Source organism: Erithacus rubecula, assembly GCF_903797595.1.
Source record: "Erithacus rubecula genome assembly, chromosome: 1".
Taxonomy (NCBI): Eukaryota; Metazoa; Chordata; class Aves; order Passeriformes; family Muscicapidae; genus Erithacus; species Erithacus rubecula.
Window position 1 is genome coordinate 42,908,382 of NC_136658.1, and position 576,716 is coordinate 43,485,097.

Below are 576,716 nucleotides of genomic sequence, written 5' to 3' on the forward strand. Positions count from 1 at the left end.
GAGATACATGTCCTCATTTTAAAAATTACTTTGTGAAATTAATTTTAAATACTCATGGGAATTCTGCATAAATAACTACTGTACAGAATTTGTTTTAATTTATTAGTTAACTTTTGTTTTTTATGATAATACAAAGTATATTATATGCAGCTATGGTTAAATTATGGTGATGGGGGTGGTGGTGGTGGTAGTATGATGATGATGATATTAAATATTCCTGTACTGTAACAGCTCCTGAGGAGAAAAAGCAGTACTCTATTTGAAACTAGAGCACCTAAATTTACAGATGTGATAATTGATCAGGTTTCATAGTTGCATTAAGTGTTCCTCTGCCTTACTATCCCTACTATATGCCTACATGTCCTTATCCCTTTTGCACAATTTTATAAACTAAACCTCCCTTGCTGCAAATCAGGCAGCTCATTACTGAGATACAATAATAATCCACTTCCTCTCACAGTAATACAATATAATTTGAAACTGGAGTAAACTTCTTGCTTTATGTTTCAGAATTGAGAAGATTGAATGAATAGAGGTTAATACTAAGAATTATATTTTTCTATTTAATGTTTTTTAAATGAAAGTGACTATATTTGTAGCATTGTCACACAATGTGTCACATTGTGACACAGAAGAACATGATGTTATGTGGAAAAAGAGGCATGTAACTTTTTCAGTAAAAAGCAAGTTTTACTAGCTGATGCCAGAAGTTCATCCTCTGAATCATATTAAAAATTCAGCTACAAAATACTTGATTATAAACATTTCAGTAACTATTACAGAATTAGCACACTAAAATTGGGTTTGACACAGCCCATCCAGGATAATTCACAACTCAATGTGGAAGAAAATAATCCTTCAATACTACATACAAATAATAATAAAAAAAAAAAATCAGAAAAAGGATTGACTTCAAGAACTTTTAGAATATTTCATGGACAGATTTGACCACTGATCAGGTTTCATAGCCTCAGTAGCTATTTCTTTGGCTAACTGTCCTTATAAATGGATACTTGGTACAATTTTCTAAACTATCTTGCTTGTTGAAAATCAGGTAGATTACTGGGATATAAAAATGGTCCATCTACTTTTACAATAATTTAGTAAGTACCTGGAGATACCTATTACATTTCCTTACATTCTTCTCTAAGCAAATCAAATTCACTTTTAAATATTTTTGTCTGGGTTATGTTTTCAAAACCTTGTTTTTCTGTTCTTCTTTCAATTTATTCCAAATTGTTGGCATCTTTCTTAGTGTGGTATCTACAGTGGAGATTTGTTTTCCAGCTCAGGCTTACCTTGCATGGAGCAATACAAAATAATTGCCTTCCATAAGATAACAATGACACAAATTATGGAGTTTTATACTTAGAAAAGTGACCATTGACTTTTTTTGAGTCATTCATGGTTTTTCTGCTGCCTGGTAGAATATTCTCTGCCTTCCTTGTTTTACAATCCTGTCTATAAAAGCTTTCCTAAGTTTGTGTCCCTTATTCTTATTTCTTTCAGAACTTTGTTTTTCTGTGTTATATCTCTATATGGGTACAAATTTTCTCTGGGATTTGGTCTCAGAGACAGGGACAGGTTGCATATCAGTCTTAGATTCTGTAGTTCTAATGGCATATAATTTTCCTTCTTTTCTCTGTATTGAAATAGTTTGTTCATTGACTTAATAGAGACATTTGTCAAAACAAAGCATTTGTGAAAAACTAAAGCTTTTTCTGAACTTTTTCTTTCTCTACCTGGGGTCTATTCTAGCAATTCTCTGTGCTAAAATTTGCATTTGTTTGAACATTTTTATTGTTCTACTGCTCACATTTGTTCCCCACCTTAAAATCACAAACTATTGCTTTGTGATCAGTTTTATCCATCATGGTTTTCTTCATTGTGAATTAATGTCTTATTCAAAATATACTGTAAAAGAGCTGCTCTTAATTGTTGCTTCCAACTTTTTCAAACCTTTTTGTTTAAAATACATACTTCTGTGTATTTCTTTCAAAAACATGGTGATAAAGTTGTACACCTATTTTTTTACTTCACCTGGCAATTCACAGAAAGCTCATGTCAGCCACAATTTTAATTAATTTTTTATTAAATTTCTATATCAAACTTGGTTTATTTTATTTTCTTTTTCAGCCATGTGCTTTCAGGAGATATTTCTCTCAATTCTTCAGAAACATCGAAAAGCCTGAGATGATAAAGGTTGTTCAAATGCTGAAACAAGAACAAAACATGGTGCACTCATCTGTGTAACCCTCTTCATTCTTCAAGGAAAACTTTATTCCAGGTATTCACAAACAATTCTGGACCTTGTCCCCAGAAGATCCAGGAGCTACCAAAGCAGAAACAAGAGATGTCTGTGCAAACTTCTTTCTCTTAGCTACATTTGTCAGGAAGGGATATATACCACATGTATAAAACATCCAAATCAAGAAATGTTCTTTCATGTTGAAGAGAGTACGATCACTAGAGCAGATCACTAGTCAAAACAATCCAAGCATTCAAAGTTTGTCTCTTTTCAGTAATCATTGCCTATTCAGGAAAAATTGTCTTTGGAGATAGCAATATAGAATTAAAAAACTTCAGCTCCTGACCATCTTTCTGTGTTAGCAGAACATCTCAGGAGAGGTAATAACATAATTCCCAGATCAGCCCTTCTCAGTGAATAGTGAAGGACTTAATTTGTTTTGGGGTTTTTTTGTTGTTGTTTGTGACTGGTGGGTTTTTAAAATTTTTTTTGTTTTGTTTTTGTTTGTTTTGGTGGTTTTGTTTTTTGTTTTTTGGTTTTTTTTTTTTTTTTTTTTTTTTTTTTTTTTTTTTTTTTGTGAGTAACTTTATGCTCATTTCCTCTTGCAACACTTTTGGTCAAGAAGTTCATCCCTATTCTCACTGTAGTACAACCCCCACTAAAGCTTGATCTTTCTGGCATTCATGCCACCAACTTCCTTGCTTTAATATTATTGATTCTAAAATAGACAGTCTTTTCTCTGAGTAGAAAGAGCCACATTTTGTCAGCCCGAGGATTCATCTGGTTCAATAACTTTTCTCTAACTATGGTAAGCAGCATATGCTTGAATAAAATGTAGAAATAAAAGGTATCAACTAAATACGCTTCCTTTAAATGCCTGACTGACTTCTGGAAGTCAATAGTTTAGAGATTCCTGCCAATTATTCCTAATTTCATTAGACAGTCTGTCTGTCTATCTATCTATCTATCTATCTATCTATCTATCTATCTATCTATCTATCTATCTATCTATCTATCTATCTATCTCTTTCTATATATATATATCTATATATCTCCCTATATATCTGTATCTGTATCTGTATCAATGGCTATATCTTTCCTGACTGAATTCCATTACAATCATGTGAAATAGTGTGAAAATGGGAGGATCATACACTGGGGTGCTTTTACTGCACATAGTGTGATATCACTTTGAAATTAAGTGTAGCCATGTAAATGGCTCTTTTCTTGGTTGCTGTATAATACAAGAATACAAACATAGTCAAGAAAACCTCAGCTGCTTCACAACAAGAAAATAGTAATCAATGGGAGTGGCAAACAAATCAAAAGAGGATTAAAGATATAAAACTGTCTTTTGTAGTTTTAGCTGTTTATATATATATGTGCATGCATATATATGCGTGTATATATACACATACATATATACATACATACATACATATATATTTATATATAATATGTTTATAATTGATGTGTAATCTACAGTTTCAGCCTAAAATTATTGTAAAGCTAAGAAATTAGAAGATGCATGTAACTAAACTTGAGAATCTTCTGGGAAAAATTCCTTGAGGTTCTGAGTCTGTGAAGTAAATATTTTAAAAATCATGAAGCACCCAAATACTATAGAGATGTGAGAATGCAAATACTTCACTTCTGAAGCACCATCTCCTGCCAAACTGATTTAGCTTTGCTGGTTTAGGTTGTAATCTACAAGGTCCTCTGGAAAAAGCTATTAAAAAATCCCCCAGCAAATGATAAAAAAGAATAACAAATGCTACTGGAATGAATGGAAGCTGAGAATTATACAGCTAGGCTAGATTCTGCAAGAGCCTGTGTATTTTTTTAACTGGTGCTGATCATTCTTGACTCCCATTACAGACATGCAGCTCCTAATGAGCTTACACCCTGTTTTAAATACTTTGCTGTGGATGTGTTCATCACTAGATAATCTCATTCTTGTAATGACTGCCAATACAACCATTATGCTAATGAGACAGCTAGAAATGAAAGGAGATAAAAGGAAAAAAAAAAAAAAGAAGATAGCTGAAATCCAAAGCAGTTTAAATGCTTCTAGTTTTAGTTTAATTATGTTCTTCCAAAGAATTATGACTGAATTAGGAAGAAAGGAGAGTAAATATTGCAGACTAAAGAAGAAAATACTGAACTTAAGTAGGGCTCCATCCTGAAGTATCTTCCTGAGAGATATATTTTGGATTCAGAATACTTTGGTAAATTCCATGCCACTATGATGGCTAATAGGGAAAATAAAATGCTAATGCTAAGAGAAACCTTAGGAGTGTCAGAGTAGCATAAGAAACAGAAAAATTAAATAGAGTTTAAATTGTTTGCTTAGAAGACAAAATGATGAAACAGATGAAAATAGAGAAGTATGATTCAACACAGATAAAAGTGAAAATATTAGATTGGTTCTAAGACATGTACCTGGCCTGTTTTTGCTGGTAAATACTTTAGAGAAGATCTTCATGAATCCTCTGGACACTAATACAGCATAAACTCCATTCAACCATGAAACTAGGTTGGGAAAACCATTGGTGTTTTTTATTTTATGCCATAAAAAAAAGATTATAGTGACTTGAGAGTAATCTCACATTAATTAGAGTTTCTTTGTTACCAGGAATGCTATTATCCAACATAATTAGGATTATAAGATGCAGCTTCACTTCCTGCAACAGCCTGCATCACCTCTAGAAGAGTAAGGTAGAGGGAGTCTGAAGCACATTTTGACCTCATTGACAACTGGTTCCAGATGTCAAGTCTGACTTGGGAAGGTCTCCTCTTTTAAGAAAAATTTTGCCCTGAAGAGACATCACTCCAGAACCTGATTCTTGTTCATTAACTTCCAGCAACTTTTCAAGACTCAAAACTTTATGTTGACTTCTAACATTTTTTTTTTTTAATGACAGCTTTCCAGGTGGTGATGACTAGTCCTGAGTCATATTCCCATGATGTTTTTTATTCCATGACTTCAACCATTTCAAACATCCTAGCCTGTCACATTCAGAAAAGTTGGAAAGCTTTAGAATAGCTCTCAAGAGTAATTCATTGTCATGATGACTGCACAGAGCCATAAAAGTAAAATGCTGGCAATAAATAAAACTTGAAAACAGCATGAAAATTGATAAAATAAACATAGATAACTAGGAAGGCCTTAAACAATGCACCATTACATTATTTTAGGTGAACTTAAATGGAAAGTTAGAGGCAGTTGCCATGTTACAGAACTCCCCAGTGAATCAGTTTTGATTTCTCTCTTATGTTACTATCATGAATGAGGTAAAGGTGGCACCAGGACAGTGATAAATGGGGGCATAGAGGGGGGTAATGAAAAGGAAAAGAAAAACATCTTGAAAAAACTTGTCAAAACACTAGAAAACTGTATGTCAACGACATCCAAACAAGGCAAAACACTTCATTTCAGAGGTGTTTGAAACTAAATGTTGGAAGATGCAATCTGTTAGCATTGTGCATTTCATCAAAATCTAGTTGTTTTTCATCAAAAGGTTTAGGTTAATGATATACAGAATATACGTCAATAGTATTACATAAATCCCATAGGGGAAAATCTATAAATCTTGTGAGTCTCGCCAGTATGAGAATTAGAGCAGCTAATAAGAGAGAAGGGACAGTTTTCAGGAGTATTAAAGCTTGTTAGCAAGGAAATAATCTGATTTTCTCATCTGTATGAGATAACACAGGATATAAAGCCCTTAAATTGCAGCAAGAAACTGTTGCAAACTAGGAGGAGATTAAAAAAAAGAGCAGAACCAAAAACAACCTAGACCTTTTGTTGCAATAAATACATTGAACTGCTGTTCTCTGGGGTAATGCAGACTCTCTACTATTGGAGGTCTAAAAAAACTAGTTAGATAAGCATCATCTAAATGTTCTGTAGTCATTGAGCATACCTGTAGAAAAATTGCAATTCATAGTTAATGCTGCAGACCTTTAGGTACTTAGATTAGTTTTAGATATATTTTTAACTAGTGATCTCAGTTGGAAAAAATATGTAAAAGTATGTATTGTTAATTGAATTATGTGTTTCAGGTAATGGAATAGAGTTTTGGTAGTAGGAAATTTAAAACTATAACCTGAAACAAGAAAAAAGCCTCACCTGACAACAGCTGTTGAAACTCAAGAAAGTACTAGATTTTTATATTTGCTTTTTTTTTTTTTTTTTTTTTTTAATTCTGAACTAAATGTGACCTGATCAGGATCTGAATAAAATTTAATCCAAATTTAAACTCCCACATTTATGGTGGAAAAGATGACCAGGAACAGTGGGGCACAAAGATGTGAATTAGAATGTGTAACAGGGGAAATAAATCAGATTTAATGACAGAATATTTTTGTGCAAGCAAGAGAAAACCTAACAATGCTGGCAAACTAAAGCAGTGAACAGACATGAAATAAGACTGCTCTGATTTGGCCACCAAGCAGAGAGAAGTAAAAGTCTATATTCTCATGCCAAAGAATTTAATTTAATCCAAGTCACAGAACAGTTTTTAACCTTTTTTGCAGAAACAAATTCTTCAGCATGGAAATGCCAGTGAAGACTGAACAAATGTGTCTCCTGATGTTACACAGTCTTCAGCCCCCTCTTAGTCCACCCCCACAATCCTTCATTTGGGAGAAATTCGAGGCAACCCCTCCTACTGTCCTTTCTCTTCCAATCATCGAGAAACAGATTCCCAGAGAGATATTAAGCAGTCTCCAGATACCAAGTTAATTTAGTTTGTTTATTGTTGTGGGTTGGCTTTTTTTCTCCATACACTGAGAATGCACTTGTTTTCAGTGAAGAAATTCCCTTCCCTCACCACCTCCAGTTTTCTTTAAGTGAGGCCATTTGTTTTCAGTAATGCTGAATTTTCTTCCCTCCTGTAAACACATTCAGTTTTTGCAGCTAGAGTACAAACAGCAAATGCTCACCAGAATCGCTCACCTCTACTTTTTCTCTCCTTCCCCCATACCCTCAGCTCAGCTCCTTCAACAAGCCCAGCAGCATGAATATGTTATACATTAAAAACAGCCAGAGAAGGTAATATTCATCTGTATGCTGCCTGCACTGATAGGAATTGCAGATTCAGAAAAAATGATGTTTATTTTCCTCAGCTTGAAATTTTCTGAATTTCTCAACAGATGATAACAATTTAAAGAGTTGTTTGGTTGAACTTATTATTATTTTTTTCACATGCTTTCCAACAATTACTGCTAGTGTGTAACTAGGAGAATTCATCTAGCTTTTCCTCCAAAAAGAAACCATATTTCATATGTCGATATGTTCATGTAAACTTTTTGTTTTTTATTTAACCAAAATGGACATAGCTAACTAATTCTGAACAAGAAACACCCTTCTTCTAGCAACAGATAATGAGCATGCACCTCCTGTCTAATCAAGGTGCCAGAAACCATGACCTCCTGACAGAAATATGTAACCTTTATTTTATGTTTGTTATTGAGTGGTGCTCAAGAACCTTTGTCTTACAAAAAGACTGTATCTGTGTTCTTTATGCAAAAGCTTTCCTTTGTATTTTTTAAATTGGCAACAGTTTTAAAAATTTTGCTTTAGCAGGATCTGGTTTAAGGAATACAATGACTAGGCTCTCAGAATGGAGCAAGGCGGGAGAAACAAATATGAATATATACAGAAATTCAAAAGTCATCTGCATTGTCCATATTCTTCTATAGAACTGCAATGAGAGTTTTATTGCTCCCTTTAGTGCAACTAATGTCATTCATTTTGCAGTGCTGCTTCTGACTATTTGATGTCTGAAAACATCCGTCCACAGCTGAGGGAATATTGAGCAGAAAAAAAAAAAAATGAAGATGAGATGCTGGATGCCTTGTCTGCAGCACAGACTATATCTGAACAGCTCTTTGTGCTCAGACTATTCAATATTGCCTTTCTAAAACAATGGAAAATTGTTTCTTCTTTGCATAACTTTCATATTTGGTTTTGAATAAGCCAGGAGACAGCCAGTTGTGCAAACATCAGTATCACTCTTAGCATCACTTGTCTCCAAGATTATCTCACTAATCTGATTTCTCACTGTCTAGTGTGACTGGTACAAGAAGCCTTTAGTAAGTAACAGTAGGAGCAGAAGTCCAGAGGTCAATTTATTCTGAAGAATCTATATATATTTGATTGCAAATTATCTATTTGTCTATACAAGTGATAAAAAATTATTGTAAATTCACTAAATCCAAGTTAGTGGATTAGTTGTGTTAAATGTAAGCATTTTTTTCCCTGAAACGTGTTGGTTTTACTTCTAATATGTTTCTCCTTTTTTTTTTTTTATTTTTTTTTTTTTTTCTCAAGATGATGAGCCAGGTGAGATCCTGACTATCTGATCTGGTTTTGTTTTAATGTAAGAGCTTATGTTCATCTTTGAAACTATGTTCATCATTATGTTCATCTTTGAAATCCATCTTCTTGAAAGCCTTCTGGCTGCATGATCATTATACTACAGTTTTCCATATGATTTTGCAGGATGCTACTCTGGTATTCCCCACCTCCACATCCTAAATCTCATCATTCAACTAGTTTCTTTTTTACCCAGTCTATCATCTGCTGAACTGAACATCCCAGGCTGGGAATGGCAAGTGGGGTGATGTACTCACTTATGCTGAGGAAAACCTACTTTAAACATCTTAAACCTGGAAAACTATGCCAGCATTTATCACATGCACTTTCAAAGTCCTTTTAAAAGTTAAATCCTAGCAGGAAAATTCTTCACCAAGTAGGTTATATTAGAAGTTCAGGACAGAACAGATGATTTGGGGGTGGGGACACTACAGTCCAGACACTGGTTCCCACCATTTCTTTAAAAATAGTTCTTCCTAAGACTTTGCAACTATTCTCTGTTTTCCTCTTACTGTAACCTAAACTGTTCTGTTATGAAAGAATTTTAGCTTAAAAGAAAGGGAGTTTATTGTTTGAGCAATCTATCTCTATCTTCCCAAGTAAATCCCTCAGACATTTGAAGCTCCTAATGACCTCCTGACTTATATTACCCTACAGAAATAGTCCCTTGTGAAAACACTAGGTAAATTAATTTTCAGGCCACACAAACTTTTAAGGTGTGTTAAAGATGATAGGATAACATGGGCTAACTGTCTGTGAAGAAACTAATTTATTTCACTAAGTACTGTCAATGTTCAGTTACTATATGCTATGATTTAAAAGCTAATTAAAGAACCAAGGTTCAGCATGATGTTGTGTCAAGATGCCAAAAGTTTATATGAACAAAACTATCTATGGGGGACCAAAACTAGAAATTTCAACTGAGCTTTACAAGTACTTCATGACCCCAACTTCAGTAATGTTTACTTTTAGAAGTGTAAATTTCTCCACTGCTATCACAATGTGAGTTATTAAAATTTAATTTCCCAGTTAACTTTCTTGAAAAAACACAGTTCAAACTGTATCTAATGAGTGCAAGCCATGCTACATATTTTGGTCTTAATTTTTATTTGTTTCTGTATAGGATTTATTTTTAGTTAATCAGGAAAACCATTCACTATAAATGATGAATGGATCCTCCTTGATGTTTGTGTGCATATGTTTGTATTTCTTTATGTTCCACCATTGACATAATATTCCATGTGGAGAAAAAGTCATATAATGATACCTTTAAAGATGTTCAAGAAACTCCAGAACTCATAATACTCATAGTAGTCCACTGAGAAGTACAGACAAGCAGCTTCTGAGAGGTATGTGATGTCAAGGACTAAAAGCAAGGTTTTTCAGGAAGAAATGGAAAATATTTCTGAGACAGTTTACTAGATCTCTTTGTAGTGGTTTCTCTAGCTCTCCTATTTTTGAAGGTACTGAGAGCCTGGAGTATTTGAGTGAGGCTGCTGTTATTCTTCAAATCTTCTTATATCCTGAGCTATCAAATAACCAGTTCCTATTTTCTAGGCAAAACAGCATCTTACTTCCCATAGCACTTCAATTTTTGTATGCAGTTGAGTTATACTGCACCTCACAGAAAATCTGGTTGTGATTATTTTCTTTTCAAGATTATTGTGTCTCCAACAACCCTTTGCACATATTTTTTCCACTCACTACTAGAGCACTAAAAGATCCTAAAGAAATAGAAAATTGAATCTTTATTCTGCAAGTTTCAAATAAATATCTGTCTCTAGGTATCTGCTGAGTGCTTGTCTGTATATGGGCTCAGTAAAGTGGTGTGTCTTTGCATCTCTCACTCTGAAATTGGGCCTTGGTACATTCCTCAATGCATGATTTCTGGCACTGGGGAGAGAGAAGTAACAGGTATCCTAACAGTAGTTCTATAGGAGGGTGAAAAACAATGTCTGCAGCAAGCCTAGTTTGTGTTAATCAGATGCTTGGTAGAAGAACAGATACCAACACAGGAGAGGTGCTCAGATCTCCCTGAAAGGTTCATCCATGGAGGTCTTGTGTGAAGAGCTGTGAAGAGTTAGCAGTCACTCTCAGTGAAGGGAAACAAGCCTCACTTAACTCCGCAAAAACAGCTTGTAGGCATCTGCCATCAGTATTGCTGTCATCAGATGTTGATCAGACATAGACACATCTGTTGCAGCTCTTAATGAGCTGCTCAAAAATCAAATATGAGTGGGATTATAGGCACTGTCTGAAGCATTTGATTTTGGATTGTCACCTCCCCACTCTCCTGGAAGAAAATTTAAATGCCTTTCTGAGGTACTTAACTATCTCTGTGTAGAGATTACAGATATCTAAATTTGGCCTTTGAGAGCAGGGTCTTGAAAGATAGTTTTCACAGCACCTCCTTTCTTATACAGCTCAGATCCTCAGTCACTTGCTCTCTCATCAGCCCTGTTTCACATAGCAGGGAGTTAAATAAAGGTTGCACTTTTTCAGTGGCTGAAGCTGTTGAACCCTACTTCATCTGCAGTATATATCAAGATATTGCTTCCTTGCTGAACGTAGGGCAGAGGGAACAGTGCTTGTAGATTTACTTTGTAAATCAGCAATTTATTTCCTGTCTTTACTATCTGATTTCATGCTGTGCAAAGACTCCTTCTATTGCTGAGAGAGTTTTTAATAAAAGTTGGTAACTACAACTAGAATTACATTAACACTGATACAGCAGCAACATTTCCTGCTCCTTCAAGTGGATCTTCAAAACAGAAGGGGAAAAAGGGAGGCTGCCATGATCTTTCATTGTTTTACTTCCCGTAGTAGCTACTTTCAAATAACTAAACATTGCATAGATATTCCAAAACCAAGGAAAATATTCTCAGAGATTAAATACCCTTGTGAAAGTCAGCTGGTGTAGTGGTGCGGCAACTCAGGATAATATTTCCTATGAATAGAGTCCATGGTGATACACTCCTTGGAAGTATGCACAGTGGAAAAAAAAAAAACCTTTGGCAACTCTAATTGCACATTTCTGGAATTTGGCATAATCTACTTAGACTATAGTTATCTCTTTCTTGAACAAAGGCTGGTGCTATTCATTTGATGTTGAGACAAATCTGAAACCCCACTGAGAACTTTAATAAGATACCTAACAAGGGAAATTCTCCACATTAGGCAGTCTGGCTAGTTGACAGTCACTGCTGTGCTATTTCAAGATGCTTTAATATGCCTCAAGTTAATATAATAGACCTCTAGGTTCCAGTTTTGTGTAATCTTCATGGAGATATAATATGCATATACATATGTGCACATAAACACACATTTATAATGAAGTAGTACAGCAGGATGAAGTTATATCACCAGATGAAATTTTTGACCATAGTAATATTCTTCCACTTCAACCCATTAAAAAAATAAGATTGTGTTTTAGGGACAATAATACAACATTTAAATGCTGCTGTTTTATGCTAAGGATTTAATTGAAAATATAACTCGAAGTGAATTTCTTTAGGCCCAAACTCAATCAACTTGAAAATTAACAAAGAAAAAGGGAATGAGTTTGCAGTGTTTTTTAAATTTGAATTTCTTATATTGTTTCTCACTTTTTAAATATAAATTAACATTTTTAAAATTAGCAGTAACTTTGAAAACATAGACTCTTGCAGTTTAAAAATATAATAACTTTATTCAGGTTATTTTCAATTAAATTTGGTTGAATCTAAAAGTAGGGGCAAGCAAGTTCTATTAAATGACTAAAAATTATTAAGTGTTTTTATTTAAATGAAGCATTTCTAATTGGAAAGACAACTTTTGTTTTATAAACATACAATTGTTACAAAGTTCTATGGGAAGGGTTGGAGTAATTCCTTCCATTCAACTTGGGATAGAAATATGAGAGAGGCCAGAAGGATTATGATATATGAAGCATTTCTGCTTTAGGGGAGTTTGATAGGAAGGACTACTCAATGCAAAAAGTGAAGGAGAACAAATAAAATTATATTTTCTCAATATCCAGCTTAAACACACATTAAATTTTGGAACACATTGCTTAATGAGGGGGAGGTGCTGAAGCAGCTTGGTGGCAAGTGTTCAAATAAAAATCTCACCTGATTTTTCTATACTACTCACTTTCTCAGAAGAGATTCATCTGATCTTTGTCTTGCTGGGTGGTTCATATTTCTTTCTACACACCAAGATTTGACCCTCAGATCTTTGCTGCAGGCTCCATATTTGTCAAGTCCTCCCATGGGATTTGCTCATGTTAGTTTGCTAGCAAACCCTTGCATAAAGTTGTTTACCAGATATTTAAATTAAACATGAGCACAATTGGTTTGGTTGTCATATAGCACCTTATAGGACTTTCCTTCTTACAATGCCATTACTTACTTGAAGCAGCACTGAAAATTTTCCTCTTGCAAGAGGCCTGTTGTTTTAAAAACTAATTTCTTTATTCTCTAGGTTGGATTATTGCAATTTTACCTATTAAACCAGCTCTTGTTATTTAAAACCAAATGCTGCTGGACATGATTAAATTTTTTCTATCTTTAATATAAATAAGGGAAGCAGTTATAAATAGTAGATGAGAATCTGTGCATGCACAGTGATTTTTAATTGCTGAGAAGTTTCTACTACATTCAGCTTGCAGCTGGCTGTATTGTTATTGTGTTGGTCACATTATAGTTGGTTAACTTATTTTTGCCTTCCCAGCTATATTTTCAGCTTTGGATTATGCTTTAATAAACCCAGATGGATTTCAGCCTAAATAATATATTTAATAAAATATAGATTGAACTCATTAAAAATATTGCTTCAACCCTAATGTTGGTAGTTATATTTATTGAGTGGTATTCCTGTAAATAGGTAGAATTATTTATATTGGGTTTGCACAAATTGTGTTTGAATACAAAACATGATTTTCTATAATCACACTATCAAACTTCATAATGATGATTTTGTTCATCTCAGAAGAGGTCCTGGGTTTATGCTCACATACCCATACTCAGAAAAATACTTAGCTATGTGCTGAGTCTGAGGAACTGCTTAAATTAAAATGCTATTTTATAGCAGACAATGTTCAAAGCAGATTTGTATACTTTGGTGTTTTATTATGGAGGTTTGAATGTACCTCTGAGATTTAATCAGACAGTCTGGAAGTTTTGGTAACACAGCAGAGCCTATCCCTACTGAAATCAACAGCAGGTCAGTCCATGGACTTCCTGCTTAAAGAGAGAGACAGTGCAATATGTTTACATATAAAAATGAAGCATACACCTCAATTATTTGATATTGTCTTATTGCAAGGTATTCATTTGCTAACAAGTGTGACCCTACTGCCTGCCACACCCTGTGTTCACACATCCCAGCTGGTGCATTGCTTGTGTGGCTTCATGAGGCTCCAGCCAGGCTGCTGCTTCATTCTCTGCTTTGATCAACATGAGATCTACCCTGGCACTCACAGTGAGGATGCTGCTGTCTGCTTGTGGTACTGGGAGCTTGTGTGAAGATTTTGCAGTTAAAAGAGAATTACAGTGATTGGTCAAAGCCCTTGAGAGAGTTAATTTTTTATTGAATAAGAAAAAAAATTTACACATTTTTTAATCCAAAACACAGTAAAAGGTGCTTCAGAGTCCTTGTAACTGTGGGTGTTTCTCAGCAGAAACTGTCAATTTATTATTATTGTTAGCAGATGGTCCAATACCAACTATTTTTAATAAATATTTTTTTATTAAATAATACTATACAGGTGGAAAATAGTAAATGTGGTAGATAGTTTAAAAAGGCATAGAACTCTAATTGTTTTACTCCTATGGTGGAAATGTTTTAAAGTTTTTCCTTTAAAATCATAAATAAACAGCTGTGATAGTAGGTAAGAAACTGGAAAAAGTATATAAGTAGACTGAAAGCAGTATATAATGCATATTTGCCAAATTCATCTTGCTGTATTTATGTGATCTTTTCTTTGATAAGGTATGCCAGGTCTTACATTGCTCGTTAAACTAAAGAAGATAATGGAATAGTGTAAGAAATTTGGAGTGTACAAAAAGCTACTATAAGGATTATGATTTACACTGATTTGGAAAGGATTTAGTAATGATGATATCTAGAAGTTTTCTCAGAGACAAATGCTGTTTAATATTTTCATTCCTGACCATAGCAGAGACACTAGCAGTGTTCTGCTATTTTTTTTTTTTTTTTTTTGCCATCGAAAAGGTAGGATATATTATCAATATGTGCATAATGTAAACGTCTTAAAATCACCAAATGAGATTAAATAACCTTATTATCAACCACAGTAATTTTCAGTTAGGAACCACATTTATGGCTAGTGGTGTGAGCAAGATTTTGGGCTGAATAATGGAGGAGAAGGAAAATCAAAGGGTAGTATTGAGGCATCAGTCAGGCATGAGGGTAATGTGGCTGTGAAAATCACAATCTAAAGATTTACCAGTTGCAATATTTCTCTAGAAGGAGGAAAGTGTAGTGCTATTGCAATATTCATGCAAAAACACAGAGGAGTTCAGCCAATCCAGCTCTAAAAAACTCACCAAAGTTTATCTGGAACAGCCTTGGAAAATATTACTCAGATGACCAGTAAAAGAAGAGCCTATATTCTGTTAACCTAAAGTACATGGCTGCTTTGGTCAAGCAAAACAAAGGTGAATATCTGTGTTTAAATCCAAGAACCAAGCACCAGGAGGGTAAATCAGTTTTTAAAGGATGACATTGATAAAGGTGACTACAAATTGCTAAGGAACTGATTCAGGCCTGAAGTGTCAAGTTTCCAACCATGTTAAAAAAATTATCTGGAGGAAACTTTCAATAGGAATGGCAAGGCAAAGAATTAAATTAGTTTTGAATAGTTCTCCATTAATTCAGAAAATGGTCCATATTATGCACCAGATACTGGAGGTATCTTTATGGCTGGCCAAGGAAATCAGAGTTGTGAAACATTTTTCTGGTTTTGCAATGAAGAGTTTTAAGTAGTACAGCCAGGTTTTAAGTCAGGGATGTTTCATATTAGCAAGACACAAAAATGTTTTCACATGAATAAAAAAAAAAAAATATTCTAAGGAGGTTTTGACTAGTGTTTCCTTCAGATTTCAGTGAATCTACATAAAAATTCAGTAGCTCAAGGATGTATATTACAAACATTTTTCAGGAGTCGTTTCCAAGAACAAAAATTACTCCAACGTTTGTCTATCAAAACATTAGACAGACACTGTAAAACAATTATCTTAAAGTGACATAAGTAGATTATCCACATTTTAAACATGGAAGTAAATTTATTCTCAACATTGCTGAGCAGATTTAAGAATAATTAGTTTCATTAAAATTCAAATTATTAAAGATAATTATTAATTTGTCTATACCTGAGACAAGTAATCTAGCCATCAATATCTGCTTGATTCTTTCTTTTTCTGTACAGATTTTCATTCCTCCTTATAGTGAGCTGAGGGGTTTTATCTCCTTTTCCTTTACCCACTTTTCAGATTCAACCACTAAGAAGTGCTCTTTACATTCTTGTGGCTATGCCCACTCCATATTGAAACACACCTCACTTTGTTTTGGGTTTAGAAAAGGATGAATAACCCAATAATAAAATGAATCCTTCCCAAGTATTTTCTCTTGACAGGGACAATGAATATTCAGACATGGAAAACAAGAGAAATCTTCCTATCACTGTATCAATATATATTCATCATCCTTATATTGGAATGAAAGAGAAAATTTCCTCTCAATATCAATGATTCCTCAAATAAAAATAATTTTATCTTTGGAAAGATGAAAGCTGTCTCTCTTTCTTTGCATACTAAAGTGCTTCCTTAAAAATATTAGGATGCTCATTGTTAAGCATTATGTACTTTGCTCAGATTCTGAAAATATAAAGATGTAGAAAATCAAATATAATGGATCATGAGAACAAATACAGCACTGTGCTACATTAATAAAAAGATTTTCATCATGAACCAGAAGTACTAACAATCACTCAGACTTGCCTACTTTGATTGAAATTATGTGAGCACTTAGCCATAGATTGATTTTTAACCACAAGGAAGTGAGATGAATTACAAAGCACCCAAAAACCCCCTCCTGAGCATTAGAAAAGGAAAGGATGTTCTGCAGCTCAGTGCCCAAAAGGAATAACATAGCAAATGAACCAGGTGTGGCAGTTGATATTCCCTCCCTGAGACTTAACCAACACATCTGCAACACTTGAAAACTACACTTGAAAACAAACAAAATGTGAAGTTGATGAGAGTTTAATGAAAACAATACCTAACTTCAATTAGTTACAGTGGAAGCTCACTAATTTTCACCTGGCTAACTCCCAAACTCCAAAATTTTAAAGGGAATGCTGTGTCTCCCTTTATCTCAACAAAGATTTCAAAAATAAAGAGCCATAGGAGTATTGTATAAGAAAGAAATTGCTACCTTTCTAAAAAATAGAGCATTATACTAAAGAGCATGTATATGGATCTTTCGGCATCATCACAAAAAATAACTGGTAATACTCTTGGTTATACTCTTTGAGAATCCTTTGACAGTACTGAAAATTGAACCTATCCTTTCAGTGCTCTATTGTGCTTGTAGGAATGAGATGTGTAGTTTGTGTTTCCTAGGTCTTCATTTTTAACCTGGAAAGCAAACTCCTTGAGATAACTGGACTGAAAGTATCTCACATTTGACTTTTAGTTTGGTGCATTAGAACTGGAATAATCTTTAAAATAGTTTACATCGGCTTTCCTAATATGTCTGACTGGGTTCACTTTTAATAAAAAAGCCTTTATACAAATCAGAAGCAGAGTCCAAGCCTAAAATTACTCTTAGCTCTTACTTCTTTCCATAAAAACTGCTGAAAAGAAAATGTGGGATCTGAATTAAACTCTGGTCTAGTTCATACAGCAGGACAAAGCAGATACTAAAAAGGTAGTTCACTCAGATGAAAACTGGCTCAAGTGGCTTTTTACTGAGAGAGTAGTCCCTAAGTACAATCTAGAGGTAATTTTAAACATGCATAAGGAAAAGAAAGAAAGAAAGAAAGAAAGAAAGAAAGAAAGAAAGAAAGAAAGAAGGAAAGAAGGAAAGAAGGAAAGAAGGAAAGAAGGAAAGAAGGAAAGAAGGAAAGAAGGAAAGAAGGAAAGAAGGAAAGAAGGAAAGAAGGAAAGAAGGAAAGAAGGAAAGAAAGAAAGAAAGAAAGAAAGAAAGAAAGAAAGAAAGAAAGAAAGAAAGAAAGAAAGAAAGAAAGAAAGAAAGAAAGAAAGAAAGAAAGAAAGAAAAAAAAGCTAACAAACAAAGTCCAACAATGGTGGTATTTTTATAATATACCTTATGGACCATACTTCTACCTTAACAAGTATTTTTATTACTCACTAGTCCTGTAAAAATAAAACCAGAGATATATTCCAAAAGATCTTTTAAAAATAAAAAGTCCCACTAACAATGACAGAGAAAATCCATGACAGAAGATTTGCCTAATCATTGATCTTTTTTTGAAAATGAAATCAACATCTCGGCATGAATCACTTAGCTTAATTACCACAAAGGATTTCACTTTTTCTGTATTTTTATGTAAGATACTGTCTTCAGTTTTATGAAATTAGTTGTTCAATTAGGGTAACATGCTGGAATAATCTATGGCTTTTTATCTTTTTTATAAGAATTAGCCTTCAATGTGCAGGAGGTTGATAGCTCATGTAATTTATGCAGCACTTAAATTTTCTTTCTATTTTCTTTCTTTTCCTCCTTGAAATGGATTTAAGACTACTTTCATTGCACTATATGCATAGTTTGAGACATTCACATTTACTCAGATGTTGTAAACCGTATTCAGTGCTTAATCACATTCTTTACAGCCATTGCACAATGATCTTTCTTTAAAATTGGAACAATCAGACACATACATCTTAGAAAACAACACCTTCTAATTAAAAGCAAAGTTTTTAGATTTATTTAGTAGTGGCCAATCCTGAAAATCCTTCTTAATGTAGAAAGTCTTTACTGAAGTTTCCCATTAATTTCAAATATATGGAATAGTGATATGCATTACAGAGGATAATAAGGACATCTGCCTATCAGGATATCCTTCTGTCCTTGTTTTTAATATTTACTATTTACCCTAAGCCTTGTGATGTGTGATTACTTCTTCTAACAGTTTCACAGAGTTGCAAGGGTTAGCAGTGTAGAAACTTGCTGCTCTAAGCAGGTTTTGTATGGCATTCCACAGAGAAGGACACAACAGTCCCCTGCACTGGTTCCTTATGGGAATACCATCTTTAGTTCTTCTGTCTGAATCCTCATATTGTGGCTGCTTTCTTATTCCTTGTTAGCACGTGATACAGGATAGATAATCATTGCCAATTTAGGTTATTTTCTCTTAATTCTAATGTGGCAAAGTAAGCCAATGAAAAAGCAAAAGTCTTTTCTGTTTTGTTTTGAAGACAAGTATAACACCCAGCCTAGTGGAATCTCAGCTGACTAACAGATTCTTTGGCAAACATTTTTAGAAGGTTGTAGCTATAGTTACAATTGCCCTGGATTTGGCCTGATGTTCACAATACTTAAAATCTGTGTTCTTCCATTTTACTGTGGGCAATCAGAGATCTCAGCTAAAGAGATTCCAATACTTTTAGTATTGAATGAATAACTTCCTGAGAGTAAAAATGTCTTTAATTTAGCACAGAATGCTGCATTAGAGTAAAATGCTTCTATGTTTCTTTCTCCTAGGACAGATCAAGTTTTGCTGATAAATAAATGTATATGAAATAGTCCTCCTGGTGTAGCAGTTACTTTTAACAAAGGGTAGAATCCAGTGCTCAGAGGTGAAGAATGAGTACACTCCAAGGTACTCAGTAGTTATTTCAGTTTGCATGGCTTCTTAATTAGGAGTATTTGAATGCCTTAAGACATCCCAGTGCATTCATCATTGGGACCTAATTTTCAGCAGGAGGTTTTATAAGCTGATGAAATAGCATCAAAGACATTTTTCTTTTTAGTTGATGAAAGATAAAGGAAAAGCTGTCTGGTTTGTTGTCTCAGTTTCTTTAGTATGAAGAACCTGATGATGTTTTCATGACACATGTAAATCAGTTTTTAGTAAGTAGTTGTCCCAATTCAGACCAAGTGAAAATTTGGTTTACTTTTCTCCTTAAATAATTTATGATTAATAATTTATATACCTAAAGGCATTCTGGTTTACCTCAGGCTTACCTTAAATAATTTGCATTGCATTAATAAAGAGGCATTATTAATGTTTGTTACTTTTCTTGTGTTTATTTATTCTGTGCTGTGTGCCCATTTGCTAGTGTTTGCTTCTCTTCTCTAGTTTGGCATCACTGTTTATATTTTAATCTTCTCTTCCTTTCAACCTACCCTATTATCAAATATCTTCTTCTGTCAGCTTGAAAGTAAATGTTATGGTAATGTTATGTTATTCAGAGGATGGGGTCAAACCAGGCTCCTGTCCTACTGACACTTTTTACTCTAAACATAAACTTTACAATGTGCATTTATTTTTTAAAGATGAGTTTAAATACTAAATTAAACTTTCTGCACTTTGGAGATTTTCTTATGAATTCAGATCAGATTCCAGGCAAAAATATTGTTAATCTAACATTGCTTGAGGTTAGCATTAGGGTTTCTCACACATTGACTTCTTGACAGATTTTTTTTTTTTTGAACAATGTGATTTTCTTTCAAGCTGGAGTTTAATTTGCACTATTTAGAATTTTCTCAATATATTATAACAATGTGCTCATTAAAAAGTACACTTTCCAGAGCTGTTAATTAAAAGGGCTTGCTGGGATAAATAAACCCATATGTTGTTGATTAACCACCTTTTAGGGGTCAACAGTTGGAATCTCCTGCTGTGCTTATGTTAATTTTTGTCCAAAATTTTACCAGGAACTGCTTTGTCCATATGGCACTTGCTGAAAATGTAAGGCCTATAGAGAGAATGAACAAGACCCAATGAAAAAAAAAAGGTACCTCAGGCTGTGCTGTATGTGTGGTAACTTCATGGTGGCACTTAACCTGCTCTATATCTTACCTTATGTAAAACACAGAAAAATTTAAAAAACAATAGAGAGTATATGTGGGTGTATGTGTATATTCATCATTATCACATCTATGAATATCTGCCACTATTTATACAGAGAATATCTTACCTGCATGTAAGGAAATATAAATGTAGATTTTCCAAATATTGAAAAATATAAGGTGACTGCAATATGTTTTAGAGCCCAAAATGATATGGCAAAGAATTAATATTTTTGACTTTGAATATGTTGTTTTTCAGCTGAAGAGAATGGACTTTTCCTTGTAATACCAAATATACACTGACATTTCTTTTCATTAATAAATTACCCCCTGAAGATCTCTGTCTTCATGCAAGGTGAATCCCAGAAGTGTCTATAAGACTGGAAGACTTGCCCTTTGATTCTCCTTTTTGAAGTTTAAAAAGGCACTCATTGAAAATCATTCAAGTTAAAAAAAAAAAAAATCTAGGCATACACATTTTTCACTTCCATCTTTCACAATATAAGAGAATTATGAAATTATTTTGAGATGAGATTAAAAGCACCAAACAAACCCCAGACCTTATGCAGAGATTTAAATAAGACCACAAGTTTTGCCTAAGGCTGTTAAAATTCAGTACCTATTGCACCAAATCTCTGCTGAAATTATGAAATATTGCTGTCCAAGTTTGAGCTCCAAACAGTGATATCAACTGGGTGAACTCCAGCAAAAAATGTTCCATTGATAATTTCTTTTGCTTACTGTGCCTTTCTAAGAGAGAAGAATCAATCACTATTGAGAAAGTTGCAAACTTTAAAGAAAACCAGAGAATAATTGAGGTTCTGATTAATTTAGTTTTGTTTGTCAGTTCAGAAGGAGTCTGTGACACCTAAATACCTGGATCACAGTACTTACTGAAGAAAACTACTTTTTCAGTGTGATATTTGCTGCCCAAAAGTTTCTTCAAGGTGAACAGCTGACAGCTGGATCTGATGGAAGATCTGTCTCTGCTTACAATCCTGTCCATCAAAGAATGAGAAAATCCTGTGATAAATCTCCTTTAGTAAAAGAGGATAAATTAGCACCCTTTTGTTTCACAGACAACCAAATGATGCTGAATATATGCCTGCCTCCACTCACACTGAAATGGCAATGTCTTCAGCTTGAGAAAAGCCGGAGAAGGTGATGGACTCTATGATGACCACACAAAGTGCTTGACTAGGTTTAATGCTCTGTGGCACCAAAATCTCACACAAGAAAGCCAACTTACTCTTGGCCCAGACCATGTTCATTTCACATTGTCTGGCAAAACAGCTTTGTTTGGAGAGAAAAAGTAATGAGATCTTTGGTTTAGGAAAAAAATAATTATAAACTATTTAAACAAAATATTGCATTGCTGCAGCTGTGCTTTATACAGAGGTGGAGTTATGCCTCATTCTCTGCAGACTCCTCAGATTTCACTGTACATAGAAGCAATTGTTATAAATGTTGTTCAGCACACAACCTCTTCTGGTTCTTCATTGGTCAGAAAAACTAAAAGAGACTTCAAACTTCAGTATGCTTCTGCAGACTTCTTTTCCACAAGGTTAGTTCTGATCTTTGTTTTATAGGCCTGTGATCTTAAGGAGTACTTTTAGCTAGTGAAATAGTAACAATAGTTATTAACTTTCCTCTATGAAGAGCAATTACAAACCACAAACAAGTCTTTCTGGATGAAATGCCTCTGAAGCTGTTCAAGCTTGAATCAGTATCAACAGCAGTACAGTAAAACTATGGAAACAAAGATAAAAATGGATTTCTTTCTTGCTTGTTTGCTTTCTTTCTCTTTTCATGCTCCTATCTTATGCCTTGCTGACAGTATCCCAGTGCAGAGCTACTTTCTTGACATTTCATGGTGTCCCTCAGTACAGGTCTCCTGGTAATTGTCAGGGAGGATCCAGTGGGATGCTTGCTCTGTCATCCCACACAGGACCAGGGCTGGGGTCATAAGTTGCTCCTTGGGCAGAGAAGGTGAAAAGGTCAGTCAAATCCAAGGTCAGCCTGAGAAGTCCAGTGAGCAAGTCAGGGCTGGCAAGGACAGAGCTGGAGATGGGCACTCTGAGGGGCAGGGAATGTTGGCCTGGGTTGGCTGAAATGGAGTCCTGGGATAGGGACAGAGAGAAGGAAGACACTGAGGGAGGCTGGGCAGCAAAAGGTGAGCATGTAGCTGCTCTCAGGGCTCTGAGAGGTTATAACCCTTCTTTTTTAGTTTCCTCTTTCACCAGGTATAATTCTAATTATCTCCAGTTTTTGTATTTTACCCAGAGAAAGCAATCATGCAGGAGTACCCCTACTCCCAAATTATTTTCAAATATTTCAATTGTTAGTGTTTTGTTTCTAAATACAGAGCTCCACTTCCTCTTAGCTTACTATAAGTAATAGGAGGATAACTAAGAAAATCATTCTGCTAGAACTGACAGTTTCAGGGTGATTAGAAAGCAGTTTAGGTGAAAGGCAAAAAATGGAAATTAGTCATATTCAGAGAGCAATAGAGAAATGGTTAATTCGTATTTCCAACTAAATCTCTTTTGTTTTTCTGAGATCTTGTAGGTATCAAGCATATTTTCTAGCAGTCCTGATTCCAAAATATCCTTTCAGATTTTCTGGAAATAACTTCATCAGATGCTGCCCATATGTCAGTACCATCTCTAACTTCTTGAAGTACTCCAGGATGAAGTTTTTAGAGGATATTCACTAAATGTGTTGAACAGTTCCAAACGTGAGACAGATTCCTGTTCTCAGCAATGACTGATGATTGTCAAGGGTGCACTTTTCTGTCATTCCTGGTGTACTGTCAGTGGCCTGATGTGTACTAAAGCTGGACTTTTCCAGCTAAAATAGGTTTGTTATGTCCTTGGCTTCTTGGCAAATAGCAATTCAACATAGCACAGAATGGATTTATAGCAATAAAATTGAAATTAAATGTCTTACAATAGCAACTCCACACTATAGTAAAATACCCCCTGCGAATCCACTATTGGATGCTAAGAAATTCAGGCTATAAGAAAAAACTTCAAGTTGGAACTTTAAAAAATACCTTAATTTATGGGCAATGACTATGAATGAGGCATGTCCAAACTATGCAAAAATAAAACAATCAGCAGCTCAAATTTGCCTTTTCCTTTCCAAAAGCTTAGACTATTCCTCTGAAAATGAAGGAAGTCTGCATGTTGATTTTGACCAGATTCATGTTTTTGTTTTTGTTTTTTGTTTTTGTTCTGGTTTTGTTTTTGTTTTTTTAAATGTCAGCTGGTTGGATGGTTTTGAAACTAGAACTGCTGCTTTGCTTTTCTTCTGTAAGAAAGGTACTACCTTGAAATAATCTGTTTTAATGAAGACATTAAAACAGGTTATTTCAGACAGATTATTTACCTTGTGCTATGTGATTTTTCTATGACACAAGGGACAGTATCACCAAAGAGTTGGATTTAAGCAGTCTAGGTACTGGATTTAGGATGAAAGTTTTGAGATATTACATTGTTGTGAATGAAAGCATTGATGTTTTGGAGTGGATTCTCAGCTGTGCTGTTTTTCAGTGTAGTTGCTTTGATTCATGCCATGCAAGGATTGACTCGCACTCTTTGTTCATTTGTACTAAAGCTGTCTTATTTTGAATAATTCATTAAAAATATTTAAAACCTGGAGGTAAAGAGTGAGGAAAAGAGTATCTATAAATAAGGAAACTTGCAGATAATACTTTACTTAATTTAGTACAAATGCACACTCACATACTGAAGCTGTTGATGATAATAGGTGCACCCTCTAATGCTCAGAAATCTGCTTTCAAATTTCAGAGCCATCTAGCCTTGGGTTAGGTAGTTCTGCATGAGAGAATATAACAAACCAGAGTGACTGTGATGAATATTCTCTACAGCTTAATACACTGCTGATCACTTATAAATATTCTACCAAAGTATGTTATTAGATTTAAATTTCTTTATCACTTTTTCCTTCGGTTTTTATTGGAAATACCTGCCTGAGGCATTTGGAGATGTCATTTTTTGTAATGAAAGAGGGTTAACAGGAATTCAAATTTCCAGCAAATATTTTTCTTTCTTTTACAGGCAAATTGTCAGGAAACTTTCCCAAGTAAAATTCTATCCTTTGGCAGTTTGGCTCTATATTTCTATATGCTTCCCCCAACCCCTACCCCCTCAAACCCCCCCATTTTGAATGTCAAATTGAATCTTGACCCAGAAAATTTAATTTTTAATTTTAAAAAATGTTAGTTAAAATAGTAAAATAGGTAGTTGAGGTGGTTTCTTTTTTACATAACACAAATAAAGTGCAACTGAATACAAGAGCTATATTTCTTAGGTAATTAGTAAGGAAAATAACACAAAAGCCCAGCTCTTTCTTGGCAAGTATGCATGCTTAAAACCTTAGTGACACCTCTCATTACTCTGCAGTACCTTTGGAAACTGGAGAAGTGCTTCCACTTAAGTGCTTCCTTAGTGTTTACAAAACTAATTTGAGGAGATGCACAGTCATCTTCCCATGATGAAGTTATCATTAAAAGAAACTGAAAACATTAAGTAAAAGGAAAAGATAGGTCAAGACATACAGAAGAGTAAATAATCTGTTTCAAGCCCTTGCTAAATCAGGAAAGGATGTTTCATGAACATTTCAGAGGCTTCAATATTGTAATATTATTGATGCTGACTCAACCCCCAAGTCCACATCCTTGCTTGTTGAACACAGATGCAAATGATTACTTTAGTTTTAGTGCTGTACTACACTGATTATTTTTAATGTCAGGAAGATGAAGATAATTGCAGAGAGTGATCCATTTACTCATTATTCCCCTTTTATTTGCATAAATAAAATAACTTTATCTTTCAATTTCTGGCACATCCGTCTTCATTCTTGCATTTTTTTGATGAATCCTTTTTCCAGTTCTCCCTTGTCTCTTGGCAAACTTATATTGCCTTTCTGCAGCTGATTTTCTTGCACTATTTCTGGAGCATTTCTACATTTTTCCCACTGCTTTAAATGCAAACTCTAGCTAGCTGAATGTTTTTATCTTGGTATTCCAAGCTGGTTGTACATCTGAGGACTAGCAAGTACCTTTGTCTCTCAGGACTAATTACAGCAGAATTTGCATGGAGGTATAGAACATTGTTCTAAAACTGCCTGAAGATAAATTCTAGGTCACACATTCCCCAAATGGTTTTAACTTAAGTATTCTATTAAAAAAAACCAAAAAAAACAACAACCAACTTTGTTTTTTAACCAATATTTCATATCATTAATTTACAATGCTACCTCATTATTTTCACTGTTATCTTTCCTTATCAATACATACCTTTCCATTCCTCTGTTTTATTCATATTTGACTTTGATTGTCTTCAACTCTGGCTCCATTTCCTGTAACATTAGTTCTCCTTTCTGTATTTTGTTGATCCTATCCTTCATTCTCCTGTAATTCAATGAGACAGGATAACTCAGATAGTTAAAGAATAAATAGCAACAGAAAGCTAATTTATGAAATTAAAATAGAGTAAGCTGAATGTTACCAAAAACATACAGAAATTCATCCCACTTTGTTTTTCTGAACACATGCACATCACCATGTGGCTTGTCAAACCTGATCACCTCCTATTTCAGTTTCTAAAACCATGACCACCAGGTTTTTGACAAAAAATGTCATCTGCACTGCAGACACAGGAGTATATCTCAGCCCCTAAATTCAAGTGCATCTCCTGTCTGTGACTCTTGTGTGCTGGTCTAGTGATGGGCAGTCACCACCTGCTTTCCTCAAGAGGGATGTGTGAAGGCTGTGTTTGGAGGGAAATGTCATATTCCAGTAGGTATAGTAGGCACAAAATGAGTTTGTGAGCTTTGGCCTCCAAATAGGAGCATTTATATTAAGAGCTCTTTTTTTATTATATGGAATACTTTGACATGAACACTTCAATATGTGGTGGAAAATGATATTTGTTCATTTTTTAAAAAAATCCTGTCTCAAGTCATTTGCAACTAATCACAAATTTTAGGGGGCTATTTTACGTATTGCCCTTTCATTAAGAAAAAAATAGAGTTTTAAAAGCAGGTTTATGTAAAAAAGCTTCCAATATGCTTGTCTGCTGCTATTAGGTCAATGTGTGTGAGACTGTTTTCCTTAATCATATGAATAAAATTGTTCTCTCACAGACATCAAGAAAACTTTTCATTGATAGTTTTGTTTGCTAATTTTGAAGTATGCTCCTTTCTCTTTAATAAGATGGGAAATTACAATGTAGTTTATTATTTTCTCATTTCTAATAGGTTTTCCTAACTAGAAAATAACAATATAATTTAATATAATTTTAATTATTGTTAATTTGATATTTGCGTCCAAGATAATTCTGAAATTCCTTGTTTTAGCAATCTCTGGGAAATTACTCCCCAGTTTTTTTGTTTTTTTTTTCAAGGAGCTATATATTCTGAGGCTGATATTCTTGTATAGAATTAAAAAAATCATCATGAAAATATCAGTGTTTGTTTTCATTCTGCCAGTGGTTGAAAGACCTTGCTTCACTTTTTCTGGGTGTTTAGACATGCTGGTAAATGCCAGTCAACAGTTGTGTGCATTGCACTCACTCAGGAACAGAAGGAAAACTTTTCAAACAAAATTGCTGTGATTTCCATCCAGTACACGTGAGTGTCTTCTCTTCCACAGAAACATCCACTAACATGTCATTGTCAGTGTCTCATCCTTTCTCAGCAGTCAAAACATGCTTTGGAAATAAGTGCCACCTACCCTTAACATACTCCAGTGTAACATGCAAACAGACACACTATTTGTTGTACTCCTCCCATGCTGGGTGATTCCATCTGAAATATAGGTAGATAGTTCTCTTTCTCTTGCAATTTCATAGTGTGTTGCTGTGAAAACAAAATCAATTTTAGTATCAGGGGATATTTTTGAGTTTTTTTTTTTTCTTATGTTTTTCCTACTCTGAGTCTGCTGCTAGATTCTTCAGTTGCCATGGTGAGCAGGGGTGTAGGCAGTTCTTCTATCAGAGAAAAAAATAAAAATCATGAAATGAATGCTAATGTGAGGGGAAACTGGAAATTCTTGTTTTATAACTCAGTCTGGTTCATAAATAAAGAACTTTCCACCTCATGCTTTCATGGGGTAACATAGGTAAATGTCATAAAATTAGCCACTCATCTTGAAATAAATTCCTAGCTTTTTGCTTTTTGGTTTTTTGTTTGTTTTTTTTTTTTTTCAATCATAAAGATCATGCAAAAGAGAATAGTCTGATGAATAGTAGGTGAAAGACTGGCACTGCATTCAGGTGACTTTGGCAATACATCTTCTGGTCTCCCTTGTTGAGAAGCTCAGCCAACAGGATATTTGTTAGAAAAACACTAATTTGATGTGTCAGTGTGTACTAGAGCCTCATAAATGCTAGAACCTCATAGAGTTAACTTGAAAACATGTAAAATTTTACACATGTTTATACATTTTCCTTTTAAAATTTCTGTTTATCATAGAATTAATTATAGGATTATTATATAATTACTATAGAATTATTATAGACGTATTACAGACTTATTATAAAATTATTATAGAATCAGAGTATGGCCTAGGTCAGAAGAAATCTTAAAGATCATCTAGTTTCAACAGCCCTGATGATGTGGGCAGGGATATCTTCCACTAGAGCTGGTTGCTTAGAATGCCAACCAACTTTCAGGGATGCAAAATCCACAACTTTTCTGGGCAAGTGGTTCCAGTGCCTCATTACTCTCACAGTAAAGAATTTGTTCCTAATATGTAACCTAAACCTACAGTCTTTCAGGCTGAACACATTTCCCTTGTCCTCTCACTACATGTCCCTGTAAATCGTCTCTCTCCATCTTTCTTGTAGGCTCCCTGAAAATACTGGAAAGCCAAAAGTTGGCAAAATCCCAAAGACTTCTTTTCTCTAGGATGAACAGTTTCAATTCTCCTAGCTTTTCCTCACAGAAGTTGTACCCCATCTCCCAAATAGGGTTTTGGTGACCCTCCTCTGGACTTGGTCCAACAAGTCAATGTCCTTCCTGTGCTGGGGATCCCACAGCTGGATGCAGGACTTACCATCCTTCAAAATATATCACCCTTCAAAATATAACAAATTTCCATGAATTACATAAATTTCTTCATACCTATGTGAAATACTGTTTTCTATTTTCTTCTTTCTATTAGGACTTTATTTCCTTTTCCTTTTCTTAATTATTTTTCTTTATAATTTTTAAAAGACAACTGTGGAAGTAGAAAACCACCGCAGAAAATACTAATTTCTTTGAAGAAAGCATGATTTGGGGAACTTAAAAGCTTTTCACAAGACATTTTTTCTTCCACTCTTGCAGTCTTCTTTCTAGGAATACAGTACCTGAAAAAAATAGTAGCTGCTGTTGATTTTTAAATAGTGAATGTGTTCCACAGCTTATTTATAGATAAAAGGGTTGTTCTGAGGCATAATTAACATCTATGAGGTATCTCAACAACTTGTGCTATACTAATGCCTAGCATTACTGACATTGACTTGGAGTCCCTAAAGAGCTTTCAGAAACGAGTCAATTTCTTAGCTTTAATTTAGACACAGTGATCCTATAGATTAGTGATATTAAATCAATATCTCATTGGAGGAACAGCAGCATGTTCCCTCCCAACATATTAGTTATGTGCTTAATAGTGGAAAATTGCTCTCTTACTTTAGAACTGGATGAAATTTTGCTGTTATGGAAGCTTGTGAAAAGAGAATTTTTAGTTCTGCTTCTAATAAAAATCCATGATTTTTTTTTTCTACAATTGGAAATTCCAAGTCTTCACTTAAGACCTGCTGATAAATTATCAGTAACAGTCAAAAAAGTAATTTTACAGTATGTTTCCAATCAGAATTGCTTTATATTTACGTAGGGTAAAATTTGGTGGAATTAATTTTATATTTTCTGTAATAGAAAATCTTTTACTAGAAAGAACTACTTTTACTTGCTTGGCTTTAAGCTTTTTGATAGCTAAAAGTATGAAGATATTTTTTCAAGGAAATAAAATAAATTGGTTTGTTAGTTGTGTGTTTGTGTGAGATTAAAGGATGGCAAAGCACAGCAGTTCTTAGGAAAGTCTAACCTAGGACTCACACAGTCTTAAGCTAAGGAATTTTTATATATTCTTGCCAGGGACAGGGAAATGAGCCACAGACGGCCATGAATACACTTTCTGCATGCAAAACTTCTTTAAATCTGAGGCTGAGACATAACAATTGCTTATTGCAGCTATCCAAATAAATCCCTTAACAACTCAGTATTGTAGAAACAATGCTCTAGGCAAGGTCTAGATGGCTTGAAAATAAATATTTCACTCTTTCCTAAATTTTAAAATACATTTCCTAGGAGTTTCTTTCATATGGTTAGAGATAAGAGACAAGATCACTTGACAGATGTATCCCATCACATCTAAACTGAACCATTCATTTGCTAAGCACTAAGAATATTCCAGTTTATTTGTTAATAATGATTACATGCTGAAGGCTTTAAAATAAAAATGAAATTAAAATTAAACAAGAAAAACCTCTCACTAACTGGAATAATATCTACACTCATCTCTCCTTTAAGCACAGGCTGAGAGAGATGGGGCTGTTCAGCCTGGAGAAGAGAAAGTTCTGTTAATACCTGAGAGCAGCCTTCCCGTACCTAACAGAAGCTGCCAAGAGAGCTGGAGAGGGCAACAAGGGATGTGCAAGGGAACATAGAGATAGGAGAAGGGAGAATGGCTTTAGTCTGAGGGAGGGTAGATTTAGACTAGATATCAGGAAGAAATTTTTCATATTAAGGTAGTGAGGCACTGGAACAGGCTGCCCAGAGAAGCTGTGGATTCCCCATCCCTGGAGGTGCTCAAAGCCAGGCTGGATGAGGCTTTGAGCAACCAGGTCTAGTGAAAGATGTCCCTGCCTGTGGCAGGGAATCTGAAAGTAGATGATCTTTAATGTCCCTTTCAACCCAAACCATTCTATATTTCTATGAAAAATAAATCTTGATTTCTTCCACCCATAAACAATAATTTTCTTATGTAAGTTTGCTTTATACATGTTTTGTAATTACTTTCTTGATAGCATTAATCTCTTTCTGCTTGAAAAAGAAATCTAAGGAATCATAATCTTCCAGGAAAGCTAATAGAATGTTGTCAGAAGAAATAATTGCTCTTATCTTGTTGATTTAAATAGCAATTCTTTGGGATGGTATAGAAGGCAAGCAAGTTTGGTTCAGCAAGCAACAGGTTAAAGTTAATCCAGGTGCAATAATTCTCTGGTATTCTTTTCATCAGAGTAATTGGTAGCAACATTGCACAGAAGAGACCACTAGTGGTAGTATATTCACTGTAGTGCACAGAAAATGTTCAAGTCAAATTATGTGGCTCTAGGCATTTTTAGAGATAAACAGTGATTCACTGTGTCACAATCCTCATGACTTGCCTTTATTTCACTTATGCAGCTGCCCATACAAAGAATGGTGCCTAACAAAGTATGAAAAGATACACAAATATAAGTACTAATTAAAAATGTGGTAAGGACTGAAACTATAAAATATCCATGCTGTGAATAGTGCTGGATGCAGTTCAGGTATGGATATGGAGATGCTGTGGAGCAGCCTGCTTTCCTTCTCTCTCTTTGTCCCAGAATACCTGACACTCTGGGTCATGCTGGCATGGGGTGGATAGCACAGCCAGCAATCTTCTAAAGCCCTCTCTTTGGTGTAAAAATACACCCATGGCAGATAGGGAGGAAACACTGCTACAGAAGGGGCAGTGACAAATAAACTTTATGGATTGAGATACAGATTTTAGGTAAAGAAAAAGAAAAAGTGAAGCCTGATCCATATGTGGGAAATCGTGTAGGAAGAAGTTCTATCAAAATTTACCTGATGTCACCTACAAATACTGAATCCATGGCATTGTTAGAACATGACAGTAACTTAGGCCTTGTCTAAAATGCAAGAGGAGAGGTTCCAGCATACTCTTTCCTAGGGTAAAGTAGCTCTGTAATAGACCCCCAATTAGGAAATGTATGTGCCTGTTCTTATGGAATGGCTTATTCAAAACAGCATCTTCATATGATAGGTGCCAAAATATTCTGAGGTAAAGCACTTTTTTAACTGTTAAAATAATTAACTAAATATAAAGTGATCCACAAAAGGCAGGTGGATCTACAAAAGGTGTTACTTTTCTGTGGTAATTGAGATGTCAGTCTGGCATATGTACAAGCAAAGTTTGAAGCTCTATTCTTGGCTGTGAGTTGTGTAAATGTGGGTTCATGCAACTCTAGGAGAGGATTTGAGGGGCTAAGAATTTCAAATTCTGTATCATCAAGGATCAAAATATGGGACTTCAGAGGGACAGTGAGCCTCCAACAAGTAAACAGGCAGCTCACAGTTCTGGTAGCTGACTTCTATGGATCTCAGTCTTCAGCCTAATTCTTATGGTGCACTAGGGGAGGGTAGCTACATAAATTGAATTTTAAGTTGCACAGGATGTGTTCTGAATTATTGACATGAAGTGTCTCATTTGGACTCAATTCAGACAAGTTGGTTGTTGTTATGCCCTATTCCCTTTTAATGGCACTAGTTGATTTCAACACAATGTACACACTGCTTTCCATAAAAATAAGCCTACATGAACTTTTATAGCAGTGTCTAGGAGGAGTAAATGGTACTCTGAAGAATAATCCTTTTTTAGAGACTTTTGGCATGTCTTCTCATAAAGCATTTAAGACAGGAAAAATCTTGCATGCCAGAGAATATTAGAATAGGTTGACCATTTTCATTACTTCTCAGTTAGAGATGAGCTTACACTGAAACTGTAACATAATGTCATATCTTGGGCCAATCTCTGTGTTCACATTTTAAGTAGGGATAATCCATGTGTCAAATCAGTTTAGGCTTGCTGCAAGCAAGATCACCAGTAATCAGTAAAAAACAGAAGAGATAGTTTATCTCTTAGCTTAGGATGAATTCTGTAATTTTGATTTTATCACCAAAACAAACCTTAGAGTACTCAAATGTCAGTTGCTACTTATTTGTCATTAGAGATTTTTTTATTGGATGGCAAGGTTGGTGATAGGAGGGGGGCTACAGGGTGGCTTCTGCAGAGGCTGCTAGAAGCTTCCCCTATGGCTGATAAAGCCAATGCCAGCTGGCTCCAAGATGGATCTGCCACTGGCCAAGGCTGAGCCCATCAGCAGTGGGATGACGTTTAAGAAGTGGCAAAAAAACCTTCACAGTTGTAGCAGGAGAGGAGTAAGAATATGTGAGAAACAGCCCTGCAGACACCAAGTCAGTGAGGCAGGAGAGAGAGAAGGTGCTCCAGGCATTGAAGCAAAAATCCCCTTGCAATCTTCCCCCTGAGAAGATTACAAGTGATGAACTGACCATTGCCCAACAGGTAATACCATATTTTGGCAGCTCAAGTTTTAAAAATTTAGAGATTCTAAGTGCAATACACGAAAGTGAGGAATGAAAAATCAATACAATTTCTGTCATAGGGTTTTACAAATGCCAAGTCATCAGTTTTTAATGTTTATAAAATATAACACTTTTACCTGTACACTGCCCTCTAGTACTGTATTGCATATTGGTTTAGATTTTTTAAGAGGTCTAGATATTGCTTGGAGGTGTCTGCTCCAGCTATTAATCCATCCTGACCTGACCTAGCTTAGAAGATCTGATGGAATCCTAGCATAAGATAGTGTGTTTAAAGACAGGTTTTCTTTAAAATATTAAAATCTTTTAAAAATAAAAAACCTGTGTGTTTCTGCCACATAAAGAAAAGTATCTATAGATTAAAGAAAATATAAAATAAAATTGGAGATAAAAAAAGAAAAATCAAAATATATAAGAGAATTTTTAAGATAAAACAAGTTAAGAATCCTACAGTCACTTGAAATGAAGTTAATTATCTAGACTTCTGAAGAAGGTGACCAGAAAGTATGGGGGTAGTAAAAGGAAACTGAAGGTTTCCTCATAAAATAGTCTCCAAAATAACTCATGTCTGAAAGACACATTTTGTGTGTCTTCTCTGAACCTATAGGAGATTCAACTTTATTAGGCACACGTCAACAAGTTAAAATATAGAATTTAGATTTATACATCCCAGGATTTATGGAAGATGTCTAAGCAGACAAGTTGTTTATTCATTTAATATGTGCTGCTCTACAAGGACAATAAGTTCTTTAACCACTTAGATATTTGTAAGTGCCACTAGGCAGCTCCCCTTAGCTTAGGTACCTGAAAATTTCTGTCTATTTCCTGGCATTGTGCATATGTATTTAAGGATATTTTTATTAGTTCCTTCTACCAAATTGTTTGAACTTCAGCTAGATTGACTCTCAGAAATTGTCTCATTTCTGATGAGGCAAACAAGTACAGGAAGAACTTTCACAAAGTAAGAAACATCTGGGATAGAATAGAATAGAATAGAATAGAATAGAATAGAATAGAATAGAATAGAATAGAATAGAATAGAATAGAATAGAATAGAATAATATTCTTTAAGTTTCACTTATGACAGAGGAAATTAACTGGCTTTTTTAGAAACTATCATACAAAGTCTCCACTGGCAAGGGATAATACTCAAGCATAAGGAATCAGGCTGAGACAACAGAGCCAGCTGTGATCTGATTCTTAAGAAAACCATTTTATTTCATGAAATGTTTGGTGTTGGGGGGTATAGTATGTTGTGCTCAAATGTCTTATTAGCTGTAGAAATCCTTCAAAGAAACTGATTTAATCAGACTAAACAAATATGATGGCTGATTTTTCTTCTTTTTCCCTTTACTTTATAATCCATCAAAGTAGGAACATCTTCAGACATTCTCTTCATTTATTTATTGTTAGTAAATGCTTCTACAACTGAATGTTCAATTAGATAAGAGAAGCTCAGAGCATCCACTCTGCACTTGACAAAGTACACACCATGTATTCTCCAGAGAAAAAAGTTTTGATCCCTAGCCTTATCTTTTAGAGTATATATGATGTAGGAGCTCAGATTTCCTAGAATTACAGTGAAGAAGCAGATGAAATCTTGACACATCTGGCTCTAAAATGTGCTGCCATTTTAGCTGGTTGGTAACTGCAGGATGCATGACAATGTGTAACAGATGTTAGAGTATTAGTCACCATGTTTTACTCTCTGTGCTGAAGTATTTAGGAGTTATTCGAAAGATAAGCCTTGACAGCTCATGTAAGTTGTTTTCATTGTGCTGAACCTGGAGAAATAATGGGGCCAAGCTGCTCCAAAGAACAGAATGAATTGTCAGAGTTTGTGTTGAGGTCTACTGTTGAAAAAAAAAAAGAAAAAAAATGCCTAGCAGCTCCTTATAGGTCATTATTTAAAGGGTGATTTGATAATAATCAGGACTAAAATGGTTAAGACTGTGTCCATGAGAAATGGGCTTTCCTCTGAGGAGGGCATTAGGCTTATCACAACTGCTGACTAGCAGCTAGTGAATCCTGAATTAAGAGACATTTTCTTGGTGAAGATTAAAATGGAAGTCTCAAGGCTGTGAAGAGTTGTCTTGTTGAAAATGTCAAGCCTAGAAGACTTTCAGGATTCAGGAAATTAGTTATTTCTCCTGGGATTTGAAACCACATTTTGGATTCTTACTAGAGATAGGAAATAACTCTTTTCACTGAGTAAAATTCACAAATCCTAATATTAGAAAAAGATGATTCTTCCCAAATTCTTATTGAAATTATTCATTACCCTGTTTTGATTAGTATTATTGTTCTTCTACTGTGTTTCTGTTACGTGTTTTAACAAGATTCTTTTCTGTATAGGTACAAATTAAACCATGTGAGACTTTCAAAACCACTAAAGACCAGTTCAACATATGTTATGATATCACAGACAAGTTACAAGTTTTTGAAAGTTTTGAAAATCCCCTTTATCACCCCAACAAACAAGGCCACTGGCTCCTTTCAAAAAGCAATTTATACTGAAGAGCATTCTTCTATGAGTGGTAGCCTAGCTCAACAGAGTGTTGAATCATTGTGAATACCTTCTGTATTCTCATTTCCCAGGGGAATAGATTTGGAATATGAAATTCAACTTTGTCTCCTGCCTCATCTGTTTTCTTTTTTTTAAATTTTTTTTTCCTATAGATTCTAATTGGCTGGACACTTCTCAAAACCAACATTCATGCTAGCTGCTCTGGAATAGAGGCAAGGTCATAGCACACAGCAACCAGAACCTGAGCAATTAAATGACAGCAGGAGAAAGTTGTGTACCTTCCCATAAAAAGAAACACTGATCCTATAGAGACTGATGACTGTTCAAGATGCAGTCATTATTTCTCTGCCCATGGGTTGAATAATGGATTCTACTTTACTGACAAGTGGGTTTTCAGACTTCCAGACACCTCAAATCATGCTTATTTATACTCTAAGCTGGAAAGTGAAGGTCTCTATCAGTAAGATAAGCATTTGCATGAGTTGTTTCATATCTCCAAATTTTAATATGCCTTCAAACCCATTTTAATGAATGGTTAAATAATTGAAGAAAAAAAGAAATCCCTCTGTATTACTCAGATCCCAGACTTAGAAGTGCTTGTTACAAGAGACACAGTTCAATATTAGGCAGCTGTATTTTTGCTTCTCTCATACCATCCTATGCTTCTAATTGACTTTACCTTTAAACAACTTTTGATGGCACCAGATCACTTAAAACAAACTGGATTTCAACATATGATATGGAAGTTTTTGGGTGAATTTCAAGAACTTTTGAAGCTTGCATCTTATCAATACTTTAATAGCACATGTTTTTACTGGCATTTTATTTGATGTTGATTCACTAGTAATAAGACTGAAAATTTCAGCTGAGTTTTGTGGGAAAAAAAACCATCATGCAATATTTTGATGAAATATCATCTTACTTTATATCTGTCATATATTGTCAGACTGACTTCTTATCTTTTCCAAGCTTAGTTTCTACATATATTGAGCAGAATAATGTATACTGTCTAAAGACACAGTACTAGAAAAATGGAATTTACTGGGGACAGGTAACTGTGGAAGCAAAAGGTAGCTCCAAGTCTATAGTTATTGCTGACCCACTTGAAGACAGGAATTTTAGAATATATGGCATAAAAGTTCAATGCCTGTTCAAATACTAATTCTGAAATTAAATTAGAAAATGAAACTAGAACTTATAATTTACTGACATATTCTGGAAATTTTACACCAAAAAAAAAAAAATTGATCTGACTCACCAAGAAATCTTATGGGGGATCTGCAGAAATAATCAGTTTGGTTGCAGAAATATTTGATTTGCAGATCTCAAGATTAAGGCAAAAATATATCAGGCTATCTATAATCTTGATATTTTTAGGATATTAAAACCTGCACATTAAACGTAGTGTAGTCAATCAGAATTAGAAGTCAGACATCTTACATGTTGAGAAAATAAAATTGTAGTTATTAGGAATTTGTGTTTTGTAAAGTAAAGCCATCTTTAGCAAATGAAAATACACAAGTTAATTTAATTTTCAAAATAATTCTGTAGCATATTACCTTTCATATCTTTTTGTAAAGATATTCATATTGACCATATTGATTTTTATATAGATTTTCATATCTGGAAATGTTTCATATTAATGGAAAAAAACCCAAACCACAAATAAAACAATGTAAACTTTTAAAATCCAGCATTGTGTTGTGCAGTGGAGTTAATACCCCTGCTTATTGTGTCTTTTTATTATTATATTTGGACACAATTGTCCTTTAAAATTGCACAAAGGAGAAAATAAACACACAAAAATTCCCAAATCCTACAGACAGCACAACATGGGCAGAACACATACTTTAAGGTGGCATTTTGGTTTTTAAAGATGTCTTCTTTTCTTTTGGCTCATTGGGCCTGGCACCACTAAAATCTTAACTTGATCCTTCTGTAATACAATAATTCTAAGGAATGAAGTTGCATATTCCACAGTTAAAAATTATTTGAGCTGTATCTGAACATCTTCTGTATTAAAAACTATAAAAATAAACCTTCAATATGTATGTTATGCTTTCATTGCTAATATTGGCTAAAATAGGCAATACTGGGAATATAATTTAACTGTGCAGACTGAAATTAAATTCAATTTAATTTCATTGTTTTTTTTTAGTGTCAATGTGGAACATTTACATCCATACACATCACTGAAGACTGAGTTACAATCAATGGGGAGAAATATACACTGTCAAAGTGTGATTTTTCCAAGCTAATGTAGATACCTGCTTTGGGAAAAATATATTTTACCATCCCAATGCTTATTTCTCTGCAGTAGCTACAGAGAGACCCAAAAGTGACCAGCTCAGATACCAATATGTGCAAGGTGTTTTCTGCATTTTATCAAATGAATCATAATTCTGGAGTCAGCTTAATCAAATTTAACTGTTACATATCCAGGCAAAAAATTTCTAGCTGTCTGTCTATTTTGATAGAAAATCAGATATCATAATGATATTTTAATAATTTATAATAGCAGCTTGATTTTTGTGTTTGGCATAATTTGATTTTCATGATGTTACTTTTGGTTTGATTTCTATGTGTTTGACTGGGGGAAAAGAAAGATATTCACAGATCTTCTTTTATGGAATACAAGAGTGAATGAAGAGCTTAGGTAAGTCTTTATCTGTAATAATTACTGTGTTTAGTTGCCACTTCAACACATGAAATTTTGCAAGAATAATTCTACTTAAGCATGTTAAGTATCAACTTGAAATTTTGAAACACCCTTAGGAATTGCAATAGGAATTGTCAAACATGATTCTTAGCAGAAGCTAAAGACAGTCACCTAGTCCTTTTCAACAAATGTGCATTATCCATCAAATTCATGAACAGATGTCTCAAACAGTTAAGCTAAGCTATCAAAAGCAAATATAGTCAAGTCATTCGTGACATGATTCTGAATACAACTAATTTTCCCCCATCATATCATAAGATCCTAATTTATTATGAAAAACATTTTACTACTTTCTGAATAAATTTTTTTTAATATGTATTTCCATTTTTTTCTTCATAAAACCAATTCAAGTTCCCTGCCTGGGATTTTAGCTCTCAAAAATGTCATGATTCTGAAGAGTTAATCTCCTTTATTATGTTTTATCCTTTAAAAACCATTCATCTGTAAAAACTGCAGAGATTTTTCACCTATGTAAAATTTTAATTTCAGAGAAAGAATGAGCAAAAATAGAAAGTTTTTGAACATGATTGAAGACATACTTGAAAGTATTATTAGAGAAGTTCCAGAAGTTAAATGAAACCAAAATGAGAGCTAATACTTGACAAGTAGAGATGCTGTACATTCTCAAAATAATTAGATGTTCAGAAAAAGAGATAAATCAATCAGACTGTCTAGGTAGATAAAATGCAAAGGAGTTATAGACTGTTTGGGACAACTGTGCTATGGAAATTCATGAATTTCAGTGTTTAAAAAAAAAACATTTTCTGTGATATAAGCTGAGCATGACTAAAAAAAATTTTTTAAAAAGATAATTTAACAATCCTGAAGATATATTTGCAGAGCTTAGATAATGAGGAAAGAAAAGATTTTTTAAAAAAACTAAAAAAATTAAAAAGTAGGAGAATACTTTCAAAGAAATGGTTGAAACCCATAATTTACTAAGATTGTGTAGAGGTAAAGAATTTCATAGACGTGACCTTTCTTCTTCTCTTTCAAGTTTATAAACTCTGTGTCCATTCCCAGCCTTCAAGCATTGCTCAGAAATGAAGAGTTCAGAGACGAAGTCACTGTTTCTTATCTTCAGAAAAATATAAAGCAAGAATTTGCCATTTTGTATGTTTGGGGTGAATAGTCACTGAAATTAAATCAAAAAGGCTTTGTAAAATAAACTCAAGTGAGTCAGATGAGTTTATTATTATAAATTATTATGATCATCATTATTATGAGATGCATGCTATTTAATACCGGGTTTATATCTTTTCATATATATATATATATATATATATATATATATATATATATACTTAACATTTTGACTGATAACTAATTTGCTCCTCCCAAAATGTGTAAGTTATGGTGATAGGTACAAGAAAAACCTCCAGTCCAGTTAGGAGACTGTAGACTAATTGAAAACAGTTGAGTATCTGTTTTCTATATCCTACTGAGATGTCAATAAACCAACTCCAGTGTTGTTGTGTCTTCAGTCTTAGATTCCACATGGTCATAAGTTCTTGTTCAGCTACTCTAAGTTGCATGAAGTGATCAATACTTTTTGTGTAGAAGCACAACCATATCAATTGTTAGGCTATCTTTCTTTTCATCAACAGACATTTTACTTCTTTTCATAATTGATGCTGTCCTTCAAGATTTCCTTATGTTTTCCAAAAGGGAGAAAGTTGAACAGGACAGTCAGGATCAAAGAAAAACACAATAAACACTGAAAATAAATTATCTCCTTGAACACTGTAGAAAATACCTGTTTTCTTACTAAGAATATTAAATTGCTATTTCATGTAACTCAAATGCAAAACAATGCAACTTTGGATGTGAAAAACAATACTCAAATAATTTACGGAAGTGAAAAATTAACTGCATGAGAAATGCACCAGGTTATCACTGCAGAAAACTCTGTGTGCATCTGTGGTCAAAAATGACCAAGATGTTACACTGCATATGCAAAAAAACCCAATAATTAAGATAGAGAGCATTGTAATTCCTTGATACAAGTCAGTGCTGTGATTTCATCTAGGATATGTGGTCTTGTGCTAGTGTGTTCAGTTCCAAAGGAAAAGTAACAAGAGCACTGGTAGAGAAAGGTGAGAATTGTGAAAATCTCCCATTTACTCATATAGAGATAAACCAAAAATATGAAGCAAACAATCCAGCAGAGCACTATACCTGGTTGAGGATGTCATAATCTTTCAAAATGACACTGTGCTTGACAGCTAGACAGCAGCGCAATTCTTCCATATGCTCTCAGAAAAAAGTCATTCCTGAATTCTTCTCCACCTGGAGAACTTTGTTGCTGTCATAGCTTATCCTCTGTGTCCACCCTCTCCACCCATACCTGTTGTGTTACCTCATCTCTTGGTCTTGTCACTACCACAGTTTACTCTCAAGGCTGGCCTGGAAAGGCCAGAAATAGCTCTGGAAAACAGCTCACAATAAGAGCTGAAGCCCATATGAAATTACCTACTAGACATGTCTTAGAATCCTTCTAGACTGACCCAGAATTGTTAAGGTTGGGAAAGACATCTAAGGTCATTGAGTCCAACCATTAACCCAGTACTGCTGTGCTCACCACTAAACCATGTCCCCTCGTGCCACATCCACGTGCTTTTCACACTTCCAGGGATGCCAACTCTGCTACTTCCCTCAGCAGCCTGACAGCCCTGAAGAAAGTTTTCCAAATGTCTGACCTAAACCTCATCTGATACAACTTGATGCTGTTTCCTCCTGTCCTGTCATTAGGTTCTTGACACTCACCTTGCTACAACCTCCTTCCAGGTGTTTTTGGACGTGCTCTTGCACCTTGCTTTCTTGTCATGAAGGGCCAAAAACTGAACAGAAGATTTGAGGTGCAGTCCCACCAGTGTCAAGTACAGGAGTAAAACCACTTCTTCTTCAAGAAGATGATCATGGCAGGGAGTGGAGTGGCTCAAAGTATCAACTAAAGATCAGAGAAAGAAAGGCAGCACCTTCATGGGATATATGATTCTGTTCCTGACTGACAATTCTACATCTCAAAGAGGGCTTCACCTCATTGGGAAGAGTGCTAGAGGTACATCCTCAGTGACACCAAGCAGGTGCCTACCACAGTGCTGGTGTCATGCTCAGGCTATCTGCCTTGGCTGAGATGAAGGATACCGTACATTGCCCCTCACATTTCTTTTCACTGATTTTCCAAAATCTGTACAGCTTTCTTGCATGCTTTTTCTTCTTCCCAAGAATTGCTTTTTTTTTTTTTTTTTTTTTTTTTTAAGCAAAGTTTACACATACTTCAGATTTCTGCTAAATCCTTTCTTAAAATAGAAGTTGCTATCTACTGTGATGTGCAGATACCTCGGCAGAGGTGGTCTGAGCACAGAGATCAAAGATGTGGGGTTAGGGAAGGAACTTGTCTAGCTATGAGCATGCTTACAACAGCTTGTATGCATTCTTAAGCATAAGGTAGAACAAGGTTTGACAACCCAGTTAGCACTAAGCTAAGGGCCATGTTGCCCAAGCCTCTTCTGCCTAACTGTTCTTCCAGCAGGTGGCTGAATGCACATTTCTCCAAGGCCTATCAGAACTGAAATGAGCAGAGTCTGCAATGGTCCTGAAGTAAATTCAGAACTCACCACTGTAATGAGTAGGTAACATCTGTCATGATGAAGATTGGAATAAGGGCAACACGCAGGTTCATGACTTTAAAGAGGATTTTGCCTTTTACATCACTCTGGAGTGCAGAGTATGTTGAGGTATCTAGTGCTGTGGGATTCACTGGCATAGCCAACAGTGTTGGTTGTGATTTCCAGAGAAGTCTTTGGACAGTCAGAGACAGCAAAGATAATGGCAGCTTATTTCTCTACTGGGATGGACATAGATGAAGGCCAGAGCTCCTTGTAAAAAAATGACTGTGTGCCATGGATGTTCTGCACCCATCACTGATCACTCTGTGTGCTGCTTCACATATCTTCTCACTTGTGGGGCACTTTCTCCAGGGTGCTAAATCTCCATTATAAAGAGTGGGTATTGTTTACAAGGTGATATCTACTCCCTGATGATTTGGGCATGTGCTGCATGTGGGCAGAACATCTGCCATGCATGGATGGCATGTAAATCTTAGAAATGCATTTTGTGAAATTGCAGGACCTGTGCCAGCTGACTAGCAGGTGAGAAAGGATATTCTGCTTTAGGGGACTGTGAATATACTAGAAAGGATGGGTAGAGAACAAGCTTTCATACTCTCAGCACAGAATTGTCAGTGAAACGTACATTATGTAGTTAGTACTCACAGTCCAAGCAGAAACTGATACAGTAATAGGAGCAGCAAATTCTTGGAAGGAACAAGTAGAGAGTGTGAATCATTTTGAAGATGTTTTCCATAACAAATAATCTCTTAAGAGTGATTCTTGTTTAAGTGAAGAAAGGAGCTGCTAACACAGTGACTGCAACTACTCCTGACTAATATAGACTTTGTTCAGTAATTTATACACTTTAAGTTAGAGTGCTACAAGGTGTTCTACTCAGAATCCTTACAGAGCATTTCAATGGTTCTGGTCACAAAAAAAGTCAGGCAAACCAACTTTATAAGCACATAATGGAAGTGCCTTGTTATTCAAGCAGCATTGCTATTACACTGTGTCCTTAGAAAGAAAAGAGGCAGGGTGTGAAGGGGAGAATGTGAGGGAAATTATACAAGACATATATTTGCATCAGCCAGGAAGAGAAAGATTAATTTATATAGAAGTAGTAGAAACAGACAGGATAGATGGAAAATCCATAACAAAATGCTAATATGTAATTAAGTCTTCATAAATAACACTATTTACCTGATTTGTTTTTCATGTCTGAATTTTTTTAACTGATCATGGGCTCCTGAAATGTGTGTTGTTCATATTATTGAATAACTACTTTCTCTTTAAATAGCTTATTCTGACAACACACAGGATGTAGCTTCTGTTCCTGGATTGGAAAATCCTTCCAACTAATATTTCTCTGTATTTTCTATTTAATCTTAAATTGCCTATGAATGTTTTTGCTGGAAAGTAACTGTATTAAACTGCATGACAACAGTGTAACTAATAATTGGCTTTGTTTTGCCATATACATTTACTCAGCTCTAGTGGTCTAGTGGTTACTAGTTATCACCAGTAAAAATGGTGTGATAATAGAGAATATAAGTCAGTAGGGTCCAGTGCAGTAAATTAATCAGGCTAGTTACTGGAACTGTAAACCAAAGTATTGCTTCTATAAAACAAATAGCTTAAAAACAAACAAACAAAACAAAACAAAACAAACAAAAAAAAAACCAACAAAACCCCCCCCACCAAAACAGGAAGTATGACAGAGAATCCAAAATCTTGTTCCAATACATTCAGGAAATAAAAAACCCCAGAATTTCCATCCTTATAAATCCTCCCACTTGAGAACCCTTTCACTTATTCTTCATTAATTATGTATCCTCAGATCTTAATTTAAAACAAACATAGACTTTTTATTACTTATTACTATGGTTGAAAATTCAGGGCTCTTCATGTGTATTTATCACATGATATTTGAAAAAAAATCATGCTTCTCTTTTCCACAAGGAAACTCACTCTCAAGGTAAGTTTGAAACTACAATTTCTCAGCAGCAAAGCTTTCTAAAAAATGTCCATCGGCACTTTAAGCCTTGAGTCTGATCTACAGATAAATTTACAATAGATGTATGGCACAGGTGACTGCCTGGAGGTGCAGGTCATTGTAATAAGATGGGGATGTCAGCATGTATTTTTAATTAATTTTTCCAAATGCATACATTTTCTAGAAAAAAAAAATAGAGAGTGTCAAGAATATAGTTAGTTTATTTAAAGAAACTTAAAGCATAGCCAGAAATACAGGCTGTATACAGGCAGAGAAATTAGCTTTTTGTAAATTAATGCATATAGCTTTAATTAATATCAAAGCTCATACTCTGCCCACCTTGCCAGCTTAGGTTTAAGGGAAAGCTTTGAGAAATATTTATCTGAGCAGATGTCTCACTAAGATAGTTGTACAGAAATACATCCAAAAATTATGCAGTCCTTTCAAATTTAATGTTGCTGAGTTTGTTTCATAATTAAGAACAGGATTGAAAATAAAAATGTTTGAAATATTAATAAGGCCCAAACTGTCTCTGTATCATCCACCCTGAATAACTCTTCCATGTTTAGAATGAGAACAGGGACATTACTTGGAAAATTCCTATAGCTTAACTGGGACAAAAAAACCTAGTAATAAAGCACCCAAGTTTATATCAACAGAACTTTGTTCCTCTTTTATTTTTTAAAGAATTTACATATTTAAATTATACTGTGCATTTGCTTGCTGTTGAATTAGAATAATGGCAGAACCATTTTTGTTACATACAGAATGCTTCTGCTTCTCCAAGGTGCACAAATATTGATGAATTTAGGAGCTGAAGAACTACTAATTTAGGAGCAACTGAGGATGCTTATATCTACTGTCCTATGATGCTTTTATATTCCCTTGTTTTTCCCACTGCGTAAAATTAAGTATGTTTGGACAATATGTGCATAGCATCTGTGGAAATATTTTCTTGAGATGAAATATGTTCATCAAATCCTGAAAGCAAAAGATGGACAAATCTAAATTCTCTGCTGTGAAACTTTCCTGAAATGGTTACATATGTAGAAAGGAGGGAAATTCCTGAATTCACCTTGTTTGTGATTGCCACTTTCAAGTGATTCAAATATTTTGTAGTTCGTGGTGTGTGGTACAAAAATGTTGATATTTGATCATAATCAAAAGCAGATTACCTTTCCTGTTTCTTCCCAAGAATAGATGTCTGTATGTGCTTATGAGAAGTATATATTTCTTCATTCTTCATAATGAAAAATTATTAACAGACATAGCTAATGTCTTAAAAATAACTTTCCCTAAGGTTCTTGTTTGGATTGCTCCTTGAGGTAACAAGGGTTTGGCACGTACAATTCTCTGCATTAACCTGGGAACAGCATTCTCAAATGCATCTGTGAAATTAAAAACTTAAATTTTCATTTTGGCACTGGAAAGCTAAACTTAGATGCTCTGAAGCACCCTGAAAGAGCCTTTCTCTTTTTTCTTGGCAACAGAAGAGTCTTCTTTGGAATACATCTAGCTACTAAAAATAGTTCCTATTTCCCCCAAGAATCACCAGTTTATATGGTTCTACTATTCCAATACCTAAAGAGGGAAAAAGTTGCCTAGGAAATATGTGAAAGCCCTTGAAATTAAGATATGTAAAGTACATAGAATGGTTTTGTAGCCCTCTAGAAGATAATAAAAAAAAAATCATGGTAATTTTATTATGATAACTTTTGAAATGCTCAATATTAAAAATATGCCAATGTTAATTCATCTGTAACTTCATCATCTGATGGGTAGATAAATTACTATTAAGAATTCAAGTTTCTGACAGAAGGCTACCAAAAATCTTGAAATTTTCAAGTCCTAACTTCACATTTCTGGACAGAATTTCTTCATATGCCATGGAGTTCCCCATATCACTGTGTCTATAAAGCAAAATGTATTTTCCACTTTTCTTGTCCATTCTTTGTGTCACTTCTTAACCTAGCTATGTCAGCTTTGCTTTTAGAATAATCAAAGACAAGACTATAATCTCTCCAAGGCTAAACTTAAAACCAGCAGGTCAAAGAGCTGTTTAATTTGGTCTGGGCTGATATCTTTTATGAGCAACACAAGTTTCACTGTTCTGAACCCCCAAATTTGTCTCTTTTATTCAAGGTAGCCACTGCAGAATATGAAAGAGGATGGCTTTTGCAGCCATTGATAAATAAGGCAGCCAGAAATATTTCTCTTTAATTAAAAAGAAAACAAACTTGGAAAAAGTGAAACAGTAGCTTTCCTTTTCAAAAGGATTTCTCCCAGTGTCAGTAAAGTCCATATGAATTGCAATGTCCTCCCTGGTTATCCCTTAACAGTGAATTTACTGCTATAACACTCTCACCCTCCCTGATCCTGTATGTCTATCAACCACTTACTACACCTTCTCATGATTTTAATTTATGTGCCCTGCACATCAGAGACTCTGGAGAGCAGCCATAACCTTCACTTTAGGAGCCAAACTAAACCAGCTCCCTCCTGGGGCTCAGTGGACAGAGAGAAGAGAGAGATGTTCTTCAGGGTGATGTGGCAAATGGATCTAATTCAAATTATTCCCTTCAAGGGAGACTCTCTCTCTACACTGACTAAAGGAAGGGCTTCAGAGATGAACAATCTTACTTAATGAATTCCCTCACTGTCAGTGTTAATTTGGGTATCTAAAGTAGTGACTCCCCGTTCGTTTTTGTGTTTTTGTTTACTAGAAGAGATCTGGTCTGTAATTCAGACAAAATTCAGGATTTCAAAGAATTGTTGCCTTTAAGAAACTATAAGAAATGTTTTAAAAAAAGTAATGACAGTGAAACTGCAGTATCCTTTTAGAGGAATTACAGAAAGAAGCTGAAGATCACTACCCTTCTGAAGTGTTTTCTCTTATTGTTTCATGAAGCCCTTATGCAGCTGAACTAGCCAACCTTTTATGAAATGATGATCTGTGAATTCTGAGAGCATGCAGTCACCTCAGCAACACACAGTGCACTTCCACTGACCCTGAGCCAGCCCTGTTTGTGGCTTGAAGCAAATTATACCCATAATGGTGGTACTTAGAGGCAGAATCTGCCTATCTCTAGCAAGACTCAGAATATGCTAGGTAACAGGCTGGGAGCAATATTTGCTCTAGTGCTGTGGGAAAAGTGAGTGTCACAAAGTCACAGCCAGCCATCGGGGGCTGCCTCCAGAAACAAACAAAAAAAAAAAAAAACACCAAAAAACAAACCAAAACAAAAAAAAAAAAAAAGAACAAGATAAAAGGAAAGAGAAGAAAAATGAACTTTAACAGAAGGTAAGAGTTAAATCTAAGACCCAGTGAAACTAATTAGGAGACTAAAGCACCCAGTGTAATTACATTTCTTTTTTCTGTCTTCTCCCCACAAGATAAAAGCATGCAAATAAAGTACCTCTTTTCCAGAAATCTAATGCAATGAAAAATGCAATATATTGCCAAATATCAAGTAATGTATTTTACTGGAAAATTAGAAAAGCAATACTGTTTGTTTACTCTAAGACTGAGAATTATCTGAACGAGACCTCTTTTGTAGAAAATCTTGGCATATTCACAGAGGTCTGTAGCCACTCATAAATGGAGAGCAATCTCTGTGAAGCAATAACAAATATTCAGTCCTTAAGAACTAGATAACATTATATACTGACCTATATAGTAACCCATCAAGAATAAATTCATTATTTTTATTATTTAAAACAGCACTTTGCAGGCATTACCTAATTCTTCTAGCCTCCCCTTTTTATAAACAGAGATACTGAGGAAAAGAGAATCATATCTATCTCAAGGGTGGAAATAGACTAAAATATCAGGAGCTCTTTGCTCTCAGCCTGTGCTCAGTTCCCTCAATCTTTTACAAGGCATATGGAACAGAAGCCAAAGTTTAGAAAATTGCTGGTGGTGTTGCAGACAAAAGGAGACATTTGTCTTCGGGTCAGACACATTAAATTGATTGTGGGATGACTCCAAGAAGACCATAAGAGCTTGAGTCATCCTACAACTTGAGTCACATGCCTTCTTCACAGGAATAACCCTGGAAGGCAGAGTGAAAAAAACCCACCCTATCTCTCTCTTCCTGGCAGATGGCATTGCAGCCAGCTGGCAGAAGGCAGGATATTACATTTTGATGGAAAAGGATACGACCTGGCTCCAAAAATAATGACTGTCAATGCATGGTTCATTCATGTCTGCTTTACTAGTAGCTGAAACTAGAAACAAAAGATATAAAAGTTTCAAATATGTACTTTGACAGTCATCTGTAGTTTTTTTCTTCAGGAAGAATCTTTTATAGGACACCAGGACAGAGCCAGAAATCTTGCTGATTAATTTAAAATGATTACTTGTCTTTTAAATATTACAAGCTGGGTTCAATAGTATCATGTTCAAACCCCACTCAGCAACTCAGGCACACTCAGCTCACTTCTCTCCTGTGGGATGATGGAGAGAACCAGAAGGGCAAAAGTGAGAAAACTCTTGGGCTGAGATAAAGACAATTCCGTAGGTAAAGCAAGAGCCATGGACACAAACAAAGCAAAGGAATTCAATCACCACTTCCCTTGGGCAGGCAGGTGTTCAGCCATCCCCAGGAAAGTCAGGCCCCATCACACACAGCAATGACTTGGAAAGGCAAACACCATCTCTCTGAACATTCCTGCTTTCCTTCTTCCCCCAGCTTAGCATGCTGAGCAAGACACCATATAGTCTGGGGTATCCCTGTGGTCAGCTGGAGTCAGCTGTCCTGGCTGTCCTGGCTGTGATACCCTTCACCCCCTCAGCTCCTTGTGAAGCCCCAGCTTCCTCTTTGATGGACTGTGACATGCAAGCACTTTGCAGGAATAACAAAACAACCCCTGTGTTACCAACACTCATATCCAAAACACACCCCTGTGCCAGCTATTCTGAAGAAAATTATTCTCAGACAAAATCAGCTTAGATAAGAAACAATGTCAAGTTAATCAGGGACATTTCTTCCATATTTAGTGTAAAGAGATGGCAGAATATGGCTTGCCATAGAAGAGTGTCTTAGAAATCTATTTAGGGATGGATTGAGCTGTTTTCTGCAGGTAGCTGTATTTTCTTATTAATAACATGGTGCAAGGATAAGCTTTGACTGGATGCTTAAGTCTACATAGCTAAAGCTGACATAAAAAGCATTGAAATTGTTTATATTTTTAAAAGACACATATATATATATATGTTTTACAATTATAATTATTCAACTTATATTCAAGCTCTATGTCAAATCTGCATATAGCTACCTATGTTTTAGTAATAGGGATATTTATTCTGGTCAAACAAGAAACCCCCATACATGGAAAGGTCTCCTGCATGCCCACACTCTCATGCATATAAAATTTACATTGCAGCCATGAGTGTTTGAAATGTAAAGATATTACCAAATTTTCATATGGTCAATCTGAAAAGAGTTTTCAAGGATGGCACATTTCCAAGGAACATGGAATAAAATGTGTGGTGAAAAGTAGCAAGAAGTTTGCTTGCTAGCATATATTATTTCTAAATTAGTTCTTTCTCTTTTCCACATCCTTCATACCACAGACATGGATGAACATGGGGCTACAAATTCAGGTTAGTCTGAATTCTGGAATAAAAAAATCATATCAGTATATCAGAAAATAAAACCTGCCTAATGCAGACCTTGTAACTCAGGCTGATACAAAACATTCTCCAGTGACATGCTTAAAGGAAAAACCAGACTGAATGAAACAGTGAGGTTATGTCTAAAAGTAGTTTTTTTTCCTTTCCATGAGAATAAGAGACAGCAAACAAAAACTATTTAACTCATTAACCAAAACCTAAGACTTTCTACACAGTGCACAGATATTCTTGTTCAAGAAAAATATTATAAAAGAATATTTCTAAGAATAATCAAATATTATCTCTTTCCTATGAGTTCAGTTTTCACACAAGGAAAAGTCAGGATAACCAAGGTAGCCAAAAAGAAAAGATGTAAAATATGTCTTTGGTGTCTGTAAAAGCACAACCACATAGTGAGGCTGTTACATTTATTAGAATACAACAAATGTATGCAATTAGTAAGAGAGGGAAACAAGGAAAAATATTTTAAGAGCCATAATCTATCTTTTGGTGGTGCTTTCAGTTCTTTTCCCTCCATCCCTATATGGGAGGAATCTTTATTCTTCTGTCTGTTTCCTTTCTATATGCTTTGTTTAAAAACCCATTGCAATCAGGGAAACCCTGATCTCAGCATGCTTTGGATCAGACCTTACTCTAACAGGCATAGGCTAATTTGTGTGAGACATTTATATTATCTTCTTCCTGCTGCACTCATGTGCAAAAGTTATATTTCACCTTTTTGATGGCTTCAGTAAATGAAGAATAGCTTTAGCACAGTTCAGATCATGTCCAAATATGCCCAGTGGATATAATATTATGGCTGAGCTCTCATTATAAAGATTTCATGATAAAGATAACCTTCAGTTTTTTGAGAGACATTATCAGACTCCCTATGCTCTCCATTCATTGTTCCATGGCTGAAAATGCCAACAAACAAAAACGTTCTCATTCTCTAACAAGAAGACAGGATACCAAGGATACCTCTCATAGGATACCAAGAAAACATCTGCAAGATAATTCAATCAATGACCTCAGTATCTTCAAAGTTTCTACTGCACAGCCTTTTAAAATCCAGTTGGAAAAACTTTTATAACTTGTGTGATAGTTAATTCTCTAATTTGGTAAGAAAAGCTTTAAAAAATCAAGCCAAAGAGACAAAATTGAAGGTAATGTGGAAAGTGTGAACAAAGAAGAATGGAAGAATCTTAAAATCTGCATTAGTGCTATTTGAACAAGGATTAGAATCTTCTGATAGCATTAACATAAATTTCTCATTGCTTTGGAGCAATCTAGCCCAGATGCCTGAAGTTTTCTCACAAAAGTTGAGTTTTCTGAAAAATACTGAGTAGGAAACTAAGACATTAGGAACGTGATGAGAAAAAAAAAATTCTTCAGTATTCTTAACTTTGTATCACACCACCATCACGGATATTATTTTTATTAAATGGATTGAGATAATTAAATCTCTGATACACTTCCCAGGGAATGGGCAATATAATATCCAAAATTTGTTGCAAGATGTTGAAATAAAGCAAAAACTAAACAACACTGAGGATGTTAATTCACATAAATAACATATAATTTTGCCTACAAAGAATGCATAGATATTCCTCTTGAAGACAAATAGTTTAAACTGTTAAAAAATCACTAAGAGATACAGTAAAGGGCCTGATTATGTTTGCTTGGTATTAAAAGTAGTGGATGAGCCTCCAGTGCAAACATTAACTGAGTATTTCTGTTAATAATTTTTGCAACAATTGCTCCTATTAGTAGAACCAATCAACCTAAAAATAAAATGAAATCTAGTCTCTTAAAAATAACCTGCCTTTTACAAAAAGAAATGCTGCTCAGCAATTACAAAATAAGCTTTTTCTTATGTAAAGAATATACATTACAAAGATGTGTCACACAAACCTGTTAAAAACATCTGAAAGACCTATATACTGCTCTTTTGATATTACAGCTTTGTAATCAACAAAGTAAAGAAAGAGAATTATGCAGGAAATTACTGTTTGCATGACATTAGCCAAAAATATAAGAACATTTGCTTTGAAACAGCAAAGCCTTCTATTCTGAAAAGAGTTTATTGCCATAATATGTTACATCAATAAATATTTTTGCTTGCTAAGCTAAAGTATTTTCACAAAGCAAACACATGGTATGTAGGTTGAACAGTAGCTCTAAGTATCTTGAATTTGTGCATGCTCATCCTATTAGACTTTGTCTATAGTGCTCAATAAATCAGTTGTCTTACATACCATGAGTCAAAGAATCAAAGAACACCAATTCTGGTTGTATTGATTAAAGCACAGTGTGGCAGAGATGATACTGAGCCACATCACTTTAAGGAGACCCATCTGTGAAACATCTGGTGATTCCACCAGCTAGGAAGAGAGGATTCCATGAGCTCCTCACACTTGCCAAGCTTTGAAAAATAGGTAATAAATATTCCCAGAAAAAAAAATGTAATTTCAAAGTGAAGTGTTTTGCACCCCTAGAATTATTTAGGAAGAATGATAAGTGTGGGGACATACTGCTGTAGCTATATTTTTGAGGAAAGTTTTCGCTTTTCTCCCCATTCATGTAATTCATTAAACCATTTCAAATATTAGATCAGATTTATGATAACAAAATTTTGAAGGAACTTTGAGAGAAAGCAGCTGCAGTTTGTACTTCAGATTCTTCCCCTCACTGCATACAGCTTCTTGATTTTCAGATACCGCTTTTTAGCTTTATTTTCTCCCTTGAGCTCCAGGACCTAACACTAAGGGGCACCAGAGAACTGAACTGCATCTGCTCAGATCCATCAGGAACCAGCTACTGCAACTAAGCTGCAAGTTATTCGCAGTGCTAGGTGGAGAGAGAATGGGGCTTTGGGTGAAACAGAAGAGGCGAAACAACAGCACTGCGTGACATTCTCTGTTACAGAAAACTGCTACTGGAAAAGCAAGCACATGCTCCTTTTGAAAATACCAAATGCATGATTATAGTTTATTTCTAGGTGTTGAAAAAGAACTCACACTCTATTTTTCCATACAAAAGTTGGGAAATGTGTGAAAATATTACGCGACATGAAAATGGATTTTTTTTTTTTTTTTGAGAAGCTGAGTATATCTAAACCATCCTAGCTAACTGATTTCAAGTATATTTGCTTTGATCTTAGACAAGTGTAAGCAGAGGAGCAAAGACTTAGAAATTCATTTTTATATTAAGTTTCAAAGGAGATCTGAATACCAGCACATTTTCATTACCAATTCTTGAAGCTCCACTATAGAGATAAAGAACTCTATTAATTTCATTGTGAATTGCAAAATTGCCTATTATCCTCTCATTTTCTCAGCAGGACAAAAGGGAAACAACATTAAAAATATATGTATAAATTAAGCCTCTCTGCCAGGTGTGGACTGCAAAGCCAAATTTCTTCACCTCAAGTTTGCCTGTAAAATACAGAATAATTACTGTCACTAAGTCACTGCCGCATATATCTTAGTACAGTATATTTTGAAAATCTCAGACCCAATCTCAGGAAACTGTTGCTTATCCCAGTTGGGTTTTTTTTGTTTGTTTGTTTGTTTTTGGGCTTGTTTGGTGTTTTTTTCCCTCTTGGGTTGTTGTTTTTGGGTTTTTTTCCCGGTATTTATGCTTCAGCCCCTTTACTCTAAAATACATAATCAAACCAGTAAAAGGTAATTAAATAAATGATGTTACATTTTAGAGTAGCAAAGTTACCCTGAATGCTTCTTAAAAGCTTGGTCACAGCCTTGTCCCAAAACAGAAATCATTACAAAAAGGCAAATTCAGTACAAAACCCAATATATCAAATAATTTCAATCAAAGGTCCAAGATCAAAATTAATAATGTATCATTAACAGACAGTGTGAGCTGATTGATTGAAAATTGCAAAGACATATTCTGATTCGAGTACTGTAAACCTTTCTTTACAATATTAACACTTAATAAACACACTGTGTCTTTAAATATCCCATCAAAATAAAATCCACAGATAACTTCTGCTTGCTGTAGTATTTGACTCATAAAACTTGTAAGGCCAGATGAGAGCATTGTGATAATGTGCTTTGACACTTAACATAACACAGGGCATAGAACCTCACTCAGCAATGCATACCTCAGGTCTGCATCTCCTGTTTGAGGTTTACCAAACATTTTGAAAGACATCTAGCCTTGATTCGCTGCTCAAAGTGACAGAAATTCCAGCACATTCCTTGGTAAAATCACCTTCTGTTAATGACAACTGCAGTCAAACAAGGTACAAGTTTTGTTTCCTCTGATATGGTTTAGTCACAGGTCTTTTCTCACCATACCTTTTGAAACTGGTTTCAAGAACCATCAGCAAGTTGTATTAGTTTACAGATCATGTTTGTTTAAAAAAAAAAGGCTTTCTTTAACCAAAAAATGGGGCAAAGCCACCTTTTGTGATGTATTGTGCACCTCCTTCAAGGGCAATTATCAGTCCATCAGGACAGAGAAAGTCTCTGGAACAAGGAAAAGTATGGTTTCTAAACCTTCTTCCAGTCCAATGGAGAAATTAAAATACAGGTCTTGGTTTTCCTATGGCCAGATAGCATACTTGATGTCTTGAGGTGAACACCAGGTGTTTGTCTGTTAATGTTCAACCTCTAGTTGGCACCTTCTCTTGTGTTATGTGTGGGATCCAAGTTTTTCTGTTGCTGTTTACATTAAGGTGTATAAATGAGCCAGAATAAAAGAGTGAGAGACACTTTGGAGTGTCCAAATAGTATGTTTATTTGAGGGAAAGACCTTGTTGGTTGGGGTCAGAAGGTGTTTGGATCTCAGCCGTGGATCCAAGTGGAGATCATAATCTTAGGTGATTTCATCATCCTAGAAGGAGGGCTAAGCCTGGCCCCTCTGTCTTTCTCTTTAAGCAGTGATATCTAAAGCAGGGAAACACACAGACAGGCAGTATTTACCCAGCTCACTGGTTGAACCAGGGTTTTGCAAAACTTTTCTTGGGGAAGCAGCTTGGGGCTTATAGTCATTTTCTTTTACAGCTCTCTGACTTAGAGACAGGCAACTGTGTTCAGGCATTTTACAAAACTGGCCAGGATGCAGAGCCTGTGGTGTCATTTGCCATTTGTGATTTGCTATGACAAGGACAGGCACGGAGACAGACCTCTCCAACCACCATCCTGCGTGGACATGGTGTTTCATGGCCACAAAGGGAAGGAGACCTGAAGGAGAGAGGGCTGGACAGTAGTACTGAGCAATCCCTTCGGTGAGATGAGTAGAAAGAGTCGCATCGAGGAAGCCCTTTGGAGGGTCCATGTGGTCCCCAGTGCATCTCCCACCTCCTCCTCCTCAGGCAGGAGGAGGCAGAGTTGCTGCTGCTGCCAATGCGCCAGGATAGAGCGATCTCGGCGCGGGAGGAGATGACGCAAAAGGCAGAGCTCCCCCCAAAAAAGTGTTTCTCCAGGACGAAGATGGCGGCAACTTAGCCCAGGGGCCCAAGATGCCTGTGCCCATCGGGGGCCCCCAGCCAGGCAGTTCCGCCCCGTGCGCCCGGGGACACCGCGCCCGGCGGCAGCAGCGGCGGCAGCCGCAGCCCATTGTCACCAGCAGCGGCGGCGGCCCCGGCAGCCTCCTCCTCCTCTTCCTCTTCCTCCTCCTCCTCTTCAGCATCCTCGGCAGCGCTCCGGGAGCCCTGCAGCAGCGTCTCTCCAGTTAGAGCGGAGCCGGGAGAGAAGAAAGAGACTGAGGCAGCGGTGCAGGCATCTGTGCCGCGGCTCGGGGCTGAGGAAGAGGAGCAGCGGCGGCAGGGAGGAAGAGGAGGCGAGGAGCCCTCCCGTAGCCGTCCGTCGGCAGCGGGGGACGCGGCATGCGGTTGTCCGGGGGCAGTGGGCTTTTCTCAGGAGGGAGATGGGGAGCTGCGATCTGACCATGCCTGGGTGAGAGGGGGAAAGGACCAGTCGCGCAGCCCCGCCACCACCAACTATCACCACCACTACCACCACCTCCACCACCAACACCACCACCACCACCACCACCACCACCACCATCATCTCCTCTCCCTCCTCCTCCTCTCTCTGCGTTATTGCTCTTATCTTCTCCACGGCACTCCGCGTTGGATGGACTGGGGCTGTTTCATGTGGTGAGACCAAGGCAGAGCTGCCGGCGAAAACCAACAATATCTCGGAGGAAGAAAAAGAAGAAAGAAGAAAGAAAGAAAAAAAGAAAGAAAGAAAAAAGAGGAAGAAAGAGAGAAGGGGGAGAGTGGGAGAGAGAGGAAGAGCAAGCGAGCGAGAGAAGGGAAGGCAGGCAAGAAAATCCCCCCAATCTTTTAAGTCAATGCATATTGTGGTGACACTGGCAAAGGAGCCCTCACGGTGGAGTCGGCCAGGGCTGTGCGTTCCCAAAATATGACCAGGGGTGCTTGGATGTGTAGTCGGCAGTATGATGACGGCTTAAAAATCTGGTTCGCACCCCGGGAGAACGAGAAACCCTTCACGGATTCGGAGAGGGCTCAGAAATGGCGACTGTCCCTGGCATCGCTCTTGTTTTTCACGGTCCTGCTCTCTGATCACTTGTGGTTCTGCGCCGAGGCCAAATTCACGGGGACCGGAGAGAAGGAGCAGCCGCCGCCCGAGCAGCCGGAGCCCGCGGAGCCGGAGCTGCTGGCGGGCATGGGGGAGCCGGCGCCCCCCGCGCCCCGGCTCCTCGCCCCCCCCTCGCCCTCCCTCCCGCCCTCCCCCGGCAGCAGCGGCGGCGGCAGCCGCGGCAGCCGCACCAACGGCACCGAGCCCCGGCACGGCAAGGCTGCTTTCCTGGGGAACTCCACCGCCAGGCCCCTGGAGACGTGCCCCCACCCGGGCTCCTCGTCCGGGCAGTGCTTCAGCGTGGGCGACGCGGAGGCGGTGTGCCGGCGGCGAGGGGGCCCGGGGCGGCCGCGGGGCGCGGGGCACAGCCCGGCGCCCGGCTGGGACCTGACGGATTTTTACCTTTCCTTTTGTAATTCCTACACACTTTGGGAGTTGTTCGCCGGGTTGTCCAATCCGGACACTTTGAACTGCAGTCTGGATGTGGTGCTGAAGGGGGAAGGCTCCTGCAGCCAGTGCGTCCAGGCTTACCAGCGCTACGACCAGCACGCTCAGGAGAAATACGAAGAGTTTGAGGTTATGCTCCAGAAATATTTACAGTCGGATGAGTACTCGGTGAAATCGTGTCCTGAGGATTGTAAGGTAGGAGCCCCTGCTGTGTTTGCCGTCCCTGGCTGTCGGGCTGGCGTGCCTCCCTCGGCTGTTGTGGCTGCCGTGGACCCTTGTTGTGCCTGCTCCGCTCTGTGCCCCTGGCGCCGGCGGCCGCGGCTCTCCCGGTGCAGGCGATGCTGCGGACGGTATGGGCCGGGATGCCCCCCTTAGCGCATTATTGAAAGAGAGGAGGAGAGAGGGGGAAGCTTGAGAAAACGCGAAAAGAAGTGATCCTCGGTCCCCTGGGAGCGTAGCGATGGATTTCCCCCTTCTCATGAATATGCGATTGGCTCCGGCTCGGCTGCCGGCTTCCAGCGGGCTGGGATGCGACTTGGCGGCAGGCAGCGACAGGGTCTGCATGACAATGAGCGAGCGGGGATCGGAGCGGCGAGCGGGCTCGGGCTGCCCGACGGCGCTGCCCTGGTCGCCCGCCCTCGGTGGGCAGGTGGCCGCGGTGCCCCGGGGACGGGACGGGGAACCGGCGCATTCCGTGCCCGCGGGCCAGGGGCGCGCACCGAGGCTCGGGGGTTCCGTGGGGCGCTTGGCCCCGGGGCTGGCGCGGCTGGACGGCGGCAGAGCGGTGCGGAGCCCAGCCTCCTCGGGAGCGGGAGCGGGACAGTGTTTTTAGGCGCTCTGGCAAAATCTGTGGAGCTGGGGAAAGCTGGAGGACTAGAGTGTCTGTTGACGGGCACAGCAGTGGCCTTTGGTTGGGTATGATGGTGACAGTGTTTTGATAAGCTGCGGCTGTTTCCTTTGGTGCCACTGGTGATGGCTCAGAGAGATCCAGAGGTTTTTCTTTCCCTTTGATAGAAGGCAGAGGGTCCCACATTGGCTCTTGTAGTTGTTGCCTTCTCTTTACTTTTGCACAAGATTAGTTGGCCTATCTCTCAAGACGGGGCAGAAGAAAAGAGTTGTCCTCAGTGCCTAAAATAGCTAATTGCATGCTTTTTTTCCCCTGATGGAGTACTTGGTAGTAGGTGAATATTTCTACTCTGAACTAGATTGCCTCAACTACTGTAGCACTAACCAGTCTGAAGCAAATTCTGCTTTAGCAGTGGAATACAACAGAGCATGCAAATCACTGCTCTAAATAGGAGGCCTGGCTGTACCTCTGTCCTCTGTAACTTCAGCAGGGCCTTCTGAAATAATTTCATGGTAACAGCCTATGCCTAAAAAATCCCATTTGCCAATAACTTAGTATAATTTGCGCATATATTTGCCACAAAAATGGATCCAGAGTCTCTCCAGAAGCTGAAATAACCTGCTATCTAATTGGATAAAGTAGGAAAGTTGCTGTATTTATTTTTTCTTTCTAAACCTGACAAAAGTAGACTCACCAGACGTGTTGACTCGACTGTTTTTAGATTGCAAACTGTGTGTACACACTCATTGTATGTATCCTATATACTCAGTTACTGATAATGTAAACATATTTTATTTCCAGAGTGAATTGGATAAGTGAAAAAGGGTATCAAATGTAAATAGATATCTCTTGCTGTAAGGAAATCATTGTCATTTCAGTAGCCCTATAATTAGACATTTAACTACTATTCCATGCTGCCAAACAATCAGCATTTACATGCTAAAGTGATTTTTGTATCACAGTTTAGTTTGACTGAACTTTCTCACAAAGTGTTCAGTTTCTCTACAGAATATCAGGGTGTAAAAGGTGTTAAAAATGAACAGAACAGCAAATTTATGCTGTTTAACGGTTTCCCCTTCACACACCCAACAAGGAGAAATACTTTTTTAATGATAGAGAAAAAGTTGTTGACATTAAAATGATTGTGCGAAACTTCAATGAACTAGAGAAATGCCAGCGACCTACATCTCTGCGGTTCTGAGTGCTGGATGATATTGCTTTATGTTTTGAGAATTTGGCCAACCGATCTGTGTTAAAAATGAAAGGTATTTCAGAAAGGGAAAGGAAATAAACCAAACCATGGGTGCAACTTAGTCTATTTTCCCTTTCTCCAGGGAATCTGGTGGGCAGTGCGGGGGGGGTGCGCAGTGGGGTGAGCCGCGGGGTTGGGCTGGGCTGGGCTGGGCTGGGCTGGGCTGGGCTGGGCTGGGCTGGGTTGAGCTAAACTGGGCTGGGTTGAGCTAAGCTGGGCTGGGCTGCGCTGAGAGGAGGGCCAGGAGACCGCTGTCCAAGGTCCTGCAAGACAGCGCACACAGCCCGTGGCCGGGCAGGGCAGATGCCGCTCCCTGCCCCCGTGCCCTGATTCGGTATTTCTGGGTCCCTCTGGAGCCTTTTGATTCGTGCGGGTGGCTACGAGAGCCAAGAGGATGGCACGTCCAGCGATCTGACGTGTGTCTTCGTGTGCTTGTGCATGGGCTGTCCTGGAGAGTGTAGAGGTGAAATTTGAAACTAGAATACTTTGTGATGGTTGCAATATTTTGCTGGGCTTTCTGGTGTTTTACATATATATTGGTTATGAAACTCAATCAGCACATTATTCTGTGTGTGTGTGTGTGTGTGTAAGTAAATATTAATTTTTTGCGTGTTGGTTATTTAGCTAATTCTTAGGCAAAGCATCAGAATAGAAAATATCTTGACATCTAGATGTGGTTTAGATTACACACATTATTTGGTGGGTGTCATGGTTTATGTGGTGACCTGCTTTTTCTTTTAAACAAAGTGCTGAAAATACTGCCTTTACTCAACAACCATGTATGTAAGCCTTGGCTCAATACGTTGAAGGGCTTGTTAAATAGCCTATTGGTATTTAATATGTCTTTAGCATTCTTGGAGGGCAGCTTTGTTCACAGAAAAAGAGAGATTTTCATCCAGTTATAGACCATTTATAGCTGATGATAAAAGATAATAAAAATTACTCTGAATAACAGTCAAGCATAAACTTGCAATTGAGTGTTGTTTCTCCCTTCCCCAACTCTCCCCAACACCATACACCATCCTCAACTCAGTCAGTTCTCCCAGTAAAGTGTGAAGATTACGATGGGTTTCTCAGCAAATTATGCCTTTTCAGAAAGTACTGTTGATGATAACAAATAGGAAATATCAAAAATGCCTTTGATGCATGAGTATAAACCTCATGTTTTTATGTATAAACCTTATGTTTTTAACTGAAACCAGAAGAAGATGAACTATACTTTCAAAATATTCTGTCTTCCACTGCCTGTCTCCTGGTCTCTGAAGAATATTTTAAATTATTTTAAATTTTTGCTTTACACTGCAGAAGTTTATAGACAGAAATTGTTTGACTTAAGATTTAGCTATTCTATGTAGTGAGTTTCAGTTTTAATGTATAAGTATGGTCAGGGCTTTTTGAATTTTTTTTTTTTTTCAAGTGTGCGGTCCTGTAAATAAGGTCTTACCATAGAGCTTTTGTTGAGTTGCATTGGAGTTTTTGAAAATTTAGTAGAAAATGTTGACAATTTTTAGCATTTATAAAACTTTTTTTTATGATATCAGTGAATATGCATATGCCATATATATTTTTTAGATGGCAGTAAACTTTATGTGTTGTTTAGAAGCTTGGGATATCAGTGTTGTCTTGCTATAAATCTGTCTCAAATTTATTTCTTATAAACTCTTCTTAAAGTCTGATGTCTCTATATATTGTTTCCTTGTCTTGATAGTCACGTATTAGTAAAGGTGAAACAGTAAACATATGATAAATATTGGAATTTATTATATATTCAGCTAGGTGGTGAAACAAATTGCTGTGCTTTACTGAATCACTAAAGTTACAGACTAACTGGAAATCTGGATTTACACTTCTACTTTTCTGTTTGAAATTTAACTCAGATTTTTAAAAAAAGTTTATGAAATCTTGCTATTGCCTATTATAAATTTGTGGTTATATTTGCAGAGGTTTTTCTTGGAAATATGTATAATTTCTTGGTTTCCAGAAAATCAGTTTTACACAGTATTCAATTAGCAGAAACTGCATTGGCTTGACGTTGGAAGACACAGTTCCTCATTATGACTTGTCAGCCTTCTGTCAGGGGAAATACTCAAGCTTTTATTCTTAAGGCAGCAGGCAATCGCTCTGTGGAATAAGAGAAAATTCTGGCTACTTCTGATTAAGAACTGGGTCAAATAGCTAAGTAGGACATAAAAATGTAAAGATTTTTAATAATTTTCTGTTGTTTGTTTTTTGGTTTTTTTTTAAAGATGGAGCTTATATCTTTGGGATTAAATGTCAGAGACCAGGGCTTTCCTGGCAAATGTGTTTATTAATGTTGAACAAGACATCAGTCTTCATTTTTGATGCAGGTTTCCTTAACCCAGTGCAAGTTGAGAGTGTGTAAAATGTGGGCTTTCTTAGCACTAGCTAAAATATTGAAATGTGTAATTCAGGTAAGTGCATTATAATTAAAACAACATTAAAATAATTAATTTCCCCTTGTGGAATATCAAAGAGGAAAAATAAAAATATACCAGCTCTTCTTATATCAACATTGCTAAAAAGCAAACTTTGGCTGACATCCTAGGTGCTCAACATATACACACAGATTTTTGTTTTTCAGGAATTAAATATAATTTGATAACTCCTGATTTGAGGATTATGGTACTGGTATCAAAAATATGTCATAGAATATCTGAGTTATAATACTACTTAGTCGAAAAATGTCTGTCGATATAGGCTTTCATCATTTAAGCATAGGTGGTGTAGTTGATAGGAATATAGAGTTGGCATTTCTGTTACTGAAGAATTTTTTTTTGATCAAAGAACTGTATTCAACTACTTTATTTGAGTAAGAGGGTGATTGGAAGTTATTTAAAACAATTAAAATCACATTTCTTCTTAGATGTTATCTGAAAATATCAAAGCCTATATGAATCATTACTTTCCTAAGATCTTTTTCCTAAACAGCATATGTAGTCTAATTAGGTTTGATTTAAAATCTCCGTTAAGCTGGCAGAAAAGAGCAGATGAGAAATACAAACCCAAAAGCTCAAATGATAAAAGAACTCTTCAGTTACAAAAGATCACAAAGAGCAGCATCTGCCACAAACTTAGATATTTCAGTTGCACATCTTAACCACATATTTATACAATGATAGCTCTATGCAAGAGTAATACCTAAGCTAATCAGGAGAAACCCATACAAATTAAACCTTGAAGATCTGTTCTTGTGGTCTAATACAAACAAGAAAAATCCCCATATTAATTACTGAATAGTGCCTTTCTGAATCTCTTGAAACACAATTATTTTAAAGCTCTTTTTAAAAATGAATACTATTCTGTATTTTAAAAAATACATAATACCTACATGTTTACACTTTTTAAAACTCTGGTATAAAATGATGTGAAACTAATGTGTCTGTGTAAATTGAGGTTTGCACAGTTTTATGGTTTTTGATATTAATTGTTCAGGTGATTTTTTAAAAAAAGTAAATATTGAATTATTTTTCAAAACTAATTTAAGACAAATATGTGGGTTAATGTAGTATAACTCTTCTTGTAATATTGCTATAGTGCAAGAAGCAACTCTGAAAATGTGCTAAGGGGTTTGTATTTTGGCCTAATATCCTGACACAGTCTGTCTCTGTCTCCTACTGCACTCAAGGAAGACTATGCATATGCTTGTGATCAATCAATTGCTTAAATGCTTCACTGGATCAGGGTCAGATCTCTTCACTCCTAAAAGAGAAATTTCCCAGGGTGCTCTTTCCAGAAAGTTCTTTAACCCCACTTAACTTTTAAAAGTTTGAGTCTAGTTGATCATCGAGATACTGATCCCATTCCTAGTGTCAATGGGTACATAATTCCTGATTTAGGAAAATAAAAGGACTGCAGATTACTGGCACAGGGTAATTGAAATGGATTCCACCTGAATACCATTTAATGTTTCACAGTGTTAATGTCACATAGTTTGGGATCTTATGGCTCTGCCCTCAATTTCACTTTGTTCACTTGTTCTCTTTACATCAAGCAGTGTGCTTCACATGCACCTTGCAGAGACTGTGACAATCTTAATTTCAGGTTCTTCTGGGAAAGGTAATCAAGATGCAAATTATAGTTCTATCACTTATCCTGCCTAAAAATCATTTAGTCTGTACTTAGTAATTTATAACTTCAGTCTTGCACTAAGATCCATAATGTATTTAGATCTGTGAATTGCTTAAAAGGGAAAAAATAACTTAGAAGCTGAATTCCTAAATATTACTTTTTTATAAATATCAGTCATAACACCCCAGAAGAAAGATAAATAAAGTAATCCTTATGACAAAAAGAAAAAAAAAAGTTAGCTACCCATTATGGATAGTCACAAAAAATAAAAAAGTTTAGCTTCTCTTTGTAGTCAGTGGTGACACATTGGTAATTCTAGAGTCTAAGTCAGTTCACAATGAAGTGGACATCTAAAATAGGTCAGATGGATTATGCCCTAAAATACTTATTTTGTGTCTGTTGTCTCTAAAGAGGACTTACTGTCATTTTATATCAGATACAAACACTTCCACCCACTGTTGACCTCAAAAGCCATATTAGATGAATCCTAACAAAGGGATTTTGGTATAAAAATTAAGTTTGGGTGAAATTATGTTCATATGCAAAATTTAACTGTGAAAAACTTTATGAAATCCTACTACTTGTGCTGTCCTACACCAACCTAGTGAAATCACAAGTCTATTTCGCTTCTACAATATCAATATTCTGTTGCTGAAGAATGTGTGAGCTATGTAGTCTGCTCTTCCTAGGGGTGAGAATGGGAAAGAGCCTTGTATGACATAACTGCACTTTCATCACTTTTTTTTTTTTTACAAGGAAGACCAGAATCTTCTATATATGACTTTTCCAGTTGTTATTTCTGTTGAGAAGACAATAACAATTGTAGGTCATCTTCTTGATAGATATTTTTGCAGGTAGATCTGTGAGACATTATTTCTCTTGTACTCCCTTTTCTCTTTACAAGGAGGGTGGATTTTTTTGGGAGGGGGAGAGTGGAGTGTCTATGTATGTGAATTTCTGCCCTCAGTCCAAATCAGAGGAAACTCCCAAGGCACCCAAACTCTCTCAGACAAGAAACACATTTATGCCACTTCACTGCAGTAAGCATACTGTACTTTTCTATGTACTTTTCACTGTACTTTTCTCTTGTCAGAACTGTAGAGCAAACATCTCTAAGTGAGAATGTGTGTGAGCTTGATTTCCTTAACAGCATCAATCAGTTAGATGAATACAAACGTAGTGAGGCACTGGAGACATATTGTGGCTTGTAGAGAGATCTAATTAATTTGGAGATATGTTAAAAACGTAAAGACCATATTTCTTTTTGGATTTGTAAATTGACCTTGTTCACAAACATGGCAGGTATATGAAATATGTGGATTTCTCCTTTAGAACATGCACACTGAAGAGCTATATCCAACCAACTCCCAGTTCATAACAAAAAGAATAGGCCATAATGTAAGTGGCTCTGAAGTGAAGCTGATCAGCTCTTGATCCTCTCCCACCCTTCATCTCGTCTCCTCTCCTTCATCAAAACTGATAGACATTTTTTGAAAGCTGAGTTTGATATAAGGTTGGCCTAAAGCCTTTATGGAACAATCTGGTATGACCCTTTCAAGCACTGATTGAATGCAACAAAATAGTTGGGATGAATGGTGATGATAAATGCTGAAGTGAAAAACTTCAGCAGTTATAGATGAATATTTTGGTCCTTTGAAGTGTCTTCGAGAGCCTGATGGAAATATTCACCTTTAAGATATATTGATTCTGAGAGTTGATTCAGATGTTTCATCTTTAGAAGAAAACCTCATGATTAAAAACAACAGTAAAGATGATCTGAAGTTACCAGCAAACAATATGTTTCAGTCTAGGTTTCAGGTTTTTAGAAGTTCTCAGCAGCTTGGAAGTCATTGTGGATGTTTTAAATTTCTTCAGTGAAATTAGAAGGAAATGGTACCAGACAGGTGCCAAATTAAAAACAAAAGATCCAAATTTTTACTTTTGGTGTATGATATTGGCATATTAATGATTTTTTAAATGTTGTGGTTTAGGCAATTTCATTATTAAACATTATATTTTCAAATATATCCATTATACATTTTTTAAAAGGGGAAAAAAAAGAAATTTTATTATGTCTGCATTTGGAATGTGAAGATACTGCAGCTTTTTCGGAGATATTTTCCATGGAGGAAGTATGATATCTAGAGTGCTTTTTAAATACATGTTTAATTCTTGTTGATCCTCTGCATCTTAGATTAGATGTTGCCTTCAATTTGCCTGAACACTTATGTAAATGGTGTCTTGGGCCTGTCAACAGACTTCATCTCTGTTAAGCATCATAATGAAGTATTCCTATTACTTTTAAAGATATTAGTAATCCAGAATCAGAGGGGATTCTTTACTACAGAGATAGGGAAAAGATGAGATACTTAGAAAAAATACTTTTCTCATTCTATTCATTCTTTTAGGAGAATAAAAGAGTTTCCAGAGTTTGCTCTTGGTATTTAGGAGGTTACACTAACAGGTTCTTCTCAAAAAAAAAAAAAAAAAAAAGTGTAATACTACACAACTAAATGTAAGATGATAAATATAAAAAAATATTATTATTATAATTTTCATGATGAACAGTATACCAGATGGAAAACATTTTGCTAGAGTGAAAAGTATATTCTTACCCTCTATTAGGTGATTTATTGTGCCCAAGCATGAACAAGATATAATATTTTACTAGTATAACTTCATTTAGAGGGGTATATTTTTCATTGTAAAGTAGCATTTTCAAAGGCACTAAAATCATCTCTGCTGAGATAAATTTTTATATTTTTATACACATATGCTGGATTAAAAAAGCAGATGTTCTTTAAAATAAAACCCAGCTTGCAAAACAACAAAATGTTGTTCATGAAATTCTAGCAAATGAAAAGTCCAATTTTTTTAGGCTGTTTATATTGAGAATAGATAATACAAGTATATGTATTTTAAAAACATACTCTCAAAAATTACATACAAATTTTGTATGAATACTCTTAACATTTCCTTCATACATATTTTTTGAAATTGGATTTCTTTGTAGAAGGGCTTTAGGATAATGAAGATGTAGCTGGAAGCAAAAATTCCTGTGTATTGAACATCTTGCAGCTTGCTATGTAACTGACTGTGGTGACAACTGGTATAGCACATCATGCTTCAAAAGTAAACTATTTTTAAAATATAAAAGAACTATAAGTTCTGGCATATATTATCAAAATAATGGCAATAAAATTAGGTATGTCAATTGTAATCTTTATAATAAAGCCATCTACAAAGAATCCCAAATCCATGCTGTGGTAAAGATTAAAATCTCTGAAAGATTTGAAGAGAAGTATTACTGTAACATCTATTTAGAACACTGATTGTTACTAAATCCTTAAGCAAGTTTCTTGTGGTTTCCCAGTGAGATGTGTCTGTACTGATTCTAGCCATGTTAAAGCCAGGAAATCAGTGTAATCAGTGGAAAAGATCAGTGTCATTAGAATCTCATTTACCAGCCTTTTTTCTTATTTAGTAAAGTATCCCAAATGCATCTATTTTGGGATATTGCAAATTTTATGCCTCTAGAGGTATAATTCCAGCCTTTCATATTTTTCCATTCACACTATGCTCAAGCTTTAAATATTGTGGTACAGTGCTTTAATGAGAGATTGGGCAGCTTTGATTACAGGCAAGTTCTTTTACAGAAGGGAACAGGTATGGGAAGCTCACAGCATCCTGTGTGTGGGGATGCCCCAGCACACGCTGGAACTTAGAAGCTCTGCCCTGGAGCAGGGCCAGGGCTGAGGATATATGAGGATTAGATTCCACTGGATTGAGGTTCTGCACTTAAAAAAGGGAAGGAAGTCAAAAACATAGCCAAGGTCCCCTGGGATGGCTTTTAAAATTCTTCATGCATCCAGAGATGAGAGATGTTCGTTTTCACTCTGTTCTGCTCGGGAGTTAAAAGTCTTGATGTAGTATTTCTACAGAGAACCTGACAGAACTTGGACCAGTATTTTGAAGAAGTGGGAGTTTCTGAGCAAGATACATTTGAAATATTACCCAAATTATATTGAAAGCAGAAACAGTTTTTTGTATTTTTTTTCTTTTCATTTATTTCTGATGTAACAATCCTTGGGGAAATGACCCCTATTATAAACTGAGTTTAGCTAACAAGATATAGTATAGCACTGGAGTTCAGGAAATGAGACTTCCTGTTCTATATTCCAATTCAGTTAGAAGTACATTATGGTTTCTTTTGTCTCTATTTACATCTCATAATTGTTAAAGCTGAATCTTATAAATGCACATTTTTTGTTGCAGCCTCACTATATTAAAGAAATGAAACCATTGATGTAACAACAGCTTTTTAAAAACTAGGTACTGAGATTAATTCCTGGGAGCAGAACAGAATAAATGTACTGCAAGCCAATCTCTGTATGACAGATATGAATTTAAAATATTATTTTATTTTCATTTGTAAATATAGGCCAGTTTTCTTTAGTCAGCAATCCACAGTAGCATAAACCAGGACTAACTCCATTGAAATAAATGGCTTTGCTTGAATGTAATACTGTGTTGAGAGGAGGAACATGATACGTTTAAAACTCAAATATATGAACTCAGAAGGACAGTTTGACAGATTTGCTTTACACACCTTGCTACAGAAAACAATATTTAGAGTGCTTTAAATGCTCATTTTCCTGTCTTTGACTGACATTACTAATTTGTTATTGTTGTTGGATTGATGTTTTTTACTTTCGTTTTTCGTTGTACTTGGTCTTGATTGTGTTCTCTTATTCTATTGATTTTTCAGGCACTGCTGTAGAAAAATATTATGAGCTTAAGTTTTCCAGTTATCCAAAGAAAGAAAAACCTTGAAGAAAACAAAGCAAAAGTATTTGCCTTTTCCAGCCAAGTGTATAGTCATCCACCAGGGTTGAAAGGAGAAATGATGATCAGTAGTATTGCTAGTTTAAATCCAGAGAAGGTGCTTTGATTGGTGCAAAGACACTTTGTATTTATACTGGCATAAGTACAGCTAAAATTTAAGTGTAAATTGAAGAATTGATCAGATAATGGAAGTTTTGCTCTGTGATACACTTCAACACTCATAAAAAGGTGGCAATTTTAACAAAGACTCAAAAAATTACAGGTTTGATACACACATATATATGTATATATATATGTCTTAAAGGAAGTGGAACAGAGAAATTATTGATGTAGGATCAATCATTCTGGAGAGACTAGGACAGTCTTGCAGCAGAGTCCTATGGAAATCTGGAGTCATGAATTATGGAAAATTAAGAAGTACAGAAAAATGTAACAATTGCTTCTAAATTATCTTCTTTTTCAGAATTTATTTTCTCTGTAGAACTGTAAATCACTAAGGGTATTTTCTTTCATTCATCAATACTTCAGAAATGCTCCACAGTAAAAGTATGTGTATTCATACATACATCTATTGTTGGGATGCCCTCTAACACTGTCTTATACTGGTCTTCACAAATTCTTTTGTAGACCCTATGTGGAATATTTTAGATTATTTTTGTTTCTGCTTCTCTGCTTGCATATTACAAAAAAGTTTATTGTTCTGCTTATGTGTGGGGTTTTTTTTTAAGACCAGCATATTTTGATCACTGATTATCTGGGATATTAGGTTATTATTACTGTTGCATAATGTGATTTTTATATTTTTTTCTGAAATATTTTAAAGGGCAAAATTATGCTAGTTTATGCAATATAAGTATGAATTACAGTGACTTCCCAAATATTTATTTAAAAGTATTTTTTAGTTCCTGGTGTTTTGTTTCTTTCTAATTGATACAGAAACAGTCCTCTTTAAATTATGGTAAGAAAGTAAATATTTACAGCATGGTGTTTTGGGTTTTGTGCTCAACAGTTTTTTAATCTACTGGTTTGAAGAGAGCCAATGGAAGTTTGGGATGGAAAATATATTTTTCTCTTTTTTTGTAGTTGTTTAGAACTGCAGAGGGAGATATATAATGCAGCTTGCAGAAAGTATTTGCATCTCAGAGTTTGACCAAAATCTTAACTGGTAGTGAAGACCAGTAGCTCATGGGAAGAAATGCAATAGCTGTGAATGTCAGTAATTTTTGTGGGGTTTTGTTTGTTTGTTTGTTTGTTTGTTTTGTTGTTGTAGTTGGTTTTTGGCTTTTTGGTTTTTTTTTTGTTTTTGTTTTTTAGTTCCTTTAAAATTGTACGCCTGAGTACATGGCAGGCGTATATATTAATATATATATATGTATATATTAATACAGAGATCTTTGAAATTATAGTATGATATGTTCAAAACCCTTTAGAGTTTTGGGTTTTTTTCCCCTACAAGTAAAGGCACTACTGGGGAACTCAAATATTACAGTAATTCAGCAGTGCAGGAGTCCATAGCGTGCAGGTGCACCATGAAATGCAACTATACTGCTCAAAGGGCTGGTCCTGCTTCACATTCTGTTCTTGAATTTGTCTCTTAATAGGGTTAAAAGGCAACTAATTATTTCTTACAGAGTCTGTACACACCGGGCAGCACAAATCACAAGTTCCTGAGCTGTGTCAGGCAGCTGCCCTCAGGTTGTCTCCATCAGCATTTCAGTTCAGGTCAGAGGTGTGCTTTGGAAACTTCCCACTCACTCCTTCTGCCACTCTCACTGCCCCTTGATTGACCACACAGACTGGATTGCTGTCTGCTGAAAGCAAAGGCATACAGGTACCCAAGAAGAGCACCTGTAAAGAGCTGCAGGCACTAAGAGATGTGCAGTCCCAAGAAAGGACCAGGGTAGCCCAAAGTGAAACTATCACAACGTGTAATGTGTGTACCAGGCTCTTGGCACAGTTTCAGTTTACAGAGTGTCTCTACAGAGCCACACTCCCTGTTAATATTCATATAGTTATAGTTAAAGAGGCTGAAATTCAACCTGGAGATAATTCCCAAAGTATCCCAGCAATTTCTTTAGGACTGCATCTCAAGGTCCTGAGCCAAATTGCTGAAATGATTCACTGCACCTGGCTCTATATAATCATGGCAGTAGTGATTGTGTATTATCCTATTTACATTTTTTTTCTTTTATCTTCTGTTGGCATGCCTATGAAGGTGATGCAGATTTCTGCTCCCTGCTTTCCCTGCATCTGCCAAGCCTGTGTGCAGCAGAACCACTGCAGCTCTGCTGCATTTTGGGTCTGCCTCTGAACTCACCATGGATTTCACAGCACCTTCCCAACACACGGACATAAGGCTGAACAGAATTGTCAGTGCTTCCTCATGGCAATTCTAGAGGTTTTAGTTTTAGAACGGTGCAAAAATATCTAAATAATCATGAGAAGGAAAGAAAAAAAAAAGTGAGGGAAATTGGCAGCAGTGAAACTAGTCTGTTCTGTCTTCATATAGTACTGCCCTCACTGTGTTCTAATGTATTTTCTTGTTTCCTGCTAAAATAAAAAAAATAGTATGATGCAGTGTTCAGGCTAGATTTTAGGTAGCCAATGAACTAACAACTGTAATACATGTCAGCCTAAGTAGCTGATTTTCTTTTTTAATTATTTATATTTCTATATACATGCGAAGACTTAATTTCTTTTGGATTTTTCCAGCATACAAGACAAAGGTGTGTCTATGTTATGGATTGATATTATTTTTTTTCACAGAGTAAACCTTTTTCCTTTGAATGATTAGAAAGTACTGTGCAGTTCATAAGAAAATAGGACATTGGAAGAATATTTCTCTGCTTATAGAATGTTTGTTGTTAGTATACAGGGAACTACTGCTGTTCCAGTTTTTTATTATTTAGGTATTTTTGTTGCAATATGCCCAGTGTTATTGCTTACAGGTCATTGCTTTTGAGCCCTGACAATTTATGCCATGTATTGAGTTGGTTTTAAGTAAATTTAATGGACTTGTAGGAAGAAAATCAGTTCTTCTAGAGGTCATATTCTAATAGTAACAGTGGTCCTGACAATCTGTAAGGTTTTAAAAAAATTTTAGCACTTCGTAACCATCAGGAAGCTTTCTTACCTTTTCTCCAGCTTGAAGTCTGAGCGGGGATAAAAGGAGACAAGAAAAGTGATATACTGACCTAGCAAAAATGGATAAAGAAACAATTGGCTGAAATAGTATCAGTGTGTGTGATTGATCAAAACATGAGGGGAATACCTGCCAGGTGATCAGCAGTTTCTGCACCACCAGGTGTTACTGACCTGGTGCAAGGGAGACCGTGCTGCAGAGACAAGACATTACCCAGCCAGCAGGAGAAGCAGTCAGAGTGGCAGACGGCCAAAACTGCAGATGTTTAGCTAAGGTCAACATAAGAGCAGACAGAAAACATATTCACAGAAGACTTCAGTCAAATGTATCTCAGGTATACACATGTTACTTTACCCTGAAGCCTGAAGGAGCTGATACTGAAGAATCACAAAACTGAAGAGAGTGTGTTTTTTGGCAAGCAGGCTGTAGGAACTGACATTACTACACTGCTCTGGGAATAAGCTTGGAAGGTAAAATTAATTTTACACCAGACCAGAAAATTGCTTGTCAGTTTGCGAAGTTTCTTCTTAATTCATATTAGGCGGTAGTCAATTTATCATGCTTAAGATTCAATAAAATAATTTTCCATATTCTTTTCTATTAATATATTTTCATACATGAAAATATACTTACTGTAAGAGACAAATTCCACTTTCAAAGGCACTTAGGATAGCGTTCAAGATCTTAATTTTCTCTAAAGGTGTAGCAACTCCACCAAAATTTCATCAAAATCCAATTCTTGCTGTTTCATGTGTTAAATCTGTTGGTTCTATTCAATAAATGAGTAAAGACTTTTTGCTCCTGTAGTTCTTACTGATTTTTTTGTGTAGCTCCTCTAATTTTTTCTTTTTATACATATATCTATTATCAAACTGTTAGATTGACGTGGATACTAGGGTAGAAGTATTGGTCATAAATATGGTCATATTTATAAGAATTATATTAAAGAGGTGTAGCTAAACCAGTAATAAAGCCCAGGAAAAATGTAATTTTGAATATATTGAAATACTAGTAGAAGGATATGTTGCCTATTTGCTCCTTTCACATACAGCTTTTGGGCTGTATTAATGGCTACAGACTAATGAAGGCATTTAAGTTGAGTTTCCTATTTGACAGAGAAGGATTTTATTTGTATATTGTTCATATAAATGAGAATGTCTGTACATTTGCTGTAATAGAAGAGTTTCCTACATCTCTAACACATTATAATGTGTGTGTTACCTGTGATTCTTGGTAAAAAAAAGGATGCATGAATCAAGTCTTCATTCATTAAGATTTTGCTATTAGCAGCTGCTTCAGGTAGACACTGTTTCACACATTACTGTTGCTTTAATTATGTAAAGGACACTGGTACAGGCCACACTTCCTGGTTTGATGCAGCCAGGGTTGTCCAATATACATTTCCAACTTGTGCCCACGAGTGGCAAAGATGACAATTGTAGACATCTTTTAGGATATAGCTATCCTTTTCCCTTTTTTATTCATCACTACCCAGCCTTTTCTCTTTTCCCCTCCTTGAGCTCTCTGCCAAACCAGCCTCTCCTGATGAGTTTGGCTGTGGTCTTTGGTACAGTAATATTCTGTACTAAGAAGGACAATTTTCTGAAAGGGGGAATAAAATATGAGTATCCATAAGTGAAGACCTGCAGCTGAAAAGGATGGTGTATAGAAGTTGGGATAGGAATAAGCTATGTGCCCAAGAAGTAGAAGATGATAACTGCAGAGGTAGCTGGACTTTTCATTTATTGTTTGTGTTGATTTAATTCTGGCTTGCTGTACTGAACAATGTACTGTGAGGAACTTTCATGTATAAAACCACAGAAAAATCAAAGTCCTTCATTAAAATGGTGTTGCTACCTTTCAACTTGGCAACATCAAATGCAGAGTTCAATATCTTTGATTTAAATAATAATGAAAAACAATTGTTTGCTTTCAATATGCTATTTTCAGTTTTGCCAAATTCTTTGTCTTATAAAGAGAGTTAAGTAATTATATAATTTACTTAATTTGTGATTTAAATTTGCTTACTAATTATGTCTTTTTAGCCTCTTTATTTAAAGGTGCCAGGCTTCACCCCTAAAAAATAAATCTCAGCCTTTGTAGCTTTTATGCCAGTATTCTTTCCTTTTTTCTTCCCTTTCTCAACAATATCTGTTTTAGATTAGTATCAAAGAAGTATTTTCATTGATCTGTGCATATCAAGGTCTTCCTCCCCTTCAGTGGTCATACTGGGTTTTTTAATTCTACATGAAGTATTTCATATTGTTCTTTCCCCTCAGCTTCTACTAGGCTAGGCAGTGCTGTCTTCTATCTGCTATTGGTTCCCCTTTCATTGAGCTCTTTTAAGCAAACTAAATGCTACTTGACCTGTTTTGGCCTTAATTAACCTAAGACTTGTTGTGTCCATTGTAAACACTTCCATCTTATTGTTACTCCCATTTCCAGATGATTAATAAATAGATTAAACACTTTCATCCCTTGTAAAGAACCTGAGGGCACCCTACTGTTAACCTTTAGCCACATGGAGCAGGGACCACTAATAAATGCATTCTGCTTCTGTGTTCTCCTTTTTGTAGTTGATTTCTAGTCAATGACAATGCTTTACTTCTCATCCTGTGATTACTTAGTTTCTCTAATAGCCTAATGTAGGAAGCATTTTCAAAGGCTTTTTGGAAGTCCAGAAAATCTGTATCTGCTAATTCATTATTATCTGCTATTTATTAACATGCCAAAAGAATGCTAATAGGTTAAAGGCATATACAGGGCATTAAGTCTTCTAACTTTGATCCATTTTTGCTTTTAATTGGCTACTCAATTGTTTCTTCAGTAATATGTGTGTGAAGCTGAATTCTTTCTCAGCTTCTCTCAGAAGGTACATGAAGATCATTGCTGTCCTATGTGGTTCAGTATACTAACAGATTTCAATGGGAAACTACATAATAGTGAATTTCTTTTGATTAATCTGAAATCGCTTTGGGAGTCTTGAATAAACAGTATCCCATTCCTGAAGTACACTTATCTTCTATTTATTGTTCTCTTCCAGAAATTCCTCTTAAGATGCTTCAATCATCTAAAGTTCCCTTTCTTTATTTGGAAACTCTGGTGTATTCTTGGTGCTATGAATCAAAAATAATATGCTTTGTCTTCTATATTCTTATCTTGTTTAGTTTCCCCTTTAACTTATTGGGTGGGGAGTCATGGTCTCTCTTGGTCATATTTTTTGTGTGTAGTTACTACATATATTCTTATTTAACCATCCCACTTCCCTCTTCAGATGTACTTGTCATTGTTCATGCAGATTATACACCATAGGCACATTGTGCCAGGTGCACTGGAAGATACATAACACTTGCACTCCCAAAAATAATTTGAAGCTTCCATGTTCAGAGATCTGATTAGGCTGAAGTGTAATTTATCTATTTTATTTTTATTTTTACCTCTGTACCACTTGGAATGGAGAGTAACATGCTTTCCTCAAAGATGGGTGCAGAATTGGAGCCATGTGTGCTAGGTCATGCAATAGCATCATAGATGGAAAGGGAGTAACAAGGTAACTTACATTCTGATGAGAAATCTAGGACAAAAAAGAATCCTGGGAATTCTTACTGGTGTACTGTTTCTAAGTACTTGTTTTCCAAATCTTTCTCCCTGTATGCGTTGCAGCATCTATGCTCACACGTGCCTCATTTTCTCAAGTGTTGCTTCATAAAACCACTGTAATAGGTGTGGGTTCTGTACCCATTCATTCAGAGAAGCAAGCAGGTTTGGGGTTTTTAAAAGAAACTCACTCCTCCAAAAACCCAGCAGGCTTGGGGTTGCCATTCTCCACTCTTTGTATAATTGCCTGATAGCTGGAGAACTCAGTTAAGAGGTAGAGAATTTGGTGTTATGTTCGGTGTCCTCCACAGCTGGAAGATATTCAAAGTCACTTGAACACAGTGAAGCAGTGGGAATAATGTCCAGTGGTAGCTGAAAGGCTTTTGATGAGAAATATATAGCAATAAGTTGCTCTGCCTTCAAAGCTGTGGTCTTTTTCTCTGTATTTTGAAATTTCCAATTAGATATTGCTGAGAACTTTGGTTTTTGGGTTTTTTTTTTTTCAATTACTAGTAATGATAATGATTCTAAAAGTATTTTGATAAAAAAATCTCCAAACGCATCTGCTGAATTATTTGTGCTTATATATGTCTTGACATTGCTTTCAGGCCTCATACAGAACACTGATGCTGCACAATCCCCTTCTCTTTTGAGTTAAAAAAGGTGTTTTTATGTCACAGAAAGTGTGAAGTAACTGTTCAAACTCTCCTACCTATCACATTAATGATTTTTGACTTAGGACAGAGCTGGAGTGCAACAGCTAGCCTGTTTGAAGCCATTCCCACCTGAGTATACCTACATCAATATATGCCCTCCAGGGAATGTTTTAAACCATTAAAAGCTACAAGGTTTGAAAGTTTACCAAAGCTATATATATGCAGGAAAAGACCCAGAGGAACTTTTGCCTCAGTAATAGCTTCTTCTGGGTCTTCCAGCATACACCAGGGCATATTACAAACATCAAAATATGCTCAGTGGATACAGGCTCCATTTGAGTTCCTCCAGGGATGTTTTACAGTGATGGAAATAGAATCTCTTCTCTGTTCTACTCTCCTAAGCATTCAAGTAGGAATTACTTAGGAGGACAGTCTCAGAAAACAGTGTTTAAGGGACATTAAGAGAAATGACCTGGCTTTCAGAGATGCTAAGCACTCACATGCTGAGTTAGGACACAACTTAGGATCTAATTTCTATCACATGAAAAAAGTTAACACAGGAATAAACGTTTCCACTTAAATTAAAGCAGTTTAATGTACTTCTCAGAAAAAAAGTAGTACTTTTTCAGTACAAAATATTTTTTTTCAGATTTTTTGCTGTTTGCCAGTAATTGTTCTGGATACTTCTGAAAAATCTTCTTACAGACACAATAAAGTATTCTGTCATATCATTAAAGTGTACTTTGTTGTGGAGGTTTGTTGCTTTCCCAAGCATACAACAGAAACAGTAAATACAATCTATAACAAAGTAATTGTTTTCACTACAAGTGGCTTATCTAGAGATGCTGCTGATGCAGTAGCCAGGTGCAATGCCGATGTTTCTTTACTTGAGAAAGAGCATGCTCTCTATAGACTGTCAGGAGGTGAGTTTTCCAGAGGCAACAACAGAAATTCAGAATGTGATGTGCAGATCCCTTTAACAAACCTGAGCTGCTTAGCTGACTTAGTACTGGGGATTTTGTGCTTGTAAACAACTCACTTCAAGTTGACATCATGTCAGGTTTTGCATTCTGTTTGGATGTGATCAGTCTTACACACAAGGGCAAAGGATTTTGTGATAAAGTATTTCTGCCTTCTGTTTAGCTAGAAAAAACAATTGATGGGCAGTTAAAAAAGTATTACAATTTAAAAAATATTTCATTTGATTTGCTTTCCTGGTTAAGTAGCATATTAAAAGAAGTTCTGCATTCACTATATAGTAATAAAATAGTGACAATAGAAAACTGGAAAAACCATTCCTTACACATTGTTTTCCAAAGATTTACTGAAGGTCAAAATCTTTATTACACAGATTGTGAACAGGTTCAATATTGTTTACTTCCTTCCTGTAACGGAAAAAAAAAATCTTACCATTTACTTACCATTTACATGTTAGGGTGTATTAAAAAGGACCCTTTTATCTAAATATTTTCCAAAAGACTATCATAGACAAGGTGAGCCCAAATTATTTTAGGTAATATTTCAGTCAAGAGAAGTCTCCCACAAAGGCTGCCTTTTTTCTTCTTCTAACAGTCACCTCCCTGAGAAGATTGCTTGCCAGAACTTGTCTCCTCCTACAGAAGCTGACCCTGTAAAGAGTGAAAGAGCACACTGACCATCTTTATGGAGGGGAGGCACTTTCCATGCTCCTGCCTTTTGAAACAGGTGCAGCTCTAGCTGCTTCCTTGTAGGTGGCATTCTGTGGACATAGCATTTTTCAGGTGAGACCCTCTGGAACACACTCTGAGGTGTGTTCATTCAGCACTTCATGAAAGGAAAGCAATCTACTGGTTTAAAATAATCCCTTGCTGTTTCCCACCATAAAACTGGATATATTTTGTCTGTCTGGCCTGGCTGTAAGATGATTCCATGAACAAGATGTTCCCATGTGCTGGCAGTCACTAGCAGTTGACTCAGTTCCTTGAGATCATCAGCAGTAACTCATAATTTTGCTTGTGGCTGACATTAAGATTGAGCTGAAATAGACATTTTGAATGAGCATTAGAGAAAAGGGTTAACTGCCTTTTTGAGCAGTGTAAGTGTTCTCTCTACATACCACCTACTTTTCTAAGGTTTTTTTTTTCCCCACTAAATCAAGAAAATTAGCATTAAAAGCATAATTAATGAGCTACCTGTGTCTAAAACGAAACCAGGGAATAGCTATTTTGGAAAAAATGCTTATCACTTTTTTAAAATTTGTTTGTTTTGTTTAGTAGGCAGAGGTTATAAGTTTTCATGCACATTTTAAGTATTAAAATGTTGAAACTGCAATGCACTTAAGAATATTAAAACTGAGTCTGGATTATGAATCCACATAAAAGATCAGAATTCAAGGTATATTAAAATAACAATGTTGTAAACATCTCAAATACTTCTGAAATGGAAACTTGACTGGTTATTACAGGAAATTTAATCCAAGTGATGCTTTCTCTCTGTCATATCTGTAATACTATATTTATGTAATGGAATTTGCAAGAAAATCTTATATAAAAACTTGGATAAATGGCTTTGCTCAATAAAAAATATTATGCCCATGAAACCTGTTTTCTGTTTTGTTAATTCACGGGTCAAGTATGGTATCCCAGAACTTCCTGGATGTAGGAGATCAAGTGTGTTTATTTCAGGCTTTATGAAGGTTAGTGAGTGTCTATTAATTTCATAGGTTTCCATTATCCTCCCAGGGGTTTTTTCTCAGGTCAGTTTTCTTCAAAAAGGCAAAATAATTTGCTAACAGAGAAATATCATCTTTATTTTTGAGGGACCAAATGCACACTGACAGGAAAAGTCAAAAGTTCGTTTTCAAAGATTGACTTTTCTATACTGTAATGAAAAGTTTTGCCTGGAGTTTAGTGATGTTCTTCATCTTGAATTTATATTTAAGGTTATTACATGTTTTAGGCTGGTAATTGGCCATTATTGAGTTACTAAAAACATAAAATGACCTCTGTTTTCTAGATGTAAAAAAAGCAAGAGCACAGTGTCTTTTTGGAAGATCTGAGTGCTGTAAAATATAGTACAAGTGGAGTCAGTTAAATCACTTTTGAATTCAGTCATGAACAGAATTTGCGAACAAATTTTTCTTTCAATACTTTGCACTTTAACCTAAAAGATGCTGATCACTCATAGAAGAATTTGCTAACATGAAAGTGCATTGAAGTAGTGGCCTTGGATAAGACTTGTGTAAGTTACCTTTTTTTCCCATATTGATGTTTTTTATGAAGAGGGAATTTTCCAATGTGACCTTTATAATTGTATTCCATCTATGTATTGATCCAAGGGCTGAAGATGACCTAGTAGACCTTAGAAGTGATATTTAGCTTGGAGTTGTTTTCCCTTGTCTGGGAAAAAAGGCATCCCTGAATTATATTTGTTTCACTGGCAGAAAGCTAAATCATGACTCTTCTGTAAAGTCTGAATAAACAAGCTTTATGAAGGCTTTTGCTAGGATTTGAAGGGATCGAAAGAAATCCCCTTTTGGGCTGCAGAACACTTGGGATGTAATTTGTTTTAGCAACTTTTCCTGTCCAAAAGCTCAGTGTCTGGTTAAGCAAGTCAACTTGGCTCCCTACACAGTTAATGGGGAGAAATGGTTTCCTCTCTTCTCTAAATAGGCATTTAAAATAGATGGGTTGAATTACCCTCTGGAGTTTCTGCACTCTCTCCATTAATTAAGGAGAGATTCATCAGTTCTAGCTTTAATGTCTAGAAATTAGACTTCAAAGTCTGTGTATCAAAGAGGAAAAAACAGCATTTCCAAAGAATCGTCCATCTTCTAGTGTAGGCAGATATGATAGGGCAAATAAATGTATGAAGGGAGCCTAAGGTGACAGATATCTAAGAAAGATGGGAGGTTAGTTTAGATAGCTAAAATTAAAAGAGATTAATTTCTCTCTGGTTACTTGGACAGCAAGTTAGCCACAAGAGCTGCAGATCAGGTGTTTCTGTGCTCTGAGGAAAGTGGGGCTATGAATCCATCATGTTGTAGATGTGCTGCTGCTCTCCCATTGCCTTTTCTCCTGATTTTGTGTTAGGAAAAAGCTATATGGTACTTCAAAATATGTTTGAGAAGTGAAGTGCCTCTGCAGGATGTCTCTGCATCAGAGCCTTCTGCACAGTGGAGGCTCTTGATTGCTATGCCTTTGGATGCTTTCCACAGACATTCTGCAGGTTTAGATGTCTGAAAGAGATGGGGCTTGTTGTTTGCAACACGACTTTGTGAGCAAAAATACTACATTTGCTATGTGCCAAGGAATGTCAGTTAAAATTATTTTTCCATGCAAAAGCAAGGATTAGTGAATCTAATGAACCGAATCGCTCAAGAGGTACGTGGTTCCCCTTCTTAGAAAATGGTGTTATTCTGCATAGTATTCTTTGTACTTCTCTACCACTCAGTGATTTCCTTTTAACCCACACTTAAAAACAAGCTTATCTTTAACAGCAGTCTGGATTTCAGTACAAGAGGTTTTTTTGAGAAAATTTCAGCTATTTACTATCAACGAGTCCTTGCTGCCTAGTTTGAATGCAGACCTATTTCTCTAGGCTTTGGTTTAATGAGTAAATTAGTGCAATGTCAAGTAGAATACAGATGTGCAGGATGCCAGCTACTATCCTATAATTGCCTGTGTTCATATGCTTGTTCTCTGACAATATTGAGAGCAGTTCAACAGTACTTATTCTACCCACATTTTCAGTATTATTAAGCAAACATATGGAAATACTGAAGAACAAATACTGAAGGTGGTTTTCTTCCCTCTCTTTCCTCTCTCCCCACTCCCTTTCTTTCATCCAGGGTAATGCACAGAAAAGTATGGGGTACAAAAAGTACAAGTTTTCTTTAATTGTCTCCAGTCAGTTGTTCATAGAAGAGGGACAGTTAAAAGTTGAACAATAGCAGTGGAATGGGAAAAGTTAAACAAAGGCTAAAGCTGTAGTAATGAGCCTACAGTCTTGCCTTTCTTACCTAGGCAACTATAATAAGATTATGCTAGAGTTCCTTAAAGTTATCCTTAAAAATAATCCTGCTGATCATAGCACTATGTTTTATTGGCTTTATTCTAGTTTTTTGAGTCCTGGACTTGATCTTTTTATTTTCATTTTCCGTACATCTCTTTCCATAAATGTATCCATGACTCTTGGAACTATTCAATTCAAACCCAAAACAAGAAAGGACTGGAGACTAGCAGTTTATCTAACTCTCTGAAATAAAAATCAATGTGTCTCTCCAAAGTTCAAGGTAAGCCAAAATATTTAAAGATTGTGAAAATTTCCTAAAAATATTTTATTTTACTTGATTCCATTTGCTTCAGTAAGGTTTATCTTTTATTGTGTTCCTCAGAAACAAAGAGAATGAGTACTTGCCTCTTTCTTTCTGCTGTGAGAATTATCTCCAAATTGCCTCGAAGGAGCACAACTTGAGGACATGACACTTGGAAAGAAAAATGTCAAGAGTTAGCCTTAATTCAAAGCAGTTGATACTATGAAACATTCATCTTTTTTAGAGAATCTTCAGTGAACATATCTATATTAGATTTCCTTCCTTTGCTTGTACCCTGGTTGCTAAGGAGAATGAATGATAAACATAAGAAACATGCCCAATTAGCAGCACAAAAGGATCAGGAAGATCAGGCTGAGAATTGTGCAGAACTCTATGAGACGTAGAAGAATTTGTTCTGTATTATGCTGAAGTGACAGGATGTTTCAAGTTCTAAACCTCATAGTTGCTGTATTTATAAATAAGTTTTCTCTAGGTGGTTTCTGAGTTATTTTTAAAATATTGGACAAGAAATATTTGCTATTTTTCTATCTAATCTATTTTTCTAACATTTTCCTGTCGATCAGACATTTTTGTGAATAAGCATCTGTCACTGACTGAGCCTTACATCATCCTTTGTCCCATCAAATGGATGTTCAGCATATGGTAGAAGAAAGTAGAAGACTTAATTAGATATAATTGTGGCATAATGGGGAATTACATTGGAGACTACTGGAATAGTGGTCTCTGCTGCTGCATACTTTAACTGGGAAAGAATAAGGAATGAAAAGGGTTGACATACTAGAAGAGGAAAGAAGGAATAAATGATTTAAAAAACATAAATTGGGTTGTAGCACATAGTATTGGTTTTCAGGGGTGGTATTGCAGGGCTAAGGCAACAGCTGCTGAACCATGAGACAGGTCTGTGTCCATGCTGGCAGATTTATGTGTGCTTATTCAAGTAGTTTTCCTATTGCACTTCCAGATACACCTTTGTCATAGTCACATTTGATGCAGAAAGAGGATAGAGAGAAGGAAAAGGAAGAAGAAAATCTAGGAGAATTATAAGAAGTTTTATCTGCTGCCAAGCTGAAAAAAATTAAAGCAAGTCTTCACATCTCCCAGATCCAACTTCAAAGTCAGATGCAATTTTATACTAGCTGTAGTAATTTTATCAAGATCAAGCAAATTTCACATTAAACTAGGTGAACCTCTGTCTACATAGAGCAAATTATACATTTTAAAAAATCATTATATGGTTATAAGACTTACAGAAAGTGAAGAAGCAGCATAAATACAAAAGTAGATGAATAAAAAGTATTTGCATAATGAAACTTTCAGAGAAACACTATACAATTCATTGAAAAATTAGTAACAACAGCATTGACTATTGTAATGATCTACAGAGCACAAAGTATGGACTTCACATTTTAGAGAAGCAAGAGTGAGTCGTGAACAGAAAAATCAGTTAATATTAGAACTGAAGAAAAACTTGAACCTTCAATGCTTAAATCTCAAAGTTTGAATGTTTTCCTTTTATTTATGAGCTGTGAACAGAAGTAGGACCTCTGCTCCTGAGTTCAGAAGAGAAAAAGTTAGCCATGGGATTTTTTTCTGATTCTGGGAAAGTATTGCAGAATAGAGATTGTTCAGAAATATCATTTTCCAAATAAGTTTTCAGTATAAAAATTAAATAAATAAAAGAGAACATAGTAGTCTGGTTTTGAAGATAAGCTTGAATCTGAACCAACCATAAACAAATACTGTTATTTGAAGTCTATGAACACAGCATATGAAATTATTATTTGGTGTTACAAGAATGTTTATGGCTTCTTGTTCACTAACTCTGAAATCTAACAATGCATATTCTAAAAGCTGAAAACAGATAATTTGTTAAAGTATCAGTTTAGTATCTCAGTGAACAATAATATCAAGACCCCCTTAAGATGAATTCTCAGATTCATGCAAGCACCTGAACTCAAGTCTGTCATATCTCTAGTTTGCTGTTTTATCAAAAGCAGATGTTCAGCTCCTGTTGGCTAAACATGATAGGGAAATAAGTCAGAAATGACTGTGCTATTGCTCCTTCTTTTTTAACTCCTGTGGTCCCTTTGTGGTCAGTAATGCTACTTCACATGGACTGCCATAGGACAGATTGAAGGCCTGCAGGTTTCAATTGTTTAAATTCAATTCTGAGATGTTATTTCCTTATTTTATCTTTGATTGGCTGAGAGTTGCTTATATTTTGCAAAAAAATTAGAAAATGATATTCCAGCCCAATATATCTGTTACAATATTACAAAAAAAGAATAAAATAAAGAATACAATAAGAAAAAATCAGTTCCAATATAAAAAAATAGATTTAAAAAAAGGAAAAAGGTAATTAGAAATAGATCAGCATACTCTAGAAAGTCTTTACTGTTTTTTTATGTCTCTAAATTACAATATTATATAACTGCAGTATAAAACAGCAAATGGAATGATAGAATTCATAATTCAATTTCAGGGAAACTTTAGGTATGCTTCAAATATGTTTCAAAACATATTTGAAGCAATAACAAAAACTGCAGAAAAGGCATACTTAAGATCATGGATTTGTGATTTTATCTATCAAAATACCTTTTTAGGGGTTAATAATGGCCTGCAAAAAGACTTAAATAGGTATCACAGTCTAGGAAATACGTGTGTGGACAACTGGATGTAGAATCATAAAGGTTGGAAGACACCTCCCAGGATCATCAAGTCCACCCACCAACCCAGCACTGTCACCATGTTCACCACTAAACCATGCCCTCAGGTGCAGTAAGCACGTTTGTGAGCACTTCAAGGGATGGTGATTTCTTGGCAGTCTGTTCCAATGCTTGGCAACTCTTTCCATGAACTAATTTCTCTTAATGTCTAATCTAAACCTCCCCTGCTGCAGTCTGGGACCATTTCCTTTTTGTCCTGTCTCTTGTTACCTGGAAGAGGAGTCTTACCCCTCCTCCCCCCAGTCTGCTCTTTCAGGTGGCTGTAGGGAGCAATAATGTCTATCCTGAGCCTGCTTTTTTCTGCCTAAACAACCCCAGCAACTCCTCCTAAGGACAAACTAAGGTTACTACAGAAGTGGCAGTGGATGATACTGGCCAAGGAAATTGCATGGTTTTGTTGCTGGGAAACATTTCCATAACCAAGGGAAGCATAAGAGGAGATGGACCAGTACTAGGGTAAAATATATCAACCTGATAAGTGTTCAGCTGGAGAGAACTACTAGAGCTGTGATATGTGTTTAATTTTATGCAGAGTGAGTACTTCCTGGAAAGACAAACCAAGACAGTGCATATGTCTTTGTGAGACAGAATCCTGAATTTAAAGTATCACTGTGTTAGAACTTCGAAAGCATCACCACTCATCAGATGTCAGTAAAATACTCATCAGCATCTTCTTCATTTGCTTCAAGTGTGCTCACTGCTCTAGACAGGCACTAATGATGGTAATGGGATGCTCTGTTGGTAGAAATAAATAAATCTGACAGAGAAATATGATCATGGAAATGGTCCATCAAAATGGTGTAGATCATGATAATCACTTTCACCTGAGAGAGCTGTCAGTTAATAGATCTGTCTGTATGTTACTACGTGACCCTAATTGTTTTACGTTTTTGAGAAAAGGTCTGAAAAACTGCTTGAAAAAAGTAGCTGGTGCACAGATGTAGCTTTAGAGAGCAGCGAAGGACAAGTGAGTCTCATGTCTGAATAGTTTAGGTTATTGCTGGAGGGTGAGAATTTAGTTCCTACAAGCCAATGAGGCTTTGTCGGCGTGGCGTTCCAACCAGCTATTCACAGGTGGCGTGCTATTGTAACTGCACTCAAAATAGCACTGGCTTTTTTTAAAAACCATAATGATAATTGAAGGTTTGGCAGTCAAATACTTCAGATAATTCCACTTTCAGCTTGCTTGGTGGTGTTAGTTAACGGAAGTACAATACACTGAATCTCAGGCAACTGCACACGACCAGCAAGCTGAGGGTAGGCATTAGAAAATGAAAGCTATATGTAGTTGCATGTATCATTTAGAATATCATTTTCCTTACTATGGAGGACATTGGCATCTGAGATTAGCTAGGGTGCCTGTGCTAGCAGAATATCACTAGTAACTTTTCTTAACATGGGTCCATGGTGCTGCTGAGGACATACAACACTGACTTTTGAAGCTAGGTAAGAGGAATCATATCAAGTTGCTTGTGTGAAGCTGTGATATTAAATTTGCTTGGTTTTAAAAAGCTGCTTGTGTCAAATAGTTTGTGGAATGTAATATTGTATTTTATCAGCTACTCATGTTTTTCCAGAATGTTGTTTTTATATTTCATTGGAAGAACTTTGACTGCATTCAGATAGAAGTACATTAGAAAGATAGAATTTAATTTAGAATTTGGCTTTCCTCATATTCATTCAGTAAGAATAGTGGGGTTTATATCTTTGGGAGCAAAATAGGGCCACAGAGATATAATATTTTTTCTCCCCAGAGAATGCAAGACACCATGTTTTGGCATAGATAGCCTTGTCATTCATCTTAGAAAGATTTTTCTAAAGTAACTGAAAATTTTTGGTTTTGAAAGATATTTCCAAGCCTAACTATCTACACAGCTGAGCATTGTCTAATAATTTGTTTCAGTTTATAGGTGGGTAGGTATTGTTACCAAACTAAATTGTGTTAGTTTTGTGAACTGACTTTGAATTAGTGCAAATGAGCACATAATAATCAGGGCAGTGAGAATTCATGCTGTTGAAAAATGGGTTAGCTAGTGCTACAAATCTGCTTCCCAGGAAAATGGCCAAGTGGAACCTTCAGAAGCTCTTATTTTTGCTTGTCTTCAATCAGGAAATGGAATAAACTTAAAGTGCGAATCAAATAATTTGTAGGTTAGTGAAAAATGTGAGCAAATCTGTAGCTAGAAGCCAAAGTTAGTGGCTGAAATCTGAAAGATCATTTGAATGAGATCATTATGGATTCATTTCAAGCATTGTTTTTTGAATGTATTTCCCAGAGACAAACGTTATCAGGAAATATTTACTGGGGCAAAATTGGTAGGGTCACATAGATTTTGATCAAGAACTACTAAATTAAATTGGAATTAGGAAGTGTTTCACTAATTTCATTAGGTGAGGGAAAAGCCTAGCTTCAGATTCTGAAGGAAGAGACAAACCTGGTGGGACTTGTTTTAGAAGGTATTGGATTCCCCCAACCTGTACATATATGTGGTTCAGGTCCAACAGCATTGAAATTGATGATGTTTTGTTAGGCTAAAAGTAAAGGGAAAAGCAGGAAACTCGGGAATTAAACTAAAATAAAATAAGAATTTAACTCTATATTCAGAGGGAGCTGTAAAAGAAGAAAAATACATATCTCGTATTTTTATCAGGAATATGTAAGCATCAGAACAGAGGGGACGGAAAATGACCTAAATAACTTTAAAACTCCTTAAAAATCCTAAAAGTATGTTTTACTCAAATATGATTCACCACTAAAATATCCTTCATAATTTGGCATTTCCAATGCAGTAAGTGTGGCTCTGGGAACCTTTCAGTGGTTTTTATCTGTGTAACACTCTGAAGAAGAAGCCTGTTTTGAAAGGTTGAGCTCATCTTTGGTAACCAAGATAAAGTACTCTTTAAGCATGTGATTTTGTTCAAATAGAGAAAATTTCATGCTTTATTGAAAAATACTTTATTTTCATCGTAGCTTCTCTGTACTCACTCATCAATTTTATGGTACCTGGATAAATTTCTGCTTTCATAGAGATGGACAGGAAAGATCTCAACGGAGAATGGAGGTTGAACTTAGTCTTTTTCATAGCCTTTATAGGAAAAAAAGAGGTAAAAAAATTATAAATATCATTATCAATCCTTTTCTATAAGTATTCCTACTAACAGTTTCTCTCAACTACTTAGATTACTCTGGGGAAAAAAAAAAAATCTAGATGTCTTTTTTGAGTCTTTGGTGATTTTTGCATCGCTCAATTTAGCTCTCTAGTAGTCCAAAGGAATGGAAATTGAATTTCAGAATTCAGCCTCAGGCTCTTCCGGATGTATCAGCTTTTTGCTGTTCGCTCATTCCAGCACCCATGAGTCAGGACACCAAATGTTCCCAGCGAGGCTGCTTCCAGTGCCTTGCTGAAGCTGCAGTTAGTCACAGATGAAAGCAGCATGGATAAGTATCCATGTGGCATCAGGAAAAATACCATGGAGATATCTTTTTCGGCTGAACAACACCTGGCTGAGATATTTACAGCCATAAGAAGCCTCATTGTATGTGAAAATGGGAAGGAACTTTCCCACCATGAGGCACTGGGCAAGAGAGCAATGTCAAGACACTGCAAGGGTTATCTGTATGCAGAAGCTGGGCTGAATTACTGTAGAGTGGAGAGAAATATTAAACCATTTGTTTTCTTTGAAAGTATATTCATTCTAGTTTCAAATTATGAGAAGTTGTTGGATTTCTTTAAATCAAAATGTGATTTATATAATGACTGTACTATGATTATCTTTACTAAAGGACTTGACATTCTGTAATGGTTTCTGCAAATAAAAGGGAAAATAAACAGGATTTTTTTTTTTTTTTCTTTTAAGGGAACTGCTTCATTCAATATTTAAATGAATTCACTCATTGTTTGGCATTCTCTGTCCCAAGATTATACCTGAATGGAAGATTATTCATTCTGATTTTTTTGAATTTCATTGAAACTTCTTTTAACCATAATCTGTAATACAAAATCCATCAAGACCCAAGATGCAAGGACTCATAGAAGAAAAAAAAGCCCAAACAAAATCCAACCCATTCTAATTATTGTGTTAATTAAAATATGCTTGCAGTGATTTTATTTGTTTGGTGGATTGGTTTTCTTCAATTTCTTTAATGGAAACATGGAAAATGTTTAGTTTTGTCAGCTTTAAGAAACCAAATTGCCACATTTATCTTGTTATCTAGGCAAAGTAATTTATCATTTAAAACCATATGTCATAAGCATTTGTTAAATCTGTATATGAATGATGTTCAAGCCAACAAAAGAAATGAAGCAGAGAAAGAAAGAAAAGCAATCCATTTTTAGACCAGTCAATAGTAGAGCTCATATCATTATGTATGCATTACTTCTGTACAGGTAGTCCATGTTACAACTGCTTTGGCAGAGAATTAAGAAATGAAGAAATGCTGTTACTTAGAAAGATTAATTGGCAATATCACATTTATAACTCATTTGAAACCCAGCTGTGTATCATGAGTAAGTCAGTATTTTATATTTCTGAACTGGTCTGTAAACAAGAGTTTTGCTCATTAGTGGCAGTGTTCAGGATGTAATTACCATTTTCTCTCTATTTGACTCAAGAGTGGCCTTATTCAGGGTATTTAAGAAGACTGAAGTCCTCTACTCTGCTTAAGTACCACCTAATCCATGATGTGCTTTCCCTCATCATGGAAGGCAGTTGCACTTAGTGTGTCTGTAAAGAATAGTTTATTCCTCCATGCACTATTGAGTGAAGAACGGGTCCATCCTGTTCCACATTTTATGTTGAAAGAAAATAAAATGTCAGTGTCAGTTTGTGCATTATTACCTACAGTGATAGAGGTTTACTTGGTGAAGACACGGAAAGCAAACTAGTAGCTCTTGTCATGGAAACTAAAAAGAGTTGCAAGAGTGTATAATGTAACAGAGAGCTGAAACGAAGGATGGAGCTAACCATGTTTGTGTAGAAGAGATCTAGATCCAGGCACAGTCCAGGATCCGGTATGTTAAGAGGAAAATTTGACTGAGGCATAACCAAAACTCTTTATCTTTGGCATGTCAGGACAGTCTGTGCCTGTGGAAAGGGAATTCTAGATCCAAAAGTCATGCCCAGAGTTTTATGTCACATGACATCTTTTCTTCCGAAACAAGACTACTCTTCATCCAGGAAGCAGAGTCTTATGATTTAATCACCAAGGTAAGGATTTTTATACATGAGCATTCATTTCTTAGTCCCTCTGTTAGTTCTAGACTACAATGCAAGCAGAAAGAGAAATTTTCTGCACCAACATGACAACAGGCCAAGAGATGGTTTACCCTGATGTCGGCATTTTTCGGTTTTGATTTTATTATTTTTGAATATAAATTTTCATATAATGATATATATTTTGGTTTTGACTCCACCGTGTTCTGTAGCATAATACTTATCTAACTGGAAAACAATAACCTCTTCAAAGTTCCATGAATTTAGGCACCACTCTCCATTTTCTCAGGAAGTCCTATCACCAGAAAGCTATCATGCAGTAAAGGGGTAGCAGGACCATGGTGTCTTTTGACTGGGATCCGTGGAATCCTGCAAATTAATTTTGATATGTACTAAACTAGCAAAACAAGTTCTTTAAAGTGCTTGTGTGGATGACTGCTTTCAGGAAGAAGTGAAATTTATTGAGTTTGCCTAATAGCACAACACGAGACAAGTAGAGAAGTTCCCCATAAAACCCAGAGTTTAAAATCTTTTGCAGTCCTAACTAGGCATTCTTATAGTTTTCTGAACATATTGAATTAAACTTGTAGCCTGGGCTACCCTTTCCACTGACAGGTTGAGAGTGGTTAAAGACTGCTGATATATAAATGACAATGAAGTTCTGTAAAATAATAATCTGACACAAAGTAATCTTAACCTTAAATCCAATTTAAAGTATTCAGTTCTATAAAAGTCAGAGCTGATTGATTTTGCCTAATTAATTATTTTTCATTTATTTAATTGAAAATTTATAATCAAATAATTGTTTTTATTTATATAAATATTATTTTTATTCATACAGTAATTTAATAAGTAAAATTATTTGTCTTAATTCTGAATTTAAGACTGTGTTTCTTTAGTTTACTGTAGTACATTTCTAGATGTTACTTAAATTAACATTTTATGAAAATGAACAAGTCAAGCTTTTTCCAACAAGTAACATTAAAGGATCTTTCAAGATTTTAATAGATGTTAAACCTCACTGATTTAATTGCCTGACAAAACATCTTGTATGAATAGAGAGAGGAGACTTGTGAGATATCTGAAACAAATTTGTATTTTCACTGGACAAGAAGTTAGGAGCAAAAGTGATTTCATTTTACCACTTGTATTCATCAGACTTTAGAAGACACCTAATTGTGAGAATAAAAACAAATGTATATATGCTCTCTCTAAGCTTCATAATAACTTAAAATAGGAAACATACTTTATTGTGAGAACAGAAATCATCCTGAATACCAGTATTATTTTTAGTTGTAAGACTGGACAATTAGAAAACTCACTGAAGTCTTCTGGCCAATGTAAACATCTGTTCTGTTAATTATTAATCTGAACTTTAGTCAGTTGAGGTAAAGCAGGAACAGGAAGGTGAGATTTATCTGATCGGTGATAGGTTATTAAATAGAACTTTTCTTTAGATCTTGTTTTTTTGTTTTTTTTTTTTAATGATTGTAAAGATAATATGAGCATGTGGCATAAATGCAGACATCACTTATTGACATCTAAAAATAGATTAATCCTTCTGAAAAAGGCTTTTTTTTTTTCTTCCAGTTTTCACTTTACTACAATGGACACGGGACTTGGATTTTGCAAATATTTCAGTATTTTAGTTCTGATGCAGGTTGCTTTTTTTCGAAATGAAACTCTTGATCATTCCTGCTTTTGAGCTTTGGTTCACTTTAGTCAATGGCCTCAGAAGATGTGAATCAGACATCTTTGGGTTGAAGTGCAACTGGGAGCTGGGCTTCACCTGCTTACAGGCATTCAGTTTGTAAAACCAAGCCTAGACATATTCTGAAATCCTTGTCCCCCAAAACATAAATGCAGCGTGCATCAGAACACCATGCAAATGCTTCAATCCATAAATTCCCTATATCAAGTTGCACTGCTTATTACTAGAGAAAACATCAAGCATCACTTCTTGTTGGTGATACAGACACCTCAAATAGTGCAGATAGCTGATAAAGGCAAAAGATAGTAATATGCTGGTGAGAACTACCCAAATTTAGCAACTTTTGTTATGTCACTGCATAACAGTGTACAAAAGGGAGTCAGGGCAAGAAGACACCTTGAGCTGTCAAAACAAATATACAACTAAAAATAAAATAATTCATATTTTCATTTAAAAAAAAAAACAAAACAAAGCAACTACATATCTAATATTCAGTTTTGGTAATTTTTGCTGGACATTTTACACAAAATTAAACTAGTTTTAAAATTTAATCTGATAGTTAAATGGGTTTTAAATTTTAATCTTATACCTCAAAACCTCAACCCCAAAAGTGCTCACTAAATTAGTATTCATTATGTTAGTAATTAGGTGGGTTTTTTTCCCCCAAAGAGTGTGAAAAGTATTAATTAAATTTGCTTCGTCAGAAATTTGGGAAGAGACTGATTCTCTTGTTGAAACAGAAGTAGAGAGAGAGCAGTACAAACAAAATAGAATTTCAGAGGTTGATTTCCATAAATCATATTTATGAGCAATATATAATGTACATATATTCTGAAGCTGGTGGCACCACATTTTGAACTAAGGTTGTTCCAGTCCTTTTTAGAAAGTTGGGTATGAGTAAGACATAGAGGAAATTAGATGCAGAAATGAAAAAATTGCTTAAATTAGCAAAATTGCTGAAAACCCAATTAGGTTTCAAAGCTGTTAAGTAGTCCTGTACTTAAAAATTGGCTGTCAAGGTTAGGAATTTGTGTAGGGATGTCACAACTGTGCTTTTGGTGGGCAGAATTCAGTAAGAGCACTCTTCACCACTTGAGTGTTGCATCAGTTTTGATTAGAACCCAAGTCTCTGCCTGGTGGCCGGGTTCAGCCTCCTACAGATACCCTCCTTAACCAGAGAGACCTAACAGCTTTTGTTACCTGTAAGCTCATTTCCTCTGGAGATCTGTGATGACTCAAGTAGGCTTTCAATTCCAATCTATTTTTTTTTTCTTCCACCCACAAGCTGCAAAAATGTGAAGCAGGCAAGATAAAATTTAACAAGAGACCAAGTTATAAATTTCTTTAATTTAACTGAATTTATTTATGGTTTCTTTTATGCTTTAATTTGGAGCAGATAGTCTGCTTCATGCAGTCCATGTGTGTGATTATATCTGCTTTGTGTTTTAGTTCCGGTCAATACCAGCACTAAAACAAATAATAAAGAAAACACAAACACAAACCTAACTCACTCCAGGGAGCGTATTAGTTTTGAATCATAAAACAACTGGAAAGCCATAGCTCCTTAGCAGCACAGTTTATAGGGTTTATGCCCAAAAATAAGTCAGAAGTGGGGAAAGCATTCACTGCACATTGGTGGGACACTGATGTTAGAAACCAGTGGGTTATGTTTTTCCTTCAGAGAAGCTGATGGAGTTTTGGAGGCAGGTGATGGAGGCAGCTCCCATTTTCACCCCCACTGAGTTCTTCCCAGCAGCCATCTGTTGGAAATATCCCATCAGCTATGTCTCAGCAGCAAGGCAGCACTAGCTTTTGAAGACACATGGGATTGACCTGAATGCTTTTTGAATCCTCAGGTTTTAGCATGCTTCTTTTGGGTTCATTTTTGTATAATGATCCAGCTGACTGTGTTTGAAGAGTTTTTTATCTATTGAGAAGAATATTGATGAAGAAATGAGAAAAGGGGCTTTGAAGGAAAACAGGTACAGTAAAACCTGTCAAATAACATTAATGCAGTAAGGTTTCCTGTATTACATTACTTTTATTTAATATTCTTATATAACTACAAAAGTAAATCCCCTGAAAATTGTATTCCCACTGACAGCTTCCCTGCTATTTTATGGTGCATCCTCTATAGTTAATGGTCTATCACAGCTTCCACTTTAAGTTCCGATTTGTCAAGGCTGTATTGTAGCAACAAAATTGTTAGAAAGGAGTTTCATTCTGTGAGAGACTGGAAAATGAATTTTAGTTTAAATTGATTTAGCCATCTCTAAATTAGAGCAAAGATGGCTTGGTATTTTTGGTTTTTTTTTTTTTTTTTTTTTTTTTTCTTTTTCCATTTTTCATGTTTTATCTATCTTTTTCTTTAATAGGCCAATTTGTTTTCTATTGTAAACTGGAATAGTTGCTCTGAAGTAGGAAAAAAGATCTAGAAGTTTGGCTTCTGGATAGAATGTATGTCTCCAAAATCACACAAGAATCTTTTTCTTGCTTTCAGTACACTGCAGATCTGAGTGTACAGGTATGTACTTGGACAATTTTTCAAAATACACGTAACAGTGGGAAAAATTTATAATATGTGAAGGAGATGTACAGATGCATGGCAAAGCCCTTGACCAGTTCCTGAATTACTGATTTTATGTGATATTTGCATTACTATTTGCTCTTCAATTTACATCTGCAGCACCAAAATGTTGCTAAAAGTCTTTTACTATTTTTTCAAATCTAAATACCTGTTATTTAAGAAACTGGCTATTTGCCTGCCTGCTCAGACTACAAAAACAATAAAAAGACCAGATACTGTTCTGAGTCTCTCATGCTTGTGCCACTGAAGACAGAGTAGACACAGAGCTCTGTCCTGGGCACCCTGATGCAATGTCAGGTTGTAACTTGAAACAAATGCAAGTAGTGCTGAGAGAAAATTATAGCACATCATTTGCTAAAATAACACCCATAAGAAAATAATTTTATGCATTAACAATATAAAAAGTGGAATGTGTAACAATATGACTCCTCTAAAAATCAGTGTTCTTCTGGACAAAAAAGACCATCTCACCAATGCTGCAATAAGACAAATGCAATTTTTTTCAACAAATTCAATAGAATATGCCTGAACTGCTTTTTTTATATCTACAAATCCATAGTTTAGAAACAGCCATTGAGTATCTGTTACCATAAAATATTTCTATGCTTCAAAAAGACACAAATTCTAATTTTTTCTTCATTAAGGTTAAATAATTGATTTTTCCATGTACAGGACTTGTGCTATAATTTTAAAGAACATCAAATGGATAGGCAGATTCAATGCTCGTGTTCAGCACTAGAAATTAAAATAATGGTTTAGGTAAATTATTCACCAGCTACGAAAATATGAGTCTGTGAAATTCATAACTTCCTCATTTGTTTCTTTAATAACAGAGGAGTCAGATGGAGATCTGTTTTCTTTTGAAAATTTGGAAATCCACCTTCAAATTGTGGGACACTCTTATAAATAGGGTTCTACAGGATGCAATGACCATTAGCAACTCATTTTTGCATGTGATACTGCCCCTCAGACTGATGAGATACAGTGAACTTCTGAATGGTGGAAGAAAAAAATTTAGTTCAACCTGTTCTATGAACACCTTTCAAAGAAGTGATTTTTTTTTTTTGATGCTTACCTCAGTTTGTCTTTAGCATGAGTCTTATGAAAATATTCAGCAGTTTTATAAATGTATTATGAGAATTGTCTATCTAATGATGTAGACCAAAATGTCAAAAAAATGAAAGCAGCCCTAAAAACCAGTAAGTGAAAACTTACTTACATTTGTCTGTATATAGAATGCAGATAGTTTTCTCAAACATATGTATGTATATATAGTAATTTGATTCTATTTGATAACATTCTTTAATTTCCAAGTGGCACAATTGATCTTTATTGTATATTATAATCTAGAGTGTTGCTTATGGTCTAACACTGCTGGAATTTAATTCTCAAAGTTTACTTTTTATTGCAGAAAATGTGTAGTAACAGACAGTTGCCATGAAACTAAGCTACCCAAAATGTTTTCTGACCAGATCCTCTTGAAGTAGTCCACTGCATCACCATTAGTTTTTTCCCTGTCCTTTCACTCCTTTTAGGACAACAGTCTGAGGAGAGCAATTACCCGGCTGTGAAACATATTTCTTGAACAGCAGGATCTGGCTCAGTGGTTTGCTTCTTATATCTACAGAACTGTTCAACAAATAAGGGCAAGAGGGAGAATAGCCACCCTTTAGCATCTGCCTTTGCTAGTTAAATTGTTGATTGCATTTGAACTGTTTTTTAAGAAGGTAGTACTTAGTTTATGATTTACATTAATTTCTTCTTCCTGTGCCCATTTGAAGTTAAATCCCCAGTCTATATATAAGTTAAATATCTGTGTGCATATATATGCTTGCAAAATGGAGAAAATCACTCTCAAAAGCACAAATATACATTAAAGTGTATTTAAATAAAGATGCACTTTTTGCTTTAAGTTCAAAGACTTGAGGGCTTTATTTGTTGACAAGAAAACAGATAATTAATTTGCTTCTTCAGCTGAATCCAAAGAAACCCATCTTCTGCTGCTGGGCTGATAAACACAGGGATTTTCTGTTGGTAAGTTCAGAGAGGAAAATGTATGTTCTTTGTTTGTTTGCATTTGTTTGACTTTTTTCTGGAATAAAAGTGCAAAAACCACCTTCTCACCGGAAGTTTTTATCTCTGGCAGCAAAATATGTTCTTTTTCCTACTTTTAAAGTGCAGGACTCATTCTCTGCAAAGTTCAGGTGGAGGATACATGCCTGATTATAAGGGCACAGTTAACCACCCTGCAGGTGGCTGTATCCACAGCACTTAGGGTTTTTCTACCTGTGTAGAGGAATTCCTGGATGAAAATCTACTGAGTGTAAGCAAATATATCCTGATACTTTTGTTTGTAAAATAATTTAATTTCCAAATCTGTTCCAGAAAGGATCTTAAAAATGGCAGGTTGCTAATCAAACACACTACTGTATAAAGAAGGTTAAAAAGCTGTCTATGTGATCAGTAAGTGAAAATTTTTAGGAACTGTAGAGAACCAACCTTACTATTTTGTTTCATTTACATTCATGGTATGTTATGAAATAGTTTATAAATGAAATATTTTGTTCAATATTTTGCAATTATCTCTTTTTAAAAGAGTAATCCAAAGGATGTATTGCGGGTGGGTGGAAATTTTTTGGAAGTTGCTTTTCACTGCCCATGATCTTCCTCCTGGCCCCTAACCTGGATGTATCTATAGTGGCCTGAGGGAAAGTTTCTATCCACCAGAAGTATGACTTTTCCCAACTATATGAGATGATCTAATGGAAAATATCGATTTTGCCTGAAAAGCTCACACTCATGTATTCACAAATATTTACATCAGACGTTCTCTTATTCATTCCTAACAGATTCTCAGTTTGGAGCAGAGACTCTTTATTATTCACAGTTGGCACCTGCCAGAGCAGAGCTGTGCACAGTCACCTGCTTTGCTCACAGTTTCCAGCAAGCATGACTGCACTGGCCCCTTCTCCCTGCCTTTTTTCTAGGGAAAAACCCTCCTGTGTCATGCATCTTACCCTGTTTTCATGTTTTTTTAAGATTTTGCATCTGCACGCTAAACAGCAGGACACCTTAAATCCTGGTCAGTGCCTGGCACTGCTTGGACCACCTCCCTCTCTCTGGTCTCTTGCATTAAAGAACCAGTTTAGCTCTGCTGGGGAAGAAAACAAGGAGCAGCCTCCACAGAAGAATATTTAATTAAATATACTCAAGGCTGTTAGAAGTACTCAGGCGCCTCTGAAGTTTTGAAAAAATCAAAAATCCAGACATGTCTTCTCCCCTTTATGGGTCTGGAAGTCTGATTTTTAACAGAATTCAGGCTCGATATGCTTTGCACATGAAAAAAGATTCCCATCTAATTTTCTTATGTGCAGTTTCTGTTTCCACTGGCCATAATTTTAGCTGACTATAGTCAAACCACCAAAACACCTGCCATTACTGGAGGTGTGAGATTTCTCCCACTTCATTTACTTTGCCCATTCTGCAAGTTGGCCACAAAAATAATCTACATTTTCCTTCATTTGTATTTTGTCAATAAGTTGCATCCCACATGCTTCTGTTCTTGTGCATGTTCCTGTTCATGTGTTGGCTACCTGTTTTTGCTTAACCTAGTAATATATCTGGAGTCAAAAGCAGAGATTCTCAAATATTGCCAGTGTTTAAACCTAAATTTATCTTCATTCACATTTACAGCATTTTCCCTTGAATTTTTTTTTCCAGCTCTCCTTGTGTGATATTCACTGTCATATAAAACCTGATATTAGTTTGGTGTGCTTGCCTGGTTTCCTTAGAAACCTTTCTGAGTTATTTCCTGTAAAGGAAATTATCATCCCACATTTAGGAAGGTACAGTTACAACTGAATAATATTTTGACAGAATTATCAAAATTAAATTCCACACCTTACTTGAGCACCACATCTGAATTAGCCTAATTTATATTTTCAAATCTTAAATGCCTTCTCTTCAATATTGAGCTGGAGATTAATGTCCATCATGTTTAGAAAGGCATCAGATGAAGAAAGGTCATAGCTAATCTAGACACTGAAGCATTACATGCAATAATTTCATTTTTTAAATCAGATTGTTTTAGAGACTTTTTTAGTGTCAAACCAGACATTTGCATCAGACTCAGGAAATTATATTACACCAACAGTAAATTTTGCTACCAGCCTTTTATACAGTAGCATACAATGTGCCAAAATTGTGTCTGTCTCTGAATTTGGTCTCTAGCACAGTGTGAGGAATAACTTGGGGATGTTAAGGATCTGATTCAGATTCAACAGGTTCATTTGCACTGGCTAACATTGATTTGAGACTTCAGATGCTGTGGGTCATGCAAAGAATTCAGACATGAAGCAGAACCATTTGTTTTATCCCTGCTTGCTTGCTTGTGAGCATTTGTAGCAGGTTTATACACCTTTCTTTACCACTGCTTTTGCACCCCTGTGTGTGTGTGTGCCTTGTGCTACTGTTTTTCTGGCACCATGATTTCACAGGACTAGCAGTAACTGCTTGTTCTTAGTTTGCTTGCAGTAATGTAAATAACATTTTTAAAAGCCTTAGATACGCTTTTATTATTAAAGCAAATGATATATATTGAGATAAATAATACTATGTAACAATATTGTATATGATAAATTGGATGCCATTTGTTGCAATTGCCCTCAGCCATGAACTCTTCACTTAAAATAACCCAATCTACTCCAAGTCTTTCAAAATTAACAATGATCTCAAAGGCACTACTTTCCAGAAGACTAGCATAGATATTTTTATCCACTTTTATTAAATGTATATTATGAAAAACAATGTTCCTGGATTTTCTACTGAAAATTAAATGAGCTGAGGATTTCTGGTTTGAGATAAAATCTTAAACTATTGGTCATATTAATGTATTATTGCTCCCTATGTTTTAATTTTTTTTTTTTTTTTGTTCCTCCTTCACATTTTATTTGGAAGGAAAATGCACAAATGATGTATAACCATGATATATAAGCACTGGAGACTGAAGCTTGCTTTTGTATTGTGTGCCCCTTGTGGCCAAAACATACAAGACTATAAAATATTTTGGTTCATTGCTCTTTCCTTCCTAATATAAACTATTATTGTTTGCCTGTGATGTCAATTGATTCTTTCCTTTATTTGTAAAATTTTTGCTCTGCCATTTTGTGAGTATTCTGCTGAAACTCAAGATTCTTATCTCTGTTTAACACAGGATTATCTGATAGATGTTAATATACCCATGAATGCAAAAAATAAACAGGTCTCTTTGTAGAAAGCTGTGTATCAGAACAATCCTACCCCTACCAAGTTTAGCAGTGTATATACAAGTTTAAATGTACATATACATGCTGTGATATATTAAAAACATATACAGGCAGAACCTTACATGTTAAGCATTTAACATTAAGGCTAGTAGTGGGCTGATACACTGTGATGATGTGGTTAATTAATTTGGGGCTTTTACATGCTATAGTATAAAACTATCAAGATAGAAGCTAAAGCTCCTGGGCAATGAAACTTGCGTGGATGCAGCATTTTCCACTGCTCAGTTTGCTGCTGTTAATTTTTAAAATCTTAGTGCTTAGACTTGTAATCTGCTGGTTGACATGGAATTGTATCATAGAATTATGGAATCATGAAATGTTTTGGGTTGGAAGGACCCTTTAACCACTAGATCAGGTTGTGAAAGTCCCATAAAACCTGGCCTTGAACTTTTTCATGGATGAGGCATCCACAGCTTGTCCAGGCAGTGTCTGTGTTCCTCACTACCTTTACAGTGAAAAATTTCTTCCTTGCACCTATACTAAATGTATTGTCTTTCAGTTTAGAGCCATTCCCCTTTGTCCTATCACTATATGTGCTATGTCCCTCTCCAGAGTGCTTGGTGGGTCCCTTTAGATACTGGAAGCCTGCTCTAAGGTCTCCCCATGGTCTTCTCTGCTCCAGACTGAACAACCCCAGCTCCTCATCCTGTCCTCACAGAAGCTGAGAGGGCCCCTAGAGGGCTGTAACCCTCTGATCATCTTGGTGCCCCCCTCTGGACTTGCTCCATCAGATCCCTGTCCTTGTGCTGAGGGCTGCAGAGCTGGATGCAGTGCTCTGGTGGGGTCTCACAGGAGCAGATCAGAGGGGCCCTGCTGGTCCTGCTGCTTTTGATGCAGCCCAGCATATGATTGACTTTCTGGGCTGCAAGTGCACTTTGCTGGCTCCTGTTGAGTTTCTTGTCAATCACACTTGATAGTCATAGACTGTTGCAAAATTAATTAATATTCTGCCATATCACTCTGATTTGAATTTGTGAACACAAAGTAGATATGTGTTCAAAATAGCTAAGCAGTATCCCCTAGAATTCTGATATTTCAAGTAGGAATGGGATTTAAACAGATTGTTTTTAAACCCATTCCAAGAGAAGTGGTTTGGATTTTGCACACATAAAATTCAAGTGTTGCAGTGCAAACTGTACAGGCTTTAAAGATGAGATTAAAATCCAGACCACTAGTAGCTCTATCTTCATAAAGAACTGATCTGTTGTCAAATGGGATTATTGAACCAAAACTGAGAAATTCAGAGTGTTCTTGATATTCCAGAGGGAGATTCTTACTTGATGGATGATCTAAATTGAGGAGATATCATGCATGACACCACTTTGATGCATCCCCCTGCTAGTGTACACTTTAATAAATGCTTTTGCAGCTAACTCAACAATATCTAATCCATAATATTCTATAAAATCTGCAAACATAAAGAGATATTTGGAAGGTTTTATAGGTTATTTATGAAAGTAAAATTGAAAAATTTTCTGCCAATGATTTTTTTCCTTTCAAAAACCAAAAAGCTTCTCAGATGCCCTTATAAAAGATAAAATTTTAAGGGCAGAGATATAACAATAATAAAATTTTAGAGAATGTTAAAGGAAAGAATTTTTTTAATTCTATTTGCAATATAAAATAGGAAATGCATTATTTAAATTTATGGATAAAAAACTTCTATTAACATTTTCTAATCACTGTCCAAAAGATTAATCTATAGCTTGACCTTTCACGATGAGTAATAGGTAGATTCTTGAGTCCTTTCTATATCATATCTGCATTATAGTTTACAGTAAGTTATAGTACTATAAGTGATTTTTCACAATGAAATAAGGCAATGCAGTGCCATTAAGTGTCATGTTTTGTTGCATTTTGCTTTTGCTGTTGCATTTTGTTGTGAACTGTGTGCTGGTCTGAACTGCAAAAGCCAAAATTTTTATGCAAGTTATTAGGATCATCAAACACAAGACTTTTATCCATAAAGAAGATTCCACTTAGTCATTTTCACATCACAATTGTAATAACTGTAACTCTAGCTGGCCTCTTTCTGAGGTGTTTCAGGCAGTCAATGAAGCCTGAGCATTAGTCTTAAATGTTGTGAATAAAACAAAAGTAATTGATTTTATTTTTCTTTTTGGAGACAAGAAGTCTGTTGCTTGCAAAACCCGTTTACCTTAAGATAGACATGCACAGTAGCTGACCAGACAAATGCAGTACTCTAAGGAAGAATCTCTGCACATTTTTGTATCTCTAAAGGAACAGTTTTCAGTGTTTTACATCACTGATTTGCCTCGGGTCCTGTTACACCAGGGTGGGAAGCCAAAAAATTAATTGGAACAGTGGGTCTGTTAGCTTTACTGCTGATAACAATTGATAGACAACAATAACCACCTCTATGCTCACCCTTTCATTAAGTTCACATTAGCACACCCCAGGTTCTGAACTAAAACAGTCTGTGTAAACACATGTGGAAAAACTGCCATATGCTGTCAGTTTTAGAACTCTTTTCATTTGCTGTGTTTCAGCAGTGTAGCCAAGGTCCTGTTTTGCTAGTATAGCGCTGGGAGGAGACCAAGATGTCGGGTTAGTCAGCTAGTCCTGCTCATTGCTCCTCCTCTAGGTGTTTATCTGGCCCAAGAGCTGATGTCTTCCCAGAAAACTGATGGCAGCCATGGCAGGCTGCTGCTGCATTGCTGTCCATCAGCCTGCTGCTGCTCATATTGTGTCATTAACAATCACTCTTTCAGAGATGCACTGCACAAGCTCCTGGTGCATTTCAAACTGCTCCATCCTTGTCTTTGGATTACTTCCTAATATGTAGGATTGGTGTCTATAAAGATTTTAAGAAAAATAAAAAAGACAAAGCTTTGTGACCAAGAAAAGATTAGCTGTTAGCTGAAGTGTACATAATTTGCATAGAATCACAGAATCACAGAATGGTTTGAGTTGAAGGGATCAAAAAGACCATTTAGTCAAATCACCTTGCTGTAGACAGGAAACCTTCCACCAAACCAGGTTGCTCAAAACCCCCATGAACTCCCAGGACTGGGGCATCCACAGTTTCTCTGGGCAACCAGTTCCAGATTGTCAGTCTGTCAGATCGTTTTATATGTGTGTGATCTATCACGTTTGGACTTTTTTTGGTTGTTATTTTTTGTTTGTGTTTGCTTGTTTGTTTAGTTGCTTTTGGCTTTTAGTTGTTGTTTTGTTATGGTTTTTTTGTTTTTGTTTTTTTTTTTAATTTTTTTGAGTACTTTTTGCTGCAGGTCTATGTGGAGTAGAAGAGATATTTCAAGTACATGTGAAATCATGTAGATTACTGCTTTCATCAAGGCTAGATACTTGCAATTCAGAATGCAAACTGTGAGAAGACTGTTAGTTATAATTATTGATAAGTAATCTGGAGGCGGAAAAAAAGACAGGAAAATATATTTTAAAGTGCTACCAGCTTTTTAAGATTAAATGGAAACTTTCCCAAGTGAAAAATGACATGAAATGGCAATTCAAACACCCTTTTCGTTTACTGAGATGCTTTAAGGCCTTTACCACCTGCTGAGTGCCTGGAAGGACGAATAAACATTGGAGTGACAGGTTTCACACTGCTATGTCATAGATTTGCACAGCAGGACAGAGTGGTTTCCAACACTATTGGCTGATCTGTTTTTCAAATAGAAGTCTGCGTTTCAAATTTTGAAAGAAGAAGGTTCTTTTCATCTTTGTGGTTCAGAAAAGAAATTAATTTTTTATGTAATCCTTCCTGAAAACTGTGAAGTTTTTCCAAATACAGAACATTAAAGGAACCATATACAAGACAATAACCTGAAGAAGGAAATATAATTTAGGACCTTAAACCTACAAGAAGAATATTTGCATTTATATTTGTGAAAATTGCCAGAAATCATTATTCTGTTTAAATTGCTTCCTCTAAAACTGTTCTTTTTGTAAGACTAATACAGATACCGGTAGGTGGAAAAAAAAGCAAAAGACACAAAGTAAATCATGTTGTAATTCAATTATACTGGGCCAAGGTAGGGTTCCCATGGTGGCAGCCAGACACATTAAGTGTTGAGACATTGGAATAATTCCTTTGATCATGGCCAAGTCGGACTTAAAGCTTTTTAACTTAAAGCAGTTAATTCTCAGCCTTGGGAAGGAGCAAAGCTTGCATGCCATTCTTTACTGTGACTCGTCTGTGGGTTGCAAAAAAGCTAAATTTATTACTATTCAAATGTTCAATTACAGTTTGGCAAGCCTCTAAAGAAGTCCATATATAGAAATAAAATAAATATACATTTAAGTTATTTAATAATTTCCAACAATAATCTCACAGCCATTGTTAATAGAAAATTAAGGAAATAAGCATTTTAAATAATATAGAATATTTTTTTTTAAATTTATAGACCACACAATTTTAGGAACTCAGAACTCTTTCACATAATGAATAAGACATGGGTATTGAGGCAGCTATTCTCGTTGTTTTTGTAGATAAAATTATTGAGACATTGATTTAAGTTTTTGATCACAGGCATTGAAAGTCATCAGCAAAATTTAGCAGTTTGTTCTTTTGTATTATTTACATATCAGGAAAGCCATGGAATTGAAAAATAACAACAAATATTAAGAGTGTGATGTACACCACACCAAGATAGCTTAGTGGCTTTAGTAACCAAGCTGTTCTCAGTAACAGAATGAAATATAAAACTGCTGTGATGGTGTATAGAAGAAGCTAAAAATTTTATGAGGGTATAAAGGGTTACCTGTCTCTCAGACTTAAAACTGCCCTTGCTGTTCTCTTCACAATAGAAGAAATACAGGCCCCATCAGGATGCATGCACCAAGGATTTAATTTAAAAAATTTTTGTGCAGGGAAAAAGTTGCTTCTTAGAATTACTGAAACTGGAAAAAAAGCAGTTACCATGAAACACAGAAAGCATGGCTTCAATTTCTTATTTCAATTTGTTCACAAGAAGATCTTGAAGTCAAGTACATCCTAGTTCAAGTACCTGCAGGGTACTTCCTGGACTGAATGTGAATTATTCTATATTTATGTTGTTGATGCTCTTCCAGTTTATGTAAATAAACAGCTGATGGTGTGGAAAATTGAACCTGAGTCTCTTCTTCTTAAGTGAACAAATGAACAATTAAATAGAAGTAATATCTCTTATGCACCTTCTTAGCTTTTTTTTTTTTTTTTTTTTTTTTTTTTGTGACAGCTACCACCTACTAAAGCCTATGTTGACTTTTCTTTACTACTATTGCAGAAGAACATAGTATAAGCTACAATTACACCTTCATTTTGGTAGCCAACATACTATATTGCCTTCAACACTGTAGTTACTTGGTGCCTCCTACTCATAATGTATTTATCCTCACAGAACTCCTATGATGTTGAGCAGATGGTAAAGTGAGTCACTAGGTACAGAGCTTGACTCTTCAAGATCAGACAAGAAGATTGTGGAGAAACCAATCCTGGGTTTCCTTCATCTTTCTGCCAGACCCCTCACGTGCTACTGGACTTATGAGAGCCTCCCCTCAAGGAGCAGTAGACATTGATTATAGATAGTAGACAGGTTCTTCTCCTTTGCCTATACCCTCGGGGCAGAAAGAAAAGAGGAAGTCATGTGGAGGACCTTGTCTTATACAAACATCCAAAAGCGGTGGTTCCAGTTTGGCATAGCTGACCAATATTGTAGAGTTCTCAAATTATGTTGATTATGAGACAGACTCTTAAAGAGAATTTTGAGACACACAAGAAGTGCAGCTCTCTTGCATCTCCTCTGACTCCAGCACATGTTGGCTTCTACTGAGTTCAGCCAGCAGATGATTAATTTTAGTCTGGTGATCCTACTGGCAACTACTACAAGTGTCTCTTCCTGGATAAGGACAGGGGAGCTGTGTGTGATGTATTACACCCTTTCTGTCTTCTGCACAAGGTACCCATCTGGCAGCCCTTCTGTGAGATGTGGTGGGCATGACTGAACGAGGCAGATTCTTTTCTGGGAATATTCTGGTCCTCCTAGAGTGAGACACCATTGTTTCCTACTCAACTCATTTGGAAACTACATTGTCTCTGACACACCACTGGCAGCCTTTTTGGCAGTGGAGGTGCAGATACCTCATTTGACTCTCCCTTAAGTGATTTCGGGCTTTCACATTGCTAAACATGTATTCCATTAGCCATCTACCGTAGTAGTCACATGTTAATTTGTGTAAAACGAAATGCCTCAGCATGATATGGGAAAGGTTCCCAGAAAGTACAAAAAAAAAAAAAAAAAAAAAAGAAAAAAGATATTTAGTGTAACCTAACAAAATGGGAGAAGATACAGTTTATTTAAGCACATCAAGTACTATCTTTTCCCAACAGTCCCTAGATTCTGATTTCTTTTTCTTTTCTCTCTTCAGTTGCCCTTCCTCTTATTTTGCGTGTTATGTTCGTGGGGAAAATGATTTAATTGTGGAACTTCATTTTTTACTATAGATAGTAAGAAATTTTTCTGTGGAATGAGTTTCTTTGGGATTTTAGTTTTATAGCATTCTTATATTTAAAACATTTGTAGGGAAATGGAAATTTCAGAGAATATGCTGGTTCTGATACTTTTGGTATAGATGGTTAATATGATTTAGCATGACTCTAATGGTCATAATATATTAAATTGAAATGTTAATACTTTGCACATTAAATTTAAAAAACCACATCAGAAATCTAAATTTAAGAGAATAAAATCTAGAATTTCTAAGTTTGGATAAATTATTAAGACATTTTGTCTAACTTGGTTATTTTTTTTTATTTTATTTGGATTAAGGCAAATCTCTAATTTTGATTTATCATGCTATTTTTAGTGGAAAGAATAACTAAAGTCTTGAAGTTTTTATGAGGGGAAAAACCCCATTTTCTTCTATATTTTATTTCACGATCTATCCAATAAGTTCTTGGTGGAAATTTTGGCATTGAGGAATATCAACCAACAGATCTTAATAGGCAGTGTCTCCTGAAGAAGTGATATTACAGCTGGTAGTGTGGTAGGGAAGATATTTACTTCTCCTGTGTGAAAAGTCTGCCAAAATAACATACAGAAGGGTACAAGGCAGTAAAGATAAACCATTGGCTTAAGGTTGAGCTTTACAGAAAAAATAAGCTATTAACATTAAATTATAATATTTGATACTTAATTATATGGGATTTATATTTTCTATGCTTTGGAAATAAAATTTCATGGGTTTTTTCATTCAGTTTTCCATTTCTAAATAACTTCACATTAAATCAGCAGCTTTAAGCAGTAGTTAACGTAGAATATTGCATAATTCTCAGAATATTTTTGCAGATTATTTTTATTATTTTAAATATGTTATTTTATTTTGTGTTTACTTGTGAATTTACTGAGAATTAGAATCAAATTATATTTGTTCATATAATACTAGGTAGGAGAAGGATTTATGAAACGTAGTAAAAACTTATGTGATCTGTATATTTTAGATGGCACACTGCACCTGTGGGGCCAGGAGCTGAGTGACCTCCTTCCTGAGGAGACCAATTTGGGAAGAGTGCAGTTCTTTGCCCTCCAGGAGGTCCTGATAAGGAGGAAGTGATCTCCAATGGCAAATTATTTTAAGATTAGATTGGTAGGATGACTGGCAATAAACATAATCCTAGATTTGAAAAATAAACCTGCAGTTCAGCAAACTGTTCAAGTTGGGTTGCTGATATCTGCCCTAGGAGACTGCACTGAAGTATGAAACATATGATGCAATGGTGCAGAACAAATTACATTTAAAACAAATGAAGAAAGGGCATCAAAATGCCCAGAAATGTCAAGCACAGTAGAAAAATAATGACAGGAGATGAGCTGAGTTAGCACTAGTAAGTTAACAAGCATGGTGCTTAGTCTTCAAGCAAGTAAGAAGTTGCTACAGAAAAAAAATCAATATCCAGTTCTCCATGGTGTCTGTAGATTAGCCCTGCTTTTGGACAGTATGTTTGTCATAACCCCCTCTACTCTACATTTTGTGAGGGTGAATCCAGATGTCATCATGCAAAGGAAGAAAAATTGACAGACTGAGGAGTTTGGTGGTTTAAAACTTGTTAAGACACGTCACATTAAAACAAAAAAATGAGGAACGGAAACAGCTGAGGGCTGATATTAAAGCAGGTCACCTGCAGGGGACATGAGCCAGGTGGCAAACAGCTGCTTAGTGTCCCACTGAGGAAGACCTGATGATGGTTTGTATTATGGTTTCTGATAAGATGGTGGAGGATGAAACATACTTTTTGGGGAAAAGATCCTTCAAACTCCTTGTCTTCAAAATCTGCAATCTCAAAATCAAGGAAATGCTGCATAACATACAGGGTACAACTATAGCAAAATAAAAAAAATGTCTTGGATGTACTAGATTCTGGGGAACCTAATTCTATCTATTTCTAGAGGAAGAGAACAATAAAAATAAACTTGTATTGATTTCATTATTTTGCCTTCAAAAGATGTGCTGGAAATGCTTTTCAGGAGTTTCAGTGAAATGCATCTTTGTTCCAAGAAATCTTACCCTCTAAATTTCAAATATGACAAGATGAATGGGGATCACACATATTAAGAAAGATGCTGGGGTAAAGAGGACCAAAGAGCACAGTGATGAAATGTTACATGGCTCAGGTTAGGCATAAGAATAAATTGCATAAGATAATAAAGAAAGATAGAATGATGACCGTGCTGTTTTGCCTCCTCTGGTCAATAAATAATTTCAGTAATGCTGTGAGTATCATCCATCTTTATATACCTAAGACCTTTATATACCAAGACCTGTTGCTTCCTGGCTTCCTTCAGAGCCTCTCCTGATCCAAGTGCATGGTGGCACCTCTGCTTCCTTCGCCCAGTGCCCCCTTGTTGATCAAACCATCTTGTGCTTCCCCATCACCGCTGCAGTGCCAGAAGCTGGGCTCTGCCGAAGGGGATGGGCAGCATGCCACAGGTTCCAGCATAGCCAAGATTTTGCTTGAGCTAAGACTAGAGTTATGCCATGTTTGGCAGGCAAGCCCTGCTGGCTCCATCTGCCAGCGTGGCAGCAGGGGAAGCATCTGGAAATGGAGCTGGTGCTTCTGCCTTCCCCTTGCTGGGTGACTCTCATTCCCGGCCATGGGGCTGTAGTGGGCACAGAAATAGTGTAAAGGTGGGTTCAGCATGAACACCTAGGAGATATGCAGATAGCTTTTGGCCAGAGGAGCCACAATAATTTCTGGCGATAGAAATTGTCACAATAGTGCCTGCCAAGGGATGTAAACAGTTTTCAGGCACCAAAATTGCCAAAGAGTAAGAGATAAGGCAGAAAGATAAAACTAAAAATTGAAGCATGCACTGTGGATACTGTTGGGTATCTCATGGTCAAACCAGAAGCATTTAGTTTGCTTTTCACAATAATGTGGCAGATCCTGCATGGTCATTCTTGACTATGATGTTCATGATTTCAGACACCATTCCATTAAAAATAATACAATTTATTTTCTTGAATCATTTACAATATTACATCTACTTATTTTTATGAATGCAAATGTTTCCTTCATGTTTTAAATTAAAGTGGAAAGCTTATTAATGATAGAGAAACTCTATTACAGATTTCATTTTGAAATATTAACATTGTAAACCTTTTCCCAGAAGTTTATAAAGCAAACACTCCACACTGATGTTTTGTTGCCAGATTTTCAGTTTTGATTAAGAGAGGCTTATGAGATGGTATTTTTCACCACACCAGTAATTCTCTTTTGAATACAGCTATACTTAAACTTCAAAATGCAAATTAAATATAAACTAACAGAGGTTTCTTTTGTTGTAACAGGATATCAAAACCACATGTAATTTTCTTTTTAATTAAAAATTTAGTTATCTGAGAACTTAAAAAAAATAACTTGTATGTCAAATTTGAGAAGAATAATTTAGTTCAAAACATTTTGAAATGAGCATTTACTAATTTTAAAATAAAAGCTGAGCTTTATGCCTTTGCCGTATTGAAGATAAAGAAAAATTCAATATTACATTCTCACTCCTCTGATTGTTTAGAAATATTTTTCATATAAATCTTCATTTGTAACTACAAAGGGTGCTCATGACCAGTGAAAATCAGAAGTCATTAAATATTAGCCTATTGCACTCTAACAGGTTCCTTTATGGAATTCCTTTTATGTCCAGGTGTTTGTTCAGGTTTTCACATCTAAAAGCAGGACCACCTACTCTATTTGATCCTGATCCCTTTTCTGGTTAAGAGAACTGAAAATGGGTTTCAGCTTTCAGGTGGAGCAGTGAATGTGCTGCAGACACTCCATGCTCCATTTCATGTTCAAGTGACTACAAGCTGCCCATAGTCCAGGGCAAAGAATCATGTAATCCTGTAAAATCTAGTGATTTGTTTTGTTTTATTTTGGTTTGTTTTTTTTTTTATTTTTTTTAATTTTTTTTTTAATATCTTTGGAAATCAGATTGTTGGGAAATAGGTTTTGGACAAGACTGCAGAAAAACCAGGTGACATGTGAGATGGTGAAGGGTTATTGAGAAGCTTTTTCTTTTTGTCTCCCTAGCACAAAATCTGCTTGGGTACTTGAATTCCTTTTAATTAATATCTTTTTTAAGGAAGTGTGGTTGACTCCCCTGCTTGAAATTTTCTCCTTATTGCCTATGAGCAGATATTTCTTCTTTGTATTTCCCTTCCTACTACCTACCTCCTCATCCCTGCCAAGTCATAGCTTCAGATGAGTATTTGAGGGAAACTCATATAGCATTTGGTTGAACTGAGCTTCTCTCTGCTGCAAAAGCAATGTAAAACTATTGTAATTTTGCAAGATATGACCTTATAGGGGAGTTTGAAGCAGGTCCCTCTAGGTGCTGTCTTAAAAAAGGGCATCAGGCCAAAATCTTAGGGATACACTAAATGCTGAAATAGTTGTACAATTAATATCAATATAATTATAATCTATCTCTATTAGTATAAATCTAATAAGCTTGTATTAATACCATATATTGATATTAATGACCTGAGAGCAATCTGGTCTAATGAAAGGTTTTTTTTTTGCAAGGAAGTCTATATGTCAAAACACAAATATTTGCTTAGGTCACCTTTATTTCCCATTTGAGGTATATACACATCTTGTGCTTACCATAGTGCTAGGTAGAGACAATTTGAGTACTAAAAGCAGTTTACGTGTGCCCCACTTGTTTTGCAGGGCAGGTATGGTCGATACTTTGGTTATACATTGTAAACATGAGTGACATTAACCTTCTGCACACTCCAAATGCTACTTTTAAGGAAAATTGCAGTTTGAAAGTTCATATAGAATGGAGAATAAGCTGTACTAATGCCAGTCCAAAATGTTTTAATGTTTACAGAACAGAAGCAGCAGTATGTATATTATAAAGGTCTCAGGCTTAGCTCTGATCTCTTACCATTTTTACACAAGTACATTTACATCATTAACCCTGTGATTATTTCAAAGAAAGTAACCCAGTGGTTACTAATGAAATAGGTTTCTATTGAATTTCTTTGGGGGAAATTCTTGACTTTAACGTTTTGAGTATATCCTGCTAATATTTGGAATGTCACTTTTAAAGCAATTGTTATCAGCCACTTAAGTAGAAGATTTACTTTTGAATTGACAGAAAGCCTATTCTATACCAAAATTAAAGTCTCTAGTTTCTGGCAAGATGCTAAAATGTTTCAATTCCCCTTCCAGCCTGGAAAGTTGAACTCAGAATTCCATATAAAGTTGTGTGTGTCACTTTCATAAAACCACAGAAATTCTTATTGTCTGTTAGATTGATGCTATTTTATAAATTCAGAGCTTTCACTTAGAATTGCTTGAAAAATTATTCTAATCATGTTCTGATATACATTATTTCTTGACAACTGAAGCTATATATAACACAGGCTTACAAAATCCATTTAAAGAGACTTTACTTGGAAGTGGGAAATACCTGTGGAGCTATATCAACTCTTGAAGATATAGAGATAAAATCCATTCAAAATAGAAAGCAAAAAGATAAATCATCTCAGGAAGAACAAGTAAACAAAATTATATTTTAAATCCCCAGTTGTAAAATTACTGGTTTTACTTCCTATCCCAGGAAAAAAACAAACAATGAACATGAGACACCAGTGACCACTGAGAGTGAATTTTATTTTTTTTTTAACAGAAGGCCAACATTCCCTCCTTTTTTTCTTGTTCTACCTCCTGTTTAGCTAAAGATGGGACAGGGAGGAAATGTTCTGGTATCTAACACAGAAGGGGAACATTATTTGTAAAGTACTTAAAAACACATATGTTACATTTATTTTTTCCCTCTGTCTGCATTATATATATATATATTATTATCTTGCAAAAAAGCCTTCTTGAGTTCTGTGAATGAAAGCAGGAAAATGATAGCACAATGTCCTCTCATGGATAGCAAAGGGTTTAGTTTCTTGCACTGGGACCTACAGGCAGTGAGGAAACAACTGTGCTTCTTGCAGGGCTCGCCCCTCTTTCTCATTTCAGTATGGTTTTTGGACTGAGTTGAACTTCTCTGCTTCTCATCCTGGCTTTTGACTAAAAAGAAATTTTGTGCTATCATAGTCCAGTGCCCATGGGGCCCCCCAGGGAGCCAGCAAGTTCCCCAAGTGTGACAATGCTTGGAACTGCTATTTTAATTTTACTTTGGCTTTCGTTAGCAAGTACCAAAAATCTACAGAAACAGCTTATACCTTGATAATTTAGGAACAAAGACATGTAGTCATGCACAATATCCTTTCAGATAAGTCTGAAGTCAAGCTTGTGTGGGACTTCCCAATGAGCTGATAAAGACCTGTCCAGATTTTTTCACCCCATGCCATGGTGCCAAGAGGGCACCTTTTTCTGCACACTTTAGTGTTTAAAACAAACTGTGCCTACACAGCTTCATACCCTCTTATTATGATGCTAATATGCATTTGGAGAAAACTGAATATATGCACAAGTTTAAAAGGGCAAGGAAAAAAGAAAATTTCTATTTCTCAACTTATTTATTTATTTTCTTTACATGCAACTGTTTTTCTAACAAAATCTTTTCAAGCATTGAGACTGATCATATGGGAAGTTGGAAGGAGAGATGAAATGGCACTGAAATGTTTAGTAGACGTTTGCTCTGTTGGACATTTTCAGTTAAATTTATTTGTTGCATTCTTTTTTAAGCCAGCCTTTACTTAGGATGTAGGAGGAATTTGAAGGCAGAAATTTCTTCAGGCTGCAGCTGAAGTTTTCAAGCACAGTCCTCTGGGTCATTTTCAGGGTGTTTTCTATGACCAAAAATTCCTGTCAAAGTTTTCGATATACTCTTGACTATAAAATCTGCAATGGTCCTTTTAATTCTGAAGAAGGGCAAGGATGTAATAAAGATGATGAAGATTTTAGAAATGGATACTTAAAAGAGAAAAAGTTGTAGTTGAGTAATTGGAATTTCTTTTGATGTTCATAAGCCCATTCTACTTGAGGCAGCTTGGCATTCATATCTTGTTTATCTGGCCTGTTACTGTTCAGACTACTTTTCTCTTTATGTGCCATTAAATATGAGTAGATTTGTATAGCTCAGTCTTCACACACAAACAGGCTTGTGGGTTAAATGTGTAAATAAGTTGTTTGCTGGAGTTACCCAAATGATGAGTGATATTAAGAGTATAATTCTGATTTATTTTATTAAAGTTGGTTTTAGTTACTTGTTTTCCACTACTGAGGCTGAAGTGGTTCAGACAGAAAATACAATGAAAGTAGCAAGCAAAAGTTCAAGGGCAGAACCAAAATAACTTGGAGGCTTGCATCCCTTTGTGCTTTCTCTTGGAAAAAACAAAAATGTAATTGTCTGAATCTTTGTGGGAGAAGACACTGAAATGGATTTGGAATATGTGACCCAGCGATCCACCAGAGAAAGTTCTTTTCAAAAATACCATCTGAAGTAGGCTAACTGAAAAATTTACCATTCTGTGTATGAGTTCCTAGTGCCTATGTTATGCTTTAAATAAAATCTGTTAAGGAAAATGGTGGGTAGCACTGGGTGGGAAAGGTTAGAGTTCAGAATTATGGCAATAAAATGGTAATGAAAAATTTGCGATCATATTTATTTCTGTAACTTCTGTCTGGGCATATATTTCAATTTCCCAAGACTGTAACTTGCAGTTTTCAGTTCTACAGAAAATGCTTCTGTCCCAGGGTCTGTGCTTCTATTCAGACCCTGATTAGTTTATTGCTTCCCTCCAAGTTGAAATCACTGTCTGTAAGTTGCAATATGCTCTATGCTTGAAAAGCCCTTCAAATGTGGAACAGTAACTAAAAAAATACTTTACCCAACTTTAGCACTGCAAAATGCATAGTAAGGTGTTTTGAAAAACCATTAGCCAGTGGGTCCGATACACACAAGCCATTAAAGCAGAACTCATATTTATTATAAAGATTAAAAAAAAGGCAATGCAATTTCTAAATTGGTTCATCAAATTATGCATGTCTTTTACAGGAGTGGGGATGAGAATGTGAATACGTCTTGGCATTTGTAATCTTTTGTTGATATTATTTATTCCAAATTTTTCTCTATATTTTAAATATATTTAATTTCTTTCCCATTCTACTTGGTACAGTCATTAGCTTCTGACAAATATTCAGTTAAAGCAAGACACATATATCCATCACTTGGTTAATTTTTACTTGTAAAGCCAGAAACAGGCTGGAGCTGAGTTTCTCTTTGTTACCTTGGAAACAAATGGGGATTTGACTTCAAGAAGCTCTACACTTGAAATGAGGGGTGGAGCTTTGATGTTGTTCTTATTGTGATGTGGAAAGGGAAGGCAGTTCTTGAAGAGATTCTGGCATCTTGTACTTACAAGGCTATGGAGTCTACTTAATAGCAACCAGGTAGTTTCATGTAATGGGATGAAAGGGAAATGAGAAAATGGCTGTTACATCAAGTCATTAGCTTTCAGCTTCTGACATTGGGTTGGGTAGCTCATCCTCCTGCAAAGGTGCCTAGACAAAATAGGATAATTGCTGCTGTCAATTTATTTATCTTTCAAATATGGGAAGAAATTCTGCACTTTTTTCTCGCCATTAAATTGCAGTAAAGCATTTTTGCTTACACCAATAACTTATTTACAATTTTCCAGTCAGTCTGTGGATTGAGTTAAGTAAAGTTTCTGATGTTTCAAGGAGTGTCTAGTGGGTAATTTTTTGTTCCTGCTGAGACAATTTTTGAAATTTGACCAAGAATCCCTCTCTATTAAATCATTTGGACAGGAAGACATTTTGAATTGTAGTTTGGATAACGATGATATCAAAATGAGGTATATTATATAGGATTTTGTATTTTAGTTTCTACTGTTATCTTTTGCTTGTGTAGTGTGAACAAAAATATTTATGTATTTCATCAAGACAATTCCAAAATAGAAAAAAAATGTTGTGGGATATTACTATGTTGTTGGATTTTGCGCAATAGAATGAGATAAAGGGCCTCTGGTATTTACAGGGATTTGAATTAATTCTCTCTATACTCTGGCTGTGATAGAACTATTAATATACTCATTCTACAGTAAATGTAATTAGGTTTTCATTCCAGTATTTTTAATACCTGATCTCTGTGCTACTGTGTGACCCAGGAGTGCAAATTTCATCTGAGTGAGGAAAGGACACACAATTTTATTTCTGGCAAATTAGCCAGAACACATATACAGAATTTATGTTGACCTTTCACTTTTATGCTGGTTTTTGCTGGGCAGCAATGGACAGAAGGTATTTGAGCAGTCTCAAGCTTGCCAGTGTAAAGCTAATTCTCCAAAAAGCCCTGCTTTGCACTCCTTTGAATCAGCAGCTGGCATTTCCACATGATCAATGGTTTGCATCATGAATCCATGATGGTTTTGATTTAACAAGGTATTTCAAAGCTGGATTTGCTTTATTATCAAATTCCATAATTGGGCATAGCTTTTGGCAACTAGTTAATATTTTGGAGGAATTCTGTAGGAAGAGGTATAGGGAAGATTAATACCCTTGTTTAGTCTTGTGTCTCCAAACATTGGTTCAACAACACTTGTGAGCATGGGTTCTACTAAGCATGTGAATAGTGCTTAAGCAGATGTTATCCTGAGCCAAATAGTACAAATTTACTCCCAGCTGTGTGATTGATGAATAGTAATTGATTGGATCATTTTGGATGGATTTTTATCCTATTATCCTCTTTCTTACACTTTCTGATGACCTTGTTTTGATTTTATTAAGAGCAATTAAATAAAATTTAGTATGTTCTTGGCATAATGCACATTAGAGTCATAATTTCCCTAAAATTTGTAATCAATGTAAAAATTTATATTATTAGGAAAAGCATTGAAAAAGGGAAAAAAACCACAATAATGTAAACTGTAGCAATATTCAAATAAACATGATCAAGACTACAGTAATTAGATACACCTTAGATTTCTCTCCTTTTTTAATGTTTCCTCCTATATTAATATGATAATTATTATCTTTGAAATCTGCTGCTTCTGCAAACCTTTAGTAAAATATATTGTATTTCATTGTTGTTTTTATATGACTAGCAAGCTGTTCACAGGAATTTATAAAATCAGTTCCTAATTTACTTTTCGCTTTTTATTCTTGCTTCACAATATTCTAGTTTCACTTAGGGTAGATAATGGAAGCAGCCCGCTGTCTGTTTCAGTTAGTTCAAGCTGTAGTCCCCAGCCAGGGTAATTTTATGGTTTACACATATTAGCACAGCATTGTCATACCCGGGTTTCCATTTCAGCAGGAACAAGAAAACCAAATAAGTAAGCTGTTTCAATTGATTTCCTCTGCAAAAAACATCATGGCAACATTACCACTGAGAGAAATCTGTGCATTAAATAAGACCAAGCACATGTTCCCTCCAGCCAAACCCAAACCACCAAGAAATAATAGCAGGACTCATTTATGTGAAGTGGTTTTATTTTGGTTTGGGTATTGTCATTGTTGCTGTTGTTTCTGGTTTGTTTTTCTGTTTGTTTGTTTGTTTGTTTGTTTGTAGATACAGATTTATATTCTATTTTATAGAATAAACTTGGGAGCTTTTTTTATTTTTCCTCATCCCTAACTCTATTAGTTATAAATAGGTGGCTGCTTTTTTATCAGTAATTTTGTTCAATAAACTTTCTGCCTGTGAAAAGGCTGTTTCAGGACAGTGTGCTCCTCATCCTCATGCATGGCAGGAGCTCAGTGGCTCTGAGGCTCCATCTCCTCTGTGCATGTACTGTGATGCCAGCAGCTCTCCCCACCCCTGCCTGAGCCTGGCAGTGAGCAATCCAGTAGCCAGCCACTGCAGAGCCCTTACTGCATTCCTCCCCCTTACCATCTGGAGCAGAAACAGAAGATGATCATATTTTGGGCATACAGAGAACTGGGGAGACTTTGTCTCACTTCTGATGGTGGTCACTCTTCCATGGCACTTTGAGGGGCTGCTGTTGAATCCATCCTTCCAAATGTGGTGTGCTTGCAACTGATCTGAATCAGCAGGTCAGGTATTTGTTTCTTGTAACTTCTGGATTGTAACTGTAAACTGCAGAGCAGTGACATTATCCTACAGCTTTTATATACCTGCTTCTTTCCCTGCACAATATGGCCAGTTTAATGGGATGATTCAGGTGGCACGTGGGTCTTCCCTGCTTCAGGGAAGCTTGAAGGATAGTCAGGCACATACAGTAGATAGATATACTACCATATGGCCATTTTAAAGAGCGGTGTGGACTTTTTTTTCTGATTAGATACAAACTTTGACCTTTTAACTACTACTGATTTACTTACACAGTATGTTCTATTGATCTACTTACATCTGAGTTCATTAAACACATAAAACGAGCTACAAGCAGAGTAAAATATGGCATTATTGAAACTAACAGAGAGATCACATTATTATAAGCCTAATACTGCTGTTCATCTAGCTCCCTGGAATGAGAAGCACTTTGGATGCCTTCTAGCACTCATTCTAGCATCTTCTGCACTGGTTTATCTTCTGCACCACACATAGTTTCATTCCTTCTCAGCGAATTAACATGCTCACTGAAACTGTGCTGTACCAGCACAAAATGGCAAAAGCACTTGTGAAAGTACCCAAAATGCGTGGTGTTATATACAAAAAATTCCAGGGCTCTAGTGGCCAAACATTCATTTAAATGTGCTTTAGAGTAGTAATACATGCTTTCCTGTTGGATTAGAATAAAACACAATAGCTTTGTTTATGGTCATAGTCATTAATCCAATTTAAGATGTGAGAACATCCCACACAAGGGGTGGTTTAGTTTAGATAATTCCTGTACAAAGCTGGATGCATATTTCCCCATTCATTTTCCTTCATATTTGCAGCTATTTATTGGCTTAACTACTCCTGGCAAACTGTGGGATAATTCCTCTGAGTTAGGTGACACTGTATCATCTCCAGCTGTTAGGAGGACATTCAGCATTTTGCGTAGAAAGGAGATGAATGAGGTAATTTGTTTTCTTTCTTTCTCTTTCTTTCTTCTCTCTTTCTCTCTCTCTTTCATTTCTTTCACTCTTTCTTTTGTTTCTCCTTCTCTCTCTCTTTCTTTCCTGTTTGCTTGCACTTGTTTTCTTACTTTCTTGGTTTTTTGCTTTTCTCACTTCCTTTGCCTGCTTTTTTACTTTCCTACTCTGCTTCCTTCCTTATTTCAGTGGTAGCCATAACTCACAGGAATACTAGAAAAAAAAAGTATCAGAAGCAGATAAACAAGATTATGTCTTCAAATAAGATGTCTCCTGGCTATTTTAAATATAAACTGTGCAGAGTTTCTTATTTTTTTAACACCGTCTTAATAACCCTAACAATTCTGAAAGCCTAGCTGATGTTTTCCAATTAGTTACATAACTGTCTAAGGACAAGTAAATGCTTTATATGAGCACTTATGGATATGTATAGATATCAATATCAGCAACAGTTCTTTCTCTAATGTTTTTAAATATTTTATGTATGTAAATATTTGTATATGTATATGTATATGTACATGTATATGTATAGATATCTTAAAATTTATATGTGCCATTATAAAACATCTATTCACATTAGTTTATTATGCTTCCCCAATTAAAATAGCTTGAAACCATGCATTTGTTGTTTTGCATTGATTAAGGTTTAGAAAAAGAGACTAAGAAATACTGCTAACATTAAATAGGATTAATCATTGACTTCAGAATTCATCTATTGAAACATTTGATATTTTCATTCATGTTTCCACTGATCATATAAAGTTATAGATGGATATGAACAAATAACAGAAATGATGCTTCCTCTGTGGTGTAGTTATACCTTTAGGAATAATATTATTTCTTTTAGATGGATGTGCTTGGATTAAAGCCACAGATCCACTGTAGTTCTGTGTTTGCAGGCTGCAGAGATTGCAAGGAAAAAGTGTTCTGTGTTGGCAGGATAGGAAGCTTTTGGGGGAAAATTGAATGAGTTCCATAAGGGGGTCATATACAATGAGAACCAAGTTGCCAAATCTTCTCATAGGAAGACATAAGCAAAGCAAAACTGGTAATGGAAGAAGCCTATTTTTCTTTATGATATGGAGGGAGGAATTTATATCTGCTACATGCAGATTCTGGGCACCTGGCACAATGTCCTTATCCTAAGGTTTAGTGCAGAGTTATGGAGACTTCTGAGCACATTATTGCCAAACACCAAACAAATCAATGACAGTTGCACTGCACATTTGCTACAATTTGTGATTTGGAAAACATTAAGCTACTTTCTTAGATTCATTTGTTGTTTAAAGAAAATCCTGAGCAAGGACATGCTTGGCAAAAATTACAGAATTTGACCATTAGGCCTTCCTGCCTGGCTTTTCCTATCTCTGCTTGTTGTGCACCCAACTCCCTTGAGTACCAAAAATTTTGATTAAATTAGGTCATATTTACAAAACACTTTGAAGTTGGAAGGCAGTGAACAATTATTAAGCATTATACTTTATTTTTCATTAGACTGAGATACTTGCTGCAAAGCAATGAGTGCAATTTAAAGTTACCATCAAAGACTACAAAGGACATGTGCTCCTTTTTGCTTTGAAAATATAATTATCATGTGTTAATATAGTCTAGGAAGTAGGCTATCTTCTCATGCACTGACTCTTCTGAAAAATGGTGGAGGAAGCCAGAAGACCTAATTTCCTGTTTGGATTGCAGTGGGATGTATGTACTATAACAATGGGGAAATGCAAGTGGTTGCTGATGGGATATGTAAGACAATGTCTTTGTCCTTTAATTCTGCCTCTGTATTTCCTCAGTTGTTATGCACACTTTGAGAATATATTTCTTATTCTAGGACGTGAAAAATAAGTGTGAATTGCAACACAAAAGCAGAAAGAAACAGAAAGACTTTTTAAAGCTTTTTTAGGGGAGTGACCCTATTTTAGTCCTACAGTTCTAGAATTTGTAGCACAATAGTCATGGTCTGTCTCTCTTGTATTCCTAGATATCATTAGAGTATTAAGAACTATAGATTTAATAGTAAAATAATATTTCTTGCTCATGCAGATAGTACCAGTGACAATTCCAAGTAGTAATAAAGATCTCAGAAATGCAAATATGTGAGAAAGTCAAAAGGCATACTTCCAGGTGGCAATAAAGAGGGCAATTTCCGTTACTTACATATATGCCAATAGCACTATCCACCTGATGCTGTAGCTTCTGCCGAGAAAAACCTTTACTTTGATACCAGTGTTTGGATGGTAAAGGTCTATTTGGCATTTCTTACAAGACAAAGAACAGCTGAATGCTGTGTTGGAGCTCTGAAACCTGATGATGGTAGTTTATTACAGCTGAGTGGACAGGGATTAGCACTTTTATGAACAGTGATACTGATCAACGATTCCAATTCAATTATCTGTACCTTAGGGAAAAAAGTCATAAATAAAGATGGAATGCATTTTAATGGATTTATTTCATGTTTGTAGATAACTGCAAGCCTGTTAAAAACCCCAACAAGCCTACAAGAAAACCCTTCACATCTAAAGTATACTACCATATTAGGTATGCTAATACATTCCTTCCCCTGAGTGAGTTATGAAGACAGGAGCACTCTGTAGACAATGTATTAGTAGGTGTAGAAGTAATGTGCTGAAGAAACAGCTTGTGCTGTTGCGTGCTGTTGCATGCCTTTGTTCATATTTTTTTTCCCCCACAAGGTTTTATAGCAAGTATGTGACTATTTCAGAGAATCACCAAGTCACAGAAGGGTCATGGTTGGAAGGGATGTTGCCAGGTCACCTGCACCAGCGTCCCTTCTCGAGCAGGGCTGTCTAGAGTCAGCTGCCCAGGAACATGTCCAGGCAGCTTTTGGATGTATGCAAGGATGGAAACACCACAACCTCCCTGGACAGCCTGTGATCAGTCAATATCACAGTAAGAAGCATTTTCTAGTGTTCAAAGGGAACCTCCAATGTTTCAGTTTGAGCCCATTGTCTCTGGTTCTTCACCACCAAAAAAGGCCTGACTCTGTCTCCTTTGCACCTTTACTCCAGGAATTTATGAAGTAACATGGTGGCCTTCTCTTCTCCTGACAAACAGTCCCAGGTGTCTCATCTATAGAGAGAAGAGATGCTCCAGTCCTTCATTCATCTTAGTGACCCTTTGTTATACTCTCCTTGTACTGAGGAGACCAGGACTGGCCACAGAAGAGTTTGATCCCAGTGTTTGGTTTCTTCCAGTTTTTGATAATTTAAGAACATTGTTCAAAAAAATGGACTTAGACAGTAGTCTAGATAAAGCTTCTTTATGTTTGGGGGTTTGTTACAGTTATCTATCTTTAATAAAAACATTTGCCATGTTTGTAGTATTTGAATACCATAAGGACAATTATATTGATTCTACTAGCAAAACATGGGAGCACATTGTATCATTGATTTTGTATGTAATAAGGTTACAATGGATAATTGAAAGGAGAATTTAGCCCATTGCTTCTGAAACTTAATTTTCTTCCTCCCAAGCCTGCCTAGGCAGACCAGCTGGCTCCAGGCAGGACCTATTTAAGTGCAGAAATAGTGTTAAGCCCCCTTAATGTGACAAATGGCAAAAAGCACTTTGTAAAAATTTCATTCAGAAAAAAAGAGTGAATAGTTGAGTGAGCATGTGGGAGAGAGAGGTCACAAGTAGATTTTTCTTTCACCTCCAAAGAGTTAAAAAACAAGTTGAGGATGTGGGATAAGAGGGGGAAAAAAAAAAAAAAGCAAAGATGGTCTAGTAAAAACTGCCCAAATTACTGTGTTTTTTGTGTCAATTAGTGTAAAAACCTAAATTTTGTTTTGATTCAAGTAAATCTTATGCCACCACTGTTGGTGCTTTCGGCTACTCTCTGACAAGATGCTTTTTCCTCATACTTCTTTAAATGCCTTGAAGAATGGACCCCACTGAACTAATGCACTTACTTTCTTAGTGACAGCTGCCAAGGTGCTGTCAAAGCCAGCTGTCTCATTATTCCTCTTTCATTACATTTTCTTGTTATTCCTTGTACATGGGAGAAGAACCATATTAAAGCATTCCCTGTGACTCGGTTATAATTGCACCCTCTGTTAGTAATTGCTCATCCATTCAAAAGCTTTGCTGCAATATTTTGAAACAAATTGACATCATTCTAGTTCTGCAGTTAATCTGCTATTCAGAAAGGCATAGCAGGGGGATGTCTTATTGCTGTACTTTCTATGCATGGGTACTTTGGAAAGAAAATTAGCTTTGGAGACACTGTTTGAACATTTTAATGAAACCATTATACCTAGGAGACTGTAATTTCTAGATCTCAGTCTGATACCAACTACCCCTGTTTTTAGAATATGGTCATACTCTGGTTGTGCATGTCTTGATTTTGTATTACATATTGTACATATTTTACTTCAGTGTGCATATGAACATTTGACATTTCACTAATGTGAAGTGATAGAAGTGCATGAAGACATTTAACTGTCATACTGTCAACGTATATGGAAACCCTAAAGGAGATACATTATGCAAAACAAACTCTCCAGAATGTGATGGTCAGGCTTTTGTAGAATGGCTTTCTTTGATGTTGTAGCATGTCATAAAAATAAAGTGAATCACTAAATTGAAAGACCAAAAAGACATCTACTGTCTCCTTCCTAACAGAAGATCCTGTTCCTCTCCCAAATGTAGCTCTTCCCCCAGAAATTATAAAGGGTTAGGCTGAAATACAGCGCAGCAACTCATGAAGCAGCATTAAGAAACAGGAAAGGTTTGTCTACGTATTAGTATTTAGGAGCAATAAATATCATTGACAAAAAACTAAATTTGACTAGAATTTTAACATTGCCTGACTGTGAAGAGTGGGAGAAGTACTGACAAATGAATATGAATGATAATTTTTCCAGACAGCACGTAAGCAGCGTTTTGACAGTTAAGGATAACCACTATTTAAAAAAGCATTTTCTGACAAATCTTGTTTTGAAAGTGAATGCAGTTTGAAATTTAATATTTCCCTGCTACACTTCATACCCTGACAATAAAAGCCTTGTATGACTTCCTTGCAGTTTTGTCTTCTGAGCTAATGGTATATTGTCAAGGCTGTAAAAATTAAAATTATTCTTCTCAGTGAGCTTTTAGTTGTTTTTGTTTTGTTTTGCTTTGATTTTTTTTTCCTCATGAAGATTCCTATTGTGTTTATAACCACTGTTTTCTCTTTCAAAAGAAACTTTGCTTCTTTCACAGACTAAGAAAATAATGAAGGAGATACTCTATATATCAGGATTATGGTCATTTTCTCCCCTCAGTTTGATCACCTGAGGGCAAAATAGCAAGAAACTCAAGGAAATTTGGAAGTGTTTCCAAAAGCAAAGTGCTGTATCACATGGCAGCAATAAAATCTCATTCCTCCTTTCTTCCCATATACATCATACCATAAAGCTTTCACAATATGTCTTTGCCATTATGAGAGCCAATGTAAATTTTATAATATAGTATTTCATTTTTGAAAACGAGAATTATCTACCTACTGTGTTTAGCCTTAGACCTGCACAAAAATTAGTCTATTGATGATAGTGCCAAGGTGAATATTTCATCTAATATGCTCAAAACCAAAATGAGATTTTTGTATCCTGTGTTTTACTCTTCTTCTTGACTCTTCCTTTGTCAGTATGGTTTTGGTGGCCAGTGGTTAATGTTTGCTTCTATAATTTTCAAAATTGCAGTAGATATTAACTTATATTTAATCAGGAGTTTTTTATGAATCATTTAATGAAAAGTTTATGTATATTTGAAACTGATTTTCTACAGGACCAAGTGCATACAGAGCTAATAATTTACATGGAGAACTACATAATAATTTCTGTCCTAAAAATGGAGACCAATATTCATTAATAACAGTGGAACAATATAAATTATTTTTAGCCAATTTACTATCACTATAATGTAGCCTATCTTCTAAAAATTGTGTCATTTTATTCAATATTATTCAATATATTTCTATTTATTTTCTGAGTCATTCTTCTAGAAAACCTATTCTAGTGATGTTTATGCAGCTCAGGAAGGCTCTGTCTTTTACAATAGGAAGAATTACTGGATTTCATTCAATTGTTAGCAAATGTACAATAAATTTTTAACCTTTTCATAATTGTTCCTGAGAAAACAGAGCTCAGATCAGGAAACCATCAATTTTTGAAAATCATATCTACAATTTGTATAATTGCCTTGTTTTTACAAAGCTTTGTTTAGCTATAAGACTTTTAAAAGAAGAACTGTACTGAGACATTTCCTTAACTTGTTTTCAGTTTGAAAATTTAAACTGAGCACAAATCTTTCTGCAGTGAAATAAGCATATGCTGTAACTGGAAAGTTCACTCAGAGGACTCTTCTGATGTTCCAATCTATATCTGGATACCTGAATTAATAATACATTTCTTTAGGTATGACTGATTTTAACTGGAACTCCACTAGAAATTAATTCAGTTTAACTATATATGCCTCAGATACCTTGCTACTCAGAAAAACCTTTCTAACTAGTGAAAACATTGAAGTAGAGGGATAGGAGGAAAGCCTATAGCATAGCACTGAAACTTTAATTTGTTCTGTTAAAAAAGACACAATTATTAAGACATAAACCCTAGACTACCCTGAGAATATTGACTACAGATTCAACTAATTTAACCTTGTTGCATACATGTAATTAGTATTGATAGAAACAACTTAGAACTCATTTCACCTTTTATAGTTTTCAGCAAAGTGTTCTGTTTTGGATGTTACCTTAGTCAAGGCAGTATGACTTGAAATTATATTTATAGCCCACCACAATGGTCTTTAGGATGACTGTTTAGGTCTATATTTAAAATATATCTGTTAAAAATTGCTTACAATATTTCACTATTAAACATGGCTTTATATTTCCTAAGTGTGTTTGAAGTAAATGGCTTTAAAGTTGTTGCTAATTTGCTAGAAATTTTTATGTGGTTTATATTCTTAATAATTTAGTCTTCCTTTTGTTAGTAAGTTTTACCACATCTTAATTACAGAATAAATATTCAATTTTATTACTGAAGTATTTATATGAAATCTTGAATAAAAAAGGCATAGTTGGAGGATATACTTTTTTTTTTCATAATTTTAACAAATTTATACTTAATATATCTTCAATAAAAACTTAGAATATTGGTCCAGAAAAATATCCCATATAGTGACTAGGGCAGGTAACTATAGGGGCTTACTTAGGTGATACATCTTAATCAGCCTTTGCCAAAACAAATATTTCAATTTGCTTCTCATAACATCAGAATACAGATCCAAACATACCTTGACCTATATCAATTGTGGAAGTAAAAGAGAGGCTTCCCAAACTGATTCACATTTATGATTCCTATTAGTTCTGGAGCTGTGCAGGAACTGTGAAAACAAAGCCCAAGTTCTTTACCACAATCTTGAAGCAGATGTATATATTAAGTTTTTTCCATGCTGTCTATCTTATATATCAGGATGCTATCTGCAAATGTGAAAATCCCTTCCCTTTTAACATTTCCCTGAAACAGAGAGATATGTATGCATTTATACATGCATACACATATATATATATCTACACACACATTGAAATAAAAACTTCCTAACATAAGGTGCTTATGATTCCAGAAAAGGTAAGTACTTGTTTGTGAAAAGAAAGATAAGAGAGGGAAACTCTTTTCTATGCCTTCTGTAAGTAGGGACAGAAAATTACTTTAATTAGTCTAATGATCAGTATGGGCTCTTCACTGACAAGAGAATGCTCCCTGGCTCATCTTCTGTGAAAATGGCAGCTCTGTGCTGTTCTTTAGCAGGCTAAACTGAGGCGGCCTATAAATCTTATAAATTCTATTTATCATTACCTTCTGGAAAATAATGTTATAGTCTTACACAGAAGGGCTTTAAGATTAGGTAATTTCATTCCAGAAACAGATGGGAACCACAGGACTGGGTCTAGCAAAGTACAAATCAAGTCTAACCAAAAGAGTGTGTGTGCTTGGGGCTGTGGTATGTGGCACTGTAAAATCAAATCTGCAATTCCTTTAGAGTTATACCAAACCTAACTTGAATTCAGCCTTTTATACATATAAAAATTTTTGAGGGAAATGTAAATTTTAACATGGTTACTTTATTTTTATAAACAACACATTCATAACTATCCATGCAATTATTGTAATGGGTAACCTATTTCTGATATCAGATGTACAAAATCTTTGCTAATTACACCTAAGACCTCTCAGAATATTTTAAAAGCTGCTTGATCTACAGACACAAAGAATCCATGATACAATGAATAAATGATAAACTCATGTGCTTTTAGCATGCCTATGAGCATTCTGAATGATGAGGACACAATCATTTCTCTTTCCGTAATAAGTTCATTGATGATATTCCTATCTGCTCTAGGACAATACTGGGCCAAAAAGAAGGTAAAATATTGCACAGTGTTTTATGCTACGCAGAATTTTCTTGAGAATACAGCATGGTTCTCAAATTCTTTCTTAAGAAGATTTTTTCTTCCCTACACAATGCCTTTACATTTAATTATTTTATAGTTAGCACTTCTTCTGTTTGAACACCATAATTTGTCAATTAATTGCTAATTACTGCACTTAGATTTGCCAGTGATGTGATTGAACATAAGTTACATAACCATATTAATTTGTCTATGAGGAGAAAGCAGGGCTGGGGGCAGATTTACTGGAAAGTCAGTGAACTAAGATATCACATTGTGGGAAAAACGGGAAATGTTACGTGCACTACCACTATAAAAATAATTTTGAGAGTCTTCACAGAGTGTGCAATAATGAATAGTGAAAGATAGCTGGAATCATTGAACAGATAGCATCTACAGGTGCAACACAGTAATAAGAATTTCTGCTGTAAAGCCTGCAAGCCTGCCCTGTGATTGGTATTGAGTAGTGCAATTGATTTGTCATCTGGAGCAAGATGTCCAGAGTTCATATATTGCTGAAATTAAGGCAAGGTTTCTGTTATTGACTAGATTAAGGAGAAAGCAGTTGGGAAGAATAATGAGAATAAATGCTATAGCTGAGCATCAGTAACATCATAAATAATGCAATCAATACATGACGGTGTCAGATGAAGACCACTTGAGACACCAGAAGTAAAGTACTAATTTGATGGTTGGAAGGTGTGGAGGAACACTCTCAAAGGCAAAAGGAATAGCAAAGATAGATCCCAAAGTGTCTACGATTAAAAAAGGAATACAAAGAATGCCATGCTCCAGCTCAAGTTGAAAAGGATGCTTCCATGGATATCACATTCATCATGTATATATGTATCTGGCAGATGTAGAGTCCTAGAGAAATTAATATATAAATAACATCAGGTAAAACTCTGAAATGGAAAACCTGCTAACATTCAACTTGTAGAAATGCACAGTATCTGATAACAAATCTGGTGGTAGTTAATGTTCTGTGTGCAATTGATAAAAGCAATAATGTTATTGACATCACTGGAATTAGTAGGAGATCTGCCATTGACTAATAATACCAAGTTAACACTTGCAGATTGGTTCTGTATTAAATTTGGCATTGCATTTGGCAGTCAAGAAACACATATAAGCAGAATTAGCTACCTGAAAATCAATAGTTCACTGGTAATCATAGACTCACAGAATGATTTGAGTTGAAGGGATCTTAAAGACCTGCAAATTCCAGACCCTTGGCCATGGGCAGGGACACCTTCCATTAGACCAAGTTGCTTAGAGCCCCATCAAACCTGGCCTTGAACAATTCCAGGGGTGGGGTCTCTACAGCTTTTCAAGGCAAACTGTTCCAGTTTGTTCAAAGCAAAAAATTCTTCCTAATATCTACTCTAAACCCACCCTCTTTCAGTTTGAATCCATGTAAAAAGTCCTGGCCCATCTCTCTTGTAGACCTCTTTTAGTGCTAGAAGTCTGCTACAAAACCTCCCTGAAGCCTTCTCCAGGCTGGAGAGTCTCAACTCTCTCTCTATCTGCATAGGAGAGGTGCTCCAGCCAAAAAAGCAAAACCAGAAGCAACTTTCCTTACTTGCACAAAGAAGAAAGCAAATCTCATAAAAAGAGCAGCATGTTTAATGGCAGGATGGATCTGACTTTGTTACCAAGCAAATGTAGTCTCAGACCACAATGGAGTGCAGGTGTCCAACCTTTACCCAGTTAAGAACTTAAACAACTTTATAGTCTGAGACAGATCAGTGTTTAATTAGACACTAGATGTCATTCTATTGTAATTTTGTAAATTAAAAAAGTAAACCAGCTACAGTTTCCATGATCACAGCTTAGTGAAAGTAGGACAAAAACAGATGGAGCAAGACCTTCCTTGTTTTCCAGTTGATGAACAGACTCAGAGATGATGTCATATGTGACAACTATGTGATAACTTTCCTCTATGATAGCTGTTCTTGTGGGATTTTCTGCCTTGCAGATTCTGTCTTATCTACACAAGACTCTTGAAATCCCCCACAATTCAGGTCTGTATCAGTCCTATATACTTCTATATGAGGGTAATATCAGAGTTTCTGGTGGAAATCTTAAATGCTTTGTTCTTAAAAAACTCCAGCATTATAGCTCTTTAAAAATACTTGTTTATTAAAAACGTGAATGAGTAATGTTTTGGAATGGGCAGATGCTGAAGTGATTCATAATTTGTATTAAATGATAATTGACAAGAGAAATGAAGAAGACCACAGGGAAGAAATAGAAGAATAAATATCAAAAACAGTGATGAGCTTGTAGGTTGTTAATACAAATGTAAAAAGGAAAATAATAACAAAAAGATGAAACATTATGTTCTGAAATACTTATATTAATGATAGTCCTAATGAAAGGAAAAACACATTTATTAAAGAACTCCCAACTTTAAAATTTGGTCATTAATCAAATTAATCATCATCTGCTATGCAACAAATATGAGAGCACAGCCAGGGCACATATTCCCCTCCTGCTACATCTTCATTCAGATTGCAGGCGTGGCTCTTGCAATCAGTGCAATTTCTGCACACCCTTGGACTGGGGGAGCAGAGAGGCCATGAGTGGGCTCAGCCCACGTCCCTGTAGGAGGAAGAAAAGGGAGGTGGCTGCAGCAGGTGGCTTCACTGACCCTGAAGTGCTTTTAGGGCCTGGCAGGCAGGGCACCCTTCCTCCTGGGCTGGTGTAGAAGTGTGTACCTGCAAATAATGCTCAGTCTTGTCTGGTAGAGTATAAATCCACACTTATGGTATGAGCCACGTTGTCAAAGCAAAGGAATTGTGTGAGAAAGGTGTTTTCCCAACAATCACATTTTCTATATTGTTACCTTTAAAGAATGTACCCTATACTAATCTTGTCTATTAACCAAGATTGTTGGAAGTCATTTAGAAGGGAATGTGATTTTTGAAAAACTGTAATACTCCACAGAGGAAAATAAAATAATTTTTCAAAATTCTTCCCTTATTCTTTTGTATTGGGTATGATTTGCTACTAATTGGCATCTACATTTGTTTATTCTTGGCTGATGTCCCTGGTTGGAGTGCACCCCTCAGGATCACTGTCATCTTTTTTCTGATACAGCCTGTGAGAGCTGCCTGCAATAGACAAGTCAGAACTGTTAAGAAAAAACAGAAGAGAACTCAAGCTGAAGCTAATATGAAATAATTCAGTAGCTGGGAAGGTATGATACACTATTAAAATGAATGTACAGGAAATATCCTGCTGAAAGACATTAAAAAAACCCCAATTTTTAGGTTAAAGAGAGAAAACATGACACACAGGCATGCCATTGCTTATAACATCATTTTTAGGAGCTTTGGTTTCTTTGTTCGTTTTTTGCTTCCTGATGTAGTAGCAGAAGTAGCATCCCATTCATAGTATGGAAAAATTCTGGTAGAACTAAAAACTAGGACATATAATGACATTTTTACAATATTCTAAAGAATGGGATTTTGATATTTGCTTCCTTGTTCAGCCATGAACACAGACAGAGGTGCATACACACAATTTTATGCCTCCTAATAATGTAGCTCTGGGAAAACTGTGCTATTCAGACTAGACTCTTGGGTGATAGGACAGAAAATTAGTATATACTGCTATAAGTGAAAGTTGATTACCCTGAATTGGGGAGCAAGGGAAGAAAAGAAGATTATTTTTCCCACTAGCCTCCCAAAGTTAATTCTTCCCTCTTAAGCATGCACTAATTTTTGGCAGAGACATTCATGAGGTCTTTTAGAAAATCCTTGTGGCACACTGTTTTGGATTCGATTTGATTTAATTTTCTGTTTGATTATCCTCTGTCAAGGTTTCTCTCTGAATAAAAGGGTCCACAAGAAGTATTTCCAGGCTATCATAGAGGTCCTGATATTTTCAAGTGTTTTCTTTTGTTTTGTTAATTTGTTTTTTGTTGTTTGTTTAGTTGGATTTTGTTTGTTTGTGTTTTGTTTGTTTGTGTTTTGTTTGTTTGTGTTTTGTTTGGTTTGTTTTTTGTTTTGCTTTTTTTAAAATTTTCAGGGTTTATTCAAGACCCAAAGAAGTGCAAAGGTGTATCCACATGGTATTAAAGACTTACATATACACATAGAGTAAAAATGGTTTTGCCAAAAGATCTGGTAATGAAACAACCTTGTGAATTCATGTACTGCTATGTGGTAATGTGCACTGGCTCAATATATAAAAAAAAGTAGAAATTATTTATGTACTAGTATGAATTTGAAATGGATATACACTGATATGCAAATAGTAATCTAAGCCAGCTGATTGGCTTGGAGCTAAGGAAAATAATTTGTTATTCACAGTGCAATTCACAGTGCACTATATTTACATTGGCTTAATTTTAAGCACTTTGCAAATATTTCAGTCTTTTACTTCTGTAAATGTTTTTACTGGGATGAAATTTTCTTCATAGTAAGCTTGTAGGGTGCTATGTTTTGAATCTATGAGTAAGATGGTGTTGATAACACATTGTAAGGTTTTACTTTATGTATTCAACTTAGTTGTGATCTCATTGCAAGAGATTTCTCAGTTTTACCTACGGATTCCTTTCTCCATCCCACTGCAGGGAGCAAGAAAGTGGCTGCACAGGGCTTGGAGACATACCAGGTTTACACCACGTACACTTTGGAAATAGTTAGTGGTATTTACTAGGTTGGTAGAACTAAATAAACTAAAGCAGTGTTTCAAAATAAGTTCAGTATTGCTGAGTTGTAAAAAATGCCTCTTAGAAGCAGTGGTGAGTGTCTTGACTACAAAGAGAAAAGTTATCCTTTTTTATTTATTGTTAATGGATAAGAAAAATAATGCAGAATTCTTGCTCACACTTACTTTTGTGCTACTACTTTTAAAAATACACATGCAAAAAGCTTAATTTAACAGAATTATATTTTCTTGGACACCTTAAATTCCACAATCTTGTTGTAATGACTTGGTTATTTGAGTGTATTGCAGCATTTGTTCATACAAGTCCTTTGTCTTTTTGCCTGAACCATTGTATATGTGCTCTGCATTAACCAAAGTACGACAGATAACCTGATCTACTGGAAGTGTAAAAAAAGAAATACAGGAGAACACTGAAATCTTGAAAAGGCTTTTTTTTGTAACTATTTTTTAAAAATGTACTTTTTCAGTGGTATTTTTGGAATGTCTAAGTTTTGTGGTGGGGTGAAAAATCTGCAAATTCCAATTAATAGAAAGGCAATAATAAGTGAAAGATTTGAGAATAGAACTCTGTCTATTTATTTTTTTTTTCCAGCTAGTGAGTTTCTTATAAGTTAATGGTTGGCATATTGAGCTGATCTTAAAATGGACTATATACTATTTTTATATTGTGCTGGCAGTATTACCAGTAGAGGTCTAGTATGCCTGCTGCAATATTATTCAGTGTTAAAGTGTGAGCAAATACTTGCATAACTGTGATATGAAGTTTGGGGTTTAGGTTTCTATCCATGCAGCAAATGCTATTGTGGCAAAAATGACAGCTTTTCCATGTTTACAGATTTTTGTGATTGCTCTGTTCTTCTCATCCATATGCAAATGTTATGAATGCCAGGCAGGATTAACTGAGAAGTGAGTTTGAACTGGATGGAAGCCCAATTACCTGATGCCTCCATGAAGTTAAGACAACAAAATCCAACCAGGAACAAAGTTTTTTATGCAGAGGGTGGCTGGGTACTGCAACTGGCTCCCAAGGAAAGTGGTCACAGCACCAGCCTGACAGATTTCAAGAAGTATTTGGACAATACTCTTGGGTACATGGTGTGATTCTTGGGGTGTCCAGAGCAGGACCAGGAGTTGGACTCAATGATTCTGATGGATGTCCTCCATCTCAGCATATTCTATGACTCTATAAAACCCAGTCAGCAGAGAAAATGCTCTAGAGAATGTTTCACATTAGTTTCATTGGTTAGGCTCTTTATTTTATATTACTTTTTGGATATACTGTTAGTGATTTTTGATGAACAGGTACACCATATAAACACAGATTATTGATCAGGATGCTGGGAAGCTAATACACATAACTGACAGTGAAAACTTTGATTATGGGCATCATGCTGGAACAGAAGCAAAACACTTCTGTTGAGGTGTTCCTTAGTAGACTTGGCAATGTATTGCCTTAAGTAAGCTTTAAATCATTAGGAAAGGATCTAAGTTAGTTCCTTGACTACAAGCAGCCCTAGTTATTTCATGGTTTCCACTGAATCACTTGATGCCTTCAACATTTCAGAATATGCCTCCTAATTACATGCCAAACTAGAAAATTTATGAATACATTTTTAAAGGAGATTGGACTTGACATTCTCACATTCTAAAAAAATCTGAAGCCCAGATTTTTTTACTGATTTAAAATGATACTGATGTCACTGGATAAGACAGTTTAGACATAGCTAGTTTAAGATTTTTGATAACATGTACTATTTGATCTCATGGCTGTTAGACTTCTGATGAATTTTTTTCTTTTTCTGTGATCTGATACCTGCAGCAGTCTTGCTTTTGTATCAGGCAGTTAACAGTTTATTTTCAACTCCAGGATAAAGTATGGGGAGGCATCCACATGCAGCAAATGCTGCTTGCATTCTTAAAGCAGGTACCTGCTAGGTAAGAGAGGGTTGTCCAGCTGAAAACTGCAGGAGCCTGATGGAGCTTTTGGTATCCCTGTTACCCCCTGCATTTCTTTCCACTCTGTCCAATGCACTAATCTATTTCTCAGAATTATTTCTCATGTGCCTCCAGCAAGCTGGATTGATTTTGAATGAGCTCCTATGTCATCATCTCTCCCATTAACAATAAGGACACCATTCTCTGAATCAGGTTGTGGCAGAGGTAATCTACACAAGCTCCTTGTCCCAGTCTTTTCTAGGAAAAAGCATTGTTAAGGCATATGGAAAATGAGGTGAAACCAGCAGTCATGGCTTCACTAAAGGCAAACCAGGTTTGACAAAATTGGTAGCCTTCTATTACAGGGTAGCAGTGTTGGTAGATAAAGGAAAATAAATATATTTCATCCACCTGGACTTGTTCAAAACATTTTACACTGTTCTGAAAAACAGTCTTGTCTCTAAATTTGGATTTGGTGGCTGGACCAGTTGGTATTTAAGGAATCGGCTGGATGGTGACACTCAAGGAGTTGCAGTAAATGTCTCCATGTCCATGTCCAAGTGGAGACCACGAAGAGTGTTGTTCCTCAAGGATTAGAACTGGTACCAGTGCTGTTTAACACTGAATTCTTAAAACTTTTTCAATTTTAGTGAGCTCTAGCATCCTCACTTACTACTACCTTTCTTACTAGACGTAAATCTCCCTCAAAGAAAGCAAAATTTTAATACAAAGATCAGGCTATAATGATAACTAATAAGACATTATAATTTAAGCTTTCTCCATCCCAGAGTTTTATATTTATCATCAAGAAATATAATATTTTGCATTATTTTTCTTATATTTCTTAATGGTTCCCTTGACAGATTTTGAAACCATGGAGCTAGGTGCTTCTGTATATTATTGTTTCTCTTTTTAGTATTTTCATTCTGTAGAAAATTCAGAGTAGAATTCAAACTTACTGTTTTACCTGGAACACTACAGCCATGAAAACCCTGGAGGAGGGAAATTCTTGAAATACTATCAGCCTACTAACTGGTAAATTATTGACAGTTTTTGTGAAGTATAGACCTCATGTTTTGTAATTGTGTACATTGCCTATCAAACTTCTAAAAATACTAACAGATAGCAAAAGTATTTATAATACTGGATTGGAATATTTAAAAGTTTATTTTGCATGTGGTAAATTACATTGTATATATGAATAATTTTAGGATTTATAGGTCTTTGCAGTCTCAAAGTAGAAGGTGATAAATCTGGCTACAGAACTACTGTAAAAAGAGTATCAGTAATACAAGACAAAGAATATGGAAAATGAGTGCATTTTTTAAAGCAGAAGTACCAGGCTCATAGTTGTTGTGAAAGGAAAGATAGCGAGGAGATAGCTGTGGGAGAAACATGGTATTGAAAATACCATGCTTGATTTACCTGAATTTACCTGAATTTTATGACAGCTGTTTAGATTTTAACAGGTTGCTTATAGTTGCCCAGAATGGGATATGTGTCTTTTATGAGAGCTAGCAACACCATCTAAGTTTCAGCACACTAACAATTCCCACCTTCAAATTTAGATGGGTACATAATGTTAATTCATAACCATTTAAGTACACAGCAGTAATGAGTTTCCTGCTAGGTTAATTTGTGTCATATTCAGTGCAAACACTCGATATCTGCTGCTAATCATTGTATAAAAGCCTGAACAACAGCATGATATTTCTCAGGAAAATTCTCTAATTATCTGGGAAAATGATGATCATTAACACCTTATTTGGTGTTTCCTTGAAGTATGCAGAACACATGTTTAAAAATGAAGAAAAATAAAAACAGTTTGGGAACATGTCTGTTGCAATATGATTAATCATGTGCCAGCAAGAGACTTTAATAACATGGTGTGAGCTGCCTGAGACAGCTGGCTGAGCATCTAGATTGCATTGCATTGCTTATTAATTTGACTGCATCATATGGCAAAAATAAGGCAAAAAATATTTAAGACTCACATTTTTAGAGTTAAAAATTACTTCTAATAGATGCAAAACCTATCACCTAACTCTGGGTGAAAGTATTTTCTAAAAATATTTTTGCAGTTGAAATGGTTGTACATGTTTTCTGTATTGTTTATAGTGGATTGATGATACTCTTGTTCAGACTTGGCTTTTCCCCATTGAACATGGTGAACATTTTCCTATTGATTTTAACTGGAAAATAGACTTTCTAGCACGACCTCCCCTGTGGAACACTTGACCAAAATCAATTAAATACTGTGAATTCAGTTAAAATATTGTGTTGAGAATGTTGGGGTTTTCTACCTTAACACAGTGCTTTAAAACTGGATAACACAAAACATTTGAGAGACTATTTCAGCAATACTGTTATTGATATTTTGTTTTAAAATACTGTTGTTTACTGTGGATTGTTATTGTCTGTGACACAAGCAGGTAGTGTAAGACTGCAATTCTGTCCTTCTCTTTTTGGTTTGAGGTAGAAAATCTGAACCCAACTCTATTATGACATTTATAGAGAACACCATTAAAAAATCCTTTAGTAATACTTAAATAATCTTAAATGCCTGTAGTTGAAGCATTTAGTTTTAAATTTGCTTCTGAAAAATGGGAATGTGATTCTTGGTAGAAGGGCCTTCCCAAAGTCTCTCAGCATGACATGTGTATTTTGTCATACAGAAGTGAAAAAACTGTCATTCACTCCCAGAGCAGAGAGTGAACATTTTTGAAGGAAATGAGAGGCAGGAAATTACTTGCTAGAAGAAAAGAAGCAGGATCCCATCATGGTAGAACAGACTGTGTATAGACAAGGGGAGAACTGGAAAAGGAAAATTTAAAAAATATATTAATTAAGGAACAGTTATTTAAATGTTATCTTCCCAACACTTAATCAGAAGTTGCAAATAATGTTATAAAGGGAATGGCAAAATGATGACAAAGGTCACTTATAGTATCCATTAAAGGTTTGGTGCTTTTGGTGACTACTTTCTCCACATAGAAAGCCAAGAGATATTGGAAGATGTCAAAAAGCAATCATCCTCACCATCTGAAAGAACAAAAAATAAAATCAGACTGCAGAAACTACAGTGTACTCTTTTTGTTGACAGTTCCTGACAAAATCTTGGCTAGATTTCTTATTGACTGCTCTGCATGTCATGTTGTCTATTATGTTCTGCCTGATGTACATTCTGTGACTTCAAACCCAGTGATGTTCATATCAAGTGTTATTTGGTATCTTGTCAGCAGCAAAAGAAAAAAAAAGTAGGCAATATGTTGACAAAAACACCCAGCACTGTGGGTAGACCTAGGTAAGGGCATAAAAGTTTTAGTGCCCAAGGGACTTTCTGATGTCTTAAAATTGTTCACTGAAATTGCAATTCTTGCTGGGGGTTATGTATCAAGGTTGGAAAACACTGAAAAGCTAGTGTAACTTGTTGTAAGAAAGAATGAGTATTTTGTTTAGGAGAATAGATGCACAGACGCCTGTGAAATTGATATCAGAAGCTGGAAGACTGACAGTAGAGTGGCACAAAGCATTTGGAATAGGAGTAGCTAAATCAAATTTCAGAAGCAAGGTGAAGATGACATTCAGTAGAGGCAAAAATATCAAGTGCAGCTGGCAGAAGTTCCAGTCTCCTTCCACTACCTACATAACCAGTGGAATGGTTCTTTGAACTCTTTTAGCTTGAAGATTAAATTATTGACAAAATTTTCACAGATTATGAAAGACGAGTGTGGCTAAAAAATCATGTGTGTCATTTAAAGAATAGTTGAATGATGAGGGTGGAAAGCAAGAAAAATAAAAGTTTGAGTCCTACAAAGCATCTGTTAGTGAGTGTGAATAGTTTCATCTAACACAAGACTTCAGTGGAGAAACTCATGGGGTCAAGGTATGAAGTACACTTCCAGAGAAACAATGCAAATCCAGATGGTAGAAAGATAGATAAAAGAATACATGTTATAGCACAGTAGATTCAGATGTACAGTTCCAGATAATGAGAACCCCCCCAATGGATCTAGAGGCTGTCATTCTCAGAAGGACAAAGAAAACAAGCAGGCCTGGTGTGTAGCAGCTGTACTTCTCAGCTGATGCTGTTTGTTGCCTAAAAAATTTGCTTTCTTGAGAATGGCCCACTGGTGGTGGATCTATTGCAAACACTCCACAGTGACATTGCAGAAGGAGTAGTCAGAGCTTATAGCTGGTATCCCATCAAAATTCTAGTCAGTGCTATTGTGTATGACTGGTGGCTTGGCACCTGGTAGTGCCTTTGGGGTGGCCTGCTAAAAATTAGGAGCGATTGCTACTTGACCTTAGGAGCCTACAGTATAGAAAGGAATGTCTTAACAATGTCTTAACAATAAAAAGAGAATAAAGCATATAAACAAAGCTTATGAAAAGGTAGTTGTGAAACTGAAGCCTCCTCCTTCATGGTTTTAGGGGAAAGTGTCCAACTTCACTCTTGTTTACAGACAATTCTTTCAAGATCAGCCTCAGAAATAGAAAAACATTGATTTGAATGGCATTGAACTCTGAGGTTAATGTGAGATATTACTCCACATTTGTCTGTTTTCAAGTATTTCTAAATAAGTAGGCCTTCAACTCTGTCTCACAGCCTATTTGAAGCTATTTATCTTATCAATGTATTGCTCACTATTTAGGCAGTGTAATTAAATATGGTTTAGATATGGTGTATCATTATATCATCATTTTGAAGACGCCACATATAACCACACAATAATTTTTAGTAAGAAGAAATTACAGAAGCTAACATAAAAATAAATATCTAAAAACCATAGAAATACAATAAAGTTTTTCAGATATATATGTATTTATTGAAGTTACAGAAGTTGTCTGAGCTTAATTTACATGACAGTGTTTTTCTGAACTTGTTTTAAACATACAAGAAAAGAGTAATTGAAAGTACATGGATCTTTCAAACAATATTACATTTCCTTTTTTTTTTTTTTAAATTCAAAATCAGGATTAAATTTTATTGGTGAGTCAGGCTGGTATTTTCCTATGCCATTTGAGGCATCTTGTTTGTCTTCAACAGCACAATCATATATAGCAGCCAGAGTAGATGGGTACTCTACCCTTTTTAGTTTCAGATTTAGGGCTAGAGGTATATATAAGCTGTTCCACATTAGTATCTATAATTTAACAGAGGAGCTCTAGCTGTGAACTTTGCATTCTGCACCATCTGTCACTGCCTGCTTTCCTGTTACAGAAGATACAGAAACCTTTTTACTCTACATGGATTTCCTAGAGATCTCTCACAGTCCTCCAACACCTCTTCATCTAACTAGTGCCTGCTAGTAGTTTTCACTGAAATCACAACTAGATAAAAGTTAAATGTAAGCATAATTCCAAGATTTTCCCTTCAAAATTTCTGACACTGAGATTTAGGGAAGAATTCTACCTTTCTATTCATATCACCTTGTACAACAAAGTAAGTATGAAAACCAGACATTTGTATTGATCTTGGCAGGTAAGGTAGAGTGAAATGCATGGTTTTAAATGCTATTGTTGTCTCTCTTCTATACATAACTCTGAATTATTGCACCCACAATGGGGCAATAAGTAAAAATATACATTCTGCTTCCTAGGACATTCAGATGGTTTCTAGTCCACAAACAAGCTCTACTTAAAAACTAAACCACCAACCAAACAACTAAAAAACTCCACTTAGGAAATAATTTCTATCTTGCAAGAAGGTCCTGCAATCATATGAAGATCTATGTGGCATCAAGCCTTACAATCACAAAAGGCCAAGGCAAGAAATTTGCAGCTGCCTAGAGATGCCAGAGATTCCTCCTGTCTCTGACTCCAAGGGAGATGGAAGGCTGCAGAAGCAGCAGAGGCAGGTAACCTGCTCTCTCTGGTGCCTGCTGACCTGTGGATGGCCTTGTGATATGTGAAGGCACTTATGTGGTGTTTTATGTGGCTGTCTTAGTAATTCTAGTTAGTTTCTTTGGCTAGGGAAATGTTCTGGCTTGGGAAACCTTTGAAATGCTTGCATGGGGAGTAATCTTCAGAACAGAACTAGACCTCACACTGCACATTTGGCTTCATGATTTGGGAAAGACAACTCCTGAGTGTTTCTTACAGTGTTAAAGGATATCTAAATCTCACATATCAGTGCAGCATAATAATTTGATAGCTCTGATATATATATAGAGAAAGGATCTGACCTTTCAAAGCTCAGAATGCATCCTTCAGCAACCAAGTGTCTGGGAATTTAACATTTTTAGGATCCCACTGAAACAAAAACATTATAATCTGTTCTGATGCAAGGTGTTGTTTACAGGTAGGTCCTTGCCATGTCCCAAATTTCTTTTCTTGTTGTCTTACTAGCAAATTAGGGAGAAGAGAGAGAAAAGCCTAAACCACTTTTTTTTTTTTTCAAGAATCCACAGTCCTCAAGCAATAAAGAAATGTTTCTCCCTCTCTTTCTCAGGTTACAATTTAAAAGTTAAGCTATAAAAAAAAAAAAAAAAAAAAAAAAAAAATTAAAATCCTTATTTGCTTATTTGCAAGACACCATAACAAGTTCAGAAATGAGGTAACATCCAGTTAAATAAAGGAGAAGCTGTATGCTTGAAATTTCCATTTCAAGATATTTTTTCATCTATAGTGATACGTTTGTTGAAGAAAAAAAAAAAAGAAAGGAAAAAAGCTTGATTTTATGATGACACTTTATGAACTGGCACAATTGCAACCTTGTCTGTTACCCAGCAGCTGCTGAAAGCCCTGCCAGTATGTGCTAAACAAGAGTAACACCAGTATTAAAATCTCTGGTTATTCCAACATCACGAAGAAAAAAATAATGCAATTTCTACATAAAATGCAGTTTGCATATTTTAGTTTACAAATTTGGTTGTGCATGTATGTTAAAATATATTTAATCTGGGGTGTCAGCCTGTGTGGGCTGCCTTCAAAAACTCATTTATAAATACTTGCTTCCATAGTGAGGCTATTTACTATCAGGCTGTCAGTATCTGAAATTACTGCAGTAAAATGTAGAGAGTAATAATCTTTCTTTTTCAAGGAAAACACGACAGGTGAGTGTTAATTACGTGTCAGGGAAGAATAACTTCAGCCACACTTGAGCATTCTTCAGTCTACAATGCCTATAACTTCTGTATTTCCATCATTATACTCTGTCTTATCAATCATCTTTGCTGCAGCTTTCTCTGTGGGATTAGTCAGGTGTTGTGCCAGCTGCTGAACACACACATATTTGGAAAAAACCTCCTGTTCTATGGAAATCCCAGAAGTTATGGAAGCACATAAATTACCTTCTGAATTAGGACCATATGTTGAATGTTTGTAGGTATGTACATACAATAGTAGTGAAGCATTCATATGCTTTTTTGAGTCTTTACAGACGTGTGTATTAAACAGTCTTTAAGAATTCTTTTCTTTGAAACACCAGGGAGATCTTGAACCATAAAATCATGTCTGTGAAACTAAAGCTTTTGGCAATAGCATTTGACAGCCAGTATTGTCAGGGGAAAAAAACCAGCAAACTTCTTTGAAATTATATTACAGTATTTTTTCAAACTGTTCAAAATATTCCTAAAAGTAGATACTTAAAAATAAATATGAGTGAACCGTTATTTTTACAGGGATCTAGTATACATTTCCAAAAAACAGTACTAAAATTGTCAATTTAGCATAATGGTTAAAAATTTCTTCCATTGATGTATTTTCTGTTGCTCTTTCAGACATTACCTGACCCATGTTTTATTTGGGAAATTGATATTCATAGTACACACCTCACAGGAATTAATGAAATAGTGAAAACTCTCCTGACATACTGAGTATTCTTGAGGTGAAAATACTCATAATACAGAGAGCTACCTATTTAAAAATTCAAAACAAAGTATTAAGCTGAGTACTTAAGTTGCAGGTAAGACAAATAAGCAATATATAAATTCATTAATAATCGTGCTACATGCATGTGCTGTATCACTCAAGAGTTATTGATACATTTTAAAAATGCAGTTTTTTTCATCAAAATCATTAAAACTTTTGCATGAATACCAAATATGCCATTCCCACCCCCAGTTTAAGTCATCCCCAAACTATTTATGAATCTGTGATGTATTTGTAGGAAGGCATCAAATGGAAATAATGGGAAGAGGTGAGAAAAGTGAGCTGTGGGAGGTGTGAGATAGCCATGAGATTTAAAACTGTGCCTCCCGTAGGAGAGATCGCTGTGCATATCTTGCAGAATATGCTAGCTACTAAAATAGTTTGCAAAAGGGAATCTCCTCTGCTAGGTCTTTTCTGAATCTGATGCTCCATTTTCTTCTTCTCTATCTCTCTCTCTAATTTTTTTTTTCTTTGCTTGTTAGTTTGCCTGGTTTTAGTGTTCCAGAAAATACATTTTCTAAGAAACAATTTTGGAGAAGCTTCTTTTAGTGGAGGAATAAGAATTCTAAGGGATTTTTCCTGCTCCGCCCCCCCCCCCCCCCTTTTTTTTTTTTTTTTTTTTTTTTTGGATTGGCAGACCAATAAAAAACATATGCTTGTGTAGTAAATGTAGTGGTTTCTAATCCATTATTTTATATACCTGTGCTCCTTCAGAGGCAAGCAGGGGTTGGAAACAGACTGTGATTGATTTCATCAGTACCAAGTGCTCAAGAATAAAGCTTGTAGTGCTGACTCTTCTCTAGGTGCAAATCATAGAAAAACCACTACTACACTGCCCCATTTTTGTCAGACTGAAGATTGCCATGGTCACAGCATATGAATGCTTCACAACTGCTAATTAATTTCTTTTCACAGGACTCTTGAGATAGCACAGTTTCCTTGTCCTCATTTTCTAGAAGTGGAACTGAAATACAGAGGAATTAGGTGCTTTGTTCAAGGTCACAGAGGAAGTTGGGTCAGAACTTGGAATAGAGCCTAGCTCAAAAATTGTGTCTTAACTAATATATCACTTCCCTCCCCCTGAGGTATTCATGCAAAGGTAGTCACAACACAGCTCTTGGTGAATCAAAACTCCACCATAAATAGCAAGCAAAACTTGAAAGGTTTAGCTCTGGTAGGAGTACCACTTCTTCCTAAGTAAAGGAGATATTCTAGAAATGTTCTTTAGGAATATTTTGAAGTTTCTACCTGAAACAAATGAAATTCAAAGGAAATCATAGAAGAAATCATAAGCAAATCATATTGCTTCTATATTGTTCTATCTTGCTTCAGTGTTTAGCTATGTCATCTAAAATAATGTTTATCCCATTGAAACCTTACAAGCAGCTTTGTAGTTGGTCTCTGGAAAGCCAAAAGGACTCAAAGTAGATTATCATAGGAAAATAAAAGTTTTCCATTTTCTTTTCTTTAAAGCTAGTTATGTTTTGAGCATTAGCTATATCCCATAGTTACACAGAAGTAAAAGAGTTGGGGGTACTGTAAAGGTACCACAATTCTTTTCAACAGTGTCTAATGTCTGAAACAATTTCATTATCAGGGAATAACTGGACTGAAAGCATGCATCCACACTGAAGGTCCATTTGCAGTAGCTGGAGGTCTTCTATGTTATATTCTAACAATAATCTGGTTTCTAAACAGACGATCCGAAATTTGCGATTGGAAATTCTCACTTTCCTGTAAAAATAAAGTAAGATTAAATGAATGGAAGTATTTTAATGTGCAAAACTATTAATAGATGTGCTGTAAAACTAGTAGTCTGGTCAGAATTTGTGTATACTGTTATCAGTTATAATTAAATGGAAACTCCTGAGTCTCTACAGATTTTTTTACTGAAATCACTCTGTTACTGAGAGTTTATCTAACATATCTCAAAATAACTTCTTTCTCATTTCTGGCATTACAGACACCTTGTGTTTTGCCCAAGGTCTTCTGAAAAGTGAAACAACCTTCAAAAAAAAAATTTTTGCTGGAATTTTGGTAAAAGATGACAAAGTAAAACTTTATGTTTTTAACCAATGAGTTCTCATAGGGGCATTTTTTAATTAGTTGCCTTAACCTTATTAGATCCAATCTTTGTATTATGTAACATATTTGGCCCCAAATCCCCTCATAGCCTGTTATTTTCCTATTGATCAAGCACTTCTCTACAGTGGTTTGTACAGCAAATGCTGTGCACCGGAGTCATCTCTGTGTTTTGGAGTAGATTGAAAGAGACAGGGCAGCCGCTGCAGGTCAGATCTGCTGGGAGATCTGCGTTGTCATAATAAGCCAGTTTCTCAGTAACTTACAGCAATGAAGTTCAGAGGCAGCCAGCTCTAGCAGCTGCTGAGCAGACTAAATATTGATTGGAAGGGAAAAATGAGAGAGATGGTGACCTTCTATTCAGAGCCTGACAAAAGTGTGGTCGGAATGATGCTCTTGCTAATGCAGCTCCTTCCTAGTTATCCTGCATAGTAGCGGGAGGCTGCTGTGCTTCCTTCCTGCCTCAGATCTTCCACTGCCGACTTCTGACATCCAGTCATTAACTTTGCTAGCCTTGCTCCTCCCTTGGAGTTTCCTAAAGGAAAGAAAGAGAAATTCTTCTCAACTTGAGCCTCATCAAAGTCATGAGAGTCATTTTCAAGTGTAGTCGAAATGAAACTCCCTCAAGCCTACCTGTATTTTCAGCAATTAATGGGGGAAGTATTTACCATTCAAAAGGCTTTTGCTGTTTGGATTTCCTCCAGTTCAGAATCAGCTCTATCAAATTGGCCAGTGCAATTTATTATCTCCTCAGGGACATTCAGCTGTCCCAGCTAACCTTTCCCAGAATAGATCCAGCTGTGTCCTTCTGGACAAAATCTTTCCACTCCCCTAAAAATGCAGTCATTGTAAGGATGTCCTCGACAGAACTATTAAAGATACCCTTAGGCCCAGCTCTGCATTAATGACCTATAGCTCATGACTTCCATTTCAGCTGTATATATTTTGATGTGAGGGTTAAGAAGGATAGCATAGGTTAAAGTATAGCAGCAAGATCCCCAGGGAAACAAAAGTGCAATTATTCTGTAAATGGCAATTCAGAATTAATGGTCCAGGAAAATGACTTTGCAGAGAAGTTCAGCTCCATGATTTTATTTGGAATTGACAGCAGTTGGAAGACAGTCCATTACATGACAACAATGCCTTGCATTTTTCTTAGCATGTTTAATCTATAGATCCTGAAATTTTTCTACGTCTTGTCACAATTTTGTAAATGCTGGCAGTGAGAAATCTGGAAATGAGTTTAACCTGCTTGCTCAGAGTCATGTGTTCAGCTGGTGGCTACTAGATGATATTTAACAGAGACATCATAGTCCCTTTGTGTAATACCAGTTTATTCTGACAAGTGAAGTCACTGATTGTTTGAGCATCAGTGGTGAAAAATTAAGTGGATGATAGAAGTAAATGTTTTCAGGAAGTGCATTTTGCTTTAAATCATGTAGAAGTTCTGTATGGAAATATATACAAGAGAGAAAATAACTTCCTTGAAAGAATATATTAGAAAACATGACAGGAAGGGAAATTGATTTACCCAAGGCATAAAAATATTTGTATAATATTTGATGTAGCTTTGCACACTGCATGTAGATATCCTCATTTATATGAGCATCTTAAAGATAAACACGGGAGGAAAAGCTTACCTTAAACTATTACTTTCCTGTTTAAAAATCAAAGAAACTCTTAGGTCCCACAGATTATTGTGTAATGAAAAAAAACCCAAAACAAAACAGTAAAAAAAGAAAATAAATAGTCCTAACTGCTGCTGGAGTGGGGGGAGGGTTTTCCATTGACAGAAGGTGGAGTCGGCAGCTCAGATTGTTTAAAAACACAATCAGCTGAGCAGTGTAGAACCCAATGATTAATCTATTTCAGGTATGTTATCAGTCAGGCTACAGCCTAAATTAACTTTGTTACTTTTCAGGCTTTGCTTCAGAAACTCATGTCAGGTTGTTTTATGATCATGATTTTAATGCTGCCTTGATGACTATGTTTGAAGATTTAGGCTTTTCTGTATGTTTTTAAATAATTGAAAAGAAAACATGGATATGGTCCAAAGCTGTTGCTGCTTTGTCTTTATTCTTCCTTAGAAGGGGAGTATTTTTTTCTTGGGTGTTTTTTTTTGGTGGGAGGGGGGTTATTTCCAGTGATCTCTTAATTTTGTGAGGCACTGTAGGTACCTGTGTTACTGGAGAAGATAGGAAAGCTTGAGACAGAACAATTTATCCTCTTGATTATTCAAATCTGAGGTGGGAATTTGATGTTGGCTTATTTTGACTACAGTTTTACCAAAACACCATCAATAAATTGTTAGAGATATTTTATTTTTAAAGGAGTTACATTTCTTTCTTAATGGTAGTTACTTTATAAATTTCTGTATGAATGTTGGTAGATATATAGACCCATGTATATTAATTTTTATTTAAAGTTTTTAAGTTTGGTTTGGATTTGAAAAAAACAATTTCAACCCAGAGAGAAGGGAAAAGTCATTAAACAGCTAACTTTATAACTTCCTGATGTGTGTTCTTCATGATTTATTATTTTAATAATTTTGTGTTAAAAATGTATTCATTTTTCCCAGCATGTGTAAGGAAATGCTCTCTTTTAGAAGCTGTGGTACCCAAAGCAGGTCTGTGCTTTCTATTTTGTTTGTTTAACAGTAGGTCTAATACCTACCCTTAGAGATTATAAAGATGGTGTCTTGCCCCAAATAGGATCTCTCTCTGCTTTGCTAAGTAAATCATTAATTTTACAAGTGCTAACACCACACACCACATTTATGTAAGACATGAAGGAAAGGAGACTGTTTAAAACACATGTGGTATGATAAAGTTCTTGGAAATCTCATTCTGGTGGCATTTTATAAAGAGATGACTAAGAATTTTAGAAAACCCTGAAAAATAAAATTTAAAAGAAACTCCTTCTCTTAGACTAGCGCCTTAAATGATGATTTTAACATTCACAATAGAGAAAAGGTTTACCTAATTGTGTCTTAAACTTGGAGACTAAGCAATTTAATTTTTTTTTGTTCCCAACACACACACGTGTATGCATAGAGTCACTCATATACACAAACTGCAAGGCATTAAAGTGGGATGATATTGGGAGAGTTTTCTTGCAGAGACATAATTAAGACATCATGGTTAACTTACATCTAAGTTTGCATTTTCCAATCCAAAATTGTAATCTTAGTATAATTTCAATTTTGCTTTGAATTTCTAGGCTTTCTGTGTTTATTGATTTTTTTTTCAATGCTTTAATGGATGCTTAGATGATTTTTCAAAAATAGAATAACCTGAGAATATTATGGGCCTGATCTTAAGTAGAGTGTTCAGAATTAAAAATGTTTTTGTGAAGAATTTGAAAGCCTCAGCAGCTCATATGTTAAGTAGTTCAGAGATTCTGCCTAACTTTTAATAGCTCATAAGGATCTGTGTACCTGAATAACTACCTGAGTAACAAGAAGAAAAGCTGAGGCTTATTTGGATGCAGTTACAACACAAATAGAGGTCCAATATGCATGAAAGAACTGTAAAAGCTCAAAATGTAATGAAAGGCCTCTAGCAATGAGGTATGAAGGTAGAAGAGCTGCTTTCCAAGAAAAAATCTTACTTGTATGCAGAAAATGCAGGGGGACCACTGAGTTGCAGAGAAGGGGGCTGCAGCATTGCAGAAATTCTTTATAATGCTGCCATCTGTTTGGTGAGCCTGTGAGATGACTTGATCTAGACAGCATTTCCAGTGTACTTTAATTCTAACTGCAGGAATCTCACCTCAGACTGGGAAAGCCAAAAGAGTGCAATCATCTCACCTAATCTTATGATCCCTATGAACTAGCATATGTGCCCATGCTGCCTGGAGACACTTGCACTATAGATTCTGATAAATTCCCCACAAAGTGCAGTTGCCAGTATTTCTTCTCTTCAGAAACTGCAAATTATGTGCAATTTGTCTTGGAAAATGTTGATATTCATATATTCAAGTTAACATTTCTAAAATTATAATAAGGGGTGATTAAAGAGTTGAGCATAGATCCCATTGATTTCTTTAATAATGAACAAATTCTCAAAAAATACCAGAAAAAAAGAAGAAACTTTTGATATACTTTTGAATACAAGTTGAAATTAAAAAAGCAAGACTAAATAAAAAGTTTAAATTTAGTTTAACAGTGGATATTTTTAATTTATATTTAAACATAGTGCTAATTTTACAATATTGTAAAGAGCAGACTGTGTTCACCTGTTCATTGTGAGCACTTTCAGATATTAGTAGTTGAAAATGGGATTTTTAGTGAATATCATGAGAATGTCACATCTGACTTATAGGATGATTGCAAAATATATTTTTATAATAAAAATATTGTAAGACACAATAGAAAATTCTAACCTTTACAATGCTAAACCACAAACTCATTACTAAAATAAGACCTAAGGAAAATAATAGACCTTTTAGATCTAAAGTACTTTTGATCCTAATTGCATTTTGCTAGATATTATTGTGTGGGAAATGGAATCCTGAAGTGACAGCCACTTCACTCACCATCTAGGTAACAATTATCTATCTCCTCCAACAATGAATCTCTGAAATTTCATATTTTATATGGGAAGCCACAGTAAATGTGCCATTTCTCAAATGGATGAAATACATAAGGACCATTTAGAATATAATAATTTTCGTAGTAGCATATTGTATATCAGTATTTATAAAACAATTGTAATTTAATAAGAAAACTGATGAGGCTAAATACATAGGATGCACATGATGGATAGGTATGAGAACAGCTTTTCCAAGCACCTATCATAAAGAACTGCATTTTGGTTGAAATCTGGAGTAATATTTGTTAATCTTTCCAATGACCTCTGCATTAACTTTTCTTTGCATCCTAACCACCTTGCTAACCTACTTCTCAGATGGAGTGCAATTCCCACAATGAGTTTGAGGTTTGATTTCAGATTTTTTAGGCAATCTCTGCATGTTCCTGTGTATTATAGTTGTTTCCGTGTTGCTGAGTAATGTTCTTCTTCTCATTTCCCTTTTGAAATCAAATGTATTGACTACTAATTTGTTTTAATTTATTATTTGATTTAAATAATTTCCCATGGGAATTAAATCATGATAACTCAAACCAGATTTATCTTCTGTCACAAAATATTTAATAAAATTATTGTTTAAGAACACTAAGGACTGTCATGGATGGTGCAGTGAAGTGAATGGGCGACCTTTCATTACTTTCCCTGCTTTTGAGGCATTTTGCCTACTTTCCTGGGCAGCTTTTTGGTCCATTTTTGAGCTAACTCCTTGATCAATATGATTTTCAGTATGCACTAGAAATCCTTCTGTGCAGAGACACAATCAGCCAACAGTTTCTATTGTGTCTTCACAGTCTGTCAGAACCTTTGCTTTCAAGTGGTGTAACTACAAAATACAGATAAACTTCATGGAGGGTGGAGCATGAGGAGGATCTCATGCCAAGAAGGGTGATGCCAGGCGACTACAGGCACCTCTAATAAACAGTGACCACCAGAACTTGGAGCCAGTGCAATGTTGTTCCTTTTTTTTTTTTTTTTTTTAAATTTACTTTCTGTATTGTACTTAAATGTCATTTTAGACACCAAAAGCATCTTGAAGAATCAGCTGATTCATTAGATATGTGTTTATTGCCAGCCCTGGATGACTCTATGTGTGAAAGCCCATATATTGTAACTGATATAATTGGTTGCTGCTATTCTAATTGGTAAAATTGAATTTGTTGAGGCAGTTTTATTTTACTTCTTTTTCTGAGTGCATCAGCATGAGCCAACAGTCCCTTTATGTAGAAATTAAAGGAGTACACAACAAAGAAAGGATACCACTAGGGCATACATTAATCACAAAGTCATAGCAACAGTGTCATATATTGTAAATACAGTAAATTCTGTTTTCTCTGAATCATGATCAGAAACTTACAGAGGGTTAATGCTGGGTTAATGTTTCTAACTTATGTAGGTGGGACAAGAGTGGTTTTACACTACTGGGGAATAATAATGTTATATGTTTTTCTGGGAAGTAGTGTATAGAGAGATTAATGAAATTCAGAGAACTGAGGGTGCTATAATATAAATTGCAGTTCTGTGGATGTTTCTGTACAGGTAATGTACTTCTGCACACAGGTAGCATCCCTTCAAAAGCATGACTTGGGGAAGAGAACTGAGAACATTCCTTGTAGTCTCTAAAACTAAAGTAGCCCACAAGCAGTCTGAGGAGATTTGCTATGTCCTGTTAAATCAGACATTGCCATACTAACATATCATGTGAGGAAGAATGTTAAATAAGAGCTTGGTAGCTACTGTGTGCCATACTCTTGCTATCCACCTGCTGTTGACTGCATTTCACTTTCTCTCACTGTTCATCTGCCTTTTCTATTTTCATCCTAGTTTTTGTGATGTACGTCATTGCTCTTTTCTGTGATGTCAACAGACTTTGTTATTGATGTAAACAACTGTGGGCTCTTAAAAGGCTGTTCCTTGTGAGTCATGAGTACCTAGGGCATTCAGGATTTTATTGGAATCTTTCATTCTGTGTGTGGGTACCAAATGCTCCTTTAGGCATCAGTACTATTGTCAGGAGAGAAATATATCAAAATTTTGTGCCAGGAAGAGAGTCCTGAAGGAAAAAAAAGCAATCTGAGCTGGTGATACACATACCCAGATACCAACTGAGAGTAAAGGTAGCATTGCTTTTAGAAAACAGGAATACCAAACCAAGAGGGAAAAAATCAAAATCCATCATTATTCTTCAGATATAAGGCTATCTTAATAGGTCTTTCTCAGTAGATGATTGGAGGCCACTGGAACCTATGGATCTTTTTTATACCAGCCATGTCTCAAAAAGTGACTATGAAGACTTTCAGAGTTTCTGACTGGGAGCTCAGTTTTATGGCAACTTTTTATGTGCAGAACAGACCTGTATTTCAGAATATATTTTGAACTGACAGCTTGCAAGCATCACGGAGACTACAATGCTATTAGCTGGGGGTTTTGTTGGTGTTATTGCTTTTTGAGAGAATAATTAAATGTAGCAAACACAGTAAGAGAAAACATATATGAGACATTTCTCAAACAATAAAGACCAAAAGTGTAAAATCAGCCAAAGAGTTGAATTCAATATTTTTAAGAAATAATTTTATCTTGGAAATAAGTATATATAATAAATTGTAAAAGAAATTTCAATAAGTTCATCATGTTTGAATGTGTACTATAAAAAATGCACCTAAATAATAATTTTGGGTTATAATAAGTGCACTAAAAATACACTCAAATTTAAGGACTTAAAGCTTGAAAATATATGAAATGAATTTTGAATCTTGTAATACATATGATACCTTTTAATGCTTATTTCAAAACTAGAAAAACAGAGGCACATGAATCTTGCCTCACAGTGTCATTTGTACTTTCACTTTGGGGAAATAGTTAATATGTTTTCAGGCTAAAGAACTGCCACTTCAAAGAACAACATATTTGCATATGCAGGTTTAAGAAACCAGCTATGGATGTGTATTTTTTCCCAGTGTTGATATTTAAATTGTAATGATCTATATTAGTATTATAGTTTTTCATGTAAAAGGAACATTATCAAATTTATTTTCTCTCTGAAACTGTAACAAATATCCATAGAAAAATGTCATCAACTTCTATGTGACATTCAGTACCTAATAAAATTCAGTATATTTTAGTAGTTTTGTTGCCAGTTCTTTTGATTCTTTTCTCATGATAGATAATTTACCTGAAAGCTGCAGAATCCAGACTCATGCAAGCTTGTCAGTCTTTTAGGTTTTATTAGAAAATCAAATAGCTGGGTGAGTACCACAGGACCCCTCCAAGTATCAGCACTAAGTTGCAATTAAAAGGAACCCTTTTTTTTATAACTAGCTTTTTTTACTGATAAGTGAAAATTTTTTTTTTTTCTTTTAAAAGTTCTATAATTACAAATTAATCCTTTTTTTTTTTCTCATGAATGATGTCAAATCTTTGCCTGTTCTCCTTATCTAACAAGCTCTATATAATTTGATATCTAAATGTTTCAGCTAGGAGAACTTAAAAGTTCTTTCTTCAGAATTTTTATAATTATTTTTCTTCCTTATAAGCACATCTCAGTACACTTTTGGTTGTTTTGCATGACTTTTCTATCAGAACAAATATTAGGTTAATGAGTCATGTTCTGAGTTCTTATGTTTGGCAAAAATTTCCCTTCTTGGATATTAATATTCCAAGCACGAATTGTATTTTATGAGGAAAACACATTCTAAGAACTATGGTGTTGATTGTACACAGAAAAACAAATCAACCATAATTGAATGTCATGTTTAGTTTCTGTGAAATGTCAGTGGGGAGTCACAAATGCACTTTAAAATACTTTGAAAACAAAAATTGCCTTATATTCCCAGGTTTAAATTACGTTATCAACAGGCAGATCTTTATCTTCATTTTAATCTGCTTCCTAAGCAATGAATGAATTTGCTGTGAAGGATGCTGCTAATTGAAAAACAGTCTGTGTGTTTCAATCCAAGATGCAGCCGTTCACACTCATTCCTGGAAGCTTGCTTTTGGTACAATTCTTTGCCTTGGCCTTCCATAATAATGTTGTTTTTTACACTGTATTCTGCATTTAAAATGTATTTTATCAGGACTGGCTATGTGCATGTTGGAGAGGCAAGGGAGCAGTGAATGCTTGGAGGGCCATGGTGGAGGTTCTTGGGGAGGGCTGTGGTTCCTCACCAGCCACTGCACTGACTATTGTAAAATATGAACTTCAAGATCAAATTTTGAGCTTGCTTTCCATCAGAAGTGTATTACGTGCCATGGACACTCTTCCTGTTCCTTTTCTCAAATTGCTGCCATAGAAATCTTACAGCTTTTCCTAAAAACAAATTATGTTGTGCTGTTTAGGGGTGACCAAAAGGGAAAAGATCCACTTGAATTGTCTCGCTTAATTATCTTCCCTTCAGAAGGAGGCAAAGAATCTGAGAAGGACATTCTGTGTTCTAAACCATACACTTTATCAGGGTTTTTCCACGGCTTATGAACTTCAACTTCACAATCAGTAGCACAAAAGTACTTTAACTACTTATAGGTGGAAAATAATGGATTTCAATGTATGAATTACAATTTCATTTCTTTTAAAATTGAGAAGAGTAGTTCGATTGCCAAAATGGCATTAATGTCTAATGAAAAACAGACACTAAAAAAAGTAAGATTTGGTTTGAATTTTTAATCTCATGCAAAGACTACAAATCTCAGTAAGACAGTAGCTTTTTTTGTTTATTTAGTTTTTCCATTTTTTGGTCTGGATCTCTAATGCATTTGGCTGTCTCCATTTTTTCATGTTTGTATCCACATAGTTTATAGTAATTATGATAATGGCAAATGAAGGGCATTATTAGGGAGACTACTGTGAAATTAATGAAATGTGTAAGCAAGTGCAGAAAGGAAGTGGATGGAAAGAATTTTGGACTATGACAAAAATTTAAATCTTTATCTTTCTTTCTTTCTTTCTTTCTTTCTTTCTTTCTTTCTTTCTTTCTTTCTTTCTTTCTTTCTTTCTTTCTTTCTTTCTTTCTTTCTTTCTTTCTTTCTTTCTTTCTTTCTTTCTTTCTTTCTTTCTTTCTTTCTTTCTCTCTTTCTTTCTTTCTCTCTTTCTTTCTTTCTCTCTTTCTTTCTTTCTTTCTTTCTTTCTTTCTTTCTTTCTTTCTTTCTTTCTTTCTTTCTTTCTTTCTTTCTTTCTTTCTTTCTTTCTTTCTTTCTTTCTTTCTTCTTTTTTCTCTTTCTCTCTTTCTCTCTTTTCTCTCTTCTCTCTTTCTTTCTCTTCTTTTTCTCTCTTTCTTTCTTTCTTTTCTCTCTTTCTTTCTTTCTTTCTTCTTTCTTTCTTTCTTTCTTTCTTTCTTCTTTCTTTCTTTCTTTCTTTCTCTCTTTCTCTCTTTCTCTCTCTCTCTCTCTCTCTCTCTCTTTCTCTCTTTCTCTCTTTCTCTCTTTCTCTCTTTCTCTCTTTCTCTCTTTCTCTCTTTCTCTCTTTCTTTCTCTCTTTCTTTCTCTCTTTCTTTCTCTCTTTCTTTCTCTCTTTCTTTCTCTCTTTCTTTCTTTCTTTTCTCTCTTTCTTTCTTTCTTTCTTTTCTCTCTTTCTTTCTTTCTTTCTTTTCTCTCTTTCTTTCTTTCTTTCTTTTCTCTCTTTCTTTCTTTCTTTTCTCTCTTTCTTTTCTCTCTTTCTTTTCTTTCTTTCTTTTCTCTCTTTCTTTCTTTCTTTTCTTTCTTTCTTTCTGAAATCTCTGTGAGCATATGCCTTTCCCATCTATGTAACAGCAGCCAGTTTCAATGCTATATCTTTATTTGAACCTACAGCTAAGGCAGATGTTTCACTGACAGCACTGTATTACTACTTATGACTGACATTTTGTTCTCTTTTAGATAAAAGGTAGAGAAATCTTGGGAGATGTGCAAATGAATGAGCTAAAGAGTTGCAACAAGACAGGGTAGAGTTGGTTTGCATTTTGCAAAATCTGAACTCTTCTGCAGTTACATTTAAGGGAGAACTATTGGTCTGTCTGATTATTTTTGAATTTTTTGGATAAGGGAGAAAAAAATCTGAATATAGCAAATTCACTGGGAGTATTGTATAAATGATAATGAAGCTTCTAAGTGTACATACTAAATCTGCTCTGGCTTCTAGGATACAAAAACTGTATTTTGGAAGGAAATTCTTAATTACAAATAGGCATCCAGAGCCTACATCTGTTGAGGTTTTACATCTCAGGAGTGTGTATGACAGACTTTCAACATTGAGCACTTTGCAAGCAAGTACTTTGACATATTTAAGCATAAATAAGCTTTCTGTTCTTGGAACAAAGGTGCTGCCATAGATGTGCAGAGCTGTTCAACCTTTTTGCCTTTTTATGCTCATGTCTCAATAAGTTTCAACTGTTTTATTACAATGATGAAACTTCAGTACAATTCAGACATTTCAATGTCATTTCTAGTACTTTTTTCCCCTACTACTTTATTTTTACAATACTTTTTTTTCTAGTACTCTTTAAACAGATTTGCCACCTATTAGCACAAAAAAAGTGCCAAAAGTGGGGTGAGAGGAAATATGGCCAGGAGACTTTGCAATTTTTTTATATATGTATATGAAGTTGTTCTGTGCTTGAAGAGCTGTCCTATGAGACATTGCCTGTTAAATGTACAGATTCAATGCAGAAAATCCTCCCTCTTCTCTTGGTCTGGCTCAATTCTGATGTGTTGGCCAGCTCCAAGTGACCTGCAGAGTTTGGGACTGACTGACAACCTTGGACTGTGGTCCCTGCCCTCCTGAATTCTGCTGGTGACACTGTGAATCATATTCATTGCATGAAACATAAATTGGAGAATTTTACAAAAAAAAAATAGAAGAAAAGCATTGATTGTACATTGCTATATACTAATATCCTTAAAAGTATCTGTTTGTTTTCACATTTCTTGGATTAACTTCTTTGTTAACAATGCACTTATATCCAAGGCTCTTGGGAAAAGGTGGCTGGCATTAAATGAGAGAAAACTGGGATGTTATTCCAACATTCTGACAGAGGTTGTTAATGATATAGAAATTACAGGGTGAACTGCTGTTGCTTCTCACTTGATGGAAGGTGGTTGGATGCTCAAAACCTGTTCCACAATGATTCCCCACACCCACAGTCTGCACCTGCAGAGTGGGGACACCAGGCCAGGGTCTGGTGAAACCCTTGCAGGGAGGGGCACTTAGGGAACCTTGGAGCTGATAAAGGGCAAAACAGCTCTCAACCAAGCTGAACTGTCTCCAATCTAGCAGGCAGCTCTGTGCAGAGTCCCCACCAAGGGGCACTGACAGACAAAACAAACACTAAAGATTTGAGGAAATCTCCCTTTTTCACACGAGGGTCTGAAAAAAAACATTATTTGTAGTTTTATGTGCATTAACTATGTGGGCAGGGTCTTCCTACACTGTGTTGAAAAGTAGCTCTAACTTTTTCCTAACCAGGTATGTAGAAAATAGAATCACTTTGGGAGAACTATTGTATCTGGGATGTAAAATTTAGGAAGCAAGATGCTTCTGTCAAGCAGACTGTTTCTCAGCTAATTTGCTGATGTAGCAATGCATACATTCACAACTTACACATTGAGCCAATACTTACATTGCATTTTATCAAATTGCGTTATTGAGTATTTTGATAATTGTTTCTCACTGTGAGTACAATTTTGCATTGACACCCTGCCTGCATTGTAAAAATCATCAACACAAATGCTGGAGTGTTGTCATCTTCTGTCAGAAAGAAAGGGTGGAGGTTTTTCATGCATACTGTTAAGCAGCTTGTTTTGCACTGTCTAGTACATGTCTTCTGTGTTTCCATTAAAGATAATGAAAATTGCAATTGATATTAAATAGCAAAATAGCAAATTCAGCCATTGTGAAGATGTGATAAGATGAATAAAAAATTTCAGAACTTATGTTATGAAACAGGTTTTGGGTGACAAATTACTGTTGTCTTAGGAAACCGGTACAGATAGAGAAGATTATTAGTATCAAATCTAAACTTAACTTAAAAGTCTTACCAGTAAAGAAAAAACAACAAACCAAAACCAACCCACATCTAAAATATATATTCATGTAAACAGAGTTTGCTTATATTTTCAAATGAAATGGGAAGAAAGAAATGTGCAGGTCAAAGCACTGTTATTGCCTGTAAAAAAATGAGATGCAATGTAATGATAATTTTTTGCCACCAGAGAGCTCTTATTGCATTGTACTAACAATGCTATTCAAATATTTATTCATGGGCTCCATAATTAATTCTCATGAAGTGAAAATACCTTCATATTTATATTCTTTGCTGTTCTTTGTTCCCTGCTCTACTTGCAATTCCCCCAGGGTTATTTCCTGCCATCAAACTGCACTAAGGAGAAAAAAAAAAGTCTGCATAACTGACTGCATAGCCAGAAATAGTACTAAAATCACAAAATGAATTGCTTACAGAAACTAGTTTACCATTCTTTTTACATAATACTGTTTTAAAACCCTATGCATCTTCCCATCATATATTGTCAAAAATCCAAAACTGGGAAAATTGAAATGTATTTAATATATGTGTTTTCTGGGAAGAAGAGGCAGCCAAACTTGAAAGAACTGATGAAGAAAGAAGTTGCTGGAAAAAAGAAGAAAAAAAATATTTTCCGGATTTGGAGTTTGACTCCAAGTCAATATTAGTATGCATAAATTGTTTCTGGACAGATCCTGTTTCTTCTAGGACTTCCTACATGGCTTTCATATATCACAAGGTTGAGCAACTAAGTTTGTTTTAGTAACTTACACCTTTAAAAAGTAAACCATGCTACCTATGTATTTGTTTTCATGCTTGTCACATTCACATTCCTGTTTAAAGTTTCTGGAGCTATGATATCAGGTTTCCTGTCTGGTATGGAAGATAAAGTTATTTTTTGTTGTTTGAAGTTCAACTGGCTTTATAGGCAGCTCTCTGATGGATCAACATTAACCTTTTCTTCTGCTGTTAGGGTTTAGATTTATATTTACCCAGTATTTCACTATCAGCCTACACATTTTCTATACATGATTCTACTTCACCTTTCACCTTGTATGTATCATACACAGACTGGGTGTAAAAAATGACAAAATGGGAAAAACATCACTTTACAGTTGGTTTTGCACAAGTGCAGCTATTAGCCAAGGTTGAGGAGTATTAGATCAAGCCTCTCAGAAAAGGCTGATTAACCCTCCCAAATAATAATTTTTAGAATATTTTCACACATTCAACTTAAATTATTAAATTTTAATTTATTATATGCACCATAATGAAATACAGTTATATTTTCCTTTTTAACATATTCCTCTGTTTGTCCATGTTTATTTGTGCACCTCCATGTTCTATGTAACACTGGAATTATTAATCACATTCTCAAACTACTCCAGACACCTAATGATTAATCTGAAATTTTTGGACCAAATTTTATAGGTTTCAAGTGCAGTTACAGCTGAAACCAAATTAATCAGTGGCAGATGATCCATATTCCTGTGTTAATGTGGCTGGCACAGTTTCTGCCAATTTTGCTGCAAAGGTATTAAATATATTTAATCAATTTGACAGTTGATCTGGGAAAGTTATAAATATCTAGCCTAAGTATTCTTCTTATAGTAAATCTATGATTAAAGAACTTTTCAGATAACTTTAGAATTTTAGCAAAAGAACTAATAAGATAAACAAATTAGGACATTCATAGTATCCTCCACAAAACAAATCCAAAATGCTTGCTATGAAAACTTTAGTTAAGGAAGGAATGGGATTTTCAGAAGTGCCTTCTTTTCTCTTGGGAACCCCCTCCCTAGAGCTTCCCTACTTTTGAAACCCTCCACTCCCACCAGTCTCTCAAACATTACCCTTCTGAGGTGAGTCATGTCCTGGGCATAACTGGACACCTGACAGCTCTAAACTCCATTCCTCATGTCTCCTAACCAAGATTCTGAGACTGGTGATGGCATTTGCCCAGTCACAGTAAATGCCAAGACATGAGGTCAAATTACAATAAGTCAATGAAAGGACATGGGTATAAGGAGGATAAATTATTATTTCAGGCCTCCACATCTGTCTTTTGGAGAACAAGATAGGTGACATAACCCTGCCCTGCCTCCCACTCTTGTGGACCCTCCCTTCCTTCCTCCTTCCCCTGTTTTTTGTCCCTTCCCATAGTGTATGCGCACAGGGAGAGGTGATACAGAGGCTAAATATACCACCCATGGTTGGAAGGAGCTTTCCCCACATCCCAAAACTCTGTCTCTGCGTGGGTTGTGACATCCCTCAGAGCTGACAGTGTATTTCCCAGTTGATTGCCATTTCTTTGAAGTCTGCATTAATTGTAGAATAAGCTAGCTAAACTCTCAAGGAGGCTGGATTTGATTTTATATTCCTGAAAAATCTCCATGAATCATGTGGACATCTGCTGTAGTTATTTAAGAAACAGGTAGTATATACTTGTCCTCTCTTCTCCTTAATTCTGATGTCTAGCAGGATTTTGCACATGGGACTTGCAGTAACCCACTCACGGATTACTTGATGCTTAAGGTGATTTGTCAGCTGCATTTATCTGCTTTGAATTGAGATGAGCTGCTGGACTTCTACATTTTTACTTCTGCTACCAGGAAGATTCTGATTTAGTTACAAAATTACACTGCAGATGCTAATAAATGGTGTTGTGCTGTGTGATGGTGGTGTGTATGGTGATGTTTAATCCCAGAGACTGTAGCTAGAAATCCTCCTCTCAGTGACAGTATTCTTGGTACTCTGTAAACCATATTTGCTATTAGTAAATAAAAGAAATATTTTATATGAGATGTTTCTTCTTTATTATGCTTCCTACCATACCCATCGACTTCATGTGTACTATGTGAGAAAGAACTTAAGTAAAATACTTCTGTCACATCTATTTAACTTTGCTCTGCTTGGCTCCACAGAGCAATGAGGCAGGGTCTGCTGAGCTGACAGCAATTTCATTGTCTTGGTGAGGACTTAACTACTTGCCTATCCATAGAAGTGACATGTTATGTAGTAGCTCTAGCACTGGCAGGTTCAAGGCTGTCATCTTTCACCAGAGATGTGTCTGCTTATGTGGCTGGTGTTGTCCAGAGAACCCTGCAGTTCCTCCAAACCACAGTCTGAAATAATGATATTTCAACCTATGGCTAAATCAAGAACATCCCTTCAGGCCAAGCTTTAGATTTCACCTGCAGTTCAGTTCCTCTTCACTGGCTGGAGAAACATCTCATGCAGGCTGCGGTTCTGAAATACTGCACTGCCTTGGGGTATGTGGAGGTCTATGGCACAGGCCACAGTGCAGGAGCTGTGCTGCAAGCAATTCCCACATGGCCTTAGCTGGGACTAAGTGACAGTCACACTACAGGCTGCAGCTGAGACTAGTCTTGCAACCACTATTTATATATTACAAATGCAGCAGAAAGTATTTGAGGATGGGTTGAAAATGGCAAAATTAGCATCAGTTGTCTGAAAGCTTGGTATTCAATTGCAACAAATGTAAAATGATTTCTCTCTAGTTCAAAAGAATAAGGAAAGTAAAAAAAAAAAGGGAACATGACATGAATTCTGAGCAGATTCCATAGTCTAAATAAGAATGATAACTTGCCATTCAGATAATTTTTGAACTCATAATGTAGGTTCCATTCTTGGCTAATTTTTGCAGTAAGTAAATTCACAGCACACATTTCCAATTGATGGCATATTTCTGCAAATAAGAGTTAAAAATCTGATTGATATTATAATAATTAAAAATATATTTCCCTAGTAAGATCCTTAATTAGGTGGGAATGTCTAACTCTATTTAATGCATTATACATGGAAAACTTTAATATTTCTTAATTTCAAATGTATTTCAAGTGGAAGAAATGTTTTACCAAACATTTTTGCTGACAGTCCAATTCTTGATTCCTTTTTCGTCTGTTCAGTCAAACATTGGACTTGATGATCTCAGATGCTTTTTCCAGTCTAATTGATTTTGTGATTCTGTATCAGAGATGAATTAGAGAAATAATTGTGAGATATTGGGTAAATGCAGGAGTTTGATTTGGGGTGTTGTTCAGAAAAATGCTTAATTAATTGTGAGAGATCCTGGGAGAAAAATTCCTCTTGTGCAATTTAACTCATATCAGAGACAAGTATTTCATAAATTCACTTCCGTTTAAGTAAAGAGCAGTCATAAAGCTAGTTGAAAAGGGAAGAAAATATTTTCAAAGGCATTTGTTTTATTATTTTACTTCAGATACTGCCCTGCTCTGACACCAGTGTAGTAACCAGGGAATACTTTTATATGACTGCTATTTTCACTTACAAATTGCAATGAGGAAGAAATGAAGAAGTCACGTTATCACAAAGAATGTTTCAGACTTCTTTGAAATTATTTCTGCAAAACTGAGGGAGGAAGCCTCAAAAATCTTCTGAGACAGCTCAGTTATCTTTACAGGATTCAGCACGTGTCGTAGTGCGACCGACTGAGAAAGGACAGCAGCCACCCTGGCTCCTGTGGCTTGGGAAGCCCTGCCCAGGGTCACAGGCCAGTTCTGCACTGCTGATCCTGTGAAGTGGCTGTGAGAATGGCCAGCAGCTTCTTGTTGAGGTAGTCAAGCAGATCACGGTCAGCCTTGTCCCCTTAGCCACTAAAACACCCTCAACAGAAGGAAACCATCTTGCAGAGAAGTCTATTTTGGGGTAGCCTTGGCAATCTGAATTGTTTCCTCTCTTTTATGCCTTATTTCTGCCTTTTTGACAATTTGGTGTGGTAAATGTGTTACCGTTTTCAAAATCCCAATTCTTTTCAGTGTAATACTTTATTATTTGAGTGACTGATCACCTCTTTTCTATCTTCAAAATGAATTCCAGGCAGCAGCGAAAATACACAGATGTCAGTTTCTTATTGTGTGCAACATCACATAGCTGTAAAAACAGTTCACAAATACACACAAGGGACATATATTTTCTAAGGGATGAACAAATGATTGTGAAGAGCACAGCAATTGAAAAATAGCAGTATTTTTGAGGACTTCATTAACTCAAACATGAATTTGAACAATCAATAGCACAAAAAGAAAAGGTACTTCAGATTGTCATATTTGTTATAATTTATATTGTCATTCAAAAATAGGGAATAAAGTTGTTTAAAACAGTCATTGTGAAATGCCATTATGTCATTTTTCAAGTCAGTCTGGTGACAGAAAATTGCTCCCTAACCTGCAAAATCCCAGATTGTAAGTACAGTCTCTGAGTGATTTCTAAGTAATAGACCGGGTGAATATATTTGTATCCATAAACTGTTTTTCTGCAAAATTAATTTTAACTTTTAGAATCCAGGGTTTTAATTCAATTCTGCATTTCACAATAATAATCTTCAACACAGAAACTACAGAAAAATGAAATTATTTTCAAATAATTGAATGAAAAAGAATTTCTTTTGAAAATTAGGTATACTTGGGATGTGGAGCAAAACTGTGATAGCAGCTATGTGAATATAAGCAAGGAGCAAAGGTGAACCCACTAAGTTTTGCAAAACATGATATAATTGTTATATAGATAGACTAGGAGAATAAAGATACTAAATGTTCTTTCCAAGTCCTTCTATAATGGTGAGTATGCCTGCACAGTGCAAACTTGTTTCTTAATCAGAAATACTTGTTAACTATCATATGTGTCACACAAAATGCTTTGACTGAAGTTACTTTGGTTTCAAATGATAAAATTTAAGCTTTGAGTCCACCAATGTTCACAACCCTCACATATTTTATTTTTTTAAAATCACTGCTTTACTTTCTTATGCAGTGCTGTACTCCTGCCCCAGCTATGCCAAGATTCAGCATCAGGAACCAGAAGAATATTTAGTTAAGTAAAAAAACTTTGTGGTGCTGAAATCACCACCTAAAATCTTTCAGGACCAGAGAAGATATGCAATTCTATTACATTCTCTATTCATTTTTGCTTTATCAACAAATAACTTTTTATTTGGATGTATGAATCACTGTTACTAAAAACAGAAACAAATGAGCTGAATTCCCCAAATCAGCAATAATGGATGTATTTGTGGTTCTTGTTGGTTCTAATCTAATCTGAATTCGATTAGAATTTAGATGTAGCGATTTATGTGGCTACAGAGAGCAAAAATGTGCAATTAACTGCATGTGAGTTGTACCAGTTGGAGAACTACAATGTAAAATTGGTAACCAGATCAAAATGGATCTGAAAAGAGGAGACAAAAAAAAGTCTCTGTTCATAGATACATGCCATACTTATAAGTGTGTGTATGCACTTAGATTTATACATCCCAAATGGCATTTGCAATTTTCATAAGTTTTATATTATATAGTTAGTCTTCATATAGAGTCATTGTATCCCATGAATTAAAAAAAAAAAAATCAATCTATCTAATCACTTATGCACGTAAAAAAAATCTGTTTGTCATGTCAAAAAAACCACTCTAAGCTAAAGTAATGTTAAATATTTTTGACCACTTTTTAAAATCAATATGCAGAGAACACTGAAACATCCATTCATAATGACTTCATTATGTAAAACATTTAAGACTAAATAATATTTTCTTATTCCTGATTTGTCCTGTGCAAGATACATTAAGAAATCCCTTTTAACAGAGGTATAGGGTCCTGTTTGGAATGCTCTGTATTCCTTTCTTTCTCTGTTACAATCTATAAAATAATGACTTTACAGACAACTTGTTGGCAGATAGATGAATTCAGGCTTCCAGCCCCTGTCTTTGTTTCTCACATGAATATCAGTAACCACTATGTAAAATCAGCAGCATACAAGTTAAACAGAAGTAGCAGATGGGTGAATTTCACAGAGTCTTTTCAAAATTAGTATGGATGGGGGGGGGGGGGGGGGGGGGGGGGGGAGGGAGGCCTGAGAAATTACAGTGTTTTGTTGGTATAGAATGATGGAGTTGGAAAATATTAGCCTTTCACAGGAATAGAAAATGTAGAAAATAGGAAAAGATTATGGACCAAATGAAATGACCTGAATACTTGCTTTTACCTACTTTGGCAGATGGGAGGGAGAAATTTTCTGTGAAGCTACTATTTTACACTTTTCTTTGTATTAGGAATAAAATAATGGGAAAATTAAATTCAAAATCTCTTTCAATGTTAGAAAGACGTAATAGACAATTGTTGGGCTTTAAATATTTTTAGCTGCTGATAGAATAAAAATTAAACATATTTGGTTGCCATGTATTTGAAATGTTTTTTGCTATGTGAAAGAGAATTGATAATACACTGTTGATGATAACATCAGCTGTCCGTCTACTAGTTTGTACAGCATAATATACACACACACACACATACACATACACACACCAGAAGACAGAATTTTGCTTTATTATTATCTTTAAATATTCTTTGCCTAAGAAACTGAGTTAAATTACTGAACTGAATCATTGTGCATATGCACACAATAGGCATTATACAATATACTATACATACTCTAGACACTGGCATGGAGGTATTTTGCATTTCTGCTGAGTGTAGCTACTCATTAACTTTAATTACAACTTAATGCTGAAACAAAGGACATGCCAGAAATATGTAGAATAATTCATGTCTTGATTTGTCCAGAAATAAAAGTAGGGAAATAAAAAAGTAGAAATCTACAGGAACAGAAATCTTGACAGACTGTTAACACTGGAAATTTTCTGCAGAGATGTAAAGCGTGTAAAAATCCAATGAAAAACCAATACCTTGGTGGCTAAAAATAGGTTTCATAGCTCATTAGAGTGTCTGTGGTTATTATGCAGATTCCTTAAGCAAATGTATATTTTACAATTTTTTCTATGTGCATTTGACTTGGAAAGTCTATGCAGGAAGTAATTGACAGAATCAGACTGACAATGCATTTAATCTGTTGCAATGATATGATGAGCCTTTGGATGAGTTATTTATTCTGTTTGGTGTTGGGGAATTGCCACACCTATCTGTCACACAGAAAATTCTGCTCTGAAATTAAGGCTTGGGTGTCTTCACTTCTGTACTGCATATCTATATTTTGCTGCAAAGTCAATAGGAAGTAGCATAAAAAATATTGCACCTGTCACAGGGCTCATAATATATATCATTAAGTACAGTTTTCCATTCAGTCAAACAGATCTTATGAATAAATGGACAGCTGTCATACAGAGCAAACAGAATTTTTATGCATAAATTCCACCATTGTCATTAATGAGGAATTTCACAGACCTGACAGGAGTCAGGTCCATTAAAGATAAAGTGTTCCCTAGATGCACAGGGTGCCCTCCTCCTCATATTAGATAGAAGTAGAAAGGGGGAGGGGGGGAAAAAAGAATAAAGTTAAAATATGAATAAAACAGTAGGAGAAGCACAAATATGGATGTTAATTAGTCCTTTTTCCTCATGGTAACTGAGGCAGGAGTGGATCACAGTGCTCTTGTGGCACTTTCACATCTATGTGCTTCAGTTGCCACATGCTGCTGAAGATGTAAGTTGTAAATCCAGAGTTCCTCTCAAGGTTGAAGCTGTGGACAAGAGAATGTGCTTACACCATTTGTTGCAGAGTGCCAAGTATCAGCACTGCTTCAGAGAGCTTGCTAATTTATTTTGTACAGAGGAAATGGACAGAGGACATGTGTTCAGGGCATGTGCCAGAAGAAGGGAAAATAAAAGTCTTGCAATATGCCAGCATCAGAGGATATTTCAATATATTATAATATATTATATTATATAAAGGACATAAGACTTAACCTTAGTGGATTTTTGGGAGTCAGCTTGAACAGCTTTGCCCCAATTACACAGTCATTTCGTTAATTCACCTGCATGCTTTCATCTTGGTGAGAAATGCTGCATTTTTTTCCTTTCATGTTGCAGTGCATAGTCATTTTACTTTTCTACCTTAGGGATTCTGATTAATACATAGAAGTATTGCTTACTGCCTTATTATTATGGTGTGGATGGGTGGAATGGCCAAATGAGCCTAGAATATGGTCGAAAAATTTTCTCTGATAAATACCTGTCTAGCCATGTCAGTATATATTCTTATATATAAATTATATGTATATACTTGTATTTTGAGTCTATATATATACATATATACACACTTAAAAATTATGATTACAGAATACTTCTTGTACACCAGATGCAATTTTCAGACAATGCTATTTTACCAGACATTTAACATTTCAGGTAATTCAGGCCATTGTCAGCCCTGTGAGGAAGGCACTTCTACATGTCTAAATGTTTCATGTATTTGAAGAAGTTTTGTACTAAGTGTACTGGTGCACTATTTGTAATGTAATTCTGGGAAAGCAGTGGTGATATCAAAGTTCAAGAAACCCTGAGACTTATTTATCTTAAGATTTGAAAAGACATTTGAAGTGGTATAAGAAACAATGAAAGAATAATAAGAAGTTCCCAGACAGGATTTAATATAGTATGGAAGTAAGAAAAAAACCCCAAACTAAACTAAAATTAGTTCTGGTGACAAGCTAGTCTTTCAGATAGGAATTGCATCTTTTTTTTCACTAGGTTTTAAATTAGGACTTTCACCATTGTACTGTCCTTCCAAACTAAAGTTGATTGTTGGGATGAACTGAATGACAAACTAGAAAAAAATCTAGTTTTTGGACGCTGGGAGAAATTCTACTGACCTTTGATTAGATGTCAATGAAAAATCAGCAAAATATTACTAATTTCTCTTGGTTGTAAATAATGAGGGCTAATAAATAGAAGAAAATGTTTATAGAAATCTCATCAATCTTGCACTAGATAACCCCTTCAAAAGAGAAAAAGAATTACTTTTAAAAGTCACCAACATAAATATTTTGTTTAATCAGACCCAGAACAGACTCTGACCCACAGCAACTTGCACTTGTACAGATGAGCAATTAGACATTGAAGCAATTTTCAGTTCTTCTATACGTCTAAAATGTTTGTTCAATTGAAAATGCAAGGATTGATTTAGCAGGCATATAAAATGATCTCCCATTGTTCCTTTCCAGTCAGAAAAATCCCACTTTTTTCTAAAACTAAGATTTTTGAGCCTTGAGGATCTGGTTTCCAAGACCCTACACTTTTGTCACTTTAAAGCAACAAAGAGCAATCTACAAAAACAAAGGTAGTTGGCTCAGCATTTTAGGTGAAAATCTGTAGATTGGAAATACTTCCCCGTGTTGTTAAAATTAAGTGCAAGTCATTCAGATACTATAAGAATGAGCACAGAACACTAGTGTAATTAAAACCTTGTTGTAAATCCTCATGCAAGATCAAATAATAAAAACATATATAATATGTAATATTATATATTATATAATATATAATATGTAATATTATATATTATATAATATATAATAAAATTGCTGACAAACTCTGTGAAGGCTGAGGTCAAGTGGTGATACACACTTAGAAGTAATTTCATTGGCTTTTTATAAAATTTATAAAATTTGAGGGGTTCAAGACTGAATTATACTAAATTTACTAAAGACCACAGAAAAGACGGATTCCCCAGAAATTTGGGATCCCAGAAAACACAGTTTACAAATTGCAGTCTTGATTGTTCATCAGCCTCCATATTAATGGCATCTGAAAGGAATTATTTGTGTTCTTTTCAATGTTAGAATTTTTTGTAGTGTCATTCTTCTTCTGTTTCTTATTTTTTTTTTTTTTTTTCCATCTGCTATAGATTAATTATCTTTTTAAGTTTAAATATTTTTTACACAGGATGCCACCATGGGTCCATTAATGAAACATAGTTGGCAATGATGTTTTTTTAATGGAGAAGGGTTCTTGTAAAGATGAGCTAGAGATCCAAAGGGGACAGTAATTTTCTTTCCAAAACTTCACACTTTCTGTCATAAATAGAATATTCAAGGAAATTTTGACAGAAGTTTTCAGACTTTAAAGAATTGATTGAAATGAAATATTTAGTACAGTGTTCATATATGTACAGATCACAAAAAACTAAATAATAAGGAAAATTTTAATTCCTTTTTAATAGTTCTAGCATTCATTTTTAAAACTTCCCATATGTAACTTTGCATAACATAAAATGTGTATTTTCCAATATTGAATATACATATACATGTTTGTATATATATTACATATATGTAATAATATACATATTATACTATATATAATATATATACATATATATATTATACACACACACATACACACACACACACACATATATATATATAATATAGTATCATAGACTCATATAACAGTTCATGTTTGAAGTGATCTTTAAAGGTGATCTAGACACCCTCTCCTGCAATTAGGGACATTGACATCTTCAACTAGATCAGCTTGTTCAGTGTCCCATCCATCCTGACCTTGCATGGTACCAGGGATGGGGCATCCACCCTCTCTCTGGGCAACTTGTTTCCTCTCCCTCATTGTAAAAACCTTCTTTCTTTAATGTAATTGATATGTTCCAAACCATGTGAGGAATATTTACTGATAGAAGGTGAAATTAAAAAAGATATTTTCTTCCTTTTTTTAAAAGGCAGAAACTATGAGTGCATCTTAATTGAAGGAGAATTGCTAGGATTAGGAAATTCTAAATTCCTAGGAGTGCCCAAATGCTTAAAAACAGGAAAGGAACAAAGGCCAAGCAGCAGTTTGAAGTCTTTAGAGCTGAGGATCCTGAAATAGTAAAAAAAAAAAGGGAATGCTCTGTTTGGAAGCTGGGTCTTGCTCCGTTGTTTCTCTTATTCATGCCATTGCATCAGCCCACATTCTAATGAAATGTTAACACAGAAATTACATATGTGCAAGAGCTTGCTGTGGTTTCCACAAGGCCAACTTCTGCTGTCAAGTCTTTTGTGTGGGAGGCTAGCATTTAATGTGATGGTCTGATTTAACATGAATTGTTCTTAACAGGCTACATGCCACAAACCTCAAATAGAGTGCTTGTCAAGAGATGGCTAACAAAGACAGGCTAGGCAAGGCTGAACAGCCCAGGAGCTCTTTGTATTCACACCAGATCAGGCTTAGTGAACTGATGGGAAATGAACCCAGACAAGCCTCCAGGGTCTTCTGTTTCATAGTTTGTCTACTAAAGAAAAAAGAATTGCTCGGAATTTTCTGAGTTCTCTGTTTTTTTTTCTGTCTGTGTGAGGAGAAGCTTCTTTCCCAGGTAGTGAATAAGAAGTGTACATTTTCACTGCTATGAAAGACTACTTTTTAAAATCACCAAGCAGTTTTGATTTGCAGTTCCCTGAGCAGTAGTGCAGTTCTCCAGGATAACTAGGATATTACCAAGTTTGCCAGGCATTTTCTGTGTATGGTCTCTCCTAGGTTAAATTGCTTTGCTAAGCTCTGAGAACTTTATCACTGAAGAAGTACATTCATTATCTTCATCATGCTACTTAAAGGTTCTTTTATTGTTAGTGCCAAAGTATGTATTGACTGGAACAGTAACTAGCCAGTTCTCCCTCTGCTGCAATCCTCTACGCAAATATAATAGTTTGTTGGCAGAAAAAAATTCCTTGTCAAGTTTTCAGCAACAGTTTATTAATTTAATTTGTATTCAGGATTGTAGTGTGCTGCTAAATCAGGCCAACAATTAGGTCTTTCACTTTGCCTTAGTACAGATTGCATTCTCAAATATGTGGTCCTGAACACTGAACCTGCTTATGTCTCCTTTCATCCTCCAAAATTTCCTTTATGATGCACATTGTGAAATTTGCTGACAACATTTTTTCTGCTTATTTGTGGTAGCTTCAAATTTTGTGAAAAAATAAAGGATTGCCTTTTGTGATAGTATTGATTCTTAAATATGGTCTAATTTTTTTCACCTGAGAAAGAAAACACAGCAGATGCCATCAAGTTTTAATAGTGCAGTGCCCTTTATATGGAATGTATTTACACAGGTTTCCATATAAAGAGGTTGTGCAGGACTTTGACAGAGTGTGTTAGCTGGACATCCATTAAAAGTGACCCGAACTGCATTGTAAGAATCATGTGTGTTATACTGAAATGTGTCCTTTAGATTGTGCACATGTTAATAGTATATTAGATATTTCTGTTGCTTTTGGAGAAATCTTATAAATGTAATTTGTTTTAAAAGTAAAGAACATAATTTATTGTTGTCTAATTCCCAATCCACACTTCTCTGAAACTCCCTGTCAGAATTATAATTGCATTAAAATTAATATAATTAAATTATAATTTTAATAAAATGCATTTCTCTGCTTGTTCTGTTCCTCTACAGTGTCTCTTCTCAAGTATGAAAAGCTTAAGAATAACACTGTTTTTCATGAACATCAAAGCCAAAAACCTTTTATATGTAAAGGTAAAGTGTTGTGTTTCAGCCACATTTGTCCTTTAAGAGAAAGTGAAGCAGGAAAGAAAATAATGGAACAGCTTTTCCTTGACTTGTTGTGGATATATAGCTATATAGTTTTTTGCTGTCAGTGATTTACTCAGAAATCACTCCAGTACTTTTCAGTGTAGCACAGCATTAGCTAGATCAGCCCTTCTCTGTCCTCCCTTCTAACTGCATTAACCCATTGTCCTTGAATTTCTCCTTCAAGTTGTGAACAAAGAGCTCTTCAGCTTGGGTGGAAGTGGGAAATGTGGTTATTGATTTTGTCATGAATAAATGAATGTGTGCTTGAATGTATGAACTGATGAATGGATAGATGCTATTAGTTTTGTATATTATAGAAAACATTTTTGTTTTAAAGCAATGTGCACAAGAATGCCAAGAGTCAGACACACACATACATTATTTCCAAGTCTTTATAACCTTTTGAGGTTATCTGTATTTATGTGCTGGAGTAGGCTACAGTGCATTTTAGATCCAGATATCTCTGAAAGAATACTGCAGTCCTTTCTGGAGGAATGAACACTTGGGAAGAGACATGATTGTGAGTATGTTTCTCCCTGAGATAATAAGGATTCACCTCCAGAGGGTATCCCAGGACATCTGTGGGTTGTGTGAGGCAGATACAGACTCAAAAGTCCCTTCCATACCAAGCTTTTAAGCACAACTTTGTTTGTTTTTTGTTTTAATTTGTTTTTAGATGAAATAAATAATCTATCATTATTCCATTACATAACAAAGTCAATTTATCCATGCCTGGGTAAGTACTCTTGCCTTTATTTGTACTAGCACATCTTCATTTCACTGAAATTTGTGCTTTTTAAGGGTATCTTTACTCAATAATTCTATATACCTTGCAGCTGTGTATATTTCATTAATATCTTGTAGAGTGTAAAAAGCATTACTATTAAATTATTAACAAACACAAAAAAAAAAGCTTATATCAGGACAGCTTATTTTGATAACAGACAGAAATACATTTTGTGTTGTAACAGACAACACAACACCAGCTTGTTAAAATCAAAATTGAAGCTTTATTTGCTTAATTAATTTGGTAAAAGCAGCCTCCTCATAGGAAAATTAAACTGTGCAAAAGTTATGTGTAGATTAGCCTCAAGGGTAAAAAATGAATTACACTGTCGTACAGGCATGATTTTCTAATATTTGTTGTATATTAACCAAACAAAATGCCTAGTAGCTGAAAATCAGAAATTAAGCAATGAGGGGAAAATGCTATTGGACAGCCTACTAGAGGATTATTTTCCAAAGAACCTATCAGCTAAAATGAAATTAATAGCTATTTTAATGGGTGGAGATTTTCCTTTACTTTAGATGGTAAATTTTGAATCTAGAGAAAAGGAGAAAGGAATGTATTTCCTGAATATATTTGAGTAAACCAGTTCTGCTAAATAACAATAACAATTTGTGTTTGCTGTGAGGAAGCAGCTTGTTGCTGAGCCCTGGCCACTCTAGTATTAATATTCAAGGAGATACAGGAAATCATATAGATTAAATTTTATTATAGTCTTTCACCAGAAATGCACAGAGGCTTCCAACAGATACACTTTTCTCTTAGACAGTACTTACCAAGGCAAACATATAATATTTTGTTCTGTCCTTCTTCCACCACCATACTGGTGTTTCACCCACTACAGAGGAAAAATAATGTTGCCATCATAACTGGGTAGGACAATGGGGAGTGGATTTGGCAATTCAAGAGTCAGAGAATGCAATTGTATCACTGCCTTGTCAATTATTTGTCAGGAAAATAAATTAAGCTTCCCTTCCCGGAATAAATTTCCAACAAATTAAGGAAAGAATTAAGGGAATATGATGAAATCTGGTATTGTAATCCTTTGGGAAGTTACAATATTGCAAACTATAATAATCCAAAACATTGATTGTGATCCCTCTTCCATTCTGTTCAAAAAGGGAAAAATACCAAAAGTGAGCAGGTTTTGTTTGCCTCTCAATTATTTTGACTTTTGTTGTGAGATATTTAGTATGAAATGTGTGAGAGAGAATTGTATAACTTTTTTCAAGCATTTTTGTATTCAGAAGTAGTGACATTTCTTATTGCATATGCTGTAATGAAGGAATAGTAATGTATGTGTATATATTTAAATAGATTCCTTTTAAATACTAATACTTTAAAAGTGGTCATTTATTAAGCCAACCAAAGAAAATTGTTGTTGTCTTTGAACTGAATTTATGAGTCCTCATGTTTCCCTTACCTGGGATAATAGACATAGCTGAAGGACAAAAAGGATGATAGTATTTATACACCACTATTTATAAACACATAACTGGCAATATAAGCAGATAAATTAGAGTGCCTCAGACACTTTTCTCTTTTCCTTTTGAGGTTTGATCTACGGATATGTCACATTTGTTTTTCTTTTCTATTTAATAATATTGCATGTATATACTAGTAATCTCTCACTTCCTAATTTTTTAGCAGTATGTAGAAGTAACTGAAAACTTCCACCAGCTCAGTACTCTACACTGACTGTATTTTGCAGGTCAGATCAACTTCCTCTGATACTATTAAGGCTTCTAAATTTTAATCTTTCTGTAGTCTTCCCCTTTTTTCTTCTTCAGAGATGTATCTTCTCTAAAGGGTGCCCATTGTAATTTTTTTTTTTCTGAAGAGATTTTAGATTACTTGTTATTAAAGATTTTAGATTAAGATTTTAGTTTTGTAGTTATTAAAGATTTGATCATTTGCCACCTAGCACTGACTGATATACTGTCAGTTCCAGGGCATCCCCTATTTATGTTGTATTAGAAAATTTGATAGTCTGACACATCCACTTATGAGCAAAATGAATTTTTTGCTATCTGATGCTGTGTGGGGACTAGATTTCAATGCAAAATCTATTTCATTGGTAATCTGTGGCACCTTAGACAGTGCTGAAGTAAGGTGGTTTTGGTCCTCCCACTGGATTTCTGCCTCACAACATGCATGGCCTTCTTTTAACCTACACTCCATGTCTTAGGCTAAAATGAAAGATTTAAGGATAATTATAAAAGACCTGGTTTGTAATTTACCTTTATTAATATATACTCTCAGTAGCAACTCCATTTTAATTTGGCCTTTGTCAGGGAATCATTATGCCTACAGATAATTAACTAATATGTTTCCCAGGCTGTGTAACAGATACACTTGTCACAGGATCTCAGCTTTGTTCAGTATCAGGTGAATTACATTTCTCTCCTAGGCAGTTACTGCTAAAGACCTTGAAATTAAGCTTTCATTATTTGCTGAATGCTTTCAGTGTCACAAAACAAAACAGCAAACATTTCATTTATTCTTTGTTATCCACATATGAAAGATTAAATGATCTCTTTGCCATTCTGCCATAACGAAGTTTTAAAGGCAGTTAAAGCAACAGTGCTTTAACTTTTATCTTATTGTGCAATATCTTTTAGAATCGGCAGGTTAATAAGAAATCCTAGAGAAAACATAGACCAAATGTGGTGCATCCATTATTATGTAATGTCCATAAACAGGAAATTAATTAGACAGTACCATATCTCAATATTTTGGAAGATTACATCTGTCAGATGAGCTTTGTGCATTCCTGCCTGTCCTCCCTTTAGGGCTGAGTGTGCCACTGCTATCAGAAGGCTGCAAATCTTACAAATGTAGCCCATAGCAAATCAAGCCCTTTCCTGAAACACTCTGCAGCTGTGGTGAAGCTGCCATTCCTCCTCAGAACTTCAGAACTGGGGAGCTCTCAGATGTTTGCACAGCCTCCAAAATGCCTTCCACCCTAAATCTGACCTTGCCCCTTACATCTGTCAAGCTATATAAACTGCATTTTGCAGCTGGATCACTTAGTGGCACATGGAAGTTTTACTCAGTAGTGAATGGGAATAGTGAATAAGTTATGTTGGGGTTCTTATCCTCAGCCCACACTCGACTTCTGTGGACTAAAGATCATTCCATGCAGCTTACCAAGAATATTAAGAGATCTTTGTACTGTAAATCCTTTTGCCTGCTTCACTAATATTACTTTAGATACAGACTTAGTTGCTACAGCTGTCTCCTGGGCAACATCAGTTAAAATCCTACTTCTTCTAAGAGGGCCTCTGGGAGCTGGTTTCCTGTCAGAGCCTGTTGATTTCTGAGCTCACCCTTTTCTTGTCAGTTAATGGGTACAAATTGAGGAAATGGGCAGCATGTTAGAGCAGTGTGAATAAAGGAAGCATTGCTAAATGAGATGGGTGGTGGAACCATCTGGACATTTGAAAACTTGCCTATTTCTCAGCTAGATAATTATCTAATTTCACTATTATTAGGCATGCAAAGTCCAAATGGCAATAACTTTACCTGTGATCTAAAATAAAACATCAAGATGTCTGGGTTGTTTTTTTTTTTTTACATATTAAGCTGGTTATTCTTCTCTGCTGCATTCTTTTTAGTTGTACTTTTTATTGATGTTTCTTGTGGTTTTTCTTACTAATAATGTTATGCAAGTTATGACCTTTTCCCTTAGCTTTAATAACATTTTTAAAAGCCTTTTGCATCTACTTACAAATTAAAAATATAATTTTGAAGGTTTTCCAGATAGTATGTACTAGTGATTGGTCACTATTTAAAATTTTGAATAGTATGACAACAATTGTGAAAGATTTTTATTGTGGAATTCAGTCTCTAAATCCTGCCTCATAATCAGGGGAAGCTGCAGTATATGTTGGAACAGAGTGGTGAAACAGAGCATCTTTTAGTCTCTTTGGTCCAACAGACAGAACATTTTTCCTGGAATTGAAATATAAAAAAAATTATTATTTGTTAAAATTTCTATATAAATTCCTAGGGAGACAAATTTTTAAATGGAATAATAAGTTGTGGGCTTTTACTAACTTGACAGTGGTTGTTTTTCTGAGAAAACTTGATAAGATTTAGAGAGAAGGCCAATAATAAAAACATGAGGTACATCACCTTGCATCTTTAAAGCTCTCACATCATTTCTGGGAAACATGGTATTTAGACAGTGCTTGTTGTTTATTCATTCACTGAACTTTACTAGAAAGTCTTTGCAGTGATAAACAGATTTTTCTTTAAAATGCATACCTACAAAATTTCATTTTACATTTCTAAATGAAGAGCACCAAATGGAACATTTTAGACACCTTTTCAAAGAGGAGGAAAGGACAAAGCAAGACTAAAAACACCAAAGGACAGCCAGAACAAAACCTGGTCTAACTGAAAAGGAAAAAGAAGAAATCTTTCTTTGATTTTTTTTGCCACTTTTCATCCTCAGATTAAGAATTTCTTGTAATTTTATCTTTGATCATAAAGTTCTTAGTAAAATAAATTGAAAATTAACAGTAATTATTCCAAATACAATTAATAAGCATTATTATTAAATAGATGGATGTTTAAAAATTGTGCTCACAACGACTTATAATTTTAATCCCAGCATTAGAAACCTGGTAAGACTTCTATTCCATAGTTTCATATCCCTTGCTTATTCAGACACTGAGTAAAGACAGCCTCTTGTCTACTACAGAATGTATTTCTTTCCTTTGCATATATCTATAATGAACATATATCTATGCAGACTCCCAAAATACATGATGAATATGATGGGGTGTTTGCTGAAGATACAAACTTCTTGTGTGAGAAAGAAAGAAAAAATTAGAATTATGTCTCTAGTGAGGCATCTCTGCCATGCTGTGGAAATATAATGCTTTGGAAACTTTCCTCTTTCAGATCTGTTGCTATCTGATTGGTTACTTCCAAACTTGACATCCATTGCTTAATGAAAAACAATGAAAAATGAATTAACATGGATTATGCCAGCTGGGAGTCTGTGGGTTTGTTTTTCGTTTTTTTTTTTTTTTTTTTTTTTTTTTTTTTTTGTTTTTTTTTTGTTTTTTTTTTTTTGTTTTTTTTTTTTTGTTTGTTTTGTTTTTTTTTTTGGGGGGGGTGGGTTTGTGGGTTTTTTTGTTGTTTTTTTTTGGTTGGTCTTTTCTGTTGCCCTCATGTATTTTTCAATCTAGTGCAAAGGGATAACAGCTGCTGGGAGTTTATTGCTGGCTACTAAGGCAGCACAGTAGGGCTGTTTGGTTTATATTGAATTTGAAATATGAGGAATTGCCCTGGTTTGAGAGGGAAGGAAGAGGTTTTTATGTAAGTAATGAAAGTCAGTGACACTCCTTTTTCTTTTTAAGAACAAATAGACATGAATTTCTGTCTCGTTTGTCCTCCTTCCTTTATGGGTCCAGAGAAGTCAGCATTTTCTGTGGTGCCTTACTCAGAATTTTGCCACTGCTGGGTCCTTGGGACTTCTTTCCTATCTCAGGACAGTTCATTTAAAAAAGTACTTTATGGCAAATTTGTGGATAATTAGTTTAATTAATCAATGATGATTGTAAACCATCTGTGGCATAAAGTGACAGTCCACCTCTTGAGAATCTAAAGATGAAAGTATTGAAATAATTTGGTTTATTATTGTTATTGTTAATACTTATGGTGTCATGGTTTAACCTCAGCAAATACTAAGTCCCACACAGCCATTCACTCAGTCTTTCCTGGTGGAATGGGAGAGTAAATTGGGAGGATAAAAGTGAAAAAACCCATGTGTTGAGATTAAGACAGTTTAATAGGTAAAGCAAGAGCTGTGGACACAAGCAAAGCAAAACAAGAAATTCATTCATCCCTTCCCATGAGCAAGCAGGTCTTAGGCCAATCCCAAAGAATTCCAGGTCCATTGGATGAAACAGGGACTTTGGAAGACACACACTATCACTCCAAACTTTCCTCTACATTCCTTCTTCCCAAGCTTTATTTGCTAAGCATGATTCCATACGATGTTGGCTATCCCTGTGGTCACCTGGGGTCACCTGTCCTGGCTGTGTCCCCTCCCACTCCTTGTGCATCCCAGCCTGTTCACTGGTGGGTGAGGGGCCAAAAGGGCCCTGACTCTGTGCCAGCACTGCCCAGAGACAGGGAAAACATCTCTGTGTTATCTACTCTCTTTCTAGCACAAATCCAAAACACAGCCCCATACCAGCTACTATGAGGAAAATTAACTCCATGCCAGCCAAAAACAGCACAAATGGGAAAATTGAGAAGATAAAAAGCCTCCTCCCAAGTGAGACATTAGGAAAGACCATGGCTGTTCTGAAGGAATTAAAAATACAAGAAAGTAACACACTGTTATTTATATGCATTCCTTCTAATGAATAACAGAAGAAAACAAGAGGGACTTGTGCTCCTTCATCACAAAATTCCCAGAGGTGATAAATCATACAGAATTTTTGGCTTTTTATATCATCTGCAATTTAACTTAATTAACAGAGTTATTAGTGAATGAATTTGTCCCAAGAAGAAGACCAGGCAGTTTTTTGGCTATCTGTGCTCATACAGACTCTGATATCACTGAGCTGAACTTCTGCACCAGCCAGCTGTCCAGAGCAGCTTGAACACTTGCCAGGAAGGGGGAAGCCTGGTTCACCCAGCCCCCACCTCTGCTAAGAGCCCAAATCTCTCTTATCTCCCTCCTGTGTTTCCTGTTTCACCCTCAGTGTATTGATTCACTTTCACTGCAAAATGCCCTTCCCACACACAGAGCAGCAACAAATTCAAGTCAGTTTTAGAAGATTATCAACACTGGCATAAGATCAGCCCGTGTTTTACCAGTGATTCCATGTCTTGCAGGTCCCATAGTCCTTCCAGTCTTGGCTGCACCTCCATTCTCGTGTCAGAAGGATGTCCCATGACCTTTGCACATCATCAGACACAAATATCAAGACAGAGATGTACAATTTTCCTAGATTTCTCAGACTGATCAATGAACCTTAATTTCAATGTATTTTGAAAACACGGCTGCAGTAAAAGCAAGTGTTAATTTGCAAACCTGATACAGAACATCACCCAGGACCTGGTCCTCATCTAGTTCTCATTCTCAGCCATGTATATTGTCTTAATTGTGTTACTTACAAAATATAAACTATGAGGCATTGCAGGTATTCAAAAAAAGTGCTATCAACTAAATACTAATCTGGGAAATGATTTTTTATGACTAAGTGGATCTCTCCTTCAACGTGCTTGTGTATTCTTGTAAATTCACATTTTCCTCAAAACATCAGTATTTCCATTACTATTATATCAGTGGTCCTCTTAAGCAATGCAAAAATGAGAACATAACCAAAGTTACTTGTTTTCCTTAGTTACTTGACCTTGACTGTCTTATTCTACAGTTGAAAAGGGAAAACCTGATATTGTTTTTTTTTCATTTTTTATTTAGCTTAATACTCCTTGGTGGTACTTGTGTTAAATGACTTTGGGAACTCTGTCATAGACTGTGCCAGTTCAGAATTGCACTATTAAAGATACAACTGTACACCAGATTATTTTTGTAATGGTTTCCAGCAAACCTGAGTGCGTCTAGTAGAAGAGGAAGAGGTCACGAATGATAGGAGGTAAATAGCAATCTGTAAAAGAAAGAATGGTGTCAGGGATACTGATAACCAGTGGACTGTGACAGGTGTAGTTATTCTCAGTCTCTGTGGGACATTTATGTATACAGCTGGATGCTCTGGAAGAAAAGGTGGGAAAAGTAGCTGTACAGGGAGATTTACCGATATTCAAGACAAAACTTGATGATTTTCTTGAAAATTCAATTGCTGGTCAAGTTGGGAGATAGCAGGTATAAATCTACTTCTTATTTGTGTGAGCTGTAAATTTGCCTTTTAACAGTTTTGGGCCGAGCTTTTAGGAATTTTAGACATGAGTTTTCCTTATGCTGTGTCTGTGACATATGTCTGAATATATCTAAGCTTATATTTGCCTGTGTACAACAGTGAGAAATAGCATCGCTATGAATATTTTAACCCTCCAGTCTCAGTTTTGAACTGACTTTAGATCAATAGAAGTGCTAGCAGAAACAGTTATGAGAAATTATCAGATTCTGAGTCTCGCCATTTTCTTGATCCAGTTTCTTAGTTCCTGCCCCATCTGCCAATATTTCCAAGCAGTCACAGTTCTCAGTTTTTAGAGAGAACTACATGACCTGTCCAATGAAATACTGCATGCTGTTGGAGTCACAAAGATGCCTAAGATTTTTGGATGCTGTCCCTTTGCCTCTGCTTTCAGACAATTTTTTTTCACATGGAATTTCCTAATTGCTTTATGCTGAAAGGTACATTTGGTCTGAAGTCAGTGTTGGGAAATGCCTACATGTTGTATGCTGTGTGCAGTGACCATAGGTCATGAGAGTAAGAGGAATTTAGATTAGAAACAACCAATTTTGAAGGTCAAATGTACTATTAATTTATTATTACTATATACAGACAGCATATAGGATTTGCAAATTAACATCTGAGAACATTTAAGGCCTGTTTAATTAAAAGTTCTTGCTGCCTCTAGGCAAAATTTCGCTCAATACAAAGAAAACTTTATGTGAAGATGGGACCAGAGGACACACTTTTAGGGTTGCATGATAATAAGATTTCTTTAAGTTAGTGAAGTTGATTAATTATTTTTGTTCAACAGGAAGGATTTTAAAAAGACTTGTCTACCTAGGCTTAACTATCAGGGGAACAAATTTCAGTACTCATCCCTGTGAAAACAGTTCCACAGCCTAAATATCAATGTTTCATGTCTAGTGCTGTTTTAACTTCTTCAGAGTTCTTGAGGTACCTGTGTGTAGCTTGCAAGTATTGCCCAGGATTTGCTGGAGAGCTGCCCCTCCTTGTAGCAGCAATTTTCAGGGGGTTCAAACAGCATCACCCCCTTTGGCTTGACAGCTGCATCCTGGTTTCTTCTCCTTTCCTCCTGAATCCAGTCAGGGACAGTCTTTCAAGAGGCAAAAATACTTCTAGTGCCTTCCCTTTCTTTTCAAGATTTTTGTGATTAAGATGCTCACTGGTGGTTTCAGAGACACAAGTTTTCTGATTAGGATACTCAGACACATCTTCAAGAGTCTCTTAATCACCCAGCAGTCCTGGAGAGAAGAGGCAGGATTTGGCATGTCAAGCTGTTTCTTTTTTTTTTCCCCAGAAGATAATTCAGGATTCTCCAAAAAAGGAGGAAAAGGAAACCCTTTTCTGTGTACAATTTAGAGCACTCTACTGGGGTTACAGAGACTTGGATGCTGGTTTCCACATTTCTTTTTTTGGCCAGTGACTGTTTGCAGAGTGAGTGAAGAACAAATAAAAAGGAAATGTTGTGATAAGTGCTATTAAAGTGCAAAAGCAGTGTGAAATGCATTCAAGGACTACTTATGTAGACACATGATATCACTTGAGTTTTATCTCATTAAAAGATAGTTAGAAGTTTGTTAAAAGAATACCTCTTAATTCAGGCTATGCAATTGCTAATGAAAACTGGGCTAAATTTAGCTAAATTAGTTAAAACTTAATTGACAATTCAGACATAGTTCTTTCAGCTAGGATTAAGACTGAACACAAAGTGTTTGCAATTAAACAGAAATTGATAAAAGAGGACAAAATCTCCCACTATCCATTAAAGCCTGCATGTAAATAGGGTGGGAAACTACATGCCTGCTGTAATTCAATGTCTTCCTCGGAGTTATATGATGAAACAAGTTTTGTTAATTGTTGATACCAAACATCCTTAATTTATATTAATGGTAAAACCACCTTTTAGTAAAAATAATACCTGTTTTACTGAGAAGTACTTTAAACTGTTGGTGGTAAGTCCAATATAATTTCAACTAACAAAGGTGTGTGGTCTCCATATAGTAATATTTCTCCAAGAAATTCCACTGACAGACATTATTAAATTATTGACTAATTGCCAGAATTGAATGAATACTAAGTGCAGCCAACTCATTTTAAAATCTTAGAAGGTGCAGCAATTTTCAGACGTCTTATCTGTGTTTTGCCTCGGGGTTAGATGCTTACCTGGGCAAAGACAGATGCAGGAAACAAAGTGTTGAATTTCTTCTTGCTGGTTTAATGAGAAGAGGAGGGGGAGATCAGAAACAAGAGGAACCTGAGGAAGCTTGAACTCCCACTGCATCAGCTGGCAGTGTGTGTGTCTTGGTAGTAATATCTCACTTGGGTGAAGTGGTGCAGTCCAATTTGGCTGCTGAAGAATTAGGAAAAGGAATGGCATGACTAAAATTTTGACTCTTCTTGTTTTGGAAAAGAGTATCTGCACTTGCATACAGCAAGGAAAATTAATCAAGCAGCTTGATCTCCTTGAAGCATCCAGGATGAAAATTTGTGAAACATTTAGCACAGGAATGCAGACAATGTATTTCCTGTAGTTGCAACAGCATCAGTCAACTCAGCAGAGCTGGGACTCTGGCTTTGAACACTGTCACACGTTCATCCTTAATAATTTGCCCCAGAGTTTCGTAACACACTCTGTGAGAGAGCTCTTGGCTATACCAACACATTTCCAGATAGTGTCCATGCTTACTTCAAAGATAGTCTTATCAGGAAATGTTTCTAATATGGGCATAGACAAGACCACCTGGTTCGGGGTACAAATTGTTTAACTATTGAGACACAAGCTCTGTTTGCCCCTTATTTCCAGTATTAAAGACCTTGCTCTTTGTATTTAGTGGAACAGCTGCAATCTGTTGGCCCAGGAATAGCTGAATTTGCTTGCTGTGATTTCACATTCCTGCATTTTAGCAATGGAAAGAATAGCTAACACTAGGTTTTTCATTGCATATACAGCTTTTATCTAATTTTGTTACCTACAATTCCATATTTTTCCTATTGTTTATCACAGAGAGACGTTTTGGTGCATATAGCTGAGTGTACCAAAAGAATGCAGCATTTTGCTTTCAGCACCAAACTAGAGGTAATAGCATTCTGATGACTGTTTCTGATAACTCTGTTTGTAGAATCATTCATCTAATTTCAAGGAACATTATTTCCAGAAGTGCACTCAATAATTTAAAAATGGTCCAAAGTATTTATTAAAAATTTCAAAATTCAGGATATGAGCACAAGATTCAGACAGATTTTATTAAGTATGTAAAAAATTAAGGAACACTATATTGTGGGGTCTAAATGCATATTGGTCAGGCAAAGCTGATATTTTTCCTTTTTGTATAATATTTAGTAAAATATAACACTCACCTGGTTAAGAATGTTCTGCTTTATTTTTCCCTCTTACTGTAACCTGCCTGTTTATGTCTCTGGAAATTGGAAAATCAAGTTATGATTTCTCTTTCACCAGGTTGTATTTCTCTGCTGTCTCTTTTCTCACACTGATTTTTGCTCTCACTTCTCTACATGACTTCTGGCTGATTCCTTTTGCCTCTTTGCTGGGTGATGTGCCACTTACAGGTAGATTTAAGCAGCCTTTATCAGTGAGGAAGAACTGATAAACCAGCTATTGCTCTACTTCCTAACATTTAATACTTGTCACAGACCTACAGGTACTTCTGCAATAGGATAACTGAATAATGTGAAATAATGCCCTGCAAGCAGGAGCTGTGATACCACTCCTTATGCCCTGAAATCAAATTGAAGATCACTTTCATATTTGTTTGGGAAATCTTTTGGGAGGCTGTATATAGTATTTTATCTAAAGTAAAGGCTACAGCATGGGTAGTAAAACAGAGATACAGATGTAGCTCCCATGTAGTTCTGTAATTTGTCTGGGGACTGGAAATTTGACCTACTTGATAACATTCACAGAAGTTATTAGCATTTTCAACAACATGCATCATGTGGGCAGCAGAATCAGTGGGCAGTTAGATTTCCAGGCTAGTAAGTGAAAAGAAAACCCAGAAAGACAGTAATTTAAGTAGAGATAATACATCAGGTAGCCAAGAGTGACAAGGGTCACTGGAAGGACAGGTAGAATAACAAAGCACTAAAAGGCAAGGGAACATAATTTGAAGAAATTAAATTGGAGCAGAAACTAGAAGCATAAATTAATGTTAGTAGGCTGACAGAAGGAAGGGGTTTGTAAGGACAGGAGCTGAAGGATGAGAATTGTAGTGGGCTGTGTGATACACAGAGGATCAGCAACCAAACAGTAGCTTTGCAGCATCAAATCATGTGTGGGAGAAAGAGACAAATCTTGCTGTACAGCTAGGAGTTCAGGGCATAATATTGCAGAAGAGCAGATGTAGGCATTGAAAGAGCTTAAAAATGGTTAGAGCATAAGAAAAGATGAAAAAGGAGCAGCAACTGTGATGTAAATCTTCCTGAAGTTCTGAAATTCTGGAAACAAATACTTTTTGATGGATGAAGAGTTCTTGATGCTGTTTACACATTGACTTCTCTCACATCCTGTGGCAGTGAGTTTCATAATTGGATTACTTGTCAAAAGAAAATGTAGTCCTTAATGTTTACTTTTTAGGCTTATTTTTTGTAAATTTTCGAGTGTCCAGTAGGCCTTGCATGAGGAAATAAAAATAAAAAAAACCCTCCCTATTCCTCTTTTCTATGTAATTTTTTATTTTATAGTAGATTCCTACATCCTCAGATTTTGATGTAAACCTATCCAGATACATTTCTGCATGTCTGTCTTATCAATTCTTATAATTCTGTTTGTCTTTCTGATCACTAATAAAAATTATTATACGTTCAGAGGACCATCAACAGTATTTGCATCATCTTTTTTTCTTTGGAAACAGATAATTTAATGCACCATGCAAATATGGTTAGAATTGTTTTTAGCCATGTATATTACATACTTTTTATCAGTGACTAAAATGAAAGGTAAAGTTCAACCCCTTAACAACAGGGTTTCTTTCATTAACTCCTTGGTGTCAGCCTTTTTCTTGATTACTGTGAATAATTTTAAAATTATATATATCAATCATATTTTCTTGGTCTCTGAAACTTCTTTTGGCTTTAGTTGAAAGGCATTTCCAAAAGCTCTTATTTCCCCATTATATTTCATCCATCTCACACATATTCCATGCTCACTGAGCTTATCAAAATGCCCTATAATAACTTTGTAAATTCTTATTAAAACAAATGCTGTTTAAAAAAAAGACTTCACCATAGTTACTATGTGTCTACTGACCTTGTGTTACACTATGTGTTGGCTAGAAACCAGGTATAATGGAGCACTTCAGAAATTGTCATTAATTTTTTTAAGCTGTTGTTCTGTGATACTGAGACTGGTTTGAATGATAGTTCAATACTACTTTAATTCCTAGAGAAGCTGAGTGATGAATGCAGTTTTTACTGTTCTTTTTCTTAATCCTTCAAAAATACCTTCGATAGATGTTTGAATAGAACAAGATATTCCAGCTGAGCAAGATTTTCTCAGCCTTTCCCTTTAGGTTAAAATTAGAAGCTTCCTAAGCTGTTTTGCAATCAAAACTGATGAAAAAAGGCAACTTATGGTTTTTCTCCCTTTGCCCTTATTATCAGTGAGGGTACTTTTTACACCTTGCTTATCTGTCAGCCCCACTGTATCTTTGCCAGATTCCCTGCTGGTGTTGAGGCCATGATGAACATCTGGTACGTGATATGGGAGGATATCAGAAGCTGAAACAGGGCTGTAGACAGAAAAGAGACACAGTTGCAATAAAACTTAAGAGAAGTGATTATTTTGAGTTGTCGTCAATGAGTGCTATGTAGGAATTGTGAAGCAAGAAAAACGAAGGTTTTGTAAACAAGATAAAATAATCTAAGAAAGAAAGGAATTAGCAAGATCCTATAAAACAAATGAGGCAATATTTAAAGACTCATGGAGAGAAGATGGAGGTGGGGATTTTAAAAATATATACATTTCATAATTAAAAAAAAAAAAGATCATTTTTTCCAAAGTGTTCACTTTCCTAACTGAGCACTGGACCAAGCCAATTGGAGAGGTGACTTTTGCTGTTGTAGCAGCTCATCTAATTGTCAGGCTCGTGACACACAAAATGAACAACTGATATCTCCTGAGGGCCATTTCAGATGACAGTGATGTCAGACCTATGCTCAACTGTTTGACCCTGTTGGATGGTATGAAATCAATGAGATTAGGTGGAATTTGACATAACCAAACCATTTGTCTAGCTTCTAAGGATGGGTTTTAAGAGAGAAAAATTCTAATTATTTTAGTTTAGATGCTCTTCTTAGCTTTCTAGGTATCTCAGTTTCTTTGTTTGTAGATTATGGGTAATATTTAATTCTTCTCAAGGAACTCTCAGTTTCTAGTCTGTTTTTGAGTTATGTCCAAATGAATCCCTACAGGAATGTTAAAATTCATAAAGCTCAAAAAATGGAAAGGTCAGTATCAATGCTCAATAATTTTCTTTTTAGTTCTTCAAACACCAAGACAGAATCTGTAGTTTGGAAGTTCCCAGGCTTGCATGTGGTTGCTGTTCAGAACATTGTAGAATTGCCTGACTTCTTACCCATTGCATTTTACTTGAAGCATGAATATCAGCAAAGATTGTAAAGAGTGTATGAAAGTACAGAATAGTGGATATCAATGTCAAACAGTAGAAGGTGTTTGCTGAGCATGGAAAAAGAATGGTAGGAGGGAATCTAGGTCTCGGTTTTAGCTAGGAATAATTCAGAGGGGTATATGGATCTGTTGGAAGCATGATGCAAATGCACTCTTCATACCTCAGCTTTCTGCTGAATTCCTATGCTTCTGAGCTCTTATCAATGTAGCCTGTCTTCTTTTGCCATCCTGCTTTGTGACATGTAAATGTTGTTACTCAGGGAAGCCTTTTTTTCTGTAGAATTATACTGACAAAAATACGTGATTTTGTTTTTTGCCTAAGCACTGAGCGTAAAGCTGTTCTACACACCCACTGAAGGAGATGCCCTTATTTTGGTAGGGTAAACAGTGTTCTAGCCTCAAGTCCCTAATATGCTTAGAAACAAGAGACAAATTAATATTTTCCTTAAAATTATTCAATATTCTGATGTTTGTGACCTTTATTTCTATTCTCTTTTCCATCTTGTCCCTGCTTTGTCCACTCTTTTCCTTAAGCAAGACTACAGAACAAATGCAAACCCTCGGAACTGTTAACTTGTGCCCAGACAAACTTACACTTAGGTTGTTAAATTCATACACAAGATCAACTATAAAAGATCCATAGAGATTAAAAGTAGGGGATTTTCCCCCTAAATATTAAAATATATAAAAATCTATAAACCATGTATTCTGCCAATATTATTTTTTAATTGCTGGACATATTTCCTGCAGAAGAGATGCTGATTTAATTCTTCTGTAGTCTAGTCTGAGTTTTCAGACTGATTTTAGGCTGAGAACCCTTTTTTCTGCATTTCAGAAGCCAGACTTGGATAAAAGTTAAACTTAGTAAGAAAAAAAATTTTGTTTCCATATTATAAATATATGATTAAATATTAAGGAGTCTAGAAATTTTCTGATCCTAAAACAAAACCAGTATAATTTTTATGCATACAACCAATTAATTTTTGAAAACAAAATATTATGACAACTATGTATCTGTACTGCCTGAGGTCCTGTTATTGTCAGTAATTTTATTTGAGTGTTCACTCTATATCCAAAGATCAAATTCCTGGAAGTATTGCATTCTGTTCTTAAAAGTGAAAAAAATTTGTTAATGTTTGCAAAATGACAGTGCAGATGCAGTGATTTGTTTTTCTCTTACTGTTTCCTTTTGTTAGAGTTTACTTCTGGGGAGTATTTATTGTTGTGCTAAAAATTGAAATTGCCTGGATTTTTGCATCTCATTCCTCTGATATTATTTTGGAGGAATTTTTTAGTTCCCTAGATGTCCATTAGTGCTTGTCAAGCCAAGTGTTGATTTCCAGTTATTTTCTATATATTTATATTAATTATCACAACATTAATCTTTGAATACTTTCCTCATCCCATTATTTTCTTCATAACATCGTTTTTTAAAACAGAAGAGCTTAAATAATTCTTCAAAATATTCCATGTCATCAGATGCTTTGTCTGAGAATGTGGACCTGAATATGTGGTTTTGTGCATGGGAAACTTGGTAGCATTTTAGTGACTTTATCTGAGACCATATTTTAATTTGAGAATTTAGTCCCAGTCTCCATGCTGCCACTTGTACAGATATGGAAAGCTACTGAAATGTTCTGGTAGCAGAACTGAGGCAGTACTTCCAGAGGCAAAGCACATAAACTGTGGCTCAGATACCTCCTCTTGCTTGCCCCACAGCTTTGACTGACTCATATAATGGTTTCATGCCTTTGCTACTCCCAAGATGTAATGTCATTCAAACCCTCATATTCATAATTGGCTACATTAAAAGCTAGCAATCACTGCTGCTTTTGCAGAGAGAAGACCACTTTATGGATGTTGCAGGGCCAGGTGAATTTCTTGACCCTGAAGCAGATGAAGATGACTCTCCCAGAGTTAGATTCAGCCTTCCTTCACTGCAGTTCCCAATAAATTTGTATGGCAGAAACTTGTGCAACTTGCCCAAATTCTAAAGAGTATTTCAGCCACCAACTGGTCGTTGATTTCAAAGGTGAATAAGCATCTTTGGTACTTAGGGGAATCTGAACATCAACAGAGGGTAGAATTTGCACTGAAGGTTTATTATGCTGCTTTTGGTAGCCTGGTACTGTCTGGTCCTTCCTGCTAATCGGAGGTCTTCAGCAAGTTCATGGAATCACAGAATTATTATATAATCATTAAGGTTGGGAAAGATCAACCAGTAAATTAATAATTTCAAATCTAACACTGAATCATGACCCTAGGTTGTTTTATTCAACTTAGCATGTAGGCAGCTGCCATGCAAAGAGCTGAAAATGGTTAATATCTCTGAGAATCAGGTGTTACCATCTATCAATTGATGCAGCTTCTGGATTTTAAATCTGCACTTTGTCTTCTCTGTTTTCATGTGATTACAAAAATGCATCATATTATTTTAAGGAAGTATGTGCAGCTGTGACAAATTGAAACAAACAAATGACTCCCTAGCCTAAGGTAGCAATGGAAAGAGCTCAGAGGACCAAAACATGTGATGCTCTCATGATCTATCATAGAGCAATTTGCAAACTGAATTTTGTTCCAGAGAAGTCTGTGAAAATGACTTCTTTACAGTGAAACAGCCTTGTTTGTCATGCTAAATTAATTGACCCTTAGCCAAAATCCCACCATGTAAAATTTTAATTGATATCAAAATACCTGAGATCATTTACAAAATTGTCTTTCACTGTGTGAAATTAAGGAATTTATTTTGGTTTTGGTTCAGTCAGCCCAGCAGTAAATTAAACTCAGTGTGGTTGCTACTACAAAATAAAGTTGGTAGAAATATTTCAGTTTTCCTTTTGCTACTCTTTTCTTTCTTGTTTTTCAGCCACCTATAGAATTGACCTTTTTTAATTGAAATTTTGATGGGGAGGTTCTGAAAATCAAAGATCTTTTTGATATTTTCGTATTAATGTTAACCAGTGTGATAGAAAACCAGATGTGACTGCCAAGCCAATTGTTCCTAGGCAAATAAAATGCATTTACAAAGTACTTTCAAAACCTAATCTGATTTAGAGACTTGTTCTGGAAATGTTTCCCTTTTTTTTAACATAAAGAATCTTTGGTTTTAAGTTGTTAATGTATTATTTATTAATATATTTATTTATTAATATATTATATTAACAATCGCCAGTAGAGAAAAAAGAAAAAAAAAATCCCAGAAAGATAGTGCACTTCTAAGTGCTTATTAAATTTACTAAAATGTAATACTTGCATGGTATACAACACAGTATTACAGTGTCCAGAACTGTCACTGATAATCCTGATGATATTTGATTTGAAGATTTAAGATCTATGGTGGTTTTCTGCCAAGGCCAGTCATGCTCAGTGTTTTTCTTCATTGCATCCCTTTGTTCTCTGGCATAATAAGGACCTGATATTGCATGAAGCCTTCTGGGTAATACTGTCAAAAATAAAAGGAGAAGTCTGTAATGATTGTCAAATATCTATTTCAGCCATAATTATTATGTTATAAACAATTATTCTGCATCTCACCTATGTAAAATATTGTTCAGTAGTAAATTTTTTTTGTAAGAATTTTAAATGCAAGGCACAGTAGGAATAAGTAATGATTGTCATGGTATTGGCCAAATTTTTTTCCCAGGATTCAGCTAAATAACTCTGACCTTGACTCTTAGAGATTTAACAAAACTGCATCTGTTCTGCTACCTGATCAATGTCATAAGTCATATGCAGAGACTGTATACACAGATAAAATGGTGTAATTGGGATTTTGCCAGCCTCATTAGTGTCATTGATTAGTGTGCATTATTCTGTTTTATTTCCATTTCTTCAGAAGTTATGTCTTATGCTAATTTTCTTGTTGCTGCATTTTTAATCTAAACACAGTTCTGTGTTTGTTTTGTGCTGGGTTTTTTTTTTTTTTTTTTTTTTTTTTTTTTTTTTTCTGTGAATAATTCTTGGAAATATGTTTAGGCTCAAATTTGTCATGGTAAGATGTCTTTTGAAATACTGTAAAGGAAAGTAAAAGGGTAATAATTTACTAATATGAAGCCTGAGGCAACACATAAAAAGTAGCTGCTCTAAAGGACAGTGCAGCTGAGCAAGCCTGAAAATGTACAGGTGACTTAAATAGCATGAACCACACAAGCAATTTTGATGAAAAACTGGAAGGCTGCCACAGCCACATATAGATGCACCCCAGTTTTAGCTGGAGAAGGTCAGAAACAAAGAAACCTTGAGCTTTGGATTTATGCATACGCAGATGATAGTTGTGTCCTGAAGGAGATATTAGAAAAGAGTCAAAGTCAAACTGATAAGAGCTTGTCAGTATGATCCAGGCTCAGCCAGTCACTTTCTTTTTGAAACTTGTCTGAGTGCCACAAGCATGCAGGCAAAATGTAATCCTGTCATGCCTAGTGGTGAAATAAGGGGGTGGTCTCAGTACAGTGAAGAGTATTCAGGACACAGGCACAGCTGTAGGTTGCAGTTGTGTGGTGTGATAAGTTGAAAGAATCCCTTGCTCCTCTCCTCTGCCCTCCAGCTAGTGTCATATCCAAGGATGGAATAATCTCACAGATTAATTTTGTTTCAAATCCTAGAAAATCAGGCAGCTAGTCTGAGCTAAATGTATATTTCTCTTTCCAATCAGTGAAAAATGAACTAGGAAACTCCAAGATGTAGTCTCTGATACTTGGCCTTAGTGAAAGGAGAGAAATTGTTGGAGAGAGTGCAACTGAAAGCAAGCCTCACAACTTGCAGATGCTGAAAAAAAAAAAAAAAAAAAAAAAACTTGCAAAAAAAATATATGTACTTGCAAAACCCTTAAAAAAAAAAAAAGAAGATGTAAATAGTTTGGGGAGCAACTGAAATTTTTCCTATTTATTTTAGAGCCAATCTAAATTAAAAGTACATTTACCGCACACATTTTTTCATCATATTTTGTCATTTGCTCTACATTGGGCAAAATGTGATGTGGTCAAGAGAATTTTCTTTAACACATATAAAAGACACATCAGAGTTGAAATTAAAGGTTTTATAAAAACTATTTTGGAGACTAAGAAGCGGGAGCTAAGGAGAAAAAGAAACTTATTTACCCTTGTAGTATCATAATTTTAGAACATTTGAATTATTTTTAAAATAGGAAACTTTTTGTGAGCCCATAAATAACAAAAGTATTATTAACTTGCTTAAACATCCCATTGGTCTGTGTATAAAAAAAATAGCATTTTTCTTAAGGTTACTTTTCTTTGTTAGCAGAAGTATATTTAGCATAACCCTTTATAACTCACAATTTATGAATAATACAGAATTTAATGGCCAGTAGTGAAGAACCAACTTCTACCTAATACAGGTGAGCATTTCACTGTTGCACTAGCTCTGCCTATTAATTATTTACAGCAGTAAAAACACTGCTTTTAGGAGAATTTTCTTACTTATCCATCAAAACTGATAAATCTGCGCTTGTAAAAATTCTCAGCTGAAAAGCCATCACACATTGGTTGCCCTAATTTTGCATTCTGGGATGATTTTTTTGCATTTACTCAACACAGACTCCCTCCAACAAGGGGTGTTTGCCTCTCTGCATCAGTTGCATTAATTTGGTCTTTGCATTAATTTGGTCCTGCTCTCAAGACACTGTGCCAAACCTGGATCTTCAGGTCTGGCTGTGGCAGATCATGAGTAGAGGTGCCAACGTGGGAGTGTCCAGCTGCTGTCCTGACATCTCCTATTTACCTCCTGCTGAGCTCTGCTCTCTATGAATTTTATGAAGATCAATGGAATATGAAGAGGAGTCATTTGTGAAAGATTTCATGACAATAAGTGCTCTGAACATCTGGATGTTTGCAAAGCTACCAATTGTCCTGTAGAAGGGAAAATTTTAGTGATGGGTAAAAACCATTTCTTGAGAATCAGATCTTTCTGATCAGATCTTTCACAGTATGAGTGACATTTTCCTTTCCCAAGTCAGATGAAACCTCAAAGTGTTTGTTATTCTATTTCTAAGTTTAATGTTTTAAATTACTTTGTACTCTGTAACATATCGATTGTATAATTACAGGATTTAAAAGTCATTCCATAATGAAGCATAATTTCCATCATAATCATTAGATAGATAGATAGATAGATCGACAGACAGACCATAATGGTTATATTTCTGCAATGGCTGTGGTTTAATATCAATTTGCTTTGGTTTGGTTTTCAGTCAAATGCACCAAGTGTGAGATGCAATGCTAGAATATGCTGCCTGTGAAGAGTTTAAGCTCCCCATGAGGTCAATGAAGTCTAGAACATAATTCAGCCCATCTATCTGAAGGCGCATGGTGGTTAGGAATTGAATTGTTTGCTGCATTTCACTAACCGCAAAAGTTGCCCTCCATACTCTGTTATTGATACCTTATGTAGGTGTTTAAAGCTGAAATAAGTCCCACCCACAGTCTTTCTACTTGAAACAATATCTTTACTGTGAAGAGGAAAATTGCAGTTTGCTGCTCTAGCATTTTGTGTTGCAATAAATGTTAGCAAATAAGAAGCAGCAGCAGCAATAACTTGAGCTGTTACTTTTATGGCTCTTTTGTTTCATGCATCTTTTGGGGATTTGAAAATGTTCTGGTTTTTAAACAGCTTCTCTACAGATATATTCTGTCTTTTGAGGTGTAATTTCAGAGCATTGGGGAAAAAATCAGTAAATACATTAAAAGATACAGGTTATCTCCTAGATGACTAATTAACATTCTCAGCATTTCTGAATATTCGTGAAGTTCAAGGATTTTCTTGAAATATCTGATTTTTATTTTTTTTTTCTTTGTAAAAAGAAATTTACTATTTCTAATTTGCTACTTTTTTATTATTCTAGAGTTAAGCATAACTAACTAAATATGGACTGGGCTGTGGCATCTGTTTTTTTTCCCTCTGATTAGATATGACAGGATGTTATCTTCAACTGTGAGATGGAAGGTAATTCAGTTTTCACAGAACTTTTATGTAATACTGATTGAATTAGTATTTAAGATAAGTGCCATGTTTTGTGTAGAGCATTATATGCTCACTGCTATTATTTGTGATTGAGGTGTTTTACTATCTTCTAGGTATTCACAGGTGTGATAGGTCCAGAGAGATATTTGCAATGAATAGTGGAAAGCAGACTTTGATGTTCTGAGATTTGATAATTATGGTCTGCATTTTCTGTAGTGTTTTTTGGAGAAGATTGTCTTTAAATCATGCATGCAAATGGCAAAAAATGTTGCTATCACAGAAAAACCCCTGCAAACCCCTGTAATTCTCCAGATAATTTTGGAAATATGGCTTTTATAAGACTGCATTGCAAGTGGAAGGGAATGAAGATTCAAATCCAGCATTTTGCTGGGAGATGCAGTAGGTAAATTACTGCTTCATTGTTGCGTGAAATTATTAAGAGTTTTGAAATATGTGATAGCATATATAGGAAGAGAATAACAGCTAACATAATAGTTTCATTCCAGAAAATGTAAACCTCAGTTTAACTCTCCCCTCTGCTAAATTTGTTTTTCAGCAGTTCATTAAGAACAATGAAGGAGAATAAATGTTGCTGTCTTGTTTCATTCCCAGAGTGATTTTAGTGAAGTAAAGGTTTGTGGAAATAACATTTCCCTATAATTCAAACACCACCACATGGAGACAGAATCTGTCTAATATTTCTGCATTCTAGAGTTTAATTCCATGCCATTTTGTGTTTTTCATGGGTTTAGATCTTATGTATGAAACGATTAGGCATTATTTATTTATTGGTAGTGTAACTTAAGAGATATTATTACAATTTCAATTAATAGTTCTTTCTTCAATGTCTGGCACATCAAAACATTTACACACCCTTAACATGACTACATCAGCCCTGTAAAACAGGAGGTATTTTAATATGTACCTCAGGAGAGTTCTACTTAACTTAGCAGAGCACAGAGAAATCTTTTTGCAGCTATCTTAGCTTTGGAAGAATTTTAAATATTTAAAGACTCTCTATAGCAGTCTTGCCTTTCTCTTGTTATGAAATCCCCATCAGTTTTTTAAAGACAGTAAGTCTAAATGTAATTGCCTTTATTCTGTAGTGAGAAACAGAGTTAAAGTACTTTCTTTACAGAAAGACTAAATGCCTGCATCTGGTAAGGCATTCTTGGATTTTTCTGTTTTAAAGCAGGGCACATGTGAACCTTTGGCTTTTTCATTCTTTAGAGCTCCCATGAACTCTGTGACAGAAGCAAACAGAGGCTCAGCAGGGCAGTTGCAGCTTCTTTTCACTGATAGTTTGACAAGCTGAACTATATTGATAAAATTTCAAGAGGGTCACCACAGAATGAAAATCATGCAGTAAGTCATTGCATGAGAGGTCCTTTGCTGACTCTGCCAGAGATCAAAACAAGTTTTTTACTTCTTTCATAACATTAATCAAGAAGAACATGCATTAGGAGAGTGAGATGCTTGATTTTTTAAAATTTAAAAGAAGAGATTAGAGAGGCTGGTGGACTTTGAATAAAGAGATATAGTCAGTATATGGAAATACCTGGATCCAAACATACATTTTTGTGTTTTGGAATAAATATGGACAATACTCCCTAAACAGCAGCAAATCTGTTTCTGGCACTGTATTCTAGCACCTAATTACTTACTCTAACACCTAAGTACTAAGTGAATGTTTAGTCAGTGCAGTCAAGAAGGTTTTCTTTATCTTTATGGAAACAGAGAGCCTTACTTTACATTTGGTTGTATTTCCAAGAATGTTGAAGTATTCCTGCCCTCTTGGCAGAGAAATGGAGACCACCATCTTAAGGTGTCTCAAGCTGCTCGTGCAAAAAAATGACTCACTTGATACCAAATTTTTAAAAGTGAGTCATGGTTTTATTTATAAAGAGTAGGTAGGAGGATATGAGAACTCCTCAAGTCCCCTTAGGCTTTAGGAAACCCACAGTGAAAACAACTTTTAGTTCTTTTTGTTGATCTGGGCGAATACTGTCAGTGTCCATTTTTTCCTGGTACCTCAATAAACTTCCATTCTTACTTAATGGAGTGTTAATTTTGAGAAAAAGGAGGTAAAGAAGGGACACTATCAAGTAGTAAAAAGTGGGAAAAGAAATATTCAGCAATCACTTGATACCCCTTTTTCATACTTTCTTAGAAACAGATTCAGCTCTGATGAGAAGCTGAATTCCAAGCCATCTGTGAATCCTCAAACTCGTACACCCACAGTGGAAAATGGGTATAATTTGTTTCTATAGCTGCTTATGGGATCTGCCAAACTTTTTTTTCCTCTTTTGGTTGCTTCTCTTTTCCATCTACATCCGTCTTCATCCTTGTTTTCTCTGAATTTCTGACCAGTAAGAAGAGGATAGAAGCACCATCTGTTCTTGAAAAGCTCTAAGTTTGGCTTCTTCTGCTGTTAATCAGCAGCAAATCAGACTAAAGCACAGCAACTGGGATTCCTCAACTATAATGTATGTTACAACAAACATGAGCAAAAATTAATAGATCCATGTTTAGTTACTAAACTAAGAATGGCATGGCTACTGTGGGATTGTTATTTAATTACTTCACAAATATATTGATCAATCAGATTTTTCATTCCTGACAACATGTCTGTCTATAATCAAACTATATCTGAATATTTTTCATTCTTTTTGGCATTTCATTTGCAGTATTTACTTAGGTACAATCTATAATCCAATTAACTTTTCCTCCAAGAGTAGCATTAAATGTTATTTTTCAACATGTAGAAATCATGATTAAAGCTGTGAAGATTCTTTTCTTTCTCTTTGTGTCTATTGGCCAAACTGATAAAAAATCATACAGAAGAGAATTTACACTAGTTGTATAAAATATGTTTCATTTCAAGACAACATTGTTGTTAAAACTCTAGCTGGCAATTGCACCAATAAATATATTAATTTTTTTTTCCTTTAAAGCATTGGGGGTTCATAAGTCCTAAGTGACCTTGAGTTCTGAGGTGCAAATGAGTCAAAATAATTCAATACTGTGCATGGTTTCATGAAGAAATGTGGGAATTGTTGTTTGAATCTGAGTAGTGTGCTGGGTTTTGTGACTGAGTAGTGTGCTGTGACATTTGAAGACTGAAAATGCATGTATATGGAATACAGTTTCCTCTCCTTGTGAAAATGGAGGAGTAAATCTCAGCAGTGTTTTGTCATGACTCAATCTTAATTTTGATCCTCTGCTTTTATCGCTGCAGCATATCCCTTCTTTTTTCAAACCAATACAAATAAAACATCAGTCAATTCCTGGTTTCTGATGTTATGACAAACTGCAGAGAAGGCCCATTATTCTGTCTCCTTTCAGTGAGCAGTAGAAGAAGGAAGAATTTCACCCTCAGTGTTTTTTTCACCGGGATCTCCAGATGGTCTGGTGTTACTGTGCTGCATCTGACGCACTGACAAATAGGCTGTCAGTGAAGACTTCTCCTGTAATGTACACTGTGAAATGAAGCCATCTATTTGTTGATACACATTGTTTGAAGTGTGTTCATTTGCCATGAGACATCATGGGAAGGTGACACATCCTTGCCTCTGTATGAATGCAATACTTGATTGAAGTGAAGCTGATGTGGTTGTTCTGAGATGTCAAATGAAGTAACGTGGCAGTGAAGTAGCTATGCAGAACTAAGGAAAAAGTATTTCTAATCTTTACAAGGTGTTATTGGCTCTGTGTAGGCCCTCAATATTTTCCTATGTGAGTGTTCTGACGGGACGAAATGAAATGGGATGAAACTCATCAAAGATTTGTTACCTACCATTAACTAAAATAATAGATATAGGGATCCTCATATTGAATTTTTCATTGGATTGAAGGCTACTGCAACACTAGTGATTTGTAAGCTTAGGTAAAGTGGAGGAATCAGAATCTTAACTTGTTACCTGTTTCCCCTACTTGCCTGTATCCCTTGGTGGAACTTCCCTTAAAGTAGTTTAATTTTCCTCACATTACTATTTCTGTGGATTTTGACCACAAAATTTTTCATGTGGTTGGCTATGCTGCATGTTGATAACTAAGAAATTTCAACAAATCACATATGTTTTCTTGGATTTGCTGTTTTCAGGCGAGTCCTAGTTCCATGTGATCAATATGGGTCTGCATTTAATCTCACAGTTACATTTCTATTTGTTGGAAGATAATTTAGTCCTTAAAGTATTCAACTCATAATCCACATGCATGTCACAGAACAATATAATTTACCAGGAACAGGGGTACACTGGTCTCCCACAATATCCTTCTCAGAACTGAAGAGAAATGGATTTGATGAGTGGACTGTTGGATAAGAAAGTGGTTGGATGGTTGTGTCGAGAGGGTAATGGTCTACAGTTCAGAGTCCTGATGGATCAGTGGCAAGTGTTTTTATTTCAGGCATCTGTATTGTTTACACTGTTAATATCTTCATTAATAAATTAGACAAAGGGGTCAAGTGCATCCTCAGTACATTTGTAGATAATACCAAGCTGAGTGGTGTAGTTGCCATATCTGAAGGACAGGATGCCATCCAGAGGGATCTGGAAAACCTTGAGAGGTGGACCCATGGGAATCTTGTGAGGTGTAACAAGGCCAAGTACAAGGTGCTGCACCTGGGCTGGGTCAATCCCCAATATCAGCACAGGCTGGGGGATGAACAGATCAAGAGCAGATTGAGAAGGACTTGAGGGTGCAGATGGCTGAGGCTAGACATGAGCCAGCAATGTGAGCGTGCAATTCAGAAAGTCAGCTGTGTCCTGGGCTGCATCCAAGACAGCAAAACCAGCCGGTCAAGAAAAGTGATTCTGGCCCTCTACTTCCCTCTCATGAGACCCCACCTGTGGCAATTCATCCAGCTCTGGGATCCTCAACACAGGATGGATGTTGAGCTGTTTGAGTGAGTCCAGAGTAGTGTCACCACGATGATTAGACAGAATAAGTGCCTCTCATGTAAGGAAAGGCTGAGAGATTTGGGTTTCCCATCCTGGAAAAGAAAAGGCACTGGGGTGACCTAGTTGCAACGAAGATAGCCTCCAAAGAAAGACAGAGGGATTTTTTACAAGACAATGTAGTGAGAGGACAAGTGGGAATGGTTTCAAACTGGAAGAGAGTAGGTTTGCATAACATAGCAGGAAGAAATTCTTGACTATGATGATGGTGAGACAGGTTGGAACAGGTTGACCAGAGAAGTTATGGACTCACCTATACTACAAGTGTTTAAGGACAGCTTGAATGGAACTCTGAGAACTTGGTCTAAAGTAAGGTGTACCTGCCCAAATGGAGGAGTTAGAACTAGATGATTTTCAAGATCCCTTCCAACCCAAACCATTCTGTGATTGATATGTATTTTTTTACAGTATTCTTCCAGAAACATGCGTTCCTGGAAAAGGCAACATAAAAGATATTACTCAGTCTGTCACTACATGCAGCCAAAAGGGAGCTAAATATTGCCACTACCTACAAAAAGCTTCCCATCAAATAATTCTATTGCTTCATTTCACTCATTATACAAATGTATGTCCTGATTTCTAGCTGTAATTTTAATTATCTCGAACCAGAAGTTAGGAGTTGATTGTCCTGAATAGTTATAGGGAAAATTTTGTCGTTACTCACTTCTGTTTGTAAGATGTGAATCTATGTATTTATGTGTTTAGATTTATTTTCAGTGTCTTCATTTTATTTGGAAATGAAGATGCATAAATAAGTAACTTATATGGCTCTGTATACTTATGCTGAATTGCTGCATGTTCATTGCAGCTTTAATAAAACTTTAAAGTATCAATGCTTTTGACATTACTTTTTGCTTTCTTTTTTTACCCTTGACCCAGTCATCTTAAATAATAATTAATTCCTGCAGAGAGATTCTCCTACAATTAGGTATTCAATAGTATGGATGCACAGTGACTGCAACGTATAAAAAACCAAAACTTTAAATAACTTAGCGAGGCTTACTCTGCTTTAACCTACAGAAAAAAACAAATCAGCAAGTACTCTGAGAACACAAAACAGGCAGTTTCACTTTGCAAAAATAGACAAGGAGATGAGCAGGAATGAAGTGGTCAAATCTAGTGCACTTTTAAATAGTGTTGCTATTCTTGTGTTAGTATAGAATTACCTTAGAAAAATAGAAAGTTACCAGCAGGATTGACAGAAGGTGACTTTCAGAGCCAAATGTCAGCTGTTGACTGAGCAATCTGAAATATTGCAGACTAGTAATTTTTTCAGATTGATGGAAGTTATAGCAGTTCAGTACATTTAATTAAAAAATGCCAGGATCCTATAAAATGCTGATCCTATAAACATTATGGGATATAGAGAAGTGTCTGTTCTAGAGAAGAATACTTTTCTCCCTTCATAAAATTCCATCCAAGTTTGACCAAGAAGCAAAAATTCTAGTTTACATATGCTCAGTGGCAGATTTTGGACTCCAGTCAGCTGATGTCTCCCAGAAGACCGGCCTTATAATCTAAAATACATTATCTGCCCTGTGATTTCAGTAATACTTTGCTCAGACAAAGCAGCATTGAACACATCTCTAAAGGTTAAAGTATTTTGAAAAATTTGGTGTAAGGTACCTTGAGTTTGTTACCCAGAGTTGAAAGAACTTTTACTTCAACACATCTCTTTTGTCAAGATAGATGTTCACTAAAATCTAACCTCATTGAATAGGTGCAAAGGAAAAAGAGCCAGTCTTTTCAATCCCTGTGTTGTATGGATAATCACTCTGGCTAGGAAAGACTAATTGTGTCTTCAAATTAGATACGTAAAATATGCAATAAATAAGTCTCTATATTAAGCAACTTCTGAAAAAGAAAGTACTAGATACTTATTTAATGAGAATCATATATAGCAGAGTCTGTACAGGAGAAAGAATTGTGCGCAACCATAATATACATGTGCAAGAGATTGTTTTCCATGTTGCTCTCTCATGGGTCTATGCTGCATGACTTTTAAATTTAATAAAATTTCAAACATTTTTCAGGTCAGAAATAGGTCAAGGAAAGGCTCTAGGATCATATTGTGTCTCTTCAAATGCAATAAAATTCATGGTATTGCCTTGAAAGTAAATTACAAATTGTATAGACAAAAGTATTTGAACATACACAATAAAGGTTTTCAAAAATATTTGAACAAGCTTGCATATTAGAAGTTATTTTGTTATATATTTTAAAAACATTACTGTATTTCTGTCTCAATTCTCCTTTGATTAGTTGTCCAAGAGAATGTAATGTAGATTAATTTGAAATTATTAATTATTTATTATTCCTCTATATTAATGATGGTTTATACCATAATTATGTTATATTTTTAAAATGTGAATATCTTAAAGAATCATACTTGATTTTGGCCAAGACTGCATGATGGGATCAAAGATTCATTATGGTAATTTCTGAGATACAAAAACATTTATGTCAAGGAAAGGTGAAAATCACCTTTCCTGGAATGTGATCTTTTAGTGTATTATTTTCCCCCAGACCAAATGAAAAAAATCTAATGAAAATTGCAGCTTTTTCCAAGCATCAAAATTTCTCAAGGACTTCCACAGCTTTTCTTTAAGTGTTTTGTTCAGGTACTTCTGTAAAAGCACAAATGTCATTACAAAATGTAAAAATACACCTAGGAGTATCAGTCCTGTTTTTGTTAGCATTTCATAATCAGATTACATAGTATATACTGCATCTTTAATGCTTGGTTTCTGTTCCACTTATAGCTATTTTATGCAGGAAATGAAATAGTGGAACATTAAGAAATGAAGAAAACATATGATACCAGGGGAGCTTAGAATGCAGTAAAAATGAATTCTTGTTAATAATTAATAATCATATTGTTAAAATAAGTAATTTCTTCTCATCTGTCATTACTCTGTGAAAGAGATTAATTCAGTGTTCAGAACATCAGTCAAAGTGTTCACATTCACAGAGGACATTAAAATAAAATGAATTTATAATTACCTGTATAGTATGTAGGAGCAATACGAATAATGAGTCATACAAAATGTGTATGGACTGGGAATGTGCATATAGATCCAGATAAATTTCAACTCATAATTTAAGTACCTGTCTGGGTTATTATATTTGAAAAATTACATAAAACGTTCTCTCTGATAAATTAGCCTCATAAGGAGATAATTATACTTCAGTGTTACCTTCTAGAAACAAAACAATGCCTGAATTTGACAATGCCCTTTAACAATTGTTTCAATGGCTTGAAGGTAGGGCAGATGGTTTCACTCCACTAAGGGTAAATTTTAACTGCTTTTGTGCATTTTGGATGCTAGTCAATTGGAGAGCTATGATTTGGAGTCATTAATAAATTCAGACTGTTCTGAAATTTCCTGAAATACAATCTCAGATTTATTTATTGGTTTTGCTCTTTGTTTGTTGTCAAACACTTAGAACAGGAACTGTCCAGCCTCAAAGAGTTACTTGTGAGGAAAAGTTATTTTTTATGTTGTCTACTTTGGGCAGAGCAGATGTCCTGAATTTCTAGGTGCAGACTCTGGAGAGAGGTGACTTTCTTCAGGGTGGGGGTTCACAGCATCACACGTGTGCAACAATTACACCACCTGCTTTGAAGGCATCTGCCACCTTTGGTCAGCTGTACAGGGAGCTTCCTAATCAAACAAGGCTCCTTAACTATGTGCTTACATGTAGGTGGGATGGGATGGACTTGGTTTGGCCCTTATAAATTCTCCCTCTTTTCTATCTCTTTCGAGTTTCAGAGTTATTTTTGTCCTTTAGGGTTTAGGGGGTTTTTTTGTTGTTGTTTTTTTGTTTTTTTGTTTTTTTGTTTTTTTTTTTTTTTGTTTTTTGTTGTTTTTTTTTTTTTTGCTTGTGCTTTCATTTTGTTCTCTCCCTGCCTTCCTACAGTTTGGAGATAAGGTGACAAGACAGACTAAGTAATCAAGTTGATTCTGTAATCAGGCTTTTAAATAGTAATAGCTGGCTGTACTAGGATCTTATTCTCTTAAGTTTATTTTCCCACCATTCGTGTTTAGCTGCTCTCGTTTCCTACGCAGTAGTATCAGTCTTCTGAGTATTCCCATGATTTTAAGCTAAAAAGACATGAAAAGAAAAGGGGGATTTTGAATCTGTCCTACCTGTTTAGAAATTTTAGTCTTAGGAAATGGCACGAATCTGTAGTGAAAAACTTATTGTTTACTTTGTCTTCATTAATAATCCAAACAAATCTATCTCCATTGTAGGCTCTTAGAATATATCAGACTAGCATAAATGTGATTATTTAGTTTGAAATTTTTAGGATGTGCTTTTTGAGGAGATCTAGTCTTTGAACTTTGTAGATACCATTATTCAACGTGGCTTTTTGGTAGCTGCTGGCTGTGCTTCCCTGCATTCTGTGGGGGACCTTTCCTACTTTCAATGTGTTGGCACTTGTACACCAACATGTTTCTTTTGCACAAATCACTGGCAGTCAGGAGAAATTCATTCAGACCAAATGAGGTCTTATTCTATGAATTTATAGTGCATACTTCAAATGAGAAGATCAACATTCATATAATTAATGCCCCCTGCCCCTCTCCCAAGTCATACCACTTTAGTATATTTTAGGTCTATCAAATGATGTTTCATGAATTGGTAGGTAAAAGAATGCATATTAAATTGAGCAAGAATGAAAGGATTTAGGGTTTAGGGTGGAAAGGCTGATGGATTTGGCAAGGAATTGACTTAGGTAAAGTCAGGTGGGTTGGCAGTAAGCAGAAACATATTTTATTTTTTGGCAGTAAAGCTGTTATGCTCAGGGAATATCATATGTCTTGTTGACTGAGGTGGAAAATTTTGGAGAGATCCTCTTGTAAAACTTCTGGAATTATATCACAGCCTTTGTCAAGATGTAAATAATTCAGTATTGCAAAGTCATCTGGAGAACAGTCAGAAAAAGAAAGCAGGGATTTTTTGACATTGATGCTTCTCTTATATTCAGGAAAAACTAGTTCCTTGATCCCTTTTATATAAGCACTGGGACTGTGCCAGCCAATGGGATGCTGGTTTTAATCCATAAAACAAAATGTTATGCAAGTTAGAAAGAAGTCTGAGTCATTAATCCCTATAAAGCAAAACAAAATAAAAACCCAGACAAAACACCCCACTCAAAAAAACCCCAAAAATAAAAAAAAACCCAAAAAAAAACAGAGAGAGAGAGAGAGAGAGAAAGGGAAAGAAAAAAGCAAATGGAAAGAAGAAAGAAAAGAGAAAAAGAGAGAAAAGAGAGAAAGAGAAAGAGAAAGAGAAAGAGAAAGAGAAAGAGAAAGAGAAAGAGAAAGAGAAAGAGAAAGAGAAAGAGAAGAGAAAGAGAGAAAGAAGCAAGAGAAAAACAAGCATTTGACTTACTGAAATGGTCTCACATGGTCTTCACCTTTCATTTATCTTGTTAATAATGAACGGTATCATTAAATCATGTTTCTTCAGTCTGTTCTTTCCTCACTTTTGTTTGGAAACAATGCTATAAGGAATTTTTAGAAGTTAAATTATTAAAGTAGAAACAGTTTAATCACTCATCAAAACTAATATGATTCCATTTTGGACAGGATTTTTTTGTTCTAACACTATGTGTGGGCACAATTAGGCATCAAGACTAACTTTTGTGAATGAATTATTGCACAATAAAGATATGCTTAAATTGATTTTATTTGATACCTCTAATGGAGATATATAAAATAATTATATCTGTAATGATTTTTTTTTTTTTAATTGTGGAGAGATTAGCAATTTCAATTTGTGATTTTTCTAGAATTGTTGCCGTTTTGGCAATTTGGCATTTGATTAACCTATTGTTAAGACATTTGTCGTTCAACACAATTGTATTTAATGTCAACATGCAATTTGTTTAGATATGGGTGATGTAACACATATCTTTGAGAGGCATACTTTCTACTCTGAGCAAGAATTTAATGTCCCATATGCCCAAAACCAGCTGAGACCCTATGATAAAATGGTCTAAATATTTTCTCTGGGAATATGCAGTTATATGTGCATATGTACATCTTTATTTATAAGTAGCTGTGATACCCTGTTCACTAGTGACCTGTGTGTATCTTTCCATCTGTGAGTTTGTGGGTAAGTGTGTGAACAGTGGTATATTTTTATGAGTATTATTTATTTATCTGAAAAAACTGTCCATAGCAGCATATAAGTTTAACTACATGCACTACATAGAAAGGAAAAGTTATATCCCCATATTTTTAATGAAAATTCTCATTATTTAGTGGAAATTAAGTTTCAATATAAAACAAGGAGCACTGCTGGCATTAAATGGGATTATGGGATTTTTTAAAATTTGTACATGCAAAGAAATCTCTCTGGTTAATCACAACTATTTTTAAGCTTGGTGTAAAGCTGCTGTAAAATATTCAGGGTATGTGCTGCATCAACTTTGAGAATACTTCTATTTTTCTCATTTTAAAATAATCTTTCCTGTATATTTTGTCTAGGTCTGAGACATGGTCTTTCAAAGATTTTTTTCCCCAGGGTGCAGTTAATGAGAAAACATAAATAGCTTCTTGATGTAAGCCTTAAAAATGTACATTTATGCTAACAAACCCAGTCAGAAATGCTCAGACTATTTTTCCTATAACAAAAAGTGTTTAGTATGCAAACCTTAAACCTTTAGAATCCTTTCATATAATTGTCTTCCTTTTATTTCAAATTTTTTTCTTTTTTTTTTTAAGAATAGTGAATTTTCATTTTGTAGTCATATCTGACACAGTAAATGACATGAAATATAATTTGTCTGTGCCTGCTGTGTCGCAGTCATATTTCTTCCTGATTGCAATTATTTCAGTATTGTGATGCACCAAAGTGCTGTCTAGTCAACTTTATTTTCTTCAAAGAGAATACAATGTTGTGAAACTGTTAGACACATAAACTTCAGAAAATTAATTGGGAATCCAGCTTTGTTCAGAGTCTGCTAAGCAGAGAAAAGATTGTGCATGGTGATATTGTTAAAACTCTGCTATGTACAAAAAAGTGTACAAGCTTCCTAAAGAGGTCACATTTAAATTGCAAGCAAGCAAGCAATTTGTTATGATGCAAAATGCACAAACATATCTTGTAAATGACAAATGCTGAACTGTATTTTTTCTTAATAGGCCAACGTCAGTAGGTTGGTTTTAAAAAAGCTGTTTCTGTTGTAAAAACCAAATACATTTATTTTAGTACAAACTAAATAGCTTTTAAGAATATTTCTGTCTTTTTTAATTGCCATGGAAGTTCTGTGAGACATTCTTGCAAATGAAAAATAGGAGTAACTGAATGAAATGGTCTGATACTCAAAATGAAAAAACATGCTTTTCAGATTTCATCTTCTTTTTTTTTTTTTTTTTTTTTCCCTCTTTCAGTCCATAGTCTGGGAACTAGAACTTCTATATATTTCTTGGATTGCAGACTCTCAAATCTATAATGCTGCTTTAAATTTAGGGTTATGTTTTCTTCCTCTTGAAAGAAAAAGCCCCAAAGCTATAAAAATGCTGTTAACTCTGTTATATCTCTCACAACTAAAGCCTCACCTGAAAATACCTCTATCTTTTCTATGATTCAGTGAAATAATTATATATCAATATTTATAGATTGCTACAATGTGTAAACACTTTTGCTAAATGAAAACTGACATATGTAGCACTAACTTTTCAAAATATTTGAAAACTATGACTGCATGTCTTATGGTTTTACTGCTATGCTTTACCAGTGTTACAGTAACACATGGCTCACCAAGGAGATGCTGAACTGGACTGACAGCTCCTATCCAACACACCTTTACATCCATCTGTTTTCAGATAAATTTTTGTGTTCTTTTTGATGTTTAGGAAGTGAATAAAAATGAGCTTGGAAAAACAGAAAAGCAGTTTATTCTTTTATGAACAGCTACTACAAGAGGTGTCATAATACAAACTTAAAGCTGCATCTTTTTATGTATTCAACTGTTGAGTGGAAACTGGTGAAAACACATAAGGTGCAGTGAAGAGAGAGACAAATATTGTTTTAACTCATATACTGAAGAAAGTGAAAATGGGGTTTAAGTCAAGATTGGTTCTGCTAGGATTTCTTCTTTCTTCTATATCACCTTTGCCTGCTTGGACCTGTTTCTGCAAGACCTTGCACACATGACTGCTCTCGCTAAACAGGGCAGGATGGCTGGAAGACTTGGCAGACCTGGAGCAAATACATGCCACAAATCCCCAGCACTGCAGTGAAACCAGCTGGGAGTCAGGGGACATCCGTAGTTCAGACCTTAAAGCCTCCTTCCATCTTGCTTTCATACTGTTTTATGTGTTTTAAATTATACTCTGTCACTCTCAAACCCCATGAATATTTTGTTTCCTCTTTATCTACTTCTGCTTTCTTGTCTGTCTCCTTCCTTTCTTTGGAGGAATAAAAAAATAGAAAAATACACCTTGAGTACAATATCTGAAACTATCTATACAGCATATAAGGCAATGAAGGAAACTGTAATTTCTGTGTGTTATTGGGCTACCTTTTGCTGGGAAGTCTGAAGGGCTTGATCTCAAACCATTCCCAGCATGGCTATAATATAATTGTTTAGCAGTGCATTCTCAGTGAGCATGGTCATGTATTGCACACCCCCAGGGCTTGTTTAGGTGTTGATAGCAAAGATTAAAGATAATAGCACAGTGCAATTGTCACAGAACTTTAAATATAAATAGAAGTCAATATTGATATAATTTTGCCCATTATTTATAGGGATGAGAATAGCCCCTACACAGAAAGTAGATGTGTGAGATCAGGTCTCTCAGGATCCTCAACACGTGGCCCCAAGGAATCTAATAGTAAACAAATGGAAAGGAAAAAAAAGTCCCCCAAAACCATGAAGAAAGCAAGTGATTCTTTTGGGGATAGGATGAATTCAGAAGACTTGAGTTGCACCAGATATAAAATATTGAATTGTTCTCTGATTTTGCTATCAGATTAATATTTGATTAATCTCATGCTCAATGGCATATGTCATTATAATGTCAAAAGGGAGAAAGCAATTATGCCTAATAATACAAGACAACAAGAAATTTATTGTTTTCATGTTTTTTGAATGCTAAAATGGAAAACTATGGAAAGGTTAAAATAACTGTTACGTTTTTACCTCAATTCCACTCCTAAAGACAAGGCCACAGATCATGCTATTTTTGTTAGAGCTGCTCCTTTGGTCTAAGCTGAACACTGGTGTCTAGAAATTATGAATCTAGAGCAACAGCAGCAGCAGCCCAGGGGAAAAAAACCCAAAACTGTATGAATAATCAATGTATTCACTCTGTTCACCGTTCATTGTATGCATAATCTGACTTTTAATAATGATATCATAATATAGGAGTGGACTCGGATGGGTCAGTTTAAGGTAGGAGAACTGTAACACTCTTTCTCACTTCACTGACTTCCTTCCATAATGGGATCATAAACTCACTACCATTATTGTAGACTGTTGATTTTTATAGAGGACAGAGGAAATATTTTCTATAAAATCAGTGGTTGAAGTTCTCCTAGGTCTTAATCTTTCTTCATCAAAGGTTAAAACACCTGTTTCCAGCATCGCTTTATTTTTTTGGTAGGAATCCCTTTCTGAACATTTTTCTTTCCTGATTGCTGCCATCATTTCAGTCCTTTATTTCTATTCTTTTTTTCTTGCATCTCTTTCCTTGAACAGAAAATTAGGCTTTTCAAAATTTCTTGTGACTAGATAGGATCCATTAGTATATTTCTTCACTTTCCATTCCCTTCTCCAGAAAATTATTCTCTGTGCACCTTAATCTTTGCATCTGTTATGGTGAAAAAAGAGATAGAAACTTACACACCAATGGGGAAAATAAAATCTGAGTGTATCACCAAAACATGAATGTTATTCTTTATTTCCTACATCATTACTTATGAGATTGTAGACTAATTTAAAGGCATCACACCAGTGGCAGTTTTATAGATTGTGTAATATTTTTCTTTGTCCATAGTGAATTTTGATGTTACTGAAACCTTTTACTATTCAACTGTGCATGCATGCAGGGAGTACAGAAGACACAAATTGTGTTTTCTTGCTACTTCACAAAGTCCCTTTGTAATAATTTGGCATTTTGTTTGAACAATCCTGCAGCATGCAGAATTGCTTTCATTTTCTTTGCACATTGGCCATACAGTTTAAAACAGTGTATATATATATATATATAAGTGGGGGAAAAAAATAACACTTTGGTATGAGTATGGTAATCTTTGCTCCATTTATATATGCACTGCATAAACAGCTTTTAAATATGCTATTATAATATGCAAGAGTCTATTTCTGTCTGTGATATTCCTGTGAGAATATCACAGATATTCCTGTGAGAGGGAAAGACGATCGTCTGCAAGGTGCAGTTGAGTGGGAGAAACAGTCTTGCAAATTACTGTGGGTAATGGGGAGGTGAGAACCATGTTCTTGTTGGTTAAGAATAACCTCCAACAAGCACTCTTTAGTGTTTTGGCAGCAGCTGAAGCAATTGTCTCAGCTTTCCAGAGGTCTGGCAGGGCCAACATTAGAATTATGGATGTCTATGCCTATAGTCAGCTCCTCTCAGTCTGTTGACCATGTTGTAATGCATAGGTCAAGCCTGAGTCAGCATTCATTAGCACACTATGAAATTATGGAGTCCAAGTATCCAAGCTAGACTGGTCTTTTGCACCAAGAGACTACTTTTCTGACTGTCAGCTTTCACCAAAATTTAACTTGAATCCCAGCTGAAATTCTCTTTCAATGCACGGACCTCCTGCTGAACTGCTGCATTCCTAATGAGGTGTATCCACAAGTGCCAATTATACAGCCTTTTTTCACAGTGTTTTTAATATGGAAGGCTGGTTCTCCAAGCTTGGCTGCATGACCACAACTCAAAAAGAATATTAGGGGTTTCTCCAAACTCTCACCTTGGGCCATAGTATTTTATTTATGAAGAGCCACTTAGTACAGATTTATTCACGATGCTCCAGGGCAAGGAAGTCACATAGTATGGAGTTTGTGTAATTTCTCTTTTCATCATTCTTTCAACAGTTTGGGGGGGTAAATAAATATATAAATAATCAATCAATTCTTCCTCGCAGCTAGTGTCTATATACCTGTAAAAGGCTGAATATATCCTGTATGCAATATAATACATTACTAAAGAATGTTCTGTTTGGGAGGTCACTGTGTCAGAATTTAGCCAGTTTATACAGGGAGCAGATTTAAGTTATGATAATGTCAATGCAAACCAGCAACAAACTTGTGTTAGAGTTGGTACTGGTTTTAACCCTAAAACACACTGCTTACACACCACAGTTTGAGATGATTGTAAGAATGGTGTTTACAATATACAATGTAGAAACAGCCATACTGCAATATGGCTCAATCTTTGCTGTTCTTACGTCAGTTCTGACTCATGAACCCGTTCCAATGCTGCAGTGTTGCCATATTGCATCTTATTACATCAAGTGCCAAGGGCAATAACATAAAACCTTTGTTTTTCCTACATGCTCCATTTAATCTCTAAAAGCAGGACTCAGCTCAGTGGAGTGTGTACATATACCAGCATTACACCAGTTCCATTCTGGAACCACAACAGCCTTTGCTCATAAATTTCCAGACCACAGCAATGCACAAGTGAAGCATATAGGTGAAAACTATGAGAAGTTTAGTATCTAGTAAATCTAAAAGTCACTTTCATTAGCATTTGCTGTAAAACTCTTCTAGGTGGTTGTATTTTAAAGCTACATGCTCTAAAGAGATTTTGCCTTGTCTTGGCTCCAGCTGAAAGAAAAGGATACAATGTGTGCAGAACTTTATATTGCATTTCAGTAAGCTGATTCATTTCTTATTAGTTCTGGGTGAACGTATGTGGGGGAGGAAGTAAAAGGGAGGGTGAACTTAGTTCTAAGAATATACATTTTAAAAAAGTCAAACTGTAAACATGATATTTGAGTATAAATATAGAGTGTCATACTTTCAATGACACTCTTACAGTAATTAGCACTTTTTGAAAGCATATTATTTGCCTCCAGAAGGGGAAAATATGGCTTTACTGGAGCTGCATGTAAACAGCTTCAAGTGGAAGTTGACATGATTTTTCCAAATAAAAAAAATCTAGAAGAGACTGAGACCCAACACTGTTTGACATAGAAAAGCTACTGTCCATGCATACATAATACATTCCTGGAAAGCTAATAAAAGCAGTGGAAAACAATCTAACACAGCACTGTGGGCTGCCTAACTTTAGAAAGTTACAGTGTATTGGGCTATACTCTCCTGAAAATTATCATTTCAGAGGAGCAGACACAAGGGGGAATGGACCACTTCTCAATGTACATTCCTACTTTGAAGGTAACTGAAGCAAAATGTTCATCACTCCAAATTACCATCATATCTATTTTCCAGTCATTGCTAGCATCTAGTAAACCAACTATAATTTTTTTGTTACAGAAGCTCACTTTTCCTAACTTTGTATACCAAACTTATAAAACTAATCTTTTTCAAGGACCTTTCTTCCCATGTCACAAATTTTCATTACCAGTGGAAGTTCATTATAATGATTTTCATGCTTTAGCAGGAAGGGGGTTGCACAATGGGACACAGGAAAACTGTCACTCATTGAGTAGAAGTAAAGGCAATAGTCATGCTTCATGATAGCTGTGGCTGGACTAACAAAGGTTGTCAGGAAAAAGAGCCTATTGTATTTTTTAAATTATTTATTTTTAGACTTAGCCCCATCTCTGTAGTTTTTAATTATTGTACTTGTTTATTTGCTTTTACAATGGTAAGCACTAGTTACCATGGCACATAAGGTTCTCTGTGGTTTTCATTTGTGGTCTCTCAAAGCAGTAGTCCATCTTTGGTGGGCATTTGCATGGTGTTCAGATTTCATTTGAGTGAGCTCAATAAGTCATCTACCAACTTTCCTTGACAAAGAAATTCCACGTTTAGTCTCAGTATCTCCAGTTTTAGCCATTGTTGGTTAGCATTTTAGTCATGAGGAAGGCTGGAAGAAGTTAAAACTAAAAATAATGAAGTGATAAGAAAAAACTTCATTTTTTTCAAATGTCATAAAGTCTGGGATAAAAATTAAAACCAGACACAGTATAGTTGTTACCTGTCATTTAAGTTTTTTAGCCTTATAGAGACAGTTTGTAGTTTCCCATTTGCATGTGCTCACAGTAATTTAAGCATTATTCAACATTTATGTCCAGTAATAAAATGTGATCCTAGCAACCTCATAAAGAAAACTGCCTGCCCTTTCCTGAATCCTGTGTTATAAGTCAGCAGTTCTTTAGTTCATCAAAATGTTGTAAATGAGAGAAGCTGTATGACTTGCCTTTCTAGGAAAGAAAAAATAAAAAAATCCAAACCATTAATTTGTATAAGTTTGCCTCCTAAGATAAATTTCCAGGTGGGTTTTCTGTGAATCCATTAGCTGCCCTTTAGCTTTACACATTACAAAGATGAGGTGAACACTGATGAAGATATTGTAAAGAACAAAACAACTGAGGCTTAAAAGCAAAAAACAGGTTTTGTGATGGGTGACAATTGATTAGTAAAACTATAAAGAAACAAAGATGAGAAGAGGGAAAAATTACTTAATAATCCTGTTGAAAGTGTAAAGGAGAGAGATGAAATTTCCTTAAAGGATGAAAAAAAAAAATATTGGAGGCCTATTTCTCTCAAAAAACTTCCACTTATGCTTTTCTAATTATTAAAGTTTTACACTTGAGGACTATATATTCTTGTTTATCAGTGTTACTCAAATGGCAGGGGAGTATATATTTTTTTAAATTTACTCAACATTAAAAAATTATAAATATAAAAATGTGAAGACTGCTAAGGAGAATAAAATGGTAGCATGTCATTCAGTAAAAAGAATATACAAGCTTTCAGTAACTTTGGTATTTTATATATTTCATGCTGTGCATCTGCTTATGTATATTTTTTAATCTCTAGCAAATGTAAAAACTCTGCCTATCCAGGCTCAACAATTCATTGCCTCCACTGATGTTGACCACAAGGGTCAAAAATTCAGTTTTTTGTCTAACCAGACACCGTGGTGTAAGAAAGATAGCAGGGGAGTTGCAGAAAAGAAGTTGAAAAGAGAGCAAAACCAGAAATCTGTTAAAAATAGTTGTGACAAAGTGTCTCTGCTCTCGAAGATGTACTGTACTTTGTTATACAATACAAAGGAAAGTGATTATAGCAAATTGGCTGTAAGAACACAGACCAGTAACATTTTGTTCCTGTTTTCTTGTGGGATAAAATGTATTGTGGGCTCTGAGACTTGAAAGGAAGTATATTGCAGGAAGTCTGCAGGAAGATGTGGTTGGAAGAGGAGTTTCCAAGTAGCTAAAGAAAGTATAAAATGAGCAAACCTAAAAATAGAAATGTGAAGAAATGAGGAAGATGCACAACAGGAGAACTAAAGACGATGCACAACTAGTCAAGTTTCTTTCAGAATAAAAGAACAAGAAACAATGTCAGATTGGGATGATTATTCAAACACGTCTTTTCTTACATTTTTATTCTTCACATTATTAAGAGTTTCTTTTTGTAAAGATTTTTTAGAGCTAAAATGTACGTTCCATTTTTAGGGTCTATGTCTGGGCAATGCACAAGAAACACAAAATACCAGTAGATTCCTTTTAATACTAAAGTGGATGTAGAAATAAAATTTGAAAGTAACTGATGAAATAGAAAATTAATTATCATCTCCACTTTAACTGATGGGAAAATTATGAAATGGATATTGGATCTCATTTGAAGGCAGAAAAGAACCTTAACTTTAAAAGTTTTGTTAGAGTTGAGATTAATCATACTGCTAAAGCTACCAAGTATACAACCTCACTTACAACACAAAGTCCCTTAAAATCCTCGCCTATCTGCATCAAGAGACATGATATCAAGTCCTTCACAACCTGCTTAAAAAAACCCAAATAAACAAAAAACAAAAAGAAAACCAAAAACTGTGAAACACTTGACAAAATAAATCAAACACTGTAGTTTGACTTAAAGCCTTTGGTTTTGCATAAAAAGGGCTTAGGGGTCCTGTGAGGTACCAAGGTGTTCTTGTGCCAGCAAAATATCCTTGCTGTAAAGAACGCTATTGATGTCTTAGGCTGCTTTACACAAAGTATTGCCAGCCAGTCAAAGAGGTGAGTAGTGCCCAGCAGCAGGACCAGAGCCAGTGGCACAAACTGAAACACAGGAGGTTCCCTCTGAACATCAGAAAACATTTTTTCACTGTAGGTGTGACTGAGCACTGGTAAAGATAGCCCAGAAAGGTTGTGGAATCTCTACCCTTGGTGATTTTCAATGGCCAGCTGAACCTCGTTCTGGGCAGCTCACTCTGGGTGGCTGGGCTGGAGCAGGAGGGTTGGAGCACATCACCTCCAGAGCTCCCTTTCAACCTCAGTCATTTTGCAATTCTGTGATTCTTCAGTTAGTTGATAAGATAAAGATTGCTCTTAATGTTTTGATTCAACTGCAAGTATCTTTTCAAGGTGCTTGTTAAAATAACTTTTCCCATTCTGTTCAAGGAATTCCTTTCTTCCTTCTTTGAGTCTCAGAATAATACCATCTTCCTTTTGTCACAACTCCATTTGTATGCTCCCTGTTTCTCTATATTGTATGAGAGGTTTACAACAAACTGCTACATTTACAAATTTGAAATGGATTTCCAAAATAAAAAAAGCTACAATATCAACAGATCAAAATTTCTTGAATTATGGATATACAAAATATTTTGTATCAACCAACAGGTTTCAAATCAATAATTTGTAGCTCAAATCAAGTTTATGCCCTGTAGCACAATTAATCAATGATAAGTTTGCTCTGTCATAACAGAAAAGTGAATACAGTGAAATACTGCATGAATTCAAAGTTATAGAAACACATGTATATTAAATATAAATGGCTAAAATACAATGCATGTTGTGCCAAAGTTTCGAGAACTTCTTTTTCAATTACCTTCTTGACAGTTCTGCTGAAATATAAAATTTACTTTTATATTTATATAAAAGTCAGGCTAAATCATATGTTCCTCTTTCTTGAAAAGGTAAAATCTGATTTTTCCAACTATGAAATTAAGTTTACCATTCAAATTAATAACTCAAAACATATACCTAAGACTCTATTCAGTTTGAGCCAAGAAAGAAACAGAAGTAAAAATATTGCAATATAAAAACAGCAGAAATATGTATTACATGAATACCTTTTTCAAACATCTGTCTATTTTAAAAGGACTTTTATCCATTAAGGGACGCGGGTTTCTTAATAGATGCAACTATTTAACAGGGGGAAATTATCAACAATACAATTACTTGCTAACGTAATAATAGTTAAATAATAAGAAATCATCTCAAGTTTGATGAAATTACATTTATCATCATGAAATCACATTACTTATATCAATTTATATTTCAAATATACAGTACTTCTTTTCCCTTTTGAATGCAATCTACTGTCAACCTTTTACAGTAAGCATCTGCAGTTTCTTTTGGTTAGCTGGTATAAAAAAATAATTTTCAACATAAATTTGAAGGATTGATATTTTAATAAATTGTATGGAATTAAGAAAAAATGCCCATATTCCTGTTGTTTCAAGCCTGTGGATTGCTGCAGCAGACATCTTGTTGGGGGTAGAAATGAGCCAGGACACAGATTATCATTCAACAACATGAAAAGGGTCCCAGTTTATTCTTCTTTACAGCTTTCCCATCCTGACTCTGACTGCAGCAAGCTCCTACTGCAGGGTCCAGCTGCAGACTCTGACTGTGACTATAAGTGTTGGTTTGCAGACTCTGAACACAGCTTTTATCCAGCTCAGCTATGACTGCAGGCTCCAACAGCAGGCTCCAACTTCATCAGACCCAGACTGAGCTCACAGCAGATCTTTAACTGAAGCAGCTCTCTTCCTTATTTTATTCTTCTTTCTGTCTCTCTGGATCATTCCTTCTTCCTCAGGGCTCCTCTGCCTCCTCAGGGCTTCTCTTTCTCCAGGCCCTCTGCCTCCAAGATCCCTCCATCAGCCAACCCAACCCTTTTATCACACTTAGCTTCAACCTATTAAGGGCAAGGCTATCCCTCTTCTTTAGTAATTAGTACATCTGTGACCTATCAGGGGCGAGGTCGCCTGCAATCTCTTATTCTACACCTACAGTGATCTGTAAGGGTTTTCACATCTTTCCTTGAGCTCTATTGTTTGTGCTTATTTCAGATATTAAAAAACTCCAGACAAATAACCCAGACAATTATTTAATGATTATTGTAATGTTAGTGTAATGCATGTCTAGTAATAAAGAAATTGAATGAGCTTATCTCATATTACCATACAAATGCTGGAGTCCACAGATTTCACTGACCTGTCAAAACATGGCACTTCTAGACACTGTACCACCTCCTTGTGTTTTTTCTCCATCTGAATCTTGGAAAGATTAAAATTTCACAATGTGTGTTCCAGCTAGTACACTACTGTACTAGTGAAAAAGTTCTTTTAAAATATGGTTTGACTACTGTGCTTTCTAATACTCCTTGCTCTCATTTATATCTCTGCTGCTCAAGTAGGCTGTTGTCTCCTGAAATCTTTGTCAGAATAAATGAGCTCTTGATTTCTTCTCTTAGGTCTTTCTAACCCTTCCCTGAGCTCAGATCTTTGGACAGCCTTCTTGAGCTTTGATGGCCCAGAACTCAACATAATATGTATTGCACAACTAAGTTTCAATCTTGACTTTTAACACTCAAGCTGACTTGAAGGAGCATATTTTATTTAGAGGCAGATCATGCAGTTTTAACAAAATATGTAAGAGATGTGAAAGTCTGAGGTGAAATTAGCATTTTCCAATTGCTTTGTACAATAATATTTGAAAGAAGACAGATACTTTTTCATGTGAATGATTCAGGTAGACAAATTCAAAACTTATGGGGCCTGTGATGTGCTGTCCCTAAGTAATGATAAGTGACTCAATTTTGAAGAGCATTTTCATACATATTTTAGCTAAAGTACCTCTGAATTTTCATACAGGATAATTAAACACTGCATGTCAGAATCTTAAAAGAAAAGTGTTATTATTGGTCTTTTTAGAATTATTTCAAAGCATATTTCATGTTACCCTCCTACTTTTATAGTCTAGGTAAACATTAGCTTTCTTTTCATCCTTGTTTTTAGCTAGTGTGTTGCTTGTGTGACCGTGAGAGTGTGCACTTGCTTTGATTTCTCATGAGGCTGATTTCCAGCCACATTAGTGGAATTCACTGCTCAAAGTTCACCCATAGACTGCTGAGATAATATGGCTTTATCATAAGTATAGGCCATGAAAATTATATTTAAAAGTAAGGTGGGGGGAAGAAGATACCAGAACATACTGTTGTGATTTTTTTTTTCAAGATCCATGCATGAAATCCCTTCTGCTCTATGAATATTCTTACTTCAACATTTTTCTACTGAGCTGAAAGTAAGAATCCAGAGTGTGTTAAAGAGGTTGAAGTGGTGTTTTTACTGAACTTAACCAGTTGATTCAGAACACGACGCAGTGGTGTAAGGACTGTGCACAGCAAACACGTTCACATCCCTACTTGCTTCAGCTACATTTTACTGATTCAAGAGATACCATGCATTGCTGATTAGGTTCTATATTTGATATCATGCCCGCTTTTATTCACGTTTCCAAACCAGAATGTGTGTGCTGAGTCTTAAGCAGTGAGTCACTGCTGCCTTGAACTTAGCTGCCTTGTAAGTCCTGAAATTGCCTTAAAAGCTACAGTAGGTAGTCTAAATTGGTTCTCACACAATCTCTGTTGATTTGAAGTACTTGGGTATGGGGGCCTTCAGTGATAATAAGTTTGATTGGCATCAATAACTTCACTAGAATTTGGGGAATATATTATCATGTGTAGGAAACTTTGCTACTTAAAGAAATGTTGAAGAGGACTTGTAATAGATTATTTTATCAAAACTAATGGTACATAATTTTGTCCCAAGAAGACCTGAGGACCATTGAAACAAGAAAGTAATTGTTATACCTTAAAAACTGAGCCTAGGCAGGCCTGGGGCAAAAGAAAAATTCTGTTTTCAAGAAAATTCATCCAGCAGTATGTTTTCACTGTTGGTACTAATGATATCACCTCTTTTTAATGGGTGATATTACTTTGCTGTCTCAAAAGTACTTCTGGAGAGATACTCAGTTTACAGGCCAAAACCTCTCATTCACTCTCCCTACAAGACACAGAGAGAGAGAGAAACATCATATTTTATGCAAGAAAGTATCAAGGAAAAATAATTTCAGTGACCATCTCCTATACGCATTACAAATGGTAAATATTAATAAAATATATAAATTCAGAGTATATGATGAAAGTCTATCTATCTCAAGTGGTAGGCTATAAGTAAATAGTTTTGTTTTTATTTCTTCTGGCAGAATATGGTAAGGAGCCCTGTTGTCATTTCACCCCACCCAGCAGCCAAGCCCTATGCAGCAGCTCCCTTACTCCTTCACCAGCAGGATTAGGCAGAGAATTGGAAGAGCAAATACTAGAAAACTCATGGGTTGAGATAAAAAACTGTTTAATAGGGAAAGGAAAAGCCATTCACACAAACAAAGCAAAACAAAGATTTAATTCACTACTTTCTGAAGTGTTCAGCCATCTCCAAGAGAGCAGGGCTCCATCACGTGCAACAGTGATTTCGGAAGAGAAACACCATCACCCCAAGCATCCTCCTCTTCCTCCTTTTCCCCCCACACTTTATACACTGAGCATGATGTCATCAGGTCTGGAATATCCCTTTGGCCAGTTGGGGCCAGCTGTCCCAGCTGTGTCTCCTCCCACCCTCTCATGTACCCAAACTTCTTCACCAGCATGGCAGTGCAAAAAGCAGTAGAGGCCTTGGCTCTGTGCAAACACTGCTCAGAAATAACAAAAGCATCTCTCTGTTGTCAGCTCTCTGTTTGGCACAAAGCCAAACCATAGTCCTGTACTGGCCACTGTGAAGAAAATTAACTCTACCCCAGCTGAAACCAGCACAAACCTTTATCACAATTCCTTTGTGCTGCTTGAAAGTTCTTTAAAGGTCGTTACTAGTTATCAGCTTCACCTTTAAATCCGTTTTCAGCATCTGCCTTGGAGATGCTCTTTGCCTTTCTGTGTTCTCTGAAGTAGCCAGGCAGAGTGCACGATCCTGTTCCTTACTGGTGAAGACTTCTCCTGGCTTCAGAAGTAAGTTCTGTCTGTATCCAGCAAGCAGAATTTTTTATATAAATTTGTAAATATTTAATAGAAAAAAGACTAAAAAGTGAAAAAAATGGGATTTTATTGTCTAAAAAATTGTTATTTGTTTTAATTTACAGGATTCTTCATGTGCTGATTCTGTATCTGCCAAAAAACATTCTCCTGTAAGCCACAGTCACGTGCTGTCACTAGAGAGTTGCTGGACATAAGGCTGCTTGAGCAGTTTGAAAGAAAAAACATGAGGCAACAACTGGTCTTTGTAAAGCTCAGTAAAAGAGAGAAAGCCTTGAAGCAGAAACTTCTGTTTCTCAAGTTATTTCCCTTCATCAGCATCCACCCAGTTTATCTCAAGCAGAGGTGTGTGTTCCTTCCAATTTTCTGAGACAAGCAGTTATTATACGTAGATGCTTAGAGGATGTACACAAAGGAGAACATGCTCTGCCTGCTGTAATGGACTTGAACTGATGAAAAAAGAACATCAAAATTCAACTTGCAGAGAAGAAGAAAAGCCAGTTCCAAACCCAGGAGCAATTATGTGACTTTCTTCCTATTTATTCTCACATCTTATAGAAATTAATCTTTGCAAGGAGTTGCTGAAAGAATATCTGTGAGAATGAAGCCTTCAGAGGAATATCTCAGGTCAGTGAAGAAGCAGTCAAACACAATGAATTATCATTCAAGCTGACATCATGTTTTTACCTATGAGTTTCGGGGGTCAGGGGTTTTAGTTTGTTTGGAAATAATTGAAAACAAGATAATTTTTTTTAATTTTTTTTTTTTTAATCATCTTGCATATTCCAAGGGGAATTATATTTTTTGGCCTGTCCTGGAAGGATTGCTTCAAGTATATCTCATTATTGATGCAAAAATAAAAGGAAATAGTGTGAAACTCATCATCATGATTCTGTAATTTTGCACATTTTATTCTGATACTCCTTTTGTAATGTTATTTCAAAAAGCATAATAAAAGTTTTCTTTTAATTATTACTTCTATGAGTCGATGATTTTCTATTAGGCCCAGCATAAGTAGAAAAAACATAATCTCCCTATTTTTCAGTGGCTCAAATTTTGTCTTAGTTGCTCTTTTCTCTTGTTCTTCTTTCAACCTCTCCTAAGTTATCCCAAGAGCAAAATATCTGTATTTAAAGCACAATGAATGTTAAATAGCAGATGGCCCTAATGAATATATTGGGAAGGCATATGTATCATAGAGGTAACTAATTGTATAAGAAATATACATATATATGTGTGTACAGAAAGAGAGACAGAGGGAAATTTTGCATGCTGATCTGTTAGAAGGAAGAGGGAGGAAAGAAGATTCAGAAGAATCTCTCAGTATCATAGGTAAACTCTTATCTTCAAATCTATTTTGCTGTCCTCATGTAAATGTCATGTAAAGTATCAGAGGTGAGAAAATCCACTTACAGTACACTAGTATCCATAAAATTCAAGATGCTTTATAGAATACTGTAAAAAAACCAACAAATTGCTGGGAACTTCTGCTTTTTCTACAAAGCTTCCTTGTCATGTTGCCTTTGGCTGAAATTTGTGAAAGTTGAGTCAGTAGTTGAGTGTATATAAATCCAGGAAAATATTTTCTTTGCAAACAAACTATTATGCTACAAAAATCAAACAAAATCCAAAAGACCCCAAAACCAAACACATGCAATCCTTATGTTTATTATTTTATTTGAGAAATAGAAAATACCTTATGCTGAAAGTTCGGGATACAAAAACAAATTAATATTTTAGATGTACAAATGCTGGGGGAATATTTTGAGTGTTTAGAAGGTAGTGAATTTCCTCTTAATGGAGCTTACTTTAGAGATAAATACTAACTTGCTTAGAGTCACACAATTATGGCAACTGGGAAGACTGCAAATATGGTTCAAAATTCATGGATCACTAATGGAATTCCCACCCTGTGAAGCTGCAGTTCTGCAAGGAGGCAGAGCATGACTTTCGTGCTGCTCATGAAAGCTCAAAGCACAAAGGACTCAGTAGTGTAAATGGAAACTAAACCTTTGGACTTATCTCATGTTTGATTCATAGCTAAGAGTTTGGGTGACATTTTTAACCTACTTGTTCTTTTTCTGTCCCTTCCATGTGTAGGACTTGATTGCAGTCTTGAAAGGCTAGAAAATTTGATGTGAATTAATTCTAAAGGAGAATAAGTCTGCTGGTGTCCTATAAAAGTGTGTCTACATTTCTTTTTGTGGTTCCTATCTGCCCAGTTTAAAGCCAGCCTTTTCTTTGCTTCAACTGTGTGGTCTAGTAAATATTGTTTACTCTTCCTGATTTATTTGGGAATTACAGCTGACTGACAGAGCACTCAGCCAAATAGAGGGAAAAGCCTTCATTCAGAATAAAACTTTGCTGCATGTTTTATTTGTCATCCTTAACTGATTACTACATTATTTAGTGGAATGAAAGCACTGATGTGTGCAAAAGGATCTTAGTTCTTCAGTTTTGAGAGGGTTTTGTGGAGGTTTTCTGGGTTTGGTCCTTTTTTTTTTTTTTTTTTTTTTTTGGGGGGGGGTGGGGTGGGGGGTTTGGGGTTTGGTTTTGTTTGTTTGTTTGTTTGTTTAGTGTCAGAAATCTTATTCTTAGATTCTATTCTTAATCCTGTATAAGATGATTAGCATATATTCCTTGGAAAGGGAGAAAAGAAGATCCAAAATTTTACACAATGGAATGCTCAGTGATGAGATGGAAAGACAGAGTTCCTCAGCCTGTTTCAAAGTAGCAGGTCAGTTCAATAAACCTTACTGGATTTCCTTATATTTCATTATGGTTTTATTTGTGTTTGCACAACAATAGTGCTACTTTTGTGAATTTTATCTCAGTACATAACGCACTAGTCTAGAAAGAAAAAGAGTATTGCAAGGAAATGTTGCAGTGAGTAGTATATCCACAGAAGTTGTGAATGTTTTGTTTGTTTGTTTGGGAAAATGGTTATACCTGACCTAATGCATGCATGAAATCCCCATCTTTTCAACATCCCATGTATTTCATACGGTTTCTGCATGTATCAAGAATATTGAATTAATGGGAAATGCTCCATAAGTAATTATTAGTTGATAATAATAGTAAATATAAATATGGAAAAATTCTGAAGTGAAATAAGATGCAAGAGAGGGAGTGTTTGAACCTCAGGAAAGTAAACATTTATTTACTGTACCTCTGTTCCTCTCTGCTACTTGAATATTACCTTTCAAATACATTCGTCCCACTGCTCCACCATGGTTGTACACAGACTAGAGTTTATTTTAAAAGCTATTTTTAAAAGCTTATTAACCATCACACAGCTTTGTTTAGATTTTAATTTTTCTTTTAATGGAAATTTTAAGTTAAAAATTTCCCAACAAATCAGAGGTGAAGCATTTAGACCAAAATATTTTTTAGCTTTTTCCAATGTAGAAATTGAAAGGTTCAATTTTAGCAATCACACAATTTAAATATAACTTAGACAAGAAGAAAATGGGACAATAATTAAAAGTATAATGTAAATGCTTATGCAAAATCTACTAGAAAGAACTAATTTGGTTGCAACTTCCCTTCATAAAATTACTTTATGGATGTACTATATGAATGGAAAATCAATTTACTAATTGTTCACCTTCAATTAACTTTCCTATAAACATCATTTCATATACACATCAGCTGTCTAACTGTTAGTTGAAGATTTTTATTTTTTTTAGCAGCTTTAGGATTTTCTTAGTGGCTTCTGTGGAGCAGAGGTAGACAAAAACATAATTTAGGAACTGGAAAAAAGACTGTTGTAGGCCTTAACCCAGCAAGTGTGCATGTTTGCATTTAATTCTCTTCATGTGGGGAGCTCTGTTATACTGCAAATCCTGTTTAAGTGTAGAAAGCTAATCACAGTCCTGTATGTGTGAAGGAATTAGACCTTGTTTTCCCACTCAGGTTAAATTCTACATTTTTCTCTGCTAACTCAGGTTTTGTTAGCTTTGAAATATTTTAGATTAAGTTTGCCTCAGGCATGTGGTAAGCAAGGTGATTTACCTTCCTTTATTTGTCATTGAAGCAGTGGAGGGAAATAATGTATGATCTAGAAATTATCTTGCTGTTTAATAGCTTGGCAGGGTTATGCAATATGTAAATTACCCAAAACTAGACAAGTTTTTCCAAGCAGCTGCAACTTATTTATTTATTTATTTATTTACTTTTTTCTTATTTACTTTCCATTCAGCAATACAACCCCATGAAAGGTCTTTATTCCAAGGTCTACAATGACAAACTTCAAGTAAAATTATTTCCCTAGGTCAGCTGCAGCATCTCTCTTCAAAGCAGCAGTCTTGGCTCTTCTCAGAACTTCTTTGGTCTTGAGAAACCTCTTGAGTTCCTTCTTTTCTGACTCTTTCATCCAGGACTTGTCTTTTAAAACAGAGATGAAGTACCCTATATCAAGTGAAAATTTCTCAATCTCTTAATTATTTTCCTTAGAGATAAATTGTGCCTATTAGAAAAAAAACTTCTGTCTCCTGATGCCTGATAAAAACAGATTTGATTTTTCATTGCTTCTATACAGTCTGCATTTTAATCTGTTAACAAGACAGGCTGCCCGATGGTTTTGGTTTGCTCTTTTGGTTGTGTTGTTGTTTTTTTGTTTGTTATTGTTGTGTGTGTGTAATAGTTTATTTGTTTTGTTGGGGTTTTGTTTGTTTGGTTTGGGTTTGTTTGTTGTTTTTTATCTAGAATTTTTAAGGTGAAGTTCATGATCATGTTGTTTCACCTTGAGACATTGGAAGTGTTTCAGAATCCTCCAATATTTTCCAAGTAAGTAAGAGAGTTAGGGCACCTCCACCCTGCAAAATCAAGTGTAGAAAGTGTTTCTGTAATGTACAGATTTGATGGGAGCTGTTGGATTGTTTCCATGACTTTCCCACACAGCAGCCTCTGCTCTTATTTCTTTCTGACATCTCAGACAAAGCACACTTAAAGTGGCAGCAAAATGATTCTCTAGTAATTTAAAAGTAGACTCTATTCAGAGTGGAGAATCTTCCTTAGACTTATTCTATCATAAAATCCTTTGCTTCTTTTTTGTTGAAAAACCTCTGTCTCAGGATTGTTTAAGGGAAGTGCTCTCATGAAGGCAAGGCATGTTGTACAAGACATGCAGAAGCCTCTAGAAACATTTGCATGAGCAAATATTTTCAGGAAGAGAGTGCCATATCTCTGTGCTACTCCTTAGCAATTTGTGGAGCAATGTTTCAGTAAGTAAAGACATTTTGTCAGTGGTCATTGAAGTTCCACAACCTGGAAGTGATTAAATGCTCCATTAATTTCTGCAGTGTCAAAATGAACAGGAATGAATTAAGATGAAAAATCCACGGAAAAGTAACAATTTGACAAAGATGTGAATAATAGAGTTGGGTTTTTTTCAGCATTGGGCTGGCACAGTGCTGGGTGGATGGATGGTGAAGAAGAAACCTTTTTTTGCACAGTGTGTGTTTGATGCAAGGAGAGCAAAAGGTCTTCAGTAGGAACAGTGCAATTTCTGGCCATTTTAAACAACATGTGGTGAAACTGAACTGGGAGGTGAATAGGCTGCCTTCCAGCCATCCTGCAGGTCCTAACAATTATTTGGTTTCTAATCCCAGTTTTCCTATAAATCTTTCCAGTCTCTTCTTCATATAAGTATCGAATTAATTACTCACATTACATGTAATTAGCCTCAGCATGTAACCTTGTTAATTTTTGCTTCATATGCATGTGATTTTGACTCTTAAATAATATTAAGTGATCAAACTATAACATACTTAATATTTCATATGTCAGTGTATCCTCTGAGTCTGTCCTGGTGATATTTTAATTAAGAAATTATCATAATTAATTAGTAGAATAGCCATGATGTTTAGAACTTTTAAAGTCCCTGTCAGCTTGTATGAGCACAGATATCAGATGAGCTTTCTTTTATGGAAACCTGGAAGGCTAACTACTAAATCTGATCAGAACACTTTTTCTGGAAAATTTTATGTTATTGAAATGTCACATGTTTCTAGGCTGAGAGGTACATCAGGACCTTTTTTTATAAGAGTGTCTTGCTCTTGCATGACCTCATGCATCCATGCTCCAAGAAGAGCCAGCTGTGAGGTCAGACCAGGTTGCTTGGCACTTTTCCCAGATGAGTCTCAGCACCCTTCAAGGACTGGAGCCTGCCACACCTGGGCAATCTGTCTCTGCCTGCCTGTCCTCTTGGGGAAACAGTAATCCATCCAGAAACTCATGGATTCAGTACACAGCCTGAATCCCCTCATTTCCCTTCATGCCTGGTATACGTTGCCATGCCACACACAGCTCTTGAAAAGCCCATCTGCCCCTCTACATCCCTCTACACCCCCGGTACTCACTGGGGTGGGTGTCATGCCCCCCTGAGGTTTTCCATGCTCCAGGCTGGACAAGCCCCACTGCCTCAGGCTCTGGGACAGTGCTCACAGGACACCCTCAAGTCCTGAGATGTGGGTATGAACTCACTTCAGGTTACTGGTGTCTTTCCTGTGCTGGAGGACATTAAACTAGCCACAGGTGTCTGACAATGAGTGCTGGGCAGAGGTGACAAGCCCTGCCCTGAGCTCTTGACAGTGCTTCTGCTAGCACAGCCCTGGAGGACACTGGACATCTCAGATGCCAGGGTTCACTGCTGGCTCCTGCCCAGTTCCCAGGACCCCAGTGTCTAAAGCCTGTCTGAAGTGTATAAAGCACATTCCTGGTGCTTTCTTTGTCCACAGATGTAATCTTTTTAGCACATAAGGCAGTCTGGTAAGATTTGTATGGTTTATGCCTGGCAAATCCATCAAGACCATTCCCAGTCATCTTGTCCTTCTTGTGTCAAATCAGTAGCTCTGCCAAACCAGGAGGAAGGAGAACATAGAAAGCAAATTCTGGCTTCAATGACATGGTTAAATCCTGACTTAGAAAAGTGAGATGTAGCCGAAAGTTTTATTTTATTGATATGAAATGAAAAATTTCTACTACAGAGGCAGTTCATGGACTTGAACTGGCAACTTTTTGCAAAGTCACTCCAAATACTCAGGAGGACTTTTTTTCTCTGACAATGCGGTTTTTTTTTTCTTTTTTTTTTTTTTTTTTTTTCCATGAAAAACGGTTCCCTGCCAAATGCTGTTTTAACTAAAACACTCAAAATGCTTCTGTTCCACTAAGAAGCAAAGATGATCCGAAAACTTCAGAAGTTGCCCAGAAAAACAATTTCTGTTCTTGCTCTGTTCTCTGTTCAGGTCCTGAAAATGCTAAATGGATTTGGTATAATGGCACATAGTTGAGGAAATTATGACACAAGGTAGCAGTCACATAAAATAACATTGACTTAAAAGCAACAGAGCCTGGAGCAGCATCAAGTATTAGAAATAAGTGTTATCCTGTACATGTGCTTCAAATAGGTTCCTGCTGAAGATACTTTAATATCTGCTTTAATATCTGCTCTACCATACTTCCTTGCTGTTTTATGTAGTCCTCTCTGTTTAAGCTTCAAGTTTCTCCAAAGAACTGAGGATCAGAAAGGTATTTGGCCAACGTGTGCTGAAGCTGTAGTAATGGGAAGGAAGGGAAAGAAATGTGAAAAAAGAAGTCTTGTCAAATATGTATTTTCAAGAGTGTGGTAATTAAAGAGTGGTTTCATTTTAAAAACCCAAACATTTTTCACCAAATCCCCAAACTAGACTACCACATAACAGATCTAAGGAAACTATGAAGTGGCTTTGGCTGCCTGAGTTGAATAGCAAGATGTAGAAAAGAATAACTCTATAGTGCTTGTTGACTCAGGAAAAAAGACAGTATTTTCCAACACAGATTATAAATATGAAAAGAATACAAGTTTTATTGTCATTTAAAGTGTGTGGACCAGTGATGCTCTTTGAAGAACTGCTGCTTGTTTCCTGGAAAAGCATCAATTCACTTGTTATTTGACATTTTTTACAACAAAAAATACTAATAAAATAATTTCAGGGATTTTAAATGAAAAAAGTGACATGCACACCTGTGTAGAGGCACACATAAGTTTAGGATATTTTAGTCACTGCTTGGACTGCATGCTTTAGAAAGCCTTGTAAACTGACAATAGATGTTTGTATAATGGATATTTCATAAATACTTTACCTTGACAGGATATTTAAAATTGCCATTTAAAAGCAATTTTTGGGATGCCCTTCCATGAAGTATTTAAAACACTGCATAAAAATCTCACATTTGAAAGGAGAAAATAAAATTAGGTGAACTGCACAGTCTTATTACTTTTTTGATATGTAAAATAGTTTTGAAAATTTATTTTGGCTCATTATCTCTTCTACTTGTCCTATTCTTTCAAGCACATTTTTATCATCATACATTTAATGCTGTGAAACATTTTATGGAATGTTACAAGAGTTTAAAATTTCACAGTCTTTCCAGACACAAAATAAGCTAGATAAAGAGCCATTCTGCCTAGAATAAAATTGCTTAAGAAACCTTTAGTGGCCTGAGTATCAACATGACTTACTACAGATCAGTTCCTCTGTCCATTTGACTTGATGCTGATGGAAAAGGTCAAAATCCTTCAGATCAGCTTGTTTGCCCTGCCCTGCACACATGCTTGCCTTAGTAAGAACAGTAGGAGATGCAATGTTAAATACGTTTTAGAGTTCAGATTGCCAGAAAATTGAGCTACAGAAGTGCAAATGAAGTGATTTAAAACATCAAATAATGTATTAAGAAATTGACCTGTACATAAGCCTGGTCTTTTATCTTTTCTGTTCTTTTTTTAAATGAGACCTTGTGTTGGATAAAAGCAATAGGATTCTATTAGAGTCTTAAATAGACTGCCATTACCAAAATTTGAAAAAAGCCAATCTTTGCAGGCAAAGCAAATGACACAGGTCAGTTCCGCTGTTTCATTAAAAAAATAATAAATCCAAAGGAAACAAACAAACGTCCCACCCTCTTTTGCATATTTTTGGAACACAGATTTTTCTTTTAGAATGGTTTTTAAAGTGTGTAAGGTATCTGCACTGTCTGGCAAGTTTTAGTCTCTTGTGTTTTAAATCTAGCTTTTCCCACAAAGGAGCAGGCTAACAGTGTGAATACCTCCAGCTATACAGGTGTTCTGTAACAGATTGTTATCTATAGAGAAATGTGCCTTGTGTTCAGCTGCCTAGCAGGAAGGGAGACTGCACAGTGTTTCATGGCATGAGCTAGAGCTGAGAAACATTGCTATACAGGAAGAAAAGCAAGCCATGCTTACTTTATATATGTGCACAGCCAATTTCCTCTTCTTTCCCTGTACTTCCACACCCCTGTCAACTTTGGAAAATTGGGTCAGTGTCGACTCATGATGTCATGCAAGAGGCCATGAAAACAATATCTTGCTGTTGCTCTACTCATTACACCTGAGTATATTTGAAGTATAATTAATCTTCTCACAAAGAAAGAGCAAAAGCATAGTGATTACTTCCATCAGTCCTCAGAACATATTGTTGCCTCACTTTTCTTTTTAACATATGTTCATGCATGTGTATGATTTACTACATTGTAAATAAGCAACTAAAAATATTTGATCTGACTTGCTGCTAGGAAATTATGTTTATTGGTGGGAGGAAGAAAAAGAGAAATGTGAAGGTGTTTTGTCTTACTCTGCAGAGCCAATGCAAACACTAGGAAGGGTCAGGAAGAGCAATTGGCAGGAAACAACATACTTGGAATCATTGATTCAAAGAACCATTAAGGGTGGAAACGAACTTCAAAATCGTTGAGTTCACACTGACAAAACACCACCAGGCCAATTAAACCCAAGTGTCCAAGTGCACTTGAACGTTTCCAGGAATAGTGACTCTATAACCTCCCTGAGCCTCCTATTCCAATGTTTAACAACCCTTTCAGTGAGGAAATTCTTCTGGATGTTTAACCTGAGGCTGCCTGGCACAGCCTGAGGCTATGCCCCCTTGTCCTGTGTCTGGTTTCCTGGGAGAAGAGGCTGACCCCCAAAGCATTGCCTGTGACTATCAAGGAATTGAATAGGTCTTGCTGCTCAGCCAGGACCAGTACTTGACCCTGCTTTTCCTTGCATGTGTCAGCCAGCACCCAAATCCTCCTATGCCACGGGGTGAACACTGCTAAATAACTAAAAGTTACCACAAAACTCTACACGCTCTGGAGAAATAAGCATATGTACATCATATTCCTTTCTCCCTTTATGCTCTAAATAAGCTTTTTTATTTTACTCTAGAATTTAATTATTTTAACCTCTCACATAAAATTTTAAGAATAACTTTACTTTATACACTAAATTGCTTCCAACTTCTTGCAACAAAAATTGCCATTTCTACTGACTAATCAAGTTTTTACTTGACTCAGGTTAAATTCTCAAAAAAAAAAAAAAAAAAAGAAATAATAGTAATTAACTAGTAAATTAGTAAGTCAGCACACAAAGTCCTGACCTTCATTATGAGATTTTCTAATAAGTATCATAGTAAGTATTATAATAATAAAAAAGGAGCCTGAGTATGAACTTTATTTTAATCAGACAGCAGCTGAGGAATTATTGTAATGGAATCAAGATGGTTTCATCCTTGATCTCTCAAGGTCTTCATTTCCCTTCATATCTTCTCAAACTCACTCCTTAAATCCCATATGCCAGAGGAAATATTCATATATTCACTATGTAATTAGAAAATTTCAGACCTCGTTTGGTTGTATAAAGCATAGTAATTAGCTCAGTAAAGGATATTTCTTTTCTGCTGTTTTGGTTGTTTTCTTTATGTGCTGCTCAAGTTTTACTAAAAAGCCCCAATATGCTTTGAAATTTATAGGCATTTTTATTTCAGAAAATGTTTAGAAATGGGGAAAAAAACATGTGCATGCATGTGTAAAAAAAGGAGTTACTATTATGAACCTTTGAAGAATTGCTAGAATATTTTATTAATATATTTGAGTTTATTCTGTCTTGTCCTATTCTTGTTATTTTCTTTATAGATCACATATCTTTTTGATAGCAATGTAATTGAAAAATGCTGGAAGGTGAGAATATGTGGAGTGTTCACCTCTGCATGTTTATCAACCAACTAAATAGAAAAAAACATATTGTGAATGATTTCCTGCTTATTTCTTTAGAAGGCCTTTGATGGAAGGTCAAATGCACAAGCTGTGAGAGGTTTCCATACCCAACCTTCATCTTACTGCAGATCAGTGAGTTCAATGCTGCTCTTCCACAATAAAAAAGCCAATACAGATTACCTTAAATAAAGTGTGTGCAGCTTAACAATAGTACTTTATATGTATGCAAATACACTTTTAATTGTGTTCACAATTATAGCCTAGATTAAAAATAGGCATTTTTTAATTGAGGGAAGGCACCTGGTCTTGAGTTACGTTGCTGGTAAGCCTACACAGTGAATCACCAGAAATCTAAAAATCATTGGCTTGGAAAGAAACTGGAATAAGTAACTCCTAATGTATGTCTGTTGTGTGACTCATAATCCAGTGTTTTCAGTATCTGTCTTAACCAGCTCCTTCGTTGCTAGATAAATTATTCTATTAGAGTCAAATAGTAAAACAGAGTATTTAATATTTAAATATTGAAACTAAGTTTTCTATGGCTAACTGAGCATAATGCCCACGAGGGAATAAAAAATCTAGCAGGTGTTTCTATAAATGACAAATACACTTACAATGCTACCTGTTAAGAGCTAAGGGAGGAAAGTGAAATAGATGGTATTTATGTAGGACATATATAGCTACAATTGTACTTTAACATTAGCTCAGACCTAACTCTACATTTTTTTTATTTTGCAGTTGAAGCTGGATAAGATTCCTGCACAGAAAGCTAACTTGTACATCGAAGCTTGCAATCAGTGGTTTACAATTATTAAAAAAAAAATAAAATATATATATATAATGAATAAGAAAGGTGTATTTATATTAAATAACTTTTACCAGTGATCCATGAAAAATTGAACTCTCTTAAAGTATAAAATGTAACTCACTGTTGTTAATATGGCTTGGGACACCTAGATTTTTGTGAAACAGGTGATGTGTTTTTCTTTGGAAAATACATTGAAGCTATGCTGAAGCAAAATTTGGTCCGTAAATTGGAAAATATCCCAAACATAAAGTTTTAACTATATTTTTTCACCATCGATTCAATTCCTCACATTGACTATTTTCATGTCTACTTAAAACGTGAACAGAATTCTTTTTAAAAGGTTTTTTATCTCTTGGTAAATCTCTGCCCAATGACTCTTCTATAGATGGTAAATTCCTTATGGTCTGAAGTCTTTTTCTTTTTTTCTGGTAAGTACAGCCTCAGATTTGCTACATCTGTATTGTGCTTCTGCTACCAGCTGTATTATTGTTTTATAATTTAGAGGAACTCCATCAAGAGCTTTCAATTTTCCTTATTTTGGTGACGTTTAAGGTGTCTGGCTCTTTTTGGTTCAGAATAATGAGGTTGCATTGTCATCTTATGTTTGAGGACTTAGTTCCTCACCCAGCCTAAAAGGCCTTTGAACATTTAGGTGGTAATGTTAGAGCAAATATCTACTGAATGCATGTCAGCTTCTGTCCCATGAGAAAACCCCTGAAACAGGAAACCTAGGCAAGCTGTATTGATTAATATCTTTAGTTTTGTAGGTGAAATGTTTCAATTCTGTGCTATGCGCCAGATGTGCCTAAAATTGTGACTGAATCATTTTTTAAATTCCTCTAAACTCCTAGTTTGCTACCATTTTAAAGGCAATGACATCTTTCTTAACATGTACTTAATTGAATATAAATAAACCATGAATGGCCTCGCTCCATATCTGTAAATGCATACTGAAAACCAAAGGCAAGAAATATATTTTGTTAATGCAGGAAACATAAATGCTGTAGAATTAATTTTAGCAGCTAAATGTTCATTTTCAATAACCTCTGTTTCATAATTCTATAGTAATTATTTAAATAATGTCCCTGGTTATTTGGTGATTAGCACATTTTAAAGATGAAAAAATTCATTCATTAAAAAGAAATTGTGTTTTTCCTTATGGCATAGTTCTTCTCCCTTCCTTGGTTAGAATGGATAAAAAAATTAGAAAATTTAGACAAGTATAAGCTCTGTGCTTTGGAGACAAGTTATCTATCTGTCTGCTCTGTTCAGCAGAACAGACAAATGTTCATGGTCCCCAGTAACTGCTTCTCCTCCTTCACATCTTTTTTTACAACTGAAAGAAAAACCTCTGCTCTAGTTCTGTCTCATGTTAAAATATTACTTGGCCTTACCTGTGCTCCCAGTCTGCATCTCTGTATTTGAAACAAATGTAGGACCTATCTACCTCAGTGGGATTTGGGGAAGCTTCATATCAAATAGAGAGTGGAGTATGGAATCTGTGCTACTTACTGCATCTCAGGTCACTGTGACACAGAGAGGGATGGAACAGCAGATCACAGTTAATGAGTCAGCCCATAGGTACCAGCTGTACGATTTTTGAGCCCAAACCTTGGTTTATTTCTAGAAAGAGAAGGTTCAAGTGTGTATTAATGTGTGCCCTTGCTAGTTTAATTTTTAGAAGTTGGGAGTTTTCCAGTGTCTCTCCCACTTCTTATTTTTGCAATACCAGATCACTGCTATTTTCTAGTTCCAGTAACAAGCTCCATTAAGCTCTGGCTAAAGAGTCATCTTTTAATTCAGGTGCTGAAATAAGACACAGCAGGACCTCTTGTCCTGCAGCTCAAGCATAATACAGTAGAGAAGGCTCATAACCTTAAATAGTTAAACACAAATTTATTTGTATTCTAAATTACAGTTTCAAAAGAAAAGTAAATGGCATGACTAAACATAAACCCAGGAAACTCAATTACTTTGATTTGAAATTAAAGTTTTGTAGGCAAGTGTACACTAAAATAAATAAAATAAACTATTGAAATAATATTTATCAACAGAATTATCAATAGTCATCATAATACCAGTCTTAAATCCTTAATCCAGTACCATTTTAACTCCCAAATGTGTTCATACATTATATTTACCATATAGCCATTAACCATTTAACCACTACATAGTTTTTTTACCTGGTCTTAAGCTTCTAAATAATCTCTCTGGTCCTCAAATATAATATACCTGGGATTTTTTATATCATAAATAAAAACGAGGTCACATTTTCCTTAAGCTGCAGCAAAGGTTACCCAAATTGTTATAAGGAAAGTTCTTTGCCTCATTAATTAAAAAAAGTCTTAAACTTTCTATACACATTATGTTATCAAAATCAGAAATATTTTCTAAAAAGTTATTATAAAAAAAATAATGTGTGCCTCTACCTGAATTTTTAAATAAATTCAGGATTAATGCAAAGTACATGACATATTTTTGGGTAGCTAAAACATAATTAAGGAACATGGGGAATTTCTTGAATGTGCACTTTTTTTCACTAATATTTGATATAAAAAGCTGCAACATTTTTCTTCAAAATTGCATTGGGGAACTGCAGAGAAAGTACTTAATTTCATTTTATTGCCTCTTAAAATATTATTGCAAGATAAAAATATCTGACCCCCAATATTTTTCAGAAATCCTTTTAGTTCCTCCCTTTTGTAACTGAATCTTCTGCAAATCTTATTGTGAATTAATGCTAAAAATGTTTGATATTTGGCCTTAGATATCTAACTTGTCTCTAAAGCACAGAGCTTTTGCTTAAGACACTAGTTCTGGTTTTTTGCATTTTTCCTATCCAAAATCACTCTTTCTGCACAACCCCTTCAGGTCCAGAGGAGGTTTTGTATAGCCAAGTAATTTATCATGTTTTTGGTGTTCAACTAACACCCAGGTTTCATTGACTTGTTTTCCTAAAATCTTAGAAAGAATGTTATATATACAAGAAATCTGGGTTCACCTCTGTTCCTAGATAAAGTATATCATAGATAATTCTTCTGCCTAGAAATCAGATTTAATCTGACACTTACTGGTGCAATGTGCTTTTTACAAAACTCCAACAGCTCCTCCATACATAGGGGAAAGTGTTATTTCATGCTTAGATGTTTCTGAAAATACATTGGGAAGGTAGGATTATTTGCTTATTATATTTAAGACCTAGAGACTATTGCCTTCCCATCTACTAGCAGACACATCTCTATTCATTCTGTCATGAGAATTGAGAGTAGACTTAGACATATCCATGTCAGTAGACTGCATTTACTTGAAATAATTTTGACAATGTGTGTAATGGAAAAAATGTGAAACGAAAGAGGTCAGCATAATTCATCTAAATACAAGTTGGTGAATTAAAAACTTACTTTTTATCTTCCTCATTGCTTTTTTAAATCTTACTACCATCCTCTGAATTTTGGATTGAATTATGTGTTCATTTCATGAAGAGAAGATAGAGGAATAGGCAGTGCAACTGCCACTGCAACTGCCTCTGTCTCCTTTCACTAAATGGCATGAGCTATCTGGGGTAGGCATAAGCTGCTTGTTATCTGAGTTCAGCAGCAGGTCAGTTCTTTTCTCAATAGGTTTCACTATAGCCAGAATCAGCTACCACAGTTTGGGTGGTTGGCTTTTTTTCTTTTTCTTTTTTTCTTTTTTTTCTTTGTTTCCTTTCGCAAAAGGAGAAAGCAAAGAAACCTAAAAACACCATTGAGGCTGAACAGGGGGAGTGGAACTAGGGACAGATTCTGAAAAATGGCATATTCACCAAAGTTTGTACCATATTTTGGAGGTAATTTCACAGAAGTGGAGCTTTTTCACAATGCTGATTGTATGAGTAATCTGAATGATTTCACATATCACCATATTCCAGGAAAAGTTCAAACTCATAATATCTTTAAGACTTACACCTCCTATCTACTACAACAAACTCTAATTAACTGTTATTTTCTATTCTAAGCAAATGTCTCAAGAAGGCAGGGTATATTTACTAATTACATACATACATGTATGTGTGTGTATGTATATATATACGATAAGTAGTATGTTATATATCAAATATCATATATGTATGTGGGGAGTTTATATGCATACATACATGAAGATTTATATTTATTCATGTCCATACTTTAGGAAGGAAACTGCCCTCTCCTGGCATTTTTCTGTGTGCTTGAATCCTAGAACTCTTTTCTTTTCTACCTTCCATTTATGATCATCACTGTGTTCTCTCCCTTCAGTCATAGAAAAGATCATATAGCACTTCTCAGTGGGTGTTCTCCCTACAGTCACACAAAATACCATACACTTCTCACGGGGTTTTCTCCCTGAAGTCATAGAAAAGATCATACAACACTCCTTCCATGTCTACTGACACAAAATCAAACATAACATTCACTCACTTGTTTTCATCCTGTTATCACTCCTGCTGACCTTTTTGAAGGTTGTCTTGTTTCTCCTCCCCTAACATATATCCTTCCTTCCCTTCCCCCACCTCTCTTTTTCCTTTTTTGACAATTTTTGGCTTTTAATACTTGCTTATCTTTAAAATTTGTGAAGGGAACTACTCCACTGCAGTTAATAGGACCCCTAAACTAATTCTATTAATGTTGCTTTAATGTTGCTTTACTGACTGGGGTCAGTATTTAATCTTAAATTTTTGTTGATTTTTTTCTTTCTTGTTCAGAAGTACATGAGAAGGACCTCTAGCTTTTTACTCTTCCTCTGGATGTTGATAGTGTCATACATTTCACTGGGAAGGAAAAAGAGAGCCAGGGCAGGAGTTGAGTATTTTCCTTACATACAGGTATCATCAGAAGTGCAAGCCATAAACTTATAAGTAGCAATGTAGCTCATCAGAGTCTCAGTCTTGGGAAAGATGGATTTTTCTGGCTGTTATGATGAAGTAAATAGCATGATGTGGGCATTTTTCATAAAATTTCACTGGTTTCTAAGGAAGTTTTCAGCATTTCTTATGTATAATATGTATATATTTTAATTATCCAAGATGACTTTGGAGTGGTGTGGTTTTTTTTCCCTTGGTTTTTTGTTTTTGTTTTTTTTTTTTTTTTCTCTTTTGTTTGGGTTTTTGGTGGGGGGGTTGGGTGGGGGCTTTTTTTGTTTTCTGGTGGGGATTTTTGTTTGTTTGTTTGTTTTATTATTTTCTTAATAGCAAGCCCTGAAAGTGGCATAGCATAAAAGAACAATACTAGTCCCTATCCATGTGGGATAAGTCCCTCTGCTGGTTAATTTTCTTCACAGTAGCTTGCATGGTGCCGTGTTTTGGATTTGTGTAGAAAAAACAGCACAAATTGTTGTCCTGTAGAAGTTGCTAAGCAGTGCTTGCACAAGCCAAGGCCTTTTCTGATTTTCACCCACTCCACCAGCAAGTAGGTTGAGGCTGCACAAGAAGTTGGGAGGATACAGTCAATCATTTGGATAAATATAGAATTCCTCATTAATATCATAAATCTTATCATAAAATTAAACCTTATTTTAATTCTTGTATTGAAATAGAGCTAGACTGAGTTGGAAATAGTTCTTGAAGTTTATGTGCCCATAATTTATAAATTTATAGCTTGGATATGTTTTTATGGCCATTAATTACAGTCAGATCTGGTAAATTTTTTTCATAATGATGGAACCTTTGCCTGAGTGGTAGCTACTCAACTGAGAGGTCATTATATATAAACATATAGTCTACATATATACATATAGTATAACTTAAAATGACCAAAATACTTCTAAAACTTCTAAAAGAAAAAAAGGGCAAAATCAATTTAAAGGAAATTATGTTGTTTTAGAGAGAGTGGTGTGCTAGCTCAATTGATGTCAGCAAGAGTTTTATCATATCAAAGATGCCAGACTAGTTATTCTGGTTTTAGGTCTGCATGGATGCAAAATACAAGTGGGGTGGGATTTTTTTGTTGTTTGTTTTCAGTAATAACTATGTTGCTTTAGTATGTACTATAATTATATTGCTCAAATACAAAAAGCTCATTTAAGAATGTGTACTGATGCATAAAATTTGGAGGTTAGCTGCAATATAATCAGTTCCATGAGGTAAAAGAAAAAATTAACTTTATGGATATTGCTTCTGTCAATAGAAAACAAGTCTTTCAAATATGTGTGCATATGTCCTGTTTCTTTCTCTCAAAACATTGTATTTGAGTAATTCTGTGACAGAAGAAACCTGTTTGCTATTACTGTACTATTACTTTTTAACAGGTTCATTTTAAGATGCTTTATGAAACAATTCTCATATTGGTCTGGCTAGATGGGATCTGATAATGATGCTTGGAGTGGGAACAGTGTTGAAAAAGTGATTCTCTTGGCCCTCTGTGCTCACTAAAATGAGACAACACCATGGGGCAATGGAAAAATTGGTCGTCAAAGAGTGTAGCATACCTGAATATGTGGCTTACATAGAATACTGGTAGTTCATCCTTATTAGAGTCAACCTACATTCACAGACCAATCTATTCTCTAGAATAACCTTTTTTTTTTTTTTTTTTGTTAGCTGAGAGAAGGGAAAATAGAGTTTTCATCATTGGAACTTTTACATATCAACTGTTGTAAAATAATACAGGAGAAGGGACAAGGATGTTCAGAGCAGATGCTTTTGCCTTTTCTTAATTTTAATGCTCAGTGATAGTTATTTGCCATGTTATTTGTCATGCACATGTTGCCATCATGGAAACTTAATGTCTTCCTCAAAAAATAAGAAACTTTTTTCTGTCCATTAACAAAGACCTGTTGGTATAACACACATGTAAAAAACCACATGAATCCTCGTATCTGCTCAGATGAAATAAACTTCTACCAAGAATTTTCATTGAGTGCAACAGAAGTATTTCCTGCAACAAATCCAAACCTAAAACAGGAACTTCAGTTTGCTGACAAGATGAATAATACTGTTGTCTTTCAGACTGATTGCTACTGCACAACCTGAAGTTGACCAAATCTATCTCTTAAAAAAACTCAACAAAACAACAACAGCAACAACATAACAAAAACAAAATAAAACAAAAAAAACCCACTGCTTGTTTTGCCAGACCATCAAATTCGATGAGCAGACACTTCAGACCATGTTCTAGGAACACCACTGGCATAACAATGGTGGTTAGGTATGTGGGAAAGAGAATATAGTGTCCTGAAAAATTACATAAACTGTTATATATTAATAAAACTACTTTAAAAAAAAGGCATATAAAAAAGGGCTCACTGTCATTGTGAATGGATATTCAGATGTGGGAATGGGCGTTGCATAAAAGTGATTTGTATGTTTTATTAAGGCATGAGAGTGCAGTTATTAGTGACCATCATTGCTATCAGTGACCCTCAATGGGATTTACATTAGTACAAATGTACAAAAATTAGTACAAATTAGTAACATATCAATTGATCAATTGGAGGGAATTTAAGGTTAGATTTATCCTTTCTTCCCATTTTAGTAGCAACCATGGAGATGACACAATATAGAATAAAAAAGGCACAATAAAGAAGGCAGACTACAGCTTGAGCTTTTATTTCTTGCTAGCCAATAGAAAAATGACAAAGTGATCTGGCATGTAGACCATTTATAATTATAAGGTAGTTAAAAGTGGGGAAATTGTCAGCAACTGCAAGCATTTGGACAAAACCCCTGCAATTTGAGTTAATTATCTCTCCAGAGTTCTTGTTCTGAGCAAAACACATGTGTTTATGTAGTACTATTGTATTAGGGCCTTATTTATGCTTGGTTTTTACATAGCCTTATTAAAAATAAAAATAGAGATCCGGAAACAGTGTTTGAAAAGTTTGTTAAAATAGATCAACTGTCATTAAATAGACATTGGAATGCAAAGCATTTCTAACAGTCTGTTTTCAAGTAGCAAGGGCAAAATGCAGAATCAAGAAGGGGGAGGGATTAGGTGTGTTTAATAATCCTGGCTGCATCCTAAAGCAGTGCAAATACCTGCACCTGTCTTATGCAACTAAGTTTCTGAACAATTATGATTTAAGTCAGTGCTGTTGTCTCACTTTGTTTTGCTTTGGGTTTTTTCCACACTCTTTTAAGAACTATCTTGTTTTTAAGCTCTGGGAAACTGAGGAACTTCGTGTCTTTCAGTTATGCATTTTTTAAATACAATGAAATGCCTATGAATTCAGAAAATGGAATCAAATTCGAGGAAACAGTAAATACAAATATAAGTAATCAGACCGAAATATTTCATGTGATAGCGATAAAAATAGAATTGCTAATTACCTGTTTGAGCTAAAGTAGACAAAATTTTTAAAGCACTCAGCAAACTCTAAAAATAAAGTTCAGTAAAAACTCTCTTAAGTGAGTGTTTATGAATCTAGCATCTATCCATGATTGAAAAGATGTTGTCTTCTCTTATGTATGGGAACACTGCTATTTTGATGAACAGTAAACTGTAATTATAATCAATGTTCACCAAGTATAACAGAAAGTATAAAATTAAATCAGAAAATACAACTTTCCAAAAGATTTCTAGCTATTTTTTATGGTCATAAATGATAGTGTCCTAATCTAGAAGCATGCAGAAAATAACTCCTCCTGCTTGACATAACCAGACAACTAAAAATCTAGGTAAAAGAGCAAAACAATTTTTTTCCTACTTTAAATGCAAAAGCAGTGACAATTACAGAAAAAATGAGCTGAGAGGCATTTTGGTGGTTTTTGTTTGTTTTTTTTTTTTTTACTTTAAATTTTCTCCATTTTCAATAAGTGAGGGCTGGACTCAAAAGGAACACACTGTAGTTGGACATGACTATCTATTCTTCTGTTAGGCCTGCTGGTGATTAATTAATGCTGCATTTGGGGTTGGTAGTTGTTGGTTTGATTTTGTTTTGTTTTTTTTAACAGTATGAAGCATTAAGAGCTCTAGTTTCCCAATCTACAGACTAATGGGTTATTCATTTTTGTTTCAACATTGCTAATAGAGCAACCTGATCTAGCAAAAGGTATCCCTGCTCATGGAAGGGGGACAGGAAAGAAGTGATCCTTAATGTCCCTTTCAGCAGGTCCTACTGTCTCTGCAGCTTCTAGTTCAATGCTTCAACTGAAAAACAAAATGCCCATTCCCTGTTCTCCTGAGACAGAGCCTTTTGTGTTTGTTTTCATCCTCTCAGCTTGTGCGCCCCCAGATTGTTCATGACATGTTGTGGTGACACTCTGCAGTCCGACAATATTGGTATTTTGGCCCAGGTTGGACCTGCATTTTTGAAGGAATCTCCTATTACTTGTTGGCTGGTTCTGTGGTCTCACAGTGTAAGTAGAACTAACAAGCAGGAGACTCCAGAAGCTCTTTTAATGCACTCTGGGTGCTCATGAGTGCTCTATTTACAATACCATACCACAGCTGCTGACCAGTAAACCTCCCCTGAATCCTGTGCAGTGAGGTGATCAGGCACTCTGCACCAACTGTTCTGCCCTGGGGATCCATGGCTATGGCACCACATTGGTGGCTAGTGGAGATAGTCTTCAAAGCCAACATCCAGAAGAAAGGCTTCAGCAGGACGTGTTGGAATTACTTAAGAATAAGGTTGAATTTTTTATTTGTCGGAGGTTGTAGCAGAATCTGAACTCCAGGCCAGAGACCTGATAAAAACTTTCTACTCTTCAGGCTATTCTAAAGGCACAGGCAAGAAGCATTCTTCCCCTAACAAGCAGAAAAATCCATATGTATATGCCAAAGATGAGTCATTGACATATTTTAAACTTACGATATTTACACTGAGATATAAACCGCTTTTTTTTTAGACAAAATCCAAAATTCTTAAAATTAATCAGTTATGGAAGTCTTTTGGAATAGGAAATGTTTCTCCTTGCTTTGCAACATAGAAGGGAGGCCAAGCAAATTACTCTTGCTGCAGGGAAGAGAATGTAACTGCATGGATGAGCACTGAGTCCCAAGCTGAAAAATTGCTTTGTGTATTGATGAAACATGCCAAGAAAGGTAGCTCTATGGAGGCAATTCTATTTGTATTTTGCTCTGATCCTTGCAGTACCTATATATATATATATATATATATATATATATATAAGTATGTGTATGTGTGTATTCTGTATAGTTCACTTTATAGTTGACTTTTGTCATCATGGATATCTTTTCCAACCAGTAGCATCTTGGATTTTCCATTTTGCCTTGCATGACTTCTTTCTTTCCTTACCATCTGCTGAGATCTGTTTAGGTTATTCTGGCTGAACATTCAATAATCTCGTATTTCATTACCATGGCATTTTTCAAGCAATTAAGTCCTGCATTTCTTTTCCTAAATTAATGTGTTCATACTGGTGGGACTCTGCAGTTCTAAATGGGTGACTTGTTAATGGAAGTATTTTCTACAAGGCAAATAATAAGTCAAATTGAACTCATGCTTTTGTTGCTCAGATTAGTTTTCCTAGAGGGGAGAAAGTGCTGTGCAGGGGTTTCCTCATATGTTATGAGTGGTCTGGCTTGCCATTTTACCTGATACACCTGGGCTACCAGGTGTGCTATAACTTTACTTAGAGATAGCAAGCAATGACTTTTTGTATCTATTGGGTTAAATCCAGACAACTGCCTTTGTTACTGGGGATTGAACGCTATAAGTAAAATTAAACAGCAAAAATTAAGCAAGCATCCTCTCAAAAGGAAAGTAAGGTAGGAAAAGTTTAAGATTTTTACTTCAGACCAGTCAGTCTCAAGTGATCAGTTCTATTTGCACAGTTTCTTTGGGATGAGGAAAAGTATTTGTCATGCCCAGAAATAAGAGCAATGCTCTGTTCTGACCTTTACTAAGTACAACTGAAGAGAGCTGAAACTGTAGTCGAGCTCAAATGGTGAAATCCATATGAGGATTTCCTCCTCAATGTCTACCTGCTACCTTTTGTTCATATGTGCCTTTTATAGATCTTGATACCACCCTGTTTTATGACAAATGATCTACAAAAGCATTGCTACTGATGAATTTTTATACCAATTTTGAGAATGGTCTCAATATGATGTTTGCCAATTCTTAAGTTTTAATGTATTACAAAAAAAGTGGAAATACAACACAAATTCAAGCTACCAGTGGGCATAGATTCAATAAAATTGGAAATTATTTTAGGTAATTAGTCATCTTAAATGATAGTTTAGCATAAAGAGTAAGATTCAAAAAAAATATCTCAGAGCATGTGGATAATCAGCACTGAATGCTCACTAGGACTGTGAAAAAGCAGGACTTAAATTCTCATGATGCATAATGAAGATGTCTCTCCTATAATTTTAAACCTCAAATTTGTCATGACAGAGGTGGTTAAGGTGTCTCAGCTAGAGAAAAGGGGAATTTCTGCAACATATTTCCTTGCACAGGGTAAAATAATTTTCCCTGTTAGATGAAAGTGGCAACCTCTCTCCAGGAAGTTTCTAGGACAAAAAACAACCATGCAAACAAACAAACAAATAAAAAAGCCCCACAAAACTTAAAAAAAAAAAAAAATCGTAAGAATTAATTTAGATCAGCACATTTTAGACTGCCTATAGGCTTCTATACAGATATTTGTACCAATTTCATGTGATACTGATATATTTTTATTCTAATTCTTCAGTAACGAATCTGTGATAAGACTGAAGAGAGTCCTTTTTATGATCTAATTTAGGATCTTCCATAGGAAGAAAAGAGAAGCTTTAAAATACATTCTTTTGATATTTTAGTACAAAATAAACATTATTTTTTCACTTTCAAACAAAACTTCTGTCTATAAAGATGCCAAAATCCAGACTAAAAATTACTTAAAATGGTTTTTTCTTTCCATTCTGTGAAAAAATTCCAATAAAGAATTTTTTTTCCTTCTGACTTGAAATAATATTTTTACCTTCCGGGTTTTTTTCCTCTTACCCCTACTCTAGTGAGTGGTTAGTGAACTGAAAAATTAATTATTTGCACATCCATAAGGGTGAGTGAACAACAGTGCTCTGGGTTGTTCTTCCTCTGGAGTCTGTAAAATAGGACTGAGTAGCAAAAGCTTTCTTTTTTTTTTTTTTTGTAAATTTCATTCATTTAATCTAATTCCTTAAAATATTTATTCAAGCATGACACACCAAAGAATTTCCAAACTCTTTACTGATTTTAGCGGTTTATCTTCTCTGAATGACAAAGGTGTATTGTTTGAAAATTTTAAAAATTATTTTCTTCTCTTCAGTTAAAATTATTCTTTCCCTTTTTTGTACTGGTTTTAAAAAAATAAAATTGCAATTTCTTAATGTGGTAGATCTCAACCCTATTTTCTTACTGCAACTTATTTAATTTAATTTAATTATGGCAGACTTCCTCAGTTCCAGAATTTACACTGGCCGTGGATTTTTAAATTTTTTGAGTAAAATTGGTCCTTTGCATTTACCACATTTACAATGGAAAAGTTGATAAATATTTTTTGCTATTAAATTAATTTCAAAGTTCTTTAATGCAAAGCAAACATTCAAGTGTTGGAAAAAATATTTGTAAATATTTCCTGGAAACCTGTATATGATGTTTGTGACAGATGTTAATAACATCTGTCTCTAGCTTTCTTCTTAATAAGACAATTTTAAAAAGCTGAAACTATTTCTTTTTTCCTCCCCAAAATTCAGTTTTGTCTACTGAGCCCCCATAAGTGTTAGAGTGTTTCAGTTAGATATTTACAATTACAAGAACTATGAAGCACACTTTGTATCTTGCAAAATGTTGGATTTTTAATTATTTTTTTTTCACATCTTGAGACAATGCCAAGCTTATACTTTTAGAATTTTTGAGTCTTAGGAAGCAAATTTAAAAAATTGTTCCTGAAACTATCCTTATGTTGCTTCTTAACACTTGGAAGCAAGCTTTTCAGTCTGCTATTGGATAGTACTATGTTCCCTCCAAAATGTACATAGTTATGTAACTTTATATTTAGGAGTAAAACATTTTTATTTCAGAATTAAATAAATATAAATTTTTGGATCAAGTTCAAGTATTTGAGCTTCAAATAATATTTAAATATCTGTACTTTCCATCACACTCTTATTTAAAAAACAAACCCTTGCATGTTTAGGAAAATATTCTTGTATTTGTTTGAAAGGCTTTGTTTTACAATAAACTTTGATATGTCTTCTGTTGTTTCGTAAAGAATTTTAAGATTAATTAGTTCTTTAGATTCATATAGCATATTTAATTATTTTCCTTCACGCCTTTGTTATTTATTTTTAATCTTTTAAGTAAAATGTTGGAAATAATACTTTTGGCATATTTTGGGTGGATGTTTCTCCAGTGAGTGATAGTCTCCTTATAAGAATTAATCTTGATAGTGAGGAGAGGAAATAAGGATATATTAAAACCCACAGGGGAGTGTGTATGAAGTTTTGAATATCTGGTTTTTATAATATGGTGTAGTTCTTGACCAGGTGGTAGAATTCTAGATAAGATACAGAAGTAAATTCCTTTGAGTACTATTTCACTTTTTTTAGAAATACCCATTTTCTGTTTTTTCTTTTTAATATATCCTGGCCTGGAAACACCTTCTCTCATGCTTTATAAACTTTGCAAAAACCATTGCAGGCCTTTGTGGGCCAGGGTGTCATATGGCTGATGTCTGGGTATCATTCCCTGGGCCACAGGTGCACTTTGTCACCTTTTGGATGCATTACATGTTTTTTGTGCTGTCCTTTCAGACACTCATTTTCCTTTACAATTAGTACAATTTAAATTTTTGCATACAGGTCAAATGTTCAGATATTTACCTAATTTTCAAAAAACTTTATTTAGGTTCTTTAGATTTTAAATTCAAGCTTGTCATGTTATAGAAATCTTACCTTCTGAAGGGAAGAGCAATCTCTTCACAGAAATGCATGCCATGCTTATTTGCCTCAACTTCTTTATTATTTTATTATTACTGCCATGATTCAGTTCTTGTAAACCTATTCTATCCACTCCTGACCAGGTTGTCTTTTCTTATTCCATCTGTTTTTGAGCTTCAAGCCCTTGTGCATTGGGGGTTTTAATTTTTTTTTTTCCTTCTATGCTTCATTCACACTCCAAATACTTCTTTTAATTATTAATTATAGCTAGATGTTAATTTGGCTACTGATCACCTGGAATCTAATTTGAAGTCACAGAATGTGTTACATTTATAGATATTTTCGAGAAATTCCTGGTGCCACCTTTTGGTTCAATTGTAGAAATGCAGCTGCAACTCCAGTGCAAAGCCAGCAGTGGAAATGTGTTAATTAGTTACTAAAAATATTAGGTGTATATGAGCTTATATCTGACTACATAGAACACACTACTAAATTCTAGTAACTTTATAAAGTACTTTCTCTACTTGAAAGAGTCAAGTAAATCTCAACACTCCTCCTCAGTTGAAAACTTCAATAAAATAAAAGTAGGATATGGCAACTACAGACCCTTTCTGTTAATTTCTTCCCAGTTAATTGGACATTTTTAAAGAGGTATGTATGAATTTTAAACATATTTCCCATAATTATCAGAAGTTTTCAGCAATTGGGAAGACTCATTTCTTTATAAAATATAAACTATATCCTTATCAGTGTTTTGACATAGATTTTTTTTAATGGGAATATAAAAATACATACAGCCTTTTCCTCCTGAATATGTAGTCTTAATGAAGAGATACAGTGCTGTACAGGAAGTTTTAAAATTATCTATTTATGTGGGGAATGCAACTTCATGTATCTTATCAGCCAGGTCAAGGTAGATAGCAACAAGTGTAGTGCATTTCTGAGCACAGATGGTTTTACTTCACAGTCATTGTAGGAACAGTGAATTTACAGATCTGTAAATACACTTCCATTGTACTGCACAGTCTGGTGGCCCTGTCACACTTACCAGTTAGGTTGGATTTGTATGATTAAATCTGTCTTAATGAGAAGAATTTATGCATAATTGTGCTTGACAATTGAAGTCCTGGCAAAGATGATAGATGATTAATTACTATTAAGTACCTCTCTTGATATACCTACACTACAAAATCAATTTTGTTTCACAAATATGTAATACCTAATTAAGTGAATTACTTAATTGTTTCATTCTCATCTAGACTCAAATCTGACTAGATTTCTGAACTTGATTTACCTCGTAGAGAGATCTGCATGTAAATATTACATCTGTCAGATAGAGTACTTATTTCTAAGAGATAATATTTTGAAGTTTAGCTGAACGAGAAGTGTTATTGCAAGCCTCAAATAAAGCACTACATAGGTTGTTGCTTCTTCAGAAAAATCCATGAACAAAGCAAGTTCAGAAAACCATACCCTTTTATCCCTTTTGACTACTTTATCTCTTCTCAGTGTTTTCTCTGAATAGAAAATTGCAGCACACTTAATTGTCCAGTTTATCAGAACAACAGAATAGCTAACTGTTGGACCCTCTGTCCTTTACAGGTAGGAAAAATACAGCCAGTGCAGATGTGTTTGTAGTTTCAAAGCTGTATCAGCACAGGTTTAGAAAACAGTGATCCTATTCTGCAGTTTTGAACTTGTACATTTTTGAGGGCAGCATCCAGCCCAATAGTCTGCCCTCCAAAATGCATTGTGAAAACGCATAACCTTCACATGAGCAGTACTCCATAATTATAAATGGTGGGATCACAAAGGAATAGTAGTGAGGTGAAAAGTCTAGTAGAAATTTTCTATAGTCCTGAAACCTACTTTTAACAGATATATACATATGTATAAACTTGGGAGTACCTCTTGTAATAATCAACCTGTTGTATGAACACCTGGGCTGCCCTATTTGAAATTCACTTTTATCTCTGCATGATATGTTCACAGAATCAGTCTGGGAGGTAAATAGGATGTTACTTAAATTCTGGAACTTATTTTACAAGAGGGCAGGACTCAGTTCTGAAGTCACACACTAACTTCTCTCATTGAAATGTTCTGGGGTTTTTTCCCAGAAAGGGTTGCAGAAACACATGGGCTGTCTTTTTCTCACCTAGCCAGCAAGAGCATGATGTGCAGACCCTCTCCTCTCCTCTGCCAGAGTAAAAGCTATGCTCACTGACATGGCTTTGAAGAGCAATATCACTGAGAATCTCAAACATAAACCACCACAGTACCAACCTGAGGTTTATGTTTTCCAATCAGAATAATACTTAAACCACTCTCTGTGGGTTAAATGGGGCTCAGGATAATTGCTTCCTCTCCTCACAGAGGTGTTGTGAGAATTAATTAGTTAACGTTAGTATGGCTCTTCCAAGATGCAAAGTGCTATACATGTGCTAATTAATTCAATTATTATTACCTGTATGTTATTTGCACTGCCAGGAAATCCATACATGACTAATCCAGCCCAATAGTTCAGTTTTATATACTGCATCCTAGTTCATGGATTAGAAACACCTGTCATTAAAAAAACAAAAGCAAACAAACCCTAAAAAACAAAACAAAACAAAACAAAAAAAAACAAAACAAAACAAAACAAAAAAAACCCCAAAACAAAACAAACCAACAACAAAAAGTGGAAGAAATAAAGGTATGTATGGTGTAGTGAAAGAGATTTGCCACCCAAGAGTACCATTTTCATCTTGTGAACATGAACAAAATACAGCTGTAGTGAGTGTTAATTCTCAAAACAACCATAAAAACCATTTTGCTACATAAGGCGTGATGGACACCAGATCTTCAATTACAGGGAAAATTAAAAAGTGCATAAAAAGATGGCCTTTGGATAGGAGGCAGGGTCCCACCAGGTAACTCTACAATCAGGCTCCTGGATTTCAATATAATTAAGCAGTTGGCAGACAATAGATTTGTTAGAATATATTTCCAGTAGTATCATTCATAAAGCTTGGGGCTAAAGCCACTTTATGTGACCTTTCATACACAAGAAGAGCAAGAATTCTCTAAATGTATGTCCCAGAGTAGAAGTTCTGTGCTGCAGGACAACAAATGTATTAAAAGGAAAAGAGCTTTCATGTGAACTATGACACATGAGCACTTATTTCCTAGAGATGTGTTTTATCTCAAAGTCACTCATGTATGCTTTTAACAAGCAAAGACTAAAACAATATATGTACTAAGTAAGAAAAAAAGAGGAACACCCAATAAAAAACAATCCTAATAACACATCTACCAGATGAAATTCTTACAATAGGTGATGGTACCTCTAGTATTCTCTTGCATGAAGTTTTCATAATCTGTAGGAAGTGCAACTTATTCCTCTCTCCACCCTCTCTGGGTTTTCCAGCATCTTATTGATTTCTCTTGCCTAGCCTCATAATCTCTGTGCAGCCCTTCAATATTTCTATTTTTTCCTCATCCAGTCTTTATTCATCCTGCTTTTCCTTTTCTGCTCTGTATAGCCTTTTTTGTGCAATTTGCTGCTATTCATGATTTCTTGAAACTGCATTGTAGCTTTTTTCCCTTGGTTTTTGTATTATTTTCCTTGTACTGAACCTGATTTTTTTTTCTTTCTCCCTCCTCCCTCCTCCCTCCTCCCTCCTCCCTCCTCCCTCCTCCCTCCTCCCTCCTCCCTTCCCTTCCCTTCCCTTCCCTTCCCTTCCCTTCCCTTCCCTTCCCTTCCCTTCCCTTCCCTTCCCTTCCCTTCCCTTCCCTTCCCTTCCCTTCCCTTCCCTTCCCTTCCCTTCCCTTCCCTTCCCTTCCCTTCCCTTCCCTTCCCTTCCCTTCCCTTCCCTTCCCTTCCCTTCCCTTCCCTTCCCTTCCCTTCCCTTCCCTTCCCTTCCCTTCCCTTCCCTTCCCTTCCCTTCCCTTCCCTTCCCTTCCCTTCCCTTCCCTTCCCTTCCCTTCCCTTCCCTTCCCTTCCCTTCCCTTCCCTTCCCTTCCCTTCCCTTCCCTTCCCTCCCCTTCCCTCCCCTTCCCTTCCCTTCCTTCACATAATAAATTACTCTCCTGTAACAATACTATATTTCATAGAATATTAATATCACCTTGAGTTATGTTTCTATGTGTTGAAAGCACTCAGAGTTGTGGCAGGAAGAATGTTTTCATAGTCATAAACCCCCTGGAGCTGGGAACAAAATTTATCTCCCAGCTCTATACCAAAGATGTCTCTGACTTTAATGAGCATAACCATGTGCTTAAAGGTGATGGACACGCTATGCAGTTCTGCTGATAAGCCCACCTCTGCCTAACATTTTAAATCCATGGTATGTTTGGGCAATTTATGTACAATGAAAGATAACTAGAATAGTAAGAAAGTCTTTGGTTGTGAGTATTCCTTCTCAAACCGTCCAGATGAACCTGTTATTACACAAGCTGCTCACCCTCAAAAATATGATCTTCATTCCATGACTTGAGCAAGCAGCCACACTATTACTCAACTTCTACTCATGAATAGCTCTGTGAAAAAGAGGAGGAAAGATTGAAAAGGAAATGGTGACTTCTGTGGACACTGTGAGTAAAGCTGATTTACTACCAGTCATTCAATGCTAAGATGCTTCATCATCTGGAAAGTGATACAGTGCAGTGATCATGGTGGAAATTCATCACCTGGAGGTGGCTGCTGGTGTCTGTACTGTAGGGAGCAAATAGCTGTGGAACTGGCTGTGTTTACCCTGTAATAGCTGTGTGGTTGCAATCTGACTTTTCAGTTGGTCCTTACAAGTGTGTTGAACATTTTCTGACATACTGATCAAACATCCCTTCTGCTTTCCCTGCTCCTTTGTGTTCCTGCACTTCCACAGAGCTGGAAGGAGGAACAAGATTAAGTGCATCCTTTTTCATCTGATCATGAAGGTTTGCATGTGTGTGTGTGTCTGCATGTGTATATAATATACATATAAATATAATTTTTATATATATTAACCACAGATTTATTCTATATACATGTATAAATTTGCCTGTCAGAATGCAAGACCAGAATCTACCTTAATATTCAGATATTATTCACAGTACAATGGAATAATTTTTATTTTAGTTACTCTTAGAAATACTCAGTCATTATTCTCTCTCACCTTTCTGCTTAGCTTAGGATTTTGCAATAAATCCTTTTGACTTTTGCTAAAATGGAAGCAGTTTGTCTAAAATGAAGGGGAAAAAAAGATGACCTCAGACTAGCTTCAAGTCCATATGCAAGCCAGTAAAAATGAAGAATTTTTTTTTTTTTTTTCCAGTGACTGACTACTTTGGAAGATTTTTAAGGAACTCTTTGCTCACATGACAGTCATTTTCAGGAAATATTTTTTACAATGTCACATCCCCAGTTACTGAGATTCCTGCCGATGACCTTTGTTTTTAGTTTTTCAACTGAGTTGCAACTTTTGTAGTATTTATTTTTCAGTCTATATCCAGGATGCTTATACTAAAAGGATAGAATTTTGTTTGTGTGATTTCACGGTCCTTTCTCTTGTGTAGAAACATCTTTTGTTCCTACATCAGCAATTTAAGTCACATTAAAGTACCTATGAATGTTAAAGACCCACTCTTTGTGTTCAGTTGTGTATCTTTTGTGTGTGGTTCTATGCCTAAGGAGAAAAATATCCATCATGTTTCCCTTCTTGTGAATTAAAGCTGAAGTATCCTTATAATCAAATGAAGACTTCAGGGAAAAAATGTGATTACTTTGAAAAAAAATAGTAATATAATAATTGATTAGCAACAATCACATCCCTAGAATTCCTGCTCTCTACAATGCCAGAATTAAGCATCTACAAGACATATGAAAAAAATTTCTACATTTAGCAAGTGAAGGGCTGCCTGAGTAAAGGAATAGTTTGGCAAGATCCACATATCTTATAGCCCCATGGTTTTGGTTTGGGAGCAACTTAAAGATCATCTAATTCCAGCCAGGGATGCCATTCACTAGATCAGGTTTTTCAGGACCCCATTCAACCTGGTCTTGGATGTTTCCAGGGATGGAACATCCACAGTACCTACAGGCAACCTGTTCCAAAAGAAACCTCTCTGGGTAACCTGCTTTAAAAGGCAACTTCTTTTGCTGCAAAAACTTATTGGACTCCTATTGGAAGGTCACAAATACAAATATCTTTCTAGTGCTTGCACTTTATAATGTTGCTACCTTTATTAAAATAGATAGATTTGGATTATTTTTCAAAGAACAGTTTTAATAGCATCTCTCCAGGGGAGCTGAACAGTAATGAATTACATTTGTAAGTGACAACTGAACAATGGCCAACAAATTAAAAATAAAAAAAAAGGAGAAAGAGAGAAAGAGGGAGGTAAACAAAAGCAAAAGAAAAAGGGAAAATCTAAAGAAAATGTTGGAAAATACTTAAGCCAGACCTTTCACAGAAACGAACAAATGATACACAAACAATGAAGACACATGATGGAAAGACTTCTTGACCTGGAGTGCATTATCTCCTCATAACTACTTTTGCAAAAATCTACCTTCAACTTTGACTCTTTCCTTGAGATATAATAAAATGGAAGCTATTTTAGAGAATAATGATAATTTAAAAGGTTCAGAATAGAATAGGAATTTTAGTAAAGCATGAAATGAAACATTACTAAGTAACCTTGATGAGTGTAGCTTTTATCCTGATTTTTGTGTTTTGTAGGAGTTCTGCCTAAATTAAAAGGTGGGTAAGGAAATCAGGATTTACTGCAGAATGAATGCATATAAAAGACTTATTTTTTTAAGTGAATACAGGCAATTAGAACCTGGGGATATTCTATTGTCAGCTGTGGGAAAAGCAGTAATGGCAATTTTGAGGTGTTATACATCACACTTCTTTTATGAAGGATCAAGTAAATTGTCTTGAACATTGCTTTTAAAACATTCTTTGAAAAAGCAGGCTAGAATGGTGAGGATATATGTATTGTTTCTTCTTCACTAAAAGTTCAGAGTGAATACGTTGTTGAAAATCAGCAAAGAGCACATTTTAATTTGTGAAGTTTTTTCTGTTTTACATTTTGTGACAAATTTACATTTCTCCACTTTCTCAGTGGAAATTATTAAATATTTAGGAGACTTACTCCAACTGTTCTCTACTTCTGAAAAAGAGTGAGGTAATTTGAAAAAACACTGCAATTATTTCATAGGGAATTATTTCAAGAAAAAAACATCTAAGTTCTTTAGATTTTGCATCAGTGGTTATTATTTATTCCCCCTTAGAATTCACATTGTTTCACAGAGCCTACAGCTATTGTTGTTTTCCAGCAAATATAGATAGGGAATTTCTTCTGAGTTAAAGAAAATTTAAAAATAGCAATTGATGCTTTTAAGCTAGAGCCAGATTCTTTCTTCTAGCTGTTTCTTGCTTCAAGAAGGATTTTTCCACATATTAAATCAATTATGAGTATCCAATATGTCACACAAAGATACCACAAGGTAGCCAAGAGATCTGAAGGTGTTTACAGATATTGATCTACAGAGAGACTTAGAGAACCTTGAGTCAAAGGCAAATATGTTCCATTGAGCAAATACAGGTGGTATCCTGACCCCATGGGCACTGGTAGAATTATTTTTTGCAATTGTCTTCCTTCAATGGAAAGGAATGTTCCAGAATCTTTATTTTGGCTGTGGTAGATTACTGATCCATACTTTATCACAGACACATAGTTCTAGGAATGCTATGCCCAGAGGGATGATACTGCTTCAAATCACCACACATTTCTGCTATTTTCTTCTGTTTGATGTTCAGACATGTGGTGAGCTGGACTGAGCGTAAGAATTTACAAAATAAAGTTAATATTCTTTAGTTGTATTGGGCACTCCCCAGAGATACAGGAACGTGTTGTTGGGGGCTATTTTGGCTCTATAATGGCTGAGACTAATCCTGAGTGCCCTACAAAACTCAAAAGAGCTTCAGTGAATGTGTTGGATGCTTTTACATGTATAACTGGTAACCAAGTTGCTGTGCTTCCTTAAACTTGGTCTCTGAATATTCAAATTCTACAGCACCTCGTGGGATATTATTCAAACACACAGTGCAAGGATAGACACTGGCATGTGCTGCAGTGAAAACAAGTCACAGTTTTCATTTCACCTCCCTTCAAAAATCAAGAAAAAATTGACCCATCATGCTCCTTCTCTTCCATGCTAAACTGAAGGATTTTGAGGAGCATTTAGGTTTGCACTTAAAAAAGGACAATATTTCAGTTTGAGAGAAGAACATCTCTTTAACAATTCACGCACCCTCCAAGCTCAATTATTCTTTCATTTAAGGGATGTATTTTAGCTGGAACATGGTTCATAAATTGGATTTTAGCTTACCTGCTACACACCATATTGCACATATGTACAAAATCTTGATAAGATAAATTTATCTTTAATTTTCAGGGTTTTTTTTTTCCATAAAAAGCTAGTTACATACTATGTTCATCACAAAATTTAAGCAGCAAAATTCTGTAACATTTAGAGTTGATGGATTTTTCTAGTTTTTCCACTGAATTCCAGTCACATAGTTGATGAAAATTAAAATACTTTTTCTTCTTGATACTATTTTATTTGAACAAGAATCAGTAAAATCACTCCAAATTTCCTGTACCTTTTTAAAAGTCTCCCATAATTTTTAAAGCTTGAGGAAGGGATTTCTGTTCCAGTGACTGAGAAGTTTTTCTGCTTGAGGAAGCTTCTTTGTTTAATAGTTTTCCTTATTTGCACTTCTGCAAATTAATACAGTTAATTTAACATCTCCCTTTCTCACTGAAGTTATGGTCTTTAATTTAATCACTTTTACTGCATACAGGATCATGATCTGCTCCTTTTCCCACAGTAGATTCTCTGGTTTATTTCCTCTGAACTTTCTGAACTAGCCTGAGCAAAACCTAGTGGAATATCAAAGATCACCATGTAGGAGGTTTAAGTTAGTGTAGTGTGCATGCAGTGCGATAGCAGCTGTTTGGAAGGACATGTGATATGTTTTCATGCCTTGCCATCTGATATTACATTCCTTAGTCATAGCATCTGAGGGCTTGATTACTCCAAGAGAGATGTACAGTAATAGAAAGAGTATAGAAAGTAATGAAATAGATAATAATTCGAGGTGCTGGATACAGGAGGACCATGTGAAGTGACAGGGCAGCAAGGAAGGTGCGCAGCAAACTCACTACCATGGATTTCAGGAGAGCAGATTTTTGTGCTTTTAGTCCACAAAACCAGCTATATCCTGGCTGTATCCAAAGCATTGTGGCCAGCAGGTTGAGGGAGCTGATCTTGCCCCTCTGTTCTGCTCTGGTGGATCCCAGCTGGAATGCTGCATCCAGCTCTGGGGCCCCCCAAGATAAAGAGGGCATGGACCTGTTGGAGTGAGTGGCCATGAAGATGATCAGAGGGCTGGAGCACATCTGCTATGAGGATGGGCTGAGGAGTTGGGGTTGTTCAGTCTGGAGAAGAGAAGGCTCCAGGGAGATCTGGCAACTCCCAGTACCAAAAAGGAGCAGACACATGAAAGCTGGAGAGGGACAATTTATAAGGGCATGTAGTGATAGGGGAATGGCTTTAAACTGAAAGGGGGTGGGTTTAGATTAGATATAAGGTAGAAAATCTTCACTGTGAGGGTGGTCAGACACTTTTACAGGTTGTCCAAAGTAGTTGTGAATGACCCATCCCTGGAAGTGTTCAAGGCCAGGCTGGATGGAATTCCAAGGATTTTAGTTTAGTGGACAGTGTCCCTGCCCATGTCAGAGTGGTCAGAACTAGATGATGCATAATTAGATTATGGATTATGACTATTCTATGATTCTCTGACCTTTTTTTTTTTTTAATTTTTTTCATTAGTAGTAAGTGATTTATGAAAACAACTTTGTTATCCTTTTCAAGTTATATCAAAAGTTTGTCATAACTCATTGTACTTCAGACTTCATCCCAGTAGTATAGGAATGGAAGAAGTAAACCTCAGGCTGTATTTACTTTCTTTGCTTCATGCAGGGTTCCTCCTCAGCTGAGAGTTTGGCAGAGCTGCTTATTTGTGCTCCAGCAGCCTTCACTGGTATGCATAAGCTTCACAGAGAAATTAGTTATCATTCTTCCTCCCAAACAAAGAAGATCTGAAGAAATTGAAACAGTATATTTTTACATGAATGCAGTAGAAATAAGTATTTAAGTATTCTGCTTTAAAAGTATTATATATTCCACAGTTTGGTTAGAGTTTTTGTTTTCATCTTTGTTTTTTAATTCTGCTAGAATTCAATTTGACTTCTATTTTATATGTCTAATGCTTTTACGTATACAAATTTTGTGTTATTATTCACAGCCTGAGGCTTTTAGTTCTGTCTGCTGTTCTCTCATATTGCTGCAGTTTTCTCAGTTTTATGATTGATTGCAACCATAACAACATTATGAATGTCTAACACCTTACTTCTGAATTTTTAAACCCTTCAAAATTTTAAAAATGTTATTTCTTATAATCAGGAGAACATTGTCTTTTGAATCATTTAGTCTTTATTGTCTTCAGGAGCTGCCTTAACCCACTAGAACTCACTAAAGAATTCTTTAAATGACAAACTGCTTAGAGTATCTCCTTTTCTTTCTACCATTTTTATGGAATACTTCTAATTAAAGAAATTTAAAATGTAAATTATAATTTCAAGTAATAAATCAGTTCAAATATATTAAAATAAAAAATATTCCCTGTGTGGGAAAAATAATGTTTAGAGGTGTTTCCATAAAACACCAGAATCATACTTTGTTCTCCCTTGAACAGACTCTGACCAAAGGGAAGATGTAAAACAAAAAACACTGTCATATTTTCTTATTCTCAAAACATCCTTGTGTATCTGGATTATTTTCCCCCAAGTTCAGTGTGTGAAGGGAAAAAGACAATAACTGTGATGGAGTTCATTGGCATCTCCCACTAAAAAACACCCAAGAAGGAGGACATTAGCTGGGTTCTTGCGTTCCTAATTCTTGGATTCCTAACAGTGAACAAAAAAATCAGGTGTTTAGCCAGCTACTACTGATTGCCATAACCTTATGCCATACTGATAGGCTTGCTGCCCAAGGAGTCATTGTTTTACCCAATTTTTAATAAACACTTAATTCTTGGTGTCTCCATAAAACATTGCCTTTAGACGTGAAGTCCTCCCTGCAAGTCACATCTCTCTGTGCTCTCCAGAGTAAAAGGGATTGTGCCTTAGGCCTTGGGAAATGCAGCATCTCAATTTCAGCAATGCCAGCAGTGTTGTATTCCCACATGGGAACGGTGGGACTGGCTTTTGCAGAGATGAGGTTCATCATCTGTCTTTAGCCCACCCAAAAAACTCTGAAACACGGGGCCATAGCTTGGCTGTTTGCATATTGGCACACTGTTGCTATCTTGCTGCTGTAAAATGGATCATATTTATTTTTTGAGAAGTGGCAGAAGTGACTTCCCCTCTAACCTCCCCCGCTCTGTTTCCAACAGATGGAACAGCAGTCCTCCTGTTCTCGGCAGGAGATATGGGAATTAGTAGAAGCCATCTAGCTGGTCATCAGGGAATGTGCTGCTGATACTTGAGCTAGAGCATCAATATTTTTTGCTGCACTGTTTGTAACTAGCAATCCTTTTGCCAGCGGCTGTTTTTGTCTTTGTTGCTGAAATTTTAAATTCCTTCTATCCGTTCAGTTTCCTTTAGCAGCAGTAGAAGCTTTCACAGGTTCTTGAGAAGCCTGTCAGTACCTTGCAGATCTGATAAACTTTTCATTGGTGTTTTGGAGATTTCATTTTCACTGGTGCATGGGTATGTTCTAGACGATGAAATAATGCACAGTCTCATGATCAAAAATATTAAATTCTACATGGTGTTTCCAATTTTTAATACTGAAATAGAATTTGAAAGGAAAAGACAGTATTTGCACTTGGCACCTGAAGGTAATCTAATGCTTTGAACCTGTGAACACATAAAATAGGTGCCATCCAATTGGATTTTCTTGCTGGTTGAATTAATTCTATTTGTGACAGGCAAGTTTTCATTTGTACATAGTATAGAGCCATGACAAAAATGAAGTAATTTTGATGGGTTAATTGTTTTTCTGCTTTAGGTTTGTGACTTCCAAGCAATTCTGAATATGATGCATTGTTACAGCCATGTCAGTGGAAGTTAAAATAATTTAATGCCCTCATTTGTTCTCAAAGAATTCAGATTTTATGTGATGTGAGATCTGTAATGATGCTGTGCATTAAAATGAAAGTGCAAGGAGATTCCTTAGGATGCAATTCCTTTACAGCTCACTGCCTCTCATTGATTTGAAAGGCTGCTTCACACATTATAAATGGATTTCGACCATAGCAACATTGCATTCTCCACCACTAAAAGCTGTATTGCCTGTGCAGTGGCAGCTTTGTGGCTTGCCAGAATGACTGACCTTGGGTGTGAATCCATATGTCAACTTATTACAAGATGATAACATGCATACTGAAATAGCAGAAGTTAAGTTTCTTGTCAAGAAATCCTTCGACTGACAGAGGACAGAGAGATGAACTCAGTTGCTCTTAATGATCCATCCCCAGAGGAATGGTAAAAGACAGAGAGGACTGAGTGTCCACTGAGGGGAAGGAGATCAGGGATATTATTTTGTTTGGGTGCCTCTTTAGCTATAATTCATTTATAATTCATAATAGGAGTCCTCTTATGAAATGCTGTGAAAACATAGACTTTTCACCAAATATGTGCATCTCACTTGTCTACTTTGGTAATAGTACAAACACTGCATGGGGACAGGAAAAACCACAGAAACAAACAATTTCATATTCTGAAAAAGAAGTCCAAAATATCTTGGCAGTGACCAGCTTGTCATTTACTGCCTCTGTTGTCCTTGCCAGCATTTAAATTAAGCTGGACTAGAATCAAATCAGTTCTATCACTACCCTGCTCTAACCTTTGGTTAAGCTGATAATTTTCAACTTGTTAAAAGGTTTAATCTGTATCAAAAAGCATCACACTACACTTGTTGGCACATTTTTGTGATTGGTGAATAGGACCCTATTTTCTTTCATGTTTATAGAATATTAATTCCATGGCATCTTTATGAGACACTTGGTGCTGTCAGTTGCCTAATGTAGAGATGCAAAACATTTTTTCTCCTCCTGAGAAAAGTGATTTATTAGATTCTTACCCAAACAGAACAGCCTTTTCAATAGTGCCAAACGTGCACCATTCAAGAGAAACATTAATGAGAGATCTTTACCACTACAGTCCAGCTGTATGACTCTACTGTCTGTGACTCATAATTTATTTTCATCATCTCCTTTTAGATTGATGAAAGAATGTCTGCATGTGTTTAGTCTTTTTGTTCAGTGTTGTCACTGGTGACATATTTTCAGTATCTGATGACCATACTGAATAATTGGATAATGGCCACAGGACAGAAAAGGTTTTAGGACTTTCCCCAGTAGAATTTACTACTTTATGTGATATGCAAGGGTTTCGTACTTTAGAAATTTTATAATGTATGAAAACAATTTTTTATTGTTCTTTTTTTAAACTTCTGGCTAAAACCAACAGAAAAGTCAATAAACTGATTACAGAATAAAATGATATTTCAGATACAATATACCATATATCCAAACCTATAAACTAAGGAATCCAGTGAGTAATTTTTATTAGTGTCATTTCACTCAGACAATCACATGAGAGCTAATATGAAAAAAAAAAAATTGGGAGACAATATTGCATCCTATGAAAACACAGTAAAATGTTAAATAAGTTGCATTTTCTATTTGTTTCAATATTTTTTATTGGTGAAATTGAGTCATAGATGAATATGTGATAGTTTTCCTCTTTTGAAAGCTGTGCTTTCAGCTCATTCTTAGCAGAAAAAAATTGGCTGGAGAGGAGATTTATTTTGGCTGTTATGTGGTATTCCATATTACCTGACCTTAAAACACCTTTTGGAAAGGGAAGAAAGAAAAAAAAAGAGAGAGAGAGGGAAAGATCATATTTCATACTAGGTCATACTAGGTAGACTTTGAAAAAAAAGATTAAATCAAGCTTACAAGAATGAAGAATTTGGAACAATTATCAAAGAAACAGCTAGAAAATATATCAGAAGTATTCCTGTGCCTATAACTCCAGCTCTTTCAGTTGTTGCTTTTTCATCTTCCCTGCACCTTACTTCTCAGGAGATAGATTGGAAGCAGGTTTCAGTATCTCTTCTTCTTCTCACTTCTCCAGTTCAGGTGACTTTGTGCTGCTGCTTTCACACTTGAATATGGATTTGATGTATATTTGCTAGGGCCATCAAGTAACTCCTTGGAAGCATTTACTGAAACTTTTCTAGGGAAAATTACTTCATTAAACTGTGGACATAATTTGAGGATAAACTAGACACCCTTTCATGAGGTTCTGGTGGTGGACTTTGTAAAAAAACAACCTCCTGAGCCATTTAACCATAATGAGAAAAGAAAGCAGTGAGGATGATTCTTCTTCTGCTCTGTAGATTGTATTTTTGATGTGTGTTGTGTCTCTATCGAGCAGAAATATGAATATTTTATCGAATACCATGATTTTTTTGTTACAAACATTCCAATGACTATTTGTTAAAGAGAAGGTAAATCAAAGGCAAACTTATCCAATTCATTATAGTGTCACAGCTTCACTTTTATCATTGGGAAGGTAGATTTGGTTTCTTTTTAAATAAGTTTTCAACTGCATAAGCAACTTTTTTATTTTGTTTGTTTTTTAAATGTATGTTACATGATGTCTGTCTAAAATCCTTGCCACCTTTTTGTAGAGAGCTGTTGCCAAATTTCTATTACTAGACTATGCAGGAGAGAGCAATAATGAGTAAAGAGCCATTTGTCCATTTGTGGTCTCAGATTTTTTTTTTTTTTTTTTTAATTTTTTTTTTTTGTTTGGGCTCTAAGGGTTTTTTATTGTTTTTTTATTTGTTTTGCTTTGTTTTATTTTGTTTTTTTTTGTTTGTTTGTTTGTTTTAGGGGTTTTTGCTTTTTGAATTTTGCTCTTTTTTTTTTTTTGTTTTTTGTTTTGTTTTAATAATACAAAAAATTTTCAAGAGGCCAATGATAGTTTAAAGACTGTTGCTTCAAATGTTCTTCTAGCTAGAACTCCTTTTGAATAGGGGTATTTTAAAAGAAAGCCCTTTCATCACTTTTTAATAGGAAAGTGAGGTTTTTTCTTCAAAAATACTTCATCTTAAGTTGGTGTTTTGTATGTCCTTCTCCTTTTTCCAGTGCAGATCCTTTTCTGTTTTCATCAATGTTTTATGAGAGGGAATGGGAAAAAGACATGGAGAATAATTTTATCAACACCTTCACAGCTTGACAAGGAATGCATATTAGAGAAAGCAGTGAACAACTTGTTAGGTTTGAAACAGAAATAAAAACTGCAATTCTCTGCTCCACTCATGTAATTCTTGTCCAAGGATAACAATAGAACCTTCTGATATGTATTATATAAAATTTATGCTTAAGAAATGAGGTATTCTATTGGAAACAGTATTCCTATTTTTTCCCTGTAGTTCCCTCACAGCTCCTCCCAGTGTGAAACTGTTGCATGCATTTACCCATTTTGTGTTTGCATGAAATTGACTTTTGGAGTTAAATTTTTGCAGTATTGAAAATCTGCTTCCATTCTTATTAACTCAGTTTTGCTTAAAATGGTGATATTTGAGCTAAAAGTTCATTTAGGCATTTTCTGATTTATTTGCTTGCTCTGGAAACTATGAACAAAAGTACGTGTTTGTTATTAAAATGTGAAGATTATTTTGTGCTATATGCCAATTTCTGACACAGGCCGATAGTAAATGAAACAACAGAGCAGCTGGGGGTAGAAAATAAAAATTTGGGCCAGAAAATAGTGGGAAAGATTTTATCTATTGTGATGATAATAACATTTTCTTTGCTCAATCAAAAATCTCTCCATGCATTTGACTTGTGGGTTTTTTGGTTGCACTGTGCTTATATGACTGCATGTATTGTAAGCTAAACAGGTAGGTGAGTGTACACTTATGTGAACCACACAATGAAGGGTCAGGAGAGGAGTGTTTGTACTCTCTGATCTTTTCAAGAGACAAAACAGTCCCTGTGTGGCATGTTGGGATGCAGGCTCTCCTTCATCCTGGGTGCCCCCAGACTTCTGCAGCACGTGGGAAATGGGGGGAATTCACAGTGTGAGGAGTTCTGAAGAGCCAGCCATGTGTGCTGCCCTGATGATGGTTTGAGATTGTCAGCTGGCACTGAGCAAGGAGAAATATGGCTGTGAGTGAAGAGTCCACAGAAAATTCTGAAACTTCAGTTATTTTTAAATCCAAAAAAATACTTTTTTCTGTGCCTATGGTGAGAAGATGTAAGTGAATAGGATATATTTAATTGCACATTGAATGGAGCAGAATGTCACCTGGAAGAAATCTTTATTTGAAGACATTTATCTGAACAGAACAGGTCCCTAGAGTGTAAGTTTCAGCTTTGAATTTTTTTTTTTTGCCCTCAAATACTCCCCTTACATTTTTAAGTACACATACAACATACCTAAGAGATAAGAAACATTGACACTTTCTAAACAACTGACAAGTTTTCAAACAACATGCTTGAATTAACTATGGGCATAAAACAGTTATGCAATTGTGCCTGTTCTTGGTAAGGTAAAACTAGGAAAAAGTGAGACTAAGAAAGATGATATTTGGTGATATTTTGATGGCAGGGAATCTGTCCTTCACGGTCACCCAAGAAGAGATGGCAGGGCCTGACAGTGAGGTTAATAGGGCCCTGCAAGCAAGGAGCAGACTATGATAAATGAGGTTCCTTTCTCACAGTGGAAGGGCAGTCCAGAAGATTTTGGGAAAATGAATAGACACTGGAATAGAATAAAATGTCATTTGAACAATCTTCTGGTTTTCAGGAAGGTTTGTTACATTTTGTGTTATTTTTCTTCAAAGCATGGAATGTCCTTAGATTTTTTTCCTTCCAACTGTACCTTGATTAGACAAATCATCTTTGTTCCTCTCAGTTAAAATAACAACATGACAATGATTAAAGAGTTATTGAGGAAAATAACCCACCATCATCATATTTCAAATAATCATTTTTTCGTTTTACAGAGAAGGGAGGAGAAGCTTCAGTTTTAATTAAAAATCAAGCAAAACCTCATACAATCAAGATCTAGGTTTATACTAGATTAAGAACAAGGAAGTGTTTACATATTAATGCATTTAATTTTATTTGGGTAATTTTCCAATAAGAATTAATGGAAAGTGTGTTTCACAGCTTCTGGTTTTTGGCGTGGTTGACATCTCTGTACTATTGATTTTGAAATGTCTATATGAGAATTTGTGTGCACAGTGCTGACTTAGTTTACTTTAGTTCATTAAATCAGAGCTCTTTACCATTTTAAATGGCAGAACTGGAATATAGGTATGAACTGCATTGTCCAGCTTATTAAATTAAATTTATTTAATATCAATGTCCAGAAATATAGGTCATACTTGAGGACTCCCAGAGAAGGCATTCAAACTTTAACATATGTAAGCTTATTGAGCAAGGTCAGGAAAACCATAAACAAACTGGACAGAAAAAAACAGACAGGGTAGTCAGGGTCCCCTAGCACTTTAGATGGTTTTATTCCTACCTTACACTGAAAAAACAAAAAACAAAAAAAACAAAAAAGAACCCCAAACAAACAAAAAACCCCACAAACCTGGCATAAAGCTCTACTAACTAATTCAAGATAGCATTTTAAATAGCAAATTATTGAAATTTTCTCTGGGTTTTTTTTTTTTTTTTTTTTTTTTTTTTTTTTACTTTAGTTTGCATTTAAAACAAGTTAGCAGTCACCACACACAGAGTAATTTAGAAGAGCTGGCTGGGGCTGTCATCCCTACACAGAATACATGAAGAAATGAGGAATGAAATGAATGAGCAGAATAACTGACTTTGTGTTAGTTTTATCAAGGAAGCAGGAATTTGAATAATGACATTCCAGTCACTTTGGCTCCCTTGTTTATACACAGTTATGCACCAAGCTTCCCCTGAAATAAATGAGGCTTTAATTTTGCTTGCTAGCTACATTAATTATGCTGCTTTTGTGCTTTTAAATAATGTGACTGTTCTTGTATCAGGTAATAGACATCTGTGTTACAGACCAGCATTCACAAATACCTTCATTAGGTGAGTACATTACAATCATTAATAAAGAGAACCACCATGGTAATTTATCAGGAGATATCATACCACAAGGTTCACTGGCTTCCCTGGTACAATCAGTAATTTTGAATGTGGATATATTGGTTGTTTCCTAGTAAACAAAAGGAAATTGTGGTACATTCAGTTGAAGATGTAGTATGTAGCTGAAAATTTAATAAGTAGACATAGATGGACTTCTGCCCATGCATGTAAAGTACCAAATATCTCCAGAAGTCTTTGGAAATCTTTAAGTTGTAAAGATGAACTGGACATTTTATTTTCTTTGTCACCACTCAAGACAAAATTCTTTATCTTTATCTCCCCTGTTGCAAGCAGATTAGGATGAATATTATTAGAGTTTTTCCTGCCTACAATTGTTAATTTTATTATTCAATTTTTATTAAAAAACAAAACAAACAAACCAACCAACAACAAAACACTTTAAGTTGCTCTGGAGAGTAAATCAGGAGTAGAACTGTACAGAATGGAGTTAGGAAATGTTTGGAAATTTGAAAGTTTATTTTGGTCTGATGGTGTTTGAATGGAGTTGTGTAGACCCAGGACTTTCATCCACAGTTTGAGATGGAGGTCACCCTACAACAAAGGACTCCAGCACCTATCACTCAAGCTGGATCCAAAGGAGACTCTCAGGCAGGAAATTTCAGGATGTGAGTACTGTAACCAGATGTATTGGATGAACACTTAGGAACAAGGAAAGCCAAAAGCATTGATTCCCCAGGCTTAGACAGTTATCCAAAACACATGGAGAATTTTGCTTGAAATACTGCTTGGATCTTGTAAAACCGAATTTTGCCAGCATGATTTCACATAATTTCTGACTAAACCTTGTTCATAATGGCAAATATAAAGTGTTTAGCAGGCTTTTGCTCCTGGAAAACATTTCAGTTTGACACCTGACTGTAGCCATTTGTGCTCACAGATAGATGCACCATAAGCCTGATTTTGGATGCAATATTACTATGAATAGTTCATGTGTACTGTTAAAAATATTATGTGATTATGAAACAGGAGAAAGATCTCTTTTCCAATAAGTAGAGTTAATTCAAATTTTTATATCTATATCTATTTATATTATATTATATTATATTATATTATATTATATTATATTATTTAGATTTATTATATATATATATATCTATTTATATCTAAGATATAAATACTGGTTAAAGGAAGCATGATCTTACTGGTTTTGCTTTAAAAAATCATGGTGGCACAGTCCCCCTAAAAGCTGAAACTTGTTTGTTTCTTATATATTCAGTGAAGTATACTAATTATAACCACTAAAGTGGGTTATCCCTGTTGATGTGAATTTTTAAAGAAATATAGAGAAGTATACAGCAAAGAGCTTTTGCAAACAGATTCAAAACTGATCTCAAGATAAGTTCTAAAGTATTTCTTGCAGACATATTTTATTCTCTTTCACTTTTCTCCTTCCAGATCAACATTTATTCAGCAAAAAAATTGGGTATCTCTGTCCATTTAGGTGATGATGTATTTCCTAACTGCATAATTAGTACAGGGATTTGTAAAGTGGAAATCTTCTTTGATCGCAAAATAAATGTCCTGGGAAAATAAGTCTTCTTTCTGATTTGGTTGTTAGGTTTGTCACCATTTTTTCCCAGTGTATCCTTTACTAACATTATGTTTGCAAAAGGAGAATAATCTTGATCTCTGTCTTCAATTATAAAAAGGTAATTTTACAAGACATCACTTAAACTGTATTCCAGAAAACAATTCACAGAAATTATCAACAAAGGCTTATTTTGTTTCTTTTTTCCCCATATCTGGGAAGCAGACTATAAATATCCATGCTTGAATTTTTCAAAGGTCTGTCATAGTAGTCATCATTGGAGTGGTATACAACAGTAAAGGATTTCAATACCTTTTGTAATTCCCTCTCCTTTCCCAACCCTTGACCTGAGTTTATTGGTCATCACATCACACTTAATTGTTTGAATCTAAATATCTATTTAATATGTACAATACACATAAGCAATAAACCCCACTCTCAGAAAGTAATTGTCTTAGTCTAGCAGTGATTATATCAAATCCCAAACTCTCTGTGCTCAAAATTAAGGATTAATAAGATTGTCCACCTTCTCCATACAAACAGTTTTCTGAATTTCTAAGTTTCTGGTTAGTGCTATTTGCTGCTGTATTCACAAGCCAACCTAATAAAATTACTAGATATTTCATGTCAGGAAATAGGAAACAATTTTCCTCTGGGCAGATGGGAGAAAATCATTAGGGAAGTGACTGCATTCAATTCTGGATAACAAACTCTGCACTTCAGCAGTTCAATGCATTACTGGCAAACTTCTTACTTCCTACTCTCTTGCTGATACCCTGAGACATAAGGTCTTTGTACAGAAGTGTTAAATGTGTTATATTTTACAGGTGTCTCACGTATTTATTGTACAGAAGATAATAGTGCAGATGTTCTGGAGAATGTTTTTGAGTTTAGTCCCTAATGAATTGCTTTCTACAATCACAAGAGACTGGATCTGGGGGCTGATGCAGTCTTTTCAAGCCCTGAGTTTAATGTTTTAAGGCATTAGGAATTTGGGCATAGAAAATAAGAATACCTGGGTACAGGTTCTGCTTATGCAACACAGAAGAATAGAAAAATTAAATTTTAGCAAACCTTTATATCTTACTGAAAATGAACTTTGATAACATTTAAAACTGCAAGGGTTTGGTACTGCACCCCTTGAATGCAGTCTTGCAGCTTTTTCATGTTGAGGTTTCAAAATATTTTTCAAAATAAAACAACTTAATTTTGTAGGTGTTGATTCTCCTGCAAACATTTTAGCTGGTGGAACAAAATAACAAGCATTTTTAGCCTCCAGCAATCTAAATATTTTAAAGATAGATGGGAAGATATGAAGCATGTCTGTGATTGCTCTGGACATTTCTTATATACAACAAAATCAGTAAGAGCTAAGGCAAAAAGAGAGCCTGAGGGCACTGAATAGTAATGTTTAGATTGTAAGGGATATTAGAAACCAGACAATGCAAGAATCCTTTTCCTGTGCTTTCTGGCATAACATTGCAGGGATGACACTCTGCAGTAATGCTTACAGGAATTCTCTGATAGAGTTTAAGAGTGTATAAACCCACTGAAAATGTACAATTATGATTGTGAGAATTTAACAGCTGAGTGAAATACCTGAAATGCCTTTTAGCAAAGTCAATATTGAATTTTCTCTCCTTCCATTTAAGAACAAGATTTCTTCACTGGAATGAAAACAAAATAATTTCAACTTTGAAAGTTTTGCAGAAACTGTTCACATGCCTAAAAACTATTGAAATTTGTTGGTAGGAAAGGAGGGACAAAGTTGGAATCTACTGTCTGTTTTGGCAAGTGTTAAGAACCAATTAGTGAGAAAAGCCTCTGCCTGAATTAAGGTGCAAAAGAGACAATATGTAGAAGTCAACAATACAGACTTTACTTAACATTAAATGTAGATAGAAAGGAATGGAAAAGGCGGGATAGAGAGAGACAGAGAGTGAGATCAAGCAGAAGATTGCCACCACCCACAGATCCAGAGGCATCCAATTTCACTGTAGAGAGCTAGGATAGTGCAGGAGGGAATCTTCCCCCATAACTTTTGGTTGTACTGATTACCAAAGAAGAAACATCTGTGCCTAACCAATCAGTCTGGAGGTTATAAAGGAGTAGGCCAGACTTCCACCACACACACACAGGTACTTGAAGATGGAGATACAGTGAGTTTGGAAGGGTGCTGGCTGTGCTGTGAGGAGTCAAGGGACAGATAAGGTAAGATGATGTTGTATAGAAACAGTCCAGGGTTAGGCAGCTGGGACAGGGAAATCTTGGGGTAGCCAGCCATGCAGAAAGATAGAAGGAACCAGAGCCATGGAAACTGCTTGTAGCTTAAGGAATCAGTACAAGCTGCTAATAAGAGAATGGAGTCAGAATTAACAGAGGTGTATAAGATAAAGAGGCTGAGTTGTACAGAACTAACAGAGAGGCTTATGAGAAAAAGAGACAGTGGCGTGTAAGAAAAATGTCTGTAGAAGAAAATAAGTTGAGTTCAGAGTTCTATGAGAATAAGGACTGAAGATGAAAATATGTAGAGTTTGTGAATGAAGACTGGTAAGAAGTGCAAGTGAAAGGGCTGTTGGTGATGCCAACCATATCCATCTTGCCTTAGCTGTGACACTTCTATGCCCTCTGCTTCTTGGTTGCAGAATTCCTGAGGTTGTTCAAAACTTTTCATCATTTATATATTTTACCAAATATGTGAGTTATGACTTATTGGATACACAGTTCTCCTCTTCTGTTGGTTGAATGATTCCACCACTTCTAATACCAATTTGTCCTCATGTTCAGTCTTTCTTGTCTTATGAGTTCGTTTCTTGAGTTGATGGGATGTGAGTCTGTCATGATCTCTCCCTGCCAGAATTACCTTTTACCCATCAGAGAGGATTTCAGCACAGCTGTTAATCTAGCTTTCTTTTTGTTTGACCAATAATATGCATATAAGTTGCTTCTTTACACTGTTTGCCACAATGGGAATTTTTGTCTGGATGCATTAACCAGGATAAACTAACCAGCTTGCCTCCACCAGGCATTGAGTTAGCACCATCCCATCACTCCAATAGAATTCTATGCTTATCTCATGCCACAGAGAGAGGCAACTGGGCTCTTTAACAAACAAATCATGAACTGTCTCATTAATGCCAGAGTATAGCTTTTCTAAGTTTCTTGAAAGAAATACACAAAGGGAAACTTTCTTTTCATTTGACAAAAAGTCCATAACGGCATAATTCTTGCAGAATTCTACTCAAGAAGGCAAAGAAATACTTTTCTCTAGGTTCATAAATGATTTAGATAAACACACAAGACATCTAATGCTGTTATGCAGAGAATCTTCCTATAAAAACCTGGGTCTTACTAGAGTGACAGATATGACTTAAAATATTCTGCTACTATTATCTGCCTCCTTTTCAACAAAACTGATGAAAATCTGAAGTTTGGTAAACAGGATGCAGACTGGGTGGATCTTACCCCACCTGAGGTAATATTGGTCCACTGAGTCAGTGCCTCTATGCTAGAGACCTTCATCATTCCAGTCAAGCTGGCTAAATACATACAATGGTAGGAGAACTTGGCATGCAGTGAAGTTTGCCCTCTTAGTCTCAATTTTGTGGAAATGAGCAAATTCAGCCTGATTTAATCTATGAATGATTGGTGTTGTCTTACACGACCTTCTGAGATTTCTTTATTCAAGTATTGATGGAAAAGACCCCTCAAATTTTAATGTATCTTAAAATTATCAACTAATAATGTATCCTTGCCATTGTATCAGTGAAAATCAAACCTGAATTGTAAATGTTGTGTATCTCAAGGGTTTCTCCTTTCTAGCTATTTTAGGGAGCAGTAAAATGGAATCTTAATGATGCATGTCAAAAATATATGTTTAATACTTGTATGCATTATTGAGGTATTCTGAATCGTATTTCAAATCTATCACAAACCTCAGTGATAAGTTCAAAATAAAAATAACATTATTATAATAAATTAATGCCACTTATTGACTTGAAACTTCAACAAAACATCTACTCTATAATGGGAAATATTTAGCACCAATGTTTTGCTTTCAAAAGTTTATATAAGGTTTTAATTGAAATTTCATATCTACTGACTTGTAGGACATAGCTCAAGACTAAATTTTTACAATAGTATAGAATATAATGAAAGTTAATGAAGAGAAAGTAAAATAAATTGTGAAGTGTTAATATTTGCCGCAAAAGTTGTATTATGTTCTACTCCTTTGCTCTTTGTCTTTCTTTTGTTTCTTTGATTGAATATCTAGAGATTTTCCTTTATCCTTTTAGTGTTCTTGACTTATTCTACCTACCCTCCTTTAATCTAGTTACAGATGCACAGAAAAGAGATATTCAAAAATTTTTATCAATTAAATATTTTTCCTTTGATATTTTCTTTTTTATCCTTAATTTTTCTAATCCTTTTTATTTATTATTGTCCTATAATTTTCTCTTCTTGCATTTTTCCTATTGTGTCATGTAAATAATATCTGCCACTAACTTTCTCTAAGATTCCCTCTTTCCTTCCTTTTTTTTTCCTGTTTTGCACTTGTCTTTTCCTACTTCTCTCATCCTCCCTCAATCTGTTGTGTTTCCCTAGACTTTTCTTCTATTTTCTATATAAATTGATGATGTATCTGCTGCTAACAAATCATCATCTAAAAGCTGGATTTCAGAACTGGGTTCTGAATCTACATCAGCATCAAGAAAAGCAAGAGTTGCAGTACCATTGCTTTCATGTTATATGCACGTTGGCTCTAGATTATAGTGCAATTCTTCACAATGCTTTTATTTTAAAAGCTAACATTTATATTGTAGTGGAGCACAAACACTTCGTTCTTGGATAAGAAGCCTATGACAAGTATTTGGATTAATAAGTATGGGACAAGTACAGAATGAGAAAAAATTAGGAAATAAGAGGCAATTACATTATTTTTCTTCTGTAACCATTTGTTTTATTTTGCTCTATGGTGGATCATGCTAGAGATTGATTAAAATAAATATTCAGTGAAATAGATGAAATATATTCAGATGCAATCACAGTAAAGTGTGATTCACATTTCAAGTTTCTATTGTTGTCATTCAAGATGATACTTAATAAGAGCAATGCACTGAGATCAAGATGAAACTCTGTAGTCAACATCACTGATAAGAGCTTTATGAGTCTTAATTTGTGTATAATTGTGTCTGAATAGCTGCTCTTTTTTTATTTTTACTCTGATTTACTAATAGTACAGACAAATGAAGAATGTGAATGTAGTCTGTGTAGAAAGCAGAAGGACCTGGAAATCACTAGAGAATTGAAGAACATTCTTCATTTGCTACTTTTTCTTTGCAGAGACAAAGCTTATTTTCTGCTTTAAAAGAAAAAATGGAATACATGCAAAGAACCCCATTCCACAGGTCACATGAATTTTCAAGAACTCTTTAGAAGAACACATAGAACCATCATGTTAAAATATAAAAAGCTTTCCTATTGTGAAATTAGACAGACAATATGGAAGAGAGATATGGCCATGGATGAAGATCTGTCCTTCCAGTCATTGCCCAAATAAAGAGAGCAGGATGGAATGATCTGTTAGGTAATGCTCGTGCCTTCACAAGCAGCTGGAGACCAAGCCCTGGTAATGAAGTTCTGTAGTTCATGTCACAGCTGAAATTGGGGATATGCAGGACCCATGGAGCTCCTCCATCCCCAGGTTCAGCTCTCTGCCAGGCTGAGCACATATTCCCAGCAGAAACATGTGCAGTATTAGCATGGCTGGGTGCACAGACTGAGAAAAGTATCTTTTTCAGCACAGCTCTCATCCCAACATGAGCGGCACGGACTGTTCTCTGCTCCACTTTATCAGGATGGGAGATAATTAGGGCAGCTAGCTGCCTGCTGCATAGCTAACTGTATCTGCTCAGTCTCCTTTTTAGCAAGTCTGTAAGCCACAGCTTCTCTGAGTTGCTAACAGTGGGCACTCAGGACCTGCCAGCTTGTGCTGTCTCATTTCTTGCTTCCCTTGGCCAGTCAGTGTTGTCAGCTTTTCCTTCATACCTGTTCTCTCACAGACACCTAGTACCCTTCCTTTCCTTACCTTTGATTCTTCTCCTTAGCATCACCTTATAAGTTTCTCACATTCTGCAATCCCCTGGAAACTTATTTTGAGAAGTTTCACGTACTCACCCAGACCTCTGCTGGCAGCCAGTCCCTTGCTCACTGAGGCAGCAAGCCCCTTCAGTTGAATGCAACTAGAGGGAGAAAACTCTGATTAGGGACAATGGTCTTGCTGTGTAAGACGATTAGATAATTTAACAAAAATTACTCCCTTATGTCAAGTAGAATTCATTATTTATTAATAGCAGACATAGATAAGTTGCACAAATATTTAAAGTACCTGAGGAGAAAAGGGGCACGCTTCTCTTGATCTCTTATATGAGAGAGATGTCTCATATATGTATATACATATATTTTTCACCTCTAAAGGCTGTATCACTTCATTCATCATAATTTTATTGAATGGTTTTAAGCTTTTAACATGACTAAAGATGTCATGACCCCTATATTACTTAATATACATAGCTATTTAAAAAGCAAATAAGAAGTAAATAATTTATTGATTGATAGAAGATGATTGGATGGAAGTCTAGTACTATGAGGAGAAATATGAAGTTAGTATGGTTTTGATGGTTTGGGATATGATTCTACCACCAGTTATTTTGTAAGAACATGTCAAATATCAGTAAAAACATTTAATTCATTTTTTTCTAAAGAGGTTATCTGCATTTTATTTAGGCCAGGAGAAATAAAATAAAAGCAATTACAATTACACAAGTAAATGCTATTTCAAACTCTCTAGCAGCAGGAAATAGTTTCATAACAAAATTATGTAATGGCTTCTATCACTAGTGATCAGCTTGATAATGTTTTTTCTCTTTTTCATTTATCAATAAGAATTATTTTGCTGCATTTTCTCCAACAGGTTGTGTAGTGAGGAAGAAATAAAACAGATACAGGGTACCCATGTAAATATGGAAATGGTGAAGCAGTCTATGTTCTTTTACTTTGACACAGAAATGTCTTTGGTCTTCTTTGCCCAGTAAAACAACTGTCATCTATTTGTTTTATTTCTGATCACTAGAGCTTGTTCAGGCCTTAATGAAATAAGCTTTTGCTTTACATTGCATCAATATTTGTGACAACAGAAAGTCCTGTCCACAAACCAGAAATAAGGTGATTTTGTTTTTGTCAAATTTTATGTATGAATTGTATGGTAGCTGCATAGTTAAACCAGCATAATTAGGCAGTTAGAATTGCTGAAAAGTCATCTGGGTTTTTTGGGTCAGTTCAGCTATGAACAAAACATGATTCCTTGCCCTAGTTTCTCAGTCCATGGACAGCTCTGACTTGAGTTGGAGAAAATTTTCATGGTATAATATCTGTATTTCTTCTTTAAACATGTTGCTCTCAAAGTGTATATCCATCTTGTTGATGTTCCAGCAAGATATGCCTCAGCCAGCCTTTGAAGAGGTTGGCTCAGCTGCCATTAATCCATTCTAGTTGTGGCTATCCAAGGAATTTTCCATTTCTAGATGATCCTCATATCTGGGGAAAAATGTGCAGTAGCATTTTGACAAAAACAGATATGTTCACATGCTTTTCATTTATAAATAAATTAAAAATTCATTAACTCTACATACCATCTTCTAGTAAAAGTTAGAAATTTTCATTATTCTGTTGGTAGTAACTTAATGCTTCTCCAAAATTCCTGAGTAGCATGTTACCTTTTGAGAAGCAATATTTGTGCATCCCTGCAGTAGTTTTCTCACTGGAGATGGAAAAAGACATAGATTCTTTGTAAACTCTAAGAGCAAGTAACTTGTTTCCCTTTAGGAACATTTTCAGTCTAGAATAAATAGAATTGAACATAAAAGAAGTAGTTTATAATTTCTTATACCTACAGTAACAAGGCCTAGACTACTAGAACCCTATGTGATCTAGACTGCATTTCTTAAGAATGCAAGGGCTTACTTAAGATAGAGATCAAGAGAGAGCATACCTTCCCCTATGCCAGATCCTCTTTGCCCTGGAGTCTTGCAAAAAACCCCAAACAATAAACTAACCCATCCTAATAACATTGCAGACATCTGGTAAGACAAAAGATTCCATGTTCATTACAAAAAAATTCAGTCATGTTTCAGTAATTGCTATAACTTATGTTTGATTGTTTAGGGACCTTTCTCTCACCCTTCTCTGCCTCTCAATCCCCTCTCCCTTTTTTTTTTTTTTTTTTTTTTTTTTTTTTTTTTTATATATATATATTGAGTGGTTCTTGAACTGAAGAGTTAGAGATGGCAGTATGTCAGGAGAAAGGATATGTAAATAACAAGCCCAAATATTCCTTCAGTCCCTAAGGAACAGAAACAATCAAAGACATTGTTTGACTCACTCAATTAAAAATAGTCTAAGCAAAGATTCCCAGGTTGAGAAAGCAGCCTGAAATGCACTAGAAAGTTCTAGTTACAAAGTGACAGTAAAGAAATTATTGCATATGGAAATGAAATCAAATATGCAAGCACATAAAGAACTGCTTCACCTTTAAAAACAGTAATTTCATTGCTTGGGTCAGAAACACTCTCCAAAATATGAATTTGAGTTCTGATATGCAGTTCTGGCTAAAAGTTCAAGGAATCTAGCATCCCTGAAACATGGTAGGATATCACAGAATTGCAAGAAAATTCAGGTTATCAGAGACTCCTGATATTCATCAAGCCCAGACACCTGCTCAAAGCAGAGCTGACTTCAAAGTAGATCAGTTTACTTAAGACTTCTAGGTCAGTTTTGAAAATCTCCAGAAGCCTCTCTGGAAAACACAGCCTCATGTGTAAACACTTGCAACTAGATCATATTTTTTTTCCTTTTTCTTCAGGCATGAGTTCCTACATTCAGCCTCTTGCATCTGTGTTTTGTAGTGCACCTCAGAGAATAGCCTGATTCTGTCTTTCCTATTCTTCTATTTTCTGCAGAATATAGAGTAATTGATGAAGTCACAGGCTGAGCATGCATGTAGGCAAGTTTGATAGACATAACCTGAAGGGCTGTGTGAAAGCTACTTTTCTTTACCAGCCCCATCACAGCCAAAAGAGGATTTCTGATGACTATTTTACAATCATCTTTTATTAATTTTCCATAGAGAAAGTTTTAATATCTCCTCTAATATGCCCTATCATCCTTTGCTTGCTCTTTCCCAATGATACAATTTCACTAACCACTGAAAAAGTTAACATTATTTTCTCCCCTTCCTTTCTACTACACAGCCATAGCATATAAAATATTGCCCTTTTTTTTTTGTCTCAAGAATTATAAGACCATCATTTTTTGAGTTCATGTGATCGTAATTATTTGTCTCAAATAATTTCAATACTGCTTTGAAGCAAAAATGCAATTGGCATAAGTTTTTCTCACAGCACACTGCACGATAGAGCTGGCTCTGGTGTTTCTGATTTCCCAGCCTGCTTGTTTGACTAATTAGATGTTGGGCTCTGTAGATGGTTTTGAAGTTGTTTATTCCCTGTCTAATGACATTACATGTGTCACAGCAACTGGTAATGTGAGGTGCTCAGCTTAGAAAATACACAGCAAACATCTGGGGTTAGACACTGCCAGTCTGCAGAGAGTCTTGCTTTTTTCTATACCAAAATAAAACATATTATAAGGGGGGGGGGAGGGGGGGGGAGAAAGATAAATAGCATATTAATCAGGCATCCATTACATACATTGCTTATACAAGCTCAATATCTCAGAGAGAGGAAACAAAGGCACTACCTCTGCTTCAGTACATTTTCCCCTATTCTGCCATGTTGGCTTGCAGCATTTTATTACATTTTGGACAGTATCTGCTTTTTAGTTTCTAGCAGATATTTGAGTAGTCTGTACTAAAAGAAAAGGTGTATTTATAATGAAGAAGCAGTATCTTTGAGTTTTCCAGTGGATTCTAGATTTATTTCATATTTTTCTCATAAAGTAGTTTTGTATTCCAAATGATCGCATCTGGCAGCTCCCCAAGTAAAAGAGCCCTGCCAGCTCAAAGACATGCTGCCAGAACATTAATATTCATGCTGCATTTTGGTCTTCTCATTTGTGTACTTAACTCTCTGAGACACAGGAAGGTCCTTGGGGAGCACTGTTGTGGGAGCTTCAGCCAGTTATGCATAAGAATTTCATTAAAAAAAAAACCAGAGAAGAATACAAATTTTAGAAACATAGGCCCACTACTGCTCTTAGAGAGGTTTATTAAATAATTGCTAGCATCAAGTGAGACTAAAACCTGGAAGTTGCTGAAGCTGTTGACTATTCTAGCTTTAATCCAGAAGAAATCTAGGATTGTAGGGTTGAGCTTCTGCTTCTGGAAGATGCTTGAGAAAATGTATTCCATTTCCTACAGACATCTGTAATGAGGAAAGTGGAATATATTGTAGTTTCCAATTGAAAGAAACTCACAAACAGATCTCTTTTTTTAACCCATCAGAAGTTATGTTAGATGAACTTAGGGTGAATTTGGTTTATAAAAGTAAGTTCCAATACACATATTCTGAATGAAATTTATTGGAAGATACATTATTGTAAGAATTTTAAAATATACTTTTTGTATTATAATACTTATGAAAAACAAATCTATGTTTGATGTGATTAGCATTCCCAAAATTTATCATTGCATCCTCCACAGATTTAGGAATACATTTTTATGTTCTCTGTAAAAACAAAACCATTATGTAGTAGCTGTGGTGGCTAGAAGAATATTTTGTGTCTCTTATGAGGAACAGTGGTCCAAACTTTCAAAATGCTCCTAGAACTCCAGTTAAAACTGAAGGTAGCAGCAAAAGGTCCTCTAGTAAAAGAACAGATATGGAGAAAGCTTATAGTTTTCTCTCCTTCATTCTAAATAGAGTGCTTTCCAACACATATATAAATTCTTTTTCTAGGTAGGGTGAGCTAGTGCATTGTTTTTGTGCAAGAACAACATGGCTTAGCATGGCCACGTGATATTGAGGGCCCAGCTCATTGCTCACTGATCACAGTCAGCACAGTTCTTCTCTCTAACTAGGTATAGATTATGAGTCAAACCATTTTTCTTTCCATCAGGTAAAAGCATTTGCCTTCCAAATTAAGGAAGAATTCAGTGTTTTTAGAATATAAAATCAAGACTGACTAAACAATCCCTGATTCTTGCTCCTGTAGTCTATTACTTTAACTCCTTATTGTTTGTCAGTTTAACTTCTTACTGTTTGTCTCCTTTATAATGAGAAAAAAATGTTTAGCTATTTTTTACATTACTTCTTGCTGCAGCTATAAAAAAGAAAAGATAAACTTATTGTGTAGAGAGAAGTTTGGATAAAGATTTTGATTATAACCAAGATTCACTTTAACTGAAATGTGTCTGGTAAACAAAAATTTGAGAAATAGGAATAGTCATGGTATCAAAAGCAAAAAGAAATAAAAAACTCCAAAAAATAAAGATCTTAAATGTATTTTGTTAAAATACAAACAGGGGGTGTAATTAAAGTGGAATTTTATGGGATTAACCATTTTTGACTTCAACATTTTGGAGAGATTTAGCTATCATTGACAGAGAAGTATAAAAATTATCAGACCTTTATTTTTGCAGAGGGCAAAAGAATAGGTCAGGGTACTGATAGCTGCTAGGAGAAGGTAACACAATCTCTCTGAGCTTGAATGTCTTTTCTGCTCAACAGTACAAACCAGGGATTTTTATGACAGTTCAATTTTTCAATCTTCATGAAAAATGCACAGCAAGCCACCATTAACTTTTAGATCTTATGCATCACAGAAGATCAAGTATTCTTTAGAATGAATAAACCTCTGCTAAAGTTTTAGATTTTTCATCTAAAAATGCACTGGATGAGTAGCCCATCTTGAGTATATAAGGTATACACAAGAGAACAGCATTTGCCCAATATTACTGTGACAAATTCAACTTGTGCTACAAAACCAAGATTTAAAAAATCCATTTCAGACCCCCCAGCTAGTTTGAAAAAGCAACCTAGTAATTTCCAAGTATTTGCAAAGACAATTTTTATTCAATGCTATGCATGCAAATGGTAAAGACTATTGCTTTTGTGCTATTTTGGTCAGTCACCAAAGAACACTTTTCCATCTCACTCTTCTGGAGAAGCCCCAATACCAGATTAGAAATATATTTTTTTCAAATCAAGGAAATGTGTTGTGTGCTTTCTTAGTAGCAAAATTTTTTAAGTCAACTGATTGAATAGAGATAGAAAAATCTAAGAAAAGCTAATGTTAAGAAGGCTTTTCTTTATATACACATATTTAAATGTGTGGAATTAGCTACAGAAACACAGGAATGATTTGATTCTCTCATATGGCTATGAAATTACTTGTGTACTTTCAGATATTCATGGCATTCTCTAGACCAAAATCTCATTTGCTTATCTTGAAATATTTTTCCAGGAGAAATCTGACACTTGTTTTCCTGTACTAGGTTGCACTAAATAGATAAATGTTTTCTCTTTGGCCATATGAAACTGACAACAGGTAAGTAGTATTCTTACTGCTTCTATAGCACTGTGTGGGAGTACATGGAAGGGTTAATCATTAAATCATGCAATGAACAAAGTGATTGATTTATTTATCTAGTTTGTGTCAAATGAGAAAATTATAACATAGCAACCGTATTTTAAAACAGAGTGATTATTCCAGTCCATTTCCAAGCTCTGTGTACCTGCATTATTGAAAAAAGATCCCTCTTGAGTAGCCCTATTTATACATCATAATTTGGTGTCTCCAGTGCTCAAAGCTGATAGCTGCCATTTCTTTTTGTCTGAATACTGTAGCTGTCTTGCTGCTCAGGCAGTCCACAGAAAGCTGTATGAGTGAAATTCTGGCCTGCAGCTGCCTGATTTTTAGTTGTGAAGGATGAAGGAACTTTGCTTCATTCTAAAAATGGCAATATTTTTCATTTTCTCTTAAAAGGGCATGCAACCAGAAGAAGAGAACCACCGTGGTGGAAAATAACTATGAGTGTGATATAACTAAAAAACACAGTGCTGCACTGTAACTCCATTTCAAAGCCAGTACAGGTATCAGATGTGCTAAACTTGGCAGCAGGTTATATGTACAAAAAATTAATTAACCAAAACATTCATTTTCCAAAACATTTAATTGATCTCACATAATTCTGATATATCATGATATAGAAGTCTACCATCCATCTAATTGCCAAAATCTCCTGATTTCCAAAATGGTGGAAATTATTGCAGTAGATAATACCTTAAACTATTTTTTTTAAATGGCTAACATCTCCTGAGAGAAAGATATTAATTCTCACTGCTCCATGTTGTACAGTGAAATGTGTGTCCTTTGGACTCAGTAAATTGGATAAGACATGATGCAAGAAGCAATGTGGTTGTAACAATCAAAAGAACAAATACAAAGGCAACTGAAATAGTGGTGAGAGTTCTCTGGTAAAATTGTTACATTTTTAAAATTTAGAATTATATAAATTTGTGGGATATGGTATTTCTTAGGACCAGGAGTGCATCAGAATTGTTATTAAACAAATGCTTTGCAAATAAAAGAAATATTTTTGTGGATTTGGCTACATTCTTCATTCTTTCATCAGAAGAACCTAAACATAAAACTGCAATACTTAAAATTACTCTTGTCTTGTAAAGTAAAATCTAAAAATTATTTCTCTTAACCGCTGTTGAAAATATTCACGTGACAAGTGAAGTGTCTTTTTTTTTTTTTTGTCTTTTCAGGTTTCTTGGGAAAAGACAGTTTCGACTAGTGTTGTTATTTCTGCAGCTCAAATGCTTACAACTTAAATATTTGTAAAGAGTGAGAAAAATAACTCCATTTTCCATGGCTGATTCTGAAACCTTTGTTCCCTTTCTTTGAACAGGCATAGGCAAACATGCAATTTGTCCTGCCTTTTGTCTAAGTGCAAACAATAGCTTAAGTTCAGCTGAACATGCACAGGAAAGGACAAAAGCAAACATTGTCAAACACTTTCCATTAGCTGGATTTTCTTTTTTTTTTCCCCTGAAAAGGCCAGAGTGCGGTGAAGCTTTTCTTTTCTTTGTTTTAATAATCATATCCAGGGGGTATGGCTCTCAAGGAAATTAAAAGGTCAAGACATGTACACACTTATGGTTGGGGTGGAAGCATAGGCTTGTACATCTTCCGACAGTAGCTTTTGGATCAAACTACAAGAAGATTCAAAAATTTAAATTATTTAAGGCATAATCCAGATGGCTTTGGAAATGATATTTCTTCCCAATATATAATCTAAAACTACCACTCTGTTTCAGTTTAAAGCCATTCCCCCTTGTCCTATCACTACATGTCCTTATATAAAGTCCGTTGCCAGCTTTCTTGTAGAATCCCTGGATCCTTCTCTTCTCCAAGTTGAGAGGTAGGCCAAGCAGGGAACACTGGAGCCCACAATATTTCTGTGTTAGCTAGTGTGGATAAAACCCTTGCACTGTAATTCTTAAGTGTGAAAAAAATTACAGAAAATTGTACGGCAGAGTAAATTTTATATGACAGAATCATACCCTGCATCATCCCTTGTTATGTAACTTCTGCTTGTAAAACATAACAGCTTTTCTTCACTGACTCCCCCGGGATGTAAATTACACTAGATTTACATTAAAACTTGCTGAAGATGTACTTCTTTGATGAATTGTCTTATATTTTGGTTACATTTTGTAATAGATATTAGATGTGGTCCATGTCATTCTGACTTTTTGATCAGATCACAAGTTTACGTACATGCAACTAGAAAAATCATGTAGGGGGAAAAACCAGCTTAATATTAAAATTCAATTCATTGAACACTGAAGTATCATAGTAGTGTGATGTCTACTTTTACAGAAAAACATAAATATGTATCTTAATTTGAGACCCATACCTTAAGGCTGTCATATTGTTTTGAGGTAGAGTTTCTGACCTGAATAACTATTGGAAAATCCAAAATTTCATTTAAATAAGAAATACTTCAATCTTTTATTATAATTCTGGGTAAAAGTGTGGCTCTTATGAATTTGAGTAATCACAAAGTTCATCAACACAGGAAAGGCTATGTCACTTACATCCTCTGTTCTTTGGAGACATGCATTTAGCACTCTAGAGATTTAATGAACCTTCTTTTGAGAATTGCTATTTTTCTTATAAAAAGGGTTTGTAAAAAAAGAATATTTTCACAGAAAAAGTACATGATTTCCCACCCTCTAACTGGCCCCTGCCACACAAGATTTTAGTCTTGTTAAACATTAGCAACAGACAAGTAGATTTTTACCCATTCTCTTGTTTAAAGAAATAATATTAAAAATCAGAGGTTTTTTTACTCTACCAATGATTTAATTTAAAAAAACCCCACAAAAACAAAACAAGCTAAATCTGACTTTGCTGGTTCTAATTTTAATAGCTAAATTCACTGATATGGAAAAAAAATCTACTCTTAGAAATATTTCTTAGAAGGTTTATATTGGGACAATGTAATGAAAGCAAAAATGAAAATTTGTTTTCACAGTGATGGTGAAAGTGACACACCATGTGAAAAGGTCACTTCTCCTCTCCAAATCTCACTGTATCTAAGCTTTTTATTTTTTCCTAGAAATTGAAATCTGATAATTTCAGTCAAGTACATACAGGGATTTGTGATGTCCATGACATACTTTCAAAAAGACATACTTTGGTTAAGTGTTTGTAAACATAACCCACTTCCACATATCTGCACACCAGACAAACAACTTAACACTCCAGAAATCTTCCCAGCTTCTGCAAAGGAATATCTAAAATTCTAACTGTTAAATGCCATAGATTTTTTTTTTTTTAACAGTTGTGTAATTTGGAACAAACTCTATTTAGTTGGTTTTCATAATGGAATATGTTAGTAAGAAAGGATAGACTTGTTACTGTTTTACTAAAGCAGAACAAACAGTATGAGAGTGATCATGAGATTAAATGGTGTATTAAAAGCAGATGAGCTTTGGCACAAAAAGTGTCCTCCCTGTGTTCCTGATACCACTTTGACTCCAGTGTTTGGCAGACATGAACGAAGTAAGGATGGAAATGCTCTGTTTTGTCTTGCAGTGAACTAAACAACATTTTAGGTTTTGTGTAGCCATCTGAATTAGAAACTATGCTCTGTACAGGGAAATATAAATTCTACTAGTTAATGTATGGTTTGATGTAATTTAATTAGAAATGCTTCTAGAAATAGGAGGGTGTCTGTCTGGTAATGCTGAAGAATAGAAAATCAGACAGTATGTACAATTTCATATTTGTGTGGTTGTGACGGGTTTGCACAGCCTGGGAGCAGGGGGACCACAGGGGTGGCTTCTGTGAGAAGCTGCTGGGAGCTGCCTCCAGTTCTGGCAGAGCCAATCCTCAGTAGCTCCAAAGATGGACCTGCCTCTGACCAAGGCTGGGCCAATTAGAAATAGTGGTAATGCCTCCGTGATAACATATTTAGGAGGAAATCCAAACAAAGTTTTTGCACAGCTATAATTGCAACTTGGCAAGAGTGGAGTGAGGTGATTTGAGGAGACAACTCTGCAGGCACCAGGGTCAGTGCAGCAGGAGGGGCAGGAGGTGCTGCAGCACTGGAGCCAAGGTTCCTCTGCAGAGCATGGTGCAGAGCATGGGAAGGCAGCCTGTCCTTGGAGGGGTGCAGTGTCCTGGGGAAGGGTCACCCACTGCAGCAGTTTTGGGAGGATTGTTTGCCCTGGGATGGACCCACACTGCAGCAGTTTTGGGAGGATTGTTTGCCCTGGGATGGACCCACACTGCAGCAGTTCACAGGGAGCTGCTGCTCATGGGGGTGGAACCAGGCTGGAGAAGGTCACAGAGAGCTGTTTTCTATGGGAGGGACCCCACAGTGCAGCAGGGAGCGACTCCTCTCCCTGAGCAGCAGGAGAAGCCACAGATGATGGACTGACCATAACCCCCATTCCCTCCCTGTGCACTGGGGTAGGAGTAGAGCTGGAAGGAGGGAGGGGTAGGGGGAAGGGTTTTTAAGGAATTATTTTACTTCTCATTATCCTGCTCTGATTTTGTTAGCAATAAGTTCACTTTGCATCTTGAAGTTGAGCCCATTTTGCCTTTGGCATTTGATAAATGATCTCTCCTGGTCCTTAACTCATGAACCTTTGTTAAATTTGCTCTATTCTGTTCAGCTGCAGAGGGGAGTGAGTGAGCAGCTTTTGTGGGTGTTTGGCATCTGGCCTAGGTACCCATGATGGTAGTGGAGTTCTATCTGAAGTTTGTGACAGTCAGGTCCTACTTATTTGTGAACACTGAAAAAAGGAGAATTTCCTGAAAAAATTCTGACCAAGGATGACATTTTTTGATGTATCACAAAAGCCATTGTGAAACTCATTTGGGAAGACAGGTAGCTTGGAAACTAAAGCATTAAAAAAATATTATACTGCATGAATAAGATTTTTCAGGACTGCCTTAGCAACCACAAAGCAACAATCAGATAATCTGGTATCAGGGATAACTGGCAACATGGAACAGCTTGATAGCAGCTGAGATCTGGTGGTTTGTAATGTGTAGGATGTGATTACTTATTCAAATTAGAAAGCATTGGCATGTGCTTGTTTAAGATAGGAAAGACACAATGCTAGCCTAGAAACCATTACATTTCATAGGCTTGCATAGCAGCCTCACCAAATAGACTCACTGTATCAACTGTTGCCACTACAAGGAAATGAAATCCTACAGGAAATGACAGTGTGAGTTCTATAAAGTCAAAAAGCTTTTCTATTTCCAAGTACATATGATGAGTGTTGTGATTTTTTTTTGTTTCCCTCAACTTTAAAGCAAGAAGTTCCTATAACTGTTTTTCTTTAGGACTCTGTTACAGCATGTCAGATGCTGTTAGAGCCAAGTTTTGTCTCATAAAAACTTGTCACACATACCCAACTGCTTTGACTGTTGCCATTCACTAAAAGATGAGTATGGAAAACAAAATGACCAATGAAAATCCCTCCTAATGACTGCACTTGTCTGTGCTGAATCTGGTAAAGGAGACCCTCCACACCTCACAGCTACTTCCTGCATTCTTATCTTTATGGCTTCTTTCTTATCCTGGCTCTTATGTTTTTATCCTGGATTTTTGTGTCTGGGGTCTGTTATTGTATAAATGGGATTATCTGTTCTAAAGCTGGACCATGCTGCATCAGCAGAGGAAGAAGCAGCAAGGTATCCTGAGCAGGGGTGGAGAATGAAGTCCCAGCAGAAATTCCACCACTTGTGACATTCTCTTGAATCCTGTCATTTCTCTCTTCCTTGGTGGAAATATTTCTCTCTGTGGCAGCAAAGTTAAGACGCAAAGGCTGACAAGAGATGAGCAGGGACAGCTGGTTACAGCACAGTCTGGCACGTTCTCCTTCTACACAGGAGTAGCTGATTCACTGGAACATGGATTTCAAGACATGGTCGATCTTTAGATGCATGGGAATCATCTATCCAGAAATGCTGGAGCTAAGCTGGTATGAGCTTCCTAGCAGTGACAGGATAACCTCAGCTGCAGGCTACTGTTCATCAGCTAACCTTCCCATTTTTGTTGTTTACTTGAAATCATAACATACTCTTCTCTGCTTATTGTAAAAAATTATATTTTACTTATACAGGGATGTAAAATTAGGCCATTTTGAGTTACTAAATAAAGATCTGATCAGAATAAATAAATAGCTTACAGAACTGAAGTTAAAACATCCCTACTAATCCACATGCCTGCATGTACCCATGTGTGCTGTTTATTTTATTCACTTTATAAATTATTTTAAAAAGAAAAACCTCCATTCAAAGTAAGTAATTTTTCCAATGGACATTATGTCAAATTTTCTGGCTTTAATTCAGTCAGTTAATTATATTGCTTTGTCCATAATTGTTATACTAACAATGGGAAAACCAATATTTGAAAGTGTATTAAAATATCTTACTGCATTTTTTTACAATTTAAGTTTAAAGACATTTTTGCCATTAATGTGATTCACTAGTGAGTTGATGACTTGCTTGTGCTTCCCTTTCAAACATTTTCTGTGGACCATTATTGGGTGTGATTTCTACCATAACTGGCAGTGTAATGGCAGCATCAATAAGTCGACTAGCACATTTTAAAATCCATCATGCTTAAAAGCAAAACAAATCAAAGTAAAACACAACAAAAGATGAAAAAAAGCTCAGCAGTATGGTGCTCACTATAGACTAATATTCTCAGTATCTGACAGGTTTGTTTGACACATTCTTATGGTATTTGTTTATTAAAGTAGAAAGATTAAATTTATTTTAATACTTGCATAAATGCAGTAGGTACAGTGTATACATAAGGATTTAAATTTGGGTTGTTTGTTTGTTATAGTAAGTTTTCTCCTGTTAAAATTAAAATTCTCCCAAAGTTTTGGGAATTGCAAATTGGCAATTATCTTGCTATAAAACTAGAAGTGGCAAGAAACATTCCTTCACCTTGACTGGTATCCTTAGTGAAGTCCTCCCAGTTCATTACTGGAATGGTTGGATAAGCTCTTGCCCCTGTTACTGCATGTCTGAGACCACTGTTGTCTGCCAGAAGAAGCTTTGCTGAACCAAAGAATTCCTGAGGGAATAATTCACTCAGACTCCTTCCCTCTCACTGAAGAAGGTTCCAAATGCAGCAGAAAGAGATGAGCCCATGGAGCAGCAGAGTTATTCACCACTGTAAGGGGGATGCAGGAAGAGCACAAAACACAGGGAAGGCAGAGGGGTAAGAGTGGTGAGGGTACACTGTGGCTTTATGTCTGAAGTTGTAGAGCAGTGCAGCAAATCTGGTGATGTTCACCTGTTGAGAGGCAGCAGCAGCCACAGATTTTTGGTCTACAGAACCAGTGGAGTATTCACTTATCTAAGGTTGCCTGGTCAGGTTCAAGCACGTGCTGTGTAAGGAAGGAGATATATAAATATAAAGCAGAAAATCTGAGTTAAAAATAATATTTATGGATTTGATATTTAAAGACCAGTTAATCCAATTTAAATATGTAATTAAAATCTTCTGTGTGTATTCAATTTATCTTCTTTTTTTTTTTTTAATAAAATGGATTTTTTTTTAAAGTGTGTAATTATATGAGCTTTTTAGAAACATTTTATTTCATGGAAAATATTTATATCCAGAGGTGGCTGGAAGTTTTAATTGATTTTTCACACTTCAGTGCAGTCAGTTTTTGCAAATACTTCTTGTGTGTTCTCAGTAGTGTCCTAAACCCAGAATTAATTTGGATGTGGCAAGGAAGTTAGTGTGCCTAGAATTCCAACATATTTTTAAAAATATTTTTCAAGTTTAATGTCAAATGAATTTATTGTTTTGTGGGTGTTGAGCTTCCATTTATATGCTCCAAGATATTCTGAGATTTAGGATGTCTACACAGCATGAATGGTGAGATAGTATCTGGCCTGAGTCATAGTACTTTACTTTTCAAGTCATCTCAATGAAGGTGGAAGACTACTTAAAGAATAAGTTTCTGATCCTGAGACAATAAACTCCATTTGGTTTTGAGCAGGGGAATTCTTGCTGCAATTACTTTTGATGTTTTATACATATAGCCAATAGGTGTATAAGGATTTACAGGACTTAGCTTATTCTATGGCTCAGAAGAAAAGTCTGATACAGTGTCTGGCTAACAGTTCATATGTAGTTGATAATTTAAAATGTAGTTCATATTTTCGACTTTCATCTGAATTGTTGACTATATACTCAATTAAAATTTCCTGGGTTTAACCATTAAAGATTATGAAAAATAGGATAGATGAAAATAACAGTGTGTGATATCTCTGTTTGCAAATTTTCCAACTGAGTGCAAATTAATAATGTAATTGCTGCACTATTAATATTTAAGTATATTTATACTCTTCCTTTCTATTGTTTTATGGGTTTCATTACAATCAATATTGCTTGCTCAAAGATGAAATCTGTGCATATTTATGAAATTAATTCTGATATTGTACATTTGCTGTGTTAAAGGGTACAAGTCAATATAACTGAAGGGTTTGGTTTTCTCTCAGGGCAATACTGTAATGGAGGAGAAAAGTTTGCTCTTAGACTGTGGCAAAAACATATGATTTTTCTTATCCCTGTCCATCCCACTCTAGCAGCACATTCAAGTAGAAGATAAAAATCTTGATTGGCTTCATGTCTACTGGGCAAATTTGAGAAGCATGGTTTTAAAACTGAGAACAAACTCAGAGAAAATATAAGGTGTGACAGTGACTGGGAAAATATTCCTTCACAGTTACATGCATGGGAGCTCAGTAACCTTTTGTACACACAGGATTCAGAAGTTTATCATCCAAACCAGAGAGGCAAGGGGGAGACCAGCATTTGCTGCCTGAGGACATCTTCCTGTAGAAGAAGATTAATTAAAATGTGTCCTCCACTGTATTTTATCTTGCAAAAGGCCAGCCAGTATTTCAGTTAATACCCCTGTAAATTCCTTTGCCAAGAGTCTTTAATTTAACAACAGCCTTGTGAAGCAAGGGGTCCTAAAGTCAAATATATGTTGCTCCTCTGGGAATCTGTGAGTGCCCTCAACAGCAGCAGCTGGAAGGAGAGGAGAGCAATGAGACTTATACAAATTATCTCTAGATCTGATACAAATGATCCAAATATTGAATAAATGTAGTTTTTTATAAACTAATTTTCAAGACATATTTTAATCTCTATAAAGAAAACGCATTGTTCACCCTAAAAGATCTTTTATTTTAACTTTCAGGTTCTTGTTTGGAACACAAAATTCTGGTTTTATCTAATATATATATATTTGTAGCAGTGTTGAATTTTATGTTAAAACAAATTATATATCCACAGAATTACATGTTCTCTTTATTGAAGTTAAAACATGTCAAATTCCAAATGACAGTTAGTGTTCCAAAGCTAGGGAGTTTCTTGTGCTCTTGCCTTTGTTGCCAGATCAGCTTACATTTACTGAAATGAATGAAAGTTTGGAATTATCAAGCTGCAGTTATTATCTCCTCTGCACTTGGTTAACTCTCAGATAGTAAAGGAAGGAGACACTGATGGAAATACAAACAACTGAGTAATGTCCTTAACATGAAGCTCCTGAAATTTGGAATAAAATAATTTGAACTAAATAATTCTGGAACAAAAAAAAAAAAAAATAAAATAAAGGTCTTAGGAAAAGCAAAAGAACTCAGACTACTAGTATGAGGCCATGCCATGCCTAGGGAAAGAAAGCTTGTTTACTTTAGCAAAGGCACAACTTACCTTTCTCTGGGTTTTGCCCCTATTTGTCTATCCTTACAGCATTCTTTATTCCTTAGGAAATCTGTGGAAGGGAGGGGAGGCTCAATTAAAGATTGTCATCACTATAAAAGTTAGTAAGCATGATGTCGTTTAGGTGCTGAAAAATTATTTATTTCACTGCTTTTACTATTTCACTCAGTTTCCCAAAATTTCATGTTGTCTAGCAAACTGTAAGAGCAGTTAATTTTATTTAAGTAACTGAAGAAATAACATTAGTAAGCAATCTAGTTTTAGAGTTTAATTTTACAGAAAAAAAAATTATGTTTTTGACTTGTTCCTTATCTGTAACATTTGAAGAATTTTCTTAAATTTACCAAGCAGCTTAATTTTTTGAGATGAGACTAAGGAATAGAAAATGGAATCTGGAAATAAATGAGCAAATAAAATGAATGTAGAATTCCTAAAGTGGAATGAGAAATTTTTGAAAGAGCAAGAGACTTGTTGAAATATAAAAATACTCTTATTTTTTCAAACTCTTGAGTCACATAACAGTGCTTAATATTTAAGTTAAAGTATTCCAAGTATTTATGATTGCTTAAAAATCAGATATCAATAAATGCTCATCAGAAAAGTGCAAGGAATTTGTAATTAGATGTAGGTAGTGACAAAATCATAAAAACCCCATAAAAACTGACTATGGTTTGATAAGAAGTACACAATTTACCACATGAACTAGCTAATACAGTAATACTTATATACTTAAATTATTTAAATTGGATATAGTTTATTTCAATATGTTAATTGAACTGCAACTGTAAGATAATGAATTGTCTTTCAACTCTTCCCTCTTTGGGAGAAGTCTCATTGTTCAGAGAACCACAACAAAACCAGCTGGTAGCTAGACCAAGAAACAATTGACCCCTAATGGATTCTTCAGATGATCTCTTTTAGGTAATCCCATTAAACACATGCTTTAAATACCTTTTGACAGAAACAGAAAAATATTCTGTGATAAAATGTTTTTCTTGACTTGAATGCAATTATATAATGAAATTTGGTCCTCAGAACATACATGAATGAAATGTGTGTAAGTCTTTAGTGAAGACTGCCTTAACAGTTAACATGAATTATTATAAAAGTTTTGTGTTATTCTTAAAATCAGACTCTTGATAAGTATGTGATACACAGGCAAAGAAAAGGATATTTAATTTTTAAAAGATTGTATGTGTACTTACCTAGATTTGAGCAAACTTGCTAAAGTAATTTACAACAGGTATAAATCTACATGCAAATAGTAGCATAATGAATAGCAATCATATTGCCCAAGAAGATATCATATTGTGATGGTATTATAGTACTAGTTCTGTTGTAATTTCTAAAAACTATTTTAAAGAGAGTGGTATTAGAGTGCTACCAGATAAAATAGTTGATAAAACTTCCACAATCATTGCAAGGACACAGGACAGCAGATTGAATAGCACAAAGAAATGTATTTCCCTTTAAAGACAATTACTTATGCTGTATGAATGACTCTCTCTGTGATCACATTTAGTAAAATTAATGTAAAGCTATTAATGTAGGTCAGATATATTTTGAGTTCTGCACCAAGCACAGGGGAAGACCATCATGTCAGTGTGAATATTCTCACTGGCTGCTGATCTCAATGCTTTAGCTAATTCATTTTCCTGCTTCTGTCTCCTTGGCAATCAAACTGAGATATAATGACTATGATTCTAAAAAGACTAAGATGGTATATTAGAACCATCTTTCTCACCACATATGTTACACTGCAGTAATAGGACTCAAAACAATTACATTTCTTGCTAATTCAGACACTATAACCAATTTTCCTATGAGTACGATGCTCAGAATGAGGATTGGTTCTCACAGAAGTTGGAAATATTTTTAGACAATAAGATTCAGATTGCTTGTTTAAAAAAGTTTGCATCACATGTAGGACAAAAGTAATAAAAATTTGATAGAGATTCCCTCTTTGAGGAATTTGACTTTTCATCTAAATGATTAAATTCATAGAATTATAGAATGGTTTGGCTGGTTTGGTTTAGTTTGGTAAGAACCTTATAGACAATCTAGTTCTGACCCCCCTGCACAGGCCAGGAACATCTTCCACTAGACCAGGTTGCTCAGAGTCCCATCCAACCTGCTCTCAAATATTTTCATGGATGGGGAATCAACAGCTTCTCTGGGCAACCTTTCATTGCCTCACCATCCTCACACTAAAGAATTTCTTTTTCATATCCAATCTAAATCTACCATCTTTCAGTTTTAAGAAAAGCACTTGCTGGTGAACATTGAGGAAAAAAAATATTGAGTATCTCAGCCTTCTCTATGTCCTGGGTAACCAAATCTCTGGTTCATAGACTACAGTATGATAAAAATATAACTTTTTTGAAAATGAGTTTCAGATACATCAGGAGGTTGAACACTGGGTGACATATTCAAGACATTTGTTAAGACATTCAAATATAGCAGTTGTTCAACAAGTGGACTATTGCTCAGTATGAGGTTTTATGAGTGCTTAGTGATTTCATTTGGATTAAATGTAAATAAATAACATGTTTAAAGCATGCTGCTACAGATTCAGTGTTATATATTAGATCTGTGCTTCAGGTTTAAAAAAAACTACTGTCAGTCATCCTAATTGTGACTGGGTGGATGGCCAGGAAATCACTCTCCTGCTTCCCTTCAGCTATAGAGAACAGTCTTTCAAGTTCTAGGTTTGTTTTGGGATTGAGGCTGAGTTGGAGTTTTAAACGCAGAATGAACAGGGGGTTTCCAGAGGATAGGTATTCAGTGTCTCATGCTTTTGTCTCAGGTCATGTGGAAAACCAGAAAAAAAAGAGATGTGGAAAACAATTTCAGAATCACCTCAAGAAGGCACAGTGCTCTGCCTTCTTCAGTTTGACACAAGAGGTGTGGAAGTCCTAATGGATTTTTGAGACATGCCAGGACAGATCCAATTAGCTCTTGTAAAAGGCTGGAAAGGTGTTTCATACCAAAAAAATCTGCCTTGTGGCAGGCAGTATCCTAGCTCTGCCATGAAAGGTAATAATCATTTTAAGGTTGTTGCTAACAACTTGTGATATCATGTGATAGCATATGATATCACCAGTGGTTGGATGGATGGGACATTTTTAGGTTGCCACCTACAACCTGGTGATGCAATACCATAAGTGTTCCAGGCACAAATATTCACTGCTCTTCTACTGAGCCTTTTTTCCTTAGAGAATGCATCTTGCTCTCTAAGAAGCACACCTGATGTGCAGCCCTGGAATAATCATTATGAATGCCCTATAAATTTTCTCTGGGGACTGTCTTTAAGACTGTACTTGATCTAGAGGCAGTCTTAATCCATACCCTTATGTCTTGAGGATTAGTTCAAGGTTCAAATGCTGTACAGAACAAGATTTCAAAGCTGGACTCTTTGGAAAATTAAGTTTAAATTTAATTGCACAATCACAGAAGTAGGAGGGAGCATATGACCAGCCCTGTAAATTCCTGCTCAGAGTTAGGTACTGAGAGACCAAAATGGCATTAGTCAAATAGTGGCTGTAAGAGTGTTTGTTGCATGAAAACACAATTAATGTAAGAATCATACATCAGAAGAAAATTTTGTAGAATTGTTTCAATTTTATTCTTTCTCTTCCCTTTTTTTTAATATTGACTTTCACCATCTGCTAGAGAAATTTGTACAAAATAGTTATGTTTCTAAAAATAAATGAAATGGCCATGTTTGGACAAATGGCCTAATTTAATGCCACATTGCCATTGTGTTATTCTTTCTATTAATCATTTCCAATGCATTACAAAGCAAATTGACCTCCAAAAACTAGGGAATCACTTTAATTATATTCTATTATCTGTGCTTTGAATATTCCTCTTTCAAATACAGAAAGAAGACTCAGGAAGAAGGAAGTACTTATTACTGTGAAATTCTGTTCTGGGTTAAGTAACATTCTAGCAATGATTCCAACAGCTGAATGCCAGAATGATGAGCTTTTATCATATGGAAAAGCTCCTTAATTATGGATTCCATAATGCTCTAAAATTAGTTGGATGGCCTCTTTTCAGACTATGTACCATTTTTCAAAACATGTTCTCTAGTATAATTTTTGGTGTCATAGTGATCATGGCTACCTTTTTACACAGAATTAGTGTAATAATAGCAGTTGCTGCCAGACCATTTTCTCACAACCAAAATCTCAGCTTTACTTTTGCTGCAGTAGAGAACAGTGATAGTTAGGAGAGGTACAGAGAAATGCTGATTGTTGATAACAGTTGTGTGCAATGATTTTATGCTCTCTAATGTGCGAAATTCTTTCTTTAGCATAGTAGGCATATGGAAAAGATACAGTTATAGTCCTTCACCCACTCCTGTTAAATATATTGCTTTAATCTATCTAGCCTATCTACTTCAATATAAGCATACCAAACTGAAAGGAGGTAATTTTCAGAGGGAGCGAACTGTCTTTGTGCCCAGTGGAGATAGGACTAGGAGTGGTGGCTTAACACTGCATCTTGTCCAGAATGCCAGCAGAGACCTGCCAGAGATTAGAAATGTTGTGGCACCATCATAATGACAGGCAGTTTGAAGAAGTATATTTAAGGTACTTCTAATCCTTTTGCTCTGATCCTGAGGTTCTGTGTCTCTGAATACAGACACATAGGAGTAGTTCCAAACTTACTTTTTTTGCATCAAGTTCAGGCCTCTGTTTCTGTGGTCAAGATTCTGAACTGTCACTTCTATTGGACAGAATCTTTTCTCCTGTATTTCCTACATGCACAGCAAAATAGCTCTCTAAAGATATTATGCTCAGTGTTTCTCCAGTATTTTTAATTTCTGTGTGTATTTGTCCATTTTCTTGTGGTGTCTTGAGCAATGTGCCAGGACCTGGTCACTTTGGGAATATTTACTGTGTTTTTGTTATGTCAAACATTGCCTTTTTATTCAGAGGTTGTCAAGTGTGTTTAGTTGTTTGTCGGCATATTGTTCTGCATGGTGTGCCTCACCTGAAGAGATAACTTTTCTTTTCCCCAGAAAATTAACGGTCATATAAGTTAATAACTCCTGCTATAACATATGTCCATATAGTCCATAGCAAGGGTTTTGTTTGTGGCTTTACCTCTGCAAGCACAGGGGAAGTACTTTTGCTTCATTTCTACGATCACCAGGGATTCCCTGGCTGCCTGATTACTTCAGAGCCTTTGATTTGATTAGAGCTGTGCCTCTGCTCCCTGAAAGCACTCTTAATGAAAAGAATATTTTGGGAGCAACTAAGGAACTCCTCAAGAAAAGAGATGGCATGAGGAGGGAGGAAACAACGAGGAGACAGTCTCGCCAAGATACTAAGAAGGAGTGAAAGAGCCCTGTTAGGAGAGGAGAGAAATATGATTATGCAGCACCAGAACTGCAGTAGCCTCTGCAGAACAGAGAATAATAAAAGCAACAGAAGAAGACAGAATTTTCCCTTTGAAGTCATAGATGGGAGACTCCCTGTATGAGCATGCAAATTTTTATTTTCTCTCACAGGTGAATTATAAATGTCAGTGCCTTTGAAAAAGGTTTTGAAGGAAGCTGCATGAATCCTACTTTTATTTTTATTTATTAGAAGGGAATGTACACTAATTTAACCAGCATAATTTTTAAACTAATTAAATGATCAAAATAATTAATAGATCCTTTACATGTCTTTAATGCTGGTTTAAATGTAAAAATTTGAAATAGTTTAATAAAAATTAATGCTACAGTTGCTTGTCAGACAGTTCCATTATCTGCATTAGTTAATTCTTCCAGAGTAGCTCTAGGTCTTAAGTATGAATTCCTCAGCTCATCTATATTCTGTTAAATTTGGAAAGCAATACATTTTGTTAATTATCATATTATGATCAAAAGCAAGGTGATGGTTTATGATAGCCACTTTTAGAAAAATACAAGGTGCCTCATTTATTCAATCAGTATAAGAATTCATATTAAGTGTTTCCTGAAAAAAACCTTGAAACAGTAAGATATTCAGAGTGATACTTCTGAAATAAAAACACTATTAAAGAACTGTTGTAGCATATTGGGATGAAGGCTTCATTGTAGGCATGTGCATAATTCATTGCTATTACAGGCTTGATATTTTGAGTTCTTTTATCTTTTCCTGAAAACTGTAAAATAGAAATATAATTAGAGAAGATGCTTACCTGGAAACAAATAACTGAACAATAATCTAATATCCTGGCTAAGTGGTATTACACATAAGCTACAAGACAGATGGTGGTTTGTTGTCTAAATCTTGAATAAGGACTGGGGCATGAATACTACTCTGGCAGGAGCTGAAGTGAGATATTTTGCCCCATGGGGATGCAAAAAACCTGTCATAATACAGAGGGTTCACATCCTGTCACTCTCTCACTGGAGATGTCCTCTTTCTTTTGCAATGTGATCATACACTTGACTCTGGAGACTTTCTATCACCAGACCTTTTTCTTTTCAGTTCTTAGAGACAGTAATACTAAGATGATTCAGAAAAGAGCAGGTTTAATTTCTCTACCACTGTTTGGAAGTGGAGAGAAAAGGGTAAGAGGGGACAACAGCATTTTCCCCCACATGTCCCTACAGAATCAATTCCTTCTATCTCTCTCACTAAAACTTTGTTATTTATTGAAGCCCTGAAAAATGGACGGTTTTCACTGGAGTTTTTTTCACCATTAGCATACATACTAAACCACTTTTTATTTCATATGTGAAGCAATAAAACAAATGTAATGAGTTGATTTCTTCATGAAAGACTGTTTTAATACCAAGTTTATAGCTCGGACCAATTCTGAATATCCAAAAAACAGTCACAACTTGATTTGTTTTCTTCCTACTTAAATAATCTGAAAAGGATTGAGCCAATTTTGTTTGAGCATGATTTAAAGACTTTTTGTACGTGCCTTAATATGAAAATTCCAAGCATCTGTTTTCTCCTCAAAACTTATGGGGTTTTTGTTTTTTTATTTTTTTTTTACACCTGTAAGAAGTTAAGCAACACTGAAAGAATCTCTATAATATTCTAGTGTTTTAGTTCATGAATGTCTGGAATTAGAGGTTATGTGAGTATGTTAAGAATACAAAGACAGAAAACACCAATATTTTTGTACTTACCTGCTGTGATGAACAAGATTGGCTAGTATTTTGAACTTCCAAGGTATCTCCTTATTAAAAAAAAAAAAGATAGGAAAACATTCCTATCGCTTCCCTAAATGAGGAAAAAGCCCTACATAGATTGCTGAGAAGATATAGGAGTGAAGAATGTTCTTACTAACATCACAGCTGTTCATCCCCAGCACTCAAGAAAACCACAGCCAAGAATGGCTGTAGCACATTCATTTTTGTTATCTGTTTTGGTAGCTTATCTGAACTTTACTCTTATCACCATATATTAGGAGTGAAATTTTCAATGCCTAGAAAGAACCTTGGCTTTACCACAAAACCTACTATATGCATTTATATATTTCTAAATACCATTATTCTCATTTCTTTTTTAAACACTTAGGAGAAAAACCATAAGAGGTTATCAATGTGAGGCAAATAGACATATTTTGGATGTTTTCAGTACAAGTTTGAGTGTTGGTCATTTAGACAATGGTCAGACATGGTTTTGTGACTCCATTCCTCAGAGCTGCTTTGACTCTTTCATGAAGCTGAATGTGATAAATCATCAGTGGAGACAACTCAGACCTAAAGACCCTTATTCCTCATATTTTCTCCAGTTTCCCTAAATTTAGTATTTTACTCCTGAAGAACTCCCAATTAATTAACAAATAATGCTATGTTGAAGCCCTGCAGACTGCCCACATAAGAAATAACTACCTAGTTCTATTAAGAAAGAGGATGTTAGATTCATTTACTTTATGATTTACAGTGTAGTCCAGTGGGAATCCTTCCAAAGCAGTCAGTCTCATCCTCCCCCACTTCTTCCTCTCACATAGGTATAACAGCAGAGCTCTGAAAAGGTTACTTAAAATACCAGAAGAATAATTCTTAATTGAATTTTCTAACCATACTAGATACTGCAGATGTGAAAAAAAATTATCAAATACATGTGAGTAAATATATATATAAACACGGGTTCATATATAAATGAATGTGCATATGTATGTTCATACTTATCTACATATCTCATTTCATGAATGTATTTTAGCTATATATATTTGGCCTGCTTTTCTTTGAAGTTGAAATTAAATAATACGTCACAAATATTTTGTAAATTATTATTTTTATTATTTTCTAACATGCAATCTTGATATACTCTCACAAAATTAATTGGTGATGAGTATCAAACATAAAGAAAAATATCTTGTAAAGGTTAACTGGAAAATTTTAAGATCTATTAGATCTTAATAAGACCTAATAGAGCATCTTCTTCATCCCCATGATGAAATGAGAACAGTCAAATATGTCTGTTTGTTGTCCATTTTCTCCAGTGGTCCTTGGTCTGGGCTCCCTGGGATTAAAGAGGCCAAGGCTTGAATTTCAGCTTGAAACAGATTTTGTGAGAATTATAGTTCTCCTGGGTTGGCTAGGTGAGTACTGATGAATGCTGCTCTTTGAAAACAGCTGCCTCTCAGCTAAACCTTTCTTGACTTTTCAGGAAATAGTCAATTTCTACGAAAATTGCAGTTTAGGCAAATCACTAAACATTTGCTGATGACATCAATTCAATAGAGAATTTTGCAGATAATTCAGATCATTTTATGCAGCACAGAAATCAGCATCACAAAACTGCTGGTTTGATGCATATTTTTTTTATATTTTAAATTTTAAAAATAATGTATTTAGCAAAATGTAGTTGTTGAATTCTTCCAAGAGATAGCAAGTAAAAAAAAAGTAGCATTCTGAGATACAAATTGGGGATAACATAAAAAATGTGGTTTTTAATAATTTATATTTTCAAATAATTGAAAAGTAGTGCTAAACAGCTCAGAATATAGTTCCTTCTATATTTTGACCCTGTTTAGAACAGCACATTTGAATAAGTTAGTTTCAGTAACCTGTCCTAGATATCTTGAAAGAGTTTTGAAAGAACTTTTTCTTCTATTGAGTCTGTCCTCTGACCAATGTGGAGACTTAGCTTAAACTTTGATGCCTCCTACTTGAATGCCTAATTTAGGATAAGTAAAAGCTGCTGTTGTTTCTACTTCAGGATCCTTTGTGATTCTGATGATCTGGATTAGACAGCACAAGAAATAGAAGATAGACAGAATAATCCAAAGGAAAAATATTAAGACCTTGGTTAAAATTAAGTAGTCCAAATTATATTTTCATATATCAGTCTATTTCCCAAGCTACTAGATGCTGCTGCAGTAAAATACTGATTGTCAGCCTTTGCATTCCTCACAAACAGAAAACAATTTAGAGAGTGGAATTTAATTTTTCAATATTTTAGTTCCCTTATTAGACTTCAAACACAATGTTTGAAGCTGATATAGGGCTATCAGGATGTACAAGATATCTGACACTAAAGAAATTAGCTCATAGGATTCGTTCATTGGTATTTGCAATGCCAAGTCTTTAGAAGAAGAAAGTTTTCACAGATGACATTTAATCCTTAAAAAACTGGATTTACAATGGAAATTATGACAGACTCTTAAGTATTACAGTACTACTGGGTACTTGTATTTATTGTATAAAGTATAAGAGCACTAGATTTATAGCTGTAAGTGGTTTCATTAAAATTCCAGTTCTTTCTAGATTTTTCTGTTTCACTAGCTCAAAATTGTCAGTATTCCTCAATAGCACTTAAGGAAAAACATAAAAATTATTATTATAAAATTTAATAATAGCATTGATATTATTTTAATTATTGTTCCTGTCACTGAAAGTTAAAGTTGCTGTGTAATGCAAATTAGTAGAAAATTTCAGAGAAGCAAAAAGGTAATTTTTGTCCTATTTTTTCCCATTGTCAGTCTCTGAGGACCTGAAATGTGGGATTAGTTTTAGTCTTAAAGTAGGTTATTCAACACTCGTTCTCATTTTCTCCAGGAAATAACTCCCTACCAAGCTGGTCTATAAATCTATTACAAAAAATTCCTTAATAAGTATTTCTGACATATAGAAGCCTTTATTTATGAAATATTTTCTAGAATTTTCTTAATTTACTCTAAGCCTTTTTATATCTCCAAAATACTTATTTTCTGCTATGGAAAACTTAAATTCTAGTGAAGATTTTTGTAACAAAGTGAGTATGAACAGTGAGGATCTGATTCTCTAAGACAGTTTGCTCAAGCTGCTGGCAAAAGAAAAGCAGCTGGATCCTTCAATTCAAATTAGATGAACTTGTAGATACTGGATAAGTTTGTGCAAAGCTGTAGGTGAATGTAGATCAGAAATCACCATATATAAAATAAATGTTCACAGTCTGTTGCTTAACCAGCCAACAGGCACCTTAGGTTCACATGCAAAGAATTAAAAAGTAATTTTTTCCATTAATTTTTGGCTTAATTTTTCAATTTCAGAAAGGTTCAGCCTAGGTTTACTTTATATGGGGTCTATTGATATTGCAATTGTCTAATTGTCTCATTGTCCAAAGCTATAGTTCTTTAGATTTTAAGGTTATACCATAAATACACTGAGGAAAAGGTAGGAAGCAAGGATGAAAAAGGGAGAGAATGAGAAAGAGAGGTCAGGAGGCCTGGTAGACACTCATAAAACTTGCATTAGTTCTAAATTTGGTTTGGAAACCATTATTTACCTAATGCATAGGTAGTATTCAATAGCTTCCCCTATTCTCATGTTCATCTAACCCTTGGTCAAGTCACACCCTTCAAGAGTGAATAATTGCCTCCCTGATTTTTTTGTCCTTCACTGATTTCAGTCTTTCAAGGGATTTCCTACTTCTATTGCATGTTGGCTGTCTTCCACTGCCTTGCCATTCAAATTTTAGCCAAGTGTATTCTTGCTAGCTGGATGGTCTCAGCTTAGTACAGGCATTACTTTGACCTCTATTCTGAAATACATTCTGAAAAGTGTTAAGAGTTGTGCTGGGTTAGTAAGTCTTGTTGGAGTACATCAGTAGTCAGCCTGGGCCCTTGAAGAGAGCTCCTGGGCACCTGCAGATTGAGATTCACTTTAGGTGATGGACAGCCAAAAGTTAATAATTTAATCACTTCATTCTACATTGTTATCTTTATGGCCTTTATGTTTTTTCTTGACCTCATTGTAGCGTAGCAAGGACTTGCAAATTAGCTGTACTCCTTTGTATTAAGATACTTCCAGGTTGCCTTCTCTTTCTGCCATAAGAGCTGGTTTTAGATGCCCTGCAAAATGTTAGTATAGAGATGCAAACAGCATGCAGTTAAAGCACTTAAGATTTTTATTGAATAATTGCTGAGACCATTGTGTTTGATATGTCTCAGTTTTCCTAGCTTTGTCTCTTAGACTGATTCAAATAGTGATGACAATCCTGTCAAGGGACAAAGAGACTTCTATAACCATGGATGATAAAATGGGAAAGTGGGAATAAGCTCTGTGTGTTTGTCTGTGAGAGGCTGTCCATAAGGGCCTTTGCCTCACACTGACCGCACTAAAATGTAAGGCAACCATCAGCAAATTAAACAGCAAGCAGAGGTTGCAAAGAGATTTCGGACACAGAAGACCTTACTACAGGGATAACAGGTCAGCAACCCCACTGGGGTGAAGTGGGCTCCCACCAGGACCTGGGTCAGTGGGTGAAGAGGACAACAAAGAGCAACAAAAGATCAGAGCACCCACTTGTCCCACAGAAGTGGCATGCACAAGCAGAACCCACTCCTGGGGTTGGGTGAACTGCTGACCCTCACAGCTGGTGAAAACCTCACTGGGATCAGGTGGGTCAGGGTGGAGCTACTTGGAATGAGATATAAATGGAATTTAGAAAGGTATGTATACATGTGTCTAATATTGTGCGTTTTGCTGTTCTTCTGATCCTGACCTTGAGCAAGCTGATTAATTACATGTCATTAGTAAATCAATAAATTGCTTTGATCCTGATTTGATTTAACGTGTGTGAATTGATCAGTTTTCCCCAGGGTCAACAATTACTCCAGTAAAGAACTAGCAGTGCTGCTTCAGACTTTTGAGCAGGCTAGGTCAGTGAGAGGGTTCACTGAATCATCTGTGGGAAAAGGAGAGAGAAAATAAGTTGTTCTGATGATGAAACTGGTTATAGCTCCATATAGTTTATAATTCTAATTCAATGACAAATATTTTCATAGTTATATTCCATGAAAGATAATTCATCAGCAGCAGTTTTGTCATTCAAGGGTTTTTATATTTTTCTCATAAGAAAATTACAGATAAAAGTCTAGACCATTGAAATTTTACATCTAAGTTGTAAGGTAAAAGCTTTCCCAGTTTCTTTGGTAGGGTTTCTTAATCCCTGTTTTTAAAAATGCAAGTCTGGTATGAATCTGCTATTTCATTGTCTATGGACCATTTCAATGATTAATCATCAAGAAAAAGACTGCCTTCACTCCAGAAAAAAATATTCACCATTTATAAGAGATCTGGAGCACTCTGGAGCTGACTTAATAACATCTTATAGCTAAGGTAGTGTAATAATATATCATAAAGATGAAGTACAGATAACCATCCCTAGTATCCTCCACAGTAGCATTTTTATTGTTTATACTGTTTGCAGATTTATTAAAGTTCCTGAAAAGCTTTGCTTTGACATGTTATTTGATGTACCATCCTGAAAAAGCCCAAATAAAAAAGAGAGATGTTTCAGAATTTGTGGAAAAATATTTGTATAGTTAAATAAGAATGAAGATACATAAGCTGGGATAGTTTGGCGGGGGGGGGGAGAAAAAAAAACAATTTATGGTGATCATATCCAGTTTATCAAAAAGCAAACTCTTTAAAAATATGTTTACCTCTGTCTTGTGGGTGCTTGTTACATATATTTCTAAGTGAATACTGTTTTTTTGCCTACCATATCTGCAGCAGAGCCACATGTATCTTAAGGTTGTTCTCTTTTCCTTCATACTTGTCTCAATAAAGTACTAAAATTTGGTTCAGATGATAGTAGTATCCTTTTTTCTATGGAAATTTTCTAGGCTACAGCTTACCATTTCTGTAATGGTATAGTATTTCTGTATAACACTTTTGTAATGGTGTAGTATAGCCTATAATACTTTATAATTATGTATCCACGAGAGTTAAAATGCACAACCACACATAAACAGAAGCAGAGAAAGAAAAACTTCACAGTCCTTTAAGACGTGTGTTTTTAAAAAAGTATTAGATATTTGATTATATCTTCACTAGGGAAATGTTAGGATAGCATTTTCTCATTTTCTAAAGGTATGTGGTTTTATTTATGTTTCCACATAATGAAAAAAATTCAGGTCAAAATTTGTCAGCATATAAAAGTTTACTGAATCGGTGGAAAAACCTTGTTTGCAGAAAAGTTTAGCTAAAATATTATTGTCCAGTATTGTTGGTGTTACTCTAGCAGAAAAAGCAAATGAGATAAAATCAATATTATTTTAACAAATAGTGAGACGGATGCAGGTACAGGTGAAAGCTTACTCATGGTTTTAAAAGTGCTAGACACAAAGACTCAACAACAGTAAATAGTGACTAATTATATCTTTTCACTGCTTGTAAACAACACTGTAATGTTTTTTCCTGTCATGCCTTTCTTCAACACATTCTCAGTTTGTTATATAAAATGCATATCAGCAGCAATAGTGCATATTACTGGAAAACAGAGACTCAAAGAAATTATAAGGGTCTGTGTAGGTTCCTGGGCAGCAAATAGAGGAGGATCTTACTTCAAGTCATGCAGTGCAGCATGCTGAGTTCATGTCACTTGCTGCAGGGTAGTAAAGGTTCATAAAATCAAGCCAGCTACATGGCTATAGATCTTCTATAATGTAGCATTTATTTTTCTTTGCCATCGGCAATAGATTTTCTATTACTGAATACGAACTAATGAACTGACAGGGCAAGTCCAAGTTATCAACACCTACTGAATGTGTTTCTGTGCTGTAACAGACAGGGCAGCTCAGCTGGAGCTGACACAGTGGAATTTCAGCCCTGAGAATGCTCTCTGTGTTTGTGCTGCTCACTGGTGCTGCATCTTTTCTTTTGAAGCACATTATATATGTGCTTCTCATCATACAAATCTTCTCAGCCCACACAGGGCCAGCTTCTTAACAAATACAGTGGTATTACACAGCAATCCAGGAAATAAATTTTCAAGCGACTGTGTTAGATAAATTATGGACTGCCTTTCCACAAGTAGAAGACTGGTCTGGTGACGAAATCCAATAGTTTTTGGTCACCCTATCGGTTTGAACTTTACAGAGACCTTTGTGCCAAGATAAAATGAGTCAAAAAGGACCTAAAATCCCACCCTTCTGATCAGTCAGCACCTGCTGCTAAAACCACTCAACGTGCCATAACCATTACAGACACTGTTGCTGGTCTAGCTCTCATTGGGGGGAGAAAGAGGGAGGTGTGTGCATTGGCGTATGTTTGAGGGAACATGGAAGAAGCTGGGGCAGGGATATATGAAGAAACTACCAACTTTGTGGAGCAAAAGCAAAAGAATTGAAAGGAGCATGGAGCTGTTATGGTGATGTGACTTACTGGTTATTGTTTATGTGTATGGAAGCACTTTTTTTTTTTTTTTATATATCCTGTGTAATATATTGCCATGGGTTCCACTTATATATCATACTAAGAAAGAGACCCCAGTTTGCCTAAATTACATTTGATTAATGCTTGTGTTGGCTGCATACAGGCGAATAAAAGTTAATGCTGGAAGATGAAATGGCTTAGGAATATAATTGCATTTATTAAGAGACATTATTAGGTAAAATTCAAATAGTGGCAGGTTTTTTATTATGTTACTTACATATCGGAAGAAAACAAAAAATAGGATTAAATAGATTTATCTCATTCAGTTCTGCTTGCAGTCTCATACAGTGGGCATTACAGTGGGGAACACTGCATGCCAAGACTGTTGGCCTGTCATAACCTTAAAATATAAGAAGGAATGCTTTCTAAAGTTTCTGTATTTTAACAATCTGAAATAGAACTAAAAACCCTAATGGTCCTCATTTGCTATACTGGACTTGGTTGACCAAAGGCCTTTCAGCAGTTAGTGCTCTATATCCTGCAGCTCCTTTCAGTGTCCTCCATGACACAAACTTCATCTCTATCTATTATGTATGAGACAACCCAAAAAAAGGAATCCACATTGTTCCAAGTGCTGCATATGAGCTGGTAAAATTATATGGCAGGTTATATTCAGCTACATGAAATGTGGAAAATGTGGCCCTTCCAGGTCTCCTCATTAGCCCAGTATCACAACTTTAATTGTAGAGTAGAGGAGAGGAAAGCCCAGTAGGAGGACAAAATAAACCATTTCTTCTTCAAGTATCAAAACAGGCTCCTGTAGTACTGGTTCAGGGTCAGTTAATTCATCTGATTATAGTGATGATCTTTCATGAGTTAACAATTGAACAATGCAAATGAAAAGCCATATGTAATTCTAGTTTAATTTAAATCACATTATTCAGATGAGGACATTGGAGTCTGATGTCCTGTGATGAAGCCTTGACTGTGATGAAGGTCTTGAACACATCCAATTTCTGGACATAATTGTATGCATTTTCTTTGCCCCTTTCAGTATTTTGAGGATGTATTCAATGTCTCAGCAGCAGTTTAGCTGCAGAAATTTACTTTGAAATGTTATGCAAGAGGAATGTAGAAATCTGCAATGTTATATTCTATTGTTATAGATCTTTTTATTTTTGAGTGCTTTGGGAACATGCAGGATTTCAACATCCAAACCCTAAGATGGATGTTCCCTTTCATGGGTGTTTTTGCTATAAAATTTCACTATCAAAACCAATTTCTATGTGCCAATTTCTTTTAGGTGATATAGGTGTTAAAAAGGGTGAAGTTTGATAATCTTTTTTTTTTACACCTAGCTTTATCTTCCACTGTTTGAGAGAAATTAGACGCAGCAACCTTGACCTGTGCATTCATTTCACTATGGTTTGGTTGGGATTTTATTAAAATTCAGAGGATAATATTAATGGAAAGAATCAGGGAAAAAGTTTTGGGTTTTTTTGTTTGTTTGTTTCTTGGTTTTGGTGGGTTTTTTATGTGTTTTGTTGGTTTGCTTTTTTGAGGGGTGGGTTGGTTTGGTTCTAGGATTTTTTGTTTGTTTTATTTTTTGTTTTGTTTTGTGGTTTTGGTTTTGTTTTGTTTAGTTTTGTTTTTTCTATTGGTTGGTTGGCTGGTTGGCGGTTCGGTTTGCTTTGCTTTGGTTTTTTAATGGGGTTTTTTTTTCAGGGATTTTGTTTGTTTGTTTGTTTGTTTTTGTTGTGTTGTTGTTTTTTTGCATGACTTTTTACCGCTATGCCAAAAGAACACTGAATTGTATTATTCTTCTTATAATAATTAAAAACAGGTCTTAGGAAATAAATTCTCCTTCTCTGTCCTAAGTTTTTCTCCTTCACGTGGTACTTTTTGCTCATTTAATTGTGGAAAATAAAGAAAAGGTCTTACCTCCTTGGAATGGGAAAGAAACAAATATGAAGGCACAATCTTGCCTTCATTGTGGCCTTAGGACCTATTCAATATTTGGATAAATGTTTCATCTGCTACCAAGACCCTAAAGTAGAGTTACTTGCAGATGTTCTACCAAATATGACCCAAAAGCTCTTTAGGGTCATTTTATCTCACAGGCTTGTTGTATGCCCAAATTCTAAGTGCACCTATCCTGTTCAAAGTAGATTAATCAGCTTAAAAGCATCCCATAAAAAGATGTGATCTTTTTTTTCAGGTTTCGAATGCATGATTCAAGCCCTCCCAATTTGATTCCGAATATGATTCAGCTGGTGAATTAGAGGGAATAATGAAATGCCACTATATGAATGAAACAAGGGAAAAAGGATCAATCAAAATAGGACCTTTAATAGCTATGAAATATGACATAAATATAAAATATGAAATGGATTTAGCTCTTAAATTACTGAGAGAAAATGGCTGATTTTCAGTGTGATCATCATTCCAGATTTCCTGACATACATATTTGATAAACTTACTAAATCTGAGAATCTCCAACAGTATCTTGAAGGAACTGCTAGACCAACAAAGTCTAACTTCAAATTAGAAAAATGAAAGTATGATGGAGCTTGGAGGCAAATTTAAAATTAATTTGACCAGCATCCCATGAAAATATTAAATCTAGAAAACAAATGAATGTAGAATCATTCAAGAAAAAAAAAAAAAAAAAAAAAAGAAAAAAGCAAAAAAAAAAAAAAAGAAATAAGCAAAAGCCTTTAAAATTCATGGTTCACATTCAGTTAAGCAGCTTTTGAAATAATACCTTAAATCTGCTCGTGAATGTGTTAATTAAATTATTTAATTTCAGATTTACTGGGGTTAAAGTTTTCCCTCCTTTTTGCTGTGAGAATTTGGGGTATGTATAGAAGAGAAAGCTCCTGTCCAAAAGTTACTTGCAGTCAGTGTCTGCAATGAAATACTAATGACAGGTAATTGTGATTTGTTGTATAAGCTTCATGCATTGCATAGCAATTACTCATCCACTAGCAAATATTTAACAAGCATCTCTCCATTGTGGCAGTGTAGGAATGACTATGCTGTTCCTGTGAAGTGATTTCATCCTCATGATGCCTCAGTGATTCTTCATATTTCAGTGACTTCCAAGTTAAAATGTAAGAACAGCACACATATATTTTTAGTTCAGCTGGCATATATAGAAACTCATTTTGTGAATCAAAAGTTGTCTTGGTTCCTGTCTTTTTCTATATTAATCCATCAATAATTATTATTCTAACTTCATTCATTTGTACCAGAACAGTTGGGTTTTTTCCAGATCTTACAGATGAAATTAAATCGTTGTCTACAGTGATCTGCTTCCCCTATCGTTCTTCACTGCTGCTGCAATAACTGAAACAGTGAAAATACTCCTATACTAATGAGGCTGACATTTAATCATGGTGTTGTAAACTAAGTTCAAAAAAAGTCATCATTCTTAATTTGTAGGGCTTTCCTGACTTATATTGCTAGAATGAGGTGTGTAATACTGAGAAATTTCAGTGGTGAAATATAGACAAGGACCAAATCAATTAACCGTTCTACTAGTGGGTGATTTAAGGAAAATTCTTGTCTCATTTCTTTAAAAACACTACATTTTTACTGAGAGTATTAAAAAGCAAACAGCAATAAGAATGATGGTTCTTGCTGTTATTGTAAGAGAAAGATGAAACTCTGAAAGTAAGTAATTATTTTATTTACTTAAGGAATAATTTTTGCACTCACTTCTTTGCTACGTCATATAGATGCTTTAAATAAACTTTTAATTAATATTACAGTTTATCATATAAGAAAAAAAACTAACTATATAACTATCAAATGAAAAAACTTGAGATTCACTGGAGCTGAACAGAAGTAAAAATACAGCAAAGAAATAACCCCCTGAGTAGAATACGTCGAGGTACTTACAGTACTTGTTCTCTGAGGATGATTATACACAGAATACTTGTAAGGCTGTTTAGTTTTGTTTTGTTTTCTGTTATAAAGATAAATAATAAAGACACTAAGAAATATTTGAAATTTTAAAAAAGGCCAGGAAAAAGCCCAATCTTTTTGGTTTGGCTTGGGTTGGAGTAAGAGACACAATAAACACATGAGTTAGAGAAAAATTTTTCTAAGGGCCAAAAGAACACTTACTCTGCTGTTAAAAGAAGTGGATGTTATATATTGTGCTGAATTTGCATACTGTGATTGTCCTTGCCAGATCTCAATATCACAGATGTAAAATGAAATTGGGGATTTTGGGATGGGGGAAGCAATGAATTAAGCAAAAGACTTTTTAAAGCTGAATCTGTAAGCTCAGCCTGATTAGGAAGATAAATCAAGCAGAACTTCTTGAGCTTCATGCAGAATCATTCTCTCCTCTTCTGGCCATTACTTCTCATCTAATCTAGCAATCTCTCTATAATTTGTATCTGTAAACCATCAGTTACTTTAAAGATGGGTTCCAAAAATCCAAATATGATAGCTTCTGTGTCAGAAGTTTCAGCCTACTTAGTAGTAAAATAATGCAAATTATACTCTGTTCTCTGGAGTAACACCCATCTCTTGATTGTACAAAACAATTAGAAGTAAAACAAAAAGGAAACATTAAATTTAACTTGGAACTAAATTTCTGTCTTGAATTCCTTCTACACCCAAAACACAGGGGCACTCCACAGAGGAGGTATTGTTGATAGTCAAGAAATAGTTCTGTTTCTGAGTTTCTTACTTGGACCTTATGCATGTCTGACACATTCAGAGTAATATCACAAGAATTCTTAGGTAGGACTACATGCCTGTGATATACATGTCAGCATCTGAGCTAATTCTATAAAATCTCTTCTTAGTCATCATAGAGAAGTAGACACTACTATGAGTTCAACTCACGTGACTTGTAGGATCAGATATGATATTATTCCTTAATGACTACAAAAAAAAACATGCAAAAACATCCAGTTGGGGTTTTTTTAGAACTTGGACTAGGAGAAATGAACATGTAGAGCAAAAGACTTGAATAAATAACACCTTGAATAGAATACTGCTGTTAAAAGACATGCTAATTTCTGATAGGCCTTTTTTCCTTTCAATTGTCTTTTATTTTCACCAAAATAGTGTTATGCCTGTGTCTAACAGGTTTTACAGAGTATTGTTTGAGTAGTTTATATGATAAATCATAGTCTTAGAAACACACAGGGCACAAAGGAAAATCAGATCAAATTACTTGCTTTGCTAGGATTTCCAAATCTGGGAACTGAAATCAGTAACTGCCCTCATGACTCTGGTTCTTGATGCAGGAAATGAGCTGCACTGTGGAGTGATGCTAAACAGACTGTTAAATTGCATGCATAAGGTAAAGCATAGATGTGTCACCTCGGGTTTGTCTGCATGAAGTTGTATTAATTTTGCTGAAATTTTGCCTTTAACTAAGGTTCATCTTATGCTGTCAGAGCCTAAGGCACAGTCTAGAAAGTGGGAGGAATTGTTTCTTTCATTGGACCGTGTGGGTGATATTGCTTTACACCTCCCACCTGGCAGCCTGCCAGATGCCTATGTCTCAGCCAAGGGTTGTGCTTCTTCTTGGTCCCTCTGGTGTTCCTGAGCAGAGGCTACCAGCTACTTCTAACTTCCCAGTTAGTACTGAAGCATCTAATTTTTGTACTAGGTAAAACTAATTAATTATTTATGACATGTTATTTATCACATTTTTGAAATATTTCTTTATTTACTTAACTGATGTAAACACAGACAGAAATAAATCTGTTAAGTGCAAGCCTGTAACTCTACATGCTGCCTTGTGTCTCAACATTCAAAAATATTTACCCTTGGTTCAGTGTCCACTATGTTTTCTAGTGGAGGAATGGGAAGAGCAGACAGTGAAATTTGATCTGTTGACTGGCAATAAACTTGTTTCTCTCAGTCCACTGGCTGTTCATATGGGCACCAGAAGTACAGCAGTACATATAAAGCAGGATCACAGAGCTCTGGAAATGGCAGTGAGGGAATTTGGATCACAGGTTATTTTTCCTCAGTCCTCCCAAAGAGAAAGGGTTCGAAAAGACCAGTGAAATCTGTAGAATTAACAAGTGGCTACAGATCTGGAGCCATTGCCAGGGGTTTTTCTGCTTAGACCATGCCATTCTGAAAATTGTGGTCTACTGGGAGCTGATGCAGTCCATCTGTCAGGGAAGGAGAGGAACATCTTTGGTCATAGGTTTGCTAAGATGGTGGAGAAGGCTTTAAAGTAAAGTGGCCAGGGAAGGAACCATCTGTCCTACTCCTCAATCTGTCCTGCTCTTAACAGCTGGATGCCAGGGCCAGCAATTGATGCACAGAGGTTGCAGAGAAAAGTCGCAAGTCAGCAGAAAAATACCTGAAGAGCAGTACAAAGAAATTACAGATACTAGGTCAGCTTCACTGGGCCCCCAGCCTAAATGCTTCTATGCAAAGCACATAGCAAAAACCATAAATTACAGATGTGCATGCATGTAGGGCAGGGCTTTAATCTTATTAATGTCATGGACATATGGTGAGATTGTTCCTCTGACTAGATTGTTGGAATAGAATGAAGGACCGGCAACAGAGGCAAAGAGAGGCGTTGCCCTCCCTGTCCATGACCAGCTGGAATTCAAGGAGCTCTACCTGTGTATGGAAGAGGAATTGGCCAAGAGTTTATGGGTCAAGATTAAAAGGAGAACAAGGGTAGGATATTATAGTGGGGGTCTGATACAGGAACACGTGGTAAATAATGAAGTGGTTGGTGACTGCCAGCATGGCTTCAGTAAGGGCAACCAGCTCCTGAAAAAAATGGTCACCTGCTATGATGGGATTGTGGCATTGATAGATCAGGGAAGTGAAGCTGATATCATCTCCCTGGATTTGTGCAAAAGATTTCATACTGTCCAGCATGACTTCATTGTCTTTCAACTGCAGACACATGAACTTGATGGATGGACTCTACACAGAATAATTTGCTTAGTTCTAGGGCCCCAAACATAGAAAGGACACAGACCTGATGGAGCAAGTCCAGAGGAGGCCACAAAGATGACTGGAGAGCTGGAGTACCTCTCGTATGAACACAGGTTGAGAAAATTGTGTTTTTCACTGTGGAGAAGACACTGGGATGAGCTCACTGCAGCCTTTCAGCGCATAAAAGGGCCTGCAAGAGAGCTGGGGAGGGACTTCTGACAAGGGTGTGTGGTAATAGGCAAGGGGGAATGGCTTTAAGTTGAAAGAGGGTGGATTTCTATTAGAAATTGTTAGAAGAAATTCTTCACTATATTGAAGACTGGAACACGTTCCCCAGAGAAGCTGTGGATGCCCCATCACTGCAACTCTTCAAGGGCTGGATGGAGATTTGAGCAACCTGGTCTAATAGGAGGTGTCCCTGCCCATGACTGGATGGCTGAAGCTAGTGAATTTATAAAATCCTATGCTTCTATGAGTCTTTAAAGAGAAGTGAGATAGGTTAAAACAAAAGTATACAAATATTCTTTAATGTAGACTTACGTCCAAAAGAACTAGTCTTGGATTAGATCAAGTCGTTATCTTTTGAGTATTGAAATATCCCAAGCTGAGGAGGTGCTAGTAGAGCTTGTGTTCTTGTTTATAACTTTCTTTTCTCTTTGTCATGCAGAAGAAAGATTTTCTGTTCTCGTGAACATGATTGAATTTACTTAACAATATATAGGATATGCAGAGTCAGAGGACAGAATTCTACAGTTTCTGGAAACAGAAAAAAAGATTGAAGGAGCTCACTGGAAGTTGTGCAGTGGGAAATACAGGTCTGATCTGCTTTCCAGAGCTCCAGAGCTCTGAAGTTTAAGATCAGGGGGCTCTAGGTGATGGTCTACAAGGATGCCTTGGACTGAGTCCAGCCTCCTACTACTCACTCTGAAATAGATGATAGCAGAAAAGCTTTGATGTCTTGGAGACAGGAATCCTTCAATTTCAGCAGTGTACTTTTTATCTGTCTTTTCTCCAAAGCCAACACATACATAAGAATGCTTGCATAGCAGCAGAATCCCTCCCCTAATAAAAACCTAAACAAACAAAAAGCAAACCCACCTTTTATTGATGTCAAATGTGTTAAAAAGATAGAAAATTACTTCAATTGCTTCCCCACATAACACAGCACATATGGTTTCTAATTTTGATTACATTAGGGATATCTATGTATTCATTTATGAGACCAAAAAGCAAGAAAAAAATAAAAGTAAATAAAAAGAATAATTTTAATATATTTTATTTTATTATAAATGTTATAATTTATTATAAATACTATAAATAGAACATTTTATTTTAAATAAATTTGTGGGCAGATTGGTTTGGGATTTTATATATAAAACCTGATTTTACCTTTTGTGGCATTAAAAGAATTTGCAAGTACCCTAGAAATCATTTATCATAGCAGTCTAAAAAGAACTGAGACAGATACAGAAAAATAATACTTTCAAATAATAAATCTCTAAGATTTCAGAATAAGAACAAAGTTTCAAAACCTCTGAGGTTACTTTTGATCAGTAATGCCATCAAGCCCAAGCTTGCCAGTTCTTTCAGATAATTATAACATTCTACAGTTCTCAATTTGAAAGACCAGTTTCTGATTGCATTTGACAGTTCTTCTTGTCCCTGAAAAAAAATTCAGCCTGGTAAATGCTTTCATTCAGTACTAAATCAGGTGCAAGGTTCCCAGTCTTCTTGTGCCTGCATGATGAAAATTACCGTTGTTATTCTGGAATGCTTCATTTTACTAAAAAAATATTTTTACACTTTAGTATTTCAGAGCTGGGCCTCTAAATCTGGGAATTGATGTTCTTGCATTATTAAAACAGCTTAATATATGTTTTGGGGTTTTTTTCTCTTTGCTCAACATATAAGAGAAACACAACTCTCTCTGCAAACATATTTTGTGCTCTCCTTTCAGTAACTGCCAGTTGTGGATGTTACCCTCCAGATACTTATACAAAGAGACTGTAATTGCCTTTATTACAATATTATAGAAAACTTCCAAGTCAGTAAACATAAAAAACCAGCTATCATTCAGTGAACTGGAACTGAATAAATCATAAAATTATTTTTGTACATCTTTTTATTTGTTAAAAGCAAAAGGGTGCAAGAGGATATCAAGATTCTGCCTGAAGATGTTTAAGTTAACAGTACAAGTAGGGTAACAAGCATCTTCAGTTATGTGGCTGAATTAGCTCTCCTTAACAAGGGAAAATAGTAGTGGGCCCAAAAGAAACTATGATGAGCAATCCAAACTTTTGCATCTTGCAAAACTTTTAGGCAGCTTTTCAAGCAGAGCATGCTGGCATATGAAGTGGAACACAAAACTAAGCCACCAGTTTTCTGTGGTCATTTGTCATAAGCAGAGTTGTAAAATTACACCTCAGGGAGCTGATTTCAGTCTCTGCAGAGTCACACAGTAGAAGTCCAGAGGAGTAGTAAGGTCACGAATGCAAACAGAGCTCATAGGACCTCAATCCACTACTATCAGACCTAATGAATTTGGAAACCAAACTGAATAAAACAAATTCCTAAGAATTCAAGTATCTCATTTTTGACAGAAAGATTAAACAACCACTAAAATTTTTTCTAGAAATTTACCATGACTCAAAAAAAGTGTTTTTGATCCTTTGTAATAATCTATCCTACTTCCACTACCAAGCATTGGATCTGGTTATATTAAGCTATAAATCAGGGGTGATTAATTAACTAGTTAATTAAAATGTGATAAACTACACAGATTTGGGGGTGAATTTTGTTGAATGGGTATTAATGTCATGTTTTACAGTCCATTCATCATTCCAGCTCCTTGTTTCTGAACTGCCTCCAATTTTTTTTCATTACTCTTTTTAAACCATTTGCAAAATGTTCTTAGTGCCACTAAAAATAAATGGAAAAAATAACTGGTCCATGCCTAATTAATATTTCCCTTGTTCAGGTATCCAAGGACTGTGACAGTGTTTTTGGTAATGGTAGCACAGTAGAACTTCTATTCCAATAATCACACTCATGACTGTACATTACATATAATTAAAATATGTGATGATCTGAAAGGCAAACTTATAGAAATATGAACTAGAAAAAAAAAAGCCATATGCAATTATATTCTGTTTTACTGAGTAACTATATCCCTAATGTGGGAAGTCTTATGAATATTATGTAGACCTAATAATTTTTTGTTATATCATTGAAAAAAAACAAAAAAAAAAAAAGTAATATCAAAGCAGCTGAGTAAACCATGTTGTCTGGCATAAATTATATTAAACTTTTTCATAATCATAAACTAGCAACATTATGAACCTGTGTTAGAAACTCTTACCTCTTCCTTTGGAAGTTTCATCTGATAAATTATCCTTAGGTTATATTTCCAAAATAGTGTATGCCAACATTAAAACTGGCATTAAGTAAACATTAAATTCCTTCAACATTTACTCCAGGAAGTTACAAGACAAGGCTGGGCAATACTTCTTATAAAGGGAGCTCTCAATTTCATCTAAAGGATTGTTTGCAGCATTCAGCAAATATCTTGTATGGAAACTGAGGAGTGAATAATAGATAGAGAAATTCAATAGCAGAATTATACAGCTGGTGAAGAAACATACTCTGAACATATGTTGATTTTGCTTGTAGCATAGTATATAATCAGAAGGGAACTCTACATCATAAGGCAACTAGTGATAGTATCTTGTTTAATTGACAGTTTTTTCACAAAAATGCCCGAAGAACTTTATGTTTTGAGTATTTTATTGCTGCTGTTACTCATGCTCATATTTCAGACTTTTGGTGTTGCATTTCTGAGAACAAAAACTGCAGATACAAAGACAAATGAAATTCTGTGAAGAGGAATCCCCTGGCTCTTTTGCAACTCAAAAGCTCAGAATTTCCTGATGACAAGATCATTGAATAAAAAAATATCTTTATGCAACATCAAGATGATACACAAAAGCAAGGGGGAAAAAGAGAAAAAATATGCCACAGTGCATTCTTTCTTCCTTCTTCTTATTAAGGTACTTAACACAGACCCTTCTTCTGTTGATTGGAACAGTGACAATCACTTCAGTCAGCCTTCCAAGTCTCTCTCTGGAGACAAAATGAAGGAAGGAATGTTTTGGCATCCTTACACATTTGTTTATAACTTGCACTTCATTCCAATCATGTTCATGTTCTTACTTCAAATATGGTGAATTCTGGTAGTACCTGTGGTTGGAAAGGGCTTCAGTAATTACTCCTTCTTTAGGTAGTGGAGAATATAAAAAGAAGCTGTGCAATCTTATTCCTATATAAATTTGCCCTCTCTTCACTGATTTTAAGCTTCATGTGTGCAATGATTTGAAAATCCTTTAATATCAACAATGTTGAATATTGCACAAAATCATAAATATTTTGATATTTAAGTGTATAACTAAGACAATAAAAAATGAAGAGTTTACAAAGTATATCAAGGTTTAAGGTTTGTTTTCATTCAAATACAGAAATCAGATTCTTCAATTGCCAAAATATATATCCATTAAAATGATTTTTTTAGGAGTATCCGTATCACCCATTTAAGTTACTATTTCATAGTAGTAGATACTTTATTGTCGGGAAAAATGAATGACAGAGATAGAGGAATATCCTAAGAATGTTTTGTAGCACCCCACTCCCATCACCTTTTTTTTTAAACTTCAATGGAATGTAAGAGGGACAGAGCCATTTTTACATACTACAATAGGCTCCAACATAAAAGTGGCACAAATTTTCTTCCTTCTTCTTGCTTTTATTTTGTTAATTATAGTATAGAGGTCACATAGGCAGAAAAAAACCCCTTCAGAAGTTCCTAATTGATACTAGAGTCCAATAGATCATGTGCCTGGCTTCATGCAAGCCTTGACCATGTTATCTTCCACTGTAGATTTTAAAGGGATTCAAAAAGGATTGCAATATACTTATTTTTTAATTCTTAACTGAACTAGCTGTTATAAAACCAGTATTCCAAGCACACACAGCTTCATGGAAACTGTAAAGTTTATGAATTTATGGGCTCAAGAAAAATATATATAGGAATATGAATGGGTCCTGTGAAATGAACGACCTGACAGAGATCCGAAGAGAATGAGATTCAAGAAATATTTTATGAAAAGAGATCCCTGATTTTAGAATCTTCAATGTATTGATCTCAAATTTTTAGCCAAGTGTTTTAGAATAGCTTAATGTCCTTTTCATAGATTGCTTAGATAACAGTAACAGAACATTTTCTGCAGAAACAAAAATTTCCCAGAAAATGTGCTGTTGAAAGGGTTTTTGTAACCTAACAGAAAGATGACTAATGAAAAGCTGACTAATGAAAAGCACCTCCATGAACTCAGTATGCTTGTGCTGGTTCTGAGTAAGCAAGGAATTTGTGTAAGTTTCAAATAGAACTCCTCCAAGACATTTTCAAATGCTGTGTTGCTATAAAATTTATTCTGCTTTGTAAGAATTCTTATGAAGAAAATTATGAAGGAGTGAAGGTAGGTGTGCTGTCACATTAACATTCTGTTCTTAAAAAGAGTGGTAGACTGTTAAATGCTAATGTGTACTGTAGAAGATCCTAAGAAAGATTCAACATGAAATCAATTTATGTCAATAACATATAGCTTCTGTCTGCTGCTAAATTCTCTTTTCGAGACTGAAGACCAGTGCATGTGAACTTTGCACTGATTTGAACTTGGAGATCAGCCCCAGAAAAGTATAACCTCTTTTTATGTTTTTTGACTGGTTTATTTCATAGTCATTGCTGTCTCAGCAGCTTAGATCTTGGCAGCTGTCTTCATGAAGAGATGAGATTGTGTTTGCTAGTGATGACATGAGTGTTTAAGCAGAGGGAAAGTGACAGACAGAGGAAAGCACTGGCGCATTTACAATATTGCTGTTATAGAGGTTTATGGAGTGTGGAAGTGGTTGGTTTTTGGAGTATTTCTGTGGTTTTTTGGTTTGTTGTTTTTTTTGGTTTTTTGTTTTGTTTTTTTTTTTGTTGTTTTTTTTTTTTTGCTTTTTAATAGTGTTTTTTGTTTTGTTTGTTTGTTTTTGTTTTGTTTTTTTCTTGTTGTGTTGTTTTAGGATTTTTTGGGGGGTCATGTAGTATGAGGAGGTGGGAAGAACTGTGGAACCAGTTCTGTGTAAGTATAGACTGGGATTTTGACATGATTTTCCTGACATCCAAATAAACTGTTCTAGTAGGATAAATAGCAAAGCAATCTGATGATTCACTCAGTTCATAAGATTTTGAGGAGGAATAATGAAGAACTCCCTTCTTTTTGTGACTTTTCATTTTCCACTTCACACATTAAAATTAGAATAATCATGCCCTACCTCCTTGCAGGAGCAGACCCAAAGAAATATCCATCAAAATGTCAGTCAGAAATAGAACTAAGTAACTGTGAAAATCTGGTGTCTTTATTCCTGCATTTTCTCAGTTGGTCATTGTTTCCTGACATAATACAGTTAAATGATTCATTTAAAAATAGCACATAAAAAAGAAGCATAACCACCCTAGATTTATCATTATTCCCAGCACTATAGAATTCAGGAAGATTTTTATGTACATATTTCAGAGAATGTACAGAAGGTTGGTTGAGTGGCAAGATAACTGGGAGAAATGTTACTGTTGTTGAGACCAATGGAATAATAAGGAGTCTCTAATGTAAACCAGAATAGTCAATACTTCTGTTGTAGCATCGTACTGAAGCAGTTATTAAGGTCTCTACAAATAACTACACTACAGATACTACAGAACTAGAGGTGGTTGCTTTTTTTAAATTCTTGCAAAAGTCTCTAGTTGCTTCTAGCAATTTATGATGCCATGATGGCAAGAGTGCTTCAAGTAGCAGGATAAATTGAGAAAGATGGGAAGTGTGAGTCTGAATCAACTGATATGTTTATACTAAATTGATTTTAAATGTCTTTTTCAATTAATTTTACTCATACAAATGATAGTCAAAAGCTGAAGATTGACTTCAGTGTTCTGAATCCCGAGCTTATGTGGATTTCCAAACCAGAATTTATTCTGATAAACAATGCTAGATTAAAAAACTTTGATCTATAAATTTTGACTTTTTTCCTAATGCATTATGATGTTTGCCTACATATTTGTTGTCCTTAGACAGCATTTAGTCTCATAATACTCCATCACATAAATTTTACAGCTAACAGGTTCAAAATCAGAGTGCCAGTTAGGTTTTATTAGTTACAGATGGAAGTGTATGATGAATCATTCACAGGTATCAAACTGTTGTAAAGATCACATTATATTATTTCAGCAATCTAGTTATTATGCCTTGACCCTTAATATGTTAGACTTAACAAACAATTGCTTTTATGAATGATTATTATGTAGATTGTTTATAACATTATTTTCAATTGTGACAGCTTGAGGAAACAATGAAATGTTGCTGCATAATCTGTTCTCTGCCTCACAGGTATTTCCTGGTAGAAATGATCATGAGAAATGTGAAGTTTTTAAAATCATGTTATATGCAGGAAGCAGGAAGGACCTTTAATTATGCCCTTAAGTACAGAATATTTGCTAATTGCTTAGTAGCCCTTGTATCCTGAAAATTTAATTAAGTGATGATTAACTATTCATTATAATATTTTCCTGTTATTATTCAGTACAAGCTGCACATTAACTTTTAAAGTCTTTATCATGTTAGGAATTAAGCAACCCAAATTCTCATCAACTGCACAGACTGACTGTGATACTACAATAACTTATCTACTTCCCTTGCTCAATTAATAATACCTGATTCATCAGGCAAATCAGAATTGCCCATGGAAAAAGTCTGGCATTTTAAGCAGTGCAGCTAATCCTGTTTCCTGCATCAGGCCTCTGTTCATGCTCAGTTTCCCTGGTCCAACTAATGCAGTCTGGAAAGCTGTGATATGATACAAGCTGCTCAAGACAGGGCTCCAGAAGAGAATATGTGAAGCATAGAGCCACTTAACCTCCACCTGAATGTGAACATTCAAAACATTTGAACACTCAAAAACATAGGAAAAGGTGGTGTTCTTTCTATACAACTATTTGTTGGGATTCCACTACTTGGGATGTAGGAATGCCAGCTAGCTATTCACCTCTATGCTGAAGTAATTCCAGCTGATTTCTCACTTCTCTGGAGAACATGTTGGTTGAGAAGAATGCTCCATATTGAGGGAATGCCTCCACATCTCCCTTTGAAGCTGTGCTGCTTGCTACTCCAGGAAGAACTCAAGGGCAGTGATCATCAGACCTTTGCCTGGCATGAGGGGATGAGCTGCACAGATCTGAGATACAGAAAGACTGTGACATTGTTATTTCATCTTTGTAGCAGAGGTTAGCATATTGGGTTCCTTGTTTTCCTTATTCCAACTAGACAAATGAGATTTTGTTTCGGGTGCTACTCTTTCTTTCTACCCCTGTGGGTCATAATTGCCTCTTGGGGCATTGAAAGGATTTCTCTATTGGAATAATTTTAAAATGTAGCAGAGGTGAGGTAAGTTCAGCCCCATTCACTTCCTAAACACTGTCTATAGCGTTGCTTTGATTAGTTGATTTGCAGGAATGAGAGGAAGAAAGAGAAAGTAGAACATAGGTGTGCTCGACTACTCAGCTGCCACGTTACTTTCAGTGATGCTGGTATGTGTCAGCTGTTTCTAGAAATAATTGACTGAATTTCTGGCAGTCAAAATATTGGAAAATTGAGGAGTTTATAAGGATAGTCAGTAATAAAACACAATTTTCCAGTCATCCTTTAAACAATTTTTTATATTATATCTAAGCCTTTTATCTCTACACACATTTACAGCTATTGGGTACTCCTGAAACTTTCTGGTATTAATCAACTCCTGAAAATATGACTCTGCAATTTAGTGCTACTACAATATCATATTTTGTATATAACAATTTGTGTACATGTTGAACCCAGAAATGTGTAAGTCATGGTGCTAAACTTGTGTGTGTGATAAGCAAGTGAAATTGGAACTGAGAAGGAAGTGTGATAAAACCCTATAAAGGGGAAGCAGTTCATTCAGAAACTCTACTGTGAACTGATAAAGGAGGAGATTTTCTTTTCAGAATTTTTTTTCTGAAAAATCTTAAGAAAGTTCCCATTTTTCATTCTTATTTTTATGGGTATATTATTAACAGCACCACATGAGGCTGCAGGGTACCTGATCCAAAACTGCTGGGAGGCTTCTTTGGAAAAAAATTATATATGTCTCTTAAAATAATTTTGAATGACAATTTTATTAGATTGAATTAACACATTAGGAAGTTATCTTATATATCATTTTTTAATTGATGGTATCAATCATGGAGATTGATACATATATAGTAGACTATGCATGTTTCTAGCTGGTACATTAATTATGATTGGATAATTATTTAATCTTTTGATCTGGATATTTATATTTTAATAATTAAATCCATGTAATGTTAGTATTTTAAAGTACCTTAAAATTTAATAAAATTAATATCATAAGCATATTCTGATAGTGGGAAAACTAGATACATCTCACGCTTTTGGATCTGTCTACAGTCAGGACTGCCTAAGGGCAAATCGACATTCATCCTTGTTTCTGCATTTTACTGTAACATTTGTTTATAAAGAAGAGGTTTATTATGAGTTTGAGGTTGATAAACACTATATTAAAAATCCCATAACGTTTTAAGATCAGCAGTGGGTTTTAACCTGAGTACTTAACAGTGATGAGACTTATGTAAGAAAAAACTTTTAGAAAAGAAAACAAAAGTATGAAAATATTTCTAACAAACTTCACAACAGAAAAATTTCTTGAAGTGCTGGCTAAACTCTGGTCTGGTAGTTATTAAACCTGTCATGAAGTCTTTATTCTCTGTTCTACAAAATTGAATAAAAGCCCTGCACTAAACAAGGTTTTGCTTTGTGTGGGTGTTTGTGTAGGTATGTACCATGCAAAGCAAAAACTAATAGGAACCTCTTACTGGGTTTTCTTGATGCCCTAGCCAAAGTGATATTAAAGTGTCTAATTATTCTTTTAGTAGTTTGGAGTCTCTATGATGCTGAAATGCACTGCTTTTAGGAATGCAAACAGACACAACACAATTAATAAGTTTTAATTTCATATGAGTGGCAATTTTCTATAAGACTCTACTAACATTATAGTTGAACATTTGGTTAACTCTTGTAGAAAACATTATGTTTATTTTATCATACTAAGGTTAAAATTTACCTAAAGAGGAAATATTCTGATATGAACTGAAACATAATCTACATTTTGTTATTCATCAAACTTGTGAAAAAATAATCAAAATTGAAAGCAGTTTTATGTACTTTCATTGCTTGCCTACAGAAATTCCAAGGTTGCATGTAATTTTGCTTTCTAAGGTGGTTTTTCTGGGACTGATCCTAGAGAATAATTCCCAGTCCACTGAGTTGTCTCCATATTTTTTCCATATTGTCAGAAGTTCCAAGCTGGAACAGCTTGAGACTGATTTTTTGTCTCTTGAGGGGAAAAAACCATACCAAAACAAAAAAAAAATAACCCTATATCCTGGTATTTCAGTCTTTGTTAGAAGAAAAAAAAAAGGTAATAGCTGTTTTTTATAAATCTGAAGTAAAAACACTATAATGTTTTATCCTAGGAATGGATTACTTTGTAATTGATTTCCTCCCATCTTGAAAGATCTATCCTCCATCGACTTTGTTATTTAGAGCTTTTCTTGTCAGAACTCTTTCTGGCCTGCTAGATGTTGAAAGAGATCAGATTATCCTGAAATCAAAGCTGTTTTCTAGTTTCAGTCAGAAAATTGGGCAGACTTTTGACTTTTTCAATTTTTTCTTCAGTTATTGGAAAACATTTTTCAGAAGGTTAATGAGTCTCTACATGCCTATAAGAGATTTTTATCTGTAGGAAAGGAGGTTAATGTCATGAGTGAAAAGTAATTTTAAAATTGTTTTAATTAGTCTACATTTTTCTCTCTCAGAGAAATTAAAAGCCAGAATAAACTGGACTGAGCATTTCTAGGACTATATCTCTCAGGCATGTAGCATTTTGGTTCAGGTTTCCAGGCATGTATCTCAAATCCAGTTTTAGTACAAAGAGTGTTTTTTTAAAAATGTTGTGCCCATCAACTACTGAGAAGTAACAGGAGCACATTTTAAAGTTTTCTCTATTATCAAAGTATGTTGATTACATAAAGTGTAATTTGGAAGAAGATCACTTTAATTAATATTTAGCTGAATTTTAGGCCACTATTTAACAAAACAGTTTTTTTTCCACAAGAGACTGCTCACGTACCAGAAGCAAAAAAGTCAACCATAAAAAATCAAAAAAAGCCAGAGCAATAGCATAGCACTCCTACTTTTTATGGCTTTGCCTATGGAAAATTTCCAGAAATACATCCAAAAGAAGCTTTCACTTATTTGCTGTATTTGATCATGTTGCGATTCTGGTGCACATTTGTTTGATAATACATTATTTTCATTTTAGGTCCTAAAAGCTTCATGTTCTAAAGTTCATTTCCTTACATGATCTGCATATAAGTGCTTCTCAAAAGAAAGCACTAAACAAAAGAAGCAATATGTTTTCCAAGATTTGAAGGAGTAGGGATTTTTTAATTTAAATTGTTATTACCAAAACAAATTTATTTAAAGGGTAGAAGAATAAATACCACAAATTTGGGGGTTTTTGGTCTGTGGCTGTTTATTTTTAGTATTACAGTAAAAAGAGTTGGCTCTTTTTATTACATTGTTTCAAGACTGACAGCTGGAAAGAGAAACCATTTCAAGTTAAAATTCTCTATAGTAGGAATTCTAGTGTTTGAATATTTCAGTCTTACAAAGGGAGTTAAATAATAAAATTAATTTATATATTGAAAGAACATGTTTTGTTTACAATGTCCTCTTGATCGCACAGATATTAAAATGTAGTTGTAAAGTGAAAAAAAACCATACTAATAGAAAGTAATTCACCTCAATGATAATTAAGATATTATTATATATTGATGAGTAACAAATTAATAATTGTAGCTTAGTTTGTGTTTAGATCATTGTTAATGATTTAAGTGAGGCTCGTCTCCTCAGTATGTACTGAATTACTATGAAAAGACTGATTTGTTCTGAGAATGACTTAGCTGGGAAAAGTTGCTCTTTGCAGCATCTTTCCAGCTTTCAGAGCCCCTCTAGATTATCTCACTGTATTGACTGCTAGCACAGCTCACAGGTTAGCATGGCAGCTCCTAAACTTTGTAAATCACACTCTAGTGAGTTAAGGAAAACTGAAATTGAGAGTTTGTTCAGTTTAGAAAGTAAACAAATGGGTTTAAGAGTCACTCTCAATTGTTTAAGACCCTCTGAGCAATCCCTGTGTGAAAGACATGACTTTGAGCAAGCACCTAGAACAAAGTATGCTGTAAGTGGGAGACACTGCACCTACCATAGCAAAAATTTACTCACCTGTGATTTTCCCTATAGATTTTTCCTATAGGACTGCATCAATATAATTATGCATTCAGTATCCATGGAATTTTGTATTTCAATTTTTAGAAGAGACTAACGGTTGCAAACTGTTACACATATTTTATGATGGACAAAAAACTCTGTGAGACCACTGTATTTATTGTCTTCCTTTTTATTTTGGCATGTTCAAAGCTAAAAAGCAAAAAATAAAATACCTCTGATAGAGCTAAATTATTAGAGAATTTGGGACTTTTGAACATCGTTACTTTAATAAAAATATTACCCTGTCTCCTAGCTAAATGATATGTTATATGTAAAAAACCCCAAAACCTGACAAAAGAAAACCAACCAAAGAAAGATGAATGCATAGCTTCTTGTTAAGCAGATCTAAGAGTTTTTGAAAATACAAAATAATTTGTCTTTCAAATGGCTTAGGGTTAAGTTACAGGGTCAAAATGGCATTCATTCTAAACCATTTGATGTCAGCTTTTGGAATTTTGAAGTGTTTTTTTTTTTTTAATTGATTTAATCTTTATTTCCAAATGAAATGTTTGCTTAGATGAAAGAATTGATTTTTCAAGCCAAACTTATTTGCAAATTTGGCACAAAATTAGGACTTTGTTGAAATGTCCTGAAGTATCACATTTTTACACTATTTTCAAGGGCAAGTTATTTATTCAGATGTAATGATAAATCCTGCACTTCTGTAATGAAATGAAAGATATTCCTACTTGTGGAGTTAAATCTAATGTCTTTATAGTTTCACTAGCTAGTAATGTAGCTCTGCATCAAGGTCACAGGAACATTATGCATCCTAATACTTTATATGTGCAAGGATTTAATGGCCTGAAGAATTTAGTCTTAGAGACTGCTTTTATTTATGTCTAAATTCAAGATCACTTAAGTGAAAAGCCAGCTGTAAATAAAACCTTTATAGCTGAAAAATCTTTTAAAGTATGCTCTAGAAATACCTCTTATTTAAGTAGCTACAAGTTGTCTTAGCTCATAATAAGAAAGGATTTTTTTCAATCTTTCACATAAAGGAAAACCACAAAGTTACTTTAACTCCTGTTTTTTGAGAACAGAATGGTGAGGCCTTGATATACTTCCTTAAATATAAAATGCTGTTAAATTGTGAATGTCAGATAATGCAGGTTGAATATTATGTAGAAAAAAAAACTGAAAGCAAAAACAATTTCATTCATCATAACCTCATGTTTCCAGGAATAAAGAGATTGAAAGATCTTGGATCAAGAAATAATATTTGTCTCTTCATCTAAGTTACACAGTGGGGAGACACTGAAAAAATCCTAAATAGAAATACTGTGAATACCATGTTGCTAGTAGTAAAGAAGGATGGCTGATTACATTACAGAGCAAGAAGTATCCAACCTCTGTAAATGGTTCTGATGACACCCACAGAGAATTGAAAGGTGAGACAAGCTTAGTTAGGTTAAAAAGAACTCACTGGTGTTTCCACGTGGGTATACTTCTCACTGTATATTCCTATTTTCACTTCATGTTTTAGAGACTACTCATGTTTTTGACTGGAAAAATATATCTGACAGTAGGATCATGGAGACTTTGCTAAGAGCAAGAGCAGAGCTCTGACATAGGAACATAGAATTCAAGTCAGCACCAGTAGTGTCAGCAGCACTAAACTCCTGGGAAAGAGCTGCCAGAGCTTTACAGCCTTTGTGATCACCACCAGTCTAATACACACTAATGGATCTGGGTCAGGGAACAGACTGCATGCTGCCTTGAAAAGCTTTGGGTTTTTTACAAATATCTGTCAAAAGATTGATGTCTAGGAATATTCTGTAGAAGCTGTACAGTACTGCTGCTCATAGTAGAGTGTCTCTGGAGGCTGCTGAAAGAGCTCATTATGACCCCTGCTATACAGAGCCATTTCAAAAGCTTGATCAATCTCTCAAAGCGTGCCAAAATAGCCTCAAGTTGTTCTTTATTCAACTGTCCTAGAAATCTAAGTCAAAATATATTGATAAAATGGAACTGTTAAACAGAAATACTTTGATTTATTTGGGAAAATGAGTCAGGTGGAGAATATTACCTCCAATGATGTCAGCAGCAGTAGGACCAGAAAGAATATCTGTATGATTTAGTATATAAATGTTTCTTAGAAGTTCACTGCATACTTATGCATGGTATTGCCTGTTTCTCATCTCTTAATGAGGTCCTGCAGTGAACACATTAACTCTGTGAGTTATTGCTGGGATGGGATCACTGAGTGAAAACAATCCAAGCAGCTGCTATCAGGTCACTCTTACCAGTGAATATTGTCTTCCCCTTATCCAAGAATCTGTAGTGATCGTGCAGTTTCTTGTGAGTTAAATTTGCAAAGGTTCCTTTCTACATCACTCACTGTAAAAAATGAAGAGTGGGAAAGATAGCTTTATGGAAATATTCAGGTTTTATTATTTTCTTTTTATTTTTAACTAACATCTCAGACAAAGTCTGCAAATGGTTCTTGAGTTCATCACAGTCCTGTACAATGAAGCAGAAAGCAGAAATGACCATTGGAGAATGAAGAGCAAAAGAAAGCATAATTGCTTTCTAAGATCTTTGATGGCTTACAAGGAGTAAACTCCTGACCTTCAAGCAAAACAAGAGACTCAACTGAGTGAAAAGACTAACAGTGAATTTTAGGAAGAGAACAGTCAAAAATGGATTGTCCATTAGCTATAACTTTTAAAGCTCTGCTGCACCCAACTTGAATGAAAATTGTTAATAATGAAAAAGAAAAAGAAAAAAATCAGGGGGTGGGTTTTGTCAGTTTTAGTCCTAATTGTAACAATGTCTATCTTGAAAGTGATGCTTTGCATGATTGGTTCCATTATATCTGCTACCGAGTCTGAATACTTTCATCTGCATAATGCTGTGATGGAGTATAATTAGAAAAATGCTATTTTGAGTCTGAAGAATCTTTCTGTTGCCCTACCCATCTCAAAACTATTGTCTCATTAAGGAGCTGAAAAGTCTATTGTGTTGCAGTTCAACTTTTGTTATATTTGACAAAGTGTGTTAAACAGTGAAATAAAGTAGCATAGCAAAGAACTCTTTTAATATAGCCAACCCAGAGGGTGTAGCCTCTGAAATAGTTCAGAGAGAGAATTTGCAGTTATAAAATCACTGTGGCTCAAGTCCTTGCTGTATGTGTGCATCCTCAAGGACCATACAAGAACTTTTTTTTCTGGCATTAGCTACTCTGTAGTTGTTATTGGCCATTATTTAACTACTTCATGAGTCCAATTCTGGTTAAGTGATCTTGCTGTGATGAATGAGTTCCCAATTCATTCATAACATGAGCTGCTATGTTCTGCCCTAAGGGTTAGGGAACACTTAAGATGTCACTTCCTTGGCCCAGGAGGAGATCTGTGCTATAGCTTAGATGGTGAATAAAGACACAATGCAGCTGCAAACAGCTGAACAACTCAAACAAGGGTATCACTCTTGAAATATTGCATAGATATAATTACAACATCTTTCTAGAACTAACACTTTTGATAACCTTCTTGGGAAAATAAAGATCAGATGTCCTTATCTGATTACAGTAAATAACCTACAGGCATCCCAGTTAAGCAAATTACCATCCCAATTAAGCTGCAGTTCTTGCTGATAAGTATCATTAGGTTTAATTCCATTCCTTGGGAAATGTCCTGATTAAGGCTATTTCTCAATTTAATGGTATGTAATCTAATAGTTAAAGGAAAAAAAACATGACATTTGAACCAGAAATAGGAAAGAAAAGCTGAATAAATTGGAATATGAGCATAGGATTGGATGAAATGCATCACAGCAAGCTCTGAAGAAGACAGAAGAAATATTGCCACAATTGCTTCAGTTAGTTTTGATATCTCACTGGGAGTAAAAGAGTGAGTCCTATGAAATATGCTTATTTTCTTTTCTTAAAGATTGTATCAATTTGTTGTAAAAAAAATCAAGTGCCTCATCATAGGGAAAAATTGGAAGATGAGAGAAAGAAGAATATCATCTACTTGGAAAAGAAACTTTTCATAGAGGCACATCCTAGGTGAGATTTTTTTGTAGCTGAGGAATTATTTCTTGTTGAAATAAGATTGTTATTGATAGGTTATGCAGGGAGCATGTTTGACTTAGTGAAAATGTGGGAAGTAGGAGAGCAATTTCAATCAAATTTATTGCACTACAGCAATGCTGGATCTCCCATATTCAACTCAACAGTGCCTATTTATTATGACATTATGCACTAATGTATAATGGGGAGGTGATGGATTACTTGACAAATTACATCTTGCCATGAGGGGGGCAGAAGGCAGCCAAATGCACAGAACCTCCCTTTAGAGTGTAGTGCTATCAGAGGGAGTGGGCTGGCTGCTGGTCTCTAACCAGTTCTCTAAGCCTTTTTGGAAAACTGCTGGAATGTTAAAAGGAGATGCATTCAGAGCAGCTATAATGTTATACCTGAATTCACTGTTTATACTGAGAGCATTATAGATGAGCAGCTTGTAATTTTTAAAACACCAAGTAAGTGTCCTCAGAAAACTACCATGATTTTTTTTCTGCTGTAGCAGTAGGGACAGAGGGTTTTTCTGACTTCTGGTTCCACCCCTTGCTCCAAGTAGGACTAATGACAGGTCAGGTTGCTCAGGACTATGCCCTGACAGCAAACAGGAAAAGGAGCTGATAGAAAAAGATCTATGAAGATACTTTAAGAGCTATCAAACCCCAGAATTTTCTTATACTATTAGAGGATATAAAACCTATGTACCCTTTAATTTGTGTTCTTATTGAATCTCTGAAATATTTAAACAGATTGTTTACCTCTGTCCAAGGTTTTTTATTCCAGTGGGTATTGTAAATTGGGTAAAGCCTTTCCTAAAGGTTGGGAAACTCTGGTAATATAAAAAAATACATATTAACACAAGGATAAGCATAGACTGTGGTCTGTAATATGAAATCTAGAATTTTCTGCACTCCAAGAGGGATTTGATTGAATACTTTGAAATATTTTCCTCATAAATTGAGATTTTTATGTATAATGTGATGTTCTGTCCAAAGCTTTCCTGGAAAATTAGGGCCCCTAGAAAACATGCTGTAGCCCATAAAATGAGTGTTAAATGCATGGGGGAAAGCCTGTGTTTTTAATGTAATAATGGTGCATGTAATAATCTGGTGTCCAAAAGTGTATCTTGCATAACAGATGCCAGTAGTTACACAATAAGCAAAATACTTGATACTTCCAGGAATCTAGAGCGCAGCACATGAAGTATAAACTCCAATATGTTGCTGGTAATTAGAATTTAAAAATCAAGGCTGCTTGTAAATGGGAATCCAATTTCCCAGGTAATCTCAGCAATTGTTAAAAAAAGGGCTCCTGCATAGAGTGGCACGGTCAGAAAGGAAAATACAATCTAATCTATCACCACAGTTACCTTTCTGTGGGATGTGACACGCTATAAAGGTCATTACGCCCATCACTACAGGCTAACATTTTGTAGCTGTGTGAGCCTCCTTGTTTGTGAAGCATATGCTAAACAGAAAGGGAGCAGGGAGTTGGCTGTTATTTAAAGCTGACAGCCAAAATAACCCTCAGTGCCTTGCCTTCAATTTCAAGTGACTGAATGTCCAAAGGTATTGCTTGAGGGATAGAACTGTACGGTGTGTGAGTAGATACCAAGGCTGATAGTCCCAGGTGCCATCCATCCTTTTTCACTCATGATCTTCTCACTCATGGCTGCATTTTTTAAACAGTGGGGTTAAACAAAGACAATTAAAATCCACTCTTTTTACAAAAATAAGACATATTCAAAATAAGAAATCTCAAATTTTAGACAGCCTTGATACACCATGGGTCCCCCTCAAACTGAAAGCCTTATAAATTGTCTACATGTGTGTACTTTCCATAAAAAAAAACCAGCAAAGTGACTTTCTACCCTTCATAAAATTCCAAGTGTTGGTATCATCTCTTTGTTGCAATCAGGGAACATTCATCTAAACAATGCTCAACTTAATTGCTATTACCTTCTGTATGCTACATTTATTCATTTTTTAATTTATTTTATGAGGAGAAATGAAAGCATTTTGGTTTTGTTTTCGACTGATGCCAAATGATAGGCAATTTGTCTGTTTAAAATAAAACCATCTCTAACCAATGCTGAAAAATTGCTAATGGTTTAAATAATCAAGCACATTCTAAATCTCGGAGGGACTGGAACTAGATGAGAAAGTAGCACAGGATTTTAAAGTAGCACAATACTCTATAGATTAGGGTGGTATACTGACAAAATTACAAAGATTTTTTGGTGCAAGAAGTAAAAAATATAAACAATTAAAATAAATTAATAAATAAACATTTAAAATAATGTAATCTGAACAACAAACCTAAAATATGGTTTTCTAAAGCATGGAAACTACAGCAGGCAGACCTCTAATATAATGGGCAAGTCAGATTGTGGTTTCAAAACCAACTGAGTATCATTAAATTTTTTGGACTTTGATAATTGCTTGCCTCTGCCTTTCACAACTATAGAATATCAATACTGTGGCCCTTGACAACTCCAGTTGAATGCTTTAGGGAAAAGAGGGCTAATAATCCTTAACTGAAATCATTAGGCAAATACTTACAGGAATAGGTTGCCATTTAGAGTGAGGATAGAGTGACTTGTTAAATAAGTTATACTAAGGGACTGACCCATACAATTATTGCATGTGAAAATCATGTTTCTAATGTTAAACAAGCTCTTCTGCTGTTATGAGGGCTAAAAAAAAGAAAAAAAAATAAAGGAAAAAAAAATCGCAATTTTGAGCTTAGTGTGGTTAAATTCTGCAAAATTAAAACTTTAAAAGCATAAGAAAGAAGTATGGAGTCATCTCTATAGTTCTAGTTAAGAGTATGTCTTGTAAATATAGATGCATAAGACCAGTAAGAGCTGCTGCAAAGTAGAAGGGTTATAAGATGAAAAGGGTGAAAAAAACTCCAGCTTTATGGAAGATAAGTAGTATTGGTGTATTAAAAATATGTAGCACCTGAGGGATGGAGAAACCATTCTAACCTGATATTCACCTTCCCTGATTACAGTTGCCAAGGGAGGTTAGGAGAAGTTAAGGCTGTGTTGTTAAAAGCTTTTAGGGTTTCCTGTACAGGAAGGACATCAACCTGTTGAAATGAGAGCAGGCCACCAAGATGATTAGAGGAATGGAGTGCCTCTCCTATTAGAAAAGTTTGATAGAATTTGGTTTGCTTTTCTGGAAAAGAAAAGGCTTCAGGCTGACCAAATTGTGGCCTTCCAGTAATTGAAGGCAGCCCACAATGAAGACAGAGAGAGAGACACTTTTTACCAGAACATGTAATGACAGGACAAGGGGAATTATTTCAAACAGAAAGATATTTAGGTTAGATATGAAGAAGCTCTTCACTGTGAGGGTCATGAGGCACCAGGAGCAGGCTGTCTGAGAAGTTGTGTCATCCCACCCCTGGGAGTGTTCAAGCCTAGGCTGGATGGAGCTCTGAGCAACCTGGTCTAGAGGAAGGTGTCCCTGGTCATGGCAGAGTGATGGAACTAGAACTTTAATGTCCCTTCCAACCAAAACCATTCTCTGATTCTATGATAAGTTTAATCTATTAGAACTCTTGTACTCTTGCGAGCAGAGGGATTCAGGAAGTTAGTCAACTGAAAGCATTAACAAGAGGGATGGCACTGAACTCATGTTCTTGTCATGCATGAAGCTATCTGAGCAAATGTTGTTAGGAGGGAAATGCTCCTGGGATTCTTTCCCAAGTTTTGCTCTAATTATGTTTAAAAGACAGGGATAGGATTTAATCTTGGAATATAAAGTAGAAATTAGAGATGAAACCATTGGTTTTCATTCATGATAAAACTCTTGAGACTCTTGTCAAAGAAGTAAGTGATCTATCTTTTTCTCAATTTGGAAGGTTCATAGCCACATTTCATTAGAGAAAACAAATAAAAAAGTCTGATGATCAGCCCTCCAAGCATGCTATTTTGCTAAAATGCAAGTCCTGCAGATTGCATCTTACAAAGCAGGACACATAGAAATGTTGGAATTGAGTTTCTGCTCCTAGTTTGTCTTTAATATTTGGTTATCCAGTGATAACCAAAAAATCCACTTTAGGTGTTTTTATTGGACAAAACAAGCAACTTCAATACCAGAGATCCAAGCAAAAGTAATTTACTTGTCTTTTGCCTCCTCTTATTCAATGGTTAACTTGAAGATAATGATTTTGTTAAAATGTGCTGAATAATAACTTTTGTTGTTAAGCAATGTGCTGAATTCCCTTTGTTCATAAGGCAGCAAATTATTATTGTCTACTGAGAATATTAGAGAGTGGAGAATCCTTTTCTCCTGCATCATCTGGCATGCAGAAATTTTCTGGTGCAGGGCTGCTTTCTAGTTCTTCTAGAGGAAACAAATGAAAGGCTTTATGCAATTCTAACTGTGACATAATCATATTTCATACATTTATAGTTGGCTTTCAGAAGCATTAGCATGGGAACATGTATTGCTAACTTATTCTTCCAGAAATTATTTTGTTCAGCTTCCTCTTTTTCAGAGGCAGTGTCATTTCAGAGCCCTTGACAGCTAAATAAACATGCATTATTTTTAAACAAGACCACTTAAAAACTAATTCTTTTGTCACTATCCACCAAAAATAAAACCTAATTCTTTTGTCACTGTCTTCGAATTTTGTCGGATTTGTCTTAATATTGAATATAGAAGCAAAATAGGTTTTTCCTTGCTCCTCAGCTTCTGAACTGAGTGACAGCTCAGCTGTCACTTCCCTCCCCTGCCCTCTCTCATCCTCATCACTGAATATTGTGCCTTTCCATCCACTTGGCCACCTCAGTAATTCAGTTTTACCCCGTTTCCCAGAAATCTCTTTCATTAAACAATAAATAAATTCTTTTTATATTTGTTATTTAAATTTCTACTCCAAAATATTTATTTCTGAATAATGTTTATAGAATTTTATGCAACATTTTAATAGAATTATCCAAGCTCCTCACACACAAAATTGATGTTTTTACTGTACTTTACAGTTCATGATTTCATTTTACACTACAACAGCTAATGAATTTAGTACACAAAACACTGTTGAAAGGAAGAATTTCTATGTGTTTTTCTTCCTATTTTCCTTAATAATACCAGAATCTCCTCTTAAGCACTGCAGCTTTTTTCACTCCTTTATGTAACATATGAAGATGAGTTGAACATATTTATGAATAATCCGCCAAATGGCAAAATGTATTGTAAAGTTTCCCTCACATGTTTTAATGGGAAACTTTACCTGAAAATTCATGCATAAATTATTAGCTTCTTTCAACTAGCTAAAGAGAAATTTCTCTTCAGGTATTAAACATGAATGGTTTCCCTTTTTTCTTATTATTTAATGTTCATGTTCTTTGCACCTTTTAAAATATATCTGTTTCACATGATGAGCACAATAAAACAATCTGCAGAACTGCTAAGGATATATGATGGCTAAGCCTGTGAGCTGTACTAATGAGGTATTATTGCTTGTAAGATTTGAAAAAGCCCTGTGTAGGGGGCACAGGGTTGAACTACATGAACAAGCTGAGGTTAATGTTAGCTAAAAATTTCAATCATGCACAATTTTCCACTTAGGCTTAGGTAATGCCTTTGAAAGAGAATCAGTATCTGATTCAGCATCTGATAATTTTCTTTATGTTTCGTTGCTTGGTGAATGTGAACCTTTTCTAGTGTGGTATTTTACCAATTTTATTATAACCTAAGAGCAAGAGATGAGAATAAAAATTCATTGTATAAAACAGATAACAAGGAAATATGACAGGTAAAAACATAAAACTGAAAAAGATAAAAAATATGGCAAACTTCAAGAACTAACGTAGATAGTCTCTTCCCCAAATCCTGAGCTACTTGGTTTTTTTATTAGTTATTTTAGGGTTTTCCCTCTATCTCTTCACACACATTCAATTAATGCATATTTTACTTTGTTTTGCTTTATTTTTTTTGTTAAAATCAACTTTTACCCACACATCTAAATCTACTCCCACTGGCAACTTTGGCAATTATATTTTCCATGCCCTCCTTAATTCTGCTGCAATTACATCTACTTGTACATGGTTTACTTTGTCATCTAATATAGATGACAAGAGCATGGGTCAGAATATTAATTAGACTATGCCAAGAGACAGAATATACTCTTTGAATGCAAACTTATGACTGTTCAAATAATTTATGTTATTTATTGATCCTTCAGTAAATAGATACTTGATGGATCAGTGGAAAGTTAAGACCCTTTCTGACTGAACTCTTTTACAATTTACTGTGACACTGGTGAGGGTGCACCTTGAGTGCTGTGTCCAGTTCTGTCCCCTCAGTTTAGGAAGGACATTGAGACACTTGAGCACATCCAGAGGAGGGAACAAGGTGAGGGGCTGGAACACAAACCCTGTGAGGAATGGCTGAGGGAGCTGGGGTTGTTCAGCCTAGAGAAAAGGAGACTCAGGGGTCACCTTATCACTCTCCACAACTCCCTGAAAGGTGGCTGTAGTCAGGTGGGGGATTGATCTTTTCTCCAGACAGTAACTGACAGAACGAGACGACACAGTCTCAAGCTGCACCAAGGGCAATATAGGTTGGATATTAGGAAGAAGATTTCACGGAAAGAATAATAAAGTATTGGGGTGCTTTACCTGAGGAGGTGGTGGACTCATCATCCCTGGATGTATTTAAAGAAAGAATGGGTGTGGCACTTGGTGCCATGGTCTAGTGAAGGTGTGAGGAAGTGGGTTGGACTTGATGATCTTGAAGGTCTCTTCCAACCTAGTCATCCTGTGATTTTGTGGTTCTATGATTTTGTATACTAATATATTCAAGAGTAGTCTGTGGGAAGCTGGTCTACGTCTTGCTACCATTAACAATTGGTTAGGTCTAGCCCTAGCCTTTGTAAACAGTTATATTTCCCATTGCTATGGACATGCTAATAAAAATTTAACCCCACTGATACAGAAGGTTTTCCTCTTTCTTGGGACAAATGTGGAGGAGTCCTGATCTAGCTGTCATTAGACAGGAAGCATAGACAGAAATCCACAGATGTCACATTTACCTCCTTTTGGGTTTTCCCTGGGAACAGAAACATTAAAGGGATATCCTCTCCACTTGGCAAAAATTATCTAGATTGTCAGGAGGATGTTGAGCTTTGTATTTTTTATACACAATTTTGGTTTTACCATTCAGGAAATGAAATGTAGCCTTTAGTACACAGAATTGTCTGAAAGGTGGGCAATCAAATGGGCACTATTATGATTAAGAGACCTATTTAAGTGTAGGGCTCTTAAGTAGATAGTATAATTCAGGGGTGGGAGGGTGCGGGGTGGTGGTTAGAAGACGTGTGATGCTGTCATCTAATACTATCAATAAAAATATTTTTAAAAAAAAATTAAAAAAAATCAAATATATCTATCTAGATTTTTTTTGAAACTTGTGTGCTTCTACCAAGAAAAACACAATATTTTCTTCTGATTTTATTATTTAAGTATCAGATTCTTTAATACTCTCTTGCCTCTCTAAGGAGAAAAAATATAAAGTATTGTAAAAATTAAATAAATACATGGAGTCTTTATTTGAGTAATGCTGAGAAACACTGAAGTCTTAAGTCCCAAAGATTCTAGCAAATAATCTTATAGTCAAATGATAAAAAAAAAAAAAACAACCTAGAGAACTAATACATTATGTTGTTATGACAACCGAATATTTAGATTTAATTTTATGTAAGCAGAACTTCAAGGATTATCCTGGACAAATACAGTAAACATATTTGCAAACAATTTAAATATTCCCATCCAGATATTCTATCTCTAGTAATCATCAGTTATGTTTACTCTAGAATTATTTAATATTTTGGATTCCCAATGACTTTATCATTAATCCGGTTCTATACAATTTTATAGTATGCTTTTGGCAGCTGAATAATCATCCTTGTTGTCCAATCTGACTTAAGCTAGTGCTGGTTTTAGGTTTTATTTTTCTTTACTGTATGCAGCTGTATGTTCTTTTCCCTTTCTTTTGCTGTTTCTTTAAACAATAGAAATTTCCTTGTCATCTGTAGGCTAAGATGCCTTTTGCTTTTATTTCATATGATTAGTGTACAGTTTTTATTCCTTCAATTTTTTCTTACACCGGTAGCAATCTGTGTTACCTCTGAACAATTTATGGCAATATGTGTGAACTGAGTATCCAGCTCAATGTGGTCAAGATTGTTCTATGCTGATGCATTTATAAAGAAGCCTATGTTTATAGGGAGGCTGGTGTTCACTTAGGTTCAAATCAGGTCCTCAAAGTAGCTGTTTTTCTCCAATGATACCAGATATTGAGTAAATGCTGAAGATACTAAGCTTTTAAAGAGCCCTGGTCTTTCCAATGAAAGAGGAAATCAGATAAAATATGATTTTTATATGCAGCCTATAAAATTGATTTTATTTAATATTAAATCTCTAGCCATGTTTGCCATTATCAGTGTCATACTTAATATGAAAGTGCATTGCAAATGTAAACAATTATTTGCTTTTTCACAGAAAATTCTAATTAATTGCTTTCTAATATATTGTTTTGTAATTAGTAACTTCTTGTACTAATGCAACTGCATTTCCTAAAAACTGATTAGCTCCCTTATTAGTGTTTGTCTCAAAAGAAGCAAAAAATTCAACCACTTTACTGTTAATCTTCACTATTGTGTGCAGGATCTCCTTCTTTTATTCCTTTTTACTGTCTCAGCTTCAGTAGTGCTTCTGTTTCTCATCTAAGAACAATTTTTCCACTTACACAAGAAAGAAGAAAAAAAAAAGGAAAAGAAACTTGGAAGAGAAATCACATTGTTTTCCATGTGCATTCAGAAAAATGATAAACAGAGTCATTATATATTTGCAAATTTTCCTCTAGGGCAAAGTATACTTGAGCAGAACAATTTTTTCATTTTTTTTCTCTTCAGTAGGAAGGAAAAACTATTACACAGTCTACTTTACAGAGGTAGGGAAGTATGGGTCTGTCAATTCAATTGGTTTACAGGTATGCAGGCAGAAAGAAGCACCTCACCCAAGCAAGGAAAAAACTCATTGCTGAAAAAATAATGAACAATACCTCCAAGGAAAAGCAAAGCTCATGATGCCTTGTTTTGCCCTCAACTAGGCTGAAACAAATAGATGCAATTTGATATATAAGATTTTCTTATCTGAGAAAACAATATTCAATAGTCTTGCAACAGATTGTTTTTGAATGTAACACCTGTAAATCATAAACATGAACCGTCAGGAGGGTAGCTTCTATAATGTTATAGTTTCAGCTATGTTACAATAAATAGAGCTGAAGCAGTCTCAAATTGACTTCTATCTGATAGTCATGAGATTTTTGACATAAGAGACAAGTTATTTTCATTATGTGTTAGATAGTCTTTCAATGACACATCAATGTTTGGTTTTGAGGCTTCCAGCATGTGGCACACATAAAATGAAATGCACTGCTTAAAATATTTGGACACTTTATGTTACTGAAAAGTTTGTTTTCAGGGTGATTGCCTAATACAAATACCATATAGTAAAAGGCTCTATCCATTGTGTAGCAATATATGTTATACATTAAGATATCAGAAATTTTTGTGATGAAATATATATTTTATGTAAAACCACAGAATTACACTGGCACTGTTACGATAAGGCTAATGAAATACTAAGTAGAATCATAGTTTATATGTTATGCTTATAGATGTTTATAATTTAATTTCAAATTATTATGGCCTTATTTCAATATTTTTTGATTTATAATTTATTATGGTAACTGCATTAGGTGAAATCAGTGAACCATATAATCTACTGTCAATGCTAGTCAGTACTAGACATTCATATTAAATAGAAGGAAAAATTATAGTGGGTAATTGTGAAATAGCTGCTTCATCTATAAAGATTCTTCATACTCTCAACATTTAGTAAGTACCTTAAATAATGTGAATTTATACTCATTAAAATTTAGCTCATCTTCCATATCAAATTTCTGCACATACATTAGCATCTTTTAGAAAGGAGCTACTGAATTTGCAAAAAGCATCAATATTCTGCATCTTCAATTTAGTCTAACAATATCTAAAACTCAAGAGTTGAGTATAATTTTAGCTAGTTCCTAAACTGAAGCCATGAGTAATGAGAGCTGTCAGTCCTATATTCACCAGAAAGCCATGATTTCTCATACATGATGGTTAGTGACTTACCATTCATCCATCAGTCCCGTGGACTTGTACATCTTCAGGTTCCTTTGATGGACCCAAACCTGCTCTTCTCCTACAGTGTGCAGTTCTTTGCTTTCCCCAGATATTGCCTATGGTTTTTGTGACTTGCTGGTGGAAGCTGAGGCACAAAAGTCATTGAGTACATTAGCTTTCTCCATGGATAAACAGGTCTCTAATTTCCTTCCTAAGGTGGCTCACATTTTCCCTAGTCTTACTTTTGTCACTTACAGGCCTCTAAATGCTGTTGTTGCTTTTCTTTTTTTTCTTTTGATCACTATTTGTTAAATTTTTATTGTCATCAATATTGGAAAAAAAGCCTGTGTGCAATGGGATAGTTTGCTTCCACACATTAATATATTTCTGATTTGAACAATGTAGTGTATCAACAATTAAATGCAGACTACAATGCCCATTTGCATTTAAGTCAATACTGAGTATTTCTTGAAAATAACCTCTGCTTCCCTACACACTTCAAGTAGATATCAGGAACGTTCTTAAAAATCATTCATTGTTATTAATAATGTACTTACCCAAAAGAAGTTCCATTTGAGATGGTATTGGTAAACCGTATGGTTTGGTGAATGCTTAAAGATGTGATTGAGTGGTCAAATAAAGAGCTGTCTATTCTTTTATTTTTTTTTTTTAATTAATGAATCTTTGGTCCAATAATCTATTCTTTTGAACATTAAAAGGTGATAATCCAACTCTCTGTAAAAACAGGATTAAAACAGCACAGTAATTTAACTAAAATCTCTTTGGCGAAATCTCCTATTCCAACAGAATGTCTATGCTCTCTGAATACACTCCAGCAATTGGTTGTACTCATTGAATAAGACTTCTTGGACTACTTTAATTGAACCAGTGTTCAATTACATAATATTTTGGTCCAAAACTAAAGAAAGCTTCATAATTTCAGCAAAATATACACATAATTGAAATCATATTCAGAAACAATTTCCTAATACTTTCTTCACTACAAATCCATAATTAACTCTAAGTATCCCCAAATTAAGCTATTCAAATATACTTTTCTTAACAGCCATCATTATCTTAGGCCTAAATTAACATACCCCCTGATTTTCAATAGTGTTCCCTTTGCAGAGTTTCACTCTGCTTTATTACCATCTCCTGTTTAACTCATTTAAATATTCCCCTGGAGAAAGAAGAAACAATTAACAAAAATGTTAAAGTTTCTGTGCATATGTGTACCCAATGTTAGCTTTGGAAAAGGATAGAAGCTCTAACACTTTTATTGTTCAAAGGTAAATTTTGTTGAACCTTCAGGTAACAAATTGTTACTCAGGACTGTTCAGTCTCTAATTCTATGCCCAGTACTTGCAAGCACTAACCCTTATTTCCCACACAAATCTCCAGCTCCTGCTTTGTTGATTTTGTGGAGGTTAAAACAGTTTTTCTCTACTCCTCTACATGTACTTGTATATTAAACAGTCCCATACTACAATGAGAAAGGAGGAAAAACATACCAACATTTTGAGTTTCCTATATGACAAAGATCTAATGATTTGAGCAACTTTAACTTTGGTCTTTGTTATTCTTAATCATGAGTATTGGTAGGAACAAATCTATTTACTTTAATTCTTGCATAATTTTGCCCTCTAAAATTTTAGAAAATAACATATTTTGATGTTTTCACAAATTTTAAGTATTATTAAAATAATCAATATTTAATTATTTAGTTTATCTACAATTATTTATTTATTTGTTATGTTGAATATTGATCTTATTTACATTTCTGGTTGCTACCGGGGAACTGTAAATTGATTGCAGAAAACTGTGTTCTCTATGGAAGACAGAAAAATCCTGAATGAATGAAAGATCTCTTATTTGATTGAAGCAGCATTTTTCTCCTGCCATTGCTGATAAATTCACATAATTACAGATGTGCACAGCTGTTGCAAAGCTCAGAGCTGATCCCTGATTACAAATTTTGCACCAGTCACAGTAGAATTTCTGATACCAATATGATATTCTTCTGTAATAATTAATATTATGTTTTTAACTACACTGATTTATTTTTTTAATAGGCATTTAAATATTAGAGGAAGGAGTTTGTGAGGATTGTCTGATTCTGTCACTTGCTAGCAGTAACTCAGTCTAATAACCACTCCATGTCAGTATATTGTAATCAGGAGATAAGAGATATTCATTGACTGTGCATGAAATACTGAGTGGGTTGCATTCACACCCTAGGCTTCTGGCCAAAACCAGATGCTGCAGCTGCCATTGTTTGGTCCATCTGGAAATTAGCTATAATGTGCTAACTTCATTCCCCCAAATGGCCTGTGGTTGAATTATCACAAAACTGAGCACGTCTTGGGAAAGAAAAGCAAGACAAAAGAACTTAAAGATTTTATTCAAAATTGTATAGTCTGTGATAATCATCACAGTATTTAAGTCCTTCAAAAGTGTATTATGTAAGCAACATGACTAACACATTCCCAGAAATGGCAGAATTGGGTGAGGTATGGTATAAGGGACACAAAAACACCCCCAAAAAACCCCACCATAAAACACCCCGGGCAGTCTCAGTTTCCAGCAACAGAACACACTTGAAATGAAGGGTAAACATCTTGAATAGGTCTCAGTTATATGGTGATGCATCTGCTTTGTATATCAGTTTTTGGAAAGCTAAGCATATCAATAAAGAGCTGAATTGTTTAGAAATAAATTTTTGATATTTCTAGGTCAGATATAAATCTTTAGTCTGGTCTTAGTGATATTTGACATTATACATAATTTTTGGCTTGAATTATAAGCAGATAGAAAGGGCCAGAAGAAAGGAAATATCACTACATTCATTTTACTAACAGAAAGAGGTGATAGAGAGGTTTTTATTTGCCTCCAGTCACATAGCTGTAAGATTTGTAAAGGCTCCTCTGCCTTCCATGGATGGATATACTCCTGTCTCTGTCTCACAATCCTATGTTCAAGTTAGAACTGGGCATATATCCATTCCCTAACACCTGATGAAACAAAGCTTTGGTTACTACTGAGAAAAGCAGATTTAATAGATTTAACCCATTGCAAGGCTCTCATGTGATGCTCTAGACAGAATCCACCTTTGAAGTCATGATGACGTGTTGTTAAACCTAGCTCCTATGAATTAAATATAGTCTCAAGTAAATAGTTTTTCTATGCAAGGAAAATCAAGTCAGTACAGGATCCATGAATACCAAGATCTGAAATAGAAGTAATAATGTTATATGTCAGGCTGAAAATCAGGCCCCACATCTTTTACTGCTTCCTTTAACTGCTGAGTTTCAAACCTGCTACTTCCTTAGTATCCCACTGTCCTTCATGTCTTTTACTCCTGTTGTTACATTCCTTCTTACAGAGTGAATAAGAGGATGGAGAAACTGATTTCATGAGACTGACACTCATGAGCCCTAACCTATGCACAGAGTACTTCAACATCCATTTGGGACTGGTACCACATCTCGGCTCCATTTATATGGAAATGAATTAATCGGTGTTTGCAAAATCTATAGGAGCATTTCAAACCTTTATGACTCTTCTTTCAATCCCTTAATAAATCCAGTACTATGTTAAGAAGGATATAAGTTTGAAAAGCTGATTTATTGGCTTGACTTTCAACTACTATTTTTAATTTTATGTTTTAGTCATCTTTATTCTCCTTTTTTTTTTTTTTGAGAATACATCATGCTTGTTCTTTTCACACAATGCTGTGATTTCCTTGTTCCATCCTCCTCTCCTTGGAAGAATGGATTTTATTCAGTATACAGACTCCTGTGCTGTGTATTTTCCCAGTCCTCAATATTGTTTGTTTGCAAGGATAAGGAGGTGCTGGAGACTAGAACTGAATGAAGTTTGCCATCAGCCTTGGATGTTGAATAATCTGTAATTTCTTAGTGTCTCATAGCAAGCTTTTGTACAGCACACAAAAAGGGTTGTAAAATCTTTCTTTCATGTGTTGAAAAGAAATCATGAAGTGAATAAGCAAATATGGTATTCATATTGGAATGCCCAATTTGCTGTATTTCTGAACAAATTATATGTGTGCACCTTAGAAATGAAATTCAGGCTTACTTGAAGGAGGCAAATAACAGAGAGTTAAGAATTAGAAAGTTCTTGGAGCTTATTACAGAATAATGGCTACAGTTTTTCATATTTAAAACTAATTCCTATCATGAGAATAGGAAGGAAATAAAATAGGGTGGTTTTCTGTTTTTTTTTTTTCTTTTTGAAGATGATATTGTTATTTTAAGAAATTTTCAGGGAAAGTTTGATATTCCTATGAAGCCAGTCCAGCTTTCTAGATTGCTTACACTAGCCCTGGAACTTAGCTTTTGTAAAGTCCTAGAATTTTAGCCTCAGCTGCTTTTAATACTATTCAAGAATGATTTCAGAAATTAAATTTTTTTTTTTTACTTATAAAAGGCTGAAAAATCATATCCACTGAAGCTAAAACAACTTATGTGAAATGCTGATAGGAATGTCTCTGTTATTCTCTTTGCATAAGCAATTGCTTGATAAGATCTCCATAAAATATTTAAATAAGAATGAAAGTAGAAAACATTTTAAAGATAATTTGAATCCAATATACCTCATCTGTGTGAGAATTAGGAAAGGTCTCAGTTTAGAATTTGGATTTTGAAATAAAGACATGAATTAAGTACTACCCTCCTTGTAGAAAAAATGCCATGATATGAGTGCAGTCATTTAGTGGAGATAAATGACTCTGTTTTTAATTTATTCAATCAACCAATGCAGCATGATTGAATATAAAGATGCATCATTTATTTTTAAAATATTAAGTATTCTTATTTTAATTTCAATTAGTTGTTGTTAGGTAGTAATTTATATTTTACTCTTAGGTAATTGGAAATATATAGAAATGGAAGCAGTACTGGAAAATTAAAAATAATAAGCATGGAAGCCAGATATTGAAACTATTAAGGTTATATTAAAAAAATAAGCAACAAGCCAAACTTCAAAATCTTTAGATCTGAAGTATATTTCTTTTCTTCCTGTTCTTCATAAGTCAGAAACTTTTTCTAGCAAAGATAAACATTTTTCAGCTAATTAGTGAATTCTTGAAATCTAAGGGTTTGTTTTTTTTACTTTATAGCTTTTATTCATGCAAATTAGATACAAATTAAAACTCCATATAAAAAAAGTCTCTGAAATACTATGTGAGTCTGATTGTAAATTAGAGACTTTCAAAATAAAAACTTTGTTTTCTTAATCAAGAAATAGATTAGTGCTGGAGATAAGCAGTAAGTTGTTTTTATTCCATGTGAAAATCAGCCCATGACAGAAATTTATAGTAAAAATGTGGTTTGCAAAATTCTGAAAAAGTTACTATGTATATACACATAAAACTGTGAAACACATATGGTGGTTGGACTTTTAAGATCATAACAGCAGTTAAAATTTCAAGTCCAAGGTAGAATTTGCAGATAGCTTTTCAATAGCGCATTTTTCTTATTTTTCTAAGGTTTTCCCCAAAATTCTGGCATCAGAATTGCCCCAGATGACCATATGAAAACATCCATAAGACCAAGATTTTCACTGAGCACTTTTATTTCCCCTTTAGTCCCTAGGACCTAACATGTCTGAGGTGTTTATTTCATGTTACTCTAGACATCTGCACTTGTCAAGATAAATCATAGACTGAAACCCCTAATTTCTCTTAAATACTTATGAAGTCAAAGGAAATTATGGTGTCAGATGGCACCACGCTAAGTTTGATCTCATTTCTCTCCTTTGTATGACCTCAAATGTATAGGCAGAAATCAGGTCATTAGAAAAAAGATTCCTTCCTCTTCACCTAAGAATCCTTTATCTCATGTTGCTTTGGGGAACAGACCAGACAATAACAGGAAGCACAGTTTTATGAGGCAAATTTTATTAAAAAACCAAAATGAATACGGTGAAAGATAAATATACAGTATGCCAATTACTGTGATAAGTAACAGTATGAGCTCATTATAGCAGAGTCATAGAAGATAATCAGATAATGCAAAGGATCATCTTAATCTGTGCACAAAATGCAATTCATATTATCAGAAAAAAAAATTTGTGAAGCAAAATAGTGTAAAATTCATCATAATCCCCAGCATTCCTGACCAAAAAACATGCAGAAAAGATGCTTCAAAAAGAGTTCTTTTAGGTTTCAGGTGTTTCCTTTCTGTTAGCCAAGAAACTCTGGACATTATGATTAACATCTGTGAATATCCATATTCTCTCTTAGGTTTCAGAGAAGCAAAAGGTTTTAATAACTATCAAGAAATGCTTATGAGGATAGACTTACTGGGTCTTTGGGACCATTCAGTCAGTATAGTGAAGGGGTAATTCCAAAACTATTATAAAAATTTCTGATTAGCAGATGTCTCAAGTGGCTAAGACACTGCCTGAAGTTCAAGGAAGCCCTGGCCCTGCCTGAAAAGCCAGCATTTGCAGTTGAAATGTAATAGCATAATATTATTTACCTAAACAGCTATACTGAGTAGTGTATCCCAATAATGGTGGTGCTGCTGCTATTGTGGTTAAAGAAGAAGAAAAAAGTAAAGAAAAGGAAAATCACTGAATTGATATACTGGCTTTCAATATCCCTCAAAAGCAACCGTTCTCCTACAACTCTCTATATGTCTCTTTTTCCCATAATGTAACTTCACCACGTCTCTTTTCCTCTTTTTTTTTTTTTTTGTTCCTTCTCCCTGCAACATTTCCTTCATTCTGCTAGTACCAATTACTTTTTCTCTCAGAGGGCAATTTGTTGGTACATTATTTGTTAAACTCTGGAAAATTCTGTTCTAGAATCATAGCTGTTCTCTCTATTTCAGAATTAAAGAAAAGCCTGTGTGCCTGAAAACTTATCTAGCTTTTGAGGTTTTTCCCTAACTATACTCCTTTGGTCTAATAAAAGATTTATCGTTTATTACAGTCCTGTTTGTCTGCACTGTGCATGGGGCCTGAAACATGTAATAGTGAAGCTATACATATTGCAGTATAAAGTCAAGGGCAGTCCAGGTTATTATTACTTTTTTAACAAGTTTCATTTCAATATTTTTTCTCTAAGAATCACCTGTAGTGAATGCACTTATATTTTATTTATATCTGTTAAACTTTAGAAAAGCTGTGCTTCTGAATTATGTAAGACTGAAGCTACAGCGTGTAGCAGACTCTGTTAAAATGGTACCTTTTCTGTCTTAAGCATTATTTAGCTTGTGTTCTCTCAAACTCTTGGAAATTACGAATGTCTTTTGTGTTCACCTGTCCTTCTGTGACTCCTTCCTTGTTCCCCTTCTGAGAGACAATTTTCTCTTTTCTTCTTTTCTGGCTTAAGGGGAGCAATAAATTCCTGAAAGAAAAGGAGAAAGAAAGTGCTATAATTACCAGCACAGGTACTTATCGTGGGCAGGAACTAGCTACCTCTGATTGCTAACAGCAGTGTGGCTGCTTTAGAGTGGAGGAGGAAAATCTTTCCATAACTACCAGCTGAAAGCACAAGCTCTCATTCTAAGACTAAATGAGCTGAGCCAATGCCAAGGAGAGAGAGGCATTCTCTGTTCTGTGCAAGCAGTTTGTGGCTCTCTTTGGCTCTCTTTAACACTTGGGCAAAAGTGTTGAGGAATACTCCTTTCCATAGGAATTTCCAATGCTAGAATTAGCATTTGACATTCTTTTTTTTTTTTTTTTTTTTTTTTGGTGGATTTAGAAGACCAGTTTAACCTTAAACATTTATGGTTTTCTGTAAATCCCCTCAACTTATTGGTTATTTTTATTTGCACTTCTGTATGCATCTTCTTTTTAGCAAATTATATCTGACAGTTTGTTCCAATGAGCATGAGGCAATAAGAGAACATAAATGGCAGCTACCCATAAAGAACACATAAAGAAACCAAAAAGCCAATTAAATAAATCACGTGTTGGACTCAGATAGGACTACAGTACTGTTGCTGTGTGATGCCTAAATTTAAGAGATTTTATGTTATTCAAAATAGAGCCCTCCAGCACATACCATTTCCTTCACATCAAATAAAAGGAAATAGCTATTAGAAAAATGAAAGTGTTTTCTGAAGTGGAACCTTGACTATGGCTCTGGGTTTTCTCTCACTCTTTACTTTTATTTTTTCTTTTCTTCCTTCCTCAGTCTATGAACAGGAAAAGAAAAAAAATTTTTTTTTTTTTTGCAAATTTGCAGTTCAGTTGGTTCTTCCTTTATCTTTCCCTTAAAAAGTTCATAGTTTTAATCAAAATAACTATATCCTCTTTGGCATTTTCCTTCTTGAGAATCAATCATTCCAGTAATTGTTTCAATGTGTGAACATAAAAAAACCCCGACAAAAACAAAACAAAAACCCTAAAAAAATACCCTCCCCCAAAAAAAACCCCAACTCCACCCCTCTTAAAAAATACAACAACAAAAACCCCAAAACAAAACAAAACAAAAATTTTAAAAAAATGCCAGATGTAACCTACATTTCCTGCTACACTTTGGTCCTTTGCTTTTTAGGAATTTATGTAGAGTATGTGTCCATCATCCTTTATTCACCTTGCATGCAGTGCTACTTCTCATATTCTATTATATGAAAGGCAGCCTTTTTCCAAAAGATACCCAAAATGAAGATGTATCTCACAGACTGAAGCTGCCTGCTGCTGTGCCTCCTGTCATTGCTCCTGTCACCAACATAAATGCAAGCAATCAGAGCAACAGTGAGGCAGACAGATGTGGTGACAAAAGCAATAGAGCTGCTTTTGAAAAGTTGCAGTAATACCACAGTTGTCATAATTTACCTGTATGGGAGAGTTCAGCTCATGCACTGCTACATTTTAAAACCTGAAAAATAAGGAGTTGATTATCTTTTTAGATTGCTTCTCTTTAAACCTCATGCAGGTTTCTGTGCAGGTTTAGTTTCCAAAGCTTTGAGCAGAGGCTGAGTTCAGAAAAACTGTTCACAGAGCATTAAGTTGAAAATCAACGTGTGCACAGAATTCCTTCCTTATGCCCAAGAAAATACTTTTTAAACACAAACACAGCATGATCAGTCACCCTACATATTAAGTGAACAACCTGCATTTTTAGTGAAAGGCTGAAAATTTTCTTTTTTTTTAATGTTATGGGCAGAGGGGGGAAGACAGAAACAATATCAGAGCTATGTCACGATGCTGTAATAACCTCTTAAGTATGCAAATCAAATAAAGAAAGCAAACTGGTGCTTAGGGGTTCAAAGTAAGTTCATGAATGCCATTATCTCTCTTTCTCATATTTTTATGCTAAGCTGTTCAATTATAACTTTAGTACAATTCTAGAGATAAATTCAAAAGATAAATAGAATGGTTGGGGTTTTTTTCTTTTTTGGATACAGATTCAACTAAACTTGGCAGCTTAATTTCACATAAAATTCTGTACTTTACTAAGACCTGATGAAGAACCTGAAATTAGAAAACTGGACTGAAAACTGATGCAAGAAAGAGAGTGTAATAAATTTCTAAGTACCTAACTTTTTTTATCTTTAAGAGCTTTCGTAAGAGTTAATTTGAATATTGCTTGTTAGCTGACTGAAGAAGTTTTAAAGCTTCCTCAGTTTCACAGTCCATACCCTGAACTGTCCTGGATTTCACCCTAATGATAATGGGGACTTGATTCTTAAACTGTACTGGAATTGAAATATCCGAGTTCAGTTTTCAGATCTCCTGTGAATGTCCCCATTGCTTTCAGCAAGTCTGGACCTCAATTTTTCATCATTAAAGTGGAATATATTTTTTTTTAGTCTTTTGAAATATGAAAATAGGTTGTTTTTATAATATCCTGCATGATATCTAGAACTAAGGATTCATGATCTCCTCTAATATCTATTGTCTCTTCTGCAGAATAGAGAAATAACCTTTTAATTATGTTTGGGTTCAACTGAACAGTTTTCAGGGACCCACCCTGGATGAGATAAATTCCTTTCCTGCTTACCTACCTGTTTTACCTTCCACAAGTCCATATGGGCAAACAGCCCAGAGGAGCAGCTCTTTTGTAGAGTCTGCCTATTCCTGCTTATGCTGCAAATGAGTGAACATAGTTGGCGTGAGAGAGAGAGTGCAAGGGGAATGTTCTTTACATTTCAAATAAGCAGTATCTGCTCTCTTAGTAAGGATGCAACTGACTACACTGTATAAAAAGTTTTCTGTATTTAGACTAAACAGTAAGAGTATGGGTTATTTTCATAGCTACACCAACATACAGCTCACTTCCTGCTTACTCAGTCCAGGTCTTGTTAATTGAAAACCTCTTTTCTGAGTAATGCAACAGTTCATGGCAATAATGTTCCTCTGTTCCTTTAGAAAATTAAAGAAAGTAACTCCAGTCATCATTTTGGTGAAGGAGATTGGACTGTATATAATTATGGAGTATGTTTTGCATTAACCCCACAATGGGAGAACTGTGTAGGGAAAACAACAGTCCTTGTAAGTACAATTGATTAATCATCTCGGGACAGATCTAAGAGTGTGCTCCAGCTAACTTAGTCACTTGCAAAGACATAAATTCATGTAGAGGATGTTTAGGAAGCTTCCTGAAAGTCACAATTTATGTACATTGCATGGTCACCCCCAAACTGAGACAAGTGAGAGATTCTGTTCAATCACAGATCTTGAAAGAGTAGGGACAGGGGACTGGGCATAAATATTGCCATACATTAAAAAGCTTAAGGTGTGCATACATCCAAAACCATGTGTTTCCTTTCCCATACAAGTGATCTCAAACATAACTTGTGAAAAACAATCAAAACCAGGAAATTCCTGAAACACATAAAATATGCACCTTCCAAAAACCTTTTTGACCTACAGTAACAGTAATAAATCTTACCACCTTCATCTCTCTAGCAGGAACTGTAAATCAAAACTCAGTTAATCAGATACATATATTACTGGTATTCTGTTTAGTTTTATTTCATAAATGATCCATAATACCTGCAAACCATATTATCCATATGATCTAAATACCTGCAAAACTATTTTAGGCTGCAGGTCCCCTGACTGAACCTAGATGCTGAAGAGAATTCATTTATCTGCTTTCCACTTCTTCCTCACTTTGAATGTATATAAGGGAAAATTTACCCACCCAGCACCTTCTCAGTATTCTTCATCTAGAAGGAATTCCTGCTTTAGGCAGAACATTGCCAGCAGGTCAGTGAGGTGATCCCTCCCATCTGCTCAGCTCTGGTAAAGCACATTAGGGGTTGCTGTGTACATTCATGGGCTCTCAACTACAGGAGAGACATGGACTTACTATAGCAAGTCCAGCACGGAGTCACAAAGATAATGAAAGGGACCAGAGCACCTGTCACATAAGAGGCTGAGAAAGATGAAACTGCTCAGCCTGAAGAAAACAAGAGGAGATCTCATAATTGTGTCCAAATATCTGATGGGGTGAATAAAGAAGATTGAACTTTCTTCTCAGTGATACTAATGAAAAGAAAAAGAGGAAACAGGAACAAATTATTATACAATAAAATCTGTTTAAACATATTTTAAAAGTTATTTCTGAAGGTGGTCATAAACTAATTTTCCAGAGATGTGGATTCTCCATGTTTGGAGATGTTCAAAACTCTGCTGGTTAAACCCTGAGCAACTTGCTGTGTGTGACCTTTCCTCTGAGTGTTTTCATAGTCAATTAGGCAGTTTTAATAAAGTCAAACCAATTAACCAGAGGGCATGCATTTACATGAAACAGAATAGAACAAGGTTAAATTTGTTAGTGTGTATTGTTATGAATGTGAAATCTGGAAACTGAAATTTGAAAGCCAGATTATCTGCATGTCTGATTTATCCCACGTGTTTCTTGCTGGCAATGATATCTTTATCTAAAGCCTCACTTATGTCCTTTTAGCAAACCTAGATTTTCTGGGAAAAAAATTAGAAAAATTACAAGCAATTTTCCTCTGAAATTTTGTATAGAGGTCCTTATCACCATGAACTCTGTCTCTTCACATCTGACCATTTATTTATTTATTTATTACTCTGGTGGGTCCTCTTCTAGCTTTTCATTAGGAATGAGCCTGACAAAAACTATCAAAATGTTCAGTTTATATCTCCATGAAAATACTTTTCACATCTCCCTGACAGTCACTGAGAAAGGCCAACAAACAAATAAATTCAGTTAGGACATTAAAGAATTTCCTTGAAATTCTTCTCCTTATCCTACTCAATGTTTTTCTCAGACTCTTCTTGATGGCATCTTACATAGAAATGTGCACTCATGCCATTTTGTTATTGCATAGAAATCTGCAAAAAGTAATTTCTTGTTATATGGTAACTTGAAGGTCCCCCCATGGCCTCCAGCATTTTACTTGACTTGACTGTTAGTTAAAGATCTGACAGTTGTTAGCAACAATCTTTGTAAGTCCTTTGGGTGATAACTGACAAAGCTTTTATAGTGTGCTTCATATTTATATTCCTTAACATCAGGCTATAAAATACCAATTTGTGAAAGCCTATAATTTACTAGGAGATAACAAGTATTCATGTCTTCTATTCTTGTATTCTTGCTTTGAATGGCATAAATCAAACCTGGCACAAGATGAAGAAGCAGCTTATTTAAGGTGTATGTAGAAAGAGAATTAAAACTGAAGACTATAAATTTTCAATATATTTATGAGACTTTTTTTCTTTGAGTCTTTTTATTTTTGACAATGGCTGATTCAAGGGCAGTAGCCCAGGGCAGACATGAATGATAAATACACATCCAGATTTGTGGTTCTTATATTAATGTAAATAATTTCTTAATATATAATATATGAAAAATTTATAAATATATAAACAATTTCTTCAAAGAGCTATCCTTGTGAAAATTTTATCACCATTATGTTCAATAAATAACCTCTGAAACTTTTTTTTTGCTTTCACAGAATGCATTGCTTAATCCACTTTAACCTTCTGAGATACTCTTAGAAACTGAACTCTATGACTGATATAGGGGATTCAAGTTCTTTGGTGCAATGTGTTCAGATGTGTGATACATCCTGGTAAAATATGTATATGTACACAAAATTTAGTTTCAAAAAATTCTGCTGAATCATTGATCTCCATTCAAATTGATGAGTACTCTTACTCTGTAAAACAGTTTTAACTAATATTTCTTTATGGTTATATAGATAAAGCCTTGAACAATGTTTTTAATGTGTCTGTTTTGTTTTTTATGGTAATAAAATTTCCTGTGTTGGGATCCCAAGAACTGCATGTAGCACTTTAGGTGGGGTTTCACCAGAGAGAAGGAGAGGGTCAGTGTCACCTTCCCATGACTCCTGGCCAAGCCTCCTGGGCTGCAACTGCACATTTATGACTCAGCACCCCCAGGTCCTTCTCAGCAGGACAGCTCTCAATCTCATCTCCCAGCCTGTGTTGATACTGGAGGTTGCCCCAGCCAGGCATAGCACCTTGCACTTGGCCTTGTTAAAACTCAGGACATTCCCATGCCACACTTCTCATGCTCATCTAGGTCCCTCTGGGTGGCATCCTATCCCTCAGGTGTGTCAACTCACCATTCAGCTTGGTGCATGCAAATTTGCTAAGGGTGCACTCAATCCTTTTGTCTAAATCCGTGATGAAGATTTGGTATCAAAAGTTTCTAGTAGCAATATGAAATTTTTTGGATTCACAAAACATCAAAATATAGAAGAGAGATAACAAGGAAAAAACCCACTCAGAATACAGAAATAAATACTTACAATAACAAAGAGGCATTTCCAGGCTTATACATATATATGAAGTGTCCTGATGAGAGAAATACATCTCTATCACTCAGGTATTGAATTCAAGCATTCCATGCGACACTAAGACTAAGCTCTTCCTCCTGAGTTTTTTCTGAAATCTCTGGTTCTTACTTCCAGAAGGAAGTCAGGAATGGCAGCTTTTTCCTGTAAGAGTCACCGTTTGCTTACTTTTCCCTGCCCTAAAACCCTTGTCCTTTGTAAACTGTGGTTTCTTTGTTATTTATCTGACATTCGTTATGATAATAAGTGTATTAGAGCAAAGTTGCATCCAGAACTCAACAACGTGCTGTCTATTCAAGTGTGCTTTCTGTCTGTGACCTTCATGCAGCAGCTACTGCCCCACATATCAATGAGTTCCCAGCAGGAGTAGATGAAAAGGGTGTAGATGATAAGGATGGAAAAAGTTTCAAAGCCAGATTTTCAACTTGCATAAAATGCTCATTACTGTGGTACACAGGAGTTAGTGAACATCAGAAGAGTGTTCACAGAAGACTGCATGCTGAGAAAAAATGGTTTTTTGTGAAGGAAAAGAACCTGCACTGGTTGTTGGTATTTGAAGAGATACCCAAAGAGTTTACTTTTCAGATGCCATATAAGCTTTCATCAGTTGTCTCACCTCCAAACATTCTTGCTGTTATGGAACTACTATATTTTAAATTTACAGTGTAAGACAAGAGTGGAGTGAAAATAACCACTTCAGAGAGATTTTCTTTTGTTTGTTTTGCTTTGCTGTTTTGTTTTTACCACAAAGATACAAAATTTTGAATTCAGAATGAGGGGAGAAAGGCAGAATCAATGAATATATTTCTTGGTGATGTTTCCTTTCTTTTGGTGTGAGTTATACTAAATATATCGAGCTAGTATAGTTCTGGTGTGCAATTTTTCAACTTGCTACTTTTAATTTAGCAATAGGCTCTTGTTAAGAACAGAAAATTTTAAGGAAATATAACTCTTTACATTGTACTGAATGAAATTTCTGAGCATAGCACAGAAAACTTCTTCTTTCCTCACTTCTATTCTTAAACAGTCAGAATAGTGAGCAAGACTAACAGTCAGAACTCTTTTTGTTGTTCATTCCTATATATAAGAAAAGACAGATTTCTTTTATCCTATCTGTATAATCTAACCAACAGTACTGGGCATGTTTTTAAGTCTGAAATGGTCTCAGTCTCATCATAATATGGAACAAAATTGTTTTTTTTTTTTTAAATTCACTCCATAAAATGATAATAACTGCATATTGAGCCAGCTGTCTTTTGGATTTTCAAGCCAAGTTAAAAGAATAAACTATAAGAAAACTTTGTAGACCTCCTTAGATTTTTTTTTTCTGAAATCTTTATCATTTGGTGCCATCTGATTTATTAGAAGTGTGTTTTCCTCTTCTTAAGCGCTAACAAAAAAGTATTGAAAAGGTGAGCAACATCAGAAGAAGGCAAATCACGCCAAAATAGCTGAAATCTTAAATGCTACACTTTTCCCATGTCCAGCTTATCAGACTCATATTTGGGATATTGTACACAGACAATAGCTATCTCTGGAAGAATAGATACAAATGCAAACTGTGCTTCCTCCCTGGTCTGCTCTGTCATGGCCAAGTATGCTAAGGAATAACATCTAATGAATGTATTGTGCCTGAGGAAAAGGATGGATATATGAGATACAGTTAATTCAGAGGATGCTGGAGCATCCTTACAGAACAGTGGAACTGTGGCAGCTAAACCAATTTCTAAACCAATTTCTCGTTAAGTGATGTTTCCTACTTTTTGCAGGAAATATGAATAAGAAAAGAATTACTCAAATTCAGTCTGGAAGTTCAGGGTTGGTTTACAGGAAACTTACTGCTTATATACATAGAGAATCACAGTTCAATAATTTGACCTGGTTAAACTTCAAGGTGGTGGAGTTCAAATTTACACTTGAAAAGATTGAGGAAATAAATTGATCTTTTATATCATTTGACAAATAGTTCTTTGCTCATGTTAATTAGAGAGTTAGAGGTGGGCTTTTTTCAGAAAGAATGATAGATTTTTTCACTTTATTTGCATCATACAGTAGTGAAAAAGTGTATTTTAATGATATGTGCATGTAATCTTTAATACAGCAGTAACTATATATAATACTTTATGATGAAAGACTTAAATTTCAGAGTAATGACTTACATAGAAGGAAAATCAGGATATGTCTAACCTGTTTTCGTAGATTGTCTCTTAAATATGTGGCTTTATGCTGTTCTTAATGGTACTGTATAGTGCTTGAAAATCATCATGGTACTATTTATTATAGCCCTGACTGTTTTGCTTATAAAGTTTGTGCTTGGAGAGAATGACAAGTGTTGATATACTCCAACAATAAGTTCTGAATGAATTTTAGCTTGTAGCAGGCCTGAATATTCCAAACATCTATAAGGTGTTTCAACCTCTTTATCCTCCTTTGATGTAAGAGCACTTGAGGGTACCCAACATCTCTCAGGATCAGAATCTGTATTTTATTGAAAATTTGAAATGCTGAAAAAGTTGTTAATAACAAAATATCAACTAGAGAATAACTAGCCTTAAGAAAATTTAATTGCCTATAGAAAAACAACAATGTGGTAGAAAAAAATATATATTTAAACTGTCCTTTGACGTGTTTATTTTCTAAGTAATAATATGTATTATTATTTTGTATGTAAGGTACAGTGTACAGAGTATTATTTCCTCAAAAGCTAAGCTAGGGATTCACAAAACCTGTGAATCAATAAAGTTAGTGGTAGTATGTCCTAAGGAGCTTCCTTAAGAAAAAGGACATACAAGCACATTGAAAACATGCTATTTACCATTTAGGCTGTGGAAACATTTTAATTCACATATTTAAAGTGAATTCGGGGAATAAGAACAGATGCTTCTTTTTTGCAGTCTAAACTGTACCATAGCAGATGATTCAGTAGCTTGAATTGCAGATCTTTCATTTCCATCTGAGCTTTTATGTATAAAAGCTTGGAAGTGTTTCAACTGTTCAAACCAATTACAATTGCCACAGCCAAATTGAATTTGAATATTGCTTGTTTTATAGTCAGTTATTTCCTTCCGATTTTCCTTTTTTTTTTCTTTTATTTTGGAGTGTGGTAATGTTTCTGCAGTACTACTAAGGTGAATGAAGAAAAAAGTAAGTAAATACACAGATCAACTCCTTGCACAGAATTCTAGTATTCCTCATAACAAAAAAGGAAAAGGAAAGTAGGAAAACAGAACAGGGAAAGAAAAAAGAGAAAAAAAGAAATAACCATTGACTGTTTACAGGGATGGTAAGAATATCACAACAATTGTCCTTGAAAATATTAATGCTGGATGAATGAAATGACAAATTGTCAACAGCATGCCAGTAATTATATCAAATAATTGTTTTTCTTTCATGCAAATAAAAATGGAAATCAACATACTTAACAGAGGATTGTATGCAGTTTAAGAGAGGGATAAATCACTTTGAAACAGCTCTGTGTATTTACCCCTAAACTGCAAATAATTAAACGATAAATATTTGGATATTTCTGTTGATTCAATCCTTATGAAAAAATTACTTGCATACTAAAAAAAAAAAGTCTATGATCTTGCTTGACTCCTCATTCAATTTAATTTTTCCACTGCTTGGCAAAGAGAGATTCAGTTACTAGCTTGCAAATTATAACCATTTTGTGTTCTGATATTCAGAAATAAAGAACAAACTATTTGTCTTAACAACAGTTTCAAAGATAGTGCTGTATTCCTCCATGATTATGGATATTCATGTCAATGAGCCTTCTCAAATAAAGAAATGTGATTGCATGTACGTTTAAAGAAATCCAAGAATATCATAAACTCCTGATCTCAGCTTTCAATTTTTGCAATCCTAGCTATGTAAATTGGGAGGAGCAAAGTAGGCATTTTAGGGAGGAGATATCTGTGGTAAAAGAGAAATAATCCATCTTACATACTCTTTTCCCCCACTGTGGTCTTTGAGGAGTGTTTTTTATAAGTGTTATATCCTTTCAATAACCTGCTACATAGATTTATAGCCAACTGACAAAATGTCCACAAATATTGATACTAACCTCATAGGAAAACCACCGTGAACAAGTTATATAAAAAAGAATTAGCTTAACGATGTATGTATATAGTTATTTGATATATAATATGCACAACAAACAGTGACACAGGTTTGTAAAATATTGCAAATGCTTTAGTGCCTTTTCTTACAGGAGTATTTTCTTTCATTTTATAAAAACAACCATGACTGCAGCCTCATTTTGTAATGACTGTATATTTTTATGCATTTTCTCTAAATAAATTAGCTTCTCAGTGTGTTTCCCACAACCTTTGTATTCCTCTCTTTACCACTACTATGAAATAGTTTGGCATAATCAGCCTGCTCTTATCTGTCTAGACTTACAATTTCTTTTCCTCCTGTGATTTCACTGAGTCTGCTACATCTAGTGCTGGTGACTGACTCTCTTTGAAATTTTGAAGCTATGAATATGTGAAGAATAATGACAAGAAAAAGATTTTTGTATTTCCTTATCTAGTACCCAAACATATTATGGGTTACCTGAACTTGGCTTACATATTCAGAAATTATTGTAATTTAAAATTAGTAATTCTCTTATGAGATGATTTAGTATCCCCAGTCTTGCTTGAACTGGACAGAAACATTGTACCCATTTTCTTCTTTCCAGATATATTTTCTTCTTTCCAAACGGAAATATATTTTGATGATGGTTCTTCTCAAAACTTGATCCAAAATATCATTGAGCTCTGCTGCTCCCACTGGCATGAGTAAAACTGGTCTGCAGACAAAGGCAATGTGGCAATGATTCCCATACCCACACCACATGGTATTTGGGAAACAAAGTCAGTACAGCAAGGAGAGGTCCTGGAGCTCCCACCCCAGCCTGAAAACAGAGAAATACACAGACAAACAGCAGTGATGTGGTGGTATAGATTAAGCAACTGGTTCACACCCACACCGTGTTAATCTCTGCCCCCTTCTCTGAGACCAGGACACCATCAAGTTGTTTACCAACTCAGATGGCGCCCAGGACTTTATATCAATGTTATGGAAAGGATTCATACTGCTTACTTGCAGACAGTGAGATGTCTATTGCCAGTCCTACTGTAGGCTCCTTAAGTACCTGGTATCCCTCATTAAACAAATCCAAGGCATTTCACTGAAGACAGCCCAATCAGACACTTTGAACTGATTCGTGACTTTGGGAGCGTGAGAGCATTGTTCCAAACAAAATTAGTAAAATGTCATAACAAACCAAACATTAAAAAAATTTCTTCTGCACCATTTGCTTCTTATTGCACCAAGCCTTCAGCTCTCAGCAGGCTGTCTTTCAAGTTTCTCAGGGAATTTGCAGAACTGCTTTAAACCTAGGACTTAGTTTTAATCCTCCTACTTTCTCATAATATCAGCTTTTGGCTTCATTGGAGCTTAATTACAAACTTTTCTAGTGATCCAATCTTGTAGGTCTTTTATTTTCCTTGAGTCATTAAGAGATGTCTGGTAATGGCAGCAGAAAAGTATTTGCAGGCATGTACAAGAAAGAAAGCACATTTTACCTTATATAACTCATGAATTTTCCACTTAGGACACAAAAATATACTTGTTGAATAATGTGTTGTTTCATTCTTCTTAGATTTCTTTATGCTTAAAAATATTTTATTATCCAAAGTCCTCCCTTTGGCTTGGCTAGTTTCATAGATTAAACTGTATTTTGTTGTTCCTTTATCGTATTTGCTATTCTGATTTTTTCATCTCATCTTCTTTATTATAATAGTTTATTATAATGCTTTCTTGCATTTTGGCTACATACAATACATAATTTTAAGATGTCCCACAATGAGACTGCTTAATAATCTCTACCAAAATTCATAAAAATTCTCATAGCTGCCCCATCTATTGCTCTTTTAAACATCGAATGATTAAACTTGTTCTAGGGAATTTTTTTAGCCAAGAAAGGGATTTAAATAATAAAAATATTTCCTCTTACAATACTGAAATTTCAAAACTTTTTCTTTACACAGTCTATGTTATTCAAAAATCCATCTGAGGTATTCTGAAATATTCCTGTACAGTCAGCTGATATACCTCTTATTGCATGTTCCAAGTGAAAATATTCAGAATAATATCTTTATACTACTATCATTTAGATCACTGCAACAATGAACTATGAGAGCTTGTCAACAAGTGCTCTATTTTGTAGGCATTACTCAAAAAAAGTATTTATTGTCATAGTCCTTCCTTTGACTCATGGCACTACAGATATCTTTAGTCCTTCCAAGTCACTGTGTGAAAAAAGTGAATTGGCTGAGGCTTTGTTCCAAGAAAATACTTTAACTAAAAATATTATTTTCTGCTCACATATCCAATAAATTTTTAACTCAGTGTTAGCCTGCAAATTCTGTTTATGCAATTTTTTTTTTTTTTTTTTTTTTTTTTTTTTTTTTTTTTTGCAAATTCTGTTGGTTTGCATGAGCAAAAGTCAAGTTTCAACTACATCATGTGTGAAATAATTCCATCTATGTCCGTATACCAACCTGTTTTGAAATGTACATGGGGAAGCCAAGGTTGGAATATGTCTCATTTTCTTTGCATCTGTTTTCAGACGGGGTAGCAAAGGATGTCATTCAAGCATGTATTTTCTCTGACGTAAAAGCCATTTTAAAAACAGCTGGATACTCATTCCTCCATCCATGTAGCAAGCTGTTGTCTTCTCTGCTTTGTCAACCGTTAGTGAAACTCTACAGTAAGCTAAATACCTGAAATAATTCAGATAAAAACTCAAAATTAAAATAAACATGAAAACTTTTGCTGCCTACAGTTATACAGCAGTAACAAAAAATGTTTCATTTGTAAAACAGAGGGAAACAGTAAGAGTAGGAAACTAGGAAGCAAACTAATTTTTTTTTCTTTAAAAGACAAATATTCATATTTTTTTGATTCTGACTTGAGACTCATTCTCTCCTTATAAACAAAAATTACTAGTTAACTCCCTGTTTTTCAGAGTACTAGTTTTCAATGAATTGTTCCTTCATTGGAATCAATTAAATCTCTACTAAATCTAATTGAACAATATTATGAGGATTTAATTCATATAGTCATGCTTGTGAAAAAAACACCACCAAACAGGTATGGGCCAGATATTTGGGTGAGAGTGGATGAGAATTCCCCCCATGTCCCCAAAAGCTGTGTGGGGTCTTAGAGCTACATTACAAAGTCCTTTCAGGAAAAAAAAAAAAAAAAAAAAAAAAAAATTATTCTGAATGATGAATTTACATCACGTAAATTCGCATTTGTGTTTTTTAGGAAGAGACACACTCCTAATAGTTGAAAATTAATAGCAAATAGCTTTCCCCTATTGGATTTTCTTGATCTATTTTGCTTGGTAACTGGCACTATTTTTATAGTTAAGAACATAGTGGCATTACATATCTTAAGGAAGGAAGGATTAGCTTTGAGGGAATGTAGTCTAAACCCATCTGGTTTGTAACACAAAATACTGAGCTATTAGAGAATGTGTACATCTTTTAATTACTGATGAAGCTGTATTATAAATGTCCTTGCTCTTCTGTATCAAAACAGATAACAATTGTTTTCTTCTTCAAAAACTGATAGTACATCATGTGTGAATCTTTCTTCTCCATGCTATTTCTGCAATGTATATTCAAGGCAAGGATAAATGGTTGCTGTGGTGTGGATGGACATCATTTCGAGATTAAAAAAAAACTGTAGCAGGGTACCTTTAAATTATTGCAAATCTCAATACTCAGTTGATTTGCAACTGAATAAAGATTAATTTTCACACTCATGAAACTTCCATGTTTCAAAAATATTTTTGCTCTGCGTGATGGTGATAAATGAAGTTTCAAAGTATGAAAGAACAATGCTGAAGACTTTAACAGGATACAGAATGTCTTTTTCAGGTCCCTCTTCAGAGACTGAGAGGAAGCATTTATGCCTCGGTCTTCTGTTATTAGCTGAGTGGGAAAAAGGGTGGGTTCTTAGCATATAAAAAACCTTTACTTCGGTTCTAAGAAATTAATTCCATTTTTTTTTTTTCTTAGAAATTGATGATTCTTCACAGAACTATATGATTTACATGAACAGGATTTTTCTAAAAGGAACAGAAGTAGAAAATTCCCTTACAGCTTATACAGCTGCTGTAAATGGCATCATTGCCACTTACCTCTCTTTGATACAGTTATACCTGTATACATTTAGGTGTTAATTATGCAGTGAAGTGCTGTTTTAATCACAGCAGTGATACAGCAACAGAGATTCCATAAGTTAAGACAAAATTTAATCATTTCATGCATGAATGTCCTAATGTAGTGCAGGAGAGAGTCAGAGAGCTCTAATACATTCAGGTTCATAGAAGAGACAAGGAGGTAGAACAATGATAAATTATTGTTGTTTCTGTACCATTTATTTAAGAGAACTGGCTAAAACACTGTCAACTAAATGGGTCATCTAGCTTCTCACTGTAGAATTATTTTTCCTGAGGTTTCCCATCAGTGCTTATTGTACCTCATCTTTTCACAGCCCTGCAGCTGTGGGATTGCTAATGGTGTTTCTTCTCTCAGGAAGGTGTTTTCACATGATGCTCGCTCTGCCAGTTCACCTGCATAAGTATATGTCATTTCCCCATCCTGTGGCCTTCAATTCAGAGTACTTCAGATTCAACACAGGCTCCACTTAGCTGTGCATCACGCTGTTGGCTCACACTGTTCACCATTAAGCCTTTTTGCTCCCCTGCTCTTTTAGTCTTTTCTAAACATCTTTAACTAGCCATGATAAAATGACTATAGTATTTCATTTTAAGTGTTATTTTTACAGTAAATGTTAGCACATTATTGTATAAATTTGAGGAACATAACGGCAAAAACTTTTCCTCATCAAATATGTTGACTGAATTTGTAAAACAATATATATTTATCATATTGTAAATCATGAACCATATTATGAAACAAATGTCACGATCTTTAAATGAAAATGGACAAGAATAATATAAATCATAATCAGGTCCTCCTTTTTCACATTCTTATATAGCGCAACTTATAAACAAACAAACTCATTAGATAGAAATATAAAAACATTTCACTAGAGCAGGTGTCTCAGGCCCCACCCAACCTTGAACATCAACAGGGATAAGGCATCCACAACTTCTCCAGGTAACCTAGTCCATCACTCTCACAGAAAAGAATTTCCTCCTAATCTAAACCAAATCTAAACTGTCTTTTAGTTTCAATCCATTCCCCTTGCCATGTCACCACATGCTCATCTAAAAGGTCTTTCCACATCTTTCTTGTAGGCTCCCTTCACAAACTGCATGTGAAGGCTTCAGTTAGGTCCCCTAAGCCTTTTGTTTCAGACTGAACAAACCAATTCTCTCCTCTTTTCCTCATAGAAGGGGTGTTCCATCCCTCTAATCATGTTGGTGGTCCTCGTCTGGATGCAGTACTTCAGGTGGAGTCTCACCAAGGTGGAACAGAGTCAGCATCACCTTCCTCAACCTGCTGGCCATGCTGCTTTGCTGCAGCCCAGAGCACAGCTGGCTTTCTGGGCTTCAAGCACACATTGCACAGAAGCTTCTTTTGTCTATGTGCTCAGAGGAGAAACTGTTTGAAAATGGGTCAAGGAGTTTTGGGACTAGTAATAGCTTTTTAAAGCCAGCCTGTTCATTGCCAACAGTTTCTTTAGGCAGGAACCAAATCTCTCTCTCTTAAAAGACAATGTCTTTCATAGTCAGTCTCCAATCCTAGAGCAGGGCCTGCAGGTGCTTTTAAAATAGAACTATTAAGTAATTGTAGCTTTAGAACCAAGAAAATAAAAATGCAATTCTCATGTCATGAGATAGCCAATGTGAGGATAAAAAAGAATTCTACCTTTGTCATGTGCACCACACTTTGATGTGATCTCACCACTCTCTCTGAGGTGGATGGAAGTAGTCAAGCGTCACTCATTGTCACGGTGTGACTTGGGTTTGCCAATTTTAAATATTTAATTTCCTTTAGAGATAGGATTTAGGACTAAAGACAACACAGGCTTAAAACTTAAAAAGGTACAAGAAGAAATTTATTAATAACACAAAAAAATATTCAAAATAAGATTTCTAGATTTTCCCTCCTCCCTTCATTCCATATTTCTTACCAACCACATACAGAGAACACTTCAGTCAGTTATCCACTCAAATAATAATTTCAGTTCACTTAAGAGAGAAAAGTTTCCCTTTCTGCTTTTGACTTAGTGGGTGTCTTCACCTTCACAGTCTGCATCCACCCGGACCTACAACACTATGAATTTCCTCTCATTTTCACAGTCCTTCCAGAGCCGTGTTATGGGTTACGATGCACACATGGGGTACTACTTTTAAAGGCAGGCTGCTGTAAAACAAAATCCTCTTCATCTCCTTCTCTATCAAATATCTCTGTTCATATTCCAGCCCCAAAACAGAGAGCTCAATTTCCTGAGGCAAAAAAAAGTTTTCCTCTCAAGCACCCATCCTCCTCAAATATATTTCAAAGTTTAAAGGAATTTTAGTGAAGTCACAATCCCTTCACAGCCCCACCAAAAAAGGTTTTCAGCTACTTATCAGTTGCAACTTTTCAATCTCTTCCCATCAGGAATTTTATATTCATTCTGCCGACTTTTGTAGACTCCATGCTTTATCCCTTCTCATTTAGGGGAGCTCAGGAGATTGAGTATTTTATGCAGGTATTAAGAAGTTAAAATTGTATCCAGATCATGAAGAAGCCATGCGGTCAGCTGGAGGACTCTTCTGGCACTTGGAGAGCCGAGCCGAGCCGGGGGCCACCAGGGCCAGGGCCATTGCCAGAGCCATGCAGCCGGTGCCAGAGCCATGCAGCCAGTGCCCGGGCCGAGGGTGCCAGGCCAGGCTCCTCCACCGAGCCCGGAGCCGGGCCGGTGCCCTGGCCAGAGCCACCTCACCTCCAGAAACCAAAAGAGAGCAGCTAGCTCGGTCTACTGTGATTTGTGAAAGCAAAATAACTTCTTATTGGTTTCCCGAGCTGTCTATCACCAAATCAGCTCTCTGATTGGTTTCAGCAGCTCACAGGGGAAGCTCCCAGAGACTGAAGAGTCCCTCCCACTCCCCAGCCTCGTGGTGCTTTCCCTGAGGGGAATCCACCCCACCCCGAGCATGTGAAACCTGCGCACTCATTCTGATGCAGACAGAAGAAAAGGTACTTTAATAATGAAGGATGGAAGTGTCCATGCCTCTTTTTCTGCTTCTGACTCCAAAACACTCTCAGGCCTTACCACAGTCAGAAAAGGACTTAGTCTCCTGTTACTGTGACCCGTAGCTGACCCCTGGGTCTCCCAAGTTTCCAGAATGTTGGCTATGCCAACCACTGAAGCCCAAAGCCCCTCTGCGTTTGCTACAAACCTGACCAAACATTTGATTACCTGGCTGGAGGGTAGCTAAGTTAGTTAACTTCAGCGAAGTGAACATATGTGTTTCATATAAAATATAAAGCAAATTTTAAAAATTAAAATAGATGAAGAAAAAAGACTCTCTGCTTTGCCTAGCATGAGTTACCCATGTCTGTCACTAAAAAATTACTGTGCTGTTCATTTACATTCTGCTCTTTGCTCAGGAAAAAAAAAAAAAAAAGACATTTTGACCTTAATATATCTGTATTCAACTCTGTATCCTGTCTAATCAATACTGGAAAGTTATTGAAATACTTCCAACCAATCTAACACTTTTGTTTTTTTCCTGACACAGACATGATAGTATGATTCTGTAATTGAAGAAGAATGCAAAATAATGCAGTCAAACTTCCAAGACATCTGAGGAGTTGTGGAGGGTGTTGTTCTTGCAGGGATCTTTTCTTGTTGCTGTTTTCTTGTGACTTTTAAAACTGGATAAAGTGTTAGCTTTCCCTGACAATCACCTTGAAACTGCCTGCTTTTCCATATTCCCTATAATTACATTTTCCTTCCAGAATCCATCATACAGAAGATTACTTAATATCTTGTACTACTCAGTAAAAAAAGATCTTTAAGCAAATAATCTTTTTTCTTTCTGTCTTCTTTGACAGGATATTATCAGCAGTTGCAGTGCTTCTAGTATGACTTGATGAAAGTAACTATTCTTAGGGAATAGAAAGATTTTTGTTAAGGAAAGGAAATTTAATTATCTCATTAGTCAGTTAATCACAAAATATTTGGACCTGACACTCAGCAGTGGAAGTTGGGGTATATGACCAATGTAAATAGTAATGATATTGTTGGTGATGGTGATGGTGATGGTGATAATAATAATAATAATAAAATATTGAAACATTATATTCTTAATAATCCAATGAGTAATTAATCTGATAAATTTAGAAACTCTTTATGCTCCTGAAATATCTGCAAGCAAATAAAATTTTCCTAGAAAATATGTTTTCATTGATATGTCTTTCAGCACCCAGAGAGGTTTGAATTGTGTAATGGGAACAAATGCTCTTTGGAGACAAGCCTGATGGTATGGTTTTCCACCTATTGGAAAAATGCTATCAATTAAGACACGATAACAAGAACAGGATTAATATTCTTTGCTTACAAAAGCAATTATTTTTCCATTCATACATGTGAATGCAAAATTTTTAAATTCTTGTTCTACAAAAATATGTTGAACAAATCTCTGTAAGAAGTTAAAAAAATAGAATTGCTGAATTTTCTATTAAAAAAAAAAAAGTGGCATGTATTTTATTTACATGCATTATTCCATTAGCATTTCTTTTGATTTCTACAGAACTTTCATTACTAAAGCCTACAAAGTAGGATATTTCATGACAAGGAATAATAATGACCCTCATTTCATACACAAGGTTAGGAAGAGTGACAAATCAAACTGTAGGCAGGGTGTGTTGCATGACTTGAGGCTTTTAGGGATGGCAGTAGGTCTCTAGTACATCCCTACATGCTGGAAGCTAGTGCAGTCACTGGAACTTTCTTTTTTTCCAAGTATACACAAAATGTGCACATATTCACACAAAGGTAAGACATGTTAAGGCCCAGACCTATTCCATCCCACCTTAGTCAATTAATTGAGTGTATAAATTAGAAATCCAATACTGTCTAAGGAAAAGAGAGAGCTTACCTTAAATTAATCTACTTCTTTTTAATACCTAGGATGAGAGTTCTCAGTCTCAAGCACTGGTACTCAAAGAGATGTCTCCATTTAAAACTTGAACTCAAACATCAGAGCTTGACAATATTTGCACTAATCAGTGGGATAAAAAAGGCATGTTGGAATCAGAATTTCATTGAAATTAGATAATGGTACTTAATTGGTAACCTGAAAAGTTGTTTTCCAGTTCAAGAAACCAAAGTGCCAGACAACAGAAGTCAGAGTTGAATCTGCTTCCTGAGTTCACTCCTAAGGGCAAAGAAAGGACCCGAAAAGCTTCTCTTTTAAGAATTATTGGAAGAGGATTTAGCCAAGTGTTGTCAAACTTTTTTCTTTGTTCTCCAACTTGGGGTAAAATAATAAGCTCTGGTGTATTAAAAAAAAATAGTGGTAAAAATAAATATGTCTTTTTTCACCTCCTCATTCTCTTTGATTCCCTTCTGCTCCATGGATCTATATTTCTAATATATTTTTCTTACTGACAGACCACATCTACTCTCTAACTTAAGAAATAATATTATGACAGGCTAATATTTAAAATTAGTAACGAAATTATAATATCCTGGCTATGTTTTTCAAATATTTTTTAAATAGCTAAGTAATCAGAAAAGGAGAAATTTTATGGTGACCACAGTGCTGTATATTAAAATTAAAGAACATAGCAATACTTTGTCCATTTTCAATTCATTTTAAATGCTAGAAAAGTTATCTTTTCTCAGTCTATATGCCAGGAGTTATTCTTGACTGTTCAACAAAGCTGAAAATCAAGCTAGTTCTTCATTTTGGTCTTGTGTATTAAAAGGAACTAAAGTAAAACCCACTACAGTAACATAGCTTTCTATAAATTATGTGGTATTCCATGTTCTTAATCTCTTTACTCAGAGTTCAGTTAGAACCTTTTAGCTATTTCAAGTTTGTTTGTGGTTTTTTTCAGTTAGTCTTGTTTCCTTAATTCACCATCAATTTACCAAAAATCTCAGTGGAAACAGTGGTGCTGACTAGGGATTCTGATAGGTTACAAGGAATTAAATTCTGTATGACAGCTGTGTCTTGTTTACAAGGTTTATATTCCCAAACATTGCATATTGCAAGGTTTAATTGAAGTTATATATTCACATCTTGACAGAAAAGCTGCCTGAAGATCACAAAAATTCTTGAGGTAATAAGAAGGAAATTTACGAAATTTGAAATCAATTGTGGATCTATTTGTCTGTTCTATTGGTTTCATTCTTTCATACACAAAAACTTTATTATTCTTATGCTAATTTAGAAAGGATTTTGAGATAAGTGCACAAATAATGTGGCAGTTTAGCATGAGCCAGGCATTTAGCAGCTCACATCATAAAATGTGACTTAATTCTCAATTTAAATAAGATTTTAGAAGAAAGCATTTTTTTATTAACAATTAATTTATATAGCTTTAATTGCATTCACTATTTTGAAATATATTTTATTCAATATTTGTGATGTAGCCACAACACTTTGTGGTTTAGTGTACATGCTACTAAGACAGTCTTCCCTTTTGTCAATTATGGACACTTCTGATGAAAACTAACCTAGAATGGTAATGTTTGGACTTATGTGCTTTCATGTGTATGATTGCATACTGGAAAGCCTTTGTATTTTAGTTTATCTTTATGTGTCATACCAAACTTATCAAGTACAGGTGTATCCCTGCTTTACAGTTTGAGGTATAATTCTTCCCATTAATAAATATAAAGTCTAGTTGCCTTGAGAGATTATTATTGCCATCTCTTCTGCTGTTTTCAGAAATGAAAATAGCGGACTAGAGGTTTTCAGTATAAGAGTGGGAAGGATTTTCTCAAATCCCTTCCCATGTCTGAGATGCATGAATTCTATCAGTGTTGTGCTACTCTGCTCTCATCATTTGCTCTTTAAGTGTTTTATTCCTTTTTCTCATTAGCGTAGCATAGTGCTGGGGAAAACGAAACACATAAAATTTTCTGTTATACCAAAAAAAAGTTATTTCCTTTATAATCAAATTTATAAGCAAAAAATTATGTAATTTTTTTTTTAACCATTCATGACCAGATTTCTTTCTTCGAAAGGGAAAGAGGAAGTTGGGCTGGGTGGGTGTGAGAGAATGGATTGTATTGTCCATCTAGTCAACAAAATCTTAATTTAGTTCTTGTGATGAAAGCAGTTGATCACTTAGCTTCTGCTCTAAGACAATAATGTAATCTACATTTCTTATGGCTTGTGAGAAATTTCTCAAAAAAAGAAGGAAACTAAATATTTGAGAGGAAAATATACTTATTATTTTGTTATTTATCTAGAAAAACAGATCAACTTTTCAGTTTATTGATAAACAGAAAAATCCTTTTTTAATCAGAAAAAAATTATGCTGACATTCACCAGTAGAAGAAAACATGGTTTTGGTTTTCTGTTTTGAACATAAAACATGAAGACTTCTCTCTTTGCTCAATTCTCTCCTTAGGATCCTTTTCTTCCTTAAAACCTTACAGAAAATAGCTACCTAATGATTTTATTTCTAATGGAAGACAATGTAATGCTCTTCCTGCATCAGGTTTTGCACTAATCCTGTTGAATAACCATGTACTTTCATTGCAGTTGGTTTCATCTGTCATTTTGTGTTCTAATATCTTGTTAGTCTCCTAGACTGAATGCAAAGTCTCTTGAAAAGCTGCTCAAGAAGAAGTCTTATTTTGCATCTATAGAGAAACATCATCTTCCCCACTATGTTTAAATTTTCTCCTGATTTTTTACTTTAATTAGAAAAAAACCAAAAAACAACTGTTTTCATGTTATATTTTCCTTTGTGGAGACTGGAAAGGAGGTAAAACACTTAAACCAAAGAGATGAATTTATGCTTCTTTTCCCCGTTTTCGTGTATGTGTAAAAAAGATTTAGGCATGTAAAGTATGTATTAAGTCCTCTACATAAAACAGTTCTGTGGGACTTATCCATTAAAATAATGAAAAATCACAAAATATTTCGACATTATGTGACTGTCTCATCTACAAAAGAGAGGGCAGACTTTTTGACAAATTTTTTTTTCCCTTGATGCTCTGTAGTTTCTTCAAGTACTACCCAGTACTGCAAGAACTTATTACTATAATCATGTGATATCTGAATGTATATTACAGTGTATATATTAAAAAAATTTAAGATATAACTTTTCCTTTAGGCATATGCCATCACGTGAACACTAAGTACAAATGTATGCTCAGAGTTCTATAACTACTCTTGTCAGTTAAGGGGAAATTGGTTCATTTTCCCATTTATCTTTTTATATGCTACAGTTGCTTTTATTGCTGATGAACCTTCTGGACCTCCAGGATGATCTGTTCCATCACCTTTCCAGGGAAAGAGTTGAGGCTGACTCATCAGTAGTTTCCCAGGTCCTCCTTTTGGTCCTTTGAACATGGAAGTAACATTGGGCTTTTTCCTGTAGCTGGTCACCTCTCCTGTTCTCCATGATTTTTCCAAGGTAATGGATAGTGACTGAGCAACATCTGCCAGCTCTCTCAGCACCCATGAGTACATCCCGTCAGGACCCATGGATTTCTGGTTGTTTAGTTTGTCTAGCTGATCTCTGACCCAGCCCTCTCTGACCAAGGGGAAGCCTTTCTTTCTCCAGCCTTCCTAACTTAAATCCAAGGTCTAGGATTCCTGAGGGTTTGTCTCAGCAGTAAAGTCTAAGGAATAGAAGACATTCAGTATTTCCACCGTCTCTGTATCTTCCATCACCCATTTGTTTCATCAGCAGCCTCACATTTTCCCCAACCTTCCTTTTGCTGCTGATGCTCTTATAAGAACCCTTCTTGTTATCCTTGCCAGACTCAATTCCAAGTGAGCCTTGGCCTTCCTCTTGCATTCCTGAAAATGTTTCTATAGGCTTCCCATATGGCCTGTCCCTTTTTCCACATCCCATAAAATATCTTTCTGCTCTTTAACATCTGATAGCAGCTCCCTGCTCATCTATGCAGGTTTCCTGTCCCCTTTACTTGATTTCTTCCTCATGCCTTATTTTTTGTTAGTTGTCCACTGGAAGAAATTTCTCTGTGCGATTTTCATTTTTAATGTATCTACATTTCTCCATCAGCAATACTTTTTGAGGATTTATGTGATTTTTGTATTTATCTCACAACTGAACAAGCTTAATTATCTCCATTATGTTTGTAGTGACAAGCATATTATTTTAAGTTGTTTTCCATCTTCCAACATCTATAATAAGGTAGTATTTGAAGTTCTTATCCTCTCAAAGTCTCATATCTGACAAAATTGTTGGGGTTTTTTTTGTGTGTGTTCCCTTAGAATGATCAGAAATTATTTCACTATTGAGAAATCCTCAAAAGTCTAAAAGTAAGCCCTCTGTGGTTTTCTTGTGCATTGGTTTGTCAGCCAAACACCCAACCAGTTGCTCAGTCCTACCTACCACAAGATGGGGAAGAAAACAAAAAGACCAGTAATGGAAAAACTCAGGAATCAAATAATAATGAAATAAAAAATCTAAATACTGATTGAAATATCCAGAAACTAAACCAAACATTTAACCAATTATGGGAAGTACATCTCCTCCCCATTTCCTAATTTCTACCTATATTTTTTACTACTGTAGGCTGCACTCAGGCTCTTCAGTGAAGCATAGGAAGCTGGTGACATTTCACTCCCTACCACTTCTGTTTCTTGCACTTTTCTCCCAATTCACTTTTCTTCATACTCCAGTGTAGGTTCTCCACACATCACACTCCTTTCAGGAAAGTACCACCACTTCCAGTCCCAGCACTGTCAAAACTTACAGGTAACACATCCTGTTGCAGCCTCCCATTCAGAAACACCCAAATTTGACAAAACATGCATTCAAATCTAACTTTCAAGAACAAGAGGGTTTTGGCTTTTCTTACTGTTTTTGGTGGTGGTGGTAGCTTTGAGGTTGGTTTGGATTTCTTTTTTATTTTAAAATGGTTAATGCATATTAAGAGCCATGCTAATTTAGGCAGCAAAGGAAAAAAGCAAAACAGACACTAGGGGATTGGAAACAGATGCTAAACAAAGGAGTAATAATGAAAAATGTTTTTTGTTTACAGTAAACAAAATGTAACCAGTCAGCTGTAGATATTTTTTTCAATCAAGTACTTTGTGCTTTTTAAATCAGATAATGTGTGCCCTAAAATACTGGAGATACTTAAATTCATTTACTCAAGAAAAATAAACTAATTCTATCTCTATCAATTACACCTTAAGTTTCTGCATCATGTTATCTTTCTTTGCTGAATAACAATTATTCTCTGTCAGTTCATACAGCATCTTACAAAGTAATCTTCCTCCTGCTGGATGAGTGCAAATAGGGTGCATACAAGTGAAAAAAAAAGGCATTTATATTTCTTTATTCCATTTTTTCTCTCCCTGTATTTGCCCCTTTATTTCTTATCATTTGTGATACAATTAAAGACTATACAAAAAATTTCGTGTTCATCCTTGTCTAAAGCTCTGATACTGCTTTGCCTTCTATTCAGATACTGTGTTTGGATTTCATGGAGTTCTAGTAAAATAAAAACAGTAATTGTTTTCATAGCTATAATCATATTTTATTGAGAAATTAGGATCTGCTACCATGGGAATGGTATATGAATCCAGGTGTTGATTTTGTACTGAGCTTTCAATTTCCATCTATGTATTTTCAGTGTTCTTTTTTGTCGGCAAAAGAAAGTTACATTGCTTACACTGCTGCTGATGAAAATGGCCATGTAAATAAAGAACTCTTTAAAACAAGTGTAAAGCAAATGCCCACTCTTACTGTTTAATAACCTTTTACTTGTTTTACTGATAAGTTGCATGTAGTTATACACAATGTAATACTCTTCAATTAAAAAAGTATTTTGATATGCTCACAACTCACTGGATGTTCAAGTTTATCAAAAATCAAGGATTACTTTTTTAATTGCTTTTGAAATGTTTACACAGTGCAGTTCCAAAATTACTTATCTAAAAGAAGTGGATATTAAGCTCCTCTCCTATGAGCTGGAAGATAAGCTTATTTCATATTTGCTTACGAGGGATTTATGCAGTTAGTGTTTACTGAAGTTTATGAAAACAAAATATCTCTTCATGAGAACATTATATCCTCAATTCTGAACATGGGAAGCTGCCATTATGCGCAAAATGCAGTGTGAGGAAGAATTTTTTTCTACTCAATTATTTTTTACAAAAACCAGAAAATGCCATGGGTTTTGTAGGGCGACTCATGACTGAGCCTTTCTGTCACTGTATCCAACAAAAAGCTGTAGCTGGGATTTCATTCAGAAAATTGCATGGGAATTGCAAGAGAACTGCAAGTTTAAATGCACAGTGAAATCATACCCTGTTTCTAATAGAAGACATACAGGTGCTCCACCTCCTCCTTGGGGGGTGACAATTGCACCAAGAGCAAGAGGGGTTGGAGCTAATACCAGAAGGACTGTGAGTTTCACTGTCAGACTCCAGATCCAGTTTAAGGTTTTTCGGAGAGGCAGTTACTGGCTTCAAGAACAACCAATTGACATCTAGCTTCAGAATTAACGTGTCACTCTCTGCCTTAAAATCTAAGGGAAACCAGCTTTTTCTGGGAGAAAATACAACAGGATATAATGTACAAAGTATTGCCATTTTTCTGTGATTTATAGATAGTTTGGAAGCAAATAGCATTCTGTGAATAATATCTTAGTGTATAAGGGTTTGCCTAGTTGAGGATGGCTACTGCATTCACTCCTGGTTTGAGAAATCCTTTTCTTTAAAGTTTCTCTAAGTTTTTTCTTCTAAAAGAGCGTATGAAATGTCATTTACAATCACATGTAAAAAAGAACAAAGATAAACCAATCTATTACTGTAAAATTTCTTTCTAAGCTTGTAAAAATAGAGGTTTCCAATAATTTCATAGATTAATCTATGCTTTGTTGTGAGTTTAGACACTGGGAGCCAGAATGAATGGCAAGGGCCATAATCCACAAATGGATTTGGGTACCTCTGTTCTGCTTTAAAAATCGAAGTACAAGAGCACTTCTCATCACTCTTGAGATGGTCAGCTTTCTTTAGGGATCTGAAGTTCTATTGTTAAGTGTTTGAATAGACAGCACTTGATGAAGTTGACTGACTCTTCCATCACCCTTCCTTAACCAGAGCCCTTTAGGTTCATTCTGGTCAATGATTCCCAAAACTGTTTACAGGAATACATGCTTTAATTTGTTTACTTTTATAGGGGGAAAAAAACCCGAAACAAAATGAACAAACAAAAAAAATTACATATCCATTATAAGACAACAATTAATTAAATTGCATTAAAAAAAAAAAAAGAGTAATTTGTCCCAGTTCCTGTTTTGAATGATGTTCAAATACATTGCACTGAAAGTAAGATTGTGAAAGAGATCTAAATCCCTAAATCTTGCATATGCCAAGACAGAGTTTTAGGTGGAAATACCTGCATGTAGCTACCCACTGCAAATATCAGAAGAAGGCTGATCTCAGCCAGATTTTCCCACAGAAGTGATAATTTCCCTTAGTGCTGAATTGCTGCATAGGAAGCAGTGAAGGCAACTTTTTTTTTTACCTTGTTTCATAGTGAGTTTATCTATTTATATGCCTGAAGACAAAGAATATAGTCCATAGTTTAGAATCTTGAATTGAGGTAGACATTTTCTTCCAGATTATCATTACGTTCTCCCTGAAAATAAAGTATTAGTCATACTCATTTCCAGTATATTCCATTGTTGAGTTTAATCCCAACTTTCTAGCTTCTGTAAATCTCATTTTTAGTATTTGACCTTTCCAGAAATATCATTAAGATTGCATGGATTCCTGATCCCTAAGATGAAGATTTCATTAGTCTGATAAAGTTGAGTCCAATATTGTCTGTTTGGATGGCAAATGGAAGACACCAGATTCAGAGACGCTCAAGATGATGATGGAAGAAATTAAATACAACACTATGAATTCAGAATTGACCCAATACCTTTTAAATTCAGTGGGATCACAGAAGAGACATGCTGTTATAGAAGAAGTGATACGTTTTGAAGAAATATCTTGTCTACACTAAAGAGAGATTTTTGTAACCTCAGAAAACTGAGCAGTATCAAAGCTTATTATTTCACTTACAGGATGTGCCAAGGACTGTGTATGTTCCACTTGAGGCTTCCAGCAAAACATGTCATTCACCTACAATGCTCTGCTAGCTACAAAAGCCAAAATCAAATCTTTTGTGTTCTAGTAGCATTTTCAATGTAAGTTTTCCCATTAAAGGCGAAAAAAGTAATAATAGAAATAATAGAAAAATAGATGTATCTTTTCATTTTCTGTAGTGCCTTCTTCCCACAAATCTTTATTCCTTATTGCACTAGAAATATAGTGGACTCACATATAGAGGTTACTGAAACATCTCTTAATTTTAGACTGCAGTGATGAACACTATGAAAAAATTGTTTTTAAAATGTTCTCGGTATCTTTTATCTGAAAAATTTCCAGGGATACAAGTAGTTTTATGAATAAAATAGCTGACTACTCCAAAGGAAATGGCTTTCCATATAGAATTTTGATTTTTGTGTATCTATATACATGGGAACAGTTAACGCTGATATTAATACTCTCTATTAAATCATTCTCACTTGGATGCTAGTGCAAATTACAAATTCACACATTGTATGTTTGAAAATGTTGTGAATTATCTCTATCCTGTATTTTCTCTTTTTATCCCAATTTTATTCCCCAAAGCCAATAGGAAAAACGGAACTGTCCAATTTATACACAGAATGAGAGAATTTCTAATTCATACAGTGCAGCAAGAAGTGTCATTCATCATTAATGTGATGAAGATAAATGCTTCTGGACACAAAAAGGAACCTAATGAAGATGACTGTGGCTTGTAGGAAAAAGGAATATTCATTTGTCTTGACTGAACATAATAGTCTGAGAATTCAGAAAAAAATAGGACATTGGGTACATTCCTTTAAAGATATATTTAAGAACATTTTCACTGTTACTGTTAACATCCTTTGGGATCTATTAAAGCATTTGAAGAAAATCTGTACTTAATGCCTTTTTAAAATTGTGCATTGGAGATTTTCCTTGTAGAGGTTTAAAACTCAAAAAATTGTAAACAGTCTTCTACTTCTTTGAAACAGGAAAATAATTTTAGTTGGATGCATGGAAGTATATTTCCAAAATCATGTCATAAAGAGACCATTCTTATATACAGATGATTTGTAAATTTATTCCATTATACATGACATTATCACTTCACAGGTTTTTGGGCATTTGTGTTGGCCAAGTCAATGTACAGGGATGCAAGATGAATCTCTCAGATGGTCTTTTTTTTTTGGCTACCACCAAACAGAAAAAAAAAAGTTAAGTTTAATTCACATAAGTAAAGGTGTGTCAACATAGATTTGGATGCTCTAATTTGCATATGAGAGGTTCTGGATAGCATGTTATTCTCATGATACACATACAGAGCATTCAAACAAATATAATGTTATTTTATGAACTAATGGCAGGAAATTGGGAAAGCACTTGAATATAAAACTGTAGTGAGATAGACTTTAGCTCTGCCATTCTTTGAAAATCAGTGTTTTGATATCCACTTTAATTTTCTTTGATACTGAAAAAAAATTATGTGCTCTAAAAGCAGCTCTTTCACTTGTCCGTTGGTGTGGGCTGAGCTGAACTGGGCTGGTTAAATGCAGTTGCTGTCACTTCCATTGGATTGCATGCCAATGGCTAAACAGCTAAATCATTCACAAAGGCATTTTTTGAGGCATTAATTATTTATTTTCTCTACATTAAAATAATGGGTTTGGGCCTGGAAAGTTAATTACTTTATTTGTTTTTCATATTTACTATGAATTATTGTGACTCTTTTTCTCAGAACTGACAGAATTGAAGCTTTTTTTATTTTTTTACAATAATTATTTTGAAGCAAAAATTGGCAAGTTGGATCATGAATGTTCCTAAATAATATTCACACTCAATTGTACAGTGTGTGCTGTTGTTGAAAGAAAGGATATTATTTCCGACTTTGTAATATAATATATATTTAGAGTTAGCTAATTTCTGTTTACTGGAAACTTGATCTCCCTCAAGAGGGAGGAAATAGGCATGGGCACATTTGTTTTCTCAAATCTGTTATGGAATTCTAAAAGATTGTGAAGTCTCATTAAAAATAACCTTAAGTTATTAGAGGTCTAGTTTCATAGAACTTAAAAAATAGTATATTTTACTTTTAAAAAATTCAGTATTGTTTCTTCACATACATTACTTTAGTAAAAATAGCTAGCCTAGAATTAATTTAATAAATGCTTGATTATGATATGAAATAGTTTAGAAATATATGTTAAAATATATTTCAGTCTTGTAAAGCATGCAATAAAAGTCAGAAATCCTCTAAATATTTTTTTTTGAAGGTTGCAATAAAAACTCCACAGCCTCAGTGGCTTGATGTTGGGATTTGGCCTTATTTTTGGAAAAAAAAAAAAAAAAAAAAAAAAAAAAAAAATCAGACCCTTAGTTCTGGCTGGACAACAAAGATTTATTACTGAATACATTAAACTGTTTAATAAATAATCACTTAAAATTTGTGAAAATAAATCCTTTTATTTAACAGTGGGCATTCTGTGTATAAAAGTTTCACCCTTAATAAAACCCAGAACATACTGTTGAAAAATAATTTGTAAAGAAGTTTGAATTTTTAGCTTTAGAGAGTATTTCTCAGCTGTGATTGTGCATGCTTACAAAATGGAAAACAAACTGAACCATACAACCCATATGTGCCTGAAGCTGTAGACTGTGTGAGGCATATGTGTATCTTCATATACATCTTCACTTTTAGAAAAATGATGAGGCAACTCTTAGTGCTGTCACTTGTCAAGACTAAGACACAGGAGAGAGATATTAGAAACCCATTATTCAGTACATAGAAATGGTATTTATACTATAATAAATAAGGAAAGAGAAGCTCCAATATTCATATGTTTCATGTAATTCTGAAATAAACTTTTCTGTTCACTACTAAGAAAATATAATAATATATAAAGGAGCAGTGCAAGTTCAAAGGGCACATTCAGAGTGCTTTCCTCTTAAGAGACTGCATTTTTTCTTAAAATATTTAAAGCCTTCTTACAATTGTGAAACAATACATTTTTATTTGTGATATAAATTAACTTTAAAAATTCATCAATAACATATTAGACCACCTTTAGGCTCAGAAAAGACAATCAAAGTTGCTTTTCAAATACTTGGTTTTCCCTGGAATATATCATAAATTGTGTATTTTTAGTCAAAGAAGAGGAAGATTTCCCCATCTCTATGTAATATCAAAATAATTAGCTAAGAAAAAATAGCCATTTGTCCTTTGAACAATTCCCAAATCCATTTATTTTCTCCTACACTGCTTGTACCAGAACTGGTATGTGCCAGATACTGTGAAAGAACAAATTAGAGCATACAGATGTGCTGGACCTCTTCATTTCTCAAGCTTTCCTGATAACAAGTGATAATTTATGCAGTTCTGCTCTGGAAAAGGCTCTGAATCCTCTCTGCTCTGTTAAAAGAGACCCTTTCCAGGGCTGGCTTAACCCACAGCTGGGAGTGCTGTGTGCTGGAGGACAGTAGCCAGTACATTCTTGTCACTCTCAGGTTGTCATCCAGACTCCAAATCCACCAGGATCTCACCACAAATCCTGTCTAAGTTTTGCTACAGAACAAATATTCATCAGAGACTCTGTAAGAATACAGGAGAGCGCTTGGTGGGAATGTCAAAAACAAAGCAAAGTATGTTGATTTCTGAATTCATGGCAAATACGTGTCTGCTTAGGTAGAAGAGGAAGGTAGGTAGTGATACCCTTACAGATCCTAAGTTGTTTTAAATCATGACTGCTTCAATATATTAATGTTATTAATATATTAAACTGCCATTTACAGAACATCATTATGGTGTCAGAACAATTTATACAGATTATTCAATTTACACCCACTGTTTGCAGGTATGGCTTGACAACTCTTGCTATACTGACTGTTAACTGCTGGCCCATCATTCCCAGTCTTTTATTTAAAATGCAGTAGTGTGGTTTACATTGCAAAATACTGCCTACACTGGTGACCTGATACTCCTTTACACTCATTATTTCCGACTCTATGAAAACAGAAGAAATGGGCCACTCCACAGCTTCTGGAATCAAACACTTTTACTGGATGCATTTTGCTTTCCTTATGGAAATAAAGGTTAATAGACTAATTACAACTTCAGTTGGTGCTATAACAAATCGTTGGTTGTGAGGAGGATTGCAAGACTGACAGAAGTTAACTTAAATAGCTATTTTCACTAATTTGGGAAACATTTCTATCAGGGATACTTCCACACACAATCCTTAAAATCATCTACATAAATTTTAGGGATACTATAGATTTGGTCTTTGTCAAGAATATATTTTTTAAAAATCAACAGATATGTTCACAAATAAGGAACTAAACTTGAATGATAGAGCTGCTGAAAACTGTGTGACTCACGAACATAAATCAAGTTTGAACTCTCTTGACAATTACAACAGGCACAAATTTATTGCTAATTAATTATTCTTAACAATTAGATAAACAGAAAGCTCCTACTAGCCTGGTTATGAACTTATCTTGATTTCTACACTGTAAGCTTTCATACACTGTGTGTATGAAATATTCAGTGTGGCCACTGAATGTTTTCTGTTGCAAGCTTTAAATTTTCATTTTAGCATCAAAGTACACAAAATTAAAATTCGCGTTCAAGAAATCCATCTAGGTCGTCCAATGTCAATTCTGTGCCAGGATTTTCTACATACAAGTTAGCTTGAACAACTTCTTCAGAACATCACTACTCTTAATTGGAAAATAATGTTGCAGTGTTAATAAACTGTACAGTGATTGAATTTATGCTTTCATTTTTGACCTGGAAAAATATCTGTGAATGCCATGGTAGATTAATCTCATTACTCCAGACTCCCTATTTATGTATTTCAAACTTCTCATAACCTCTAAAAGACCTTTAGAAAATAACATGTCCTTGTGAAAAAGAGTGCAAATATTCATGTATACTTCAGCTGTGCTGCTTCATTAGAGATTTCCTGGAGATCTAAATTAATGGTGAAGATTTAAGATTTTGTTTTTTGGGTTTAAGAAAAAAATCAACAAATCAAGCTGTCAGAATTCTAGATCTATGTTTAAAACTTCAATAAGATTTTAAGAAAATGTTATTTTCTTGAAGAAACTGCATCCCCATTTTTTTTCTGAATTTAGTGATGTGAAGCCATTCCTCAGGGACTGAATGCTGGGAAACAAAAATTGTGAATTGGCAGAGATGTTTTGAGGTACTCTGAGATAAAGCATTGATGTGAATAATAGTTGATGCACATGTTTAGCTTTCTCAATGATGCTGGTTGCCTGGTAACCAGCAAAAGGCATATGTCAGAGAGGAGTTCAAATGAAACAGATGACATCAATCTCAGCAGGGTGAGGAAAAGGAAAACCACTGATTAGCTCACCCAGACTGGTATATATAGGAATCCTGTCATGTTTTCATGTTACTAAATATCTAAACTGATTCTATACCTCAATTTATCACAACACTTGTGGGAGTTTTTAACTAGGGATGACATTTGTGTCCTTTTACAGATGATTTTAAATGTTTGTTTTCAGAATCTGCATAGTGTCCCTGCTCAGCTGCATGCATTGGAAAAATGTTGATTTCTTCATTCTGCCACTGGCTGGGCAGCAACTTTTATTTAATCACAAAGTCACTCTCTATTTTGCATGGGGAGTCACTAGACCTTCAAAGAAAAGTCACAGGACACCTGCACAGGGAAGTCACAGGGTCAAAGACATTCTAAAATATTATGATTTGTTTGTTTGTTCTTTTGTTTTTTGCATATTCCTCTGATTGAATTTTTTATTCCACACCAAAAAGTACACAATAATTTTAATCTTGTTTTTCCATTTACTCAGAAAACTATTTTTATATGTATCTAAACGATGCAAGAAATAGTCTAATTGCAGATGGATATTTGTTTTTCCTACAGGCTATTAGGATTCACATTTTCTGTGTTTTTCATGGACAGGTATAAAATTTCTATTATGATTTCTTTTCAGAAAGTGGTAATTCTAGCTCAGTATCTTGTTTAAAAACTCAAAGTTTTTTATTTATTTTTCCAGAGTCTTTGTTAGAGTAAATTATACTTTTTAACTCAGAAAATCACACAACATTTTTTAGAAGTGAGTTTAGAGTAATAACTTTATTCTAATAATGTTCAAAAATTATGAACCACTTGTGAATTACTCTGTCTTATAATATCTACCTTACAGATGTATATTTAGCCTAAGCTTCTCCTCTCATTGCCCTCTGTTGTCAGTGGAGAGTTGCAGCACACCTTAGATTGTGTTAAATTGACATATAAGGGTGATAATTGTTTCCATTAGCAATGAATGAAGTACATAGCTATCACTGGCTAAAAACCTATTCTTTAAACATCAAATATCAGAAGGAACAAACCCACCAATTAAGATGGTGTTTTTCTTTTATGAGTAAGTAACAATAATATGAAGGGAATAATCACATTTCAGTTGCCAATGTTCATTACTAAACCCAGAGTTCCTAATCCAGAAAACAAGCCTTAGTAAATATTTCTAAAAATATTTCATTTAGGTAACTTGCTCATCACCAGGGCATTACTGTAATGAAAAGATCCAGCCATGTTTTTCCATCAGTCTCATATGTGAAAACAACTACACACAAAATTATTTTTCTTTTTTCCCTCTGAAATAATTGCCCCTACATGCAGTACTTTCTCCAAGGCTTGCAATAAATAGGGTGTCACAATACTAATAGGTTTCTAGAGTGAGGCCACAAACCTTTATTTTCTGTAAATGACTTTGTCTTTTTGATTTTTCATCCTCTTCATTGTGAAACCCTCCACAAACTGTCTGTGAGACCATGAGAATAGGATCTCAGACATCATATCAGGGAGATTAATTACTAGATGTTTGCAGAGAAGCTACATGAGCAATTCTAAAGAAAGTCCCACAAGATCTCACATCCTGGAGATGAAAGAGGCCTGAAGTGTCTGTCACTGGTAGCAGAGATGCTGCCTCATGGTTTGCTAAAGGAATTTATTTCAGACTGATTAATGGGAAAATTTAATTAATTTAACTCTATGTAATTTAAGATGTAAAATCCAAGATAGTTTTAAAAATTAATTACTTTGGAAATACTTTAAATTTTTATTTAAATTAATTAATTTGTAAATATTTCAAGGCAGGATGAGACATAATAAAAATTCTAAAAGCACAATTTTGATGTTGCTCATTCAGAATTCAAGTCACACTCTATGATTTACCAGGAATTGTGGCTAACCAGGCAAGTTCCAAAGTACTGGGGATTAGCCAATGTAATACACATCTACAAGAGAGTAAAAAGGAGAGTTCAAATAATTACAAGCCTGTCAGCCCGACTTTGGTGCCATTATGGAGCAGATCATCTACATACATGATTGTCCAGCACATGAAGGAGAATCAGGGGATCAGGCCCAGCCAGCATGGATTTAGGAAAGGCCCAGAGAATGGTGAGGAATGGTGTCTCATCTAGCTGGCAGGTGGTCACTAGTGGTGCTCCCTGGGGCTCAGTATTGGGGCCAGCCCTGTTTAAAATCTGCACAGATGGCAAGGACAAGAGGATAGAGTGCACACTCAGCTAGTTGCTGATAACTGTATGTAGAGCTGTATGGAAGTGTTGATCTGCTGGAGGGCAGGAAGACTCTACAGAGGGATGTGGACAGGCTAGAGAGATGGGCTGAGACTAATGTTATGAGGTTCAACAAGGTCAAGCGCCAAGTTCTATTGCTGGGTCACAATAACCCTCATTCTTGGGGGAAGAATGTCTGGAAGGATGCCTGTCACAAAAAGACCTGAGGATGCTGATTGATGGCTGCTGAATGTGAGACACTGTGTGCCCAGTGGCAAAGAAGCAGTAGCATCCTGGCCTGTATCAAAATCAGTGTGGCCAGCAGGAATATGGAAGTGATCATTTCCCTGTACTTCACACTGGTGAAGAGTTGGAGTGAGTCTAGAGAAGGGCAACAAAGCTGGTGTAGTGTACAGAGAGTGAGTCATATAAGAGAGGCTGAAGGAGATCACCTTGTTTAGCTTGAAGAAAAGGAGGCTCAGAGTTACCTTATTGCCCTCTGCAACTACCAAAAAGTAACAAGATGGAGCCTTGGCCTCTTCTCCCAGGTAAGACATAGGAGAACAAGAGGAAATGGCCTCAAGATGCACAAGGGAAAGTTGAGGCTGGACATCAGGAAGAAATTTTTCACTCAAAGGGTGATCAAGCTTTGGAACAGGTTGCCCAGTGAGTGGTAGAATCAGCATTCCTAGGAGTGTCAAGAAACAACTGGACATGGAATTTATTGCTATAATTTAGTTGACATGGTGATGTTCTGTCAAAGGTTGAAGTCAATGTTCCTAGAGGTCTTTTCCACCCTTAGTTCCATGATTCTATTCTATGATTGCATTGGAACTGGTCCCTACTCTGAAGCCCTGAGATGTTAGATATCTGCAGTGAACTGAAATGATCCACGTCATTCTGAAAAATCAATGAAAAATTTCACTAGAATCAAAACAAATATTTTTCTTCAGTTTTAGCTTAGAAAGAATATTCAAGCCTGACAAACTAAGTTGAATATAGTTAGAAGCACAGAGGCTGGGTGTGTATGGTAGGCTGGGAGATCATACTTTTCAAGGGAACTTTAAACATGATACAGAAGCACAGAAAGGACAGAACAACCCAGGTGACAGTCTAATCCTCAGAAACTGCAGTAAACTTCAAACAGAAGTGTTGCTGAGAAAATCAATAAGGTGCTTTTTCCACACATAGCATAAGCCATAAAATGCATCTTTAGACACTTAGATATTGAACATCAATCAGAACAGTTAGAAAAAAATAGTATTACCAGCTTATTATAATTTCTTTTAAATAATAACACAGCATTAGGGATGCTTTGAATAGTACCACTTATCAGTGTATTTGACATGTTCTTCATTGAATTTATGCTTCTCAGTGTGGATATTAAAATTAAAAATATTAACTTGATTTTTATTTCAAATCACTGTGCAGTGTTTTTCAAGTCTGTACTTTCAAATTCCTAATATGATACAATTTTGACTGCAAACATCTGAGGGGAAAAATTGCTTTTATTTCTGTTTGCTTTGCTTTGTTTTGATTTTTCCCCAGTTTAGTTAGTTTCACACTGCATAAACAATGAAGGTAAACAATATTAACAAATCAGTTTATTTGCCTTAAATATGCATTAGGTGATCATCTTCTGAATAATCCCATAGAGATGTGGTCACTACTTGCATAAGAGCAGGATTCAGAATCTTCTAAATTTTAATAACTTGATAAAACTGGAGTCTTAGTCCTATTGTATCAAAATCAGTGTAGAAAATTCGTCTAGTTTCATTAAGGTAGGAACAAACCAGCACATTTTTCCTTTAAATTTGCCAGTAATGTCCTCTTGACTATAATAAATCTCTCTCATATTCTTAATACCACAGGAGACATTATCATTAAGGAAAAATAGCCTTTTTCCTGACAAATGTTGATAAAATCATTATTTTAACTTTACAGAGAAAATATGGAAGCAGCCTAGGAACTTCTAGTTTTATTTATTTTCAGAAATTCTCCTTATAGGTATCCTTAAAAACGACCTAGATATTTCCTTTTATTCTTCTAATTAATTTAGACATTATTGACAATGCCATCTTCCCCTAAACTCTCTTTGGAAGCTCTTTGAAAGTGCCAAGGAATTTCTCCTTGCTTTCCATATCCAGACTTTTTTTTTTTTTTCAGAAGTTGCTTGATAGTTGAGACAAGTCAATGCATCACATATGTTCACTTTTGTACTTAAAACAAAGGGCACCTTGAGCAGAAAACCACAAATGAAAAATTCAAGTTTTGACAGATGTAGCTGTTCCAGAGTTTAGTATTAAATACTGACATTAAAACATGGCATCCTATTCCTTTTCTGCAAGAAGTTAGATTCCTTCACTAAAAACACAGTTATTTACTTAGGTTCTGGTACTTTCTTATGTTATTCACTTTAAATATAAATATGTTATTCACTAATAAATATAAGTTTACATATATATTTTTTTTATGCTGTTCAAGTTTACTGTAACATTCCTAACATTGATCTGATTCTTCTTTTCAGTTATAGAACAGACAAGCAGGGGCCAGTAGCCTGAAATGCAAACGGCTTCTATTATCCCAACAGCTACAACTGGAACTGTAAAAATATTATTTGAGATTATGAAGTATGAGAAAGTGGCAGGATGCCTTATAGGAAGCTATAAAATTAGAAAAGGTTAAAATGCAAAACCTTTGTTTGATCACCTAGCATATCTTTCTGAAAAAATGTTTGCTGTCTACCAATGCTCTCTAAATTCACTTAGTCTAGAAAAGCTGACAATTTACTTTGTTATTTTCATATTGTAAAAAAATCTGGGAATAGGATGTTTTGATGGTGAATTTGAAGCTAAAAGGAGCCTGTGTTTTATTTTTTTCCTTTTATTTTTTCCTCCTTTCTCTTCAAAATTAATTTATTTCTATAGTATTTCAATATGATTGCAAGACTTCCACCAGTGAATTTTCTTTACGAGCAATCAAAAACTTGGTAAGACTGATATATTATTAGAGCTGGCTATGTGTTATAGTATACCAAATTTTGGGATTAGAAATGTGATTTTTTTCGCTGGACTATTTAGTCAAAAATATACATATGATAGAAAATCACATTACTTTCTATACGAGTAGCCTAAAGACAGAATATTTAACCTCTCCTTTAAATCTCCCTGATTTATTGTAATTTAGCAACACTTTGATATCATGGATCATTCAGTATTTGAGAGCAATTTAGCATTTTCCAAAGATTTAGTAGTTTCCAATTAAAGTAATAATAAATTTGGTGGAAAACAGCTATAATTGGATTGCAGACCTACCCTCTTTGATAATGACACCACCTATTTTTGTTCTTAATTCCAAAATGCTTTTTCATTAAGACCATTTAAATTCCCTGTTTATTTGTTACTCAAAGAATCTCTCCAATATCAAGCATTCACATTTTCTGCTTTTTGATCGTGCCAAAATCCAAACAGATGTCTTTTCTTTTCTCTACATCACTTCCTTTGTTCACATTTCTGCATGACTTTTCCCTGGGTCTGGGGAATTGTGGGGCTTCTGGATGGAGAAAATTAGAGATTCTTTTCTGGTTCCTGGACTGTGCCATGATTTCATATCCATGATACAATAATAAATTTAACAGTATCAGAATTTTGAAACTGCTATTGTCCTTTCAATGCTCTCTCTTCATCTCTGCTAGAGATGATTGCATAGGTTAGGAGATGCTCATGCTGTCTAAATTGAAAGAAATTTCTATGAGTCCCAGTTAATACACTGATTTTGCTACTCCTTTTTCATACCTGATGGGAAGAGATGGCTTTTTTAAAAGTGATTCTGAGAAGAATCCTGTATCTTTATTCACTGCATTAAACCCTGGGTGGAAAAGTCTCTTCTGAAGAGATCTGTTGTGAGTATCAAAAAACAAGCTTTCTAACTCACACACCTTAAGTATCTTTTTAAAATTAGACAATGTGAAACTCTCCTTTTGGAGTGCATATGCTTGATCAGGCTTTGGTGTCCTCCTATCCTCTTGTGACATGATGGATTTCTGGCAGTTAGGAGACTGATGGGGGGACCAGAAAATCATATAGATTTAAACCAAGGTAGAACCTGATGACTATACTCTGTCTGATTTTTTTAAAAGTTATTACAAAAATTATTATTCAATTTATCAAGTGTTCAATTCCTGCAAATATTCTAACAAATTAACTTAGCTCCAGAATCAGTCACATACCAGACATCTCTATAGGAAAATAAAGTTAATCTTTCAAAACACAGATATTTTCTCTGTTTTGTGAATTTTCTGATGTTTATGTCAAGTGAGAATTTGTCACTACAATGTATATTTGATTCTCCTACTTCAATTCCCTTAAATAACTATTTTGTAAAACATTTTAATGAATGTTTGAGAAAAATTTAAACCATTTTCAGATAATTCAGCTGAAATTAGTCTTAAATCATCATGATGGAAACAAAAATTTCTGAATTAATTATATAATATAAAATTCATCTCAAGTTTACTATACTTATTTATACCTCTATAGGTAATAAAACTTCCTGGTCTTCTGCAACTTTTATAACTACCTTTGTCTTTAATCTATTCTGGATAGAGTCGTGAGAATCCTCTGAATGCAATACAAAATCACATTACAAAGCAAAAAATTGAAAAGACTGAACAATAATCACAAATTAAGGCAAAAAAAAGCAAGGAAAGAACTCTTTTGAAGAGCAAAATTTTGCAATTATGTAAACAAAATAGCACTCAGGCAAGCATGTGAGCAAACTTCATGCTTTTACACTCATATTTTGCATAATTTCATTCACAAATGCATAAAAACAATGATTGCACTGGGTAATTGATTCTCATATGCATAGATGTTTTCTTGGCTTAAAGACTTTTCCAGGTGTTAAGTCTTAGTCACTGCCACCTTGATGGTTGCAACATTGTGCTCTTTAGCTTGAACTGCAGTAAGTTTTACTGCACCACCATAGTTTAGGATTGCATTTATAATGAAACTCCATGGACCTTTGTGCTACTTTTCATCTTGAAACATTTATGTAAAATAAAGAAATCAGCAGAAGACAGGCAGGTAAAGATACACATTAATATGACATAGACAATGACTTGATGAAGTATTAAAGATAAATGATGTGTAATCCTGGAGATTTTGGCACTGCTAAGTAATGAGAAACATCAGTATTCAGTTCTGCTTGAAGGAGTTGCACACATACTCAAAATCTTCCTTTTATTCCCTCATCCAGCCAGGCATGACATATCCTGACAACTGTAATGTATAATTTTGAAATGTAAAATGAATTATGCATTAAATACTTATTTCTTTAATTCTTATGAAAGTACCACATGTTTGTATACTACTTATTAGCCTGTACAATTTTTGTGGTGGTTTTCTCATGATAAAAGAGAGTTTTGGTTATCGACAGCCACCAATAGGTACTCTGATGTTTTGTATTGTATTTGTGAACTGGATTCAAGTGGGAGATGTCAGATTGTTGCAGAATAGGTTCTCAAAAAATAATTTTTCAGATCTTTTTCAGTATCCAGATACTAGGACTTGACAGGAGACTTCTGAGGCAGGGAACAATTTCTTTTAAGTTAATAGAAAAAGATACATTTCTTAGAGATTTCCATGAGTTTTGCATCCAGTCTATTCTTGCCTGTTAAAGCCATGAATAAAATGCAAGGTGCATTTGCAAGGCTTCAATTCCATCAGGACTTCATACTATTCATGTTACAACAGAGAGAAGCTAAAATAATTTCAGAGCTGTTCACAGAAATTGAGCATAAGATAAGGTTTGCTTGGAAGTACACAGAGTGCAAGCAAATCCATCATAACAGGTCTTGGTATTGTTACCTCACTCTGAGAAACATCCTGCAATGTTACTTCAGGTGGAGCTAAGTTTATTACATTACAAAAAGTTCCACTAGATAGGTGCAGTAATTCCTGAGTAAGAATTATGCCTTTACCACATAGAACATTGTTCTGATTGACTGTTCTGTTCTCAACATAAATTAGCAACAGCTTTAATAAGTCAGAGAATTAAAAATCCAATTTTCATTCTGAAGAAATTTTGAAATTGAGCCCATTTGGAGACATGCAAGGTACAGCTGCAATCCATAATGATATTACAAATACCTTTGTGAAAAGAGGAAAGCACAGATTAGCCTTATTTTATTATATTTTCCCAGATGACAACTGATTTATGTGTTCTTATATATAGCCAGGTACACAGATATCATATGTACACAAATATTTACACAATTTAACATTTCTAAAACTATAATCTCCTTAAAAGATCAATTGTCATTTTTTTTCCCTGCTGTTATCAAAAATATGTGCATTTTGTAGTACCACTTTGGCACAAAATGCACCATTAGGATATATTACATCAATATCTAAATACCAGCTTTTATGTGACCTGATAGAATGGCATATCATCTCTTATACTCTGTGCCTCTGTGCTTTGACGGCATGTTATAGTCAAAGTGTTCTAAATTTTAAGATACTTTGAAGTACTTCAAAGTTTTATGGAAAGGACAGTTACAAATTTCCTACAAGCAAACATGGAATATAATAATAATACACCTCACCCTTTCCCTTTCTTTTGAAAAATGTAAGTTTAATATTTTTTGCTGTGATCAAAATGAGCAAAATATGCTCCAAGTACTCATAATCCTAGCATATCTGAGTATACTAGACAAAGTTTTAATGTCTTCAATGGTAGATTTCTTATTTGATTTGCAAAGTATAAACTGAGAGAGAAGCCAACTGCAATAGCAAAATAATATCTAGATATGTTAGCTTGTGTTCAAGAAAAACAAAAGAGAGGAAAGCTTATGTTTTTTCACACTTCACCTTTTTTAATGCTGTCCCTATAACATGATATTGTATTGTAATCTGCCTATTCAACCATTTCTTTATTCTCAAGTTGTTTAAATCTCATTTCTTGATGATGTCCCCTCATTACCTACACCACTAGCTGTGTTTCTGATGTTACTTACAAAGAGAAGGATTAAAAATAAATGATACAGACTGTTCTGTTTTCCTTGAACTCACTCTTTTCTTACTAATCTGCTGATAAAACTTCCTGCTGTGCAATTGAGTAAAATATTTCTGAGGAGCAACTAAGAAAAGGTCATTTATATCAGGAGAGTTCATTGCAAGAGATTGTCCTGTGGAAGTCAATACACTTCAGCCACATTACTAATGGTGGCATCTTCTCATCAAGTAGCAAGAGATCTCTTTCTCCTAGGAAGTCCTAAGGAGCAAAAAGGAAAGCAAATCAATTACATGGTACCAGAGCATCCTTCTGTTGCTTAAGCACATCACAGAATACTTTTATTTCAAGATTTTCATACAGATCCAGGCACACTTTTCTAGCTATTCCTATATTCTAGGAAAAAAAAAAAAAATTTACATATTTTTTAAAAATAATGAAATGTTTGGACTAGTCACAATTCTTTAACTTGTTTATCTGGTTTTCCTCCATAAATAAATTGATTTGTTTTTCTCATGTAAAAAAAATGTCATTGATGGAAGTGTTGTAGAAATAGAGTTTATATATTCTACTTTCAGGAACACTATAAATAATCCATTCTGAAAAACCTCATGAGTGGCACTTGAGGATAATTTAGAGACCCAGATAGCAGATACTCATAAATTTGCTACCTGCTTACAGTAGCATGAAGGGTCATTTCCAGAAACTGCTGAAAGCTTAAATTAAGACTTCTCCCATGTTGCAATCATTTAGGAGTAAAAATATATTTTTTGCTAGGGCTGGTGATGGAAGAAAGACCTATGTGGGAGAGTATTGTTCAGTATAATTTTTGGTCTAATTATACAGTCCTGTTAGTGACAAACATTTTGTTTTGTCATAAGAGCTGTGCCTCTTCAGAATTTTCTTTAGGAAAAAACGGTTTGAATAGAAAGAAATCTAAGGTTTACTGACAAAAGAACAAAGCAGCACACGCAGATCTTGTTTTAGGAGATGATACCTGGATCAAATGCTGCGGTGAGCCAATGCTGCCCTGGAAGGTTGACAGGTAAAGTAAACGGGTTTGTCACCAGAGGGAATCACAGAGAAATCACCTGTTAATGGAAATGTTACTGCACTGCTGCAGATGCTGATTTATAAAGGCACTAAAACAGATACTATGTCAAATTTATTGGTCTAAGTCAAAGACTGCATTCTTAAAAACACACACCTAGATTCTAGCTGCCTAGGATTCTACTGCTAAAATCACTGTATGCTTAAGGATCATCAATCCTTGTATGGGAATAACCATCCTGAAATCACTGAGCAGATCAATACCTCTTTCAAGTTCTTTAAGATTCTCCAACCAGATTTGCATTCTCATTTCTTTTATTTCCAGATGTTTATAATTGGTGTGCTCAGATTTTCCTTAGTAAATACTGACATAACTGAGCACTGTACAAGGTAGAATAGGAATGGCCATATTCATTTCACTTATGCTTTTAGATAGAGCACTACTACTAAAATCTGCACAATAACACTGTAATTACTGCACTAATCCAGTATTTGGGAGAGCTGGGTTCTGTTTTGCTGCTTGTGGCTCAATTCTTATACACGTTTCTTAGAGCAGGTCCATAATCTTTTGTCTTTAATTGAGCTGGGGTATATCCATGTTTTCTGAATGCTCACCACTCTTTGTGCCACTTTGAATAATAAATGCAACCAATAGCAACAGAAGTAACAGATTCAGGCCAAAGGCAAATGCTTCTGTAATTTAGTAGTGTAGTCGGTGCACAGTAGGAGGGAGAGGGGTCTAGGTCATGGAGTTCAGTGCAAGCCATGCTTGCACGTTTTATGGGGCCTAATTAAACCTCAGACAGGTTTGAAACTGCGCAGATGCAAAATAAATTTTATATCAAAAAGTACATTTGCAAATTGCTCTGCATTTCCCTGTACTTCACTGTGCTTCATTCATTAAACTGTGGTGGTTGGGCAACAGAAATTGAATCAATTGCATTTGTTTGCACCTGGTTGTTTGGTAGATTTATTTTTTTAATGTTATTGAATGTTATAAGTTTCTGTGTATCTTGAAAAGGATCTGAATAAGTACATGAATAGGCATATTTAGAAAGAACTGTGCCTCTTCAGCATGCTGCTCATATCATCTGCCTGCAGCACAGCAAATAGGTAGCAATTTCGTCCCGATTGTGTGGCAGTCAGAATACAAAGGTTGATATTGAGAAATGTTAAACACATCTCAGCTTCTTTTTCCTCTTAATTTTATGCTCATCAGTTTTATGTAAACCCTAAAATGAGAATTACAATTGTCTAATTCATTCATGTTACCTGAACATTAATTCTTTCTGGGCTTCTTTAGAACATTTTTCTTCATTTATTTCCTTCTTTATGTTTTCTTACTGGCATCTGTTCTTTTAGCCCAGACATTTGAATAAATCATTACAGTTGTCATCTGAAAGTTATAGTTCACAGTTTTGAGATGCTCTGGTATGGGTCATCTTGTTTTGTTCCATTTGGAGCTCTGTCATTTCTTATAAACTCTAGTGTTTATGCAGTGAGAAAGAAGAAGAGGGTAGCTCAATTAGCAAAGATTGGTTTTGAAAGAGAGCCAAGGATGAATGCATTCCTCTCTCAAAAATAATTTGAGCTAGAATATTCTTGTAGAAGACCATAGATTTGTTTCAGGCAGAAGAAGGAACTGTGTCTGGGGTCCCCACATCCCACAGCTCCTTGATTGCAGTAAAATGAAATACTATAATATTTTTAGATACATTTCTTCATTAAAATATCCAAATATTTTTTTCCAGCTTAAATAAAATTATATCTTTGATACAGAGAGAGCCTTTTCAAATTTTTATGTCTTAGGAAAATCAAACAAAGAAAAAACCTTTAAGTGTGTCACCTGAAACAGTTTTTCTATATTAGATTTTTCTTTTTTTACCTCCCAACTGAAAAATCAGAAAAATTTGAACAACCCTAGATCAGACTATGGATGTGCTTGTGTTCTAATGATTTTCAGCATCCAGAAATCACTTGGCTTTGACATACATCACAACAATCTGTTCTTAAAAAAAAAAAAAAAAAAAAAAAAAAGGCACCTAGAAACTTTTCTAATGCTAGTATATTTACGTTGCATAAAAGCTACTATATGAATGCAAATTTTTAAAATCCAGAAAACAAACATCAAGTTATCAGTTTGCCTTCTGATATTATTTAAAGGTTAAAACAAGGTTAAGGGTCAGAAAGAAAGAAAATAAAAAAGAAAAGAAATCCAAATACTTCCAAAGCAGATAAGACTTTTAGATTTGCTTTCTTCTACATCCACTGCAATAAGAAGAATCTTAGTACATAACAGTAGCGAATGCTCTCAGGAAAGGAAGATGAAAAGCACATTTTGTGTAGTTCCAACTATGGGAAAAACAGCCCTGCAGTGAACTTATGCTTATGCAGTAGGAAGGGAGAAGGATGTTTAGTGAATGCAATCTTTATTTATTTGTCTCTCTATCACTTGCATAGAGGTTAAGTTTGAAAGAAAAAATCAGGCCATGTCTTCTTTTAGCTTCTACTGTACTGTTTACCTGAATTTGGTGCTAAATATCTTAAGGTTGTTGTGAGATACCAAGAAATTACTCTGCATCTTAACTGAAGTTATATTCTTATTTTAAGTGGAATTTCACATTCAAGATCTTTCAGTATTGGGGGGCGGGGGAGGAGAGGGAAGTCAAGAAACATAATAGTTGATGGTTTAAATTATTTAAATGATGAACATAAACATGAATAAGAAAGTTCTAAAGTTTTTCAATCCTCTTCTGATCTGCTAAGGACATGTCACAATTTGCATGATGTCAACAAATTTAAATGTATCCTCTGCCAAGCTTGGGAACAGAAGGAAGGCAGGCTGTTGCAATGGAACACCATTTTCTTATTACTCCCTTTATGGATCCTTGCAAAGGTGATATTCTGGAACAAGCATATGGAGTCGTTTCTGGAGCAAGTAGCACAAATGCAATCTATGCTTTGGATTACCAAGTATCTTTTGTTAGTGTTGTCAAAGAGGCAATATAGTAATCTAAATCCATGTATTCTCCAATTCTCTACATGCTCTTTGTACTCCTTTCTGATTGTCATTATGCAGCTGTCTTACTACTCCTTCTATTAGTGCCTCTGATGAGCATTTTGTTTCAATATTTACCTTCCAAGGCACAATGTTGTCGTGGTGCAGAAAAGCCAAAATTGGAAAAAAGCCTCTCAGAAATGTTCCAAGAAAGTGAGGACAAGTCTCTGTAGCTCCAATGAAGGGCTATCTAAATCCAGAATTCTGTCAATGTAGCCCAAATATCTCACTAGTATAAATAATTTCTTCAAATTATAATGTAGGCTTTGCCACTACTCTTTAAAATACACTGGGTATGCTTTATGAAGTACAGCCAACAAAAAACCACTTTCTTGTTCCTCAGACTCCGATGCTGTGTCCTTAGATATGTGCCATGTCATCATCAAGATTTAAATTTCAAAAGAAAATAACTTTGTACTGGTTTGAATTTCCAAGAATGGCCAAGTTGGCAGATGTGCAAACCAATTTAATTCTGCCTGGCACCACAGTTCTTTTCCTGGTCCTCAAAGACTATTCTTTGAAATAACTGAACCACAAAAAGAAAGATTACTCACTACTGGACAGCACATGTCTTGTCTGGAAGCAAATGTGTATGTTCTTGCCAGCTGTTAATCAAAGTATTCAGACAAATAAATTATTAAAATGCTAGAGAGACTTAAATTCCAGTAGTAGCCTTCTGATCTTAGTAATACAGCCCTCTTACCAAATATGACTCAATGCTCACAACATTGTTTCTAATCTTATTTTCATATCTCAAGCATGCATTTTTATAAATACATTCTTTAATCATATTCATTATAAATGTGAAAGATCCACTTGATGTTTTCTACTCAGCTAAACCAGTGCAGATAAATTGAGAACCTTTATTACACCCCTCTCCTCTCAAGAGAGCCACTGCAGCAGCAGTTGACATGATTTGAATCACTGAGATGTTACTACCCGTGAAAACAGAGTTTAAGCAAACAGTGCTTGCTGCATGATGTGGATCTACCACTGCCTGAATTCTAAATCTTCTTGAATCCCTCTGCTACCAAGAACTGATACTGTGTTTGACAAATTTTATTTAAAACTGAGTGAATCAACATTTTATGAAATAAGAATAATTAGTCAAATAATTGCTTCAGAATGGGGCATTTAGATTCCAGTAAAAGTTAATCAATGGCAGAGTAATTTTTGGGAATTGCCATCAGTTACTATATCTTAGATTTCTGCCAATTACTTTGAATTTAAATAAATTAGTATAAAATTTAAGCAAATTTAATAAAAAAAAGGTATAATGTATAATCTGAGTGTGCATATAATACTTACATATTCATGTAAGTAAAATACTTATATATTTAAGTAAATATTAAGTAAATTTAAATGTAAATTTAAATTTAAGTATATTAAGTAAAAAACTTAGATATTCATGTAAATATATGCACACTCAGATTCTTACACTGTCCTATGCATAAACAAAACAAGCAAACCAAAGCGCTATAGTTTGAGATCTAACGTTTTTGTTAAAACTATAATAAAAGTCAAGCTAGAAAAGAAACAGTAAAATGAGATTATATTGATATGATCAGATTTTAACAAAAATATTTTACTAGGACACTATTGAATGGATGGGAGGGGGACTCAGAACTCCTATGTTTGGTAATTTACCAATTCTCATCATCACCAGGATGTTAGTAATGTCTATTTTCAGCATAAAGCTTAAGAAGTTTTAGTTCTTTTCAAAAAGGGTGTGTAGGAAATGTTTCAGGCTACTTGCAGTACCAGTTTGGTAGAGAAATTAAAAAGTGGCATTTCAGTACTATTAATTTATGTTGACTGTGAAGTATGTGAATGTAGGCAACTTCTACCTCCTTACATCTTCCTAATCATTCCTAGCTGTTGGTGAGGCAAGTCCTAGGTTTCTGGGAGCTGTGTAGAGCCTGGGAGTTATGCAGCTCTGTGAGAAAGTTTTAAAGACAAATTCATCTGATTTGGAAAGCACTGGGGGCTTCATTGGTGAAATAAATCAGTCTTCCCATTCTTGTCCCACATCTTGTGTAGCTGTGGAACTGAAGCCCTCTCTGAATGTAGTGATCCTGGTAAGCTGTAAATATAATGATAGAGATTAGGTGATAAAAAAGTGTTGGATATAAAAGGGTACCATGTTATTCTACCATAAAAGAAGCTGGGAAAGAAGGTAAATCTGTGTTTTGCCGTCCAAATTCTTTCTACCCTAGATACTTCTGCAGAGAGTTTTGAGGACATTGGCTATGCCACTAGAAAAACTGTCATTCACAGTCAGCATAATGAATTTAGGAAGGTAAAGCTACAGATCTAGATGAGTTATAGTCCTTCCTCATGAGTAAGAAGAAAAGTATAAGCACTTTGTAAAATACTTAAGTATGATGTGTAGGAAGATTAATTTTTCCCCTCATATTCTGAAGTTGACCTTCAAATTTGTTAACTGCTTTGAGTAACTGTCAATTGTCAATAGAAAAAGGAACCCAGCAAGTGTTCTATGAAGAGGAAGACAAAGCGAAATTTAATATAATTTCTCTATTTCCACTGAAAATCTGAAAAGTTAGGCCTTAAAAGATTCCCAAGAATGGGGACAAATTATATTTAATGTCTTTATTTATAGACACTGAAAAAAAATCTCAATGGAAAAAGTGATACCTATATAATGAAATTTCATGAGGACCATTTAGCAAAATATCTCAGGGCTGCTGGAATCAACTGATGTCATATTGAAATACACGTTTTTTATCTTGTGCAGTTATATCTTCTGACAAAGCAGAATAGCAGCAAAGTAAATCACAGGAAGCAAAATCTGTGCTATAGCTCAGGAAAATGGATGTCACTCCTATTCACTCTGTCCATTTTAGCTCTCAGCACAGTAATAATTGCTGTAGACACACCTCTAAAAACACCTTCCCTCTTGTCTGTTGTTATAAACCATTTGTAAAGTTTCAAAACCAATCTGTATGCAAAAAAAACCTATTTGTGGTTGCCATCTCAAAATCAATTTTTCCCTTGTGCCCATAGTGAAACAGATTACAGGTTATATAAATGCAAGTTTTATCATGGTAGCAGAGAGGGACCGATATAGCATAATAATTTTTTCATTAAAGTGTAAATGAACAAATTATAATAAGAGGTAGTTGCATAGTTTGCTCCTTGCTTTGGTAAATCTAAACATGTATATTCAAAACTGATGGTTCTCCAAGAAACATCTTTGCAAACTTATTCGATTTAAACTTCTCTTCCTTTCTTACAATAGTTAAAATATTTTATAAATGAGGTATCAGTCTCCTGAGGTCATCACATGGTGAGAGCTCATTAAAGGCTATTTGAGTGGGAAAGGAATTTGGGATAGGGTGAAAGGAGAATAAAAGTGCACATCTGCTGGGTTACTTGTGTTCATATCAGACTTAGTGCTTGCAATATACTTAATTATCTGTGTTATTTATTAGTAGCCAGCTAAAAACACTATTAAATAACAAAACTTTAAAAAAATTAAATATGAAAACAATTAAAAACAAGAAATACCATATACATCAGCATTTTCTTTTCTGTGGGCTTTATGATCCTTAATATACTTTTCCTCCTGGACCTATAACAGGACTATATTTGCTATTATATTTGCTATAACTTGCAAATAAGTTTATATTTTTCTTCAGCCCTAATTAATTGACAACTAAAAGGTATTTCATTGATGCTAGCTTAAAGATTATTACACCAATTTTGAAGGATTGAGTTAACAAAATTTAAAATTAATTAATCATGCAATAAATCAGTAATAAAATAGAAAAGCAGCTGACAAAGACAAGTGCTGTTTCTGTTTGCAAAAATATTACAGAGTTTCTCTGTCGACATTCCATCAATGTCCATACCCATGTTTGGCAAGGGAAAGTAGCAGACTGAACAAGGGGAGTTATATGTACACTGGTTCCTAAAATGTCCCCTAAGGTTTCCTGGGTACCTGGTGCTGCAGGAGAAGCCCTGTACAGGGTTATAGTGTGAACACACACTGAGAAAACTAGTATTTTATCCCTGCAGTTCAAGAAAAACCCCATTTATTTTCCTGAAAGACAATTCAGGAAAAATTCAATTTTCCTGAAAGCAAATTCATAATGCTTTTTATGTCTCAATAGTAGGTTAGAAAAAAACAAACAAAAAACCAAAAACCAAAAAACAAACAAACAAAAAAAACCCCAAAACAAACAAACAAACAAAAAAACCCAAAAAACAAACAAACAAAAAAAACCAACTAACAAACCCAAGGAAAAAAAAATAATAATGCCAAAACATCGGGAAAAAAATTATTCACTGTGATAATAATCAAGACCTGGCACCATCAAGAAGGTAGACCAGAAAGGTTGAGGAGCCTCCATCCTCTGAGTTAGTCAAAAAGCCACCTGGACATGGTCCCAGACAACCAGCTTCAGGTGGCCTTGCTTGAGTGGGGGTTGGACCAAACCACCTCCATAGGTCCCTTCTGATCTCAGTCACTCTCTGATTCTTGATTCTGAGACAATAAGATCAAAGAAAACCTGATTTCTTCTAGTATTTGCAAAATGTAGGTAAGAAAATTGTTTGCATTCCTCTAAGGAAATTTTAAGTGTATGAAAGACATACAACTTCTTGTATTTAATGCTTGGATTTGGAAAAGTGGTGTGATGGTGAGAGACTGATTTTGTATCTGTCACTACCAGAGATTTTTCCATGGCAAATATTAGGAGGAAAGAATCATGAGTTTGTAACACTAAATGCAAAGGTGCTCTGTAATGTGTATTGAAGTAGGGATCCAAACTACTCTTTAGAATGCCCTTTGGACCAGTACACAAACATTTTCCTTTTTGGTTTGTTGATGATATGGATAAGAACATAATGAAAAGTCCATCAGCATTCCAGTTTATGGATTTGGCTAATACATGAACAGAGTTGACTATGCCTCAGCGATTATGATTTTTGTGCAGCATGTTGCATTTCATGGACAACAGGTAATTAAGTTTCATCTGTATAACAACTTGGGCAGTGTTTAAGTGCACTTTACATTTTTATTTTTAATGGTGCGACAACTTTTCTAACCTTTCATAAAGAGAACAGTGACACTTAAGTGTTTTTCTTGAGTAATGCAGATAAATCTTAGCATACAATTACTGTATTAAATAGAGCTTCTGAAAGCTTGATTGGCTGGCTTTAGTTAACAAGAAATTGAGCATTTTTGAGACAGTTTGAAGGCATGGAGAAGCCAAGAGAGCCACTACTCCGAGGTGACATTTTCAGACAGAGGAATCACTCTAAATTTGGAGTCAATCTACTGGGGAAGAAGATGCAGATAAATCAATCATTCAGAAGATCACTTAAATTTTTGATCAAGCAGATCAGATTAAAAGAACACTTAAACTCATTGAAAATGGAATTAAACCAAAGGCAGATCATGCCAGACTAAGTTTGATTTTATCTTTGATCTTCCAGATAGTCTAATCTGTAGATATGGTAGTAAACCACTGATGTAGTACCACGTGGGAAACCACCAATTGTGGTGGGAAATAGAGCAGTAGCACAAGAATTGGGAAGCAATGATCAATGCATGACCAAACAAAGTCTCAGCTATGCAGGTCTGTATTTTCCCATTTTCCAAATCTTGCTCAAAACCACAACTGCCATCTTGGAGCAAACACTGGAGAATTGTGTGGAGACATTAATTGAATTATTGGAGAGATAGGACTAGTGGAATTAAAAAACAGAGCTGAGCAGAATAGTAATTTTGGTGATGACATCAAGTTGTGGAAATATTAACCTAGAGGGTGTTAAGCCAGATGAAAGTGTATGTATAAGGAACTGGATGCCCTCAAGTGGCTTAGAGGGACTAGGATGAAATTTTATAATTACAGGCATGCAATTTAAGATTAGTAGTTAATAACAATTCTAATAATAATTGATTAGTAGTTAGTAATAATAAAAATAAATAATACTAAGAAAAATAAGAAATTAGTGATATTTTACATAGATTATTTACTGTAAGTGACTACGGGCAGAAAGTCTTGATTACACAATCTGGACACAGTACACTTCAACTTATAGAAAGTTGAAATTAATATTAAATAAAGACAAAATTAATCTAATTACTTTGGAAGATATTTATAGCTTTCTATAAGGCACTGAGAAATTGCTATCTTTAGTGGAGTGCTATCAATGTCCAAGAAAGATAAAGAAAGAAAAGCTTTACTGAAAAGATATTTCAGCCTCCCCAAGCACTTCAGACATCGAAATACTATTGAGTAGCCAAATACCCACTGAAGTAATTGGTTTCAGTGGCAAAGTGAGGCCTTAGTAAGAGTTAGGTGGACAAATACCTCAGAAGACCCAATCCAAAGTTTTCTGCTTTAATGAGAGAATAGCCAAGAATGGATACAACTGCTCTGTTTATATTCTTTAGGGACATAACACTTGGAAAGAAGAAATCACACAGGTAATGTTGGTATAAAAATAAAGAAGTATACACAAGTCATGACTAAATCTAGGCTAAAAACAGGTTTCTGACCACCAGAAAAATAAATTTGGGTGAGGGGAAGAAATGACAACAGCCTGCTGACTTAAATAAAAAAGGTTGACACATTTCAGTATATTATGATAACATTGTGAAATATACTGGCTAGTAACAATAGGACTCTAATTCAAACCTATTTACAGTCTATTTACTCTTTTCTGAAAACATCTGGAGATCAGTTGTTCCTGCAACTAGTTCTAAATATAAAAAGATATATCACTATGTTAAAACTCATCCTTGATGGAGCTAAAAGATATATGAAAAGAAATTTCATTACCTCTTGATAATATCCTGAATCTCTGGATCTGCATAAGGATGAGTTGAGCCCTAAGTGGAAGCAGTAAGCTGAGATCAGGCTTCCAAATGGCATATATTGATTCTCATTGATACAAGGAATTGCTCTCAATGATTACTGAAAATGCATTAAAAAAAAATCTGTTGTCAGAAAATTAAAATAATTGTGAATCTGAAAACACTTCTGGATTGAATTGGAAGTTCTTCTGTATGTGTTATTTTCTCTTTTTTGATCAATTGCAGCATAATTAAAATAATTCTATGAACTGTAACTTATCCTTTAAAAATTTTTAAATGTCATTGAATTCAATGAAGGAATCCGTAAGCAGATCTTACAACTTCTGTAGGGAGTACAGAATTCCTAAGGCCTCACTCCTGCAACAGGTCTTGCTGGACATCCTGAAGTTTTGCCTTTAATCTAAACAATAAAATGCTCCCCTAGTCCAGATCAGTGGCAGACACTTCTGCTGTTCTGAGTTAGGTAATATTTTTGTCTTGTCTTGTCCATCAGGTTTGCATCTTCCTTTTCTTTTCTCTACGATGAAAATAAATTAAGACTACACTGGCTTGGTCTATGAGGTTCGAGCCAGCTATAAGAAATTTGCAGCTTGGAATCTTTTTAATGTGGTTTCTCTTTCTGTGGAAAACCACGGCAGGGAGAGGGAAAGAGAGAGGGAATGAGATATTGAGAGTTGGAGAGGGACAAAAAGAAAGATAAAAAAAGGAGAGAGACAGAGGCCCTGGTGACTATGATATATTTCTGCTTTGATTGATGTCAGGGCCTTTTCTGTTTCAAGGGCCAGCTCATGCAAGCACACTGTCACAAAACCAATTCCAAATACTTGCTGCTTTGTAGCAAAATATCACTGTGAGTATCATGCAAAGTTTGTGGATTGTTAGAAAACAATAACTTAAAAATGAGTCTGAGGTGTTTAGAAACACACTGTTTTGGACTGAGATTGGGATGAATGATGACTCATCCTTTTTTGCTAAATTTAATTATGCACTGTACTGCGGAAATTCCTTGGCTAAGTGGAAGTCCAGTCTCTCAGTTTGATTGTTGAAACAGGTTTCAACAGGTATCACTTTTTCAGATGAATGTGCTTATCTATGGACCACAGTGTCATTTCAAGAAAAGCTGGAGTATTCTTAGTTCAAATGAATGCATCAGTAATAGCTCATTAGAATTTTGCAAAAATATATCAGAAGTATGATAATAAGTATGGAGTCAACAGCTGACTTTGATCAAGTTTGACTTATATGATTTTTACTTTACAAAACCAGATAAAAATACTTTTTGATCAAAGCATGCTTCTGTCTCCAGTATAAACACATACACGTCCTTTTGCCACCAAGATAAAATTAGCAGGACCTTCTTAACCAATATGATTGCAACAGAGTGTTATAGCTGTCTTTAATTTGGATTTTGATATATTTTAGCCAAGGTATTTGAATTACTCTACACTATTTAAGGACAGACAACTGCACAACAGAATTTAGTATCTTTTTGCTATTCTCTGAAATTAAATATCCCTTTCATTACTATGAATTTTGAAGGTTTGACTTAGTGATTAATGAAGTAAAAATTTTAGCCATTAACATTCAGCATTGGAGCTATAGTATTTTGATTAGTCAAACCAAAGCATTAGTTTTCAATTAAAATAGAATCTAACAACATTTAAACTGAATGATAGGACTGGACCATTTACAGAAGCATTACTTCACAAGAAAAACAATAACGAAATAAGTATAAATTTCCAACTACATTCAGCTTCGCACTTAAAACATATTTACTCAGATAAATGAACAGCATTTTATCCTAGTGATTAGAATTATTTGAAAATTTTTCCCACTGACTGAATATAGTTCTGGAAAACAAGACAACATTGCAAACAAGAATCATTGCTTTGAAAAAAATGCTTAGCTCCAGATACTCTCTCTGTATGCACAAGAAAAGCAGTTCAGCTGCCTTACAGTTAAACACGACCCTGATTTAGAGGAGTTTGTGTTTCAATCTGAAAGTAAATTTGAAGCATCTGTTCTCACTAAATGCAGACGATTTTTCTATGAGGAGGTTTTACTTTAGCCACAGTAATGCACATCCCTTGGCACTACAGAAGCCATGGACATCCGCAAAATATAGATTCAAACATGCTGAAAAGTTTTATAAAAACTTTCCTCTTCTAAAAGAAATTAAACAGCATCTAAATATAGATCTATTAACCTTAGACTCAATTTTGGAGTGTTGTGTGGTCAAGAAACATTCTAATAATACAAGGATTACTGTATCTGATTTTATGGCAATAGGATGTCCCTCTGCTTCTTTGTTATCTTTAGGAACTTTCTGAACAGTAAGTATGGCTCCCTTATTTCAGAGGCACCCAATCAATTTCACGAGTATACTGTCCACAGCATATCATATTTCCTGATAAATTTGCTTTAATAAATGTGCTTTTCAAAAGATTTCAACCCAAATTTCCTAGGCTGTCCCAGGATGTGCATTTGAGCCAAGAGCTGATGACTCCACAGAAAATCAACATATTTGGGAATCTGCACTTGAGATGTACTTGAAAACTGGCAAAATCACCCTCAACACTGTGATGAGGTATCCACTTCTAGAGATAGTTGTTTTCCTGTGAACATTTGCTGAGTGAAAAAAAAAACCTTTTTAAGGATTGGGTGTACTAGTACTTCAGTCAGATGTGACAGGGCCTATCATCATTAGATGTAAGAACAATGTAGGTAATGGTGAATGTTGTCATATTGCACTCACCAGACTGAAACACTGTGTGGGGAAGCCAGGGCCACTGTTTCCATAAATCCAACACAATTTTTCACAGGAGGGGCAGAGGAAGCTCTGAACCTCTTTGCAAGCACCCTCCCAAAGAAAGTGATTCCTGTTAAGGACCAATTCATCCACAAAATTACTCCAGTTCATTTTCAATCCAGCTTTGGTTGTGAAACCACCTGCAGTCCAGATATATAGACAATAGTCTTTGTTTTTTTCTGAGTAAAGCTAGATGTATTCTAAGCATGACGTGAGCAGGGGCAGAGAGTGCAGCAGGGCACGATGTGCTGCAGCCTGCTCTGCTCACTTGCTTAATTGACATAGCTTCAGGGGAATATACCAAGCTTGCAGGATGTTGTATATAAAATACAGGATGCTTCCAACAAGGAAAACAGGGATATGCTGGGACCCTAATTGCATTCTGAAACCTTTCCGATGCCAAGGTGACAAATATTCCTGACCCAAATGTCATGTTTCAAAACCCTCTGTGAAGGCACAATCCTCAGAGAGGAGGATGTAGAGTGGGGGAGTTTTTGATTAGTGGGAGATAAAGAGCCAGATATTCAAATTACCTAAATCTGTGCACCAGCTCAGCTGTGTCATTGACTGTGTGTCATCACTTCAGCAGAGGAGCAGCCCAAGGGACCTGTAAGCAAGCTACATGTGCAGTGCTGAAAAACTCACCAGTTGATGGCTTCTACTGTAGAGAATCTGACATCCTCTGCTCTGATGGAGAATGACATGATTTGAAAGAAAACTCCCTGATGGCTTGTTTGTATCTCCATGTCCTTAAATGCTCTTAAAAATCCACTGCTTGTCTAGCTGTTTTCATAAGGATTTAAGTAAAACAATTCTTTCTTTAAGTAAGTATATTTAGGTGGCATAGCTGCTGTATTAATGAATTTCAGAAGGTGGTCAAGCTTCTGCTGTTTTAAGTTTGATGGAGCATAAATTCATATTAGTTTTTACTAACAGAAAGACTCATTGAATTCTATTAGCACTTACATTGCAGAGGTAGGTGAGTTGTTGAGCAAGAAATGTTTTTTACATCTTTGGAGAGATGGCTGTGCTAAAATTTAAAGATAATTCCAGCCTTTTAAAAGAATTAATAGAAAGACAATAGCCTGAATATAGGCTGCTTAACCTTATGTATGAAAAAAATCTATGTGTATAAGTGCTGAATATTATATTCTACAAAGGCAATTACTTAGTCCTTTTGAAAATATTTTTTTTCCTCCTTAGTATTATGTATACTGCTTAATGACATAAGCTCTGAGAGAGATTTAATGCAGCATCACCCTCCAACAGGCTCTGCAGCAACAAGACAGACAGGGGCCATCTCTGACAGCTGTAATCTATGCTGCTGTCAGTCTGCTTCTTTAATGTAAAGCATTAGTAAATCTATCTTTTTTTGCATGGCCTTTTCAATCATGACACCTCTTCCACCTATCTTTAGGTTCTGGAAAATCCCCGAATCTCCCACCCACTCCTGTCTTTCTTCATTAGATGTTTTCCTTACACTTTTTAAGCAGTCAAAATGTTCTAAAGACAGTAATTTAAGAAAAGTGAATACTTTGCCTGCAAGGCTTCCTCTTCTATCTTCTTCCTTGCATACATCTTAAACACATTTGGATTTTTTTTACAATTTGAGAATCTAAGCCACTCATCAAAGGTTTCTGGCTAACATGCCCTTTAGGATATTAGTAGCTCAATAGTAAAGACTTTAAATAGCACAGAATCTACCACATTCTTTTGTAAATGGTCCAAGTAATAAATTAGTTCCTCAGTTATTTTGACTTTTGTAGGTTTATATTGAGTGTATTGTGAGCTTTCATGTATATATTTTTTTTTCTAACTGCTCATGGTTAATCTTTAATTTGCAATGGATGTGAAAACCTTGGATTAACACTTCTGTCTCCTACATCATTTATCTACAAACTAAAATTGGATAATTAAACTATGTCTTTACATCTCTAGATGAGTCAGCTATTAGAGAAAACATATTTTTGATAGAGATCTGGAGATGAAAATATGGCAGAGGATAAGCATAAAACAAACGTGAAAATAATAAAGTATAAAAGAAAGTATAAAGGGAAATAAAAACCTCAGATGTTTCTATGGGAACACCTGATGACTGGTTAGTGGGAGAATACAGCCAGCAAGTAAAGATCAAAAATTGTCTTAAATAAAGAAAATGAAATGAAGCAACAAAGAAAGAAAAAAAGACTATTTAATGAAAGTCTAAATGAAGATCTATTGCTGTTAAAATAAACATGCCTGGATTTGTATTCTGTTTCATACACTTTGATATTTACATTGTACATGCTAAAGGAAAAAGGATTGTAGTTTTGGAAACTTCTTGCGGAGAGGATAAATATTACTGGAAATAGGTCTCATAAAAAGTCTCAGTGACTTTATCTTTCCTACTTGTAAGACAGATTAGTTTGAGCTTGCTGTTAGTTCCTGTTCTTCTCACAGTTATCTGTTGTCATATATATATATATATATATATTAGATATTGTGGGAAGGATACAGAACCATGATCTTCTATAAAGTAGGTATGAAAATACCTGAGTCAAAAGTGTTTAGGAAGCCTGCAGTGTGGTTTTTTTTCATGCAGCTAGGCTAATTTAGTAGGAAACTGAAAAGGTTGATCTTAAACTGAACTTTTATTCCTTCACTGAGATGTAAGTGCATACAATTGACTGAAGCATGTAAGTCTGGGCCAGGCTGTTTCCTCTAAGGCTTTCTATTTTTTACGAGGACACTCTCATCACTTTAAATAAGATCCTTCCTCCAGAAGTAGCTTCTAGGTCTACTCAGGCCCTGCATGCTAGCATGATACCTAATTAATCCTAGGATTAGGGGGTGAGTCTAAACTCAGGTTTACAGGTCTGAGTAAAAGTCATGCAAGTCTTTGGCATGGATTTGGTCCTTCATTTGGTGAGGCTGAGATGTATGAATGGAAAATGATTTGCTCTAGCTTGTGGCAGTATTTGACATTCACAGTGAGCATCTGAACGACATAAAATCATCAGAATAAAAATGGTTTTGACTCAAGAAGCTGAACAGAATGTTCAGAGCAAACTTGCCTGCCTTCTTTATTCCCCCACTCCCCCGCCCTTTTCCTTCAAATATTGCTTGAATTGCCTGGTTTCAGTCCAAAACAGAGAATCGTAAATTTGTTAAATAATTGGATTTGATGCCAGTTAAATTAAAATAAGAACTACTCAGCTTTAGTGATGCTTCCTGTTTTTTACTGTATTTCCATGGCAATATTTTTGCATCCTAGGCTTCAGACTGTTGTGTTTTGAGCTCCAGGACCACATCTGCTTAGGAAGTTGTACTTAAGAGGATAATTCTATTGTTCTTGTAATCAAGGGCCAAATCACAGTTAGCCAACAGAAATAATCTGGAATTAGATAACCAACAGAAATAATATCGAACTAGTCAGAAATTATTTGTCCAGCTATACTGGCTGGTTTATATCGGTATATTTCTTTAGATTGCTTTTAATTTGCTGAAGAATAACAGTAGGAACTAAGAAAACATTGCAAAGTTCCGTTGCTATATTCAACTCTGAGAACCTTCAAGTAGGACTTTCTTGGTAGTTCACGGGGAGCAACAGCAATTTATTTTGTAAAAGTTTGAATGAAGGTGGTATCTGCATTGCATTTCAGTGGTGCTAATATAATATTAAGTTTTAGTGAGCATAAAGGAGTCTTCAGCTGCTCTGAGTTTAGCAAAAAAGTCATAACACAACTAAATAAGTTTCCAGGGTCCTAGGCAGTCTCCTGCAGAAGCACTTCAGTTTTATTCCTTTTAACAAATATGATAACCAGATTAAAGCTAATTCAAATACACTGCACATGTGATTACATTTCATAATTACAGCATGCATAAGTCTAAGTGATACTTTAGTTTCATCCTGCCTGGCTTGTTTGTTGGAGTAGTTGGAATTCTAATGCTGGTGGATTTAAGTAGTAGCACAATAATGATGCATCATGCTAGATTGTAGCAGGGGGAAAACCTGGCATTTTGCTGATTTAATGGCTAACTCAAATGTAATCTGAACACAGGATAACCCCAGGCAGCACATTATTTCTAGTAGATAGTGCTGTGGCTGCCTTAGCATCCACAACTATTTGTTCTTTATGTCTGGTGGCAGTCACTAACCACTGCTGCTAGTGTAGGAGGCAAGTTTTCAATTTCCACTCCACAGGATGGGGGTCTACAATGTGAATGAGCCAATCTATAAACTGTTTGCACCAAAGGGGACAGTCATCTTTTGGACACTTAAAGGCACAGTTTTCTTTCACCCTTTCAGCCACCTATGCATGGTGAACATTCCTATTTTGATGTCAGTGTTCTGTCAGCTGAACAAGTTGAACTGCCTCATTTTCTGGTCAGATGAGTGCCAAAATCAGCATCTAGGAGGAGAGAGCACAGGAGAAAGGGGCAGACAATTTTGCTGGAAGTGAGCCATTAGATTGGTTCATCCTTATCATAAACTCTCACTCTGAGAGATGCAAATGTGAAGCTAGAAGTCTCAGTTTAGGCTGCCAGAGAAAGACTTTGTGCAGAGGCAGCTGACAAGCTGGCCCACATTATCTCTGCTGACTCTGCTGTTGACCCTGTCAGAAGGGCAGAGTCGCCAGCTGGGGGCTGTCGCAAGATTTGTCACCGTTTGCCAGTCAGTGTCCTCGCTCTGTGATCCCTCCTGCTGAGTTAGGGACTCACTCTGCTGCATTCATTTGGCCTTTTTGTTGCACTGAAGCAAAGGTGTTTGGCAGAAATCTACAGGATCCCAAAGTTCCTTCTGTATAAAAGAAAGTTTAACAAAATGGCTGTTGGTATTATCACCTTGTTTACTTTTTGGAAAGCAAGACCAAGGTATTATTTGTTTTCTATTCTCAGGAAAAATAGACTTATGGAGAAGAAGGAAAATTATTATTTCTTTTTATTTTTTTTTTCACTCAGCCTCTCTGTAAAATGGAGCTAGAGATCTTGTTCTAGTTCACTGACCTGTTATTTTCCAACTAAAATTCATTCTGCAGTCCCTATGACACTGGTGAGTTTCAAGGGCAAAATAGTACGAAACTTGAAGTCTTAATGACTCTGTGAAGATTTGATCACAGAGTAACTTGACAACATTAACTCCTATTAATGGCTGCCTGTGAAAGCCAACCTTCAGTGGGTTAGAACTTACTTTACTAAAAGTAGATTGAAAACCTTCAGTTGTGCTTCATCCATTGTCATACAGATGTTTTTATATGTTATGTTTGGCATCAATATAAACACGTGTTTTTTATAAATATAAATATTTATATATGTGTGTTTGTGATAAATATTTGTAAACATGGTCCACCCAAATTCCTGCTGGCAAATCTCTTGTAGCAATGATGAGAAATGCAGAAAAAATGCATATCTACAAACTGTTTAATTTCAGTAATATTGTAGTTTACAAATAATGGCTATGCACAGCCCTTTCCATGATGACAGAAAATGTGCAGCGTTATTTTCATCCTCCCTTCTACTATATGGGGCAGAAGATGAGTGAAAGATGAAAATCCCTGAGTTTTTTTAGCATGATGTGCCACAGTCATTTTGGCTCATTGCATAAAAGTAACTTAGAGAGATGAAAGTGCCAGGAGGTTTTTGCAAAGAGACTATCTGTATCTCATATTATTTTCTGTCTCAGGAGGACTCCCCTGCTAGTGAACTCAATAGTTCTATAGTTTCTCCACTGGGAGAAAAAAAAATGTATCAAGTCCAAGCAAGTTAATTGGCTGTGATGATTTGAATAATTGCATTTACACAATTTGCAGACTTTGTTTCATGAGGTAAAAGTATTACAAAATTCGTCTGCTTTTCATTTTGTTTTTTTAAATTCTTCCATACTGAAGTCAATGCAGTATTGCTGGAAAGGACTATTCTGTGTCCCTCCAGACCACAGACAGTAGTTAGAAGCAAGTTGGGTTAGGAGAAGCCCAGGAGAGCTAGTGTTCTCTTCTTTGCCTGTGGGAGTTTATTTTGAAACAATGGAAAGTTACCTGAAGCAGAACAGAGAAGTCTGTGATCCACTGGGTGTTGTATGCTGGTGGAAGCCTCATCAAGAAAGGGCAGGTAGGGAGGAAAAACAAATAAGAATCTTTAAGAGACAAACACTGTTCAGAACACAGGGAGCTTAGGCCAGGGTCAGAAATAGCTTGACCTAACTAGACAGCTGAAGTCAGAAGAAAATTAAATGTGATGGAAAGGTTCTGCAAATCAAGGAAGAAGCCACAAGTTTCAAAAGCCTGCTCCTGCTGCAGGCTGGTGACTGCTCAGAGAGGAGGAAATTGAGACAGAAAGATGAATACATAAATTTACTTCTTATTATTTCTTATCCTGCAAAGTGTTTCTTATCTTACTATGCAATGAGCAATGGTGAAGGAAAACCCTGTACTGATGTGCGTGTTTGATTATACATATTCTGTTCATGTACTTTAGCCTAGAACATCCTTCTGGTGGGGTTTTGGACATTTTGTGTTTGCTAAAGACACACCTAAGACTTTGAGAGGTAAGGCTGCAGTCCTCACAAAGGGCTCCCTGCACACATTTAGCATTGAAATATTTGTACATGCTGTTGTCAGTGAGGGGAGGGACATGCACTCTTGTAGCAAACTAGAGGCTAGCAACACCTAGTAAACTGAGATTCCATGTAATTCCATGGAAACAAGAAGATCCCAATTATACCTATAGATCTGCTCCTTCTGTTGGGAAAATTTGACTTCAGGTTCATAACATGACACAAACCAGACAGGCAGTGGTTCTCATTACAACTACATCATCTTTTGTTCTTAGTTTCTCTTGTCATGAAGGCAGCAATGCAGAAGTTAAGACTATTTAATTGTTTCAACTTAAAAATGTCTTATATAATAAAATTATAGCTATATAATGATGCAGATACTCTCCTTAGTTTAGTAAGCACTAATGCAGTAGCATGAAAAATTTATTATTTCAGTACTGTTTGAAGTATAATGTACCAATTTATATTAACCTAATGTTAACAGTAAAAATAATCCCAGTGAAGAAAATTATGTCTGTATGAAGTTCACATACTGCTGTTTTCAAGATTTTCTTTCTGTCACCCTATACCAAGAATTTAATTTCATTTTTTGGGTTCTTTTCTTTAGTGTTAGTGGAAAACAGTGTTGGGAATATCAAAACTGAACTAAGAATGAATTTAAATAAGCAAACTGATATCACAGAATTTTTATGCTTTCCCCTTCCTTTCTAACCAAAATCTCTTATTCTTCAATTTAAGCCAAAAATAACACCACCTTTATCCTCTGCAGCTATTTCAGTTGCCTTGCATGCATTCATCCATAATTTCTTATGGGTTAAATAGTCACTTTCCTTTTACCTGCAGAAAAATTAAGGAGAAATATAGTTTTTTATACTTTTTAAAAATCTCTGTCTCTGAAAAGGCACTCAGGAGCACAACATAAAAGCAAAATAATTTAATTCAGAAAATTTTTGGAGAAAACTTATGATAACTACAGGTGCTAAAGGGTCTGTGACTACCAGTTCTAAGAAAGTACATAAGTTGTTCCTTGTAAAAAGACGTGAATACCCTTAATTCTTGTAATGCTATTGTCCAGCTGTACATCAATGTATTTCTTGAGATTCTACTCACTGCAAGTGCATTTTAAAACCAACTCACAAAGCAACAGAGTAAAAAAGTTCTCCACAATGAGTATTTTTAACTTATACTTTGGTTGCAAACTTTCTAGAGAAATCATCATTCACCCTTCATTCTTGTCACTGATGTGATTACTGTGAACAACAGCATCAACATCAGAATTCCTGAAAGACAGAACAAATATCCTCCAGTGGTAGAAAAGGTCTTTGTTTTCCCTCCATAACCCTGGTGCTGCAAGGTATGCCAGAGCAGGTTAAAGTAAAGTGATGGAAGGAATGAGGAAAAATTGAGAGTAGAGTATGATAGAAAACAACAACTATATAGTTTTATTGTTTTTAAGATAGTAGATAATAATAACGAGATAAATATATTAAACTGTTATATAGTGGAAAAGATAACAACTGCTAATGACTTTGTAAAGAACCTTGTAACTTTTTCCTGTACTCTGCTCCTATTCAGCCCCAGCTGCTACGTGCTCATCTCTGCAAGCCTGAGTAGCCAGAGAAATCACCTCTGCCTGCAAAAGGACATTTTCATGCACTTTGAAAAGACAAGCTTGCAGGTGAACAGGCTGACCAACACCTGTTCCCAAGGCACATTCTTTTCAGTTCACTTTTGCACCAATTTGACATGACGACACATAGCATAGGGATAAATGAAAATACACATGGTCAAACCTTCAAAATCAGTTTCATGAAAAAAGGCATATAGAACAAGATTAAAATGTCCTCAGAAAGGTAATGTCCATTTTTTCTTTTTTTCCTTTTTTTTTTTTTTTTACTTTAAGATGTTAAACACTTTGGGTCTATTTCTAGTACCTTGGATAGTAATACCTTATGCAGGGTATAGTAGGATAATATATTATATTTTCCACTTAGAATTAAATAGTAGAAAATATATTATATTTTCCACTTAGAATTAAAGTCTTGTTTAGAAATGACTTAACCATCTCAGTTCTGATACTGAAGGATTCAATAGGATGTATGATTGAAGAAAATAACCAGAAAGCTAGGAATAGTTGTAGAGGCAGCAAAATTATTTTTGTACTCAAGCTTTCAGCAATTATTATTGCTCATGGAGAACTGAAAAAATGTAAAGGCATGATGACCTGTTGACATGCAAAAGTAGGTTTGTTTTACAGCTTTCTTGAATTAAAAGAAAGTAAAGAATGCCAGCTTTTTTCTTCTTGATCTTAATGAGATACAACTCCATTTTCTTCATCAAAATTGCACAGCTCTGCTTTCTGCACATGGTCTATTGTACTAGCTTCCAATTTCACTCTGTTCTCATCTACTTGAAAGATGGCTACTGAAGCATGTTGACACCATCTGTGCTTTCAGAAAATATGTTCTTTGATAATCAAAGTAATTTTTATTTTGGAGACAATTGATGTAACATTTTCCATTCCATTGATAACCTTCTCTTAAAACTCTTCTCAGAGTCACCTCGGAAATACCTGGAAAAGAAACTCCTCACCTCAGACTCATCATGGCTAAATGTCTTGTTTACCAGTTTTAAAGCTGCCACTGACTTGTTATATGGAATTGTTGTAGTTCTGGTTTATATTTTATTTAGGTTTTTCCGAAGTTGAATGAGTAGAACCTTGAGACAAAGCACTGCACTGTTTGCAATGAAGTATTGTTGCAGGTCTACAGAATTATTAGTTCATGAATTCCAGTACTATGTGCCCAGTAATATCATAGAAGCAGTGAGTGTGAAATCACTTTTTGTGGATTGCATTGCAGAACAGAGGCTTAAGAACACTTGCTTAATTTCAGCAGTCTTATACATATATAGGCAGATTCAGTTATCTGTATCTGTAACATAGGAAAGATTAGAGTGCCTTAGTAAATATGTCTGCAGTACCTTGAAATATTGTGCCTTAAAATACTAACAAAATTGAGCAAACAGCTCTGAGATTTTCTATCATCTAACAATTAGCAAATATTTCAATTTAAATTTCATTAGTTTTTCCCAGTATTAGCCAAATCTTTGAGAAAGATCAATTGCAAACCATTTAATCTTATCAGCTAGTTCCTCAGTTCTGTAGCTCTGGTTAGTTTTAGAGTTTCTAGCAAAAGTTACATAGTTGAGAAACTGCATTTATCATTTCTGAATGGATTAAATAATAGTGATATAGGTGTTAGGCATAATTTTTCTTCCTAATCATCAAAGTGCTTATAATACTTAGGCTTTTCTCTCTTCATAATCCATATAACATTTTTTTTTTGTTTCTTATGGAATCAGAAGACTCATTGAAATGAAAATCATAGTGGCAACCTCTTTCAATGGAGAGGCAGAATAATGAACAGAAGGCACAAAAGAGCAAACTTTTGGTAGAAATTTCTTTGTATTTGGGACAATTATGTTAAGATTTTTCTTCTTATGTTAAGAATTATATTTTGTTTATTATCATAGCATTTGAATTCAGAACAGTGTCATGTTCAGTTTAAAAGGTGAGGATCAGCAGTTTGTATACAAATATACAGAAATTATTCAGAAAGCAAATGCTTTCTCAAATGGTAGTGTTACTATAGTTACTGCTGTTCCCTATACTGAAGTGAAAATATGCAGACTTGCCCAGACAGTGGGAAGAATTTCCCTCAGTTATGTATGACTAGCCCATAGGTTGTTACATAATTTGAGTGGATGATGAAGCTTATTAGATTTTAAAATCATCATTACTTATTTTACATTTGCTAATTCAGTTGGGGCTTTCTTTTGGGATTTCTGATGGTCAACAGATTTTCCAGCCATTTTTAGCTTTTATAAGACTTCATTTGCAATCCTTCTCCAATATAAAACTCTCTGTCAGTACAGTTGAGATGAATAGAAAACAAAGATGCTCAGTTGTTCTTTCTAAACATATATTTTTTTCTGTGCTCTAAACTATGAATATAACCTCTAACTTGTTTCAGTGTTAAGAAATGTTGTGCACAGTTGGTTTTAAATTGTATTATCACTGCAACACCAACTCCTGTTATATACCACAAATCTTTCTGCTTTAATATAAAAGTCCTACTCACACATATGTAGTAAAAGTAAGATGTAAAGTAATAGAAAAACTAGAACCACATTGTAGATAATCTATAAAAGCAGAATTGCAGGGTAAACAATTTGCATTTTGGACATTCCTAAAGTCTTTCCTTTACTGGCTTCCAGTACTGAAGACAAGAGAGCAATATTCTAGTTTAATGCTTAGGTAATTAAATCAAATTTGAATATCATAGTGATGTACATTTATTCAGTAAGAAGAAATAAATATTTTTAAGTCTATATAAGCCATGCAAATATTTTCTAGTATACATTGTAAGAAAAGTCTATATTTTTCTGAGACACAAGTTTTTTTGAGAGAGATTTACAGAACATGAACATTTGGCTAGTGCTTTTACCAAAATCCTAACTTCTCCAGATTTATTTCACTTTGATACTTTGAATATTTACTACCTGTGTTGTAAGGGGGACATAAGAGCCAGAGTTGAATCTTCTTGGAGGCAAAGGGTGTAATGTTAATCCTAGGTGTTGTAACACTTATTCTAAGTTTCATGTCTGTTTTCCAGTTCTTTCAATAATACTGTAGGGCTGGATAAAACTTATCTTTTCCTTAGTTCAGAAAAATGTATATATTTCTGTGGTGTGTTTCTTGATCTTCAAGCTACTGAGATATCTTATGGTGCACACATTATAATGTGGAGGTCCACAACTACACATATAGCTTTTGCTGTGTTCTTAAGTCATAAATCAATGCCTTTCAGCTAGAAAAATTGGCAAAATTATCTAATTGCTTTAAAACTTTGAAGAGGTTGTCAAGGTAGAGTTTCTTGGCAAGTTATTCTTTCAAAATAATTCTTTTCAAAATCTAAAAATTTTGTAGTTTCATATTTATTCAATTTTTAGTCTCTAAGCTCATTGTAAGACAAAAAGTTACTTTTATTTTCACATATTTTCTGAGTTGATGAAACAGGCAAATCTTTCTCTGTAGGATCAAAAAGAATGAAAATTTCCAACTTTCAGTGACAACTTTAACATAACTTCAAACCCTTGTTTATTAAAGGAATTCCATGAGGAAGAGCAAATGTTTTTTAAGAGACCTAAACCCATCATCCTTCTGTACTGAACTTTCCTTTCTTGCACTGCAAATTCTTTTCTAGGCAGCAAAGGTACCTGCTTGAGTGGGGGTACCATAACAACCTTCAGTTTATAACAATATTAATATGGTATTTTGTCATGTTTTATTTGCTGGTTGTGAAGACAGTGTAAGCACAATTCAGAAAAAGAGGGAAAAAAAGTATGTTCTTCTCTTTTTTATGCTACTCCTAATCAATGCTGCTTTTTGTGTCTGTGAAAGAGGGAAAGCAAATAAATAATTTTCATGTAGTCAATTTAATTTTCATTAATAGCAGACCAGTTGAACAGTTCTGCGTCTTAGAAATTTTCAGCTGCTGCTATCAGTGATGCAAATCCCACAGATATTACTCTTATGACTCTCATTTTTACTTGGTCAATCTCACATTAAATTCAAAGGATGTGTAATTGAGGAAAATTGAGTATAAATAGGGTAAAATGTCAGGATTTAGTCAGTGTTAATGGAATCCATTTAATAACTAGTATATAGAGATTTAAGAACCTTTTTTAGCACTAGACCCTTAGGCATGAATCTATCCAATCCAGCTTCAAATCCATCCATATCTTAAGTGGGCTGAACCAACTTATCACTCAATTTATTTCTTTTCATCCAGGAAATGTTCTGTAGAATTCTCATTTAAATTCCTAGCTCAAAAAAATCCTAGGATTTCGAGAAGCCAGTCATAAAATCCTTTTTGTACTTATCTGGTTCTGACAATGACAGTATGACCATGCAGGTCACATTATCCTTAAGGCAGTGAGCAGTTTACCGTAGAGTCATGGACTGGTTTGGGTTGGAAGGGACCTTAAAGAACATCTAGTTCCAGCTCCAAGACACTGTGGGCAGGAACACCTTTCTCTAGATCAGGTTGCTCAAACCTTCATCCCATCTGGCCTTGAATACTTCCAGAGATGTGGCATCCACAGCTTTACTGGGCAACCTATTCCAGTGCCTTACCACCTTCATAATAAAGAATTTCTTCCTGATATCTAATCTAAACCTACCCTCCTCCAGTTTGAAATCATTGTCCCTTGTTCTGTCACTACATGCTCCTGTCACAGACAAAATAAACAATATAGCAGTTATCTGTAAGATTAATCTTGTAGATTTTCCTGTGTTTCTATCTACTCCCAGGATATAGTGTTTTCCCAGGAGGTAGTAATAGCAAGTACAAGTTCTGAGATTCACAGAACAAAATACAGAGCCAAAAAGTTGCTCTGTGTGTTGCAATACTTCACTGAGCAGCATTAAGTTACAATATTTAGCTAATGCTTGAACTGTGCTGCTGTTTGGATAGAGTACACTTAAGACATGTTCAAAACCAGGTCATACTCTACATATTGAATGTGACCAGTAACTAGGCTATGCCTGCTGTCTTTTTGATTTATCCACCAACGTTCACCTGATAGTGATATTGGTATGAATTTTCATAAACAATAACAGGCAAAGTTTAAAAAAGAAAAATTAAATAAATGGTACAAAATGGTACAAAAAACCAAATTACATGCATTTTTAAAATTACTTTTTAAATTATTCAGTGGAAAGCAAGCATTTACTTCAATATAATATTTTTTAGATTATAAAAATAATAATTTATTTTTCTGATAACGTGTTCCAACTAGAACTATATATAATAAAATATTTTAAAGTTGAATTCCCATCCTTTCAATAGTCTTCTTGAAGAAAAGCTGGAGGCTTCAATGACCTAGAGATCTGTTGTGTTCTGATGCATTTGACAGTATAGAGACCTAATGAGCTTTCAGTGGAGATCTTGAGTTGAGAAGGATAAATTGGAGAGCCTTGTTTACTAAGAGAAGTTGTTTGATATTGATTTAATGTAGCACAATTGTGTCATGACACTACTTGCCATCCACAAATATTTCTTCTGGGGATTAGGTTTTTTATTTTTTGCTTTTTTCTCTTCACTAAAGAAGGAGTCAAATGAAAGTTAATAGCAGAATAATTTGATATTGCACTTTGTGCTTGTCTTGTAGCATAGAACTATTTTGTGTAAATGGTTATTTGTTTCCATAACAGTTCTTTAAATCTGCCAGGGATATTACAGGGGTAGCAGTTTAAAGTAGATACAGTGATTATCAGGGTCACTATCATGTAACACTTCTATGATATTTGCTTTTAAAAGCCAACTAACCTTTCACGAGAAACTTTTGTAATCTGTACATGAATTGCAAAGGTAGAGGTAGGTTTGTCAAATATTTCCTTTATGGCCACTGCTTGTTTGTTTGTATTCTACTGTAAAAATATCTTTAGAAAAATTTAGTATAGAGTCAAAATAAATGAAATTTTTAAGGTTCATCAATTTACTGTATCTCACAATTACTTTTTCTGCTACTTTTTGGTATCATTTAAAATAGAGGATTTTGTGACGTTTTCCCATACTACATACATATATTTTTCTTTACTTTCTATTCTATATTCTTCTTTATATTGTTCTAAGACTTTTTTAATCCTCCTTTTTGATTTCTAATGATTTCCATAGTTTGGAGATAAAATTAATGGTACAATTGTATGCAATATGTGCTATGTTTTTTTGTTGTTACCTGTGGACTTGTTTGGTTGTTATTTTTTTTCCTCCTGCACAGCAGTTATATTTATTTGAGTATTATGTTTTTTTTGACCTTCAGAATGTTTAGGAAGTGTTTCTGAAGTGTTTCTAAAGTGTTTCTATATTTTAAAAATTAAAGTAAGCATGGAGTTTTATACATTTACCTTTTTTAAAAAAATTAATTAAGCAGAATTTAAGACGTTAGACAAATTTTGGATTTCTCTAGCCTTTTGACAAATGTTACCTTTTAAACAAAGCAGAGATTGGATTTGAGATAATAAGAAGTATGCAATGCAGTAGCTGACATTTTGTTTTCTTCATCTTAGATAATATCAGAAAGTCTTTTCTGTATATGCAGAGAGGCAGAATGAGGACATAGGACAAACAAAAAAATTGAGCTATTTCCTTACACTTCATTAAGAAAATTACTATAAAGGCACTTTTTTTTTTTCATAAAAACAATTCATAGTACGTATTAGTTCCTCTTTCAAACTGTTCTTCTATAATCGGTTTGGAAGGATTTTCACTGATTTATGTACTGAAAAATTAAATAAGTTACAGGGCTTTCAGATTACTGCCTTCATAATTCAAGAGGAGTTATTACTAAGAACATTTCTGTGAGGAAAATGACTCAGCCAATAAAGAAAAATGATTGCTGAAATCTTCAAAGTACATAAATATCAATGCAGCTGTATTGATCAGTTCATTATATAAAAGAATCTGAACTGGAAAGCAGAGAACACATGGCACTCAGTAAAGAGCTGTCCTTATTGGCTGTACTGTAGAAAATTCTATCTAGCAAAAAAATCAGGTACATCAACAGCAAATAGATCTGAGAAAAATAATTAAAAGAAAGATACTTGAAATTATTTAGGTAGATATATTTCAAGAACATTTCTACACACAAATGAATGTTCTCAACAGATGTTCTCATAACAACATTAATGTGATCTCAGTCATGAGGGGCTGTTCATTCAGAGATTAGAAGAACTTCTTGGTATTCTGAACGAAGAGGCAGCTTAATATAGCCATAATTTAATGCTGAGATGTCTTGTGCCTGTGAGGAAAGCAAGAGCAAAAAGCATTTTTGAGATGCCATCAACAAAGACAGGCACCTGATAACCCTCAGAAAACTCTGTGATGAAAGGGACGTGCCTGTCTGATTCTCAGCATCAGTTGGTGGGTGCAGACATTCCTGGCACTATGAGGAGCTGTAAAATGCACTTAGGAAAAAGTTGTTTGGGTTCATAAAATTAATAATTGCCTGTTCTAGGAAAAGAAAAATCAAATCAGAAAGAGATGAAAAATTAAATTCACATTACTCAAAGCTGGTGAAGACTTTTAATTACTCGTAAGACAACAGAAAATAAAAGTGCTTTTAAAATTTATAAAAGCTTTAAAAGTTTTATTGTTTTCCTAGCTGGTGAGACACCAATTTGGTGTAATATGACTCCTTAAGATGGCAAATTTGTCTTAGGGACAGCAGAAATATTAAAAAAATTTAAGTATGGATTATAAGTCTTTCATAAAATTCCTTTAAAAGTTTCTTATTGCTGTTATTGTTTCAATAGAAATGTTTTGGAATTCAAACAAATGCAGAATTAGCCAAACACAACACTTACAAACAGTGATTTTTTTTTTTTTAAATTTTTTTTTTTTTTTGGTAGGACTTGAATTTACTTGTGTAATACTACTTACTGGTTGACTTCATTAGATGATAGAATAAATTGTCCTTGAATCCTGGTTTGTCATTTCAGACTACCAAAACTGGACTGCAAGATTTGAAAAACCTCATGGTTAGGAATAAAGAGGTTTAAGCCAAATTTCCTTACATAAACTGCTTCTTTATTAAAAGAAACAATTAATGGACAGCTACTCTTATGAATAATAGAATATAAAAGAAAAGTAAACTCAGACTTTAAAGCTTAAAACATGTAAGCCATGTATGTCTTTCTAAATTAAAACACACTACAAATTAAAAGAAGTTGTAATGAAGTAGGTTTTCTTTATTATTATTAGGGTGAGTGACAAGTGATTTTGCATTTTGGCTCTTGTTAAGTAAGCTTGCTTCCAAAGAGGACATGAATGTTCCAAAGTACGTAATTGCCTGGAAGAAACAATGAGGAATTTCAGAAAGCCAATTCAATGTTTAAAAAAAATAATACTCAAACCTTAGCTAATCTAGGTACATGTTTTGTACTAAAAACTTTGTAATGTTTTCTAATAAACCATATTTCTCCCAATCTCCCATTTAAGAAATTTATCTAATATTTATCTGAATAAGTGTAACACTTTATGGATGACTTAGCATGCCCATTAGCATGTTGAACCTCTGTGAAGCAGTGTTGCACTTCATATAAAGTCCTGCTAACTGAATAAAGAGTGTGGCATTGGGTAACTGCATGCCTGACCAACTTGTGAGATCCTTATTTTTCTAGATGTTCACTGGTGTAATAACTGATCTGAAGTTGAGCTAATCTCTAGTAGAACTGTAATAAAGTCCAAGCAGAATTATTAATTCTATGGATCTACTCCAATGGTCTTTCAAGTCATTGCATTTTCCAACAGGTTTTATACTTGAGTCTTTATACACACAATCATACTATTGTAAACAGGATCATGATAGTGAGTGTCTTTTTCTTTTTTATCTAACCTTTCAAAAAAACTGCATACCATTATGCTCATTGCAAAGTAGAAAAAACTACAAAGCAGACAAGTTAATAAACTGGTTGAACTCTACAAAGGGAATTGTGGAGTCATATAATGTGATAAAAATTGGGATTTATTTTTACTCCATTCACATGCTCAGACTTGCATACTGCAGTTTAGAATGGTACAATAATATTAGTACTGTCTGAAAGAGAATGCTGTTAATGTGAATGAAATTAGTAGTGCTTTATGGTTATATTTGCACAGACAATTAATATCTATATTTTATCTTCATCTAGTTATTTAAAGGACTGTGATTGTCATTATTCTGTCTGTAAAGCAATAATGGTTACATGAGCCATTAACAGTAAGAAGTTATGAGCAGTTTTTGTCAGCACTCATAGAAAGGCTGACCTTCAAGAAGCTGCTCTAGCTTTGGACAAATTAAGAATGTGAAGTCCAATGTTATCTTTCCAGCAGTAAAAAGTCAATGTCCACAGAGGGCCTAGGAACAAGTGAAGTACACAGGAGTATTTCTCCATAAAACACCTGTACCTTCCAGCAATTTGTGGATTTCTGGAGCTAGAGAACACATCTTTGTATTTAGCAAATTTTTGTATATTTTTCTGCACAAATTTGCCCTTGGAAAACTTTACTTATTGCTTTTCCATATAAGAATACTGATTATGCAAATGTGACTTTTTCACAATAATAACTTTTAAATTACCTATTGGTCAGCTAGGAATAAATTCTTCAGAGCAGTATACTCTTAACTGTTCCTCCTTTATCATATAAGGCAGGAATTAAAATATACAGCCTACACAGGCTATGCACAAACATATTTTTGCCAAGCTGGCCAGAGTGATATAAAGTATTACTGTCTCCATCTGTTCAATTACTACTTCTGCATTCTGAACACTATGTTATTAAGAAATCTCTCCTTGTTCATAAAACAAATTAACTTAAATCACCCTCTCTAGTGATTAGTCTGAACTTTTTTATTATACAAGATAATACATTGTGCTCACACTATCATTTATGGAATATCAACTGTGTTATCTAAAATCTCCAGCATAGAAAAGACTGTAAAGACTGACTAAAATTACAAAAGTGACTGCAACTGCAATTTTCTTTGGTGTTTTTTTTTGTTGGTTTTGTTTGTTTGTTTGGTTTTTTTTAATTAAAAAATTTAAAACCTCCCAACACTTTTAAGTAATTAAATACAGGGCATTAATTCCATTTGGAAGTGTGTTGCATATGGCAAAAAATTTGAAATATAGAGTATTCATATAGGAAACAGGATTACTCACTGAAAATTTTACCTTGATTCTATCTAAACAATAAAGAAATATAGGTGTCGTTTTATCACTAAGTACGTCAGTAACCCAAGAAAAAAGCAGGATGGTTCACAAATTTTATTAAATCATCCTGACTTTTCTTTTGCCTTCAGAGTGATATCAAAGACATTAAGATTGGAGTTTTAGAACAGAACCATTAAACTGGGTTTTCACTGGGGGTGGAAAAAACCTCATTTTTTGTGAGGTTTTTAATGGTATTAATGAAGTTCCAGGTTTTTGTTAGCTCAAACATTTCTAGTCAGTGATAGCACTGAGGGGTAAATGTTGGCTGTTGGAAAAGATTAACTGCAAGAAAAAGCTTCTCATTTGAAAATTTGACTTCACAATAGACACCAATACTTGATACAGACAAGACACTATTGCACATTCTGTTACTCTAGAATTTGTTTTCAGTTTTGAAGTCAATTAGCATTAATCATATCTAAAAAATCATAGGAATGCAATTTACCTTCTTTGACCAATACAATTATTGAATTCTTGATTACATGAGGAGAGGGATTTTTTAAATTATTTTCTGGAAAATGTATGTTCATTTTTGTATTAAAAAAAGTGTGCATATACACTCACACACACACACACACATAGAGTTTTATTGCCATTTTCATGTACTTTTTCAAACTTCTTTTGTGTTTTTGCTTAACCATTTTTCCTAGATGGTAACCTTAAAAAATAGATGAAAACAAAGTATAGAAATATTTCCATAGAAATACAGCTAAATATGGTAAATATATGTTAAATAATCTAAATTATTTTGTTAGTGCTTTGTAGGCTAGTGCTGCAACATGCTTCTTACTAATTTCTCTCTCTGAATAACCTAATTTTTACTCATCTTCACAGCTAAGCAATGTTTCAGGTAATTAATTTCTATTCTACATTGGTTTACATTGGCTTACATCATTTTTTTCTTCCTCTGTACAAATTATTTATTTCTGCTCTATAGAAGTTTTATTATGTAGAAATCTGAAAATTTTAGTGTGTTATCCATTAAAAAAAAATCTGTCAATTCCTGGATTAAATTTTTTATTCCCTTTTAATATAAGTGCACTAAAAATAATGATGAAAGTGGTTTCAGTTATAATAGAAATTTGTCTTGTAAATATGCTCTCCCTAAAAGAAAGGTGTTAGAGGAGATTTAGAATGGTCATTCTTAAGGTAGTATTTATCTGCTTGTATTCCTTTATTTTTTTTATGTTGTACAATTGAAAAATGTCAAAGACAAATTTTCCCAATTATAAACATGCTGAATAAATGACATTGAGAAAGGTTAATGTCATTTTTCTCTACAACTTTTCAACATAATGAATGTAATTTTAAAATTTATTTATTTTCTGATGCTGATTAACTTGAAGGTACTCTGACCTAAGTAAGAGAGGATGGAAGATTGCTCACAGGTATTTGTGTGAATCTGTCTTAGTCTGTCATTGTCTGTATCTAGGAGTGTACAGTCATGTTGAATAAAAATAGAAAAGTGATGAGTTTGGTGGACATGCTTAAACATTCCTCCCACATCAAGCCTCCAGCTATTTTATGAAAAGGCAGCTCACACAAGCAAATGAAGAAATAAAATTATTTACTATTTGAGAATAAAAGGAAATCCATCTAAATCACAAATTGATTTTTTCAGTAACAGAACACCCTCAGAGGAGCAAAGACTTAGAAACTAGGTATTTATTTACCTGCTTATCCTACCTAAACTATTACAGCTATTGACTATAGTTGTAGCAGTTCACCTAAACCAGCAATTAAAATAGCTTTTCAAATATGCTTTTCTTGTACTGAACCCAAATAGCACAGCTTGCATTATGGTCTTGTGTGTACTGCACCCTGGAAACCGTTCTTCAGCACCCAACACCCCAAAAAAATTCCTAGGCATAAAATTGTCCAGAGGCATTGAAGTTGGCATAAATCAAATGAGTGTGTACTGGCAATGAGCAAAGATCATCTTGCCTCTGGCACTGTTTTATTTAGCCCACCAGTACAGATGGTGCCATGGCATAGTTGCTCTAGATAGAGTTCTTGGGTTCTGTTGTGTTCTGTATATGCCTCCTATACTGACCAAAACAAGAAAGCATCACCCTGCATTTTTGGTGTCATTTATTATGAGAGGTTTCTTTGCTTATTTGTTGATTAATTAATACCCAACTAGATGAAACAGGTCTTCATTGTACCTGCTGCATTCAATATGTTCAGTCTGTAGCTTCAAAGCAAGCAGTAACTTATAAGATCTGACAGAGTGACTTTAAAAGGGCATTATAACCACAGATTAGCTTGATGTGGAGGTCAACCTCCTGTTTTGCTTCACTAGTTCATGAGCCAATAATCTTTGTTCTAAATGAAAGTAATTGTTTTGGGTAGCATCTGATAGAGGGCTCTAGTCTCAAGGTCAGAGAAACAAAAAGCATGTAAAATGGAATCCATCATTATATCATTATACCATCATATACATTGTTTAAATAACAGCAACCACCATAAGCTGAACAATCAGAAGGACAACTCCTGTTGTCCCATTCATTCTTCTATTCTAGACCTGAAAAATAAAGAGAACAATGTAGGTGTCTTTAAAAGAAGAGAAGGAAATCATATGAACTTTCTCATTTCATTTAAATATGCAAGTGAACCTTGAAAGTTGAAGATTTTGATTATATTCTCATTTGGCTTTTCTGAAACTGATAGTTTTCATCCTGCCCAAATTTCCACTCCTTCCTTTGAGAACAGCTATTACAAATTTCAGCCTAACAAAGGTTTCTATCCCAACCTTTCTCAGAGAGAGAGAAAAAAAATGTTCAGATCATCTCTCAGTCAGAGGCATATTAACTACAATTATAACATGTAGAGGGAATGAAAGCTGCTTGCTAAATTCATAATCTGCTTCAGATGTAAGTGTATTAAGATTCATCTAAGAATAATTTTTTGCCCTTCTCTGATGGAACATTGAGTTCCTTCACTTACTCAAATGTGAGCTGCCTCATTTTAACACAGAATGATCAACCACAGCATGGATGTGTGCTTTCTATTTATATCCTTGATGTCATTCATCTGTTGATCAGAATAAAAGCCATCAGCTGTAAAGTCTATCTGTTCATTTTATCAGATACTCTTGCACTTGAAGATAAGATTGATTATATCTTAACTTTATCAACCAAAAAAAAAAAAGGAACTACATTTCATGTTAGATTTTTTTATTAGACATTCTCAATATGCTGTGTTAAAACCAAACTCTATTTTCATGAAAGCTCATTTTTGATTTTGATTACAATGAACAGAATGATAGTGCCATCCAAGCAATCGTTTACATTCAAACAATCACAGAAATGACACAACATCTTGAAAGACAATAATAGGAATCTCTTTCTCAAGTAGTTGTAATGCCCACAGTGTAGTCATAAATATACAGTCAGAAACTGGAAAGACATTCCATACCAGTGACTGCATATATTAGATTAGTTGTTTTGTAGTACTCTGAGCAGCAGCTGTAGAGACAAAATTAATGTCAGTAAAATCTAATAAAAGCACACAAACAGCAACAGTTTAGAAAGAGCCTGTTCAGCAACTCACGGTTACAGTCACACTCACACGGTCTCATTTATACGCCAGATACAAATCATCTGTTTTTACTCAGCATGTTCTTGCCACATTGTTCTCATTATTCATTTCTACAGAGTCTTGTTGGAGCAGCCACTTCAGCCTCAAGAGCTAGGAGAGGACCTCATCAATGTGCATAAATTTATGTAAGGAGGCTGTCAAGGGGATGGAGCCAGGCTCTTCTCTGTGGTACCAAGACATAAGACAAGAGGCTATGGGCAGAAACATATGCACAGAAGTTCCACCTGAATATGAGGAAATTTATTTACTGTATGGGTGACCACATACACTGGAATAGATTGCCCTGAGAGGCTGTGGAGACTCCCTCACTGGAGATACTTAAGAGCCATCCAGACAAAATCCTGTGCTGTGTGCTCTAGGATGGCCCTGTTTGAGCAGGAGATTGGACCAGATGACCCATTCTGGCCATGCTTCCAACCTTACCCATTCTGCCATCCTATGATTTCCATAGGTCTTCTGTAAGATATTTACTGAGTTCGATTCACTTCCTATGCAATTATTAACTAGTTCTAGTAGTAGTAAAGCAAGAGAACTGTCATTTCTACATGCTGCTGTGGATATTATTCTTAATGTCTATCTGCATCCTCAGGCGCTTAACTATGTTGACTTGGGCAGCTGTGAAATGCTCATTTTTTTGCTTGTACCCCAGTTGAAATGCTTCATTGATGTACAAAACTAGAAATTCACATAGTCTGAATTTCTTAACATCAGGCAAATGACTGCTCCCTAAGAGCAGGTAGTAGTGTATATATAATATTAAAGTATCTGTTTCAGAAGGGTCAATAGTATAGAGCATGCCAGCTTCTCATAAGAACACAGTATCTGGCACATCTGTATGTCTCATATCAACTATCCAGAACTTCCTCTCTGACATGACAGTGAAATTCAAGGTTCTTACTTCTACATCTGATAGAGGACTTTTTGGCAAAAATGTCTTTTTGCTGAATGTAATGTATCAGAACTTGAACTTCTCATGGAATCATATTAGTTCTGGTAAAGATTTCAGTAGGTCAGGTAAAATTCAATTTAAAAAGGACATTATTACAGAATTACTTCTGTTAGAAGAAAATTAACAGAACAGTTCCTTTAGTATTTATGGGTTTGTATATAAATTATCTTTGCTTTTGATCCACAGATATTTACACTTATCAGTACCATTTCTTCAGTTCCTATTCTGACAATAAACCAAACAAATATATCCCACACCAGGATCAGAAACCATCCAGACTAAACCACTTATCTGTATCTTTTGGGAAAAGAAAATTGGAGCACCAGACAACAGCAATGCCAGGCCCACAATATGACTTGGATTTAACATATGCAGTATCTCAGAAGGCAATTTGAAACTAAGCCTTCAGAAGAAGCAATTCCAGCCATTATTTTATCATTTGCAATTTCATCTTTGTTAAGCAGAAGGAGTTAAGGACGTGAAAGAACTTTCCAATTTCATTTTCAACTCCCACTTTATTTCCTGCAAATATGCTGATAGGAACATAAAAGGAATCTGTATCTTTAAAATTGAACTTGCTCTTTTTTGAGGAAACTATTTTGAGAAATGCCACTAAAACTGCCAGTTCCTCAAACATATGCTCAGAGACTACCGGAAGACTGTCTTCAGAGTTAGGCTAACAATCATAAAATGATGCTGCAAAGTACCCACTTGTGTTTAAACATGCAAACAGTCATTATACATACTTTCTGACTGTGGTTCATAATATCTGTTGGTTTCTGAGCAAAATTGTAGCCAGTTAATAACACATTCATTCTTTATAATATGAAAACCCAGATGGGAGAAGGTTTCTCTCAGTGATGATTGCCATTGTGTGCTTATTAAGTATAGCAGAAAAAAATCATTAATCAAAACATAATTTGACAAATTCTTGATTATACCAATATGACTAATTGGAAAATAACAGTCATTCAGGAAAAAAGGTACAAATTTAGAATATGACTTTGCATATTTGATTGTGGTTAATAACAAGCTCAATATAAAATCAAAATACAGGCTTTGGAAAGCTAGATAATTTGTGCTATACTGCATCAAAAGCAAAGGTATGTTATGGTAAACAGTGATAATCTATTAGTCAACACTGAATAATCAGAATTTTATCTTTTCAGAGATTTGCGTCATAACTTCAAGTGCTCAAGCAAAAGATTTTGCAACTGTTGAGGATTGATCCTCTCTAAATTCCAGGTGCCCCCCAAAGGTTTATCTCTCTTTTTCTCAGCTGGACAGGGGAGAGAAAGGCTTATGAATCAAGACAAGGACAGGGAGAGATCACTCACCAGTTACTGTCATGAGCAAGACTCTAGTTAGGGAAATTAATTTAACAACAAATCAGCCTAGGAAATGAGAAATAGAATGAAATCTTATCACACCTTCCCCTTATCCTCAGGCTCAACACCATTCATTATTTTCCCTAATTCATCCTCCCAACACCACAGGGAAGTGGGAAATGAGGACTGTGGTCACTTGATCCCACCTTGTCTCTGTCACTTCTTCCTCCTTAAAGGGAAGACTCCTCACACTCTTCCCCTGCTCCAGTGTGAGGTCCCTTGCATGGGAGACAGACCTTCACTGACTTCTCTGGTGTGAGTCCTTCCCATGGGCTGCAGTTCTTCACAAACTTCTCCAATGTGGGTCCCTACTACAGGATGCAGTCCTGCAGGGACAGGTTACTCCAGAGTGAATCCACCATGGGGTCACAACTCCTGCCATCAAACCTGCTCCACTGCAGTCTCCTCTCTCCATGCAGCCACGGGTCCTGCCTGGACCCTGCTCCATCATGGGTTTCCCATGGGTTCACAGCCTTCTTTGGGCACTGACCTGATACAGCATAGGATCCTCCAAGGGCTGCAGGTGGATCTCTACATCCCTGTGGTCTCCATGGGCTTCAGAGAGAAAACCTGCTGCACTGTGGTCTGTAACGTGGGCTGCAGTGGAATCTCAACCCCAACACCTGGACAATCTCTTCTGCCTTCTTCTTTACCATCCTTGGTATCAGCAGGACAGTTTTATTCACATGTTCTTATGCTTCTTTCCAGGCTTCTCTTCCACAGCAGTTTTCCCCCCATTGTTAAATCTGTTATCCCAGAGGTGCTATCACTGTTGGTGCATTCAGCCTTGGCCAGCAGCAGATCCATCCTGGAGTGGCTGGCATTGGGTCTTTTGAAAATGGGGGAAGCTTCTAGAAGCTTCTCACAGAAGCCACCCTGTAACTCCCTCGTAACCAAAGCCTTGTCACATAAACAAAATATAGCAAGATACTGTTTCAAAGGTTAATTGTTTTCCAAGAGTTATTTACAGTGACATTACTTCTGCATGTCCCTACTGATACATGCTATTAAAGTAATTTCATTTCTTCATTAAATTTGTAGAGATAAAATTGTCTCTTTTCAATTGAAATGTTTTCTGTCTGCAGATTTGAGAAACTCTTCCTTTGTGTATTTAAAAGTAATAGGCAAGGGATACAGTAACACAAATTACCACTTTTGCTCCTAGAGTACTTTGACTCCAGTGGTAAAGCATAGTTTATTTGGAGGCTATGGGTAAGAAGAGATTTGAAACACTCTAAAAAAAGAAAATTATTAAATGAACACTGTAAGAAGTTTATCAGCAAAACAGTCTCAATTTTATTGAAACAGTAATTGCACATTCTGCCATTTGAAGTGATTATATTTTCACAGAATCACAGAATAGAATGTCCTGACTTGGAAGGGATCTGCAAGGACCATCAAGTCCAACTCCTGGCCCTGTGCAGGACAGTCCCAAGTTGTGCCTGGGGCATTGTCCAAGTGCTTCTTGAGCTCTCTCAGGCTGGTGCTGTGCCCACTTCCCTGGGAGCCTGTTCCAGTGCCCAAACACCCTCTGGGTGAAGAACCTTGTCCAAACACCCTCTGGGATAAGAACCTTGTCCTAATATCCAACACAAACTCTCCAAAGATAACTTCAGGCCATTCCCTTGTGCCCTGTCACTGATTGCCAGAGAGAAGAGATCATTGCCTTCCCTTCCCCTCATGAGGAAGCTGGAGATTGTTATGAGGTCTCCTCTCAGCCTCTTCTTCTCCAGTCTGAGCAAGCCAACTGACCTCAGCCTCTCCTTGTATGGCTTTCTAGCTAAACTCTTAACCATCTTCATAGTCCTCTTTTGGACAATTTCTAGTGTAAGGAAAACTTTTCTAGGCCTTAGAGAAAAAAAAATTCAGATGCATTCCCAATTCTGTATAGCTACATTTAAGTCTGTTATATAGTGTGATAATAAAACATTTCTGGAAAAATAAATTAAGCAGAAAGACACAGGAAGAAAGGTGACAATATTCTGTTTCCTTTCACTTTTTTTTTGTCATTAAGCATGTTCTTGCAAATATTATCTCATCTAGTACTTACAAGATAAATACTGATTATTTCTATTCACAGATTATGAGATTAATTAAATTAACATATGTTCAACTTTATGTCATGCTTTTAGAATATGCAATGCAAATAAAAACTTTTCATTCTCTAGTTATGTTTGTGATCAATTATAAAACTGCCAACTTAATTTCCATATATCTTCCTGTGTTTTGCAAAGCATTCCCTGTGTGGAAAAAGTAGAAAATTTTGGGAGGATTGAAATTTGGTTTCAAAATGCAGATGATTAAAATTTTCTAGTTTATAGTTTTTTGGTATTTTTATAAATATTATATGAGGTTATGGATCCCGATTGGCCAGTCATTTCAGCAAAAATAAGCCCCACAATAGCCTAAAATCAAAATCGGACCAGACTTATGGCAATGAGGCCCAAATAATGTTATCAGGGTTTTGTTGGTCCACTGAAAAAACTAAAATAATTTTCCCAACTTTTTACTGTATCCCTTGACTTTCTTCAACTTTTATCCTTTTTTCTCTTTTTATTTTTTCAATATATTTCTAAGTACTATCACAGACCACACAGAGGATTGTATCATGCAGAATTAAAAATAATTTTGGTTAAGTTTATCAACGGTGTCAATATGATGCACTCTCTGTAGTAGGTTAGCCTGTTTTAAAATGACTTTATTCAAAACAATGTCAAAAACCCAGAAGGTTTGAATTAGTAAATTCTTAAGCAACTTATAATTGATTAAAATATTCTATGTAGCAACCTGAAAAGAGTTAGAGCTGCATTTCATATGGCCTCACTCAATCTCAGTTTTATTGATTAAATATGGGATCCACAAATACTCTTCAGAAATCTGGCTTATTTTAAGTCTTTACTGTGAACTTTTTTTAAGCAAAATAAAATCTAACAAAAGATTTGTTGCAACAAAAGATAAGCCTGAAGTATGTGCACAAAAAATCAGTGTTCTATGAAAAATCTGTTACTTACACTAATAAATGGGATTAATGTGAATATGTAGGGTCTATATGATTGTATGTTCATGTAATGCACATACATTTTTTAACAAATAGGCACGAAAAATGTGATATGCTTGAACTGAGTGTAGGACAGCACATGCAGATGAACTACATATGTGTGAACAGAAACAGTTGGCTGTACAAGTGCCCAGCTTCTGGAGCTTTGGAATTTTCTGTCTTTTATTTTTATTTTTTAACTATTGATGCCTGTAATTATGAACAGATTAAATTCTGGTTGTTAAGAAACCTCCATCTCTTACTGTTGAACAGTGCTTCTATCTACATCCAAAATAAATGCCAGCCTTGTGTAAATTGTTTTATCATTAAAATTCCTCTGGAGAAGCTTTTCAGCTGAACATCCAGAGTCAGAAAAATGACAGTATTTATGCATATAAAAATAATTTGGTCTTGGTGTTTTCCCTATACAATTTTTAGACTGTGTACTTTTTCCTTTCGTTGCCACAGAAGTTTGAGAAACAGGCTGGGCCTTCCTATGTATCAAATTAATTGCTTGGATGACTACACAAAACATATTAAAAAGTGCAAAGAAAAAGTGTGCCATTAATTATAAGGATTAAAGTTCCAGAGGAATTGAGTGCATTACTGTGGATTATCGAAGGCTTTCTTTTACTTTGAAATGGGTTTTCATTTGCCACTGGAAAACAGAACTTGTAATACTTCCCCAGTTCTTATAGTAATTTTTAAAATTATGAAAGAAAAAAAAAAAGAATTGTAGGTTACATGAGGTTTGGATACTAGGTACTGAAGGTTTTAGAGGTACATGACATATGAAGAATTAAGCATATTTCATTTGGAAACCTAAAGGATATTAGAATTTTTCATGCAACTTTGCAAATAATTTTAAAAATTATATTGTTAATTCTTTGATAAATTCATGCCAATGAATGAAAAAGGTTTGAAAGCACATTGCGAGACTTTAGACCTAATACTGCCAATACTGCCAGTATTGACAGAGTACTTCCATCAAATGTACTTCCATCAAGAATTTGTTGACTTTTTTTTTACTAAAACCAGAGAACATAAATTACTTTAGCAAAAATATTTTACAATTTCTTTTTACTTCAAACCTACTCACTTTTCAGTAGATAAGAACAACATTATTTTTTAAAGTATATTAACGTTTAAAATGCATTCTTATAAAATCTTGAAAATGGATATTTTAGTTCAGATATTTTGCCTCAGATTTCTCTTTTTTTTCCCTAAGTCTTTTCTTGCTGAAAGAAGCTGTCCTTCACTTACTATACAGTAAGTTATGATCAGAACACTGAAAACCAAAGCTCATTCATCCAGGAATCAGAGCAAAGTTGCCAGCGACTATGGAGTACATCTGCCTGTTTCTGAAGAATCAGCTGAAGGCAAACAGAGAGATGAATCAAATATTTTTGCTGCTCATTTCACTACTACAGGAGAGGGAAAGATGATTTGGTTTTGTTTGGGTTTCTTTGTAGTTGGGGGAAGAGTTTGGTTGTCTCTTCATCAGTTCTGAAGATCTATAGATCCAAAATAATGAACATCTAATAAAGACTCTCTTATGATGACTTTGTTATCATTGTTAAGACAGTTACTTATTAAAACTGTGAATTTTTAATTATTCATACAGATTACCTGATTTACAGAATGGTATCTTTTTCTGAGTAAATCTTTGGTCACTCTTATTGCTTCATTAAATCTGTTCAGACTGGTGTAGTTTTTAAAAAATCCTTTCTCTTAGAAGAAAAGTATTAAAGAAATAAATATAAACCAAACAAATTTAATTCAAGGAGGAAGTTGGAAAAAAAAATTTTTTGAGGAAGGGAGCAGAACACAGAAAACCAACTAGCTGAGGTCCAATAACATAATCTTCTTGAAAAAATATTACAGTTCTATTCTGGTCTCCACTGAGGAAAGGGAACTGCTTTCCACTTTCACATAGAAAAGTAGGTAAGAATTATTTCCTAACAAATCTTATAATTTCCATTGTAAAACATGTATTAGATAGAATAATAGATGAGCCTGGCACTTTTCATATATTATGGTAATCCATTACACTGCCAGTTAGGATGAAGAAACAATAAAGCTAACAAAAATTAGGTCCTAAAGTATGTCCCCTGGGTTTTTTCTATATGTAATCATTTGACCAAAAAGAACAGAATAAGAAACTAATTTAATTGTTATCTTACAAGTGTGAGCTTCAATGTTAAAAGTAATAATTGGAAATTTTTTTGTGAGTTTGTTACCAACTTCAGTAACTTCTCATTTACCAATCATTAATATCCATTGTCAGCCCTAGTATTGGAGTACTGACATTTTTCTTTGCACAGGAAAGAATCATCTTTAAGGATCTCAGTAAGAAAAACGAGAACACTCGATTAACTGGATGGTAAAGACTGAAATTGTAGAAAAGGTGTTAGCAAACTCATGTCCCTTCTGCTGCTGGGAACCTCAGCTGTTTCAACATCAGATCAGTCTTGGTACTCAGATCCCATCTGTGGAGAGGTTCTGCAGCCCCAGTGCTCTTTATATCTTTACAGCATTCTAACAAGTGGAAAGATTTATCAGTCTTTTACCTGTATGATGCTGAACGTTCTAGGTGGCACACCAGTGTTCACACAGAGCATCATTCTCTTGCTCAGTTCTGTAGGAGCAGAGCTTACAAGAGGGATGTACAGGTACCATCAGCAAAGGCAGCACACCCTCATGTCACAGAATGTGCTCAAGTTCTCTCACAGCCACTCACTAACATAGGAGTCTCTGTAACCAAGGCCTGTGGTTAAATTCTGCCTAGACACTGCTTGAAATCACTATCTCCTGCTGCAATATCTTCCATGGTGGCCCAAGGTATATTTGCCTAGATTAAAATCATATCCCAAAGGAAAACCTTCTCCAGTGACACATCCCAGAACCTCTTGCCTGGCTTAGCTTTGCTCTGATTCATTGACAGCTTTAAATAAATATTTTTTACTGCTGTCTTTCAAGTTTCCTAGCTGCTGTCTGGAGTATCCTGTGGTCTAAGTGATTATTTGAAATGCTCTTAGCTAAAGACTGTTTTCAGCTCTGACCTGCAGCCAAAGAAAACACTTTCTCTGTGGGAATTTAAATTCATACTTTGCTCCTGCATGAACCCATAAATGATGGGTGCCATGGACATGTAATATATTTACTAAAGTTTTCATATCACACAAAGCTTTTTGAATTTCCAGGCCTTTTCCTTCTCTTTTTTTTTCTGCTTTCTGTCATGAAATATCAATAATTTCTCTGTCAAAATGCATATCCATTGATGAGGTTTTAATGAAAATATATCCATTCAGCCATTAACCATCAGTTAATTTTCTCAAGAAGACTTTCAATGACATAGATCTCATAAGTAATTGCAATGGAAACTATTAAGTAAGGGCACAGCTAGCAAAAACACAAAACATAGATCCTCTTTGATGCAATTAAGAGACTGAACTAGAATCCAGATGCATCTGGGAATGAATAAATGTTACCTCTAATGGTCTAAACTCACATTCTGCTATATACACTTGGTTTCTTCCACAGCAAACACAGTCGTAGGAGTACATTGGAAATGAAGGTGCTCCTACAAAACCACCATTTAAATTGGAGAGACTATAACTGCATTTTGCTGAATTTCAGATAAATAATTAATTTGAGGTTATGGAGAGATTCCCTTGACATCTTATGACAGATATTGTAAGCAGTCTGAACATGTGATCATCTTTATCCATGTCCTTTACTTGGTGAGATCACAGCAAGCATGCTCTTTTCTGTCTGTTATCTGCTATGCCAAAACCTTGCTGAAGTGTCAGCATTGTTTACCCACTTAATTGTGTGCAGAAACACACTGCTTCTGTGACCACTTCAGGTTAAAACAGATTAAGATACAGAAGGAATTGAATCAGTTCTTACAAGCAAGTCTGACTAGCTCTGACCTAAAGAACAGTAGAAATATGCAGATATAGTATATATATATATATATACCTGTATAGTAGTTCAAAAGAAACTGGTTGCTATATGTCAGCTTCTCAAATGCAGATATGTCTCAATGATACTTCATGGAGGTAAATAAGGCCTTCAGTTTCCACTTCTAAAATCCAGATTGTCTCTCATTTTCTGTGCATCAAAACTTCAGGATCCAGGAATGGACATCTGTTGTCCCTGAAGTGAACCAATTCCACTGATGCTAAGTAGGTGTCTGTCTTTTGAAGGCATTATCAATAGAATTCTAAAGGGAACTGAGCAGTAGAAATCCAGGTTTAGATGATGACAATAGCTCCTCAAGACCCTGAAAGCTGTAAAAATAGCAGGTCCTGTGCTGTGGCCTAAAGCACTTTTAGTTATATCATTTTCAAAAGATGTTTTACAGACCAATTTCAAAGGTATCTTTTAGCACTGTTCCAGACCAAAGAAACAAGAAGCAATGGAGACTTCCTGCTTAGTCACCCTGTATTATTACCTATAATCTTTAGTTGACTATTAGATAACAAGCACTCTGCTATATACCAACTCACTCTTATATTGTGCCACTAGGTTGCAACATGTTGAATAATTGATTTGATGTTCACATTTTGATTATGGCAGAAGCAAATTAATCTTTGCTGGCTTAATTGGAAATTCATACACTTTCCCAGGCAAACTCTCAGACAGGTAGCATAAATGAAGCTGTTTAAGGATTTTCTGACTGTAAAATTGAAAGGGGAAAAAAAAGACAGTAATTTTAGTAAGTTACATAATGTTATGAAATAATAGAAAATGAACTGTCATCACCTCAGTCTTGTTATATTTTAATTCACAGCTGAAATGAGCCCAGACTGTCTCATTTATACCAATCAACCTCCTCCACTTCATTCCTGAGCTGAGTCGTTCAGGAAAACAGGACCCAAGTCTAACCAACAAAGAGAAAAGGAAGTATTATCAAACTTTTGTCTCCAGAGAACTTCTTAGCATTCAGGACAGCCAGCTGGGGGATACCTTAAAAAACGTATCTCCGTTCTATGTGATGCAGAATACTTAGAGAAGCTTTTCTTGAGCCTCTACTGGCCAAGAATACATGCTTCAGGAATTTTAAATCTGAGTAATTTACTAATGACCTATTCCATGTTGCATAGTGACACACTGATTCTCCTTTTGACATAAATGTATCATTTGCTGTTGTCAGAGTATGACAGTAGATTTGCCATATAAATGCTTAGGGAGTACAGAATGGTCAAATAGGATTATATATGCATTTAGGTTAGTATTCAGAAGTGGCCATTAGCACCTGCCCAAAAAAAAGCCAGAAACAGACAAGAACAACAATACTTGCTTATACTAGAAAGAAACTTTCCTACTATTTTAAGCTCAGGAACTTCTGAAGAGGAATGACAAACCTGGGAGAGAATCAATGATCACAAGTCTTGTGGCTTTCAGGAGATTTCTCTTTAGATTACACAGAAAAGTCCTCTCATGACAGCAGTGGGAGATGATAAAACATAAGTGTCATTTAGCACTTGAAAAATATGTTTTTATCATATACAGAGACTGTCTATTGTGTGAAATAAATGAGATGAAAGACAGTGGGATAATAAAACAAAATAAAATATGACTTTGCTATGAAATAAGGTATGAAGAAAAAAATCTGGACTTATTTGAATGGGAAATGTTTTTATCCAGAATCCACCTCAAAACTGCTTTAAAAAACAATGAAAAAAACTACTTCAATTGAAACATTAAACTTTCATCAGTCTTCTAAATTTCATTCCATCAAAAGTGCAGTATAAATAACATGAACAAAGGGATTGTAATGTTAAGTTGCAAGAATTTTTTCAAATTTATGGGATTCAAATGTTTAAGAAACATTTATAAAAGAAGAATAAATTCAAAATGTGTCTTTTCTCCTAAAGGTGAAATAACTATTTTTTTTTTTTTTTTTTACATCTTTTTCTATTTTTTTTCTTTTTTCTCATAAATGCTGCTTTTGGTATATCAAGCAATTATTTGTTATTTTATAATTCCAAATGCCTGAGTAAAAGTATGAGCAAGGCTTTATCAATGACCATATACAACTTTAAACTAAATATGGTTTTTATGGGAAATAAAAAGAAAGGCTGTTCTAAAATGAACTATGTTTTCCTGTTTGTTGGGAGTGATATGAAATTATTAGCAACTCCTAAAAATAAATTATTCATGTTATTTTTAGCATAGCAAAATTGTGAAAAAAATAGATAAAAATGTACTATGGAGAAGAGTAAATGGCAAGATTGATTTGAAGGGATGTGGATGCAAAAATTCTGCCTAATAAAATTATATTCCTTCCACATCTCCCCTATTCAAGAGTATGTGCTGTAGAAAGTAGCCAAAAGTATGTTTAACATGTGCTTCTAAAATTTAAAATATATATATGTATAAATAAATTGAAAATCATCAGTTTGGAAGTTTATTAGAACACTCCTCAAACCTATGTGACACAGAGTGGAAAACAACAAGCAGTTAAATTCAATCTAACTGAATTAACAAATGTAACTTAATCTGAACCTCATTGCTTGCACTTGTTGTACATAATTTTATTTTACTTGAAGTCATCTAAAACAAGTATTTCAAATGACAGATTCTCTAAATTTTGAATTTTTCTTTAAAAGTATTGCTTCTTTTTCTTTTATTTTATAAGTTTCTTTACTTTCAGCAGGGTAAAGCTCCTTGCTTTCCAGCAGCAATGTTTTCTAATTAGCAGAGAAAACATAAGGGAAAATTCCCTGGAATAATCAGAGACAAGGGAGAATAAAAAACTTTTGAGACATCCACATTTAATATCAGATTGAATAATTAATAATTTTAGATTGCTTTTCGTACTATAACAAGAATCTCAGCATTCTCCTTTCTCAGAAAATTTTGCTTAAGGATTCCAGTATTGCTCTCTTCTATACCAGTATCTGGAGGAGCTAAACAAAACCATTTAATTCCTTCTAATATTTTTCATATGAAAGCACTAAACTGGACAAACAAAACCATTTAGTTCTTGTTAATTTGTTTCAGGTTAGAAGCCTGTATAAATACTTTCTATATTAGTTTGGTTTTTTGGGGGGTTTTTTTTGCGTTTTTTTTAAGGAATGTAGTATCTACATTTATTGGAAGTTAATGAACTTTTCCCCCAGACAACTGTTTATAACTGTGGTTCTTCTGTAGCCCAGTGAGAGTACCTGAATAACAAATAGGATAATAGGATACCATTCCCTATAACTAATAGGTGTCTGCCACAAGAGGGATTAATTTTTCTTGGAAGGTATCTCCCTGTTGACTTCAAAGGAAGCCTGGATGACCAGGTTATCTGAGAAATGTCAGCCAATCACTGTTTTAACAGTTTTGGAAGGGATGATCTAAATTTTAATTGTATCCATACACATCAAAAGACAATGAACAAACAAAGAGTATTTCACTAAATCTTGCAAATGATGAAAGATCCTTTGAATGTGCAGCAAGAAATCCCCCAGTCCACCTGCCTGCTGCAGCTCCTGCACACTAGCATATCTTGGTGCAAGGTGTCACAGTCACTGACTGCATGCACATCCACTCACTCTCTAAGTGTCCCAGCGACTGCTGGGGCTCTGCCTGGACCTTATAATAACCTCTGTGCCTGGACTTTGGCCAAGAATCTGTAGAACATTTCAACAGGTCTTTCTCCCCATCTGGTGTGTTAATTAACCTTTGTTCTATCATGGGCTGCTTCTACTGCTTCGCATTATCGTAAGTCGAAGGAGAATAAAAGTGCTAGCAGTGAGGAGAGGCCAGGGACTGCCAAAGATACATTTAAGTTCCATAAAAACATGATGAAGGACACTCACAATAAAAGCTCTGTCAGTGTGGTTTTATCACCACAATCTGTCACTGCTCCGGGTATAACGTTGAGTTTTTGCAAAAAAAAAAAAAAAAAAAAAAAGAGAACAAGAAGAAAAGAAAAAGCAGCTGCATTCCAATTTAAAAATTATTTTATTTTGTCACCAAAAAAGCTTGGATGAACTTGAAATTCATCCGACTCTCACAGGAGTGGCTGATATTCCTGGAAAACGAACACAGAAAGCCAAAGATGCTGCAACATTTAACTCAGTCTTTAATTTGTCAGAAATGATTTTTTGGGTCAATCATAGAGGCAAGCTGAGTAAGGACCCATCACACAATAACCTTTTGTCATGTAGAATTATCTCTAATATAATACTAAGCATATGAACAAACAATAAAATATAGTAACTGTAGTATTCAATTTCTTCATAATTTTAAAGTAACAATAGCTACTATATTTAATTACAATATAGAAAATAATGTGTTTCCACATTATTGATGTGTTTCCAACCACTGTGAGAATATTGTGCATTACAGGAAGATATTATAAAAGAGAGGTTCTACATACATAAGGGATTGCAACAGGAAACAGACCAATAGTTTTGGACAAAAGAAGATATTCTGGTGCTAGCTAGAAACAACAAAAAAAAACCCCACAAACATATCCTTTGTGCTTATCTCTAAATATTTTAAGAAAAAAACACATTAATTTTAAGGAAATACATAATCAGGCACTGTTCCATACCTAGGCACAGTGAAATATCTAGGCTAGAAAGAGCTGAAAATAGACATTTACAGTAATATTCAGAACACCTAAATTTAGGTGATTAAATAAATCCTAGAATCTGGTCACACATGGTGTATATATCAAAGTAAAGAGGTACTGCAGAGGAAAATTCTAACTTGGTTTTGTAATGCCATCTGTCACATTGTCTCTCTCTTTCTTTCTGTTGAGTATAAAGGGAAAATAAAGATTACACTGCTTATTTCATCACTTCAGTAATTAAAATTATATAGAAGAGAGCAAATCCTTGAGGTTCAAAAGTGTCTCCAAAGCAGCATTGAAGAGCACTTGTTTTCATTCTTCTGCAAAATAGATGATTTTTTCTTATAAGATTTAGTTTCATTAATACATATGGTAATGTCTTTTCCACTTGACTGCATTCAAAAAGGAAAATTCCATATAAAACAAGTAACTTTTTTTTTTTTTTTTTTTTTTTTAATCACAGTAGTGTAATATGGAAGCAGATTCTTCAAGAAAAACATATCCTGGATACTTGCAGAACAGAAAGGTTAAAATATTCTTAGGCATGACACATGAGACTACAGCAGAAGTTGAACAGTCAGCAAAGAAATTTAATACTGAAGCCTCAAAGACATATATGTCATTGCTGAGGCCCAATATAGAAGGATCTTATATTTACAGATAGATATGGATAGATAGATAGATAGGTATAGATAGATATAGATATAGATGACATAGATGATATAGATATAAATATAGATATAGATTAGATATAGATATAGATATAGATATATATTACATATATAGATGATAGATATAGATATGGATTTTATATATATATATATACATATGGTATAAGGAAAAAATTGGTAAATATTATATGCTTCCCTAGGAGTGAGATGAATAAATACTAGAGTGTATTTAAGTTCCAGAAACAATTTCTAACTTGTATGATGTTTTCAGTGAGGGGATATTATGGCATCAGAGTGCTTTGTTATGCAGAGAGGATGCAAGGGATCTAATCATTGTATGTTTTAGTGGGGATGCAATTGCAATTGCATAGACAGTGCCTTGGTGCTAAGAAAATGAGGTAGAATGTGGCATGCACAACAAGGATCTCATATTATATTTCCACTCAAATTTTTTTACTATTCCTTTCCACTTCTTTCTTACATGTAAAGTGTCTTTTTTTTTCTTCACTCATCAGTATAGGTAAGAACCAGTATATGAAAATGAAGCATTTTTAAATCTAATTTCTTCTTATTCCTGAAGTGGTTGACACTTAAAATAAATTTTAAAAAATAATTCAGATATGGACTTGTAAAATTTTACTTTTAATGTAAGACTGTTTAGTATTACTGAAGGGCAAGAGAGTAGACCATCATTGCACAGCTTTTAAAATTTTTAAGTAGCATGGAACAGACAGAAATTCACCTAATTCACCTTCTCTGATTTGGGTGAAAATGTTCATATCTCTGCAATGAGGACTCACAGGCATTTTTACACTCTTGACCCTTTCCTGTACAGATTAGATTCTGTGTAGGTGATATTGAGCTCCTTAAGCTCAGTTTGACAAGAATCAACACAAATTTCATGAATGTGCTTTGGTTTTCATAGCAATTGGGAAATTTTGGTTTGTGACTTTATAGGAACCTGAAAACACTGAGTCTCATTGGGTATATCATTTACATTTACAGAATAAAGTAACAAAGGCCAGTATCTCAAAACTATTCTGCAATCATTCACATATATTAAAAAAAATAATAGCCTCCTTCATTAATTTTTTATTAAATATATGAAAAATGTATATCTTATCTGGTTCTAGTTCTTGTCTTTGTAGTTTGCAAAAAAAACCCTGACTGATATAAGATTAAAGAGATATTTAGTTTATGAACACGCATGTGTAAACAGATGTTCTTTATGTCATACCATAAAAGAAACAGGATTAGTGCTTATCAGATTCTGATGGCAGCACATTACAGAGATAAGAGTCTTTCAATACCTTTACAAGACATTTTGATGCAATTATCATAACTCTCCATCTTGTTTTGCACTTACAGTCACTTGCTTTTTGCAGGTATAAAATTTTTCATTTTGAGGTAATTTTAAATATTTTATGCCTTTAGTTGGCAGAAGAATATTTCATTATATATCAAAAAATAGAGCATTAAATTAAAAGCTTTAACCACTTCCATTAGTCTCAATCAGTGTGAAAATAAGTCCTTTATTTCCAGACTTGGTGCAAGATTCTAGGAAATATGAGAATATTTAATATCTAGAATTCATTGCATGAATTTCCCTTAGTACACTGAAAATTGTCATAAATAAAATTAGGCCAACAGTGTAGGTGTTTTCCCATTACCTTTTATGTCTTATGGAAGAAATCACTCAAATCATCCTCCTTTTTGGTTGGAACTTTTCATTTGTTCTTGGAAAATGACATGCCATCTATCTTTAGTTTTCCACAGTTAATATTAATGATTAAATAGGAATTGGATCAGAATTTATCTTTAGCATCGCAATAGAATGGCCTATTTATTTTTTGAATAAATTTTTCCTTTAGTGAAGTCTGCAGCTTATCTGAGGATTAATGACATAACAGAAATGGAAATGTAAACAACAAATTTTATAAAATGCATACAGACAGCTGCTAAGATGGTAAGATGGGGAAGGCAGGATAGGAGCATGCTTGCTGCTCTGAATTGCTTAATTTACCACCACTGCTTTAGTATTTATTATGACATTGTACTACTCATTAGTTTTACTGCTGCACTTAGCAGAATGAGTCTCCAAGATTTCAGAGTCTCCAAACCACGATGGTTATTACAAATAAGGAGTCAATTGAAACTTCCCAGCAAAATATACAGCACTGATTTATGAACAACATCACCTACCCCCTTCCCTTTTCCTGGAGTGAGGAGAAGGGACTAAAAGTTAATACAGAATAAAGGAACTGGAGGACTGGTCAGATTTGGGACGCCTGTTCTGCTCCAGGGAAGTGAAAAGCTGAAGGTTGTGATTGCAGCTCCCTGGGTAGGTCTCCCTGCTAAGCAGTGGTTGCCCTCCCTCTGCAGATGTTTTCTCCCTGGCAGCTGAGCAGTAAATGTGTCACTTCACATCTCTTGTTTGGCTGAGTAAACAATAGGATTTGAACACTTTGTTTCACAACTTTGTTGCTTTTAGATTGTTAAAAACTCTTGTAGTTTAGACAGCGGTAAATGGTAGAAAGCATTTTCTGTGTTTCATATCTCACTTCTCAAGAGCTTGAAAATTACATGGGGAACTCAATTTGGGATTTTTAAAATGACTGTGAAAAGGAGAAAAACTGGAAAGTGGTGTTGAGCTGGTGTACTAAGCCTCCTTTAGCAAATTGCATTAAGAAAAGGAGTAAGAAGCAGGAAATTTGCAGAAAGGATTTGCTTTTCTGATTAATTTTTTTCAGTTTCTTTGCTGATATGTTCCCTCCTGTTATGATAATTATTTTATTTGTAAAGAAACTTCCCAGTATTTCCAAAGTCTGAAATAAGCTTTTTCATCTAACAGTAGATTGTAAAAACAATTAACAATGTATTAAATAAGGTCTGCTGTGTAGGAAGCACAATATATTCTAACAACATTTCAAGATAATTCTTTTTCATGATAATGATTTCTATTACTTATTATACGGATTTTTTGGTTTTCTGTGGTTATCTAACCTGATTCATATAAGGAATTAACTTCACCTAGATCCTTTATTCTCTTTCATCATATTAATTTGCAGGATTATTGGGAAACCTGTCCTTTCTTTTTTCTTTTTTTTAATAGCAAATATATAAATAGGTTGATAAAGTATAGAGAAAAAAAAGTATTATTTAGAATAAGATTAAGCTTAATGACATAATTATTTTCTTAACTTCAGCTTGGAGGCATAAAGTTTGTGGAACAATGTATAGATGAACAATCATAATAAAATAAAAATTATTTTCAACAAGTGTGTCCAATGCATCCATATTACTTTCTCCTTTTAAAGATCATCATAGTTGATATTTTCATTCCCAGGTCAAGAAGTAATTAGTAACATATGAAATGCAGTCAGAATCTGAATCCATTTTGTCATTGTGGGAAAAAAAAATAAAGGTACTTTTTAATTAACACTTCTATAGGTCCTTAAGGTTTTATCTAATTTATTCCTAATTTATATATCTTAGGCATCAACACTGGCCTAAATTGCTGATTATTAGATTTGGCATGTTATTAACATTTTGCATTGTGAAACTTGAATCTGGAAAAGATAACCTTAAGGCCTCACAGTTTAAAACAAATATTGGACTTGTATGTGTACATAGACCTATGCAAAGCTAAAGTATTGAAATTAAACCAAATAATTTTAGAGTACATATAATTTCTATTTGTAGATATAGAATATATTAGTATATATGCCATGCATATTTCTCATACATCTGAACTATTTAGAATTAAAAATTGCTTATGACATGTTATTGTCAGTTGAAAATCCTTTGTTATACACACACACACACAAATATATATGTTAGAGATTGTATCTTCTATGTTTAATAAATGGAATAAACCTTCAATAAGAGGTGCTCCTGACACTAAACCAGGGGAAGAGAAGGGAAGGGAAGGGAAGGGAAGGGAAGGGAAGGGAAGGGAAGGGAAGGGAAGGGAAGGGAAGGGAAGGGAAGGGAAGGGAAGGGAAGGGAAGGGAAGGGAAGGGAAGGGAAGGGAAGGGAAGGGAAGGGAAGGGAAGGGAAGGGAAGGGAAGGGAAGGGAAGGGAAGGGAAGGGAAGGGAAGGGAAGGGAAGGGAAGGGAAGGGAAGGGAAGGGAAGGGAAGGGAAGGGAAGGGAAGGGAAGGGAAGGGAAGGGAAGGGAAGGGAAGGGAAGGGAAGGGAAGGGAAGGGAAGGGAAGGGAAGGGAAGGGGAGCTTTTTTTTTTTTGACTGTTAGTCAATGTTTTTAACAGTATTGTTAACATGGAATATGGAATATACTGCTACAACTTGATTAAGCTGGTATTGCATAACAGCATAGATTTTCATCTGAATTGCTGTGGTACCAAAAAAACCCTCAAATTTAACATGCAATTGATAGTTGCTGCAGAAGAGGACACTGTCCACCTTTCATGACGGCCACACGTTTCCTCCTCTCCCTTTTATTTAGTAGCAGAACAAAATCTTGCCTGAATGGTTGGTGAACCATTTAGGAAGTTAAATAGCATAAATGGTTATCACAGCAATATTTTCTTACTTAAGTCCCTAAATGGGCCCACTGAAGTTTAAACCAGAGAAGAATTAGGGATTAAAAGAGGTGGAGGCAGAAGAGGTAGAAACATTGACGTAAAGTGGTTTGAAGAGATCATTAACAATGGTCTAGCCCAGTCCCTTACTCACAGGAGCAGGTTGAGAGTAGCTAATCAGTAGATTGGCTTAGTTGTGACATCAACCAGCACTTTTTGTTGGTTTACCTCAGTGGCAGATAGGCCAACATTAAATCACAAGATTATCAATCCTGTTTATGCAGCAGTTCTGTGTCATACACATCTTGGCTGTAACTCCATGGCCACAACTTATGCATTTTACTCTTCTATGGATTAGGGCATCTATACACTAAATGCAAATTCATCTATACTGAGGAAACAATCAACAATACCAAGGAGATAATCAACAACATTTAGGAAATAGAAAATCTTTTGAAGAAAGTGATTAAAAATCTAGAAAGAAGTTTTTACAATGAATTATATCCCATCCATTCTACCTTACAGCCTTGATGCTTTTTCCCTTCTCAAGGCAGCTTTTGCAGGAGTAGGCAGGGGATGCCTCTATTTAGCTTATCTTATTGCTTCAGGGCATTTGTATGAAAGCTATGATATGGGAGGGAAAAAACATAGCCATTATACTGTAATGCTATCATAAATCTAGGATTAATTTCTGGGAAAGTTTCTTGTTCTCGTTACTTAAATCCAGCCATGAAATTTTAGCTACACATGAGTCTTCTTTGTGATAATTTTGGTGCTAATCATTGTATCCAGTCCTCCTTTTCTGCTGCATTTAGACAAGCAATCTATACACTAGCGATTTTTCTATCTTTCCCTCTGAAGAAACAAATATATATGTAGAAATAAATTGTTTTAAAATATTTTATAGCAGATGGACTATATGGAAATATTTTCTAGAAACAATTAATCTTTGTGCTTTTGTGCTGGTACAGTGTATGGCCTCTGTGATTATACATAATGTATCTTTTGGGCATAGATCATTGCTTCATTTTATTTATGTTCCTCTCAGACTGGCTGTGTATAACAAGCATTCTGTCTTGCTAATTAACTCCAGTGATCCCTTTAAGTCCTGATTAAGTTCTATTATTAAATTATTAAGACCTTTCCCTTGTGTTCTAGAGAAATTTTTTCCCTCTAATTTTGAATGACTTCTTGAAGCAATAAATAACCTTATGAAATAATTCTTCTCTCTTTTTTCCTGTGCACATATTTCAAGACTGTCAGACTGGTGAAGTATTAGAGAATTAGAGGTTATAAAACAAGGGATTTCACCTGGAATAACTTTGAAGGATGTTTATAGTGATATTTTTGTACTCTAAGTTATCTATCATTACTCAACAGATTTGCAGCACTATTAATTACTAGACAGAGAAGCAAAAACAAAATTACAAAAACCTCACAAAGAAACTTCCTTTCAAATACATGGAACACTTGAGACTGCAAAATTATTTGATGCAAAAGAAATAAATTTTGGAAAGACATATATGTATTACACTGTGATTTATTCTAATTTTTCATGCTTTGATTATCCAATGTCTTTCTAGAAAGCAAGAGTTTGCATATATGCATATAAGGGAGGAATAAGAGACACAAGTGCAGCAAGATAGGACTCTCAGACCCACAAGTTTATGCACACATCCACACATATTTATTGCCACTCATTTATGTTATAACCTATATATTTCTTTGTTAACACAAAAAGATAAAGTTAGTAGGCAATAAATAACTTAAAAAATTGTAAGATTATTTAGTAATGAAGAGGGAAATCAGACATATTTAACAAAAAAGTTTTAAAATTCAAGAGAGTGATAAAATTTAGTGCAAATTAGATATATCATATAAAATTAAATATTTTATTTACTATTTTGCATAGACCTCTGCCAAAAGCAGATATTCTGATTGACTCTATATAAAATTGGGAATAACCTATTCAAAACCGGGGGATTAAAAACCATATGGATCATATGTTGTGTTTTTTAAAAAACCTTCATTTTAGTATTTTTATAATGTTATTTTCTAAACCAAACCCAATAATTATAAATGGAGAAATATTACAAGTATTTTTGCAAGTAAATTAATTTTAAATTGATATGCTAGGTTTTTTATCCATATCAATAATACTAAGCAATTATTTTTAAGTTGTTTTTCTGGTAGTTCTACCTTAAATTTTTTTTTTTATCTGCATTAAGTGACCTGCTGTATACTTTGGCTTTTGAAGTCTGAGTTTACCTTTGTGAAGCAAGCACAAGTGAAACCCCACGTATGCATTTAAAACAGTAATAGGATGTGACAGCCCAACATGATTCAATCATGTCAGAAGATGAGAATTGTATCGAGAGATCAGTGGTGCATTTTTTTCCTCTTTCAGAATGGCTGTTGCTTTTAGCAGTTTTCATTGAAGCAGATGACCTCTTTAGCCTCATGGAAAGGTTGAAACAGCAAATCTTGTTCTGTCAGAGTAACTGGGTCTTAGAGAAGGTTAAATATGTATAGTGTTAAAAAGTAGAAGTCCTGTTGTAAAGAATGACTTTCTAATTATGTAAATGATTAAATCTTTCACATTGCAAAATCCAAATAATTATTTATCTCTGCCTCTTGCTGCTCTTTTGACTTTCTCGCACTTTTGATTTTGTTTTTAATTATTATCTTTTGCTTTGGCCTAACAGCCATGACATACATTTAATCAGGTCTAACTGCCACACATTATATTTTATAATTCACAATGAGAGTTCAAGTGACCAAGGCTATAAAAACTGAAACACACTTCAGATAACCACAGGAAACATTTAATTCCCTCCATAATGGCTTCCATGTTTACACCATGGTGGTAGTTTCCTGCTGCTCCACAATGCCAGGTGATACCACCTCTTGCTGTTTTGCAGTAAATTGTAGATATGGGAACCAAAGTTTCATTTGGGCATCATTTATCTGCTTCAGAAAGGAAGGATTGAGCAAATAGTGGTTTATTCAGTATCCTGTCATTATTCCCCCTCTCAACCCAAGAAAATTCATTTACTGATTTGCATCTCAGGCTTTTTTTTTATGGTACAGTCATGAATTGATTGTGTTTGATTGAGGGTCAAAGGACATGAAGGTGATGAAGAATGAGTAAATATGTATAGAGAAACATTATGCATCTCAACACATCAGCTTCAGAGATCACACTGAATATCACAGAGATCACACTGAATATCAAAATCACATAGCATGCTTAACTTAAATAATATGTATTATATTTCCATAGAATGGTAGAATCACAGAAACCTAGAATGGTTCAGATTGGGAGGGAGCTTGAAGACCATCTAGTTCCAACACCCCTGCCATGGTCAGGAACACCTTCCACTAGACCTAGTTGCTCAAAGCCTAGATACTTTCCTAGATACTCATGAAGAAACCATTTTTTTTCCTGTAAATATGCTGAGCTGTTAAAAAAGCAGATAGAAAACAGTTTACAGTTGCAGAAACTACAAGCTTTATGTGATTGTCTTGCAAAGTGCTTTGCGGAGGTTGAAAAATTTTACTCACAAAACCCTCAACATCTGTTACTAAAAAATAACAACAAAAATGTTAAGTAACCAAATAACAGGAAATTAAATCAAAGAAGTGGGGGGAAGTATATTTTGAGGAGGTTTTGGTACAGTAATTAGAAAATATAAGCAATAAAAATATGCAAGGTGTGATTTATTAGCTAGCAAACAAACAATTCAACATATTTGACTGCTTTACATATCTGGAGTGTGGCTTCTGGAAAGCAATTTTTTTTTAACTTTTAACACATAAAGTCAATGAATTGAACTACTCCAGACAAATTGTATTGACTTCAGTGTTGTTCTACTGGGAGTAGATTGTCTTGTAATATTGCAGAATGAATGAACTTCCCTGGATCTATAATTGTTAACATCCTTCTCTGCAAATCCCTCTTTGGGGCTTTTGGCTTTAGTTTAACCTCAAAATTGTTTTATCTTTTGTACAAGTTAACACTATAGTGAATTTTCTTCTAGACCTTGAAGAACATGGTTTTTGTTTTTTTCCATTTTCTGATTATATGTTTAAATATAGTCTTTTGAACTGTTTCCTTTTGTTAACATTCATTCACATTCCTCTAGAAGACAGTTTACTAATATATTTTTCAGAAGGGCAATAGTTAAATCTGCTTTTCAAAAAAAAAAAAAAAAGAAAAAAGAAAAAACAAACAAAAAACTGTAGTTAAAATTAACAGTTAATAGCTTTGGAAACAGTTTTCATTTAGGATAGTTTGTTGTACTTCTGTCTTCATAGTATTTCTGTTAGGAGCAAGAGAATCTACTTGTTATCAGTTGGAGCTCATATTTTCAGCTGGTTTTGGTTGAGAGAAATATGGGAGACCACACATGTGAAGACATACTGCACTCTATTGGCAGATTGTACTCTACAGGTGTCAACTAGACCTTTTGTTTTAAATTGTATTTTATTCAATAAGAGTAAAATTTCAAGTTCTGAGGATGGTTTGAAGAATTCTGAAGAGAAAACAAATTTCTACACATACAACTTCTTAATAGAACATTTGAAACTATTGCTTTTGCAAAATGTTTTGGTTTGAGACGTAAAAGTTCATTTTATGCTACAGCTTATTTTATTAAATCATATCATGCCTTCATACTTGCAACAAATTTTTCAATTTTCACCTGACCTCATGAAAGAAAATCTTGTTAAAAATTTCAGTTTCAAAAATTTTCTACCAAACTGAAGCACGTCAAATATCTTCAGCAGGAATTTTAGCCGATGAAATGACTGAAGTAGCTGAACTGACTTCTTTAGCAGTATACCTGTCTCTACCAATCCTAAAAATCCAAGTCATAAACCAGACATATATACTGGAAACACAAACTTTGGGGTTTTCTGTGGTAATTGATGTTTTGGCATATCCAATCATAAGCTATGAAAGCAAAATTTTGTGGAGATTTTAGGGGTTGTTTAAGATGAGAGGTTTGATAATGTTTATGTTAATTACTTGCTCTATGATGCTAACCTTATCTTTTACAGAAAATTATAGCAATAATGTTGTATATCATGCTTATAAGGAAAATCTTTTATGTTCTAGAGTGTTTTATTCTAGCTTTAGGATAAAGCTATAAAACAAAGCAAAATTATTCTAGCTTTCCCAAAGTGTGAACAAGATTCCCTGTATTATATAAAAGGTACCCCCAAGGCAGCATATAAATTTATTCCAAATCAAAATGCATCAGTTTTACTGAATTTAGAATTAATAATGAACATCTGTTTTTTTTCACAGCTGAATGGTAGCACATGCTGGCTCAGCATAATCATGGAGCAAAACCCTGTTAAGAAATCTACAGCAAAATCACAGATTGCTTTAAATTTATGCATGCAATAGTCTCATAGTCTGGACATGATTAAGTGCATTACTGCCTGTTTTTCATTAATTCATGTAATCCTGTACCTGAAGCTTTGCTTGTGGAAATTATGAAATTGCAAGTCTGATGTTGAGAAATGCAGAATCTAATGGAGAAAAAGTAAAATCACATAATTCATAAGCACAACAGCATTAATAATCTCTTCTTATTACTCTTTAATTATAGATTATTTTTGCAACAGAGATAATCTGGCACAATATGTTTTCAGTTATCCAACTTTTTATGGCTGTGAGAAGTTGTGGCTATTTTGAAAGATAGCCTATTTTTAGTACATCTCAGAGAAAAATATATAATACTAGTATTTGCAACTACTTCTTGATATTTGAGAGGTTTTAAATGAAATTAATTCGAATCTTCCTGTTTAATAAGTCATAATAATAAATGCTCTGTAGGTCTCCATAGTTCTAAAGATACTGCTAAGAAAAGGAATATAAAGAAAATATTGTTGTTGGCAACAATACTTTGCTTGAAATCTCTTTAGGAGCAAAAAAGCTCAGCTTTTCTTCAGCCCCCTGCATTACATGCCCAAGTTCTGAAAAATTTCAGAAAAGCAAATTGAAATTTCTTTCCAGGTTTGTCTCCTGAGGAGTACAACATTCTCAATGAGATTAGGGACCAGGAGGATCAGACTCTAACGTAGCCTATGTGTAGAAGGGTCTCTGGGACAAACCAGAATGTCTTAAAAGAGAAAATGGAGATTTCTCATTCAGCATGTCCAGATCCTACTAAAATATAGAGTCAGGACATAATTTCAGTGTGTGCAAAATACTGAATTGAGAAAAGTTTCTGAGATTGGAGTTTTTAGATATGATTTTCAGTTGAAGGTATGCTATTTGAAGTAGTTCTTATCTGGAAAAGAGGGGAGATTACTTATCTGGAAATACCTTCTTTAAAAGACCCTGCAGACAGAGATAGAGTTATGATGTGCAAAGACATAAAGTAATATGTATAATATTAATAATGACAGAATCACAGAATCATTTTAGATTGGAAAAGACCTCTAAAACCATCAAGTCCAACCTTTGACCAGCCACCCACCATGCTGTCAACTAGAGAATGGCACTGCACTAAGTGCTATATAAGGTCACAACCACATGTTCATTACCTTCCCTATAAAGGAACATCTCTTCAGTGCATGTAGCTCCAGCTGTTGTAGGTCATGTTGTAACTCATCCCTCAAATGCAAGAGGTCAAAAGTTCTGTTTGTCTGACCTGAAGCTCCACTGTTATATGTCCAAACTTCAAGTTCATTCAGCTGGATGTGCACATCAGCTGATACAATTATGGTGGATTAGAGGAACTCATCTAAGAAAATTCTTGGTCAAGGACATGTACATTTTCCATTTTCTATACTTATATAATACTTATATAATAGGAGATAAATAAAATTTCATTAATATATATTTCATTTATTTGGGTGTAACCAGAAGTTCAGAATGATCTGCTTATATATATTTGTGTTTAGACTGACAGAGGAATTTTAATTTAGCATATAGGCAAAATTAGTCACTAAACTTTAGCTGGTGTTCACTCAAACTATTTTTTTCTCCCTATTAAAGAAGAAAGTAATTTGTTTGTCTTTTCCTAGAATGTTGATCAATATCAATTTGCTGAGATTTCCTGGTTAAATTTAATTTCTGTCTTCTTAGTTTTGTTATAGCATCATATGAGTGTCCTCTGAATTTTGTAAAGAATAAATTATTTGATTCGGGTTTTTTAGGTTATGTGATGTTATACACTGAGCAGAGATTTTGTTGTATTTTTCAAGTTTCACAGATTATAAAATATTTTTGTTTTGTTTTCATTGGAGGAGTTTCCTTATATTTGGGTTATTTAGGATACCACTTCATTGGCATAAGTTTCAATAATTATATGAGTTGGAATTTCAAGAGGTGCTTTTTCCTTCAGCGACTCTTCTATATAAGTCAGTTTGCAGATCAAATGTGAAGCTCTTGTGTTTCTTTGATTGTTTTTGCTGGATACTTTAATGTCTGTTGGATTTTATAATCCATCCATGCATGGTATTTTTTCATTGCAGCTTCTTCTTTTTCTTCTCTAACACATCGCATATGAAATGAAATAAACTGATTCTCAATTGATTCTAAGTATTGTCTATTGACAGAGTTACAGCTTATTTATTATTTATAACCTATTTAAAGTCAAACTAATACAGCCTGTATTATGAAGTTCACTATTGCTTTGTAATATTAATTTCAGTTAACTAAGTCTCACTCATCAAGATGAGCAAAGATACTTCAATCTTTAAATTTAAAAGGACAATAATGACATAAAAAAGACAAAAATAATATCAAGGTGTGATGGCATGATGCAAGTTATTTCATCAGATGAAATTCTTGTCAAAATATATATTTCAAATATTTTAAACAATATTGAACTCTTCTGGTTGTTCAGAGTTACATGAAGTAATCTGCTGCTTATGTCAGTGCTAAGGCACTGTAAATAAGAAAACAAAGAAAAAAAAATCAAACCAGGAAACATGGGAAACAAATAAATTTCTTGCTTCTTCAAGAAGCCCCAGTGTAGGCTAAATGATCTGTAGCTTTGTTATTCAGCAGAACTGTGGATCTGGATCAGTTTGTGGTAGACCTATGACTGATGTAGCATCTTTTTGAAACATCAGTGTTTAAGGATACATTAGTGTTTATAGATGCATTAAAATTCCAATTCTGTAATGTCCTTCCCAGTCTGAATTCCAGTTTCTTTTGAATGCCAGTCTCAGACCATCAACAGTGCTTTTCTTCTTAAAATGCCTAGACAGATTATAATTCCAGAGCCTTAGCTGTTAGATAGTCCTACTACTCCTGCTGATGAGCATAACCATATTTTCCCATGTTTTACATTAACGGAAGTCAGTGGGTGTTCCAGGGTGCATAGAAACAATTGAATTAATTAGAAAGCAATTTCCACACGATTCTCCTACTCTCCATGGAGCATTCAACAGAATTTCCTTAAAGCATGCACTTGGAAAAGAGAACATTGGTCTGCTAGGATTATAAAAATTGCTATCTTTCACAAAACTCTTGAAATCACAATATTGTCCATTTACAGTTGATTTAGATAATGTATCAGCCATAGTAAGAGAGCGGTTTTCTTTTCTGTCTTCATTTCCCCCTACACATATAATTTCCACTGAACTGTAATAAATTCAAAAGCTTACTTACAAAATAAACAATAATAGTTTGAAAGGCATTGCCATTTTCCTGGGGTTTTTTTCTCCTTCTCAAAGCTGTGGATTGTTTCAGAAGAAAATACCAACTATTTCCATGACTAAACAGTTTTAGGGATTTTTTCTTTTGTACTTGAAGAGAATAGGCAACTCTCCCAGGTTCCCTTTCAGTTTGACTCAAGGCTGTGTGAGGTAAGACGTAACCAAATATGCAAGTAGAGAGGAGGAAAGGTCATCTACCTTCCCTCCCTCTTAGATCTCCACAACTGTATTGTAGACTTCGGTCACTGTGTTCCATTTAGTTAAAATGGGTATGGAAAATAAATCCTTTTGTAAAAATAGCAAATAAGCAGAAGTTAAGGAATAGCAAGGAATCACTTTTTTATTATCAGGTAAACAGACTCAGTACAAGAACGGTGTGTCCTACTGTCATTGTCCTTGCCCTTGTAGAACTTGGCTATTTATTCTTTTTAGTTCCAATCTTGAATGGCTTTTCCTTCTCACCACAAAACAATGATGTGATAAAAAGTACTTGTATGAATTCTTTGCTGACATGGTAATAGGCTTTGCTTGCATTCATGACCTCAAGAAGTGACTGTCCCACAAATGTCCCTGAATTGGTAACAGCTTTTTTTTTTTTTCTTTTCCTATTGTAGCATTTTAATGGCTGTTTATTATATTACTTTTCTGAATACATATATATTTTTAGAGTGCTTGCTTTCACTGCATTCAAGTGTTCTGCTGTTTATTGTCCTGAGCTTCTTCAGTAATATAATGAAGATAACCTTGAGTTTTTGTTGTTTCCCCAAGTGTCTCATATTTTAACTCACTGAGTACTGCAGAAGCCAAGGACTACTGTGTTTTATTCTGGAGGTGAATCTAGAGTGTAATAGAATTTCAGCAAGTTATATGAAATGTCTCACATGCTACCAAGTTATGCTCAGACCTAAAATGTAGCACCTGAAAATCATGAGGGTCATCATTGTTTCCTAAATATCGAGAAAAAATGTGTGGAATGTCTGATACTTACAAAAAAAAATCAAGAGGAGGGAAAGAGCAAGACAGAAAGCTCTGGATCCTAATTATTCACACTGTTTAATTCTTATGTCCTCAGCTCTGCCTTTGGACTGCTACAAATACTACATCTACCATAAGGGCTAAAAACTCTGAGCAGGACTTGAACCAGCTGGTGCCATTTGGCCTTCATCTTTTACTTAGCAGAGCAGAGACTATATTTTGCAACATTTTTATTGGTTATATTGTCATCAGGCTTTCATTCTTCCTTTACAGTCTTTTTAGACAGTGCATGAATGAAGAAAAAAGACAAATCTAAAAACTGACAGGAAATATAACCATTTTATACAAATAATGAGGAAAGTTGTGTGAGGCAGTATTCCATTCACAGAATTCCATTCACCTGTGTTTCAGCCTTGATTTAGAAAGGCCCATTCTTATCTTGAATCCCTCTGAAGTCAATATATTTACATGTGCAGAATATCTGTGGTTGTTGTTTCACAGTGTTTTCTCAGTGCATCTGAAGGATGTACACTAGAGAAAAATAAGGGAATATCTACAGGAACAACACCAGTCGCCTCTGTCTCAGCCCAGTGACAGCAGCACAGCACAGAGCACATTTGGGGATGGCTCATGAGGGGTTACTTATTAGAGATACAATGCCCTGTTTTCTCCCAGAGACTGAAGTGTGTGCTTGAGCAGTATCTCCCAGGGGCAGCTCAAGCTGTGGCAAAATTTTCTCCCTGTTTGTACACTCCAGAGCTTAGTGCCATGTAAGGAGGGGGATGCAACAGCTCTGTTCCTTTTTTCCCTGCACTTCAAGGAGCTCTGTCAGGCATGTCATGCTGCAGCCTCTGTGTCCCCTAGGTATGTCCCTGTGTCAAAAGCTAGATTTTTTTCCCAAGGTGTTTTAGTTTAGAAGTGCTCTAATCAGATCACATCCAATGTTTAAACGACCTTAAACCTATTACAATTCAAGCTAAATACCTGAATTTTGCCACACCTTTTCTCATGCCTGATGCTTGCCTCAGATATGTTAGTGTGAGTAAATAGTAAAGGCACCAGAGCTTCCTGTGGCTTTGTTTTCCTCCATGATATACAAACTACTCTTATTAATAACAGGAGGAAATTACATCTGGTGAAGCTCTGTTAATGGCATTAGTGAGGGGTTAATTTGGCATGGTAATTTTCTTCGGGGACCTGTTGAAATCTGCACAGAAGGGCGTCCTGTTTTTCAGCACTGCTTTGAATGTCTTTGCTGAAGAATTAAGGGAAAGTCTTTCCTTCACACCCTGATTTGTTTTTCCTTCAGAAGGGGAAAGGGCATTTACTGTGATCCATGGAGGTTACTGTACTAAAGCTAAGAACATTTCATCAGAGAAAACAAATACAATTGTAGAAACAACAGTGAAATTTGATAACCTTCTAATCTATTTATCAAAGGGCCTGCAGTTCCATTTCAAGGCAGGTGAATGAATACTTACTGAACCCAGAAAATGAATCTACCTCCACAGAACTGAGATAACTAAAAAGGGAGAAAGAAACAGGCACAAAACCGTTAGCACCTGCCAACTCTTATTAAGAGATTAGAATGCTTAAAAAGACAGCAAGCAGCTCAATATTTTCTTTTAAGTTTCTCTTGCCTGATTTCTCATGCATGCTGCTGTGCACTGCAGTGAAACAAACAGGTCACATTTCAGCTCCTCAGAGCTTCAAAAGCACTTTATGGCTTAAGAGCAAGTAGCTTCCCTTCAGAGTCTGTAAGATTTTTTTAAGAAATGTATCTTTTTAAGGAAATGTATCTGTGCCCAAATGATTGACTCTTAGGAAACAGAGTGAGGCTAAGCGCTGGCAAGAAACTTAGTTCCCAATGTGACAGTAGAGTTACTTTACACATGAATGCTCAGTGATTTAGGAATTGTTCTCAAATATACTGAAATATCCTACAATTTCAACAAGTTTCCTCTTTAATCAGTGGAAAACAGAGTTTACAAATAGGCTTCTTGTGAAACAGTGATGAAAGCAGCACTGCTAGTCATGCAGATCAGAGAGCATCAATCCCAGTGAAGCTGACAGGAATACAGACAAATGTTTTAAAATATGAAGAGCTATTTCTGTCAGAAATGGGGGACCTGCTGCCCCTTTGAAATGCTAAAACTTGCAGGGGAAAAGGCCTGCAACAGCCAGAGTGTGAACCACATGCCTTCTGAGAAGGGACAGTCAAGTGACCAAGTTGCTTTTGTTGCTTCATCACCCTTTAGTTTAACCAGAAATTAGACCAAACAAAGGCTGAGGGGAAACTGTTCAGTTGCAGAAAGAAGGGGATTAGTGCACTGAGCTGCCTGTAGAGATGTATTCTATCCCTGGCTGGGAGTAGGAAAAGGGAAGGGTTAAATGGAGCAGTGCAAGTGAATAACAGAGAAGTGGGGTCTTCATTACTCTCACAACACTCCTGGCAGGACTAGGCCAACCTGCAAGGCTGTTATCCTCAGATGGACAGGTAGGTATGAACCTTTCCTTCCTCAACTATCTCTCCCCAGTCAGAAGCCAGGTACCCAGGCAGAGCTCCAGACTCTTGCTGATTGGGCTAACATGACCAGTCCTAACTTCTATTGCATTTGGCCCATTTAAAACAAAAACAAACAAACAAACAAAAACCCAGAACCACTGATCTCTGCCTTCGTAAGACAACATTTGGAGTACTGCATCCCAATCTAGGGTCCTCAGCATAAGAAATGGACTTGTTAGAGGGGGCCAAAGGAGCCACAAAGATAAACAGAGGGATGGAATGCCTCTCCCTCAAAGACAGGCTGAAGACCTGGGGCTGTTCAGTCTGAACAAGAGAAGATTGGGGAGACCTCATTGTGAAATTTCATTACCATAAGGGGGCTTATAAAAAGGAGGAAGAGAGAGCTTTTATATGGGCAGATAGTGACAGGGCAAGAGACCAAGGTTTTAAACTGAAAGAGGACAAATTCAGACAAAAGGAAAAAAAATCCTGCAGTGAGAGGGTGGTGAGGCACTGGAACAGGTTGCCCAGAGAAGCTGTGGATGCCCTTTCCCTGGGAAGCCAGGTTGGATGGAGCTCTGAGCAATCTGATCTAGTGAGTGGCATCTCTGTCTGTGGTAGGGGGGGTTGGAACTAGAGGGTCTTTAAGGTCCCTTAAAGCCCTAACCATTCTATGGTTCTATGAACCCAGGTGATTAGTGTTATCCTTGAACAGGTCTTCCCTTCTCTTACCAATATTGTTATAGTGTTTAGGAGTGTTTTTAGCTCTGAGAGTACAATACTTGTTCAGTTTTGCTTGAAAGTGCAGATAATAGATACAGAATATATATGACACTGACTAACCAGAGATCATATCCAGGCATAAAATGGACTTGCACAGAAAATGTCATTGAAAGAAAATAAAAAGACCTTTTTGCAAACAGAAGGACTCTGCAGAGAAATATGGGTATTAAAAAGATTACATTTTTGAGGCATCCTAACAATACTGGGAGTTGAAATTAATCCATCGTGTTCAAATGAAGAAGCCAAAGTGAAAACAGTTTTGGTATACACAGCATTTTAACTTCAGTTGGTTTCCCCAGTTTCTTTTCTAAACTTTGAAGTTGTACTACAAAAGAAGGCTTAATTCTCAACTTTCTCACTGATCCTGTAAGGCTGAGATAAACCAAAGTACAGATCACATTAGAAAAAAAAGTGAACCTGACCTTCTTCAGAATGGAGACAACACATGGGACAAAGCAAAACATTTTATAACTTCATTAAGTCTCCTGGATGCATTTACACAAATGTCCCTTTGCACATTCTGATTTTTTTATCAACCTCTTTAGTTCAGGCCTATTCAATGACAAAACATCAATCAGGACCTGGATATGTGTTGCAATCCCATCATTACATAATAGCTTTAACACAGTGTGGTCCTCAAAGACAAACAATGCCATATATATTTCCTAGGATGTCTCATTTTTTATTTAAAGCAAACCCATATTTTACAGCAAGAATAATTTACAATTAAATTTTAATTTAACAGATGTTATTGATCTAAGCTCCAAAAGGATTTAGTAATTTTTTTTCTAAATTTGCTTTCAATCACCTTGTGTTCAATTTAATTAATTACATTGTGTGTCCTCAGCACTTTTGTGTTTAATTAGAATACAGTAGAGAAAGATTTTGCTTTAAAATCTTGCATTATCTCATATATCCTTATTTATGGAAAAGCTTTTTTGAGTGGATGTAGAGCAGCTGAGTCACTGTGAATGAAGTAGAAATAGGACCCTTTGTGTGTATATGCATTATTTTAATGGATTAATATTAGCCTCTCATGTTCACATTTATTGACCTTTTACTCTCTACTACTGTTTGCATATTTGTCCAATATTTTCATGTCTTCCTGTAGGTGGTGAGTTACCCAGTGTTGACAATGCCTTTTAAAACTTGAATTTAAAAGTATAAAGTATATACACAGAGCTGCCTTACACTGGAAATTATTATGATTAAACAGTTACAATTAATTTCCATGATGGAATTATGTTTTAAAGTAACAGCATGATACAACACCTGATTGTTAATAACAAACATTTATCCTGGCTTGTCTTTTGCCCATGCTGGTTTCTCTGCTCTTTGGAAACTTTCTGTACTTGCAGTTTTTTTCTTATCTTTTTTACAGAAATAGAGTAACAACTTTTGGAAACAACTACATAAATCTAGCAAATGTTCTGACAGCTGCCATATTTTACAATTTCTATGAGAATCCATAAAATATAGTGTCTCCTTTGAAATTTGCAATTATACTGGTTTAAGAATAATCAAGTCATTTGACTATACAAGAAACTCCTTTTTCCTTAAAGAGGGGTCTATTTGTAAGTTGTAGAGGAGTTTAGGGAATATGTGTAAATTTGCTCTCCAACATCTTGAACTCTGAATAGTAATTTTACATTAATTCAGACCTTTTCTATCACTACATATGGAGATTTTTTTTTTCTAATTTTCTGAAAAAAGTGAAGAAAACTGATGGAACAGGCTAAAAAGGTTGTAAAATACCTTCTATGAACATGACTGCTAACTGTATATAAGTAAGAATAAATATCAAGTGATAGTCTCTGATGTTTAGAGGATCTAATAGCAAATCTAATGATATCTAAATGGAAGTCATTAAGAAGACAAATCCAAGCTGTTTACAGCAAAAAGATAACAGGCATAAGTTAAAAGAGATTCCAAAATATAATCAGGAAATATTTTTTACCCATGAGAACCATCAGGAGTGGTACAGAGAGTCTCTGCAGGCTCCATCTTTGGTGAGGAAGTTCAAGGAAAATCCCTAAGTAATCTACTCTCATCTGACAAGTGGCTTTGCTTTGAGTAAGGGGCTATAGAAATCTCCTGAGGCCCTTACCCACCTGGATTATTCAATTAATCTATTTCATTATGCTCCAGACCTGCTTCAAAACCACCATATCATGTAGCCTTTAGTGACCTTTTTTGGTAAATTGAGCATCTCTTCATTCTGTACATGTCTTACTGCTCTTGAAATCAGATCCTCAATTTGATTCTCCATTTTGTAAAAGTGAATCTTCAACATATTGTTTTATAAGACTACACGATAATTAATCTAGCTTTGTTCTTTTCTCAGTCTCAGTCTTGAGTTTTCAAATGTTTGGAATACCTAATGTTAAAACATGACTTTGCATATGCTTAAAAAGACAGCACTCCATGATACACTGTCTTTTGTTAGACAAAGGAAATACAAATCAGTCAGTCAATCAGTCAGTCAGTCAGTCAGTCAATCATGTAAGTCAGTGATTTATTCTATGTAAACAAAGGATTTAAATAATAATGTCTGTAGAATTTTTGAGAATTGTGAAACAATTTGGAATTAACACAAAATTCATGAATACAGGTAAAGAAATTAAACATAATATAAACCAATTCATCAGGTATTAGAGCGTATAAAGAGAAAAATATTACTTTGGTTTTTCTCTAATATTTCCAAGCAATTTTTCTGATCTCTCCTTTCTTGTGTCTTTTGCTTATAGACTATTTCAACATAAATAAGATCAGGATGAATGAATCAGTTTCCCAATAAAATAATAAGAGACATTCATTATTGCATTGAAATGAGTCCTTGTCTTTCCCTGTCCTTCAGGAAAAAAAAAAAAAGAAAAGATAATCAGCTGTCTTCATTATAAGATTTTTCAGCATGATAGAGCTAATATTAATGCATTTTAAATTGAAAATAAATAGCAGGGCTGACATTTATATACAATATTAGAATGTGACAGGATGCTGTATGTGGTGATGTGTGTCATTGGTTGATGCAGACTGAACACATTATCCCCCCCTACTCTGTCTGTGCATAAATCAGTGTAATTATTTAATCTCTAATTTTAAACAACTACCACTTTGGTCTAACTCCTGCATTTCTTTTTTATAGAAGCAAGATAGGCACTGGAATTATTTTTTCATCTCACAAGGAGGACTTCCTGGTGGGAGAAATTATATAGCAAATTTTGACATGCAACTACTTTGCACAGTTTGTTGCAAAGTCCTTGGTGTGTCTTTTAACTGGTCATGTTCAATTCAAAAGCAGAATTGTCTGCCAAAAGAGTTGTTCCTAATTTTGTGCCTACAGCACTTTTTGGAATGAGAGTTTACCAATAATATTGTTAGGGGTCAAATTCTAACATATTTTTGAGCTACTTAGAAGAGGTTAAACTTACAGGCAAAGAGGATCTAAATCCACAGAACACAAAGTCTACTTCTTTGCTTGGATGCATGTCCTTTAATAGAAGAATCGTATTTTAAAAAAATCAAAAACAGAACCAAATTTCACGATGGGTAATTTTCTCTACAATAAGATTCTTTTGTAGGGAAAATGCCACATTTCCCAAATACAGATATCTCATTGCATTCTGTGATTAATTTGTGTCATGATCTGTTGATGTAAGAGAAAACTACTCAGTAAAATAAATTTTAATAAATTTTCTTTGCTATTTCATTTTCTTAGAATTAATAGCAGTTTATCAATAGAATGTCAATAAATAGATTCACTAATATAGGAGTCTATAGGAAGGGAGGATAATCTCTTCAAATCTCTGCATCCCTAAAGTAGCTAGGCTCTTTCAACAGGTGAGCCATAGTTGGAGCCAGTGTTTCCATTGATTACTCAGAAACTGAAGAAAAAGATGACCCTGGCACCTGAAGTTTGGTTCGTAATGCTTCATTAACAATTTAATTGATATAATCTCCACCTCTGCAATGCAAGTACAGCCTTGCTTGAGCTAAGAATAAAACTTTCTTTCAGAGACTGGAGGCATTAATTCCACTTGCACTTTGCAACAGTTAAACCACAGCCTAAGATATTTGGTGCTGATAGGTGTTTGAGACAGCTGTAATTTCACAAATGTATCAAGAGAGATTGATAAAAAATAACCCTAAACCAGTATTTCACAAAACAGATCCAAAATGAGAGAGTAAAGTGTAGAAACTTAACTACATTTTATATTATTGAAAAAGAACAAAGTCTGTTTGGTAGTTCCTTATTTTTGGTCAGAGTATTGTAGACAACCAAGTGAGGTGACATCAAACTGGGGAGAATGGAGATAGGAAAATATATCTCTACCTTTTGAAGTTATACCTGCAAGGAATTGAATGAGTTTAAAAAGAGAGAGGCCATCACATATGGTGCTGTATTTCTTAAGTCTCCTTAGCCCTTTCTCCTTGTCTCTTGTACCACTCTGTCTATTGTGTTAACAGAACATACCTTTTAAAAAGATATTAAAAATTAACTATTGTCCTGACAATTACATTTTGAATTAAGTTCTTCAAAGACTCTTCACAAACAGGACTGGGAAATCCTGCTTATTATTCAGTGATGGCCCATACCAACTCCTGGCACTGGAGATTGATTATTTTGCTGATGTTGAAAGCAAGGTCCAGAGCAGTGGGTGTAGCTCATGTTCATTCTGAAGTCTATCCTTGGACTCTGTATGTACACCTAGAAATCTGATTTGATATACTGGTGACAGACTTCAGAATTTTACATCTTGTATTTCCTACTTCACTGAGTGGTAGAGTGTTTCAGCATTCACACCGGACAGATGGTCATGTGAAAGGACACAAAGAGCCTTTGGCATAGACTGACCCTCTGGCCAGCTCCTATTTCCCACCTCTCTCTTGCAGACTTGGAGTCTCCCACAAACACATGTGCCAGGGGAGGTTTAGATTGGATATTATGAAAAATTTCTTCCTTGAAGGGGTGCTCATGCACTGGGACAGACCATTTGTCTGGAAATTGGACAAAAAACTAGTAGATGTGGTGTTTAGGAACATGGTTTAGTGGTGGACTTGGCCTTGTTAGGTTGATGATTGGACTTGATGACTTTAGAGGTCTTTTCTATTCTTAATTATTTTGCAAATCAATGCTTCATGCTAGTCTGAACCATGACTCTTTCCCTCCATTCTACTCATGTTCTGAGCTCTTCTTCTCCCTAAAACTCAGATGGATTTTCTGGCATCTTGCCATCCTTTGATATTCCAACCCATAATTTTCCACAAACATAATTTTCACGAAGGTTGATTGATGAAGACACTCTTTCCTAAAATATTTTTCCTGCTATTGCTGATCCACAGGGCATACACAATTATGCCACAAATGGGGCCAATTAACTCTATAAGAAAATAGTGCCCAAATGCCTTTTAATCTGCATAAAACAGGAGTGGCCATGAAGAGTGAAATTCCTGTTCTGGTAACCTCCAAAAAAATTGTTTGCTGTGAAATCTCAGTAAGCTAGATTGTCACTGTTCTCCAAAAGGAGGCTGTCTCACAACTTCAAAATCTACTCTAATTACAATACAATATAGTGTACCAAATTACCACCTGTTTAATTTTGAGACTAGCAGTGCTGGGAAAAAGTACAGTGGAAAGAATGTATTTTATTACAATGTTGACACTACAACAGTACAAATCAAACAGGTTTTATCTACTTTGATAGGGAATTTTGCTCGGAATTCAGCATGTCCTGGATTTCTGACTTTGTGACCCGTTTTCTTGCATTATTTTAACTATATAAGAGCTGCAGAAGCCATGAATTCTTTTAAACTCAATGGGATTTTTGATGTTTTAACACATAAAACCAGATGACCAGATGTAAACAAATTTCATTTTTAAAACTTAAAAACTTTAAAATTTACATTAAAATTTAAAAAATCAAAATGTAATTTAAAAAAATAGGTCTAGACTTGTCAGTAGCCTGCTTTATTGTTGGATTTTGTCTATTGTAGTTAATCTAAGTAGTGTAAGTGGGCCCTGATTCTGACCGGGAATTGTGGCTCCTGCACAAGTCTGTGAAAAAATAGTAATTAAAAATGAGTGCATTTAGTGCTAGTGAGCAAGGAAAAGAACTGAAAGCAAAATATGAATTAAAAAAAAAAAAGAGTCAGCTAGCACAGTGTGGTTGGGAACTAATTTAGGGTAGATAAGTCACTAAGAAGGACAAAAGTAGACAGGGGAGATTTGTGAAGTTTCCAAGAAGCTTGTTAGTATTCATGAGAGTGGATCTTTAGTAATTATCATGACACACAGATAGTTCATAGCCTAGATGAAGGATTCTGTATGTCAATCAGTGAAAATGTAATCACCCAAAAAAAGAGATGTCTGAGGCTGGTTTCTGAGATTAACCAACTTGGAAGGAATTTGGAACTTTAGAATTTTTAGAACTTTAATTGCAAAGGAGTATAGGAGCTTAATGTATTATTTTCTCATTCTGCTGAAGAGGACAATTTTGCCACTCGGTGTTTTTCAGGTCATGTCTGAAATACTGGGTTTGATTTTGTTTTCTGTTATACAAAAATGTTTGGACAGGCTAGAGAAGGTCCAGAGAATGGCACAAAAATGATCAATGGGGAACCTGTCATTGGAGGAAAAACTGAAAGTCAGCCTTGATATTAAAAGATTTAATGGAGACTTCATTACTATGTTCCAGTATTTAAAGTGTGTTACACTTGTTAAAGAAGATGGAGACTTTCTGTCATGGTTTAAGCCCAACTGGAAACGAAGCTGCTCACTCAACCCTCCTGTCTGCCCCACACTCTAATGGAATGGGGAGGAGAAGCAAAATAAAACTTTTAGGTTGAGATAAGAACATCTAGATAATTAAAAATAAAGTAAAATGCACTAATAATGGTAAAATATAACAATAATGATAATAAATAGGAAAAAATAAGTGTTGCACAATGCAACTGCTCACCACCAGTTGATCGATGCCAGAGCTGCCTTCCCAAACCCTGATCAGCCCCCACTTCAGGTTAACTTCTCCCATTTTATATTCCAGGCATGATGTTCTGTGGTGTGAAACATCCCTTTAGGCCACCTGTCTTGGCTATGCTTCCTCCCAGTTTCTTTTGTGCACTGGCAGAGCATGCCTTAGGATAAGCACAACTTAGCAAAGGGCCAAAACATCATTGTGTTATCAACACCATTCAAAATCCTCATTCAAAATCCAAAACTAGCACTGTAACTGCTACTGTGAAGAAATTAGCTCTACCTTAGTTGAAACCAGGGCATTTCCTTTTTACAAGGAGTCACTTGGAAAAGACAAGGGGTAGCAGATACAAGTTATTTCTTGGGAGATTCTAGTTAAACACAGGAGGAAAATTGTTCTCAATGAGAAAAATCAGCCATTGGAACATCTCATCAGGAAAGTGAGGGACGCTTAAGATTCATCTGGACAAGGTGCTGGGCCGTGTGGTATATTTTGTTGTTAAGAAAGGTTGGACCATCTGACTATTGGCCTATTAATGTTTTAAGATGATTCACAGGTTTGCCATTGTGCAGATTTAGCAAGGATGAGATTCCTGGTATGAAGAAAAGCAGCTGATTGTGGAAAAAACTTATTTGGTTCTGTGCTCTTATCCCATTACAAATTCCACAAAATTCCATTGTTTACAGCACAGGATGACAGACTATGCTGTCAGTGCTGAGTTCCCAAGATGTCTTTGATATTCATTAAAAAAAAATCTGAATTTTTTTTAAAAAAAGAATAAAATCTGTCAATATGAGGAAAATATAGCTTAATCAAAAGGAACATTAACCAGGTCACAGACAAGCAGAGAAAGATCTGCAATTATTGTGTTGAGTGCATTTAGGAAAGAGGTATTTTGGAGGAGTCAAAGAAAAGCTACCAGACATAACAGGTTTTGATTAAGGAACAAAAAAATCATAAAAAAATGACAGGGAAAATTTAAAAATAGGTATGTTTTCAAAAGTTTTAAAGTGTCTGAATTCCAAACAAATCCAAAGTTCAAAAATAACTTCTGGCCTAATTTTAAATCAAGATCAGTTAATGTTTAAATAAATAATAAGTAGTGTTTGTTGCTGGTAAATTATTTTGATTACATTTTCTATATTTTTCTGTTTTGCTTTTTTCTTAGTTATTTCTGGGGAATGTCACAAAGGAAACATGGTGTGTGCTTCTGATCCAGCTGGCCAGAAGCCATATAAATGTGCAGATTTAAGCTGCACAGTAACTTTAAGTCTATAAATTAACTGCACAAAAAGACATAAGGCTTCCTTACTCCTCATCCCAATTATTCTCTTCTCCCACGCTTGCAGTTCATAAGGTTGGATCACAGGTCTAATTCAGCTGAGAATCAAGTCAGTAAAAAATATCTAGTCTTGCAAGGACTGGTATTATAAAAAAGTAAATCTGTTTTCCTTTGTCATTTATCCTTCAGGATTTTTTTTCTTTTATTAAGCATTTTAGTTGTCCTTTTTAATAAATTATACACATATCTTTTTACCTTATTTTATTAAATAAAGTGAGCAAATCAGACCAAGCATTTCCAATGACTGCTTTTGTAGGTTTCCCATTGGTTTTGACAACAAATATGAGTGTTCAGTCAACAAGGAGCAGAAGCTTACAAAGCCTTCTGGACCTATAACTGTGCTTTGGACACACATCAATAAAGCCAACACATGATTTATTCACAGGTGTCTCCCACTGAAGTTCTGAGTAATTCCCTAGATGGCAACAGTCCACAGGACAGCAGTCACTCACAGGGTTTTATCAATTACCCATCCCATTCACAATCCTATTCCCATGGTAGTCAGCACGTGACTGTGCAAAGAAAAAGTCAGAAATTTCAGAATAAGGCACTGTAAGGCATCCAAGCCTCCCTGTGTGCATCTGCATATTAAGTATCTAATGCTGGAACTCTCTTGAAGTAAGTCATGTAAGTAAGTGCCTTTTTACATGCAGAGAAAGGTCTAGAAGTTCTTCAAAAAGAAACCAAGTACACCTCTGTAAAGTATCTAAGGTGAACCAAGTTTTGCACTCTGAAAGTCTGCAAAAATATTTTCCTCTAGAGCCTATTGTCTGGCCTGACCTTGGAAAGATCATTTTCTGAATCTTAGTTTCTTGTTGTTAAGAAAATATTAGTCTGACTGCCAATCCCATGCTTTACATGGAAAAATATTTCCATCTATTATTTCAAAAGTTATATTTTCAAATTTTATTATTCCTTTGATCCTTTGACCCTCATTTCTGGAAAATAAAACAACAAGATCAGAAAACTACCCCTCATCTCTACAACACTTGTAATTTTATAGATCTTTTTCTGTCACCATTTTTTTTCCTGAAATTTCGTCACTTCATATTTCAGTCTTTCTTCAGAAGTCCCAATGACAGAAATGCTGTAATCTTTAATTCTCTTCCTCCTTTTCAATGTGGGGTTATCTCCTTCTGGGTGGAGTATTTCAGGTAGGCTAGTGACATTGGCTGTGCAGGAGACCTTTCCTATCTCATTTCTCAGGTGTCATAAATCTATTTGTCCTTGCCACCTGCAACTGCACAGAGCTCACTGTGATTATTTTCCAGGACTGACATGCTAAACATAAAATCCCTTATGGTATACAAGCAGATACAATTTTCTTCAAAAAATCTCTTTTCTTTCAATTCTTCAACACAGAACTTCATCAAATTTTCAATTCAGCTGAAGTTTAATTTATTTTTTTGAAACTTCATTAACTTTTTTTCTTTCAGTACACTTGTTTTCATCTTGTTTAGCTTTCTTTCTAATGTCTTAATACATTAATAAGAAAAGCATTGAATATATATGAAAGTCTGAGACCCCCACTTCTAACATTTTGTACTGATGAAAATTGATTTTTTTCCCTTTTGTTTCCCACTATCCATTTTGTACACATGGCTGTGAACTACTCTCAAACAATAATAATTTCATTCATTTATTGCCTTTCTTTAGAGACCTGGTTAATAGGATTTGAAAAACTAAATAAATTTTCATCAGGATCACATTTTTATTTCTATGCTTTGGAAGAGGTTGAATTCATTAGAGAATTTACCTTTGAAGAGATGAGGTTGTTTATCCTTTCTCATATCACCATCTACATTTGAATTTGTTATTCTACTCTTAAATATTAAGCAATATATTGGCTTCTGGACATGTGGTTTACCTGTCAGAGAGTTTCTGAATTACAGGGAATCACTCTGAGGTCCAAAGTAATATATTTTGTATTATTACTCCTTCTAATCTATTAACTTTTTGAAATGGCAGACTGTAAAATTTCTGGTAGCAAGTCTGATGTTTTACACTCAGGCTCTTTGGTAGTTTTCCAACATTGTCTTCTATTTGCTGAACAAGCTGTAGCAACAACAAATAAAAGTAAATTTGAAGGGCAAAATATTTTCCCTGATGCTACTGACCTATGCAAATGGTTGGATGTGTCAGCAAATAGTTGCATTCAGACTTGACCCAATGTACCACAGGAAATCATCTAAGAAAAACTGCAATGGAGTAAATATTTGAAAATCAGAGAGCAAACACTTGTTCAGAGAGGAAAAAGTTCCCTTTCCAACAGCTTGAATAAATACTGCTTTTGCATAGCTCAGGCAAGCCCCTAAGAAAAGTGGGGACAAATGTTACTGTAATGGCAATGTCATATACATATAATGCCATAAAACCAGTGTGGTAGTGATGAATTGTATCCATTACAAGCTCATCTTGTTTCATTTGTGTGTAACTCTTCTACAGTATCTCTGTGGAATACACTGTGTCTTTTTGGGTATTGTTACTGCATATCAATCAGTAAAGGAATAGAAATGAATTATGAAAAACACTGAGCCCAAAATCTCTTATTCTCTCTAAGATGGAACCACATCTAACAAAAAGCCTCTAAAAGCTGTAAATAAATTGATATTGATATCTAATTTATAACAAGAATATAGAATTTTCAGAGTAATGTCAAAAATTGAGATAGCATCATATAATCCAGAAGGATCAAATAGAAAGAATTTTATAGCAAACATTGCACATTATGTTACTGTGTTTTATTCAATTTGCCACAAAAGTACTTCATCGAGTAGTGAAAGGATTTTGATATTTTGGATAAAGACATCTATTTAGATTTAATACTATTAAAGATGATGGAAATCAGGTAGAGAAAAAACAAGGGATATTTCTCTTTATGGAGAAAGCTACTAATACAGAGATTTACAGAACAGTATCATACTCATCATGCAATTAGATAAGATGAGGGGGTTTTCCTTTCTGAAAACACTACATAATATGACTTATCTTGAAATTTCCAATTTTCAGTCTAGCATGAAAAAAAATTCTTTTTTCTTCCTGGAAGAGGCATGCAGAACTGATCGCTATATCAGACACTTTGAAAACAAGAAGTGCCATATGCATTCTATATATTGTTAAAATCAGTTATTTCTTTTGCAGAACTGTATAGTAGTGCTAAAAGCTGAACCTCTCCTCTCAGGCTGGAACACTGAGACATTCCTGGATCTTCTCTGGAAACTCTGAAAGCACAACAGAGTTTGAAGGACATAGACCTAATTTTTACTTCCAAAAACTTCCAGACACACAAAGACATGAGGATAGTTTAGATTACTGCTAACAAAGAAAATGATTGGGAAAAACAAAAAAGCATTTTTATTTTGGAAATGTATAATAAAAAAGAAGGAAAGCTAGAAGAAAAAAAAATAGATAGGAAGAGAAAAGAACTGTATTATTTACCTCTTCTTACTCCACTTAAGCAAAAATGAAGTTTTTATCAGTCAGAAAGCCTAGTGACATCACTCATCTCAGACACTAAAAGTGGGTTTATTTGTCTGCTTGCTTAACAGTTTTGAATTCTGCACCCATGATTAATGTGTGGTCATACTCTTGAGCATCCAGTGAAAAATTGTTTAGCCTATGAACTCTCAAAGGCTGCAGGCTATGGCTAGCCTGTTGACTGTGTACCAACCCCATCATCAGAGAGTTCTTGAGACTTTTTTTTACTAGAAGTCTCAGATCTCATGCTCTAAATCTAAACCTTTCCCAAAGTGATACCTATCTGTCTTTGTCCTAGAGAAAGCCTTATGGAGCCCCTCTTCCACTGTGCATAAGACATGACCACTGTCTGGCACACAGAATTAAGTAGAAGTCACAGATCTGTCTTGTCTTCAATGGAATTGTAATTCCATACCTTCTTTTTATGAAGTTTTTTTATTTTCCTGATTGACCAATAAGCAAGATTAAGTGGCTTAAACTGATGAAGAACAAGTTTAGGAGATATAAAATATGTATTAGATTTAAAGTGCCAAAACCTCATAGATTTAAGTATTTGAACAGGCATTTCTAGTGTCAATAGCACTTGAAAAGTTCCACTCTAATTTCTGAATACCAGGAATGAGCTCTGATTTTAATATGGGTCTTAATGGTGGAGAATTTACCTGATAGAGATTTAATTTTGTGTTTAACTACATCAGCTATCTCTGCCCAAAGGCATGTTACATTATGCAAGTGCAGTGCTTGAATAACTGGATAGAATCCTAGCTATCTTAAATTTATTTTACTTATCTTTATATATGTGCAAATGTAGCAAAAAGAATCAAAAATACACATAAAATTCTCTCCAAGGTAATTCCAGTTAAAAAAAAAAAAAAGTTAAAATACAACCAATGAATTAAGACTGTTGGTGAAGTAAAAACATCAAAGGCGTTAGATTATAGAGAAAAAGCATAAAATATTTTAAAAGTAATATGAGTTTCCTAAGGTGGTTAAAAGCTTGGTCTCATAAATACTGTGTTATATGCTGTAAAAGCTCTGTTTGCTGAAGTTACAGATGGGAGTTGTCATTGGGGGCAAAGTTGTAGATAGTTTGCACAAATCCTTAAATAGACATATGATGCTTCCAAAACTTCTATGAAAAGAGAAGTGAGATTTTGCTGCAGTGTCTATGCTGGTGGTTATCAGATTGGCAGGTGAAACAGCAAAAAATATGTGAGAGTTGTCCTTTACTATGTTATCCTCTATGATGGCAAGTGTCATTCAGTGGCAAATGTCTATTCCCTTGCAGAGCCACCCCAGACTGGGGAAAATCCTCAACTGAGAATCTGCTCTTGGTTGAGCTTATTGTTGAGCTTTAATTGTGACCTCTTTGGAGAGCTGATTGTGCCCTCCAAGAAAATTATCTATTGCATTGTCACAAGCTGTCATGGATCTGATTGCAATGTCATTTTATTCCCATCTTGCCTAAATTTTGCTACTTGGGCTCAGCTTTTGGTGCAGCAGTGTGGCCTTAAACCAGAGCTGTGTGAGGAAAAAAATGTGAGAGGAGAAGCTTCCTGTCCTTGAGGGCTGCTTTTTGGCTCAGCCACTCTCCCTCTTTGGATGTCTGGAGTCTCACTTCAATGTCTTGACAACAACATGCAATTCTGAGGTCTTCATGTCAATCTGTAAGTTAAATCAATGTAGGAAAAGTAACAAAACTCTAGAACACTGTGTAACAATGTTGAATACTGCAGTGGAGTTTCTGGACCTGTTTTTGCAGTCCGAGTTGTCGAGAGAAAAAAATATGGACAATCTGCTTTGCCTCTATAATTTACAACATAATAAAGTTCTCTGAATCAGTTCAATTAACCATGATTAAACTAAATTTGATACAGCGAAATATAACAAATGAAAATGTACTTGATATCTGTGATTAAAATTATATTAATGGAAACAGCACCATAATATTTTCCTTCCTTAGTTTTAAGTTCTGGGGGTCTTTTTTCTCTTTTAATATATTTCAGGCTCTAAAGCTTTTGTCTTATATCTGGTGCTTAAGAAATTTTCTTCTTTGTTCTGGATTCATTAGCTCATTGTCTTTAGATTTTGTCATCTTATTTAATGAATTTTCATAGAATCAGGAATTGGCACACAAAATGTGCTGAGATTAACAACCCCCATTCAGATTATTGAGTCTGACTTCTGACCCTGCACAGGACACCCCAAGAATCACATCATGGAGCATTGCTCTTGAATTCTGTCAGGCTGGTGCTTCACTACTTCCCTGGGGAGCCTGTTCAGTGCTCAGCTACCCTCTAGGTGAAAAACCTTTCCTGATATCCAATCTAAACATTCCCTGACCCAGCTCCATACTGTTTCCTCAAGACCTGTCACTGTCACCTCAGAGAAGAGATCATCACCTGCCCCTCTACTCCCTGCAAGATCAAGATGAAAATTCAATATTGAAGTTGAATAAGTCTTACGCTTAAACAAAATATAATTCCAAATGGGAAGAGAAATTTGAGGCATAGGACACTTTTTCTCTGTGTATGTTTATATCAGCTTATGGCAAATCCCCTCATCTGCCAGGATTCTGAAGTGGTTGTTGCAAGGTGATTGGAAGCCCTCAGAAGCCATAAGGGATTCTCTCCCCTGAGCAATAATGGAGATTAGGAGGCAGTAAAAATCAGAAAGCAGAGGATATAAAGACTCTCCTTGTCTCCTGCATACACTGTTAATCAGTGGTATCAACCTTCTGAATACTGCCATGGTGAGCTGACTTATACAGACTACCATCACTTCAGAAATGATGTAAAGCAGAGTTAAACAAAAATACTTTCCAGTCTTAGCAGATTGCTTGGTTCATGAATTCAGATGTAATTTTAGAAGGCTTTAAAACTTAAAAGAGGCTCTTGACTGTTGTGAGATGACTTGTAATCAGTGGATCTTAAATTTTCTGGGGATGCTGATCGGACATTTTAAAGATAATTAATTTGTTTTATTTTTTATAATTTGAACATTTTAATATAGTTTATTATTAGATGTAATACTATTAAGCTCACAAAATCAAAGAGTAGTGCTTTTTTTTTTTTTTTAACAGACTACTTATTTCCATAATGAGTTATTTAATCTTCAGTTTTCTTTAAGCTCACCCAAAGGGATGTTTATGATCTTCAAAAGAAAGTTTCCTTGCTATATTAAGTAACAGCTAAAACTGAATTCTGATACAGAGGATGAGTTCAGGTTTTAGGGCATTATAAAACAACAGTGAAGTTAATCATCATGATGACCTCAGTTGATTGGATGGCTAATCACCAGAAAGACAGGACTGGTGGGTCAGGCTTTTGCACATTTTTGCATTGCAAAAGCTGGATTTATTTTGGCAGATAGAAACATTATAGATCTCCCCTGTATATGTATGTATGTTCTCCTTAGGATTACCAAAGTGAGACATTGATACCATCTCCTCTTCAGTAATGTCTCCTGAAAGAGAGAAGGCATCAAATCAAAGAAACATATTTCCATTAGGAGCCAGCATTTTCAGTCTTTCAGATCAGCATTTCCAACATAAAAAACAAAGATGTGAGCAGAGCAGATTGCAATTCCACATCTGTGTTTCATTAAAAGAAGTCTTGTTCACAGAGCTGAAGCTGAGATCAACAATATTCTGGCAAATTAGTTTCAACCTTGGTTTACTTTTTCTTTATCTTCAAATAAAACTGTATATGCATCTTTCACATGAAATTATTCATATAATGGGTAGAACAGGGAAAGAAACAAGTTTGTCTATTTAATTTAGGAAACACTAAAAGTTTTGGTTTTTCACACAATATTTTGCATTCTGTGGCAATAAGATTTTCTGAATAAATATTTAAATATTTATCTAATGATATTCCATCCATGAAGATACAGAAAATGTTCATTATAATAAAATAAAAACAAAATCAAAGGGTAAAATAACCACAAAACAGATGTGCTTGTCCCCAAATTACTGTAAATTTCAGGCATAAATATCCATAATATGAAACAGATATTCTCATTTCCTGGTACAATCTTATAACACAAGGAATTTTTAAAATGCACATAGAATGTAATAACTGGAAAATATAATGGCTCTTGTACAGGAAGTTCAGATTGATATTTTTTATTAATTCTCAGTATCAGATTTTTTAAAAAACTCAAAATCTAAATTCCTCCCAGAAAGAAAAAAAAAGAAAAAAAAAAAGGTGAAGGTAGGAGTGAGGATTGGTGTGAATACAAAACAACTTCTCCAAAAAGCACAACACCTATGAATCATTATCAATAAATAAAATACAATAATGTAACATGTATTTAAATGAACAGTTTACGAGGAATGTTTGGGTGTACAAACACAATGAGAATAGTTTATTTGAAAAGAAATATTTAAAACTTAATGAAAAATAATTCCCCAGTCAAAATTATTTGATTTTGATAGTGCTGAAAGAAAACAAAAATTATAACTTAAGAAAAAAACCCTCCTTTTAGAGACTATTCCTATAAAATATCTTATTTTCACCCACATGTTTGAAAGCTACTTGTTGTATCCTTCCTCCTGCATGTAGTGAAGAATGTTTAGTCACTGATGGCACCACTGAAATTCATTGGCCAAGATACATTATGGAGGGTACTGTTCCCTCCTATCTCGTCACTGTTGCTGCATTATTTGTGTGCTTTGCCAGCCCTATCATGAGGCTGCCCAAAGTCTCAGAATGAGAACAAAGTCCAGCAAAAGAGAAATGCCAACATCAATCCTGCAACTCTCACGGGCATAGGCTTTCTGTAAAAGCTGATTTTTGTTCCATGGTACACATGCAAAATGCAGTCTTCCTGAAGTCAGACTGCCCTTAATGCTCAAAAATGACAAAGTACCTTGGGGAGTCCACGTTTGTGACTATTGTCAAACTTGATTAGGTTTTGTACCAGTTAACCATCTATATTTTGGTTACACAGTGTACATAAAATGCATTCATAAGCTATCTAACAGGCATCTCTGCTTGTAAAACATGGTATCTCAGGTCCTAAGGCACAAAGCAGACACTGAGACTGACCCAAGTATTTCCTAAGGAAGATGTACTGTCTCTCAAACCAACACATAATACCCTGGTGATCCAAGTATAAAAAGCTTTTTAGAGGTTGCACTTCACAAATGTAGCATTGCTTTTCTGTTGTAAAGCACTCATGATATTTGAAGTGACTTTTACAGCAAAATTTTCATCACTGGGAGAAATAGGTGTGCTCTTCTGAGGTTCCTCATTGCCATATAAAATCCATAATTGCAATCTCATCCCCCTATTTCCAACATATGGTGTTTAATATATTAATCTTTTTCCTGGTTAGTGTTCAGGCACAGTTCTAAGTGAATGAGTGAATATCGTTATTTGTGGAAGTAAGGGTTGGAAAGCTTTTTTAGCCTTTGCCAGTAGCTTTTCTCCAACTTTGTTATCCATAACATCTCAGCTCATGAAGTATTATTACTGCTTTAAATGCCTACACTTTGAGACTGTGGAATACTTTAAAAAACAAACAAACAAACAAACAAACAAACAAAACGCTAAGATGAAGCAAAGAAAGTTAGGCTGAAGCAGAGAGGTTAATAATATTTCATAGAGATGTTGAAACGAGGACCCTACAAGACACAACATCATTGGCTGTGGAAATGTCACAGAATACTGCAAAGACAACAATTCACCCCGAGCCAAACAGCAACAACAAAAAAAATAGACCATGAGATTTTATTCATATTTAACCTTAAATGCACATATAACACCTTTAAATAGTTCAAACACTCATAACTCCATGAGTCAGGCAAAGATTAGACATGTGAAATAGGCATCACCCTTTGCACATATAGCAGTACCTACTGCACCAGAATCTTTAGGGTTACAGAAAATCACATGCTACAGCTGAGGCTGACAGGGAACAGATCTCACTGTCCATTCACAGCTTATTCACTGTCAATGAGTACGCATGTACCAGCATCACTGAGGTAAAATGTATCAAAACTTGAAGGCCACATCACTATTCATTTATAAATGAATGCTGTTTCCGCATCCAGCTCTGCTGAAAAATCTCAGCTTACATAACAGATTATTCCATGAATAATCTGGGAAAAATTTATTAATTAGTCAGTCACAACATGAGGTACTCCTGAGTATACATAACAACGGCAGAATTTATCTAAAATACTCACAAAGTTTGGGAGAAACTGAGCTGGGAACAGACCACAATTTCTGAAGGCAAATCCTTTATTCCAAAAAGGTACAATTTCCTGATGTCATTGAAAGAGTCACTGATCAGCTCTCAAGTTCATAAGGAGCCTCTTCATTTCCAACTAGTATGTGAAATAATTCAGTTGTGCTCTCTTTGAAGGCTTCATTTTCACAGTGAGGAATGGTTATAGTTGCAATGCATCAGTTAAAATTTAATTTGATTCAGAAAAATTACCATTTTGAGAGAGAGAATTTCTGTTGTGACTTCTCCCTTCCTACACTCTTTCCCTCCCACCATCCTCCACATCTACGCAGTAAGTAATTTGATGATTTTTTAGGTTCTCTTTTGTGTAATTATTATGATAGCCCAGCCAAAAGCATCAAACTTTTCCTCAGTGAGGGAAAAAATCTTTTCTACAGAATATAGTTAAAGTATTTCCCGGAAATGACAGTCAGAAACAACAGGGGAAAGGACAGAAGTGACTTGAATTCATCTCTGAAAAAACAGGAAGAAATGGCTTTCATAGAGAATGAAACTGATTGAGCTTTTCCATTCTGTTCTACTGACACCTCTCATGCAGTGTGACTCAGATGATTCAGGCTACATACTCAATTTGTTCTGACAGAACTTAGGTTATCCAGAATCACATGTATTGTGCATGTCTGGGTGATTGAGAATGAGATGGGGAGGAAGGGAGACTGTGGCATATATGCACGATTCTTTATCTTCCCATTGGTTTTGCAGTCTTAGCAAATAGATTCATAGAATCATAGAATCACAGAATCATAGAATCATAGAGTCATAGAGTGGCGTAGGTTGGAGGGGACTTTAAGGGTCATCTTGTTAAAATTAGTTTTGTGCGGTTGCAGTTGCCAGTTGGAAGTCTGCTTGCGTGTTGACCAGGGCTGTGGCCAGCTAATGCACAGTTCTACCCAGCCATTCTGTCCACACTGGGGGCCAGCAGCTCCTGGTCCCTCTGTAGGTGATTAATGAAACAGTACTAACACAGAACTCTGGTTGCCTTTCAAGACCAAAAAAAAAACCTAATAACTCAGACACGGTCCAACCTCATGTGTGATATGAGATACAGAATATCCAAAAAAGAAGACAATACTGGGACTGTCAGTCTCCACACAGACAAAAATAAGTCTTCTCCCTAATGTCCTGAGAGAAAAAGTACACAATGTGCCCTTTCAGCTTCTCAAAATTCTCCACACACTTACACACATGCACACACTTGCTTTCTTCCTATTAATTCTGAATGCTTTTCTTATTTCTAATGGTTTGACAAGAAGATGCATTTGAGTGTCTAGTTTGTGATGTTTTCATTCTTCAAATTGCTGAAGTTAGTTATTTGTGTTGGGTTATTGGTATTGGTATTGCATTGGGTCATCGCTGACGTAATAAAATATTTTTTCTGCTTGAAACTTCTACAGTAGAAATAAAATGAATGCCAAATAAGAAATTATTCTGCTCAATTTATAATAATTTTTTATCACAATGTTTTTAATGATTTAAAATTACCAAGAATATTTTGATGGTGATCATTCTAGAGAGACACTCAGACATATGAATATAAGTACATAAAGCCAGCATTGATTCGTGCACTTTTTCCAAAGTGTAATCTTATTTTTTTTCCTACAGGTACAAAGAAGGGTAAATTTAAGTTATTTAGGTGAGAAAAATTGCCACTAAATCCTGCTGAGATTTTATATCTATGCTTCTGTACATTAAAGATTACTTTATTCTTTTGTAATACTTCTATCTTGTCATCATAGTGTCTCATCTAATAGCCAGGAATGTATCTCTTTAAATGTAGTATCTAAAGTCATGTTGATGGTAAAGAGATGAGATATTTAGATATATTCAGGTATTTAGTCTATGTAGATGCTTGCCATGATGCACCAATAATCCAGTTTATCTTAGTTCTTTCCCTTGTTAAAAAGAGTAAAAACAAAACCAAATAAAAACATGAGTTTTTTTTCTGATCTTTGAGTTCAGTTTGGCAGATTTCTGTTAGGAACTATATTATTTCAAAGATTTCAATCATTTACCAAGCCAGCTCAAAGCACAAGACCATTCACCTTTTTTTCTACATTATATTTATATGCAACATGTATTATCACTTTAAAAGTTTATAAATCTAAAAAATTGCAAATCTTCTTAATGTTTTAATTTTGTTTGGTTTTGGTATCTTAAATTCAATTAATAAAATATCCATCAATAAAAATTGTCTTCTAAAATTCTGATTTTTTTAATGACTAGACTTCCTCTTTTTTCTTCAAAGATTATTGATAATTGTTTACTCTTAAACGTGTGCAATTTTCTCATCTTATAACTCAGTTTAGTTCAGTTTTTGTTAGGAGAAATTTTTCGCTTTATTTCCTTTAAATGAGTATATAATACAGTGAGAGTTTCATCCACTGTTGCCACAGACCCTCTTTCCTTTCCTTAAAATGTAACCCAAAACAATTTTTTTATTGATTTGAATCTTGAGAAAATGCATGTTTTGAAAGAGCAAAGATTCTGCACTAGAAGACTTTACTTTATGAAAAAGTTAGAGGATATTTTCCTCCCTTTGGCTGTTTAACACATGGTTTCCTCACATACAACTTCTATATTCCCCACTGACACACTGAAAATTACATAGGAAAATACTAATAAAAATGAACTGATACTTAATTTTTTTTTTATATTATATATCTTTTAAGAGAAACATTTACTGTGTTTTTAAATCCTTGCATTTAGCTATAGATGTTCTTCAGGAAGGAAAAAATTCTCACATTGAAGCACAGTTTGTAAAGTGAACACCACACTCAATATACAAGCCAATGTGTATTTCACTGATAGTTTTGGGCCTTGTTACATAACTCATGTTTTAAGACACTGAAAATCAACATTTGGGCTTGCTAGGATGCAAAGCAAAACTCCCAACCAAAAAAAATCTATATTTTCCTGGGGAAAAGAAGGAATACTGGCTGATCAAAGGCCATAATATCTACTTTAATATAAGAAAAATTCAAGAAAATTCAAGAAATTTCAGTTCTAGATTATGGGCTTCTACTAAAACTAAAAAGCCACCTCTGATTGTCCCTGAAAGGGGGAAAAGATTTTGGATTGCTCTGAATCTTCTTACTCATGCATGAGAGTATTGCAAATGCTCTCGAGCAGAGTTCTATGAACAAATATGAGATCAATTCTCCCACTTCTGTACTCCCTCCTGGGTAACACATATTTAAGCATGAAAGCAAGATGTCTAATGCCTGTGTAAAACCTTTGGTGCCTAGAAAGTCCAGAAAGGGTAGGAGAGATTATTTGGGACTTTTGTTAGGAAAGCAGGCATTTAAATCATGTCTGTAGTGGTAAGAGCAAAGAGGGACCACATTCTCATCTACCAGATAACTCATCACAGCTCAACTGAAAACACATAATTTTCCTTTTTCTCCAGAAAAAGACAAAACTGTTTACTGGGTGAAGTTCTTGGCATACACCTTTTTCCAGAGACTGGCTGAGCACTTTCTGGAAATGTAGGAATTAACACAGGCCAAAGCTGTGAAGGCAGCAGACTGACACACACCATGATAAGCCTTGTCTATGAGCCTGCGTCACCTTACTGGATAAAACAGAGCAAAAAGGAACCAGAATATTAAAAATATCAATATAGACTACAGACAAGCTTGAAATCAGCTGTGGGGTAAAGAAAATAAGGAAGGATACAGAGTGGGAGGCATTCATCTGAGAAATAGATCTCAGGAACAGGTATACTCATGCATTCTTTAGAAATACAGACAGGAATTCAAAAGTAATTTTGAGACAAAGCTGAGGACTTGTGAATCAGAGCAGGAAGATGATGTGTGTGAATGGAGATTGGATATACAAAAACCTTCATATAAGCCCACGTTTGCATTATTTACTTCTGCTCCTGAATAAACATTTTCTGTCTTGCTTCAGTAGACACATGGTTTTGCTCATTTTCTTGTTACCATATATGGTGGACTGTTCAACATTCTTCCTAAAAACTGATTTACACTTTCAAATATGAGTCATAAATCAACTTACTTCTGTTAGATCTATTTTATGAAGAGTACATGTGGGTTCATACTAAACAGGTCTAAGATCAGGAAAGAACCTCTGTGAATGTATAACTGCTACCAGACCCAGCATTCCTGTTTCCAACCAATTGACTATGATTACTAATTAAAAATAGAGAAAACATTGCTTTATTTAAATAAGCCTTGAATTCTCTATACAGTTTTGGTACAACAGCATAAGAATGACATAAAGCTATTAGATGGCATCCAAAGGAGGGCAACAAAGATCATGAAGGACCTGGAGGAGAAGCTGTATGAGGAGTGACCTGTTCAGCCTGGAGGAGACTAGACCTCATTGCAGTTACAACTTCCTTGGGAGGGGCAGAGGAGGGGCAGGCAATGATCTTTAGTCTGAGGTGACAGTGACAGGAGCCATGGGAGTGGCTTGAAGATATGTCAGGGGAGGTCTTGGTAGGAAAAGGTTCCTCACCCAGGGGATGTTTGAGCACTGGAACAGGCTCCCCAGAGAAGTGGTCACAGCACCAGCCTGACAGAGTTCAGAAAGCATGTAGACAGGGCACATGGTGACTTTTGTACATGGTCCTGAGCTGGGCCAAGAATTGGCTTTTTTTCCAGCTCAGTATATTCTGTGATTTTGTGATTTATTGTTGCGAATGTCAGTAAAGCAACTGAAGCAACAGAAATGGGGTGAGTGATGTAACCAACAGTGGGAAAACCACTTTCTGTTTAACAGTTTATTTAAGAACAGAAGATGCATGCATCTCCTGGTCTCCCTTCTCAATAATCATTTACTGTGGATAAAAAACCTTAGCAAGCAATTAAAATTGAATTTGTAATGAAAAACAGGAAAAAAATGTTCTACAGAGTGCAGTAGGCAAAAACTGTTATAAAGAGATAATCACAAACCATAGATTAGTGATAAAGGCTTCATTTTATCACCTAGCAACCTTACTCATACCTGTCATTGTTGCAAACAACCTAAAATAAAAGTTTGGCAATTCTGGGACTACTACATTGGAATTAATTAAACAATTTAGGATGCTATTGACATTCATAAAATTATAATCAATGAAGAATTATAACTGAAATCAAACCAAAGTCTCATCTAGATTTGTCATTTCAGTTTTTAAGCTTTTTTGGCTTAAAAATTTAATCTATAGTTTTCTTTTTTATTACATCATTCCTAGAAAGAATGGATATGATCAACTGACTATGTTGGTTTTCAGTATATGTTTAATGAAAGGTAGTTACTAGGCTTTTCAGATAATTAAAAAATGCAAAAACAGATTTTTTTTTTTTTAATGTAACAACCTAGACAGCAAGTATCTAAACAGTAAATAATGTACTCCAAAACAGTTAAATGGAAAATAAAATGGGGAACTAGGAAATCTCTCTGTACTGAGTCACACAGGTTTTTCATCACCTTTGTATCCTGGTGTCCAACCTAAAAACCAAAAGTTTTTACATGAAACTTTTGTGTCCAATAGTTTAATATTAATGACAAATATCGTTGTTTGGAAGACAAAAGGTAGCAAAAATTTAAATCAGTACATGTATTTTGCTTGTCTGTTTAAATGATGACAATAATTGCAATAATCACACGTTCTGCAACTTCAGCTGTGCAGCATCAGATGAGAGCATCTTTAAAGTGTTCCTTTTAGCACCCAAATGTAGACACTGGTTTTCACTGCAGCAGATTTGTCTGTTAGTCTAGAGCTCTTGGTGCTCAGATACCCTAATGTGTGTTTTAATGCTGTGGACTGGATAAGGTTTTATTTGAAGGGAAGCAGCACCATCTATTGCAACCTGGTAGCTTAACTCTATATGATATAAAGACAGACTTGGCCTGAGCCCAGTTTTCAACTCTTTCTTGCATGCACTTTCATAAATTTCTCCTTGTCCAGCTTCAAATGAGATTGGGATCTCAGTCTGTGGTGGTGCAGGGACCAGGCTGTGTTCCATGCATGCATGTGTCTAACAAAAAGTCACATCTAAGAGACATAGCTGTTTACAAACTAAAATAATATAATAGTATATGCCTAGTCCTGAATAACTGTTTCTTTTAAAGGACTTGGCTGGAGTTTTCATTTCTGAAGTGGGAGGACAGTCAAAAGTTAAGAGCATATTTCACCCAGGTGATATTCTCTCAAAATTTTCTTCCAAAATCAGCATTAATATAGGTGTGCAGTACAGTATGTTCTTCTAATAATGACAGTGCTATTGTCATCCATCTATATTTCTGGTTCTTCTCTTTTTTCCAGACTGTCTACAAAGCCTGGCTCTGTTCCCAGTATTTTGAAGTCACACAGTTTCACTGCAGCAACAGAATTCCTTGCAAGCAATACTGTTTGGAGGTTCAAACGAGGTGTCCCTTTATATTACCAGACAATGATGATGTCATCTATGGAGGACTATCAAGTTTCATCTGTACAGGTATAGTATAGAAAAACTAATTTCACTTCTTTTCAAAAGTCTAAATGTCACGAATTTAGCTATGAGAGCCTGAAGGTATTCCACCTCAGATTTGTTGGAGGTACTAGGATTTGAGCTCAGATCTAGTAATTCACAGTTATGGTACAGCCTGCCAGTCATCAGCTTTTAAAAACAAAATTGTTAGAAAAAAAAAATTGTTCAGGTTATTTTTTACATTTGATAATTTGGTGGAGGATTTCTTTTACTTCATGTCATGCAATATTTAGAGTAAAGAGGTTGCATGTCATGCAATATTCAAAAAAAAAAAAAAAAGGCAGGTCCAGTTTTTAGCATCTTCACCCTTGATTGACTGTATTTTTATGCCAGATGAATCAAGAATCTGAAACACAGCATTCAAAATTGTGCAGCAGCTCTCAGAAAGTGTTTACAAAAAAATCTTTCACTAGTGATGAAATTTAAGAATCAGTTGTTCACCTGGGAAGAAATTATCTTTCTTTGTTTCCTATAGAGTCTGGTTATAGTCTATGAATATTTTTTCATTTTAAAAGGTATTACTAATGTGTATCTCAGGTACCACAGATATTTTTTCCAGGAATGGATGGGAGTCATCCACACAAAATTTTAGCTTGTACCAATGCTATCTTCATATTTCCAGTGCCTATACTATCATCTGAGAATCCTGAAGATATTCAGGCAACTTATTCCCAGGAAATTGATAGAAAAGAATTTCAACACTCAGATAATTTGACACCCTTGTCCAAATATCAGAAATTAAACTGTCTTTACCTCTAAATTAGGATTCCACTGGAAATCTTGATACTAAATAAGTTGTCTAAGGTAAGCTACTTAAAACCAGAGTAAATTTCAAAAATCTATTGATACCATCTGAGATACCATCTCAGATTCAAACATAAGGATCATGGCCACTCACTTCTTCTTATACCCTGGATTTAGATTTAGGGTGGTTCTGGTAGCAAGGCATTTAATGGAATTTTTTCTTGGGGATTAAACCCAAGCACAATCAAGCAATATCCATTTGTATACAAAAGAAAATATAACAAAAAGTGAGCCAAGTTACAATTTCGAATCCTCAATAAGGTGCTTAACACTTCAATGCTTTAAAACAAATATAACTTTCCAATATGCATATGCATTAAGAAAATGAGCATTATTTTTCAGTTTAAGATAGTATAATAGAAGTGAGAGACTTAGGAAAATTTTATTTGCCACAAGTAGGCAATCTATATGTATGTGTATGTGTTCATGTATATGCACATGTACATATACACATAGACAATGGCAAGAAACCAAACCAACAGCAAACAAAATCATCTTGGCATGTAATTCAGAAAATCTGTTAGGAAATATATATCCATCTCTTCATTTTTCTAGTATAACTCATAATCCAAATTCCTTCCTAAAAACACACAAAATAGATGATTTTGGAAAGACTATTTGCTATAGCTGCTGTTAGACAGCAATAATAAGAGCAGACACTTAAAATCACAGTGACCTAACTCTCCTCTCAGCAGCCCACTAACAAGTATTTGGTTGAAATTTTTGTCATCTCAAGTCCAAACCCAGAAGCAGCAGAGCAAAGCTTGCATTCACAGAGCCAGGCGAGTCACAATGCTGACCCTAGAGAGTTGTGTGCAAGGAAGATGTTGAGGACAGGTACAAGGCAGCAATTTAAACTCTGGAGTACAGACCCATTTTCAACCTTATTTAGAAGCAGTTCACTGCAGATGTGCTTCCTGCCACTAAAAAATGAGAAATCCGACTATAATCTGTGCAGAAATAAAGAATTATACCTCTCTGCAGTTTAAGGAAAACAGATTTATTTAATGAAAAGTACCATGAGTTCAACAGCAGATAAAACACTCTACCTCAGCATAGTTGGTGATGGTGAACTTGGAATCCTCTTGAAGAAAAACAGTTGAAAGAAGTTCACCCATGCCTTGAGGGACATCTCCTACTGCACTGTTTGTGAGTTTCTGTCTGGTATACACATTCTGAGATTTCTATTTATTGATCTGTCTCTTCATTAGAAAAACAAAAAAGAGTCATAAGGCATCTTTATTTAATGTTTGGGTGTCAAGTAGCAGGAAAAGGTGTACAAGTGATAGCTGATTTTATTTGGTATTGACTACTGCCCAGAGCTCAGGTTGAACACAGCAACAGTACCTGTAATTTCCCAACTGCAGACAGGTGGAGGTTGCTGTGGCTCCATAACCCATGCTGGGAGCTGCCATCTCCTCTTTCAGTCCTGTCCTACCACAGCAGTAAATCAGAGCACAGAGATCTGCTGGAGATGAGGGCATGGCAGTGCTGGTGGACAACAGGGAACCCACACATTTTTTTTTTTTTTGTCTTTCAGGTCAGGATTTTTGTGATGTTAGGGTCTGGGAGAAAAAATAAATAAAAAACCCCGAAAAATAAAAGCCAAAACCAAAAACCTGGAGGCTGTAAAAGGAAAAAATAACAAGGGCATTACCTTTCCTTGGAAGGTCCACATGAGGAAAAAACAGAATTGAGTTGGCTATTTTTCCCCAGGAATATTGCAGTCGTTATATTTGTCACTATATTTGAAAGAAAATAAATTGTTGTTTATAATATGCATTAATAACAACTTCTTGGAAATTCCTGAAGACCTCATATAGTTGATCACCTCCAAAGAAAGGATATAATAGGAAAGGGAGAAGGCAAGCTACAGTCATATTATATCACCAGAACTCGACTTTTGTAGAAATGCATTTGAGGATGTGGAACAACTGCAGTACAAAAGAAAGTACTTGAGAGATTAATCAAAACAATCAGAATCACAGTGTGGTTCTGATTATGGAAATATGAAGTTAGATAGAAATAATTTAGTGTTCCCTTCTTGCCCACTTTCTTCCAGGACATAGAAGGAAAAAAACAAAAGAAATCCTTTCATCAGGTACTGTGCTGGCATGCTGGTATTCAGATTCATTAAGTCTGACTGATTACTTTCAGTTTAGACCTTTGGAGTCCATGTCCATATAACCAAAGTTTCCAGTGGTTTCCTCCAGTGTTTCTTTTTACATCTCAGCTGCCTAGAACTTTCCATTCAAACCAGAATCTCATTTGAGGGAGATAGCAATAGTTTTCAGGTATACATGAACACACATAGCAAAATACAGTGAATTATTACAAGCAGAGTTCCAGATCAAGGTTTTTAACTGTAACGTCTAAGAAAACAGTGGATTTACCAGCAGGATTGTTTTCTATTGTAAATGTAGTTGTCTCTTCCTTAATTGAACAAGGAGATGGGCTACAGCACCATTCTACCCTACACTAACCAGAATGCACATTTTGTCTACAAAATTAGACTAGACGTAGAGTGAAGAAAAATCCTTTAGAGGCATTTAGGGTTGGCATGAGATAGACACTCAGTTCCTAAGGGCTTTCTTTGTAATGACCATAACTTATGGTCTCTTTGTGCCCTGGGGCATAACAGGGACATCACCCAGCACCACGTCTCAGGCTGGAAATCCCAGCCACATACTCAAACTCTTTGTCTGTACAAGAGATGTCAGGGAATTTAATGGAGAGGGAGAGTTACTCTTAGAAGGAAAAGAGGGAATGTAGTGAGCAGTGACAAGGCAGAAATGTATTGCATAAACTTATTCCAAAAGTATAATGACACCCCTTCCTAAGAGCAGTGCCATCAGAACAAGTCTTCTGCCATTATGAAGTGAATCAAATTTGTCTATTCTCCTGTGTTGAACTGACTTCTGATAACTTTCAATCAGAAGGAGAAAGTAAAGGAAGAGAAGAGGTAAGTAGGTGATTCAGGTGCTTTAAATCACTAATATCTTTCACTTCATATTAATTTAGACTCCTAATTTTATGTGTTCTGATTAACCAGTCAGTTGTTTGGAACACAGCGTGAATCAATTTTTGGCAAGTAACAGCAACATATGTTTATGTGATCCATGCAAAGTAACACTTCCATGGAAACTCCACCTCCTTTAGAGTAAAGAATTCACTGGAAATAAAACTGTCAGTCATGCTTCACAGCTCACACTAATGTTTCTAAAGACATAGTGTGAATTATTACAGAGAATTCTCATCAATCTATAGAAGTTTGATGACTAACAAAGCTCAGCAAAAGTCTTAGGAGAAATTCTGTAAACTGCAGCTTTCTCTCAAGGGGCAGATGTTTGACTGGGTTTCACCAACAGGTTTAGCTATAGCGTGTCTCCTTCAAAACAGATATGCTGATTTCAGTGCAATTTGAAAAGCAATTTCCTTGAGAAAATGTGATATATAGAAAGCAATACAATCTCTTTGTAGAACAATTCAAGATGAGAAATTCACTCTGAATTCAATCTGCTTTAAATTGTTCTTGGCAAATTCAAAAAACCCGTATATTTGATCCAAATTCTTCCTCTAAAAATATCTCATAACAATGTGTAATTTGTCTCCTGTCTGCACCTCTTAATAGGTCCTAAAATATCAAAATATTAAGCTAATGCAGACAGCAGGAGAAATCCTTTTTATGTTTGACAAGCATGGTTTAAATCGTTACTAGCCATGGATCTGCTTACAGGGAAAATTTGACATAGTTTTTGCAGCAAAATCTGTCAACTAAATAGCTCATCTTTATGAGTCTAGTGTTCTTCTATTCTTGAGTATTAGAGCTTTCTCAATATAGTAATAAGTTTATTAACTGTAAATATGCTTCTCCTATAATAATGACCCAGACAATTTACTTATTGATATCCCTAAACTTTCTATGGTGACACAGCACTTATATATGTATAACCTTTCCTATCATATCACAATAGTACATCCATTTAATCAAAGATTCTACATGTAAAAGCAAAAGGAGAGGGACTGGGAAATGACAAATGCATTATAGAAGCAAGTTTTCCTGTTTCGCAAAAGAGGACAGGTATAAAATCTTCATTGTATAGTTTTAAGAGTCAGCTATTTAGTAATTTTTCTGATTTGCAGCAGCTCAATTTTAGAGGAGTAACACTGATTTACACCAGCAACAGGAAATTTGTCCTATTTATAATTTTAGGGAAGAAATCCATATATCATGAAGAAACACTATGAATTCTTCTTGGATGTGAGAACATGCACATATGCATAAAAAAATATTCATGAGTCGACTACCTTAAATAATAGTCAACATATAGTGATAAAAAAGTCTTAAACCACAGCAACACAGATCTCCAATCCAGATCTCCTCCAACAACTGGAATTGAGTCATGGAAGTAAGCCTTTTGAAAAGAGTTGAACAGTCTTATTCAACAGTTTAAGAATAATCTGTTTGAATAAAGAGTAATTTATTCATCTTCATTACTCTTACATATAATTTGGGGGGTTTTTTAAATAATGTGGAAGGTATAAAATATGTGTCTAATCATCATGATGTGTCACAGGCACAGCAATTTAGAAATTGAGAAGACCATCTGGATAAGATCAAAAAGTTCTTGCTTCTAGATCAGTTGTAAGCAAGCAGTGAAATCTAGTCATATGTCTAATGTGTTCTCTTGACTTCCGTAGTTGGAAAATGTTAATACTGAAATCTCAGAAATAATTCTTTCCGAAACACAAATGCCATACAGAGTGCTGGCATTCACTGATACAATGATGTCAATGCTGGATGGATCACTCTTGGCAGACTTACTTTGGGCTTCACAATAAAAAGGAGTATTCAAAACTTCTGGTATACTATATCTACTTGTAATCTTGTTTCAAGATCTTTTTTTCAAGCATAAGAGACTTCATATGCCTCTCAAAAATAATCAGAAATCTTTGTGAAAAATGAACACAGGTTAGAGTTCTACAGAAAGCAAAAGAGGAACAAACATATCATAAGATCTGTTTTGTTTCTGTGGCTTCCCAAATACTTATCCAGCAATGACAACACATATATCATATACCAGACCAGTTTCTCATAGTGCAGAATACTGTGGCTCCATAACTCTTTCTGTACAAATAAACCAAGAAGCCAAGTCAGACCACCTGCTGCAGATTCAAATCCAGCCACAAGAGTCACACATCCTGACAGTGCTGAGGAGAGTCACAGGAATGCAACCACTGCTTTTATGGGCTGATTTCTGCAACTACTCAGGCAGAAACCACAGCAGTCTCTGATTTAGATAGTGATCTAGCTGATCATTAGACTATGCATGCACGATAGTCTTTGTGATTTCAATTTTTCTGTAAGAACTTGCTTGGGCTTTGCTGAATTTCCCCCAAGGCACATTCCACAAAGTGAATATGATATTCATGCTGTCTCTCCTTTTTTCTTTTAGTCTGATTCAGCTGAGCTGGACATACAGAATTTATCCATTCATGTCTCTGTTAACAATCTCAGTAGAACCAGTAGCCTTAATACTTGTATCAGCATTAGTAACACACAGTCCCTACAGATGTAACTTCTATGCTGATCATCAAAATGTTATCTTCATGTGGAAAAACTTACTTGGTTACAAAGAAAAGAGAGAGCTTTTACATGACCTTTGTGAGTGATAGCACATCTGTCTAGAGAATGGTTTGAAATCAAAAAGTCTCCTGGCAAATTCTAGATCCTTGATTATAGCAAAGGTCCAAGTACCTCCATATGGACTTATATTTCTGCTGGTGAAATATAGCTGAATTCTGGGAAAAGCTGGGAAATGAAGACACAGAACTATGAATTTTAAGTAAAAAGTAAAAAGCAAAATACATTTCAAGCCAGTTTCAGCGGCTGGTCAATCCTCAGAAATATAGTTACCAAATATCCAAGTAATATAAAATAATGATGTCTACAAACTGAATTATAAAGCCTAAAGAGGAAGAGGGAAGCCTTGATGGTTTGATGGTTGCAGGCATTGTTTTTATTTCTTATATCCATGTATTTAATATTTAAATGAAACAAAAATCAAACAACAGAGAAGCAAATGCACAGGCAGTGGAAGCAAGGACAGGTAATCTTGGAAAAGCATAGAGAATAAATCAGATTATGTAGAGATGGGGCAAGGAAGGTCAGGAGGAAGCTGGAATTGAACTTGTCAAGGCATGCAAAGAATTTTAAAAACGGCTTCTATATATATATAAGGAAAAGAAGGCCAAAGAAGGCCCCATAAACAGTGTTGCAGAACTGATAAGAATGGATGAGGAGGAGGCTGAGGTAGTCAACAACACTTTTGCCTCAGTCTTGAATGGCAACCTCTCTTTCTCTGTCTTTTAACTGGATGGACAGCAGGATGTGGACTGGAGCAAAAGTCCCTCCCACTGTAAGTAAAAATCTGGTTTCAGGATCACCTGAGGAACATGAATGTACATAAGTCTATGAGACCCAAGAAGTTATATCCCCAGAGGCCCAAGGGAATTGGTTGATGTAGTTGCCAAACCATACTCCATGATATTTGAAAAGTCATGGCAATCAGGTCAAGTCCCGGGTGGCTGGAAAAAGGACATCATCTTGATAAAGGGTAATAGGTGATAGGTCAAGGAAGATGCAAGGAACTAGAGATCTGTCAGGCTCACCTTGGGAAGATCACATAACAGATCCTGCTAAAAGTTGTGCTAAGGGACATGGAGAGCAGGGAGATGGTTTGAGACAGTCATCAAGGATCACTCCTACCTGACCAACCCAGCAGCCTTCTACAATAAAGTGTTATTTCATATCTTTGTCAGTGAAGAGATCAAGTCCACCCTTAGTAAATTTGCAGGTGATACCAAGATAAGTGGAATGGTTGACACATTTGATGGAGGGGATGCCATCCAGAAGGACCTAGGCAATCTCATTAAGTGGGCCTATGGGAATCTCATGAGGTTTAAGACCAAGTACAAGTTTCTTTGGTTGAGGCAACCCCTAATATAAAAACTGGCTGGGGATGAACAGATCAAAAGCAGCCCTGCCCAGAAGGACTAGGGAGTGCTGGTGGATGAGAAGCTGGACATGATGCAGCAGTGTGTGCTCTCAGCACAGAAAGCCACTGTGTCCTTGAATGCATCAAAAGCAGCATGGCCAGCAGGGCAAAGGAGGTGGCACCAACCCTCTACTTTGTTCTGGTAAGACCTCGCCTGGGACACTGCATCCAGCTCCAGGGTCCTCAGCACAGGAATGACATCAACCTGTTGGAATAAGTCCAGAGAAGAAACACCAAGATGGTCAAAGGAATGGAGCACTCTTCCTATGAGGAAAGACTAAGAAGATTGTGATTTTTCACCCTGGAAAAGAAAGGGCTTTGGCTGCCCTAATTGTGGCCTTCCAGTACTTGAATGGGGCCTGCAAGAAAGATGGAGAAAGACTTTTGAAAAAAAATTGTGAGTGGTGATAGGACAAAGGGAAATGGTTTCAAACTGAAAAAATTGGTTTAGATTAGATACTAGGAAGGAATTTTAGGAAGAAATTCTTTACTTTGAGGATGTGAGGAACTAGAACAAGTTGCCCAGAGAAGCTCTGTACTGTGCATCTGTGGAAGTGTTCAAGGCCAGGTTGGATGGGGCTTTGAGCAGCCTAGTGAAAAGTGCCCATGCACACAGCAGGGAGTTTGAAACTAGATGATCTTTAAAGTACCATGCTATTCTGTTGTTTTATGAATGTTTAGATAAAAGAATAAACTAGTTTTTCCTCCTTGATTATCCAGGGAGGTGTAGTCAGTTTACCTGGATTTCTAGTTAAATCACACATTTGTAAACCTCTGGCTTAATAGGTGGACTAATTATATCCAAGGAGCAAAAGCTTATATTTATGGCTACAGATAAGTATGTGGTGAAGAATATGTGTTGTGTTCAGTACAAAAGATCTTACTGAACTTATCTAAATCTTCTACACCGTAATATGAATAGTGGCTCTGTAGTTGATTGTTTATTTAATATGAAACTGCAAATTCAAAACCTAAATTCAATTGCTGAATTGAAATAAAGAGGAAATGTAATTTTACATTAAGCAAAAAGTTCAGTTCATCTTTGAATGTGGACTTGTCATCAATTTATTTATAATTCAGTAAGTGCATATGGACTATTTAAATATATTTTGATTGCACACTTATATACATAGCTTTGATTTCAAAGGAAGTCTGGGTTTTCCAGTAACAAGAAAGGCAGAAAATATAGTTTGAAAAGCAAACAAGCCTCAGTGGGATCAAAGCATTAACCATTCTCTGTGTCTCTTCAATTACTACTAATCATTTGAGCTGCTGCAGTTCACAAAACAAATCATAATTCCCTGCCTTGGGAGGCATCGCCTGTATGTTGCAGTGTTTAAAAACAGACTTAAGCACTCAAACACCAAAAGATGGGTCTCAGAAAATAAGACTGCTTTATTATATATTCAATGAACAATTACTCAGAAGTTCCAAAATGAAATAGAATTTCTTAAAGAAAAATATGATCCTTTCAGCTGTGTCCTCGGTTGAGAATAAGTAATTTTCAACCTTTGTAATGCTGCATTAAGTTTCTGACTGTAGAAGTGGAAAAAATAGTTATATTTAGCATAGGATAAACTCTGAATTTATAGAACATGAAACAAGTTGCTTTCATTCTTGTATCTTTAAAAGTTTGATTGAATCCAATAACAAATGCAACTTTATTTGCATTCAGATATAACTTAGCAGACAATTGTGTCAGCTATGTAAAAATGTGTCAGTCTAGGCATCTTAATATTCTTAGCACACCTAACATATTTTTTGTTTCATTGCAGATCAGTATTATGGAAGTAGAAACTAAAGTATTCAGATTTATCATACTTTAAGGTGGACTGCTTTTCTTCACAGGTTATTCACAAATTGCAAGAAATCTGGTGGCTGGACCTAAGAATGTTACACTTAAATTGCTTTTTGAAAGTAATATTGTTGTTGTGATATTTTGGAGAAAATGTAATCCTTGTTTCAAGAAATAAAGCTGCTTTCAAAATCACTATGCTAATATTTCATATATATTTTTTCCTATAAAAACCTAATTCTACCACAGAGTATATTATTTGCTGCAGAATTTAATCTAAGATCAGTTTAAATGGGGAAAAGGTTCTTGTCCATTATGATAGGCATTTTTGCATTTGAACTCTAGTTAAATAGCCAAATTAGCTCATTTTAATTTATCAGAGGGGAAATGTATGTGAGAAGCAAACAGAACACTCTGGTTATGTTAATCTCCTATGTAGTAGTCAGACAACGCTGACAATTTCCAAAAAGATAGAATTCCTCTTAGGAAAATTCGTAATCAGATCATTGAACTCAGTAAAGTTCAAAGGCAAAAATCACCTAGCTGTATGTATAATCAGAAACATCAGGAGATCCAATCATTGTGTGGCAAGGACAGATTGTTTTCACCTTTGGGATATGTTGAAGGCAATATCCAGCTGGAAGAACTCAGATGAGGAGGTAGGATAAGCAAATAGGTTCTGAATAGCTCTGTTTAGAAGTTGTTCTTGTGATTCTGTTCCATTTATATAGGTTTGAAAATCAAAATAGTCAATATCATCAATACATCATTATTTGTTATTTAATGCCTGTCTTTAAGTCCTCACATGCTGAAAGAAGAATTTCAAGGTTCAAATTCTGTGGAAACATCCTGGTTGATTAGTTCTTACTTCATCATTGATTGTTACTTCCCAAAGAGGAAGAATTCAGACACCCTTACATTCAAATATCAATAATTACTTTTCAATGTTGCTTCTTTCCACAGTCATGCTCAACGTCATACTGCTGAATGATCTTCCAATGCTGCTTCCTGTTAGATGATGCATATTCCTTTAACATCTCTGATTATACAGAATGGCAGGACTTCTGAGGGCCTCAGTCTTACCCAAATATATGGATTCAACAACTTAGACTAAATGTTGACTGTTCCTTCAAATGACTACTTCTGCCAGTCATTGTGCCTGGTTTTTACTTTTCTTTTGTGTTTACCCTACAGGGCTCTATGAAAACTATCCAACCAATGCAGAACCAGAATGCTGTGATGTCAGATGGGGACGATTATCAGATCATCAACCCAAAGGGACTATAAAAACAAGTGGCTCAACGATGTGTCACAGGACATCACTCACAGTTTCATCAGCATCAAGACTGTGTAACAGCAGACTTAAACTGTGTGTTCTTGTATTAATTCTCTTACATACAGTACTTACAGTCTCAGCAGCACAGAACTCAACAGGACTGGGCTTTGGAAGCATAACAACTTTGGAAGATAATTCAACCAATGAGGAATAAAAGAAAGGATTCATCTTACATGATAGAAACACAACAGGCCCAAATTACTACAGTCAAAAACAGCAAGGACTGAGTGCTTTACCCTCAGATCTCTTCTTGAATGACCTTTTGGGTAAAATGAAAAGAATGGGCCGCTACCCAAACAACAAGGACACACAAATACAGCTTTTTATTGACTAAAAGGCTGTTTGGTGACTTAACTTTCTCACACCATTTTATACACTGTGTTTTAATGTTTGGAGTTTCTTTTTTTTTGTTTGTTTTTTGCACTTGTTAATACAGGATTTTATTTTTGGGACAGTTTCTCAAAGCTAAATTAAGTCTTTTCTCTGTCGGTATATTTCTAGTCATTGTGTGTGTTCATCTGATAGTTCTGTCTTTTATGTCCTGTCAGTTTCTATTAGAGGAATGACTGCTATGATTTCATGACATAGCAAAAAAAAAAAAAAAAAAAAAAAAAAAAAAAAAAAAAAAAAAAAAAAAAAAAGAAAAAAAAAGAAAAAAAAAAAAAAGAAAAAAAAGGAAAAAAAAGGAAAAAAGCCCACAAACCAAACCAAACCAAAAAAAAAGCCCACAAAAAACCCCCCAAAAAAAACCCACAAAAAGAACAAAAAAAACCAAAATTTAAACAAAAAAGAGAAAAGAGTAAGAAAAATAAAAGAAAAAAAAAAAAGCAACCACAAGAATAACCCCAAACAAACCTTACTGTCCTCTTATCCATGGGAATCATGCATCTCCTTTCCCTTTCCCATCTACCGTCACAGACAACACACATTTGCTTCTGTCTGTGTAATCACAATGAATGGGTACACAGTTCCAGTGTGCCTCTGCCACTGTTGCACAAAACAGTTGACTGAGCAAACCCAAAAGGAGCATGAAGGGGGTTCCTTTTAGCTGAACAAACAAGTGCTCTCCTTACAAGGTGGGATCGGACAGTTTAAAAAGTATAAAGAAATATATAACAAACTGTTGCTCCAATACCCGTTTTGAAGAAGTCCAGTCCTTTCTCACTGGTCAGTTGAACAGGAGCAGCCTTTTCTAGATATGTTAAGTAAAACCAGTTATGCTCAGCAAGTTGAATAGTTGGGAAGCCTTCATATTGGAGGTGAAGGATTGACATTCATTGTGAATCACGTTTTGAGTTCTTCTGCTGTCACATAACCAGCAGCTTTCCATAACAAATGGGAGCCAAGAACTTCCAAAATTCTACTCTTTTTTGTCACAACAAAATTACACTAGAAGTCTTTTAACATCTATGATCCAAATTTTCTCCTTGATTTGATTCCATTGTTTTTCTATTACCTACATGTTGTTGAAAGTAACTCTAGTTTATTAAGGATGCACAAGAATGTGTTAGCACAGATAAAGAAACTATTTTTTTTTAAATATATAGGACAACCGTTTTCATAAATGTGCAATAAAAACAGTAAATATATACTAGGATATGAGTAGTCAAGAGAAAAGATTGTAATATGCTGGTTTTTCATTGTTTGGGGTGGTTTTGAATTTGTTTACTTTTATTTTTGTGGGAACATTTCACCTGCTGAGTGTATGAGAATTTGCTTTTTAAAAAGGCTTTTTAGAGTTTACAGTAGAATCAATGGAAGGAAAAGTTAATAAGGGCTGTTTTTAAAAACTTTACATTCCTTCCTATTCTCTAACTACACTTGGGAAGTGCACTTTAGAGATGTTTGCTGTGTAGCTGGGAAATGAAGGAAAACTATAGAAAATGTTCTCTTAGGAAATAAAATATAGTTACCTACTTTCTAGCTATGAAATACCCCTTGATAAATATTAATGTTGTAAGAACATTTAATCACTGGTGCATAATGCGTTTTTGTATACAATTTACGGTCTGTTAAATTCTGGAGAAAAACAAAAAGAAGATAACCATGCTGCTTGAGCGGTTCAAGATGCACATGTTAAGCTCAAATGTTTTGCAAGAGTATTTGTTTTGATAGTGTTTTGCTACAACCTGGACTGAGGAGACTAAAACGATCTGTGCAAATACGACAACAACAAAAAGCACCAGCTAATGCAAAATTCTTCAGCACTGGTTTGTTTCTATAATTCCTCCCTTCCCTTCCTTGCACATGCTATATTTTGTTCAATAAAACATGGTGCTTTTTAATTTATTTTCTTTTCTGTTAGAGGCACATGTATTAATTGCAGTGAATTGATGCAAAATTGGGGGAAATGTAGAAATGCAAAAGAAAAAGCCTTAACTATTGGTAGAATGTAGACTTTTGAAGGACAGAAATGTTACTGAAAAGTGATGGAGCAATAACTGGGCAGTGCTCTGGTACTGTACAACAGCTGATAAGTCACACTACTGAGGAAGCTCTTACTAGGTGAGCTCTTGTTCAACTGACCTCTTAATTCTAGTAAGTGTACATGGTCAGTAAACAGTTTGTTATAACCTTTATCTACCTCTGCTGTGCAAAGGCCATCCAACATCCATTTCTGTAATGTACCTCATGGTTTTTTGTTCACACCATTACTCACTGTCATCTATTTTTGCACTGTACCAATACAGTACCTAGTCTGGTTCATCTCGATTGAATTGGCACCCGAAGAAGAGTTTTTATTATTTCTCTTTTGCTTCATGGTGAATTAATGTAGAGATCTATCTTTAAGGTATTTTACTTTTCTTTTTCTGCTCTTCTTCATTCTTCATCCCTTATTTTTCTACAGAAATGTTTTCAAGTGGTGTCAGTGAAAAATGAGTCCTCCACTGCTTGGCTACACTCAGTCATGTGTCATACAATATGAGAGAGACAGGAGGAAAAACAGTGACAACAACATCACATACATAATGTAGCCTAATTAAACTTGGGGAAAATGAAGCAGAAAACAATTACAGACTTTCAATTACAAGTACAAGATGTAATAAATTCATCCCCCTCTCCCTACCTGGAGTTAGTGCCTGCAGTTCAATGGTCTGTGAATTTTCTCTGTCATCTTTTTGAGGTCTGTTTCTTTAATTTCTGAAACAAAAAGTCATGTTGCAGTTGAATACTGCTGGGGTATCTGTTGCCATTTTCACTCTAGCAGTGTGGTAAGCAGCTTCTCTTGGTGGTACCTGGGACATCAGGAGTAGACAAAGACTTTTCTATGAAGTTAAGCAACATGTAATCATGTATGATGCAAAATTCCATCCCATCCATTCTTCATTCGTAATAGTTTTCCTGGCACAAACTTAAGCATGCTTGATATTGTGCACATATTACTTTTTTTCAGAATAAATTTGCATCTTGCCACTGCTATAATTGCCATCTTGTTCCATTACTCCTTGTACTGTATGCCTAATACATACATGATAAAGAGCTGGCTTAACAAAGAAGTAATACTAAAATTTTTCTGCAAATGACTGATGAGAAGAAAAAGAAAAAAAATATTTTATAATCATATGGAAGAAGTTAATTTCCCATGTCTTTTATCGTCTTATTTTCTGCAATAGGGAAAATGCAGATTTTGTGCAATATGTTAATACTGCTAAGCCAAATGTCATATAACATAACCAGAGCTATATGTTATTCCTTATTGCATTTGCATTCAGTAATACAGTATATTGATGCTTTTCTTTCATTAAAGAGACAGTATCTTTTTTCTTTTTTTTTTTTTTTTTTTTTTTTAATATAGCAGGTGAAGGCTTTTCTCCACACCATAATTAAAAGACAAAAGACCAACAAAATGTTAGAATGCAATTTTAGTTCTATAAATGATGAAACCAAGCTATCAGCTGCCAAAGAATCTGTGGAACAATAGTTACAAACCAAACAAACATATTTCTTCTTGAGGGTTAAAAATAATTTTATTCTGCATGATTAAAGAATTAAAAATAAAGAAATGAGAGCTGTATTTCAAACAGCAGAGATAGCAGGTGACATCTGGTACAGATTGTGATCTCAGCTTATATAATTATACTCTTCTATTAAAGAGTGAGGGACAAAGCATTGTCTTCTGCTCCCTCTGTATTTGTTATGATAATGAATGTCCTTTTGCAAGTATTGCTTCTCTTCACAGAAGATACCTGTCTATCAAGAGAGCTGAAGATAGTATATGCAGAGTGAGACCTGTCTTGAGTGACTATTCAAAGCACAAGTAAACCTCATTTGGGGAGCAGACCTAGTTTTTAGGAAATTTCAAGATACATGTGAAGAGTCACCTAAGCAGGGGGTCTGTGAAGGTGCCTGATCCTTACTGCAGCTTTCACAGCATGTCCCACCAATGCCACATCCCCATGATAAGCCCTGCTCAGGCAGGCTTCAAGCTGGGCTCAGAGTCATGCTGACTTCAGTGAGCCTTGATACAGGTAAAGGCATGCACCTACAAAAAATTCATGGTAGCATATAGGTCTCAATTTGCTATCCCATAATATTTACTCAGGAATTGCTTATAGGCATAGTACATAAACAGAAGATCACTGCATTCAGCCCTAGCCTTGACAAGAGATTGGCAAAAACATATTAATGGTGAATGCTTCTATTTTATTATTATTGTCTACTCACATTACTTTGGTCAAGGAATGGTTTCAAAATTTAACTACAACCATGAAGGACAAACTACCAGAAATGTTGTCACTGTGGAGAAGAAATGAAATAGCCTTTGTGAGGTAAAATGAGACTTTGTCATCTTTCAGCAGCTGTCAGCAGTCTTGTAGAAAAACTTGGGAAAGTAATATGTCCAGTTCTGAATATGATTATTCTCATTAAAGCTAGATGTTTTGATGAGAAATAGGACTGGAGCAAAAACCATCTCAACTGAGGGATATAATTTGCCAGTATTTCCTACAGCAATAGTGAGAAATTACATTACTGAACACCTCTAGGTCCAATACTTTGGACCTAGAGGCATTTTTTCAAATGTTAACAAGCTTGAGGTCTCCCTGGAGGGCAAAGAAGGGAGAGTGAATTACTGTCATTCTGGGGTTTAAAAAAAAAGCTTGGCCAACTTGGAAAATCCGTCTGATAAACAGATATAATTCTTCAAAATACAACAGAGATTAAAAAAAAAATAAATAAAGAAGCATATGTAGGTGTAGATCTATATAGAAATAGACCTATTTCAAAAAAGAGAGACAAAAATATATATTCTCTCTACAATTATTGCAAATACAGCATACTGTAGAATAAAAATACCAAAGGATAAGACCTATTAAAAAATAGAGCAGATTTGTTGTATTTATATTCCTTACTATGGAGTGTGAAATTCCAGATAGAATTTCAGCTGTAGAAATAGATTTTATAATAAAAAGGTATATAATTTGGGCAAAAGGGACATGCTTATTTTTTCTTTCCACCACACTGTCTCCTATGAGTTTAGTTATTTTTCTGAAATTGTTGACTTATGAGGGAAGATCCCAGCACAAGCCTCATCCCAGCAGTTCCAGCAGCTGTCAGTGGCACAGGAGGTCTCAGCCTTGGGTCCTGAGGGATAGTGTGCATTCAAAGTGCTGACTCTGCTTCAGCATTTCAGTCCTAACTCCAGGCTCTCCCTCTCTCCCAACACTGTGTTCATCTCTTGGACACACGTGAAGTGACTCAGTTTCCTCTTCAGAGGGGCATGCTTGGCCTGCTTACACCTTCAGCCTCAGTCACAGGGTCCTCACACAGGTCAGAGGAAACCCTACTGTGCTTTAAGTGCAGTATGTGCACTGAACCTCAAACAGCTGAAATAAGATAAACATAATAATCATGCTTTGGAACCAGCCCTCTGAGTGAGCCAGCTGCTCACTCATATATCTCTAGAGCCTTTTGCTATTTTCACACAGAGAACTATCTCAGCAGAAGGGGTTTATCAACCAGTCTTTGTCAAATATCTCTGTAGCAGTTAAGACATTACTGCTCCCAGCTGCTCCCCTTGTATGATTTTGCCAGGAGTTCTTGTCCCTGATAGGACAAGATAAAAGAAGATGTGATGTCCCACTCCAATGGAAAATGAAGGACATCTTGATGAAGACTAGAATGCCAGCTGGGACAACTGTAACACAGACATACAAACTTCTATGGAGTCTTTAACAATGGGGGAAAGGGGGAAATTGAAGATAGAAGAAGAGTACTTTCTGTCAAAAGGATAAATCAGGCAGCAGAGGGATATATTTTATAAATAGATTGCTACAAGATGTATTTGAATGTGTTTTTAGTCAGAACAACACAACATTGCAGCACCAAAATTTTGTGTCTTATAAGTGATGAATATACACCTCTGAATTTAGGTGGATGAATACACAGTAGGAGCTGGTGATACAAACCAAGAGTCTACTGAGGAAGGTACTACCTAAGCCAGTGTTCTACATAGAATGGGATAGACCTATTTTACTCCTGCTCTCTTGGGGTCATCCTTGGAATATCCAGGAAGTTCCTATTTCTATCTGGGATTCATATTTCTGGAGGTTTTTTACTAGACAGGCTCCTCCAGCAGCTTTTTTGCATAAAATGTAGATGTAGAATGAAGTGGCAACTTGATACCATCTAGAATGCAGTGACTGAGTTTTCTGTGATGCAAATCAGTCCTCCTCTAATCAGCAGACCACTCTTATTGAATGAAAAAGAAAAATTATTTTTGTTTCTTTCCTAGTGTTTCTACTGTAGACACAAATAAATGAAATAATAATTGGTCTAGTACAAATGTACAAGTTCTGGTTACTACACAGATATAGGAGAGAGATTCTCTTCTCCTCCTCTGAGGAGTGTTGATAGATTATATAATAAACAACCAATAATCTGCTAGCATTGTGTAATTTTGACAGCCTTTATTATAATTTCCACAGGGAATTCAAGTGTGCTCAGTTCTAGTTGTTCATTTAATGATGAAGGGCACCTAGCACAAGACCAAGTTCCTATGTGGCAGTGGCACTTAACTGTGGTGAGCTACTATTCAGTTTTCTAGGAAAACTCTGGAAAAAAAGCAGAGCAGCTAAATTGGAAGATATCAGACCTGTGACAAATAAGTAAAAAAGTTACTAGATGTTGTTAGTTATGTAGAAAACCAGTAAAAACAAGGGCAAAAGGAAAAAAAAATTCTTTCTCCTTCTCTCCCTTCACCTTCCCCTTTCTCTGACAGTGTCACCAGTCTCAACTAGGACATAATTTTGCCTTGGTAGCCCTCTGAAAAATTAATTGCATTTGATAAGTGGTAAAATTCTCTTATTTCATATCTCCTATACATGTAGAATAAAAAACAGAACAAAACAATGAAAAACTATGAAACAATTAATGAAACAATTTTTTTTTTTTTTTTTCATCGCAGAGAGATGTTCTCACATCATTTCCTGTTCATCATTAGTCCATAGGTCCACTGAATTCAATGGGACTCATGCTTTTCATTTAGATGGAACTAGGATTAATGCCATGGATCAAAATCTGCCAGTTTCAGAGCAAGTCCTTCCACTGACTTCAGGGAGGATTTGGAAAGCCCAAGGTCCCTTTGAGCACAGATAAACTCACATGGATAAGACATGTGATCAGCTGAAAGATTGAAATGCTCCTAAGGTTTGTCCAAGGGTTTGGTCAAATTAGCTGCAGCTCTATGCAAAAGTCATGTTGAGCCAAAGCTTTGAGCTTTGATTTGATAGGCATTTCTTTTTCTGAATTCTAACAAGCTTCATTCAGGGTTTGAATATGCAAAAACTTACACAGGATTATAAACACAAGAAGAAAGACTGAAAAAAATTTATTAAATTTTTCAGTCCCTCAAGTGAAAATGAAATTTTAAAATTCTGATAATTTTGGGTTTTTTAATTAACCCTTAATGACAATTTATTTATGTAGTTCTTCAGAAGCTGCTTGGTTTCACTTGCTTGTTTTTGCTTTGTTCAAAACCAGATTTTTGGCCTTTTAAAGATTCAGATTGAACTATGCAGCTACAAATTATATGTTTCTGTTGAAAGATTACAGTTAAAATTATTCTACTCTTCTGTTCCTTCCAAATTGTATGACAGAAAGCTCATGTTAAAAGTAGATTTATTTAACTGTGTTTAATCTTGTTTCCTTTTTGTTTTCTTTGTTATTTGTTTTTATTTTCTTTTTTCAGAGTTAAGGACTGGATTTTATTTGAAATGGGCTAAACTGGCATCAGTGTTTTTTAACAATATGGAATGTCCTATGATTCTTAACATTGAAAAGAGGGCTATGTGGTCCTGTCACAAAAAAAAAAAAAAAAAAAAAAAAAAAAAAAAAAAAAGAAAAAAAAGAAAAAAAGCTGTAAATTGTAAAAATATATTAAATATTGTATTATTATAGCAACTTTAGTTAAGCAACTAATACTATATTTAATTTTTTACAGAGAACTTTGATGAAATAATTTATTACAATGACTCACAGAAAAAACTTGTTTTCAAAATGACAGGAGAAACTGTTGAAGATTGTGAAAAAAATACTAAAAATAATGCTCTACTAAGAATAAATTTAAAGATGCAAACAGTGAGTCTGACTTTTTGGGTCAGGGTTTTGTGACTGAAATTAAATCCAAGGTGTTGGGGGGAATAATAACTTTAAATAATGCTTAAATTTAAACAAATTTCTTTTCAAAAGGAAACTAAAGGAGATTAAAAGGGCAAAACACTTATGTTCTGGCCTGGACTGCAGTTACCTATTTCATAAAGTGCGATCAACAAAAATATAAAGATTGAGGTAATTTCCTCTTATTCAACTGGTTTTCCAGGTTGTGCTGTATAACAGAGCAACAGTACTGTATAATAAAATTAGAAGAAATGAAAAACAATATCCACAACAAAAAAGCTTTTAATTTTTAGAAGATGTGTGTCAAATTTCAATGGTGCAACATCTACAAAAATACGTGTTCATTTACTACCTATGGGATATTCAATGAGGGTGTGAATTCATAACTGGAAGTAAATAATTGTCCATCTGGTTGCAAGGATCAGTTCTTCTTAAAAAGGAATTGGCAACCAAACCGCAGTTCAAAGAGGTGAGTACAGAGATGTTTACAAGTCAGATTTCAAATGTTTTAGCAATATACTTTGGGTAACAGTAAATGATAGCAGCCTGTCTGTGGAAATCAATGCTGACCTTCCTGATAACATGAATCAAAATTCAATGAAGCCAGTCTAAGGTACAGCAGCAAAACAAAGATGAAAATAAAAAGTTATTTGTAACATCTGAGCTGCAAATATGATGAGAAAATAAACCAGAAGTCTCACAGTTTCCTCACAGATGTGCAACCTAAAATTTCTACTCACACCTTCACAGCAACCTATCTTTTGCCCTACCCACATGTTCACACAGGTAGGTACCAACAATGGGTGAATGAAGTCCCCTACAGCTGTTCTATTTCAACATACAGAGTACAAACAAGTTTTGTACAAAGGTACAAACTCCTTTTACATGTCATAATGTCTGTGCTGAAACTTGATTTTCCTTGCGATGAGAAGCATCCAATGTTGCAAAGGAGACCAATCTTTTTGATTCAGTAGATTAAAATCTGAGGTCCTGCAGTGCCAGTTTTTCATTAGGTTTCCCAGATGGAAATATGAAGATACACTTTGTTTCAAACCGACGGTCAAGGTCTCCTCTACTGCAAGAGTACTGAGATTTTGTTTGATGTATGCAACATCTTCTGGCATAAAGAGAATGCTGGGCAAGTGTGATTCCTATTTTAACAAAACCATTCGGGGAGCAGAATGAAACATTTTCTCTGGCTGGCCATGGGGATGAGAAAAAGGAAACAGAGCATGTCAAAACCAAAGTAAAACTCATTAAGCACTTGATATATTTCATATTATTCCAAGAACCTTGTTGTTTGTTGTTTTTTTTTTCCTTTATAATATATGTTCCAAATTTTTTAGTTAATGGTGGGATTGCTCCACTTTTTTTGATGAAACCTCATAAGATTATATCAGTCTATGTTCTATACTGAAAGTGATGTATGATGTTCTTCAAAAGCAAACGTATTTTCTAGACCAAACCAGCAAAGATTTTTTCAAGTCTTCGCTCCTACCCACTTAGCTTATCCAGTCATGTTCCAGTCATGTTCCATGCCCAGTTGTTTACTTCTATTTAATGTGCCTTGAGCATTTCATAGAATGATAGAATTCTAAAACTATTTACATTGGAAAAAACATTCAAAGATCACTTACTTCCAGTGCTCTTGACATGGGCAGGGATAACTTTCACTAAACCGAGTTGCTCAGAGCTCTATCCAGCCTGAACTTAAATGTTTCCACAGATGAGATATCCATAACTTCTTCAGGCAACCTGTTCCCATATCTCTCCACACTCATGATAAAAAAAAATCTTTCTCGCGTCCAGTCTATACCTACCCTCTTCCAGTTCAAAACTATTCCTCTTGTGGTGTTGTTTCATTCAGCTCTATCTTGCTAAATCTTCTTTTTATACTTTGAAAGGATCCACAGTCTTCCCCAGGCTGAACAACCCCAAGACTCATCTTAACTTCATAGGAGAGATGTTCCATCCCTCTGACCAATTTTGTAGTCCCCTTTGGTACACTCTCTCAGGTACTGGGGACCCCAGAGCTGGATGCAGTACTCCATGCAACAACTCACAAGAACTGAGTAGCCTTTATCTTGCCCATCATGCTTCTTTTGATGCAGCCCAGGAAAGGATTGCCTTTCCAGATTGCAAAGCCCACTGCTGACTCATGTACAATTTTTCATCCACTCATGTCTCTAAGTATTTTATTTGGCTGCTCTCAATTTGTGCATCTACCAATCTGTATTGACACAGGATTGCCCCAACACGTGTAGGACCTTGCATTTGGCCTTGTTTAACTGAATGAGAGCCACTACTCAAGGCCATCAGGTTATTCTTGAAATCTCTTCCTTCAAGGATATTTCACCACTCAACTTGACATCAGCCACAAGCTTGCTGAGGATGCACTCAATCCACCCACAGGGACACCACGTCACAGTTTTCCACCTAGACATTTGGTTACTGACTGTGAGATTTTAGCCAGGGCCATCCAGCTAATTCCTTATCCATTCAGCAGTTCATCCACTAACACATATCTCTCCAACGTAACATCAAGGATGTGGTGTGGGACCATTTCCAAGGCTTTACAGAAGTTCAGGTAGATGGTATTTGTAGCTCTAGTTTTGTCCACTGATGCAGCCACTCCTTCACAAAATGCCACTAGACTAATCAAGCATGATTTATATTGTTTAAGCCATGTTGGCTGTCTCAAATCATCTCCCTGTCTTCCACATGCCTTGAAATAATTTCTAAGGGAATCAGTTCCATCATTTCACCAGGTGCAAAAATGAGAATGATTGTTTAGTGGTTCACAAGGTCCTCCTTTTTTTACCCTGTTTTAAAATAGGTCACTTACATTCTTGGAAATTTTTATTTTTTCCACAACCAGAATACATCTTTTCTTGTCAAATGCATAGACTACTTCACCTTATTTTTATGTAACAGTGATTTAACAAAGATTATGAGGAATTAGATTTTTTCCCCAAAGACAATTAAAACCGAGAAAACAGAAAACTAAGCATTTTATTTTACTTATGCTTTTCCTCACATACTTCAGAGAAGCCTTGTCTTCCTCAAAATATTTTAGGAAGCCACCAGGAGAAAAAGCTTAAATGAAAGAAGAACATAAAGGTTGCAGAAATAGATAAAACTGGAGGTACAGCTGAATGTACTACAGGTATATGTACTCAGAAACTAGGAGGAGAACTACTAGGTATAGGCACACAATCCTGTATGAAATTTAATAACACAAATTATGAAACAATAAAAGCAAATAAACGTGCGGACTTGTGGCTAGAACTCTAACAAGTGAAAATCTAAAACTAATAAACAAAATTAAAAGTGGCATCCAAATTTTTGTAAAAATCAAGTTGTTTCAGGAATTTAGAATTTTTTGTCACATAAAAATTATTTGTAGTTTTGAAGGTTATGTTGTTTCAGAGTTGTGTTCAAGGGAATTCTCCACTTCTCATCTTCTCATCTTCTACTACTACTGAAACTAATTTTTCAGGCTACTCCGAAAAATTTCTTCATAAGATGACCAATCCTTTTGTCCTTGATAATAGGCTGCTCTGAGATTATGCTCCCAGTTTTATTTTAAAAAATGCAAAAAAAAACCCAAAACAAAACAAAAAAAACCCCAAAAACAAACAACTCCTTTTTTACTTTAAAAATATCATTCCCAAATGAGTGTACCAGCCCTATTTTCTGAGGAAGCAAAAATTTCATATTTGGAAAGAAAGAAAATGAGCAACCTGTTATAATAAGAACTGTGTTTATCCAATAGTGAAGAATCCCAATAAACTTTATTTAAATGATCCAAATTGTATGGTGTAAGAAATGCACCTTTCTTGTCAATATTAACTTTATTATGCCTTCCATTATATCCAGTGTCAACTCCAAATTAAATATATCTTTTATTTCTATCACTCAATATATGTTAGGAATATGATACATTCCTACCTTGTCAAAATAATTTGTAATTGCACATTTACTTCAAGGTATCTTATGATTGTGACAACATTGTAAGAACTCAGGTCTTCCACACAGAGCTGTAAAAATCAGCCTTGAAAAACAAAAATCCAAACCCCAAATGTTTAAAAATCTTAAAGGATTCATGGAAACCATGCCAAAATCAGTTTTGACCCACATGACCTACAAAACCTGGAGGTTTAGGGAGATGGAAGGAAACTGGGACCATGGTTGGTTTGGTACTGAGTCATCCATACAGCTCAAAGCCTCTAGGTCCTAAATCCAGTCACACAGTTATTCCCACTCCATTTGATGGAACACCATAAGATCAAAGGGACTGTGACTTACTACTTCCTGCAACAAGTAATTCTCTAAGTTTTAGCCCTCACCATACCAGTATGTGGTTCTTGGCTTCATTAATATAATTAATTTCTACACACAGATGTATGCATTTTTTGGCTACCCAAGGGTCTGGTTTATGGAGCAAGAGGAGTCCTGCTGCAGTCAAGAAGTACTTCCAGAGCTACTCTATGGAGGCTTTTGAGGCTGTATTAGCTCCATGGCATTTGGAGTGGGTTTTTTCTGTACTATTATTATATGAGGTGTCATGGATGTTGATAATGTATGTTCCAGTAGAACAGAATTTGGGGTAAAAAAGTACCCATAGGAAAGCAGTTATGAATTTTTCATGTTCAGCCAGAGCACTAAGTTCAGCAATAACACCAATCTGTCCAGCCTTTGAACTTTCTCAGTATCTTATTAAAGCAAAGATGGATATGAAACAAATGTTCCATACAGTCTGAAAAGTCTCTCTCTTTCTAATTCTTAGCATTTAGAAACTTGAAATTTAATTTCTCTGTAGGTTTGAATCAAAGGTTGAGAGCTAAACAAGCTCTATTCTTATTTTCTGGAAATCAAAATTCTCATTTAGTTATTGATGGTCTATCTCCTTTATAATTCAGACCTTATCTCACCTCTTAAGAAATGTCCCTAAAGTATCAAATTTTAAAACAGAAAAAAAAATAAATTCTACTCTAAGTAAAATTCATTAATCTGTCCTTTATAGACACAATGAATTAAATAAAGAAATAATTAAAATCCAAATTGAGGATTGCACTGCCTAGCTAACCCTGACCCATCTCTGGGTCAAAGAAACATGATCTATAGAATATGGCAAAAAAGAAAGTTCTACATTAAATATAAACTGAACAAGAAAACTGTTCAACCTAGTCAGAGGAAATGCAAATTTCACTCATTCTGCATTCGTAAGAATTCCATATTTTTGCAATAATTTACTCCCCAGGATTTAGATATCATATTCAACACGGAAGAGAAAATATATGCAATAATATCAAATGTAATTACTTTTCTTTGTGTGAGGTATCTGTTCTCTAAATGCCCAAGGATAGAATTGAAATGAAGAAGAGGAGATTTAGCAGTATTTCTGATATTGGGGGCAGTAGTGATGATGAGTTAATTCCTTTCTCTTTCTCATCTTCTTTCCTCTTGCCCTCCTTGTATTGCTGCACACTCTAATAATTTGTTCAATAAAGCAGTTTAAATGTATGCAGCACATATGTGATGCTGGTTTAATTTCTTTCTGTGACTGAGATCTGTTTCCTTCCTGCAAGTGCTCTTTCAGGCTGGTGGGCACAGTCCTATTGCTCTTTGTCTTCTTTTGCCACCATGTATGACATATTTCCAGTTCCAACTAAATGGGCACAGAAAAGGAGAGCCTGGGAACACGAATGAAATAATCAAGAGGGCAGATAAATTTGCTTCCTTCATATCCTTTTTTTTCTCCAAGTCTCTGCTGTAACACATTTCACCTCATCCATCACATCCAGAGACTTCATGACTCATTACCTCCTTTTTCCAAAAGGCAATCCTCAGGGATGTGGCTGCTCAGGACACCTGGCCCAGAGAAAAGGAAGGCAGTCAGATGTTCCATTCGTCTTCAGGCACAGGATTTTCAAATTCCAACATTGTACTCACAACCTTTCTTTAGATTTGAATACTTTTATTATAATTGGAGAAAAAAAAAATTTTTAGCCAGTTCTATCTATTTTTAAATGGTGCAGTGATCCCAGGATCATGAATTTAATTTTATGATACTACCATTAGCCTGTTTCTTGAAATAGTTGGATATTAGCTGGTGGTTTTTCCTTATAGTAAGCCTGAATTGTCAATGATACTGAGTTAATCAAAAGCTAGAGGGAGATTTGTAATCCAGCATTTTAAAAGTTGACAAATTCTCTTTGCTTTCTCTGATTGCTATTTCCATAGCAAAAATTCCTTTAGAATCAAATAATAAATGTAAGACAATCAACAAATGCAGGAAAAGAACTCTGCAGAGCTTTTTTGTTGGTTTTGATTGTTTATAAAGTGTTGCTTTTTATAAATAAATTTCACTCCAAATAAACACCAGCTATTAAGAAAAATCCATCCATGTATGATGACATAAGGTGGTTCAGGGACTCCCTTGTGAACAATTTATTGACTGCTCAAAGCTCAGGTCCTGTGTTCAATGCATGGGTTTCTTTTTTCCCATCTAAATATTCTTTAAAACAATGAAATGTGAGGAAAAGAATGAATGAAAATTCTGCACCCATTTCTCTGCCTGATTTCAGCTGGCCTTTCCTCAGTATATTACCTGAATCAAGTACATTCAATACAATTTCTTAATAACCTCAGAGCTTCCAAAACCTAATTGATTTTCTTTACTAGCCACCAGGTGGCAATCATAAACTTCCATAAACTTAGTCTGCTCCATCAACTCTTGTGAAGCAGCTGCTGCAGACAGAGGATTCTGCAAGCAGAAAGAAGAAGCAGGTATCTCCATGGTGACTATGATACTGTGTTGTTTGTCATGGGTGAAACTAGATGAAACCACGTTCGTGCTTCCAAATTACGTGTTTCTCTTAATTAAGTCCTGAGCAGAAAACCTTGGAAAAAAAATGTGTCCTGCTGAAAGAAGTACTTTGTTTCTCATAGAGAGCCTGCTGATAGCTTATTATCCATGTAGCATTTTCAGCCTTCTGGGCAGTGACCATAATGAACATTTCTGAAGAAAATCGATATGGATTTTTAAGTTGCCTTTTGTACTCAAGTAAAATCTAATAATAATTTGGATTTTGATACGTGTTTTTCTCTCTCTCTTATCAGGGCTTTGAGACATTGCAAAGCTATGGCAGGCAGAGAATCTACACTTTCCCTCTCTATATAACTAGGCTTTTAAAGGACAGATAACTCTTTAAAATAATCTTGATTTTCAGCATCATTTCCATACTCTGAACACTGAAGAAGGAAAGCTCTTGTCATCATGTGTGCTTTACTTTGAACATTCCTGAGAGATATAGCTAGACATCAGCAGATTTTTTTAAAGTGTTTTAAGATCTTAAACACCACTGATTTTTTTATTTTCATTTTGTTTTTCTTCCAAGTCACTTGCTTCTAGATCTTTACCTGTAGATCTTTCAGTCTTAGCTCCCATGTCTTTGAATTCACTTAAAATTGTCATCTGCTTAGCTGCATTATAGCTAACTGAACAACAAAACAAAGACACTAGTACATTGATTTTACCTAATGTGATAGGAATAGTGCATTTTGGTAAGGCTATACTTAGGCTTTAAAAAGATGACAAAGAGTAAAAAAAAAAGAAAAAATATGAAAATAACTCATGACACACTAAGAATACCTGGAAAAGTTAAATAGTTAAAAATAATAAGAGAAGTCATAGAAAAAGAAAATAAAATCAAAAAATGCAGTTTAAAAATGGTTGGAAGCCCTGACATTACTTGTAGGAAAAAAGTCCACCATCCAATAGGCTTGAAGGACATATTAAGAGCAAGACTTTTGTACCCAGTCTCCTGTTTACTGGTGAAAGTTACTTTCAGAAACAGCAGCATTAAGAGGACATAGAAAAACAGTAGTAATTCAATCATCTCAATCAACTCGAGGTAGTATAAAGATAAGACAGAACCTTAAGACTGATACTGTCTTTGTCTTAATTATTTACCATTTTCTCTTTAAAGTGTTCTTCAACCTTTTCCTGGAGCATTTGTTAGGTACGAGGTAGGAAACTGGCACTCTAAGTGTGTGATTTGATGTAGGAATTCCTGTGATGATTCAGTGTTTTGCTGTCTTGGTCTTTTTACTGCCCTCCAAAATGCACTCTGTTTGGTGCATTTTTCTCGTCCCTAACCAAACCCAAGTTTCTGAAGTCAAGTACATTTCCATTACAGTTTTAAATTTCCCCATGTAATTCCAACGTAAGCGAAATTTCAATTCTTAAGGTCATATTCAGAACAAAGGTCTAATATTACTACTTGAAAAGAAATATCAGATAATTTCTTATTTTAAAAAGAGACACTATCTCCATGCAGTCACCATAAAAATACACTCGGACTCTCTAGGTTCCTGAACCTGAGGTAATTTTCCCTGATGATAACTTGTGGTTTTCTGCAGGAGCAGTTAGATGGCAGTGTTGTTACACTATTCAAAGCAACCACTCATTTCTGGTTTTGTCAGAAACCATCACTTCAATCCAACATTACAAAGTCAAAGCATAATTACCACTAATGCTCCCCCTCTCTTGAGCAATGCCATCAGGGTATATCTTGCAAATGAATGGAAACTGTTAATTATAATTATATTAGACACCCATATTGTACGTTTCAGCAGTGCTGGTGTCGTCTTTGGATCTTTGTTTATCATTACACAGGAGATATTAAAGTAAAAGGATGGAGACCACAGTGACAACACTCCTTTATAGTATGAAAATTATGCATCCTATTTCATTAACAGCTCAGCCCAATAATTTGAAAGTGCTTGTAATTGGATTATTCTGTGCTCATATTTTACACATATGTCACTAAAAAGAAATAAATGTTTAATTAATCTTTTTTTTTTTTTAGGTTGTTTGCAATCTAATTAAGATGTTTGCTTTCATTGACAAAGCAATAATATTTCATATTTATTTTGCCTTGAAACATATATCTTCATTTTCAACCCAACCTCCAGGGAACTATTTCAAGTAGAGCTATAATATGTGTACAGTACAGAATCCTGTCTGTGAAGAAACTGGGGAATAGCATGTGCTTTCTTAGCTCTTCATCCTTTCTTCTTCACACCAATTTTCTTAACTCTTTTTTCTTTTCACAAAAACCCTAGTTTATTCTTAGCTTCCTGACCTTTCCAGAAAAGACCTGTCATCTTTCTCTTAGCATTTTATTTAGCCGATCTTCCACAATCTGTCTGGTGCACCTCCCTGACATTTTTCATCTGTGCTCAATCCTGACTGCTGCACTGACTCTGCAGGTGTGTTACTTCCTCCTAACTTCTGATGAGTCTTCCTAGAAGTTGCCTGAAATTTGTTTTAGGAAAGTATACCTTTAGGCACCCACAAACACATTCATTTGTACTACTTTAACTATGCCAGTTTGACTAAAATGCTGCAATGCCACACTCTGCAATGGTGATGCAACTGTACTGCTCTAGACCTCCTGCTGGCTGTAAATGAACATCTTTTCCAGCTATAGCAGAGCTGAGTAAGCTGTTAAAGCCTGCAGTAGATCCTTACTTAGGTCTTAGCAAACATCTCTACCAGGGTTTTCTCCCTCTGAAAGCCAGCTTCCACCGTTCTGAAAAGTTCCATTCAAAATGAGCCAAATCTGCAATGAATTGCACATCATTTTGAACTGATGAAGCCATTAAGCATCCAACTTTCCCCTAATCAGACCGGGATCATAAACAGGAAAAGAGCTATCTCACAAAAAGTGCAAAATACAGGTGCCAGGACTCAGCTTTTCCTCATTGTAACCAACAGAAGGTTGCTCAAATAGCCTTTTACTGTTCTAAATCATGCTGCTAAAGAGTTGGCTGCTCATACCCATTGCAGTAGACTATTTAAGCACCACACAAATATTTCTCCTTGAAAAGCAATTTGTGTGTATCTTTCTTTTAAGCAAAAATGTTTGCTTCTTTTTTTCTTTTTTCCCTAGTATGACTTCCCAACCTACCTCAAACCTAAGCTGTTCTTCTACCAGAATGGCTGCCATGTGGCCAGTAGCCTGGGAGCTCCAGGAGCTGCAAGAAAAGCTGTGATGATTAGGACTGCTGGGGGCTGCATGTACAGCAGAGGACAGTGTTCCTTGGACTGCCCAGGTGACCAGCATTGCAGGAGCTTGCCATGGGGAGTGCCCATGGAGGAAGGATTCAGGAAGACAGCTGATAATGAAACAGACTTTTCCTAAGAAACCTTCCTGGATCCTGGATTCAGTTGGGAAATTAGGAGAATTTGACATGTTTTGGTGGAACATTTGAAATGTTGTTAAATGTGCATTTCCCAGTGGAAAGTTCCCAGACAGCTGTCATAATTTCATTGCAAAAGAGATAAACAAACAACTGAAGACATGATAACCATTCTCTTCTCTTCTTTGCATTAATGCCTCAGAAATTAATTTGCAATAAAATCCTTTGAGTGCAATCCCTTTATCTGAACTCAGAGATAATTCTGTTGTTGATATTTTGCCAGTCTTCAGGTAGAAATCATCTTCTAGAAGAAGTAACAGACATGTGCATGAATGTATGATGAATATATCTTCATTCATCTGCAACACGCAGGCTGAGTGTCTATTATATATCTATTCTTCACATAAACAATTACTCATAAGCAACTATTAGATCAATGTTGACATTGCCAGATATTCTGAGTCAGCTCCTATGTCCTTGCTATGTCTCAGGGAGATTTATATGTAGATCTTCATACATACGACTCTCAAAAAAACAAATTATGAAATAGAAATGACAATGGCATATTTTTGACTGGTCATTGTGAAAGATCTTACTCCAGAATCTTTGAGATTGATATTGTGGCCTGACATAGTCACCCAAAGTTTCATAGGGAGAGAACTAAAAATTTTTTGAGTGACACATCACCCTAAAGTTCTCAAGGTAGGAACATCTAAGAAAGGTAAAGCAAATTAAGCCTAAGAATTCTTCTTACTCTTTGCTGAATATAAGCAAATCTTGAGCATATAGGCTAAACCTGGACAGAAAAAATTGGGAGACATAAAGTTGGTTGAATTGTACCCTAGTCTGTAATCCCCAAACAAGGTCCTCTCTCACACATAAATATTTCCTTCCAATTACTAAGGCCATGCTGTCTACATATGAACCTATCAAATATGTATCTTGACCTCTTTGATCTCAATGCAACCTCTTTATCAAAAGCTGGTAATATGGTGTCCTGTGAACATATTATAATGAAAGGCCATTCTACACTTCTCATTTAAAGTCAAGTATCAGTTTAAAGGTTTTTGTTCTCTTATTTAAAACTGTCCAGGAAAAGTGAGCTAAAACCCTTACATTTATTTAGGGTAATCATTTTTCACTTGAATATGAAAACTTCTGAGTAGGGAGACAACTGAAAGTAAATAATAAATTCACACTGAATTCTCCATAGGAGAGATATCACACATGTACAGTAACTTGGTGGCCAGTTAAGAAGGTTGTTGGAGCTCCCAGTCAATCCCACAGGACCGTTGGATATCTTTGTCTCAGTCTGTGGGGTATGTGTGCATATGCCACAAATCTGTATTGAAAGTCAAGGCAAGTAGATATAGCTAGATGTAATTAATTTCAGTACACACAAGTCTCAGGTTTTTATTATTCTCAGTAACATCACACATTGAAAAACAGACATTTAGAATTTTAACTTATTTTCACACAAAAAAGATTTAAAAATAACCTATATCTCTCTTCAGGAGATAGGAACCAGAGAGACTATAATTAATGACACGTCTTAAAAATCTTTAAAATCTTGTGAGCTTTTCCAGCTGTGTTGTTCTTGAGGCTGGATAAACAGAGAAACAAAGAAACAGGGAGAGACAGTACAAGCATACAGTGTTAAAAATTAAAAAAAAAAAAACAAAACAGTGGAAAATGTAAAATAATGGACATTCAACACTTCAAGGTGGTGGTGAATGTCCATTCACCATGGTGCTTCCTGTCCTCAAATCACAGGAAACCATATACAAGCACACTGCAAACAAAATTATTGGTAGGAATTTGTTTAGATTAGCTCTGTATTCAAGTCAAATGATTTTTCTAACATAATCCAACAGAAAAAGAAGGATTCCATGTAAAGATGTGGGGTAAGCAGATGGTAGGCCATTAGAGATCTTGAAACTGAAGAGATTAATTTGGGGTTATTATTAGATATTTTTCATTTATGATTTTCCTTGCCACATTCTTTTGCTTCATGAAAGTCATCCATCATCTTTATATGGGAAAATATAGGTTTTAATGTTTGAGGTTTTTTTCATTCAGCAATTCCCATTTGAAAGGCAGAGTAATAAAGCAGAAAAACACACATTATTTTCTCTATTCAAAATTTTCCCAGTATTTTCTCATTTTATTTTGGGCCTTAGTTATTCCCCTGTAAGCCTCCTGCAAGTCTATTGCAGAGAGATATTTCACTGTGTCAAAATAAGAGCATAAACTCAAAGAGGGCATAGCATTAGGAGATGCTAGTGTTCACAATTGGGAAGCTGATACTGGGTCCTACCAAGGAAGCCATTTGTGAACCCCATTATGATGCATGCAAGGATGCAGATCTGCTAGAGGGGGACCAGCACACATTGGTCCTACTTCAGCTCTCATCCAGCCTAATGTCCCCAATACTACAGGGGTGATCCATTGAAAAACACACTGAAATACCCTCCTTTCTCCTACAAATGATACATTTTTTTTCATCATATCCTTTAGTCAAGCAGTGCTACCTAGCTTTACATGAATGCCAAAACTCTGCTCAATCGAGTGTTTTTACTAATCAGGTACTTTTATAGTCAAGCTAGTAAAAGGCAGGTCTCCAGCTGAGGATAATGCAACTTCTATGTTTTCTGAGTGGATCTTGTTTTCATATCTAATGAACCAAACAAATCTTACATAGTTAGTCTTACAGACAAGAAAGCCAAACAAATTTGGTCATTAAATATTTCCAACATCCTTGGAGATTGGTTGTGATTAGGCAGCTCAAGGGTTCCTATGTATATCTGTGTTTGATTAGCAGACTACACCACAGTTTAAAAGTCCTCTGCAAGTAGATTCTGACATGACTGTAAACAAGGGCAAGAATGAATATGCCTAACACTTTTAATAAAGCTGCTGTCTCTCCTTGTTTCAAACTTTGTCTTTTAACTTGGGAGTCTCCCATTCCTCTGAGTTTCTAATTTGCCCATGGCTGCTACTGTTGATCAACCTCTGTAGACTAGATTACCTCTGCTGCTACAAGACCTCTCAAGAAACCCTTTTTTCTACTGCCTAGTGTGTTTGTATTAAACAATGTAATGAGGCATATTGTAGTAAACAATATAACCAGAATAACAGAGTAATTTGGGACAGAGTTAGGAGAAAAACTTGCTTTAGAGCTTCTACATTTTAAACAGACTTAGTTTTTTATCTTTTCATCTTTTTTTTTTTTTTTTAATCACTCCCTTGAATCTCCAGAGTTTTTCCACCCTTCATCTGATCAGCTGGGTAATTTAATTAAAAAAAAAAAAAAAGTCCAATTGGGTGCTGCTTTGTTTACTTGATCGTATTTTTCAATGGAAAATAAAACTAACTCACTGAAGAGCTCTGGGAGGGAGTGTAGGGCAGGCAGAATGCAGAACTTTAAAAGCCGCCTTTATTTTGCTCATTCTTCCACTTCAGGCATTAAGTAGCTCTCAGTTGTATCTGTCAAGATAAAATAAAACTGACAAGATGGCAGGGTGAGAGAAATAAGGCTGTACATACGTGAAGAAGACAATGTAAGTAAAAAGAGAATTCAGAATGGACAAAAAAGCGATCATGGAATAAAAAAAGACTTCTTCCCTTATAATATAAGCTACAAAGAAAAATAAAAAATGACCTCTCAAATGCATTGCACTTTGCAAGATACTGTTTAATAAAACTCTCAAGACATTAAAGAGTGAGTGATTCTACAAAATCCTTTGTATTGCTAGTAGTAACTGATTTCAGGATTTGAACTGCAAATCTTTATGGACTCTGCAATAATGAATAAAAATTGGAAAGGCCTAAAGTCAAAGGTCAAATACAATTCTCAAAATATAATGTTTTTAAACTATCAGCCAACGAAAGTGGACCATCTAGCAAAATAAGGGTAAAGCCATGGACATTGCAGCACTAAGGTACAGGCAGAGACAGCAGAACAGGCCACAGTCACTGTATGTTAGTTTAATTTGGTCCTCAATAAAGTTGCAGATCTTTGTGACCAACTAAATGAAAGCATCTGATGTCAGAAGGTGAGGAGTAGTGAAGTGACCATCAAACAGCCTCCTCTCTAAACAGACAACCCATCCTGCCAAGCCCTGAACCAAGATGATTTCAGGAAGAAACTCTCAGGTTGAAACCTCTGCACCTTTAAGGAGCTTGGCAGTTAAAGTATAACAGATTAGCTCCTTTGAAAGTGTCATGCCTAATAGAAATATACTTGGTCATGCAACAGAGGTATGAAGCAAGCAAGGGTGCATGTTAACCAGTGTTGTAGCAAAAGCTGATTAAACTAAACCCTACAGCACAGAGCTTCTTAGATGGAATAGGATGGCAAGGAGGAAATGATGTGACAAAATACTGGCATCACAAAAGTGTAGGAAAGGATGCTTTTCCTTTACTTGATTACCATGCACCAAACTTTTCCACTGCTCTTACACAAGGCAAGATTTCATTATTTCCAAATTTCCCTAGCCCTGTATCTACTCTTCTGAGATCAAGCTGCTGGAAGTGGCTTTGTCCGATCTTGCAAAATGAGATCAAAAAGCAAGGCAGTAACATTGATTTCTGGAAGGAATGTCAGGCCCAATTCTCCATCTGTCTTGAAAATTCCTTCAGCAACAAATTGCCAGAAACGGACAAGATATACAAAGGGAACATCACTATATAATTACCCAGTTATTGTCTGCTATTGGCAACAGCAAGAGAATGAATTCTGACTTTTCTGAAATTTTGGTCTGATTCAAGACATCCATCTTTGTATAATTCTATGATAGCTCAAGTCTCAAGACAATATAACACTTTAAGCCTATGTAAATTCCCAGTAACTTCAGGGACATCTGTACTACTGCATTAATACTGTGCTTGTAATTGCTCTGGTTGAGTCAGGCAGCCAAATTTTCCATATCTAGAGATATTGTGCATGAGGATATGGAGTTTAAAAACAGTATTCCTTGAAAACTAGAAAGACAGTTCCGGGGAGAAATTGTCCAAACAGTTGAAGATTTATTTAGGAAAGCTAAATCACTGATAGAATAAATCTATCAAGGACATCAAGGGTAACAAAAAATATTTCTTTATGCATCTATATGCATCAGCAATAAAAAATAAAAAAAAAAAAAGGAAAATTGTGGGTTCTCTCTGGAAGATTATGGGAGATCCGTTTTCCCAGACATGGATAAGGCTGAGGTACTTAAGACATTTTTGTTTCAGTCTTCACCAGCAGCTGCTTCAGTCACACTGACCAAGTTGCAGAAAGTGAAAGCAGGAACTAGGAGAATGAAGAACTGCCTAGGAGATGGTGTTCAAGGACATCTATGGAATTTAAGGTGCACAAATCCATGGGACCTAACAAGATACACCTGGGGGTGGGGGTGCTGAGGAAAATGGCCAATGAAATGGTTAAGCCATTAACATTTACATCTAAATGGTTATCCATCCTGTCTGAGAAGTCATGGCAGTCTAGTGAGGTTCACACTCTCTGGAAAATGGGAAATATAACTCCCATATTTGAACAGGGAAATAAGGAAATACCCAGGGAAATAAAGGCCAATAAGTCTTACCTTAGTTCCTGGCAGGACTATGGAGCAAATCCTCCTGGAAATTATGATAAGGCACATGGAAAATAATGAGGTAATTGATGATAATCAAAATGGCTTCATTAAAGGCAAATCATGCCTGACAAAATTTCTGGCCTTCTACAATGGGTTTGCATCAGTGATGGACAGGGGAGCATCTACCTGGACTTGTACCAAGCATTTAACACTGTCCCACACAATATCCTTTTCTCTGTACTGGAGAGAATTGGATTTGATAGCTGGACCAGTTGGTGGACAAAAAATTGTCTGGATGGTCAAGCTCAAATAACAGCCACAAGCTAAATATCCAAGTAGAAAGCAATGGTGAGCAGGGTCAATATTGGAACCAGCACTTTTTTTAACAGTTTTGTGGGTGGGATTGAGTACACCCTCAGCAAGTTTGCTCATGACATCAAGCTGTTTTATAAGGTCGACACACTGGAGGGAAGGGATACCTTCCAGAGCGACCTTGACAGGCTTGACAGGTGTCTGTGTGAACGTCATGAAGTTCAACAAGGCTGAGTACAAGGTCCTGCACCTGGGGTGGGGCTATCACAAGCACCAATAGAGGCTGGGAGGAGAATGGCAAAGATGAACCCTAGGAATAAAGACTGGGGAGTGTTTTTGTATGAAAAGCTCAATGCAGTCTGGATACATTGAAGGTGATCTGACTGGTGGGGGTGATTCTGCTGCTCTACTCTGTCCTTGTGAAACCCCACCTGGAGTACCTCACCCAGCTCTGTGGCCCCCCAAGGAAGAAAGGCATGGACCTGGTGGAATGAGTCCAGAGGAGTCCTACTAAGTTAATCAGATGACTCCCTTTATAGTGGAGAAATGTCACTACCAGTGAAGTTCTGTTATCATGAAAGATGCTGCTATTGCTGATCCACATGAGGATGAGTATTTGGTCACAGTCACTGTTTGTTTGAAGAGGCATATTTAATTTCTTTGCTGTATTACAGCAAAGAATTATTCCAGTAAAAGAAAGAAGGAGCATAAATACAAATTTTACAATTCTAAAATCTGTAGGAGAAAATCTCCAAAAAGAGCTTCCAGAATTTGCATTCTTAAAAGTATAAGGATAATGGGAAAGTAATAAAGCAATACACAAGATGGGTATTTGTTATGAACAGATACAAATACTGACTAATACATACTACCTGTTACATCCCTGAGTAATGTAAAATTGGGCATTGTTTTCCATTTCACATGGATGCTGCAATGTCCTTAGATTCATCAGGTTATGAGAAACTAAACACTTGAAAATAAATGCAGCAGATTCCCATGCTCATTTCTTAACCTCTCATAAAATTCATTTGAATTCCAGATGAAAAATTCTCCATTAGTCATAAGAACTAATAGGCTTATAAATTCATTAATTTTGGATAAGCTTTTTTTTTTTTTTTCCTAGCAAGTTAATAAACATAGTTTTCAGTTAGCTTTCTGTCTTTCTTTAAGCAGATAGGAAAGAGCTGGTTCCATTACATTTTGTCTCAATTTAATCCCTCACTGTTACAAGAAGTGGAAAATGCAATTAAATGCAATTCTGAAACCTTTCCCTAGAGAGCTGTTTACAATATTGCCTGCATTAAGCAGTCCATGTGAGACGATGTATCTGCTCTTCCATATTCATGATAGCCTTAAGAAACTTCAAAAAATATATATTTATTTTTAGTTAAAGAACATACAGCCCACAAACAACAAAAAAAATCCAAACCAAATAAAAACAAACCCCTCACATTTTAGTATAAAAAGATGTTTATGAAGAAATGGTCATGTAAGACATGGATTCCTGGCAGGTTTACAAGCAGACCATTGTCAAATGTGTGTTAATTGTTGTTCTCATGCTGTTTTCTCCCTTCCACAGACTAAAAAGTCTCTAAACTTCCAGATTACTTCAGTTGACTCCATACAAATTTCATAGGCATGCAATTTTCCTATCCGTTTATTCATCCCAAGCAACAAAAAGAAAGCTGATAGCTTTGACAATAAATGTGCCATAAAAATGTTATCTCCCCTTGCAAACTTTGCCTAGATAAGCATGGTGGGATATATCTGTATCCCCTTATATCTGTAGGCTTCTACATCCAAGGTCATCATGTAATTTCTTTTTTATTAGTTAGTGAGGGGAAATAGCCGGGGGTTTTTAGTGATTGACCCATCTAACTTGCTCCAGACATGCATCTTAGGATGGGATCTAATGCTTGCAACGCTGCAATTAAGCCTCCAAAATCACTAAGGTTTTTGGTTGGTTGATTGGTTGGTTGGTTTTGGGTTTTTTGGTGGTTTGGTTTTTTTTGCTGATTTTTTGGGTGGGGTTTTTTTGGGTTTGTTTTTTTTTTTTTTTTTTGGGTGGTTTTTTTTTTTTGGCCTTCTAATTGAAAACTCAGAAAACACAGGTTTGAAATTCTAATATGTTAAACATAAGTTTCTCAAATAACTTTTGAAGCACAGAGGAAGTGAGAATGGTCATAACAACAAAAGATTACATGCAACTAATAAGGTTAAAAAAGAGAAAAGACTCACTCAACATGAAAGCATCACAAATGGTCTAATACACTTCTGTACTTCCAGAGGAATCTTCAACCAAGGATCTTAAACAGGGAAAATCTCAGGGTTTGTTTTTTTTCTTGGATAAGAAGTGCTCTTACAGACTAACAAGTGATCTATAAATAGGTTACAAAGGACAGGAATGCACATTCAATATCCAGAACAATGGCATGTATAAGCAGCTTTACTCCAAACCTGACCTAGCATTCCTACAACCTGAAATAATCTTAAATACCCTGCGGGAAAAAGGTTGTAAAAGTTGCAAATGACAAAGAATAATTTCAAAACTTGGTTATAAAATTTAAACTGAGAAGTTCAAGAAAGTTTCATAATATATGGTGAAGTAGGTAGCAAAATAACACCTGAAACTCAGCATCAGTGAGCAGAAAGTGCCTCATATGAAAAAATTTGGCTATAAAAACATCTGTGTAATGGCAAGCTCTAAATTTGATATTACTTACTCAGAAAAGCATAACAGTGTCACAGTATATCACTCCCAAAAATATCAACCTGGTAGTGAGGAGAAGAGACAAAATGTTAGAAAATAAAGAATTATGAGGGAAGGAATTGGAAACAAAGTAGAAGTTTTACAGTCATTATGCTATTGTATAAATCTATTTTAAGTCCCCAACTATGAATACTGCATGAAATTCTTGTTGTTGTCTCTCAGAGATTTAGAGGGAAATTGGAAAATATATAAATAATTAAGACAGCACACTGACAGAGGTTAGGAAGAGTATGTGTCTTCTGGTTAGAAAAAACCCAATACAGTCTTAGGGTAGATACCAGGTAAATCAAGCATGACAAGGAAGAACTATGAAGAAATTACTATTTACTGCTCCTCCCCACACAAAAGAGCACCTACTGGTATCACTATGCAGATATCACAAAAGAGAAATGACCTTTCACAGAGAGGACAGTTAAGCTGAAGATGTTGGAAGCTGTAGTTCGAGAGCTTGAGGACTGAGTTCATTGGAAGAAGAGCCAAAACAATGGTCAAAATTCCATTTTTATCTTAGTTTCTGGTTTTATCTGGAAAGTATAAATGTACACAAAAGTGTTTGCTCATTTCTTACACTTTTCCCAAGTATATAATACTGGCCATCACTGGAGACAAGATGCTGAGTTTCCCAGACTCAGATCCCAGTGAGTATAAATCTTTTTGTGTCTTTAAAAATAAATATTTAGAAAGTGATGACTAACAATAGTTAAGGCCAACAGTTAAGAACTGGTATATTATTTAACAGTTATCCTCTCAATCTCCTCATTCAAATTAAATGTGGACCTCATTCTGGTTGGCTGCCTAGGGAAAATTCACTCCCAAAAATTAATTCTCATAAGGTATGAATCAAAAATTTAATTTTCTATTGGAAGAAGATGTGCTTTCTCAAAAAATACATATTTACTCTGAAATGTTGAAATTGCATTTTCAACAAGATGTATTTATTGTAGCCTCTAAGTTGTTATGGCTAATATGTTTCTTTTACAGCAGAAAGCAAAACAAGAAAAAAGTAAAAAATTTAAAATTGTAAGTGTCTTTCAAAGCAGGATTCTAGTTTTTATGACAAAATCTGTAAATTGAATAGCTTAACAGTATAATGTTAAACCATTATATTGTTTATTAACACTATTATAGTGCTTCACTTTCTGAAAGTGTATTTGTAAAACACAACCAAAGGATGAAAAACAGGGTATTGCACTCACTCGAATTTCAATTAAAACTAAAAAATATGCATTTTTAAATTTGAATTAGTTCAAGTTGTAATCATGTAAGATCTTATACTGACTTCCAGGAAGAGAGGTAGTGATCATTCCTTAATTATTTTTTTTTTTTTCCTACAATATGGGAATACACATTCCTGTTCTCCCAGACATTTATTATCTGCTCTTGTTTAACCTTGATAGCTTTTTGGGTTAAGTTGCCAAGCAACTTGTATAGTCTACCTGACAGACTTTTATAGATTCAGGGACACAGGGAAATATTTAATCCCTGACTCTTAAAATAACTTGATAAAAGCTATTAAATTCATTTTTGAGGTTTTTCATATCCTTTTGGAAAAAATATGAAAGATTTTTTAAACAGTCTGAGAAAGTGAAGCTTCTGATCTAGTAGCAGGTAAATATGAAATATAGGAAAAATCATATTGTACATATTTTTTCCCTGAAGGGACCCATATGCACAAAATTTTCTGCCTTGAAATAGCTGTGTAAAGTGCATTTTTGCTCTTTTCTGGCATATCATGCCCTTTGATCCATGAAACATAACAGAGAATTAGGAAGACTGTTCAGTAGGAGAGTTTCTGTGAACCCTTAAGTGTGTTCTCGGGTTTTTCTTCTTTTCAGGGCAGTTTTCCTATATTTTGAGTCTGTTCTCTTGTTAAGAGAGAAGGAAAAAATTACTCATAACAATAAATTTAAACTAATTTTTTCTTCTAATTTTGTCTTCTCTTAAATTTCAAATGTCTTTCTGCGTTATAAATTGTTGTAATATTTTGAAAGGGGTTAGAAAACGTGCCTTCACAATTGAAAGCTAGTGCTGTATCATAAATTGGATGAGAAATAGTGCCTCAAAAACACCCCCACAAGGAAAAGAAAGTGTACAATTTTAAGCTATTGCACACATAAGATCAGTAGGAGATTTTCCAGAAAAATAATTTTGGGTGGGTTGAAAATGAAAGCACAGCAGGGTCATCTATCCTCCTGGCACTTGAGAAATACCCTGCAATACACAGTTCAATTCCCTTCCAATTGTTCAGCTGTTTATATCATTAACCCTGCAGCCAAGAAAGTAAACAGTCCAGCAGTTCTAAGGCTGCCATTCAATGCCACAAGGAATTCAGACTCATGTCCCTACAATTATCTCCCCTGCTAACGATTTGGAAGAGGAGTGTTTTTAAAAGTTTGGGTTGCTAATACTTGAAGGCAGCAGGATTGGTAGTCTTTTGATTGCTAAATTAAAATAGACTCAATTTTATCCCATTGCTAGCCTCTTTTGCACATATATTTCATGGGTTTGATTTTAGTTCTAATTTTTAGCAGTCTAAAAGCAGGCATGCTGTTGTGTTTTTTATCTTTTCTTTGGCTCTTTGATTTCTCAGTTTTTGTCACAAAGTAAAACAGTAAACAAAGTAGAACAGTGTGTTGACTGCTGTGAAGAAAGAGGAAGCTTGTAAAAGAGCTTTTCTATAGGAAACTTTGTTTGACTAAGAATTAATTAACTCAATCAGTCAACATTTTGGCAAGTGGAAAAAAAAGGACTAATACCTTATCATTCCTATATAATAAGAGACCAGAGAGACTTGTTTGTTGGGATCAAGAGATCCTGGTTGCAGATATTTACTCTGCAGTTTGCAGTTGTCTATTGACAAAGAAATTATACACCAATTGTCTCACATCCTATTTTGGAATAATTCCTACAAATAAGGTAAAATACATTCTAGGGGTGTTTGTCCATCATCACTTTGTCACCATGTGCAGTTTATTCTAGCTGTTGTTAATGAATGAATTCTTTGTACAGCTAACGGGGAATCAGGAAAGATTAAGGAAGAGGAAAGTAAAATCAAACACCACCTTGCTTTCTTGCTGTGTAAACACACATCTTTCTTGGTGTGTGGATGTTTCCTCTTCCCTCTGCCTGCACTAACCTGCAACCTGACTGCAGAGGCAGTTTCTTGAAGCATGAGAGTGCCAGGCTTGGGACCATCTCTTCCCCCGTTCCCACGGGACTACTGTAACCTCTCTGTACTTAAACTGAGGATAAATCAACCTTTTCTGGTGATGTTTCAAAAAAGCTGTGGCAACTACAAACAGATTCTGTGCAGAGCCCATTCTCTCAAGCTGTACAGAAGTCATTCCCAGAAAAGCCTCCCAGGGCGCTCGGGCAGAACGGTGTCTTGTTTCCTAATTCCTGTGTTAGGCAGGCGTTACAAATGCAGACACACAGCGTCATACAGCTTAAGGATTTTAATGAAAAAAGTAAACTACCTCCTTAGTAGTCAAGGGCTGAGACAGATTTTGCAGAATCTTCAGTCTGGATTTTATTGTATCGGTTCTTTGAGTCAAAGTTCAATGTTTAGATTCACTGCAATTAGCATTGGCCGGCTAAATTGTTGACACATTTAGTTTCCACAGTCAGAGGTGAAAGGTAGGGAAGCCACTCCAGGAAAGCAATTAATTTGGTCCTAAATTAAGCTGTCTTAATTGTTTTCTGGAATTTCACTCCACTAGCTAGAGAGAAAGCCAATATGTTTCAGGTTGGAGTCCTTGATCCTGGAAGACTGAAATCCAGAGAGGTGAGACTTGAAAATGAAGGTCTTCAGATTTGACTTGAGCCAATAAAATGAATATTTTATGCTGTATTTTATTAAATATATAACATTTATAAGAGCAAAAAACAGCCACCATCTCAAAATTTTGTGCTTTTGAGGACTTGCAGGCTGAGTTAATTCTATTTTGTGAATGTCTAATGACAAAGAGAAGTTTGAATCCACAGATATAGGCACATTGAAAATTTTCATTGAATTTTCAGTCTAACTAGAGCAAAAGGCATTTTCACAATCTAGCTAGAATTCAGTTCTTTTTATATTTGTATTTTTGTTTTGCAGGTGTGTCAAGCTTGAAAATGCTCTCATGAGCATTTTGCATAATTATTGAATGTAATTTCTGAATGTGGAGAGATTTGCCAATGTGAAGCCTTTCTTAGAAGTGGACTTTTCCACTCAGTTAATGGGGAAACAAGGGTTGTGTTTTTGAGTGATATGTGTTGGGGTACACCAGGAGACCCTTCTTCAGTGGTTGTTAAAGCTCCTTTCCTACCAAAACACTTCTTTGTCACAGACAGGTCACATGAATGTTGATGGAGAGAAGAATGTTCACAAAATGTTTCATGCCAAAAGGCAAAATACATCACTCAAAGGGATTTGCATGCACACATGTGAATTTGGGAGTTCAGATGCAGCTATTAAATATCACAATATGATACTTAATGAGGGAAATTTTCATCTTCCAGTTTTAAATATCTGTATCACTTCCATTTTCATCTCTTTCTTTCTCTTTTGATATTCTGAAAGAAATCTCCTTCCTATTTTAGCACCTTCCTTTCATTACTCTTTGTACAGATCATCTTTTACACTTCTTTCTCTTGTGCTTTCAGTTTTCATCTGACATAAGCATTTTTACAAACTGCTGCCTTCCATAGAGGCTGCTAGATGGATAGAAAATTGAGAAATGATGTGAAATGCACAGAATACATTATTTTATACTGCCCATGATTTTCCAGTGATCTTGACTACTGTTTCAGCTATCAAAAATGCAGTGATTACCCTTGCTTGCTTTTTTACAGAAGAAAGATTTCTGAGGCTCTGTAACATGTTCTCTAGAATAAACTATCACACACTTTTTAAAGTGCAGGAAATTCCCTGTTTGCATAATATCTGGGGGCATTCAGAGTACATAATTTCAGCATAGATCAGTTAATTTCCACTGTCATTCTGAATTGCTCAGTGTGGATTCCCAGACTGGATTGCAAGAACTGACTTCCACCCTGATGCCACTTAAAAAGCTGTTTTTGTGACTAACTGTTCCATATTCATATTGTTAATAGCAAAATTGTCTAACAGCACAGCACAACTCACACAATAAAGCAAAGTTGGGATGGGGGAAGAAGAAAAGAACTCTTCTCAAAAAATTTCCTCAAAATGAATGAGCATGAAAGTATAAATATTTCACATTCTGAAGTATTACCTGAGTTTTAGGTGCATTTATGAAATCTGATTTCATCTCTCACATTCAGTTAGTGGAAGTCTGTGAGGAGGATGCAATTTCACAGTTGATTTAAGTCAGCTTAAGAGAAGTAGTCTTACCTTCTTGCCCTTGGTTATGTCTTCCCACCTCTTATACTATTGCTAGCACTATAGCACTCATGAGACTACACTATTAGCTGAACTGGGATCTGATTCTGATTTCACACACACACACACACACAGAACAGACAGACAGGTTTCATAGGGATAAATTTCAGCTGGATCAGTTGACTAATCTGGCTGACCACACATACTAAAGCTCACACAAGAAAAAGATCAGGAATGTTGAAGTAGTAGGAAAACACCCCTTGATTAACACAGCAAAAAAGTGAACATTGCACACTTATTCCATAAATATATAGTAATGATAATTATCAGTGCATTATTCTACTTTGAGAATAACTCCTGCAAGATCCTCTAGTACTGAATCCTGTGTGTAGGGTGTATCATTTAGATAGGTAGTTAAAATGGCAAACTAAAGTTTAAAGCAAAGCAGTAATACTGAGCTCTTTCTTCTTTGTCACATTTAGTAAAGCTGTTTGTTACTATTATTATTGTAATTTTTGAGGAATAATGGAGAGTTTGCCATCCAAAATTTCACAAAAAAAAAGTAACAGCAAGGTAGATTTTGTCCCAAACATCCCTCAATTCAGTGAAAGGACAATAATTATTTTAGTATGCATTTTTTAAAAAATCATCTTTATAAACACAACAATTTATTTCTGTGAATTAGTGGTATGCTACATTTTAATATTAAAACATAATTCAGCCCATCATCAGCTATAAAAGTCCTTTTTAATGCAGAATCACAGAATTGCTTAGGTGGAAAATGACCTCTGATATTATTTGAGCTCAAGCATTAAGGCAGCACTACTGAGTCCACCACTAAGCCATGTTCTTAAGCACCACATCTTCATACATTCTGGATACCTCCAGGGATGGTCACTAAACCACTTCCCTGAGCATGGAAGTCGGTCAAATTATGACAACCCTTCCAGTGAAGAATTTTTTCCTAACACCTAGATGTCTCCTGCTGCAGCTTGAGACCATTTCCTCTCATCCTCTCATCTTAAATGTGAGAGAAGAGATCAACTTCACCTTGATATAGCCTCTTGTCAGGTAGCTGTGGAGAGGAATAAAGGTCCCCTTCAACCTCATTTACTCCAAGTTAACAACCCCAGCTCTCTCAGCCACTCCTCATGGGACTTGAGCTCCAGACCCTTCACCAGTTCCATTTCCCTTCTCTGGACTCTCTTCAGCACCTCAATGTCTTTCTTTCAGTGAGGGGCTCAGAATCAGACACAGGATTCGAGCTGAAGCCTCACCAGTGCTGAGCACAGGGGCACAGTCACTGCCCTGGTCCTGCTGGCCACACTATTGCTGATACAGGATGTCACTGGCCTTCTTGGCCACCTGGACACACTGCTGGCTCTTGTTCAGTGGCTGTCAACACCCTAAGGTCCTTTTCCACTGGACAGCTTCACAGACACTCTGCCCATAACCAGTTGTCCAGACTGACAACTTCCACAGCCTTTCCCTCATTAACACAATAGGCCACCTTGTCATAGGAGATTATGTTGATTTAGCAAGACCTGCCTTTCACAATGCCATGCTGCCTGGGCCTAATCAGCTGGTTGTTCTGCACATACCACATGATGGGGTTTAAATTGATGTGCCCCATGACCTTCCCCAGCACTGAGATCAAGCTGAAAAGCCTGCAGTTCCTGGCCCTTCTTGTAGGGGCGCCATGTTGGCTAATTTGTGACTGAGCTCATTGTTCTTCTTAGAAATAAGCTTTTATACTTAGGAACAAATCCTAGTAGAAATGTAAATGTATGTGCTGATTTTGACTGATTCCATACATATCTGTACATGAGTATACATATATACAGATACATATACATCATATACACATACACATATACACATGCACACTCATATATATAGGAGTTTTCAGTTCAATCAAGAATCAATCAAAGAAATTGTCCATCAGCCTTCAGGTCCAAGTGGAGTTATTCCTAGACTGTCCATTTCAAAACAGTGGGAAGTAACATTCCTATTTCACTATACTTCTTCATCTGCCAGTGAATATTCCAATACTTGCCTATCTAGAAACTTTTTTTCTTACAGAACATGCTGTACAGTCTGTAATTTATTGCAGCATTATTTTCTAGACACAGTAAGTTGTATTAGTCATCTTATTCACCTGTGAAAGATCATTCAGAAGGTGAGTGACCTAGAGATATGGCAAGCATTATTCTAACAAATGGAGATGAACAGCATAGTATAAATCATGTTTGTGGGCTGGATGAAATGTTCAGTGATTAATCTAAACATCATTTATCAGAAGGGAAATTTTGTGAAATACCAAACTTCACTCCACAGGTAAACTTTTCAGACAACCTTTTGTACCCAGTCACATAACTGTCAGATTTATTTTCTGACAAAACATCTTGGTGTTAATCAAATTTTCACTTTAATTTTTTGTATTTTGCTGTGTGTGTAATTGCAGTTTTATGTGCCTATGCCTAAAATTTCTGAGGGTTTTTCCTGTTTAGTGATTATTGACATAAAAATAAAAAATAAGAAAATATTGCACTAGTATGTTAAATTCAGGGCTCAGCTGTCAGTAGCTTCATGGCTTCCAGTCTTAAGGAAAGGATGTTATTTTGTAGCAAAAGATACACACATGGGGATATCCTATATTAATAATGTAATATGTATTTTAGATGCAATTTTGAAAGTGAATGCAACTCCACTGAAATAAACAGTTCAGATATGCATTTAGGGACATACTAATTAGCAAAAACTCAATAGTGTAATCAAAATACTAAATATCAAGGGAAAATTTGTCCATATTGGTCTACATCTTATTGCCTTTATGCTTTATATAAGTTTTTGGATATTTCTGACATGGTGTACCTCCATGCCACCTGGAGTATTCCCAGTTCCACCTTAACATGCTATAAATTGAAAGCAATAAGCATAAATTTTTCATAATGTTATCTATATACTTTAGGATGAAGTCAGAATTTAAAAAAAAATTGTCAGAACAAAGTGGGGTTTTTTATTTGATATGTTTATTTTGGTGACAGGACTGGCTCAAATATTTTTGTTTCATAATATTCTGTGTAGAAACAACTACAGAGGTTCATTTCAAGGCCATGGTATCTGCAAAGTCTTGATTGTTATGTGCACTATAAAATAATTTTCTTTTACTGTGGAGGCATCTAATCCTTCAGTAGGAATTTTAAGATTGAAGTCTTTATTTACAATCCAAACTCTTGCTTTTAAATGTCTTGTTTTCAGGGCTGGTAGCTTAGGGTTGCATGTTTTTCTTCCTGGGAAGAGACCATCTTCCCCATGGTGAAACAGGGTAAAAGGGTCTTCTCTGTTTAAGTTGTGTCGAATGAATTAATTGACAAGCATGAGTCAGAGTCCTGTCAGGTATAAGTGTGAGTCTCAAGTAGTTTTAAAGTGATGTCAAAAGATGCAGTTTTGCAGATATGGGGTTTTTATGTCTTCTATAGGAAGGAATCAGTCACTGTTTTCATCATGAAAGGCATTATTTATGAATAACACAATTTTACCTAAACTACAGTATGCCACCCTTTTTTAAGTAGTAATGAAGAAGCTTTCTTTCTTAGCCTTGGTGAGATCTACAGATGAAAAGCAGAATATAAAGGGGAGTGGGAAGAAAACCAAGAGGAATTATTCTGGAGAAAATTTTTTTTCTCACAAATGCATTTAGAAGAGCATAAGCATTAGAATTAAAGGAGTCTGGTTTTCTATAGTTTCCTGGCTTGAGATTGCTTAAAGCTGATGCCCAAATAGATGCTAACCCTGTCCCATTTGTGAGACATTTTTAAGGATTCTCTTCCTGATGTGATAGAGACTTTCCAGAGTCTAATATGTGTGCTCATGACACTGATTTTCTCTTATCTGAGATACCTTCATGTTTTCATACCAGTTTGTCGATTTGCAGAAAACTCTACATAATGAACTTGCTTGAGACTTTTATCCCTTTGCTAAAATGAATTGAAAATAATTAAATGTAAAAACTTATGGGCCAAGGAGAAAGAAAACCTCACACAAACACTTAAACATGGATATAAACCTCTTCTCTACAACAAATGTGGCAGAGAATCTTATCATTATTATGAATAAGTGAGCTTGTAAATCAGATCCATTGCAAAATCGTGTTACCTTAACATATGTTGAGAGTGGAAGACAAATCCTTAAGCACTGCTTATATGTACTGAACATTTTAAAATACTATTATTTTTGAGTTGCAAACTCTATTGTTATTTTTTTTTTCTCTCTGGAATCACATACTTCAGAGAATGAACAGAGACAGACTTGAAGTTCACATCTGTAATGTCTGTATCTCCTGTTGAAACTTACTCATGTTTGTCATTTATTCTTCCCCAGTACTGATGAGATCAAAGAGCCTTATTAGCTGGATTACCATTGTCAAGATTATTATTGGCAGACTGATAGTGTATTTTTGCTTTTCCTGCTTTTGCTACTTGCAGAAAGCTTAGCATCATTTTGAAAATCTTGGTAATAATACTTTGTTACAGTAAAAGATTTCTGTGTGGGGGTTTGCTCTTAGAGCTTATTATGTTGTCATTCAATCATATCCCTATTTCATTTCATCATAATTTCATTTCACTTCATTTCATTTCATTTCATTTCATTTCATTTCATTTCATTTCATTTCATTTCATTTCATTAAAAAATATTATAATAGACCCAAATGTAGAGTGCATTCTGCATGTTCACAGTATTATGCTGATACGTTAAAATCCTGAAGGCCTATAACATGATCTGTGATATATACACTACTAATTAACTTGATTCATCTACTTTCAAAACAATCTTCCCTCAAAACAGGAGAGCTTTCACTCTCCAACTTGGTAGCACTAGAGTAAATTATTTCCTTACTGTTTTGTTGTGCTTCAAGCATCGTAAAGTCTGCCTCCATACAGAACCTGGATTCAATTAATGCCTCCTGTTTGAAAGAGCTGAATCTTTTGTTCTTTTTTATCATTCACATACAGGCATGGAGGGGTCCCTCCCAATGAAGTAGGTTCTTCAGTGCAGAGGTTTAGTTGAGATAACCTATGCATTCAAGGCTGTGCCCTTTGGAGAAGTCCTTCAAACTGTTTAATGAAGCAAGAACTGGGAAAGTACTTTGTTCTTGCAGCTTCTTATCCATTCTTTGAAACCACTGTGTTTAGCAACAGGCTAATGAATCCGGTTTATTGCATGGAAATACAGTACTCTTCATTACACATGCTTTTACAAATACTATCAATTAACTGAATATTTCAGCAACACGGGAGTGTGAGAAAATGATTTCCAATTACAGCATTGCATTTGTGCAACTGTCTATTGGATGCTGATAAGTGTTTTGAGATAACCTTTAAAGGAAAATACAGACACTGGAAAAGTGTCTGTACTAAAATGGCAGCTGTTAAGTGAACAGGTTTATTCTGCTCTGCTGAAGTGCAAACAAAGCAATACAAATTAATGCAGTTTGTTTTCCAGTTCCCAGATTGAATTTTAGAGGGGTTATATGTACAAAATATTTCTTTACATTTTTATATATATGAGCATAAATTAGAATATGCATATATGAGAAAATTACTGATTCTTCATAATTTCAGACTCCTATTTAATTTTTACACTTCTTTGAATCTTCACTTTAAAATGAAACTAACTAGAAGTAATAACACATTTAAGTGCAAGGTTAAAGACTTGGATATCTTGTGTCTTACAGTGATGCAGTTTAAATACTTTTGAAATAAAGCAGCTTGGTATCTATAAAACAAAATAATGACATTATGAATTCATTTGAAAGCTCTAGTGTAAACAGAAAGCACAAGGTTATCCAGACAAAACTTCTTTTTGTGCTTTTGAAAATGGTTGTGAAGAAAAACACTAGTCAAGCAAGAGTATGGCAGTTGTATTCTATCCTATAAACACCATATTAAGTTTTCCTATACATAGTATATTAATTAAAAAATATTCTATTACTTGATTTCTTAACTTTAGGAGTCAATTTTGACTATGTGGGGTTTTTTTTAATGTGGTTACTTCAATACCAGTTAAATGTCAGTGATACTACTATTTTATTTCCCATTAAAAAATAAAGAACCAAAACAACTCTGAAATAAATAAAAAATTTATTCCAACACTTAGCAATGCTTTTTTTTATGGATAATTGTAGACATTCATGTACCTATGCATGTGTGTGCAACCAAGCACAAGTAACAGTTTTTTTCATCAGACTGCAGTAACTTCTGTGCTGTCTCTAGCTGTGGGTCAATTTGGCTATTATCCTGTTTTGCTCTTTTTCTTTCACTTCTTATCTACCACTGATATGCACGAAGATGGCTTTGAGGTGTTAATCAATAACTGTGAAATGATCAAATATATCTTGTGTGCTCAAAAGAAAATGACATACCTGAGTTACCAGGAAGGAAACATGCAGATTGTGGTGGCCTGTCTAAAATGGTATCTTCTCTCTGATCATTAGAAGCCTGCAGAAAGTTTACAATACTATTTGAAGGGACAATACTTTTTAAAAATGGCCATTATTTAGATTATGTCTCAAGCCTTATATAGAATTATCTCCTGTAATCCATATCCAAATGAAGGATCAGATTTTTGTTTTTGAGTGTTTGAATTAAATTATCTTAGCAGTGAGGTGAGTCCTGAATGTTACTTATTAAAACTTAGTCATAGTCAAAACAACTTTTTTAAACGTGCTGCATTGTATTAGAAAATTATGCAAACTTATTTTGAAAGGAATACAAAAATTGCATTTCAATGTTGAAAATCTAGTCTGAAGAAGACAAAAATGCAGCACAACCCACTACCTGTGTATCTTCTATTTAGACAGCTCCTTTGTGGACTAGCAACACAAGCATGCTCCAAAGAGAGGACAATGCACTAACTGGAAAATCATTATAAAGAATCTAAAAGCTGTCATCTTTCCCAACATTGCTTCTGAAACTTTCTTTATTAATGTTACACAAAAAGAAAAAAAAAAATCTTTTAAAATTTCTGAGTCTGCTTTATAAATCATTTTAAGATTTACCCACACCTAAATAGTTAGTCACTTATAGGAATATGTGAAGTAAGTGCAATCCTCTGTGCTTAGATGTAGATATTCTGCTTTAAAACTTTCCAGACTAGAGAAAGATTTATTTATTTTGTTTTGAGAGGTGAGAATAATTTCCATTCAAAAATCAAAATAGCTTACATATTTAGAGGACATCTTTATGCCAGTAGAATGTTGTCTATTTTTCCAGGGGTAACTGTGTTTTTCCTGGCACTGGATTGTTACAACCCCACATGTAGGAGTACTTTCTACCTAGGCCAGAGAGATATTTATTGTTCAACACTCCCATGCAATTTTGGTACCTGCATGCCACTTATTTTTAGAGGACCTTTAAAATTCTTTCGCAATACAGTTTAAGAGCTCCTGATATGTTAACCTTCACCCTGTTGAATAAAAATGATTAATTCCTGCTCTTTGTTTCCCACTTCTTAGCAATCTTCTGATCCGTGACTGTTTTTTGCTTTTTATCACATGAACTCGATTTCTCACAAAAAAATCTCAGGAGAAAATCATCATCTTTAGAAAGTTTATATCAGTTTTTAATTATGCATCTTACTTCAGTGTGTCTGAATAATTAATGTGCAGAAGTTTTTTGTGAAGGCAAAAACTGGTATTATTCTTCCACTAGCATGATGAACAAAGCAAAAATAAAACAAACCCAAAATCTATCAGGTATTACCTCAGCATCAGCATAATGTGACTGGGAGTTTCACTTTCTGCTATTTCTAAATTGTAGATATACTCTTGGAAGTGCATGGAGTAGATAAGGAGAGGTATTCTCATTTTCTAATTTTGAGTCTTTATGGGAAATTCTCGTCTTTGTATGTGCATTCTTGTCTCTGTTGAGAGACTGGATTTAGGTGACTTGGTAAATTTTGGTAAATATTCTTCAAACTGTAAATGAATAATGAATCCTTCCTGAGGAATATTATTTCCTCTTTTATGATAGGTGAGCTCTAGACAATGATGGTGTAAACCTCAACATAATGTCATGGCAGAAATGTTGGCCCATGAACCTGAAAAGGTTTATGCCCTATTTTCAAGCATCCCAGTGGTTAGGTTTTAGTTGACTGAGTCACTGAAGGTCTTATTCATCTTTTTAAACCTTATATATCTTAAACATAGATATTTTTGAAATAGTCATCCAGATCCTCTTTGAAATTTATAGGAGGGGGGAAAAAAAATAAACCAAAAAAACGCCAGTATTTTTGGAAATAATTATTCATCTAATTTAAAAGTACATATTTAGAATACATTACAAAAATCATGCCCTAAGAATGCTTCTTCATTTTCTTTGGCTACAGTAGAGGCTGATAGAATGAGATGAAGTATAGTTATTTATATAGTAGATCCATAGGCATATAACAAGCTAAATCCACATTAGAAGTCTTGAACAGTGAGGACTGGGCAAATCATGGGACAATTCTGAGAAAACAGATCTGTGTATAAGAAAATAAAGCTTATTTTAATTAAAGTCACTTTTCATTCTGAATCAGCAAAAAGCGTTTAATGATATGGAATATGAGATATGCATGTACTCAGTTTTCTATATACAATATAAAGCAAAGTATCAAAAGAAGTAAATTTCCAATTGTATGTTGTTACATGATCTGCATTTAAGTTATTACTCTCTGCTCCAAATATTTTCAGCTCTCATATCAAAAAATGCTACTCTTGGTGAAAATAAGCTTTATTTATCACACAGTAAATTCACATATTTAATACTTAATCTGAGATATTCATTCATTAACATAAATTTTATGGAGATTGTTTCAGAGAAAAACTCTGTGCACACAAACTGATAATACACACTCTTCCACAGAAGGGCCAAGGGAAGTTTGCACACCTTTACATCCAATAATTCAGTTAATTTTGTGTAGTCACTTGTTGTAACTCAGACTGGAATTTTCAACTTCATTTTTTCCTGATAATTGCTAAATTTATTCTTCAATTTTATTTTAATATTTGTTCTTATATAATATTTTATGGCCATCACGTTCTAGAGCACCTTTCAATTCTATCAATTAGACAGTAAGTTGTACAAAATGTCAGAGTATCAGAAATGTTATTCTGCCCTGTTGATAATTCTTTGAGTGATTTCAAGCACAAACTTCACTAAAACTCTGTAATCATGTCACTGAGTCATAGCTTGAGTGTTGTTATATCACTCCAGGTAACACCAATGTGTAAAATCATGACAATCTGTCTTTTTGTTACTTGCTTTATTGTTTTTTATTTTCTTAGTCTTTATGAAGATACGAAATATTTCTGCTAGGTAAGTGTGCTGAAATATGGCTCAGGCTGACAGTTACATCAGCTGTGTCTGCAAATGTGAGTCACCTGGTCCAAGCTGGGAATCAAAGCTTCCTCTTTTGCCTGTGGAGACAGACATTTCTTCCCAACCTACATTCAGCCCAGCTATCTTAGGCACTATGACTGGATGGGGGGAATCCTTCACCTGAAGTCACTCTCTCCTGCTGTTGATGACAGAGTCAAGATGCATAGCCCAGACTTAAGGAAATAACATTATTTATCCTCACTCCTCACTCCATGAAATTATTTAAACTGTACTTTAAGGGAAAGATATACTATTACTTTCTCATGTCTTCTCCCCCCTAGTTATCCTTCATTGTTTCAAAGTGACAAATTCTTTACAACCAGATCTATCTTCCTGATATCTATGCAATTCAACTCAACTTAATTAAACTATATTAATCAATAGAAGCATTACAAAAATTATAAAGCATGTATTTGAAAAATAATGTTTTAGACCAAACTCTGCATTACAATATAAATGAGATTTTAACTACCATTACATTCTATTTTACTTAATTTTTTTTGAGAATATAATTTTCATCATCATTTTCATCATCTTTTTCTCCAGTTGAAGATAAACATTTAATAAAAGAGAGCAAAGTTATATTGTACTAAGGAACAGCTGAAATAAATTTTCAGTGGCCACCTTAGAAGTACAGCACTCAAAAATGTAATAGTGTTATATCATTTAAGAAAAGGTATTTGAGTTTATTTCTTATGACATTTCACAATACTGGTGTTAAGTCATTTCTCCTAAAATACATGTTTTGACAAAAGTAATTAAAGGTTGGACATTTTGAGTTATTCTGATGCTTGAAACTAAAAATTGTCTGCGTTATTACTTCTCATCCATCAATTGTTTCATTTGAAGTGACCTTAAAGTTACTCTGGTATAGTCACCTTGAAGGTGAATTCAAAAACTTTAATTAGCAGCCTGTGGAGCTTTTTTTCTCTCTGCTATTCATTTGGCAAGTAAACTAACAAAGAGACATTACTTTTTCAGATGTTGTTATAAGAATCTGGGGATGATTTTATTCTTTAATGAAAGGTAACATTGCTGACGGGTAGAAAGGAAAAAAACCAGGAAAAATAGATGCTAGACTTCTTTAGGATACAACATCCAGAATACTTTTCAAGTTAAAAAAAAAAAAAAAAAAGGAATAGCAAAGTTTGAGTAATATGTTTAACTTTCTTCAAGTCATATTGCCAGCTAATCATCTATTTTTAGCCAATTTCTGATATTTTGTCAACATATCATTCAAATGCCAAGCATTTAATTATTACCTAGCATCATAAAAAATATGCAGAACTTTTCCTTTCCTTTCCTTTCCTTTCCTTTCCTTTCCTTTCCTTTCCTTTCCTTTCCTTTCTTCCTTTCCTTTCCTTTCCTTTCCTTTCCTTCCTTTCCTTTCCTTTCCTTTCCTTTCCTTCCTTTCCTTTTCCTTTCCTTTCCTTTCCTTTCCTTTCCTTTCCTTTCCTTCCTTCCTTCCCTTTCCTTCCTTCCTTCCTTCCCTTCCTTCCCTTCCCTTCCTTCCCTTCCCTTCCCTTCCCTTCCCTTCCTTCCCTTCCCTTCCCTTCCCTTCCCTTCCCTTCCTTCCCTTCCCTTCCCTTCCCTTCCCTTCCCTTCCCTTCCCTTCCCTTCCCTTCCCTTCCCTTCCCTTCCCTTCCCTTCCCTTCCCTTCCCTTCCCTTCCCTTCCCTTCCCTTCCTCCTTCCCTTCCCTTCCCTTCCCTTCCCTTCCCTTCCCTTCCCTTCCCTTCCCTTCCTTCCCTTCCCTTCCCTTCCCTTCCCTTCCCTTCCCTTTTTTTCTCCTTTTTTTCTTATGCTCTGCTAATTTTGCTTGTTTATGAGAATGTCTTCTAATTTTTTTTTTTTTTTTTTTTTTTTTTTTTTTTTATTCAGGTATGCTAAAGATGTGGGTTAACCCAATCCTGTCAAAATTAATTCAGTAGCTGAGACCTTGCTGTAGAAAACTGGTGCTTTTCTTCATTGGAACTCTAACTAATGTCTGCCAGCTTTAGGTTGCTCTTTAGAGCACAGCCCTGATGGTTTCTTGATGAAACCTGATTTAGAAAGGTTTCAAAGTTACAAAACATCAGTATTACCTATTACTGTTTTCAAATCAACAGAAAGCTCGTAAAAGTGTGAAATACCTGTTAACAAACATGGTAACAATTCTTCCTCACTTTTCAATATGCTCCATTTTGCACATATGGCATAAATTGCATCAGCTCACCTAATAGGGGCAGGTGATTGTCTTTGAATTTGTTGTTCTTCTCAGTGGTACTATGCAATAGGAAGAGACAACAGGAAGAAGAAGCAGATTCACAGAAGTTCCACCTGAACATCAGGCAAAGTTTTGCCCAGAGAGGTTGTGGAGTCTCCCTCACTACAGGTATGCAAGAACTATCTGAACACAATCCTGTGCAACACACTTTAGGAAGACCCTGCTTGAGCAGGGAGGTTGAACTACATGCCCCCAAGAGCTGTCCCTTCCAAACCTAACATCTACCTAACTATACCAATCTACCTAACAATAGGTAGATTCATTCTCTAGTTTGGTCTTCCCTCCACCTTATTCCCAACAGTACCTCCACAGTTATACATACATAATTTCTTCTGCTTTTAATGTCTAAGAGGGCAAGTTATGTGGACATGGTATTTTTATTAAAACAGATGGAAATGGGTGTGTTGGAAAATGTGTGAGCCATTAGTTTAAATGGAAATGCTTGTAGAGATACTCTGTATGAAGAAAGCACATTTAGAAAATACACTGTTAGTAGGAAAATAATTGCATTTTGCATAAATTGAAATTTATTTCTCCTTTTTTTAATGGAAGGTATGGTGAACTTTTTACATTAATTGTAATATGACAATTCTGAAAAAATAGATCCCTTTATTGTTGTGTATCTGTATAACAAAAGGCAAAGTGCAATGAAAATCATACATACAACCCTACTTGAATTGCTATTAAAGATAAAATTTTGGGCAAGCTTGGAGAAAAGGAGTTTGAAAAACAGTTTATTCTGTCTCTGAAGGATCATAGATTTATGGGCTAAAAAATAGTTTTCCTTCTCGAGTAGTCCAAGCATTAAACTGGAGTTTGCTTTATTTAAATTGTGAAATATGATGTAGCGTAATATGATTGAAAAGACTGAAATGATGCATTTAGACTGAAAAGATAGTTTCCTAAGATCTGAGTCACATGACAGAGATTTTGAGATTCTGAGAATGAACTGTAGTATTTATATTTCAAAAGCTCCTACTTAAAGAGATTATATTTGAATTTGTTGACTTTGACAGTCTATGACCTTGAAAGATGTTTGTCTTATCCTCTATCATCCTATTTCTGTTCCACGAGTCCTCTTCTAAAATGATATGTTCTTTCTGAATGAAAAGTAATTCTAAGCACTTCACATCTTCACCAGAGATCTGGTATTTTGTCATTTCAGCATGTCACATTTTTAAGCTACCTAATGCAATGAATCAAAATGATTCAACACTAGCTTCTGGGCTTACATTTATTGTGATGTACAACACACTAAAGATAAATGACAATTAAACCAAAACTCTCAGCCAATAGCTACACTTCTCACTAATGATTAAATATGAATGTGTCTAAATAATCTAAGGATGGATTATCTGTGTATTGTATCAGCAGAACAATGAATGTAGGCAGTGAAAATTGATACAGGCTTTACAAGAGTTATTAGTACAGCACCACTCAGACCAAGTTAGATTTCTTCCAGGGCTGTTTGCCTCTTAATGCAGTATAGCTTCACTTTGCAAAGCAAGTGTGAGCAACTAAAGAACTGAGAGAATTAGGAGCAGCACACTTACCTGATAAGAGGGAATTAATGTGATGGAGCCAGACTCTTTATCTTGTGATAGAAAAAGAGGCAAAGGATTCAAATTAAAGCACATGAAATTTAATTTGAACAAAAGACAACACATTTCACTGTATAGATGGTGAAAAAGAAAAATGGGTTGCCAAAGTAGTTGTGGAATCAGCATCCTTTGAGATATTCTATGATTGGCTGAATAGGGTCCTGAGCAACCTACTGTATTTCCCTGTTTGAAAGGAAAAGGGTGAAGTAGATGATCTCAAGAGGTCAATTACATGTTTCTGTGGTTCTGTGTAAAAAATTCAAGAGGTGACAATTCAGCAGAACACATGTACACTGGCAAATAATATGAGATGTGACAGAATAGGTGAGATGAACTGGATTGAGTCAACAGTCTTATTTCTTACCTCTACCACCAGCTCAAGTTCCAGAATTCATAGAGGGCTATGCAGAGCTCAGCAGACTCTAGTTTATAAAGAAAAGTACCTGCTAACAAGACCTTCATTTTCCCTAGAAATCTAACTATCAAGGTGTTTCCAGAGGCTCTTCCAGCTTTACTGCTACCTCAATTAATTGAGAGCCAATTCTGAACACATGGCTTTCATCAATGTCTAAGGATCTGTTAACTTGCAGGAAGATCTCTCTGTTCAGTTAATTTTTCATTTTACCTGTATTCTATGGTGATACTCAAAGCAAAGCAACCTAACTGCCTTCTTTTCCCTAGGGGCTCATAGTTCAGAATTCACATACACCCACCTGATTCAGTAATTTCTGGAGAACTGCTATCCAATTTAGCAATTAGACAGCAAGATATGGTTTGTATTAATGTAGAAGCCATGGTTTTTGGTAGGGTTCTTTCCCTATATTTCTGAGGATGTCAAGCTATTTCTATTTCTAGATACATTCCTTAAGGCCTCTGGTGCATTATAAGTTTTTTATAAGTTTTTGTAGTATATTTTAAGATTTAAAATAAAACTTCTCATATATGTTCTCATATGTGTCTTGATGAAACCTTCCAAGAGTGCTAGTCTTTAAGTACACTTTTTAAGTATAGAGGGGCCAGAACTAAACCAAGAAACTTATACTGTTCAATACTAGTTTTGTGTGAATGAATAAAATAATAGCAAATAAATCTCACGCTTTTTGAGCAATGAATGTGTTTGTTTGTTTGCTTGCTTGCTTGCTTGCTTGTTTGTTTGATTGTAGGGACTTTTAGTCAGGTTTTCCCTTGAATTTATATACCTGCTGACATACACCACAAACAGATGCACCACAGCTGGGCTTGGGGAGGCCATAGAGAACAAATCAGCTAATTAAAATCCTAAAAAAATTAATGGTTTTTCACTCCTTCATTCTCAGAGTGGCTTATATCAACTCTGTAGCTATGTGTAAACCAGAATAGGCTGAATGACTATCGGAAAGTGTCCTTGCCAGCTCTCTGAGAGGGTCCATTTCAGAACAACTAGTAGAAGTGGGATATAATTAAAGATTAAAACAAAGAATTTGAACTAGTGTTTTGGCCACATTTATATCATGCTAAAAACAGTTCAGACTATAAAAACATAAGCACTCCTAGCAAAAATGTTAGCTGTATTTAGTCTTTGTTTGTTTTCTTTAGGAATCTGTTCTTTAATGGTTAAAACCTTATACAGTTTTAATCTCACAACTTGTGATCAGAAAATTTACCTAAGAACATGTTTTTAAAGATTTTTGTGATATAAGCCTGTAACTTTTCTTTCTTTAGAAATTTGTAATAACCACAGAAATTGTTTCTGTACATAAGTGTTTCACCTAAGGGACAGCATTTAGAGCCACTTATCCTACAGAAAGGTGTTACCTTCTAGAAAATATTCTTAATTTTGCTAACTTTTTGCCTGATCTAATATACACTGAAGTAGATGGGACTTCTTCCAAGATATACTGCCAAGAAGTTTGAAAGAAAGAAATTTAAAAATAAACTAAAAAAAAAAAATTAACAGGATAAAAACCTTAAGCAGCCTCTCAAGGATTTGTCTCGATGAGAAGACAAGGCTCTGGAGTGACTTTTCCAGCCTTTCAGTACCTGATGGACTCTACAAGAGAGCTGGCGCAGGACTTTTTACTAGGGCATGTAGTTATGTAAGAGGGTTAATGGTTTCAAAAGGAAGGGGGTAGGTTTAAATTAGACATTAAGAAGAAATTCTTTCCTGTGAGGATGGTAAGTCATCAGAACAGGCTACCCAGAGAAGTTGTGAAGGGATACTCCAAGACATGCAGGCATCTATGCCTCAAATCTAGATCAGCTACAGCTTTCTGAGCCAAGCAGTTTACACTTCATCTCAGGTGTTTTTACTTGTAAAATAAAAGCTTTAAAATCATAATTACAGGAGTCAGAGTACTGGCCACACTAATGCATCCTGAAAAGCTATCTCAATCCCTATATCAGAAGCCATTGGAAGTCCTTGATATTTCTTAGTGATTTCAGAAAATGAGAATCCTGTTGCTCTATTCTCTCAGTCAAGTAAACTGAGGAAGGCTGTGGAACATGCTTAAATCTTTTCTTCATGTGTATGCTTTATAAATTATACTGCCTTTGAACATCTGAAACATAATGTAAAGATAAGCAACAGTTTTCTTTGTGATACAGAAAACCAAGTGGTAACAAATGTTTTAATTAACACAGTCCCTTCTGCTAAATGCAGGGTTCATCAATTCCTCCTTTAACCATTAAAATGGAAAAAAAAAAAAAAAAAAAAACCAAACTTGAAATAGTTATTGTAAGATGTTTCTACAGTAAGGAAATAATAGTTTGTCCTTGAAGGAGTCTACTGTGATACTCTTCAACCATATTCAGCACATCAGCAGTTTCTTTCTGTATTCTCCCAGTGTGCTGAGCCCCTCATAATCCCACCTGTGTGTAACCTCTTGTATTCTCAACTCCTAAATACATTAAAGGAGGCTGTTCTACCTTCTATAGTCCTTCACAATTCAGCTGACTCCAGCTTTCTCCTATAATCACTTTCTTTAGGGTGTGTGTCCATGTGTTCCACAACTTACCAGATGTAGATCTCCGGAACAACCAGAATCTCAGGATGTGATAGCAAATAGATACTTATGTACTGCAGAAGAACACAGAAAAAAAAAAAATCTCATTCTGTCTGTGTAGTTTTGCAACAGTCATGAACTCTTTCATATTCTGAAAATGTCTTTAATTTTTCTAACAGCCTTAGAGAGAGAAAAAAAATTATTTTTAAACCATGCCGGCCCCAAATCCCATTTTCTAACACAAGTTTCCATCTCTCTGAGTGCTGACAAACTCCATAGGTTAACAGCACATAACAGTACATGATCAAATGTCTGATCCACCCCAAAAATGTGAAAATTTCTGAAATTTCAATGCCTCACAAAATCACCTCTTTTTTTTTTCTACATAAATTTTAGCATATAAAGATGGGATAGATGTAGTTGTTGGTCACAAGAGCAAAACAATTGAAGTCTTCACTAAAAAAAATTCACCCAAACCGACTATTGACAAACTTTCAGCAAAAAGAGAACAACTTGTTCCTTTAGGTGTGCAGTATAAAGGCTAATGGGAAGGTCTCTTTAACATGCAATCTACAACACATCCCTTTTCTGGTGCTTGCCTTTACCCTGACCTACAAGAGAATATTCTGGCTATCTCCTTGCCTATGTAACTAAGACATAAAACCTGAGCAGAGGTGCCTTCTTTTTCAGGTCCCACAATTTATAGAGGTACGCAGTTCTGCTTCATATATCAGCAACCTGCTGCCTCAGAAAGAAACACAATCTTTGTAAGCAGCAGCCAAGAAACTGTAAGTAGATTTAATGACAGAATTAAGAACATTTACAGACATTAAGCCCATCAGTAGCTATTAAACACAATGAATGAAATACAATCTGTCTCAACAAGTTCCAGGAAACTGGGAGGTTTTTAGTGGAAAAGAATCACTTTACACCTGTTCTTACATTTTTTCCTTCAGTACAAGAAAGTGGAAAATATTTGAGACAGGATATTGGCTCGAAAGGACTTTTGAATTGATGCATTAGAGAAATGTATATATGTTATGTTTCCAAAGTTTCCAAAGTCCTATAATAAATACCAGATGACATAAAACAAAATAAAAGATCTCTCGAGCACACAAAAGTATTCTATATTGTCTCCTGATTTGTCTGCATCTTAATTCTTGCCTGCCAAAAAATGAAATGCTATCAATAAAAGCCTACATAAGGATAGAAAGGAAGTTCATATGTATCCCATGTGATTCACTGTCTTGCCAGTTACCTTCCATTGTTATTACCCCGGAGTCCAGAAATGTCTTCCATTTTTTTCAAGTTATCTTACGCATGGGATGCTACTCTCTAATTTGAAAGCCTTTCATGCTGATGACTGCTCACCCACATTAATAATGATTCCAATATTTCTTTCTTTTCATTTCCCTTCCAATTTTCCTTTGATTTTTAATGCAATAGATTCCTGAGAAGTCATGTTCAGGAATACACCAGAAGTGAGGATACTCAAGCTTGGAATATCTTAATTTCTGCTGTACTTCTTCTCCTAACTAACTTACTTCCAAATCTGTCTTGTTGATTTATAGTTTCACTCAAAATGGGGCCACAATTGGTCTAACTAAAACTTCTATGGATCTGCAGATGCTATTTTCTGTGATTGCACTAAAGATACTGTGACAAATCTTACTTCTTCCCTCACTTCTCAAATTTATATCCTGACTCAGAGTAGACACCATCCGCTCCCTCTGCCCAAATTCAAGACACCACACAAAAAGATTCGTAACCTCAATTCCATAAATATTGATTTACTCATATCAAGAGTGCTCATTGAAATCTCTTTCTTGATTTACTTACTGAATCTGTAGCAATGTGAGAGGCAGGAGAAAATGGTATCTTGACCTTCTTGGTAGCTTAAACTAGATATGTTAAACTCTAAACATCAAATTTTGCAAGCAACATGTTTTTGTTTCTTCAAGACACTCAGTAATGCAAATCTTCCTGCACAGATCTGTGTGATTCTGCTGGAGGAAGAATGTGTTTTCCTCAGAGACATATTTGCCTTTATTCAATATTAGCCTATATTCGTGAAAGGAAAATATTTAAGCACATATGCAAAGGAAACAAAATCCATCTTCTGTATCCAGTATCCCTTATCTGCCACCATCTCACAGGAATTTAAGCAAAATTTCAAAGTAAAAATAAAAAAGAACATAAAATTTAACACTTAAAGTAATGCACAGTCCATTACTCATTTACTTTTCCACATGTAGGAAGAACCTGTTTTGAGAGTCATCCAAGGTGAATTTACAGATCTAAATTTCTGCTTGAATAGCATTTTAGTTAATAAACAGATACTTAATGGTGGAAATTTGAGATAACCTGGAGGTGCTAAGCAACAATTTGGTAATTTTACTGTGCTTAATAGCTAGCACAAGAGACCTATATGTGAGCAGTGATCTTGAAAAAAGGCTTTTGGGTACAAAATATTATTAACCTACATTTACAGATTTTTGTAAGCACACATTATTTTGTTAAGCTTTTCAAAAACTAGTATGAAGGGAACTTATTTTGTTTAAGATGAATGCATTTTGTGAACCACCTGTTCACACATTTTAAAAAAGATATTATGCAGCAATTGCCTTCAGAAATTCAGGTCATATGGTCATCCCCTGAATTAATTATCTGATCAAGACTGATTGGGGCGAGACCAAATAATTGCTCATTAGCATTCATCACCACTGTCAGACTGCATTTTGCATGCTATAGTGTATGCTGCCCTTTTTCATTTTAGTCAGTCTCCTTTTTGGGTTACAATGCATTGTTCTACATGACTGGGAAATGAAATTGAAAACAGGAAAAAAGAAGTTTGGAGAATAAAGCAGACATGACTTTATATAAAAAAATGTGCCTTACACAGTTTTGCTTATTGAACAATCATATTGTCTATTAACTATTTCTATAAATCTGCCACATACTGGTCTCTGCAGGAAGTCAATAGGAATTCTGGGCATAGATAGTTTGAAACATTCTTCAAAACTAATGTTCTATATTTGAGTGATCCAGTTTGTAACTAGTTGAACTCTAAAGTTATATTTTCTCTTACCCTGTAGGCTAGTAACATTTTTTTTGTCTGAGCAGCTCAGTATTGTATTTCAGCAGCCATGCCATTTAGCACTGTGTGGTGCAGGGTTCACATTCTTGGAGATGTGAAAGAGGAACAGACATCTGTAGGTGTCCCCAGATCTGGTTTGGAAACCATAGTTCATAATGTTAGACTACAATAAACACCATGGCATTGTAAAAGAGTGATAACACAGAATCTGCTTCAAGGTCCTGTGTGTTACGTAGAAAATACATTAGATTTAAGATGCAACGTTCTCCAAATCTCTGCCCATATGTCTATGCCTAAACTACTTAATTGAGTATACTCAGGGCTCCAGTCTCATGATTGAGGCCAAGTGGAGCAGAACAGCTGCATCCATGCTATTATATTACTTGCTGTCCAAAACAGGATGTCTACACTGGGAATGTGCCTAATTGCACATTTGGCCTCTGTCCTATGGTAAGTCCAAACCTTTGTTGGAGATTTGTCAGGAGACTGCTGATTGGCATGAGCCTCAAGAAGATCAAGATTCATTCAAAACACTTAACTGTACAGACACTAAAATTTCAGATCCTGTGAATGGCAACTGGCCTTAGCCCAGTAATAGGTACATAATGGAAACAAGAAAGTAGAAAGCATAATCAATTAAATTCACTGGAATAATTGTGAAATTTTGCCCTACCTGAGTTTGAAAAAAAATCTTTTTCACCCAAAAAGCTGACTATTCTGCACACTATCATAGCTGTCAAGTAATCAGTCTCACTATTTATTTAGATTCAGAATGTAACACATTATTTTTCCCCATACAGGTTCTAAAAGAATGTTTAGAAGAACTGTATTTACATATAGTGCTTTCAAAAGAGTAGCAAAAATTTTTAGACCATTAATTTCTTAACTATTCCATGCTTGGTCTGAAAGGTGCCATCTGGAACAATCTCTAAACTTAAGTACAGATTTTAGAGTAGAATCCAAATAAACTAAAATCACTGTTTCACAAATGAAATGACAAAATAGATGACTTTATTTTAGATAATATTTCTTAGGTGATCTGACTGAGTTTCCTTCCTAACCATCACTGGCCAGGAGGATCCACTGCAAAATTCACCACATATTTCAGCCCCTGAACCTGAAAAACACTTAATCTTTCCCCCCTTTAAAGATTCTAGATGTTTGGGCATGTTGTTCTTTTTATATGAGCCATGCTTTTAAAGAAAATTTCCCAGTCATTCTCACACCTCTTGCCTCAGTTGGCACTGTGGGACAATATTAGGGGACATTAAACTGTATTTGTACTAGACAAAACTGAATGAGAAGTGGTACTCCAGGAGCTCACTTGCACTTTGGGGCTGCAGAGGCCTGAGTTCTGGAAAGAATCAAGTGCCTACACTTTGTTTTTCTCCACCACACACACTTTCTGCATCACATGGATTTTTACGGCTTCTGTGGATTTTGATAGCTTTCTGTTATTTTGCAGCTTTGTAGACAAACCTTTATTTTCTAGAGATCTCATCTGAAGAATGCATACAGAAAGTCCTGTACTTTTCCTCATAGACTGCCCAACAACTCCACTGCTGTTGAATTGTTCCCAGCTCTGGATGGAGGGAATGAGGTCGACTCCTGCAGACCCTGACTCAGAGACAGACAAGTGGTGTTGTGTGCCTGTGGCCTGTTGGGAGGTTTTGCAAAATTTTCAGGCTCTGAGCACTAATTTCACAGCAGAAAGTCTTGAAGAACTGGAACTTCTCACCTAAACTGGGTTTCATGAGGGCTTCCAGAAACCTGCTGGTTTATGGGGCGTCATTTTTAATAATAAGCTCAGGAAATTCCAAAGGAGTAGAAGAATCCTAATGTAGCACCAATCTCATTGGAGTTGCCTGACCAGCTACAGCTCAGTCACTGGCAGCATCCCAGGTCAAGTAGTGGGGAAGGAAAATCTATTTTAACTTGACTGACACAAATTAAGACAAGATGTAATAATAGTAATAACTGTCCATAATGTTTTGAGAAAAATAGACCATGACACCTGGTATCAGTTTTTAATGACATTAAAAGTGTGACAGATGAAGCTAGACAAATGGGTGTTATACACTAAGTTTTTAAAATATTTTATATGGTCTGAGCTATTGTACTTCATAAAATAACTTGCTAAATATGGTGATATGTAAGTCAGATAATTAATATTTGTCATAAGGTAGTAAACTATCGCCAGATCAAGAAAATTTTATATTACACATGCACCTGGTAGCACACTTTATGCTTTTCTCCATTTCCTTCAGTAGTCTAAATAATATCCACCATTTAATGTTCTTCTTGTGAAGTATGAGTCTAATTTGGAAATATGTGCTGAGTTAGAGCATTGAAATTCTCATCAAACACAGTTGGATTCCCACTGATAGGCTAAAGAACACAAAATTTAAATTACTCAAATGCCAAGAAGTAAATGAATGATAAAGGGTTCTGCAGAACTGCAGGCCTGAATGCTTTTATCTGGAGCATTTGTATACGCATGCCATGAGTAAAGTATTCTGCCTAATCATGTTATTCTCTGATAATTTATTGCAGTTTTGCTGTTAGCTGAATATATCTTTCCCCTTGACAAGTCTCCTGGGAAACTAAGATGAAGTTAGTCTTTTATCATTATCTGAAGTTTGTCTTTCCAAATGCTTTTATTACAGTGATTTCAGAAGCATATTAAAGCAGAGATATTACAGAACTGTTGTACAAAATAGTATTGTCAAATACCATGTAAGTGAATTTAAGTAATATCAAAAATATCTTCAAGATAATTTAGTACTAAATAAAAAGAAGTATATCAGTGTTTGAGCCCTAGGGCACCTTTCAATAGTAATAGTTATAAATCAGAATGATAGCCTGAAACAGCCACTGATTTTTCCTCTTAATCAAATAAGATCCAAACCAAGCCATCATTCCAGTAGAAAAAGCAAAATTTAATTAGCTTATCTAACAGTGTCATTTAGTGAATCAAAAGCTTTGAAAGGTCAATGAATTTTGCCCTTATCATCTCATTATCTTCCATCACTAACAAGATATCATTAAGCAACTTCATGTGAGCAGTTAATGTCTCAACAGCCAGTAATATTGCTATAATTTAAAAGGAAAATCCAGGCTGGTTTTAAATATTTATTTTTATTGAATTTTTCATTCACAGAATGCTCCTAAAGGTCACTTTAGAAAGGAAAACAAATATAGCATTTTTACATTATTTCCATATTCGTTTTATTTCTGAAAAAAAAAAATAGTAGACCATTTTTAATAATCTAAGTTGCTCAGACATGCACACAACACAAAATATATCTGCAAGTATATGGAGAACAACAAATCTTAAATGTTTTATTCTAGCACCACTAATATGAGTACAATCCACATATAATATCCAGCATTATGACCTCTGTCTCTACAAAACCAGTGGAGAACAGTGATAAGTGGCATTCATCAGTCAGTATTGGGACTGGCACTGTTTAACATCTTTGTCAGCACCATGGACTGCGAGCCTGAGTGCACCCTCAGCAAATTGTAATGATAAGACAAGGAGAAATAGCGTCAAGCTGAAGGAAGGTGTGTTTGAATTAGCTACAAGGAAGAAATTCTTTGCTATGAGTGTGGTGAGAGACTTGGAAATGTTGCCCAGAGAAGCTGTGAAAATCCCATCCATGGAAGCTTTCAAGGCCAGGTTGGTTGAGGCTATTGGAAAATGTCCCTGCCCATGGCAGAGGGTATAGAACTAAAGGATCTTTAAGGTCCCTTCATCAAAAATTATTCCATAACTCTATGGTTCTATGAAAACCATTTCAGAGGCCTTTGTCCCATCCTTGCACAGGCAGGTTCACCTTCCACTGCACAGTATCTTCCCATGCAGCACCACATGGTCTGTTTCATAAATGTGACCAGTGGAAACAGCAGGGTTCGAAAAACAACCGCTGTGTGCACTGAAGGTCATTTCACTGCCCTGCTCTAGAGCACAGACACACAAACTCTTGAACAAGTGCATCTAAGAGGGCAGCAACCTTCAGTGAGGCAAAAGGCTGTGGTGGGAGCCTCTCACTATAGACTTGCCTTCAGAGTAATTCTAATGAAGAACTGCACCCTGGAAAGTAATTTGGTGGAGTTACCCTGAGCACCACTGTAAGGCAAATAGCAGCTCATTAGTTAAAATAATGTTTTTATGTTCCCTAAAATCAATGGAATTTTAAGATTTGCTCTTCTAATAGAACAGAGGGAAGGTAAATAACTTGCTGAGGTTATCTCTAGCAGATTGTGATCATTTTAACATAAGTCAGGTCTGGAGCCTAAATGACCTACTACTGTCCCACTGAGAAGCTGTAGTGACTTCTAAAAATACATGCTCTTAGCTGAAAAACCACATGTGCTTCAGCTGAGATATTTTGTCCCCCCCCCCTTTTATTTATTGTATCTATCTGTTTTAAATTGATTTTGCTATCTTTTGTTCATAGAAGTCTAAAAAAAGGGCTGAAGGAATTCACATATCTTACACTACACTGCTACAGAGTTTATGTGGCAATCCTTCATTGTGAAAGGATGCTGGCTTTACAAAATCAGAAATCTTAGCTACAATGGAAGTTATCTCTTAAAAAAACAAGATCAGCAGTTTTAGACTAGATAAGGACTTTTCAGATAGAAAACAGCATACCCTGGCTGATAGCAGAAAATATCTGAGTCTCTGAGACAGGTAATGAGGCAGAGAAGGGTGAGTAAACTTTCTTCTTGGTCCTATACACTGTTGTTATTACCACAAACATCTCTGCTCACTTCCCATGTCCATTTTTCCTCTGAACCAGACTTTCACACCCAAACCAGCCCCTGAAAATGAGAACGATGCCTGTTTCTGCAGATGTGGGAGCAAGTGGCTTTCTTGCTGGCTTTTTGCTCTAGCAACCACTGCTGCTTCACCATCTGCTGCTCCTCTTTTGTGTCTCCAAGCAGCTGTAAGTAAAGCTGCTGCATTCAGTTCACATTCCAAGTTTTTCTTAGCAACCACCAAGGCTAAAAAAGACAATCTTTTAATGAGACCTGAGATTCTGCAGTCAGTGCAGCTGTACTAGACATATCCCTCCTTGACATGACTTGGACCCATCCAGGGGTTTATCTAAACCATGGTAAAAGGGAACTGAGTGAGAGGGAGAACAGGTAATTAGAAATATTCTAGCTAAGCAGACTTCTTTTTTCTCTTGTTGAGAAATGTTGTTTTGCTGAAACTGAAAGGCAAGTTTTCAGGGAAAGTAAGCAGCCAGGTCACAGCAGCTGTGTCCCAGCTGGGAATTCATGCAACATAAGAGACTTGGATTCAATCCTTTTGCTACCTAGCAGCCTGGGAAGTGTGGTACTCTGAGTCATTCTTTAGTCCATCAGTTTCCCACCTCAGTTGCCTATCATTGCAATACTACCAGGAATAGACAAGAATGTAAGCTATTGGCCTTTATGAGGTGAGATTTAGCCATTTTATTGCTTGCAGGCCAGAAATAGCTGAATGGCACTGGACTACAATAAGAACTTTTCTAATAGTTAATCATTAAAAAGCTGATCTCATGAATACAAATCCATAGGGTCTAGGTTGATAACTTTAGGAATTTTAATAGAGTAATTGCATGAGGCACTGATTAAAAATGTTCAGTACCGGTATGCATAGAAGTGTGATGTGTTTTTTTCTCTGCCACACAAAATATAATAGTATCAGTGTTCATAGAATACAGGAGTCTCAGGACCACATTTTCAAGCCAGAGCACATATATTCGCCTGTGTCATTTTTTGCAGATATCACAAATAATAGAAGTGAAAGCTAAAGTTCCATTTTTCTCAGATGCCTTTTGAACACATGAATTTGTTTGCAAAAGTAAACAGTAAAAATAAAGAAATTAAAACATAAGGCATCAAACTAAAGAATAAAGAGTTTAGGAGACCACACAAGTGAGTGATCCTTCAACTCTGCAAGTGCTTTTGACAAAACAGATGAAACTACTTTTATCAATATTCTACCAATTAGCGTTCATATTAATATGTTAATGGGATAGACCAGAGCAGCCCCAGAGGAAGTGTAATGATCAATTGTGGCAATAATCCACAAATTAAAGATCTCTGACAGTATGCATTCACTTGACAGACTGAAAGGGTTTTAAACATGTTGCATTTTATCATGCCAATGATCCATGGATTAAGGGCTTGCATTTATATAGCACATTGTAATGGCTTTGAGGAAGCTATTAGGGTCTATCATATCAATGATCCATGAATGATGAGAGTTGTTGGAGAAGTATCTTTCAGTCCATGATGCAGTGCCTCAAGGATGTTTTAGCATGGTTTAAGGTTTAGCAAGTGTAATATATTTTATGTAGCACTTCTTACACTTGTATTTACACAATGAGTAAAAACAGTATACAAAACATATGAAGGCAAAAGGAACAAGTACTGCTTCAAGGGGGAAATAATGGTTTGTTTGCCTTCAGTGACTGAGATCAGTTTCTGGTAGCAATAATTTCTTACTCTCTGCTTAGTGCCAATTCATATGGTGCTCATAATATCACTACAATCAAAAGTATGTAGGATGCAGGCAGGCTTTGCAGCATAACAGTAATCAAGGATGTCATCAAGGTGGAATCAACAGAGTTAGGAGTGGTTGGGTAACTTCCTAATAGTGATTCAAACAGGGACTGTTAAGTGTTATGTGAATTCCATTCCATCTCATTTTGAAATTTCATTCTGACAGCTCTCGATACTCAGAGATATACACTATACAAAACTGCAGCTTTCTAAGGAAGTCTAACCCACAATCTCATGTCTGCACAAAGATTCAAAAGTCATCATTATCTTTAAAACAAACCTTGATCAAGTGCCATCTCTTTCCATAGGTGTCTAGATGATGGAAGTCTTTGAATTTCATAATTTTAAGTAAGATTGAAGGAATGCAAGACAAAAGTACTTCATACATTAAAAATACATTCTGAAAATATCTAAACTAATGTGGCACCATTTATGAAAATGATTGTTCTAAGGTTCTCCCATCTGTCCCAAGTTGCTTCTTCCTCAGCAATTACCTCCTCCTTCACAAGATAACCTCAAAGCCAAAGTGAACTCTTTGCTCTGAGAACATGTGAAGGGGGAGAAGAGATACACTCCCTGCCTGCTCATGGCTTGGGAACATCATCCTGCTGCCATATTTCTCAGTGACTGCTTGTCTCAACGCCTATGGATTCTCTTGGGAGAGAAGGGGCATCTTTTCCACAGGATACAGCTGGAGGGGTGAGGAAAGGGGACAGGAGAAGGAGCTGTAAAAAACATTCCCATCCCAGCTTGTTGCCACATCCAACCCTTTTGGCAGGACGAAGCAGAGAAAGTATTTCCTGCTGTGGCTATTGCCTTTATGGGTTACTGCAGTCTGGCTGCAGTCATGTACAGACAACTGCAGCCCACTGGATTGCAGTACTGGGAGCCAGCCACTGCAGCTGCTAACTTTGGACCAGATTTGAGGGTAACTTCTTCAGACAGTGTGTAAGGAAATTTGAGTGGAGATCAAACAAGATGTAATGCGAGTGTTGGCGAATTCACGAGCCCAGCATGTAGTGACTCCTACAGTCAGCAAGTCTTAGTTCAAGCTCTGTTCAGAGCAGTGTAAATAGTCCTGTTCCCATCAGAGGGCTTTTTTCCAGATGGAACATTATGCTTACAGGTCCAGGGAAACTCAGCCTTTCTTTTACAGTCAGCAGTGGGAAACAGAAGACAACTTCATTCAGTCATTCTGGTGGACATTCCATGTGCTTTCTGCCAATAGCTGCAAAACACAAAATTATACCTCTGGTTAGCTGGTGAATCTCCATTTTCTCCTTCATCTTTTTTAGCTGGATTTATCAATCCTTGCAGGGCAGATGAACCAGTTGTAGTGGTATCACTATATTCTCTAAATCTAATGAACTGCACACAGAGCTGAGAATTTGGCCAAGTGACAGAGCCTCATACAATGATTTGCTTTCCTTCACCCTCACAACACACCTTTCTTTCTTGTATTTCCTTCTTCTTCCTAGTTAAATGAAAAGGCATCACATCCAATGTCTTGAACTGCTGTTAAAATGAGCTAAGTGCTACCTAAAATAATTAAAATATGTGATTTTTTGGTGAAAGAAAAAGAAAGACATATAAACTCCCAGTGTTTAGAAAGGCTCTTTATTATAATTTCACATATTGGTTTCTCTTTTTCAAATAATTTCTGCTGCAATAACAAGTTTTGTCTTCAGTCTTTGTCTGCTTTACCAGTTAGATCTTAAGTAAAGCCACATCACTGATGTTGTGCTACTACTGGTTGTTTCTGTGGTTAGGAATATGAAACCATGAACACAGGACTGTGAATTCATCTCACTACCCAGCTGAGATGTGGGGTAATGAGGGAGAACAATGCTATTCAGACACCAGTAACTTCAGCAACATCTAGTTCAATGTAGAATATTACAAGGATAGAAAATTGCTTTTTGTGGTATATTATTTTCAAAGAAACCTAATTGATATCTATAATAGGAGAAAATATTAAAACCTTGAAAAAGATGCTGATCTTTTGCTACTGCCATCAGCATGAAGTTACATCCCAAAATACAGAGAACATGTGCACGAAGGCCGTGGAAATGGAATTTCAAATGTGGCAAAGACAAAGGAAAAAAAGAGTACAGGCAAACCTCAGCCTGCATCACCACCTGTCACCTGGCCTCCTGGCTCATGGGTATAAGCTAACACCAGTAACAGAGTTGGGCTCTTGAAAAAGCATGGTATGGAATATATTCTAAGGTTCCAAGGTTGATAGATGGCAAGCTTGAATTTTGTACCAGATGTGCAGGCTTCCTTTTGCCTTCTAAAGAAGAACCATAGTGATTGGTTCACATGAGCATCTGAAATAAAAGTACAAAAAGATGAAATTAAGAAATAGCTCTCAGAGGAGAATATGCAATTTGCTTCTCAATTTTCTATTGAAGGGTACTTAGAAATAGGCTGGAATTGGACATTATAAAATTTCTGTAGACAGACACAACATCAATTCAAAGGAAGAGAACTGTTTTGGCTTTTTTCCCAGGAGTTAGCAGGATTTTGATGAGAGAGGGAATGCTGGGCCAAAATTCTTTGACACTGAAAAAGAGCTAAAGCTGGTCACCTACCAGTTGGGTCAGCCCTCTGTGCTGCTGTGGAAAAGTTAAAAGGGGCATGAAATTTATCCTGTGAATAACCTGCTCCTGTGGTCATGCTTAGAGCATGACAAATGAATCAGGGGATTTAGGGAGAGAAACAGTTTCCGGATCTTGACTAAGCTAAGTCAACAGGATATCTGAACTAAAGTTTTGTCTGTATGCTTGAATACAAAATTGCATGTCTGGAAGATTTAAAGTCCATAGATACTTATCTTGTGTGACTAGAGAGCAAAAGAACTGAATTATGGGCTCATGCATTTGGATTCAGATATGTTGGCACTTCAGAAATGACCAAACTGAATCAGTTCCTGTATTCTCTTTAAGGTATTTTCTTTCCAGTTTTTGTTTACACAATAATGATACAGATACCATCCTGTAAAATCCAGTAGAGGAATCATGAAAACAATTCAAAGAGAAAAAAAATAAATTTACCTACTCACTGTGTATTAACTTGAGATCCTGGCCCAGAAACACACACACATACACAAAGAATGTTGTCTTAAAATGAAAAAAAAACCCCAAAAAAACCCAAAAAAACCCCAAAACAAACAAAAAAACAAAAAAAGAGACAAAAACAGAAAAAAAATAAGCAAAAAACAAAACAAAACAAAAAAAACCCCAACAAAACAAAACAAAACAAAACAAAACAACCTGAAAATAACCCAGGCTGTTCATTATTATTTTTAATAATATGTTAATTGATAATATGTTGATGACAATAAGAAAATGCCTTGTATAGTGATATAAATCTGACAGTCTGCCAACCTACTGAGGATTATAATTATTATTCTTCAATCTAGTTTAAAGGGTTTAATTTTATATAGCTGAAATTCCACATTAACATCTACATAGCTTATGAAAATATGTCATACCAACAAGTTATTCATTTAGGTATTTCTGCCAAAATAAGACAAGCTACATCCACAACTTATTGTGAAAGAGCAGAGTTAGGTTCATGAGGATCCAAACATGAATAAAGTCATTCATGTCAGCTTTCTCTCACTTCCCCTACCCTTTAATTCCCTGTCATGCAGTTCTGAGATCTGAAAATGTGCCAGCAGAATCTCACAAAGGATAAGCATGTGGCACTCTATGTGTGGTGGGGGTGAGAGTAGATGTGCTTGGTCAAAATGCTCTATCCCTTGTCTAACCCCTAAAGTTTTATTATGTGATCTGGGGTTGCCATGAAAAACTGAAGGAAAAGGGAGCTCTGTGTTTGAGAGGAGCTGTTTACAGGTGAGCAATATCTAGTAAAGAGCTTCTAGTCATTTTAAGACAATAAATTTAATATTGTTTGTATTAACAGGAAAAAGGCCATCTAACTCCACTTAAATGAGTGGGCAAAAGAAGTCCTTTGTGCCCAGCTTTACTATAGAGGAGTGTGATGCAAACAGTTCTTCTGTTGCACAAAAAATGGTTGGAAAGGCATGACTGAGATGAATTCCTTTCTTTGGAGATTTATCTCCAGAGGTTGGCCTCTGGGCAGAAGTTATGCATAAACACAGTTTCACTTGCTGCATTTTGTGACTCTTGTCTTTTATCTTTTCTATGTGGGCCTCAGAAAAGAGTTTGGAGTAGAAGACTCAATTTAATGTCTCCTTTTACTTCAGGGTAAAGTACTCCAGGGTAAGCAACCCTTGTTCCTTCAATCTCTCTTGTATGTTATGTGTTTTGGCACCTGAACTGTCCATAAATGTCCCTTCACCAGACTCTATCCAGATTGTGGATATTTGTTCTGTCCCAGAACTGGACAGAAAACTGCAGAGATGGCAAATGGAATTTAATTAGCTCTTTCCTGGCTCTTCTGAATGCAGCCACTATGTAGGTAGACTTTACAACTTCCTTTAAATACATGGGACTTTAAAGTGATTATTTGAGAGGATGTTTTGTCAGGCTTGGCTAACACAAGACAAAATTGAATAGTAGACAGTTGAAAAAATTCTTGGTCTATTTCATAGAGTTTTATAAAATTGCTCAACTAAAAATTTAAACAGGGACAGGAGAGAAACTCTGGCTTTCTTAGTTGAAGTAGAGTCAATTAGTGTGACAGTTTTGTCCCCAAACACTTTTCTTCTTCATCATCCTTCCTGCAATCCTTTTCCAGCTGGATCTGAATTTTCTTGGGTTAATTTTGTAAATGCACAGGGTTTCTTTTAATTTTTTTCCATAAAAATCCATGTGTTGGAAATGCAGCCAATATCACATGGATATAGCAGCAAATGTATAGTATCGTAGCCATAGCCTCATATAACTTTGATAATATTCTTGTCATTAATCTAAATGTTTAGAATATGATTGATTTTCTGTGAAATATATATAAATCCCAACCTGAATAGCTTAATAAATTCTCTCAAATAAAAAAATCTTAAAATACTATACCTGCAGATTCCATTGCAATTCCTTTTAATTCACGATCAGGTAATGTACCACAAAAATTAAAGATTACCCAACAACAAAGTAATTATGGTTCATTGCATAGAAAAATGAGCAGGGAGTAGAGTTTCTTGATTAGTTAATAATAGCAAAACATTAACTTTCCTAAGGTCTTTGTTGTCTGTGAAAACATATCCTATTGTATAAGATTGATTTATAAAAATGTACTTTCAATGTGCATTCTGAAAAAACATACAAAATGTGGATTTCCTGCATCAAGGCTACCTGGAGTTCAGTTGTATGTTGATGCAGTGTGGTGTGTCTCCCTCGTATTAAGCTCAACAAGTTCAAGACAAGCACAGAATCATACTTGGCAACTGTTACTCAAATGTGAAATCCTTCTTCCTGGAGGAAGTTTAATGACATATAACTGCAATGGATAACTCCAGTGAAAAATTAAATATTCCCCTGAGGAAGCACTGTAGAGGAGGTCATCTAGCCCTCAACATTTCCATCTGCAAAACAATTCTAATAGTACGTAAATGAGCATAAAGCTCTCATAGTCACAACCAAATATGTCTGAATTTGGAATTTCGAGGAGTAAAGGATTATGAGGGAATCAATTTTTTGAGTAAGAAACTACCATAAGAAATTTATCGTTCCCTTTGTTTCCTTCAGGTGGCAGATGGCCATGAAGTTATTCACATACTTAACAGTTTTCTTGCTAAAAAGGTACTTGTAGTTTCACTGAAATTACTAACAGAATGGGGTCATAGCATACTGAACAGTTTTGGGTGGGGAAAAAACCTCATCCCTTCACTACGCCTACTACCCTAAATAGCCTGCATGTGAAAGAGCTGGTTGATGATGATGGTTCTTCTAAAAAATGCTTACATATTAAGATAACTAGTTCGTCAAGAATACCCCACTCCCCCCCTTACCATTATGTTATTGATTAACTCTTCATTTCTCTGTAGGGTAATTGTTACATTATTTGCAGATCAGCTGATGAAGTAGTAGTAATATCGCTTAGATTTGAAGAGAAAAGAAAATCATAATACTGGAATTACAGTGCAATAAGAAATGAGAAAGTAGATGAGAAAAAAGGAAGAAATAGTAGTGAGGAAGGTTCTGATTCAACATTTTATTTTTATGGCTAATTTGCATGATTTTATAATCACACATTTTCAGTTTTTTGTGAGTATGACTTTATCTTTTCTACAATGTATTGCCTTCTTAGCCAAGCTTATCACCGTGATAGGAGATTACTTCAGAAGGCTTAAAGATGACAGGATGCAAGGAAGTGATAAGCTGTCAAATATCCAGCCTAAGTTTCTCTCTGCTAAGACTCAGCCTGTCCCACTGTGAGGCCTTTGAAAAGAGTGGGCATCGTTTCAAAAGAGAAGAACAATCACCCCTCTGCTCAAATTTCTTTCACTGCAGCTGGTGGGGAACTCTGCCACCACAGGTGACAATGTTGATTCTGTAGTGCTGAACAGACATATCTGAATGCAGGCCTAATGATAAAGAAAATGTGTTAGATGAAGGTTAAATATTCAGGATATCTAAACATTCTGAATAATTTAATGCTCTGCAATTTAAACTGTGGCTGCTATTTTGGTTGAACAGGTTATAACACAGTGATGCTCAGGGACAAGGCAGGGCATTTCCTATGCCTCAGTAATCTGGGCCATCAGTTTTCAAGAAATTAATATAAACTCAGATAATTTTTATATGATGATTCTGCAATAGAAATGTATGCTTGTAACAATGAAAAGAAAGATGTCTTGCTTATTTTCAAATGTATAAGGAACTGCAGGGAAAATTTTTGATACAAGACTGTTTATTTGGGTAAAATTTAATTTGGGATTGTTATGGATAGTAATGCATGAGCAACAAGCAAATACATTAATTTCTCCTTGCACCAATAGGGAAAAAGGTCACAGCAGACCAGTAAATATAAAGCCCAGAGGTGAAAAAGAAACATATCAACCATGAAATTGTATTAATTCAATAATTAAAGTGAGTCTCAGTTCCAACACAGGCTCAGGTTCTGTATCAAAGATGTGACAAAACAATTGGGAATGGCAGTCCATTGCACTCATATTAATCATCAGGAGAAAAAGAGTTCCAGTAAATTGAATGGTTTATGAACACTACAGTGTATTTAGCCCTGGACCTGATATCATTTCATTAATCAAAGCAATGCACAGGGAGTGAAACTTCCACCTGAGTTTAGTTTTGAGAAAGAGGCAGTGAGAAGTAGTAGGGTCATGTTTTTGTTCCCAGATGCTACAGCAGAGCCAGACTTTGTAGTGCTCTTCCCAGCAAGGGAAAGAAAACAGTGCTGTAAAGGGAAATTAATTATTATCAGGGACATTCCAGCTGGAAATTTGTGTTGCTGCAAAATGAACACATTTCAAGGAGTTGAGTGTTTCCTGCTGATCTTGTTAGTTTCTCTTGTGTTTAAGGGCTTCAAAACTTTTATGGAAATGCAAGTTCCTATTAGGGCTGGTGAGGAATCTAGAATTTGATTTTGCATTTTTAATTTTTTATTAGTATTCCATGTGCAATCCCAGAGACATGCATGAAAGAGAGATACTCCCAGATAAAATAATCCCAGTGTCTCAGTGGCTGGGATATTCATTTAAAATCTGGAATCATCTCATGTCCCCATTTCTGTGGTAAACCACCTGCTTGAAAAGGTGTGGGTTTTTTGGTTACTATAATTTATGAAAAACACCCATGTATGTTTTTGAGGGAGATTAGAGTAGCCCACAGAGATATGATTACTGTTCTCCAATGAAATGTGTTGCAAACAGAGGCCAAATAGGGAGCCAACATCCCCAGAGTGTGCCTGGGTCATTAGCCTGCCCTTTAATTAGTGTTTCCTGTCAACACAGATTGTCCCCCCTTCACCTGTGAAGGCATCCAAAGGGAAGGCTCTTAGTTTTCACAACTCATAGCTGTTCTGGTTAAGGAAATGTCTCAGGAAGTTTCCAACCAGTTCCTGTTTCTAGTGTTCTTGTATAAACTCCTTCAAAATATAATCAGCACCAAGATTACATCTGTGACTGCCTTATTACAAGAATATTAAACACTGTACCCATTCAACTTTTGTTCTGTGTTATAGCAACAATCAACCATGAAATTTATTTGCTGGGTGTCCAGGTATATGTTGAAGAGGGTTTTATGTTCATTATTTGAATTCGTGATTTTAAAAAATCCTGCAGTGTTTAAAAAATGAAACAAATACATAGCTTTACAGTAAATAGATTTTTAAGTACTTGCTGCTTCCCTTAGAAGTTCCTTCACTATTTTTATAGAACACTGGGCTCACAGTTTACACACTATTGGTTAGTATTAGAGTGTATCTGACTTAATTTCACAATAAAGAAATAAAATCTAAATCATGGGAGGGGATATTGATGAATGGATACGCATCAATTTGGACTGGAGAATCAGTGAAATTTAATTCTCGGCCTAGAATAACGTTGCTTCATTTTCTGGTGCTTTACTTCCATGAATAGTTATATTCAGTTTATATATATTCCATTTTAAAAGATATTTTCATGAACACCTGCATTATTTATATATATTCACATACTTGAATTTTTTGAGAGCAGAATTTTTTTAGAAATGCAAATAAAATAGTGGCTGCTGAAAGGCAGATTTTGACTGATAACAAGTTAGATATTTTGACTATTCTATTAACTTTTTTAATCAATTATACAAAATATGTCTTTACCAAACCCTGTGACTGTGAAATAATTTTCCATAAAGGGTTAAATCAAACTTTAATTAACCTGACAGATGCACTTTTTAGATCACAATTGTTCTGCTTTACCACAATGTATGCAAATTTTCTTGCCAATTTTATAATAAACCTGCTTTAGAAGCTGACAACTAGTAGCTCCAGGAAATTATCATATACACATTTAGATGTGCTAATTTAGCATAAGTAACTATGCCAAAAATGCAATGGCATGTTTCAAAAGCTGGTCATTTTATCAAGACAGACTCTCTCACTTCATGGTTTTCTGCATATAAATACTTCTTGGGAAAAATTGGTAGGACATAGGTATGTACCCTTGTAAAAACATCTCTGCAGACTTAATGATGTCAGTAGGAATCTATTTTGCTGTAAACATCATCTGTTAGTGGCTAGACATTCCTCTTCTTTCTGGACTTTCCCAGGACCTAGCAGAGACCAAATAAGTTACTATCTGGTTTTGAGATATTAAAAATATGCAACAGAAAATATATCAGAAAATTTTATGCCACAGAACTAAAAAACATTTAGTGTAGAGAGGTGTAATCTGCAGTATGGGGCCTTCAAAATGCCTGCCAAAGTATTTGTTGGAGGTCTATCTTATAATGACCATATGTTGCATTCTACCATTTTTTCCTTGTTCTCCACTGAGAACAATAAATTTGAAAGTAGAAAAGGTTAAACAAATATTCTGTTAAAGACTATTCTTGAAGCTTTAAAAAACCAAAATGTTTCTGGTGTACTCAGGAAATCGCCTCTTGCAACTTCTGATAAAAATTGATTTCGTTAAAAATTTCATTTTTGTCACTAAATTATTTTTCATGTCAAAATGTCTTTATGGCAAGTCAACAAAATAATTTTTTCATTTAAAACAACTAAAAATTAAAAAGGACCTTCCTAACAATTTACCATGCAATTATAAAAGCTTTTTTTGCGCTTTATAAAGCTATTCTATTCTAAAAAATATGAATTCACAGGTATAGAGAGTTGACTGGAGATATTAGGCCCTTTAAAAAAATTTTCAAAATTCAGTAACAAATTTATATTGTTGAAATATTTTTACTAAGAAAATATGAAATTATGATGTATACCCTACATACAGAACCTAACTGACTTTGCAGGGCACAGTGAGAATTGGATTGCTGTGGTTTATATTAGCTGTGATTTATACTTCTCATTCCAGGGTCGATGAAGAATTAAAGTACTAGAAAAGCAGAAATTTATAGCAACAGCTTAAACAATATTATTTGGAACTTCAAAAATATGAACCTACTGGAATCTCAGGCTTTGGTTTGCTGACTTGGACAGTAAGAAGGGCTGTGTTGTGGCTCTGATGATCTTCATAAGAAAATGTTTTAGGAAAAAACTGAAACTCATGTTAATACTTCACACCATTCAGATTCTTGAGTCACTAATAGGGACATTTACTTATGGAGGACTTTTATACAAAATAGTCCAAATATAGTACATATATATATAATACATATATACATACGTGTCTGTACATGCATATACATGCACACACATTTGTACATATGTCTTTAAAGCCATTTCCACTTTTAGCTGAAACCAAAAGCAACAAAACAATGGAGATAAATAGAAAAGAAAATCTGTCTAAAGCTCTCACAGCTTTCACAAATAAAAGTACTTTCCACATGTTTAATTTCAAAAATTGATTGATAGTCAATGTAGCTTCCAAATTTCAGCCTAGATGAGTGATGGAAGCTAAAGCCTCTGATTCTCATACTTTGACTCATTCCATCATAAAGGCCTTGTAGAAATTCTGCAACACAAAGTTATTATTTAAGGAATATCTTAAATAAATTTTCTTGAGAATTATGGGAATTAATTTCACCTCTGGTTTTATTGTACCAATAAACAGAAAGCAAGGATTAACTATTAATTTTGAAAATCACTTATTAAAAAATAGTAGTCCTACATATGTAAATGAAAGCCTTATGACAACACAAATATTTTGGTACTATTTTTGAGGGCAATTACATCAGTAGTTCCCATTAGAGAAACAAATATGGCACTGCCATGAGGCTGAAGTGCCATGAGGCATGGGAGTGATGTCCTGGGAAAAGAGATATTCTGGACATATATTGCAAGATATCCACAAGATGTGCCTTTAACCCTCCACAGAGTAATAGGAAAAATTTGAAGCATATGGTTCTTCCTCAGGTATGCCTATTTGTTTATATATATATATATGGATGGATAGATAGATAGATAGATAGATAGATAGATAGATAGATAGATAGATAGATAGATAGATAGATAGATAGATAGATAGATAAATCAGCTACAAGGGTTGGAAAGTATCTCATTCAAAAGCATAAGATGAGGTCAGATGCGATGAGCTGAAACAAGATGAGAAATGAGATTCATCAAGTGATTTGAAAATCACTTCTGTAGGCAAATCCTGTAAGGGCTCAATCTCCACAGAGCAACTAGAAAAAAACAGATGCCTTCTATGCCTTTCAGCTGGACAACTCCCATGTGGAGAGACTGCCCATAAAATGTGAGCCATTTTTATAATCAATAAACACTTGTGTTCAGCTGGGCTCAGGCTGAGGCTGCTGTAGACTACTGCCCTCCCTAACTACTGCAACCATTGTACAGCAAATTGCATTGAACTGCAATCACAAGTTATATAGACTACTTAAGTCTGCTTGCAACTCAGAACTTCCAGTATTTCTGCTTAGAATTAGAGACAAAAACAAGCAAAAATGTCTTGTCCAGTTCTACTTAGTGTTAGTATAGACCTTACTACTTAATCAATAAAACTTTTTCTCATAAAACTGGGGTATAGAGAAAAATCTTAACTCTCAGGTGTTGCTAGTCTGTCTGCACATTTATTGTCTCATAAGCTGTGTGATTGTTATCTGAGTTCTTCTCAAGAAAAATGCTTTTATTAGGTTTTAGAAAACCCTATGTCTCTCAAAAGTGTCTCAAAAGCCTTAATGGCCACTGCAAACATTTCCCCCTTCCTCCTTCTTCCCTCCACTTTATATACAGAACATGTCTATGGTCTGGAATACACCTTTGGTCAGCTCACTCTCAGTGGATTTGTTACTTTATAATAAGGTCGCTGCAGCCATGTCTAATGATCATAATCAAAGACCAAAGTTACAGGGGGCAAAGTTACTGTGCACTATTGTTTGTCCTGTCCTAGATTTGAAAATGACTGCTGATTCTGACTATTTCAGTCCAGTATGTGTCTGGAACATCTGGAACATCATAAGTATCTGTTTTATGCCAACTTCAGCAAATGTAGGTTATCTGAGCAAATTACATATTTGCTTGTGTGTGTGTGCATGAACAGATATTCATATATTTCTGTTTGGCCCAATGAATCCAATTGCAAATTAGCATATACTCACCCCTTCCAATGACTTCATTCATAAAAAGCCACATTTCTGCACTGCAAATTCTGTGGTATTTTTATGCAGCTTCTCCAGAAAAAAAAACCATCTCTACACATTTTGTAAAATTCAGTACAGCAGCCATGAAAATATTTTACTGTATGATAAAAAGGTATTTGGGTTAAGATGTGTAATGATACATCACAGGCTCCCCATGCAGGATAAAAATGTTATTTGATTTCACAGAAAGTAAATTTTATCAATCAGCTGGTCCTCTGTGGTGTAAAAAACAAACAAACAAACAAACAAACAAAAAAAACCCAAAAACCAAAACCCTTAAGATTTAATTCTGCAAGAAGGAATCAAAAAATGAACAAATAAGAAACAAGATAAAATACACCAGCTTAAGATTTTCCCTACTTAAAGCATTGAGAAGTTAATACTGTGTGTGGATACAATTCTAAAGATAAGATAAACAACGGAAGCCTAAAGATACATGGGGTTTACAGGACAAAAAAAATTATTTACTCAGTAATCATATCTAGAGCTCCTCAGAATTTTTAAGTGCACAGCAAACCTTATGAAATTCTCCGTCTGCCTGAACTAAGTATAGAATAATGAGGTTACATTTTAGAAATACAATTTGCATATTAAATCTCACCAGAAGTGATCATTCCACCTCTATCAGTGGAAGTTTATGCTCAAGACACCAGATAAATGTTACACAATCTCTTTTTCTAGCAACACCCTGTGTCAGCTGAGATAAAGATTGTCATAGTATCCAAATTCAGGCTAAATTGAGGTAAATTTGAGATTATTTTTGAATATTTCACATCTCAGTCTAGCAATTTCAGTTAAGTATTGGAAAATAGGGATCTTTTTAATGAAGAATTAATATTTATTAAATATTCAGCTATATAATAATAATTAAATGAACAAAACTAAATAATATGGGGCGAATCATGAGAAGGGGAAAATGAACACAGAGCAGCATTAACCTCCAAGTAGTCATGCTCATCCATGCCAGCAGTGACTTTTGCTGTGTAATTTGCCCAGGGGCACTGCTGAGCCCATCCTTAGGTGGGCATGGGCTCTTCCCAGGCAGCAGGATGCTCTTGGCTGGCTGCACCTTCTGCCTGGAGACCTGCAGAGCCCGACACTGCACAGTCTGTCACGTCGCCTGGCTTAAGCAAAGCCCAAAGTGTTGCAGGCTCTGTGTTTGCTGACCATCAGAGTTCAGCTGGAAGAGAATTTATCTTCCTTAAATACTTGTTATCTTTGTTAGCTAACTCATCATCGTTTAGGCAGCTTAGGTCCATACACATGAAGGGCACAACAGCTAATGCTGTCAATGTGGACTTTGAAATTATCTATGAAGGAGAATATATGGCCACTGCTTCATCACCAGATACTAGAAGTGAATTACCTTTCAATACATTTTCCATCCATAAATCTTGAATGCTGTCAGTTCAAAATTCAGCAGTTGTTTCCCTAGGGAGCCTCAATTTAGATCCCATAGCTCCTCTGCAGTGCAAGGCTCCTTTACCTGCCTTTGCAGCTGTGTGACTAAGGTCAAGTGAGTCATCTGAGGTCACAGAGGGAAAGAATGACCCAGAAAGATGCTGAAACCAGGCCAGGACCTTTCAAAGTTCCCTGCTGCAACTACTGAAGCACACTGTCTCCCTTGAATAATTCTGCCTGTTGATCTCCACTAAACATACACATTTCCTAGTGCCACAGGAAATGAAAGCTTATACCCAAGCTGTTGTAAGAGCTAGCATGCAGTGGGAACAAAACCCTTTTTTTACTGTTATATCAATAACATTACTTCCATTCATATACCTCAGGATTTCCTTACATCCTGAGAAAAAATGGGAAAGAATACAAACCCATGTCCAAATACATCTAACTTCACACCATGAGTCAAAATCCCAACTTTGTGATTCTCAGATGTTTGCCTTTTCTTTGACAGGATTAAATTTAACAGTTTTGATTTAGTTTTTTTTTCCATCACCAAGAGAGTTTGTGACATTTTTTGTTTCAAAGAGAAGACATCACTGTGTTTGTAAGAATCAGAGCCTGGAGTTGCCTGCAATGTCCTGCATTTGCTACCCACTGTTCACACAGAAAGTTTGGAGCAAATACCATGCAGTTACAGCTCAGCAGGTGGCCTGTGTATGGTGTCCTACATCAAAGACACACAAAAAGTGGATGAAACTATATACCTGAATAAAACGGTAGAATCTGATTGTTACTTTGTATGGGGTCAGTTTATGTGTATTTAAAGTGAAAAAAATAATTTTATGTATACAAGAAGGGAGAGAATGAAACCAAAATCACAAGTGAAAGCAATATTTTAAATATTTAGACTTTCATGTTGCTAAATGCCAGCTCCAACCCTCATGTTTAAGTTTTGCTTCATTCATAGTGATTCCAGATGTTTAACTGGTATATAAACAGGACCAGTAGTATTTTCCTTCTACCTGTGGGGAGCCAATATGGCACATTCCATCATTTAACTGCAGAACTAGTCCATTAGTTAAAATAACAGTGATGCCTAAACCCTGATGTCCTGCTGGCACAGCAAGAGTGAGAGTTTAAAAAAGGCCTATGTACCAACCATATCTTAGGGCTTGCACTCAGCTTGGGGCAGGTGACTTTCCCACCTCTCATCTCAGTCTGTGTTTTTGTTCTGCTTTTTCTTTGTAGATTGTGTCCTGCTTTACTTGGTGTTCTGTGAACCTGCATTGCTGGTAGCAAGTACTCTGTACATCTGCTCTGAATTTACTTTTAAGATAATATCTATATGTGTGGGGATTTTTTCTCTGTAATATTGTGGTTAGGCTGAAACTGGCAGTCTGCAGGAGGGAAGGAAAGATCAGTACCATTTCTAATAATAACAGCTATTTGCAGGCCCAGGGACCTCAGCAGGTATCACTTTCCTTCCCAGTGACACAAAACTATCTCAGATCAGAATGCCACAGCCATTTTGTACCAGTAACATTGCACAACAGTTTTAAACAAAGGAAATGAAATGTGCATTTATTCATGGCTAAAATACAGGGCAATTCTGAGGATGCAGAATGGAATTCACCTGGAAACAGGCCAGAACACGGAGGCCAGTTTTTCAGCCTGGGAAAGGAGTGATGTGCACTTTTCTGTGATCAGAGGTCATCAAGGTTTCAGCCTTGTAACTAGCCACAGAGGCCTACAACTGTGGCATAGTTCAAATTAGGCAGTGAAGAAAACAGCAGGAAAGAGTGATCCTGCTCTCCCTAAAATAAATAGCAAGATTTCTGTAGGAGTTAGAGCACGGTGAATCACTACTTGTTTCTTAAACACCCTATTTTATCCTTGGGGCTCAAGTCACCTTCTTTTTAGTTATGATATCTGATGGGATTTCAGCCTAAGCTCTGTGGCTATGATCTTACGTCCTATAATTCAACCTGCTCCAGAAAATCTCCGTTTATTGAGTGATGAATAATAGAATTACTTAGCAGCTTCTTTTAGCTTTCAGAAAAGAAAACACAGTATTGTATGCACTCTTTCAAAAGTTTTCCTTTATTTTCCCGTGGGGATTTATTCTTTAAAAAAAATAATAATAATAAAAAAAGACCTCACTGAGAAGTACAGTAGTTAATTCAGATGGTTTCAAGTTGCCTAGAGCTATTGACTGATATATGCAAAAACCTTGCCATTATGTTTTCAAAGCAGCGACAAATAGAATTAGGAGTGCAACTCCTTTGATGATACTTTGAATTTTTTTTTAAAATTACCTTCCATTATTGTCTGGGCTTGATCCTTCTCCCCCAGAAACTAGTGGGAGTTCTGCCACTGACTTCAGGGGAAAGAGAATTGGATTGTTTTCAGCACAGATTTTAAAACAAAGGCTTGAAATTGGCAGGAATAAAACCCTCTGCCATGAATTGAGGCAGCAGGTTGCCAGATGGCAACTTTTCAGAGTTATGCAAACAAATTTGGTTTATTCAATACAAATATTTGAAAGGAAAAAAATATGAAGAGTATTATTCTCCTTTACCAAAGTGTCAGATTGGAGCCTTCTAAATTTTAATTTGGTTCCAAGAAAAATAGAATCTATACCAACATTGTTATTGCTCTAGAAAGCACCTGACAATTTGTACTATTTCAGATAAAGTTTTGGGGAGGTGAATAAAAACAGGAGTATTTGGGAAGGCAGGCATTCACATTGTTGCTAGGAGAAGGCAGTTTAGGATCAGCTGGTCAGCTTCCAGTCGAGGAGCACATGTTTTATGCACAACCCTAAGAGAGAATGAGACACCCTGAGAAGGCTTCTTGAGCTTTTAAGTTAGATCCTTGAGGTTAGGCACAATGAGTAGCCCCATAAATTGCAAGTGAAATTTTCAACTTATGGCTAACCACCCAGGTCCACTCACCAGGTAACAACCAAGAGGCAGGTCAAAGAGACCAGAAGAACTCTGTTTTTTTGGTCTATTATGCTCTGGTCTAGTTTATGTCAAGTAACACAGAAAAGGCAGAAAGTGAATATAAAATGAAAGGTAGATTCTGTTTTTCCTTGAAAATAAACTTTAGAGCTATTTAGAAAAAAATTACCTATGAGCAATAAAAAAAAAAATATTGCTAAATTCAGAGGACTTGACTTTTCTCCTATTCAGTAAAAAGGCTAAACAGGAAAAGGTTTGTATACAGGCTAGAATAAGAGAGCTGTTACCACACTATCACAACCCTTTTCTCAACTGTATCTAGCATTAAAAGCAAAAAATAATAAAGCACATCTGCCCTGAATTCTCTCTGCATACAGTTTCCTTCCGCCTGTGGTGAGGGGTGTGCTTTTGGAATGGTAGAAGGTTTCATCTTTTAACTTATAATGAAATCCACATTCCAGTCAAATGTGATCAGCCCTGCCAGTGCAGAAAGATATTTTTATTGTTCTTGTTCGCCTTCAGAGTGCCACTGCACATTACTAAGCATGTTGGCTTCTTGCCACCTCTATTTTAAGCTGTTGAGAAATCTGGGAAGTGAAGAAATATCTGCCTCTGCTTTTTAGGGAGAAAACCATTATTTAAGTAAGCAAACATTTTAAATAACTTAGGCTAAAAAATGCATGTGTTCTTAGATGGACACGCTTATTTTAGTCAGACAGAACTGACCATATCTTTGAATTAACCTCTTGTTCCTTATAACCCACTTGTATGCACTGTGTTGACCTCATGGGAAAGAAAATCAAATCAATTGTAAATTGCCTGAACAGGTTTGTCTGAACCCATGGAGCAGCAAATCCTACACATTATTTACTTAAGACAAGTGGTACTTGCCACACCTTCTACTCAAAAGGTCACACAGAATTGTTTATATTCACTAAAAAATTACAGCAGTGGGCCACAGGTTTGAATTAATTTTCTTCATATGATTCCTAGAGCATGGAGGAAGGGAGAAGAGAATAAATGACTAGTGGAAAAGTTCAGAGGAGCAAGGCAAGAAAGTGTGAAGAAACACTATCATGTTGATGAAAGAGTTTAATTTCAGATGGATCCTGTCTTCAGCTAACTTTAGGGACTGGCATATGGCATATGCTACAGATGGATAGGCAGCAATACACATACAGCTGTAAGGTTCTGGCACTCCTGGTCCTGGCCCACGCTGCCAGCTGGCCAGCAGAAAGCAGGTTTGCAGGACAATTTGATTTTCCACAGCTGTTGTACAAAGCATGAGGTCAAGGGAGGTGAGAAGGAGAGTGAGGGGGTTGTAGCTGGCTGGTCCTTGCTTACAGCACAGAGGCTGAATTCACCCATGACAACTGCAATATCCCAGGCAGCAACTTTCTCCATGTGTAAGCACTTCATTTAAATGATGTGCTAATGTAAGGTTTAGGTCTTGACTGGGAGCTCTGGAATCTCTTATGGTAAAAAAGACATGAATACGATGCAAGATGGGTGATTCTTTTCTAATGCACAGAAAATATACCAAGCAGATTGAAGTATCATTTTGTGGGAAAAGGACATCTCTGGTTATGTTTAGGAAACTCACTCTGATATCTCTCTGCGTGTTGACAACAAATAGTTTTTTAAAAGAAATAAAAATTAAACTCCCTTGCTGCTGGAATCAAAGTCAAAAGCAAAGTCCTCTGCTCATTGCCAAAAGCCTCACATTTTTGCTAGTGTGGTTTGAATCACAATTTACTTTATTTTCACAGGAGTCAAAAGTCACTATACTCACTTTAGTGGGGTTACTTACTAGAAATATTTAATTTCATAGATGTAAATTTTAATGAAATGTAACTGTTTAATAATGATTTTAAAGTTTTTGAAAAACAGTTTTATTATTATATTATGTCAAGCCATTGGAACAAAAAGTTTCCAATGATATACTGGAAATAACAGTTTTATTCAAGATGATGATGATAAGGCTGGAGTTTGAGGAATTCCAGATTAACAGGCCTGAGTAACTAGCATAAAAAAAAAGTCAGAAAGTTTGCAAATACGGAAAAATGCCTCCTATGCAGAAATGTTGATAATATTAGGTTTATGCAGCATGGAGAAGAAAAGGCTCTGGGGAAACCTTATTGTGACTTCAGAGGGGGCTGATAAGCAAGATGGACAGAGGCATTTTTACTAAAGCCTGTAGTGATAGCACAAAGTGTAATGGTTTTAAACTGAAAGGTGGTAGGTTTAGAGCAGGAGGGTGGTGAGGCACTGGAACATGTTGCCCAGAGATGCTGTGGATGCCCTATCCCTGAAAGTGTTTAAGACCAGGTTGGATGGGGCTTTGAGACACTCAGTCTTGTGAAAGGTGTCCCTGCCCATAGCAGGGGTGAAACCAGATGACCTTTAAAGGTCTCTTCTAACCCAAACTATTGTAAGATTCTATGATTCTATGAAATTTTCAGCATGAGGAAAAAACCTCTCTAATTCAGATATTCAAGTTGGTCTGTTCATCACTCTGCAGGGACAAGACCTTGAGGGCATAATAAGTAGTTCCACAAAAGCATCAACCTAGTATTCAGAGGAACTCAAAAAAGAAATTCATATGCCAGGAATTATTGTGAAAGAAACAGAGAATAAAACAGAAAATATTATTCTAGAGTATAGATATATCATTCACTCTGACTTTTAATTTTGTATTCTAGCCATCTAATCTCAGAAAACATATGTATCCACAGGGTTCAAACACTACTAGAATGGTGTTATGGATGACTTAATAGGCTCAAAACTTCAGCTCAGAAAAGAGATTATTTCAGATCATAACACAAAGGTCTACAGAAACAATGTTGACCAGAGACTCATTACTCACTGCTCTTCTAGTACTGAAGGTGGTTGCTGGCAAAACAAAACCTAGTAGAATTTGATTCAAAGAAATAAAAAGGTAGTTTTTCATGTAACATGATTAACCTTTGTAACAACCCACAAAAGGATCTAGTTAATACAATAGGTATGTGTGGTATGGGGAAATTAGTAGAAAGAAGGGTTCATACAAAATTATTAAATTGACAAACCGCAGATGTTGAGGAAAATACTTGAGTTGAAAGTAACTTCAGACTAGGAAAGCATTAGAAAGAAATATCACACACTGCTGTTCTTCTTCTGCTTACATATCCACTTACAGGCCAGTGTTGCCAAACTAGATTGATCTGAACTGTGGGACTGCTCTTTCATTCCTATAACAAACCTCTGTGTTATAAATTGTATGCTGTATGTATCAGGCTGCCTGACCAATCACCTAGCCAGGAAACAATAATTTATATTCACAAACATTATTAAAGGTAATTGAATCTTAACAGATTTTCACAAAAGGACATTTTTTAACTCAGTCTACTGCTTGATTCTGTGTGATAGAAGGCAGAAGTCTAAATGAACCATTCAGAGAGATGAGCAAGCTAAGTAGAGAGAGACCACTGGTAGCATCAGTAGGCAATGGGAGTATCCTGCACACTGCTCCACAAAGTTCCATTATTCTGTAAGTTAGCTATCTTCAACATGGGTTTTGTGGGAATACTCTTCAGAAGCCAAAGGTGCCTTTTCCTTAGACAAAACCAAAACCAAAACCAAAACAAAACAAACAAACAAACAAACAAACAAAAACAAAAACCAAAAACCACCAGCTCCCTTTTCTGGATATGGTGTGCAATACTGAGTTCTCAAGCAAGAATGTCTTTCACAGTCTGTACTGAAGTCTTTCTTCTCTGTTACATTAAGTATTCAAAAGGCTGCAGAGATAGAAGATGAAGTTGACCCTAAAATCTGGAGTCAGAGATTTGAGCCAAGTTGTTAAACTACTTCTCTCTTAATTCAGTGAATAAATATATAACCAGACTCAGTAAACAAGGCTGAAAATGTCTTCTTCAAAAGGGACCCTATTAAAAATGAAGTGACCAGATTTAATTATTTCCATCCAAAATAAGATAAAAAGTGATTTAAAATTTGTTAACCTTTACCTTGAATATTTTTTCCCATTAATTAAATGTCATAGGCTTTGCATAAAAGCAGCATCTTATTTCCATTTCTTGTAACATTTAAGTGAACTTAGGATTCTGAGCTTTCACTCAGGTCTGCATGTCTTGTAATTCATAGGTAATTTGTCCCTAAAGTATCTTTCTGGTACAACAGCCTACTGGGAAAGCTACACAGGTGAAAATTCAGTATACAGCATATCCCAGAGAGTTTCCTACAGACAGTGTAGAGATAAAGCCATTTCAATCTGAGGAAAAAAATAGTGTGGACATAAATGTATAGGTTTACATCAGTGTGCCTCTGGAGCAGATAAGACTGATCCACCTTTTGGTTGTTTACTAAATACAGATAAGTCTTGGGAATCCAGCCTGCACTGATAGCTAAGTCCTCCTGGGAGCTCCAGGAAGTCTCATTTAGACAAGGTACAGAGCAGGCTCCAGCAACCCCAGCCAATGCAGAACACAAAGGATATGCAGCTGCAGCATGTGCATAACTTGGAAAGCCTCATTAGTCAACAATTCAAGGGAATTAACCAACCTTTTGCTATTTTTTTTTCTTTTTGGTGATGGTGACTGTGCTTTGTATTTGCATAAGGATAACCTATTGTAATGTGTATCTATTCAGGTTTACTTGTGATGCTTTCTTCTTATTCTCTTTTATAAAGAAAGAAAATGCTTTGGTCCTCTGAGAATAACATCAATGAATCTGAGAACTATTTATTGTTCTGTGTACATAATGCATTTCTGCATAGCTCTTTTGGAATAAAAGAACAATAAATGATTCCTCTGTCCTTGAAAGGGAAGACAAAACCTGTAGATGAACATCATTAGCTGCTTTTAAAACTTGACAGTCTGTAAAATAAAATATTTTAAATGGAAAACCTGGCTCAAGTATCTTCTAAGCTGCATGTGGAATCTGTTGAGACCTCAAGAGACATTGTTTCTGCAAGAATTGTGAAGACATAGAGTTCCCCTTTTAGAATGAATCTGCAATGGCTTGTGCCATCAGAGAAAAAAATTTTGATGATGTATTAACATGGTCCTGACCCAGCTGGTTGGCGTGCACTGTCACTCCAAAATTCCATTAATAGGGTGCCTGAGGACATGAACTCAGTTTGACTTGAAAGCTTCATGTGTTTCAATTAAAAATGCATTTATTTAATTAATGCAGACATTAGAGAGAACACTAGTTTAAAAAGGATGACTGAATCTGATAGACTATCTTCATCTTTTTTAAGACATCTGGGAAATGTTGCTTTTTTTGCAAGTGTAAGTTATAGGAAAGGGAAGAACGGAAATGTTGCAAATGAATAGATACGAGGCACTGAGGAAATTATCAGGCTTATTGCACTCCAAGTAGTTCTATTTGGAGGTGGATGGCTCTCTCTTTTCTCTGTCTCTCTTTCTTTCCTTTTTTTTTTTCTTTTTTCTTTTTTTTTTTTTTTTTTTTCTTTATGGCTTACAAAACAGTGCTAATTGTACTCATAGGGGCTAAAAACAAGAGGGGTTTGGCCACAATGGAAAAAATGTTTACAGGCATCACTTAAAGAGTAAAATCAATACTTCTTATAATACAATAAATATTGCAAAATTCCACTGTTGCTGACACCAGGACATTTTCATTAAAGGAGAAAAGTGAAGAGACAAAGGAAAAATATAGCTAAGGGAAATATCACCATGGATGCTCCTACTGTACCTAGTCACCCTAGACACTATTTTCTATTTTAACAAAATGTTCAGCTACCCTTACCAACTCAACTCACTTTAAAGATCATTTCCACTCCACAGCAGACTCTAGGGCCTTATCAAAATAAGATTCAAGCTCCAAGTACAATTGCTTTTTTTGTAGTCTCATAAGATCTCATCAGGAAGATGCCACTTCAGTCCTGCTTTTATAGATGTAGTTTTCTGATGCAGAGTTAATTTTAAATAATTAGCTGTCATGTGGATTGAGGTCACAAATGGATACATCTTTCCTAAGACACTCTGTAGGGTATCCATTCTTATCAACCTAATGTAAACAGAGGTTTAGTTACCCACAGACACACCACATAGATCTTATCTAGCACAGAAATACCAAATTAGCACTGACTGATTCTTAGGTAGCTATCAGCTAGCTGGCAGCTGTGATTTTTCATATCCAGTACATCTGCTTGATGCCATATGCCAAGGGTAGATCTAGGGATTTTGGCACCTCAGCCTGGTTGGACAAATCCTTTGACATGTTTTCTCCTTGATGTGAGACCAAACAATGAATAGTTTCAATTGCATGTGCACTTAGCATTGTCTAGATTATTTATTTACTTTGAGCAGTTGTACAAATTCTGCAATCTGATAAAAAAAGGGGAGCTTTGCTACATATCACAGAATAATGATGTGTCAGAGAGTGGACACACAAATACTGCTTTTTGAGCTGCTGTTACAAAGCTTAACCTCACTTACTATAAAGGAAAACTGGTAGTCTATGAAGGTTTCGTGGCCTATTGAAAGAGATTCAAAATCCTAAGAACAACCATACAGAACCTTGATATTATGCAAATGGAGCCATAATAGCTCGTGGTTGTCCTGACAGTGCAACAGCCCAACAGAACAGATCAGCCATTTTAATTTTGCTGATATTATACACAAATCCATCCCAGCACCAAGAACTTTGCTTCCTTTTCTGCGGCTTTTTGGTTTTTTTCAGCTGCTCTTTCCCCTCCATCTTTGCCAGCTCCAGAGTCTCTGAAGATGAACAGTAGCTCACAGAAGGAACTGATACAGCTAAAATACTCTTGAGGAGGTGAGAGGGTAGCAGAAACTCATTCTCATAGAAAACTGTTCTAAACAGGTTTCATTGTGTGGTGGTTCACATTGTAGATCTGCCACTAGAGAGAAGATAGGGACAAGCATTAATGAACAGCCATGGAGAAGGGCAGAACATTCCTTTTTGGTAGATTCCTACCTTCTTTCCACATTAAAAATTCCAGGTAATCATAACCAAAATGATTTAAAGCAATAATCTGCAGAGCATTTGTTTCTGAAGGACAGAAATAAAATTCATTTTAAACAAAACTAAACAAAAGCAAAAAAAAAAAAAAAAAAAAAAAAAAAGCAGTCCTATTTATACAAGTTTTCCATATGACAGTCCACCTTAACTGGGAATGTTAAATGGAAATTCCATTAGATAGAATAGATTGAAAGCTGCTGATTTCTGGTAGGCTCAGCTGTGGTTGAGTGCACATGCAACACAGCAGGTTTTGGGTATGACATGAGTCTGTCTGGCAGTGCTGGTGGGGACAGGAAAGGCTACAGATACTTCTTCCAAGGGCTGCACAAGAGCCCAGTACCCCAATTTACTGCTGAGCCACAAAAGACACGTGAGAATGACCTGAGTGTGAGCAGTTCCAGACACAGGACACTGCTGGTGCTCTGGGACTGACCCTGCTGAAAGAATACTTCAGATAACTTTGCTGTTCCAGAAAGTCTCCCAACCTGACTGTAGAATTTTCAGACTTTCTGGAGCAGCAAAGTTATCTAAAGTTATTTGAACCTGGGGTGGGCATGGTGGGGACTGATGGATTTCCAGTTTATTCTGCACCTGTGAAATCACCATCAAAATTCATCCAATCCCAACAAATTCACTCATGTTTTTTGCATAACGCATTGCTGTGAGAAGCATAAAACAACAAAGCAAGTATGAGCAGAGCCTCTGGTTCTGGGAGCATTACATTTTCTTTCCCTCAAGAATACCCACCTCAAGAAAGCTTCATGCTAAAGGTTATAGGTATAACTGCACAGAATTCTTTGTCTTCCATGTTTCAAGGGGATGAAATGGCACACAGCTTTTATCTTTTTTAAATTATAGCTCTTTTTATTTATAAAGACTTCAGCTTGAAAAGCTGTTAAGAGTAATAAACCACATCTTTCTGAGAATACAATTCCATTATTTAATCATGCCCAGAGGCAGCAAAGACACTGGGAAATAATTGTCTTTTCGTCACTCAAGCATGAAACGCCCAACATTGTTTGAAACCTAATTCTAACAAACGTTTAATATTCTAGTTCAGAAATCCCTTGACCATGGGCAAGTACAATCTCATTTCTCAGTCTTTTAAAAGAGTTTGATGAAGTATCCCAGCAGGCATAAGTTGTGTTTTCTTCTCTAATTTTTTTTTTTCAGTCAGTTATGTTTCACTTTTTGCAACCATCTACCAGATCACAATTTCAATAATATGTGAGCATCTCCATATGACATTCATTCATCAAATTTCTTCAATCTAAAAATTCCCCTTTAATTTTGGGGAAATAACATATGAAGAAAATGAAACATAAGGAAATGGATCCACAAGTGGATCCAAAGCTTCTGTAGTTAAATGAATATGGGAAGACTGTATTTCCTGCAGTAGCACTGTTTTGGCACAATTTGCCTTCCTTGGATTTTTTTTTCTACTAATTAGCAAATTAGTAGAGCCTTTTAGTACATTTTTCCACACCATGATCAAGAGATTTTTCATATATCACAAAACTACAAGATTCTGGCACTTAGAAATAAACTAATTGGCTAATGTTAACATCATAGCTCATAATTAATAGGCCCAGTAAGTGAAGACACACACTATGGAGAGGCTGTTACAGTACTGGATGTCTCATCCTGAGTCCATAAGCAGAGGAGAATTCAACATAAACACTAGATATTGAGAATTGATATTTACTACAAGTGGGCTATAAGTAGCAGAATTAGATTCAATCTGAGTGCTAAAGTCCTATAAAGAATCCTACTTATGAGGTGCTTTAAGTACATCAATATCAATCAATATAAATACTTCAAGATGCTTTTAAATAATACAGAGTTAAAAAATAAAATCTTTGCAATATGGGATACATCCAGTGCTTTTTATAGACTCTGACTAAAGTGAAAGAATTTGAACGTGGACAGAAACCATAATGCAAGCTGCAGTTTGTGAGTTACTCCTTCTTTTCAAAGTTCCAATGAAGTGACTGGGCCATTTCATGTTCCAATTGAAAAGATCAGGGCCTAAAGTAATGCAGGTGAAACAGGGAATCTGAAATGACTTTTAACTCCTGCAGATGCAGTGTACCTAAATCAATCCAAAAAAGAGGTTACTGACTTCAAAAAAGAAAATTAAATAAGTGCATGGCAGAGAACAGAGACTAGCTATTTACAACAGTTGTTAGATAAGAATACAGAAAAAAAAAGTAGGAGACAACAATTTATATTCTATGTATTCAAAGTAGGAGTAAAGGTTTATTTCAGCAAGTGCCACCAAAAATAAATTGTTTCTGAGCCTCAGCCTAAAATATGGTGCAGCATAGCATCTGTGCTCAGGCCAGATCTCTGATCATAAATGGGTATTTCTAAAAACAAACAGAGGTGAGAGCACCAAACAGCTCGTTAAAAGCATTGCTAAATTTTTATAAACTAAGCAAATGCAAAAGAGACAGTTAACAGTTTTGTATGTTTGGGCATATTATATTTCATTATATTAATTAAAAATAAGATATTTCCCTTTCCCAAAAGTTGCTGATTGGAACCTGTGGAATGAACCTCCCCCTGAATGTTGAATTCCAATTACATTCATAAGTGTCTAAACAATTTCTTTGTTTCTATATGGAAGTTGTTCAGATTTACTTTGATTATGTGTGGGTTTTATATATACACATATGTACTGCTAAATAATGTTATGCTTTTTAGCAGAACAAAAAGATATTCTTGTAAATATGCATTTTTCACTATGCTGAATAACCTTAAAGACTACCAAGGTAGTTCACAGCACAGAGAACAGCTGAATTCTCTGTCCTCTTAGTTTGCTATTTGTCTTGCCAAATATGTAGTGAAAATGCAATAAGGGGGCTTGGTGAGTAGATTTTAAATGAACTGACAATTTGAGCTTTGAATGATCACTGTTTTGTGACTGTTTGGGGAACATGACTGCTGGAATTAAAAATGGATAAAGACAAAACTATTCTCCTCTGACAAACCATTCTTCTAAAGAAATTGAACTGTGTTTTGGCTTTTTTTTTTTCCTCCTCAGCAGAGAAATGATACTTAATCCATCGAGATGCAAAAACTCTATAAAAGAGACTCTTTGCAGGAGCACTTAGGTCACTGGGTTAAAGAAAGTGAATGGTATTCCTAATGGAAGATAAACGGTTGCCCTGTGGGGTTTTATCTGTCATACTAATCTCAAAAAGCATTTCATATAAAAGTAGAGTTAAAAAGACTGTTAAAGCAAGCTTCTCCACTGCAGTAAACTAATACCTGTGGCTTACCGCCTCTGCCCTACATATGTGAAATGTTTAAAATGTTTGGCAGGAAGCTTTTTCCCACATTTGGCTAGGCATACTCAGTGAACCCAATGTGAGATAATCCAAAACAATTCAGGTTCAACAAAGGTTGGGAAAATATTATAGCGGACATAAAGCTTTGATGGAAAGCTTCTTTGATCTTGAGATTATAAAATACACAATTTCTAATCTGACAAATTTTTAGCTGCAAAGCAGAATATCTAAACATTCCTCTTTTGTCATAACAGTTTAATCCCTTAAGAATGTGATTTAAACCATTGGGGAGCAAAGGTTACCACAAGATTTGTATGAAAGAGGAAACCTGCCTCAGACACCTAGATAGAAAAATGTGAAGGCCATTAAATTATATAACTAAATACTATCTGCAGATTGGCACTGCCAGGTCACCTTCAGTTCAAGCTGTGTCAAATATCTGTTGTTCCAAAGATACTCGTTCACTGAATGAATACTGAAGTACTTATGGTTATTTTAAACTTTGGATTTTGTCTTCAAAACGACCCGCTTTGCCATGCATGAAAAATAGCATCAATACAATAAGTGTTTAGCAGCAAAAGCTGTGTGGGGGAGGTTTTGTTCTGGGGATGTTTTTGAGGGAGGAGGACATTGAGCATTTCAGGTGTATTTATTAATCTCATTAAAGGTATTTCTTGTTTCTGCTAATCTTTTTTAGGACCATATACTATGAAAAATCTGCTACTAACATAAAAATAATGATTTTAAAATTAAAATAACCCTCACAAAACATTACCTATCTGTTAGGACAGCAATTCTTCCAAGGAAGCATGATCAGCAAAAGCAAATACAAAATTGTTTTGAGTTATATATACCATGATTCAAAATTGCAAGTCACATGTAAATTCATGCACTAGAGTTCATAAAATATGTTTTTTCAGTGCTGATAGACCACAAATCATTAAACATTAATTTGAGCACCTCTAGTAGAGCACTAGGCAGCTTCTAATGGCTTTTAAAGTCAGTTGGATCAGACTTCCAGCTTTTTATTTAGAAAAAAAAAATCAAACAAAACTCCTATTTCTTTCCTTTCTGAAGCTGAAAGCAAAGTTCATCCATTTTGTTTGAAAAGGCAACAAGTAGAAATTTAATTCCATAGTGATTTCATTTCCATGGATCTGCACATTAGTTTTTGTCACTAATGTTTGCAGCTAAATATCTTTATCCACACTCCATTCAGTTTTTAGCTTTTTTAACAAATTGTTCTCCACCCTATAATCATGTCTGATAAAGAGAAAAAGTCTGGGAGCAGAAGACAGGGTTTGAAATAATGACTAGAATGGGGTTTTTGCAGTCATTATACAAATGAGTATAAATAGTGATGATTAATATATGGTTTGTCAATTTAAAAAGCATAGCCCAGTACAATGTTGTACTATAAAATGAGGAAAGCATGGATCTTTGTGGCAGTTTTTTACAATAACTAAACTTTTGCTTATACTTGGGCAGACATCTTCCCATTCAGTGGGGAAAATATAAGGTTGAAAAAACTGAATCTCTATAATCTCAAATTCAGAAGACATCATATCAGTAACACTGGATATATCAGTTCCTGACATTGTGTTGCTTCTTATGTTTCTTGTTCCTGCATCAATGAGAAAAGTATTTGTTTTTCCCTTGTCCAAATGTGCAACTGTTTCTCTTAATCACTCCCAAATCTTTACAAAAATTAATTTTAACAAAAAACCTCAAGAAAAATACCACATATACCAAATAAAACCCACACAAATTTTGGTCTGTCATTATGTTAAATCGAGTGAAAACCACCTAATAGGTGCAAAAAGAGAATAAGCTAAGAAGAGAGGTGCCCTAATTGCACAAATTTCATTGTTTTTGCAAGCAAATGTATATTTGATTAGAAATAGCTTTTAAAAATAGCTGCACACTTACTAATCCTTCTGGACTCACAGCTGATCTTCTCCACATGCCCTGTAACCACAAAATGAGACTTCTGACCCAGTGTAGAGTGGTAGGATCATTGTCCTCATGCACAAAGGTTGAGTTAAGGACATGGTGTTCCTTGAGCTTCATAGAATTTGCAGGACATGGCACTTCCTGGCTCCTTACCTGCTCTGGCAGATATTATATGCAGGGATTATCAGGGAGTTTACAAATCTTTTCCCTAGAGCTTTTTTCTGTTTTCTGGCAGTGTACAATTCAGACAATTAAACTGTATAGACTTCTGTATAAAACAAGGTTAATATTATGACAGACATTGTTCATTTCAGGGGGAAACACATTAATCATTAAAATCTCCCTTTTCCATCTTTTATGTCTCTGAAATGCTATCCAGATTTCCAGATTCCATCATTCTGTGCTTCAGCAGAACAATTTTGGATGTACAGTTGTGTGCTGATATAGCATAATAAGAAAGTCTCATAACATTAAAAACATATTTGCAATGTGTATCCTTCACTAAACGTCATTACAGCTAAATGGAATTGAGAGAACATATGATTTCTTAAAAAAATCGGAAAGAATTTTTGCACAGTATATCCATTACACTTCTTCATTTCAGCCACAAAAATTATTTACAGAGGTTCCATAAAATATTTACATAATGTTTTCATTAAATATGTTATTATTAATATCCATCTGAATCAAAGAGTAGACACTGGGGAAAACCTGGGAGAGAGAAACAGGGAACTGGGAGAACACTCATGCTGAAACAAGCTACATACACCCATGTGACTGACCCAGAAACGATTTAGTTGTTGCCAGTACAGCTGTCTTTGAAGTCAGCCAAACAACCATATTCTCCTGCCAAAAATAAAAAAAGAAAGAAACCTTCACAGTTTGGCATCAGTTTTGCAATCAGTTTGTCACAGTTCCAGAGAAGCTATTTTAATTTTTAAAGTGGCTCTTCTCTGATCTTCCATTCTTATCTGTTTAACACAGTGTCTTGAACAGTCTTTACTTCCCTGACAGAAACATCTTCTCTATGTATCCTCCTTCAAACTTACTTTTGCCATCTGCTGTTTCCACTGTTCTTCCACTCATGTGGATGCATTTCATTGTCCAACTTTTGTCTTCGCTCTCAGGACAGATCAGTAAAATAAAACCGAATCTCTCTTATGTTAGATTCTATCTGTCTTCAGTTTTACAGTCTTTTGAAAGATCCCTCAATATCTCATCATTTTGGTTATGGTTTCTTGATATCATCAGATCAGTTTCAACTGAATTTCTGCTAAATATTCCAGTAAAAGGTCATAAAATTTCCCTTCTTTCAGAACATGCCTTCTTACTATCAATTGCAGACTATTTCCTTCACTTGAGAACTCGTTATAGTCCTAATGCACATTATACTACTTAATGATCACTTTCTTCTCCTATCCCAAATCCATCCTATCTGCTGATGTGCTGTGCAACTGTAAATCATCACTAGGATTTATCTTTGCTTTTGTTTAATCACACTTGACAGGTTTCTTTTTGTCTTAGTTTTCTTCCAGTTTTCCTGTTGTTTTATTCATAATTTTCTCAATCTGTTGTCTCACCTGGATATTGAATTTTGAACACAGACTAGTTTATATTAGTCTATGAAAATAAACTGCCATATTATCTTCCTGACCAATATCTGTGCTGTATTACAAATAGTATTCTTCAATGATAAGTTCTCTAGGATGTCCTTCTTTTCTGTCTTATTACTGTTCACTTTGTTCACCCATCTTCTTCCACTCCAGCAGTTTTATATCCTTGTCCTTGTAGGGATAATCTCAGAAATTTTAGACTTCTTATTTAGGTGGAATTTATCACATTATAACATTTTATCAGGCTATAACATTTTTGCTCCTTTTAAAGGTCCAAAACACGACAGAACTGATGCAGTATCTCTGAAAGCCCTATGACTCCCTGAGTACCAAAACTGGCACTAGATATATCTACATTCAGGCACCTGAATGATGCCCTATGTGTCCAGTCTAAATCTGTTTTTAGGCTCCCTCTGTAGTCCAAAACAAGTGTTAAAACAAGCATTGCCCTCCAGAGATGCACATTGCCTATTCATTGATCAGAAGGGAACCTATTCATTTCACTTCCAGAGAGGTCAAGTCAGTTCAGTGCATCCTGTGCTCATCCTGTGAATATCCTTCTAGTCATGGGAACAGTGGGTATTATTTTCTGCTCTGTGTCCTGAATGCCTGAAACTGCCCCTGATTATTACTATATTGATTTTATTTCATATTTAAGATGGAAACTTTAACTTTTTGTCTAGCTCATTCCAAGCTCTTACTAGTGTGAAAAAATATCAGGTATCAATGATGGGATATGTCTTCCTGGATTTCCTCACTTTGAGTCTTTGTCAGAAACAGGAATGAACTCTAATACTTGCAATATAGCAGGCTAAAGAAAGATTGGGTTATTCTAGAAAAAGATCACCAAAAGAAAGTTTTTTGAGATAGCTTAAACAAAGCAAAATATATTCATACTCCCCAGCTCTTTCTGGGTTGGCTGATAGGAAGCTCTAAGGAGACAGCATTGAATTTTATTTTTTTTTAATTTAATATGGAATGTTAAATGAAGTCAACAACATTAGCCAGAGGTCAAGAAAGTCTGAATTTCAATTTGATGAGGTTGACACTCCATCATCTAAAAGACCAATATTACAAACACTTGACTGCTCTCTCTCAGGAAGAATCAGTAACACAAAAGGGTGAGCATCATTCTTTCCCATTGATTTCAAATGGAAATAGAGGTGACTGCACCACAAGTACTGAGCACCTTACAGGAGCAGGACTCAATTTAAGAAAGGAGAAAATGAAACTAAAGTTATAAGAAAGCAGCCTGGAGGTACAGTTACACAAAATGATCCAGGCAATAGGATGCTGGGAAATAGAGAATGTTAGGTAGATAATGCCTTTGTGGAGACCAGGATTTTCAGGAATCCCTGAGTATGATTGTCTATATATAATTATTTAATTATTAAATTACATCATTAACTAAATTTAATTATTGAGTGAAGAATATTCCTGGAATATGAGAATAATATTTATAATTTTCTTTCTCTGTAAGAACTAACTCATGATGATTTGTGCTGAACAAAGCTTGTTTGGGAGATGTTAGGAAGTTGGGATATTTAAAAAATAAAAAAGGTTTATAACCATTTTTATTGGGAAGGTGAATACGGGAGAGAACTCTAGAGTATTTAGACATCAACTTTATTTTTAACATAGACAGAAATTCTTCTTTCGCCAGAATGGACATGCAGATTAGGCCCAGTGCAAAACCTTTTTAGGAGATAAATGTTCTTCACACTTGTTTTCCTCTTTTGCAGATGATGGCAACAGTGAATGTTGCCAGAGGTATGTGTAAAATTAACACTGAATCCAAATCTGAGTCAAAGTGCCCCCCGTGGAAAAACTGGCTAGACTGGAAGAGGCTGGTTTCAGAGCTAGGCAGGAGGAGCATGAATAGAAGAAAGCAGCTGAGTAGGATAAAAGCTTCATCTGGAAGGGACAAAGGAATTATTTTGGAATTAGAACAAAATGGGTAGGAAACAGACTATGCAGAACCACTTTAAAGGTCTAGTGTCAGAAAATAAGAAACAGATTTGATTAAGTGAGGCCAAGTAAACATTGTTCATGAGGAGAAAGGAAAAAAAATCAATACTACTGCAGGCATATCTGCAGACTGGGGACAACATAAAAAATGAAGAATCACAAAAAAATAGCATGGTCAGAAGGAGAGATGAAAGGGTATGTGTACAAAAACATTTGGTAACTACCTGCACTGTTCTTTGGAAAAAATAGCCTCCTACTCAGACTTGGTGTGCCAAGAAGCTTATCAAAAATTCATTCTCTTGACAATCCAAGTTCTTGCTAAAAGGCTGTAATTGATTTCTGATAATTTTCAATTGGAACCAGGCATAAGGACCAAGAAATGTAGACCAAAAAAAAAAAAAAAAGAATAAAAAAAAGAATAAAAAATTAAGGATCAAGACGTTAAAAAAAAAAAAAAAAAAAAAAAAAAAAAAAAAAAAAAAAAAAAAACGGAAAATCGAGTAATTTTTCTCTAAGTGTCCACTCCAAGGTACTGCAACATTTTATATCGAAATATAAAACTGGCCATTTCTCTTGGACATGGTGAAGCAGGTGGCATTTGGAGAAGATTATGACCATTAGGAGGACACAATCACCTTCTTTTTAAGCATTTAAATGAAAAACTAATTATTCATAATAATCGTTCATTCTTCCTTTCACAAAATTTTTAATTCCTTGTAAATTTACTTTCAACTGTGCTGCTGTTTTCAGGATAGAATTTCCTTGCTAATGCTTTCTAGCAAGAGTTGTCTAGTGTTTAGTGTTTTTTGCTAGAAGTGAGCTGCCTCTTGTAGCTTCCCATGTAAGACATTCTGCTGGTTGGCAGGAAGCCTAAGACTTAGAAACTGTAGCTCTGCATTCAAGTCTGTTCCAGGAATCCAGTCTTTGGCTCATTATCCTCTTTTTTGTGCTACTGATCCAATGACTTTAAATTGCTTTTTAAAAGTAATTTAATGAACTAATAATGTTTTATTTCAGCTTGATATGCATTTGGTTGGTTTACTCAGGATACAGTTACCAAACATGACTCACCCCAGGATGATTATGTTTCGGTTTCAGCCAGGTGCACCCAGGACTTGGCAACCCTCATCCTGAGGCTGATGTCTGTGCTAATTCTGCACTTAGTGACCTTCACAATGTGGGTGTTTGGAATGATTCTGTTGGCACAAATACAAATTCTCTCATACAACCATCTGTTCCTTGTGGAGAGGAATTTTCAACAGGTATCTGGGATGTTTCATCTACAGCACTCAGTTTTCAGCACATCTCCCATATTTTTGGTGGGAAAAGAATGCTTTCACTGCCTTGCAGAAGGTAGGGCCATCAGTGATATTTGGAGACAGAATCCTTTATTGGTCTTAACTATAAAGGAAATCTGCTGAGCACTTCCTCATGACACTTCAAAACAACCTCAAGGCTGAAGCCTAGCCTTTCAACCCCATAATCCTTATTATTCACATTCTCCTATCACATATCACTTTCACAAACCCCAAGCTTACCTGCCCTGGCTGTGTCTGAAGATGGACCAGTACGTGGCCAGTTGATGACCAAGAGTTTTGCCTGATTTGGTTATAGCACAGTGTGCCCAGTGATAGTTCTGCTCAAGTC

At 35.4% G+C, this 576,716-nt stretch overlaps 1 protein-coding gene across 1 annotated transcript; it reads left to right on the plus strand.

The window, feature by feature from the left end:
• Positions 1-55,367: 55,367 nt before the first annotated feature.
• Positions 55,368-484,068, plus strand: NALF1 (NALCN channel auxiliary factor 1; the record flags this gene model as incomplete). Its single annotated transcript, XM_079311394.1, has 3 exons — positions 55,368-56,809; positions 472,717-472,888; positions 483,773-484,068. The coding sequence occupies exons 1-3, from the start codon at positions 55,991-55,993 to the stop codon at positions 484,066-484,068; spliced, it is 1,287 nt and encodes a 428-aa protein (XP_079167520.1). The 5' UTR covers positions 55,368-55,990.
• Between the last annotated feature and the right edge of the window lie 92,648 nt (positions 484,069-576,716).